General features: G+C 36.3%; 1 protein-coding gene across 11 annotated transcripts; it reads right to left on the bottom strand.

The window, feature by feature from the left end:
• Positions 1–53,498: 53,498 nt before the first annotated feature.
• Positions 53,499–478,716, bottom strand: ATRNL1 (attractin like 1). 11 transcript variants are annotated; one of them, XM_031597423.2, is made up of 29 exons: positions 477,583–478,714; positions 440,891–440,974; positions 438,817–438,930; positions 437,175–437,303; positions 434,086–434,294; positions 425,418–425,592; positions 424,105–424,192; positions 413,302–413,557; positions 405,838–406,021; positions 401,791–401,945; positions 391,532–391,616; positions 389,575–389,783; positions 387,227–387,345; positions 378,557–378,689; positions 376,593–376,774; positions 367,111–367,324; positions 365,708–365,896; positions 362,385–362,603; positions 359,840–359,977; positions 343,963–344,056; positions 328,562–328,614; positions 308,584–308,678; positions 307,886–307,964; positions 306,636–306,793; positions 268,227–268,288; positions 250,604–250,682; positions 168,956–169,063; positions 104,899–105,013; positions 53,499–55,061 (listed from the first exon to the last, which is right to left on the bottom strand). In XM_031597423.2, the coding sequence occupies exons 1-29, from the start codon at positions 477,882–477,884 to the stop codon at positions 54,937–54,939; spliced, it is 4,152 nt and encodes a 1,383-aa protein (XP_031453283.1). In that variant the 5' UTR covers positions 477,885–478,714; the 3' UTR covers positions 53,499–54,936. The 11 variants fall into 11 exon arrangements, 7 of the variants coding, with proteins under 7 accessions (XP_031453283.1, XP_090001669.1, XP_090001671.1 ...); XM_090145542.1 differs by lacking the exon at positions 53,499–55,061 and adding an exon at positions 104,415–104,612 and having other exon boundaries at positions 477,583–478,715; XM_090145543.1 differs by lacking the exon at positions 168,956–169,063 and having other exon boundaries at positions 477,583–478,716.
• Between the last annotated feature and the right edge of the window lie 42,204 nt (positions 478,717–520,920).

The raw sequence follows: 520,920 nt of genomic DNA, 5'->3' as shown, positions 1-520,920 counted from the left end.
CAGTGTTTTCCCTGAGAGCTGTCCTTATACCTTCCTGTGACGGCTTGGTGGCTGTTACAAGCAGTTGTGTCTAAATGATCAACAGTAATTGGCTTTTTTTTTTTCCTGGAGTAGGAGATAATTTTACCAAGCAAAGAGTTCATCATGCTGAATGCACAGATTTACATTGAGACTTACACAATACTGCTCAAGCCTGCTTTGAAATGCCTGGATCAGTTATTTGCTATACAACTGTAAGGTACAAATTACTGTTTTATGAACAACAATGAAGTTTGTGGGAGTGTGCAAAATAGGCCTTTTGCTAAGAGATCATTAAGCCTATTGACCAGTTCATCTTTTGAGCTTTTTCTTAGCTAATAGCAAACACTTTCAGAAATTATAGAATTCACTTATGTACTCTTGATTATGGTCACATGATAGAGGTTTCAAAGCACTGCGTATGTGATAGAATTCTAGGATACTCTGTGCCACTGAACATAACAAATTAGACACTATTACTCTTTAATTCTGTGCTGATAAGAAACTGCAAATTACTTTCAAAGGTGTCAGAACTGCTTTTGGAGAAGAAATATATAGCATATCATTACCAGCAAAGCCCATGTGGTTCCTATTGCTCTTCTCGTAGAAACTAATCAAATTATTGAAAACCAGTGACAACAGAAAAAAAGATAACGAGATTCATGATTTAAAAAATAAATCAAATTATTTTATGTCAAAAGGAGCTGATAGTATAACCTATTGAAATGGAAATGAACATAGTGTTACAATCCAGAAGTCTGACATTACCCAATTAAAAATATTTTCAAAACAAATTCATAAACATTACAATTATTAAATCCATCTTTGATCCACAAAGCTTTCTTTAAAATATCATTTGTATTCAGCACATTAAACACTTTAAGCAGTATCAGGAATTTTAATAACCTCCCAGTATAGTGCGTAGCTTTTTGAAGCTTTTATACATTTGGTTTGATTACAGTATCAGTATTTAATATAAATTATTAGAGCTGTGACACTGTGTGATCCAGAATAAAAGCTATTGATCACTTATGCTATAAACAACAATCTAATTAGCTTCTGATTACAAAATAAATGTCGAGTTATCTGATTCAATGAGAGTTACCTTTGGAAATACAATTACGGATACAGTAGAGGAGGAAATGGTGTTTTATAAAGCTAGCCATGTTACCACAGACAACACAGAGCACTCAAGCTTTCTTTCCTAAATTAAAAGCGTACTGAATTCTTAATTAAAAAAAATAAATTGCTTATTAAACAGGCAAGAGGGAAAAAACCCTAGGAGTCTGACACTTAATGAGGTTTTTACAGACAACATCATGAAAATATTGGAGGATTTTTAGAAATTGGATGTGGTGTGGATGATGTCAATTTAGCATGGTGACCTTGTCAATGCAGTCATTTACTACAGTACTGAAGTATGCAGATGATTGTTTTATTTTTCCCCTTCTAGCCACTAAAATGCCATGTATTGAGTGCTCAGCCAACAAGCTAAGACTGGCTTTTATACAGTCCTTTAACACATTAATTTTACCAATGTAGCAATAATATAGGAACTGTCCAAATACAGGATGTACGTACAGATGACCCACTGTTTAAATTGTAAATTTAACCAATTCAGTTGTGTTTAAATTAAATCACGGACTACCATAAACATTTACAAGTCATCTTTTTCATTTAATGTCATAGAACAGATGTTGTCATTAGTATTATTAGGAGTGTGTATACACCGCCACGTAAAATAGCTTGACTAGCGTGTTTATGTTTCTCCATAAAATTAGTACTCAGAAAGATTAAATCCACTCTGAACTGAAATACGTGGCTCATGTTTTAGCAGTATTTAAATAGGTATTAATTCCACGAGGAAACAGGCAAGGATTATGAGCACTTTAGGAAAAAAAAAATACCAACCAAGGCTTTCCCCTGCCCCACGGGCACCAGTGGATTGGAGACATCCGGCACTGTACAGCCATTCTGCACCCGGTCCTGTGCCATGATTTGGTCAGGAAAAAGGAGCACAGCCCTCATTGCACCAACTGCTTGCTCGTTGCCTGGCTGTCTCCAAGGGAATGGGGAGAGAGGTGCTGAGGGCCGTGCAGCAAGCCTCCATCCACCCCATTACATGGCTTCATTCCCACTGTGTCATTAGGAAGAATGAGGAGAAACGGGAATTCTTAATCATTTCAGAGCATTTTGCAGTCTCTGTCTGGAGACTTAATTCCAGCGTATTTTGTTTTAATGAAGTTATATCCTTGTAAGACTCAACCTTTAGAAAATGAGGCTGTTCATAATTTGAGGAGAACTGCAGTTTGAGTCGGTACACTGACAACATGAGCATAGACATTATTTGCTTGCAATTAGGCTGGAGATGAACAAAACAGAAGGAATCACCTTAAAATCTCAGTCTGGTCTTAATTTGTGATTCTTGGCTTAATCTCAGTGATATTTCCACAGAGAAGACATAGTGAGAAAGCGGTGAAGGAGAAGAGCAAAACTCAGAACAGCTCCCTGAAGGGATATAAATCATGTGTATGTCGAGTGACAGGAGCATCTCATACTTAGCACTGGGATTCTTTGAAATAAAAGAGCTGGATTCTGTTAGGACCAGCACTCCATCAGAGTAAGCAGTAAAAGGTGGGAATATCTGCGCAGCAGTTAGAACTTTCTTTAATAAATTCCAGTTGTTATTTTTCTACACCAAGGTGGATCTACCTCGTTGAAAAATATGCAATCGCTGGCAGGACTTCTGCATTAAAACTTCTGAATAAATGCATCTGAGCTAAAGAGGCCCCCAAGGTTGTTTTATACCCATGAGGTTATTCAGATTCTACCTGATGTCCATTACTTCAAACAGAAGTGTGTTTGATTCTGATGAACTTGGCAGAGAAATTAATCCAGTGACTTGTTAAATATTTCCCATCTTTAAATATTTGCTTTTTCTTACCAGCTCCGTTCTTTCTATGACATTTCAATTATTGGCTATTTCAGCTTCCCCTTTTAACTTCGGAAGGTCATTTTCTCCATACTCTACAGTAATCCACATTTGCCTTATAGACTTATCTGTGTTTGGTTTTGTTTTGCCTTGTTTTTCAATTACAGCCTCCTCTTCTGAGAAAAAAAGCTGTGATCAGGAATATGTCTCTGCTGAACCATCAACGCGCTTTTTCAGGCAGAGCAAATTGCGAATTCCTATTTTATCTGTTTAGCACTAGTTTGGCTAGTACAAGCTAAAACATGATGTTTCTATTCCCCAGATGGAATTTAAAATTTAGTTTGATACTGAGTAAGGATTAAAAAGTTTTAAACTTTCACAGTCTTTCAGAAATATTTAAATATTTTTAATGTATTTTCCACTTGGAATTTCTGTCAAATAGAAACGGTGTCACTAAATAATAATTATTTTTTTTCAAAGGTAAGAAGTTACACTGTAAAATATAGATGTGTCGTGTGAAGGTAAAGTCAGGGAGGGTGATGAATTCCCATTTTTATCTCAGTATTGTCGCCACTTTCATATGCTCTCATTCCATGCTTTCTTCATCTGGGAATGTTTACCCAGGGGTGATTGTACTTAACAGATACGTTACTTGTGAGCCAGTCAGTAATCAGGTGGTTAATCCTACAGCTCTTACTCAGATGCTCAGCCTCTTGGAATTCATAAAAGCTGAAGCAAGAAATTCAAGATGTAGCCCGCAGACTAAAATTCAAAAGAGAGCAGAGTCAACCAATTTCTCTGTAGTTTTGCTCATCAATATATGTTGTGATACTATAATACTGTGCCATCTAAACTAATCACTAAAGTTCTCTGAGCACATTTGACCAGGGCAGCTGCAGTTTTGGCTCTTTCACCTTTGCCAGGTGCCAATAGCTGAACTTTGCCATGTATACACTTAGAAGTAATTGCTGCCTAAATTGCAGCAGCCAAACCCAATACCACTTCAGAAGGGGTTTCTCTGACCTCATTTTCCCCTGCTTTTAGCAATTCTAACACACTTCAATTCTTCTACACGACTTTTTAATCTCTCAGAAGGAGAATTTCCTGTAAGTTGTATCTGTAAGGGCAAATATCTTCAAATTCCTCTTGTTGAAATACCACAATAATTGACCTCTTTGCTTACAGCCTTCCATCCTGCCCAGCACCTTCAGTCCTTATGAAACTGAGCAGCACTTTGGGGCATTCATCTTCCAGTAAATGAAGCCAGGTTTGTTTTCAGGCTTCCTCAAGCCACTCATTCTAAGAATTGATGGTATGGTGTAGTGGAAACACTAAGTCACGGCTTCAAGCAGTGATTGAGCACCTGATGGAAGGCAGGGCCAACCCAGGGGAGCTCAGGTGTATGCAATTCATCTGAGTGATTGGAAGGGGTGGAGCCAGGATCCACCCCTTCCCAGACCTCATTTAAGGGTCAATACTGGAGGTAAGAGAGTCTTGCCTACTGGAGGTTTTGTAAGGTAAGCTGTTTTTCTTTTTTTGTTTCTGCATCTACAGCTACTGCACTTGAGCATATCCTCGCTGCAGCTTGGGACTCTACTACCCTGCTGTTTTTGCTGTGTTTTCCATCACCTTGTAGTGTTACAGTTACGTATGGGTATGCCATAAGTAATGTTAGGTGGTGTTATGCTGCTCCTGGCGTCAGCTGGTTCATCCCCAGCAGTTCTCCAGTATTGGTACCATTGACGCAAAGTTTCTCATGGGCCCTTCTGCTGGGCATTGCTTTCATAATAGCAGAGGGTATTTGAACTCCTGTGGTAAGGTGCAGAAATAATACCCCTCTTATTGTTTCATTCTTGTGTGAAATACATCCAGTTTCTTTCTTTCTCTTCTAAACTCATTCATTCAGCCTGCTAGGATGCACCAATGAGTTGAAAACAGTTGTTGGCTGGTGCCACCCTGCTCTCAATGACTTAAGTCCATCTCAGGTCAGCAGTTATCTCCATCTGTTTTTTTCTGACCATTTTGTGGCCATTGGCACATGAGCAGCACCACATAGGTACTACCATGCTGCAGAATTCTCTGGCTGGAGATACAGAAGCAGGAAGGGTGGCACTAATTCCTTACCGCACAGAAGCCAGAAAATATGCTGGAACTGTGGCCTCATTTTCAAAATAATATGAAAATATCAATGTTCTTTTGTGCTTTGGGTTGAGACAAACACATTAACCCTTATTTTAATTTGGGAAGATCATAGTAACTCCTAGAGGTGGAACAAAGCCCTTTGGATTGCATCTGGCAGTTGGGAGCATATAACCCAGACTGAGCTGAGCTTGTAGAAAAAATAAAAAAAAAAAGGAGGAACAACTGAAGGAAAAAAATATGGTCTTGAATTTTACATTGCCTTCTCTCTGGGAAGGTCACAGCAGAATTGAGGCATAAAACCAACCTCTTATCACTGCACAGTACCTTCTACTGTTTCTCTTTAAGAAAAAATAAATCCTGAAGGCAGGGAGTGGAAGAAATCACTTCAAAGCACTGCAACATGCGGGAAACATAACTGGTGGCAATTATTAATCTCCATCCTCTCCCCTCCCCCAGAGTTATTGCTACTGAGTTTGATTAACAGGATCTGTATGATGTTTTGTGTGGCATCGCTTAGTGCAGAAATGATTAGCTGTGATTAATACTGTTCATGCTGGGAAGGTGTATGTTTCTTTCACTTGAGGCTATGTCGAAGTTTGCATTTTTTGTTGTGTAAAGTGCACATGGTTGACAAGAGCTGCAGTGAAGAGGAAGTAGCAAGGGAAGGTTCAGGTAAAGTAATTTTAGCTACAACACAATGATAAGAAGGGGATTAATTGTGAGTAGGCAGAAAGGATGCAGATAAGGGAAACTGGTAGTGTTTAGACCCAGGACGACTGGCATTCACTGTGAACTGAGGATATCCAATATTAATATTTTCCTACTTTCATTTTTTTTCCCTTCTTTTTCTGTGTAGAACATGCTTCCATTTTCTGGAGGAAATTCTTACGCAAATGGTTACCTTCTTGTGTAAATTCTATGTTGTCTTATGGATTTCTGTACATCTCACTGCAGGTTATTATGATGTGTCAGGTCTTCAGTCATAATGGCTGGTGATTTGTTGTAAAAAAAAAAAAAAAAAAAAAAAAAACCTTAAACCACTGTTCACTTGTTCCTGTTGACTTAGACGTTGCTCTAAGGCCATTGCTTTTTGGACTGTTCACACTTCAGATGTTTGGCATTTTCTGTTAGCATAATCCTCCCACATTATTATTGTACATATCCAGAAAACAATCCCTCTCAATAAACATTATTCTCTTTTTTATTAAAAAGCATGTTTTTGTGACAGATATTTCCTGGTTGTTTGTTCTGTTTTGAATTATACAAAAGAAAGGCAAAAAAAAAAGGAAAGAAAATAAGCTTACTAAGGGTTGATCTCATTGTTCCCTGTTGTTTTACAGTCCACTATGATCTAAGAAAACAAGAAATAAAGCTTTTCCCTTTAAATATCTGTGCATTTGCTTGCTCCCTAGTCTTTTTGTGCTAGTGAATGTTGGCTGCAAAATCACAATGAGCCGGGAATGTCAGATGGAAAGGATAGGGAAATGGGCACAGAAGAGGCCAGCTGGTCCTATTCACATATGCTCATGCTTGGATGTGCACTCACTGCTCCACACCCACCCCTGCCCTCAGTCCCATGGGCCAGAAGCGGAGGGCTGGCTGCTTTTGCCACACATGGGAGTGGGGCGTTGCAAGAGCTTTGAAGACAGAAGGGTCAGGGTGGGGGAAGGGATGGTGGGCAAACAGGCTTTCATGGTGCTCTTAATGGTGTCTAGAAGCTGAGAATAGTGTCTGAGCATTTACTCCTACTCAGACAGTTGGATCAGAGGTCTCCATTTGAGATGCTCTGACTGAGCAGCAGCCTCTCCAGGGATTGATGAGCCCAAGTGGCATTCATTGTCACCAGGCAGCTGCCTGCGCTCAAGCAGATGGGTTCCTTTATGTGCATGGTCTGTGGGTTTGACTTAGGTTTTGGTTGCTTATTTTTATTGTGATTACTACTGGTCACGTGCAGCCTCCCTTTGAGACCTTCCCTCTGAGTTTATTGATACTGGCAGCAGGACCACTTTTACTGGGCAAATGCCAAACGGGTAACTCAGTGCCATGGGACTGCCTGGAAGGTGCAGAGACAGAAGGTGCTGTTTGACTCTACCTTTCTTCCATATGTGTATTATGCTGTCAATAAAGAAAGATTAATCATAGCATCAGGTTGTTATTACGACAGGAAATTGGCACTCCCTTCCAACTGGCCTGGATGTGAGGTGTTCAATGAGCAACATGGCTGACTTTCAGTAGGAATGTTTGTAAGGTAACACAGCCAAGAGGTGCTGAAGTAAGTCGATTTATCTTCTTTTAACAGTGGGTATTGAATCATTTCAGTCTAATGGTCATTCTGAATTAGCCCTGTAAGAATATGAATGAAGAAAGCTGGTATCTTCAAGGTAAGGACATGATGGACACAGAGAAGGGAAACTGGCCAGTGTGCTGTTTCCTAGAGATGCAGTTTCAGTGTGTCATTAAACCAGTAGAGGGTCTCAGCTGTCTAGGACATTAGGACATAGATTTTAAGAGGTGGTCTCAGCCACTTGTCCATGAGCCATCGCTGCTCTCCAAAGCGCTCTGCCCAAGCAATCAGCCAGCCCCGACACTTGTGCAGCTTCTGTTGGCAGCAAAACCCATCTGTGTTATTGTCTTTTTCATGTTGGATTCTGTTTTACATTCAGAAACAGGAGTATCATTTCCTGAAACAATTTTTTGGTAACAAAAACACTCTTATTCTTGTATTACGCATATCTCTTTTTCTGAGCTTGAATATGAATTACAACCCTTATTTCCCCACTGCCATTTTTAAAAAACTATATTAATTACAGAAAACTGCACAGCAACAGAAAGGAACATGCCAAAGTAGAGCTGGGAAGCATTACACTCCAATGTAATTCTGCAGAAGGTTTTAGTTCAGTTTGTTTCATTTTGCTTATTTGGTTAGTCAAACAATGGTAGAGAATATGTTCTTCTGAGGCAGGAATGTAATTCACTGTCTTTAACGAAAGAAAAACTACAACATAGATAAAAAAAGAACAATTAAACCACAACAACAGCCCTAAAAACAACAAACCCACAAAACAACGTTGTGTAGCTCTACAAAATAAAGACCGGTAGTCAATTGCTTTGGAAGGACCTGGCATTCAAACTTCTGAATTGCTATCATATATACTTTCAAAATAAAAAGAACAATAACCCACCAACACGATCAGCGAGGTTAGCTACACAGATGACATTTTCCTCTGGTTTGCAAGTACGCCACATCCCTTTTCCTATCAAAGGAGGCATTAATAGAAATCATCTTAGAGGGAGGCAGCTGGGTACATCACACATGCACACACACATAAAAACCAAAATGAAAGAACAAATCTACAGTACCAAATAACTGCTGGCTTCAGTCTGAACTGGCGAGGCTCGAGGCCTCATTAACACAGCATTAATCTGGCTGACCAGTGATGTTTGCCTGTTTGTCAGAGGGCAGAATCCAGTGGCTATAAACACAGCTCAGCCTTGTGTTTGCTTCCAGAACAATACTCGTCAATAGTGCAGTACTGAGCTCTGTGCTGATCAATGGCTGTGCATAGCTCCCCACCCCAGGGCTTTATTATAAATACAGATGTAGGTAGGCTAAATATTGAGTGACATTATTAGAACAGGATTGTCCTTCCTCAGGTGACTTTGATTTATGTTAACTGAACTTGGAGCCCACTAACATTTAGCCAGACAGCTGCTTATACCTGTAAGAAACGTTATTGCTTGCTCTGCCCATCAAGGGAACTGTACCCTCAGTAACCAAAGCAAGATAATTAAAAATGACTTTTTTAACATGCTGGCAACTTGAGTTAGCATTTAGAAACAGTCTACCTTCCTGAGCAAAAGACTCAGTTATCTTGCTTCAACTTCTACAGGGGAACAGGAGTATACCAGTTTATCAGACGCTCCAGAAACTTCATTCTCTTAAACTTAGTACACGGTGCAGAAGAATAACACCTGGCATCTCACAGTGACCTTATTTTTTAAAAAAACATCCCATTTCACTCCTTGTACAGAAAGAACATTGAGGTGCTATAGCAGGTTGGAAGAAGGGCAACAAGGCCTGTCAAGGGCTTGGAGAATATGCGCTACAAGGAGACACTGAAGGAACTGGGGCTGTTTAGTGTGGGGAAAAGAAGGCTGAGGAGAGACCTTATTACTTTATTGCAATATTTGAAAGGTGCTTAGAGCAAAAGCAGGGTAGGTCTCTTCTCACTGGTCACCACTTACTACGGCCCCAGGCATCAGAAGCAGATGTTAGGCTGAGGAAGATGCTTCAGCACACAGTTGGCCATAGGAACGGTTGTCCTTTTAGGCTTGCTGGTGCTCAAGTGTCAAACGTGATCAGAGAGCTGGCTGGTGAGCTGTACCCATATACCCACCCCCATTTTTTTTGTCAATAAGCTTTCTTGGTTTTCTTTTACAAGATCACATTCAAGTATTTTTCAAGAGGCTATTAGAGTACAGCTCACCAGCCAGCTCACCATTATATCTATCTAGATATATATAAATAAATAAAATGGCCCTTGGTTGCTAACACATTAAGTATTGCTGAGATTTCCTTCTGAAGCAAGCATATACATGCATGCTTAGTTAACATATCCTTTACTAATTCTGATAAGAAATGAGACAGTCTTGTACTTACTTGAATTGTAGCAGTAAGATTGTTAAAAATGCTACTTGGTATAGAGTATTTATGTTCCTTAGCAGAAAAAAAATTTGTGTAGTCAGAGGGGTTCTCTGGTGGATTACAGACCATTGACACTTAAACATATCTTAACTTTTAACACCCTGTGACATTAATTTCACTTGACTTCATGTCTTAAGGTCAAAAGCATCAATCAGCAGTTCTATCATTAGCTCAGTTTCCTTTTCTATTAAGCGATTATGATCACTTACTATTAATGAGTCGTGAAGTTTTAATAAACTTTTGCTAGTGTGAAATTGCTTAACAGTAATTATAGCATAGGCTGTATGGATGGTTTGTTCCACAATGTACATTTTGCTTAATGTTAGTTAAAAACATGTACAAAAAACAACAGAAAATAATTAACTGGATACTGCAGAATGGCATTTTCACCCCATTGATAGTCGATACGACCACAAAGCAGATCATTCTTTGTGTCATTGCTGGAATTATTGTATTTCTGGAACCTGTGATTTTTGTACTGCTTTATATGAAATGGCACTACCAAGGTTGCTTGCTAACAGGATGAAAGAAAATATCACATCATTTAAGAGCTCTAGTTTTAACTTGTGTTATATACGTTCACCATTCTGGCACTGAAACAATAAGGTTAAAAAGCACAAGGCAGACCCTTTCAGCTAGCACAGCAGAGAAATAATACAGCAAATCCCATTGCCAAAAAATACTGTCTGAATACTAGTTCTTCTTTCCCATAGCTTGCTTTTGTTCACCAGCACATCTGAACAACCTGTGCCAGATGCTCATTTGGAGCTTGGCTGAGGATTTTATTGGTTAGTTGACTTTAAGCACTTGTCAAGCAGGAGCTGGACTAACAGTGGCTGACTGACTGAAAGGCAGCTCTGAATATATCAGGAGGGTATACTAAAGAAAACAAATGAGGTTGCAGTGATAACAGTTTTTGCAGCTAAGGGCCCCCGTTCCCAGTTTCCTGGTTTACTGTCATAAGGAAAGTTTGTTGACAAGGGTACATATGACAAAACCACTACAATTGTACTCCCTTTTGTACCCGTGCCAAGTTTCCTGGACCACCCAAATGAAGGAATAAAGTCAGAGCCACACTGTCTTCACTGCATGCTACTTCAGTGAATTTCCTCCCATTTCACAGTAGCCCTTAGAAAAATCCTTCCCAGGGTTGCTCACTGGTATCAAGATATACTACTACTGTCCCTTTTCAAGGGATCTTGTTGAAGTGGTGCTGAAATACTGGAGATGGTTCTGATAACTGCCATAAGCATTATTTCAAGACTCTGCCTATTAATCATGCTTTTCACAATCTCATCCCAAAGCTGCTACGTACCGTCTTGGACACTGCTTGTAAGCCCCTAACAAGGACCAGAAATTGACAAATAAATAGAAAGTCTTCTATTCAATAGACAAAGCTTTTGCAAGGCTGGATAAATAGGTATTAAATATTAGACTAATTTAGAATAGATTTGTCACCTTTTTAGCAGTGGAGATAAGTAAACATAGGAACAAGTTAGAAAGAAATAGCTTTGTACTGTGTTCTACACCACCGAACACAATTTCTAAATCTAGAGAAGGTGTTTCTTCCCCCCCAGAGAAAAGCTGTGTGCAAAGGAAAACCTCAAAAACATCCTACAGCTTGCAGAGCGCGAGAGGAGAGCCTCCTGGTTTCTAACGGGTAAATCCAAATGTTATGTTAGATAAATGGAGTTGCCAGTTTGAGACATCAGAACAGTTTTTGTCCTGACTGAAGATTCTTTGTATTCTCAAATGCAAGAACAAGACATTATTCATGAAGTAACATCCTTGTTGCTTCAGCCATGGAGCAGTCACACGCGCGTGTGAATGTGTGGGAAGGTTAGCATTGTGTGGCTGCTTGACTTCTTCACTGAAGACAGATAATACCAGCATGGTACCAACTAATGTTCTGTCATACCACTCTAGAACTGATGATTCACAGCTGTATTTCAATTCAAATCTGGAGTTAATTTATCAAATGAACAACACTATAGCCTTTGCTTTCTATTATAAAAATGGCAAACGCCCTAGCTCAGTAGAAAAGAATGTCTCGCGCAGCATAGAGTTGACTGAATATAAAAATAAACTAACCAGCTTCTGTCTTCAACAGGGGCAGTGGCACTGTGAGTAACAGTTCAGCCCAAAGCACCCTGTTGCACAACACTGCTGGGACAAGGTCGTAACTTTATGGGTAGCTGAGTGACCATCTATCTGTACAGACATTAAGTACCGCGTCCTTGGAGAGTTATAAAGCAATATTGTTCCATACTGGAGGAGCTGTTATCACTCTCCGGCAGTGATGGGGATCCCAGCCTGTGTGACTTGTACTAGTCTCAGGAAGATTATTAAAACATTAATTCACATCTCTTGTCTTCATCTTCCTGGCTTGGTTCTCACAATGTTCATTACTAGATAATATGCCATTATATCATCTAAGTTTTATAACTCTCTGAGGATCCTTTGGGTCAAAAACGAGCCTGAGATTCCAGGACACAAGAGAAATATAATTTTCATTTGAAGAAACAACAAAGTTGTAGGAGAATTATGACCAGCAAAAGACATCATACCCAACTATCTACTGAAAGCAATTTTACTTTAATTGCACCTAAAATTGACAATTCCTTAATATGTAGAAAGGCCAGTAATTGCTTTGTGGGGATTTGCAAGGAGCAACTGAACTGTGCCTTGGATACACGCACTGTGTAGGATTACCTGGGAAGCCCAGCCACGCGTAAAAGAGCCAGTTAGCTTAAAACATGTGGCAATTCCTACAGTCAAGTTTGTTGTCCAAAGATTAAGCACTCTTAAGCACGAGGGGCGATTGGCTCATTAGCACCATTAGCACCTCTCCCTCAGTCATTAAAGACAACGACGCTTCTTAGTAAGTGCGACTGATGGTGGGTGGCCGAAGTGGGTGCAGCAACACCTGGGGTTGGGGCCAACCTCACAGTGAGGCTTTCAGCACTGTCAAAATTTGAGTTCCTCCAGAAATTGCCCCCTTAGTTTCGAAGGATTGCTGAAAGCACAGGTTTGATTCAGTTCTCAGTTATTGGCTAAAATTGGGGTCGGAAAGATAAAGCCTTAAGGATGAGGGAGGTCTGGACGTACACGCCTTTTAAAGTAGTAGCACGAACAGCTCTCTGAGGCTACGAACAGATGACAGGATTGCTTTTCACCAGTATGTAAAAGCAGATCATAAATATGATAATCCTTTAATGGGAAGTAGTCACCAGCCATATGGTCACATCTAGCTAGGGGTTAGATCACTTGACCAGGCAAACGATGCTAAAGAGAAGTCAGAGCTCATTTAGAAACTCATTCCTCACATTTGACAAGGGTTGCCAGCTCCATTGTTTCCTCTCTGTAAGCCAGTTTCTGCCTACAGTTTTTGAGGGTTTGTGCTCCTCTACCGGACGTCAGAGTATCTCTAAAATAACTGCACATACGCTGTAAATTCACATTTAAAAGTAGTTTTCTAGTTGATAATATTCCCTAAATTTGCTCAGAGAAAAAGCTGCGTACTTTAATCCCCTTCAGTTTTTAAACACTTTCAGTCTATTAGAGCCACATAAATGCAAAGCAGCAAACAGTAACAGGCTACAAATCAATATATTTGCACAGCCAGGCCTACATAAATATGATTTGATTGCTGACTTGAAAAACTGAGAACAGCCCAGAGTTTCCAGAGCAAAATGCCAGCAATGGAATAACATTAATCTGTCCTCAGGAAACACTGACCCTCATACTAGGTACTAGGAAAGCATTCTTTGTTAAAGAAATGAAACAGTTAGAAGTTTGCCCTGGTGTGCAGTGGGCATGGCTCAGTGTTATGGGGGATATCAAGCTGATGAAGCATGGTGTTTGAGTGGAATGAGCCGTTCAGCTCAATATTCACCAGTGATTCCTCTTGAAGGAAGCACTGGGCTGAGCGGGAACTTCATAAATAAGACACAATAAAGTCATCATCTTCAGCTTGGATAAAATTGGTATCAAGCACACAGACATAAGTATACACATTACAGTCACTCACAATCAGTATGGCTGCAAGGGAATATCAGAGAACCTATAGGAAGTGACAAACCAGAAAGAACAACAACCTCTATTCATTTCCCCTTGTATGTATTCCTTACAGGTTTTAGCTTTGCAGATGCTTTTGCTATAAACAACAGAGGATGCTTCAGAAAAAATTATGCTTCAAACACCTGTGTAACACTATAATGTGACAGAAAGTACAGCAATAATAATGGAGTAGAACAGTCCCAGGCTACAGCAAATGAGAACAAGCCCAATCGCAGCAGCCATAGATGCAGAAACAAAGGAAGAAAAACTACTTACCTTTAGAAGGCCTCCAATAGATAGAGAACTCCTGAGAGATACCCTTGTCTCCCCCTGCCATCTCTTAAATGAGGTCTGGGAAGGGGTGGATCTTGGCACCACCCCTTCTGATCACTCAGCTGCATTGCATACACCTGAGCTCCTCTGGGTTGGCCCTGCCTTCCTACCAGGTGCTCAATCACTGCTTTAAGCCATGACTTAGCATTTCTGCTATGACCTGGAAAGAAAAGCCAAGCAAAGAAGAGTGTTTTGTTCTATTTGAAATTATAAGCAATAAAGTCCATTGGGCTAAAGTCCAAGTAGCAGTTTAAAGGTCAGGTCATTTTATATCATGATATTCCCTTCTTACTTAGAGTTATTGTTTTCTGCTCCTGCTACAAATTAACAATTTAATACATCAGCCATTAGTAACTGGTAAAAGTACAGGAAGAAAAATAGGCATCTTTTGGGCAAACAAATACAGCCTGCTCTGGTATGCATAGTTCAATTCATGTTTGTCCCTTCTGTAGGGTAACAATATTCTGCTGGAACTTTGCTGTTGGTACATGAAACTTATGGGTCACTCTATAACCTTCTGGGACCCCACTATCTTTTTTTTTTTTTCAGTCAGGAAGGATAAAATAACAAAATAACAGTTCTTCCTTCCTGTTTCCAGAATCAGAAGAAGCATTAACAGAAATTTTCTGTATACACTTCCAGCATCCAACCAGTCTCACTTTAAGGTAGCTCTTGAGCTAGCTATTGCTTACTTCCAGCTGGTAGCCCTCAGTGAATTCCTTAATTAAAGGTTTCAAAATTCACAGAAACTACTTAGAACTTCCACTGAAACTGGGGAGAACATGTGTACCACTGTTAAGCAGAGGTGTAAGTGTGGTGCAAGCTATAGCAAGATTATGACCACCGTCTTTTGTGTTCTCCTGGGAGCAAGAACTTGGATGCATTCAAGGACTGACAACTTTATTCTCAATTTGTTTCATTTCCTTTTGCATGACTACACAGAAGAAATGGACTGCTTGCAGTGAATCGTCTCTCTGAAAGATTCCCTGAGTGGCTACATCCTACAGAAGATGCAGCTAAAGCATATTCTAAAATGATAGTCTGGACAAAGAGCATAGCTATTGTTGGCGTATACTGTAACCACTTTAGGAAAATTATCTAGTAGCATATAACTCATGTTACATGACAGCATTTTGCAAAAGAAAAGATAAAAGATTAACTCACTAAAAACCATTACGGGGGACTCTTGTTTGAATCTCAGAGAGGTTTGCAGGCATTCTGGGGTATGACCCAGTGAATGGTAGTGAATAGGCACTACTCCTTCCGAGCTTTTTACACTGCAGGCTAGACTACTCCTACTCTTTAAGTACAGTAGATGAAACCTGACTCTGTCTATCTTAATAATCGTTTGGAGATCTCTGTGAACTCACATGTCTTTAGTCAATACCACGTCTGATGCCATTACAGCTTTAAGACGCCCCACTGTGTTTATCAGTGCAGTTCAGCTCTGTGTAGAGCAGAAATACGCTGGCTACCTGGAGTCTGTGCTGGGTGCTCTGTAACTTATATGTATGGTACCCCAGACCAGTCCTACCTCATGCAAATACTGTACTTTTTTGTACAATTATTCTCTTAGTGACTCCCAGAGGCTTGAGATACGCTAACATTTTGCCTTAGTATCTATCACCTTTCCTTCAGAAAGGAATTGCCTTAGTTCAAATGACCCCACTGTAAGCAAGGCAGGGCACAATCTTTCCTAGTGGAGCTCATCTTGATTTCAGTAAAGCAGAGGTGTGGCAGCGTGCCCACAGTACCACATCATTCACTGAAAACAACATATTACATTTCTGGGAAATTCTCAATATAGTGGGAGGCTGTCCTTTTGTTCATAGGTCATGAATTCACTGTCCCACTCCTCTGCAATACAGAGAGTTGTTAGAACAATTTCCCTTCTGTTCATTTAATGAAACCACTCATCAGGAATATTTAATTAAAAATGCATCCTTTGAACTCTTAGTTCAGGAAAAGAAAAGAATTCCAAGTAGTTTAGCACTCTCAGGAAATGAGATGAAAGGAGTACAGGCGCGTTATGGAAATGCATTGATAGGGGACTTGTGGAACAAATGATGTCATCAACCTGAAGAAAGGAGAAGAATCAAGGAGAAAATTCCAAAGTGAAGATGATTTTGGCCATCTTAGAATCATAGAAATGTGGAATCAGAATCATTATGGTTGGAAAAGACCACTAAGGTTATCAGGTCCAATACCAATATTGCTCACTGAACCATGTCCCTCAGTACCGCATCTCCACATTTCTTGAACACCCCCAGGTGCCCACTCCCTGGGCAGCCTGTGCCAATGCCTGACAGCCCTCTTCAGCCTTTGCCTTCTCCCAGGCATTTTAAGGCTGCAGCTTCCACACATGGGAATGCAGCTGCAAGTTATGCACATCATTTGTCAGAAAGCTCACCAATTCTTTCCCACAAGATATGGATATAATAATCATTTTCAAATAGAATCTGGAAGTGATGCTATTCAAGATAGTCAAATCAGGCCTAAAAGCCTGGGCTTAATGATATGACAACTGACAGAAAATTCTTCCTGCCCTCACTAATGGAAGTAAATAGACAAATGATCATAAAACTATATAATTTGTAAGAGATGAAATGCTTTCTTAAACTTTGCAACTAAGAAACAGAAAAATAATGTAAACAGAAGCAGAAACAGAAGGTTGCTAATGGGCTTATCTCTACGGCTTCTGTTGGGAAGATTAAATTTAGCAATATTCTCCCTGTGAGATTGCTTCCTCCCTCTGGCAGTAATTTTCATAGTACCTATTCCCAGGTATGACTTTTTTTTCTGATTAAAAAAGTGCTTGCTGACATTGGCCAATCTGATGATCAATAGTTGCAGCCTCAGTGGCTCTCAGTTTTTACTCTCTGGTCATATGTGGAAGCTTAGACTGTCATACAGCCTTTCATTCTGAGACAAGCCAGCCCCGAATCGCAACCAATTTACAGAACAAACAGATCCAAAAAGATGCGATCTTCATCCATCAAAACATCTACAATCGGAAATGATGAAAGTGGGATCCTACTCAGCATGAGCTTCTGCACAAGCATGCAGACTGAAGTCAGTTTGGTTAACTTGGGCCTAACAAGGTTCAACAACGTTTTGGTGAGATCACTGTTAAAATTACTGGTTACATGCCTTACAAGATGGAAACCGAGGCATTATTTCCATCAATTCATTTTAAAAAAAGAGTAAAAGGAAAAAGAAAACCAACATTAAAGTTAGCTGATACAATAATCTGTCCCCTTTCTATTTGACTCCATTGTTCATGACTTATCAAAGACTGTCTAGAACCACTCTGTCCATTTTTTGCACGTGTCTCATGTTTCCCAGCTCCTAGACGGCGTGAGATGAGCAGTTGAATTCGATAGCACATCTGTACTCCAAAGGTGGTCCATGCAATGGATTGCCTTAGGAACTTGCCATGCACTCTGTTTTGTAGGAAGGCACGGATGCTCATCACATGTGGGTAACAGGACAACACAGGCTGCATGCACTGAGAGCCAGGTCCATTCCCCACTGGTCCTGCTTGCCCTGCACCTCCCTCCTGACCCCCTGCACCTGATGTGCCCCTTTGTGTCCCCATGGTTGTTTGTGGAGCTGAACCGTAACACAGATTCTTGAAAGGCAGACCCTGAAAATAACTGTTAATAATAAACAGCTGTATCAACACAGCTGAGGGGTGATGAACTGTGGGGTGGTGGGTGGGAGCTGGCTGGGGGGAACATATCTTGGCCATCTCAGCTTTGCTGCCGAACCCCTCATCTTTCCAGCTGCTCCTTCCAGCTGCAGCAGGGGGTTAGCAAAATAGCCTTGATGGGGTGCTAAGATATTAATATCCACACTGATATTATGCACCTCGTTCAGGGGGCATTTCAATCTTTTATTGCTGCTGCCGCTGTGAATCCAAATAGCACACTGCTTTCTGCTACTTTTCCTCATACTACTTCTGAGGACATCGGGGAATTCAATGCCAGATCAGGCTGTGATCTTTTCGGTCCAGTGCCTTGTTGTAAACACTGGCCAGCAAGATACTTCTAAGGAAAGCTGCTCACAGCTGCTGATACACGTAAATCCTTCACCTGGGAACTATCTTACCAGCCCCAGCGGTCGGGAGGTGGATGAAGACTATCACTATCACCCTGCTCTTTACAGTAGGGCTCATATCTAGTTTGCTATTTTAGGAGCATGGATTCTAACCGATACGCAGAACACCAATTGTCAACAATCAGTAACATTAAGGCCAGGCAAAGCTATTTCAGCTAATTTCAAATTCTGAAGCTGAGGCACAGTCTTAAGTGTTTGCATTCCCATCAGGATGCTTTGAGAGCTATGGCTGCGGGTGTATCAGCACCAATATCTAACACCGAGGCTCAAAGAGCTGGCAGTCCAAATGGACTGGAGAAAAAAAAGAAATACGCTTATCGTTATTTTATAGATAGAGATCTAAGACAGAGAGAAATGAGGGACCTTCCTCAGGTCATACAAAGAGTCAATAGCAGGAATTGAGCAAAGATTGCCCGAACCATGCCCAGTGTGCTAATATCTTGACCTTTATTTCAAGGCATTTACGCTTCCATAGGAAAGAGTTATATAGCTGGCAGAGGGAAAGGGGTGTGCAGACAATTAATTGCACTTTTACCTGCCCTTTCTTTCTTCGTCCCCAGTTACCTCCTCACCCCACGGCCTGAATCATGAATTCTGGAAGAATTTCCTCCATTTAGTGAATCTGTACATAGAAGATAAATAGAAGCTGGAGGAAAAATGCCGAGATGATAGAGTGGGTGGAGGAGCTTTTCTGTGCAGCCAATGTACTTCAATATGCTCCTCATCTCAGCTCTGTGCAACTACTCCAAAGAGAGAGAAAGCCTGAACACTTGTTTTTCCCCTCCAGGTAACAACTGCAGACGGTAGGTGTTGAAGAGTGTTCCAGCTCTTCAAAAAACTAGTGGTAAAGACAGAGATGCATTAAAAGGAGACGAAAAACTCTCTGTTTCATTTCTTGCCCCAAGAACTCCCAGATACTTCCCGGTAGGTGCAGAAAAGCTGAGGAGGCATTTGCATAGGTAACTGTAACGGCTGAGAGGGGCAGTAGAGGGCTTTTTAAAGCGCTTATGGGATTTGGGAGCATAAGTCCCACTGACAGGCATTCTGTTCCTTAGCAGTGCCTGAAATGCCATATTGCAGTTAACACCTGGAACAGCAGATTTTGTGCATTATCCTTCATAACTGCAGGTGATGTTGGATTAGATTTAACTTTCTATAACACAAAGAGACTTTTTTAACTTGTGCTGGCAACAAAGTTCTGCTCTCACGGCTCTGCTGTGCACTTCAATGTCATGGCCACAGTGTGGCCGTGCCTCGAACTGTGCCCTCACCAGCCTCCCACTATCTTCCTACAGAGTCTCCTCAAAGGGCTCTGCATAAAACCATACTCAGCCCTCAGGGCCAGAGGTGCTGAATTGTGCTGGATACCGCTCCTTGGTTTGAGAATGGGAATCAATTTCAGCACTGCTTTGGTCCTGCACAATCATCCAAATACAAATTCCCAAGTGTTGCTGGCTTGTCTAGCTTGCTAAAATCTTGTATCTGACCCAAAGGCACACATATACGTTCACACTATATTATCAGCTTTTCGTACAAGTCGACTGTAACAGAAGAGTGGCTGCTTAGAAAATGGGGAGCTGTGGCTCCCTCCTGCCAGCAGGCTCTGCACGCTTGGGGAAGCTCTGAACAGCCACAGTTTAAATGCTGACCCAACTAATCCTGCTAATCCCATACCCTGATGTGCTCCATTAGCCTGTGAAAGGCAGACATGGATTTTCACAACTGTTGCCAACCTACATGGCAGAGAGGTGGCCCATACATTTCTCCAGACCAGCCAAAAGGGCAACACGAGGATGTAGCCAAAGGAGCTCACAGGAAGCATGCCAATCTGTGAAATGAGCTCCTTCTCAGAGGCCTCTGGAGGCTGTTGTATTTGCAGCTGTATGCCAAAGGCCACTGATGCTCTCTGAGGCCATAACCGATTTATATAGAAGAAACTTTTTTATTTTGTGACATTGTAAAGAGCAGAGTGATCCTGCATTGCCAGTCACTGTGAATCTGCTGAGGCACAGGAGCCATCTATCTCGGGCCTTCACTTTAGTGCTATGAGTTCCAGAAATAGGTTTTACATGGACACACGCAGCCAGCATGCACCAAATACAGCAGCTACAGCAATGGAGTGAGAAAACCATTTTCATTTCTCTTTAGAACCTCAATTGGCACTGCTAAGCACAAGTATATAGTGCCTAAGCCCATAAACGCCGTGAGCTTTGAATTAAAGATGGAAACATCCGTGTGGGAACAGAGAGTGGAGGAATCATTTAATCCTAAGGAAACTTCTAGGTAGCAAAAAGAAGTGGAAAGATGCTGTATGTGGCTGTGTGTGTATGGCTGAGAAGCAGCATACTCTTCGTAGTGATAAACTTTAAAATATGATTTACTCTGTGCAGGCGGCAGCCTCAGACATCAAAGCTTCAGACTCAGTGCAGTGTCAAAAAACCATGAAGCTTTAAGACTCGACCAAACATCAACACCAAGCTGAGGCCAAAGCTTTTACTCTTGAGACCGCTGACTGAACGGATTAGATTTATTATTAAAAAAAAAAAAAAAAAAAAGGGAAAAAAAACACCCTCTCTAAAACTGCTGGTAGAAAAATAAATGACTAAATGTATGTTTGCTCAAGTACATCTTTACTTATCCTCCTGTGCTCCACACATCAGTAAACTCATTGCATTTTAAATGGAGGCTAAAACCAGTTGTATATGCACTAGTCAATGAACTAATGATAATGAATGTGTCCAAGTGCAGAAGACAAAGGTTTGCTTTTAATCAGAGACATGAAAAAAAACCCAACAACATACTGACATATCTAGGCGCTTTCTCTCACGCTGCAGAGTGGATTGCTGTGGAGCCATACACCAGGTACAACTATTTCCTGTGTGCACAAAGTTATACAGAACCACTTCTGAACCCGTGTTCAGATGTTGGAGCAGGACTAACTGTAGCCAATAGGCACAGAGAGAAGGGGTTTCATGGTTGATACTACTCAACGAGACGACAGACTGCTGTGTCTTCTCTGTCCATACAGTGGGGCCAGACCTAAACGTACCACGGTGCCATAAAGTGAGGCTCTGAATGCACTTGGAAAAACTCCTTTTGCAAGGAGCATGCAGATGAAAACAGACAATATATAGAAAGGGGAAACACCTAAAAGTTACCATCTCTCTTCTATATATGAATAACAAACTGTAGCACAAAAGTGGTACCGTTGGCCTTCCCATCAATCTCAGAGGGGATTGTCAGCACCTCTCGGAAATCATGCCAGTTGCCCAACCAAGCCTTTTGTACAGTCAATGAAAGAGATGGGAAATGGCTACAAAGCCCTCTATGTCACTGTGGATGTTCCTTTCCTTTAAGCCTCATAGCTTCACCCCAGACTTTGCAATTGAGTGAACACTGGGAGAAGACATGACTGGATAACCTTCTTTCAATGCTGTGAACCTGTGACATCCTCTGCTCCTGTTGCTCATGCAGAAAAGGGAGGGAAGTTGGTTTTATTTGGATTGTGCACACTCGTATGAGCAGGTGACTGAATTGCTACTGGGGGACACTGCTTTGCTTTCAGCAGAGTACACAGGCTTAGAGTTGGCAGCAGCTGGTGGGCTGCAGCTGAAGTGATGGCAGGCATTAATGCTGCTTGCATAGCTTATCTACAGGTCTGTTTTGAGAGGTTTCATTCCCTGAATTGGAACTGGGCTCCTAGTATTCTGCACAGAAAAACACTGCCTCCTTTTCATTAGGATTTTGTGGACCAATTTGGTACTAAGGGACACTGGTTATTGTTTTCCAGTTTCTTAGTTTCTTACCCTTTCCAAGGTACTTTCCAGGGACAACAACACCTCTCTATGAATCTTCATGGGAAATCTGCACATTTCAGAGCCTCTCACCTCCAAGCTACCCAATGTAAATTGGCAAAAATAAAAAAATTTTAAAAAAATCCACCACTGACAAAATAGCATTGATTTGCTTCAGTACAAAAGAGAACTAAATCTTTTCCTGTATGTATCTAAGTCCTGCTGCTGACACCGAACAAGATGGAAGGAAAAACAAGGAGGAAGATAAACGACTGAATGAATAGCTCAGATAGGAGTCTGGCAGCCTGTAAAACTCCATCTCTTCTGCCACTTATTAACACTAAGACCATTTAAGAGGTGCTGTATTGTTATTTCTGTAGCAGGGCAGCAGACCAAGCTTAGTGACATGGAACATGTTGTCAATAGTCCTACAGATCTGCTGGAGGACTTTAATTGGGTAAGAACATATGTCAGTAGGAGGTGGGGGCTGACATCTTTTTATTAGCTAAAGATGTTACCAGGCATGGTAGCTTTTGAGAAGGAAAAAACTTTTATTCTTTTGTTTCTTTTATCACAGAAATCTACTAAACCACAAACTGTTCAGCTTTGCAATGAAAGAGCGCCTTTTGTGCCATTTATATTACCTACTGTGCTCTTATTATTAACAGTTTTATGCGTAAGAACAGCTCATGGAAAAAAAAAAAAAAAAAAAAAAACACCATGCTTTTAAGAGCTTGAAAACACTCCCTGCAAAGCTTTCTTCCTTTGCTCCCACCCTAGAATCTCAATCAACAAATGGATTTGTATTCAGGCTCCCCCCTCTGCCCTGCAAGTCGCTTTGGTGAAATATTAATTCCTCCTTGGATTCCAGAAAAGCCATTGAAAAACAGCTTGAGACACTTCCCTCCCCCTGGGAAAGGCCATCTGAGGCCCGTTGGGTGTCTGTGAGCAGGAAGGTTATAGGTTACAGAGGCAGGAAACCTCCTGACCTTCATGAAGGGATGATGAATCTGAGCGGCAGTCAAGAAAAGCCTGTTGGAACATGCAGATGGGCCTCACTGCACCTCCTGTCTGTGTGCAAGGCAGGGAAACATGGGAATCCTAGGTCTCCCTCAGTACGAAAAGGAACTTGCTTGATGAAGTGAGCTGTTTGAGTTCAGAGATCTCGTGCAGCTGAGGAATGAAAAATTATCACAAGCTCAAGACAAGAGAGTAGAGAAGCACATTTGGGCCTCCAGCCTGCTGTCCTGCTATACGGCGAGCATCTCTTCTCTGCCTTTCTTCTATATTTTAACCCTAAGTTAAATTATTTTTGTCAGTGAAAAGGGCCGGCTTATCTGAATATCATGGGATGGAACAAATGTGGGAGCTCTGCCCTCTCCCAACAAAAAGATGGGGAGAAGTGCCAGGATTGTCAGCTAACGATCTCTACCTGTATAAGGTACAAACAATAACTGTAAATTTTCCCACTGACATCCCACAAAGTATACACTAGCACTGCTGTCTGGGTTCAGTACAGCAGTGCAGCTCAGTGCTGGTTTGGTTTGCAGAGCAGTTCTGGTGCATGCCACATGGCAGCTTCCAGAGGCAGCTAAGCCTACAGCTCCAGTCCTTGTGCATACCAGATATGCACCAGCTCTTAGTGGGAATGTGATGGTGTGCACTAATGACTGGTCCTCTGTTGAGTGTTTAGAATCCAAGAATCATTAAGGTTGGAAAAGATGACTAAGATCATCCAGTCCAACTGTTATCCCCCTCTCCCCATGCCCGCTGACCACATCCCTCAGTGTCACATCTCCATGGATCTTGAACACCACCAGGGTTCTTGATCTTGATCCCCCACCTCCTTGGCACCCTGTGCCAATGCCTCACCACTCTTTTAGAGAAGAAATGTTTCCTAATATCCAACCTGAACCTCCCCTAGTGCAACTTAAGGCAATTAACAACATGCCTGGGAGAAAAGTACAACCTGAGAAGTCAGAGTACACCCAAAATAACTCCCATTCACTGATACAGGCAGAGAAGTCAGGTGAAGTGTGGGGAACAGCAAGCACTGTGGTCTCCTCAGGGACATCATGGAGTCTCCCAGTCCACTGGGAATTAATTAATCTTAAAGCAAGATGAGCTAAGACAACTGCAATGAAAACATGCAGTGGGCAAAGGAGTGATGTTTGGGGATCTTTCTTTTGATACTGTCCAACACTCATGGAGAGTTTCAAAATAAATCAGTCTTAATTTCCCAAATGTACGGCTATTTCCCCTGAGTACATTGTCTCAGAGACTCAGATAATACCAGCTCCCATGTATCTCTGGGTAACGTTTTGCCCTTTTTAGAAAGGACTTTAGACACGCAGCTCTGAAGTTAAAATTGCATGCAACTGATCAATGTTCATGGTTAAATATAATCAAATAAGACATTTCTCCTCTGATTAATTTCAAGTGCATTGTCAAAGGTGGTACAGATAATATCAAATTCACATTGCAAGGCAAAAGGGGCAGTGCAATGTCTCTGTACTTTTCAGCTGCCAGGTTTGATGAGGGAGCGAGGACTGTACCACTCTAGGCAGGGAGGAGCACAGCTCACACAGATACAAAAAACGGGTGGTATTCTTCATGGTTCACCGATAGGGGACAGCCTTTCGCATGTTTGTCAGATGAACATATTCTCGGATGGCATTTCCCAGAGGGAATAAAGTGTCTCAAGTTGTTTTTCAAGCTCCTGTGCACTGTCTGAACAGATAGTTATGAAATTGCATCGCTAATGCTTGCCGTGGAGAGGCTTTATATTATATGCTACAGCGAAAACATTCAAGACACAGCTACACGTACTCACTGCCTCTGAAGGTATAGAACAGCTTGCTCTGTTCTAAGCAGGATGCCATGCTGTTAAATTATGGGGCAGCAACCAGAGAATATTTTGTGTGATGGAGGAGCTGAATTTCATTGCAAAAGCACATGCCAGCTCACCTTAGCCAAACTGGCTATGGTGCTCTCTCCTTACAGCACATTGGTGATGTATCTGCTGCACCTCTCCCAGAAATGTTCAAATCACCATCTCAGTCACTCTCATGGTCCTTTCTCACTTTCTCCTTCTTTCTCCTCCCAAATACCACCTCTCAGCTTTTTGCCAAGGATTGTAATTCTGTACACAGAGACACATTTTATTCTTGCCAAAGCTAAAAAATTTCCCCCTTCTGTCGTCCCCTTTTTCATCCCACTGGCATTTATGAAGGGAGAAAAATATTTACGGTGGTTTTCTGTATTTGGGTGCACGGGTTTAACTGTCCCAAACTCAGAAGAGAAGCTCATAAGGCCACAAATGCATACTATTTGTTAGATTAAGCTGCTCAGTGGACAAACCTCTCCTTCCCTCTCCCTCCCCTACTTGCCCAGCCATGTAGATATATCCAAAGTTACTCTATGTCATTCCTGAGGAACGTGGCTCTTTCATTATAGTCATCAGTTTCTATGTCTAAGGTCACAATTTATTCAGAGAGAGTTTACTCACTTACAGGCCCGAGGTGAATTTAAAGGGACAAAGTTTATTGCTGCAGTTTTGTGCGTATCTTCATGACACTGCCATGTCAGTGACAGGTGTTGTTTGACTGATTTGGCTGTCTCTAAGTACAATGATTAAATATGAGCATCATGGGCTATTTATTCAGACTTAATCTCCCCTTCTCGATCCTCAAGACATTATCTGTAGAGAGTCGCTAATGCAGAAAATGTTGCTGCTACCAACCTGATAGCAGCCTGAGCTATCCCATGTAAAATGTGATGGATATACTTTCTAACAATGGAGTGGGAGGTGGGCAGAAGGCAGAGTTGCTGAACAGGTTTAAAACTCCATGCATCAGAGTTGTCAGCTAACTGTGTATCAGATTTACTAACAAGCCTTTCTGGGGCAGGGATTTCTAATTTATCACTGTCTTTCACTGGAAGGAGTGCTTAAAATATACATGGTCTGGGCTATTTTGAGTAAGACCTGCAAATTAATCTCCATCTTGTTGCATTCCCTGGACCTTTACAGTGAAAACACCTGAGATGACTGTAGTTTACAAAAAGCTGCCTGCTTCAGATCTGCAGATGGCAAACAGTGCACCACCAATTGCAAGGGAAAAAGACATGTCAGGTAATCTCCTGCCACTGTAGTTCAAACTCACCTTCATTTAATAATGAAATGTGTTTTGAATAATATATATCCACACCCACTGAAGGCCCCCAAATACCTAAGATACCTGAAGTTTTCTTCGACTTCTTCCACTGAGAGTTTGAGGTGAGAATCAGGCTTCAATGCCGTGCCAGCACCAGGTCTCCTGTTCCTCCTCACTGCATTTCGTCAGCAGGGCTCAGTGTTTGATCTGCTGTTGAGTGATAGAAGGCGGAAACAGTGTGGTCACCCTCATGTTATTTAACGCTGGTTTTCCTCAGTCTAGCAATTAGCACGGTCACTGAGCTGTTTTACAGGAGGTGTTACTATGCTGAGTTGTTCTACAGCTGCACAGGATCAAAGAGTCACAAAGAGAGCCCAGTGCATATATCTGCCACACGTTCCTTTAACTCAGCTTTGGTTGATGTTAACAGTTCTAAACGTGGTCATTAACTCTCTTTCTCTCTAAGATTTTTTATTTCTTGTAACATGTCGGAGAGCTTTGTTCCAGACTAGCAAGCCATGAACAGTGAGCCAGGGAAGATGAGACTGATGGAATATAGCCAAGGCTAAGGCACTGTTCTGCAGAAGTTTTCCACCCAGGAAAAGATCTCTTACTGTTTCAGTTATTATCGTCATCAGTGTACTTAAGAGCACTTAAGGCTCAGCAGCTATGGAATCATATTTAGACTTTGAAAACAACCAACACATATTTAAGAATGATAGTTCTGTGGATGCGTCTCAGGGAATGGACCTAGGAAGAAAACACATCAAAGCTGAAACTGAGTCAGTTGAGAAAAGCAACACAATCTCTCCTCCTCCCCTCAAAGATATTATGTTCATACTCTTTCCCATATTTTCTCAAATCCAAAGCCTTCTCCTGTAGTAAAGGTTTTGCATCAATAGCTCTGTCTCATATGGCTCTAAACTTTCAAAGCCAGAAATGATAAATATAACAATCCAATAGCTCTGGTGAAAGGGCTCTCCAGGCTGTTATTAATAGATGCTGCTGCTTGTCTCATGTAGCAGTTTTATCACATTCTCCTGTAACTGAGGCTCCAAAACATAGTACTTGGTATGGCAAAAGGCAGGAGGGAAGCAGAATGAAACTGTGAATGTAAGGAAAGGGGAAGGTAAACAGTGCCTATAGCTACATAAAGGACAAGAAAAGTGGGAGAGGGATAGTTTGACAACACCAGCATATGGAGAACATAAAGAAAACATTAAATTTGGATAAGATAATGTATAACAGATAGCATGTGAGTCAGGAACTACAGTTTAAGTTATTTTATTCTGTCACAATAACAAAATAGAACATTTAACCTATCTAAATTGAACTGTTAAAACTGTACAGAATTCTAAGCCTTTCTCAATTAGTTCTATAAGGCAGTATTAATTTCAAGAGCATCTTCAATGGTATGGCTTTTCCACTCTATTAAACTCTATTAAGCTTGTTCAATCCATAAAACTGTAAACATGAAAACCTAATTAACATTCATTTTATCTTTCTTCTTCATGTGTCTCCACCAAAACTGTAGTTACTAGTTTGTTACTCTTGTGTTCCGCCACTTGTTCTCCCATTTAAAGGTCTCTCTAACTATTTGAATACACTGTATTTTGCCCCAAACATCTTGATAAAACTCGAGAGCTCAAAGTCCTCCTTGTGGACTTCAAGAGTGCATTTGCACCCTGCAGTCTCATGTAGCTCATGAGACCTTCTTTCTTTCAGAAACTATACCTCATTTCTTCAGCTGTCAACAATAATGCAGACAAGAAAGGGCTGCAGGATTTCAGAGGATAGCATAAATTCTCCCAGAAAGGAGGGAGAGCGTGGAGTAGAAGTTTTAGTCATAATCCTATTCTTTTCATTTTGACGAAACATCTTGGTTTTTTGTTTCAAGACAGTGATCCTTTCTACCATTCTTTGTTATTGTTGTATAACACTGTTTCTCCTACAGATCGTGTCAACAATAAGACCCATCCTTTCCTAGGGGATAACTTGTCATTGAATACAGATCTTATGATTTTTCCTCACTGTAAGGACAGATGTCTGCTGTGACTGGAAGATCTAAAAATGAATGATTTTGTCCCTACAGAGATAGATATACTCCCTAGACAAATTTGAGCATCATCAACAGACATCTTCCTTAGAAGATTGACACAGAACTTGAAAAATGATGTACAGGTCCCCTGGTGAGAACATCTCTGCAAAGCAGCGACATAGAACAGGAAACAAATGATCTATACACCTTGCCTTTTCCATCATTTTATCCTGTGCTCTACACAGAATAGAAATCCGCTGTCCCAAGTGTAGAAGCCCATGAATGATGCACTAGAAGAACCCTCCGTTCTGTGGAGGCAACATTCCTCCTCCTTCTCGGAGGCTAGAGAGGGTCACAAGTTCTGAGGTGGATCCCAAGGGTCTGCATGTTGCATCGCTCATCATCTGGGAGTGCTCTTGTGGCTGGCTCTGGTTCTCCTACTGGATGTTCCTACCTGGAAGACTTCAGATGGAGCACCCTCAAGAACCAACTTATCTGCAGCTCTCTTATCTCAATAGCTGATGAGAGAGAAATCAGGCACTCAAGACACATGAAGCAGGGAAGAGAGTGTGCCAGGTGAGGTATTTGGTGTGAATCAATCCCATAAGAGCTTACAAAATGATTTGCCTTCTGACAAGCTGCACATACCATGATACGACTGTGGCTTAGAGACTAGATTAGATCAGCCAGTTCAAAAAAGTGAGGGACTAACACTATTATGGTTTATGTGACACTTTCTGAATTTCATAACCCTGAGATTTTGTGAGCAGAAACCATAGGTACTGTATCTAGCAAAGCCACATTTTTGGAGAGGAGACAGAGGGAGGTGATGTAGCAACCCAACACAACATATACATTTAAAATAGCCTCGTCAAAATGTTGGAGAAAACCAAACCTTGGATGTAACGACTTCTGCCTTGCATTTTTTTTTTCCTTGTCATTTCCACACACAGTGCCATATTTCAGTTCAGATTGTAAACACCTCTGAACATAAACTGCATTTGTTTCTAACACTCACTGGGTGCCTGGTGCTAATGATCACCACAGCCATTAACAACTCAGAGGATCCCATGCTCTGGCTGTACTTAAAAGACCCTCAAATATCTCAATGTATGGAAACTCATAGTTGGGATTTTCAAAATATTAATTAGTATGCACCCTGCTGCTAACCCCCAGCTCCTCATCTCAGTTCCATTCACACTTTGTAAGGTGTGCTTAATTTTTCTAATCAGTTGCTTTTCTTTAGTAGTGTAGGAAGGCAGTGGCAATACACGAAGGAGCTATTCCACATGGAAGAATCACTGTAGTTGTACCAATTATTTGTGCACCACAGAGCTTTCTTTTTATAATTGACTTCATACGTTCACGTCTTCAATGCTAAGTGCACAGCTTCATCATCACACTAATCTTTGTTCTGTTCAGAAAGCAATAATTTCCTGATCTGGGCCTGGGAGGTTTATTTATGCAGGCAAACCAAGTAGTATATCTAATGACATTTATATAATCGGTGGTCCATGCAGGAGGAGCATTAGAGTCATCGGAGCCCTGCACGGTGTCTTAGGCATGGACCTCTCCCTGTCTCACTTGCATATGGCTGGAATTACAGGGCTCCCTGACTTAGCCATTTGCCTCTAGTTACACCCCCTCCGTGGCTGGAAACGGCCCCAGTACCCCCTCTAATTCTGTTCTGTTGAACAAAGTCAGATCTGGGAAGGCAAGCTGGCTGAGCTTACTCTTTTCCTGACTGTGGATGTGGAGTATACAGCACCTACTTCTCTCCTTTGGCTTGCTTTCGTCCATAAAGAAAATTAGAGTTGGCAGAAGGCTACTACAAGATTTAAAGTAAGTCACTGATAAAACAAACCTGTTTGTAACAGAAACGCGAGATTTAAAGTACATAACTTACAGATAAAATAAGCCTGTTTGTAATGGAGATAAAAGCTATTTATATTGCAGTGGTGCTGGGTAAACATTTTTTTTTTTTTTTCAGTCAATAATAAAGTCACAAAAAAATGCATTTTCTGTTGTCCAGAAACTATTTGTGAATTCAGGTCAAATTTCCTAATGGTTACATCTGAGAAAAAAATATCGAGCTAGGACTCTCAGAAGAGATGGTGGATGTTTTTGCTACCTTCCATCCAACAGTTTAATGCAGATCCACTCAATAAATTTTTTACTGAGGTCCACTTCCTCCCAGCAGAAAGCAGTATGCCATCTCCTGCCCCAACAGGGGCTGCATGTTTTCATTTCAGCCAAGATGGACCACTGCAGCTGTTCCCTTATTTCCCCGCCTTCCTGCCTGCAAGACTTTAGAGAACGGTGAGCAGCAAGAAATCTGGGGTCTCTTGCTTGGCGTGCATATCTGGAAATATGATAAAGCATAAGGAAAATGTGCATAGGATCTGACTCAGAGCCTATCCAAGCATAACGTTGATTCAAGGGTTTGTATGTTGCCTGAGACAAAGGTAGTTTCTCCTCTGACATTTTCCAGTAAATGTTAACTGGGGTAAGACCTACCCAGCAGTTCCGCATCCCAGCTGAAAATCCTAACCATCACACAGCAGTTCACAAGCTCTCCCTTTGGACTGGTTCCACACATGGCATCCAGCAGACACTTCACTTGGAGGTGGTTGCTACACTCATCAGGCAAGGAAAGAAGCTAAATCTGGAATTCCATCTTGTGATGAATAACTCTAATCAGTGTCCAACTGAATAAGAGGAGGATGGTCCCTCCATCCTTATCTTTGTTAATTAGCTGTCTTCTGCTTTCTGCAATGAGTATTTAAAAATGACAGATTTTGGTTCACATCACATAGAATTAAAAAATTACTGCACGTCATAAATTTTGATGAGCAATGTTTCAATTCCATATTTCTGCTTTGATATCTCTAGCCTGAAACCACTCTATTTTGAACTCATTTTGACTTCTCATTGTAATTCTTATTGTACAGCAGGGGTGGATGCATTGCAGAGGTGCTTTTAATAGCAATTTTCACACTTCCAGTGTCTAAATTCTGGAAACTCTTCTCATAAATTAGCCTTACCTCTAAACTTCCTGATCTGGAAACTTTAAAAATGACATATAAAAATCCAGGTATGGTTTTTAAAACAACCTTAATGGATGGAACAACATAACCTAGATGGAAACCAAGTGCTAGTTGCAGGGAAAGCCAGGATTTGCAAGAGTCCATATTACTTCAGCTTCTCAGTTTCCACAGTGCATAATTCCATAAGTAATGTGACAGGTTGTAAATATTAGGACCTTCTGCAAAGGTAATACCTCAAGAAAAATTTGAAATAACAGAAAAAAGATCTAACTAAATTCACAGGCCTACACTGACCAAAACTGAGAGTAGTTTTGTTCTCCCCCCCTTATTTTTTTCTTTTATACATTTACTTTATACATTTCAAATGCCTGGAAAGGGACAAGCTAAGAACAGAGAAAAACAAGGTCTCAGGGATGCCTAACACAGGCTTTGTAGGTTCAAACGTTATGATTGTCTGGGGAATATTAACTCCACAACATGAAGGACATTTCCCAGTTGGCAACGTTGTGCCTGAGGCTGAGCACCACCCATACAACCAAATCCTTTGTGCCCATCAGACCGAAGAAAGGAAGCTGTGAATGAAGCAAAACACTGACCCCAGTGAAGTTGGATGGAAAAGCCCCCTTTTTTCCCCCAAACAGGAAAGGGCAGGCTGCAAGAGTTCACCTAGAATATTGCATTGCCTATGATTGTGAGATGGGAGGCCCCTTCCATAGAGACAAATGTGCAGTGGTTGAAATCGAGCTGGCAGACCTGCCTGGGGAACAAACTCACCTTTTATTAAAACAAAAGAAAACTTGCCAGAGCTGCTAGGCTCAACATCACTTGATTAAAGCCATTGGGGAATTTACAAATCAAGGAAAGGGCAGAGCATGGAAAAAATAAGAAGTGCTAGATCAGTTAAAAGCGGCTAGAGAAAGCCCCGAGGCCCTGCAGCTGGTCATTACTGATGCAAGAGATAGGCTGCCTCATGGCAAAGGGATATAATGGGAGAAGAGCAACACATTAATCTGCAGAGTTCAGCATTAGGGCTGACTAATCACACAGAGCACTGGCAGCTGCAGATGGCAGACCACCTCCTAGAGCCCGGGTGTTGGTGTGGATCTCTGTGTGCACAATGCTGCAGGTACCACCGTGTCCGTACGCAGCAGGAATGATCTGTGCTGATTGAAGAGCTGCAGGGCAGTGGCAGTAAAAGCAGGATGCACAAGGGAGCTCCCCAAGGCAGGTAAGCAGCAGGTGTGTGGGATAAAAACCTCTCTTGGCCCTTTTCACGCTTTGGTCAGTAGCTCTGAGGCAATGAATTTGAGGCTTCACCATACAGAATCCTTTTCTGCCTTATATAAAAATTACCTGACTCTTATTCAGCTATGAATTATAGCAGGACCTGCAGGCACACAATCACACACCTGGTTAGGCCACCAGAGACAGAAGACGCTGCTGTGTAAGAGGAGAAACTGAGGCCACCAAGGACTCACATACTCAGATCGCTGTCTGTCATGTAGATAGAGTTATGCAATCTCTGCAGATGCGTTCCCAGGCCCGTTCCTCTCTGCCAGAAAGGACATGCACTGAACCCTGTATAACCTGCTCCTTAGCCACATCCAAGTGAGTATATGAGCAATTATTTTATGTTTGCCAGTGTAGCGATACAAAAGAATTGGCAACAAATCTTTTCTGCCCTGCTCCCTCCGAGTGGCACAGCGTTTTCTCCTCCATCCACCTTTCCTGTCTGCCATGAGAAGTGTCAGAAGTCGTCAGATTCCAACGTCTAAATTAAATGTACTAATCTGATCAGGATGAAATGCCAAATGAGTCACCTCCTTCCGCATCAGCCTCTCTGCCACCTGCCCTTTGCTCTGCTTCTTGGCTTTCGTAGTTTGCTGCTCAGTACAGTGCCCAAGATAATATAAAATGGCCCTGATAAAAAATGAGCTAATGGACAAAAACTTTGTGAGAGGTTTCAGGTAGGAGACTCTGCAGTATAAGCAGATGTAAGCGATGACATTTGTGGGGAATCTGCCCTATACTCTTCCCTCTTAATGGGAAAAGTGAAGTTGATAGAATAATTCTGATGTTTTTCCCCTTGCTCTTCTAAATGGCACATCAGTGAGACACTGACAGTGCTCTCACCATTAAATTTGACAGAGAAATTTATGTTCCCTGATTCCAGAAGGCTGCAATAATGTAAAAAGGAGTATGAATCTGAACTGGATAACCAGGTGGGCCCTAGACACTGGACAGTGTGGGATCAATAGCTTTTAATAAACTTGCTGAATTTGGCACTTGTTGCTGTCCCTGAACATCAGAAAAGAAATTAGTTTAAAGAAGGAATCTGGAGTTTAAAAGAAAAAAAAAAGAAGAAAGTAAGAAAGAAAAGAAAAAAAAAAAGAACAGTATGACCATTTTTTCTCCATTTTCCTTGACTATCCGAAACTACCATCACATGAATGAAAACACTTTAGCTCTTCTTTGCTTTTTCCCCTCTTTGAGACTGGAGCTAAGTTTCTGTATGGGCAAGATACCTTTTCATAACCACTCATCCAAGGCATAAGATAAGTGCAGGTCAGACATCCTTAGAGCGCAGTGCTCGAGCTGAGAACGCTGTGCGGCTGCTTTGGTGCTAACAGGAAATGAGAAGGAAAGCTGCAGAAAAGTGCAATCTTTAGTCTACACAGCTCCTTCTTATCAATAAGCAGAAATAACTCTGCACTAAAAAGTAAGAAAACTACAGAATACATCCCCGCCCATCTCTGCTTTTTTTCTTCAGTTATGCACTGCGTAACTCACTGCCTAGGCCAACACTTCCCAGGGCAATCAGATCTTGTCAGTGATAACTATTTGTTATATCAAGGCTAAGGAAAAAGGTAAAACAACAAAAGGGTTAGATGGTGGAAAAGACTGATAAAAGGCTGATTCAGAAGAAAAATGGGTCTTACTAAGAAGGATGAGCCTTTCACATCGCACACAGGAATCTGCCTTCGCTTTGTTCTTGTCAGCTTCCTAAGGGTTAAGCCATCTTTGGTAGCAGAAAGGTAAAACTATCCTAAATGTCTTCAGAAATCTGCTTGTCTATTAGTAATTCCCCAGTGACAATGTAAAGAAAATCAACCACCAGACTTCACATCCTGTACAAGCCTGGTTATGCATATTTAATAAAAGGAAACATACTATAAGGCAAAAATGTGTGTCCATGGAAACTGCCTATCTGGATTAAAACAAAAACCACAATACATTATATTTTACATAAAGCATCCACATACACTCTTCCTCCACCAGTTTGGTTATGTATTGACTGTCAGAGATTTCTGCTGCCTGGCTGTTATTTTCGCATCCCTGAGATGATCTCAGCATTGTACAGCTCTGAGGTCTGTCATGTTCTGTGCACAGCTCAGGCACTGAGCTCACTGCACACAGGCAAACATGGGCTGCAACAAAGCACTGAGCAGAACAGCTTGCCCCTAGGATTTTGAGCTCTTCAGTAATTTTTTTTTTGTAAAGGGTTAGATGAGGGGAATCAAAACATTACAAAATGGCATGGGCAAGCCAGGAGCAGTCTGTGCTCTGCACAGAGGGGGAACTGTGCTCCCAGCTTTCACTGTTCCCTGTCCTCGTGCTTTGCCTATACAGGGAGAGATAAGAAATATGGGTGTGTGTGTCCCCATGGACATACGCACGATCCTCCATCAGTGATTTCTGGAGGCTGGCTTCAGCCCCTGCTGTTCTAACACCACAGAGCTACAACCAGCAGCTGTCCCGGGGCTTTTTGAGGGGGAGCTTCTGAAAGCTGGGGTTCAACCTCAGGACAGGGAGCGATGGTGGGATCAACAAACACTGAATCATCCTGTGGCTCTGTCAGCTCCAGACAGCAGAGCAGTGCCCACCATCAGAAATGCTCAATAACCTCTTTGTTTGCAGCACCAGCTGCTGTGCTCCGCGAGGCCAGTTGCAGCAAGCAGTGGTGTGCAGCTCTGAGAAGCATGTGCAGGGACAGGCAGCAAGTGAGCTCTTTTACAATTAGCACATGATGTACAATAGATTGTTTATCAAAATGAAACCAATAGTTGGCTTTCTCGAAATCTTACCTCCAAACCAACCAGCTGGCTCTAGTGCAAACTGGGAAGATGGTGACATTGCCAGTATGGACTTGGGGGTGACCTCTCAGAAAGTAGCTCCAAAGAGAAGGACCTGGGTGCCCTGGTGGATGGCAGGTGACTGTGAGATCAGACACTTTGCCAAAGAACAGCAGTTTCCCACCTTGCTGCAAAGAACACTAACGCCCAACCTTTACATCTACCTTTACCCTTCTCCTCCTCCTCCACGTCTCCGCACGCATTCATTCTGTGGCTGCTGCCTTTCATTTAACTTGCACTTAGGAAAAGACTTCCCAAAGGTTTTACTTGCCCAATTACTAGATGAACATAACTACACACAGCTGAGCTAATGCAAATAGATTCTCTGCTCCTTCATCCAGTACACTTGCTTCAGGCTTTGCTACGCATTCATAAGCAAATCCTGTTTCCTCTCTTCCTCCCTCCTGTGTTCATCTGAAACTGGAGAGAAGCTTTTATCCTGTTTCCTTGTTATCATACAAGGCATCCACAAATTCATTCCCCTGCTTGAATTTCCTCACATTCCTGATAGCACTACCTGCAAAGCCCACATTAAATGCCTACTCCTGTGGCAGAGTCAAGCCAAAGCAAGCCTAACAGATCCATGCAGCAATATCAAGGCTACATCAAGGCTACACCATCAACACTGTGCTCCTGTTTGTGCAGTTAAGATCTCAGACTTCCCATACTCTTGTCCAGTAGTACTCTGAGATTTCTGGACTATGCTTCTGACAGGGAAGAAAAGACCACCCATCTCAATGTGATTCAGGGTACCTGTACATGGAATCTGCATCCTCCACACCCTAAAGCTTTCATGCCTGATATCCACCACCACGTATCTGACAGAGCTGAGTAATAAGGCTGGCACAACTAAAAGATGCCATTGGCAGCATGCATCTTCACACACTCTGTGGCATAAGCAGGACACAGTGCCTTCTCCCCTTTTTAACAGAATGCCTCCACCAGACCAAGCATCACAGGTAGGAGGGAGAACAGGAGGGAGAAGGGAAGAACAGTGTTAGGCTGTCAGCAGCAGGACTATGGTGAAACATGGAGCTGCATGGAACCCGTCATTTTGGACTATGGCAACTGCATATTACTTTCTGCTTATTCCATCTTATTCCACTCTTTCTTTTTTTTGGGGGGGGGAGGGAGGGGGAAGATGGGGGGCTGTTTTGCTCCCAGCAACATGCTCTTTCTATATATCTTGTCAAATATATATATATATATATATATCAAATATATTTTCCCATGTCAGGGTAAGAAATGGGTTAAATTAGCTTAGAACTGGGTTTGTTCTCCAATGAGCATCTGTATGCCCTAATAAAGTCAGATAACTGTATTATTGGGGTAGCTTGGAAACAGACAAAATCTGCTTTCTGTTTTGCTAAATCCACAGCTAAATGATTTTTGAGGGGGATGTTTTCATGGGAGATAAAAGACTAAAATCAATGATAGGACTGTCTGAAGACTGAAGTTTCATTTTATCTCCACAAAAAATTCAGGAGTCAGCTATTCCACTCGCTTTCTATTAAATTTTGGTTCAAAAATGTCACTTCTGCTCACAGCAGTGCTGAAAAAACTATTTATCTGAATCCAGCTGTAACACAGAGATTCTCTTGGATCCATTTGTTTATCAAATTAGATAAGCATACGTCAGTAACACTGTTTATTACAAGAAAGTACTTGTAGGTGATATGGAACCCAAACTGATATGTGACAAAAATTAATAACAGCAATAATAAATGGCTATGAGATCGACACAAGGTCTAAAGATAACACATATATGCTCAGATAATAGGGATTTTAGGGGAAAAGTGATTGTGACAGTTCAGAAAGGAGAATTACTATCTCTTCCAAACACTTAACAAGACGTGACAACAGTTTAATCCTCAGAATTATGAGCCACATTGTCTCACCATGGTGATGGGTCTGCATCGCATTGGAGTCTAAATAAGAAATCTAGGAAGAAGTGAGACAACAATGCAAAATGGACGTTAAGATTTCATGCTGTAAAACAATACCTATGAGATGGTTTTACCTTCCCGAGTTTGCACTACCTGAAACATCTTTTTGCAGGAATACCAGCTTCCATAAAATCTCACTGAGCACAGCTTGTTGGCCCAGGTATCTGGGCAGGCAGCTGCTATTGGTTTCTCAGTACCAGACCCAAAGAAGAGCTTATAAGGTTTGAGCAACATGGTTGTAGCCTACAGTAACTGGGTGACAAGAGCTGATGGCTCTAGACGTGCCAGTGGTAAAATCCTCATTTTCCAATCAGCTTTCCTATGTAGCAGGCTCTGCAAGAGGAATAAGGATTAACTATTTCTTTTTAGGTTGCATACCAGATCTTTAAACACAGATCTAGCTGTAAAGCACAACTAAGTAGAAGTGAACCCTTGCTCATTTTCTCTTTGCAGCCAACTTCTTTTATAAAGAGTTTTGTCTCCAATTTTGCTAAGCTTTTAATTGTGTGCTTAACTTTATGTGCTTAACATCAATGGGACATGTGGGTAAGTACAAAACTGTGTGTTTTGTTGAGCAGAGTAAGTTAGCTCAAAAACAATTGAATGCTTTGCTCAACTGAGGCCCTTGTAAATAGGAAAAGGAAGAGCATTTAATGGGTTATTGAAAAGAAATAGTTTCCCAGTATCAGTGGTAAAACTAATATCTTAAGTTCCTTCTCTTCATAGGTATATCAATAACTCATTTCTGCTCCAAGAAGGAAAGATTTCTTTGAACTTCAATTGAAATGTGGGAGCCTATATTAAATAAGCAAAGCCTTTGGTATTGGAAGTCTTTGATGAGATTGTCAAAGATATTTGGGTAATTATTTCTATTACATCAGTGCTCAAGACCTTGCCATTAAAGTATATATACATATCCTCTCATCTTCACTGCATTTCTGGGATTACTACTTTCCTATAGGAATTCAACCAGAAAAACTACTAGGTGAGTTTACACGTAACATAAAGCCAACATATGTACTCACTTGAATGCCAGGGTAGTTGTGATGAGATCCCTGCCTCTAGATTACATACATTCTTGTTACCTAGCAGTATTAATCACAGAATCACCGAAGGGCTTAGGTTGGAAGGGATCTTGAAGATCATCGAGCTCCAACCCCCTCTTGTGGGCTGATTGTCCCCACCAGACCAGTTGCCCAGGGCCCCATGCAGCCTGACCTTGAGCACATTATGATGGTTATAAGAAGAGATAAATAAACTGCTGAAACCCTTGTAGCTTCTCCCTTTTTTGAATTCAAGAAAAGCATTTTCCATAAATTTATGTACTTAAACATCTTTCCTCACAGCTAGCTCAGCCATTGCACTTATCATCACTTGCTCTGAGATTCACAGTACCTTAAATTGACTGCGGTGAGCAGTTTTTGGAGTTATACCTGGCAGACAAAGACAGCTTGCGTTTGGCAGCTCTCTTTCCTTTTCTGTCCCTGAGCTCATCCTGTAGCAGAATGAGGTGTTACCCTGTAAAAAAGAATAAAGGCTACAAGCAGGGAGAGTATTTCTTTTTCTCTCTTGCCTTATCCAAGTGTGTTCTTCTCTCAGCTGTCCTCTATTGCATCATATTCAGCCTCTACCTGCCCTCTAAACCTTGCCAGAATGCACATTTTTGCCTCTTCCACTGCAATTAATAACCACACCTATACATTCTTTTGACATACCCGTTCTCATTACTCCTCCATCTTTTGACCCTTTCCAGTGTCATTATCATGCTAATACCTTTTACCTTCCCAGTCTTCAGAAATGGGAGCAGTTCCTTCACATGACTTACTACAGAGCATTACCAGAGAAAGTCAAACATTTCCTAATGCATCACTGTTTTTCCTCATTTCTTTCACGTGACAAGCCACAGAAACACAGAGCAGCTATACCACTATTTCAAAAAAATGTCACATCAAAACTCTCGTGTCTAATGCCTACAGTTTTATGCCACAATCTCAGCTATATCTTGGTTGTAGAAGAAGGGGAAAGTCAACTTTAAAAAGGCAATGAATGGGATGCACTATAAGCAATGTGCCAATAAGTATGTTATTACTGCATTCAATTCCTAGTTCCCTACTTCCCCAGTTTGCTTCTTTCCTTTGGCATTTGTGGACAGCTTAGACAGTTAAAAGAAACTCATGTCACTGTTTTTCTGGTTTCCCTTTAAAATTCTCATGCATAATATTTGGGTTGCAGCTATCACTGGAGATTTCTTATTTCTTTTAAACACTTCTCCTGGAGATTTAGAACGAATCAAGCATATATTCCTATAGGTCTTTCATTTTGTAAACATCCTCCTCTTCAAACAAAAATCTGCATTCTGGGTCATATTTGGAGATTTGTAATGTCTCTTTAATGGATTGTAAAACCAAAGGGATTGTTACGATAATCTATTTTAAATTAACTTCTGTTTAAACAATAGTACATTTTTCAAAAAGATAATCAGTGTGGGAAAATACATTCTGATCCTCAGTAAATTGTTCTGGTAATCAATCACCCTCAGTTTTAAAACACTGCATGGCTTATTTTAGGTCCATATTTGTTTAGCTCCAGTTTCTATTCACTGGGTATTGTTGTGCTTTTTAGTGATATATTCATGTTTCTCCAGAACTGTAAAACATCTGTTTTAGGTAGATTCTGAACACAGGTATCAGTTCACCTATTAACCTTATCTTAGATTAATTAGGTAGATTGCTTTTTTAAAAATCACACATTATTGGAGTAATTTTCCACAAGCTTGCAATCATTTTTTATTCCTCTCTGAACCTTTGCTGTTTTTCAGATTTTTTCTTAATGGGTGAAAACACGATCTGGACAGCGAATGCTAGCAATTATCTCAGCCATACCATGAACTCAGCTCCCTTCTGCTTGACATTCGCTGCTTACCCAATCAAAGCAAAAGCATTTCTCCTAACCATTATATTGAACTGGGAGCTCATTCAGACTCTACCCATCACCAACTCTAAATCTTCATCAGTACCACTGCATTTCAAGGGTACTTTTCTGCTACCCTGTATGTGTGATTGGAATTCCTTGCTCCCACACGTAAGACTTTGGCTTTATTAAAAGTACTCATTGCTCAGATGAGCTCATCTTACGAAATGATGCAAATCCAGAATATAGAAATGATCTGTCCCGTCATTATTTACCACTCCAGTAATTTTTATGTCATCTGCAATATTTACCAGCAGAGATTTTGTATTTTCTCTTAGATCATTGCTAAAGATTAACTGTCTTTAGGCTGAGAACAGATTAGTTCAAATATTTCCATAGGATGTAGATTTTCAAACACAGTACTTTTGAAAATCCATGCACTTAGTGCATCTTTCAGTCTAAGAATAAAGAAGTTTGGAATAAGCTCTATATATACACTATAAAACAGTAGGGAAAGGTTAAGCTGTTTTAAGCAATAAAAATCTAGCTGACCAGGCAGTAGGTTGGAGGCTATTGTTTCCATCTAATAACATTTTAGGCTATCTGGTCATAAAACTTAAACATTACTACAGGAATAAATACAAAATTACACTGAGTTACAAGAAAAAAAACTCATGTCTTAGAAATAATGCAAGACAGTTTTTTCCTTCAAATGTTTTAATCTGAATTTCAGGTTGGATATTAGGAAAAATTTCTTCTCAGAAAGAGTGCTCAGATGCTGGAATGGGCTGCCCAGGGAGATTGTTGAGTCACTGTCCCTGGAGGTGTTCAAGAAATATTTGAATGCTGTACTAAGCAACATGGTCTAGGGGGAAATTATTGATGATAGGTAGACGGTTGAACTGGATGATCTTAGAGATCTTTTCCAACCTTAATGATTCTATGAATACCTGGCGTGATTTTAGGCTAGAGTTAACTTCCTTTGTAGAGGCTCACATGAAGCTGATTTTTGGATTTTTGATGAAAACAGTGGTGATATCACACCAGTGTTTCAGCTGCTGCTGAGAAGTGCTTACACAAAGCCAAGGATATTTTGGCTGCTTGTGCACAAGGAGCTGGGAGGTGACACAGCTAGGATAGCTGACCCAGACAAGCCAAAGGGATGCCCTTTATGACATTGTGCTCAGCAATTAGAACTGGGGTAAAGAAAGAGGAACTGGGAGAACATTTGGAGTGATGGCATTTATCTTCCCAAGAAGCTGTTATGTGTGATGAGCCCTACTTTCATAGGAGTGGCTGAACATTTGCCAGCCCATGAGAAGTGGCAAACAGATTACTTGTTTTGCTTTGATTCCACACGCAGCATTTAATTTACCAAGTAAACTGTCTTCATCTCCACCCATGAGGTCTTACACTTTCACCTTCCCAGTTCTCTCCTGTCCCACTTAGACAGATTGAGCAAGTGGCTTCTCCGTGCTGAGCTCTCTCTGCTGGGTTAAGCCACAACAAAAAGCTACAAAACTAGCTTCACAATAAAAACAACATGATGATATTCAGCAAAAGATCTTTAACATCCTATGTGGCTAGAGAGAGGCATTTGTCTAATTTGCCCCAAAATTACTATCAAAACTTGGAGAGCATGATGACACACAGAGGCAGCACTGCATACACATCTCTCATCTCAGGAATGGCCTAGTATATATGGTAGCATCACTATAACCTAATTCTGTCCTTTCTTTTTCTTAGTCAGCAGAGTACACAGTAATCTCACATGAGCCTGCATCTTGCAAGTTATGCAGGGTTTTGGCAGAACTGTCACTTCCCTTACAATACAATGCATTTTGGCCCTGAATTCATTATTAAAGAAATAGCGTTTGTCTAGCATTAGTCAGTCCAAATGCAATACTTTACATTTAATTTTTAGTGATTTATCTGGGTCATATATCATTATGTGATATACAACAAAACTGCCTATTTATCTAATTGTAGTAGGAAGGATTCAATTATTGTGGCAATATGGGAATAAACTGTAACAAATTGGAAATTGTGTTTCATCTGGCTTGGATATCGCTATTTAGGAATGATGTTCTTATCAGCTGGAAACAAAAATAAAACAAAGAAAAAAGAATTGTCAGAGTTTCTGTAATTGTTTCAAAACTCCTTGCAAAGAAAATCTTCTACTACCACTCACAGTCTTCCAACATCACTCTCCCTCAGTGAGGAAGTCACATACTCTAGGATCATGCTGCCTTCCATTTTCTGCACTTTAAATGGAACAAATAAATTTTCACTTTTGGGGTCAGAAGTAGTTTAAACTGGTCAAATAAGTGTGGTGAATTTCGCTGGTTACATGGATCTGTATGTCATAATGCAGTCTAATAAATTTGCTATCTTATTGTTAAAACAGAAGTCAAATCTTGTTCTTTGTCTGCACTGATGTAGGAATGTATTAATGTATGTTAGACAGGGACTGAAGGTCTAAGAGTTCCTACCTCACCACCACAGTTCTCTTTAGAAACTCCTGAAGTCTTAATAGGCTACCTATATGCAATATTTCTTCCCCCTTCTATTTTTACTTGGTGTACTAATTTTCATTAATCTTCACAGTAAAAAGGGAAATACAGCACTTTCAATAGTTATTTCCTTCTAATATGCTGTACTACTGAATAAAATTAATATCAAGTATAAAGACATTTGAAAAGTGACTTCAGTCTCCTGATGTTAAATGTTACACACTTTCTTCTTGCCAATAACCTAAGGTAGGTATTTGAGTATTCTTCAACTCTACAAGCTTTACTTTGTTAAATATTTTTACTTAAAGCATAATATATGTTCTAACAACTCTGGCATGTGCAAACCACTTTATAGCCCCGAGCTTCATGGAATTAATAGAGGTTTAAAGGTAATAAGGCTCATATATTTTATGAAGTGGATGAGCTACCTTGATGTGCTCATATTTTGTGAGCACCACAGTTTCCAGGTACCAACAGAATTAGATGGATGGAGTGGAACTGGTAAGAAGGGCAACAGAGTTAAATCACATGAATTAGATTTTCTAAAAGTGGAAACATGAAATCACCCTTTCATTATTCTTGCATCTGACAAAATACATTATCATATGTTTTTGCTTGAACAGTGTAAAGATCATTCAAAACAGATACAATTGCAAATCAGGAAGGATCACACTTACGTGGAGCCCTGACAATGTGATCTCATCAAGCTAGAACTTGAAATTGCAAGTGTCGCTTCAGATAAGATCAGCGAATGCTTCCTGTCCCAATAATGTGACATTATCAAGTTTGAGAATGCAGCAAAGGCACATGCACAATTTTGTGAACTAACAAGGCAGATTGAGAACACACTGGTTGGCAGGATATTTTAGATCCTCAGATTGCCTTGAGCTGGACATAATTACAGCTCTCTTTTTTTTTGCACGTGGGAGAGCCATCTCAAAGACTAAAAGAGCATGGCACTCACTGAAGAAAGGAAAATGTTGATCTTTTAATTAACATAAGTTCAAGCATCTGAACTGCATTTCACAGCATAGAGAAAGCATTTGAGTGAAAAAATGTATATTTTATAGGAAACAAACAGCTCTGCTTCTATTTTTATAGGAAGTTTCTAACGTGTAGATTTCTACTCTGAGAGTGCTGGTATATTTAAGCTTGCTTTAGAAAACCAGTAGTTTGCTGCCATTATATTGCATGAAGCTCATCCTTAAGATAGATCATACCGAATTTATCAGTGTGATTATCCTCTTGATTTGAACACCAAAACTACAGAATAAACACAACGGTTCACAGTCTTAAAGCAAGAAGGACAAGGGGCAGGAAGCCAGTTCGATTTTTTTGGATCTTTACCTTGTTTTGGCATAGTTTAGGGACATACACAGCAGTTCTTTGGGAACCAATTGAAAGGTTAGGTACATGTCCAAAACAGAATTCATGCATTAAAAGCCATACTTCAGAGGATGCTGGAGGTCACATGAGAATTTGCAATATGAGAATGGTTTTCCTAACGCTAGAAAACATGAAGTCATTAACTGCCTCTCCTTCTGATCTGGGAATATTTCAGCACTTAACATTTGCATTTAATTGAATAGTTGTCAAATTCTCATAGGGGAAGAACTGCTTTTTGGACTTTGCTATCCTTCATGGCTCCAGCTCTCCCATCTGACTGAGGACTCTGGAAGCCAAAGCTCACAACACACTGTCTCTGCTGACACAACTTGAGCAGAAGCATTGGTACTTCTTGCACAGTTGGAGACATGAAGGCTGCTGTGGTAAAGAAGCTGGGGCAGTCAGAGTTGTGAAGTCCTTTTCTTTCAGTGCTATAAATAAATGTACTTAGAAATAAAACCTATATATTCTTTTTATCAAACATACACACGCTCTACTCATAAACCACATGATTTTGTGTAGCATGGACTGCAGCATTTGAAATACAAATTTCATGCACAGGATAATATTGAAGGTTGCTTTGCCCAACTTATGTATGTACCATGGTACCAGAATAATTAAAAAATTAACATTTAAATGGAGAGTACCCTGTCCCTCAGAAAGAAATGCATTTTTTTTTTTTTTCCCTACAGTGACTTTCCAATATCAAGAAGAAAACAAAACTGCCAGCTTCCTATGCAATACTTGATAAAACACTGTTTATGGACATGGCTTAGTGGGCAATATTGGTGGTATTGGATGGTAGGACTAGATGATTGTAGAACTCTTTTTCAACCTTGATGACTCTATGAAAACATGAAGCTATAACTTTAGTGCAAAACTAAGGACCTGTGGTGAAAGCTTTTTACAAGCACAGCTCTTCAAAGAGCTCATTTTTGCAGCAATGTTCACATTGGCTAGAGAAAAAAAATACACCACGTGTTCTTCATCTTAACAAACTTCCTTGCATTGATTAACACACTGTTTTATGAGACCTGAAAGAACAAAGTTAAATGAACAAGAAGTGAAAACTTATGATGGATGCATCCCTCACAGCATTTAGATCTTTTCCACTTGATTAAAAATTCCTAGTTCCTCTTCACTGAATTGTTTAGTTTTTTAGCAGTCTCTGTCCTGATTAAAACAAATTAGCATCAAAGATCCCCAGCTGAATGAGGAATCATTAATTGAGAAACATGCAATGCTCCTTAATTATCTTAGAACAGTCAGAGAACAAATAATCTTAGGTTGCAAAGGGGTTTGCACGCACAGTGCACCGAGAGCTTATTCTCTGTGTCTGCCAGAATAAAGGTAGACTTGCCCAGACTGTTGAAGGATATCAGTACAAGCCTCAGTAAACACATTATAAATTGTTTGTCTAAAGTGGAAAAAAAACCCAAACAACCAAAATAAAGCAAGGTAATGGCTGACTGAAAGAGAGAGACATTTCAGTTTATTACGCTGATCATAGCTTTCAATTTGCTTTGCATATGCCAACATGGATTGAGAAAGAATGAAAGCTGTTCTTTATTGATACAAATCTAAATACTTCTGAGTAAAATGCTCCAGCTCTAGAAACATCTAACAAATGTCAGACATGCAGGTACAGAAGAACAGTGCAGCTTGAAACAGCAGATGAAAAGGCAACAAACCTTCATAAAACCTGTCTCAAAAGGAATCCAAGGAATATTTGCTATTCTTTGGTTGTTTGCTCTTTGTTACACTGTTCCTCCAACAGCTGGCTTGGTTTTTTTTTAGGCTATGTCTCAGATTCCCCAGCTCAGCACAGTTACTGCCAACCTGCAGACAAGGAACTGAGTTTTTTTTAAGGGCACAATATACTTACTAATATAAATGTCTTAACATTTATTTTGCATCGCAAGTTTATAGAAGAAATCCCACAGAAGCCACTCAGTAACACTGAATGGTTCCTAGAGTGAGTTTGTTGGATTTACATTCTTTTAGAGCTAAGACTAATCCAGCAAGTGTTGCTAACTTAAAAACTGGACAGCAACATTAAATGCTGCTCAGAGCCACCTAAGCTTGCTGTGAACAAGTTTGTCCCAGTGCCAGTATCTCCTGCTCCCTCACTGAGCTAATTAGCTCTGCAGAGAAGGAAACTATTAGCAGGGATGCAGGAGAATGCTGATGCAGTTGTACACTCCTGGTGCCCAGACACTTTGCACTGTACCACATCATTATGTATAGGCGTATTCTTACAGTCCTTGCATGTAAAAACTCTGATGTAATGTTACATAGTGCGTGCAGTGGTCATAAGATGATCCCAATGAGTATAAAGGATAAAGACTGATCTAATATATTTTTTTTTTATTAAGAGTCTCTACACCACAGGAAAGCAATGGGCATTTTCTCAGTTCCTATAAACTTGGACCATTCCTCTGCTGCCAATGAAATTCTCCTAACATATTGCATAAGGGTTATCCTAAGATTCATTGAAGTAAGGATTTGATCTAGATCTTATGTTCTGACCTTAGTATTCTGGCATCTGAAGGACAAGAGTGGCATATCCAGCCTTTTATGCCAAATTTACTTTGATTTTCTTTTTAGTTCATAGTCATGAATCTCTAATGCAAATGGGAAGCCTAAAGATTTAACATCAGAGCTCATTCTTCTGCATATCTAATGGTGGTATCACACTGCAGAGAGGATTTAATGATGTAACGAACCACAGAAACCTCAGTAGGGATCTGGCATCCCATCCTCATGGATGCTTCATCCCTCAGAGGTAGGGAGGGAATAGGAGAGGTGGGACCAAAGTGATCTGCCACTATTTCACTCCATGAAACAGCACAGCTATGCTGTGTTTTTTCTCAAAGCAGTCAAACTGCCTTCATGTGAGCAGTATCACTCTAAATTTGAAAATAATGTACCAATATTCACCCCTTGTTTGGGCTTATGTGGAACACTGTTTCTGAACCAGGGTTAACTCCTGAACTGCCTAGGTCCATTAAGCCTGGGGCAACCATGTCACACAGAGAACCATAACTTGTTGCCAGAGACAGCTGGCACAGTTTTCAGGTACACATATTGAATATAGATCTCTGATTTATATCCAAGTCCCCTATGGCTGCTTACACCAAGTCCAGAGACTGCTCAGACAGAACATCAACTGGGTGAATAAGAGGCAACTATTTTTTAAAGGTAGATACAATTCTGTGAGGGATCCCACTTGCAAAGGGGAAAAAACTAATTTAAATAACAGTCTGATATTCTTTAGGAAGTAATCTACACCTCTGTATCTTTACTGGAATGACACTCAGAATAGCAACATCTCTTTTCCTCTACTTGATCCACTAGTAAAGAAAAATTCCCTTTAAGCAAGAGTCTAGATACACCACAAAGAGAAGTCCAAAAAAACCCCTCAGGCTCCTGGAGGATACAACTCTCCTTATGCAAAAAAGGTATTACATACATTTGCAAGGAAAACACAGACCTTGATCCAAACTAACACTTCTACAGCAGAAGCATATATACACGTGTGCAAGCACAAATATACTGTTTGGGTAAATATGGATTAGGTTAAAACTTTATATTTTCTTTCCTCCCTTGAAAGTGGACTTTGCCTGTATATCACACTCCCTACAATTCCATATTAGAAAGTAAAATGTCCTGTTGCTTAATGGTTTGTATTTTACTTATTTAAAGTTTAATGAAGCCATTTTTGTGTGGGTTGAAATCATAACCTGTATGAAATCACCTACTAACAGCCTTCCCATTGGCTATTAGATAAAATGGGAGATGCTTAAGGAAAGAATGGAATTGGAAGACTTGGAATGTTACAGTTCTAAAGAATCTAGAATGCCACATAGGTGAATGGGAACAACTGGGTTAGTATCGAAAGTTAAAAGGCCCATGCAGGCGATAACCTTGTTTCATTGAAGGGTATAATTAAACATGCTACAAATAAAACTTACAAAGTCTGAGGGATTCATGAACCAATAAGTAGCAGCTACAGACCTGTTTCAAGCCTTGGAAGATTTCTATACAAAGTGAACAGAAGCTGATGATGTGCAAGTTGATCAGAGATACAGTAAAAGAACTGCTGAATAAGCTAAGAGCATTAATTCCAGAAAACAGAGATAAAAGCAGTTGGAAAGGAACTGGGATCAGCATGTGGCAAGGACTGCGTATCTTCAGAGCTTGGATCAGATTCATGATGAGACTGCACCAAAAGAAAAGACAATAAGGCAAAGCAAAAGACAGTATTTGAATGGCATGGTGGCAAAGACAAAGCAGAAAAGGAATGCTAGTGCCAGTGATCACTTATGAGACAACTTGGGTCTGAAGGAAAGAGTGTCAAGTTATTGCAAGCCTGCTGAAAAATGAAAACATTTTATTTTCAAAAAAGGAAGTTGCAGAAAGACTGACCAGAGTCGCTTGTGGAAGTGAGTTCTGAAGGGATCAAGGACTTGCTACTTGGATCTTACCTTTGGGGAACAGTTCTGTGCCACATGTTTACATGGTTGCATATTAAGTTATTAAAAGCAGGAAGATGTAAATAAACATAGATTGTGCATAGCAGTTCTGTTGGTTTCATAGATCTGAGACAGTTTCAGAGCAGTGGCAAATGGTTTTCATAAACAAAATGTAAAAGCTGGTGTGGTGCCTCTTTTTCTTAAATTTTATAAAGCTCTTACAGGTTTTGTTATTGTAGTTGTTAATTTAATAAAGAAGGAACTGTTCCGTATAGGGAATTCTGAAAGAAGACTCTACCAAATATTAAATATTTTCCTGAGATATTTGTTAAGATGTAAAACTATCATCAGAATGAATACACAGAGATTTCAAGAACTCCTATGATGCTATATCATAGCCCTTGAGCTACACTGGAAGGATTTATAACTTTGTAAACTGGTTTTAGAAAGGCATACTCAGTATTTGCAATGAGGAAGATGAAGCATGAAGAAGGTGTAAAATTTCTGGCCCACATAACATAACCGAGGAATTAAGACATGGAAACGTGTTATCCTCAATATTCATTAACATGGTTAAAATGGTACAATTACTGACAATTTTCAGAACTTCAAAGGAAATTGTGAAGCACCTTTGAGAGTCTGTGGTCTGAGCAATTGTGAATTAAGCAGAAAGTGTTGTGCAAAAATAGATAATAAAATAGAATAACAAAGTAAAATCAGACACATAGAAAACTTAATTAACCAAAGAGATCAGTAAGCTCAATGGTTTAGTAAACAGTGGGAATTTACCAACAAAAGGAAATTGATCTCAACAGTAAAAACTAAGAGCAAAATCTGGGTTCTCCCACAATAGTCATGGCAGAAAGTAAGAAAACTTTCAAACCTACCAGCAAATGTTTAATTTTTTCTTCCCTTCATTAAGTATGCCCCTAGTTTCGGTATAGAAAACTGCAACATCTAGCACTATAAATAAAACTAATGCTAAATAACATAATAACAAAAATATACTTAGTGCTCATATGGTGTCTGCTATTTTTAGAGAACTAAAAAGATCTGAGTGCTCTCTAAACATTAATTAATCTTCAATATTCTCTTGTCATTAGTAAGGTTAATTTTATCATTCCCAAGTATTTGGTTAGGAAATCTAAAGTAGAAGAAAATGATTTGCCACGTTCCAACTATCTATTTGGCAGCACAAACAAAATTACCTACGTTAATACATTTAGATAAATTTTTATACTGGAACATTTGCCTTTCTGTGCTTTAAGAACTGGGGAAGGAAGGACTTGCAGGAATGCTAACAGATTTCATTTCTGAGTGAAGGTGTTAGACAACTTGCATAAGCTCTATCATAAAAAACTATTCATGGTAGTAATACTAAACATTAGTTTCCATAACTATGCTTATTTTTACGTGCAGATGTGATTACTGATTATCTTAAAAGAGCTTTAGGACTTCAGATGAAAAAAAAAATTCTTGATGTTAACCAACAAAAATCAAGACATAGCAAAGATTTTTTTTTTTTTTTAAAGAAACACTGACCTGGAAGAGAACGTTTAACCAGAGACTCAGATCCTCAGTAGAATAAGGTCAATATCTTCTAGATCCAGAAGCGCGCTTGAAGATTTCCATCTTTTTCTTTTCTTGCATCTTGTGTAATAAAAAAATATTTATTAGAAAAAAAAAATTGCTAAAATGGGAAGAAAAAAGATAAACATCTTTTTGATGGCTTCATCCAAAATAGAAAAGCAAAAAGTAATCTTTAAATGAGCAACAATTCTTTCAAACTCAAATAAGCTAACTGAAATATTAACTCTGGCCTTAACTTAGTATGAAACACCTGTTACAGAAAAATATATTAAAAATCAAAGACATTAAGGGATAGAAGGTGCATACCTTACTTTATGCACTCAGTCTTGGACTCTCTGAAAATACTGATCACAAATTGGTAACCCCATGGAAGAGCATTATCTTTTCAGCATTTTAAGTAGACTTCCATATCCTCACTTATAAAGACATTTAGACTTCATTTCTGCAAGTACCCATAAGGAGACACACAGTAGTCACTGATTCAGTTGAAGTTTTCAGACTCTTTAACAAAATGCGTGAGAAAATAGAGAAAATGGTCTGATTTAGATCAGCTGTGATATTACTAACATAACCACAAACGTAAATGCTTCCTGTGCATTTTTTTCCTTCTTTGATCATCATTCCCCTATTGCATTCTCATATTCAAATCTTGCTACTTCTAAATATCTGAAGTGGCGAAAAGAGATCTCTTTACCTAAGCATGACTCAAATGGCACGACTGAAGAAGTATCCACGAATGGAATTCTGGGGTAATAACAGCCCCTTCACTTTGGAGTAAATTTCTGAGGGTTACTAGAATTTCTAATAAATAAGATGCTGACTTTCAACATCAGAAATAGCAGTAGCAATGTGGCCATACACATAATAATAAGAAATGCAAGTAACATTAAATGAAAAAAATAAAAAAAATACAGTTCTGCTCTATTCGAGTCTAAGCTCTGCAGTGCTCACTTCTGGCAGCTTTTAGTATTTAACAAGCTAGCACAGCTGAAGCCAATATGGGAAGTTTTGGCCACCTGTAGATTATGGGAGTTTTGCTATTGCTGTCAGTGGAACCATGTCTATTAGAAGCATATAATATCCCCAAGTGGTTTCTATACTTCAATCTAGAAACTACTGCATAATTATCAGATAATTCTGTACCTTAAAGACTGAAAAGTTAGAGTTATTTAATTTCTTCCAGTAGTACCAAGCATAGGACATCTTTGCATTAAAAAAGAGAGGGGATTGTTAATTACCTTTAACAGAGAATTTACCTTTATTGTCAAGAAACCTTTCAGATACTTTTAAAAAAATTGGCAATGAAATTAGATACATAATGAGTTTATAATTAAAATTAATGCTATGAAGACTGAATGCCTGTTAAAGCAATCTCAAACTAAAATTCTTACCATCAGGATTCCAGCTCCCTGCATTAGATTAGTTAGAAAAGAATTAGTGCAGATTTTACACATAGCAAATACAAAGTTACAGTTAGACTGGATGATCTTGGAGGTCTTTTCCAACCTTGGTGATTCTATGATTCTATAAAAGTCTCAGTGTAAACTAGTCCAAAATTGTCAACTTGGGAAGAGGGGCAAGGACTTTGACTATAAAGAGAATAGCTATGAAAATTTTCAAGTCAGATAAATGTGAATTTTCCCAGTTAGCAGTATCTTCATTAATGTCTCTAGAATTTAGCATTTTCTAATGTATTATCTATACGTACACAAATTTTATTCAGGTAATTTTAGGACTTTGTATAAATATACAGGTTCAAGGAAGAAATGAAAGACAGTCCATGCTACCATGGAGAGTCTATCTCATACTTTGACCAGTAGCTCATAGCTGCTGAATTTCCCTCAGCAGAATGGATGGGGGTGGGGGTGGAATCCTGACAATCAAAACTTCACTGTGGGTTTACTTTCTAGAACAGCATTTAGTCATTTATTTTTCATCCAACATAAATCACATTCGGGTTAAAAAAAGGCCATTCAACATTTTCTGACTCTAAGAAAGAGGTCAAAAGTTAATCTTGGAAAGCAGGATTTAACAGAATTGGCTTTCTCGTGAAGCAATCACAATGTGACAGTTGATAAAACATCTCATCTGATGTGCAGTGGTCATTATTAAAAGTTAGGAGTTGACAACAACTGTCAGAATCTAGATATCAGATATATCATATTATTTTTATACCTTTAAAATAGAAAGCAATAAAAGTTACTCTGAAACATTGGTTTAAGATATGTTGGCAAACTTCTGGTATTTAAATGTGGCCATTATATAACTATTTCTCTCTATTTATTTTATGTCTTTACCAATCTGCATGCAATCAGGGGCCCTAGGAGAAGAAAGTTGCATTAGGAGAAAATGTTCTCAGAATACATGAAAATGTTGAATGAGCTTATGACAAACATGCTTTTCTTGTACAATAAAGTAACATTTTTAACCGTTAACACAATAAAATAGACTAATATTTGCCCATCTTCAATGTTGCAATAAAATATTTTAATCCCTTTAAAATTCATATCTGCTTTTCAAGTAATTGTCAAACTCTGGTTGAGATACAGAGGAATGTAATCCTTTGTGAGTACAGTCAAAACTGCTCTATAAGAAGAAATGATCTTTCTGTGGTTTCCAGTACATACAAAACACACACTGTATAATTCTTATGTGAAATGTTTAGGTTGAGGATAATAGAGAGCTTGGAAAATATTCCAGACAAGTGGTTCTTTCCTTTTCATAAGTGTATGCGTCATATATAAACCAGTTCCACTGTCTTGCATTCATTTGAACAGATCAACTTGAAAACTGACAGAAAGGGTTGTTTACAAAGGACTGTTTTTTTCACAATATTAATAGTAGTATTGATTGAAAGTTCCCAATAGCAGCTTTAAGAAGGAGTTTTTTAAATTTTAAGATACAAGAGACTGTGGGCAGAATAGGCAATAAAAGTCACAAGATTGTGATGGCATTATTTTAGGATAATAATCTTAACATATGAAAGTACTGAAGCAATCATGCCAGCATAAGAAATAATTATACCATAATTCATAAGTGCATAATTTATCAAAACAATAGAGCAGTCATGGTTAGATGCAACCTAATATTGCTGTATAAGATATAACTACACACTGTACAATCGTTCCTTTTTATAGTTATTTTTACATTTAGTCCTCACCCAAATTAAGCTGAGTACTTCAAGATATGAATGGCATTACAAAATAAACACAAACCACAACAGGGCTTTATTACTGCTACTGCACCACCATGGCATGCAAGTAACTATGTAGTCAACTATAAACAGTAAAATGTCTCCATTTTCCTGAAATAAAAAGAACATGAAAAATACAGATATTATAGTAAACATCAATTATCTTTTTATATCTTTCATATTTACCAAAAAGTCTATCATTACATGAAGAATTTATACCTCTGTATCGCTCTTCTGTACTAGTATGGTGGCAGGTTTGGAGCTGAGAAACTACACTTTCAACAAGCTCATACAAAACTACTAGTTTCATGTTATACTGCTGTCAACGTGCAATGCAGAAATGAGAACATGACATGTCTGCTACCTACTCCCTAGCATTCTCTTACTTTTTTACGTTCATGAATTTGAGTAAATTAAAAGACTGAGGGCCATTAAAACTGTTTGCTAGGTTATCTGTTGTGGTGACCAACAGGCTAAAAGGAAAATCCTTCATCTTTTTTTTCTCTTTCTGAGTACTGATTGTGTGAGGATCCATCCTGGATGTTGAATTTCAGAACCACTGCTGGAAGCAACTTGGATTTCTAAATAATTATTTATTTCAGTTTTGGTGTACAGGCTTTGAAAGAGGCTGAGATGAAATTCTGCAGCTGGGAGAACAAAACCATCAGAAAACCATACTGGTCTATTAAACAAGGGTCAAAGTGCTGACTGGGATTCATTTCTTCTGTTTGGAGGTGAGGACAATTCATAGATACTAGATAGTTTCAATATTGAAATGAGGCTGCTATATTACTGTAGAGTAAAAGAAGCTAGACTCGCAAACTTGGAGACTCTTGGAAAAAATGCCAAACTTGACTGAAGAAGAAACTTCCCCATTCTCAACCAATTTTTCTAATGAGTTAGCTGTCATGGAAGTCCCATGTGAGCTCTGCTGCTTACCTGCTTTGGGCAATGATAAAAGAACACCTAAATCCAAATGTTCCTCCGTAGTTCCTGCTTACTGGAAAGACATCTTAATGCCGATTACAAGGAAAGAACTGTACAATTCTCATTGTTACATGAAGCTATACAAAAATGTCCTTTAGTTTCATGGAACTTGTTTAAATTTCAATTATACAATTTCCCTCTACATTACAAAACAATGTACAGTTTTTCCTAGTTCTGTTCCAGGATTTTCTCTGCTCTGATATGTTCAGGATTAAGAATGCTAGGTATTTTATTTAATGTTTTGTTGATATCAGAATCCATTATTTTTATTAAAGCTTATCAGATATACCTACCATAGCTTTGTTCTGCTTTGGGGTATAGTAGGCTGTGTGACTATAACAGAGTACCTCATATATTCATTCATAGTTTTGCCTCCATAAAAACTGAGGCTGTAGTATAGCTTTCAATGGAAGCCATTTAAAAAGAAAACATTACAGAATATACAATTGCAGTTTTTGAATTTCAGACACAAGTTCCTTGACGTGTTGAAAGATGATGTTTTCTATTTCTGACTCCTGAACTCTTGTCTTTACACTCCGCAGGCTTCTGTTGTGAAATGTCTATCAGTGCACTTGCAATTGCAAGACCTGTAAGACAAATAAAGGGAAAACAACATTTAATGCCCAGCTTTCATAAGACGACTTCCATAGCACTGTGGTGGTTCCTTTTGTGCACAGTTTCTGTATTTTCCCAGAAGGGATTGGCTTTATTTTAGAGTTAGATAACAAGCTCTCACTTTCTGAAATGCTACCTTGTTACAGTGAAGTAAAGGAGAAGGAAAAATGTGCAGTTAAGAGACCAGACTGGGAAGCAGGAAAACTGAATTCCATTTAAGTCTCTTTGATTTTTTTGTGTGATATTAGCTTCACCTTTCTTTGTCAATGTTTTCTATGTTATGTGGACCAGGAGCTCTGACACAGATTTTCTCTGATTAAATATCTGTGCTTTGCATTTACAAATGGATGAAGATATCAAATCTGAAAATAAAAGTAAAATGGAGACCAGAGTTAGTACAAAATATTACTCTTGAATATTTCCCTTTGCAATATATGTGCCTTCCAGCCCAAAGAGCTTTGTATTTACCATGCAGAGAAACATATGAACATCTTTCATAATGCACAAGCTTATGAACAGAGAGTGAAAAGTGATGGTGTCAGTCTGTGGTGAGTCTAAATGTGGTCAACCAGCCAGAGCTGGTTCCAAACTGTGGCTGTCAATATTTCATGAGCTGCTACAATCTTAGCAGAGTATTACAGTGTATTGCAAAGGGTATGGACAGGTATGCCTAGGAAATGAGTAGTATAAGAATTCACACTTCCATTTGATAGTTACTCAAATGCTTAATCAATGGTAGCTCTAAAATTTTTGATTCACAAAGGTGATACTTCAATGAAATGGATTAGGTGTATTCACATCATTCATATGTTGCTCTCCATTATGGCCACAATAAAACTGTGACAGTTATATCTACCAAAGCACATTTAAATATACCCATAATATAGGCAAAGAAGCTGCTGGTTCTCCACAGCACCCAATACATCTTAGTCTCTCAACCATCCTAAAGAATTTGTGCTATTGCATATGGTAACACTATCATTCTTATTTCAGAAATGCTGCAATGATTAATGTGCACACAGCTTTTGAAAATTTATAGCATTATACTGTAAAATGCTACCAACAGCTATCACAGGATATGTAGGAGCCAAGATTAATTAATTCTTTTTTCTCACATACAGACACATTTTCTAGTAGACATAATTTTTGAAATCTTCATGACACCTTTAAAATATCAGATGTGTCTGGTATTAGAAAATTTAATTCTGATGCTTGCTTACACATGATCCTGGGCTTAGGGAGGGAGAATACTAAATGGAATGAATGTTATTAGGAAAACAGGCTTTACATTTTTTATAAGATATTTAAAAATATGCTTGAATGAATGACACTAGCCTCACTTTACATAACACTTAAGAAAACAGAAAAACTATTTTTTTTAAAATCTAGTGCTGTGTACTGGAATACACCGGCATGCTGTTAGAGTTCCATTAAAATCAGGTCACTCCAAAAGATCATTTTTCAAACGTCACACAAATCATCTGATGAAATTCATTTATTGTGTTCTCTAAGCCCTGCATAGTTATCAAAGCAATACAATTAACTGCAGGAACGATTAATTATTTCAGACTGGCGGTCTAAAGGAATTTCATTTACCAAGTCAAGCTGATGCACAGACACTGCAAGCAAACAGAATTTGCATCAAAATACAACAGAAAATTTGATAAAAATGATGCGGTTTAAATATTCATTAAACAAAAACACAACACACACACACACACAGAAAAAATAACAAGCCATTTCACTTTATTTTCCAGATTCTATATCTAAGCAGTGAATGCAAAAACTTTTATATTCATTGAAGCTGGAACTGTAAATCCCGTAGTGCTCTATATCTATTGCCTCTATTCATAAATTAATTCATTTAGCCATCTTTCCCAAATGTCTCCATATAAACATCCTACCTACCACCAAACTGGTATTTTCACAACCAGTACATGGTTCCTGGTTGCTTCTGATAAGATCTTGAACAAGTTGGTAGAAAAAAACAGTGGGACCAGTAAGCGTTCTACACGCAGAATCAATGGATCACCTCTACTAGTAAAAATTTAAGTCTACCTACAGAACCACATCTATTTTTATGCTTAGTTTGTTTTTCTACTAAATGTTATAGAAATAACCTGACCTAGTTCTGTGCAGCTAAAACACTTTCTTGCTTGTTTTATGGATATGTATGGAAAGATCATTATGGAGTGGGCCCAGTCAAATACATCAGTGGAAAGTTTATTTTTATAAGACATAATTGCATCCACAATGAGAGAAATACCACAGAATGCAATATGAACTTGGTTATCGCTAGCAGAACTATTGTCTTCCCTAATGGAAGTTAAATGGTGGTAGTTTATTCTCAAGAAGTAAGTATCTAATCATAAAATTACTGATGTGTGAATTTATTTTATTTTTTTTACAATTACGCAAAACAATTAATAAGTACAGGAATGAAATACAGCACATCAAATGAGATTGCCTCGCAAAGCATGTTCCCAATTTATGTACAAACAGCATTTTAATTCTGCATTTAAACAAAAGCATCAGAAAAAGTCATTCGTTTTGAGATGCTCCCCTCCCAGTCTCTGTAAAAACAGGCGGTACTATATATTTTAATTTTCCAGCAAAACAGCTTCATTAGGCGTGAAAGGTTAATTGCAGGTTTAAGTGCAGTTCAGGGAACAGTGCACGGGTCTGTAGTGAATAGCACAGTCTGCTGCAGGAAGGCTGAGTGCTATAAACTGTTTGCCCCGCTGAAATGTTTTACTACCTCATTTACTAACTGTCTTCTTTTACTGCTTGTATTTGTAGTTCTTCTAAACCTTTAATAGCTACAGTTTTATTTCACTGTAATCAGATTTAAATGGAAATACCCATGCTGGGATGTTTAAATGCTTTTTTTTCTGATTCTATACAGCTACATTTGAACTGATGTAAGGCTACACTATCTCTAAAAGTAGAAAAAACTCCAACATTGAAAAAGTTAGTCTTACATGCTAGCTTGCATATTTAAAACCTTTTTTTTTTTTTCTTCCTCTATTGTTCATTTTAATGAGAAAAGCATTGAGTTATTCCTATTACTTTGTCAAAAATAAGGGAACAAAGAATGACCTCAGATTCATGGTTTGGCAGGTAATTGGAAATGTTTTTTTCAATTTAGATATGTATTATTGGTAGATAATAATTGGATAGATGCCTTCACTTGATTAAATTCTCCATGTTTTCATTGTCACGCAGAATCAGAACATTCACAATGCAGAAGGCAGTAAAATAGCTACAGCTCAAGTAGATCAATGAGAATTGTCTGATATTTTAACCAATATTATAATCATTGCTTAAGGTGACCTTAAATAACGAAAACAAAATGACGGCTACCAAAGCGAGACTTAAAGCTGAAAAAGTAAATCATATAGTATTATTTTAATAGCTTCATTCTTCATCACTCAGCAATGTTTGCATCACTGCTTTTTTGTTGATTCTATAAAAACTTGTTCCTGTACCTGCTCACCTAATAGTGGACAGAGTCTTTTTATTATAAATGATCTGTTATGTCATGTTTTTCCATTGTATAGTATGCATTGCCTCCACTGCCCATGAACACACCAATGGATCTAAACAGCTTGAAGACATTGTGAGCAAGTGGTGAGAATTACAAGCTCGAGTGTCTGACGTAGATGACCACTGCACACAGAGAGCACAACTTCAAGCTTATCTCAATAAAACTACAGGTTACTATGTGGGGAATTTTTATGAGGCCTGTAATTTATTATCATTTCAAGCCTATAAAGATCTTTTTATAAGTACACATCTATGTATTACATGAGTATAAATCACATTTATATACAAAAATACCTTGTGAAAAATGCAGTCTTTTATCATCTACTTCTGAATTTGATGAAATAGATCACATTTACCATAACCTTTGCGGATGCATTCCAGGACAGCATTTATTCTTCACAGGAAACGTATTCAGTCACTACCGTGGTTATAATGGTAGAGGAATATAACTTTCAAAAAGGTCAAAAAGGCAAGTGTTTCTAAGTACCCAACAAAAACATTTCTCTCATTGTATACATGACATTATAGTGAGTCTATTCTTATTCAGTTTAATTTTTTGATTAAAAAATCCATACTGTCTCAAACTTTCTGTATTTTTTCTGTTTTCTTAATAACCAAGCTTTTTTTTTTTTTTTTTTTTTTTCCCAAATGGTCTAACTTGTGATTAATTTTCATGACTGAGAAGCCCACAATACTGTTACACATACATGTGCAATAGAGCAAATCATGAGGGGGGTTAGCCAAAAGGCACATCACGAGGAAACAGAGCAGAAGGAATGGTCCACAGAACATTCTCCTAAGTATGTACAGATATGATACTCAAGTAACTACTTTCTTAAAGAAAAGTTGAATCACATGAAATTCAACGCTGGCCAGAGATGCCATGGAGCTTTAGCCCACAGTATAACTGAGTTCATTTCAGTGTTATAACACCGTCCAGTTCTGCACACAGATCTGAGGGTCCTGATCTAGCTGGTGTGTCTAGACAATACTCGGAGTTCACAGACTTAGTCACAGAGAGCAACCATAAGCAACTGCCAAGAGTAAATATTTGCGTAAACTTTCATACTGCAATGTTTTGATTGAAATGAGAATTTTTTAAAAGAACAAACTGACAGCATCTCAACATCACAGTTTTTCTATGGGCCTCTCTTCTGTTTGCTTCATAGAGACGTATAACACTAGAAGTTAACACTACTCTTACTATGAGAAAGATATATGAAAGAAACAAAACTAACTAGGAAATTACTTTGGGTAAATAACCTCATCATTTCTTTTTCAATGATAATTTTTGCTAGATGGGAAGTCAGCCAAGGGACCAGGACGTACGCTTTTCTTTTCTTATTCATATAACTTAATTAAATAAGTAAAATATGAGACAGTGCTTAAACCACAGCAATAGCAAACTAAATAATGGTAGCATGGATAGCCACACACTAGTAGAGAGGAGATGCTGCGCTCCTTTGTATTACACCCTTGGTATTTAGTAATAACAGTATCTATGAGGGGCTAAGAAACTCCTATTCCCAGAATAGACTTATAAATTACTTGCTGTCATTTTGTGGGAAATGCAGACTATACAATAAGGTATCTTTTGTGAAATGTTCAGCCTTTCCCAAATTTTTCTCATTTTGAAAAGGAAATGGCCCCACATATTTGCATGAAATATTTGTCTTCTGAGGGCTCGGCAGTGATTTTTTGCATGCAGTCAGGCAGTTCTCCCTTCCATTTCAGCGTGACATATCTCCAGTTTAGTCTGTTATCCAGGTCTGCAGAACGTCTGGTGCCTAAAAACTATCCATCCAGCTGGTAGCTGAGACAGCAAGTGCTGATTGGTCTCTTGCTGTGGACAGATGGGGACTGATGATGTGGCCAAGGTGCATGCTGACTCCCCAAGGACAGCTGTCAGGTCAGGGGGTGTATACTCCAGGCTAATCTGCTCCAATGTGAGATAGCTATCAAATCCCTTTGGTGCAGGTTTTGTTTGTTCAATAGGGCAAACAAATACTGTCTTGATGAAGGAGATGTAGCCAGGTGTTGGAGGGACCTCAGTGGTAGGCTGGATTGGTGTAATGCCATTTTGGTTAACTTAAAGCTGCTTTCTCTCACCCACTTGTCTGAACTCAAGGGTCTTGAGATTATAATTAATAAGGTAATAAAATGTAATATAATAACGTATAGTATGATAATATGAGATTATTGCACTTTGTTGGAATGCAACATCACACTCATGTTCCTGCACCAGGTTCAGAGACGGCAGCAGAGAAGAAAGGAGAAATGAGCTTAATAGTAGAAAAGGAAGATCAAAGTCATGGCTGAACTGATGAGAGGTGAACTCTTGTTTGAAACCATGTAAAAATGGTAGGTGGGAATGGTAAGTTATGAAATGTCTTGAACATCAATAATGACATTTGACAGAATAGGAAAAGGAGCATATGAAGCTGCTAAAAATGGGATGCAAAAGAGTCCACAGCGGGCAAGAATACATAGGCAAGACCAGAGGGTAATGTTGTCATTTACATAAATTTGAGGGTAAATAGTGGAAAAACTGAAAAAAAAAAAAAAAGAAAAAGAAATGGAAAATCTCAAGAGAATGAGAAATAAATTACATAAAATTGGACTGTAAATGAAGCTTAGAGTAACTTATCCTGTTGGTGATGGGTAGTCAAATACATGCATTTTTTTTACAAAGGAAACAGGAAATTGAACCACAGATACTTTTTTGAGATCTCTGATACATTACTTTGGAAAAAAATTATCTTTAAATTTGAAAAGGAAACCACACCTTAAGCTGCAATAGTTATAAAGATTACTGGGTACATTATTACATATTTCGCAGATCTTTTTCCTTGGGGCTCTCTGGTAAAACTCGTCACAAATTTGCCCAGTAATATTAAGAATATGATTGACTCCAAAGACAGTGAAAAAAAAAAATTAAAAAAGGAATTGTAGTTGGCTGCTGAGACTGAAGATAAAAGGTTCTTCTCTAAACCTCTTATTGACTCGCTTTAAATAGTAAAATAGGCTTGGGGAATGCTTAAATTTAGACTAGTTGAGTAATATCTCCTAAAGCTGAAATACTTATCAGTACTAAATTTCAATTAATAAAGCAGGCATCACATTTAGTCAGGAAATATGTTCTCACAAAATAACAGAGCCCATAGAATTAAAACTGCTTGATGCTTTTATCTAAGATGTTTTACTTTGGCACTAGAAACAGACAACTAATAAATTGTTACACCATTATTTTATTCTCTCATTATAATTTCTGGACCTTTGACCACAAATGGCAATTACAGAAATCTGAGACCATTCCTAACTATCCCATTGCCTTTCTCAGCATGTCTTGTGTTATATAAGTGCATGGAAAACACTGTTAGCAAATAATATTTTTACATAAAAAATATGCTCAAATTACTATGTAAATAATATTGCATACAATCAGGCTTTGTGTCCTGCATTTCTTGAATATAAGTTGGAATCTCAAACAGGTATATCAGCAGACAAATATATTTATAGTAAAAGGAAAAAGTTGAATTTAGAGGATACATAACATTTTCAGGAAGCTATCAATTAAATACATGAATGGCAAATCACCTGTAACTCACAAAATTTTTGTTATTTTAACTTATTAGCAAAATAAGGTGGATGCTTTTAACTATTAGCTATTAAGAATAGCTAAAAGGAATATTCTGCTTGGAGTGTGTGCAAACTTCATGTCAGTTAATTCCTTAATGCACTCCCACTGCATATTGTACATAGTATTAAAATGAAAGTAATTACACAGGATTCCATCGTGTACAGTAATATTTGAAACATTTGGATTTTTTTTTTCACAAAAACTATTAAATTTTCAGTTTGATTACATCTCCTTTCCATTGAATCATTTATCCCTATGTTATGAAAAACATCTCTATTCTTGTGATGTTTTGCAGCAGTTTAATTTGTTTTCAAGAAAATCACTATAAACTAATTTGCTACTCTGCAAGAATTTGGTGAGATGCATTAATCATGCCAGAATCTAATTTGGTCTTGTAAATCCATTGCTGTAGAAGAGAAAAAGATATACTTGGAGTACTGAAGAAGCACTCTTTAAGCTATACCTTGGTAAATAGAAATGAAATTCAACTTGGTTTTGTTCAGAAGTTGCTATCACAGCAGTGACTTATGTGGGATTAGTTCATGAGCATTACTATTGTAATGAGCCAGGGGAGGTTCAGGTTGGATATTAGGAAAAACAACTCTCAAAGAGTGATTGGGCACAGGCACAGGCTGCCCAGGAGGTGTGGAATCACCATCCCTGCGGATGCTCCACCACCCATGGAGCTTTGGCACTGAGGGACGTGGTTAGGGGCTATAGGGGTGGGTTGGGGTTGGACTTGGGGATCTTAGAAGTCCTTTCCAACCTTAACGATTCTGTAATTTGCTTTGTGAAAGCCTTCTTAAGACCACTATACCTGAGGTTATTCCCACAGCATTATTTTACTCTCTCTACCTTCAGCAATCTCCATTGAATTGAGATCCTGCATGCCAATCAGAGAAAGTTGAAGACATGAGAACTGTAAAAATTTGTGAGCCCCAGTTACATTTTTAAATCTTTTTAAACCACATCCATTCACGCATGTTGGACAGCATAACCACTGTGATGAAAGCTACAGCCTTACTAAACATTCTGAACAGGCTGAACACCTGCAAAACAAAGGTTTACCATTTGTATACACAGAGTGTATTGGATCATACAGTGCTGAGCTATCATTTCATGCAATTAAGAAATCAGAAAACCTGCATACATGTGTGTGAGTGTCTGGAAGAAAAGTGAAAAGTTTCAGGCACAACTGATCAATCAGGGAACAGTTGGATGGAGACAAGGCAGAGAGATTCATGAGGGGTTGCTTCCCTCCAGAGGGGCCTTACTTGCAGAGGGTGATTTAAAGCAGAACTCTTCCTGTCTGTAGAGGAAATCTGGGGTGATTAACTTTGCCAGGTGTAATTCAGCTTTTGTGAATACCTCCCTAATGCTCCATCTGTGTGATAACACATATTGTTAGATTTGCAGTTTTACTACTCTTACACATTTTCCCTCATTGCCGTTTCTCTGCTATGAGGTTTACTGCTCTGATACCAGACCTCTCCTCAAGACCTACCACTCAACCTTAAAGACAATAGGTTTAAGGGCCCAACCGAGGCCAATTCTGCTCCCACTGGAAATAACACAATACTATTTACACTATCATTTACTTTTAAAAGGAAGAAGATTAGAGCAGCAATCTTCAAAGATTCTCTGTGTTGCTATTTCTCATTCTTGCACCTTTATTTTGTAGGTGTTGTTTTGTTGTTTTTTTTTCCACTGACAAAAATTTTATTTAAACCAGAAAGTGATGAATATGTTTGTACAAACAAATGATTACAGTTCACCAGAAATTCAAGAGGGTTCTCAAAAGATTAATCAGAAGCAAGTATGCTATCTGCAGTGCTTTTTCCATAATGAATTCTCACTTTAAGTTCTGCTTTCCAAGGTTGACTTGTTTTCCATTGCCAACATACTGCCGCAATATATCATTGCTCTAACCACTGTTTGGCTTGTAATTTGGTTCTGGCCAAATAACAATACCAGTTTTTCAGTATTCTGCTGTTTTCCACAATTAGACATTCAGTACATTTCCAGCTACCTTGCCAGCAGTCACTCTGACAAAATAAATGATCTAGGAAGTGTAACACAGAGTTAAGTCAACAGGACAGAAAACATGCCTAGAATTTTTGAATTCTAATTCTAACATATTTTGAAATATCACTGAAGAGACAACTTCAGGGTCATTAGCATCCTCAACATAAGGCTGCCTGGCCTGTTAACACCCAAGAATCAGGAAGCTTCTGAAATAAGTAGAAAAATTGGTAAAAGGCTGAAAAGTTCAAGTCATAAAAATTAACAACACCATCACCACAAAAACAACAAAAAAGATTTTAAAGAAACAGCCCTATCAGAATCCTGTGCAGCACTGAAAGAGGATAATTTCTATATCTTCTATACTACCCCAAACATGATGTATTGTAGCTGTTCCAAGCAACATGACAGACATACTTGCAACTGGTTATTGTAAAATGTATGGTAGAAAGATTCCATTTCAAACAGTCTGTTCACCATTGATTACATACCATTGATTTTGAGCAGTCAATATAGATAAATACAAATAAAACAATGCTATCAGAGCTCAGTTTCTTTGCATGACACACGGAGATAGAGCAATTGCCTGGAACTGCAAAATACTCATACCATGCTGGTGTATCACTGAAAATATATTATGTGCCCTAGGCATGCTTCCTGGTCTGGAGAGAAAAACTAGAAAATAGGCAGAAGACAGTGACAGTTTCCTTCTTTTGTGTGTACTCACTCTCCAAAAAACAAGTAGCATTCAATGTCTCATTTACCGTATTTGGAATAAATGTCAGCCTGCTGAGTGCAACACCATTTCATCCAACAAACATGGTAAAATCGTTCCTTTATTTTCTATTGAATAAGGTAGGAATCAGATGACAGACAACATCCAGAAGTTCCCATAAAGTCACTTTCTTAGCAAAGTCAATTCCTAGAAAATGTCCTGAATGAGAAGAAACATTCAGGTACAGAAGAGTTTCTTCATCTGCCCTTGCTCATTGGTAATCAGGGGAGTAGGAAGTGGCAGAAGTGAAACCAGGGAGAAGATGAGGTGTCAAGGGCTACTTTCTGCTTGGAGTTTTTCAATGCCAGAACAGTTCTTTGTGCTGACTGGCAAAATTTATAGCAATTCTATGCATTCTTTTTCACATTACTTTAATCTAAAAGTAAAATATTTCATAAACGACCATGCTGGCTTTGTATTTCCAGGATGTGATTAGGAGAGAGTTTTCATTTATGTATTCTCAAAAAGTTTTTACTATACAATGAAGGAGAAATAAACCTTCAGCAGGACATTAGAATTCCCTCACTGCATTTTATCTAAAACTCCCATCTGTTTTTTAAAAGCAGAAATTATGTTGTCTTCTACTTCCTATTTAACTGTGGCCCTTTCCCCCCTCTATTTTTTCCCATATGCTTTTTGATCACATGTGAAAAAAGTTGGCTTCAGTGCTCTCATTTCCTGATTTTCTGTATTTCAATTATACTTTAATGGCTGTATATACACTGATGATGGCACAAGAGTGTGTTGTGAATGAAATCTGTTTTGTACTACCCCACATTCTGAGAACAGCTACAATCTGAGTTGCTTTCTTCTGTAGCCTCTGAAGTGCCTTCAGTAAAATAATAATGCAATAAACACCAAATCTGCTCTTTCCTTCACAATCCAAGCCAGCATTCTGTTTCCCATAATACTGCTACATTATGATTTGCAACTATAAATAATTATCCTAAGTTATAAAGATAAAATATAAAACTTTAAAGCAATACAATTAGACACCATTCACTTGAGACTCTGAAGCTGTTATAAGCAAACAACAATTTTCATAAGGAATAGAAAAGAAGGTTATAATGAAAAGCATGTTGCTTATGACTAGTTCACCAGAAGCCTGACACAATCTTGGGTGCAAACAATGGAAATACTCAGTGGCACACCACCTTGTTTCAATCTTAAAAGGATACAAAAAAAAAAAAAAAAAAAAAAACAAAAACAAATGTTATAGGAATGGGATTTGGCAATGTATAGGATTTGGCAGTACAAGAGATTACCTCTGGGCAGCCTGATCTAGTGGCTGGCAACCATGTCCACAGCCACAGGCTTGGAACTGTATGATGTTTGAGGTCTCTTTCAACTGAAGTCATTCTGTGATTCTGTGACTCTATGATGCTATGAAATGGGCAATGGTTGGAAATGAGAGGTACTTCTCTAAACCTCTGTAAGGCTTATGTTCAGATGTACGAACATGGGAGTCGTATTTGTTCGGTGCTGCCTGGACAAGTACTTGATATGATTTCAATATACAGGACTCCTGGCTTTTCTCTGTACTATTTTACATTGTCTTGCTCCCAAACTGCTCTTCAGTTTCCAAGAATCTCCACTTCTCATTCCATTAACTGTGAGTCACCCCAGTATTCAGCTGCTTTTACAAAGTACTTGTTACTCTACCTAGATTTCCAATAATGAGAAATTCTCTGTGAATCCAATACAGCTACTAGGATGTCTCTAATTCATTTCCACCTACTTAAGTCTCTTTGGATTGCAATAGCATGAAGAGGTAGTGGTACAGCAGGCTTTAAAAGCTGCAAGCATCTAAACAATTATTTATATTGCTTGCTCTTCTACTGACTTCTCATATTAGTAGGCAATTCTTTTCCACGAAAAATCCAGTCTTTACAAGGGGAGATAAAAATAACTGTACACATTTTAACTATGATCTAATTGCTTCTTTAAGAGCAATGAAGTAACTTGTGAATAATCTAAAAAGAGCTGGTCTTATTTCATTATTTCAGCCCCACAGGTGCTTTAAAAACAATCTATACATTAAAGATTTTAAAATCTGTGTGCTAACTAGTGCACATTTTTATTGAACTTCTCATCTTTGATGTGCCTCTATTCATATGGCAAGAAACACAAAGCACGCTGTGTTATCCCTACTGAAAACATTTACATCATTTTAGCTTATTTGCAAAGTACTTTTGGAGAAACATTCTGAAATTGAGATATTCAGTGAGTTATCGAAAGATCGTAAGACCAGGCAAAAACATAAAGGATTGATGATGGCTATGTAGGTTGAGGATGGAGATTCAGATTCAGATGACTGATGTGTTCTATATAAATTTTATAGGCATTGATTGGTCACAGTATCTACTCAGGAATAAAGAGCACAGAGTTTCCACAGGAAAAAAGTGTTGTCTCCTCCGTGGAGTTTTTCCTTCCATCCTCCTTTGGGAAAAAATGCAACCAAGTACGCATTCTGCCTCTGTGGACTTCCCAATGGACCACACACCACAGAAAGTTGCACAGCACGCGCAATTCTGTTGGTTAGATTAGATTCACATCTGTACATTTCACCTCATATTGAGGTCCCAAGCAACAGTGAAGCCTCTGAAAGCCTTAAGAATATAAATAACAATAATAAAAATAGTAATAAATAGAAATTAAACTAGTAGCATCACTTGTGGAGCTTTGGAATGACCACAAAAAGCTGACAATATTACTGGGAAAAAGTATATTGAAACAGCTTGGAAAAAAAGAAGTGGGAAGGAATAACAATATGAATATAATGAATGAGCCTTTATGCTAGATATGAAAGTGTTTCTGATACTGACACAAGAAGTTACAACATTTATCATTCTGGGATCGCAGGGGACAAAACAACAATATTAAATCATGAGAGGTATTATTTGTGAATTGGCACTGTTTTCTTTCCCTTGTGTTACCAGAATGATAAATGCTTTCAATTGTGTTAAAGGAAAAGTCTGTTACTGGCTGTGAATTCTTTATATTCGTGCTACAATTTCTGGGACGTTTGGTGAAATCCTCATAAATACCATTATTTACATTAAAGGTGCTAGTAAGAATTTTTTTCTTTTCTTCCTTTCTTTCTTTTCTTTTTCTTTTTTTAACTCCTCATCTCTCATCTGCAGTTTTATTCGAGAGTCCCCCTCCTGATATTTTACTTTCTAAAGCAGATGAAAGAAGTAAGATTCAGTTACCAGAATTCTTAGGATAACTGGTGGGAATATTGCAGAAGCACAGTGTGATCAAAGCAGATGGAAAAGCAATCCCCAAATGACTAAGGGCAAAACTGCATCAGTGCCAGGACTGCAGAAAGAGCAGAACTATATGAGACATATTAAACATTTGCATTGAATTTTTAATATTGAAAATAAATGTCACAGCATTTTCGTGAAAAATCTATTTGACCTGAATGCAATTCATCTGCTGCTCCTTGCTATGGAAGATCATACCTTTTACTTGCTATTTATCTTTAACTCATGCTGAACTCTCTGGCACTTCCAACCTCTAACGGGAGGTTATGGCTTTTTAAACATTTTCTTGCATTTTATATTTTCAAAAGCTAACGCAAGACATTGTGGTGGTAGCATGAGATAGCATGATAGCATGCTTTGTTTTTAGCATTTTCAGACACGAGTAATATCTTCTGCTTTGCAGAGTTTGGGATAAACATGGTGCATCACTGTGCCATCTAGTGTGACTCAGCTTTCAGAGCTGCAGGGCTTGGCTCTGCCTTCAGTGCCCCAAATATACATGGCTGAGTTTTTTAAGCCAGTAAATACTGTACACGTAATTAGATAGATATACATATAGTCTGATTTGCAAAGAACTGATTATATTTTTTAATGGTGTAATTCCATGAACGGTCTGGGTGCTAGGAAAAATTCCTAGATCACACCCAAATTTATTACACAGATTTCAATTACTAGGTTACATGCTCTTCAAAATAATATTCAAAACTGTACAGAATGTATTTATTCATGTTACATATAACAGCTTGCATGGATAGAATGGCTCTTCCAAATAGCCAGACGTATTCATTTTCATTTTCAGTGCAGTAATTACTGCTTCTCAACTATCTTTCTGCAGCCCCTGTTAACCCCAGTTTGGGATACATGCCCCACTGTGTCGGGTGCAATACATGAGCTGCACCAAAAGCATCCACAATCTAAAAAAGCATTTCACTATGCTTAAATTTTCATATTAAAAAATGTGCTTACAGACCTTAACCCTGACTTTCAAAGTCAGGCTGAACATGGAAATTTAGCTAGGTTTTTCCTCTAGGCAATAACCTGCTAGGCAATAAAAGTTCTGAAAATCACTGTTTGTTCTCTGTTACAGTTCTCAATGTTTCTGACATCCTTTTACACAGCTTATACTGAACAGACCACACGCTCATGAGATACAAGAAAGAATACAACCTACCTCACTCGTGACCATCAATACTGGCCTTGCAGTTCTAATACAAGTAAAAATAAAATTACTATTTTACATTAAAACTGTAAATATATATACTGCACTGATCTATGGAGCATAAGACTGCATTAATCAAAATAATTGTCTGAGAGAAATAGACTAAATTACTTTGAAACTGCATAAATGCATAAGATGCTAAATTCAATTAGAATGAGTTATTTTAAAAAGTTCATGCTCTGAGGTGAGAAAAGAATACATACATTAAAAAAAGATCTGCAGTTCTGACCAGTTACGACATTAGCACAACGATTCTGAGAAACTTTAACTACTCACAGAAACAAAGTTTTGTGTAGAAAATCACACATACAGAAGTTAGAATGAAAAGTCAAGAAGTTTCCAGATTTTGATAGATTTCAGGCTGGATGTGTCAAAAGATAAGCCCTGACACTGGCAGGCAGTCTCCCTTGAAAATTTAGATTCCATATACAGAGATCTTCAGGTAAACCAATTTCTACTTTCACCTCTGCCTCCAAACACTGGTCTCAAAGGACTTCATTTCAGCCAAGACCTGTCAAAACCCCCAAATGCTTTTCATTACTGAATTCCTTCTGTATGTTCTCTGTCAGCTGTGTTAAAATAATAAATTCACCACCGATTGATTTTTGAAAAGGGAGAGAACCCATTTCATCTCACCCACTGATTTGATTATTTTGACATGCAAAATCGGAGGCATATTTAAAACTGTTGTTTGAAGTCCATGCTTCCCATGCCATTTATCGAGCTTAAAGTAGCAGCAGGTTCAGAAGTTCTAATACAATAATGTTCAGTAGAATGACTGCGAGATATTTGGACTGTGCTCAATTCAGTTCATATCCTTTGCAATCATTAATATTAATGGTAATTCACTTACAAACATCCAGCACAGATGAGGTGTCCTGGTGCTATTAATTGGTGAAATAAGACAATACAATTTATATTCTATATTCTGACATATCTGAGAAGAAATTGAAATGTTTCTAAAATTCCACTGAGAAGGGATTCTAAACAGTTTTTATCAGCATCAAGGGATAAAAAATACACCAAAACCAGACTGCTGGATTAATAAGGCAATGGTTGTATTATTTAAAGAGCAGAAAAAAGTTCTTTAAAATAGTGTGTGCAGACAGAGCTTAGTTGAGATGGAACAGTTGCAAGAACACCTTAATGGAGGACAAGAAAGCAATTAACAATGAAAAGTCACTGATGCAAAATATAGTCCTAGAGATTAAAATCTTATTGAAACAAATGCTTCTCCATTTGATCATAATGAATTGAGCTGAAAGATCTGCAAAATCAGTTCAGTGAACACATAAGAAAAAAACAATAATTTGTTACCCAATTATAGTACAGAGCTTTCTGACCAACACGGTGCTCTACAGCATTAGTTAAATAGAAATAGGAACCTTAGGAAATGGAATAACATAATAAGAGAATTAGACACAGTATTATTTGAAATTGCAATGAGGTAATTGTGAAAATATATGCAGAAATACTAATGTGTACAGTGATTTAAAAACACTGGAAGAATGTGCATTATCTCAAATGGGAAAAACAAAATATTCATGAGAAAAGTGTTGGAATGAGCATAGCAGGAAGGATAAGGCATTAGGGTAGATGAAGCTAATAGTACAGGGAAGAAAGTCGTGATGGTGGAGCATGGGGCAACCTGGGAATATTCTGAAATGAGTGAAATTGCAGTCAGAAGTGTGAAAGAGAGAGAGAACATTAAGAAGTGAAGACTGAGAGGTACATTACGTGTGTGGGAACAGGCTGCCCGAATTAGAGAGATCAATCATATCGAGGTGGATTGGGTCTCTGTAATGGGGACAACGGTCTCAAATTGCCTTTGGGTGTCTTTAGGCACCTCGCTAGCATCCAGGTCTGGAATGTATCAGCAAAAGGAGACATGTCCAAACAGTTATCAATATTGCAGGTGGGCCTTCATCAAGAACTTTTAAAAAAGAATTGTGAGCAATCAAATCAGTAAATAAATAAAACAGTGTGCACTGCTCAGATTGTGTGAAACTGGTGTAAAAGAGGTTAAAGGAGGAAACAATTAAAATTAGTATCTGCAAAAATAGCTGTCACCAGGAAATGTTATTGAATAAAGTATTTTTACCATGTACCCCGGGGGTCCTAAGTTCTTCAGTGTTGCCACTGATAATACATTTGTGGTGAAATGTGGGAAGGCAGGGCTAGGCATAACAGAACAGTCAGCAGTGGTGAAAATGGCATTCACAGAAAAGAAATCTGACTTTTAAATGGAGCACATTTCAATAATATTTCTTGCTAGATATTTGTCATTAGGAGCCAAATACGAAGTTACATGTTTAGGCACCATAATGTGGGACACACTAAAATAAAGCAGTGATTTCAGAAAGGCCCTCCAAGTTAGAGGTCACATGAGGGGAAATGATTTGATTACACTTTGGAAGTTCTAAGGAAGGAAAGATGATGTGTTAAAAGGGCTCTTTCACTCTTTCAGCAAGAAAGAGTTAACGCCTGGGTGGAGAGCCCAAATTAAGGAACAAAATGAAGTGAAAGTAAAGAAAGTTTGATAAACATGTTATCAGAGTAGGTAAGCTAATCATTCATGTCTTAAGATCTGAAAATACAGAATTGAGGAGAATTTTTGAAAGGCCAAGAGACTTAGAAGGATATCAGCAGCGGAAGAACCATAGCAGTAAAGCACTAGGAAAAATATACATAGATGAGAGCAATCACTGAAAAAGTCAAAGTGCCTTGTTGAAAGTCAATAATATATATAATTATTCAAAATGAACATATTTCACTTATAATTTGCTAATGATTTATTCTGTCAACATGACAAACTGAAGAGGTCTGAAAAGATATTTCAGTAATTTCAGGATGTGAAACAAATTATCTGAAAATATGGATTTCTACACTGTATAGTAAATAAATTATCTCTAGAAAATGAAGGCAAAAAAAGAGGGAAGGAGGGAAGGAGGGAGGGAGGGAGGGAGGGAGGGAGGGAGGGAGGGAAAGGGAGAAAAAGGCAGAAAGAAAGGAAGAAAAGAAGAAAGGAATAAAGGAAGAAAAGCAGAAAGAAAGGAAGAAAAGAAGAAAGGAATAAAGGAAGAAAGGCAGAAAGAAAGGAAAACAAAAAGGCCTTTAGATGAGAAAAACAAAAAAGAAGTCAACAATCTATCCATATTTTAGGTTTGTAGACTGTAAACAATCAACATATATCCCATCAGAATTGAAGCTGTAAACATCAAATATTTTCAGATCCCCATCTATTTGCACTTCAGTCACCAAAGCTTTGAAGAAAATCAGTTGTGTGTTCGCACTGCAAGTACATTCACTAATACTCTTAGTGATGTACTATAAACTTTATTTAATTAGGCCTGATTAATGTTGTCCCTTAATTGGAAAAAAAAACAAAAACAAAAACCCGAGGCTTAACATTTAAGTATAAACAAAAAGCACACTAAAAGGAAGCAGAAAATCTATTGCCTACAAAAAGGTCTTCCTCTATTTTGGGTACTACTTATAGAATTTTATATGAATCAAAAAATATCAAAATTAAGTTGTAATTCCTGTACAAATAAAATAAAGTAGTTGGACTATAGCTCTTTAGAGATACCTTATCCAGAGATCTAATATAAGAAAAACCAAACAACAAAACCTGGCATCAGCGGCAGGAGCATACAAACAGGAACAAGACATTGAACACAAAGTAGTACATTGTGGTTCTTGCTGTCTCAATTAAATTGTTTTAGTCATTTTCTGAGTGACAAATCTCTATTTATATTTTGAAATTTTTCAATTCATGGATGCATTTCTCCTGTGCTTAGTACAAAACGATCAGCAGTCCTTGCTGCATGACTCTCTGTTGTCTAGACTTATTAAATTGTTCCTTGCCTTCTCAGTGTCCTGTGGAGCCAACAGCAAATGAACTTCATTTCCTCCTCTTATAAAGGGAGCTCCGAGGGAAATCATTTTGCAAGAATAACAACTTCTTCCCACCATGCCAGATCAAAAATGGGAAAGAGAAGTGGATGTTCCAGTACCGAATGAAATAACATGATTTTCCTATCTGTTGGACTTTGTTTCTCTCGAGAAATATTTCCAATGGAAACATCCATTGATTGCTTGCATTTTTACAGAGTCATCTTGATCAGGGCCGTACAGAGACCCATCCTGTCAACAGAGAGTGCCTATGTTTTAGTGGAAGCATCTAGTGACATTTTTAGTCGATACACGTTTCTAAAAAATTATATTTTCCTTTTCCCCCAGCTATTTTCCACAAAATTATTGGTGGAAAGAGATGAACCACCCATGGGTTTCAGGATAGTGAACATCAGAACGGCTGAATGCATGAATCCAAAAGCATAGCAGGGATTTACTCCCATTTTCCATCAGCCTTCCTGGGGTGCACATAAAAATATTCTCTTCTCAAACCTCTTTCACAAACCAAAGCAAATACCTTGGCCAGAGTCTAAACCAGAGAAATACAACAAGGAATAATTGTCTTTATAAAATCTGACTGAAGGGAAACCAAAGTTATAAATTCACAACAAGGGATGCAGTCCTACAATATATAAAGCAGTATTGTGCTACCCAGTGAGCAAGTGGAAGGTGTGTGTCCAGACATTCTATTTCCAACTCTCTGAGAACATACCATTAAATATTATCACTGAAACTGGAAAATATTGCAAACATATCCATATGTTCTTAGCCTTAACAGAGTTATCTACCATTGTATATCTCTTGTGCTTTCCTACCAGTATGAGAAGATTTATTTTAGACTTTTAATCTGATCATGCATACCCCTAATTGTTTCAACTATAATTATAGATGTTAAATTGTTTTGCCTTTTATGAAAAATAAGACAAAAACAGAAATTAAATGCATGTAAAGCTGAACTATTTCAATGGCACTAATTGCAAAACAATTTTTAAAAAACAGCTTTTGATGAAATAATTGTTTTAATTATACAGTATACTTAGGTTTTTATCAACTATAAACACTTCAGGTTTTAGCACTAAGATAATTTCATGTGCAATGTTTTCATTTTATTTCAGAATGTAAATAAACTAGAAGTATAAATCACTGCATAATGACTTTGGAACAAAGGAGAATGAAAAGTGTTGATCTCTCTCTGTTTAACAGGATACTATTGTAGTATATCACTAGTAAGTACATCTAAATGCAGCCAGAACTTCAGAAACTGCCTAGAAGAAACCTTTAGTCTTGGACTAGATGATCTTAGTGGTCTTTTCCAACCTTGATGATTCTATGATTCATAGTGGGGCAATGATATCTCCTAATAACCTTAGGTTGTTCAGAAATGCCATTGGCTCACTGAAAGCTCCTAGTGGAGCTCAGCAGGGTTCCTCCTGAGGTAGAGTGACTGCACAAAAGTGGTCTCCTAGCAGAGGACTGCCTAAGCAGAAGTTCTCACACAGGATAACGTTCCCATATCTGCCTGCCTTAAATTCAAAGATGCACGGATGGCTTTTTTCCAAACCAAGATGCTGTTTGTCTGCACACTGTGGTGGATCATAATTGCCATGGCAGTACATTGTCCACTGTCTCAAGAAAAGATAAGTGCAATAATTCTTATCTAAGTGACAGCAAGTTTCTATTGGGCTGTTCTTAAAGTTTCCTTTTGGGGGTCAGACACAGCAAAGGTGTTAAAAATCAAAGACTGCAGTAGGAAAATTTATTCAATAAAAGGACTTTTAAAGGTAATAAATTATATCCCCAGTCAAATATCTCTAATCTGGTACTATCTTTAGTGTCGAGCGGACACAGTCATAGCAAATGTCTGGTGACATTTGGAAGGAAGGGGAAGGAAAGGAGATATTTGTGATATGGAATGAATATGGAAAAGGAGACATTACAGAGACACTGCACACGTGGAAATGCTCTGGCAGAATTGCAAACATTTTTACAGCTATAAAACACTCAAACCTCTTCTCAGTTTAAAAATATGTCTGTAAACAGCTACTTCACATTATTCTGTGAAACAGCTACAGTAACAACTACTTGTATTCTCACCGCGCGTGAAAGCTCAACAAACACCGGTGAGTAGGTTCCTCCTTCAGTAAAAATCACACCATTACATTTAGGAAATGCTTGTTCCTTCGCAAGACAAAGAAAAATCCTTCTGTGCTCTGACTGCTGAAATGCTTACTGCAAATACAGCAAAAGCAGAGGAAGCGCTCGGTAGGATTTTAAGCAGCCTGTTATCTTTACACCACACTCTCACTTGTACTGCAGCTCGGTACACACACAGTACTTTCTGTTGGTCTTGCTCTCACTTTGTAATCCACCAATCACACCAGAAACCAATGTATCTGTTTAAACTTTACCACCTGGTAATTGAATTTCAATTTTTTTTTTTTTTTTCCTAGCTGAAAAAAGTATATGATTTGTTTATTTATTTGTTTGGGAGGAGAGGCATGCTATTTTGAACCAAACCACTGATTAATTCATATTTTCAGCTCATCGCACTTCCACACCACCCTTGGAATCTGTTCCAGAATGAGGAAGAAAATTGCCTGCAGCATATTTTATTGCGAAAGCTGTCGTTTAAGCCTTCAGAAATGCAATGGGTCACACTCTCATCTAGTATTAATGGACTACTGGCAACGGGCTGATCCCAAATTTCTAGGTGGGCTTCTGGTTCTCTCCCAGCCTATCTAGAAAGCCAGTAAATCATTGTTACTTACAGTATCTATTTGATTTTTTTACATATATACATATTGGCACAGGCTGCCCAGGGAGATGGTGGAGTCACCATCACTGGGGGTTGTCAAGAACCATGGAGATGTGGCACTGAGGGATGTGGTCAGTGGGCATGGTGGGGATGGGTTGGGCTGCACTGGATGATCTTAGAGGTCTATTCCAGTCTTAATGATTCTGTGACTCTATGATTCTACAAAAATGCATTTCTGCAACTTTCAGAACAAACATTAATAATGAGAGATACTATGTATCCAGGAAGGAAATGAATGTCTTTTATCTGTTTTCTTTTAGTATTATAATCTCTGAGAATTTCTGCTCCTCACCTGGGAACGTGTTTTGTTTTGTTTCTTCATTTGACTGTTTCTTTTATTTTTTGACTATCTTTCAATCATTTATCAAATATCAGATGTCAGCTGGAGATTTGTATCAGACTCTGAATCTGTCTTTCTTCTCCGATCTGTTTCTGAAGCCTTTTCCGTGTGGTTACATTTTTATAATGACAGTGTTGCTGTAGAGCTTGTTATTAGATAAAAGCAACAAATCCTGACTTAGTAAAAACTTTAAGCATCAAGGGAAATTGCTGACATTCTCCCATTGTAATAGAGATACAGGGGTAGCATGATGTCATCTTAAGAAAAATCTCTACCAAAACATTTTTAATAAAAGACATTTCCTTTTATCTTGCGGCAGACAAATATATGAAAACAGATTCACAGTCCTGTTGGCCAGCTGCATTTTTCTCAAGTATATTTACTGAGAGCTTGTGCTAAGGTCTGGTTCTGAGCTGACCTGCATTCTTTCCTGCTCCTCTTCCTGCCTTCTTTTTACATTCACTCAGCTCCCTTTCCATTTGCTATTAAGATTAGAAGAGACTTAAGGCACAGGATCTAGAGTTAGGAAATTTCATATGCTCAAATTGCTATCTCAGGGAGAGATTGTGATCTACACTTAAATCTGGATTTTTGAGGTAACTGATAGCTGTTTTCGTATGGAAATGGACACTGCTTTTTTATAAAACAGCAACTTCCATTGCTGCCTAAACATGCAGTCACTGAAAGCAGCAAGTGACAGCACAAGTCTCATCTGAGGTCACTTAGGTGTTTGTCTTCAGGCATCTTGGTGGGAGCACTATTAACTTTCCTAATTTGTACAATAATTACAACATTATTTCTTTCATTTACTTTTAAGAAATGCATTGTGATTTAATTCACAGACATAATTCACAGATGTTAGATGGAAGATGTTAAAGAAAGTGAAGGTGGGGGTTTTAATTAATAATTCACTTTAAATTGTTGCTGCCTCCCACTTCAATTGCAATCACCACAGTAATTAGAAAGACGAAATTGAATCTTTCTGGGGAGCTCCTACCTACTCTGTGTGCATGTCTTCATCAATGATATGCATGCAAAATACTCTGTAATTCCATGTCTGAGACTGTCCTATTTACTTACTCAATACTCTATATTTCAAGCAAGGCTTCTTTCTCAGTTCCTTCTCTGGAATACATTATGGAAAGCTGAAAATTGTGCAATAAATACATTTGAAAAATTTTTAAATGTGAGTTTGATACCACCTCTTTGCATAGTCAAAGGATTCTGACCATTATGGAGCACATTTTCATGACGAAGAAAAGTTTATGGGCTATGTCTTTAAAACTGACGGTGTCTTTCAGGATCTATCAAATGCATCATAACATAAGCTATCAAAATGAATAAAATATAAAGTGCATACTTCTCAGAGCCATCGCTTCCAAGCACGTAAACTTTCATCTTACTTTTGAAAAAATGTCAAACCACTTGGAGCAGCACTTTTAAAAATATGATTTATGAAAAAGGCTTATTTCACAGGCACAGAGAACTACATAAAAGTCCTTCAAACAGCAGGGCTACCACAACTTTTAGCAAAGAAAGTAGTAAAACAGGTGAAGGATAGGAGCAGGTAAACAGAATTATGGCTCCTGTGCTCAGTCAAATGTGTCTGCAATTGGTAAATAGCTCTGAGAATTAAATATGCTACATCCAAGGAAGCACTCTTGCAAGTTCCCAATTTGCATTCAACAGATCTGATGTTTGCAGTGTAATAGATTCTGCCACACTAAGTGCCAGCAGTGATCTAGTGCACAGAAGAGAGCTCTGAGCATGCTGGCAGGTGAGGACCTCAGGGCTGAAATGAAAAGGTTGTTATGAGAGCAGTCCAGCACTGCAGAAACATAGCGTTCTTAAGTAAAGCCTTTTCATAAAGTAGGAATCACAGTGCATGATATTTTCATTCTTTAGGTTGACTATCAATGAAACTTAGAATAGCTTAGATTAGAAACCTAACCTTTGGAAGGCTGTAAGTGAGAAAGCTCCTGGTTATTTTGATATAGAATTGGTTAAGAACAGCTGTGAGCGTTGCTGTATATAAACAGCATTAAAGATAATTCTTGCTTCAGGCAATTCACCAATTAAGCTAAACTAAAATCCCATTTCAGCTATAACACTTCTTTAAAAGATGCTTTTTGGGTTCATATTATATGTCTTAATGGGAGAAGAGTGCCATATGGAGGGATTTCATTTTGTTAAGAGATACTCAGAGCTCGTCTTCCCTATAAACCATGCACAACATGGAAATGAAAGCAAACATAAAGTTATATATTCTTGCAAGGAATTGTCATTTTAAATACAGAGAACTTTATTAATATAGCCTGGGATACAGAAATACAGAAGTGAGATATCTCAGATGAAAGGCTCCTTTAGCTCAGTTAATGTCACCTAGTTGTATATAGTTATCTTGCTTTTAATAGTTTGCATGCTTGGTTCATGACTCTTTAAAATTCGTGTATTATTTTCCAAAGCTTTTGTAAAGAGAGATTGTAGTTTACCAGAACCAACTGGCATATAAAATAATAGCTAATGTAACAATATGATGAAATTGCTGTCAAGTTGTTTACCAACTGTCCAGTATTAAATATGGTCTTGTGATTATTTACTGAATGTGTTAGAAAAATAAAAAGACTTTAAAACCCAGGCTTTTGTGCCAATAGCCTTTGAATTCTGGGAGTACAGAAATATTTTCTAACCTCCTTGGCCAAAGTGTCTCATATGCTCAAGAATCTCATGAAACTTGTCTGTGGCCAAGTCATGTTTGATTATATGGAGAAATCTTTCAGTGAGGAGGAGGAGGAGGAACCTCCTTTGGAGGATGGTTCCACACAACAGCGGAGCAAAGGCACACAGCTTTAGCTCACTCCTATTTACCCAAAATACTACAAAAAGTCATGAACTTATTCAAAGATGTTAATGATATTGCCACTATCTGTTCACTTTCTACTGGTTTTCCATTTCTGTGCCCCCTGAATGTGGATGATTGGCTTTATTTACAAAGCCCTTCTCCTTCAAGCTGCCTCGTATTTAGAAGGAGTTCCCTACAGTTGTGTGCAAAGTACTCTTAATTATCTCATTTCAAGTCCTGTCTTCGATACATTGCTTACAGAAAACTCATAGCTGGCCTGTTGCTTTCCTTTGAACACGGGCTTTTTAGCTAACCAGTACTGTCACATTGCTTCCTTATGCTACCCCGTCTGTCTAGCCCCATCTGTTGTCTCTTGTTTCGTACTTAGATTATAAGCTATATGGCAGACGAATTGTCTTTCTGTTCTGAGTTCATTTAGAGCCTAAAACAGTGCAGGCCTGACCCATCATTAGGGCTTCCCAGCACTAAAATAATACAAACAAACAAATGTTCTCACAAATAACCCAGCTGGAATGCCAGAGACACTGCCTTGCAGACACTACAAGATGGAGGAATCAAATTCCACCAAAAATAAATTATGCGGCAATACCGGTCCATTTGGTCATCACTGCAAAATGTCCCTCTTGCTCACAATTGTGGCTTTTAGCAAAATTGTGTCTCCTGATAATAAAACTTGTCAAGTTCTTGTATTATGCTTTTAGCTATTGGGATCAGCTTCCTGTGTCCTGGCTCTTCTAAAGTAAGCAACCTCATGCTTTTCCTTCTTCTGTTTTACCAGAAAGATTAGGAGTTTGAAACCCACTCTTTTGAAGCTAACCTTGATATAAGAAGTTCACTCATAGCTGCAGTGATCCAAGGCATTACCATTTCTGATGTATTTGTGAGCCATGCCTTATGCTCAGAAGAGATGGAGGAACAGCAACTCTTCTCAGCTGCTCTGTGCAAATTTGGGGGCTTTTAAACTCACTGACTTTCCGTGGCAGTTTTAAACTACACAGTTTTTTTCCCATCCTTCTAGGTCCTAGCTGGAATTTTGCTGTCTCAACTGCCTAGCTGAGCAGCTCATGCTTCATTTTCCATCCACCACTGGCCAGGCTGGACTCCAAGTGGCAAAGTCCTTCTTCCTATATTCTCAAAACAGTAAAGGAAGTATTCACAGAATCACAGAATCACAGAATCATAGGGGTTGGAAGGGACCTCCAGAGATCATCGAGTCCAACCCCCCTGCCCAAGCAGGTTCCCTACACCAGGTCACACAGGTAGGTGTCCAGGCGGGTCTTGAATATCTCCAGAGAAGGAGACTCCACCACCTCCCTGGGCAGCCTGTGCCAGTGCTCCGTCACCCTCACCGTAAAGAAGTTCTTGTGCACATTTGTGCAGAACTTCCTATGCTCCAGCTTCTGGCCATTTCCCCTTGTCCTGTCTCCACACACTGCTGGAAAAAGTCCGGCCTCGCCACTCTGCCCCCCACACCTCAGATATTTATAGACCTGGATCAGGTCCCCTCTCAGTCTTCTCTTCTCAAGGCTAAACAGACCCAGCTCACTCAGTCTTTCCTCATAGAGCAGATGCTCCATGACCTTCACCATCTTTGTGGCCCTCTGCTGGACTCCTTCCAAGAGATCCCTGTCTTTTTTGTACTGGGCAGCCCAGAACTGGACACAGTACTCCAAGTATGAAGCACTGGTGCGGGAGGGCTTCAAGTGTGAGGCGGCAGCCATGCAGGAGCTGATCACACAGCTGCAGAAGGAAAAGAAGAACATGGAGCTGAGTACCTGGGTTAGCTCAGCTCTGAACGTTCTGAGCAACATTTTGGCTCCATTCCTGCCTGGTATGGCAGGAAAACTTTTCAATAAACTGCGGCGCGTGTGATGTGGACTGCTGCCCAGCAGCTGTCCCTGCAATAAATCCAGTTGCACTGCCCCGGTCATTCCTTGTCATCAAGTAAAATCTCTACAGGTGTAGAACATAAATATTAAGAAGCCACCGTGAGCAACTCTCAGAAGAGCAAAGATGCAAAACTCCCACTTGTTTCTGATGCTGCAAATGATTAATTCTGTAACGGGCCCAGAACTCTGCAGACGCAGAATTGAAGTTCTTTGGGACTGACTGACGTGACTTTGGGAGTTCACAGTGCTTGCAGTCATATTCACAAGCTGCCTGCAGGTTCTGGCAAGGGATGTGGTATGGTTATAAACTTATTCCCATTTTCAAGGCTGCCTGTACAGAGATGAGCAGAATTTGGGACAGGATTTCTCTTGCGGTTCCTAAAGTGCTGATTAGTTTAATTAACTTTTTCATGAAAGTAAAATAGGGAATAAATTTTAGCTGTTTTCCTGTGAGATCAGATTATTAATGGGTCTCACTAACCTAGATTTCTTCAAGCACCTCTCTTTCATATTGTCAGTTTTCTTTTCTGATCTGATTACATAGAAGAGGTGGCAACATGATGACTGTTAATTAGATCAGAACTCTCAACTTACTCCAGCCCACTTTTTTCTAGGTTTCATATAGCAGATTGATACAAATAGATAATAGGTGTACAGCTGGGTTTAACTCTAACATTGAAATCACTCTTGTTCATATATGACTTCAATAAAATCTTGTAGTTTGCACCTTGAAGAAACTGATTAGAAAGAAGAGAGTATATGAACATCCAGAAGTTCAGCCCTGAGAGGAAGCTTTACTATGAATAAAATTTCATATCTTCGGTGATCAGAAACATCCTTGATCTTAGAATTTTTTGTGATATCATTAATAAGCATGTCCTTACTTGCATGTAGGTATTAGCTGTAAATTATGCTTTTATACAGGCCCTACATAGTCCTCAGGGAAATTCTTCATCCAGGAAGTTCCAGAGATTCTCAGAAGGAGCAGACTTTAATAGGAGCCAAGGATGCTCAACAGTCTATTCCTCTGACCAGAAATCCTCACAGCTGTGCAGAGCATGGTGCAATAAACATGGGGTAAATGCAAGGGAAATTCTCTTTTCTAGGCAAAGTGCAGATTACACATTAATTACATTCAAGCATCATAAGGACTACTGTCAAGCAACAGTACCATGTCATGTCTCTGCAGATTGCATCTGGCAAAATAAAGCTTCATCAATCTATGTTATTCTGTGCTATCACATGTATGAGGAGAATACCAACCAAGCAACTGATAAACCAAATGAAACTGAAATAAAATTCCATATTTTAAGGTTTACTGTTGCCACAGACTCACATTCTAAGAATGCCAAAGTAATTTAAAACACAGAAAAGAGTAGATATGGAGGTCACGTCGGCACATGGTGTATATGACATTCAGAACACTTAAGGATGGTGAATCCTATATTTTGGCTTCTCATTGATTGCTTTTGAATATAAAACAAAACCGTAACATGTCCAGGCAACTAAAATTCTGCTTTAACAGCTGTATCAACTACTCAAAACTCCAAAGTGGCATCTTGACAGATTAACAGTTCTCCATAATCCACAACCATGCAATTCATTTCCAATGAATAAGAATTAAGAATTAAGAGATGCAAATAATTAGAGAGAAATGACTGAATGATTTTTCATTTTCTGAGAAATCTACTGTCAAGAAAGGAGATCCACTGTGGGAACAAATGAAATTCTGATGCTAGAACATTGCCAGAAGGATACAACAGAACGTAGTTTAAACAAACTAAAAGATAAAACAATACCGCACCAACACAAATGATTTGTGCATCATATTTTTCCTCCAAAAGGAACAGTTCTGTGCCTAACATGCATTTCATCAGTGTGTGAACTGAGAAGAACACACAAAATCTAGTAAGAGTAGAATATTTTTTTTTCCTGTATAATTGATATTTCTTACTTTAATTTGGGTAACAGATACTCAAGGGACTATTGGTTCACAAATACATTTGTTTCTTCTAATTTTCATTTATCTACTGGAGGGCTATGTTTGCACTTGCTGCTGCACTGCCTGTCACTGAAATACATCCTTAACCATATATCATTTTTCTCAAGATTTTATTTACCATGCTACTCACTAGCAAGCTTCATATGAGTACACCTCAAGCTACTGGAAAAGAACATTCCCCACATTCACTGCTAATATCATTCCATAGACTGAGTGGACTGCTTTATGAGAGATGTTGCTATCATCCAAAGACAAATCATCTCTATGACATATGCAGTCTGCTTTTACCCAGGGCTTAAAATCATACATCTACAACTCCAATGTTTAAGCTCTCCCTACAACATTCTTCTTCTGATAAATTAATAGCTCTTTTTGTTCAGCAACAGAAATCTCCTTATTTTCTCAATTACAGGTGCATGTGTGCATGTAACCTCCCCACCCCCATATGTATGGACACATCCAGGAGTGTCCATACTCACTGCACTATGCTAAAATATAAGTAAGGAGGGTAATTTTGACCTTCCTTATGGCCAACCAACACAATGACTGTTGCATTTGTTCTGCAGAAACATGTAATAGTATTGCATCATCTGATGTCTTATGGTTTACGTTTCCACTAAACTAGATGGAATTAAGGGAACAAAGAGGTGGTACTTCTTTAGTTCATGGCTACTGCAAAGAACAGAAGTATTAGACTTGCCTTGAAAGTAATCATATTTTTCAGCAAAAATAAATAAATAACATAATATTTTTTTCTGACGGGATACTTAGTTCCTCTAGATAAATATTTCATATATAACTACACAAGCACTTCACAAACAATTATAAATATTGCTGTAACAGCAGTTGCATTTAAGCTTGTTAATTGCATCAAACAGCTACAGATACATTCAGTCTTACCTATAGTTACTAATACTCAGCCCAACTGAAGTCAGTAGCAGCATTAGAATACAAACTTTAGTATCTAAGGAGTCGTAATCAAATAAATACAGGCATAAATAAATACAAGTAGTTCATTACCACCATCTAAAATATTGGAAGTAGTTCACACAGTTAGTTTAAAACGGCCAAATTCAAAGCAATACTGAGGTACCTCTTTCTACTTATTTTTAGTTAATATCTTTGGATACATCACAGTGATATGTAATTCAGTGACATTAAGATAGGATTTGTATAGAGAGGGAAAACTGATCAGTTAATGAAGTCAGAAAAGTACAAAGACTTTCTCAAAGAGGAACCCTCCTCCAGTTTTGAGCTTTCTAAAGAGGGGGTTCTTGAGTGTTATGATTGAGAACAGTGTAAATTTATCATTTTTTTCTCTACATATGCACATGCATACACATTTAAAAATACATCAAACCTCAAGCTTTCTAAAATAGGGCAGATTATCTGTTGGTTTTTAGCAAAATGCGCAGAAGGAATAGCACTATGCCATCAAAGTAATTTCTAAAGCATCTGCTTAGCAGGACAACTTCACAATTCATTGTTTTGATTATCCTATTGCACATGAAAAAAAAAAATGCTTTATCTTATAGAGCCATACCTTCTATCATGTTCTCAAGAAAATGCATATGCAAGTATGCATACAAGAAAATTGAATATGTAGGAAGAGCAGCTAACTTACTAATAACAAATAGTGTTCCACAATTCTTGTCTTCTCCATAAAAATGATAAAAATAAGCAGTTTGATAAAACCACAACAAATGAAATTTTCCTGTATGTGTGTGGATGCTTACTTGTAGCAACATTTACTTCCTCGGAGAAATATGTCATACCTTACTCAATCTCTTGAATGTTACTTTCCATAATCATAACTTGAAGTGTCTACAAGTCTGAAATGTCTTTTGCTGCGATGTCAATACACCACTTTATATGCAGACAACGAATAAAGTTGCTCATGAAAAAATGGCATATGTTGTTGTGGTTGATTTCATTCGCATTTCTGCTTCTGTTTTTGTTGTTTGTTAGGAGAACACATTAGACTGAAAGTTACTTGTAACTGCAGAACAGCATCAGAAGTCTCTTCTCAATTATTTGGTGGTTGTTTTTTTTTTTTTTCAACACAAAGATCACATTCAATTTGAAAAATAAACATTACTACTTCTTATCCTGCTAACTACACCCATGCATAACATCAGAGTTTAAAATGCTATCTACTGTAACGAAGTTGATGTCCACGTTGCTGTTTCAGCTTATAAATAGAGTATTCAATTTTACAGCCTTGTCTAACAATGCCATCTCATTTAGTCAGGAAGAGATCCAGGAAATCGAACTGTAGAATATCTTTCTATGTGAAGTCAGTGTACATAAGACCACGTGCTTTTTTTTTTTTTTTCCCTGTACTAATAGGAAATAAAAATTATTACAACTGTATCTAAAATGAAACCAACTACAAGTAGGCCTGCAACTTCAAGCAGGTTCATTTTTTTCTACTTAAATCCCACTAGCCTGGGGCAGGCACCATGGCATTATGGCAGACTTAGAGATTAGAAGACACAACTATGGAGAAAAAAACAGCCAACTCTCTAATTTGTGAGTGGTCAGGTCATAAAGCGTGCATAATTCATAGCCTTTCTTCCAAAGCAAAGAATATGTTAAAGTATGTTTCCAGATGCAATAATGGGTAGTCTGCGGCTATTTCTTCCTCTGCATAAATTGTTTGTCTTGAAATGCTGAAAATGTTTTGAACAGAAAGAACATTTCCTTTTCAAGACCTGTCAGAACAGCTTTGCAATTAAAGAGTGGTAGATTTGTGATACAAGTGGCATCCAAATGCAAAGAAGATCAGAATGCACTCTGTGAAGCATTGCCAATAAGGCATCTCCACCCATCTTTTCAAAGCTGTTTCATTTTCTAATGTACAATTTCCTGATAAATCAATATTCCATTTTCTTTCCTTATGCTTTGGAGAACACTCAGAACTACTATTTTGAAGGTGGGGTTTTTACTTATCACTGACTTTTCAGTAGGCTGTCTGCACTGCAATCCAAAAATATAAATAATTTGAAATAAAAAACAGTTAAGAGCTCATAACTCTGAATTATGCGTAATTTAGCCTTGCAAATATGAAGCTGGTTAAGAGCTCAGTCTCAGCCCTCCTCTTCAGTGATAGATTATTACTACTACCACTATCTGATTGATACTTGGTGGCATGACGTAAGTGTGGTATTTTTTTTTTCATTTCTACTAGAAAAATAATACAAGACCCTCAAAATCTTGCAGTTACCTCCATATTTAGCAGTCATTTCTCCAGAAGCACTAAGGAATAAGTAGAAACAGTTTCTTTCAAAGTAAGGAACCACACAGACCAGCTCCGCTGGAAAACTGCACTTTAGTTTGCCAAGTCTCAGATGAATAATCAAGTTTCAGCTCCCAGAGCAAGAAACACAGCATTGAAATTCAAGCACGCAATTTGTTATCCAAAGAAATATAAGTTGGTGAAGGGAAGTTTCTCAATTTTTTTTCCTCAAAAAGGAAAAAAAAGATTCATACAGTAGGTACTATGATAAGCCAGGGAAATTCAAAGAGAAGAAATAAAAATTGTTTTCTCAAAAGCACTCAAGCAATGCACCATAAGCTAAACTGTACAGGAACTGTGCAAAGAAAGATGCACAGCACGGAGCAAACACCAGGCATACATATGCTAGTTAGCTTGAAGGTCTACATAAACTATTTATCTTGTAAAACTCATTAGGACTTTTTTTTTTTTTTTAATTCAAAAAGCTAAAATGTTTAATAATAGTCAATCATAGGAGACATAGTTGAAGCTTGGAAACTAATTTTTAATATTGAGGCGGCTAGATGTCTCTCAATCAGTGGAAGCACCAATTTGATGAGGGAGCTACTTTTTTTTTCCTTTGGATGCATCCACATTAACATAACTCAGGACTGCACTTTAAAATTGTTGTGGTTTAACCCCAGTAGGCTGTACTAACTACGTATTTTGTTCTGCAACTGTATTCTTTTACCAACAGCTGGAAGTTTGTGTGCTTAACAGATTGCAAGTTCACTCTGCTTCATTGTGGTTGCAGCAATACATGTACCTAGAAATAGATGCATTTCTTATACTTGAGGATATGAAAGCATGGAATCTGTGGAATACGATGGTACAGAGTGGGGCACTTGAGGTGACAGTGGCGAGGCATTGGCTAGTTTTTCATGTGGAGTTTGTTGCCACCTCAGTATCTGATTCTGTGTACCACTCGCTGATTCATGAGTATTTGTGCTGCTGAGATTGGTAGATACAGGGGGAGATGTGTTGCCTGAAAACCAGGAAAGGGATTTCTGAGGAAATAATTTTCAAGGGACAGTCTAGAGTTTGTGGCCACATAACACATTTTTTTTTACAAATTCCAGCATGACATGGTGTAGCAACACAGGGGCACGCTTCTTTTCGTCATGTTCTAAGTTCACAGGTGAGTATTTGAACAGTTTAGCTTCTAATTTGATGGATAAGCAGCAGCTATGGGAAAACAGACAGGGATTCCAGATTAGGTTTACTAGTTGTTCCATGCGTATGCATTTTGTAAGGGGATTCAATGAGTGATTGAGGGGATCTAAGGAGTGGCTGTTCAGCATCCCTGTTAAGTAAGGATTTGACAGCATAATTGCTCCAGTATGAAAAAGGGTACCAGGTCTTCCTTGAGTTTTATGCAGTGTATAAGATAGGTCTCAAGAGGTGCTAGCTGATGTAATCTCTCTTTAATAGCTGAGCTATACCATCCAAGTGGGACAGGTGGTGAGTACAGCCAACATTTGTTGGTTATTGCATTGTTTATATATGGGTTCAGTGTAGAGATTTGTCTGTTTTAGAATATAAAATCCAACACATCTTGCATTTTCTATAGGGAATTGAAGAAGGTCACACAGAAAGGGAGAAGTGTAAAGTGATTTCATTAAGTGTAGAAAAATTACTACTGCTGAAGTTGGAAACCCAAATTCTCAATCCAGTGCAAAAACTGAGCCTTAAATAGGTTAACAGTTATAAGATGTTTCTGATTGCTTATTTGACTAAATGAAATATTTTCCATATTGTCCATTTTCCATATTGTCCATTCAAGAAAAAAAAAAAAAAGATAAGAAGATTCAGAATAGTGCTTTCTCAAAATCTCTTTTCATATCAGTACCTCTGATCAGTGGAAAAAAAGTCAGAGAAAGCGTCACTGAAACTTATCATCAGGAAAATGTTATTTGGATAGAGCTCTAGTCCCCTACTAACAACTGATACAAATTACAGAATTTCTAAGTGCTACCCTGATGGAATGGATTATCAGATTATACAGCCATATCCAAATGTTAGTAGAAACTATCACACAGTTAAAGATTAGCTAAATAACTTACAAGTTTATTTCTGAATTGATGGTGCGTACCTCCTTGTGAGCAAAATGCAGATCGCAGATCCTAATTGCCACACAATACTTCTGCTGGGGACTAAATTAGACTTTCTTCCTAAGACAAATTCCTCTCCATTCAATGCAGTTTTCATTGCACCTTGCTACAAAATGCCATAACCCTGCAGGAATAATAACTGAACCTTGCTGGCTGACTGCACCAGACATGAATCATTGACTCTGCTGTATATGGAAAGGGATGGGCTTGTTTGTGGGTAGAAGAAATTAAATCCCAGGGCTAAAATCTCTGCAGGAAATCCTAAAAATAGCCAAACCAGGGAAGAAACATGGAGTAAGCTTTCCATTTTTAGCATCAACTCACTTAGTAAAATTGAGGTTTGGGAAACAACGTAAATCAACCACAACTATGATTTCGTACTTCTCTAAAGATCCTGCATACTGCCCAAGTTCAGGACTACAGTGTCACACACTATGTCTAGTAGGCCAGCCTATCAGCAAATTATTTCAGCTTTATCAGCCATCAGTAATTAATCATGTAAAGAATATGGAAGTTATGTTTGTGGAGAATGAAAGATAACCTGGTATCCTTGCAAAATTGCTCTTCAATGCTGGATTCCCTTTTAAAATACATATTCTCCCTCCAGCCCTCAGTATTTTACAGTCCCATTTCATCTATCTTTGCATATGCATAGTACAGAGGACTAATACAATGCAAACAGGACTAGAAAACATGACCTTGACCAGCTTGGAGGAACTGGGACTATTTTGATATAGAAAAAGGTGATTGAGGGGAAACATCAAAATATAAAGGGATGTAGAGAAGAGGAAAGGAAGGAAATAATCTTCTTCATGCTCATTTTAGGCATGATAAGAAGAAATGGGCTTAAACTGTAGCAAAGGAAATTTAGGTTAACCATTAAAAAAAAATTCTAACAGCACAGCAACGCATGAGAAAATAATTCCTAGGCAAGAAGCAGAAACTGTTTCTGTAGGCTTTTACGAACAGGTTAGTCAAACATCTGCCAAGAACTGTTTACATGCAGCTGATGCTGCCTTGAAGAGGGAAGATGGGACTAAATGATCTCTAAAAGTCCTTCCCAGCTTTATTTTTTTTACGATTCTGTAATCAACACTGAAAGGAGCTTGGCATCACTCCTACTGAAAATAATGGTAGGTTGAAAAGTGTTCTGTAATGGCATTCCAGATCTCCTCTGGTGCTAACCAAGGTGGAATCACGTGAGTCATGGTGGTGGGATGTGGGACCTGGAGATCCAGCTGTTGCTGGAAGTGGTCATTTATACAAAGTTGTCTTTGTCACGTTCATCTATGTATCCTGCATTATCAAGCTCTTCACAAAAGCAAAGGAAATTTGATGTTACTTTCAGACTGTTCTTCAGATTCTGTATTGAACTGAAGCCAATGAATAGCTGATAATGTTTCTTATGTGGATGAGGAACTGATTTTAATGTATGGTTTTAAAATAAAATAGAACTTCCGATACATTCTTCTGAGCAAGTACTACTAAATCATCAGTAAACTCTAAAGGATATATTTTAATTTAAATGTACCAGAATTCATAAAGCAATAGATAATTCTCCTGCATCAATCTAAACAAGCCTCTGATGCAGCTCAGGATGTGGCACAATGTGCTGTTGGACATAGTTTGCTGTTTTCCAAACAAAAAATCTTCTCCCTCTATAAAAGCAAGCATTATTTATTCAAACAATGTTTCTTCAATAGCTGGTATTTAAAATTTAATAATTTAAATCTTCAGAAATTGCAAAGAAAATTCCACCTGAAATTCACATTTGTCTTCAATCAAGTTATACCTTATGGCCAATCCTCCTCATACCTTATGGCCAATCCTCCTCTGCTGTTTCCCCAGGAAAAAGATGCAGTCTTCTCTTGAATGTAATGTGTTATGCTCTAATAGTTCATAGCGTAACTTGTTACGCTTTTTGCATATTGAAACATTTTCAAGTAGTCAAAATCTCTCTACAAAAAACTCCTTTTACTCACAATTGCAACACGCTACCTAAGAGCATTTATATATTTTCCCTGATGATGACTAATCAGTATTTCTCTACTGTGGACAAAGATTCCTGCATGAGCATATTTGACAGCAACTGTTTATCTACAGGAAGAATAATGAATTAATCTGCACTTCCCTGAAAAAAAAAAAGCAGAAAGTCACACAAAACAGAGTATTTTCTATTCTCAGATACTGATCTGAAAATGCATCAAGAAATACTGAGGAAGAGCTCCTAACTTCCTCCTTGACTCAGACTTTCCTGCTGAGGCAATGCAGGAATCTGAAAATTAATGGACGATGTTAAGCGTAAGCCATACTATGAATGATTATTTATAAGTTTTTCTATTACACTTGCAACAATGAATCTGAGAACATCTCAGACACTAATTCATTTGCTCCCACTGCCACATCCTCACAAACAGCATCTCTGTTTTACAGAGAGCACGGAGAAACATCATCCATCCCCAAACATATGGGAAACCAGTAAGAGAACAAGGACCAGCATCTGCTTTGGATGCGTGTTCCAGTAGATGCAAATCCCAGCAGACCACATAGAAAGTAGGTCCCTAAACGGGAAGGGAAAGAGATAAGAATATAGCACTGAAGCAGTTACATACCTGGAAAAACACACTGAATGATTCTAGCAGGACAAGTCTGAAGACTTGGTGTGTCGTTATGAATATCATGGTCATATATCACTCTCAGAGGACAAGCACCAGTTTACCCAAAACAAAATCAAAGCATACTGCCTTACTGCATTCGCCCTACAGCAAGGTAACAGGTATTTTAACTCCCATTTGCAGACAGATGCAAGAGAAAACATCAAGACTGTGTATCATTGAATCCTAAATTAGAAGTAATAAATACATATAAAAATAGCGGGAATTAAGCACAGAATGGGTGAAAAGGGTAGATACGTTTTCATCCTAAACTTTCTGTAATTTTCATGTTGAGTCACTCTCAACCCTAAATATAGTTTGCAATTGTAATTTCCTTTGTAAGCATTCATTTACACCCTAGCATGTTTTGAGCGCTTAAGACAACTTTATTGAAATGACAGACTTAAAGCGACAAGGTTGGCCTTTTTCTGCTGCTGTTCAGATTCCTGCTACGTGCTTAGCAATTTGGAAAATTCACCTAATATTAGAATTTCGGAGATACAAGAATTTTAGAAAGTTTAAGTTTATAAAAAGGAATTCTTCTAAAAGTCCTCCATATGCAGGTGCTAGTTAGAAGTTTCTCCCTTGTGGATAGATTGTCTGTCATATCTCTATGTTAATTAGTATTCAGTCACTTCCCAGCTCACCATCTTCTCTGTATGAACAATAAATCTATTTTGGTACATGATTTGTGTCTCAAATCCAAAAATATTTACAGTAACCCTAAATTCATTGTTGCTTTTCCTTATTTTTATTTTTCCTGTATTCAACTGATCCTTGGATTTTATATATTTATGACATCATGTAGGAGAAGCAATTTTTCAACCACTGGCCTATTTACATTGTATGGACCTGCTAATTCCTTATAAGTGAGCTTATCCCTGTTGCTGTTACCACAGACATTTGTCTTTGCTGTATTTTGCAAGTAAGATAAGAAAAATCACCATCCAATTTTTTTTTTATTTTTATTTATTTTTTTTTTTTAAACCTGGGTAACCGTAGGCAGGAATAGCCCTAATATTAGTGAAGCCCAAATACTGCAGAAGCTATAGGATGTAGAGCAATGCAGCCCACTGAAATACTTGGGCAGTTCTGCAATCAGGTATGATACACAGTGTAGGAGTTCTGAGAGAACTGTTAGGCTCAAACTAATTCCAAACAGCACGTCTGGCGAGTTTTATGTTGTTACCACTGCTTCATGTTCTGCAAAGAGGTAGCCATTTGAATATGCTGTTTAGCTAGCTGAGTGCATAGGCACAGCCCCAGATGATAAAAGGATATTGCAGAGACGAGGAAGTCAGCCTTAGCCTTCTACAGGCAATCCTGACCTGAACCCACTATGTCCAGTAAGACATGAGCTGGCACACAGACATCTCTGAACTGTACTCCCTATAGCTTTCAGTTCAAGAATTATGAAACAGAACAGGGCAGGCAAGAAGCTGAGATGCAACCATAAGGGAAGATGTCCTAACAAGCATGTCTTCTATAGCAGTTGTGAGCTCATTAACCCCAACCTTCAGCTCTCAGCTATCTGTGGGTGGTTTGTATTAATATCTTTGCTGCATCCATATCAGCTCTTTCAGAGGACATTTCCAGTGATTTCCATAATGAAGGAACAACCAAAAAATGCTGCCAGTGATAAGGGAGTTCACTGGTACAATCTCACTCGTATTACAAGACAGAAAGTATCCCATTAAGACGTATTTTCTCAGTTTGCTCTCCAATTTTACTAATAGCAAGTTTTGAGATTTATGTCTTTTCCTCTTCCTTACAGTATAGTCATTGAATAAATATATAGAACACAGCGTGTGGCTCTTCTTCCATCCTTCATCTTAAAAGTGTTTTACTTAATGATAGTTATATTAATTTGTGTCCACAGGCTTTAAACCTAACTTCCTACAGTAGCTGCACAATATTGATTGAAAGAATCAAATGATTCCATCTATTGAGCAGCTCCAAAATTTAAGAGCTGCTTTTAAGTGAGAACTGTCCCTATCACGCTTTTAAACTGCTAAGAAAAGAAAGCCCTGACATCCTTCTGTCAACATTTTCCAGAACCACAAATTGCTCACGCATTAGAAATTGACTTGGAATGGCATAAAAAGGCTGTGAAGAAAATGTATTCCTGACGTCTGGGCCTGCAAAGCCATTGTAATTTCAGAAAACACCATACAGCCTGAAAAGACAGCAGACACAAGGACTGAATTTAACTACAGATGATAACTCAATTTATTTTCTCTGTAGTCTAGTAACTCAATAAGTCCTTAATGGCTTCATAAATAAACAGATGGATGTCATCAAATGCCACAGAATGATAAATTTCATTGGTCTCTATATAATTTTGGATAACTTTATACCAAAAATAGACAGTAGAAGCATCTTAGCCCAAAAGCTTGATAAAATAAGTGTGGGAAGGTAAATTATAAGCGATTGCCTTGTCCCAGTGATGAATGAAAGTTTCCATGATGGTATGACTAAGAATCAGGGTAGGTCTCCATGTAACTATTTCTAGTGGTGGATTTCAAACATGTCTACGTTAATAGAGCTGCTTCTTTTCAAAGAATTTAAAGTTAGAGGAAGGAGAAATAGGTAATGGGACCCTTGTTGAAAGATTTAAATCATACATAACTTTATACCTGAAAGGTTTATGGCTCTAATTTATCCGTAAGCCATCTGCTCCACCTACTATATGTTGACAGAATATAAAAGCAGGCCCCAATTTCCAATAGGAAGAACACATATCATCCAGTGTGTTACCTGAGCAGGGACTTGTTCACTTTACCTCATTTTCCAACTCATCTTGAGTTAGACATCTGTTGGATTCTCAAGGACCAACAGGTTTAGTTTAGCAGGAGAAAGTTTAAAATCATCTGCTTGTATTTGGGGAGGAATGTTGCCAAAAAGATCCTCAGTTTAGGTTTAGCTGCACGTTCGTATGGGCTGGATGCAGAAAAGAAAGGCCCTATTGCTGCATGTTTTCTATGCGAGAAACACTGGGCCTTTATATCAATACCAACAGTGAGTTTTGGAACAAATCACTGCTGAATGGCTTTATCTGACTACCAAGTGTTTCCACTTGTGTGAAATAAACCATACCAGTGAAAGCTGTTTTTTATTTTCTAAATAGAATTTCTATTAAAAATGACAAATATATAACCTTTCTCAGCAAGATCTCAAATTGAGAACTTCACGTGTTCTTCAGTTGCCTCTATCCTTTTTCTGCTATTGTTTTTTTCTTTTGTTGACATTTGCACAGTTCATGTCAAAAGAAGAAATGCAATCTACAATCTTTTTCAGTTATGGAAAGCTTAGCCTTGTAGAGTGCCCAAGGATCTACCTGAAAGACAGTCAAATCTGAAGACCTAACTTCTTCCTACATATGAATTACTTTTTGTACATCTTATCAATCTCTTTGTGATTCTGTAAGCCCTGCAAATCCTGTGGCCTTCTGCATGACTGAATAGGCATGAATCTCACTGGAAAAAAAAATAACTAACATTTATACCTTTTATCTAAATGAAAAGTTATGATTTGATGGCTCGATATTACAAAAGTAGCCAACCTTTTTGCCTATTCAGTGATTAAAGAAAGATTAATATCTCTGCTTTTCATGAGTCTGAATGTTTAAGCTGATGAGCCTACACTAACACTATGAATAGCATTCACCTACTCACAATATACAGTGCTCATTTTACAAATAGGCTTTGAAATAAATACCACGCATCCAGAAAAAAACAACAACAACAACAACAACAACACAAACCACCACATCCAGCACCACGAGTATAGCATTCCATAGCCTGAAAAAGTAAATAAGACCAAGCTCTGTAAAATACCAGTGTGATTAGAGGAAACAATCACAGAAAGGAAATCTGAGCAGTGAGAAGGGGATCAGAATATTAAGAGATTGCAGTTCCCCAACATTCCGTACAAAGCCCATTGTGGGATCTTAAGGCTGTCCCTGCCATATGACAACGAAGGGAGCACAGGAAAATGGGCAATTTCCATAAATCTCACCCAGACCATCGGAGGGCAAAATCACTGCTAGAAATCTGTCCCTTTGTACATCAACAGAAAAGCATGCAGTTACAGACAAACTGCCAGACATTCCTCAAGAAAAACTGTCAACTCTTCCATGACTTCTAAAGTCATGGAACTATGTTATGCAGAAACCAACTAGCATCTATAGGAGTGAGGCCATGTAGATTTTGAATTTAGAAACTATGAAAACAGATGAAAAAGTTCAAACTGCAAAGAAACTGTGTTTTAGAGGTGAAGAAATGTAAAGTGAGAACTGTCAAAAGTCAAATTAAACCTTACCAAGGTATTTGCAAATACCTAAAGGTTTTCAATGTAGAAATAAAATGAAAGAGAGGAAAATAAAAGGAAAAATCGCTACATAGCAAGAGCTGGAGTGAGATGGAGAACATCTAGATATTGCTCCAGAACTGAGTTAATTTTTTTTGCTCGTTAAAAAGAGAGAGAGAATGTTTATCAAAGAGGGTACAATTCAGAATGATAATGGAACAAGGGTTGGAAATAGAAACAAAACTTTTATGCATTGACAGGGTAATCAGAACACTAGTTCTGAAGAATGCAAGAAAACAAAGGTTGGTAGCAGGGATGTTTAGTAATTTGTCAAACAGTGGCATATAAATTGAGAAAAGTAAATGCTACTTATTTCATATTAAAAGTTGTCTAGAATCAAGAAAAAAAGAATCATTTATTGATTACACTTAGCTACATAATACTTGGCAGGATAGAACAATTAAAGTCAGGTAAATGGAAAAGGTGCAAAACACATCCACATTTCATCAAAAACTGTGCCAGACCAATCAGACCTCTTTCTACAAAATGTTAATTGATTTTCTAGATAAGAACATGGTTAAGATAATTCTATCTAGATTTTTGAAAGGTATTCTATACAGTGGGATATTATCAGTGGACACAAAAATGATCTATATTACAGGAATTACAGAGAGCAGACAACTACATGAAGGAGAGAAAACAAAGAGTAGCTATAACAAAGGAGACAGATGAAGGTATAGCATGGCAACAAGAATCAATCTTTTGACCAGTCTTGCTTAATATTTTCATTAAAAATTTTGGCATAAAAATAGGGACATGCTGTTGAAATTTAATCATGACAAACCCTGGTATGTATCAATACAGAGAAGGAGTAGAATACGAAAGAGAGAGTGCATGACCTCAAGTATTCAAGGGATATAAATGTAATCATTCTCCTGTTCTAAATCAGAAAGAAGAACATGTTTCAAGTAGCCATTATTTGCCTTTGCCTGGCAAAATACAGGTAAAAAGGTGTACAATTGTTGTGCTAAGATATGTGGGTGATATATGTCACGTTGAAAACAAGAATTTTAGGTAAAACACCTCTTCCACAGAATAAACATGCATAATTATGCCTGGCTACATTTAAGTTGGAAATTAGAAGTATTCTAAAACTGCCATTGTGATTAACAGTGTCCTTCTAATTTAAGTAGTGTGAACGGAAAACAAACTAACCCTTCCAAATTCATGACAGAGCTTGTGTGTCATTGACCTGCTAACGGGCAAGGTCTGTATTACTGGCTGTATTTTGAAATTTAGTCATGTAAATCTTCAATCTTCTTTCAGCTGATGGCCAGCTCACATGTTTGCCTGAAGGATGATGATTCTTTCACATCAAAAAACTTAGGACCATGAGCGTCCACCACTGTCTCTGTATTTTTCATGATGAGTGGGGAATGAAAATTGGCAAAGTGACATTTGAATGCGACTGGAAACTGACTCAACCAATACAATAAACAACTGAGGAGATGTCCATGGCCATCCTTATAATTCACAGTATTCAGAAGTTTTACAGCATTGTCAGGTTTTATTTCAGTCCCCATTTTGCATTTACAGATGCAAAAGGGCCCAAAGAAAAAAAAAAGTATATTCCTAATACTCCGAAGGAACTGTGATAATTTTTGTTTGAACAATGAATAACTACTTGTCAAATAAATGTTTATAATACTTAACAGTTTTTACTAATGTCTCATTTTATTGACTCCCTCTAGGGCAGGAAATCCAGTGATAAAGTTGTAAAACAATCATCTCAGCCTACTTTGTTTTCTTTGATAGCTATATAGCATGAAGCTTTTATCGGCCAATCAATAAGTTACTTCAGCCAAGATTTGTGACACAATGCTAACATCATATAGTATGTTCTTCATTTTAAATTGTTTACATCCCTTTTCAAATAAATACTTCAGAAATAAAAAGGAATCAAGATTCTATGACTAGAATGATGCAAAAAGTGATTTATAACAGATCCACCTAAAATTCTTAACAATAAGGCCAGACAAAATCAATACTCACTTCATACCTCATCATTCACAAAGCATACTATGCTAAGAAACCCTCAACATTTTTTTTTATTATTTTTATTTTTTTTTTTTAGTGAAGACTATACCCTGCAGGTTGCAAATAATTGCTTTGGGTTTTGGGCTAGGGTGTGAAGCTGTCTGGTTGGCCACTGGGTCTTATTATCTACTTTGTTTTTGCTATTGCCATAAATATTTTTTAAGTAATCATCAGCACCATCTGCTACTTACCACTGTGTTCTTTTCACAGTGTCAATACTATAAACACAGTCTGCTCCCTCGTTCGATGCAGTGCAGAAGAACAAAATTAAGCAGAAAATAGTCATGCCAAAAATAGGCATAACTATATAAAAGAAAGTAACTTCTGTAAAATGAGCTTCAGAATAGATGATTCCAGGTTTCACTGAGTCTTAAAGAGTCATTTTGCCAAGCATTTCCAGTTAGCAAGAACAAACTCTTTTTTACTTCTTTTGAGACAAGATCACTTGACAAACTCACCCGTCCATCTAAAAATGAAAGTTACTCTTCAGGAAGTCAATTAGTCTTAAAGTTATCAATCTCTTACAAATAGTATTTTGATTTTTTCATACATTTCAACTCTGTTTTTTGAACATTTCACAGGCAACATATTGTTTACTAAGGCAGAATATCTCTCAGTTTAATTACGAAAATTTATTTCTGCATGAAATACTCTAGTCACACTTTATATCACAGAGAGATTTAACTCAATCTTCAGTCTAGATGGTGAAAGTTAAAAAAAATTATGTTTCATAAGGTAAACATTCAAAAAAATTTTGTTCATATTTACTAGTTCAAAATAATCCATTTTATCTGCAGAATTTGGGGTCAAATGAATACAATACAATCACATATCCACAAGCTAAGCTACATGACTTGGCACTCCATGGAGGTACCATTTCTATAATGTAGATCTATAGTTTTTCTGGAAACAAGATAGTTTTTTGTGCCCCTCCTATTGTAATGGTGAATTATATGGTGATAGAAATCCTGCTCGGGTTTTGGTCCAGACAAAATGCCTGACTCACCAAGTACTGAATTTTAACACAAATTGTAGGCATCCATGGTGATGTGTTGTAATACATAGTTTGGCTCATTCCCAGCTGCATATCATCATTTCAGAGAAGAAAAATAGAAACGATTCTTTTTCTTTCAGTATTTCATAGCAGAAATCTTGTTATCCTGTTTTTTCCTTCCCTTCTGGTGGGTGTTACGATGAATTCAGTTTTACTCAATGCTTTTATAATGCTTTCCCTATTTACCTATCACTTTATCCTACCTAAATAGTATTGTTAGATTATAAATATGAAATCATTTTAAATGCATCAACTCCATCAATAACACACAGAAAATAAATCTGTCTCCAAAACTACAAAGAATGAGATGACACTCAGTCTATAGAGGCAGTCTGGTACAGAACAAAGAACAGAATGATGCAGAAAAACATGTACACGTGTGTAGGGTGCCCTGGTAATGCTTTGATGGGACTAATAAATAGGCTGAGGAAAAAAGAGAAAGAGCCATGCTTTGTTTTATTTAGACATTCTTTTCACAGTTTCTCTCTAGTAGTATTATGTTTCAGAGTGTAAATAACCTACCAGTTATGAATAACTGGCTTTTTCTTCCCCTATCTCTACTTTTCTTCTCCTGGTGTCTATTATTCATGATCTTTCTTCACATGAGAGCCCTATATATATATATACACACATATACACGTATATATATATACACACACACACACAAAAAAAAAAAAACAGGAAGTCTTAGTTCTCAATGAAGGAACCAGAGGAAAAAATCCTTTAATACAAACTTTACTCTAGGTTAAGTAATTCTCCTTCTTGCTGCTTTTTACTTGTAGTTACCAGTCCAAACGTGCCTATAAAACACTGCATGCAATATTCTCAGGACTATCTAGTCTAGGAAAAAGGATGCTCAGGGAAGACTTTATCACTCTCTATAACTACCTCAAAGGAGGTTGTTGTGAGTCAGGGGTCAGTCTCTTTTCCCAAGCAACAAGCTATAGGACAAGAGGAAGTGGCCTCAGGTTGACCCAGGAACAGTATAGGTTGGATGTTAGGAAAAATTTATTCACTGGAAGGATTATGAAAGGTACCATCCTCAAAGAGATATTTAAAAGATATGTAGATGTAATACTAAGGGATATGGTTCACAGTAGACTTGGTAGTGCTGGGTTAACAGTTGGTCTTAAAGAAGCTTCCAATGCACGTATCTATGATTCTATAAATCTATGAAAACTATTACATATAGTTTTGTTTCCAAGGCTCAGAACGATATATAATATTAATTTAATATTATTAAAATAATACTTTATAACAATTATTAATATAAATATGAAATAACTTATGTCTATTATGATATACATCATAATTTGGAATTTTAATCAGAGAAAATTAGAAATAGTACTAAGAAACCCCTGTACTGAAAACCTCGTGCAGAGCTAATTGTCTTGTAGAACAATTAATGAAGTCATTATTTGTTAAGATGGTGAATACAGCGAAGGCAGATGGCACGGTAATTTTATTGATTCTGTGATCCTACTGTAGTGTGCTGATTGGGTAGGATTGAATGCCACAGTCAACGCAGACAGAAGTTCTGCTTCGATTCATAGATATAAGAGAGCAATTTTCAGATCTGTAGGAGGGACTCAGCGAATATAAAAACTTGCTATGAGCATCTCTATTTGTAACAATAGAATGTTGCACAAAGTCTTCCAAGATGCACATTCCACAACCTACACTACAAAGTTATTTCCACTGAATTTGCTCTATTAACCAATACATTTTATTTAGGTTTTGATTTCAATTTGCAGGTGTTATTTTAATGTCTAAAGTTAGACTTAGCCGTTTAGATGTTGTTTGTGGCTTAATAGATAGAGACACTCATACACATACAACCTCAACGCCACTTTCTCACTATCTTAATAGAAAAACACACCTTTACTGGACGAACTGTCAATTCTACCTGCTAGGGAAATTTTGCTTTGTGAAAGTAATGTATCAACACATAAATAATTCACAAATTGCATCCCTTGATTCTGTTTTGTTTTGGGTTTTTTTTTTTTTTTTTTTGCTCTAGTTTCCTAGTTCTCCTTGTGCTTTAGAGCACTTACTGGCCTTCCCCAAGAATGATGCAAACATTTATCATAGAGTTCTATAAACTTTTTGTACAGTACCTTGATACCTCAAAGTGTGGGATTTAGCTGGCTTTAATAATAATGATGACATGATCACAGTTCTTTTAGCAGAATTTATCACACTACCAGGCTATTCTTTCTGCACTGCCCAATATATCACCAGAGTTGTATTAAGACCTTGAAGGAGTTATTCTTGGTCTTTCCACTGCTGGTAATTCATTGGCACCTCTTTCTGCAATAAGCAATTTATATATTATCCTCTTGTTCCTCCTATATTTTTTGTCTAGCCTGTTTTGCTCAATACTCTTTGAGATGCATAATTTAGTTCTTTCTACAGATCTGGTTGCAGCTGTTCTCATTATTAGATCTCTTGACATTAAGTAGTGTGTAAGCTATTTAAAGCATGGGGTCAGACACTAAAAGCAAGAAGAAATGTCCCCTATGTTCTAACATGTCACAAAACCAGCAGGACATGCTCACTGCAAATGGTCACTTTTTCTGATACGCACATACATTGATGCATATGTGATAATATCCACAGGGATTGTATGAAAATACATATTTCCACCAACCTCTGAATTCTGACCTGATTACTCAGGTGCAATGTAACTAATGAGACAACAGAAAAATGAGCAATCATGTTCTATCAGTCTAGCCACAGTAGGTGTTTTTTCCATCACTAGCACTCCTTTATGTTTTATACTGATTATTCTAATTTATAATTCAGTAATTTCTACTTTAATCCAAGAAAATTTTATTTAAAACCATTTCCTACTCTGGATAAATATGATTAAATTATTAAGGTCCTCTTCACAATGTACACCTAACAATACATAAGGCCTCTTGCACCATAACTAGCCTCATTCAATGGCAACATTTATTGACTTTCTAGATTTTAAGGATGCTTAATTATTTAAAAAAAATTGTTCCATCAAAAATGTCCTTTTTCAATACATGTGACTTACTATGAATACAGTTTCAAATAGTTCATTTTTCTCAATATTTAATCTGAATCTACAAGATCAATCTGTATGACATCTATCTTGAACCAAGAATTAACATTAAACATTTTAATTACATCAACCTAGTTGCGTTTTGTAGGCTCGTAGCATTTGCACTTAGAACTAAACAACAACAAAATCCTCTTTCTGTAAAGTTCTGAACATTTTCTGCAGAACGTAGAGAACACTCCAGTGGGGCATATGGTCCCTCCTAGAGAAATTTTTGCCATGCATAGCCTTTGGCCAAAGCCCACCATCTGTAGTTTCAAGTTTTCTTCCAGCTGCTGATAAAGGTGAAGCATAGAACATATGCTGTAGAAACACTAACCTTTACATTGGAATTATTATTTTTTTTTTAAACATTCAGGGAGACTATTTAAGTACAATATTTACTAATATAAACCTGGGAAACAAATAAAACCCACTTTTGAGCACAGCAGGTTATTAAAAACATGTGAATACAGCCCTAATAACTCCAGTACAGAATATCTTAGTTATTATGAAAATATTAGCATTCTTCATTAAAAAAAGAACACGATGCACAGCAATACAGGTAGTCTTTCCTTGTATTTCAGACATACACACACAGGAAACAAAATCCAGTCTCCTCTCTTAGTTCCACTGTGAACTAAGAATCAGTATTTTTGATGTATCATTTAAACAAATGTTTGACACATTCTCCGTTTTATCCTAGAATGATCCCAATAAGCATGAAAATGATTATATGCAAGTAATGGATGATTCTAAAATTACTATGGCAAGACATAATTGCTGAACATATTACTTACATCCACCTAAATATCATTGTTTTAACCTAGCTTAGGTCATAAGGGAAACCAACTGCACAGCAAACATATGTCTGCTATACAAAACTTCCACATCATTTCAAATGACTTGGCACAGTTCACAGCATCTGCTCCCTGAAAGTCCAGGAAAGCAGCAGCAGGTAGGGCTGCAGGACAGGAACGAAGTGGATTAGTGGAGTTACAGGGATGCCAACAAACTTGCATAATAGCTTCTGCCAGACTATGCATGGTTACGTACAGTGAAGGCAGTTCACAAGTACCAAAATTCATTACACTTAGGGAAAATGATTACAGCAATATAGTCTGATATAATCTAATGGTTGAATCAGCATGGCTGCACACCTCAAGCATTCCTATTTGCTTTTGACCCTGAACAAAGCAGGAGTTGCAGATGGGGACTAAAAAAAAATGTCAGATGTTTCTAACTAATAAAGTGTCATAATGAGCAATGGCGGAAAAGGATTTAAAATATGTACTACAAAGCTGATTGAATGTAAGTAATAAAATAGAGGAAGACAATTTGTATACAAAGAGGTACGGTCTTTCACATTGAGAGACTGAAATGACACATCTGTTGCATTGTTGAACTCAACTACAGGTTTGAAATGCCTATTTGCACTGTGTTTCATACACAGCAAAGATCAGCAATTACTTCTTAGAAGATTTAAATAGCGAATAGAAACTGATGACGAAGCAACCAGTTAAGCACATTTTTTCTGCTCTTCTGCAGTGAGACAAATCGAAAACAATGAAAAAAAACATCTTAAGCTGCAGTTCAACAATTAGTTTTAATTTCTTTCATTATGTTTTGTTTTTCCTTGTCAGACTATAAACACCTTTGTTTTGTTTTCATTTCCTTAAAACATGAATAGAGAATACTTTAAATATCCTTCCTCTTTCACTGCCGTTTTCAGAGCACTTACATTTATATACTTTTTCCAGGCAATACATTTCACAAAGTATCAGTAGCACTTATTTTCCTAGCACGTACAGAAATTCCAAGCCACAAACTGCATTTTAAGAACAAAATCCTCATCTCAGAACTCAGGAAGAAAACAACCAAACAAAATAACAGAGGGTCATAAAGCACAAAAGAGAAGATAGCTGAGCTTATTTCAAAGAGAAGTCAACTGAGTTCACCCTCATCATCATTACTCAGTACTTTTTAATCTCTTAAATGGATTTTAAAGGTTAAGATGATATCTTTCTGGCTCTTAATAATAAAAGTTAGCCTTAAAGCATATTTTTCTGGTTTATAGGAGTATTTTGGTCCATACCATGCAGCATATCATTAGCTGCAAAGGTGCTCATTTTGGAGAACCCTCCAATAAATTCTGAAATAGCAAGTGTTCAGACTACTGTCTGAACTTTGTTATCATTTCCATTTTGTATCAAATCATTATAGGCAGTATTTAAAGGACCTAAAAATCGACTGTAGGTTCCTCCTGCTTAGGAGGTATTTTACAAGTATGGCTGTAATGGTTTTATACAGCAGTCTAACAGAGATCAGATAAGACAGATCACCATGAGAAGTACTTCCAGGTAATGCAAGCGCTGTTTTAAAAAAAAAACAGGATTATTTCCAGTGTGGACACTTTCCTAATAAAGCAGATTCAATCACAAAATCCCAGGATTCATTCAACAGGAATTCTAGTAAATATTAACATTTTAACTGAATCCCAAACAGCATAGCATTGGCATTTATTTCTGTTAGTGCAAAGAAACTTACTTAGTGCACTAAACGTAAACTGAAGAGAGTAATCACTGGTGTTCCCTTTACAGAATCATTTACAGCAAATGAACTGAGACTGTACAAGCAGTCACACATGAAAATGTTCTGTCCTGCAAAAACAAAACAAAAAAAACCTGGTGTGCAATGGCATGCTTCTAGCTTCCTGAAATAATATGTATGCACACCAGCCTAGATTGCCCACTAGGCTTTTTATATGAGATACCACATCAAAATTCCAGATGAAAATCCCTCATTAAACATTGAGCCCAAACTAAACACCTTGACTGAACAGCTCCTTGCATTCATATGCCCATGCATTATTTTGTATGTGTGCAATTGTCCACACAGAATGCATTGCAGGAGGATGGATGTGATGCCCACCAGCACAAGCCTTACCTGACTGACCCGGGGGTGGGACTCCTGATGATCCTCTTGGCAGACATAAAAATACTGTGAGGACAGCAGCTTTGTTTCCTGAACACGGCTCGATGGCAATTGGTTTGGGAGCACCCTGGAAAAGGAAGGGACTCGTGTAACACCTGATAGAGATTTCTCTTATATTTTTATTTGTACTTCTTTATTTTAAGGTTCACTGTAACAGCATGAAGATTTTTTTTTTTTCCCCAATTAGCTCTTTGCTTTTAAGCAGATTGTCCTACTTGTATTAATTGACTGAAAAATGGGCTTTAACAGCCCACACTGCAAATCTAATCAAACTGAAAAAATGAAATGATCATAAAGACAGCAAAATTGTTCTCCTCATTTTATACCTGACTAGATGTAGCAATTTCACCTTCTTAAGCTTAGAAAATGGCAAAACATTTTTGATACACACAATGGTATCTGAGAATACTAGAATTTCCCATATTATAAGAACAAGAAGTACTTGCCTGAAAGAATTGTGTTTCTACAGCCAGCTACTACCTAACCCTCTTCCAATGTCAAAACCATTAAATAAGAAATATATATATGTATGTATGTATGTATGTATGTATGTAAGAAGAGAGAGAGAGATCATTCATAAGTTTCCCAGACCTATAGGTCTGTCTGCTCTGACTCTGTCCTGCTAAACAAATGGTTTCCTTGAGGCACATCCTTCCTGATTTTTTTTTTTAATTTTTTTTTTTTAAACATAGACAAAAACAGGTGCAGTGTTACTTATTCAGATAAACCCAGAAACCCCCTTCAAATGTCGGTTGTTCAATTATCACCTTACTTTGTCTCATATAAAACCAGGATAACAGTGCTTATCCTGGCAGGAGGCATCTGCTGTTACTAAGCATTTCTCTTTTATTAACTACACAGATCTTCTAATTTACAGTCAGCTTTTGAGTAAATGGTTACTGCCATCTTGCTCTCAACTTTCCAAGACATGGAATCTAGAAGGAAGCAGAGCAGCCTACAAAGCAACAGAATGGTAAATTTCTAATATGACAATTTATTATGTTTCCATATTTACACCATTCTGTATTTTGTGCTTGCTAACAGATAGGCATTTCACTTTTGAGAGCTTAAATGTTTAGTCAACCGCTAAAGATATTTCTGAAAACATTAGGTCAAAATCAGCATAAGCGTTTGTTTCTCTTCTTGTTTGTAAGTTTTTAGAATGTCTGTCATGTTCCAAAGCAAAATACCAGTTTGATGTTTTCATTCAAAATTCAAAGCCATAAAAAACTTTCCATTTACATGCAAAATGCAAAGTATATATATAAATGTCAACTGATTCAAATATCCTAAGAAGAATGAGAGTCTAGCCAAGTTAAATACACTGTGAAGTACTAGATAGAAAGAAAACAAAGGCGCTTCCATCATTGGAAGAAATTATTTTCCATTCTTCTACCTCCAAGTAACCAACATTTATTACTGCTCAGCAGAGATAAGGAAATAGAGAATACTGCAATAAATTGAGCAATAGATAAATATACTTAATTTTACTACTTGGTCATATTTGAATGGCATTTCTGTAGGTTCATTTAAGGCAATAGCACTAAGATAACTTGGGTGAATAGCACCATCTAATTTAAAATTGCCAACACAGTGAATGACAACCTAATATTCATAAAAACCTTACCAAACGATGACGCACAAAAAATAAAATGCCAGTAGTTTCAACTAACAACAATCACTTTAAAAAAGAGCATAAAGAAATGTAGTTAAACTGAGTGGACTGGATCTGTAACATCTAATAATCTAAAATAGTTTTCTGCAACTCAGTGGTCTCATGTTGGCCACAGCAAGAGAGGACAAGAACAGACTCTGATGTTGTGTAAGCCAGTGTGTATATGTTAATTTACATTGATCTGTGACAAGTAAAACATCTAAACAGGCGCTATATGATTACATTCCAAAATTACTGTATAAAATGGGTGAAGAGAACCATACTAATATACTAGCAGCATCGACTGCACAAACAAGAGCAGTCTCAGTGGAAAAGAAATAGTATGGCAAAGTTTTATTCTTAAGGTTTGACTTGCATAGATTGAAATGTAAAGAAAACATAACAATAATGGTAATTTCTTCTGATCACAGCATTTAATATAGGAAAGGGTCATTATGGGATCATTCAGATTAGCAGCTACTCTGTGCTCTGGGCTGTTTAAATCTAATCAGACAAGCATAGGCACAGGGTAATAATATATAACATACCAGCACTGACGGCAGCCTGACCTGATGCAAAAGTCTCCACCAATTTTTCCCCACTATTCCACGCTTTCATTTACTTCTACCTATTGCACTTTCAGTTGTCAGAATATTAGGCTTCCCAACTGCCATACACTACTGTCCTACCTCCCCCAGCACCTAAGTACGTGCCCCTAACTCCAGTTCTTCCTCCCAGTTCCCTGCTCCCAGCCATCCACATGGGAATGCAGCTCTCCGCCAGTTAAGTACCGCTCACTGAGGCCCTGCGCTTCCCACCTCGCCTTGCCATGGCTCTTCATCCTTAATAGCATATGCTTTCTAAAATAATTAGCATTACTAGTGCAAGTAATGGAGCTTTTAAGTCATCTCTCCTGATTTGTCACAAAGTTAAGTAAAATAACATGGTTTCTTTCTATTTATGCCTGCCAGTGTCTAAGGGGCATTTGGATAGCACCGTCATCAATGTGCTTTTGGTTCACGCTGGAGGGCTGGGGCAGTTGGACTGGATGATCTTTGAAGATCTCTTCTAATCCTATTCTACCTGAAAAGGCAGATTACTTGAAATCTTCATTTGAAATTGTACTTTGGAACACAATATATACAAACACATCACTGAAAGGAAAAATAAAGATTACCACGGTCTTTTTATTTGATGAATTATTGCTGGATTATAAATCAAAATTATGACTTGTTTTCTATTGCTCAGCAATAGAAAACCTTTCATTAACAGGTCTTGTCCTTTTCTGTTTGAAACTTTTACTAATATTTTTCAAAACAGAATTGGAAGAAATTTTCAGATAAATATTTTTCAGAGGGCCTTGTCCAAAAATCAAATGCATTAGGAATTTTCTGTTTGTGCTTATAAACGAGGATCCTTTACAGAACATTGTGACTGAAAAAGCTGATATATTATCTTACCTCACATCATTCAGATTTGTTAGCACAAAGCCACAAAACCACGGAGCAAATGATAATAATTTAGATACCCCAAGGTGTGTGTTGTTGTTAAAAGATAAATACATAACCATGAATCAAACTTATTTCCTGGTGACATAACATGCTCTCTGAAATGTGCCATTTATCATGCCTTTTTCACAGTGGTTTTTTTTTTTTTTTTTTTTTTTAAAGATAAGGCATGTTTGCTTGCCCAAAGCACTTAGCTACCATGATTTACTGACTAGAATTATTATTTTTTCCCTGACTCAGAAAGAAGTGACTTACATTTCTGCCACAAAGCACAAATGACAATCACAGAGTTAATACAACTTTATCAGTGGAATGCAAAATAAACAAACTTTTCTTATTAAGCAGCTCTTCACTCTCCTACCCCCTTTCTTACACAGTGACAGAAAGAGGTACATTGGGTGGGAAAGGGAAGAAAACCAGAAAGGGATAAAACAGTGAAAGAGTAAATATTATTATTGATAGTGACAAAAAAAGACTAAGTCAGTGCATGTAGAAAGAAAAAAAAAAAAAAAGAGGAGATGGCAGGGAATAAAGCAGAGAGTAAATAATAAATTGAAATAGTTCAGTTATAGAAGCCAAATATCAGAAGTCTTCCTGGGATTCTCCATTGTCAAAGAAAAGGTTCTCCACTCTTCAGATTTGTTTTAGAAAACGTAGCTGATGTCTATCTGCCTGAGCACGTTAGGAACTAGCAAACTTCGGGAAGATTCTTGGCTCACCTCTGATCCGTTTCTATCAGAAATAAATTCAGATTAGATTTTTTTCCTCAGTACTAAGGGCAGATAACAGTACCACTGTTACTGGTAGAAAAATATCTATGATTGTATTAAAAATATTCAATTATTGTAAGCTAGCACATCTGCTTTGTTACGACAAGCAACAAAACAAGTTTATTTTTAAATACTGAAAATCTATCAAACCTTGCATTATGTTTAGGAATAACTCAGGTGAGCAGTTTTAGGCATGCAGCCCAAGAAAAAGATGGGAAATGCATTCTGACATTTGTTGTTGGCAGGAGCAGCAACAATGCAGCAGCATAAAGAGGTGAGAGGAGCAGAAGATGATGACTTAGGAGATGCTCATGGGTCAACTATAATGGTTCAGAACCTCTTAGGACAAAATGCACCAACACTTTAGCATTGATTTTCATCTATACATCAATGAAAATACTTCTTAACCTATAAGAAGTGTAAAGGGTTTTAGTTCTGTCTGTATTCCAAGAACTGGTTTCTTGCAGAAGTGCTACAGAACTTCAGATTTTCAGTATAAAGTTATATATATATATATATATATATATATTTTTCTGTTCAGCATTCTAAGTTAGGTGCATCCAATTTTTAAAAGTGCATTATTATACCATAAGACAAATAGATCACGTAAGACTAAGTGGTTCTGATTTCATGCCAAAAAAGCAATTAGAAAATTGAATCAAGGAATTAAGGATTAATGTGAGCATCTTACACCTGTCAGCAGTAATAAGTATTTTGACAAGAACAGAATAAGGTTTGACAATGTGCACAAATACAGATCTGATATATAAATCAAGTATTAAAATGCAAACAGTTATGCATTAATCACTTTAATGTTTCCTAGCTAAAATGGTTTTAGTTCTACTTATGAGAATTCACTATAAATAAAACTTCATCTCTTGTACTTAAAAAAGAACTTGACTTATTCTTCTTGTTTTAGTTATAAATGATGCTGATTTAAAGTTAGTTTTTAATCATATTATTAAAACAGAATTAATCAGGTGAATTTTGCATAAGCTAAGCATGATGGCTTGGCAAACAAGCAACTAAATCTGTTGTTACAATAGGATTAATATCAGACTTAGAATGTAAAATGCATTTTTCTAGACTTCAATGGGCAAGATTTTCACAGGGAGAAAAGAGGAAACGTTTCTTCTGAAGAGGTAAGGTAGAGGAGGATGAAAGGTATAATTTATACCTATGTTATGTTACAAGTGCACACATCTTCCTTTTGTCTTGTCTAAAGGTTATTTGTCTGAATTCATTGATTATTTTCTGAGTTTGAGAATTTTTTTCTGAATTCTTTGATTGATTTCTTAAGTCTCAGGTTCGGAGAAGAATTTCAGTACTTACATTGGCCAAATTTAGATATCTACATGCAAAAATCAAGAGCCTTTAAGGCTTTGTTAATATCTTAGTTTCCCAATAGCTCTCCTCTAGGCACCACCTCATCGCTCTTACACCTACTGAATATACGCTGCCAATCCTGCAGCTGTCCTTGCTGTGGGAGCTCATGTTAGGTAGCTCTGTAGCATGTTAGGTAGCCTCACCAAGTGAGGCTCTACAATAAAGTTTTGACCACGTCATTTGGAAACACACTGATGGCAAAAGTAGCCCTGTTCTTCCTGGAAAGAGGATTCCTTTTGGTTTTCCTAATCGAAAATACTTGCCTGAAGTGATCTATCCAACAGGTAAAGATAGAGAGTAAAACGTTGTGATCACTCTGACCACTTTTAGTGGAATAAAGACTGACATTTCAACAATGTAGAAGAGAAAAAGAGTATCATCATCTCAAACTCACAGAGTTTCATTGATGTCATTCGCTTGGGAATTTTTCTGGAGAAACTCCAAATGTTCCCTGGAAGGGATCTCAAAAACTAGGTAGTTCCAATCCCTCTGCCATGAGCAGAGACAGCTCCCAAAACACCAGCTTGCCAAAAGTCCTACCTAACCTGCTCTAGTACACCTCCAGGAATGGGGCACCCACAGCATCTCAGCTGTGCCATGGCCTCACCACCCTCTCAGTAAAGAATTTATTCCGTGCACCTTTATCTAAACCTGCACTGTTTTACATTGTTAGTCCTTGTTCTATCATTACAATTAATTAGCCTTAATGACACAGCAACAGGAAAAGAAAAAAAAGAAAGCTTTCACCAAACATCCTTTATGTGCCCACAGAAATACATTTCAGGAAATACTGCAACCGAATAAATAAGGCCAGAGTTATGAACATCTTTTTGCAGCTGTCACAGGAAGCACCAGTTTTTCATATGACCCCAGGGTTTTACTGAAATTATTTCATTCACTAAAGATTTTCACTTAATCCACGCCATAGAGTTCCTCTCACAATTAGTGAGTGGAAAACCTTACTTCAGCTTGACCTGCAGAAATGTCCCAGAGCCTGAAAGTCATCAAAGCTCTCACTTCTACACTGCAGCTTCTTTTGCCTGAGGATCTACCAGTGATTTATAACTTCAGCTAATGAGGTCTCAGCAGCCCAGGTGAGGTACATATCCACTTTACCCACAGCAGTAAAAGCTGCAGAGCATCTAAAGACTATCTTAAAATTCTTTTGCCTATACAGAAGGAGACTCGAGGCAACTGCCTCGCAATGGAGTCACCCAGCCAGTGCTGATTTCCTAGGAGGAGTCTACCAGCTCCATTCAGCCTCTGAACACTTCTATAGCAGCTAATGGAGCTCCGAACAACAGGCTGATGGACAGTATAATGGGACCTGAACAAAATCAAGCCAACATTTATTAAACTTTTTTTTTTTAAAAAAAAACAAAAACTAATTTTGCCCCACTCCTTTAGCAGACTATAAATCTCAGTTAATTTCCTTACTTCAAAAAAAGCCATAGAAATCTCAGATATATTGGTACATTAATTTCCATAAGAAAAACAGTGGGAATTAAAAAGAACACAGTGTGATTTACCAAGCTGTGATTATGGCACCAGTGATAGAAATACATTGTTATCCCTCAGTTTATTGTTTTACTTCCCTGTCACAACTGTACCAATACATAACAATGGGCTGCATTCTTTTTTGCAGTCTTTCCTGATTAGAACGTGGCTGCCACTTATCAAAGGTTACGTACAGACACTGAATTTATGTATCAATTTGAAATTGTTTATGCTCAGAAGAGCTGTATTTCTACTATATGAACTATATTTGCAAAACAGGTGTATATTTATTTTGTAACAAAGTTATTCTGTCTCTGCTCACCTAATAGAGGACATAATTTCACAAACTAATGTTGTGCCAGAGAGCATTTCATTAGCAAGAGAATTATGAATTGACATTCTGATAAAAGTTGAAGCCACACGGAACACCTGCAGATGAATTTATTTTCAGTAGGGTTTCCAGCACAAACTCCTGCTCAGCTGCCTAGGGGTGGTAATTCTGCTGAATTTGGAGACTAGTGTGAACTCGAGTTTCATGACTGGATGGAGAGAACATAAGATACTGAGCTTAAATCAAAATATCAAGTGGCCATAAGGCACGCTCATTTTCTGTCTGCATATGCCACATCCTGCCTGCCTACTGTTAAATAAACTGGAGTTTATTTTACCATTACATCTTGCCTACTAATAAGAGTAACTTCAGGTTAATCTGCAAAACATTGGACAGAACTTCCAGTGGATGGTGTGTGAAGCAGTTGTGCTGGATTACTGCCAGAGGAATCCCCAAGAGCCTCCAGAACATTCTCCTATTAAGCTGTCTGAGTCTGATTAAAGCTTGGCAGTGCTAATGTCCAGAAAGAGAAAGAAATTTATCTTGGCAGCAGCCAGCTAGATTCTGTTGGGAAAAGCAACTGAGACCCTATGTCTGTGGCATATACAAAGCATTGAGTGTCCTCAGACACTTTCCTGTAAACTCTTCCTGCTGCCATTTCAAATTCAGTAAGTCAAAGTGGTGCTGTGCAGTGAAGTGATGCTAATGGGTATTTGTTTTCCAGATGGGTGTATTTGTTGGGTCTCCAAGGATTGGAAACAAGAAGTGGAGAATTTCATTACTCCTTTACAATTCAACCTTAAAGGCTCAAGCCAACAAAAATTCACATTTTCACTGGTGACAAATCACTGACAGCCCACCACTGATATCTGAGCTGATAAATTAAAACCAGATTGTCCCTGCTATGTATTAGAGTGGTTACTGTACCACTGATTGCCTGCAAAATGTGAACATGGTCCCTCCAGAGCCACCCATCCTTTCAGGGTGGGATAGATGAAGGATGAGGGCCTGATGTCCAGGCTGACAAGAGCATCTGCTGTGATGTGCTCAGCATTCCCTTGATGCCCAACACCAACTACTTTCTTTGGAGCCAAAAGCAACCTAAGGTCAACATTTTAGAAATGTCCATGAGGTGGAAAACCTTGGGCTGTGCTTTGCTCAGGGTAGGCCATAAAAATCTCAGTCTGTCCTTTCTGCAGTGACTGTAGGAGAGAACTGAGAAGTTCTGACTGGTGGCACTTTTCATGATCACAGGGATCTCATTCCTGAAGCTGTGAAGCACCACAGAATAATTAAAGATATGGTTTAATTGTTATTTAGGACATCTATGCCAGACTTCAGGGGTTAGAAAAGGCAAGTATAATTAAACTATATTTTGCGTTTCTTGCAAAGAAAATATAGTACACCATATGTCATCCAAAACACACTTCTAGTGAACTTTTCTCCAGCAGTGTCTTTTAAGGTTCTTTTGTAACCTTCTGGCCACATGTAGGATGCCTAGTGAATGATAAAGTAAAACATTTATCCTTGGAATCATCATCATAATAAAAAAAGAACTAAATCAAGACACATTGTGAAAGCTAGCTGTCAGCAGAGAGGATTAAAGTGCAAACTTGGCAATATTCGTAAAGCAAGAAAAAAAATGCTAATAGTACCAGAATAACAAATGACTTTCTATCATGACAACTTACACAGATCACAGCCTCCCAAACACAAATAGGCACAAACGGAATGTCTGAAAGCGTGATGTAACTTTTCTTTTGATTGTCCTTGCCATGGTCCAAGGACAGCTATAAAATGCAGACACCATAGCTAAAAACATTCTGAAACAAATTACCTACCATTTAAGATCTGTAAGTACAGAAAAGTTTTCATGCTAGTGACCATGTGCAGCATGATATCGGGGGATCAGATCATAGCTGCTTCAGCAGCAGGAAGAATAAACAATCAGAATTCTTTATCCCAAGGAAAAGGCACATGATGGGAAGAAGAGGGAACGCAGTTTTGTTCTTAGGAATTTTAAATAATATAATATATAATGCAATTTTAAATATCTATGAAATAATCATCAGCTGCCTAAATCAGTACAACACAGAAATAATATCAGAACTACGCTGATTTATATAAACAACAAATCCAACACTACATTATTACACAGCAGGGGGGTTGAAACTAGATGGTCCTTTTCAACCCACACCATTCTATGATTCTCTTAATAGTTTTGTCGAAAAATCCTGCAAACAAACTTAACTATTATAACTTAATGTCCAAGATTGCTCCACATCAAGGTTGTTAACACTTACAGTGGTCGCAAACATAATAGAAACTTCACAGAAAAAGCACAGGAAAGGAAACTTTGCCTCCAAGGATGGAATCTGACAAATAATTAGGCACATGAGAATTAGTGCTTCATGAAGCTGTCGCGTTAAAACAAACAGGATTACTCGCATGAATGAAACTGTTTATGTCCATTACCCTTGTTGGTTTAGCATAAAAACATGGAATACTTTTTTTTTTAAGTTGTTTTTTAAAATAAGAAATAGGAAAAATATTCTTCCTTTAAAATACTACAAGATTTTTTTTTTTTTTTTTTTTTTTTTTTTTTTTTTTTTTTTAAGCAAACCAGCAAAATATGAAGGATTTGCTGAACTAGGATTTCCTGGATCTTGAATTATTTTCCTGACTTACACGGAAAGTATCACTTTTTTTTTTTTTCCTTTAGTTCAGAAAGTATTCTGAGCATGCCAAGTCCCTTGAGCACTGCGAACTGAAAATAAAAAGCTGGATTATGTTCCCATAGTGCACTTCTGCTAGTAGTTCTGTTCTACTTATCTTTCCCATGGTACAGCAGGGAACTTCTCTTTATTTTATATTTTTATTAGTATACAGTCACCGCCACTAAAACCATTATTCACATTGCATTCTATAGTTCCTACACTTATTATATAGAAGTACAGAAAATGTTGTTATTTTCTTTTCAGAAAACGTTTGAGTCTTAAAGTTTACAATGTAAAACTTCACAGTTCACAACAACACTTGAAACATCTTTTTTTTTCCCCAACGCATACCTTTTTAAGAGCAAATTGACCACATATATATTTATTTTTTTGTTTCCTTGAAAAAAAAAATCACATTTTTTTGGAACTTTCCATTGAAGTTTGCTTCAAATCCATGCATTCCATGAAGATAAATACCCTATCAACTATTTTTTTTTTTTTTTTAATTTCTAACCAAATAATTTATTTTCCCTTAGGATGCAGGATTTAGTAAGAGCACTACCAAGACTAAAAGAGGAATGCTTGACCTGTTCTTCTTTCAAAAGAAACTAACATTTCCTTTTTGTGAGCTCTAACGTATTTTCTCAGTGACTACTATTAGCCTAATGAGGAAAATTGTGCATTTCATCATTATTTCCTAATTCCTCTTCCCTCCCCTTTCCCTGCCCCTTCACCACACCTTTCCAGTCCTACAGTGTTCTTTTCACAAAAATAAGTACCCCATATCAGATGTATCAAATGTAGCCTGATGACAGGCTAATACAATAAGCAGAAGAAGCAGGATCTTATTTACTTAAACAATGGCTGAGATTTGAGATCAGTCATCAGGCAGATGTTATTTCTGAAGTTTAAAGCGTTCACAATGATTGTTACTATAGAAACCAAGCTTTGTAAAATACTCCAAACAAACACTTCTTTATTAGCTAGCACTGTAACTACAGTGCTCTGCATTACGCTGCATCCTAAAGTCAGTTATCAACCACATGTTTCTTTTCTGGTTATTTATTTTCAATAGCAACTACAAGACAGGATTTCTATAGGTCTTAAAAGATGCTGTATCACAATACCAGTCACCCATAAAATGACACATGCTGTATTCATTCAATGCTAAGCTCCAGGCTGTTTCATTTCCCCCCTCCTGTGGGCAGCCACACAAATCAGAGCTTTCCTGTTCAGCAACAGTGAAAAACAGGAACCCACTGCTAATTCCTGTGGTTAGATCAGCAGCACAAAACCAGCAGTGGTTCCTAAATGCCAGCCCCAGCCTCTTTAGCAATTAGGCCATTCTTTGCTCCTTAGAAGACTTTGCAAAGCGCGTGCGTCACTCACGAAGCATCTTTCAGCTGCCAGCCATACCAAACCAGCAGTTCAGACCTGTTGCATTACTTGTGAATCATTCTAGAGAGTTAAACACTGAGCATCTGGCTCCAGTGCAGCTAGGTGGAGCCCAGCAGTGCAGGATCCCTGACTGCATCTCAGTGACACAGGTCGTGGCTGTCACTGCCAGATCAATCTGCAAAGGAACCACATCTCCCTTGCTACAATTAAAATACTGCAGGCAGATAGCAGGGCACCAAGGACTGAAGTTTAGCAGGTCAAATCTGACTTCCTGTTATACCACGTGGAATGGAAAACTGTATTTAAGGCTACCCAAGCAAATTAGAAGAAATGTTATTACAGAATATAGGCATCATGTAGATATTTGGTAAAGTACCTCAGATGTCTTTCTGTTTCAGAGACATCCTTAGAAAAGAAAATGCTCTTAATATTTCAGACTCCAGAGATTATCAAGACAGATGGTAGCAAATTCTGATAACTCCAAAGCAGTTCTGATCCTGAACCTGTTGCTGTGTGTTCACTCTCCTCTAATTTTCTAGAAGTCTTAAATGTGTTTCTGCTCAAATAGGATAATTTTGCTGGAACCTTTCAGAACCTTTTTGGCTCTCTATGATGTGTGAAGCAACTACCATTTTTTCCTAATACCAATTCTATCCAAGGCTTACAATTTAATTTAACCTGAGCCACGACTCAAGTAACATCAAGGATTCCTGCTTTTCATTACTGTGAAACAACACTTTTAAAATGCAGTGATACAATTAGAGGACAACTAGATGCATATATTATTATGGAACAATATATTCCAAGTATGGAACAATACGTGCCAATGGTAATTTCAACACACAATACCCTTGCAGTGAGGGAAGCAGAAGAGCCTATCTAAGAAGTCAGTTAACAGAATTTTAGTTCTGATGTGCTGTCAGAGCCAGAAATGAAGATAACAAAAAAAAATCCCATAAATTATTTTATGATTAACGAAAGCATGGCAAAAGGAAGGTTTGGAAACAGGTGACAAAGCAAGATCACTGCAGGCATGTTTTATGAAGGCAGAGCTACTGGTTAGAACTGATCGTGTGAGACTGAATGCAAGGAATGCAGTTATTGGATGGCAAATGTCCCGACCAACATCAATTGAGGAAAGGGCTGTTGGTACGTGCTGTGGTTACAAGGAAGTTGAAGGTTCAGTTGTCTACATGCTATTGTGAAAACAGCTGATTTGGCATGTCTGATTTCTGAGGACAAAAATTTTAATGAATTTTTAGCTCTTAACACAGCCTAAGAAAGTCAGCTCCTCTGGACAGGAGCACTCAAAGGACTATAACACATCTGACTGACTCCCTCACAGTTTAAATGAGCAAGTTGCCATTTAGAGCTACACTGGCATGCAATAATCTTGAGTATGTGCCTAGAAAAAAACAAATCCATTCCTCTTCATGTGTACAAAGGGTGTTTTGTGCTTTTTGTTTCCCATTCTGTTCTCTTATTTTTTTTTCCTCCTCAGTGTTCCACATGGACTGGATGCACAATATAAAACAAAAAAATTGTACTTATACCTGTGGACATACCACAGACACAAGTGCATGTCATTATTTCAAATTGTGACATCAGAAATCTCAGAAATGTTATGCTGAAGCAAAAATGCAAATACAATCTAAATTTAAAGACCTTCAAAATGAAATCCTCTCAAAAATCTCCTCAGTTCCATTGTCTCAAATCCCCAAGTATCCGTTGAAATGAGTTGCACTAAAAGGTTCTAGAGTCATAAATATCTTAAAATATTTCATAGACATCTTTTAGTACTCTGGTCATAAATTGTGAGGTTTCTACTGTCTCCAGTTCCCTTGTTCCTGATTCTTCTGTTGTGACATTTCTGGATGACTTCCAATTGTGAGTGTTGTAAAGTCCTTGTTTCTGCAAAATCACCTACTGTTGAAATTTGCAATTCCAAACACTATCTTTTTGGTCTGTTTATCAGCTAGCACACTCTTTGCTCAAGTAATCTTTGCCCTTCACATTCCAATTGATTTTGTCCTTATTCAAACTTCTATGAATTTACCATAGGTAATGCAACTTGAAATGTAGATGAATAGGTTTCCTCAATCAAGAAAAAAAAAAAATTAACTTTGTGTAACCTTCAGTGATTGGAAGTGTCTGAACATACACTTAATGACTAATTTAATTTGGGGATTAACATTTCATCCATTAAATCTTTGTATTACTGGGTTTTATCTTTTACATTTTCTCTATATATTTTAAACATTTTTCTCACGTCTATGTTAAGTGCCGCTTCATTATTTGTGATTTTCCTCCATTTTCTTTTGGTTTTGGTCTTCAGAAAGTTTCCTAATTTTCAGGGAACTGCTGAGCAAGCTGAAGATGTTAATTAGATATATCCCTACTTTTTTTGTAAGAGTTTCTTATTAATGACTGCTCTTGCAGATGATAGAGATGTTAATCAATTTGCATCTGTCCTTTTAAAGGATTCAGTTAGGTCCCTAATTAACCATCTGTAAACAAACCGTTGTTCAGTAACACGGTTCAGCCACTTACTGTGAGTGAGCTGGTAAGGGCCTTCTGCTGCCACTCAGCCCTGCTGTAAATATTTGACTTCTCTCAATATTCAGAGAGTAATTGGAAAAAGACAAGTGACTCACAATCCAGATTGTAGACCATTGGATTCTCTCTAATTAAGTCAATGGCATTGCTTTTATGGGAAAACAAAAGAAATAGCTGTCCTTTGCTTCCATAGAGAGTTTAGCTCTTCACCAATACTAAGTCATGTATTCCATAACTATAAGTGAGAATAATGAAGTTCATACTTTCCTACAATGAAAATAATAGAAAGTCTTTATAAATCAAATTAATTCCTCAGATAGAAACTTTTTTCCCCCAAAAAAGAAAGGCACATTCTCCTCAGCATTTGCAAAGATTGTGATCTTCCAGAACATCGATGATTACCCATGAGCAATTATTTCATATTTTCTATAGTTTCTAAACAATACATTTATCAACTACTTTCCTTTAACACTGTTGCCAAAGCTGTTCTTCACCTAATTATATTCCATGCCTCTTCCTATATCCTGAAGCAACCACAGGAGTTTCTGAACATCTCCAAGCACAGTAAGTAACTTCCCTAATAAATCTTGTCTCTCACCACCCCCTGGAGACTGTGCCAATGCAACCTGGAGATCTTTTTTTATTATTATAACATGCAGAAAGATATATTTAAGGCAGTGGATATTTACCTATATGTCCCATTCCTAGCACACTGTCTGTCACAGGGCATATACATTCCCCCAGACTGGATGCCCAATCTTTAATTCTTTTCTTAAGGGCTACTCATACGCATGGCAAAGAGACAGAGATCAAAGTTGTTGTCCATGCTTAAGAGCAATTTATAGCACAAAAGGAAACTTCCTCTGTTCTTACAAGCAGATAACTTACTGATGTGTGTCAGTATGGATTACTCATTTTTACTGCACAGGAGCAGACCAAGGGGTTTCAGTTTGGTTCAGTACCTCAGTGTAGCTATGAAAGTTACAGATATTACCTCCATTCCTGTTAATCCACAATATTTTTTGTGCGATGAACATGAATACTGCATCATTGGCACAAAAAATATGCTTTCAAATAGCATGTCATGTGAACAGAAAACAAGACAGAATTCACACAGTTTGGCAGATGTGAATTTAGAGGCAGATATTTACATTTTGATTTAGAGACATTATTTCGGTGATACTGTTTTATGCTTTCCACCAATATATCATCAAGGGATCCTTGTGACTTTTATAGTTCAAGCACCTTATTTATTCTTTAATTGTTAGAACAGTTTTCTAGACAGCATCTGTGTAATTAGAACCCTACTACATAGTCATTAGTAGTTAAGAAAGATCATTAAAAGAAAATAAATAAAACTAACTTTTAACCACCAAGGCTGAAAAAAAGAAAAGACGTGAAGGGGGAAAACAGAGCTACAAGTCAGAGACCTACCCTGAGGATTTTCACCTCTTTATTCCACAGCTCTACTTTTCTGTGAGTGATCTTCCTCAAAATCCAGTTTTGTTACAGCACATTCATTTCACATTGATTGCAACAGACTGTGTAACTTGAGATCTTTCTCTTCTAAATTTTTCACATTCTTCAAAAGAAACATCACATTGTGTGTAAACTTGTTACCAGGATTCTTAGAGGAGTATGGCAGATCTGTCTTTCAATTACCATATACATGCAATTGATTAAATTCACATGCTGCTACATAATGCACTATACCATGTTATGTCATAGATAGCTTATTGCTCATGTCCATACTCTTGTTCCAGACTTAAAAAAAACACTCATTGGAGACCTAGTCTAAGTTTGCAAATATCTGACTCAAAACGCCAAAGACACTCCACAGTTCTTAAGACCTGGAATTCACCTAAAAGCTATGAAATATATGCTTGGTATTTTATTAGCACCAGTTTAGTGTGCTATCTCATGAATCTAGGAGCTAGAAAATAAAAGTTTAGATAAATAAAAGTTCAGAAAATTCAGTTTTTCTCTGAGAAATACCACAAGCCTCTGCACTTCAGATTTCATTGCTACAAAAGAAGGAATTGGGCTCTGTAATCTAAGAAAGAGAGAAATCAACCCATACCAGAGTTCTTAATTACTTTTTTTTTCCTTCTGTGAAACATGTGGCATATGCATTATGTATGTATGTATGTATGGCAACGTGATCCACAGAGCTTTTCATTGATGATTGTTTCATGTGATCTATAGCACTCACACATTGCTCATATTTATGAGTAATGCAGGCCTCCCAAACTCTTGCTCATAGACATATAAGAGTTGAAAACATTCAATGAATACCACTTTAGGAAGGGCACATTATTCTTGAATGTCAGAGCTTATGCAAGTCAAGCTGAAAAAGGCGTAACGCTGACATCATCGATTACATACTAAATTCTTTAGGCATGTCAGAAAATGAAGTTATTTAGAAGAGATGTGATTTTTTTTTTAATCTTGTATCAGTTTTTGCATACTTTGGGTTTAAAACCAATGTCTTAGCTTCCACCAAATCAACTGCAAAACTGGACTGTAAAAATTTCTAACTTCATAATTTCATCTAGCAGGAACTATTTGTATTTTCTGATTTATATTTAATACATAAGCTTTCTATAGCATATATTTCTAGTTCTTTTTTCGACAGCACCAAAGTTCCATAGCTAAACAGTGCTCAATTCCAGAGAAGTTATGGATGTCCCATCCCTGAAATGCTCAAGATTATGCCTTGGCAGCCGACTGGGATCTCTGCCTATGGCAAAGAGGTTTGAGCTGGATGGTCTTTAAGGTCCCTTTCACCCCCAAATATTCTATTATTTTATTAATGACCATCAATGACTGTTACATACACAATAGTAATTAATAGCAACACAAACTTGTGATGTAACTACTGTTTTTGAAGCACAAAGCTAAGGCATCATAGAAAAAAAAAACACTTTTTTTTTTTTTACAGTTGGTCACTGCATTTTTTTCTAAAAAATTTCTAACAATTTGAAATAACCCAAATATTAAAAAGCTGTATTAGAGGTAGTATAAAAGACAGTATTTTCTTATTTTAATACAATTTGATTGATGTATAGGAATAGAACTATATATTGAATGTTAAGTAGTTGCTTTGCAACATTCAGCAATAAAGCAAAGCTTATTATTTTAAGAAATAATGGTTTTCAGTATATTAAATACCAAATAAAAATTTTTAAATGTTGATTCATGAAGTCTGTAATCTATCTATAGATTTTTAAGTTTCTCCACAGGACAAAGTTAGTAAATCTTAAGGATATATATTTAAAATTATTCATAATCAATACTAAAATCAAAAAGTTGGCAGTAAGTTCATTTTAAAACTGCAGGCATGCAATTTGTATTGGGCCAAAGTGGCCAAGTCTGAGACTGAAAAACCAGAATGAACTGATGCAGCTAATTATGGCCTAATTCCAGCTTCCCAAATGGAAACAAATGATTGAACTGTATCTGCCACAATGAATGGAAGACATTTAATCACTTAACATTTTACCAACGTGACAGCCTACAAGAAAATGGTGTCTTGTCTTCATTTATCTAGTTAGATTCAAGAATTATTTTCCTCAGAAATTCAGGAAGAAGTTTTCTGTCTTGTCTTATGAAAATGACATGCTCAGTTCTGAGCCAGTTCAAAAATAAATAAATGGCATTTCAAACGTTTCCTTCTCCAGCCCTGACATGTTTTTTCCACAGGAATGAAAAGGAAGAGAAATGCCTATCTAAAGTTGGTTCAACAGAAAAACGGCCCTATGATAAAACCAAATCAAATGGATGATAATAAATTTATTTAAAACAGAAATAAAACTTGTAGTCAGTAACATACGATGTGCATTTAAACTGGTTCAACATATTTTCTGTTCCACAAACTTTAGACATCTCACTCCACTTCTAAATATTTCACCAAGATAAATAAGTCCACGTCAAAGTGCTTTCCAGGTTCCAGATGTGCCTTTTACATTGTTTTTGGCTACTCCTAAGAAAGACTTGAAGGTATGAAAATTCTGGAAGACATTTCTCTTGCATGTAGACTTCCTGCCTTTACATTCAGTTTCTTGTTGGTACCTACTGCAGTAGAATAATCATGCAGTTTATCTTTTAGCTAATTGTCATGTGCAAGAATATGACCAAAGGCTCATACTGGGGCTAGTAAATTAGGAATTCCTATTTAAAAAGTCTTTGTCTTGAGAATGGATTAAGAAAGAAGACAGAGGCAAGACCAAATGATTACGAGTACTTCCATGAAAGGGAAAAAATATCAGTAACAGTCCCCACTTTGTTTCTTTAAAAGTAAGAAACTGGTCTAGCCCTGGTGTCTGCCATAACCTTTGGGGATGGTCAGACATTAACTGTTGATGAATATTTAATCCTTTCCAAGTGGGACAGAGCACCTGAATGTTACTAATTTATAGTACTTTTTTTTTTGAGGAATTTACCTAAGGGATGGATACTGCTGGAAAGATGAGATCTACATTTCCTAATGCTTCAGACGCCATCAGAATTTAGATGCATAAGCTACAAGATGTCCTTGCACACGCTTCTCTGCTGTTTTACCCTGGAGGTTATATCAACTCTGAACTTCTCCTTTCCGGACCAGAAGCCATTCTGAGTACTTCAGGCTTCTCCAACACAGAAAAGTGGTCCTCATTTAGAGCTATGAGTTTAGTTACTATTTACGCTCTGCTGAAATCTGTCTCTAAGGACAGACATCTGATGACTACCTAAATCTCACCCATATGTCACATTCGTTAAATCTGCATGTTACTTCACATCAAAACTGGATGTAGTCAATTTCTGGCTTCTTATTCAGCATATGGGTGTATATTGAATCTGCAGATAACTAGCCAACAGTAAATTTGGCACAAAAATAAACTGAGGAGGTTTTCTATTAGTCTTGACTAAATTTAGAGTGCAGGAAGAAAAACGACCAAAAAACAAAACCAACAAGAACCACAACAAAAACCAATCCCACACCAGTTACATGTTTGATGTTAAGCAAAATTTTATCTAACCTGATACTTTCATTATACTGAATCCTTGACAAAGACTGACAGGATGAGATGTTGCTATTCACTCAAAACCTACGTTCAGTATGAATTTAAGATAATACTTTCATACCACTTACAAACACATGCTAACTATTATAACATCATTTGTTTCAGTCACTCATTGCTAATATTTAAATACGAAGTAATAGGTTCAACAACTCCACTGACAGGGTGATAAATTACAAGAAATCAAGTGAGTAAAGGGTACTATACTTGCCATTGTGCAACTAGGGAGATTGTGAAAACAGCATAAATCTTTAATTAACTCAGGAAATTAAAAGGTGACTTTAATAAAGAAACTTAATAACAAGACACACTCAAATGAACTCAGTAGCACGTGTTAAAAAAGAACAAGAAATAATTTCAAGTGTGCTTATACACATGCCAAATTAAAACAAAGATATATGTTATAAACTTGTACCCACATAAATGATAATCTCTGATATTAAAGACTACGGCCCATAGCTGGAGACATTCAAGGTCAGGTCTGATAGAGCTGTAGCTGTCCCTGTTCATCTCAGGGAATCTGGACCAGATGACCTTTAAAAGTCCCTTCCAACTCAACAGTGATCGTATGTTCCTATGACTTAACTACAGATGCACATATAAACAAGAGCTTCCTGAAATCTGAGCATTTAAAATAGAGTCAGAATATAACTATACTGACTTAAGCAAGCAAAAGTCAAATAAATGATTCATTAAGTAACATCATTTTTTTTTTTTTTGTCCTTTTCTCTTCGTCCCTGTAGAGTATCTTTGGATAAATCCAGTCATTCAAGTTTCAGTGAAGTTGACAGACATCACTGTATCTCTAAGGCATTTATAGACATTAAACACGCACATAAAACAAACATATATACATTCTAACAAAGCCTAAGTTTTGTAATCTAGCTTTAAATGCATATGACAAAGATTATCAGTTCTTCAGAAAAAAAAATCTCTAAGAAACATTAAACCAAGCTCTGTCTTAATAGTTAAATAGTCAGGATTTCAGTGGACAAAATAGCCAGAGATTCGCATGGCAGATTTTTTCAGTGCCAGATAAAATTAACTTTTCAAAGTATTAAGAACTTCTTAATAGTCAGTGTTCTGGATACTGGTTTCAGTGATACAATACAAATTCAATGGAAACAAGGGAGATTACACTGAAAAAAGTCAATTATATTTGAAATTTCTCTATCTTATATAAATAAGTACTTGATAGTGATAAAATACCAAGTAGAATTTAGAATTGGAATTCTATTTTAATCAACTTTATTAAATGATCTCTTGATTTCCCTAATCTCATACCACATTTAGCTTAAGAAGTCTTCTGTGTCTGCTCGTCCTACAAAATGTGCTGTAAGAGTTATGGAATTAAACTTACTCAATTTATAATTCGTGTTTGTTAACTTATTCAAATGAGTTTGGCAATGTACAGTGGTACCCCATTTATTCTCAGCAGCCATGCCTCCCCCCTCCCCCAGTTTACTCATTTCCTAAAGGAAATTGCAAGTTAATAGAAAAAGCAGTACTGGAACTGCCTCACATCCTATAGTTATTAATTAAGCAAAGTCTGGTTCAGTAACTCTGGATACTAAAAATACAGAGTTAGACAGAGCCCCGTGCCTTTTGACACTTCGTCAAAGTTTCAATTTTGACAGCCATTCTACAAAACTTATGCAATAATATCCTCCTTTCAAGAAATTTCTCAATCTCCAAATTAAAGAAAAAAATCACAAAAAAAACAACACTAAAACAGCTCTTGACTATTTCTTTTGAATTTCTCCTACATAAATCACAGTAAGTTATAATATACAATAAGTATACAATAAGTCTAAGTAAGTTACACTACTGTCGTGTAGAAGCTGCTTGCTGTATAGTTGTCCTCTATTCCTACGTGCAAGTTTTTTTCCTACAATTAATAAAAGAACGTACACGACGTTTTAAATGATAACATATTACAGCTAGTTGATAATAAATAACATCAAAGCTTAGAATACTCTAATAAGGGAAATTTTTAAATGTTCCTGATATCCTGTAAGATCTTACAGGATAATTTATAGCTGCAGCTGGTGTTGAATTTTAAGCGTGTAAGTAGCATGCTAGGAAAAATGCACATAAACTCCAGTTATAACAAGTCTGTTCATAGTGAGCCTTTTCCAAAAATGAACAGGTTATCATTGAAGTGATTTTTTAATTGAAGGCAATAACTGGTTCAACATATATGTCAAATATCTTTTAAATTCTGAACAGCATTGAATACACTGAAAACTTACTAGAGTTTAAAAGCTGGAATAAATGCTATAAATGCAAGCTGAAGTAGGATATCCCAATGAATTTTGCATGCATGTATGTTACTGAGAATACTTGAAAGGAAATCAGTACTTATCCTATGTAAGGAACTGAGTCACTGCTTCCTTCATACAGCTTGATGGATGGGAGCCTCTCAGTGAAAAACAATGGAAAAAGAATTGCCCCAGTACCCTGGGTTTTATGAAGGATTAAAGGAAATTGCTTATTAGAGAAGGACTCACATTCACTTCTGGTTAGATGGTAAATATTTAGTATGTTTTTCTCTCACATGTGCTGGGGAGTTGGACACGATGATCCTTGTGGGTCCCTTCCAACTCAGGATATTCTGTGATTTTCATTCTCTAAACACAGTATCTGTCAGGAGTTCACTATGTTCATACAAAGTGAAGCACCGAGCGATGTTTGTCACGATACATCTTCAAAAGCTGACGTTTACATCTCAAGAAAGGGAAAAGGAGAGGTGTTTGCAGAGAAAAGAGAAAATTCCTCATGTTCTTCATGGTGACAAAGAGGCACAAAATTACTGGCAAGAGAATTTAACACAGATGCAAGGCAAACTCCCCGCGTCTACCCCTGAAGTGACAGAAGCTACTTGGGCGACTCAAACGCTTTTCCTGTTCAAAATGGGCTGCCAGCTTGGGCTTCAGCTAGAGGGTTTTTTCTGAAGTAAGCAGAGCCCTGTCTCCAACCTCGTCTCTAGCTATTAGCACCTCCATCTGCCAATTTCTGTAATAACTAAGAGCCAGTGCTTTGGCAGGCTGATGCTGCAGGAGCAGAGCCGAGGCTGCCAACCTCAGAGGCAGAAACATGCATGGGACTGAACCAACAAGAGCTGAGCTTAGAGCAAGAAAGGGAGGGAAAAAAAAAAAAGAGGACCAAAAGATCACTAACAAAACACAGGAGTCACATGATGGCTTACATCCCAACTTTTTTAACTAACAGAACAATGGAATAAAAGAATGGCTCAGGTTGGAAGGAACCTCAAAAATCATTTCACTCCCAATCCCCTGCATGCAGGTTTGCCAACCTCTAAATCAGGGACCAGACCAGCTGCCCAGGGCCCCATCCAGCCTGGCCTTGAGCACCTCTAGGAACAGAGCACCCACAGCTCTGGGCAGTCCATGCCAGCCCCAACTAGTCGTCTTGGTTGCTTTCTTTTATGATGCATCTCTTATAATGAGCAAAGGAAATACTGAATACCACAAACAGTACGTAAGTAAGGTCATCAGCCCTAATTAATGTTTTTTTTGTTGTTGTTCCTTACAGACACGTTCACTTTACTGCACCTGAGCCCCAGTCTTCTTCTCTGGTCTCCAAACTGCTCAGGCCCTGAGGTCCTTCGGATACTTGTGAAAATCTTTTTAATCGAAGTGCTGAAATTTTAGTACAAAGGCTAAAGGAAAGCCCTGCCTGCAATATCTGCTGATGGCATTCTGCTGAAAAAGTTACCATAAATTATTTCTCACACACACAAAAAAAACCCCAAGACTCAATATTAGTTTTAGACCATACTATCTTCTAATCCAGTCCCTTAAAAAAAAAAAAATAATAATAATAATAATAATCACCCTTCTGAATTCATACACCTTGGTTCAATAGCAGGATAGCTTGCCTGACTCATTTAATAGCTTGCTCAGGCAGCTATTTAGAAAAAACGTTCAGGTTAAAGGTGCAGTTGATAGGGTTTGACCCTGAGGGCTTAAAATATTGTAAGCCAGTACTGTCACCATCCAGCTGAGAACTTTGAACTATATATTTCTTTGCTAGCATGCCTCCCAGAGGTTAATTTATCCCAAACTAACCCTTTATGTTAGTCAACTAGTCAAACAGCTGTTTACAACCGGTCTTTAGCTTGAAGATTGCCATTTCTTTTGTCTTGGGAATTTCTTACTATCTACATACTCTACATATGTATATATGAATACAGGAGTATATTTGTGTCTGAATTTTCTAGACCATGAACAAAGAAAGTAAAACTGATACAACAACAGGAGCAGGCTTTTTTTTTTAAAAAAAAAAAATTCTGTAACAGTTGCATAGTTTCTCCAGTGCCCAGAGATTCTGAGAACAAATAGCCTAAGCTGGGCTGCAAAATACAACTATTTTTGCCAAACGAGCTTGTGGGCACTGGGCAATCTGTAATCAAGAGTCAATAAAAACGAAAAAAATAACCTTTCAATCTTATTTCTAAACCAGGAAATTGATCTGTTTTACTAGAGTCAAATCTAAGAGAACAAGCAGATGTAGACAGCAAAGCCTTTACTGACCAATAGGCCACCTTGTCTGTGGAGGAAAAGACATCCACGGAGGACATTAGATGCTACAGTGATTGCAGCAAGGATCCAACTAATGAAAACGTTCAGAAAGAGGAGAGGAAAGATTATGAGGAAGTCAGAATACTAGGTGAAGTTAGTCTGTGAGAGCTACAAAATATATAGGAAAAGGTTTTGGTAAGAGCTGCTCTTAGTGATAAAGGCAATCTTTATCACCATAGCAGTTAATGAGAAAGATGCTTGGACACTAAGCTACCACGTTTCACATACAAAACAACGTGGAATGTAGAATAAGGAAGAAAACAATAATAAAAAGGATATCAAGGAGATAAGCCCAGATGAGCAGTCTGTGTTTTTACCTAGTAGACTATTATCAATAACATTAAGTCCTTTATCTTGCTCATTACACCTACAAAATTCAGGTTAACACACTTCCACTTAGTAATTTTTATAACAATCTACAAATAAAAATTAATTTTAGAAGATGAAACTAACAAATAGCAAGTAGGACAGAGCACAAGCCTCCACCTCCATCAGGCTGTGCAACAGGGCCAGGCACAGCTCTGAGCTCGTCGCTTTTGGATGCCTGAAGAACTCAATGAAAAAAAAAACCCAAAGAGAAAGATGGAACAATATATTTATTCATATAGAACTTAAAATATTACTTAAATGCCTGCTGATGCACTTGCACTACTGACTTTTACCATTCTGGAAGACCAATTAAACAGAAAAAAAGAAAATATTACTGAAATGTTGCATTTCTTGCAAGGTCACTTCTAAAAATTATGACTATGGTTCAGGTAATCTTGCAGTCCTTAATGCTTTTTTTGGCTAGTTTGTTCACATTTTCTTGCTTAATGACAATGCTCAAACCAGTATCATTTAACTCCATCCTTCAAAGAAAATGATGCACCATCTAAAAATATTAACATAAATTTCACTGTAAGAGGATTAAAACCAAAGTACCTCTATCCAAATTAATTTAGCTAAGTACACTAGATAAATAAATCAGCACCCTTCTACTCTCAGAAAGCACTTCAAGCAATTTCAAGTCATTAAAAATACTCTTAGTTCCAACATTCTGGCTCCTAGAACAGTCTTAATGGTTATGTGACAGTATGTTCTACTACTGGCTGTATGGCTTTTATTACATGCCATGATCTATTTGATGATCACGGCTGCTTTTTAGAGAACTCCAAAGAAAAACTGAAATAATGAATTATTTTTCAGACAAGTCTAATAAAAGTGTTAATCAAAAATACCATAAATGTCAGAAGCTCTCATAAATCCTACATTGCATATATTTTTCTCACTAAATATTCAGCCAATAGAAGAACAATCCTAAAAGGGAAAAGAGAGAGCAAGCCAAGAAAGAACAAAAGCACTCTATGTGAATTTACAAAACCATATCAATTCAGTTATCTGATCTTATCTACTTACTTATGAACTAGAGTTATTCTCCTATGACTTAATTTTTGACAGCTTGTAAACATCTCAAAGAAATATGATTATGTTTGATTTCTGGTTAGACTGTAAGGTATTCCTATCTGACTAGATACAGTCATTTTTTCCCCCTTTATGCTGCTATCATGAAATATCAGTGGCTTTTAATACACTTCTTGCAGAATAAGAATGACTCTAATACCCATTTTCCAGTGCCTTTCACATGACTAATCCTGAGAAAACAAATAGAATGTTTCAGAATACAACTTGAAATGTACAGATTTGATTTATAATCATAATTTTTGGTGATGTTTAGCAAGAGTATGTGTGATTTGACCCTCTTTCTGTCAACTTCTGAATTCATTGATAAGGGAAGTGTAAATACCTATAACATTGTACATTTGTTAGCAAGAATTAATTTTGCATTTCTATGAGGTTCCAAGAATATTATGCTGGAAAGTGAAATTATAGAGCTGTCAGTTACATCTGTTGGATTCGGTGTCGATGTTCGTACGATGCTGTAAGTATTCAGGAAATCTTTGTGAGATTTCCATAGAGCTGTGCAGATCCTTTGTTCCACCTATGGTACAAATACCTGCTAATTTGCTTCACTTTCTACCTGAAGGCACTGAGTTAGAAAAAAAAATATACATACATACGTGTGTACGTGTGTACGTGTGTACATATATAAAGCTTCCAGATGCAAAATGCACAAGCAAAAAAAACAACACAATAACCCACAAAAAATGGAAATTCATAATAGAAATCAGAGGTGACTATTGATGACTTTTAAGCAACAGTTAATTTATTTATAGGTATATTTCCCAGTATTAGTGTAAACACCCAAATAACATTAACTTAACAAGAAACCAAACTTGCAGTTTTGATAATTTAAAAGGTCTTTCTCCAACCAGCAACATTTCTCTCTCATCGTTTCTTATTCTTACTCATCCTGTCTTTAAACCTGGCAGAGATCAGGCTGCTGGGAAGAGGCTGCCATGAGATCATGCAAAACCTATCAGTGAAGCCTAATGTGGGCAATGACAGAGGCACAGGAAATAACTAATTCCTCATTTTGTGCCTCTTCCTCTCTTTCCTGTCAAAATTCTAATTATAAAAAAAAAAACAACCACATTTAACTGACGTTGTGTCAAGTACTCATAACTGTTACCCAATATAAGTGTTTGACTCTGGCTCCCAAGTAATAATGTTAACAAGATAACAGAGAATAGGGGGAGTGTAGGCTGCCAAGCTTATGCAGTAAGCTACAGCACAATTTCTAATGCAAATGATTTCCTCCTGGACACAACTGCATTTGATTTGAAGATTTCTTAGCAGTTTCATTTTCAGGCTATGTTACCCAAGATGCTGCTTATGTCATCATCAGTTTGCACAAACATGCTTTCTGCCAGCAAAAGCTTCTCTTTGAAATGTTCTTACTAAACATTTGTGCCTACAACTCTAAAACTGTCTTCATGACACAGATTGACCCAAACAGACAAGATACTGAGGAGCACTGAGGCCAGGGGCAGATTCAGTGGCAGCCCCAGAAGTAATTTCAGAGTGTGGAAGAAACTTTAAAAAAAGCCATAAAATCATTATATATGTATATATTTTATATATATGTATAATATATATTATACCTATATAGACAGGATATATTCTTTTAACACTCATTTGATCCAAACTCTGTATTTTCAACCTATATTATTTACCCATCTTGAACAGCAGTGCTTGTGTTACTCCTCTTGGGAAGTTATTCTACCATATTGCATCATCATACACACATGCACCTTTCACTCTCAAAAGAAAGTTATTTACCCTTTCAACATCATTAGACTTAAGCTAAGCTTCATTTTCTGTTCTTTCATAGGAGAAAAGAGCTCAAGTAGAATGTACGGACACAAATAAAATCTCATCAGAGAGAGAGAGAAGTCCTGTATTACATCCCATTCCACTTTAATCGTATCCACACGAAATGTCTTCAGGTTGACTAGTTTAAGGGAAAAGGATTTGCTGTAACTGCGCACTCAGCTGAGCTCTTTCCAGTTCTGTGTCTAATGGCTTATGGAGGTTCTTTGACTTAAGAGATGCAGTCCTGTTGGTCAAGTGCAAAACTGAACAGAATCAGCAACTTGCCATGGTTTTCAGTTGCTTTAGATGGGCAGGGTCAAGAGAACAAAGGATAAGTTGTGTAGTATTTGCCTTCCTTAACGAACTGCTGGAGGCAACTGGGACATTGTAACGATGAGGACAACCTGAACAGAATGTAATTAAAGGACTTCTGCTTGTATTTTCTAGCACTGCAGTTAACCTCAGAGAGGCTTAAGACAGGCCTGTATAAAAAAAACACAACACTTTAACAGTGACCTTTTTCTCTTCAAAGATGCATACCATATGTCAAGCAATCTATATATGTTCTCCCACCTGACTTACAATTATTATTTTTTTTTATATCAAATTAGATTAATATATTAACAAATGCATCTTAAGATGTTCTACACCCTCCTCTTTCTCTTGCTGTCTGCTTCATTTCTATTTTCAATAACCACATGGAATTTGTGACCACCCCTACCCAATGATCCCCTCCTTAGGGATCCTTTTACCAAACATTTTGTTACAGAGGCAGGACTCACACCTCTGCAGTTAGAGTAAGTTCTATCTTAAAAGCAAAAATTATTTTATTTTGCCACAAGAAAAAGAAATCAAATAATTATGTGATTAATATCAGAGTGTTTTTCCTTCTTGTATGGGTGAATTTTTACCCCGTTGATATTTGATAGAAAGTCAAGGGTTAGTTTATGAGTTTAAAGGAGTTAAAATTGAGTCATTTAACTGATTGGGAAAAAAAGACAAAAAGAAAAAGAGAAGCAACAGAAAACCTTGACCAAACAGACAAACAAATTCCTCCAAAAATTTGTATGATTTAAACTAATTTTGCACTTATTTCATTTATGATTTTTTTTCTTTAAAGTAACTCACAGTAACACATAAGACTGCACAACTTTTTTTCCTTCATTGTTGCCAGTAACAGTTCCAGAATTTCCATGAAGAACTACACTGGTCAGAGTACTTTTCATCTCTTATTGTTCTCCCTGGAAATGAAACAAAGATGTTGGCTGCAAGTGCCCACTTAGGGGAAGACTGCCATCTCCTACAGCTCTCAGCGAAGCTGCTTCCTTATCTCCTTTCAGCACAAGAGACCATCAGCTAAGGGCAATGCAAAAAATAAAAATAATATTGAAGGCAATGGCATTTCTAAAGGAGGGCAATTCCTCCTAAGCTTTTCAGACAAGCGAGTCTTTTATATTTCAGCCTTTCTAGAAATATTTCTGATTCCTCTGTTTAGGACCCACTTGTCTTCTTAGCACAGGGATATTCCTGATATGCCTATGAGGAATTTGAAGGACTTAAAGGTAGGATTGTGCAGGAGATTAGGGTAAAATAAGATCGCTCTGTGGAAACATGTTGTAAGACACTAAGGAAATATACCACTTTTTTTTTTTTCCTTTTTTTTTTTTTTAATACAGGTAGATATCATTGTTTTGCAGCAAGAATGTAATACAGAACACATGAAACTGTTAACAATAATTCTGTATCAGCTTTTATTTTTTTAGCAAAGATGACCTCAGAGAACCTTAATCTTTTCTCTAAAGCACTATACTGTAAGCCAAGACAATTGAACCCTTTTAGTAGGGATGCTGGGCACTCGAGACAAACTCTCAAGGGCTATTATCTCTGATACCATCAAACACACTATAATTTGTGCTGTGTATAGCAGTTTTGAAATGTGTCATAGAGACAGGATGATTCATACTTTTTATTTTTCCTGACAATAGATGTTAATATTTTCTGGTATTTAGAGTGCCAGCTTTCTGACAACCTACATTGCGTTTTGGGGTTGGCTTTTTGTTGTTATCTGAAAAACTAAATTGTATGACTTGGTACAAAACAAAGCCTATCACCTGACTATCACTTCTGTCCCCTTTTCTTCCTATGGATACTCATAAAAAGTGAATAACTTGTGGCAAGGCAATCATAGAATCATAGAATGAAATCTGGGGGATAAGGAAGGTGAGAGAGAAAACAGGAAAAGTTAAGATCATGAAAACATTTTGATTTCAGTGTGAACAGAGAACTTTGCTGATGATGTCCTCTGGATAGAATCTATGAATTTGTGGCCATTAAAAACCCACTTCATTCCAGATATTCACATTTAATCTCAACTATGCAAGTATCACATCGAAGTTAAATCATGAAATAATACAAAATCTTCCCTTGTCATCTCACCTCAGAATATTCAAAATTAGTTCTGAAATTGACAGAACAATAGCTGAAAGTTTGGTAGAAGTTTTGGTAGAAATTTCCAGAGAAACAAGATAGAATTCCTGTGAATTTTCCCCAGACTTGCATATTTAACTTCAGAATGCCCTTGAAAGCCTCATACAAAGTTTCTAGATAGCACTGAGCACTAAGATAAATAAACAGATCATAGGATTCCAGCCTTAGTTCTGCTCTTTTTAAAAATATTTCACCCTTGTTTGAAAGCAGAAATATGAATGCCTAGGTGTTTGGCTCTGAAGCATATAGTTTTTTGGAGCACTATTGAAGAGCAACAGAATATAAAGGTTCATACAAAGGAAAAAGTATCAAAATGTGACATTTGTCATAATGAGGCAGCAGCATGGCTTATTACAAAGCAGAACACAGAGAAGGCAGAATCACAATTATCTTCAGAACTGCAGCACAGTCCCATACACCACAAAGAAACTGGACCACAAAGCTTCCTGGGACATGCTACGAGCATGTTGGAAAAAACAGGGACAACGAAACAGCAGAACTACCATGCTTGATACCAGAGTCAATACTGCTTTACTGTTCATACTTTCCCTGCAGAAAATATCTAGGAGTAAGTAGCCCCTCTGAGGTTTTCAAACTGTTACTATGCTAAAAGAAAGCCATTTTTCAACATCCAAAGCAAAACAGTTCTTTGCAGTTTCTTTTTGCTCACTCTTTCCTTTCTCCAACATCACATTGCAATAGTAGTTAACAAACCATCACGTCTCCACCTATCAGTAGGTGGAGTACATAATCAGAAATAGGAATGCTGTATAGCTCCACCTATCAGAAGTAGGACATTTATCAGTATAAGACTAAATACACCCATATTTCCAGTAATGGATTTTCACAATAAATATACAACAGTTTAAAAAACAATAGATTTTGTTTCTCCTTGAGTAAGGAAAAGATGTAGAATTCGAGAACAATTATTACAAATGTATCTAACTAAAAGCTGTCACATTTCTAAAAACAAGGTTAAATCATTAAATAAGACAAAGGAAAGACCTATATGATACCAAGCTTGATACTTCTTGCACTGTAGGGAACTTCTCACTAAAGCGTAAAATTCCCATAAAGATAGCAGTGAGTTAAGCACTAAAGTTTTTCAGTTCAGCTGCCTGTGCACAACAATCAAACAGAGGAAAAAGCAGATTAGTAAGATCTGGGAGACCGATGAATACTCCATGGCTACATATATGAAAAGGAATCACTACAGACTGCACAAAAAGCCCCTTACACAATCCCTGGACATGTGAAAAACAACTAAAGAAGTTGTAACCTATGTAAAGAGTGTCCTTCTGGACAGAAGACATGGGTCTGTCCATAAAAGCCACAACAATGCAAGTATAGGTTGAACCTTCCCACCAATATCCAGTTCCACGTTGTTGCCATGTGACAGATGGCAGCAGAGGAGCAGCCTAACAAAAATGGCATCTGATGTAGAAGCGTGTATGAAACAAAGGTGTGTCACTGGATTCCTCTAAGTGGGAAAAAATGATACCTACTGGCATTCATAGACTCTTGCTCAACGTTTATGTACATCAGACAGTGGATGTGAACGCAGTGAGCTTACGAAGTTGTCATTCTGGCCTATGAAGCTAGAAGTTCTGCAATTTTTTTCTGACAGTCACCTACCTGCTGGAAAGTGCCCACATGCCTTTACAGGCAACACTGATATTATTGGTAACCTGTGTCTGCAAACAAACTTATCTGCAGCATGCATCATACACATTCTCTGATACTAGCAGCATAAGGAAGAGTTTCTTTATGCTCCATTCATATTTTTTCTTTTAGCATCACCTCTGCGGCGAAAGTTTAATCTTGGTTCCCACAATAACTGCTGCTATTTGTGGTACTATGGTACCCCTATCTGACTCATTCTGCATTAAAAAAGGACAAAATCCCTCAGTCAATAACTCTTGCATCAGGCTGAGCTGCTTGCTCTTGAGGCAGCTCTTCTTTTAGAAAGATAAGCAGTTTTGATCAAAGACTTCCACTAATGGAAAATCTATCATATTCCCTGAATGATGCATTCCAATAATAAAATACTTTGGCTTCTTAAAATGTGCATCATCTTTCCTGATCAAATTCTCTGACTTTCAGCCTCAGGATCTTGTTATGTTTTGTCTCCATGATAAATGAATCCCCAATACCAAGCATCTACTCTGTGTGCAGCGTCTGTCAGCCTCTATGATAAAGAAAATGAAACAGAATAAAACAGAAGTTAAAAGAAAGCCCCCATATGAATTTAAGACTGACTCAATGTTTTTAAACAAAAGATGTTTGTGTCTTGCCTCAGAAATAAAATTGAATTCTTCCACCTTAAGTCCTACAGCAAAAGAATCTTCAAGGTCAAGAACCGAGGGTCAGATTCAAAAACAAGTGAAGAGTCCTCACCAGTACCCCCACTACTCCTCCACCAAAGAAAAAAAAAATTAGGACCTAACTCAAGTTAAAGTTCCCCCACATCCTTCCTAGTCTGAGATACACCTAACCCAGATGACTGAAAGACTTCTACGCACACATACAAGGGCAAATCCTTCCTGGAATACAGCTTTAAAAACAACAAATTATGCCTCTAATGTTCTTTCACAGTTATAACGTAGATACACAGCACTTTTAGCTAAGCAATTACCGTGCAAGTAGATAAGCATGGTGAGTTTCAATCAACATTAAAGGAAGCCACACTAGTGACCAAGGAGATACATACCCACAACATTTTCCCAGGCAAAAAAACTGACAATTTATCAACACAGCAGCATTACTAATTGTAACAAAGGAAAGCACAGCAACAACAGCAAAACAGCAGGGTCCCAGGCTGCAGCAAGTGAGGGTTTGCTCAAGTGCAACTGCCATGGGCACAAAAATAAAGGAAAAAAAAAAGCAGTTTACCTTTGGAGGGCCTCAGTTGTACAGGGATCTTCAGTGAGATACCCTTACCTCCACTGCCAACCCTTAAATGAGGTCTGGGAAGGAAGGAGTGGATCCTGGCTCCAGCCCTTCCAGCCACTCAAGTACATTGAATGCACCTGAGCTCCCCTGGGTTGGCCCTGCCTTCCACCAGGTGTTCAATCACTGCTTCAAGCTGTGACTTGCATTTCTGCTACACTGACTCTTAACCCCAGGGAAAAAAAAAGAAATGTGTCTCAGGAATACCTGGAAAACACAAGAAAAAGGAAACATCTTCTGATCTAATCCTGATTACTATTCACCTTTTATACTCAGCAACAGACCTTGGACAGAACATGACATCTCAGACACTAGAACAAAGCATGAAGCTGGACCAAAACCATACCCATCTAGACCAGACAATGAAAATAAAATAGCTCTTTAATTGCAGCTGATCCTGAAACAGATGTAGAACCATTCTTGCTGAGGACAACAATACAAAAACATGATGTGATATGAGAGAAACAAGTAAAATTGGCAATTCTGGTCAATCTTCACAGTGGTAAAGGGAGAGTGGGAAAATTAAGTCAGATTGCTATTCCAAGTTAACCCATGGTTTTGGATATGATCACTTGTCAAGTCCTGCCCATACACCACTGTAGGAATATATTGCTTAGGTCAAGAAACAGCCATATCTTCTGCCTTTTGTCTCCTCTTGGAAAAATAGCCCAGGCCTCTTTGCTGTAAACATTATTCAATATCAAAGCATTTAAAAAGGTTTCTTTTATTAGGGAAGTAACAAAACAGCATTAGTACATCAATGCTCAAGAGTAAACAATAAAATTTAATTGTTCAGTATCTAGATATCTGAAATTTTAGTCATAGCTTTCTTTGTGTACATCCATATTCTAACAGGCTCAATGCAAGTAAAGTTAATGTCTTGCACATACAAACATACATATGCATCTCAATATGAATTACTTTATATTAGTCAGCCCATACAGAGACCGTGCAGCCAACAACACTTCCAATTGTCATGCATAATTTTTATGACCAGTTAGGGCCAAAGAGGAGGGGTAGGGGACAAAATAGAGAGATGTGAGCAGAGAAAACAAGCAAGTGAAATCACTGATCAAAGACTGGTTATTGTCTACAGGTCTTCAAGTCAAAAGCTAACCTTTAAGAGACAGCATCTGCACTATTGTTTAGAAAAGTCTATTGCTTAGCTGGAAACAGCTTCTAGAACTGCTTTTAAACAAGGATGGCTGGGCAATAAGACATAGCTGTTGAAGAAAAATATTCAAAATGTTCCAGAGGACTTTTGAAAGAAGTAGACTAATACATCCTTATCAGATAATGCTGGGCTTACCTAGGCTACCCTGCAGGCAAATGCCTTCTTATTGTGGTGGTTTGTTAAAACAGTTGCTACGCTGTTCAGGTCTGCCCCTTGAGAAGCCTGTCTGGTGGCTACACTTTAGAGCAGAGATACCACAGATGCCTGAATTCCAACATACTTACTACACATTCCTATCTAGCATGAAAGGTACTATAGCATGTGAGTTGATATATAAGCAGAATTATACTTCTACAACAGTGAAGGTAATTAGGTCTCCCTCTGTGGGGACTGATGCAGGGAGAGTAAAGCTCTTTAATTTTGGTACAGCATTTCTCTGTGTGTAGCCTTTGTTTTCAGACACGTTCTCAATTAAGAAAATCCATTAGGTAGTAACATGTTAGGTATCAGACGTACTTTGAAGTTCAACTCTAACAACAAACACTGTTAACGAAATCAAATTATACTCTAAGAATTTAAACAAAAACTGTCTAGAAGAGCTGTTTTTTATAACAAAAAGTGAAAATAAGGACACTTTGTAAAGAAAGATAGTCAAAAGTATAACCAAGTTTCAGTACACTGAACATTTAGTAAGGAAATTTATGAAGTCCCTAGATTTCTTCATATCAATTTAACATAGTTCAATATGTTAGAGTAGAAAATCCATTCAAATGACCAGGTAGCTATGGCTGACCACATTGTGAATGTCAGTTCATTGACTCAATGAACTATTGGTATTTTCAGTTTAGGCAAGCCATTAAAGAAAAACAAGATTATTACTTAATTACCTCCTCAGTTCCTGGTACAAATATGATAATTTTATGAACCAAGTACAGTATGTATTTTCTGCATTTACTTTCTTAGCTACATGAGATATACTTGAGTCCGAGAACCAATTTTAATACAGAAACTATGCAATTAAATGTAATTTGCAAATAGCAGAAAGAAATAGCCAAAATGCATGTGAGGGTTTTAGGGAGTTGCAGGAGAACAGTAAGGGGTGTAAGCATGTGACATTCCACAGTAATGAGGCAGGCCGGCTGGGTGCCTGTCAGCCACTAGAACTGCACCCTGCAAGAATTCAGCTGCAAATCTTTGTTTCCTTTATCTCTTTCATATCTCTGCAAGTCTCAAGGGAAAAGGCAAAGACTTTGTCTTTCAGCTGGAGTTCTTTCATCCAAGAACGCTCTTCATCCAAGGCCAAAGGTTCACCATATCCTAAAAGGGCCTTTGGATCTGCATGTTCAGTCATCTTCATCCAAATGCATTTCTTTGGGAACATTATTCGGTCCTTGTGGTCGATCCTAAAAGAACACCGATAAAAACTATCTTCATTCCTTCAAATACAATCTTCAATGGCTTTATCTTTAGGACCACTGTATGAGAGCATTGTTTCAAAGGTGCAAAATGGTAAATGACTTATTTCAATTAAAACTATAGCATATTGAACCACTTCTACAGTTCTGGGCTTTGGTCAGAGTTTTAGATATAAAGCCTTCCAAGATGAAAAAGACTTTCTGGAAAACCACACAAATGACCACAATATTTCCAGTGTGCTGGCAGCATTGTTTAAAAAGTGCATAGCTAGTGTTTTTTCATGTGCTAAAAAATATGAAATATCACCCTACAGATATGCTACACTACTACAAAAGATTTTGAGCATAATAATCTAGAATATGAATAGGTTCCTGTACCCAACTTAAGTTACCTTACCAGACAAAATGCAAGCAAACTTTCCTCTGTGAGGAAAAAAGACAGTTATGGTACCTGAGAATTTACAACATGAAGAAAAAACTGCAATTGCAATCAGCGATTACACATATGCACACACAAAAAAGTGTAACATTCACCCATCAGTATTCTACACCTACACTGCTTATATTTTTTTCCATTCCATGTTTCTCTAAATAAAGCCTTCCAATTATTTCTTTGCTCATTTCATTTCCTTCTCCCCAACCTTCCCTGAGCTAAACACTCACTTATTTCTTTCTTCCATCTGTCCAAATTCCTTATCTCCTTTTACTCTTTAGGTTGTCTCTCCCTGCAGTACGTACTATTCTCCATGAGTCCCGTTAATTTTAGTCTTCATCTTTCTCCTTCTGCATCATTCTAAACTATTTCCACCTTCCCAGTCTCTACCAGCTGTTGGCCTCCCACCCCTTCCCACCTGCTATTTCACCATCCTGCCAAACACCTGATTCAGATGAACTATTTCTAGAACAAGAGGGCAATCCTGTCTCGCTCTAATAGTACAGCAAAGAAAAACTACAAGGAAGTGGATCTTCAGCAATCACTTAGAAAAACACTATGTGAATCCTTCTCTGCAAGTAGGGCTGCCAATTCTCATTATTTCATTACAACACTTGAACGAATTTTATTGCTACTATAACTGCTGCTTCTGAAAGAAATGTGCTTTTTTAAAGGAAAACAAAAGCACCTCAAAAGAAAGTTTCAAGGTCTGTCGGACTGAAGAAAAGCATGAAACATGATCCTGTCTCAGCTTCGTGAATCACAGATGAGAAAGGCTATAATTCAACCCTGATAATTTATAGTATTATGATTTTTTAAGCTAGCAATGAAACTGTTGGCATTCTGACTCACAGCTTTTTAGGGACAGACATAACATGATCTGAATTAAAGCACGCGACAGCAGCTTCAATCCATACCTGACTTTGAACAGCACAGGGTGAGCAGTACTGACTGGGTGGTTTGAAGATTAGAGAAAGGAAGGAAAAAGGGACAGCTGCTTTCAAACAGTCACATGAATATTATGAAAGCATCACCCGTTATCCAAAATTTGTAAACCCAGGCAGTAATATTTTCTTGATAGTTTCTACTCAATTTTGGCTGGAAATGACCAGAAGTGACAAGTGTCTGGCACTTTGCAGATTTCAGATCATTAAGAATCAAAGGAAAAGCTCAGCTTTCCTCCTCAGTCTGAGACAGTTCTTCCTCCCAAAAGCCATTTCTTGATCTCACTTTAGAAGTGGTTGCCCCCATTATGGGAAATGGACAGATCAGGTAAAGGATACGAGGATTACTTTTTCCTGAGGTCGAATGTAATCAATACCCTCCTTAACTGATCTTAAGAGAGATGATTTGGAAGGAAAAGGCTTATGGTTTTTTGTTGTTGTTTTATAACTCAGCTTCCAGAAATTTTTTAATTTCTGTTTTATGTTTTCTATAATTAACATAGTTAAATAATCTCCTTGATTCCTCTATGGTTCTATTTATTTTCAGTTTAAGAGTAGGAAGGATTAAAATGAGTACAAAGGATTTGTTGTTTATTTTCCAACAGAAATGATGCTTCTCTGCCCCCACCTAAGCTCCCATAACTCGGTCAGTTACTTCAAGGAAATATTACTCTATCAGTTCTGTGCTGAAGTGAATTTAAAGACAATGAAGGGCAGAAATCAAATCCTTTATAACATTAACTTTTTTGAAAGATGTTAACAGGACATACATGGCTCAAAGAAAAGTTTCCTATTGACTCTCTTCTGCCTTCAAGGCTTGATGAAAGCAGATCTGACTTTAAATCTGATAAGACTTGGATGGGATTTGCCTTGTACAAATCTCTAAGCTTCAAAGTTTACTAATTCTTTGAAGTGTCTTCTATTCTTTAGCTTTTTTTGTGTGTAAACTAGATTTCTGTACTCTAGTCAATGCATAATTTTATCTGAAAGGGGCGAGCGACGTAAGTTATCATGTACCTTTTTGTTAACATCAAACTTGTCATCACAAGTGTAAAATAAAAGCAATTAAGGCAGAGTACCTACAGGCTGCAGATGACTGACTGAAGTCAAAATGGGAGAGACCTCTCAGGTAAAAAATGTCATACCTATCAGATTTTGAACCTCATATATTCTATAATTAAGGATCATTTTCTGGATACTCAGGCTTTCCCAGATTTACGAACAGGTCTAAGATATTGTGGTCTGTCTTGGCACCTGATGGTAAGCAGATCTTAGCTCTCTGCTGACTCCTCCTGAAAAGTGCAATACAAGAACATTATTGTCAGGGAGTGAACCTGGTGCTCGTTCAGTGTTCTCTACGTAGTGGTGAAAAACTATGAAATACCATGAAGTGCTTGGAAGCATTCATGAACTATTTTCTCAGTGCTCAGTTCTCAGCACTAAAGCTAGCTGTGGGTCAAGCCAATGCTAAGACAAATCTAAGCTTTGCAGCTGTTGAAATACTTAAGCCATATCAGATCTTAGAGCGATGTCATAGCAATGCAGTTATTGCTTGCCTGCCATGGGATCTGCTGATGGCAGTTGAGGTTCTTATTCATCAAGGGGCCCAAATAATTGAAACAATCCATCTGCTCTATGCACTCCCTTTCTGTCTCTGCTGTGATTTCTTACAGCCTTGTGATATTTGCCAGTGATGTCATATTTAATCAAGCAGTTGGTGGCCTGTTTGATCTCTGGAGAGCCATGGTGTACTCCTGTGATGCTGCATAGGTAACTAAAATAATCCACCTGTTCCAGGCCTTTCCCTTGAAAAACCCAACAGGACATGATATTTGGCAGTGACTGTCATAACTGATCAAGCAATTGCCAGACTCATGCATATTTCCTGAAAGCTGCTGCTGTTTTTCATCATGAATTTCAGATAATTGAAATAATTGTCCTGCTCTAGGGCCCTGCTTTGACTCCAGCACTTTCTGCAATGGGACATTTGCCTATTGTCATCTTTCTTTAAGAGCTGCTGCAGGAAGAGGCTTTGATTATTTTTTCACAAGATGTCATAATACTGCAAAGGAAAGTGACATTATTCACTTAGTTTGTGTGACTGAATTTCCAGACACTACTGCTCTCTGTGCTCACACCGTGACTCACAGCAGATGCATTACGCTGCATCAGTCTCAGTGGTGGAAAGGTGCAGGGAGAGGAGTGAGGGAAAACATGCAAGAGCACTGTAACCAGGTTGATAGTGGGAGTCCTATTACCGTTTTTGTATAATGAGCACTAAGTAATTTCAACACTCCAGTGCTCTCTTTGTTAAAGGGACATATAGTAAGCTTTATTTCAGCAGATATGGAGACTACAAATATTTTACAGCAGACCTAGTACCCTGCCTTAGACTATTCACCGTGTACAGTTAAAGGACACACTTGCCTGTTGATTGATGTAAAGATTTTAGAATAGTCCAACTAAGCGTACTCACCATAAAAAGCCTTTGTGTGTTCATCTGCTATTGTGGGAATAGGGGCATAGATCTTACTTGTAGTCAGATTATATTGCTCAATTTTATTTGAGAAGTACAGAAATACCACATTCACCCACTAGATTACATCCCACTCCTGAATTTACTGTCTTCATCTCAAGGATGGATGTTCAGTCGTGTTCATTACTCTGCTTAGCGTCTGAGCAGGTCACAGACTGGCTGTCAGTGACTGTAAAAGTCTGGCATATCTGAAATAATCTTGCAAGTGTCAGTCAGTTTCCCAGCACTTTCATTAAAATCTCACATTTCTGTTGCAGTACTTTTTTTTTTTTTCTTTTTTTTACTTTGATATTTTGCCCTACACAAAGCCCAGGACACAGAAAAACATTCTTTTATTTTTAAAAGACCTCTTCTCAGATAGTATCCACCTCTAATAACATCCAACCATCCAACTTCTCTGAAGCCTAAGGTTTTCTTTATACGTACCTTTTTTAGCTCCTTATCTTCACACAGCAAAAAATTGACTAAGGAAAAATGCTGATTTTAAAGGGGGAAAGCAGCTGCCAAATCTTACACAGGTACAGTTAGGAACAATATCAGTGACATTATTATTTTTTAGATATTTGGTTGAAAATGAAACAAATTTATAAGCAAGAAGATCTGTTAAGAAGAAAACTGTTTACAAGGAAACTACATGATGGAAGAAATACATTTTCCTTATCTGACATCAAAGTTGGTTTGATACAAGTTTTCATTAGAATAATGAAAACAAAAGCCCACATCCTTTCTACTAATTGTCTCTTGATTAGAAAGAGTGTTAGTTTAAAGATATATGAACTGAAGTCTTAATACCCAGAAGAGATTTATGTTTGTCAAAAACAAATCTCTAACTTATGTACCAGGACAGCAGTCATTAGAAGGCCTTTTGTCAAGAAAAGCTTGACCTACTCTTCCCTATGGGGATTTCTAACCTTTGGGTTAAGTTCTGACCTTGGGTCCTAGTGGAATTGTAACATCTGCAGGCCAACTATTTCAGCATTACTCACAAGATTTCTCCCCTAAACTGTGAAATATCTTTTAATTATAAGAAACTAACCTGAGAGTAGTAGAGGAAAGCTTATGTAGCAAGACTTGATTCACTACTGATGACTGTCAGTGAATGACTACTAGAGGAGGGAATCAGCCTTTTGATGAAATAGATTTTTTTAAATAAAAAAACATATACAAGTGATGACTAAATGTAGAGAAATTCAGAGGAGTGACTTTATTTACAGATAATTGCCCCTGGTTAACAAAAGAGAAGAGTGCTACAGCTTTTTGTCATCAATTAGATGTAGTTATGCATCATTAATTATGGTGGCATGCCAACAAGAAGTCAGACAACACAATATAAATGAGGGAGAAAGTATTCCTATAGCCTGACAATGTTATTGTTAAAAAATAGTAAATGCTTATATAGCACACTCATGGGAGGAAATCATTCTTCATTTGGTCAGTTGAAAACCTGGAGTCCAATTCTAAACCCTGATTTAAAACCAAGAAGACTAAACAGAGCAAGGTGATGCAAACAGAGGAGGTACTGCAGACTTAATCACCTACAATTTAATGTCAGATGGGTTTGCACATGGCAATGACACCAGAAGACAATAACAGTTCCTGGGGGGTCAATAACAGCTTGACCACAGCAGTACTATTTAAAGTAGAAAGCCTAGATTTCTTTTTAGTATCACAATATACCACTGTAATTATAATTTTTATATAATACTTTCTGTAGTCACCAATCTGATTGCCTCCAATGCCAGCTCTTCTAGGAGGTAGTTGTCACTTCAGATACTGTGACTCAGTGGAAATAAACCTGTGCTTTACTTTGTTATTTGACCCATCAACAAGAAAAATGGAAACAGACTTTGTTCACTTTGGAAAAATATTTTTCCTTAAAATCACTTTCAAATAGATAGTTACTACTCCCCTCATTCCCTAGATTGCTTGATTCAGGTGGACTAATTTGTGAAATAGGAGCAAGCTTTGCAGCTCTGTAGGTATTTCAAACACCCTACATGATGGCAACTCTGCATGTAATACACAGTGTCTTTCCCCAGTCTTTTCAATTTTACTTAATAAGTTAGAAATACATGTACAGTCTCGAAGCCAAAAGCTTCTGGAGTAAACAGCACTCATTGTTCTAATGGCTGTCACTAATGGAGTCAGCATACCTCTCTGCCAGCAAGAGAGGCTTGGACAGATTCTGATACTGCTGCTTCCTTCTCCAAAGGAACAGCAAGACTTGGAAATGGATAATGCCAAAGAACATCTCAGAGATGCACCTTTTCACTGGAGAGTTAGAATTGGGTTAGGTGAAGGTTACATCACAAGGGAATATGTTGTTATAAGTTGCCAACATTTGTTTTCTTCAATTTATGGCTATTCTTTCCAAGACTGAAAGTTGATTTTTGGCTTGGGGTGGGTTGCATGAGTCTATTCGTTTTTAAATAAAAAAACATTACCCCCATTTCTCCATACTCAGATATGTTTCTGTTCCCTGAGAAGAAGAACACAAGATGCAGGTGAGCTGTAGTGATTAGAGCAATGACAAGAGAAGAGAACTGTAGAAAAAAGTGTATCATTTATCTTAAATAGAGAAATCTTGTTTTCAGCAGCTTGCACACACAAACCTCCCCTGAGATACTAATTTAAAGCCTGAAACTGTCTCGTCTCCTGATGTTGTTTAATCTTTTTATGAAATTACAGGGAAATTGCTAATGGTCACATTTAGATTAGACTTATCAATATGGCAAATCAAGCACAGCAAGTTAAGTCATGCAAGATACATATTTCAATACAGAACTATACCTTGAGAACCGATCATTAAAAGGCAAGCATTTAATTGCATAAAAATTTAGAGGGGAGAGAGAGAGAAATAGGGTAACCAGACTGTCTTTGAACAAATTGAGTGGATAAGAATTGAAACAAATATCAAAAATAAATAATGCTGAAAACTGTTATGCCAAAATAATGATAATCCCAATTCCTGGATTTTAGCTTGGCATAAAATATATTAGAAATGAACTTCAAAACTAGGTTTTCTTTTATTCCAAATTGCATTTCTTTTTTTTTCTCTAAGAGAAAAAAAAAAAAAAAAAGCTGTTTTTTTTTTTTTTTTTTTTTTTTTAAACCAGTGGTTTTGTCCAACTGTACAGCTCTTATAGTGGCTAACACGTCTTTCCTTTTAAGTTTCTTTGCATTGCTATAGAACTTAGATACTAGTCATCTATTCACTGTATCCTTCCTTCTGCTTAGGCAGCAAACGCTATTCCTAGACAATGGTTATCTTGAGTAGCTATAGCATCATTAACTTGTCTCAAATGCCCCATTTTTGAAGATTGTTCTCATTAGGAACAATTTTGGAAGAGTACAGAAGAGCTAGAAAGGGCTGAGTGTTTTAGATTAGACTATTATAGTAAAATTGAGCATCACAATCAATTTCTCTGGTATCTAAACTGATTTACTGCATCCTAGTTCTTCTCTGTTAAAAAAGGTCTGGCAATAAATACGCATACACATCAGAAATTTGGTAGTAGTGCTAAGCCTCCTGTATTCCTTTAGTTCGGTTTATAATTCAGATTGCACAATTCAATAGAAAAATTTAAAAATGCTTCTACTCAACATTTTAAAAATATATTGATGAGATTATGAAATCATAGAATCCTTAGAGTTGGAAGGGACCTTTAAAGGCCATCTAGTCCAGCTTCCCTGCAATGAAGAGGGATACCACAGCTAGATCAGGTTGCCCAGGGCCTGGTCCAGCCTTGCCTTGAAAGTCTTCAGGGATGGGGCATCAAACACATCTCTGGGCAACCTGTTCCAGTGCCAGCATCTCTCACTGAATCTGGTAATTAGTAGCAGAGGTGATGTTGAGATAATCCTTAATTGTTTCTGAGGTAGATTAGAAACAAACAAAGAGATGATGTTTGTGGGATTCCTTCTAAGACAACACAGCTACCATATGTAAGTCACTCTGAAACTAATGTCTCCTATGTATTTCCATAGAAACTGCAATAGATGTAAAGACCACAATAATGCTATTTGACAAAGCATATTTTCAGCTGCAGAACGGTATTTCCAGCACAGTCACCACCATTAGCTATGCAGTTCCACCAATGAACAGGAGCCTGCATGCTGTGCTTGTAAAAATCTGCATGGCTGTCTAAAATGAGGCTTGTCTTTCTTTCACATCACTGTCAACCATTGCTGAAATGCCCCACCCACCACTTCACTGTGCTCACATTCACTGTTTAGTTTCCATAAACATTCAGCATACACCAATGAATATCAGTGGGTGCCTTTTTTTCCACATACTTTTGTTTCGTATGCAGTTCCATATCAGATGCAATTTTGTCAGACCTCTGTCATGCAGCAACAACATTTAACAGCATATTTGAAGGAAGGTTCAATCTCTACTGCCATACTACCAACTTCCACTTTTGATGTCATGGGCCAATGTAATAGAAAGGAGGCATTACTTTTGGAGAAGCACTCGTACCAACACTCATTCAAGTACATAGCCAGATCCACAACTTTCTCTTGCTGCACTGTGAATACCAGAGCAATCTTTGCAACACTCAGCTTTGTCCATGATCTGTGATGCCATCCATGGGCCCACCAAGTCCTGATGCTGACACTTTCTGTTGGCTAGTATTGTATTGATACAATTAATTATCATCTCATAATGATCTTTCTATCTGAAGTTTCTTACTACAACTGTTCAAACTACTAAGAACAAAAGATAAACACTTTGTGTTCAAATTTTTCTTTTCTTTTTTTTTAGTAGAGAAGGTGTTTTGATACTAACAGTCAGGAAGGGGCTATGTAAATCAAGTGTTAATTGTGCACAGAGAAATGAAGACAAAGCATATTTGAACTGTTAGATTAATTTTGTCCGGATACTTTTTTCCTTGCTGGTTTTATGCATTTGAGAGCCCAGTCAGAATCTAAGTATTCATCCCTATGACTTCATTCCACAGAAGACAAATATATTCATTTATTTTCTTATTTTTTCATCTTCATGCCAATCTTTAAAGAAAAAAAAAAAAACAGAATCAGAAAATATTCAGTGAGAATGAGCACTCTGAAGAAGTACAAGGAAGATAAATATGAAGGAAGAAAGGAAAAAAAAAAAAGAATTCATTCTTTCAGAAAATGGTTATTGCTGTTTTAGTCCATGGCAGTAAAGTTCTCCTATCACAACATCCCCACAGAGAGGATAGCTTTGCTCATGTTCTTCAATAATTCAGGAAAAAAAAAATCATAATCTGAAAATACACTTCTAATATCTTTGCAAAGCAGTAACTACAGTTTCTTGATAAATTAATATATTAGTGGAATTCTAATTTATCCTTATTCTATTAAAACTGCCACTTGGCTAACAAGATCTAAAGACACTCTATGACTGACGGCTTTTATTCTACCAAACTAAGCCAAAAAAAGGAAGTCATGCTTGTTTTCAAAGGACAGATAAAATGCAATATAAATTTACATTTAAAGAATTTTGTCTATGAGTTTGAGTTGGTGAACACATTTGTCAATATGATCAGATTAATTTGCATTTTATACATTCTACTTCAAGTTTCAGTGTTGCCTATTTCTTCAAATAGAGGTGATCGAGGCCATTCTCCTAATTTGTAATAGGAATGCTGTGCTTATGTTGGCAGAGTAGGACTCTCCACCAGGACTTAAATATTGACAGAAAAATACATTCAATTGAAGGTACGGTTTTAGTGTTATGTAATTAAATTTATGTTAGCATGTGTAGGTTGTTACTGCAGTGACAGAGAGACAGGCAGATCCTCACACTAAAGGGAAGTCTTAAAGGATTCTCTAAAGTAATGAATCTTGGCATCCTCTGCAGATCCACTGCAGTCTCTGGAATCCACATACTTACAGCATTTGTCCAGAATGATCTGGTGGTAGAATGGATACACTCATTTTTTAATTTCAGCTTTAGAAGTCTTATTTAACTGTGAAGGAAGATGGCAATATTTATTAGAGAGACTTGAAAGACTATGTTTTTATAGTGATATTCATCAAAACATTTTTGATGCCTGCTACCTCAATTTCTTCCAGAAGTGGCTGGCTCTTTCTGCATGCACCTACACAGCTTTCATGACAGAATGTAAGGCAATCTCTTCTGAAATAATTTACAATGGTAAATACAATGGAGTTAGGATTTGTGGTGTATTTTTCAAATTAGCATGTATAAATTTAAATTTTGCTAGTAATTCAGAAATCTTTAACACTCATTTATTTAATTAGTCTAGTCTTAATAAAGTAGCCAATGGAAACTAAGCCGGTCAAGTTGTGTTAATCAAAAACAGGTTTAAAAGTTAATTTTTCTGAATGATAGAGCAACAAAACCAAACTTGAGTAACACTGAGATTAATTAATTGATTAGTTGGTTCCTGTTGAGAAGTTATACTCAATAAGAGTCTGTCAATACAAATTGCTATAGTCACTTCATGAAGTGCCAAGAATAATGGGTTCAGGTGCGTATTAGAACTGGTTGTCATGAATGCCAATTTAGAGGAGAAAAACAGACTGTTTATACCTAATTTAATTTCAGACAGTTAACTTACTTGTAATAACTCATTTTAGCACTGAATTTCCAATAACTTGACTTTTGCTAGAAGTATCATCTAATAAGTCAGCAAATTTAAATTCTTCCGTAAATAATTAACACAGCCTATAATGCAGTTTTGCCACTGATTACTAACAGAAAATTTACCAACTGTACTTAGTCTGTATTTTACAGACACCACCGTTCTTCCCACTGGCAGCATGGTTAATTACAAATGCTTCCCAACTGCTCCAGTAGTAGACTTGACTCTGTAAGCTTCCAAGAACATTAGGAAGTATGCAGTAATGTAGCAATGTTGCTTCTTGCCAATCAGCCAAAACAGACTGTGGGGTCTCTTAGATCATACATGCTAGCAATTATACCACACTTGGAAGCATTTACTACATTTGATTTCAGCACATCTGGTCAGTGTTTGTGTCCAGATGCTGAATAAGATACTGCTTGCTGGTTCATAAGCAGATGCAAAGTTGCTCCCTTTGGAGGGTTGCAGGCATTAGTGTGTGAGTGTACAACCACTTGGTTTGCCTGGGCCACATTGAATGAAGAGGAATTGTCTTGGGCTTGGGCTATCGATACAATATAAAAGAAGTTTTGTTACTTATGTAAGGAAAGATAATATCATGAATGTATTTTTTATTAAAACAAAAAAAGGTTAACAAAAACATTGGGTTGGACTTGTATGCTCAGTTCACCCTTAACAAACTTTTCTGCTTCTGAAGTCTTTATAGGTTATTTGTTTATTTGTTGACAGTTGTGAACTGAGAATGTGCTTATCCAGGACATACACTCCAACCATATAGACAAGAGTTCAGACAAAAAAAAAAAAAAAAAAAAAAAATTCTATGTCCTACAAGAGGCATTACTACCTGCAAAGTTTTACTCTGGTATTTTACTTCTTAAGTCAGACTTGACTGGACACCTTATTGCTACAGGCTAGTAAGACATTGTACCATACAAAATCATCAGTTAGGATTTCTTTTGAAGTGTTTTCTCTAATGTGTATATTCCAACAATAAACAACATTAGACATCTACTCACATCTGAATACAAGAATTTTATAAGAAGTACATGTTAGATTTATTCACTCATCATTCAGCATCGGTAGAAAAGAAATAGTTATGTACTTCCATATAACAAGACAGAGCAATCATTAAAAAAAAAAAAAAAGAAAGAAAAAAAAAAAGTATGTAGAGATCTGTAAACTGGAAAAGATTTTCATCTACTTGAAATGAACTAAGTTTTAAGAGGCTTCTAAATCACATTTGCCATTTCTTCCACAGAATTTCTAATATATACCCAGAATTAGAAATTGAACCATTCAGACAATGTATCAGTGAAGCATAACCAGTTATTGCTAAGACTGTTTACCAAACAATTCAGTTGTGAAATTGTAATGAGCTCAGAACTGTTCAAGCATACTTCCTTCAGTCTTGGTACATCACTCATCATTCAGCATCCAGCAGAAACAGGTTGCTGAATACAGTATGTCCTGTATTCTTCGTTTTACATGTTGTGAATACTTTTATCTCAGAATGAAGATAAAAGAGGACTGGATAATCCAGGAATGTGTGTGCTGAGTAGAAAGCTGGAAGTTAAGAAAATCCATTGATTTGGAACCTTTGAAAAACAATGCAAACCATTAATTTCTTAACAGATCCTAGAAAGTTGTCAGGTAGAAACAACTTAGTGCCTTAATGGAAAGACCTTTGCATTCAAGTTCAAATATTCTCTGAAATTCAGTTAGCACCACTCAAGTACAAATAAGCAGTTACATTATCGCAGAAAATTAATATTGTGTGATTATTTTATAGTTTACTAATCTGCTTAAAGCTTCGTGTCCTTCATATCTATAAACCACATAACAGATGTATAAGAGTTGTAGAGAGAGTCATATGTCATTGCAACAGTTTGCAGGTTCTAAAAATTGATATACTAGAAAACATACTTTGCAGTGTGTAGAACTAAATTAGCTTTATTAAATACCTTTTGAAAGGGTATTAAATCAAAATCTACAAGTACCAATTAAAACATAATGCTTTGAGACTACTTCAAGAGGCAAAACAAACGTAAGTGGCTCTTAAATTTATCACAATTCAAGTTGATGCATTATTTAAAACAGATCCCTCTCCCCCCCCCAAAAAAATGAAAAGAGGTGAAAAGCATTAATCAAAAGAATGCAGTTACAGATCCAAATGATCAGCTGTGACTGAAATAAGGATGTGTAGAACTTCCATATCTATTTATAAGTTACAGATCCACAAAAGTCTCCTCACTATTTTGCTAGTATTTAAGTCCAAAACCAAATTCCTGTTAGTACATGATCTTCGATATTTGTTCAGAATTTACTGTAGTCTAAGCAGTTCAGTATCTCTGTCTTAGAGGAGCACATAAAGGAACACAAAAGTAAACATGCTTCAAGTTTTCAATAGAACCATGAAATTTCAGGATTAATTAGGCCATAACAAATTACAGTTTGCAACCCATTGTTAATATAGAAGCAAAGGTTGATTCTACCTCAAAGCACAATTCATGAACAATTCATTACTACAGCTCAATTGTATTAAAACCTTGGTTATCGCTTGCTGCAAAAATGAGAAACTCCAAACCCTCTTTCCCAGGACAGCAGCCTAGGTGATGGATCACGCTTTCCTTGATCTTCCAGAGCTCAAGAACTCCTATCTACATAGTAACAACCATGACAATTGACATGACAGAGTGGTCAGGCACTGAACTATTTTAGACAGAATAGTTGCAGCAGCCCCACCTTTGTTATTGAAAGCTATCACATGAGCATCTAGCTCCTGGAGACCATATCGAGTTGTGAATTTTCATCCAACACAATGAGCTTCTAGCAGCCTGTTTTAGGAAATTTTGAAGATGTGTCCCTTTGCAATATTCCATATTGGATATGCTGCATATATGGCTTTTGATTCAAATCTAAATCAGACATCTAAAAAGGAGTACTACAAGGAGAATACAGTACCAGAACCTCTTGGGAGAACTTTATCCCCATGCTTCATTTGGTAGTTTTAAATTGACATCATATTTCTGAATGAGTGCTTGTTAAGACTTGTATTTGTAGGAATAGCTGCAGTAATTACTGAGTTATATTTTATGGCTTCTGTTATGTTGAAAGTCATATCTAGATTGAAGATAGAAAGATTCAATACAAATACTATCATTTATGAGTAAGACAGTGGATAGGGAACAAGAAAACCTGGGCTTGCTTCCAATTTTTCCCTCCCAGTTTTCCTGTGTGTAAAGTGGGTTGAATATCTGCTGGTATGTAAGAAGCATTTTTATACCTAAACATGAAAATAAACATTGCTTACTAGTAGATTATTTCAAATAGCTAGAAGGCTACTAAAATATTGAATTACTACAATATTTGCATTTTCTCAAAGGTTCTCATCTGCATTGTGTAGGATTTACTACTATAAATTATTTAAGACTATGAATTAGCAGAAGAACATTCACACTGCAGGAAGCCTGATTCCATCCACCACAAATACCACTTAGATTATGACAGTGACTGTTAGATAACACTGAAGAACCTCACTTTGTTAACCATGATGCTTAAAATACACTGGAGCTTTGCCAGCAGTTTAGAAACATTTCAGACCATTAGTACAGTAATAATTCAGCATCATGTTATAGGAAAGGAAATATGAAATATAACAGCAGCTGTGTTGATCTTCTCTGAACTGGCAAGCAGCAGCAAGACATTTCAGACAGCGTTCATACAGGCCCATTTATTCCAATAAAATGAATTTATTATTTTGTAATGATTCCTTTTAACTTTGATCTGTGCTCACCTTATGTTACATGCATATCTGCATTATTACTCAAGTCAGTCACATGTAGGAAGACCTAAGACTTTGCTGTAAAGCTAAAAAGGGCATTCATCTTCTTGGTAAATACAGTATCTGTTTTAATATGATTGTAGCTTATGAAGAAAATACTAATTTCTCTGCATTTATGTTTATAAGGGAACTTTCAATTCTAGAAGAGAATATAGATTATCCAAACAGACTTAAATGATCATTTTTTAAAAACAGTTATTTGGTTATTTTCCTCAGAATCAGTAACAATCTTATTAGGAATGCAGATTTGGGGATTTCAGAATAATGACATTCTCCCCATTTTATTCTACACAAGAGGGTGGAAATTCTAATAAACAATTGGTAAATAAACACATGTAAAAAATACACAGGCATGACTGGCTATTTTCAGGAAGGTGCTCCTGAATATAACCAGGTATGTAACTAGTTCTGATATTAAAAAACAAAAACACTTATTTATAGAAGAACAGTACTACATTTTCAGATCAGAATTCCTACAGGGAAATACTACACCTTTTATATGACTAAGCCTATATTGTGTCTTACAGCCTGCATCTGTACCACACCTAATTTGAAGGCGTGCTTCTAGCACTAACTGTATCCACATCCTTTTTACCACCAGAACACCATCACCTACAGACTGCACGGCGATGCTGGTTCCCCTGCATTATGTGCATTTTGCAATCACACAGGAACGGTCTAAGTAAAAGGAAGGTATACTTATATTTCCTTTCTCTGCTGTTTTGAAGTAGTTGTATAGACATGGTACTTATTGCTGCTATTATAATGGGCAGTATTTGGCTTAGGTCACAGCTTTTACTCACTCCATCACTCACTTCTTCCTCGCACAACTTTCCTCTTTTATTTATGGTGGGTAAATGGAACTAATTTTACTTACCGGCTACTCAGCTTATTCACTGGTTTTACAGACTGAGACAAATGATGGTATTCATCAGTTATTTTCTATTGAACCTCAGACCACTGTAATCTCACAATGGAAAGATTTAGATGCCCGCTCAATGTCGGAAGCCTCATTCCCATTGCAGAGATCGTTCCCAAGGTCACCGTATCATACAGTCAGGGATGCTAACTAGCTTTTCTATGCAGGAAAGAGTTTTTAGATATCTGAAAACAACTACTGCATTTATAGCCTCTTTAAAAAAGAGGAAGCTGGTACTGTTTAAATCTCTGCAGAAATGACTGAGGTGAACTGAACTGCCATTCTTTTCTTAACAGATGGAAAAGAAATGCAAGAAGACAAAGTTTCCCTGGTTTCCATCAGAATCCCTCCAGCCTTTATCAAAAGTTAACACTAATGTTGACTACTCACTAAAGCCATAAATTTCTAAGAGTTTCTTCTTCCTTTATCAAGCTTATTTTACAAGTATCATTTTTAATACATTCATTCCATGATAGAATAGCTCATATAAGAGTGTAACTGAAAGTTCATTTGGTCCAACATCTCTGGTAATGGGTAGTGTATGAAATATGATCTTTCTCATCTGGTACATGTTATTTTTTGCTTGAAATATAGCTAATTACTGTCGTTTGTTAGAGATTAGACAGCTCGGTATCATTCTTTGTGTCACACTGATTTTAGGTTTGTTATGACTGCATGAAATTGGTGACAGTGAGTGTTTGAACAGAAGCTGGAAAAGATTCACTATCCACCTAAATTATTAATATACTGTCTTCAGTGGTACTTCCTATTTGAAAAAAGAAATACTACAATGAATGAAATCATTAATGTGTTAAGTGCTAGATTAAAATATCTATAAAAATAGATCAGTAGTTTACATTAGTAGCATTGGATTACACACAGCAAACAGAGAACATTTTTTTTACTTACAGCTGAAGCAACACTGAAGCTTTAATTATTTTTATGTAATACTAAAGACCCACTTTAAGATACAATTGCTTCACATTCTATAGCAGTTCTGTACCTTCTGTAAAAGCTTCAGTGTAGCTTTTACAATACACAAACAGTAACCACAAGTAATTTTTTAAAAATTTCAATGCAACTGCATATAAAGAATATACTTGAAACTCATTTTTTCCTTTTTTTCTAATTCTTTGAACACTTAAAACAGCACTGTGAGTTTGCATAGCATGGAAGACAACCTTAGGGCACTTCACCTTAACTTTATTGAATTATTTATTGAATTAACTTCATTGAATAACTTTATTGAAGTTTAGCAACGTGTGCTAAACAAGGAGACATCTCTTCCACAGCTCACCAGCTTTCCAGGCTGATTTCCATCGCCAGGCATAGCTCTTCACATGCCTTTCTGCAGCATTTCTTAGTAAGAATCTTCAGGCAAGTTTGCTATTTAATTGGATCTAATTCTTACTAGAACTGTTGCTGTTTCTAATTGGGTAATTGATTAAGGCCGAGCACGTGTGTTATTAACCCTTTCTGGTTTGTTACTCTACAGAATGCACATAGTTTACCACAGAGCCTCTTAAAAAAAAAAAAATAACAGCACATCAAAAAACTGATCTAATCTCATCATATGTAGGCCACAAACTCAGAACTATGTTTTGTAACTGCATATGCATTTTCGATAGTTAAACACATCCTTTAAAAACACTTAGAAAGGCACATATTGCAACTAACATGTAAAGGACAAGAAAAAACTATGGACCTTACATAGCAGTGTAACAAGAAGTAAAACAACAAAAAATGTGCCTCACCAAGAAACAAAAGCATGTAAGCAGATTTGGACCACTATTACGTGCTGCTACTAGGGAAGTACTGTTGCAGCTGTAACCCCAAAGCTGTTCTAGTTTACTTAAGAGATCTACAGCCAACATATTTTCTGTGCACAAAAAGAAAAAAAAAGCTTGAAAACCTGAGCAACATTTTTTTTTTTGCTGTTTTGTTTTGTTTTAGCTTGGTTTGGTTGAGTTAGTAGAATATACCTAGACTCAGCATAACCTCAACACGATGTACTTCGGTACAGAAATCCTGTACCATCTATCAGGAAAGTTGAAGCTCAGTTGAAATCGAAACTAGCAAAGGACGTGAAAGGAAACAGAAAGGACTTCTGTAAGTGTACCAGAAGCAAAAGCAAGTGCCAGTGGGGCAGGGAATCTAGTGACACAGAGTGAAGTAACAGCTGTTGCACGTCACACCTTCTTTGCTTTAGCCTTTACTGGTAAGAACTTTTCTCAGAGTTCTCTAATCCATAATCCTACAAGCAGAATCTGAGGGAGTGTGGTATGGTGGATACTACCTATAGTGGAACCCTTAAATAAATTGGATATAGACAAGTCCACAAAATCAGACAGGGTGCTAAGGGAACTGGTCAGTGTGCCTGAGAAAATGTTACCATCTTTGGTCAAAGGGATCACAGAAGTTCCTGTTAGAAGACAAGTGTTACACATCTTCAATAAGATTGAGAAGGAAGATCTGGGGAAACTTGGGTTGATCAGCTGAACTAGCTTCCCACTGTCCCTGGGAAGGCTATGAAGGAAATCTCCCCATACGCCATGTCCAGCCAAGTAAAGACAAAGATTTTTAGGAACAGCCAGGCCGATGTATGAATGACAAACTTTTCCACACACCTGATTGCTTTTGTTGGCAATACAACTAGCTTAGTGGAAGATAGCAGTGGGTGGTGCTAAGCTTGACTTTAGTTAGCAAGACTTTCAAAGCAGCGTCCCATGTTATGGCCTGGGAGTTAGAAGGAAAGACTGACAGGATTGGTTCACTCTTACTGGAAAGTTAAGGTGGGATCTTACTGCTGAATCCAACTACGCCTTTTCTCAAAGACATACAGGCTTAAGATAATGGGAGGTAGAAGAAGGTTGCAAAAAGGGAGATTTTAATAAGAAACTGGGAAAAGGTTTTCCACAGGGAGGGTAATCAAACATTTAAATCGGGGATAGCAAGATTCTGGAATCATCATCCTAAAAGGTACTCAAAGCACCATTGGACATGGCTCTGAACAACCTGACAGGTAATTATGGGAGGTTCCTTCCAGCCTAAGCCAGTTTATGTTTTTCCAACCTGTATTAGTTTATGATTCAATTGTACATGATGAATGCAGTTTCCTACCAATTAGGTTTATTGCCTAATTCTAATTCAGTAAGTAAAAATATTGAATTTTTGTTTAACATGAATTCTGCTAACAAGGCTCAGTTCTTTATTCTTATCAATATAAAGTTCCCAAAACAGCTGGACAGAAGATGAGTTCTCTAGTGCTATAAATACTCAGCTAACAAGTAGTTGCATTCATCTGTCACAGATGCTCACCACATTACTATGTTAGTGTGCTGATACATAACAAAGAAAAGCTGGTTAGAGTTAAAACTGGGCAAAGCCCAGCTGAGCATGGGAAAGAAATCTGAAGACCTCACAGCTACAAGGAAGGTGTACCAAACAATGATTAGCATAATATGCTGTTCAGAATAGCGTTTGGCTTTCTCATTCATTCCCAGATCTCATTAAGCATCTTTCCATATAATTCTTTCTGTCTTTCCCAATTGATTTGAAGTAATTGGCCCACATTTTGGAAGATAATGAGCTGTTTGTTTTATTTTCAGTTCTCAGGGCAACTGCAGCTCTATGATATAAATCATACTTTTCAAGCTCTTTGAAAAACTGTCTGAAGCAGAGTAATAGTGTATACTTCAGTAACAAAGACCACTGCAGAGATTGCTGTAAAAATGTCAGACTACCTCTTACCTTCTGTGATGGTTTTCTAAAAAATGTAAGTTCAAAGATTCAGACCTCATCCTCAGGGTACTCAGTGGTTCAGATGGACATATAAATCACTGCCTAAAGTCCTGTGATCAAGCCATCAGTTGGCATTTTTGCTCATCGTGAACAATGGAACTTTTTGGAACAAAACAATTCCAAGTATCACAGAAGATGTAAGTTCCCTAGGATTAGATTAATAACATGAATGAAATCGTATTATCTCTGCAGATTTTTCAAAAACTTCCTTACCATATATCTCAAATCCTTTACAGATTTTTCTATCTTTGCTTGTTCTCAGAAAAATGCATGGCAAAATGCACTAGAATCTTATTTAAAAACTGTAGCCATTTATTTTCCAAAATATTGGCAAATTGGTTATAAATTGTTGCTAGATCACAATGATACTGTGCTTGGTAGTTCAGTGGATATCATCCACAGAAGTTTCCTACTAGAACAGATGCTGTAGCTGTTTTGGAGAAGAATAAATTTAAGTAGTCAGATTATAGTACAATTTCTATGAAAAAGTGTGAAAAATAAAAGCATTTTCAATTTTTAAAAATATTTTTGCAATTATTATACATTTGATCATGCAAACAAAGCCACCATTCCTCAATAAATGCATCATGGCAAGTATGAAATTACACTAGTCTAGTTATTAACCATGCTCTAGTGGATACACATCGTGATGGACTTGGATGTTATGCAACTTTACTGAGTTCAGCATGTGAATGATGGGAGAATGTTGTGCAAATATTTATGATTAAACACTGAAGGTACATCGGAGTACACAACAGTAGGTTTTGGAGTTTTTTATGGATATTCAATTTATGATGTTCAGCTGGCTCAGTTTAAAACAAAATGGTAATATATTTTCTTTCTTTAAATATGGTTTGAGGACATTTGTCATGCAAGAAAATGGAATGTGCACTTTACGGCATCCACATGTCCAGAGAAGATGGATCACTCACTAGATCTCATTGCCAAAGGCATTTCAGCTCCTCTTGCTATATTTAGTGGAGATCACAGTTTGATGTATTGTGTTGAGAAACACAAATGTTGTATATGAGTCACTGAATAATGCATTTTGTTTTCACACATAAACTAATATTTAAGTGTGTTCAACATTTGATTCCCTCTGTTTCCTACAAATCTGAAAAATATCGTAATATAAAATAAATTGCTCGTCTACCTTTCCAAAAGCCCAATGGCTTTTCTTTTAATAACAATTAAGGTGTTTGGAGAACAGAGTAATTCCATTTATTAACTCCAGATGGTTCAATATTTATCCATCTTTTTCAAAGGCCTAAAAAACAGAGGCAAGAAGCTGACAGCAACTGTCTACTTAAACTTTCCACTTCTTACAAAAAGCTGAATAATAAAGATAAGAGAAAGGTCATCTTGCTAAGCATATAGTATGAGAAATAGCATGAGAAATAGCACTGGGAAATAAAAGGAAAAATTCATTTCATACATATCTGTTTAAAACTTATTTCTTCCCTCTACTAATATCATATTTTACAGTTTTTGTTATAGGAAGCTCTAACAGATTACTAAAGTACACTATCTGTATAACTGGAAGCAATCACACATCAAAAATACTGCTAAGTCATTAGAAGGATTCCTGATATAGAGATGGTTGAGATTCAAACTTACTGATATTCCCAATTTCACTGCATCTAACTGCTTTTGTAATCTCTACTTTACAGAAGTGCCTACACTGCAGTATACCATTCACAATCCTTTGATTTACAAAATAAATTTTACATGGAAAAAACTCCTTTGGAACAATTAAGGAATCATACCATGGGTCCTAATACCTGATAGAATTTTTCAAATTCTGAGAATATTACATTTTTTGCAATTAAAAATGCTGAGATGATTACTAAAGCCAACATCATAGGCAGTGTTTCTACCTCTGCTTTGTTTAAGCCAGTGAAATGTCTTGTAACTTACATGCCAGCCTTCTTGTGGCCTCTTTGAAATTGTGAGTTCATTTCACCAAAGTAATTTAGTAGGTTTACAATTATTACCGGGCCTTTCTAAAGAACCATTTCAAAAAAAATGAATCTACTCCTCAAAATATGAACAGGGAAAAGTAACACCTAAACCACAGACTCTCTCTTTTTTCACTGAGAACAAAGGGAACAAGAAGCGCTGGGCAGCACAGTATTAAACTCCCCCCACCTTGATGATGGGCAGGGTTTTCATCTGCCTTTTGTAGAACAGCACAAATGAAGAGCGATCCCGGCAAGGAGAGAACTGAGCTTCAATCTCTACAAAATCCAAGACTGTGACACACTTTACCTAAACAGGAGTACGTATAGGCTTCTTCATATTGAGCCCCTGTGCAACTGGAAATCCAAGAGCCATGATGCACAAAGCAAGCAGGCAAAACCAGTTAGATACTGAGCCAGAAAGAACATTCTCTGTAGCTATGGAAAATGTATATAACTAGAAAGAGCAGCCTGGCAGGGAAAAGCATGTGAAAATAGGGCCAGACAGGCCCAGACAAATAAACCTTGAAAAAAACATATGTGCTTTTTTGGTTATCCTAATAGTACAGCTATTTCCTACCTTTAGTAAGTTTGTTTTAAGCAATTTTAAAAATATTAAATTGTTGGGTATTTGTTATCCCAAGGCGAGATTCCCTGAGAAATCCTGCTAAAAGATAATCGTAGCGCTGCACACACGTTTATTCTGTTTTGCATTCACTGATTTTTCTACCTTTCTACCTTATGAAACAAGATTACATTTACTAATGTAAAAAAAAAAAAATAGGGCATGTAAAGTGTCATTTTTCATAACATTTACAGACACATCTATACACTTCTGCTTGAAAACAATCAGAATGTGTATTTTGATACTTTCAATTTGCAACTATGCATAATACAGTAATTTAACAATTTCTATTCACAGCATGCCAATATCACCGAAACACCTACATTTAGCTAGTCAGCCAAAAATCCTGCTAATTGTTCCAATTGAGCATAACATTTGTTGGCAATTGTTGGAAACAAATAATATATTTCCATCCAAGCAATTTCTATAGTTATCTGATTATGCAGCACATGTGCAAATACATTTTGTGAAGTTGAAGGATACAATTTTATTAAAAAAACCACAACCTGAATAAAAACAGTTTTACTAAACTAACTGGATTGACAAAGGTGAATCAGCAGAGCCTTTACCTTCAAGGCATGTTACCATGAGATAACAGGACACCAGCTTGGAAGTACACAGATCCTGCGTCCATCACATTCAACACATTCTTACAATGCCTGGTCAATGATGGTAAATTGACTCAACAGAAATAAGTAATCAAATAGGAGAATTCAGGCATTAAAAATGTGTTTTCTGTAAGTTTAGAGACTGCATAAATTTCAGAATCAATCCAGAATACTAAAAAATTCATTTAAGGATTCTGCCAAAAGCCAACATTCTTAACAATTAACATAGAATATTTATGGTATAAAATATCTTAATAATGTTAATAATCTTACATATATAATATATAACGTTAATAATCTCATATTAATAATCTTAATATGTTATCATAGAAGAATCTTCGAGAATCCTTTGCAAAGGAGAAGAGAAAGATTTGAAGGTAGGATTTAAAGTAACTGAATAGTTCAGGGAAAATAAAAATTTTCAGATAAACAGGACTGAGGGAATGAGCAAAGGAGAATGCAGCGAGACAAGGTCAAAATATAGCACAAGGCAATGGACTTCTTGAAACAGTTCAGCAAATTTAGTATAATCCTTGAGTAACACAGGACAAAAAAAAGAAATTGAGATCCAATATAGACTCTTTTCTTCAGCATCAGGTGTATTATCTGACTACATTTTTTTGAGATCTACTAGTTTAGGATGTATGGATTTTGAAAGGCTACAAAAATGGTAACGTGATTAAGATAAAAAAATAACTACATAATGAATACAGACTTCGATGAGAAAAGCTAAAGCAATTCCAGAATGAGCTGGAGATCACATTAAGCAAATGCGCAGTCATGGAGAGACTTAATGGTGCCTGATCTTGGAAGAAAACTGAGGATGTGGATCAATGAAGGTAACTGCAACACTGAAGGGAAGGGTCAGAATTATTCAGTAACAGAAAATTAATAGTGCAGTGAAGGCAATTAAGGTCTCCAAACAACAGAAATGGAAAATGTTCAGAGATTTTGCAGAAGAAGAGCTAGGTGGCAATCAGGTTCATAATAAAGGCAGAGCTGAAAGGAGAGTAGCAAATGTAGCCATACATCATTTCTGAGAACTGTTCGTCCACCCTGTTCTAAAAAACGATAAAGGAAATTACATAACCTCTCCAGGCAACTGCTTCCAGCGATTCCATTTTATTATGAGAAGCTTTTCCTGATACTAAGCCTAAACCTTCTCTACTGCAATTTAAGTCCATCTCACCTTTGCTGCCTACAGTGCACACAACGAAAAGGTTATTACTCTCCTGATTGCTACTAACATTTTGCATATTTGAAGGTTATTATTTTGTCTTCTTTCAATAGTCCACCCAATTCCCTTGGCTCTGATTGCTCACATTGTCCTGATCTAGATTCTCTCTCCTCCTTTGCAGTGACTCAGATTGGACACAGTACTTAGGCAAGGTCTTTCCAGTACCAACCAGATCTCTACTTACAGACACATCATATGGATTATACAGATTTGAAATTTTTACAGGGTAAAATAAAAACATTACTAAGATAAAAAGAAAATGAGAATTAAATGAGAACTCAAATAACAACTTTGCACATGCATATCCAAAGTATTATAAGTTACAAAAGAAACAATGCACCCTTAGTTTCTGAATGATAATGAAAAGAAGTAACAGAATACATGTCTCTAAGTGACATTTATGCTCCCCTGAGTCTACCTATGGCTTTTGTAGGCCCTGGAGTCAATCAGAACAACCTGCAATTTGTTCTGTGTGATTGCTGTTGAACTGGCTCACAAGCTGCATCTATACTTGATACTGCACCTTCTCCAGCACTAATCATACAGGTAGAAATAGGCTGATTAGCCAGCAAATCTATCCTTTCCTATCTAGGAGAATGTCTACTTTAATGAAAAGATAGTGTGGGATAACTTCTAGTTGTCATATTGCAAACAAAATAACCAGATCTGTTATTATTTTATATGAAATTAATAACATAATATTATGTAATTAGTATGTTCTTTGAAGTACTTAAAGTTCAGCTCTTCAAACAGGCTGTATGAACAACACTTGAAACTGTAATTATATAGCATGATTTTTTAAATAAACAAAAAATGCAAGGTGATATCAGTGGTCTTTGATATCGCCTCTTACCAAATATGCAGTGCCTTCATGTTCAATGAAAACAGAATGACCATTCTAAGGACACTTTCATCGCTGTCTTCAATAAGTTATTACTCTCTTACAATGGGGCTTAATTTATACTGAGTCTGAAATTGGGAATATCAAAGGCAGTCTGAATTGGTAAGAGTCTGTTTCTTGTTATTAGACATTATGTCAACAACACAATGAGAGCTGAACGCTGACAAAGCATACAACTAGTTTCATTTTGTGCAAAATAGTGAAGTATGCTTAGCTTGCAGTTTCAAAGATTACTCATTGAATCATTCAAATTAAACAAGAAAACGAACACAACTTAACTGGAACTATTTATAAAGCAAGCTAAAAAGTTCTGACAATTTATTGGTTGGTGAAACCAGCAACACATCTTATTAGTATAAGCTTCAATTACCCAAACTTCACAAAACTCTGGTACAGGACTTTAATGCCTTTTAATAAGTCACTCTGATTTCCAATAGCCATTCTTGGCGTAATGATAGCTACTGGTGTTAGTGCATAACATCCAATTCTGTAACTCAAATAAATGAGAACGAGTCACAGAATTGCAGGGATTGGAAGGGACCTCTAGCCATCATAGAGTCCAGCCCCCTGCTAATGCAGGTTCCCTACAAATGGTCACACAGGTAGGCATCCAGACAGGTCGTGAGTATCTCCACAGGAGACTTGGAGGAGCTTTGCTTATAGTTTTCAGAATTGCCTGAAATTCAAAACTTGTTTAATGTACCATAAATATTTCTTGCTAATTACTAGAGAAAGGCCAGATTTTATCTGAATTCCCAAATCCTTGTGATTATCTTACCTTTTCAGTAGAGATCAATCTAACATCTGTGACAATTCTACAAGAAATACAGTAACTTGATGGGGGAAAAAAAAAAAAAAAAAAATGATTGAAAGGATTACTACATGCTTTTCTGCAAAAATAACTTATAAAGAACAGCAATTTGAAAAAAAAAAAAATTATAATCCTAGTCATACTGCATAAATATCAAATGTACGATAAATGAGCAAATCTGCACTTGGTTCCAATGCAGAGCAATGTAACCGTCTTTACTCCAGCAGATGTAGCACAGTAAATACTGCTTTTCAGAGACTTAGCATAACGGTACACTAGAATTTACAGTACTGTCTACCTTATCTCACAGGCTTGATGAAAGAATCTGTTCCTGTTTCAGAATAACATGAGGGCTATGAAAGAGCTGAAAAGTAGCCAGAAGTTAAGGAAAACAGGACAGGAAAAAAAAATTCTTTTCACTTAACATATGGATTAACTAAAATGACTGGCAGCAGCACAGTGGAAGCAAATCTTCAAAAGTGATTTATATTTGAGGAAAAAAAAGAAAAGTTCCTTACAGGAGGAGTGGAATATGAAGGCAGCCTAAATGATATACTGAAGAACTGAAGAGCAAAAAGCAGCCATGTCCAGAGAAAAAAAAAAATGAAAGAAATAAAAAATGCTTTAACACTGAGGGCACTGCGTAGAAATATGTATCATGTCTACTGATGTAAGATACTACTTCAATTTTTTATGATTTCATACTGAAAAGTACTGGAAAAAAATATGGTGGTATCACAAAATATCACAATATTATCAAACTCTGAACAGAGAGCTTTTGATGTTTTCTTTCTCTGTTCTTTAACAGCTTGTGCTACCTGAAACTGTGAGCGGTGGGACCTTAGGAATTCCTTTTTTTCTTTACTTCCCTTGGATATCAGCCACTTCACTATACTCCTTCCTTCCTCTTCTCTTGGAATATGGAGGCTCTCTGCCCACCTGACTCCCTTACCTCTCCTCAACTGGCAAAACTTTAGGGTACGTAGGTTAAACAGCATCCCAGTGAAAGTAGATTAAGATGCAGACTAGGGCTGCCATAGGCAAAACAGACCTTTTTCTCTCCAAATTAGGGCACAAGACTAGTATCATAAATACCAAGCCACACAAGAAGTACTGCTTTATATATTTAGAATTAGGATAATCAAATAAAAAAAAACCAATATTTTTAGCATATGTGGTTCATGTGACGCTAAAAGTGAGGGAGAGCAAGGGAAAATCTAAGTTTGATTTCTTCTGTGCTAAATTTAAGCTGACAATAAGATATTTAAGTGTTGATATAAGACAAACATGACAAAAAGGATGACAACACAAGACTTGTTAATGTCATGTTATAAAACTGTTGCACAGAAAGGCAGCCTGAAGAGGTAAAGAATGGATGAATAATATTAGTCCAATTGGGAAGAACAAAGGCCAGAGCCTGGAAACCCACTCAGACAGCAGGAAACAGAAGGAATATGATGCAGATGACTATTTTTGTTTTGTTTTGTTTTTAAGAAGTTATTATAAGGATACTGTCATTTTGTTGGCAAAACATTAAGAAAGACAGGCTGGCTCCTTGAGAGTCCAAAATAGCAAGAGAGCCTAAAATTTCAGTGTTCCTCGGTAGTCTTCAAGATTTTATTTTAATCTGTTGCAAATTCCAGCTCAAAGTAGACCCAAATACTATCAGTTGTAATATAAGTATCTAAAGTAGGTATATTTTAAATACAGTATTTTATTACATTTTTATGTATACAGTTTCCAAACACTGGTCAAAACGTACCTTCCTACAGCAAAATAAAACTCTACAGTAAAACAATTGTCCTAGATATTCAGAAAAAAAGGAAATAAATAAGAAGAGATAACCAAAATGGCCAAATGTAATTACCATGTAGGCAGTTGTATGAATATTGACATGTAACAGACAATCAATATTAAGGTGGAACAGCAGCTGTACAAAACCAGTGTCCGTGGACCCATGAACCAGTACAATGTGATTGAAAGCACAGTGTCAATAAAAATGTATTAATAACATCCAAAGAACTGGTGAGTAACACACAACATAAAAGAAAAGATGTGAGGAGCCACAGTGCTCCTGTGGAAGGGAGTTACTGAATATTGCTCATTTTTCCTGAAAGATCCCTAACTTCAAATAATCTCAGTGGACTCAGATATCAAAGGATTATAAAAACAATTTTAAGATTAAGTTATAGTTACTGCATGTTTTTTTGCTTAAGCGCTGTATCCTGAAATTACATGTGTGATTCAAATTCGCTTCAGCCCAAACAAGATCTGAAATTAAAAAACAGAATGGCAACTACAGCTTCTAGTTTCCATTTGCAAATTCAGGATAGACCTGGATTAAAAACTCAATACAGCACTTTCTTGCAGAATATACTTGAAAAGTCAATCAATATTCTGAATCACATTCATTTAATGCTCAGCACAATGTTTTGTTTTGATATAGATCACTGTGTTGTAATTTCAAGGATATTTTGAATGGCCTCTATTCTGTGCATAACAGTATATTAATTAGGTATAAAAAGCAACCCTATGTTTACTGAATACTAAGCAATTACTAGAAAAATGCTTAGTCTAGGAAGAAATAGCTAGCAAAAACTGTAAAATAAAATATTTTAGCATCTCCTTCTTTTAGCGCTGTATAAAAGATACTAGAGAAGAAAACATGGCAATTAACTTGTGATGTTTACTTCTAAAGTTTAATTAAATAATCAGTATATGTACAAAATCAGTTTGGATGCCACAGCTCCCACTCATTGCCTCCCTCAGAAAAGACAACAGAGAAAATGTTCTCAGGTGTCAGCATTGAAACAATGAAAACACATTCCAAAAAGTTAACTTTTAACTGCAGTGTATTTTGTCCTCAGTCTGTGAGCTGGAGAGATCTTCCGCTCCAAGATAAAAGGAGACAGAAGTATGGTGAATGACGGGGATGAGTTTTTTGTCCAAAAATAACAAAGCTTCTCCAAAGAGATATGGCATTTTTATGCACTATCTAATCCAAGTATTTAAAATATATCAGCAAGAATAATTCTGATTGCTTCCTGTGCAGTAGAAGGACAGAGAATCTCAATTTGATAAGTACTCAAGAGTTGATACTTTTTTTTTTTTTTTTGCTATGAATCTGTTTTTCACATTGCTCACTTCTCTATGAACCTTAGAGATTTGATAGAGTATATTTAATCTTCAATTGAAAGAGGCTATTGAGAAAAGTAAGAGAAGCTTTGAATTTAAGAGGAATTGGCAGCAATGAAAAGAAAAGTACAATCTTGAAAGATTTCAGAGCTATCACACCTCATTCTCAGGTCCCACCATAAATAAGATAAAGTAATAACTGTAAACACAATGTTGTAAATAAAAGTAAAGGAATAGAGGATTAGCATCTACCAAAAGACCAACTTAGGTTAGATATTCATTATTATCCACATATTGTAATTCTCCTTCTATTTTCAGGGGAAACTTCTAGAATCCATTTCATGCATTATTACACTGTTCCAATATTACATTGCCATGCATATTATTATTTCTTTTTCAATGGTCTGCAATTACAATAAAAGAATGCAGTAATGTAGCCATTACCTACAAATGACAATATGCAGTCTACTCAGTGTTCTTTAAATCCGTACATATAAAACACTGAAATGCTACTCACAGCTTCTTTATTTATTTATTTGCTTGTTTGCTGCAATCTCTGCTAATTAAGATAGATGTTAACTAGGGGGCACTGTGCACTCGAAGGACTGAGCACGAGGTTTGTTTCCTCCTGCGTCTTGCATTCCTCCAGCTCATATCCATCACGGAAGGAGCGCCAGGTGAGCTGACTGTCACTCCAGCCGAGGCTAATAGATTCTCCAGTGGCTTTTGTTACAGCTCATGTCATGTATTAAAACTATGCACCTTGAAAATGGCATAACATATGTAGCTGAGACTTGTCAGCTCCAGGTAATCAGACACTGCTTGGTTTCAAAAGCAGATGCAGATGAGACTAGCAATATAAATATGCAAATCACAATGGTCCCTTGTCAGCACCACTGTTCCTACCTCTAATGGCCCTCGTAGAAAGTCTGTTTGCTCAGCTCCTACTTCCAGTGCTACATCGACAGAAGCAAAGGGGCGGCTGGCCATCTGCTGTCGCTCCCGCATAAGTTGCTGATGGGGAAAAAATGATGTTTTAACAAAACATTAAAAAGTGCACCAAATATTAGGCTTCCCTGCTATACCTCCCGTTACAACATAAGAATGCAAATAGCATGCAAATACTAACATCATATTTTTAATATTAAAGGCAGAAATTTATACCAATTGATCATCATCAGTATTTACTTGAGAACAGCCTGGAGAGTTTATGTCGTCTACAAACAGTCTTTCAGCTAGAGCACTGATGAAATCTCAAAATGAAAGTTCCCCTAGCTGGCTATTCATAAAATAACTTTGCTATTTGTGCAAGCTGGAGACAGATATGGAAAACGGTTGGTATAAATAGTTGAAGTCTAATTTCACTGATAAAGCATGCATCAGAACACCTGCCAAGAAAAAGCCCACTTGGACTTCAAATTTTCATACTTTACTATTAAACCAGATGGAGCTAACAGTGTCAAGACTCATCATTTTATACAGCATCGTTCCTGCCGTTACTTAAATAGGAAGAATAATGTGTTAGTATTGGAAAGACTGCACCAGTATATGTGAGTATGATCAGTTACGCTCACAGAGCTTGTATAATCCCTTCCAATCATACCAGCGTGCACAGAAGTCCCAAGCAAAACCACAAAGCTAACTCATATTTCTTCCTCAATCTGTAATTATAATGCTTATTAAACCATGATGAATAAAAATGATGACCAGCAGTAGATATTACAGATCTTACTCCACTGGTTCAGTGCAACTAATAAAAGCATTATTAAATATTTAAAGTGAATGAGTCATGCAATTAAAGTCGTGTGCTCCTTCAACTGAACAGGATGTCACAGCATCTTGAGAAGACAAAACGCTTACAAAAGTGTTTTATTAAAAAATATCTCAGTTTCATTTTCTTCGTGTTTTTCTGCTTACCGTTTATCTGGAAAGCTTAAAACATTAGAACCTGGCATTTGAATGTTAATGACACTGGCACTGTGACGCACTACTCATAAAACCCTCTGAAATAGTAAAGGGTATACAAATATTTCTGGCAGCTTACTAATAAACACTCTTGATTTAAGGTCTATGACACAACAACCACCTCATTTTGTAATACCTTTCATGTGTTTTTTCCTCAACTTGCATTTTAACATTGTCTTTAGAAATCTAAAGCACTCAGACCATTAAAATCTAAACAGATCAGTATTCTCTTAACTCATACCCTGTATATTCCAAAGGCCCTTTTTTGTAGCCATGCCCTGAATCTTTCAGTAGGCAACTACACCAATGGGTTCCCCCACTGTGTAGCTGGTATACCAAGGGGATGACTGAGACGTATGTGAGTGAAGAATAAAGGAAAGCCTATTTTGAATATCCAGATGGTTAGAAATTAATTTTTTAGCCTTCCATTTCAAAATGAAGCTGATGGTTTCTGCTTTGTTTCAGGACCAATTTGTACCAAAACCAATATCTTTGCATATTTACAGACAGAAAGAACTACTATGGCTACCATGTCTCACCAGCAACTTGATAAACACCACAAAAAAATTTAAAGTGTAAAAATACTGAGTTGCTAAATGGTAAAATTACTGTAGTTAGCTCATTTTCTTCCTAAAATAACAGAAATGAAAGAAAACAATGTTATTAGAGCAGTCCTACCATATGGACCTCATTACCGTACTGTATGCCTACAGAGCTATTGGCAAATGCATATTTTTTAATGGGAAGTCAGACATCATTTTAAACAAATAGAACTGCTTGGAAAAAGTAGTTAATTGAGCAGAATAACGTATGCTACAAATGCACAAATGTTTATTTAAAAGACATAGTTGATACAGAACATAAAGGAATGAGTATTTTATATGCTCCTTTTTTTTTTTTTTAAGGTTAGAAGTTTTCTTCACCTCTGCTTTTAGCCATTTGTTCAGCAAAGCATTCTCATTCACAAGGCAGTAGCTGAAATTTTGATACTCTGTCATGTACAAATAGAACTATGATGATTAATACTATGAAGATTCTTAATTAGTTCTGTAAACAAGAATGAAAATTTTAAAATGTTTAGCTACCCATGAAGTGCTGCTGAGTTTGGCAGCTGAGCACTTGCACATGAGAACAAAACTCAGATACTGCTTCTTTCTGCTCAGCATTTTAAAGTTCTTAATAAGGTGCAGAGTCAAAATAGAAAATAAGGGGAACAAGGAGAAAAGCAGTAAGATATTATGATGTTTAAAATCTGATTTGTGGACAGAAAAGGACATGAATTTGCACCATTTGCAGCTGTTCACGTATCAAGACTGGAACAAACAAGAAGTTCCAGTTAAAGAAAACTGTGAGTATTGTATGCTACCACAGGTGGCAGTCAGGTATGACAACCCATGCTCCAGCCATGACTAGTTTCACATAGCCCATACAGGTATTGTATATATAGCCCTGTCATTCATCTGATAGGGCAGGAAACAGAGAAATTCTCCAAGATACATTTACACATGGGTATCATAAATTTAAATTACAATATTCAGATTTAAGAATATGCCTAAATATTCACTTAAAATTATGGAAAAATCAAAACCCGAATGTCTCAGCATGGGACTGATAAATACAGTGAGCCTCTATCTGACTGACTATGAAACCGATTTCAAGCTTTATCATAATTTTAAAGAATATTGATGAGATTTGGTTTCTAGACATCTCTCATTTCTTTTCCAACAATTTCAGAGTATTAATTTTAAAGTTAATTCATATCCTATTACAGAGCTTATCTCAAGAATAAAATAGTATTTGTCATCAGTGAGGAACAACAAGATATTGCGATAGTATAAATTACTTCACCAATTTCTAACTCAAAACTCGTAATTCAAGAACATAACGGATGGGATAGGACAGGACAAGACAGGACAGGACCATATATACCTTGACCATCTAAAAATACGTCACAGAGAAATATTTGCCTGAGTATACAGTTATGTTTTGCTGTTGATCAGAACTTCTCTGATAAATACATTTTGAAGAGAATAAAAATGTTCCAAAGAATCTTCTATGAGAAAATGAATCACTCGTAAAGTTCTTCTTAAGAAGAAATGTCTCATTTGAATGCATTTTGTTTGATTACATCTAGACTTGCATTCAAAATAATTAGCACTGTGTTTTCTGTGCTCTTCTAAAAGCCCTATTTTGAAAAAAGCATTAGATGGTAGGAACTAAGACAGGTGTACTTTCTCTTTGTAACAGACATTCTTGAGAAACTGATAGATTAGGATATCTGAAGAGGAGGAGAACATTTTTGTCATAAGCAGATGAATAGAAAAGCCTTTTCAAAGATCCTTCTGATGCAGATGAAAGGGTAGCTATAATTTTATCAATAGCACAATTGTACCTAGGTTTGCATCCTTCACATCCTAGATTTTAGTTTTCTTTTTTCCGTTGAAGCATAATTACCAGCAGCATTACAACAAGTCATGAGTTACTCTGGCAAATCTCGAAGAACAGTGATTCTACAATCTTTCTTGGCAGCTTGTTAGTGACACTGTTTTTTCCAATTATCTAATCTGAAATTCCTATTCTGCTTACTCATCACTCAGCTCTGACTCCTCTTCTTCTGCTTCTGTGCTGTTAAACAGTGATGCAAATAACTCCAAATAGCTACAACAAAAGCATTAAAATGCCCTCTGCTATGTGAGATTTCAAGGAAAACTGATGGCAATATAAAAAAATATCAAAACATCAATGCTAGTTGCATTAATTAATTTATAGCTGCATTGCATTTGACAAACTTCTGGGGTAAAAACAAGTATGTTAAGGGACAGTCCTGCAAAAAGAGACATTTTCTATGAGCCATATAATTCAGTCATATTCCTGAGGTATTTTATTGCCATATCTAATCAACAGAAGTAGCCTAAGTGGGTTTAATGAATACACAAATCCAACTGGACTATGGGCATACTAGTTAGCAACAGAATTTAATTATCCTCAAAATTCCTAAATTCTCATTTTCAGACTGAATTGTACACAGTGATAATTCAATGCAACTCTGATTAGTAGCTTTAATTTGCACAGAGTGCTTTCACTGTAACTTTTCTCATTGTAACTACTGGTGGTACAAATCTCTTCAGATTAAATGAAGTCTTTACATAGCTGGAAAGGAAAGAAATTTCTCATTTACATGTTGAATGACCTACCCGATTAATTTCCAAATCAGATGGTTTCACTGGAACAGCAGGTCACAGCCATTAAACTATTTTATTTTTGAAATGAAATAAACTCACCATTCCTTTATTGCAGGAGATATGGTGACTTTAAGAAGCTAACAAAGGATACCATTAGAAACCAAGAAGCAGGAATAACCATGCTCATGACAGCAGTAGTGGTTTTACAGTCTAGATTCACTCATTCTCTTCACCATGAACTTCCTAAATAACCCTGGCCACTTGCCTTCCCTGTGCCTCATTTCCCAGGCTGCTAAGTGGAAGTGCTCTGACCCAAGAGTGCATTCAGGAAGAAAATGAGATATTAAAAAGATGGCCATAGACTAACATGCTATTTGCACTGCAAAATAGACTCTACAGAAAGTTACTAAGATATCAGAGCCTATTCCACACCACTTTCTTTCAAAATTGTTTGAAGAAAAAGTGCTTTCAGGTGTGTGCAATGTCTGTCTTGAGGAAAGGAGAAAAAAAAAAAAAAAAAAAAGGGAGAGGAGTTACACTTCACATCCTAGCATTGCACTGAATAAAATGAAGGGTTATTTAAACTAGACATAGTCAAGCAAACAATAGCTAAGACATACTTAAAATACAGTGTACACATCCCAAAAAATAACCATTCCAAAAGGTCAAGTTTTTATGTATCCTTTTTGGAAACCAAATACCAGTTGTCTGTAATTTCCCTTGAACAAATCAAAAAAGAGAAAAAAAAGACGAGCCCGGAAAAGGTCATTTTGTTGCTAGATCCAAGGAAGAGGCTTTTTATGTACTGCACATTAGGAAGTAAAGAGCAAAACATGAATCTGCTGTGACTTTAGGTTAAAGATGTTCCTCGTTATGGAAGAGAATTCCCATCTCTATAAGACTGCAAGTATAAAAAGCTGTGTATTACAATGGAAATGGCACACTGGTTTATGCTCATTTGCAAACATTTTATGGTTACAGTGAAGTTCTGATCCACCCTTCAGGTACTTTTCCTAAGGATTAATTTAGCATATGAAGATTTTTGGGGTATGAAGAATCAATAATAAGCTCAAAATTCAATTCTATACCACAACTCATTGCTTTCAAATCTAAGAAGCACTAAACAATACCTAATCCCATGAATTCATGTTGTGCATTTATGTAGTTTTGTAACCATAATCATTTTAAAGGTTCATCAAGGCTTAAGTCTTTTTGCAGGCCTTGCTAACTCCAGCACTGTACTCTTCTTAATCAAATAGGCTTAGAAAATTCTTTCAGCAAACTGTTATTATTTTGCTAGTAGCCAGCAGAGCCATTTTCAATTCACAGAAAGTTTCTAAAAATACTTATTCAGCAAACTAATTCTGTGTACAAAGGAAAAGAGAACTAGATCCACTAATTATAAATGTTAAAATGTTTCCACATAAGTCATTCTACTGAATTTGCCCAAGGACAGTTATTTATAAATGAATATATTAAAATATGTGTTTAAATTAATTATTTCAGAAAATGAAAGTGAGATTCAAGTACCATATTATGCAAACTACTCTTTGGAACTCTTTCATTTACAGTGATGTCACATGAAGAAATGCTTTTTAAAACATCCTCTAAAGAATTATTAACACCAACAGCGCAGTACTTCAGTATAAAGTGTCATGTTTATAAGTGGAATAGACAGAGTATGAAGCTACCTTACATCAAAAGGCTTTCAGAAGAAGAATTGAGTACATCCTATTCATTTTATTAAGCTACTGTTTTTGAAATGAGGCATCATTAATACCATCCACTATTATCTCAACTGTTAAAAATGGCTTCAGTTATTTACCTTAAACAACAGACATCAAGCTTACAATTCCCGGTTCTGAAATAAAATTTTTGGCTGCTCCTGTAGCAATTCAGATTTTTTTAAAGATAGTAAATATGATCTAATAAAGGAAACTGGGCATAAGCAGTACCAGATGAAATCGGTTTGTCCACCTCTGTGCATTGGTCCTATACCACAGCAAGTTGCAGCGTGACTAAGATCCTTCCAGCAGATACAGAAGTTTCCAAGGAAGGCTCCAGTGATGGGGCTTCCACAGTCACTCCAGAAGTCTGGATTGCCTGACAGCCCCTGGGCCAGAAAGGTCTTTTGTAAAATCTAAATTAAATCTCCATGCTGACATTTAAGCCAATTGCTTCTTGTCCTGTCTGTATCTGAGAAAAAAATAGCACTCTTCTCCTCCACAGGAGCTCTTCATAAATTTGAAGCTTCCCTTCAATCCTCTCAACTTCAAACTACCGTGGGGATACAAGTATTTTCTCACCACTTCTGCTCCCAGTTTCAGTGCTCCCCTCTGCATCTCCATCTGCCTTGCACTCTCATTAAAAAGTGGACCCCCAGATCCTACACAGCAGAACAGAAGGCTCAGTTCTACCACCTCACAGATCTGTTTGTTGGTAGCATTATGCCAGATCTTTACCAGAATCCATTATAGTTCCACCTCATTTTCTGAATATTCTTACCAAGGTTTTCACTCAGAAACCTTTCTGAAACTCATTTCCCCCTACTTTTTCCTACATTTTTTTTTCCTTTTCTTTTTTCCTGCAGATGCTTACATCTTCCTCAGAGAAGACTCTTATTTGCCACTTACAGAATGCTGAAACTGTAACTTTCCAGCCAATTATTTCAGATTCTCCCATCTTCTTCAGACTGCAATTCCATCCTACAGTATGTTTGCACACTCTTAGTTCAGCAATGCTACATATGCAATAACCTTGGCTCATCACAAATAAACACCAGAATCAGATCACAGCAGAATCCCACATTGACGTCACTTCCCCCATTCCACTCTGGACCATTTAGAATGTACTACACTAAGCATATAATTTTACACTAAAATCCAAATGTGAATACTCCTTCAGGTTGTTTATGAGAAAATTATCTGAAATATTACTGGAAGGAACGCTGTATCTTGCTTCCTTCTTCTCTAAAATGTCTGCATGCGTTGCGTCAAAAAAACAGTGTGGTTTGGCATTACTTGTTGCATAATCAATGAATATACAAATGTTATAATTAAGAAGTACACAAGCAAGTTAGGCTAAACAGGTTATCACGCTAAAGAAGAATGGATGGAAAATTTACCCCTGTCCTTAGCTCACTGAGAAGACTCCAAGAGGAGCGATCTCCAGAAGAGATCCTTCCCACTGGAAGGCAGCTCTTAAATGGGATCTAGGAGAGGTGGAGCCAGGCTCCAACACTTCCGTAGCACAGGTGAATTACCTTCACCTGTGCTCCCAGGGCTGACTCACTGCTCGCCTCAAGTGGTCAATCAGAGGTTCAGGCTGTGATTCAGCAGTTCCTATACACTTGTACTTGACAAAACAATACTGAATGTCACCCTCATCTTTGCTCTCTACTAAATTCTTGGAGATCGTTTGAAAAAATTTTTATTTTAATACTTTCCTAAGAATTAGTAATAAATTATTTGCTCTCTAATTACTCAGCCCTTGCTTTTTCTCGTTCTTTTTTTAAGAAGGAAATTACAGTTGTCCCTTTCTGGCCTTACTGAATCTTCTTAATCTCAGAGAAAACCCTGTCAGGCTCTGTGATCAGATCAGTACATTAGACAGTTCCCAAAATATTCCAGAATAAATAGAATTTGGTTATCCAATCTGAAAATATTTAGCAAGAATTCTCTGCCCCATGTTTCTGTATTACAGCTTGAGACCACATCCCTTTTTCACTGTAGATACTTCCAGGCTTTTGAAAAGGCCTTAATTAAAACATTTCTCTTCCTAGCACAGAAAAAGTCACTAAGATGGGGTGCGTGTACACTTACTTCAGAGATTTTCAAGTACAAGAGCAGTGTATTTTCATTTGCAAATTGTGCCAAGACAACAAAAAAAAACCCAGGTGATGAATTTGTTTCCCAAGTGAACCGAAGTGAAAATATATTGTTCAAATTATAACGGCCAAATTGAAATTCTGCAAGTTTAGAAAAAGCTGCAACCATGCCTGAACCCTGGCTCACACCACGATTTCAGGTCAAAATCTTAAGATTTTTTAGATGATTATAAATCCAAGGTTTATATTTATTTTTTTCTTCATCGTTTCCTTTCCTTTTTTTGTATTAATGAATTTGTACCAATTTTATGAATTTGTAAAAAAAAAAAAAAAAGATGAAATAAAAAATGAGCATGAAAACTCTGGGTACTACTTCAATACGGGTGAAGTTTGCCTTTATCATTTATCATTTTTGTTAATTATTATTTTGTTAAAGGTGAAGTTTGTCTCCAATTCTTTAACACCATTTATTATTTGAAATTACTTATGCACTGATAAAGTAACAATGTAAATGAAATGTGAAGTGCAGCATTCTTAGCAATTACACAACATAAAGCACAAAGCACATTACCATTAAGGAAGGTAAACTGGAGATGTGACTGACATCACAGTAAAGCCTTTAAATGCTTTCAAACTTTAATTCTTCAAGTGCTAAGCTAAATAACCATCAATTTCACTGCCTTGCAAAGGGGACCAAAAAGAGGTGCGCTTTTCAGTACCCTGCCAGCATCAGGATGGAAATGTCCTCATCTAAACTGGTCCTCAGTGAAAAGAGCTGTATAGCCTCACCACTGCAAGCCACACAGGCATGCCCCACTATCTTGTGCTTCTGAATTGGGTGAGAAAAATTTCTGTAGAGAATTCTTAAAAAAGCTGGACCTGTGTTACTTCTAGTTATACTAGACATCAGGTAAATTGCTTCCCACTCCCATTAAAAAAAAAGACTCAAAGTGACACTGACAGCCTTTTCATTATAATAGTCCCATTCAAGATCAGCTCTAAAAGCAGTATGTTTCACATCAACAACCATTTCAAAATTTTTTTTTGTAATTGTTTACAATTGTTTGTAGCCAGTTTTAAGTTACATCCAAGACCAGGAAGTGTGAAAGAAGTCTGGTTGATTTGATTGTGCAGAAAGTCTTGTCCATCTGGCAGCTTCAGAGAAGAGGCATTTAGCTAATCAGTGTAAAATGAGGACACTGATTTGAAATTTGGGTACTTATCCAAGTAAATATTCCAAACTTCACAGATTTGCTCACCATACCTAGCACCTCCAGGTCAGCAAGAACTTGGCACACAGTGCTCATGGGAATGGCATGTGGCCACAGCCAACTCATTTTGTGCAGGGGAATGAACGGCTTTGAAAGAGATGCAGTTCTGCTTTCTGACCAGAGTAATAATATGAATTAAAGCAGCTCTCCATTGTTCATGATGTCTATTAAACTGAGACAATTGATATAGCAGATGTGAGATGTTACACCTCTTAATGGTGACTGCTCAGGAATAGCTGAAAAATTGCTCACAAAGCTTTCAGCTCTGGCTACAGAACTAACAACTAACCCAAACACTATCACTTGCCTCTGAAAGAAACCAAGAAACCGAGATGATTTATTCTGAGCTCAACTATCTAGAACAAGAAAGTACTGAGAAAAGGAAACTACCGAGATAAGGAAGTCTGAAGCTTGCAATATGTCAATGGAGAATTAATTTAGGAGTTCAGCTGCTATCTAATAATCAACTGTTATTGAAGGGACTAGAACCTGCCTAATCTCCTAAACTACTCAAACTTCATCGGAATTTTAGAAACTGAGGATTTCCAAGTATTAAGTACCCTAATCCTATAGTCTGAAATTAAATTCTGGAATATAAAGCCCATTACTAATTGCAATGGATCATCCTGGCAACATATGTAGTACCAAAGGTCAAGTTGTTTTTCTCTTGATAGCAGTATGGTGCACATTCCAGCCACAAACATGGAAATTGGACTTTTCTAATAGTATCCTTAAAAGAGGTTGAACCAATCTCTGTACATATTCTGTGGATTAGAAAAAATACTGTGAAAGGGTTAATCCCTTACCAGTGCCACAATGAGACTTTCTATATAAAAGTGGCAGAGAGTGTAAATCAAAGTACTCTGGCAGTTTGAGCTCCAGTCAGACTGTTTCAAAAGAGAGAAGTGGGACGATTTAGAGTTCATCAATTATATCACATCAAATTAGCCTCCACCACAGGCTTCGCTCGACAGCTTTCATCTATTCTAATTTACAATAGAGAGGACAGCCAAGTACAGGACTGTGGCAATGACACCGTCAAAGGGAAGCATGGTAGTTCTGCTTCTCAAGAATGATAGGCTTTTCCAGAAAGCAGCTTCAGCTGGGTCAGAATCTCTGGCCAGGCTTATTTTCCTTCATTTGCTCTGCTCCTGATTTAAGGAAGCAATGCACTAAACATCTTTTTAGCAGTCACTGCCTTTCTACAGACACTGCTCTCTATCTCTCAACATCATACAGTGATTTACCCCTGCAGTTAAATCCTTAAAATAGACAAGTACACTACCAGAATGCCATTGTAACTGTATGTGGTAAGGACATAGGTTAGCTATTTTAAAGGGAAATAGCCGTCAGCAAATTTGCCTTCCAACTGAGAGACTTTACATGTGAATTCATCATGGTTATTTGAAGCCACTGACAGTGCAGTAACGTAAATTGCAGCACAACACAGAAAAGCATTTCAGTTTTCTATGTAGATATCATTTTACAAAACATTTTAATATTAAGAATCCATCCTTTTGCTGTAGATCTCATCGTAAGCATTGTGCATCATTTAAATTGCAATCTAGAGGCTTGGGTGGATTCAGATGGAAATCAGGCCTCATGCAGGCCTTCTGCATAGTGGTGAACTCACACAAGAAGGATGAAATGTCTTCCTTATTGCTTCTACCAAAATAAATCCTAAGAGTCCAAATGAGCAAAAAGACTGTTTACCTGATAGCAACCAGTTAACTCCTAAAATAAACTTTTTTTTTTTTTTTTTTTTTAAACAGACAAATTTAAAATAGGCCTTTAAAAGTACACAAATTGCAATGATTACTTCACCAGGATGAGCAGGCTTCAAAACTATATTTCCATCCTCTTCCATCACAATTTTATGTATATCTGTACTACATGAACCAATTTTGTATTTGATTTTCTTCTAATATGGCCTGTTTCCAAATGAAGTATTGCAGACTTTAAGCAAGTTAAGGTCATCTTTCCCTTTCCCATTATTTTACTCTCTCCCCAAGGTTGACTTTGCTGGTAAGACTTTATTGTGAACTACTAATAAGCTTTTAATGGCAGTCTTCAAGTTGTTTTAATAGTTGTATCAGATTAAAATACTTAGGGACAAGTAAATTATCAGAGTTCTTGACAGCTAATTTTTAGAGACTCTCAAGTGAATTCTGTACTGGTAAATACTAGGTAAAAACTTAGAAATAAGATCGTCTTTTACCTGGAATATTAATTTGTTCTTTCTTTTAATATGCAACATTATAAAGCTTCTATAAAGAAAAAATGAATATAACAAAATATACTCATGACTTTTCTCTTGCAAATCTGGAAACAGGACATTCTTCCAAAATATGTCCCTTTCTGTGTGGGAATTGTTTACCTTCATTAGAGAGTGCCATAAATTTTTTTAGGAACGTGGACTTGTTTTCCACCACTTGTTCCAGCTGGAGACATATTGGTTTAAAATGTCAGGGAACCTACTATGTGTTAATGGATTTTATATGGGCATCTGCTAAATGCTTTCAAGTTTACACCACCATAATATATGAGACAGCTGGAATTTCATTAATTGAAATTTATTTACCTAGGAAAAGAACAACAACATCCTTAATTGAGAGACAAAAGAAAACAAAGTTATGATCTGAGTCAAAGGTGCCATACATCTCCATCATTCTGCTCAACAGATCTACATTTATCACAGTGCAGGCAAAGAAAGGACTCACTCTTGGGACTTCTAAAACAGAGCATGACAACTGTGATTTGCCTAATTAAATTCCCTTGCTCATTTGGAGTTGAGGGAAATATGTTAGTATATATGCTCCACTCCAAACTAAAGTGCTTTGGTTTTGGTTTTGTTAGTTTTATTTCTTCCTGGGGCTGATAACCTAGTATCTGTTTTGGTTGCTTTATTATGAACATGTAAAAAGTTACATCACAATCACACAAAATATTGCTCATAGGTTCCAATGGCTTCAGGTAATGACATCAGGAAATTAGAAAGATGTTTTTCCTTATCTGGTAATATTAAATCACAGAACACAAGTTTTTAACAGCTTCTCAGCCACCCAGAAATCTTGCTATGGTTGCTCAGTACAATTATGCCTTATGCCTCAACTGTTGGGAGTGCAGTGTTGAATATTCATTTGGAAAGACTAATTTAGAATCAGAGACCAGAAATCAACATAGGCAGCTTGGAGAAGTTGGGTTATCGGTTTTATGTCAGTTGCAACTTTTCTTATGGGCAACGTTAAATCTTATATTAAGAAAAGGTAACAGGAAAATCTAACAGTGGAGGTAAACTCCTTTATATAGGAAAAGGAAGACCAAAGAACCATACTTAGTGGATTATTAAGATCAGCATTATTAAATTAAGAAAGTACACAGCCATAGGCTATTGTAGTTATGTCATGTCATTTGTGTACTATACGGCCATTTTTGAGAGTCAGTAACAACGCTCAGGTATGTAGCCCCAGAATGACCCTAAAAATAATACTGTCATATTATTTCTTTTTCTGAACTTATACACAGTTCAAAATGCAAAGAATGATATTGTCCCCACAGTTTATTTCAATAACATACTAAGAATACATAGCAGAAATACTCTGTATAAAAACCCCAAAACGGGTTTAACTTTTACAGTTTTGGTAATGCTCCAACACAAAAGGGAGCAAACATAACATCAGCAAATGAGTTTCATGCAGGGAAGAGGAAACTCTTGTACCAACAAAATACGGATTGTTAAGACTACAGACTTCCTAGAAAAAATTAAAATATTGAAAAAGTATTTGAATATTTGCCTTTATAAATAATTTTGCAGCATGTCGTTTCACTTCCATTTCAATTTTAATGAAGGAATTCTATGACTTCAATAGTAAAGATTTGCTTGCAGTTATATTTCATTGGCCTTTAAACTGATGCGCATTCATTCCTATCCTACAGGCAAACGCCATTTTTTAATTTCTCAGTCTTTGATGGAGGGAAGTTTTGACCTAATTCTCTGCAGCTTTAAAGGCAAAAAGATGTCAATGATTTTTAAACATGATTTTTTAAATGCAAGTGCAGTAAAAAACGCTCCAATAAAAATAAATAATGGTAACGAATAGAAATAAATTAAAAATGCTGCAGATTAAATTATTTTCTTTGAAAGTGGAACCAGTCACATCTCATAAATGCAATCTTCTACTTATCATACTGACACGTCAGATACAGTCTGGCTATATCAATCATACAAGTTAAAATTATACCCATTACTCTGTATTATATAAAATGTTACCAGAGTCCTCATGCTTTATTTGAGAAAGGCAGAAATCTCTGAAGTATATAACTTAAAATGTGTTCTCATGTAGTCTCTCTTTCTATGCTGAAAACAAAATAGTTCCCAATGACCAATTGAGTGTCTGATCCTTACATATATAACAAGATGACACTATTATGCACAAAATAAACAGTACTGAACCGTGAGACATAGATAAGATAAAAGACTACTGGTTTTACTCCAAGACAGTTTTGCTAGTCTTGCTTAGGCCCTTTTCCATACAAACTGCAGGTCGGCAGCTGTGACTCAGCTGCACAAAGCAGCTCTCATACTTTCATCTCCTGGGGCACTTCTTCTCCAGAAGCAAACTCATTTCATGTCACCTCAGCTGCCACTGGCAAACTCAACTCACCAGCAGTGCAAAAGAATCAAGCTGTGATGGGATGAAATCCAGCACTCCCTGAGCACGCCATTTATTCTTGCAATGAATCAACCCAAGTGGCTGGACCTATAGTTAACAGTATGTGAAAAGGACATATAATGCCACTACACCTGCACATAAATTATGTTTACCTTCCAAAAAGTAAACCTTTATGCAAAATCTTACTGTGTGTTATATATTCTGTTGTGTCAGCTGCATCTCTGAAAGTAAATTTACTTATTTGAAAGAAAAGTCATCAGCAATGATTCAGTACATATAAACGGCTGAGTTCAAAATGTTTTATAATGTTTGCGAACAGCTTCTATTAAAAGGTCCAACTCTGAGCCATATCAACAAACCAAATTGCCCACCAACTTGCCTCAAACACCTGAAACAAGTTGATTACCTGCGGGCATGTTACTGTTTCTGCTAAAAACATACAAAAGCTTTGGTGCAGATGTTTGCAGATGTGAACCACATATAGGATACTTGAAAATTTCTTTAAGTATCTGCCTTTCACACAGGTGTTTTGGGTGAGTTGCACCTTTTCTGTTTCTTCTTTAAACTTGAAGAAGCGTGTTGTGAGCTTAAAGCTGCTCTTGCATAATAGAGAGCTTGGCTGCTACGTTTCTTAACGCAAAATGACATGGAACATTGTTTGCAACATACGGAAAAGCTGAAAGTATGCCCTAAGGCAAAACATCGTGAGGCGTAATTATTCAATTATGATGTTTAAGATCACCCACAGTTGTGAGAGCACTGCATAAATGAGGCGTAATGAAGAGGGTTAGGCCAGGTCTGACATCTCACCCTTCTCTCTGATCACGTTGGCTTTGGGGATTTAACTCAGCTCTGTTGTACAGCTCCTTGTGGCTTATTATTATTTCCATTTTAATAATAAAACAGAACACGTCTGAATTTGTAGTGAAATCGATTGTTTTGTACTAAGTTTAAAATGTCACAATCTATCCAAAGGAAACATATATACATTTAAAATATATAGAAATAAATTTAAGATATAGGGAGCTAGGGAAATAGAAGAAATGAATATTCGTTATTATAATCAAAGAAAGCACATACTGATCTATACAAGACTGCCCATTTCCTTATTAAGGGGCTTTACCATGAGTGACGTTATTGAGGAATGTGACCAAGAAAAATAACAATCACAAAGATGTTTGTGCAAAACAAAAGCAGTAAAAAAATAAAAACCGAACAATAAACGTTGACCAGGTTCTTCCTGAGCAGTCCAACTCTCTTACAGCCCTTTAAAAATGGCTTTATGTTGCAAGAGAATTCATAGGCAGCTTTAAGGCTCTCAGCTCATCACCCCCACAAGACAAATGTGAGGAGTGTGCAAACAGACCCCGCTGGGGCTGGGCCCCAGACCACAGCACTGGCAGAGAGGCTGCAGCTGCAGTGAGCCTGGCAGGGCAGAAGCCATCCAGCTCTGCCCTCAGGAAGCTGTGCTGTCCCTTCTTCCCTATGTTTCATGTGAATAATACAGCAACTCATTTTGCTGCTGTGATGCCCTTTCCTTCTCTCTTCCATCCTATTCTGGTTTTGATTTTCCCTTTAGAAATGACACAGCCTGCACGGGGCAAACTTTGCCCTGCTTCCTTCAACACTCGTTTCTCAGTTTTTGGTTGCCAAGGATGGGTGTGAGGAACAACTTCTCTGCATTCCTTTACATCTCTTCCTCCCCTACGGGCTCTGATGGGCACGATGCAGAGGCAGAAGAGGTACAAGAACTGCCTGTGCACTCTTGGGGGATGAAAGGTTTTGGGGCAGTATTTGGTTGGTTTAGCAGCTATTTCTTCTCTTTGGGGATAGAGACAGCAAAATCATAGAATCCTTTGAGCTGTAAGGGATGCTCAAAGGCCATCTGGTCCAATTCCCCTGCATTGAACAGGAACATCTACAGCTCGATCAGGTGCACAGAGCATGGTCCAGACTGACTTGGTGTGTTTGCAGGGATGGGACAGCCAACACCTCTCGGGACATACTGTACTGGTGCTTCACCACTCTATGTTCAACTCACTTAGGAGCTGCTATGCACCATGCTAGTAGTGAACTCAGGGAAAAAAGAATAATACTAATAATAAAAAAAATAAACAAGCCACCTTTACTAACAAAACAAAACAAAACAACCCCACGAGATTTAGTCCGCAGTGTAAGAATGTCTTGACTAACACAAAAGAGAAAAACTAAAATATACCTTTCTCTGCTCCAAGTATTATGTGGAAGAAAGAATGAACTCCTAATATCTTTTCCTCCTTGTAGATAGTGCTCAAACAGCAAATAAGTACAGAGTGAATATACAGATGAGTTCTAGAATGAGAAGCCTTTGCCAGGATCCATACTTGGGGCGTTCTGCAGCAGTAAATATTGCTCACTGCCAACAGGCACACATACACATGAAGCAAAAACTCTCCGAAGAAAATAATATCTTAGAAAATTTATTCTTCTTTGCTGTGGGGCAAAAATGATGTGGATTTTAATAGAATGCTGAGAGAAATTAAGACTACAATAAATATATGTACAGGTAGAAGTCACTTTTTAAAGTAGCACATAAAAAAGCAAAGCCAAAAAAGGGGGCTAAAAAGCAATTTAGCTGAAGAACAAAGATTTCAGGTACTAATTTACTGCCACAGATATGAGCCCACAGCTAGCACAAGCACAAAACACTTCCTATGCAAATATGCCAGGCAAGCTAAGTCCTGTTTCCCAACTATGTTCAATATAAGACAAAAATAATAGCACGGGCTGAGCAGAAAAAAATCTACTCACTAGTTTTTATACTTAATGTTTTTTGTTAAGTTTGCTATTGCTATTATTTTTTAAAAACATTTAAAATCGAGCACTTACTTATGATACAGACAAACCAACAGGGACGTGTTCTTAAACGTGACATGATACTTGCCTCGGACATTATCCAATGAAACATTTATTCAGGGTCTGTGCTTCTGATAACAGCTCAGCACACTGGTGCTGTTCTTCAATTTATTCCTCAGGTTTTTGATCTGCCTGCTGATTATCTCTGAGCTAGTGGTACAGAATCTTAGTTTTTCCAACCTGCATCCTACCACCAGCCAATTCCTTAAAGGAAAAGATTCTCAGTGGAGGATCTCACTTCCTAGCACCATCCTGTGTGCTTTTAGCAACGCTGAAACTGCTGCAGTAACAAAAGAAATTAAAGATATTACGTCAGAATTCACTGCTTCCAGGGATAAAGAAGTGGCTTGTTTCTATATGCAAGCAAGAAATACGAATGAGCTGATTTCTACCAATTCCTTTTCCTTTAGTCACAGAAATAAAAAACAGCATATGCTTACATATTGATGACTGCTACATAGAGTACTGCTAGGCAAAAGGAATACAATCAGACTGAACGCCACTTTATTTTGGCATTTTTGTTTTTATAGCCCTGAAAAGATTAATTTATATGTGCTTTCAGGAATGTAGATGAACTCTGCCATGAGGAAAGTGTAAGCGATGGCCCCAGCGTCAAGGAGGAATAAGGAAAAGAAAGGGGAAATACAGAGTTTGCACATCTTCCTGTTGTGTAAAGAACTTAAACAGCAGTAACTTGAATAGTGTGTTCCTGTACCAGGCATTTTGTAAGACAAACAGCATTTATTTGGAGAGATTTGCAGGCTCTCTACAGTAATTCATGTGAAACATAGAAATCCTGAAGAAACAGATGGAAGAAATATTTAAAGGAAAATTTCAAGCAAGGGAAATATTTCCAACAGTAGTATTGCAAGCAGTATTTCCAACAAAATGAAAATAACTATAATTTCACCTAACTTATCTGTTAACAGAGGCAAGGCCCTTTGTCATGGATGTTGACTGCATATAATCTGTTCACTTAAAGTCGAACTTAACTGTATTATTATTATTATATACAGTATATTGCCCAAAAGCTGTAAGCCAGGAATTTGCCACACTAGCTGCTGTGCAAACAAAGGAAAAAGGGGATTTATGGTCCAGAAGGTTTATGTTATAATTTGTTAATTTTCAATGAAGAGTAAAAGATAATCTGAACGAGGCATTCAGGCATTTAAAAACAGAAAGTATGTAGCTATATAATGCAGCTTCTGAGTCTGCCTTCAGAAAACACAATTACCAGATATACTGAAAGCTGCCATAAGTTGACAGAAGGAGGTGAAAATTCTCTTCACATATAAATGCATGAATTAGTACTAATGTCAATGGAACCATATCTATTTACAAAAAAATTGTGATACACTGTCCAAAAAAAAAAAAAAAAGTAAAAAAAAAAGTTGAAGCATGAAAAAAATACATCCAAACAAACAAAAGAGACACATACAAAGACCAGACTGTAAATTACCAATATCCATAAAAGGAATGCTTTCTGCTATAACTGCAAAACTATCCCTATTTCAAAATAAAATAAAAATGGTAATGATGCTCAGTTTTTAACTTCTAGACCTAAATTCTTACTGGAGGTTCTGAGTTGATTAAAAAAAACCCAACAGCATAATGTTGCTCACTGTACTTTCTTCATCTGCAGTGAACACTGGAACATATCTAGAAAAGCCCATTCAGATTTCAAAGGTTTTGAGTCCTTTGTGAAACGAAAGAAATACAAATAAAGGTATTTCATTAGTATAAAATGATAAAATATGTTGTTTTTTTTTTTCCATACAGAATATACACCCATGTACACTTACCAGAAAGATTTAGAGCAACTGCAAATGTCTTAACATGAAAAATCAGAACACTTTGAGAGTAGAAATATTGAGTGCTGTCCCTCCCTCCCAAGACCTTTATCATAAAGGACACTTCTGAGTTCTAAATATATCAGCAATTTTATAGAATCATAAAATTTGGAGTTGGAAGAGACCTTGAAGATCATTTAATCCACCAAACCCATCCATTGGCAAGGAAATCACCCACCAGATCAAGGCCCAGAGCTCCACTCAACTTGGCCTTGAGCACTTCCAAGGACGGGACATCCAGAGCTTCTCTGGGCACAGTTCCAGCGCTTCACCAACCCCACAGTAAAAATTTCTTCCTAATGTCTAATCTGAACTTCCCTTCTTTTAGTTCTTAGCCAACTTGCTTATACAGTCATTATTCCCACTAAATACTTTCCAGTGTGCAAAAATCAGAATACATTGTATTTTCAAGAATTAAAAAAAGTAATAGAAATTTTAAAAACCAGGCAAGATAGAATTCAACCAAATACAAAACACTATGATCGCAATAATATAGAAACCATTCTTTCAATATGTGCATACAAGTTTTAAAATTCATCTGTAAAATTGCTCTAAGATTTAATAGTTATGTGTAAGTGAAAATGAGCATGCCGTGTGCTGTGATAATACCACCATTGTGTGATATCATCTGAGTCTATTATTCAGCAGAGCAGAGAAATATCAAGAAATAATTGGCCCAAAACCTCTTATTTTAATTGCTCCCACAGACCTGGAAAGCAAGTTTGATGCCTCTAATATCAAGGAAAATAACCAATTCTAAAAATTGAAATCTGAAATGCATCAGCCTGGTCATAAAGAAATTATAAGCACTAAGCCAAGATTTGCTACACCACCTTCAAAATAAAAGGGAACAATCCTACTATGCCAAAAGGCAATAAACAACAAAAACAGCTCACAGAGGCTTGTTTAGAATTAAAAGGCCATTTAGACTTGGGAGCTGGATATAGGGAAGTCGTTCAAGGCTGGAACTCAAAGTCAGGGTGGCTGTGATGTCTGTGGGAAGCAGCTGGAATATAAGGAACAGGAATATAAGGAACAGGACAACTTTTACTAAACAAAAAACAATAAGAATTCTGACTACTTCTAAACCACAGCAGTGATTTTGGATAGCTAAATGCATTGCTATACATCTTTCCCAGTATCCCTTCTTTGCCACATTTTCCTCAATTTCCAGTCTACCTTCCACCTTAAGAAGCTGGCTGCAGTCAAAAGACTGCATATAAAAAGGTTTTATTTTTCATTTCTAAAGACATCTTGTGAACTTTCTGAGATTCATTTTTAAGTGTCTCTTTAGTCTAAGCTATGGAAAAAATATTTTCTTGGTGGTACTTTTTAGACACAGCATTACTCCCCAGTTTCCCCAAAATCAGACTGATTTCAAAATATACCAGAACCTCACTTCAGAATACACAATCCTAAAAATTCTTTATATTAGTCCTATTAAACTTCTCATAAAATGTCTAGTCTAAGGAGAAGGTACTTGGCCAATTTTCAGGAGCTCAGTTTCTCTGAGGTAACAAAGAGATGTTTAAGTCAATCAATTTTATATTGGAGAACTAGCAACGAGAAGTTCAAGAGCAACTTGTTGCTTCATTTTAAATACCAGATGTGTCTAGAGACACAATTTTATTTCATGTTGTTTGCCATGTCAGAATAAAAGTGCTAGCTGCAAAATAGTAAATCTGAGAGTGAGTGATTAATAAATGTGCTTTAGATTTCAATGTGTGAACAGCATTGTTTGATTGTTTTTTCATCTCAGAGTTGTGTGAAGGCTTGTTTTGTTTGTCTAGAACTACTTATACAAAATGCATTTTAACTACCAAAGTTGATCATAAAGGGAAAGAGGGAGAAATAAAAAGATACATTATATAAACGACCTTGAGATTTCTGAGCACAAAAGGCACCAATATTTCTTTACTCATTCATTGGATTCTACTGCGTGGCATAAAGTTGATTTAAGAAATTGATAACGGTTTTACATTTTAAATGAAAGGACAGGTATTCTATAAGGCCACTGGAAAAAATAAAACACAAAAAACCTTTTGGTTTCCTCAAAAAATGAAGGGAAGACAGATCTTGCCGGGATGAATAAATTACACTAGAATGAAAAAAGGACAGAACAATAGAATTGACAGCAGATTAACATCTGGGGTTAACTGCCAAGAACAATGCAACGCTTATTAGTACCCAACTGAAACGTTCAATCTTTGTCCTAGCCCACATTATTCATTTGCTAAAGCCAAACAGGCTCTTCATCAGCTTCTGTCTTGCCGTATGTTCTCATTTCCCTGGAAATCTATGGTAATGAAGGTCCTTCTAACAGATGTTCCTTCAGACTCATTAACTTCTGAATCTTGTTGTTCATTTTATCCACCAAAAGTTAGTTTGTTAGAACAAACAATTATGGGAAAATAGAACATCACAAAGAGCTATCATCATGATATTTAACTCCAGATACTGATAGTGAGTAAATGCACACAGATGTCAATAATTATAAAGTATGATACTTAGAGACTGACCTAAGTGATCAGGGAGTTCCCCATGTCCCAAGAGGCAAAGATATCCTATGTTATTTCAGGCAAAACAACGTAAATGATTGCTTAGCAAAGATTCAAATAGCAACCGCCCTGGTTACTGACAATTACTAAAGGCACAAAGCACTTTGATCCTACTTGCCTTAGGGAGAGCTAAAATAAAAGTACAGGACTGTATAAATAGTACTATAGCAACCAACTTCGAGGAAAACATTAAAGTCTTGATGATTTCATGAAAAATGCATGAAATAAAGCCCTAAGAAGAATGAAACACAACCATGCACTGGATCTACATAATGATACATAGAGCATGATAAATGGTAGACTTTATTTATTACAGGTTATTTTTAATGTATCCCTTCACCTCTGTTTCAGAACAATTAATTTAGATTTCACTGTTGAATTAAGATTTGAAAATTTGATCTTGAGGGATGGCTCACTTCATTTTAGTGATGTATCTTTACAAGGGTGTTATTTTTACTCTTCATTACCATGAACTAAACAGTTCAGGGTCGATAAAAGTCCTGACAGTTTTCTTACATTTTATTATAATATATGAGTTTTAAGGAAATGTAAAACGTCTTCCTTAGCATAAAGACTTTTCAAATGACATTTGTACTCCTATTAAATCTCAAATTAACAGAATTTTACGTGATCTCATTTGAAGACTGACAGCAACGTGAAGTCAGTACCTACCTAAAAAAAGGAAAAGTCTTTTCACATGAAAAGCTATGCTATGTAGTAGATTTCTAAAAGCCATTGCTTATAAAGAGATCATGGTGTTTTAAAATACAACGTGCCAACAACTGAAACACAGCTACAAATTTGCAACTTGCTTCAGCTCTTCTAGTTAAAACCAAAGTATTGTTAGCTTAAGGGCTCCATAATTCGTGGGACTATTCAATAAGAGATATTGATGAGATGGAAAGAACAACCAGCACCAGGACATATAAATCAGAGATAAGCTATAAACTCTGTTGAAACTCTTCCATGGACTACTGAATTGACCAGCACTGAGGTTTTATTTGGAAATGAAAGCAAAAATAACTTTTCAACATGTTGCTACCGACCTCTCTTTCCACCATGGGCTTTGACTTGGTTTCCCATATGCAACATTCTCCAATTCCACATACCTACTGACAGACCCAGCGTTAAGTTCAGAAGATACAGTGCAAACTGCCACACAGCAGTGGGACAGCAGATTTTATATTTCTTTCAGGAATAAATAGAATTTTGTTGAAAGCAAAAACCAATTTTATACGTATTTGAAAATGATGTGTAAAGATGAAAAATGTTATGTAGGCAAATGTTTGTGATGCTCTGTGCAGTCACATAATTATTTCCTCATGCTTTTGTCTTACTAAACAATCAGTTTATGGCTCCACTCATACATTCACATGAACTAAGCATTCTTAGCCTGAACAAGGCTATATTATCTTTGGTTACTAAGAATCACATGCAGTAGCATTTTTGCTTGAATGAGGTAGAAAGAGACTGAGGGCCTGTTTATTTCAATTGAAATATACACACTGACTGTACAAAAATCCAAAATCATTTGCTGTCTCAGTTGATCATCTGACAGTTTGTAAGATCACTTTGAACAATTAAGACAAGCAAAATAAATGAATAAATGAGTACAGTGTCCTAGGGCCAGCACACTTAAGAGATCAGACTCATGGAATTACAGAATCTTATGCTCACCGGTGGCATTGTTAAATGTGAACAGTGTTAAGAAAAAAGGCTGAAAAAAAACATTCTTTCACCCTTCCTGACACCATATTTGTCAGCTGAATTCACTACCCAAATCTGTATTTTGTTGTATACAAGTGTCAAACATTTTTGCAGGGACAATGTGACTTATTTTTAAGTATTTTGTCTCACTTTCTTTTCAATTAAAATATAACAAGTAATCATATTTCACAGTCATGAACAAAACTGTCAATCATTAAAAAAATAAAAAATCAAAAAATCAAAACAGACCTCACTTTAAGGACATTCTCATATTTTGTTATTTTTCTGTAAGTTAACATCTAGCAATTACTTATAAAATAAATGCAAACATTGCATTGCCATTCTTTAGAGTTGATGTACGTGTGAACACGAAGCTGCAAACATATTTTTTATATTAAGTGGAAATCCAAGCTTTTACTTAACAGAAGTATTCATCGGTTCAGTGCTTGCTGTAACTAATCCCTAGTTTTCAAAGATGTATTGCTGCTTTCATTCTGAAACTTCTATTCACCTCAGTGTGCATTTTGGACATTCTGCATTTTGCAATATCAAACATACCCAGCATCCTGTACATGTTTCACATCATGGCAGAAAAATAGCTTGTAAAGATAAATACCTTTTTTAATTTGAGGGTTTTTTTCCAATTTTTTCATCTGTCTTTACAAATGAATACTCATACCCAGACCATAGCAATACTTCCCCCAAAAAATTTCATGGTACATAAGGAAAAGGCAGAAATAAAGTTTAATAAAGAAATGAAGTTAATGCGTTCACCATACAGACACAGAATGAAAATAAACAAACAACAAAAAAAACCCCAACACCTAGTCCTGTTAAAAGACTTTGCAATGGACACATAAATCAAAGATAACAGATAGATACTGCATTCTCGGAAGCAGGTTGGTCAAACTACCACTTAGCATGTGTATTGGTGTACAAAATGGGGAAGAAAAACAGCTGTCTGCATTTCTTCACTTTAGAATCATCTCTGTATGTTCTATTCTGGATAGGGCAAATATATGCATTACATTTCACTTTCATGGATAAACGTAACAGCTTCCAAGCCGTTAGCTTCATTGCTTTAAAAAAAAACACACAAAAAAACATGCCTCAGTGATGGACAGAAAAAAATGTAAGACTGCATTAAGAATCAGACAGAAAAAAAGAAAAAAAAGACAAACATCCATTCGTGTACACTGTCTTTTGGTAAAGTTCCAGAGAATTTGCCCTTCTGCTTGGTTTCTTTTTGTAGTAACATAGTGCTTAAATATGTATTGAAGCATCCAAAACAGAAAGACAGAAATTGTCCCAACCCATTCATTAAGCTATAAACCTTGTAAAATTATTTCTCTAATGCATCTGTGGTACTAAGATACATAGTTTAGCAATATTAGTAGTAGGTGGCCAGCTAGATGACCTTACAGATCTTTTCCAACCTTAATGATTCTATGATGTAAATGGGAGTTTTAATGACAAAAGCAATCAGATCAGATATTTTAAGGCTGTATTTTGAATTTTTTTGATATTCATATAAAAACACAATTTCTATAACTAATAATTGTTTCATGACTGCTATGCTGAGGGATAAATGAATTCAGATAATCCTATATATTTAAAAATATTTTGTATCATATTTCCAAAAGAAAAAAAGAAGAAGGGAGAGGGGAGGGTAGAGACTTTTACAGCTGTTTATGTTTTCTTACCATTTTAAAATCAGATGGTAACCAGGTTTGGCAGTAAGAGGTTTAAAATCTGCCTAGCCCTTCCTTTTGGTTAGCTCTAATCAGAGTAAAACCCTGTCCCCTGTACATCATGGGTGCTTTACAGATGGACTTTCAAAGGAACAACTTCTCTCAGATTACCTGCATGACAAATCTATGCACATAAATTCAGATTCAGATTATAGTGTTAGAGGGAGGTAATCTTTGAAGTCATGGTGCCTAGTTTTGGCAGAAGCAGTACAGTGCTATTCAGAGACAGCTGCAGTCAGTACTACAGATTCTAAGAATAAAACAGACAAAAAATAGTAATTAAAACAAATATAAATTGAACACATTTCAGGAAGTGTATTATCTTATAGTATGCCATACAAGCCAGAAGTGTAGCACAATATATGATGTTCCATATATGAGGGGCTACCAAGAGATTTGATCAAATAGTATTGTTATATGTTCACAAGATAATTTATAAAATACACATGAAAATAAACAAATCACATATACTTCAATGTTAATAACTTTATGAAGCAGAACTTTTGTAAATCTTTGTTTGGCTAAAACTAATTGTTGACTAATTGTAAAATAAGTGTTAACAACATCATTCAAGCCAGGTGGCTGAACAGCAAGACCAGCACAGAAAAGTAGGTTACTTATAAAGAAAGATACACAGGTATATAAAAAGAAAATTCCATTAACTACAAAGAAGTCATTAGTGATGTTCTCTGCTGCTTGGCCTGATAAATCTGTGCTGTGTCCCTTTTCACTCAGCAGTTAATATTTGACTACAGTAAATTAATTGAGGGTGATAAAGCAAGCACTCACCAATCTTCTTACCATTATTTTTGCCTATCTTAAACTTGCAACTCATATCACAGTGAGAGTAAATAATTATTTGCCCATGGTTCCATCTCTATTTTCTTTATACTCTTTATAATGTTTATTTCTTCCAACATGCAGTGTGGATTGGAGCAAAAAGATTTTCCCTTTTTAGACAAATTCCACGAGTTGAAGACCCTATCACCCTACAACAAAATAAAACCCTGCTGAATATCTATTGAAAGTATTTCTCAAATGCATGTATATTAAACCAAGCAGCTAGGAATTAGACAGTGTTAAAACCAAAAGTTTAGCTACTTTAATAGACTTGCTATTTACTCATGATACCTTGACATAAACAGAGGTTTAAGGGTAGTGAGAATGAAAGGGATTATTTCACAAGAACTGGTTTTCACGCTGCAAAGCACACCCTCAATGCAGTAAAGAACTTGAATTCATCTATGCATATTTAAGTGATACAGATTTCAAGTTTGAAACATAACGATCTGTTTTTGTTTAATACATCTTCAGCCTGTCTTGAACTGGGATCTGTACTTTAAAACAAAATAAATATAAAAATAGAAGTAAAATAAATAATCAAATAAAAGGAAAAAAAAAATCCACAACACTCACTTCAGCTACAAACATGCACAGAAAATATTTAAGAATGTGTTGCTTTTAGTTTTATTTTTTTTTAAAGTAAAACAAAAGACCAGACTTTAAGAGAGGAAAGATAGGTTGTGAATAATACCTTAAAAGATCATTGTTCTTGCACTGAGAATGCTCACTTGCCAAAACAAGGATGCTTAATGTCTATCCAGACAATGGAATCAGCAGTGAAGACAGATCTGTAACCGAATCTAAATCATGTAAGACTTACAAAGCCAAAGTGGTTCCTACACTTACAAAAAAAAAAAAAAAAAAAATCACTGAAAGGTCAAGGGATGCCCCAAACACCCAGACAACATCCTTACACTACAGAATATGCTCACAGCAGCATCTATGCAGCCATATATATCTGCAGCTTCAGGGAGAACTACAAATAAGGTCATTGCAATAATCCAAAGTAGCAGGTACATGAACTTGGATTAATATAATAGATTCCAAATTCAATGGTAAAGAGTTTTAGATGTCTACCCAGCTGCACCTTAAAACATTCAAGTCCATCAAACTTATTGGATGTCAGTGAACAAACCGAACTTCTGGTCAAACTCCCTTCAGATACGGATGTATCTAAAGTACCCAAATGAGCTTTGTCTTGTTTTAGTCAGAGCATTAGCCAGCTCATTGTCACCCAAATCCAATTTCATGAACACTCTATGAAGACAGAAACGGTGAAAATCTTTCACTAATAAAGCTTAATGAAAATAAATGACAGAGCCCCAGGTCATCAACTTGCTGATGACAGTGAAGTCTATGCTGCATGCTCACTTTCCTGGTGACATCATATTTTGTGTCCGATAGGATCCGTTTGAGCCTTGTGACTGGAAAAAAATCTTTGAAAATAGCCCTTTGCATCTCAAAAAGAGAGAAAAGGATGCCTATTTAAAGAAAACAATGTAACACAGTATGGAACGTGGCCAGATAATTAACAAGAATAAAAATTATGATTATACCTAGTGGGTGGGTCACTGTTTCAGAACATCAAGATACAGATTCACAACTCTCTTCTTCCAAGGACATCCGATATAAAGTCATACGTTATAAAAAAACGGAAAGGACTTCATTGGTGTCTGGTTTTTCTAAAGCTGTATTGCGCCATAGATTTCAGAACATGGAAGTTAACAAAAGTCCCTAATGAAACATTACCCAAACCAAGCAGTGGAAAAAACATCTCATGCAGATCATTTATTTGTCAATACCAAATTTGTATTTTATTTTTGCCCCAGCATAATTTTTGCAACACGACCAACCAGATATTCACTACACCCAGGCAAAATTTATGTATTTCTCCATTTTTGCTGGACAGCTTTGCAATGGAGCTACTGACTTCATTTTTCTTTGACAGTTTCATGAAAACAATATACTCCTTATCTACTGCTTCTCCCAAATCTATTTTAGTCTTTCCTAATCTCAGTCCTCTGTCTATGAGCTATGTATAGCAATGCTTTACTAAGTGTTTTTGAGGTACCACTCATCTAACATTATCAAGTGCTCACATAATACTTTAATGGAAATAAATTTCAAAAGTACACAGGTTTCATATCCAAATGGGAACATAATTCTCATTATTTATTTATTTATTTAAAGTATTATCTGCTATTGGGCAATCCTTATTCTCAGCCACATATAAACAATGCTATTTTCAGACCTGAATCAAAGAATCAACCAAATGTTAGAACACTGGAGCATGCTTGGCCCTTATAATCTTGTTACACTCCATAATCCTTGATTTTTTTCTAAAAAAAAAAAAAAAAAAAACAGACACTCATAGGCAAGGCAAAATTGGTTCCTGAAAAATGCACAGGCATCCCTATCCACTTTTTTTTCATGTTCTTGAGAAGTATGCAGCCCTTGAAAAGGACAATACTTTCTCATTCTCCCATCAAGTCACTCAAGGGGTAATAAAAGATACAAAAGCAACATAAATAAAGGCGAAAGCAAACTGAACAGCCTGCTCTATCTACCTCACCTCCCACTTATCTATCCCACACTTCCTAAGCTTACCTACAAGGATATTACAGGAGACAGCATCAAAAGTTGCTGAAGTGAAGAAACAACATGCACTGCTCTCTCCTCATCTGGCCATGACATCACAGAGGGCCACCAGACTGGTCAAGGATGATTTTCCCTTAGTGAATTCGTGTTGACTATTCCTGATAATCTTCCTCTCTTCCACTTGCTTGGAAATGACATCTAGAATAAGCTGTTCCATCAGCTTACCATGGACAGAGATTAGGCTGACTGGTCTCCTGTCTTAAACATACACAGATACCTTAACAATTAAGTGTGGCACATCACTTGGGTAAAAGTTCCTCCTTCTCTGGGTTGGAAATGGCACCTAAGCCTAAGGTTCCAATATTTAATTTCCAAAAACCGGAAATATCAATTTGTTTTACTGAATTCTGGCTTTGCAGATACCACTGATCTGGAGAAAGAAAAATGTAACCACTTGACAGTGTGAGAATATCTCATAGATCATGCAATTCTGTTTCATGCTAATGTGGTAATCAGTTTGTACTTAAACTACCAGACCCTTCTCATCTGCCTTGACAAACAGTCCTACATCATCTACATCTATGCAAAGTATTTCTGCAAATATAGTTATCTTGTCAGAGTTTTGATCTCATCATCCCTTGCTTAAGGGTACTTTTACTACTTCCCTACCATATCAAGTATCCATTACTCTCCAAAACCAAAATTCCTCACAATTTATTCACCCTCATCAAGCACTTCTCACATACTATCGTTATGGTTCCTGAATCACTAATGCTACCTCTGTACTTTCTGTAGCTTCTCCTGTGATTTCCTGTAGGCTACCCAAAAACTCAGACCATTGTTGCCTTCCAGTCAGTTCTGACCCCATCTCCAGAAAACTGGGCATCACTAGTATACTGAGATGAATCAGCAATAAGAGCTTCCACACTGCATGCTCTTATCTAATAGACCACCATTCACTGCATTACAATCTGTTCTTTTTTTTTTTTTTTACTTTGCTTTCCAAAAACTAATCAGTTTTAAAGCTCTGCCAGACAGAGACCAATTCAATGCATCAGGTTCATATTTAAAAGAACAGAGCCCTTCGAGTGCTGACCATAAGAAATCTCTCAGAAATCCCATATACTGAGATTTCAGAGACACGAATCCTTAAATTCATTTATTATTTTATATTTGTTGGTATGATGTAAAAGTTGGCACAAAATGAAGGAAAACTGATATTCCACAGTAAATGAAAGTAGAAGAAACTGAACAAGATTGTTTACTCAGTTTTTTTTTTTCTTTAGAGCTCTCAAATAGGAGCACTTAATTTTAGCATGAAGCTTGTATCTTAGGTCTGATAAATTTGCCATGTTACACCACAGAGAATAAATGATTTTATGCAGAGATATGCAGGTTATAAAGCAAGCTGAAATACTTCTGAAGCGAAAGCCTATGTTCTGTAATACCTGCAGTTGTACTAGAGGGCAGGACTTGCTGGCTGCAAAACATTTAAATAAATGTCTCTTAGTGGGTTGCAAGTTCCCACTTGACAGATCCTGCCCTTTAATAAAATCAAGTTATTCCTCTTTAAACATCATTGGCATTTGATAGGCTGTTAAAAGGAACAGATCTCAGTACGTTTCTATTGCTCTGTTTTTCCCTGATTGTGTCCCATTCTGATAACAACCTGTCTGACTAAGCTTTGATTGGGTATGTATCTTCTGCAAATAATTCAATAGGAAGCAAACATGTTACTGTTGTATTAAAAACAGAATGTGTTTTGGGACCAAAGATTATTGGTCAGTGCTGGAATTTTCCAGGCATCTGGTCTGTAGCTCGCATTGCATGCAGTGAATTATATCCCAGTAATTGAGGATGATGAATGATTTGACCCTCTTAAATATATAATGAGGGGAAAAACAGCACAGCGAGAGCCAAGATTTAGGCAATTTTAGCCTTCAGGAAAAAACAGTTGTAACTCAACACTACCTACAAACCTCAGTGGGTGCTTTGCTTGGATAGTGTGTCATGTATCTTGGGTAATACATCTTGCATTGCGGGCAAAAAGAAACACTAATATTGATCTTCTAAACCATCAAAAACCATATATAACGTCAATGAAGTTAGAGGTTTCAGACAATAAGGTAAAAAAAACCTAACCTTTAGTTCAGGGATTTTTTTTTTCCTGCACAGGTATTTCATAACTCACTATAAAGCACAGGAATATTAAAATAAGTGTTACAGAAGACAGCTAAACTACTCTGGTGGAACATCGCATTGGTAAGATAATACCCTTTTTGGCACATATCTCTGCATTATTTTTTTTATTAAAAAAAAATAAAATATGAAGTTAACAGCCTATCCAGAACTCAAAAAGCATGATAATTGGTGATTTCATGCTGGTGTTTCACACTGGGCTGTCCTGCTGAGCTAAAAGATGGGCCAGGCCCAGCCTTCCATTCCTACAGATACCAAAGTCAGAGGTCAGCTCACTTTTGGTCTGATTTGTCGCTTTTTCCAGCTGGCCACACTCCTTCCTGCTGCACTGTGTGGAAACATATGCAAAATGCAGCTCTTCTCATCAGACTTTAGAAAAGATGCTCTGACGACAGGACAGCTAAGCAGCAGAGGACTTGGCCTTGATTTATTATTGTGCGAGGCCAGATAGGAAGAGGAAAGAAGAGCGAAGAAAGTATTTGTTCATATACTAAACACCATCTTAGAAAATACTGGGCAACGGTGCTGGGGAAATTTGGTTTGTATTGTGAAGGGAAGTAGAAAGCAGAGAAATGATAATAAGAAGAAAGATAAGAGAAGTGAAAACAGTTAACAAAAATGACTGAGGTAAAACAACTCCTGTTCTCTCGCTCTATGGCTTGTTTTTCTTCTTCAGACAACCAGTTGCTAAAAGTAGTTTCTGGTGCCATCAGTGGAGGTCATTAAAGAAATTCACTGCTCTCTTTTGTCTGTGGTTCAGAGACATGCATGCTTAACGCTATAGAAGATGAGCAGGTGATTGGTCTGCAGTTCTGTTCTGGCACAAGGACCACATTTAAATATGAATAGGGAGATCTCCTGCAGCTGACAGAAGTGCTCGCTCATTCCACCACCGAGGCAGAGATGTCACCAGCGCCAGGGTCTTGTTTTCAGACAGAAATCCAAATAATGCATATTTATAATGTTTTTAAAGCCGAATGAGTTAACAAATCACAAAAAAAAAAAAGCTTGAATTACACAGGAAGTAGCAAAAACCAATTGGGTAGAGCCTTAATTTGATACATCTGTATTGTGTGATGCTCTCCATTGTATGGACTCCATCCTGCTCCATGGCAGATAGAGCGTATATTGAAAGCTCTACATTTGTGCTCTGAAAGACAGCAGCTGCTTCCCATCTTCCATAACATCTGAAGAGAGATTTACATGCAGAGTACTCGCAAGCCAACACACATATCTAATACGGGCTGATGGGAGAGAATTGCTCCGAGTACCCAGATTGTTGGCTGCTCAGGAACACTACATGGGGCAAACAATAGAGGGTTTGACAAGGAAGTATGTTGAGCAGTTAAACATGTACAATAGAATGAGACTGCACATTTATTTACCAGCATTTCTAAAGGCTGAGATAGATCAGTAAAACTTTATATAGCATATCCATATCTTCACCAGGAGCTGATTTCTGTAATGGATTATATTTTCCCTAGTATTTTCTATAGTACTAATAAAATTAAGATAGAGGAAAAACAGAGAAAAGTATTCTTCTATTGTTAGTGTAAGCTTTTCCTTATTATTTCTAAACTGTAGCTGATTTACGCATTTGTTTTTCTAAGTACATTTTACCTGCCTCCTGCAGTACACAGCTATTAGTGAGACAAAAATACATCTCTCACTTTTCACTTCCTACACGAGACTTTTTTTATTATTATTTTTCTCAGTTTTAACCTTTGTGACATTCGTTTTTTTTGTTCATCCGTTAATGGATTTCTTACACAAGTATCTCAATTCTTCCCAGCAACCCCTGACAAACATTCCTGCAAAATACATTCAGCATCTTCCTCCAGGTTGTTCTCAGGTCTGTAAGCACATCACCATTCCCCAAAACCACTTACTGCAGGGGTTTTTTAGCAACATGTGCTATCATTTTTTTTAGAACATGCATGTTCTATTTACAACACACCGTTTAGGAACATTCAAAGAATAAGTGGCTTATTTACTTATTAGCATGATGCAAATGACAATGATCACTAAAACAAAACAGTTGGTTTTCTGTAAGTTCCACATGTGGAATCTTCCAGCATTGAACTTAACCCCATTAGAGACCAATGCTCCGATGATATTACTTACCAAAGCTAGCTACATGATATCCAAATAATATATTACTAAGATCTCTTATCAAACTGTTTTGTCTAGAGTAAGCGTACCATTTTATAAACACAAAAGCAATATTGCCTAGATATTAGAAAAGTAAGTCAGAAGCTAACACACAACACCAAACAAAACCCGAAACAGAACCAGCCACCTGGTAAATTTACCCATTTATACATTTTACCCAGAAGGTTTTGTAATTCATAAATGAATGAGAAGCTCCCAGAGTTTCCTTTTCTAAAGGCTTTTATGTTAATTGAGTTTGCTCTAAACATTTTCATATATCACATCAAATATTCGATGAAGTGCCAAAGCACTTTGTTAACAAACTTATTTCCCAGATGTGGCTAAAAGCAGGGACAGAAGGCTTGAATGTTCTAACATACCTAACAATTCAATTACAGTTATCTTATGGTGCCATCACATATTTTTCTTCAACAATCAAACAACCTCAGCTGGAAACTCCAAGCAATAACATAAATAAAGGACCATCTGGCAAGAATAATTAAGGAAGGCTGGAAATAAAACATTAATTAGTGCAGTAGTTCAAACGACCTTCAAAGGCCTTATTATGAAATTATATCCAAAACAGATAATCATTTATTTCATGTTACAGTTATATTTAACTAAGCATGAATAAATAATAATATCATTTTAGGATGCTATTATGTTGTTATTGACTCAAACTCTATTTGAAATTGTCTTATTTTTCTATAACAATAAAATTAGAATAGAAAACAACCTACATCAGTTTAGAATGGCAGCCCTGGCTTTCCCCTGTTTCACATCAGCGAGTCAGATGAATCAAGACTGCTTTGAAATTTACATACTAGAAAGGACAAAATGCGTGCAACTAAGTGCCTTTAAATCATTTACATTTTTTTTCTCCATTCTGGAAGAAAAGAACAAAAGTGTAGAATTACTTGCTTTTTAGTCTATGAAATGAAATGCCAAATATTAAGAATTATTAAAATCTCTTCTGTATAGAAATATATATTGGTATCACAAGCTTATGGAAGATATCTTCTTAAATCTTTCAGTTGCAGTTAAAAAGAATCAACAGATTTTAATATAACTTGTGAATAAATAATGTTTTAGGGATAATAAAGGCATTAGAAACTACCAATACAATGGGGAAAAAAATATTTGAAAGATATATAACCAAGTTGTTCAAAGGGAAAAAAAAATAAACCTCAGTACTTCCTCTATTTGAGTACCTTATCCAAACAGCAGTTAAAATTTATGCATGAATTATTAAACAAGTTACATCTGTATATTTTCTGGGTTTGTTCATTCGGTTGAGTATTATTGGAAAAACATGCTATGGCAAAGGATTTTAAACAGGACTATAATTAAAATGCATTAATTATTTTATCATTATACAAAATTATCCCACCAATAAGAACAGAGATTTCTATTATTTGGCGGAGTCACCTTCTCCTTATCCTCTGTCTACAGGACGTCGAACAACTGAATGAATTATCTTGGAGAACAGCCAGTAGCATGTCCTTTAGTTATGAGCCAGACAATGACAAAGCCCCTGAAAGTCTCAGACATCATCTGGATAAGCAGGCACAAGGGATGAAATCTTCCTTAGGGAATCTGCAGAACAGATCCACTGTAGGAAGATCCTTTATTGAAAAAAGACCACAGGAGTCCTCAATGCCACTGAACACCACGGGGAGCCAGAGGGATATTTGCCGACGTGTTATTATTTCCACTATTGACTTTTGCCTAACACAACACATTTACAGCGCTAAACGAAGCAAAGAGCAAAAGTGCAATCTTAATGGCAAATCTGAAGTACTAAATTTCAGTTTTGTTCTTTTATCTTTCTAAAAGTCAGTAACTAATGCCTGCAGACTTCATTAGGATATATTGTTGATACAGAACAATGCTGCTTTTCATATTATGATATAACATAGGATAAGCCAGCATATAAATTCACCGCTGCACCCACTGTGTAGGAGATAAATTATTACCAGAACCTGCTGTTATTCTGTTTTTAAAATGAGAAAAAAAAATATTCCAATATATGGGCCCATGCAGTAGAAAAGAAAAAAAAAATTACAAAGCAAAATAGATGACATTATGATACCAGCCAAACTAGGGCTGTGTTCTGTTCTGAATACTGTGTTCAGTTTGGAGCCCTTCACTTCAAGTAAGAAATTGAGTTGCTCAAGCATGTGCAGAGAAGAGCAAAAAAAAAAAAAAAAAAAAAAAAGAAAAGAAAACTGGTGATAGGACTGAGAAAACAAAGTTCAGGAACAACTGAGGGAACTGTGATGAGATTCAGTAGATCAGTTGGACTTGATGATCTTGAAGGACTTTTTCAAGACAGATGATTCCATCATTCTATAATTCTAAACTAAAAATAGCTGATGAGTAACTGATATCGAAAGTGGAATCCAGACAATATTCATCCACTCTAAAACGTGCTGAAAGGAAGGAGGAAAGCTCAGATAATTAGGAAAACATGAGAAAGACAGACCTAAAACAGCATGAAGGTCATAGGCAGGAAGTTCTTAGAATTACCTAAGGGATGGTGAGAAGAAATTACTAGGAAATAAAAGGAAGGTGAAAAGCCACAGGGCAGACTGTAATAACTCAAAGATATAAGAGAGGGAGGTGTGGATTCAACACCTCCATGAACCTTATGTCAGCTGCAGGCTAGTCAACTGGGATCGATCTTATAGTGAGACAGGGAGTACAGATCTAGACACTGGAGCTGTTTTCCCTGTCAGACAACCTACTTAGTTAACACAGAGCTCTCCAAAGAGTTCTGCAGTCACCTTCCTGTGGTACCTCTAGAAGTATCTCTCTAGTTAGGATGCTTTAGACACATGACCATGCACACAGGGGAAGGCAGATGGTTTGGCAATCTGTGCAATGATCAGAATGAGTCTGAGTTTCAAGATCAAGCAAAGGATTATGAACAGGAGAGAGATTGATGCTGTTTTTCCTAGTTTCTGGCCTTGCATTTTTAGGTAAATGACTGCGTTGTTGTTTTGTTATGGGAAAGCAGAAGGAAAGTTAGGTGTAAGATATTCAGTTTTATGAAAGAAAAATGTCATTTTTTCAAACAAGATGCTAAAGTTATACACAGGATGGGCCAACATAACCATAAATACATGGTCACTATTCTCATTGTATTTAGTTCCTGCAGCCCTTGAGTAGTCTCCTAAAATACTTAACTTAGGACCTGTGAGGGAAATGTCAGTAGCTGAGAGTACAGTGCAGTTTGTCCCCCAACCATCCCCCTTAGCTGTCTCCATGAGTACTACAAACTGTTGTGACTTGAGTATAACATATACAAGTATGCCACAAACAAAATATCATCTCAAATATCTGAATCACATCCTGATTGCTTGGGACGTGTAACCGTTCCTTCTCTTTTTACATGCAGTGTACATTACTGAAGCTGTATTTGTGGAATAGTAGAATTTCAGACTGCAGAAACTCTACATGAAGGACTGCCCTGACAAAAGCTGTTCTGTCTGGAGAAGACTGACCAACTGAATGATGGTACATAAAATAAAGATCAATGCAGCATTCTAAAAAAAGTTGCAGAAGGAGTCCAAACTCAAATAGTCCTCTCATTTCAGAAGACAGTTTCAGATGACATGACCACAAAGAAGTGCCTCAGTAATTCCCATCTGTGAGTGAGAGTATGGATCTGATCAAGACTGCAAATCCATTGGATATTTTGTGTGGTCCTAGCTATGATGTCTCATTTTCCAGCAATGAAGAAAACTTCAAAAATAAATTGGAAGATGGTAGCAATGTATCAAATACTAGGTATGATTGTACCAATGTTGACAGTATGCTTTTGATGAACTGGTGTGATGGGTACTACTTTCACTGTAAATCTAACTGGTTTTAAGAAATATATAACAGCGTTTATATGAAATATTTTTGTAAGATGGAAAAATTGTGTATGAATGAAAAAAGGTATATTCTGATTTCCAGTCAGTCTTTCCCAAAGGTGCTTTGGTATTTACCTGGTTCTTTTAGTGAAAGAAGTAGAGATATTCCTTTCTAAGCAAAAAACAAAAACAAAACAAAAAAAAACAACCAAACGGTAAATTCTGAAAGGAAATTCAGATTCCTCTTGAAACATCTGACTTTCTTGGAGATATTTGCCAAAGGCAGAAAAAGAGCATATATTATTTTCTTAGAAGTTATTGTTTAACAAAACTGTATAGATTATTTTCAAGTGAGATAAGGACTTAGAGTGAAAGGTTGCTTTTCAAATGTCCCTGACCTAAACAAAATTAACAGCTTGAGTATCCATCATTAGCGAGTATAATAGCTCTCCAGGAGACGCAGCCTGAAGTAGAGAGCTACGTTCTTCTATTAAAGCTAAGAAAATGTAGCAAAATCAAATAGAGAAGAAAATATCCCCTTAGGGAAGTTTTGTATGAAAACTATGAAAACAATTTTCACTAATAATAATTTATATTGTCTGGATAATAGAAGAAAGGGTAATGTCAGAACACCACCACTTGCCACTCAAGAAAACACAGAAGGAGAACCTTAAGATTTCAATGAACGAGAATTCTTAAGATTTCTTTTAACAGTAGTATTTTCTGGTAATAAAAAGTCTTTCCATTCCCATACATAAGATATTTTTATTTAATCATCTCTAGATCTTTTTCTGTCTCTTAGTTTCCAGCACCATCATTTTCCACGCTCAGTCTAATACTTCTCTTTCTCTTCATTTCTACACCTACTTATGATTTTCAGGATTGTACAGGAGTTACAGTGAAAACAATGACATCAGTCCACTTTTTTTCCCACTGTGTCATAAAAAATACTGATATTTATAAAATTATAACTTCTATGAAATTATAACTTTTATGTTGCACATTTATCTTCAAACCTCAACTTAGAGAATCCTACTAGTATAAAAAGTACACCTGAAGCCCCGTGCGTCAGGTGCGCGTGTCCTCATAACATAACTCAAAGTTGTTATACTTTGAGCCACATTAAATACTTGGAACTGAAAGTTTTGATAAACCTGATACACCATTTAGTTAAATCTTAAAAAAGATAAGTAAAACAAACAACAGCACACAATTACTGAGGGTAGAATTATGACCTAATTTACAACAAAAAGGAAGTATAAGAGAACAAGTAAGGTTCTAGAGGAAAAGCTTTGTCTGGTTCCTTGTGATTCTACACCATTCCTAGAAGGAGCACACTTCTCCCTCTAGACTATATCTAGCTTTCCAATGAATGACAATGCCCCATGCATCACTCAACTGAAATTAAGTAAACCCGATAGGAAACAATGTGCTTCCAAAACAGCCACTAAACAGCAGACACTGCATGTAACTAGACAATTTTAAACATATAGTCAATATGATTGCAGTGATTATGTGGTACAAATCACAAATAGATCAGAGACAATTCTTACTTTACTCTCGGGAAAATAAACATCAAGCAGAAATACAAAGTCAATTTTCATCTTCAGTTTGATCACAAAGCTAAACTATAACTTGGGGTACAATAGATATATGTCCATTTGCTTTAGAATTTCTATACCCCGCAGTCAACTGCATATAAAGAATGCAAAGGGTATATAGTGTAGTCTAACAAATAACACGAAAACATACATTAGTTTACTTTTCTTATGCCAATAAATAAATAAATAAAATGTAAATATGTTAATATAAACATCCACTCCATTCTGTTACACGAATATGAACTAAGAAAGCAAAACTGGGCCTAACATATGATATGAATAAGAATTCCTTAGTGTTGGGACAGTAACTCCATTAGGTATTACATAGATTTTTGGACTTGCTTACTAACCAGTGGTCAACTAAAGCTATTGTTCCATCATTTTTAGGAGCTATAAAAGATGATTTTAGCTTCTAAGTGAAAGTCTATCTAAATCTAAACTCTTCTATTGCCAAGCCTTTGAACCATTCTGTTAACAGGTCACTGCTTAACATGGTTGAGTAAATACAAGTATTATTATAGGAACTAATGAACTGCTTTTTTTTGTTGGATGAAATGGAAAAATATGTCTAGGTGAAGTCATTCAGAGAACAGCAATGATCATTTCCCAAAGATAATAGAAGCTGATGGTAATTGCAGCATTCCATGCATCAAAAATGTGAATTTGCTAAATATGTTTCAATCACTGAATTGTTTCAATAAAAATGTACAAAGTTGTTTTATGTATAACTTTTTTTAGACAAAACAACTATTATGCTTTTCACACGCTTTCATTTAATATCTACTTTTCAAATGTCATTAGCAATGACTTAATACACTAATGTTAGCATTCGTCAGAGCTGACAATACATTGGAAATAAGAGAAGCAGTGTTCTCCCATTTCTGCCCAGATTTAACCTATGGACCATTGTGTTATTTAACAACACAGGCCTTATTTTCTTCAGCTGTTAAACAGGAACAGTGTTCATTTTTTTGTGTAGTACTATGACATATTTGTAGCTGAATGCTCTTATAATTTGCTTGCAAAAGGAGAATAGCCTCTTTTGTTCAATAGATACATAAACATCGATACTATATTGTTGCTACAAATTACATATGAAATTTTTAATTCTAGTTTTTGACCCAAATATTGGTGAAGTGGTCTGAAAGAATAATAATAGTGGCATTACACATTTTAACCTTTACGTCCAGAAAAAGCTGCACCACAGTTCCACAGAAATATAAAATTAAAGTGTCAGCAGTTAGCTGTTTCTATTGTTACAGGCTTTTTCTTCTTGTTAATACTGTGAAAGAAACTGTATGTTTTAGTCTATAGACAAGAATAGTATTTGAACGCTGCCTCATCTCTACTTTCCCTCTCCTGTTTCTGTCACATTTCCTCAACATTCATCAGTCATGTTATTTGTTCATTCCTTTTTAAGTCTGCAGAAAAAAAAGGACAAATTTTTCTTCTTTTTTTTTTAATACAGTACTATCAGTGCTGAAATTTGAAATTTCAGAAGTAAAAATAAATATATATTTTACATTACTTTGAATTTGAGAGTGTTATCTTGATAAATCTGTCTTAAGTGACAAACACTACAATGTTCTTAAAAATATTAATATTGTGAAGTTGGACTGTAGTATCTTCAGTAATAAATCAAAAGGCACTATCAGTTAAGTAACTCTCAAGATAACTTCATGTATATCAACCAGAATACACTTATAAAATACTTCAATTGAGTTGACTGTACTCTGAAGCAACAAAAGTTATAATTGTCTGTTACCTTAATGTAATACTGCTCATGGTGACACACAATTCCTGGATTCCTACTCCCAAGCTATGAGTGAAAATGGTGATTCTTTCATTCATATCCTAAAGGTCTTAAAATAACATTAAAATGCAATTTTTTTTGTGGAACAAAATAAGAAGGAATTGCGCACAGTGAAGAATAATATAGTTCTGGGTATACACAAAATATCGGCTTTTTTTTTTTCAGTTTGAAAGGGTCATTTATCCCCCAATGCTAGAAAAATGTTCAGAAGAAATTAAATATGCAGAACACAGCCTGAACATACTGAGAGATTTTAAAAAATTAACTCAAGGGCAGATGCTTAAACAGGATATCATCCACGAACAAACATTTTGGGCCAGGTCCCTCTTAACTGTAAGTATTCTAATTACTGAGACAGCTGATGTTTCAAATGAATGTTAGCCACTTTGGCTAGGGTACAATTTCTAAATGTTGTATAATTTCGTTGTGTCTTTTTACATTTACAAGCAGTGAACAATGAGGAAATTCTACCAGAAGTAATATAAAGCATTCCTGGAGCACTGTGTCCAGTTTGGGGCCAAAAGGCCAAGGTTACTCTCATCTGTATCCCAACTTTTTTTTTTTCTCTTCAAATAGCTTTTCATTTTTCTGGTCAAGCTTACCATTACAAGGAACTACAACAAGTACATTGGTTTCTTGAGACAGCTAGCATGGCCTAATGTAGAGGGTCAGCTGAGATTTCAGGTTATCCCTTATCATTCGAAATCTGGAAATAAAACTCTCCAACTCCAGTATGGTGTTAGAAAGTGGTATTCCTTTATTCCTTATGATACGTACTGGACTACTTGACAAAACCAGAGCACTTTCAGAGTTCAGGTTCTATATTTAAATGCACATCAAGCAAAGCTGGAATTGAAAGTTTCAAAATTAGCACTCATTGATTCCTTTTGCTAAACTATAATATTAGTCCTTAAACTAATATACTGATCTCTATTGCTAAACAAACCAGCCTATATCACCCTTATGTAGAAATGCTCCAGCACCAACTGGTTTTGCTCACAGAGGGCAAATACCCACTCAGTCCCTGGTGATTTTACAAAGGTCACAAAGATTATTCTTCTGTCGAGAAACATTACTGTTCTGTATTTCAGTAAAACGTTCCTCATCTGCAGACACTGCATTACCTTCAGTGCTGAGACAATCACCACGCACACACTTGAAAGTAATCACATCATAAACTCTGGACATCCAGAATACACATTCTTCTGCCAGGGCCAGGCAGTCATTACAGAATTCACTTATAAATGTATTTTGGTCACAGAAGAGAATGCAGAGAGCTGGCATAACAACTACACGCATACACATCTTATAGATGGTCACTAGCTTAGTCTATTGTGATAAGCATACATTTCAACAGCAAGAAGAGGGGAAAAAAAGAAATCGCTTTCAGATCTGGCATGTGAAGATGCCATGATCTCACTGTAGAATGAGATGTCAGTTCACTAACTTGACTAAAATCCATTTCTGAAGAACTTGCACTTTTCTGAGATCTCAGAATATCTTATTATTAGCCCTCTTCTACTTGTGAGTCCTAAGGACATGTTCATGCTTAAACTTCTTTAAAATACTTCTAAAAATATTTTTATGACAACAAATTATACTATATGGAGCTGGAAAAAAAAAAAGAAAGAAAGAAAATGACAATTCAGACAAAAAAAAATTAATAGCGGGCACATAACCAGAAAGCTCACTGCAGGATTTGTAAATGTGTAATTTGGCATGATTATTCCTTCAGTCTGAACGAGCTAATGGATTCTCTCACATCAAGAAAGGTACATGGATGCTGTGGAACCTTTGAAAGAATTCTGTAATGACAGAAATCTGCAAGTCTATGAACGACCCTAGAATTTCAAATTCACTCCTAATTTTTCACATCACTTTGCAAGCCTTTTTCAGAGTAGAGTAGTAGCCATACACTTGTCTACCTCACCACTTTTCCTGCTGGGATTAAGTCACTTATTCTACACTAATGCTTTGCATTAATTACTTTCAAATATCAAACCAGTGTGTGTTTGGCACTCTTAAGTAAGTGTGAGTTTATAGACACAGCAAGGAATTTTGATGCATGTTTTTTGGCATCATTTGTCCACACCAGAATGGTATGCAGTCTATTCTCATAACACATAACCACTGATGTTACCAGAAATACAAAAAAAGACATTAATTTTGAAGGAAAATGTATAAATCTATGAATGTTTATCTCCATTATTTTAATGAACTAATCACTATAAGTGAAGATAAGTAACTCTTTAATACAATCTGCAAATCAGAAATTTAGTTATTTCTAGTACTTTTAGTAAGTACTTTTATGAATGAAAGTAAAGGTAAAACAAAATATAGTAAAACATAAAAACTGTCAACCATTTGCATGTATAAAATTGTCAACCAATATAGTCTGAATTTTAGTGAGCAGTGTCTAGCTGTTTTTCCTGAACTTTGTCTGTCTCATACGTGCTTACTCAGTTCTTCTCATCACAAATAAGTGGCTATATGTTCCTCATAATTTCACCATTCTTGAACTGTTAAGGTTAAATTTTGCCATAATTAACACTCTGGTCAAGGTTGTTTTTTTTCCCTCCCCCCAAGACTACATATATTTCATAGAAAACGTATCATTTCTTTCTAAGAATTGAAATTTTGTTTGTCCTTACATTAGGTACAATCTGACTATTTTTTTATAGCTAAATTGGATCTTGCACTCTAATGATTTGTAGATAAACTTGAAACTTGGAAAGCAAGATATTAGTATTATGACCTTTGTCTTTTTCATGAGAAAAAAACAAAATCTCTGATCATGTAATATAAGACTATTCTAACACAAACAGAAAGAAGGACACGAATTATGCAAGAGTTTGAGCAACATACCTTCAGAACTTTCAGACTTTGCTTTGAAACATTCAGAGTTTCAAACATAAAGGTCTATACTAAACTCTTGGTTTTTATTACATGTACTTAGCAATAGAATACTGGTAGAGAAAATCATGACTCCTTCAGGTCACGAAACTCATTTTTATCAAATATAATTTCACAAAGAAAAAAAGTGACCATTTTGTTTGACAGTTACAATTTGTATTTTCTTTTCTCTTTCACCCAACTTTCTCTGTCCAGACAGAGTGCAAGTAACTCTAAAATCTGTGAATAGTACACAATCTTAATGAAATCTTAACACATATCACAGGTGACTTTATTACTATATAGCTGTAAAATGATATTACCAGGAGATTTTGATTTTCCTTGACTTATATTAACTCTACATGTCAAGAGGTGGAGTGAAATTTGCACGTGTGGAATGCACAAAACTTGGAGATCAAGTGGAGGGTAGCATACAATTTTTCCTGCAGATAAGATCAATTGCAAGCATCCTCCCGAACCCTGGCAGTATTTAAAAGTATTTATATTAATGATTGCCAAGAAAAATACAAAGAGAGCGCTCTCCTATAAAGTAAATTCAGTGCAAAATAAAGCTCACTCTCCTGGTGCACGCAGAATATTTTAACAGCCACAGGCAGAATCAACACTAAGAAATAGGCAGGGTAACAAAGAGACTGTGTAATAGCATCTAACATTGGAAATTGGAAAAAAAAATCTGTCCCTTAAAAGGCTTTTTATAATGCTCAAGAGATACTTCAGCTGAAGATCCTTGGTTTTGTTTGCTTCACTATTCAGTGAAGAAGTAACCACTATATAAAGACTTTATAATGAACTACTTTTTAGGCATTCTTTCTCACAGCCATCTAGAAGTTTGCTCCTAACACAGTCTTAATTGCCGTATGAGAAGTTCAGATATTGCCTATGTGAAATTATTTAGAAAAATCTCTCTTCATTACCACTTAACTTAGCCCAGATTCTTATACTGCTTTCCTATCTTAAACAAAACAAACGCAAACAAATAAAAACTTAAGAAACAGTGATGGCTTTGAGGAGTTGCTGAGTTGGATGGAGTAACCAAGTATTGAGAAACTGAAGGCTGCAGTCACACAAATCTTTTCAGATATGACAACAGCCACCCTACCTGATCATCACCCTCTCAGCCAAAGACTATAAAATCCAGTTAAGTTTAAATGAATTAAAGACTACATTTTTGCTTGTTCTGATATTTGGCAATTAATCCACACAGCTGAATGCAAGCTAACCTTCAGGAGATGGCAGTGATGAGCAACTGGGTTAAAGCCAGAGTTAAAATATTTTCTGCTAGCACAGCTGGACTAGAGAGAATAGATATACTTAAATGTGAAAAGACCATCATAGTTGAATGAAAAATGAATATTGTATTCCTTACCGATCTGGACATCTAAAACATCAGCCATGTGTAGTGATGAGCTAAAACCACATAAATATTCTAAACTTCTCTCTGTTAAACTTTTCAGGTGTATCTGCAGTGTTGAGTAGCACTTCAGTTAATCCACAAATTCTTTCATTTCTTCAAAGTTGAACATATAATGTAAGTACCTGGTAGAACTTTGAAATGTCAGTATAGGCAAATAACACTGTTTTTTTTTCCTCAAGACATGAAATGTAAGCTTTGATGCATACAGTATTGAGTGTAGAACACTGTAATTAAGAACTGTATATTAGAAACAAAATTATTTCTGTGATCTCTTATTAATTCTCTTTCTTGTGTTACTCAGTTTATATTAGTCTGCTTATTTAACAACTCAATCTCATGGACAATTAAACAATGCTCACAGAGGTATACAAATGTCCGACTCGCAATCAGTTCCACCTTATTAAACTCTTCTTTTGTTGTTTGTTGCATCCTGCATTACACACACAGTCAATAGAGTATCCTCAATATTGCTACCCTTCTGAATACATCTGAAAAATAAAGTCTCAAACTTGATAGACTGTTATAAAGTTAACTCTTTTAGATTTGCTCTTGTAAACGTAAACAAAAGTTGCAGTTTTTCCAATTAGGGTTCCCATAGTCTTCCTTTAATTCACTTCTCCAATGATTTAAAAATTGCAGCACTAAAGATCTTGCAATCACTGCTGTCACTTCAGATGCTGTCAGTGGTTATGATAATATGCAAACCCCTGGTCTTCCCAGCATCAATTATGAAATTATCACTTGTATTTTATGGAGACACTAAAATTTCTTTCCACATTTCTTCTCAACATTGATAACATTCACTGTCTTTGCAACCACCAGGACTGGCAAGTGAGTTTGAAAACCATGTCATGGTACAACGACAATAATATAATCAGTGATTCTTTCCTAAAGTAACAGCAATCAGACTAGAGAAGAAAACTTATTTTCTTCCAGGAAAGTAATAATTTCTTTTAATTAATGTCAGTTCCATTGCAAAGTCATACTCTTATTACATACTTATTTTGGCATGTTACAATTATTTTTTAACTAAGAAACTCAGAATAAACTAGATCTACATATACATCCGAGATTGCTATTTCAAGTGAATCATATCTTCGGCCATTAATACTCTTAAAAAAAGTCCAAAAAACAAAAGCATAGGGAAATAAAAAAAACAAGAATCTTTAAAGCTATTTTCTCTTTTTTATTACATGCAAAGGAGCTGCTTGTTTATATTAAAATCAAAACTATACCTAATCTTCTGATGTTCTTTATGTCAGACAGTCACCTGACTTTCTAGAACAGGAACTGCCCAGAGAAGTGAAATGAAGCTCTTTGTAAGTTATCCTATATTCCTCTCATTTTGTACATCAGATGAGTGATCTGAAATTTGTCTCATTTTTTGTGGTAGCAGCATACATCAGTGACAGGTCATGCCTCTTCGCAGTAGAGACCTTTAAGTGATACTAAATGAAACTATTATATACATACCATATTTCAAGTGACTGCCAACATTAATGCATTGTTTCAGTAATAACCATGAATCTACTGTGACATATTTGGGCTATTTCTCTGTGTGGTTATAATAAACTTTTGTCCAAGAGCATTTAAGTACGAAGCACTCATTACCCTTGTTGTGTGACCTAGAAGGGTCCTTGACAATAAAAATTCTGACATAAAAGTTCACAGTTCAAATCTGCCTTTCAAACTGTCCCTTGAGACTACTTGTACAGATCCCAAGTCTTTCTTGACAGCTGTGTTGAGGTCTCCTGATTATAAATTCCCATCTTCTAATCTTTCCACTGGAAAGGGCAGCTGCAAGTAAAGGCGAGCTAATTACAGCATATGACACAGATGCTAATAAATGCTTTAAAACATTTCCTATCTATGCTTAAAAAAAAACAATTTGCTGGTAATACTTTTAGTGTAAATCTCTCTAGAGGTATAAGTTTCTCCTAAACTCCACAGGAGGAAAAAATATGTTTACAACATATAGGTCTCAGTAATTGTCACTGCACGCCAGGTTTTATGTTACACCGGTGAAAATTAAATTTTTTACACACATAACCTAGAGGCAAATAGATACTTCAAACAATGAAAGATCAGCTCACACTAATGACAATCTACTTCTATTTTCTGATTTTTGCCTTTGCTATGTGGCTGAAGAAGTTTGCAATGTTTAAAATAGATTAGCCAATAACGTGGTACAATCAGGCAGAACAAAAGAAAAATACCAACCTGTATTGACTATAAATATAATGGAAGATTATTTTATTGGGCATGAAAAGTGGATACAAACTAATTGTAGTTATTTGTCACCTGCAATTATTTTCAAATAATCCATGACAACTGTAATACAGGCCTGTCAGCAGTCCTAACTGGTGATGAGACATACTAGATCTTACAAACTAAGAAAATGCAAGAATAGATCAGTACGTGCATAAAAGAATGATGTATATTTCCAGAGAAAGTAACATTCTACTGCTTATATAAGGAACAAACATAGGGACCGCTGGGTCTACGAACAAGCTGGTATGATGATCCCAATTGACTTGATCCATAACATCCTTTAAAGAATCCTCCCCAGTACTTTAGGTATCAACTACATAATTCTTATTCTATTTAGCAATAGGCAAGCCCTGAAACTTTCCAGAAGTTATATCTGTCTGTTTGGGATCTTGCTTTCTGATTCCCTGCTACTTTAAAGAGCTCATGTTACAAATGGTAGTTTTCTCCCTTACACAGAAATAAACTCAAATCAGATCACCCTTTAAGTTTTGTTCTCCTAATGACAATGACATCTTCAATTCCTGTATATGCAATTTATCAAACCTCAGACAAATTCTTGTTTATCGTCTGCTGATCCTTTTACAATTACTCAAGCAGAGATATTTCAAATAAACATTTAAGGGAAGGAGAAAGCATGGAAAAGACATTAATGGATTGTAATAAAAGGTACTTGAAAGCTCCTGTATGTATTGGTACATATCTCTAAATGACTGTGAGCTTTGTTGTAAGACATCAATTTTCAGATGTAATATTACACAACTTCAGTTCATACCCATATATAGTTTTCTGTTTTCAAGTCAAACAGCAAAAAGCATAGCAGACTTTGGATTGCTTTTCAGTAAGCATGAAAAATACCAAGGATAATGGCAAAATTATCAGGACTTAAATGTATACCTTAAACAAATCTTTGTAATCTCTGTAGCACACTTTTAAGTGATTCAGGAACTTTTGCCGTCAACATCAGTTGATGTGTAGGAGAACTAACACATTGTTAGTGTAATACATTACAACCCAGAGAAAAAAAAAATACAAGATCAGTAAATCTTACTACCTTTTCAGGTCTCAATAGGCAACACTGCACCCTTCCATGACATAAGCAAGAAATATATACTATTTTTGTTCCGTTAGATCTGTCAGAAGCTAAAGTCTCCTAATCTCCTACACATCGCTGCACTGAGTTTAGAGAGTGGGATGAGGAGTCAAAAACCGCAGCAAATAAGAGCACATTTCATTGTCCTTGTCCCATGTGAGTGCCCAGAAAACAAACTGACCAAGCTGACCTACTGACTTTTTGAGACTCTGGTAGACTCTCTAAAATAGCACAGGCACTAGGGCTATAAATCAGGTCTCAATTTGGTTTCACTTCTCCACACTCATACTCAATACATTTTTATTAAAAAACAAACAAAACAGAACAAGAACAGATAATGTCTTCATCAAAAGCCCTGCAATACAAGACAAAAGAAAGATGATGAGCAAAGGCATCAGAAGAATCACAACCCTTCACTGCCCTCATGGAGTTTAGCACCTGGAAGCAAGGAGGATGTACATAACTAGGAAGTCCACTCAGATAATCCCTTCTATCACAGGGGCACACAGTGCCTGTTACTGCACTGGTTGTTGGCAGTTTTAAGGAGATGCTATGCAGAAGCACTGATACTTCTGCGTTATGAACCATATCCCCAGATGAGAAGATGGATACCCCTCAGAAAATACACAGCTTACTGCTATTTAATTTATTTTTTTTTCATAACAATTTGCTTTCAGATTTTCAAAACTACTTTTTATCTCAAACCGTTTTGTATAAGGGATATTTTCTATTATATGATTTGAGTAGCATTTTTTTCCCCAACAGAAAAGGCTATTCAAATATGCAGAGCAGTAGTTCTTTAGTAGGAAACTGACATATTTGCATGTATTCATTTATAATAGTTAAAAAAAAAAACAAAAACACCAAAAAAAACAAAAAAACAAACAACAACAAAAAAACAAACCTCAAAAGCAGCCTCTCTGAGAACCTAAACACCTCAATAAGCCATTGATAATGCAATTAGTCATACCTCCTTTATCACCCTATGATTTCAAGGGAACAGTGCTGGAGGTAGAGAACTTCAGGACAGTAGTGCTATAACAGAGCTTCTGAACATTAGTGAGCATTTTTATTAAATAATTAGCAACTGGAAAACTAGCACATGCAAAGATTCTAATGGAATGACTTTAAACACAAGCATGTGTTTAAATGGCATTCACAAAATAAGCCAAGAGCATCTGAGCCCTAAAATTGCCTATTTTAGCAAAAGAGAATAAAAGTAATAAGTTAGTTGTATATTATTTTTATAAGCTTATAATAATCCCTAAGCTTGCAATTTTAAATTTTTATAAGGTGTTAAAAAAAATTGCCAGAAAAAGTATTAACCAAAGGTACTCCTTCAGTTATATCTTCAAATACCAGCAGGACTAATCCTAAGGTAAAATAGCAAAAGCTTAGTGCTATCGTATTTAATTTCAAAGGATTTGAACAAAGAAATAATTTCAGATGATTAAATCAGTTCATTTTGAAAACTGTAGGAAAAAAATAATATTGTTTAAAAGTTTGTTGCATTTCACATAAATACCCAGGAATATTTACATAAAATGATAGACATTGCAGAAGTTGGCTTGCATTCTGGAACCCAAGAATTAATAAGCGAGCTGTTGAACACTACAGATGAGTTCCTTTGCACTGACCTTGAACAAGGAGTCATTGTGAAATATCATCACTGTATTTATACCGTTAGTAGTGTAGGAAGACTATGTCCCTCACACTTCATCATGCATCACTGAACTGTAACAAACTCTGACAGGTATAGAGCATCTCTCTAAATATTATGACACTCTGCCAGTGACAGCTGGAAAAGTAAAGCTGGACACAATCACAGTTCTCACATTTACTTTAAAAGATGAACTGCCATCCATAGCGACTATAGTTCAGGAAACACATTTTAAATATTTTTAAGTATCTTATTTCCCAGCAATTTAAATGCAGAAAGGTTTTGGTTGCAAGTGAATTCAGGCACTTTCTTCAAATACATAAGCTCTGAGGTATGCAGTTACCTACTCATTTATACTCCAACAGAAAGACATTCCTGCCCGAGTACCCCAAAAAATACTTTAGTCTGTGGCCAAATTAACGGGGAAGTCTTCCACACTGTAACTTTTCTTATAGCCGCCAGGTATGTGCTTTAGGTATGTGTTGAAATCTGTATTCTCTAGAAGGTGCTTCTTTTTTCTGCATGACAAAATACGGACCATTTTCTTCATAAAGAACGTTTAATACTAAAAAGGATTATAAACTCATAATTTGATTCAGGAAACAAGAATTTAATGTAGCCATACAATATGCTATTAAATACTCCAAGAATAAACTAGCACTCTGGAACGAACCAAATTCTTAATCCCTACAAAGTGAGACATGAGAACACAAAAGGTTGGGTTTGTTTTTGCTCTTTGTTTTAAAAAACGGTTCTTGTACATAGATATATTATTCAGAAGTGATGATAATTATGAGCATATTCCTGCTTTAACTGATCTTTGCAGAATTAGAAACAGTTTGGTTGCTTAATCTTAACAATAAAGTCTATTATATAAAAAAGATTAATCTTAAGTGGTATGTTTGTGGCTACAATAAGTTTTGTTATATCTTGTCTAAAATGTTTTCTTCCAGCTTATATCATATTTTCCCAAAATTTATAATTGATGCTGCATTCAAGTTTATTTTACTAAGAACTTACTTTAAAAAAAAAAAAAAGGATGTGACTCCTTATATTTTATGAAATACCTCAAAAAGTTTGAATTAGACTGCTTCAGTTGTTTCCTTGATAACTATGCCTATAAAAGATATATTTTCAGAATGCTTTAACTCAATTTTTTTGGCTCAATCTGTATTCATAGGAGTTGAAGGTAAATGCTTCAGACTTAAATCTGACTTACAGACCTTGCTAAGAATGGCAGAACAGCTCACATTTGAAGTAAAGGGTTTGGGGTTTATTAACTTAAGAATATTTTTAGGCAACACACCAGCATTTGTTGACAGTACTCTTCATACCACTTGGGTTACAAGATGCTTTTACTCATACCTTTCTAAACTGTTGAGCTGGGTGTAGAAAAATAAAAAATAGGATAGTTCATTTGATGTCTTTGATAAACAAGATATCTTAAAGAATGTTTATTAGGAATATTTCCTCTCCATTTTCTTGAACATCCATTATATTTCATCTGTTCTTTCCTCCTTTTTCCCCTAAGCCCTTGTATAATCAACAAATATACAGATGTTATAATTAAGAAATATACAAGAAAGTTAGTCTGAATAGGTTATCACACTAAAGAAGAATGATGGAAAGCTTACCCTTGTCCTTAGCTCACTGAGAAGACTCCAAAAAGAGATCCTTCCTCACTGATAGACCCCTTAAATGGGGTCTAGGAGAGGTGGAGCAAAGCTCTACCTCTTCTGGTAGCACAAGTGAATTGCCTTCACCTGTGCTCCCAGGACTGACTCATTGCTCGCCTCAGGTGGTCAATCAGAGGTTCAGGCCCTGATTCAGCAGTTCCCATACAGCCCTTTTATTTCTTGGCAAATTAAATGGAAAGAAAAACAAACAAACCAACCCGATAATAATAAAGGAACAGAGAGAAAAAACATACAGATGTGAAACAGCTAACCAAGCCAACACTAAATCAAGTTTTTCCAAGCTCTTTCCTTTTCTTTAAGTTGTTAATGCTAAGTTTAAAATTCCTAGCTCAGAGTTTTCACTACTGTTCAGGACCCACCGACCTGAACAAATAGAGATCATTTTAAGTGGAGGAGAGGCAGAAAGTAGAACAGGGATCGAATGGAGAAGAATAGGAGGAAATAAAAAAGTACAATAGAGAGACCGCACACAGGGAAAGAAGAAGCCTCAGTTGAAGCACTCAGCTAAACTTACCGTATATAATTAGTACAATCAGACCTCTATGTCTTCTTCTGTAAAATGATATGATATCTATCTACTGCTATAAAGTGCTTTGAGTCTTATGGCTTAATGCTCCTAAAGGAGCATTAATCACTGAGGCGCAAAAGATGATGAATTATACACCAGCCAGTTAAAATAGCCTGATTTTCAATTGCTTGTTTATCTTTTGGTGGATTAAACACTAAATGAAGAAGTTAGAAACATGTTGACTGAATTCATAATAATACAGCAAACAGCGGTAGAATATCAACGGAGTTGAGGTTATTTTCAGAGCCCACACGATAGGTCTGTGTGCTCATCTGCTTGGTTTGTAACACTGTTCTTATTAATTAGAAGAGCGCATTCTCTTTAAGCAGACGGAACAGAGATTAATGATATCTGAAACTGCCATATTAGAGGCATTTTTATAGTGACCAGTTCATTTCTTCACTAAGTGCAGTAGAAAATGGACGTTGATGACAGATGATCTGAGGTCCATTTGAAAGCTGCAGCCAGCGTTGCTTATTGTCTGCTTGTACTTCAGACAAGAGGTCTTCACAAGGGGAGAACGTTCGGAGTCTTAAATGAATTTAGCATACTACTATGGTAAATACAAAAACACTTCATCATCTTTTGAGGCTTTTCAAAAATCCAACATCTTAAAATTGATCCGGAGATATTTAACAGCACTTTTCTGACCATTTCCTTTATTTCAGTTTTCAGCTTTTACTTCTGATGAAGATGAAACAGTAATTTTGCAAAGTATATTGATTGCAATTTCATGTTATATTTCACTCAGAGTAGGAGAAATGAAAAATAACAATATTTTCCTTTTGTTTAATTCTCCCTTACATCCATGTTAGAAATATTTGACTACCAAACATAAAATTCACATCCCTGAGTATTGAAACTTTCTGAAAGGCAAGATCTTTGTGTCATTAAAGCTATGCTTGATACTACCCTTGTAGTTAATGGTCTGTTAGATACTCTTTTATGTCCCTATTTTAGAGGCTTTATAACTTCAGGACAAAATTCTTTGCAGTCTGAAGCTAAGCATATAGAATAGCAGTCCAGGAAGAATTTTATGAGGCACATACTCAAGCTTTCTATGAAACAAATTTTAAATAAAGACTTCTTTTTGTGCTCATAGCTAAAATCAAAGATTAAAAAGAATTTTATTGGCAGCTATCTGTAATAACTTTTTCACAGTAAAATGACTTTAATATAATAAAAAAATTACACTTCTGAATAAAAAGGAAAAACCATTTTTGCTACAAAGAACTCAGTGTATGCTGATCTTTACTATTACCACTTCTTTACACATTACAAAAGAGGTGAAAACTGCAAAAAATAAACAAATAACAAAAAAAGCCCACAAACAAACAAACAAACAAAAAACACCCAAAAAAACCAAAAAGAGTTTATGCCCCAAATTATTTCTAAATTAAAAGAGACACAAATAGAAAGTTCAGGATTTTTTACTGAAGACTTAATTGTAAATAAATATATTGGAAGGAAACACTGCAAACTATTCTACATGCATTAATCAGAAAGAGGCTGGCAAGACAGAGAGAGGGGAACAAATAAAGAAAGTAGCATTAGCATTTTGCTGAAATACTGTAATGTGATTTTGAAGCTCATGCTCTGCTGTACCCACATTCTGTTCTTGGATAGCTTTGAAGTGAAGTAGTGCAATATGCTCTTTGGAGGAAACCAAATGAGGAATTCTGTTTCATGCACTCACCATAAATGCCACCATTCCAACGGGACTGTGAGCATACAGAGCTATGATGGGTGCTTTAGAAAACTGAGCTGCACACACTGTAGGAATGCCCAACATGGAAAAGCAGACTAAAACTGGTCTGAAGGCTCCTGAAGTGGTAATAGTTTCCAGCCCAACTCTGCTCCTCCAGTGCAGGTACCACACACACCGGGCTTGACCCACCTCCCACTGCTGAGCAGCCCCTCTAGCTGTTGTTCACAGATACATCAACAGATTTATTATCTCTGGTTGAAATGACATTTCAGATCGTAAATAAAACTAATTTAATCCAGGTTTGTATATGCTCATTAAGCCAGCAATCCTAAAACATGGAAGTAAATACCTAACTAGACCTACTGAAACTAATAGAATTGCACATGTTAGTAATCTTAAATATATATATATTTATATATTTCTGCGTGACCAAGAACACCAAGTACTTAGGACAAACTGCAGAAAGTTCCAGTAATGTAAGCTGATTTTTTTTTTTTTTTTATATACACATTAACAGAGTAGCACCAGTTCCTACTAAAAGAAAAATCTTTTCACAAAAACTTAAATAAGTCTTGATTTGATCACCGGCATTGACTCAATATACAAAGCATTTCTCAATACACCAATTTTAACACAGCGATGCAAACATCTCAAAAGTACTCTAAATTCTTGCAAAATGAAACTTACTGCATTGTTAGATAATAGGTGGTTTGATTAAAATGCTTATAAACATCCATGTTGTGTTGGAGTTTTTTTTTTCTTTAAATGTCTGAAATAAGAAATATTTATCAAACATCCTGACATTTTGAGTTATACAATGCAGGAGTGCAATTTAATTACGTAGAGTCCAACTAAATAGCTGATATATCCATCATCATCATCACCAACTCAAAGAGTGCTTATTTTCATTGGATGGAATTTAGTGCTCAGAGTGCACTAAATGTGACAGTGTCACTAAAGGTGACAGAGACACAATCTGGACTTTTGCACAGAAGTTTCAGTGGGACACAAAGATGTCCCTCCTTATTTTGTTGTGGAATTATGAGTCTGTGCTATATTTGTCAATATTTTGTTGAATTGAATGTTACAAGCCTCTACTAAACTTTTTTTTTTTTCTCTGTCATCATAGGCACAGAACTATATCTCTGGAAACAATAATGCAGCTATTACTGCCATCCATCCCTTTGGTTTAGAAGACAGGAATCCTCCAGCTGCAGGCAAGGAGTTCTCCCAACTTTGGCACTGACTGTTATTGATTACTCTGTCCACTTATAGCCCCTCTTACTGATCTCATTTCCCTTACCTTACAATACAGAGTGCTTTGGTTGCACAGTATCCACTTCCAGAAACACTAGGATTACAACCTCCATTTCCAGTAGAGCAAGTCCAAATTTTATTGACTTCCAACCAGAACAAGCATTCCTAATTTATGAAATTGTATTTAAGACACTTGGATAACAACACGGCTACCGCACTTTGTACTATTCAGAGTCTTCCTAAATGATGTAAGGAAAAGCACAGTAATGTATATGTAAAAGAAAAAACATAATCAGGCTGTTCAGTTAATACAAGTTTAGGAATTCCCAGAGATGCTGACATAGCAACTTTTTGTAGATGTTGTTAATTTTCAGCTGACAAGCAGCAATGAAACTTGGAGTGGCAAATGTTTGCAAAGCAGTATTTCTCTGTGTATGTTTAATGGGCATCAAAAGCTTTGGTCTGACACCTTTTGGAGACCTGAGCCTCTCTACAGGAAAATGAAATTAATCGCATACCCATTTAGACCTCAGCATAAGCTTTAATGGTTTAATTATGCTGCTATATAAAGATTCCCTTCTTTCATTTCACCTCATTCTACCCCTATAGCTTGTTTGCCTTCATGCAACAAAAATGATTAACCTACAGGTTTTTTCTTCTCCTTGCAAAGATTTCTGTTTTTTTTCTTGTTAGAAAACATCATTTCTTATAACGTCCTGTCCAATGCTTCCAAGTATTTTCAGTGAAGTCCAAATCACACCTGGAAAATCTATCAAACTATCCATGGCTATATACACACTATAGATCTGAATGCTTTTAAGCATTTGGATTCAGATGCCTTTAGTCTTCTATCCCAAAGTTCCACCAGGTTCCTAGGTGCAGAGAGGAAAGCATTTCTTGCTGGCTGTCCCCAGAGAAATAAGTGGAGGCAGGAGAGAGGAAAGACTAAGAGACTTTTTTGTACTTCCTCCTATCTCCTACAGTCTCCTGGAAAAAATCCTACAGATTTTTTAGCTTTCCTCAAACCCACAGGCTCTGCCCACCCTACAAAGCCCCTCACAGGTTCCTCATCTCCACTTTATGACTAATACCTCCCAGGATACTTCCTTCTCCTAATTTCTGTGTTCCCTACCACTTCAGCTGGACAAAAGGCACATACTGCTGCCAGTCTGTGACTGCCTCGTTTGGTTGGTGCTGGGGTTATGCTGTTGGTTTCCTAACACATCCCCTAATAGGGTGCCTGGTTGGGGTACAGACCAGCTGAATGCTCGGCTCCCTTGGATTCACTCTCACAAATTCAGGTTTCTCTCCTCCAAACAGTTGTCAGGTTTCCCAAGAATTGTTAGAAATAGAGCACTTTTGGACTTTCTAATCCAAGTTAGCAGGTTGCAGTTGGAGATTGGGTTCAGAAATTACTACTGAGAGTCAGCAGAGTATTTGCCCAAGGGTATTTTTTCAGGCCACTAAGCAAAAAGGTGATGCTAGAAGCAGTGGAATTGCTTTCAAGGAAGGAAAGTGAGCATGGCAATGAATTGTTTTTCAATACTGTGCTAAAGAAAGTGCCTGCTTTCTCTCTTTATATTGCATTCAGGTTGCTCAGCTGAGAAGTGAACTGAGCAATGGATGGCAAGCTGCAGTAATAGAAGCCTCACACTGTGCAAATACCGTTGTTACTTTTTTGATGTTTCAGTTGTCTATCCAAATAAAATCATCCAGTGTGAATGAACATGAGGAAACATATGGTATGTAAATCAGGAGCAGGAGGCTTATGCTAGACAAATTCCTCTCTCTCACCTTTTTTCTTTCTTCCTTCCTAAGTTGACCTTAAACATACTTGGAAACAAAAACTGTTTATCAAGTATGTGCTTATAAATAAGAAATAATAAGATCGAGTCCAATAAGGCCACTATGTTCTTTTTCTACTTATAAATATATATATATATATTTTTTAAGTGCAAATTAACGTAAATAATACCTCAAGATTTCTCACCTCTGTATATGTTTTCCTATGATGGAGGAATCATATATGCAATCAATACAGAATATTTCTGAAGAGCTACTGAGGGTACAGCTCATCCAAGTAATACAGACATATCTCAGTTATCTTTGAAGTTAATAACTTGGTTTTTCACAACACTACTGGTCAGCAATTTGAAAATGATGTGAGCTGAAATTGCTCATTTGTATTTTAGGTAAATGTTTTGTTAGCTATCCCTAATGAGTTTCAGTAAGCAACACTTTAGTTTGAAAACTTTGATTAATAGCATGTATTAAAAATAAGCTTGCATAGGTTTAAGAAGGAAAAAGGCATAGGAAGTCTATAACAATATTCATCACAAAGTAAGGTTTCACTCTCATTTTCTACCTTTTTTAATAACTTGGAGCATCAAAAGAAGAGAAATGCTATGTTATACCTGAGGATAGAGCCACAGGACAGGAATGATGAAAAAGCTCAGCAGCTGAATGAATTATTGACAAACCCATGCTCTTTTTTACATGGAATGATAACATGCAACATGGTTTTAGGTGGCCATACTATATAGAGCTTAATTACACTGTTCTTCTACTTAGTAGCTCAAGCCACCTGGGAATGTCCAAATATGCATTCCAGCTTCCAAACACAGACAGTTCTTGTTTCACTGCAGAAAGTCAATACAAGTAATACATTTCAACATAACCATGTCCCACATTAATTATGTGAATTAGAAATATATCACTAAGTTGTTAAAATAAATTAGCGTATGAGAAACGAGATGAATCAGCTAACAGAAAATCTGTCTCATGAACGTCAGCTCTGGAAAACACTGCCTAATCTAATGTTACTACTCAAGCCAGAAAAGATCTTGCTTAGGTTTACATCTTGGTGATTCACTTTGTGGAAGAAAAAATAATTGATTCTGCTCTTTCACAGAAAAGCAGTATGTGCAGTGTCATCAGTACGTCAACAATTTACAATTGTTTTACTGCACAAAGGATCTTCAAATCAATTTCAAAGGCTGTACATTTGAAAAGCAGCCAGCTGGTTATTCAGAACTTCGAATGTGATTGCCTTTATGTTACCAAGCAAGCAGATAGACAACTAAACATAAAGGGAACATTTATACCAGCTAATTAGGAAACGCCATTGTCATGCTAAACAAAAATTATTTCCACACAGTTGGGCACCACTGTCCTTAGCAGACCCACCTCACAGTTAAATATTACTTCCATAAAAAAAAAACATACAAATTTCCATTCTTCTTTCAACATATTTGTTTGCTGAAAATAATCTGGCTTTCAGATGACTATCTAAACATGTCACAACAGGCAACATAAGGCAACAAAATGCTTATTTTCCTCAAATGCTGTAATAAGACATTTGCTCAAGTCTGGCAAAAGATTCAGAGATATGTTTTGTTCTGCAAAATATACTTGTGGTGCAGTGCAGCTTCATGAAAAGAAAACAACTCTGTATCAAATCAGTAGACCCATGTCAGCATGGGGCTATGCCAAAAGTAATAATATGTGTCTCTTACTGCAACTGTCTCATCTCCAGGATTCACGATAACTTGTTTACTGAGAGCACTGAATAAAGCAGAACATATTTTTAATATTTTTTATTCCCTTCTTGGAAAATCCTGAGTGGATGAGAATGCCACCAGGGAGCAAGAAGGCACATGGCATGACAGAAAGAAAACCAGTCCTAAGCTTTATGTGAGTTGGTATTTCTGTTCATGCAAGCATTTGTTCATTGTAAGTGACTCAGGCTTTGACTATCAGCCGCAGTATTTGAGCACTATTCCCAGCTGGGCCTGAATCTCTTGGAGGTCTTCTCTTCAGCCCATATATTTTTCACCTAAACAGTTTTAGGATCTCAAGCAGAATAGCAAAGAAAAAATTAAAGAAAGTGTTTAAATCCTGTTCTTATACTTATTTTTCAGCTCATGCATAGAAGTTAGCTTGCAGTGCCTCCTGTTCTCTGAATTACCCAGTCTTCTCACCACAGTCCAAGGACTAACTGCACCCTCATTCTAGACAACAAGATCAGCTTTTTGTGATCCCTCTGTTCCTGAAACTGTATTACAAAGCCCATTCACCTGTGTACTGCAAGCCTTCACTTTCTATAAGAGTACTACAAGGGGCCAGGTTTCTGTTCTAAGCTTTGAACATGACTTCAAATTTCACATCAGAGGGCCTTGTGTGTGGTTTTGCAATACAGGTACTGAAGTGTTGCTATGGCTAACGGGGACATCAGACTGCCCACAGCTGTGCTTTACTGACTTATCATCTGTAGGGGACAAGTTATATTGCTTGGCTATGCTGATATCCAAGTCAGCACAATTTGTGTTTTGCTAGTCATAGAAAAAAACATTTTCATGGAGCAGGCAACAAGGTTCTAATGTGATCTGAATTGTTATCCCTTACTCAGAGAACGCATCAACACATCACCTCAAAAGTAAGCTTGTCTGGATTGCTTCTAAGAAGACTGTCATAAATGCGGATTGGATCAAACAAAAACTAATCTGTACCTTCTTGTCGTCTCCCTCCCCTCCCCCCCCCCCCCTTCCCCCCAGCATTCTGTTCATTTCCTTTAAAAATATTGATATTTTACAGAATATTTCATCCATCTAAAAAGACTAAAGCATTAATGCTTTCAACAGATTTTCAGTCGGAGTTCTTCATAAAATATAATGAAGCACACTGAGTTTTCTCTGAAAAGCTGAAGAATTTCAGAAGAATTGATCTTTTCCATGCAGTAATCTAGTTATTTTTACCATCAATAGATTATTCAACATATAAATTCAATCTTTAATTACTTGACAGGAAAAGATTTCTTTGTTGCATAAGTGCAGCAGAAACAAAGGCTATCCTATGAGTACCACTGAAATTGTAATACAGAAATAAAGCAAATACTGTTAAAAACAGATCTTTGCCATTCTTAAGTCAGCACAGTGTTCCTAAATTATGATTTCATTTTGCATTGCATATAGAGAGTTGTTACAAGAAAAACATGCACTGAAATTAAAGAAGCATCAGCGCAGAAATCTAAGAATTTAATTTGAGGAAAATATTCAGATAACAAATTTCATGTTGTTCATGTGAAAAAAAGTTTAAAAAAAAAACCAACAACACAGAGATGTAGTGTCAGAGCATTAGAATGGGGGGAAAGAAGAGTGGAAATGCAGGCGTGATTGAGATCGTGATAAGCTCCAAGTGGCTCTGATGGTACAAGCTTGTTTAACACGAAGAACAGAAGTGCAATTCATACGCCTGAATAAGCCAGCTAATCTTGTTAGGATATGCATTCATGTAAAATTAGTCTCTGCATCTCTGTCTGAAAGAAGCACTTAGACCTTTTTAATTTTTATAGCCTATGGCAGTAAACGATTGTAATCATTTAGCAATCATGATCTTCGCTATTCAGATCTGTTCTTAAGGCTGCTACTGTCCCCACTTCCAACCCAACAATGGCCAACGTGAACTCATTTGTTTTGACTCTCTATGTGCTATGTTTCACATTATTGGAATACAGTTCTGCATTAAAGCTTCCTGACAGAGATCTAACACACACGCTGCGTCAGCTACAATTCCGTCCATCACATAAAATAGCCTGATAAACACTGGCAATGTAGAAAGCCTGCTGCCTGAAATCGCAACGTGATCACGTAATTATTGACCACATTCTCTTGACCTTTCTATTACTAGTTCAGGGCCCCGTCTTACGATTATTCAATGATTCTGTTATAAAAGACTTCAGTACAAATTACACATTTTAAATAAAAACATTTATTCAGGAGCAGTGTGTGTCACAGTAACTTAAAATAAAATCTATCTGGGGAATCTAAGTGCTTATTATTACAGTAGCTGTGCTGCTGGGCTTTTGTAGATTATCTGTCCCATGAGAGTTCAGCAATGGGGTGAAAAAAAAAGTAAGCAGCTGAATAAGCAAAACCTTCTTGAAAGTTTCAGAGCAACTTAAAACTAGCCATAGTGAAACAAACTAATGTCTTGCAAAATTGCATTAAACTGGGTTACTCTGAATACTTGCAAATACAAACTATACTAGCTATTATAACAGAGAATGCTTCCTAAATGGAATCTAATTATAAATAGAAATCTATTACTCCAAGTGTTGTAAGTACCTTTTGTATACTCACTGTGAATACTAAGGTACAAATTATTAGGATTGGCAGGTAAGTGTCCCCACTGAATTTAAATGAACGGATTAATATAGCTTCTAAACTTACACATAATCTCTGTATTAAAAAGCAGAGAGCCAGATGGGTGTCTCTCATAGCAATGATTCCAATGGAAAGATGGGACAATGTACATTCACAGAAGTCAATGAGAAGATTCCTCAGTGAACCCAGGAGGTCAATATTCCAAAGCAATTGAACAGTATGAATTGTTTATTGAATATTAACAGTTTTATTGTCTTTCCCTACTGTATTGAATCACGCTTCTTTATCTGTTACTCCTGTTTGTACAGGCAGATATGAAGCATCATAGTCAACTTGTGCCAGTATTACTCTATTATCTTAAAGATCTGATCAGAGAGCAATAAAACAAAGTTAGTCTACCTTAAATAGAAATGAAGCCATGAACAACAGTTCCATTTGGTTGTTGTCTTCAGGCTGCCCTTGAACTTTTGACTCTTTTCTACTGTTGGTTGAGGAAAATTTTAACAAATGTAAAATTGCTGCATTGAGAGAGGAAGAGAGAATTAATCTGAGGCTCCAAGCATTTAGGGAAATCTGACTGCATGGCAAATGGATGTATGATCAATAACAGAGAGAGAAACACATTATACAAACATACTGAGAAATATTCCAGATGTCAGCAACACTGAGCATCAGACGTCAGATAACAACAAATGCAAGAACATGTTCATTCTTTGATGTTCAACTCCACTTTAGGGCTGATGGTTGTTGCTATTCTCTTCTAGCATATAATATTTGCTAATACAAATCTGGATATTGTGCTTTTTCCAATAGTATTTTGCTAGTGACATAAAAAGTTAGCTATGTTAAAATCCAACGTTTCCTCACAAGTATTTATTACTAAGGATAAAGTTGAGCTGAATGCTCCTGAATCTATAGAGTCATCACAATAATGTTTTATGGAAGAAAAAACTCGATAGACCATATAGTGAAAAATAGTTTCATGGAAAACATAAAGCTGCTAAATCTGATGGCTATTAAAAAAGAACAAGTCCAGCGTTTTTTCATGAAGTTTACAATATTTGGATAATAAAAGCTGCTGAATTTAAGAGCACCTTAAATATTTCCAAATATAATATGAGAATTTGAATTAATTCCAGATTCCTTCTGATCTTTCAGATGAATAAGAGAAGTCCCAGATGAATAAGCAGGAGGATGTCCTAGAACCATGTTATATGCAGGGAAATCACAGCAGCAAGTTAAGCTATCTGTAGAGGCTTTGATGCTGACAGTGCCTTTCAGCAAACAACTATTGAGAACACCAAAGAAATGCAGGCTAAGACCAATTCACAGAATTTGAAGCCCCAAAATAAATGAGATTATAATGTTGCCATTATGATGCAATGAAATGGGAGTCTTAGCATGTATTTCTAATAAAAACAGATTAAGGAATTTTGTTTATACAAATGGAAGAGTTAATACAGAAGTAATTCTATCCTTTCCAAGAACTCTCTTACTTCTTGCAGGTGAAAAACCTGTAAAACATATTCTACCAAACACTGCAACATATTATCTGATTAAGATCCTCTACTTGGACAGACAGTAAAAGGTGAAACACAAAAATTATATTAAAGTAGAATGATCAAAGCCTTGTCTCCTTTAGGGGTGTGGGTTCTGTCTGCTGATTCCTAGCTTTCCTTTAATGATAACAAATTCCCCAGTGTTCTCTTTGCCAATCTGGTCTGCACTCCATGACTGAATTAGGATGGGTCTCTGTCCTTTACCTATCCTACTGACTTTCCTGACATTTGTAGAACTGAATTCATTTTATAATTTCTCTTTTCTTGTCCAGCATGTGTCACACTTGGCCAATGGATTACAAATTTTAGGAGGACACAGGAAAAAGAGAAAGATCACATTGCCTCTGTTTCTTTAGGCAAAAATACATGAGCACACTCTATGAAGTCATACATTAGGTATTATTCCTTGAAGTAGTCATAGTTCCTCTCATCAGTGATATTCCAGAGTTGGTCATTCAGAGTGACAGGAAACTCCATGAAGTTTCAGACTTGTCCTGACAGCCTGAGCAATGATACCAGCCCATGTCTGCCTAACAGCAAAGGTCTGAACTGACAGAGCCTGACCCCTACCACTATTGTGCTGCAGGAAGCTACAAGACAGCTGGAACAGTCTACAAGCATATAAAAGCCTCTCAGTACAAATCAGATATTCTGTGCAAAAAAGTCCCACATTTCAGCTCTGTGAATGGAAATCTCTCTGCTTGTATATCTACTATGCACATACACTACAAAAGATCTATAGAAATTACAGAATAGAAACCTTTAAGTTATGGCCAAATACGTTTAATATTAATATTTGATATTTAACACATGAAGCACATTCATTCAACAGTGTATTTCCTAATCTTACTGGCATTTGTTGCTCAAGAGGGGTAGAATTCCCAGATTTTGCTGTAACCAGATGAAACACCCGTACGCTCGCCTTTCTGCCACCAGCATTCTTCTGCCTGCATTGATTTATCAAACAATGCAAGCTGGTAGCAATATTCCACATATGTTCACTTTGTGTAATCCTCAAAAAACAAAGGAGCTCAGATGTGTGAACAAAAGTGAATGTAATTCCTGCATAAACCATTTGCAGGATTTTTTCTTTCTGAGTAGTAAGCAGAAATGCTGGCTTTGCTTCCGGATTTCTGGTTATCTTCAGTAAGATCATAATCAATCTTATTCTTTGTGTAAATCTAAAGCATGGTTCTGAATAGAAAAAAAAAAAAAAGCAACACATAGAAAAAAACCCATAGGAAATAGCAAAAGCAGTATTCCCTGCACAAGAATTTAGATTTATAGTGATATATATTGTTTCAGCTTTTCTCTAAGACAACAAAATCATATTCCAAGATAACAGGGCATAGAGTGAACCGAAATCTCTATACTGTGTATGTCTCTAAGAACAAGAGGAACTACATTGCTCTGTTTTAAAACATATGAAACGCCCTATGCATAACTAAAAGAAAATTAGTTCAATTTCTGACACTACTAATTTTTGATAAATAAATCACAGCATCATTCTGGTGCAATTAAGGTTAGCTAAGTATATGCTGCGGCCATGCAAGTATCTGCAACACACAGACAGCTGGGGAAGGATGCAGGAAAGGTGATTGTGCAGTTGTGTGGGAGCAAAGGAATGGATAAAGCATTTTGGATGTGAGTGAAATCATTCTGATTCCTGGAAAATATAACTGCACGGCTTGGTTGTACTGAGCATTGAGAAGAAACTGGTGCATTTATAAGGATTTGAACAACATATAAAAATGTGATAGTTACCCTCCATGAGCAAACAGTAAAATTGTGTATTTAGCAGTGAGCAAACAGAATGTAGCAGTACAATGCATTGGAAAATATGCCTTTTTTTTTTTAATGATATATGAAAAGTGAATCACAAGTTTGGAAGAAAAATCATCAAAGCCAAAACATTGAAAATAACAACCATTGTATCCCAACAGATGGCCAGGTGGCAATATAATGCTTAGTTAATTTTGTAATGAGGGCACTAAACGTTTTGTGCCTATCTAATCACCTGATGAAAAAAAACCCTCCCCCCAACAAGACCCAAACTTAAGAGTTATTCATATGTATATATCAGTACCTATCTTCTGGGTAGAGCTGTTCTTAGCTCACACACTGTGTGTTAAGGTCCATTTTATGAAACTTAGATGATGACATTTCATTCAGGTACAACAGAGGCACAAAGAGTACGATAACAGTTACCGTCCTGCCTACCAATGGATAATGTGATCATTTTCAATGATGTCAGTGTTCTTTTTTTTTTTTTTTTTTTTTTTTTTTATAGTGCTGTTATCATTGTCTGTAATATAAGTGAAATTATGTCGGATATTGATGTGAAAGGTGGTGAGGGCGTCAGTCCAGAGAGAGAGGCAGAATCCAATACTCATGGACATCATTAGGACCTTATACACGTAATTTCATAAATTTGGGACAGAAGTATGATACAAAATTCTCTGTCTTATAATAACCTCAAAGAAACTTGGTTTCAGTTTTGGACAATTGATAAGAAGAACTGTGTAAGTAGATATGAACATTGATAAGCAAAGGGAAGTCACTGGGAATTTGTTGCCTTTGATACATCCATCTCATTTTAAGGATAAACATATCTGTAGTTTTCAAAGATGTCAAATTTTGAAGGTTTCAAGATTGTGTGTCTCAAACTATTCATTTTCTAAGAGACACAGTCAAAATATTAGCTGACACAGACTGACTCCCTTTACTAAAACAAAAATGACAATTATCGCTAAACTTAAAATGTTAAGTACCAAAAAATACCTGAAAGCGTGAAATCTGTAACAAATATTCATAGATTTCATTTCAAAGGTTAGAATTAGAAGAAGCACATGCCAAAAGTAATACAGAACAGCACAAAACACTGCTGCAGGTATTACAGTGTCTGATACACGGGTAAGTTTCATTTGTGCTCTTTTAAAAAATGCCATCTTATTAGAAATACATATATGTATATATGTCCATAATGCATTGTAGAATCATTTTGAACCACTACATGATAAGATTAAAAGTAAAAAAAATAAAAAATAAAAAAAATTAAAGCAAGACCAGTAAGCACTATTGCCTATTTTTTTCAGTAGCCTACAACCAAATAAATACGCCATATGAAGACTGGAAATCATGTCAACACATAAAAAGTTCAGAGTGTGCACAGTTATAGATAGAATCTGACTAAGAGGACATCTCAGATGTTTTTGTTTTAGATGTATTGATAAACATAACTGTTATTCTACAGTGGCAAAATTTGGCACGGAACTTACTCCCCTGAGAATCTGAGGTCTGTTCTCCAAAAATTCATTTTAAAAAAGGATAAGAACATGCATAGAAGATGAAAACAATATTAATAAAGTAAAGCCACCACCTGAATGGAACAGAGAACGCTTTGATGGTTAGTGTGAAAAAGTGAGTACTGCAGTCCTTCATTTACCACATCCCTTCACATAGTCAGGAAATGTCTACAAGAACAACACTTAAAATTTTTCTGACATCTGAAGTACAGTCTGAAGGCTTTATGTGTGGTTACGGATATTTCTGCTGACAATTAAACCACCCATTTTGTGTGGTTTTTGTTGTTGTTGCTGGTTTGGATGACAGGCTTATTTTGCATTTTTAACAATACGGAACAATACCCATCTGTATATACAGACAGACATACAAAGTTAAGTAGTTATGGTGAGAAATTTGCATCACATTATTCTCAGTTTATGTTACTTTATGTAATACTCAATTCCTATGACATAAAATCTGGAAGCTAAGCCAAGTTTGGGGCACTGGTTTCTTCAATGGATATAGGCATGCTACTCCAGAAAGCAATACAAGCCACCTGCCAGCCTCAGCTGGCCTATCACACCTGCGAACATAATCTCTCCATGTGTAGGATAGTCACTGAGACACCAAAACTGGCAGATAAATTTCTACATTCAAGCAGCTTAAATTTGCAGAAGTAAATAACTGTGGGCAAAAACACATAAAATAGATAACAGCCTACAGATTTGTTTCTAACATCAAACAAAATGATGGGAAGAGAGCTTTCTGCATTTTCTATTTCACCTGTACTTCTCCAAAAATACACTGACTTCAAAGAAATACTCTTAAGTGTCCAGTTGTATCTGAAGTTCACGTGAAGCAATTGCAACTGTTTTTTCTTATTTAAGCCATGTATTACAGTTTGCTTTATTAATTCCTGCTTTATTCCACTTTCTGTTCTATGTACCAATAACAAGGAGACAACTTTTAAAATTAAAAGCATTAATAAAATGCCACTTGTAAATATTTTTAAATTAAAAAAATGTCAAATGTAAATAACCATCTAGGGATCTGAATAGTTATTTCTTCTATTTCAAACAGCTTCCAGCAAGTGAAATTTTTCTGGAGAATTAAAGGTATATCCTTTACAGATCCACTGACAGATACTTCATGATGTTTGCCTTGTATTGATATCTGAAACATTTTCAGATAGCATATACTTTTAAGTTATTTATATCCCTGTTACAAAATAACATAATGGGCATTATTCTACAATTCCTTCCCTGTCGGAACTTACTTGTTTCATGCCTACACTTTGTGTGGATATTGTCTACAAAATTTGGAAATCATAGCCCATCTGTTATGGCCACACTCAACATAGGTTTCTCTGAGGTGAACCCTATATGTTCATGTAGAAATTTAGAGTGGTTAATCATCCTCAGTTTCCCATTTCACTTTCCACATAGTCCCTGGGAAGTGGGGCAAGTGTTCTTTTGGCACAGGATGTTAATACTGCATTGCAGCAATTTCTCTCCTCCACCTCACCAAGTTGCACTGCACTGTCAATCCTCTTAAACCCTTTGTATGGTCATTTACACACTCAAGATGTAGTTTAATCTTTAATGATTATTATATACCAACAATGTACTCAGGCAAAAGCATTACTATATAGAGTCATCAATCTAGAGAAACTCTGTTGACAACAGAGTTCAACTATAACAGCCAAAAGGCAGAGGCCTAACCTTTTAGAAGTGCCAATTTAAACAAAAACACAACACAGCAGCGATGTGTTTCATAAGAGCATACTCATGTACTGATGAAATAGAACCAAAGAAAAATAGAAATGGACAGAAAGGAGAAACACATGTATGAGATGTGAGAGGAAAAGAAAATGGGGAAAACCATAGGCAACACTACGTAACCAAAATCAGGAGGACAAAGGAAGGAAGATATAAGTTAAATTAATGTGCCTATTAAAACCTTTTTTCCCTCGTTCTCTGGCAGAATAATACTATAAGAAAATGAATTTATCACTTACTTTGAGAGGCTCCTCATGGAAATGCTTGCCTATAGCTAGTTTGTCTTCTGAAAAATCTCTGAATAAAGGGCAGATAAAGTGAGCATTCTTATATTTGCCTAAGAAAATGCTAGGTGCAACTAAGCTACAGGTAAACATGAAAGAAGTGTTGTTATGGTAAAATGTTACACCATTCTATAGCTTTCTAGAGAAACCTAGCATTATTTTGGGGAAAGAAAGAGAGAAAAAGAGAAAGTTGAAAATGTTTACTTTCTGAGAGAATGACATTTGATATCCTGGAAAGAAAATAATTCTGCTTTTGTTGTGTGTTTTCTTCATGCCTTTGTTTTGTGTTTTTTGTTTTAAATAATGCTTTTTACTACTTTTTTTTTTTTTTTTCTGTTAAATACAATATGGCATCAAAACGGAAAGACACTCCTTAAACAAGGAGATTCTACTTTGAATGAAAGTACATTATAAATTCCCTGAGATGCCAGGAAGATGTATTTTTTCTTTTTTTAACCACTGGGACCAGATGTACATAGCCACACAGTCTCTTCAGAGCCTTGTACTAAGTATGCTGGCCTCACACACACATAACAATGACCTGCTGCCAGACACAATGGTACTTCAATTTGCACAAGTTACTTCTTGTTATCACAAGTGCCAGCCATTCAACATCAAAGGCACCTTCACTTAGGATTCAACAAACATTTATCTTGAAGAACGAACTCCACAAGTATATTAATGAGATGTATTAAATATTCCTAACAGCTAGAATGAGAGTGAAACTCTCCAGAACTTCAGAAAATTGTTCATTATTATCAAAAGGACATAAGCACCACTTGACAAACTTTTATGTGAGTAAGGGGGGTGGTGTCACAGTGGGGTTTTTTTGAGCCAAAACATTCTAATTTAACCAGACTTTAAAAACCCACTTATCATTTGATTCACTGTATTTCCTAAACAATTTTACTTTCTTACCTTTTCCCTTTGTTCACTTAATTACTAGATTGTTTTAAGAAAATATGAAGATCAAAAGCTGATTTTGCCGCACTTTGAGGTGTGAAAATCAAAGTCAATTATAAATGAAAGATGATAAGAATATCTTTTTGCTTTGTAAAAATATATATTTATAGAATATGTTGTTTTCTCTGTTTAAAATGTTTGGGAAAGGTGAGAACTAGAAACTATATGGAATTCTTCAAAATACCACACCCACCTGATGGAAATCAAAAAGAGGTACAGAATAGCTATGATGTGAAGCCACCACGCGCACTTCACATTGCAGCAGTTCAGTATCCTAATCTTCAAAAGCTTGAAGATGCATACACATTCCTGTATGGTGGGGCATAACACTACCTAAATTAGAGCATGCCATATAATTTTAAAGATCAAGGTTTCAGCACCATTAAATCAGTAAGAAATATGTTGATTTTCTAGGAATAGTTGAAGTTTTGCCTTTGTGTTCGTTATTTGTGTATTATCAATTTGTGCCACATTTATATGGCAAACTAGGGAAAGACATGCTCTTCCTGCCCACCTTAATATAGGTTACCTCATCCCAAGTCCCATTGAGGGATGAGGCTGAAAAGCTTAATCAGAGAAATCTTGTAAACACAGACACTATCTTCTCACATAGAGAACACTGAGTGAAATACTATGACAGGTAATGTAGGACAATTGGTTGCCTGAGGCTTCTACCCATTATGATGAGAAAAGTAAAGCTCGTGTTTTGTAGATACATATTATGGCTCATATTGGAAACAATCAAACAAGAGAAGGAAAGAATCAAAACAAACCAACAATACTTCCCTTGTTCTTGGAATGAGAAATTCCATAAATAGCAAATATCTGCATTAGATGTAGAAACATTGGAGGTTTGAGATCAGCAATCAGGATGCAGTGAGAAATTACAGCTCAAGATAGTAGCAGAAATATCACCCTGTAACATATTTGGATTAGATTCTTCATAGAAAATTCTCAAAATAATGGCATCAGATTGACCTGACTGAGATGGTAGCAAACTAGAGGGACGTAAACTCTTTGTCAGTCTTAGCTGTGAATGAGAACTTTATACTCGTTACTAGTGAATTTGTCACTATACCAGCTACTAGAAAAAGCTGTTTACTGTTGAGATGATATCCTATTTTGCTAACATTACAAATAAATGTATATGTTCTAAATATATACTTACTTCCATTAATAATGATAATAATATTAATAAAATAATAATAAAACAATAATCTAAATGAAGCTGTATTACTAAAAGTGAATTTTCAGCCTGTAAATATCTTTGTCAAAACAGCTGTTTGTTAATAGTGTCTACACCATCATATTAACTTCAATTAGCAATTTCCTTGTAAGTAGACGTACAAAAGTAAATAGATACATAAATAGCAAATTTTAAGTGTTTTTTTCATTTGTTACTTCAAGAGGTAAAACAATTTCACACAACCTAACAAGGCCATAATTTAGCTCAGATCAGACTGTGCTTGATCTAAATTTTCTAATCAAAACACTAACACCCATTTTTTAGGCACAAAGAACATGAAACAAATAATTACATAATCAAATACCGATGATGTCTCCAGTGCTGTATTTCAACAGCATTCATGTCCTAAACAATATCATATTCCTTTCAGTTGGGTTTTCTGTCTGAAATTGTACATTTCCCTCAAATTGTATGTTTTTACATAAAATGTATCAATGACTCAAGAGACAAAGAAAGTCAAAGTTTAGATGTAAAGTATTGGCTATGCGAAGGAAATATATTTAAATTATGTTACCTTCATGTCAGCAAACAAACCAGTCTGAAAGCACTAGAAATATAATACATTGTCCATCTGCAGGATAGATAAATCTTCTGCCATTGGTTACAGGAATGCAAAGTTCACAAAGATGAAATAGTTACTTCTTCTGATAAGTATTCTATACATGTGCTGTTGTAAAAAATATGCAAATGTATTTTAAAGACCTGTGAAACTGGCTCAGCAGATGGAGAACCAGAATAATTATAAAAAGATGTATTAGAGAAAAATAGTAAAAATAAAACCAACTGCTCAATTTCTGGTCTGTGCAGGGTTTTCAATATTAATCCCAAATAAGTCACCTTGCCAGAACAATTAGACCTGTTCAAATCATGAAACTAAAAAATGCAGGTGGAAGTAAAAAAAAAAAAAAAAAAAAAAAAAAAAAAAAAAGGAAATCATAAGACAGGTCAATCAATGGATGAATATCGTGAACATAAAAATAAGAATATCGTGAACATAAAAATAAGCAGTGTAAAACATAAGGGGCTAGTTTTGACCCTAATTTTCTGATATATTGAAATTTTAACCATGATATGCAACATCAATAACATCAAAGACTATATTTATGCATTAGAGATTAAAGAATAAGAATGCTGCCACTTAAAAGCCTTTTCGAAGGATAAACAACTGAACTTACGGCTAATTACTTGTATTTACCATCATTTGGGACACAGTTTCGCAATGAAAGTGTAAACATCAAATTTGTGTACATTTTAAAATAGTCTTTAATGAGGAAGTGCAGGTAGTATTACAGCAGTACTTTCAATGTTTCAAAGCTGTTCTCTGTCAAGGATCTGTTTAAATCATGCTCAGTACTGAAAAAGAAAATTCAAATTCCTTTCATAAACCTGAGATGAGATTACTTGAATTAAAGCAAGAGGAAGTTTATGAAATTAGATGTATGCTGCTGTAATTTCGTATCACCTAATAACAAGCACACTAAATAAAAACACCACTGTTTTTAATCGTAAGATCATATGGTTAAAGACTTCAGGAGACCATCAGCCACCCTCCAAAGACATGCCTGCCATATAATTCCTGTCATACCTTATCTTAAAATCTTCCAATGACAGAGTCTCTGGGATCTCTAAGACAATAAATTCCAGTACCACACTATTTTTATCATTACAAACTTTGGTATCATTGCAAATTCTTTGTGTCACCTGAACACTCATGGCTGCAACACAATTACCTCACTTCTTGTCTTCTCTACAACAGATATGACAAACGTATCACTGCACTCCCTACATTCAAGGCTGTTATCACTTGTCCGTATGTTCTTCTGCACTATGCAACTATAGATATCCATATTTTCCACTTGCTATCCTTTCACAAATGCTTTCTACCTTTCTTGTTTCCAGGATCTTTCTGAACTTGAATGTCAAAACTGGATACAGTGCTCCAATTAAGGTTCCACTAACACTCAGTGTCTTAGAAATGAAATAATCTACCAAATCAGTAATATACTCCTTTTCTGTAACCAGGTTGCTGCTGACTCACACTCAGTTTGTGAGCATTTCTAAGCCATCGAATTGTAGCACAGTCAGCTTTTTCTTCATGCAGTTTTTGCGAAGATTATTATTTCTACCAGATAAAAAAGCTTGCATTCACCAATACAGACATTCTCTCCAATTTGTAAAGATTATTTTAAGCTCTAATGCTGCCTACAGCACTCTTGTGACCTACCTTATTGTACCCCCAAATTTAATAGATATGTTCACTAACTGTGTAACTCAGGTCATTAATAAAAACACTGACAACATCTAGAGCTATGACAAATATCCAAGGTTAACCTGTAGCAGATGACTCATTTTACTGACAGTGAATATCTAAGCATGCTTTCCTGACCAGTTTTGCACCCATTCCACAGCTCCTACGTGACAGACTGTTAAGCATTTATGACACCCAACTGTACAAACATGAGCTGTTTTCCCCTCCTTTCTAAAGGACGCAGCATATGTTTTTCATGTGATTTTGTTCCTGAAAAAAATGCTGGCTTCTAATCTTGTTCAAGGGTGTTTTGGGGAATTTGCTTTTCGTAATTCTCTGGCTTCTGTTTTCCTCTCTTTCTTCTGAAGTGATTTATGATCACCGCTTCCATGAACTTACTGTACACTGGATGATCTAAATACAGGTAAAATTTGAACATTTCACACATGGGTGATTTAGTCATTAACAACACGAACAGTGTAGATTTCATTTCCATTACAATGGGAAAGAGAATGAGTTCAGAATATTACTAATGGATACAATTAAAGTATTAAGCCAAAATGTGGTGAGTCTGACACTTTGACACTTTCAGGTCACATAACTTGGTACAGCATTTCTGTAATGTGCTCTCAACTGTAATTCGGAAATATTTTTCCTTAATTTTGTGAAGACAAACTATCATGGTAAAGAGTATAATCAGGATCTTATATTATTATCATACTCATAAAGTCATAAGAAATGGGAGATTGGTTTTGATTAATCTGAACGTGAAACACAGGAGATTCATATGTGTATCTATATATAATTTTAATATTGACATTTATAGTAAATATAACACTTAAACTAACAGACTGTATTTCACTATATGTTTGTACGTCTGATTATCAGCAGTGCACCATGATAGCAATGAAGAGAGCCCATTCAGTGCTCAATTCACTATTTATCCTGTCTAAACGGACAGATTCCTAAATAAGATGCCTAGGTACAAGCAGGATTATTGGAGAACAAAGCAAAACAGCCATGCAAATAACTCCCCCAAATAATATCAATGGCATGTGTAAAGGCAAGCATGTAAAAAAGACTTGTACAATTTACTCATTTCTACAGGTAAAGAAACTGATTGCCCCGGAAGTGAAGCAAATTGCACAAGGGAGCCCATAAAACCATTAAGAAAACAGTCTTCCAAACCTAAACTTCCCCTGCATGGGACATGCATGCTTGCTTGTTTCCAAGAGTACTTTTGACTGTGGCTGCACAAATACAAAAGACTAACAAGCTGCAGCTGTTTAGAGATGGTAAGTCTAATTAACTTGGAGTCAAAATATATGTAGAGCACAGAGCACCAAAAAAAGCTCAACCTACAGGGTTTATTGAGGTTTCATTTTTGTTAATTACATGTGGTTTAATTGATTGGTAAAGCAGTCTAGAGTAATTTACTGATATTACAGTTTAACTGACTGTAATGTTGCATTCAATCCAACAAATACCAACCAAAAAATCAAACGTATTCTATTTTCCCAAAATGACTTGTGCATAAATTGAACAGCATGGATGAAAAATAATGATCTGTTCAAATATTCATATTCCCTATAGAACTTATGCTACCATACAACTGTCCTAAAATAACATTGCATTAATTTTAATTAAATTTTGCATTTCAAAGCATTCTTTCCACACATAGTATGTTTTCGTGTGACTTCTATCAATACTTGAAAGATGAAAGGAAAGCCAAAGGTTATATGTTAATTATTAATTATCTCTTGAAAATAAGTATAATGAGCTTAGCTAATACTAGGTTACACTATTTCTCAACTATTGTTTGCAAACAGTTGGAGTAGTAAAATTTATAGCTGCAGAAAGGCTATCGTATCATTATATTCTTCAGAAAGAATAACTATTCTATATTTTTGTGGACTGTGCTGTATACCCACGGTTACCTCTAGAGATATTTCTTTACAGCCTAAGGTTCCAGCATTTGTATAAACAGGTTTCTAAATAAATAAGAACATATATGCTATGCTGCTTGTGTCATCATGTAACTTTCTTCTTCCATTAACCCAGATAAAAGAGAGAAGCCAGATGAACTGCATGGCCATGGTTTGATCTGAGCACCAAGGAATGCTTGTATAATATTTGTATAAACAAACATGTACAAAAACCACAGAATTTCCCAACAGTCTGGGATATTCTGACATTCACAACCATGAAGAGATTCTGATGAGACAGTAAAGAATATAATAGCACAGACACTAAAAAAAAGTGACACTGGTAAAGTTAACAACTAATTTTTGGTTCCACTGATCACTGCGTTCCTTTTACACTGAAATGCATTAAAGCTCAACCTTAGAAGGGAACTATTATATAAGAAAATTTTTAAGAGATGCTTTGAAGCTACTAAAGAAGGAATAATTGTGTATACTATCAGCAGTAATTGTAAGAAAGAAAAGGTCAATGCAGTTATTTCCCAATCCTGGGAAAGCTGAGGAGGAAGCAAAGAGTTTTTGCGTTTCCCTTAAGGAGCCTTTAATTCAAACTTTCAAACTTCTTCACTCTCTGTTTATAGCAGAGTTCTTCCAAGTTTCCAAGCATTTCTGGTGTTTGCTCCTAAATCCGCTCACTTTTTTCTTATAGAGGTCTGTTTGTTTTTCAATAGACAACAACAACAACAGCAAGATGCTACTAATAGAGGACATAGAAATGTAAAGAAGAGTCTTGCCACTTCGGACCACAATTCAACACCTGCTCTTTTGTTTTGCTTAAGAAAAAAATGAGTCATCTATTTTGGTGCTACTCTTTATTTACAAAGAACATATTCGCCATCTCATTTCCTTTACACTGTGGAAATGACTCCAGATGACTTTTCATCTCAGGAATTCAAAAGAAGCTCTCTTGGCTTCTTCCCAGATCCCCACTGCAGACTGCCTTTCTCTCTGTCTGCTGCTTTTTGCTGACAGGTATTTTGCTGAAAAATCTCCTAATGCTCTTATGTTGACAACTGGTCCCATAGAAACTTCTTCAACCATAGAGCTCAACAACAACTACAGGTCTGCCAAGTGGCCATTTGCCTCAGGCCATCTTCACTTTGTTCAGGCCCCACTTTCTCTTAAATAACATTAATTTTTTCTTCCTGTCAGCTTGAAAGCTTAACCTCATCACTAGTAAGATTTAACCAGGTCTGTGAAAGATAGCAGGAATTAATATACAACAGTATATGCACACACACACGTTATCTTCAGTAGCATTTTATTCTAATCTGAACCCCTAACAGATTCTACTGAACTGAAAACCATAATTATTAATTTTAAAGTGCTGCTATCATCACTAATAACTATATGCAAACTTCATTCAATATACAAGAATTATACATAATGAAATTAATTTATTTTGATTACCACCTCTTAGGACCTTCAGGCTAACTACACTGTGCAAACATAAAGAAGGAGCTTTGGTTATTATGTATTAAGCAGAGCAAACAATTTTCTTCTTCTAGTCTTATCTAGCTATAATTAAAACTCCTATCTAGTTTACTTTTTTTTTTTTTTTTTTTTTTTTTTTAAGCAGCAGCACAATTTTCTTTGTAATAAATCTATCATTTGTTATCTTCTCTACTCTCAATTTTTGTGAGATAAAGAAACTGAACTGTAGGAAGCTATCACAAATGCCTCATCTCAGCTAAAACCACCTTATCTACAAGCACGACAGGATTTCCTTTGTCGTTTACATCATCCTGCCGAAAAAATGTTTCTTGTACTTAATTTAAGAAAATAAGTCCACATGGAACTGGGGGCAGGAACAGATTTTCATAGCTCAGATATGCAGGTAGCGTTGAATTCACTCTGAAGACATTAAGTCATAAGCAGAATCTATGCCAGACCACTCAGATTCCTTCCTGGGATGGATGCCTGTGGCAAGAGATATCTACTCTTCAACAACTAAAATGAGCCCTTCAGTCTCAGATCTTGAGGTTTATGAATTAGTTATTTATGAAAAACTCTTAACACTGTACAGTTTTTAGATATCTGTATCACACCAACATTATTTAACTCAGCCCCACAAGAAATCTTTCCAGTATAATAGTCTGCCACTGGTGCCATTTCATATTTTTCTATAAAGAGAATAAACATGATGAGCAGTACTAGCATAGAAATTAATCAGATAATACTCATTATTTTTGTGAAGTGACAGTAATATTACTATAACCTCAGTTTTACAAAACTGAAGATTAAGTAAAGGAGATTTGACTCACTGGGTCCTTATACAGTCAGTCTCCCACAAGAAATCAAAGTGTAAGAATTAACACTGCAAAACCTGGGTGGGATGAGCTGTTTAGAGATGTGTTTTATAGTCATGAGACAAGATCTAGTGCCAACTAACTAGGCATATTGTTTGAAAGGTTCATTCAGGGAGGAACCTAAATTTTAAATTGGAAAGAAAGCAGAAAGTCAGACTAAAATAAATGCCCTAGCTTTATTGATTTCAGAAGAGCATGAGCAATATAACAAGTTGAGATTCGAGTCCTATGAATAGCTCCTTTGACTTCAGAAAGATTACTCACGGTCTATGAGTAAGTACATATAGATGTGTAAGATATTTGCTAAGCAACAGAAAAGAACATAACAAAAAGGAAAAGTGATCTGAGAGGTTAATTTTGAAATGTTAAGTATATAATCCCATAGACACCTACATCCATAAGAAGAATTAAGCATTGGGGTATGTTAATTATACATGACTACTGCTTTTTTTCTTTGTATCAGCTATTGGTGGTCTCTTGCCCACACTAAAACACATGCAGTAAAGTGCTCCTTTTACTCCTTTGCTTTATGTTCAACACCATATTCTACATACAGCAGTATTCCTAAACTAAACATGTTGCATTCCATAAGCAACATTAAACACACAAAACACCATTGTGATATTTAAACATACAAAAAAAATACAAGTGTCCTTACAATAGAAAGTAAAACTGCTTTAGCTGGAATTCACATATCGTCTACGTTCATCAGTACTACCAACATAACCAAGCTTTCCTGTTCTTATTGGGTTACCATAGAAATGAGCTTCGAGCTATTACATGAATTGTAACTGTTATTAAGTTGATTCTTTCAGTTTCATTTGTGTTTTAAGAAGCTTTGAATATTCAAAAGAATAATACTACCTTGATGTTAAAATTAAGGCTAGAAAGGTTATTTTTAAAAAAAACAAACATAAGCTTATTTAATAAAATGAAGCAATAAGTTGTGTAGAACCACACACTGTGGGTAAAGCAAGCATTCTCTCTAATTCCACGTTTTTATGCTTGTATATGCTATTCTTTCAGACATGCAAATGGTGCACAGCTGACTGTATAATGAAATGCTATATATAAATATGAAAATTCCAATAAAGGAATGACATTAACCTTTAAAGTTAGGCAAGCACTTATATATATATAATACCATGCTTTCAAACATTTTTACACAAATGTGCGATCATGCATTACTTCCTCATTTCTCAAGAGACTTACAGTGTATTACATGAGCAAATAAGATTCTAAGATGTGCTTTTAAATATATAAGCTCTTTCTATTGTGTAATTATGAAAATATTTTGAAAATATTTTCATTTAATAATATAAAAATGCATTTTAACTACTTAATTGACCTAATATACACAAACGTATATATTGGCACAGGACATGTTGGCCTATAAGTGCATTTTCTGTATGTTCGTGTAGGGGGAGGAATAGGACATCTGTATGTATATCTTCCATTGCATGCCTATGGATTAATGGCAATAAATCCCCAAAGCATCTGGCTGAGTTCACAGTGTATCTGATCAGCAGCTGCTTTACCTTATGAAAGATGAATATTTGCCAAAATACCTCAGCTAGAAGATGTGTGCTTTATAATCCCATCTGTATGAGTTGTGTTAGTGACATCAATGTAGAATTTTTTGCAAGCAAAAGAAAGTTTGATATGCCTTTAACATGAAATCATTTTGGATACTAAATTCATCTGCAGTTTGGTGCCTTTCAGTAAAAGCTGTTCCGCATTTGAGCCACTACAAAACTGGTAGGTTACCTGTCAAGATTTCTGTACAGTGACCTATGAACAGATTCATCTTCAACCATTCTTGACATAAGACTGTTTAAACATTTTAAATATGAAACATACAGAGACATCAAATAATATGCTCTTCAATCTTATTATCCATTGGTAAATCTGGGTAATATATCTTGTGTGTCTGTGTGAAAAAGGAAAACAGAGTCAGATTGAAACTTCATGTGTGGTCTCTTGGGTGAACTCTGGGTATAGAATGCAAGAAGTCCCACAAATCTTTTCTGGGAGAAAATGACAGGTCTCACTTCTTATCCAGTGAACTAACAAATGACATTTCACAGAAAGGTACTTGTAGAAAGCTTAGTCTGTTTTTGAAGGAAAAAAGAGGACGAGAGACAAAAACCTAGAGTATATTTTATATATATATATCTCCATCTATCTTTATGCAGATAGTATAGACTGTGCTAAAAATGCTTTCCTATTTCTAAGCTTAAAATTCTTAGGAACTCCTTTACTTTTGGAAGGACCCTGCCTTCTGCAAATTCGACATGAATTTCCAAGCTTGCTTATAAATGCTTGCCTTCTTTGTAAGTAGGAATTTGAGTTTGGTACCCATAAGAATGTTCCAAATTCATCCAGTTTGTTCCTTAAGTAAGATAGTGCTGTAAGAATAATGCTAAGGAAATCATCTGAAAAAATTCACTCTTATACCTTCCGAGGATCAAACACTCTCAGATGAGCAATATTCCAGTGCCCTACTTCTTTAAAAATACTATCCCTAATTTTTTTTTAAATGTCACTGATCCGTGGGAGGGATGGGTAGGGGAAGAAGTCAAGCAATGCCAAGCAGGAGGTTGTTCATGTTCTGCTCAGTGTTTCGTTGATCTTTTTAGACCATGAAATAAAGGAATGATACTTCCCATTTTCTTTCAATGCACAGGGTGAAAAACTTCGATGGCAGAGGGTGAGGGAGTATCTATCTGCTCTTTCTTGTTCCTTCAAAAGGCAGGAATGAAAAACAGAAACTCAGCCAGGAGTTAAAGCATAAATTCAGATGTTCTAAAGATAAAGTACATCTTAAGAGGCATCTATTTAAGCAGGAAAAATATGAGAAGTAAAATTTTGTTATGAATGAAAAATACTGAAACTAAAGTACATAGCCCATGGGAAAAAAAAAAGATTTCAATGAATGAAATGGAAAGACCAACAGATATGGAGAAAGGAAAGCTCAATTTCAGTATTAACAAAGATCAATAAAATTATGGAAGATATAATTATATAGATTTGCATATACATATATACCATGTCTTACATGTACATGAATACATGCAAAAGAATAGTTCAAGTGACCTACTCAGTAACATTTTGACGGTGATCTGAGCAGCAGAATCTAAATCCTTGCTCAATAGATAACAAATTAGGAAAGGAATTGAAAAAATTGAAAATGATAAAATTTCTATATTAACAGGAAAATGAAGACATTCCCATTATACAATAGAACTCAGTCTTGGCTTGTTTTGGACTGATTACATTCAGTTTAGAATCAAAAATGACTCAGTTTAGCCAAGCTTTAAAACCAAACATGACAAAGATATGAATTTTCTTCTACACCTTGAAATCTAAGAAAACTTTAAAAAATTATTTGATACTTTTGACATCCTGATAGAATTTTTACTATCAGAACACATGAACAAGAAGTTTCTACTTCTCTTGTGGAAAACAGACTGAGATGAACAATAAATGGAGAGTTCTTGATGAGTAGCTATTAGCAGCTGTGAACAAGTTTTCAATTTTGGTCATGTCTATTTTATAGTTAATGTCTTAAACTACACTTTGAGTCCATATTGAGGGTAACATCTGAAGAGTCAACATTTCTGTATTTCAAGGACTAAAATAGATGAAAAACCCATCAGACTAGAACGGTGGGATTTAAAAGTAGGTACTTAAGAATTTGATAGAATAATAGGTAACATTTCTGAATCAGAAACAACTAAGTTTCTCTAGTAGGAGAAGCAAGAATCAGTACTCAAGCACAGACCTCTGAGAATTTTAATCCAGTTGCAAAGTATTTCTTTCTACTTAGCTCTTCTAAAGAAGCTGATTTATATTTATAGCGTATTTATCAGTCATTTTGCATGAGCGTTCATAAAGACATAGAAATAATTATTATGATATTAGAATAATAAAACTTGAAAAACTTACAAAATCCTAATTGGATCTGTTTTTTATAGAATGATACTTCAGACTAAATTTAAAATGCTATAAAAATCTATGAGAGTAAACATAGAAATCAGAATAGAGTCCCTTAATCTGTAAATTCATATGCTTGTATTTGTTCTTAAACATGCCAGAAAAACAACCTGATAAACGTGGGAAACACATTAACAACTATTAACAACACAAGTATTGAGACAAATTTCAATGAAATATCAGTAAGTTTAATTGAATACTGTAGTTTAAAGTAACTTTTATCTGCATTTTTGCAGTAAGAATAAATATATGAGCACTTGCCTTATGACATACAACATGATTTATAATATTCATCTGAATTAAAAAAAAAAAAGCCTCACTCAAATAACTGTTACATATGTTTTTCTTTCTAGTATCAATTCAAAGCTAAGCCTGGTCGTTAGCACATTATAATTTCAGTGAAGTAAAATTGTAAGTGCTAGTTACCTGCCACTCTTAAAGTGTACATAAATTCTCCACAGATCAACAATCAAGCTCAACCAAAGAAAAACTTATTTAAACATTTATAATATCAGAATATTAAAAAACAAACAAACAAGAAACTAAAGAAACACTCATTTTTTTTCTTTTCTTTTTTTTTCCCTTTTTAAATCTAGACTACATTGCTATGAAACTTTTTTTTTTCTGGCCATCATCTAGATTGGAAGCATCACAGGAAAATAATCAGTATCTAAATATATTTATTTTATTTATGAGAATAAATGAAATATGATGAGTGTATATCAGCTGAATCTTGTCATATACACATAGGAATACACATAACCAAAGTTTAATCTCATGGAAGTTTAAAGATTTGTTAAACAGGTAAAAATAAATATTTGGGCCAAGTTTTCCAAAACTGCTATGACATTTCACACTATAAAATAATAATTTTTATGTAAAAATACATATCGTGTTAAGAAAAAGCTACTGATGTCAATAGGGGTAGAATTTTGCTTAGGATTAAAAAAGACAAGCAAAAAAGACAACAAACAATAATAAAAAGAAAGTAAAGTAAGTAAAAACACTTTGAAGAGAGGATTGCCTCCTACTGTATGTTTCTATGACCTCTGATAATGACACAGCAAAGTAACAGAGCCAGATAATTTCCTGGGGAAGTTTGAGCGACACATGATCCTCTTTGTTCAGTCAACTCATCAATGTTTTTAACTACCATTTTGAGACTATTTGAGAGTATACTCCGTCGTAAAGAAAATTCAGCTTTCTGCAATCTGGTTCTACAGTATCAGTAATTTGTGACAGGTAAGAGGAAGAAACAATATTTTCTTCATTTTTAGCATGGAATGTAAAGGCAAAAAAAAAAAAAAAAGTGTAGAGGAATTTTTAAAATGTGTACACAGGGAAAGTGTGAATATGATTGTTCAAAGCTCTCAATATATTCTTTAAGACAAGACACCACAATAATCTTAAAATTATTAATACCTCTCTCCGTCGAGAAGCCCAACAGGTTTGTTTGATTTTCCAAACGACGGCAGCTACCAGCAGTAAGGATAAGAAACAACTGCAATCACAAAACAAAAAACAAAAAAAACACAACTATTTGTAATATAATGGTCTGAAATGTTTATATATTAGGACATCAAAGGTAATAAAAAATACACTTAAGCATGGAAAAAAAAACAACCCACAAAAGGAGAGGAAAACTGAACTCTTCTAGAATGACAGGAAACTGTCAGTCATCCATGTTTAAAGTCAAAAGAGGATGCACATCTACAGAGCTATGGTTAACTCTATAAAATTTTATTATTGTCTCCATCAGTTTGGGATAAGTTCAATTACGACAGTCCATAACAGTCTATATACCCACAACTGACTCAAACATGCACTGCATGTCCACGCTCAGTAGACAGAAAAACAGGGTAAAATATAGTGAAAATTGATATCAATTTATACTTCTTCCCTGGTTTGTAAACTCTGAGTTATTTCCAATGATAAAGGAACTAAAGTGTGATTGGCTTCAGGAACCAGGTTTGCAGATTTCAAGAGGTCTGTTTAATAAAATCAAGTTTCCTTGAGAATCACTCAAGGAAACACTACTACTTTGCAGTCTCAAAGACACAACAGAAAAAAAAAATCAAAACCATTTAAACTTCTGCAGTTCACAATGATAGCACATACTTTCTCTCTTGCTCCAATAATTTCATATTTGTAACATATAGTCCATAAAGAATTTTGGCGAAAAGATCACTGGATTGTCAACATCTTCTAATAAATTTCTGGATATTGATAAAAAGCTTCTAAATTTGACACCTAACTTAAACAGTTAACACATCTGTTAATTTATTTAGATAGTTTTTAATAAAATAACTGGATTATTTAGGTGTGTCCTGTGAACACATCTGTGGTGCATTGTGTCTGTGATTAATACAGCCCTACAACTATTAAAATACACATTATTTTTGCCAAAAGTCTTCAGAATATATTCTTTAACCAACATGGAATATACCAAGAAGTCTGTGCACTAGTGAAGTTCAGTGAAATACTGAATACTAAATACATTATTCATGCAGGAACACCAAAATTTCCCTGTATCACACCATAAACAGAGTTGAAGTTATGACCTAGCAGACGCATCTCTAGGATGAACAGCTTATGACATTCAATATTTATCCATAATATGGAAACTATTAGAAAGCAGTTTACGGTGACTGTAGTATAACGTCTCTATTAAGGTAATGAAATGAAAACATCCAGCCACTCCTTGGTCTGCAAGCAACAGAGAATCAGATGTACAACTGAATGTTTAACACAATAACGTGAACAAAATATGTTCAAAACTCAGTGTCCATAAAAGTGTCTTCTCTCTGGTGACAGTGACAGGATCCAAGGGAACAGCATGGAATTGCATCAGGTGAGGGTATTAGGAAAAGTCTCTTCCCAACAGCACTAGAACAGGCTTCTGAGGGTCATGACACCAAGCTTACCAGAGCTCAAGAAACATTCGGACAACACTCTCAGACAAATGATCTAATTTTGGCGGGCTTCAGTTTGAAGTCAGGAGCTAGACTTGATGCTCCTTATGGGCTCCTTCCAACTTACAATATTCTATGGACACAAGTTCTTCTTTATGATTAAAGTAACACGAATCAATACAGCTTTCTATCAGCATCTTATTTACATAAAACTCTTTCTAGCTTTCTAAATTCTTTACATCCATTTTTTCTTTGTACACACTTGAGAAAGCCTGCCAGAGTAAGGCTAGGTCTGAAAGAAGAAAGCACCATATGTACAAGTGCTTTGGACATAGAATGCTCAACTAATGCTCAATTATGTAATTAACAACTTGTTTTTGTTCATTTTGTTGTCTGAATTGTTTTTGTTTTACATATGAGATTTCAGTCTGTCTGTTTAGTTCCAAGAGTGTTGACAGTTCTAATCCTGAAAGTAAAAAAAGAATCTGTTCCTAAATGTAAAGTTTGACTTTTCCCTTAATGGCCAATGTCAACCAGCAGCATTTCTTTTAGCACATTTTTAAGGCTGTTTGTGACTTAGAGATTTTTATGGAAAGAAATATATTTTCTGCCTCTCTCACTGTAAGGCCATTTTAAATATGGTGTTGTGCTTTTATTGGTCCTTGGCATGGAGTGCCTAACAAAAGAAAATGGAGTTTTGACTGGTTCTGATCCATAGATCAGAACAGTTCAGCATATCTAAGAATCATCCTCCCAAAAGGAAACTATGGAAGAGTCAATGATCTGTAGTAAAAAGAATCACAGAATGGCCAGGGTTGGAAGGGACCTCTAGGATAATGAATCTCCAACCCCCCTCCACATGCAGGGCCACCAACCTCCACATTCAATACTAGAACCTTAGGGAATTCTGAAGAGAAATCTCTTATACTTTAATGTATCTTGGTGTAATTGTCTTTCTAGGTGTATTATCACTGATAGAAACCAAAGCAGTAACAACATTTAATTGATGCACCAGTTTATTAACACAGTATTACTTACCAAAAGGCTTTCACGTATGAGATTTTAATGACAAAGTATCTGAGAAACACAAACTACATTATGAGAGAAACTGATTATCAGAGACTTTCCTATTTTGTTTAACACATCACTTCAGTCAGGGCAATGCTCTCACTTTTTAAAATATGTCTTTGTCTGCCTCCTTTTATCCAGTCTTTTTTGAAAGTAAGCACAGGTTGACCATGAATTCGTACAGCCTGCCCAGGGATAATCAGAACAAAGACATCTCATTGACCCACAGAATAATACACTTTTGCAACAAAAATTTCTAAGCTTACATCAACAACTGCTTATAAATAATCTTTCTTACTCTATACTGTACAATCTAGCTAGTAACTGCAACAGGATTAGGAGCGATGTAACATTAGAGTACTGATATTTTGCTATAAATTAGCATGCTGAACATGCAGTAAGGGTAAGCCATCTCAAGCTTTTTTATAACACAGAAATAAATAGGGAAACAGCAGCAGCTGTTTAGAATGATGAACTCAAAGCTTGTGGAAATTAAAAAGGATGGTAAACTGGACAGAAGAAACTGAGAAAGCCTTACACCGTGCGACTGCTTCATTATCCCCAGGAACTGGATCTCTTTCCCAAGATTTTTTTTTTTTTTAATTAATTTCTTGAATGCTTCTCTTAATTTAGAGGGGAAAAAAACAACACACAAGAGTTCTTGTCTTAAAACTTCAGTCAAATTCCTACTTCACTCTGTACACCAAGAAAACTGGGTCACAACCTAACTTTACTGACATCAGCCAAAACATCTTTTACTTTGTGTGTATCAGAAGCAAGCATTTCAAAGACACAAGTAATACAAATCATTTGAAAATTACAGTGGTGATAGTGTCTGATGTTTACTTAGCCTCATGTGCAATCTTTTCCTGTTTTCAGTATTTTTTTCTGCTATAAATCAGAAAAAAAGAATCAAAATTCTAATTAATGAAGAGAAGAAAGATAGGGAAAATAGGTTTTCTCAAACTAACCTTGTATCAGGCTGTGTGGAGATAAGTCTTTTTTTATTTTAAGCAATAAAATTAAAACAAACAAAAAAAAAAATTAAACCTGACTGCAAAGCATCTTGCAATATTGACCGACTTGGCAAGAAAATAAGAGAATGAAATTTAGTGCCAATGAACTGAAGGGAAAAAAAAAAACTAAACAATCTAGCTACAGGTACACAATAGATTTAAATTAGCAATTACCACTCAAGAAAATGGCCTTGAAATCATCGCAGATAGTTATTTGAACATATCAGCAAATGCTTAGTGACAGTCAAAACAGCAAATAGGATGTTAGGTGAGATCAGAAAAGGAAAAAAGAAAAAAAGAACAAGACAGAAAACACTGCAATGTCAGTGCATAAATCCATGGCATGTCTGTGTCTTGCAGACTGCCAAAAGCAACCATCTCTGGAAGTAAGCATGTAGAAAGGAGTACAGTCAATTTGAATATAGTATACTAATAGAAATGTGTTTTTACCCTCAGTTAGCACAATACTATGGCAAAACTGACATCAGTGTAACACAAAATAACTGAATTAAAAATTTACCAGCTAACATCTCAAATGTTGTCAGAATGTGGTCAATATCACAAAAAGACATTTCTAAAAGGATTTGCAAAGTTCAGAGTATCAGACCCAACCAGTTTTGATGAGAGAGATACCTACAGCTCTGAGATGTCTACGCATGACAAAGACTGATAAGAAAATTTAATCGTATTGAGGACAAGAAAATCACAGTATGCCAGTACCAATTGATCAACTGCACCTTTTTCATCAAGATGCACAATCACTGCTAACATGTATTTGTGAAGACAAGGGTTCTGGGCCCTGTTTAGGAGTAAAGTAAACATGTTCTCCTTGGCCTGAAGCAATTCCCAACATAATTCACAAATCAGTGTGAATGAGCTGCTTAGCTGCTAAAACAAAAAAAAAGAAGTAAAACAACTTCAGATAACCAGATGAACTGTATTAAGCAGCACTTTGGAGATGAATGTATCACTATACAGGATATTCCCAAAACATGTATGATGCGACTTATTGAAATTCTGCCTACAAAAATTCCATTTTTCATATTCTTTTAAAGAGTTTGACAACATGGAAAGAATACATAAAATAATCAGGAAATACTCAAAAGTTGAGAAAATCTTTTACTGATAGTGCATTAATAAGCTCAATCATTTCAATTTTTAAAAAGACCTACGGGTGACTAGCCTACAGAGTGCATGAGTTTCCATGGGGAGTAAATACTAAGGGTCTCATTCATCTAGCACAGAAATGCATAGTAAAAAAGACTAGCTGGAAGCAGAACAATTGGAATTAGACTCTGGCACTATTATGAGTTATTTTCTGTATCATAATTGTCACAATGAAAATAATAAATAGATAAACGCCTCTGCAATACAGATTGGTTACGAATTATTGTCCTAGAGTACAGATGGAGTGAATGACTACTTGCACTGATGAATGTAAATCTACTCAAGAAAATAGTTATCACGTGAATACACACTCAAAGCTGCAGCAACCCAAGTGTTACCATAATTCTGTTGTCTTTAAAACAGAGGAAGGTAGTGACATAGCTTGAAACAACATGGAACCAAATAAGGAAATGCTAAAAAATGATGCTTGAAAACAAATAGTTCATCACCATGACTTATGTTACAGACTGGTCAGAAGGTTATCATCATAGCATTAGCTAGAATACAATAAACAATTAAAGAATGGGTAAACTGAAAAGGATGCACTGAATACAAGTATTTTATATCTGACACAGTAGAGAAAAGTGACCAAAGAAGGTCTGCAATAGAACAACATGGTCTAGCAGCAGGATCTAAGCTAAACAGATGATCTTCCTTGCAAAGGGAGATTGATTTATTTGAACACAAAAAGGGAAAATAGCATGGGATAATTACCATCTGCACAACCACTTTACTGATGTACAGAGTAAAAATTTAAACTTAATCACTTTTAGACGTGTTTAGTTCATTCCAGAGGCTGAGGAGTGAGATGGTCGTGTTTTCTGTGAGTGAGAAACAGCTTTTCTCAGGGAGTAAAAAAAACCAATATGATTACTCACTAGCACAGACTGTAAAGGATATTAGGAGATGTGTTGCTGCTTGGAATCTGAAAATTAAAATGCAACATGTAGATCATCTTTAAACAAATTCAAATTACTGGGATAAATAGAGGGGAAGATCATTTACTCACTTTTGCAGTGATGTAAGAAGAATTATGTCATGAATTGAATACAAATATTTTTAGAACCAATATTGTAAGTGGAAGATAAACAGAACAAAACAAAATGTTCCATCCTTTGCTATTTCTTTTCTCATTTCCTTTTGTCTAACATGCAAAAGAAAATGAAAATGTCCAAAAAAATATATGTAAACATCTATGCATGAATAATTGTTGTTTCTATGATTTTATTTAAGCTCCCAATTTGCATAGCAGTTGAGTACTGGATGAAAGGAAACAGTTTAAATAAAAAAATCTTTACCTTAAACTTAATATAATTTTAACTGTATTAAAATTAAAACTTGGCTGGGATCCTACTTAGTGCAACACAGCGGTTTAGTGTGGATTAGGAGCAGACTTTTGAATGAACTTCCTCATTGTCACTGATGTTGAGCTTTGAAGTAAGAGCAAGCAGTCTTGGAGCTCAAGATGTAATGAAATGGAAGATGTCAGGTACACAGAGCTACAGTAGAGCTAGCCAAAAAATAAGATGTGTCCAGTATGGACATCAGGTCCTTCATGCCAACTGTTTTATTCAACAGATGACCTGTTTGTCCACCCTGCTTATTCATGGAGATATAAGCAACTAATGATTCCATTCATAAAGTTATTTAGGTGTATGCTAGTCTCACTGAGTGTCTATGTGTGTACAGTTACACTTATTTTAAGAACTACTCCTAAATCTTTTTTTCAAAAAATAGGAGATGGGTCATCAAGGCAACTATTGCTTTGTTACTTGTACTTTGCTGAGCTGAGCTAACAATTAAATATCCCTATAGATGCACAAAACTCATGCCCCTTTTTTTTGCTAGAAGCAAAAAAATGTACATTTCACACTGTAACATTAATCTTAGCAGTGTGCCCTACGTGGTTTTAAAGCTTTTCATTCATACCAACTACGGTAGTTTTAAATTTGAATGAAAAATAGTAGTATTCTTTAAAAAATAATAATCTAATAACAGAAAGCTTTTTAAAGTAGATTAATGCACAGAAAAAAGTCTTGTAAGTTAATGTTTTAAAATCAATATTGCAGAAGTTTCCTAAGAGATCACATATGCTGTCCTTCTGAAGTATTATTTACTATCTTTTTATTGGCAAATAGAGCCCATTTTAATTGATGTTATGAAGCAATCACTGTTCTAAAATAAACATAATTGAACAATTATTTTTGTAAAGCCATGAATTTGAATAGTAATTATTGTCACAGCAATTGGTTTCTCTCATTGTACTTGACAAGAACATTGTGTTTATGATTATGATGTGCTAGGTTCAGCCATCCTTACTTGTGTTAACTAATATACACATGACAAGCACTTCAAAGATTTCAACAGGATTGTCTGAAGCAAAAAATACTGTAAACATGATATTAAGAGTCTGATATGTATGAGAGCAGGATAAAATTTTTGAACAATTAAATTGCTCTGAATCATAGAGTTTTACAAACACTGTTAGAAATAGCAATATTTCAATGATTAGCAATTCTAAATTTTTCTGGGAGTGAAGCGTCACAGTTGCAAATCAAAACATTTGTGAGGACTAAATAGGAATGGAGCCTTAACTGCTGATCCAGTTGGATACGTAACTTTCAGCCAACTGTGGCAGGGGGGTTGGAGATTCATGATCCTTGAGGTCCCTTCCAATCCTGGCCATTCTGTGATTCTGTAAAAGAAATATTGACCACGTGGAGCCAAGACACAACTGAACTCCATTCCTGGTCTAAGATCTCTGACTGCAAAAGGCAATGAAATATAAGGCCTCCTAAGCCACCACTACCATTTGGGTGGGTTTAAGAGATTTCTCCTCTGACTTTTGTTGGCTGTGAGAAGTACTTGTGAGAAGCAACTAGCACCAGCAGACCCATGCACCTGCTGTGCCCTACATGCCATTTTCAGCAACTGATCAGCTAATAGCTGCACGATTATTCCCTCTTCACCTAGACACATTTTATTGTTGTACATACAGCAATATGGCAGGAATGTTTCCTCTTTTGTCAGCCTGGTTATATCTCATTTCTAAACAGATTTTCCTGCTCCTGTTGTTCTAATACAGCAACAGTTCTAGAACTCCAACTTCTCCCTTGCACTCTCTCCATTAAACAGGAGAAACTGAGGAAAACTTAATTCAGCTGTGACCTCTCTAATCCCAAAGCTGTGCAAAAGATTCAGGCCCTTAGTTTTTGCTTTCTGAACTGGGAAGTGAAAGAAACATCTGGATATGAAGCAAATGATATATTACGGTATGTAAAACTTCAAGTATTACCAAATGTCATTTAAATGCAAATTTGTATTTATTTATTTGTCTCTCAGTGGAATTCACGCAAGTTAAGCAACACCTTTCAAGTTCATTTAAAGCTAATTACATGGATAATTCTTCTTATCCAAATGACAGTGCTTAAAATGCTATTTTTGGTTGCAATCCTGAAAACCCATACATTTCCATAAATAAGTCTTAACCTGAAGCATCTCATGAAAGTCACATTAAGTTGCCTCTAAAATTCATATCTCACACAACCACAACTACCAACTTCATAAAAAAAGAGTAACAATTAAAAAGAAACACATATGGCCTTCTGCTAAGCTGGTCATCCCAGGCAGATGGGATGGCCAGATCATTGGTAAAGATGCACATAAAGGAGACCCATGTTATATTTGTTCTACTGTGTTGAGGTTGATTACCAACAACAGCATCTGCACAGTGAGTTCATAAAATTACTAACCAATGTTTTAAATGAAGGCTCACAAACATTACAAGGGTACAGAGGAGATACCTTAGCTCACGGTTTAAAAAAGGCTTATGCATACTAACTCAGCTGTAACCACTGCTCCTTAACGTACACAAAACTACTTAATTGAAAAAATTAGCAACTGAAAAATCTGTATACTCTTTCTGCAAATCAACTACCAAGAGCAGCTCCTTAGGACAAATGCATGCTGTGCCATAAAACGTTTGAAGTACTTGATAGGAGTTTAAAGAAATCCATGAAGGAAATGAGCCTTAAAGAAGCCTGAAGAGCAGCATATTGTAAAAGCATACTATAAGAAACACCTAAAGAAGTGCATTTAAACAGAATGCTGAAAATGTAACCAAAATTCATTTACTAAGAAAGAACAAAATTAAATAAAACAATAAACTAAAGCTTTAATATTGTTATTAATAAAGCCTTGCACTTTAAGTACAGAATACATAACTGACAACACAGAGCTTGAAATTCCTATGGCATCTACTGCTTTTTGGATAACTTATACATTAGCTAAAGTAAGCAGCATCAATGAAACATTGCTATAATACATATTACTTAATTAGCAAGAACAGCTACTGCATTCTTCTATTAATTGGTCTTTAATACATATTGAGTTAGAAAAACAATCCTTCATCTTCCTAGGCACGAGCACAACACACCAAAGCAGAAATCTGCATTACAGCAAAATGTCAAAATTCTTATTGAAGGTAAGGAAGAACGAAATGCATCTGTAAAGGGTATTTGTCATTTATAGTAAAATTAAGTATTTAGATTTCTTTTTCCAATTTATTTATTGAAATAATTATTAAATAGTTAGCCAAATATAAGTACAAACATACATATTGTATGTTGGATGCTCCAGAAGTAATGACTCCTATTTTATTATATTGGGCCATGATGTCAGAGGTGGTGCTGGTGGTATGGTAGTAAAAGTTGAACCTTCCACCAATATCCCATTGCATTTTGTTACCATGTAACAGACAGCAGCAGAGGGGCAGTCTGACAAAATAGATTGTGACATGGAAGCATGGATGAAGCAAAAAAGTGTCAACTGATTCCTTCAAGTGGAAAAAAATGGCATCCACTGACATTCATCAACACTTCCTGAATATTTGCGGAGAGCAGTCAGTGGATATGAGCATGGTGATGGGTGGGTGGTGTATTTCAGCAGTGGTGATGGTGTTGTGAAAGACAAACCACATTCCAGATGGGCATGCGGATATTTATGAGTTTGGCGTGCAGGCTCTTGTTCACTGCTGGTTAAAACATATAACTAATGGTTGGTGACTATGTTGAAAAACAGAGTTTTGTATCTGAGAATTTGCTCTACCGAATAGTGCTACTGTGCTCTTTCTATCTATGGTAGTTTCCAAGTAGATAAATAGGAGGCATTACTTTTGGAGCAATCTACGTAGATACAGTATTTTTTCTATGTGCATAAATGATTTTTAAATCTATACACACACACAGAAACTGTCTTTTCATATTAAACATACCAGAAGCCATACCAGAAGCTACCGTAATAAAGTATGAATGCATGCTCTATTATGTGAACAGCCTTTATTTACAACTAAAAAGGGAAAATAGCTATAGTGTACATCAGGATGCTATTTAGAAGACTAACATCCACATTTCATTCTGCCAATACAATATCAAACAGAAGCGAACAATTTAAGAGGACTGTAATAAATTATGCAATAAAGTTTTAGATGTGAAGTTCAACTCTCAGCAGTTCCTCCTTTCACCTCTTTGAAGCAGCAAATAAAGAAGATTTATAATTAAAGAGGTTTAATCTAACATGAACTGAAATTAATCTCCATAGAATAAATAGAACATCACATCCATAAAGTGTGATTATGTTTCTTTTACTCACAGAAAGGACTTCCATATTTCACATAATTTTATGAGCTTGCCCTTCATGGGTAAAATACTCCATATTTTTTTTCCAAAAAGTGCTGTTATGCGTGTGTGTGTATATATGTATATATATACTCACACAGAAAAAAAGATCAAAAATGCGAAAAAGATAAAAAATCTATTTCCATTAAACTTCCAGACACAGTATGAAATACCAAATTTAATATTTTCTGCAGTAACTTTCACAAAGAATAAGAAATGAAATATATTATTTCAACTTAAAAATAGATGAGTTTTCATTTCAGATTTTGATTTTACTAGTTTATAATAATTATCTACGTTTTTAAGTTAAGGAAAGAAGCTCCATCTCATTCTAATTATGGCCTATTAGTGAATTTGGGGAAGTACTGCAGACTAAAGCCACATTTCAGCAGCCTTACAGATCAAAAGACTCACATTGTTTCAACACCATCTTTAATGCTTTCCCTTCCTTCTTTTCTTCCTCTATGCCGTTTCCCGTCTGGCCGTTATACTTTGATATTAATCATAGAAATACATATTTAGAGAGCCACCAAGTCATGGCTGTTTAGAGACAGCATTGTTTAGCATACTAGAATCAAATATAATTAAGATGTTTAATACTTTGTTGAATGACTTTTCCCTTCATTATATGCTATTTCTACTTCCTTTTTCCAAAGCAGCAAATATATTTGAACCTGTAAGTGTAAAGAAGTCGCAACTCTCCCTATTAAAATCCCCATTATAAAAAAGTTTTTCTGAAGACATTATAAGGATCCTCTGATTTCTAGACCAAAGAACCATCATTATTGTTCTTCTAGTTGCAATATATTAAGAACTCAAAACCCTAGTGTCCTTGGATCTGATACTCAGAAGGTCAGCTGAAATGATTCAAGATATGTAAGAGAAGGAAAATAACTTTGAAACTGCAGAGAATTTTCCTAAAATATCATTTAAAAAAAAAAAAAAAAAAACAGCCTGAAAAAGTATAGGAAGATAACTATTATAAAGAACATAATTAAGCCATACATACAGACTAAATCCCCATTTTAATACATAACCAAATGATACAACTGCTTCTTAATGCAAGTCTAATGTTCCTCCAATAGTTTAGTGCAGTTTTTGGAGTCCACAGTGTAACTGCCATAATCTTGCATCTATTTAACACATAGCCCAACTCCCAAATATACACTCACACGCTTATTTTTATAACAAAATCTTCCACACTAAATGCTTCATTTGCTACGTGGAAATTTCACTGGGGTATTTTTATTAATATTCCATTTAAGAGGCCTGCTCCATAAATGCCTTTTGAATTCAGATTTCTCCTTTCAAAAAGAATAATTAGATTTAATATTTTAAGAACTATGTAAACGACAATAATACATGCAGTCTAATGCTATCTTTCTGTGTTTTACTAGAACTGAACGCAAGGACTCTCAGTATTTCTCCACTGCCATAAGCAAATTGTTCATTTTTTCAATGTCACTCATTTAACAGCATGCCATATTGACTGCATTTGCAAAGACAGACTGGCAGAGCGGTTGAGAAGTGGATAATGACATTATTCCTTAAAGAAAAATTCTACTTTTTATTTTCCATTTTCTTTAATTACTTAGAATCATAGAATTTCCCAAGGGACCCATAAGGATCATTGAGGCTCACTCCTTTTTTGACCACCTAGTTGACCAAGGGAAGCCAGTTGATGTAATCTTTCTGGGTTTCAAGAAAGCCTTCAAGTAATGTTTCTCACGGACTACAACTAGACAAACACGTAATGCAATGGGTGAACTCTTGGCTGAGGCATCAAAACAAAATACATACTTTCAGCATGTCTTGGGATGTATCTTCTAGGTGCCATCTAGAAGATGGAGTGAGAGACTTCTGGTGTGGAACACTACTATGGAAGTAGCAGCTTTGTTTCCATTTAGATTTTATAATAGCAAAAGTGTTTTTTTGGACTGAAAGACTTCAGTGCTATACAAAATGAGCAGTGCTATTTAGGATTAACATTTTCTTTTATTTTCTTTTATTTTTTTTTCTTTTTTTTTTTGGAACAAATAAATAAATCTTGCAATTCCTGTTACCATCACCCAAACCTTATTTGGATGCTAATATGGTGTTGTAACTAAATTCAAGATCATAGCAAGGGAATAAAAATGAATATATCATATGAGATATGGGACTTATACATCTACGTCTATCTGTTCCATCCCAGGAAATACTTCTTTCATGCCCTTCATCAAATTCAATTGCAATCACCACTTAATATTTCATTCAGTCACAGAAGAAAACGCAACCCACAAAAGGTAGAATTTCAAATCTATCCTTGATTCCTCCTGCAGCTTATCAATTACAGAACATATTTCTAGATACTATTAACTGAGCAGAACTTGGGATTCAGCACTTCACCAGGTACAGCAAACAGCAAACCTGCGCTGTGCTTGACAAATACATCAGGTCAGAAAAGGGATATTTTACATGCATGTATCTGAAGGAAGGCAAACCTCAAATCTGCTATATATCAAGAAAGTGCATAGGCCACCTCCAGATTTAAAGCTGGGCAAATATTTTCTACTTTGAGGAACACAATATGCCAAAATAAAAATACTGCAAGCTGTGGCATACTGAAGTGCACTTCCAACTGACTGAAAAGGATGATGAACAAAGGAAGAAAAATAAGAACAAAATAATGAAAAACATTTCTATTCACTGAGGAACTAAATAACTCATCAGTTGTTTTGTCAAGCAACCAGTCCAGTGGTACTGGGGAATCTCCTCTGCCTGCAGGCTAATAACAAAAGGCTGCTTTCTCAGGAAATATGAATGCATCAAATAACTCTACAGTGATAACAAAGCTTCCTGGTGAAGCATAGAACACAAAATAGAGCTGCATTCCACAGTTCAAAATCACATATTTTTAACACGAACTCAAATTGGCCACTGCAGTACAGACATGTTCATCCCACTGAAAGTAAGACTCTAAGTAAGGTAAAAACTGTTTAATGCATCACTAAGTAAAAATCAATTTTATTCTAGCCCCAAACATAAAATCTATTTTTTTGCTAGGATAACTTGATTTTACCATAAGATATTCTAATTCTGATTTATAAGACTTCTGCATTTTCTGAGAATCCAGCCATGGCAGATATGATCTGATCCTTACAGACTGCACTTTGTTTTCACGACAACATTACAAAACTAAGTATGGTATATCCAGAATTAATTTATCATCCTTACTTTTACTTAAAACAAATCCACAAGTCACTACAGCATGCTAGTAAAGAGAAGGAATCCACTTGTTGCAAATTATCACCAAGAATGGCCCCTTCGGTTATTGAAGCTCTCAGGACATCTTACATAATCACTTTTAGTGCATCCATCCAGTCCAGCTGAATGATATTTAATTGAAAGAACTGGTTTGGGTTGTTGTTACCAACATTAATACAGAAGGGCATGATATATCTGGCTCTTCAGTTACGAGACTTCTCTCTACAAGACTTCGTCATATCCTAAATGCCCATGCCTTCCTCCTGCAGTAAGTTCTAGGCAAATTTTGATTATCGCTTTCTCTCATTTCTAATGTGCACAGAAAGATGTGTCAACAGCATACACCTGATTTGGCCATGGCTTTCATTGAACATCTGATGAACACACAAGAAAATCTTGGTTCCATATTTCTTAATAACACTCCACTTAGATTACAAAACTAAATTAAATTCAGTAATGCATAATAGTAAGGAGTCATAATCTGAATACAAATAACATGTGGGTATCAGCTGGCAGCTCCACCCCAACAGATGAACCAGAGACAAAGGAAGGAACCATTCTGAGAGCATAAAGATGCATACACAGAGAAAAGCCTGATTAATTAATTAATGATTGATATTTTGTATTTGAAATACGTCATACGAAAATAGTTATGACTGTAGCAGATGAATATCATTGCCTATCATAACAATATGAATAACTAAACTTGGTCTGTATCAATAACTTGCAGGATTAGGAAAAAAAATATTTTTATTTTATTATTATTTTTTTTTTACAACACTTCTGCTTCAGATTAGTGATACAAAAAAGTTTCCAAGAAATGGATGAGCATTGTTTTAAATTTTTAATTATAATCTTACTGAGAGCAGCTTTAGAACTCAGGAATTTCTGAGCTTTCAATTCTGAATTAACTGAGAAAAAAATATATAATTAAAATTAACAAATACCGGCCATTACAAATTTTATATGCACAAGGAAATTAAAGATAAAATAATGTTTTCAGAAGTTAAAAATACTTTGAAGATCTAAAGATTTAAAATCTAAAGACTTAAAGATTTGCAAACATTGAAGACCCCATCATAATTTATAATTTATTTGAAAATGACAGATTTTAGGTTATTGAATGTTTATTTTTCAAGGTAACATTGGAATGGACTTTCTACAACAGTTGGGATGGAATTTTTTCAGTATAAGAAGGGTGATCATTCACACACACTGCCTGTGAAATTTTCTAATGAGATTTTTACTGCTTCAAAGCAGGTGGAAAAAAACCTCACTTTTCAACTGGTGCAACAGCTAAAATTCTTCAAGGCATAAGCTAAAAAGCATTGACTAAAGCAACACAGATGCTACAGTCTCTGTAGTCCTATTAAGAATGTGCTGCCCTTAGATATCTGATTGCAATTCTGCTTTTAGAGAAGAGGTCACTAAGCCAGTAGGTACAATGATACATCCCAGTACAAAAAGAAAAATTAAATTGATTTCCTTTTCCACTTTTAGTTTAAAATAAATACTTTAGAGAATAATACTTTTAAAATTGTTGATACATATTGAAAATTCTAAAAAGTCTCCTTATTTTGATGTTTGTGACTGGAGGAATAAAATGCATATTTCATCTTTTACTCTGGAACATTCACCCTATGAAGGAAGAGTTTTAAGCTATACTTATGAATGACTGTTAAAAAGAACATCATTATCACATAAACCTCCTTCCTGGTTTAGCTAGGCAGCCAATGTGAATAGGGTTATGTGCTCAGAAATACAAAATAATAATAGATGGAAGAAAGTCCTTGAATCATTTGCTGTTTCAACAATCCTGCTCAATGTGTTGTAGGTATTAATATCACCACCATAATTTGTCAATGTTTTAATATACTACATTTAACTATCCAGTTAAAAATACATATATACATATAAATGCATATATATATATGCACATACGTGTATGTATACATACACAGTATTGCTAGGCTGCAATTCTTGTTGAAGCAAAAGGCTTGACCACTGTAAACCACTTTGGAGAGTTCATGTTATAGCTTCCCTTGGTATAACATAGTGTGAAAACAAGCACACAAATAACAACAATGAAAAACAATTCATTGCCAATTGCTAGTCCTTGCTAAATGTTTCTATTATAAATATTCTGCAGTTAGTTAAGACTACTGTTCCTGGGGAAAGAACATCCAGTTTAAAATCTACTGGAAAATGCAGTGATGTTTACAATGAAAATCTTTCATTCTAACTGCAGAAGAAAACAAACTACAAACAAACAAAAAACAACAAATAAACATGCACAAAGTACAGGAAAGAGGCAATTAGCCAAATCGCACGCTCAGGCTCATCTCCCAGGCAGAGTTAGTTAACTGGGGAACACAGTGCTACTAACTTTTTATGTCATTATGGCACCAATTTGCAGCAACTCAAGCTCCTTAGATATTTTCCATTCTTTCCCAGATCTGCTTTGTATAGTGTGACTCTGACACATGTTTTTCTTTTTATTTCTAGGTTTTTTTTTCTTGGATGTATAGGAGACCTTCTATGTTCATAGACACGTTGCCTGCATCTAAAGGCACCAGAACACTCTTCAGCATCACAAGCTTTGTGTCTGTATCTGAAGACATATAAAGACACACTTATACACATAGAAATCAAGTTAAAGAAAGACTTTCCTTATTATCTTCTTTTAAATAATCCATAAAAATAAAGAGCACACAGATCTGTTTCACTGTTCATAGATGAATACTCTTATCACCTTTAACCCTAAGTATTTCAGCAACTCAATTCCAAAGGTTGATTGCTAATGCTATACTGAAAACAGCTGCAAGACTCTTATTGAGCTGAGTGTAAGCTGAAAGCCTTGTTAATTAGACTGAGCTGAATCAAAGGCAATGTTACCCTAGCAGCCAGCTAGGACACCCTTTCTCTCAGTACGGGGTAACAGGTTCACATGAATATCACCTCCTTCTGGATCTTTATTCCCCAGAAACAAAATGAACTACTGCTAGACTGGCTTTCAAGCAATCAGCATTGTAATGCTCCATTTGCAGTGGAAGAAGAGGAATGGAATGCTTGGCATCACCTGTTGAAGTGCCCTCCATTAGCCAACATATTGGATGCAGAATACATCAGGGCCTGCTCCTTTCTGCAGGTGACAGTGATTAATAGAAGTTTGCTTGTTCACAGCATTTAACTGTCTGTTTGCTTGAGTACAGTTCCTCAAACCATGGTTATGAAAACAGGAAGAAGAGCAGTGCTGTGAACTTGTAAAATAAACACGTAGCATTCTCAAGATACAGAAAGTCTGACGAACACAGTGGTCCATCAGTCTCTGCATTTTACATACACATTGTGGTTACTGCATTCATAGCAAGATTTCAAAGAACTGTAAGTAACTCATGTAATTTAGCTTTGTGACATTTTATAAGACAACTGAACTTATATGAAGTTTCGATTGAGTTTTGTTCAGATCCTAGATAAAGCGAATTCCTGCACTGCTGCCACTAAAGCTTCTGCATCACTTAGTGACTTTCACAATTCACCTCTAACTCACGAAAGCATTAACAGTGATTTGGGGTCTTTTATTAAAACATAACTTTCACAAAACATTGAACAGAACCGTCATTTTTAATAATTCAGTAAAACAGGTCACAAAAAATCATGCATGCACATTATTGGAGTCAAGTAAAGCTGGCTTCACTTAATCACTGTGATATGAAGTGCTGCATAAAGATCAGCCAGATGTGTAAGTGTGAACACTGTACCAATATGAGCCTATGAACAAAGCCAAAAGCTCCTTAAACGTGCAGTTTCATGCCCCTGATTCTCCATCAGTGCAAATTAATGAACACAGCTTAAAGGCTTCCTTTCAGGCATTTCTTAAGATTAAAAAGTTTGGAAAGGTATTTGTTTGATGGAACAGAATCAGCACAATTTCAGTCAAAAAACAGAAAAAGCAATTTACCTGAAGAAGGTGACAAAGAACTGCACCAGATCCATGATAGTATTGTGCTGTGAGAAGGCAATCTGCAAATAAAATAGAAGTAAATTACAACATTTTCAGAGCCATTTTCTTTTTAGGCTGGGGCTTTATGGCTCCACGGATGATCAGCTTCAAGTGTAATTGCCGTCTGGTGTGCACACACCTGCATTCACCATAAAGTGAGATGAGTAACTAACTCCCATGTCTTTGTCAGAATCAAAATATGCACAATGAAATATAGTCTTTCTTCTGAAGTAATGTTAATAGAAATTACCCATGTAACTTTTGCTTGTTATAAAAATTGAAAACAACATGGAAAGTACTAATAAATCACACTGATGTAAATCATTTTCTTTATAGTTAACTATTTTTCAACTATCACCATTTTCCATTCTAATTAAAATACTGAGACGTGTTTTTAGAAATGAAAAAAGCCCTTTTTCCTTAAAATTAATACATTTAAAATATTTTAATTGCACAATTTAAAAATGAATGCTAATTTTAAAAGAAAAACAGATTAATCTGGTGCATAATAAAGCAAAATATTTCAAAGCAAATTAAAGATAAAGCAACAAATATTCTTTTGGCAACATTGCTACAACCTCACATGAACGTGCATTAGTTCAGCCCTTCACTGTAATTTCTTATGAAGATTTAATAATTATCTCTAAGACAGCATACACACACAGCCACACACCCACACTTGCATGGAATAGAGCCCATAATTGTTATTATAATTACTTATCACTGATGTTAAGGACTGCACTTAATATTGAAGGCATATCTGCAAATATCCCTAAGTCCCTGAGTTGTTCTACATTTCATAATATATAAGTACCAAACTGACACTATACAGAGCTTTCTACTTTGAATTGCACAAAGTGATCTAACTCTATTCCTGGCCTGGTCATATGTGATTTTTTAGAAGTATTCATGCATTTGATACCTGATTATGACTAACAGTTATACCAAATTGTTTGGATTCCCTTTCACTGCCTGTGAACTTTCTTAGCAGTAAATGACAGAACTTTAGGCCAGCAATGGAACCAATAGATTTGGTTGTGTTCAGAGGTTGTGTTCAAGTGTAAATTGAAACAAATAATTCAAAAAAACCAAACCAAACAAAAAACAACCAACTCCAGACATTTTCTGAACTTTCCTCTTTTCCTTCTTTCTTTCTATGTTAAGAGAATTATTACAGCAATATAGCTCCATTAAAAATAAAAGCTGACTTATGATTAGAGAATTTCAACCTTAATGAATTTGCAAGAAGAATTTTTCCTGGGTAGTTCAAGACATTCTAATTGTAATGAAGCTCCAGCTATGAGGATCTATGCATAATAAGACAAACCCATAGGCATCAATACATTTTTCACAAGATAATAATGAGTCAAATTCTTGAGTATGCAAGTTCTTTTAGTAGCCCAGTACAGGTGACTTGAAAGCAAAGTAGAAGTTAGGAAGATTGCTCAGTTTAATTAAATATATATGTGCACATAATGCAGTTTTCTTGGGTGGAGCAGAAGGGATGGGTAAGAGAGAAGGAGGAGTTGATAAGGTAGGGAAGTCATGAAAGAAAAAGAGGGATGGGCAGTTTATAACCAGTGAAACATGAAAAGATGAGCATGTGCAAGGAAATTATTACATACCTAAAACTGGTACTTCTAAATCCAAGGCTTCTTGTATCCTAGTCTCAAAGTTCGTTTTGTGAAGGAGTTGTGAGGATCAGTACCAAGAAATAAGAACTACAGCAACTATTTTATGAAAAATTCTCTATAATTAAACTCTGAGCAATTGCTTTCAACTTGGATTTAGCTTTGAAGTCTAGAGCTTCTGTATCAGACATGAAGGACTTGTGTATCTGAATATTTGTCTAACTCTTCTAGTTACACACCTGGCTTAAGAAAAGAATCCAACTTTTATCTCCAAGCTTCATATTGCCATTTTAACTTTAGAAATATTACTATATGTTTTCTCTACCAATATTTCTGCCTCAATTTTTAACTGCACAACTATTTCAGAGAGCACTGTATACAAGGATGTATTACAAACAACATTTCCCCATTTCTATTTCTAAATTTTTTTAAATCTTTGGCTGCTTACATGACAGGGGAAATGCACTTTACCCTAGATAATGATGTATAGAATGTATCTGCTAAAATAGGAAAAACTTTTGAACACAGGAATTTTTCCAGGCTCCAAAGGTTAGTATCTGAAGGAGTAGAATTTCTTCCCTTGCTCTAGATCCTTCATGTCATCTTCACCTTGGCTATTTTTACTTGCCATAGGGCAATAATAATCCGACAGAACAATAGGTCAAGATCTGTTCCACCATGAAAATGAGACAACTTTTAAAGTCTAACTTGGATATATCTTTCATATGGAAACAGTAAGTCTGGACATAGAATTTTGTATTTTAACATGAAAAAGAAGCTGTGTCTGTAATTCAGAGGAAACCAATCTAGCAAAAGGAAAAATTACAGACTGCATGTAAAAACATTATCTTGTAGTATCTACTATGTTTTATTCTTTTTCTCCAGAAAACAAAAATTCCAAAAGAATACAGTAAGAAAAGCACAGATTTGCCAAAAATAGAAAATAAAATTTGAAAGAATATAACTCAGAATTTTGACATGTGGAAGTTGAATCTAGTGAAAATTATCCATCTAGTTTATAGGAATCAATGGAGATAGAAAGGCTTAGGATAGATGAGCAACTCTAAAATAAATGGACCAACATAATGTGGGATGAATTACCCAATGGAGCTGCCCTTTCTTTCTGCTAACAATGTGGGGAGTCTGTGACTATGATTTTATGTCAGACTCATGATATAAGTAATGTTAGGTGAGATAAAAACTCTCGCAGAGTTTCTAAATACTGATTGGCTATTTCTGCAAACAGTCCAATGCTAAAATAGAAAGATAAGAAACATTCCCTCTTGCTGGGATGAAGTGATCAGAGAAGCAGTATGGAACTAAGTGCCTTCTGGCAGAATCCTACTGCTTTCTGGTGTGTAAAGAATTTAGTCCAATTTCAACAAACAGTCCTCTCATTTGCGAGAATTAATGTGAGTAAAACTTTTATATTGATAAGATAGAGAATGAAAGATAACTTCAAGAAAACTAGACTCAGAATCACAGCCTTCGTATCGAGATTTGATAAGCAGCTTCTAGAGATTAGTTCTGCATGCTGAAGTCCTGTCTCTCACAGTAGCATACATTAGATTATCCAAATATCCACCCCTTTCTTTCTCAAATAATGTAATAATTACAGGATATTATTTCCACTACTCAGAACGATGAAAGGCTGAAAGACAATCTAAGTTTGTATTCAAGTGAGAACGACATTCTTAAAGTAGGTTTTTACTGTTGAATTTTTTCCTAGCTTGCACTTTGCCTATTAAAATCAATATGTACACACTTATTTTACTGCTATCTTTAATCATGTGCATACGTACACATATGTTCAAATGCATACCACACAGTGAAATCCTCAGTTAATAACCTGAAATTAGTGAAGGAGAAAAACTGGAAGAGGAGAACTGCTATCTAATTTACTGTTTAAGTCAGTATGTAAAAAATAACTTTAAATTAACTAATATAGACATTATTAAGAAATTGAATCATTGAGTATTAAAGTCAATGAAAGATTGAAAGAAAATTAAAAGGTATGGACAAGGGAGAAGTGACAGGTTTCAAAATTAAATAATAAAGAAAGTCATTGACATCTATAGTACCTACAGTACCAGAAAGTTATTTTAGACATAAATCTTTGCAGGATTGAATTCTCCCAAAAACTGAGTGAAATGGCAAAGTTTGTAGACAACTTCTGCAGTAACTGGTTTTTTTTTAAAGCCTGGACTTGTTTAAATGGGCTGGCAGGAAAATTAATTAAATATGGAATTAGAGGGAATGGAGTAAAGGAATCTTTCAAGCAAAGCTGAATGAACACAATAATGATTTTGGCCATAATAAAGAATTAGATTCTAACAACTGACAGACTAGAATTGCTCTAGAGTACCAAAATAAGTGAAAACTGCAAATTATATTTATTCATTCAAAAAATAAACATATAAAATCCTCAAGTTTATACGTGTTTGAGGTTTCTACACAAACCAATTGCCCATACAGATTAACTTCATGCATTAAAAATAGTAACATTAATTTAATAAAGCAAAACTGAAGTGCTATCTTTCTTCTTATCAAAAGAAACTATAAAGGATAGTAATGCCAGCACATTACTGTTGTATTACGCTGTCAAATGGCAGCTAGATGTAGAGTTGATGAAGCGATTTGGAATTCTTTTTGAGTCCTGATGTATGAGAACATACCAACTGTCAACTAATTTTTAAGTCACAGTTCTGTACCCACTGATGAAATTAGAAGGCGATTTGAAAATATATGTTTTATAGAATTTGTGTAAAAGATCAGACAAAAGCTTCCTGGATGATGAAGTCATCTACAGTGGTAGGGTATATTTAGCCTTTGTAATGCCATCTGCTGAATCTGAGTACATCTCATTGAGGTGAATGGGTCACTTCACCACATTTATACAGTGCAGACAGTGGCTTAGAATTCTTTCTCATATGAAGAATTGAAAATTTTCTGAAATTCAAGAAATACAACAGTCTAGTACACACCAGTCATAAGCATGTCAAGATCTCAGCCACTGACGTGCTGACTGATCAGACAGGATGCAGAAATGCCACCAAACCACAGCTTCTTAACTGGTCAAATCAGGGCAAAATTTTCTCTAAGGGCAGCTAAAGCAAACGTCTACCAAGTCAGACTAGCACTTCACCTCTTTGCCTGCACCACAGTCACCCCATATCTCCTATTCATTGTCCCGTGAGGAGGGGAATCCTGTGGCAGTGTGTGCACCTCAGCACTGTTCCACCATACAGTACATGAGTACCAAGAACTCCACAAGAGTTTGCTGTGTTCCTTAGTTTATTCAGTCCACAGAAGTTGACACCGAATCAAGTTGTCTTTTATAAATGGGAAAGCTTACAAACTGAGCAGAGGCAACCTGTGGAAAATGCATGCAAATTAAGGGGGAAACATAATTCTGTGGAAAACAAAATGTCTCACGAAATGGCACACTTAGGTAGTCATTCATGTGTCTATTACAACGTGCCTCTACTTGAAAAACAACTTTAATCCCCCCCAAATTCCTCCTTACAGCCTACAGGAGAAAACTAGCAGCTTCAGGATACGACTGTAGACATCTTAACTCCATTACATCCATATGTCTTGTTCTTCCAATCTAAGCTAGGGGCACTGGATGTTGTGAAAGGACACACAAGTGCCAAAACATTATACTTCATTAATCTTGTAGGCAGTTAATAACTTTGTACTGGCTCTACTAAAAAGTATACTGTTCAAATGAGTTTAATTTACAAAGCTATCCTGATGGCTTAGAATAATGGACCTCTTATTATTTATCAATATGTAATTTTTTACTCCTGTAGATTATTCAAAATGAAATTCAGAGGAATCAGATCAAATTAGAAAACACGAAGAGGTTTTCAGAGGGCAATGAGTTCCCTCAGGAATGACAAGACTTCACTTTTACTGTTATCCCACATAGAAATCTAATCAGTGGTACTGTACCTCAATGAATGAATTTTAAAGGTATCTGAGATTCAAGTCAAAATAAGTATTGAATTATCTTCTGCTTTTAAAGACATTAATAGCAGTTTTATTTCTATAAGATGTAGAAATGCAGTCTTATTTTACGAAGAGTGAAGTAGCCGCTAGCACAAGTTTAGCTCACCAAAGTAGACCCTGATTTTATAATAAAAAGTAAAATAAAATCAGATTCACATGCAGAGAGATATATCTGTGTTATATAGTTATATATCTGAAAAATACAAACTTAAAACACCATGGAAAACAGTATATTGCTCAAATTATCAGTGTTCAGCTTTCAATTCTTTAGGTACCAAATACAAAATTGTAGTTACTTATTACAGAAAGAAGAAAAAAAAATAGTTTATGACAGGTACTTCATGTGAATTAAGAAATATAAGATTTCAGAACTCATTATTTGTTCCTTTTTTTTTTTTTTTTTTTAAACAACTCAAGTTTTCAATACATGGATTAAAGACAGGGCTACTCAAAACAAGCCAAGTAAATATTTGTATTGCAGTACCTAGGAAATAAAATATAAACCAAAGGAAAATGCTGTTTACTTCTTGAAAAGAGCGAGTTTTAAATACCACTCTTTCTATAAACAGCATTCAGTGGAGATTTATTAGTATACATTAATTATATCCTCAAAGAAAAGCAGAATTCTCACATTCTGAAGTTTATAAACATAAAAAAATATATTTACTTTTTTGCATGGACGACATTTTTCACCTTTGCTAAAAAATATCTACCTTAGCCATTTGAATAACTGCAGAACTTAGTATGGTTACTGTGCCACTTAATAAGTATATTCAAGCTCATGTGCATTTGTAGAAATAAATATAACAGGGAAAATTTGTTGCTAAATAAGATAATGTATTGAAAAATTGACACCTTTCTCCTTGTAGGTATAGAGTTCATCTGGTTTGGTCAGACAATCTACAATCTTCAAGCTAATAAAAATTATAATTTCAAAAAAATTATGACTACATAAGCCAAATTCTTAGATTTCTGTACTGTTTTGTTCATTTTAGAAATCAAATACTTAGAAAATGCAAAACACGCACTGAATTTTGCATAAAGATCATGTTGCTCAAAATAAGGTATGTAACAGTCATTGCTGATATGCCAAGAAAAGGGCAAAGCATTTTCTTAAACGTGAAAAGAATAATGTTCCAAAGTTTATTGTTATAAATGAAGAGCATGCTATAAAGCCGTTGGAACTATGGAATAAAATTTTTGTATTTGCAGTAGCACTTTTCTTGATTACTCTGGATTAACATATTTATGAGGTTACTCAGCCTCAGGTTTTAACCCACAAATCAAAGGTTTATATCAGCATGGGTAATGGATTACACAAAAGTCTACAGCCTACAATATCCCAAAGGTATCTGTCTTTCAGAAGATTTATGTATATAATACCACTTTGTAGAAATTACATTTTCTGATCTTTTCCATGGTCCTTGTTGATTCCTGACTCTAAGGTGTAGAACATCCAAAAAGGATTCCCATTTAGCAGAGAAATTCATTCATCCATCCTCCTGTTCCTCTCTTTACCTACAGATAAGGCCATGAAAGGGAGGCTTTAATTTCAAGATGTTTATAACGCTATTACAACAAGAGTAGAAGTCACTGTGAGCATATTTGATATAATTAAACCTCTGAAAAAGAATGGAACCTGTTTTCCAGCAGCTATTTGTAGAACAAACACTTCACTTTTGTTCATCTTATAATTAGAACTATTATGGAATGCATCTAGAAGTAGAAATTGGTCTGGTTTGCTTGCCACCTTCAGAGGCAAACACTGACTACAGCAACATTAATAGTAAATTACTTACTTTCGACTTCCAAAGAGCCAGGATTTCAAAACATGGTAAGAGGAGAAATTGAAATACTTAGTCCTGCCCCTCACAAGACTAATGAGACAGAAGTTGTCAGGAGAGTGGCTCATGTAGAAAAGCCTTCTGAAGAGTATGAGTACCCAAGTGAACTTTTACATTTTTACTGTAATAGTCAAATCATGACAAATGAAGACACAGAAATCTCATCAACTGTATACAGGGGAAAAGACCATTAGCTTTATCATTATTTCCATTTCTTAGTGAAGATCCACCTCTGTAGTCAGAAAGACTGAGGTATATGAGAACAAAAATAAGAGGTCACATACTAACTTATGTAATTTGGAATATCCCACCTAAGAAGTTATGATGTAAAAATAAAACTGATTAAGCTTCCTCTGTTGTACATATACTCTGTGGAAGCAAAAGTGTCCAGTTTTGTGTGTGGTTTAGTTGTTTCATTCTTTTCTTTTCTTCATATATGAGAGATGGTGTCCACTTATCTATTCAAGAACAAGATTGTTCTAATAGATCCGTGGCTGAAAGGACTATTGTTCCCACCAATGGAAAACGCATTTAAATGACTTCAAATACAGTAGAAGTGGTTAAATGAACTAAAAAATGCCCTCAGCCTCAGACAAAAAAATATATAATACATAAAGAGTGAAATGAATTTAATATTCTCCCCCTTGAAGAGGTGATCAAAATCAGGAAAGTGACAACTGAGACTTCTACAAGATAAAATGAAAATTAAATGGTGAGGATTAAGAGAACACATTGTGATCCAATTTTGTTATGTTAATCTTACTCCCTTTCATTATTTTTTTCCCTCATTTGAAACTCTTACTGTATTGCAAGCTGTAATAAATATGAAAAAAAAAAAAAAAAAAAAAACAACAAAAAACAGGCAACAGGCAACTGACAGCTAACATTTTACTCAACTTTCTAATATATTCTGTAGAGTCAGGCTGATGTGTCACTGATCTATTATATCATTGAATGATACACTGTCGTATCCAGCAAAATATTCAAAAAAGATGCAGGGGAAAATTATAATGCCAATAAGTGGAAATCTTTGTCATATTTTTTAAAAACTTGCAATAAGCTAGGAAAAGGTTGATGGGTAACTAGCTTTCAAGCAGATTCAGAAGGATGTAAATCAAGGAGAAAAATGGGACTTGCAGAATAGAAATTTTTTTTCCAAGAGATTATGCTGTAAGGCTGTGAGACTATGAGCTGCCATGCTAACACTTGGGTAATAGACCAATGTGCCATACTGTTAAGTTTTTGGCAAAGGTCATTTCTGTGAAACCGTGAGCTTTGTAATGAAAGCCCAATAACTGAAATGCCAAAACAAGACTGTAATATATGAGACATAGATATCTACCTGCTAAAACTGCAATCTTGAAGGCTCTTCATACAGTTCTGCATGAGTCGCTCCCACCTCACGGGCAAACCATAAAGCACTTTGTAAAGGCCTCAGTCATTAAGCCAAAAAAAAATTCAAAGTTGGCAACACTGAGGGTACTGATGGTACTTTTTGTACTTCCCTTTAAAAATCTTTTCAATTATATTTTCCAGAAGATCTAACTGTCTAATTAGGCAAGTGCAAATGAACATTAACTATTCAGTAGCTGAACAGCTTTAACAAAATCCAAATTCAAAGAAAATAAACAGTGCTTTTTCTGTTAGGCACCTTATACTTTCAAAGAACAAAGGATAATACTTCTCAAGGTCCCTATATAATTATAACAGTGACCTGAATGTAGATCATATCTTTTCTTATGTTGAATACTTCATACTATCTTACAGGAGAATCATTAGAATGTGCTACCTTGATTCTTTGTATTTGAATAGCAGCAGAAAGAGCATCTGTAGAGCAGAATTTGATCCCAAAGTAATGAGTAACATCTTCTGAACAAAATATGTATATAAGTCAGGGCAAAGATGGAAAACATCCAGTGAGATAATGACTTCAGTTTCTGTTGCACAGATGCATAGTTTGGAATTCTGAAACATCTCATTTGCTGCTCCAAATCTGTATGGCAGGGGAGTTAGGCAATGAGTAAGAAACCTACTTGGAAGAGTAACACAATAGAAGTTTGGGTACCTTCCAGCCTATATTCATGCTTCAGTAAAATTGTTTCTCTCTTTTAACTAGGAACACGTTTCAAAAATACAGTATGGCAATTTCTAAGAAATCCTTTTTTGTTTCCTAAGAATCAAAGCTACAAAACGTAGCTCTGCCTGTCCTGCATGAACAGGCTCACAGGCTGATTTTAATCACGCTACATAGGAGGCTAAGGGTCTTAAAAATACAGTGCCTACAAAACTTACAGAAAGAGTAGAGGAGAGATGGTCTTAAATATATGGAAGACAACAACACGAGTGTATGCATTATCAGACATCACCAGTAAATGGAAAAAAATATATTTATAAAGCAATTATTAGCATTAATTTCAGATAGAGCCTGGACACATTTTCAGGTTTAAGTACCATGCTTCTCCAGAGACCTAGAAATTTTGAGGTTTCTTCTTACTCTTATTAGCTTTGAGAAGGTTTTTATTGGCTGAGCTGGCCAAAAATATATATAAAAAACTTTTGACTATGACAACCTGTGCAGGGAAAGATTACTTTCGTAAAATGAGAAAATATGGGAAAAGTTCCAGCTTAAAAACAAAACAAAACAAACAAAAAAAAACTTGCTTTAACTCTTAAATATTTTCCTCTAGAGTTCTAGAAAAAGAAAAAAATTCTCAGAAACTTTCCCACAAAATCATTATATTTGACAAGCTCAGCTAGTGTATAAGCCTGAGCAGGCTTTTGTGAGAGTAGTACTGAACAGAGTATGGAAGAACAAATATTAACAATGACATTCCCAAAGAGATAAATACCTTTAAATATAATTCTAACTATTTGGCTTCAAGCATAGCAAAGTGATGAAAAATAAATTAAAATCATAATGTTTACTCCCTGCAGAATGAAATTCCTCACATTCAGATTTTAAAGGTATTTTTCTTGACAGAAGCCATATGTAAGAGAGATCCTCAGAGTATTCCAGGAAGGATTTCAGTGCATTTTCTAGAATAAGAATACTGCAGAAGCAGTCTCTAACATATCTTTAACTAAATGCATTGACTGCACTCAAAGAGAAGGTATTGTGCTATTTTTTCCCCAATGGTTACAGAAATCCTCAAGATCATTTCATTCAATCATATCTTTTTGTCCAAATGAAAGTTATCTCAGGGTTTTCCCTGAGAAATGAGCATACATAAAGAAAACATTCTCTAATTTTTTTCCATTTATTAATTCTGAGACCTAATATTTGTTTTCTACATGCAATTTAATCTGTTTTTAAATTATTTTATGTATTTATAGAGGGCTTGATGCTGATTTATGTTGTTCACTGAAATCTTGACTTGCCCTGTTGGGAAAAAGTCTCACAAAAATAAATCACATGACCATATTCAAAGGTTACAAAAGATTTTCATAAACAAGGTGTTCGATACAGTACATATCCTATATCATCATAAATTCATTCTCAATAATCCTTTTTAAAAATGGTAAGTCAAAGTGTTTCACAATCCAGTTGGCTGTATAAATCTGAACCTAAATCAGATCAAACTGAAATACAGGAAGTTCCACTTAAACACAAGTTATTGTTTTGTGGTTCTGTTTTGTGTTTGTTTTTTGTTTGTTTGTTTTTTAATTGCAGGGGTGACTGAAGACTGGAACAGGTTACTCAGACTCTCCGCCTTTGTAGATATTCAAAATCTGACACTGCCCTGGGTCACCTGTTCCAGTCAACCCTACTTTGAGGAGTCAGACTATCTCCAGCTGGTCTCCAATACCATGATGATCATATTTACTGCAACATGCTATTGCAGAAGTACCAATTGGAATTGTATCGGACTGCAAACATGCCCACTCAACAACTCTTTTTGTAAAGTATCATTTGTTTGATTTTAACCTAACTAAAGAGTTAAAATTGTTTTTGCCAATAAGCAAGCTGGAAGTACGATCAACTTTTATGACAACTGAGCCTTTTCAGCCCCTTTTCCTTTTCCTTTATTAGCTGCTTCTTAAATTGCTAGTTATTTGTAACATTTCTAACAGCTGCATGCAATAATTGAATGTTAAATATGTCCTGTACATGAACTGTGAGAACGTGGTGGCAGGTCTAATCTTACATGGAGAAAAACTAGAGCATTTGAACTTGCAGAATATAGGAAAGGTTCTCCATGACCATGGAGAATCAAACAGGGTGATCAGGTCTCATGTCCTGCAGTGAAAATCATCTTCTTATCATGCATAGTTAACTACTACAGAAAACTCAAGGCTCATGTTCTAACCCAAACACAAGCTGCATTTCCTGACATGCAAAGTAGAAATACAGAAACAGAAGTACAGAAATAAACCTTCTTAGCAATTAAAAAAAGAAGAGAGAAGAAAGAAAAGAGAGAGGAAACAAAGATATTTGATAGATAAATTTAGAGATACTCAAAATCCATTTGAACATCATCTTGGCCAACCTGTTCTAGCTGACTGCTTGAGCAAGAGATTGGACAAGATGACCTCCAGATATCCCATCCAATCTAAATCATTCTAAGACTCTGTGATACCAATAAAAATAAGTGGCAAGACCTGAAATTGCTGCGGTAAGTCTGCTTTCTATGTCCTATTTCTTGATATGCATGAAATCTTAAGTATGGTATTAAAATTCTTTGCACTTCATTTAGAAACTCAATAGCTGCAAAATTCAATACAGAATACCAATGAAAAATAATATAGATTAATATATGTTACGCATATATAAACTTTGGTTGCTTGAAATGTCTCAGATATCAATAATGCTACAACTAGACGTAACAGAAAATCTATTTATAAAAGTTTATGCTGGCTATAACCTTATTAAGGTACTACATTCGAATCCAAAAAAGGGGTTGAAGATAAAATGCAGTAGCAGTCACCAACAATGAAATTTTAAGCCATCTGATTGCACAACTAATCCCTGGTGCTTTGGAGTTCTTACCTTCAATCAATCAAACTTAAAAGTTTAATATAGCAGGGAGAATAAAAAATCCCTTCATGTTTGCATTTGTACTGTACCTGACTTAGCTAAAATGCATCTGTTCTAAAAACAGGAGTCTTAATTTAATCATCAACAGTATTTGAAATTGTCCTTCATCAGTCCAAATATTAAATGAAAAAATAGTATAGAGAATGGACCGATTAAAGTAATAAAAAAGGATGACTACTGAAAAAGAAGAAGTAATCCTACTTTATTGAGAGCCTTCATATGTACATACAAAGATCTATCCTCCTTTCAAAGAAGTAGTATTTGTGAATTATGGTTTGATTAAAATCAAAGGGAAAACTGTATATAGTGTACCAGCATACAAAAAGCACAAGTATCTTCAGATAAAATCTAGAATTTCATTTTCTGGGAAAAATGTGTCACACACCTTCAACACTGAATGGTCTGTGAGGCAAATCATCTACAAATATGTTTTATTGCTGAGAATGAACATGACAAATAAAAACTCCTATGCAATACAATTTCCTTGTGTAAAATGATCACTGTTCAGAAGGGGAAACAGGCTCTTTAGCAGGGCCTGTTGCAACAGGACAAGAGAAAATCATTTCAAACTAAAAGTGGGGAGATTTATCAGAAGTTTTTTACAATTAGAGTACTGAAGCATTGGCATGGGTTGCTCAAATTGGAGGTGGATGCCTTGTCCTGAGAGACACTCAAGGTCAGGCTGGATGGAGCTCTGATCCCGTGATCAAGCTGCAGATGTCCCCTGTTGCAGGGGAGTAGGACCTTTAAGACGACCTTTAAAAGTACTTTCTAATTCAAATGATTTTATGACTCTACAAACACATCTCAATAGTGAATCATCTGTAACATAAAATTTCTGATGCCTTCTCCATACCAAAGGAAGAATTTATGCTTATTTTTCCTTTGCTTCTTAACTACTAAAATTCTGTCTATAAATTTTATTCACTCTTCAGTCTCAAAATATTCACTGGGCTATAATTTAAGATTCTGACAGGAATCAAATATAGTAGAATTCAAGTGCAATTTCAGGTTAACTCTTCCTTTCTTGAACATTGATAGGCTTTGATCTGATTCACTGGAACAGGTTGCCCAGAGAGGTTGTGGCTGCCCCATCCCTGGAGGCATTCAAGGCCAGGCTGGATGTGGCTCTGGGCAGCCTGGCCTGGTGGTTGGCAACCCTGCACATAGCAGGGGGTTGAAACTAAATGGTCACTGTGGTCCTTCATAGCCCAGGCCATTCTATAATTCTATGATTCCTTGACTAAGTCAGTATACCAATGTTCCATTTGATACATCTGTTAAACACACTATTTTTGGAATGTAAAAATTCTGAATAATCTAAAAGGAAAATTAACTCTCTCAATTCAGCACAAAACCTTAACCATTTTCCATAACACTTTAAACTCAATTTATCTTAAGTGTGACTTTTATTTTAAACTCTAAACTGCCCCCCAAAATTCAAAAACAAATATTTAAGCAACAATTGATCTAATCTTTGGTGGAGATAACTTAAAACACAGAGTAAAATTATGATAAATTTTATTCAAAGGGATTTCAGTAGCATGGCACATCACACTGCTAAAAACAAAAACACAAACACTAACACATAATGATATAAGTGGTATTCCCAATCTCGTAATATTTTCACCCAAAATAACACTTTTGCACTGAATTAAATGTTGTATTATATATATATTATCTTGAATTTATAAAACTTGATAATCAATTGGAATTTCTGTGTAATTACTGTTAATCTGTGTTTTTTTAGGAATCTCCAAATTCTGTTTTGCAGTCTGAATATGCCAGAGCAAGTAAAGTGCACTTTTAATGGAAACTAATGCAAAAACAAGCAGAAATGAAATTGTAAAATACACCCACTCTGAACTTTCATGAGGAGAAAAAATAAGCTCTGAATGACTAAATAAGAGAGAAAAAAAAAATTATGAGTGGTAGTGACCTGAAAATGATGAGAGTGAAGTGTCATGGAATGGCAGATGAAAGCCAGTAGAAGGTTCTGTATAAAGACTGAAGACTCTAAGATGCTTAAAAAAAAAAAAACTGATTAAAACTTTGCTAGTGTTGAGGAAGCCAGACTGATGGTATATTTGTCCACAGACCTCAATACTTGTACTTCATCCATAGTTATGACTGATCTATTAAAGAACAGAAAATCAGAAATTTTTACTTCTATGGATTTGCCTGTTATACGGAAGTTGATTGTCTAGGGAAGTAGGTTTTCAACATTTTAATTGCATCTGGAGATATGCTAACAGAGACAAAGCCTGATGTCGCTGTAAGCAGATCAGCACTTGGAAACTCAGGCTAAAGCTAAAAACTTGAGTTCCAGAACAGTCAGAACTAACTTTTTGAATCATAGAATCACTTAGGTTAGAAAAGACCTTAAAGATCATTGAGTCCAACCATGACTTAACCATACTAACCTAACTAACAACTCTCTGCTAAATCATGTCCCTGAGCAAAGCTGAAAGGTCTCTATAATCTCCAGAGCATCAGCAGCTTTAAGAGACTGTCAGTCAGAAACTGGATCAGACTGGACAAGACCTTTAATCCTCTGCTTGGGTGTAAGAGTCATACTGGATGGGTCAAGAAACACCTTACACCTCAGTATCTGTTTCAGATATAATATTGTTGAGTTATATATATTTCAGCTACATTTCTAAGAGAATCTCACTGCTTTATACAGAATAAAGATAATAGCCACATAAGTGTTACAATATTAAACTTGTTGCAGAAGAAATTCACACTTTCATTTTTTTATTCTGTTCCAGTGCTGCACTTATGTCTCATATAATAGAGCTTGGTTTAAAATATAGGGATCTATAAAAAGGTGATACGATAATACCTTGTGCTAATAGTGCCATTATCAAGCTCTAAAATTATGCCATTATTTTGCCCAACTATGGGGCTTCGTGCCCAAGGCCATTGTTCCAGCTGAAAAGAACAACTCACAGTAATATGACGCATTATGAAATTTTCATAAATATGTAAGAAATTTCATAAATAGAGTGCATTTATGCAAGCAAGATTTATATGAAATAAAACAGCCTGCTGATTGCTATCTGAGATACCATGTCAAATCATCTCCTAAGATTCCATACAAATTGAAATATACTTTGAAGACTGATAACTGAAATGCAAAAAATATATATACTTCCCATGTATTCCATAAATAAACCAGCTGTTAGAAATTAGGGTGATAAAACTGTAAACAGGAAAAGCTAAAAAATTTTTAAAACTTAGAAGACATTTTATACGCATCTAATGCATATAAAAACAGGAATTATAAATAATGCTAAGTGCAGCATCTGCAACATTTCTCCTACACCTTGAATCTTGTCTGTTTCCCAAACTATAAAGCATCTCTTACTCTGAGCATTCTTGAGAGTCAATGAGTTCCAACCCTGTCTTGCAAGTTCAAGAGCAGCTGACAGTCCTGCTATGCCATTTTAGCACCTTCATTATTAACCTGTAGTCAGTTTCTGGTTTAGAACTTCAAGCAGGATCATTAGTAAAACCACATTCCTCATCACGCCCACAAACAAACTGCAAAAGGAAGAACAATTCTTGGCATCATTCTCACAAAAGAAGCAAATCTAAATTATGACATCAGTTGCAGATTGACTCAATAGTAAATTACCAAATCCAATTTACTCAGGACCTAGTAATTTAGTTTCAATCTAATTTAATTCAATTTAAGCTGTTATATATAAATGTTGATTAGTAGCCTATTGCATAAGAATATAAAGTACTTAAGTTTAAGTCACTGCTGCTTAAGCTACAGCAGCTCTGTTCATTTTTTTTGTTCCTTCAAAGACGGAGTTGAAAAGTATCAGGAACCATAAAAACAAATGGTATTAAAATCAAGTCTGTAATCCATGTCAGTTATTTCAGCAACACATTTTCCTACCATGCAGGAAAAAAAAAAAAAAAAAAAAAAAAAAAAAAAAAAAAAAAATCATTATCCACAAAGAAATCAAGCTACAAATGTACTCCATTATTTTGTTCAACAGCCACATGACACGGGTTTGTCCCTATGAAAGAGCCATAACTACAGCTCTTTAAAAAAATGCAGATTACTAACATTTGAAATCTAGATTTTAATAGTGTGGCAACAAAATACACTTAAACTTCTCACTTGAAATATGTAATTTGATATCGTTTCTTTTACATTTTTATAATCAAAAGAAAAATTTAAAGGAATTAAAAACCAATTCAAATGGATTGAAAATAAAGGAGGATTTTGAAACAATATAGAACAGTGACCCAAAAGTTGCAGTGATTGTCAAGGAAAATTAGACAGCAAAAGCTTTTTCAAAAAAAAAAATTCAAATGTTTCTTATAGGACAACCAGCAAATACTCCTGTTCAACTCAGATGGAAAAGTTCAGAAGTCCATCTTTCGCTGGAAAATAGTTCAAGAGTTAACTCAAAGACTTAATAATTATTCATATAGTTAGAATGAGTACATAGTTTTACTGCCTTCTATTGCATTCCCATCCTGCAAAAGCATAATAATATTGTGTAGATTCAGAATAGTGACCAATAACACAATTTTTATAAATTTACAATTATTAAAACTCACAGCCCAGACTTTTCATAGTTAATCTGCTTGAATACACCAATACAACACAACTTGTATCTTAGATACCAGCCTCTGAGACTGTAATACCAGTGACCATATACAAGTTTACCATCATAATATATAGCCAATTTGCTATTTTTTATTAATTAAAATTTCCTATTGACATATTCACAGGCTGCAACTTCTAATTCAAAATTGATGATTAATTTATTTGTGACTGATTTTTTATGCTGACCAGCCCATTTTCTCAAGATGGCTGGAAGAAAATGAACAGGAAACACTCAGCTGTGACTCATCAGTAATAGACAAGATTTTTTGGAGAAAACTTCTGAGGTTTGTCACTGAAACAGCCCTCTGGGGATCAGGCAGGCTCCCCCAGGCTCGCTGCTTGCCAGAGATACTTCCTGGTTATCCGCATTCTGTGGAAGAGCCTCTTGTTCCTGCCAAATCCATGATACCAGCACTCCCTCTAGACAGTGACAAAATGCTTGAGCATTGAGATCTCCAGGGAGAGACTATTCACAGTGACCTTACAGAGGTCTGTGATCTTTTGCTTTTGAGATCTTTCAATATTACAAGGTGAAAAGACAGAAGAATACTACTGACATATGCCAAATTGTCAGGTTCTTTTCTCCACAATATTGCACTTATTTGTCTTAACTTCAAGGCAAGTGAATGATGGTAAAAGCTAAGCTATAAAAAGCTAAATCTAACACAGTTTGACATAACATAGAAGCAACATCTCTAGGGCTGAACTGAGTGGATCCCTTAACCTGTTGGAAATACTTCATTTAATGCAACCCAGGACACCATCAGCCCTCTTTGCTAAAGGGCAGATTACAGGCTCATGTTTTATTTGGTATTTACCAGGATCCCCAGATCCTTCTCTGACAAGCTGCTTTCTAGCTGGGTGCCCCAGTCCGTCCTGGTACCTGGAATTGTTCTTCTTTTCCTTGATGAACTTCTGGAGGTTCCTGTTGGCCCATCCCTCCAGCCTGTCCAGGTCACTATGGATGTACCAACAACTCCTTCCAGCTTTCTGACATTAGCAAACTTGCTGAGGGTCTGCTTTGCCCAATCACCCAGATGAATGCATTAAAACACACAATTTTATTACAGAAATGATGTGCTGGAATTAATTGTGTAACAGACAGCTTTTAATTCAATCTAAGTACTAATGGCATTCTTACAATATACAGTTCTGAGACTGGAATCACTCTGACATGTTTATGGAAGTAGTATGGAAGAATCAGATACTACATATAGAAGCATGTGTGTATATATGCATATATATGTACAAATATATATGTTTATATGTATAAATGTATATACACGTATATATAAATTAGAAAAAAGCAAATGACATCAGGAAAACACAACCAACAGGCCACATTCAGCTTTAAATTCCCATTCAGTTTCTTTTCTCAATTTAGTTTCTTCTTCCATCAATCACCAATTCCCCTCTTATATACAATATTTCAAGTCCAACTGAACAGACAAAGGAAAGGTATTAAATAAAATTGAGAAAATATCATTGAACAAAGTTCATTTGAATATTGATGCAGCACTTCTGAAAAATCAGTTTCAGACTCATAGTTAAAATCTATTTTATGACTAAATGAAATTTATTTCTGGTAGGAGAAGGATCCTGTGGCAAACTGATGCTGCTTTGCAGCAAATTCTTACATCTGTGAGTGTGATGAGGGAAAAATACCTTTAAACCTGAAACTATGTCTTAATGTCACATAACTAATTTTTCTGGCAGTGATGTCTCAGACAAGGTCAGAGTAGAAGTATCTTCAGAAAGTGCCTCAAAACGTCCTATAAAATCCATAATCCATTCAGCTTAGCTTTTCCTACTGAATAAACACTTCCTATCTTTTTTTTCCTGTGAGAAAAAAAGGACCAATACTGTTATATCATTTTTTCTATTAACTACACTCATTCTTTATAGAAGATAATATATCTTGTTTAGCTGATAACAAAGCAAAGCTAAGGAGTTCATACATAAAGCAATTTGTGAACAATCCACATGCAATAATCAGACTATTCATCACTGCCCTTAACCACAGGAAGAATTTGTTTTCATTGAGACATGAATACTGAGTCAGTGATAGGGGGCTGAATAGAAGGTACCTTAAATATGTGAAAAAAATTACCCTATCATTGGCAAAAGAAAACCACTGACTAAAATCTAAAGTTATATTTCCTACCAAAAAAATGAGCTTAATTCATATGAAAACGTTTCCAAAGTTGAAGTAGAAGGCTTGCATTCCACATTTCATAAATAAAAGTGTTTCGTCAAGGTGGTCATTAAAATAGCTCCTCAAAAGTTAAGGGGAAGAAACTGAAAAACCAAAGGAATCCAAGGACATTTCAGCAGAAGCGAAAGGGAAGAGATTGCTGAACAGCTACAGATAGTGATGTACTGCTGCAACCATGGGCAGTGGCACAGCAACCACCCAGCAGAGCAGCTGGTGGAAGCTATTTTCAATTCCTGACATAGAAGGAATTTGAGATTGAGGAAGTAATTTTCTTTTGCTCTCCATTTATATAGAATGAGGCTTTGATTTAGGACTAGCACTACATCACAATTATTCTAATAAACGCTTACCCCACATTGCTTTGCTGCAAGATCAATGTTTTAAGGAAAATTGATAGGAAGGTGAGACTATTGATACAGTAGGAACAGGAACAGGCTTATCTGACAGCATGAAAGTGACAAAGACATGGGTGATGTGATAAAAGAGGTTCAGATCACAGGCAGTGAAAAATAGGAGAAAGTATATCTTAGCAGCCACAAAACACTTTTTGATTTCTTACGGAAAGTTTAACAAAAAACTATCATATCAGATCTGTGACTACAAGCAGTATAATGAAGCTAAAACCAGAATGATCATCAATAGTGTGTTTGTAGAGATGAGTAATGATTTAAAGGAAAACAAAATCAAAAAAGTGTACTTTTACACTAAGCTTGTACCAAGTTAACTTACTCCCAGAAGATTAAAGAGACCTTCCCTTTGGAAGACTAACTAATGACAAACAAAAAGAAATTCTTTTGTTCTCTCTGCCTATGAATAATGGAATGTTTCACTGAGGGAAATGTGTGCATAAATCCGGGGCTATATTATTACAGAAATTTGAAATCAGAATACAGAATTAAAATTGGCTAAACTGAAAATATCCCTGATCACTATGAGGTGCCAATGGAGTGTTCTGAGTTCCCTGGTAGAAAAAACAAAAACAAAAACAACAACAACAACAACAACAACAAAAACAAAATAGACACCAACTTGGTGATAAAACTTTTTCAGCCTTAAATCATAGGAAGAGATCATTAAAAATTTAACACTTTTTTTTTTTTTTTTTTTTTTTTCTGAATAACGTTTGATAGATTGACTTAATCTCCTTTACTCACATGGCAAATTAAATTAAGGTCAATCTTTTTAAATTGAAGATGGATGTTCACCTTCATGAGAACAGCATAGGATATACTTATAGCACACCTCCTGGAACTAATCAGTTCTATTTCACCACACACAAGAACATGATGATCTAAAGAATGATTTGGCTCACAGAAAACAACTCATTGCCTAACAGATCCTCAATCACAGGTAGAGTTGCTCTGTATTATTTACTATAATGTATCCTCTGAGTCTTTTACGATGTCTATCTAGCTCAAAGTGTAATCTCAACTAATCCAATACACAACATGCAAATCCATATGAAACACTTATCTGATTTTCCCACAGTGACCAAGTTGCTAAGTTAAGTGCTAAGCTTCAATATTATGTTAAAAAAAAAAAAAAAAAAAAGGAAAAAAGAAAACAAAACAAAACAACTAGCTTAGGAAAATAAATGGCAATTCATCTTATACAGGGGCAATGCAAACTACCTTAAGTTAATGGAGTCATGCCTTAATATCCTGGTAGCAATCTTGATTCTGTAACTACTGGGCTATGATTTATTTTATTTCACTGATAAAAGGGTAAATAAAAGTTAAGCTTATCTGATTACTAACCATTTGCTGAGCATCTTCTGGAACCTTTACAGAAAATAAATACTTTAACTAAGCTTCTATATATCCTGATGGACACAGTTATCTGTGGTCAGGAGTTAATCAAATGTTATCTCTTGCTGCAGGAGGATATTCTGCAGTTGCCTCTGAAATGTTTGGGGCCTTATAAAAGCACAGAGGCAGTACAACTGTTAAAAAAATAATTTAATAAACAATAGCAAAAAAGGGACATTGTTACAGGAAATATATTGTACAATTCATCTTCTAAAGGTCATGTGAACATTCTACACGCTTTCAAAAAATTGCATTTTCAGTGCAATATCTAAATGAATGACGGATATTATTAATGTCAAACATGGAGAAAAAAATGACACATTTAAACTCATTTAAATTACAGAATGACACACAGTCACACTCACAAACTTCCCATCCATGGCATAATGATGTGCCTTTCTTTCTGTAGTCTGTTTTAGGAGGTAGGGGAGCCGAAGCAGACAATCTTTAATGATCCTTTCTAAACCAAACCATTCTATGATTCTTTGATTTGTATGATTAAATAATCACTTTGAGAACCCAGTTAACCTGATTAATAACAAAAAGTTATTCACCGGTGGCTTAAAGTCAAATAACCTTTAGAAAAACAATATTAATATTCACCTTATGAGGTCAAGAAAGACACTCTTCAAAAAAATGTTCAGGGAAAGAAATAACTGTTATTGAAACCTCATAACTCTCAATTACAGACTAGCAGTACTGGTATTTCAAAACTGAAAGTTTATTTTATCTACATGATTAAACCACACATAACAGTAAACATTTACCAATTCCTAAAATATTACACAGAATGAAGACTGCAATGATACTGCTTTAGCCAATTCTGAATGCTATTTCACCAAACCTCTTTCTATTCCTAAAACAAAACATACCAAAAAAAAAACAAAAAAAAAAAAAAAAAAAAACACAACAGCACTCAGAACAGAAGGTTGTAGCAATTTATCCGTTCTCTGAGCAGCAGGGTAATTCAATTAAAGAGCATGTACTAAACCAATTGTATCATCACTCCTTGTGGAGTAAAGGGATGTATGTGTCAATGAACTGGCAATGAAAGAAGAGTCAACAGGTAAAAGATCAATTTCTTTTGTTTTTAAAATAGTCACACTTGCATAGCTGAAAAATGGACCAACTCAATCCTTCTTTCTCAAAGCCTATTAACTTCTTTCTAGTAATCACTGTTTAATTATGTCAAACTTTTAATTTTATTTTTTATCTTGAGTTAGTGGTCCTTAACAGCTTCAAAATCATAAACACTCCTCCACATTACTGTTTTCTCTCTGTAGTTCCTAAGAACTCTAAATGAAGAATCTCACAATGGTTACATTCTTTTATCTAGATGACACCAATAAAGTCATCTCACTTTTGCTATAAAATATTCACAGCAAAAATGGAAACAAAATCACCAAGGAATACTGAAAAAAGAAAATGATATCTCAAAACATCATAAAAGCATAGCAAGTACAGCAAGTGGCACATACCTGCTTTTGCAAAGAATCAAACCTACCCAGAGAGATGGTTATACTTTTTTTAATAAAAAAAAAAACCAACACTGATTTCACCAATTTCAGAAAATTCCCATGCCACCTTTTATTTTAATGTCTAACAAATATCACTTAGTGATATTTAGTCTCATTTCTTCCTCTAAAGCTCTCTCTCCATTTCTTTCCCTCTCCTTCAGTCAAAAATTTTTGCTGCTTGACTGCAATATCATCCTTTAAATCTTGTCTTCATGTGATTAAAAGTGAAATCGTTTCAGAATTTCAAGTCATTTTCTTCATACCTCTTCACTTTTTACTACCCTCTGAACTCTCAAGCTGAAACCAGAAAGAGCTGAGTAGACTAAAAGGAGTGTTTACACCTTTCACTTAAAACAATATGAAAAATATTGTTTTCAATATTTAGGGAACTAAATCACAGAATCACAGAATCACAGATGCATTTTCATTTTGTTCCGTTTATATCCTGACTTATTTTTTGAATAGTATTAGCACAAGAATGTCAGTCTAGCAATAAAATTTTAAAGGTATAGCATTACTTAGCATGATCATTTAAATAACAATTTACTTTTTGTACACTGTAAGATTTAAAGGCCTTATTAATAATATATTGTTAATAAAAATTGAATTTCAAACTCCAGAAATATTATGACATTGACACAGCATTTACAAATAAGTTCTTAGAGATAGAAAACACAATTCACCTTAGCACACCTGATACCATATTATCAGTAAAATACATTGTCAGTATTGTATCTTGTATATTTGTAAATTTAAATTGAAAATATCAAAATGAAAAAAAAAATCCTTCCTCTGTAATTTGATTTTACAGTAGTGACTGAGGTCAAACAGAAGTTAACATTTAAATATAAGTATATGAAACTTTGTTTTAAAAGTATGAACAAGATTTTAAGCAGTATTCCACAAAATAAAAACTCATACATGAAGCACCTTTTCCAGTCAGTGCAGCCCCAGTCCCATACTATCAGAGAAAGCGTGTAAGTGGACCTGAATAGAAACTGATGGTTTAACGTCATAGTACAATGCAGTTTATCACTGTGAATGAAACTACATTAATAATCTGATTGAGCATTTGTAAATTCAAAAATTGGTACTAGGATGATAAAGACTCCAACCACTGCAATGACATAAAGCCATCTTCAATGATTGCTTAAAGAAATTAAATTCTATCACAGCAGAGTAGCACTTAAGAGTGCCACTTCAAATGAGATCAATTGCATGACAAATTCTTACTTTTTTTTTTTAATTGAAAGTCCCATCTTTTCTACACTACCTGCTACAACAAGCATGGAGTAATCAACAGTAAAGCAACTTACACAAACTTTGTCATCAAGCTCAAAAAAAAAAAAAAAAAAGCACAAATGGAACATGAAACACATTATTGGAGTAACAAGAATTTTAAATATTACAATAGTAGTGTGCAATTTATTCTTCTGACTGCAAAACAATGTCTTGACAGACTAATAACTGCATACTCACTGTCACTCTATTCGAAGATCGATTCAAACTGAAGGTGAAGAACCTTAGGCTGGCCAGGAGGTGAACAGAACATAAATCTTACAAAAGGCAACGAATAGAGTTTGCTTAGCCAGGAAATTCAAAGGCTGATGGGGAATATGATTGCTATGTATAAATATACAAAAGGTGATTAAAAAAAAACCAACAGGAATAACGAAGAGCTACTGAAGCCACAGAAAATGGATGCACGTTAACAAATATGTTAGCATTTGAAATAAAGGAATTTTCTGAGAATATGCAAAGTTCAGATAGTAAAGAAATGTATTTTTTAGAGTAGATGGATATGTTTATGAAAACGTATTTGCCTGTAATATTAGGTAACGTGACCTTGACAACAGAAAAGTTCCCTGCTGGACCTTAGCCTATGTTACTAATGTGTCAGAAGACCACTAACAACACAATGTGGACGTACCATGTGTATTTGCAAAACTTGGAGCTCAGCTCATAACACCTGTACCACTATACTTTTTGTAAATCATATACACATTGCAGTCAGCAAAAAAAAAAGTTCAAAATATATTAATGAAAAGACTAATAACGGAATCAAATCTTGGCTAGAATAATGGTTAGTATGCATAAAACCCAAGGACTGAAAAGTTACTATGTGCATTAAACCCAAGGACTGAAAAGTTACTCTATGCATCCCCTTCTACATTTAAATACATTATTTGTGACATTGTTAGGGTCATAATAATTAACATAGAAGATGAAAATATCATTTAAATATGAGAAGAGACAAAATAATACCAGATAAAAAAGAGGACTGTAAAAAAGAGTAGGGTGATTTAGATCCAAGTTTTCAAGTAGCCCTTATTTGTACGGGTTCTAAATAAAATTTAAAGGAAGTGGATGAAAAGAGATGAGTATCTGTCTTTAAAATGAAACAAAGATAAGATCCAAGCACATCAGATTAGTGCAATTTTTCCAGCTCTTCAGGATGCCTCTTCTAGTTAGAATGGAAAAGTGAATTGATTACTTTGCAAATAATACAGCTGCAATTGATTTTTTACCACCACTAGTTACCACAGATGAACATAGCTTTGAAAAGGATTTTCAAAACAAATGAAGTTCTGCAGTTCATGTCCATAGAATATAAATGAAGTGTTATTAGCTTAGTTAAAAAAAAAAAAAAAGTGTCATCATTCTACAGAAAAAAAGAATTTTCTAGTAAGCATTATTAGCTTACTAGAAAAAAGCATTACAGTAGTTAATACACGTACAATATGAATTAAATAATTTTTCCCCCTTTCTAAGTCCTAAAGAGAGAGGAAGAGATGAGAAAAAATCTATTTGTACTGATGCACATAGGACTTAACCACAAAAGTGCTGTTCCTTAGGTCAGACAACACATCTGTTATATTCACGCTTTAAAGAATACCATTGAATACCTTCTCTTTGTCATGGATACAGCAATACAGTTACACCATGCTCCTATTAAGGAGCATAGCAAGAGTACATCCTCAAATGAGAAAGCAGAACTGAAAAGTTCAATTTGAATGATTTTAATACACGCCTTACAAACACTTCTTCCATTGACATAACACCACTAACTCTGCAAAGAGCAATGGTTAACAAGAAAAAAATTTAATGTTTCGACTCTCCTATTCCAGTTTAAATGCTGCTTTACACTATTTCCCCCCTTTTTTTATCTTGCTTCTACAGAAGAAATGCAGTTCATCCATGTTCTTTTCAATCCCTACTTTGTAAACACCGACAATCTTAAACTTTTCAATCCAGAAATGTACATTTACATGATTATATATTACAAAAAAAAAAAAAAAAAGCCATGGGGGGAAGAACCAATAGCTTAATACTACGGAGGAAAGATAACAGTTGCAGAGAAAAAAATAAACTGAAATGGCACTTCATATGTTAAGCTCTGCACAATGCATGTGGCCTGCAACCAAAAATTCCTTCCACAGTAAAAGTTGCAAGATTCTGTGGCGTGCTTCAAAGTGAATCATGTGGTCATATCACATATTACCTGCTAACTCATCCTTACAGGCATTAATAAGCAACTTACAGTCTTGAAAGTAGACACTTGTTGGAACAATACCTTCAAAAGTGAAAAAATAAGATCTCACAAGATTTAATTGAACACAAGTTTCTCACAGAAAATATCATTCACATATTTTACTATGCTAATGATTAGAATTAGTGTCTACTAATTCTACTAAAGCTATACCTGCTCCCTTTGAAGGAAACTATCCAGATGCCATTTAAATAAGGGTTTTTCTCTCCAAGAAGGTGGATTTAAATATGGAGCTCAAGAGACCAAGCAGTGGATAAATACCAAAATAATCCATCTTGCACTAATAATTCAAATAATAATCTCAAGATCATGGCCATTTTCATTATTTTGAAATTTTGGGGGTTGGAGGGAGTATCAAGCAGAATTGCACTCCTGAGTTTGATCTTAACGTACTTGCAAATTCACTGAGCTCACAGAGTAATAAGTCATTAACTTCAAATGTCTCAAGGAGATGCCAAAGAAAGAAACTTATTGCTGTCTTCAGCTAATAGGTAGGTTGTAGAGCCAGACTCTTTTCAAAGATGCAAAGGAAGAGAATTACATAGAATGGACAAATCGCATTATGAGAAATTCTGAATAGAAGGAAAAGATGTCAGTTGACAAGAATCTGAACAATCTGATCTAATTTTGAAGTTGATCCTACCCTGAGTGGGTAGTTGGACCAGAAACCTTTGGAGAGATTCTCCCAACATCAAGTATTCTGTTTCTCAGACTCCAAAATTTCATACCCACTGCAAGTGAATTCTGTGCTCTATGATGAAGATGCTTGATACAAAACATTTCAGTTAAAGTTTATTAATGTGAAAACTTTATCAGTGTAAATTAAGCATTTCTGTATAACTCTATGTATGCAGCAGACAATTTCTCAGACACTACTGCTGGGATATAAAGAAAAATAAAATTACCTTAAGTGAAAACAATTCAAAGTTTGCAAAAAATAGTATTACAAGACAAAGTAGTAATGATGATTCTATATACATACAAACAGCTTTTATCTCACTCATTTGTGAATATCTGACAGCTTGAATGGTTTTCACTACATGGACTGCTAGTTAATATGGCAATTTTAACAAGACTGCAATCTGTAACAATGTCAGTCTTGAGTAGTTTTCTTGTCACAGAGCAAAATAATAATAAAAGGAAAAGCTAAGAAAGTAAAATGAGATCATCATGAAACAAAAATGAAAAAAAAAAAAAAAAAGGAAGGGAAGTCAATCAGAGGAAAAGAAAGTCAGAAGATTCACATTGCCCAGTTTTGTGTCAGGTCATCAGGGGATAACAAAATGGAACACTGGAGGAAACATAAAGTGCAAGCAGGATAAAAAATAGCGTGGGAACAGAACAGTAAAATTTATATAGCATTTTAATCTAAAAATACATTTTATTAACTATAGAACATATGTGTTCAAAACAAGTATTTTGTACTAAGTACTTCCTACACATCTAGAGGCAACCACTACTCTCCAGTTCGTACCCACACGGACCATTTCCTGACTCATTCCCAACAACATGCATGCCAACACAAAAATAGCAGAGCTTCTACTCCTTCTGGAGATTTTTCCTGTTTATATATCCAAATGTTTTATTAATCCTTCTGGCAACAGCAATGCTTTGAGAAACTAGAGTAGCATGATTTCAATACGGCATGAATTCTATCAAATAATGTGAAATGTAATTGCAAATAGAGATTCACATTCATACAAATATGTTTCTAATGCAAAGCACTGTGAAACTCTTGTATCTTTTCTTTTACCGTTAAAGCTTTTGTCGGTTATTGGAAAAAAAAACAAAACATCATTATTAAGTTCCACTATGGTATACTGAGGGAAGGGAGTGAAGATCATAGGTCACTTTAGCCCTGCCATCTCCACAACAGAATAAGTGGAAGGCAAAAGTAATAAAAAACTGTCTTTGGAACTGCAAATGTGGAATCAAAAAATGAAGAAGATCATTCATAATGACACTATTCTGTACTCAATAACACAGAGACAGAATAATGGTAGATGATTAAATTTCAAAAGCCATGATGAAAGGACTACAGTAATCCAGACAGTATAGATGAAAATACTTAACATTGGGAAAAGGCTGGAGTGGAGTCACAAGAAGAAAGGGAAGGAAAGGAGGTGCTTTGGTTCCTCCAGCATCATGGTGTGGCCAATGCAGGAGCATCGTTTTTGTGCACCCTCAAGAACATCATTACCTCTGTATCAGAAACAGATGTAATCATGCTTGGAAAACCATATCCAGTTCTAACATCCCTAATTCCCCAGGAATATTGAAGGTCAAGAGGAAAGCCACAAGAATAAGACTGGAGAAAGACTAAAGAAAAGGTGATGGAGTACATGATAAATATTTACAACAGCACAAGCTCTTCTCTCTAGCATGAAACTATATTTCAAGGTAGTGCATAAAAAGCCACACTTACAATGAAAAATATGTTTTTAAATAGCGCAAAGATTAACATTCAGAGCTATTTAGTAGATATCTAGTACGTATCCCCTTTCTAGGAACATCAAAGCCAAGACTGAATCTTATTATTTTTTTTTCCTAAATATATGGTCTAATTCAAACAGCAATTAATTTGGGAAAGCCTATGCTTTGGTTTATGTCTCATTTCAGATTATACGATCATAGCAGTCCCTTCTGGATTTATCATCTAAGAGATAAAACACCAAGGTAGCAATGAAATCAAATGCTTACATGAAAAAGTAATGACAAGTAACTAATGTACTTACAGTCAGACTAAAAAAAAAAAAAAAGGAACAGATGACATGAAAGCTCTTCATTCCCTTGTTTAATATAATTATCTGGCTATCTGTGCCTGATAGAGTTATTTGCATTGCCTCTCTGAAGGCACAAAACAAGTTTATCTAATACAAACCAAGCTGATTTTTTATTTGTTTCTTCAAAATATAGCTTCCTGATAACAAATAATTCGGACAGATTATAAAAATGACACCGTTAACATAAACTGAAAGTCCTTAAGACATTTTAAAATGAGAACTAATAAGAACAGGTCATGAAAATAAACAGAATCACAGATCTAACATTTTTTTTGCAGAGTCCAAAGAAGTGAGCATTCACACCATAATCTGTGAAAGAGCACAGAGCACAACCCTCCCCAGTATCTGCCTTTCGGTCTTCTCACTATAGAAAACTTGTGATTCTGCCCAACATTGTGCTAATCTTTGAACGTTGCTCAGGAATGACATTTGTGGACTTGACTTTCTCACATCTTAGCACATCGGTTAGCTCATTTCAAACCATATAAACATTAGTTAGACAGTGTCAAGATCAGGATCATCATATCACAAGACTGAGCAGATGTGGGGTTCCCAAAGAAGCCTACTTCATAAAAATCTTACACTGGAATTTTTCAGTTCACTTTGGCCACTGACATTTTATTTAGGAATATTGAAAAAATGCAATTCAGTCTAGTTTGGCACAAATTGAAACCTAAACAAAAATATAAGATGCAGAAATCTGTTCACACCTATGAAATCCTGGTTAGAGAGGACAACTCAGGTTTCTAGAAACAACAGTCATGATAAATAGGATGAAAATCTTTCTACTGCCATTCTGATTCCCTATGAGCCAAACATTTCCTTTGAAATTATTCTGTGTGAGAGCCACCGTGCTCGGCCTTTGTAGGCTTCTATAGTTCAACAATGCACGGATATTTTTTTCAGGGAGAACCTTAAAATGTTCTTTTCTCCTTATTATTTAAAAATATATATTTCTACATTCTGTCATAAACTCCCTCGCAAAATCTCAAATTGATTTCTTCCGTTATAGCTAATCAAAAGTAAACAAGTAAAAGCTACTTTAAACAATATTTGCCATTTCATTCTAAATGTTCTAACTCTCATTTACTCAAGTAGATAAGAGAAATTGAAATTACAGAAAAAAAGTCTCAATATCTACTTGCTAAACATAACAGAGAGATGATTTTTACTACCAAATACCGTATCTATACATCTCTAATGTATTATACAGCTATCAGCAGATTGTGTCCTAGCCTGTCTGGAAATGAAAACTTGACACAATTGGCAAATCAGTTACAGGAGTTCTTATCTCTGACATTCAAATTACACACCAATTAAAACTATGCATCATTGAGGATTAATTATCTCTTAATTGGCTGTTTTGCTTCCCTTAAATCATGAGCTGAACTATTAACAGTACTTCTGCTTTCTGAGAAATAACAGTTATATCAACTATGTTTAATGTGTCAAAAGCTGCCCAGAGAGGCTATGGAATCTGCTGATCTGGAGACATCCCGACCCCCCAGATGTTTCCCTATGAACCTATGAAAAGGAACCTGCTTTAGCAGCAGGTTGGACTCAATGATCTCCAGGGGTTCCTTCCAACCCCTACAATTCTGTGATTCTCTGACATTCTGGTGACTCATATTATACCTGTTCTAGAGTGACTAGAAAAATAAATATATCAAGTAATTAAGTTAATATTTACATGTATTGGAGTGGCCTAGAAGCTTGCACAATATGGGTAGCAAACTTGTTCTGGTATACTTTAAAACAAACCGTAACAGTTCTATTTGTTAAGAAATAAAGATTATCATAAAAAAAACTCATTTAAGCAATAATTCTGGATATTCTCAGGAGTCATAGGAAGCATTTTGGAAAATGCTATATTGTGTTTGGGCATATTACATTTTTAGGAAATGTTATATCATCTTGTAATATATTCTCCATAATATTGGCCTTAAAACTACAAGAAAATAAATTATTGATATTATAGAGGGGCAATTTTCCAAGGCAAGAACCAGTAAATTTACTGTACAATAAGAAAAAGGTAATTGAAATTACCATAACAGTGTGTATTTGGTTCCCAATTTTTGTCCTTTAATGCAATAATTACACTTTTAAGCAATGTCTCTAACAATGTAACTATGACACAGGAATTTCAGTAGTGGTCTCTAATGTTGAAAAAACAAAATGGAGTTTAGTTTTTAGAATCTAATATTGAAAGTAAATGCCTCTACCTCCCACACTGCCATCACACTGATTTCAATTTTAGAAGTATTTTGAATTCAGGAGTTGTTTGGAACTCTAGAGAACATACTCTGTTTACTTTGAGCTTAGAAACAATGAAAAAAATTTTTTATATATTTTAATGTGATATAAGAAATAATCCTACAAGAGATAGAAAATTGAATTTCCAGGCTTTTTTCTATAAGACAAATGCAATGTTTCCAGTCTTTCATGCTCAGAAAGGTAATTAGATGAGCCACTTTGGCAGAATATTGAAATGCAAATGTACCATGAGTAGCTATGAGATCTGCTACTGAAAGCTATTTCTTTATTGCCACATTCCTGTAACCCTAATTCTGCATCATCCTTTTATGATAGACCTAAAACAATAATATCTCCTCATGGTGGAGTCCATGGTTTATTCATTCATTTCTGTGTTTCATATAATAAGCATATATTCTGGAGAAATATTTTGGGGGAAATATCAATAGAACAATTTTAAAAAGTGGCTTTAAATAGAAGTTCAAAATAACAGTTTCCTATCACAGCATCCTCTAAAGGGTCTTTCTGCTATATCTTTCTGCCATAATTCAAAGTTCTGTTTGCTTACAAAGCATCACATCAGTTGCACCCAAATATGGTTGCAGCTTACACAAACCTATCAAGATCTAACAGAAGCATATTAATTTTTCTCTCTGCTTGTTCCATTATGATATTGTCTAGGACTTTGTTCTTTGAAAGGTTAAGCGTTATCTTCCAAATTCTTGTATAAATGTACTATTTCATATTTTTTTCATAGTTTCCATATTTCAGTATGTATTTTCCAGATGTATACAACTTCTCCCAGTCTTGATTTTGCTATGTAAAAAAGCCACCCTGCTAAGATGAACCCTCTATCCCTAATTTTCGTAGCCAACAGCTATGTATCTAGTTTGAGTTCATCCTTAAAAAAAGAGGTTCAAAACTACATGAAGTATTCCAGAAGAGCTCTCATTAGATACTAAAACAACTGCACTAGGAATTTGTATCTTTTTTAAATCCATAAAATCATAAATTTTCACAGTTGCACCCACTTTTTTTTTTTTTTTTTTAACTGTACTGCCTTGACAACACACAATTACTTTGTGAGTAAATCTTTCTTCCCACTGGTAAAGTCTGCTAACTTTTTCTAACTGGTCCTCTATTAAACTCTAAAAACATTTTCTTAGGTCATCAATCAACATACTAAGCATCTGAATCCTCAAGACTAGTTTTTGAGAATTCCTATTTCATGGAATAAGTAGTTCCATGCATCCTGTTGTTGTAGTCTTTCCCTGCATCAATACATTCCTACCACTCCTCAATCCTTACTCACTTCAAAAGCACTTCAACATCACTAACTAATTCTCTTACTGACCATCTTGATGCAAACAGTCAATACATAAAAACTGAGAAAATATTAAAATACAATAATATAATCTTTCAAAATATCTTCCAAGGCATTATACACTACTAAAACTGTTATGCAAATAAGTTTTCTTATGTTCAGATAAATAATTATTTTCCAGTCCTAGTCTCCTGTCTTTTTCCTCATAATTTCACATCATTTCTTTCATATTCTAGGACCGATATTATATGGTGCCTAATCTGAGCACACTAAGCTGCTTGACTTTTACATACAATTCTTGAGAATTTTCATAGACAAGTGTTTATTATTACTATTATCTATTCTGATGTTACACAGGACGTTCTTACTGAAAAATAAAACTATAGATGTATTCACATTCTAGACTATACCTCAGCCATCACAAGTCTTACCACTCTGTATAACTCTGTACAGGATGCTTTCTCTCCCTCTTCTCCCAAAGAATTTCACACACCTTGCAAAATCACATCTAAGAGGTTGTTTGGGGGATTTCCTAGGTTTTTGTTCCCTATTACCTTCAAACCCAATTTCAAGAGGGATTTTAAATTTATTGAAAGATAATATCTAAGCGATTCTGAAAACTAATGCATCCACTCCATCATCAACACCTGTTCAGTGTTTCAAGAATTATAGTGTCTTCACACACAGCTATACACAGTTACTCAGCAGCCTCTATGAAAACCATTAATGCACTTAGAAATCAAATCGTTCACCATAAATCATAAAGATTGGATTTTAGGTATGCAGTCACCGATGGAAGGACATTATGTACAAGCACAGCTCCATGCAGAAACGCACACATTTTCCAAAGATTACAAAACCTTTGCAAGTTTTGCAAAGGTCCTAAACCACAAAAAAGCTCTGAAATTAATTTGTTAATTTAGTAATTAGGATTGTGCTACTCTTGTAAATTCTGATGGCAGTTCCTGCCAGTTTTTACAGCTTTTACAATTTAGGAATGTTAAAAATTCAAAGTGAGCAACAAAACAAAGGAAGTTAAAATAAAAGTGTGCTACACCTAGTAAATTTTATTACAAAGCTAGATAAGACTCTTGATTTACATTAAACCACTTCTTCAGATGGTACATTCAGACTATTGAAAGGAGGAAGAAAATCAATTCTGAAACAGGAGCCAGTAAGCTAGAAGAATACTGGTTTCCTCATTAAAAAAAAACATTGGAAATTTACATATGAAGCCATTTAAATGATTTGTTTTGCTGCGTCCAAATGGAATGTAAACCATCACTCATAATATTATATTCTTGCATACAAACTTACACAGAGCAGTAAAGATAGTTTTCCACAAAAACAACTGCACAGAATATATTACAGGAAAATATAAGGGATGAAGTATTCCTTGATGAAAAATGAAGAATGAGGCTGTTTGGATTTTTTTCTTTAAATACAAAACTAAGCCTAATCTTGGCAGGCGGTTCTTTCTTGTTGATTCTGAACCCCACAGATTAAGCTGACCCTCTCAATTAAAACTTTGACACTTGTGAATCTTCCATTTACACATTACAGGAGGAAAGAAAATAACTATTTGAACAGTTATTATTACCTTCTGCTTTTTATAGAGGATTTCATTTTTCCCCCGAGTCTTAGTAACTGTGTGAATCATTCTTAGACACAGCTGAGCTAGTCAAGTTAATAACTGACAGCTGACACACTCTGATGGCACAGGTAGGAAGGACTGAGCAACTGTAATTGTGATGGTATTCCCTGCGCCAAGGTGAAAAACTGTTTAAAACTGGCAGAAAATGCTGCTGATTAGGCACAAGGTGAGATCAGACTTACACAGCTGACACTTATAAAGAGGTAAAGGGGCATGAAAGCAGCTGATCTAAAAGCAGGAATGCTGCCCTTTGGGATGAATTTCATCAACCACACAGTCAGGACAACATCTGAAAGGGATTTGCTTGCTTCACGCATTTGTTACTTTTCCGACTATGGGGACAACTAATGGAAAAGATGAAAAATATGTTACTAACTTCAGCAACGAAAATCTTTTGCCATAAAGTTAGTTTCCAGAGACTGAAGAACGTACTGTTATTATTGTTATTAATATTTGCATAGCTGTCAGAAGCCCAGACTTTATGATTGTTGGCTACTCTGGGACCGCTGACCATTATTACAACTGCTGGCTAAATCCTGAATTATTGCTTTTCAATAAATGCTACAGCCTTGAAATTCTATTACCAGCAGAGTTTGAATTACATCTACTCTCAAAATAAAATAAAAATGAGCAGAAGAAAGTGATGGGGTTTTGCCACATTCACTGTTTGCAAATCTAGCCAATTTAAGATAACTGCATTTTCTGATGGAGTCCTATTTAAATGAGGTATAAAACATCAGTACATATTAAGGGTCAGCACTATGAAAGATGTGTTACTCTTAGAATTCAGAACGTCAAACACAGAGATGATGAACCTGGATGAAAAATCATGTCCAATTACTTGGATACTTGAAGTCTCTCATAACAAAGATACTTTATAGAGACATCCTCTCAAAAGATTCATAAAGTTCTGTTGTCCACAAAAGCATTTAACAGCTAAGATCATAGAATTGTTTGAATTGGCAGGGACCTTCAAAAGTCATCTAGTCCAACTCCCCAGCAATGAACAGGCACATCTATGGCTAGATGCATACAGCTTGTGTCTCTCTATTCAGTCATGGCTGGCAAGTAATTTATGAGTACACAGGGCTGAAGAGCTTGGATTCTTAGATCATCATTAGGCTCACCAGTGACAAAATAAACAAAATGGGTTACTGGTAGCAAGCTGCTGCTTCTGAGTTACCACAGATCAACATTTCTTCAGGAAGTTGATGCATGAATACAACCTTCCCATTTCCGTTTTTCAAAGGCAGGAAATCACATTTCAAAAAAGATATTTTATGTTAGGGTCATCAGGTATTTGTTAAAGTCTAGAAAAAGAATCCAAATTTTCTGAAAAGATAACAGGAATAATAAAAATACCTGAGCAACTGTAAGCCATCTATCCATGTAAAGAACCACCTGATGAGATGCACAGTTTTTCTTTCTTGTATATGTGGAAACTGAGGTACTTGGACAGGGTTACTGGTCCTTCGGCTATAGAAACTGCACTGGTAAGAGCAGTAACTGTAGCACCCAAAGCAAAACCTTCCCAGTGAAAGACAAGTAATCTTAACTCTTGTGTCAGCACAGCAGGCATAAAGGGAAAGTGGTGAAGTGCATATGAACACATCTTGAAGTATCAGTTTAAAGGGAAGTAAAGTCACTATTTCTGTTTTCTTAGGAAGTCTTTATATAATCTATTCTTCACAAATCATAATCAATAATACAGATATAGAACACTGGTACTCAGACTGTATTTGAATAACATTAGATGTGTTGAAGAGAGTATTTAGCCCTCTACCAAAAGCATGTGCTAAATCTCATTTTGCTATCTTACTTATTTGTATGAATACAGTATCTCTCATGGAAGTTATAGTAATTTCTTTGGCTCTAACAGGATTAAATGAAACCTTTAGTGCTGAGTTGATATAAAATATCATTATGCTTTCAGCCAAAGTGATCTGACCAATGCCATATAACACATACAGATCATACATGTGACACAGCACATATAGTTCAGTGTCTAGAGCACTTATGCATAGGCCAGCTTTCTGTGCCATCCAAAGCCCCTGGGAGAGGAGGCTAGCTGTATAATCACCACAGAAAAGCTAAGGTGGCTCATTCAGGAACATTAATTTGGCTAGAAAAGCTTCAGAGGCTATCTAGAAAAAAATCCTTACTTCTAACTGAAATTTTAATCCATCAGCAGTATTTCTCCAGGGACTCTCCCAAAGAGTCCTGTCATCAGTACAACAGCAACATCATTTTTATAAGGATTATCATCTTCTAAATGGATGCTCTCTATTAGTAAAGATATCAGTCTAGTAGTAGACTGATTTTAGCCACCTTTGAACAATGTGGAAGTGAAATCTGGTATGCTAACAGATGTAGATGCTCCTGAATATTAGAACTATGAGCTCTTTTAGTATATTGGCTTTGGAATTTACAGTCTCTGGATTGGGACAAACCATGACCTCCTTTTCTTAATCTTAAGTCTTGGGAAGGCCAATAGATTGTAAAAATTTCTACTATACATGGAATCATAAAGGTATCACACAAACCTAAATGTGTTATCTGAAAAGCTCCATACTCATTATCCCTATATTTTATCTGTTGCAGATATGCTGGTAACTACGAAATCAATATAGCTAATGTGAACTTCACACACTTCCTTGTAGAATAACAAATCCCAGCATGAAAATATCAAGGAATAAATATTAATTCTTCTCAATTTAGGAAGGCAAACACGGAGGACAACTTTATCATCCTAAAGCTTAGTTTCCATAACTGAACCTTAGCATTCCTTTTCCTCAGCATAAAATTTGTGACTTACATCAATTTGGAAATTTTTATGAGAAATTAGCAGGACAGGAAAGGAATGCAATAGCCAAACACCATCACCTCTGAGACAAGTGAAATTCCAGTAGTCCTCACAATTAAAAAAAATAAATAATAAAAACAAAATCTGTGTGTCTAAGGCAGGTAAGGAAGCAAAAATAGAAGGCTGATTAAAAAAAAAAAAAAAAAAAAAAAAGAATATAACTTGATTAGGCATTACTTTTATCAAGCATTAAAACACGCTGCCATTAAGATTTTATACTGCAGTGGAAACAGCATAGGAAAGAGATGCAATTTGCCAACATCTGACAAAAGGCTGCACATCATAAGAAAACGCATTGCCTTAATAATGTTTGTCTTACAGTTATATAGACATCTTTCAGTCTTCAAGGTGTAATGTAATGTAATGCATTTACAGTTTAATTGCTTCATGGGTTTGTTTAGGAAGGCTCTCTAGCAACTGAACTTGGTCTATCCTTGGGAAATGGGATTGGTGGCTAGAAAAAGTCTCTGTTATGCATAACACTGCATAAATAAATGTAAATAAGTTACATAACTTCATCCTTTGACAACGTGAAACTTATTTACAGCTTCCGTTTATGGTTAAGAAAAGCCTAGCTATAGTCCAAAGCTGGTCACCCACAAGAAGAGCTCTTGTTTGGCAGAGTGACAGAGCATTTACAAATACAGCTACAGTAATAGTAACTAAAAAACTATGAAACTTCGAGCAAAGAAACAACACATCACTGTACCGACTTGCTTGAGTCTGCCACCACACAGTACTTCAGTATCCCAGAAAATCATCAACAAAATTCATTCAATTGAAGTCAAAGAAGAATATCAGTTCTACTCAACTGCGCCTAATGTTAAATCTGAACTTTGAAATATTACAGGACAGTGTAGACATTCAATTTTTAAGAGAGCCAAAAGCTAAGAAAGTTAATGATTAGTAAAAAACTACACACAAACATCTAGGTATATACATGCATAGTCATCACATGCATCACATGGTGACTTACAAGTTTCTCTGTTGCATATCATCTTTTATATATACATCAAAATGAATAAGATATATTACAAATATATGTAGTGCTCAATAATATTAACTTCAGATTTAAAACTGACAATCTGAAGTCTGATTCATTTTAGGAAAAAAAAGCACAAACATCAAAATATAACTTTTACACACAGATAATACAGCACGCAAAAAATACTATTTGTACAATTTCTGTACAAGTGAAACTAAGATGTCCACACCTTCATAAGTGCAAAACAGTTGTACTAACCTGTATTTTGATTGGCCAGGAAAAATTGCTGACATAGACGTAGAATGTGATGTTTGGGTTGCTCCGGAAGTTGAATTTTTCACAAGAAAAGCTATCTCTGTATTCCTTAATATTTGCCTTAGAAACAACAGGAATCTCTTCTCCAGATATTGTTCCAGCTAAAAAACCAACAACATATATATATATGTACATATATATACACACCCTTATGAAACTTATTAATCATAATAAAAGGTGAGAAAGTAAACTGGCAAATGAAACTTAGATTCTTGAATTGCTTTTAGTTTCAGCCTTCTACAACTTTAACTACCCTTTATTACAATGTAATGGTACAACAGATATTTCATATATAGAGAGAATTTACTAATCTCTTACTCTGCTTTCAAAAGATTATGAATGAATTAAAAAACATGATAGAAGTTGCATGAAATTTAGAAAAAAAAAGTTACCTCTAGAAATTTACATTCAATTTCAATAAAAGCCTCATAGATTGCTGTTGGATTTCTTCTACATTAAAGTATTAGAATTTGCTGACTGTAGTATATTAAAGTATTTCATAAGTACACTGATGAAGAAATTTATGAGTTAATGTAAGACAAAATCTGACCTTCCTTAAAAACATTTTTATTTTGTATTTTATTTCAGTACAATTTCATGTAAGCATCCTGCTTCTCCTTGGATGTATTTTCCGAAAGTCAATACAACCAATTCAGAGAAACTGTCTAAATAAATCTTTTCTTCCTCCTTATTAAAACAAAGAAGAGTAATGGGGTTGAAAGTTGGAGAAAAATAGATAAGCAGCTCCTTTTATCAGCATACACAGAAGAACTTTATTGTTTGATATCAATGTTAAGGTTAATAATTAAATTTTTAGCTTGAACACTGAAACAAAGAAATTAAAATCTCAGTCTCTACAGTAGTTAAGGAAGCAATTTATCTTAATTAAAATCACAGCATTTCATAACACTGTCATTTAAAAAATTTAAATAGGCTACAAGCTTTTCCTACCAAAGTAATTTTAATTGAATAGGAGAGAAAGTTAACATATTAATGAAGCTTTGTTCAGATTGCAAATTATCATCTGAGGTTTAAATAATATAATTAATAATGGCATAATGATAATGGCAAAAGAATAGATTTTGTAAAGTTTTATTATCAAAATGAGCAACAAAAAGACAATCAGGTTAAAACAGTTTAAAGGATCATTAAATCATATGGGAAAAAGACATCATACCAAAATTCATCCTTACCAGTTGAACCAATAGACCATGTAATATTGAGGTTGAAGTTGTTTGATGCATTAATTGATATATCCAAATTTTTATTTGACTGTATATAAAAAAAAAATAAAATAAGTTAACAAAATATATCAGAATTTATTGAATATAGCTTTAGTGCACAGAATCAAATACAGATTTCCACTCCTCTTCCACTTTATAGCTTAAGCAGAAACTGTAATAAGCAGTCTACAGAAGCAAAAGCAGTAGTCTCTTTTGCTTTGATTTGGATGGGTCACATCATACAATACATCAGCTATCTTTTCAGACTGTGATTCAAATAGCAAAATAATTATTTTTGCAAAAATAAATTAAAAAATGCATGACATAAAGATACATCTCAGTTAGAATTCAGAAACTATCTTTCATATCTGTTAATAAACATTCTTTCACTGAAGAGTATATTCCTTTAATTCAACTCAGGACAACGTTACAATTTGTTATTCATGGGAACAACAAGATAGAACCAACTGATACATTTTTGGAATATTAGTTCATTTAAACTAGTTGACATAACATTTACAAAAAATTCTTACTGAATGCACAGGAATATTATCAGTTTCCATAACATTTTGAAATATCTCTAGTGCCTTATATGCATCTGATAGATCTTTCATTATGATCAAATACAATTGAAATCTTAATCACAACAGCTAACCATATTTTCTTACCTGTTCTGGATTTGCTATAAAGTTTATGGCAGTGTGATGACGATCATCTTCTTGTAATAAGCTGAAGGTAAATTGGTAATCTATCAAAAGGCTGTCTGTGGGCACAATGGAATGTAGAAAGAAAATAGAAAGAAGTGTTTGTACATTAATAAAATATTATGCAATTACCTGAAAGCTTTACTGTTCACTTTTTTTTCAAAAATCATAAAGTCAGACGTATTCACATGCATTCCATTTTATAAATATTTGTGACTATACAATGTCTTGAAGCAATTAAAAAAATATTAAGTGAAGCAATGACAAAAAATAAAATGACAAAAAATAACTAAATTAAGAAATTGAGTTTATCACTGAGTCATATTCCTTGATTATTCCAAAATACAATATCAAGTGTTGCTGGAGTGCTACCAGTTCCCTAAGGTTACTCTGAAATAGTTATTCAAATATTATGTTCAAAATATTTCCAGTATTATAGTTTTCCAGTCATAAGTTTTACCGTGCTTGTGTAAACCAGTTTACATAGCTACATTACTGTATGACAGCTCAGAATTAGTAGGTTTAAAGTTTTGGAGAAAAAAAAGTTACATCTACCATAAAATTACATAGTTTGAAGGTATGATGCTATAGCAAGTAACACTGCTAATAATGAAATGGCACAGAGGAATTCTGAATAGAAATCATTTAACATACCCATTCCAAATTGCCAGAATTCTAAGCCATTTTCTAAATGGCAAGTGATATAAACTTTCCATACAAGAGAAGCAAGTAGTAGCATTGACTCAGATTTTATTACACTCCCAAATTACATTTGTTCTACAGATTTTTCATTCAACCTATTAAAGTAACAGAGGCAAGAAATTGCCATGCTGTTTCTACCCATGCAGCTTCCATCACTCAATCCCAACAGTGCTCTTCTTATGGCCAACTAAAGCTGCCTTAAGTACAGAAGGGCAAAAGGAATACCCTCGGATGACCCAAGTCATATTTAACACTTCCTGAAAGGACAATAAATGATTGCAGTGAGGCTGAAGACATGAATTTTGAGACAACTTATTGAGTTCCTGAAGTTGGAGGAAGTAGATTGAGTCTTAGTAGGATCATGTCTTTAGTAATGACTGAAAAGGAATTTCCAGGGGTAAAACAGACTAAGTATTTATCAGGGTGAAGCAGCTTTTCAGCAAGACGACCCCATCAACAAGGATAACTGTGCTGCATCTTAGAGACAGCTGTGGAGAATCCCAGTACACACTGTTCAGGGCAACCAGATGGGTCAAAAATTGCAAGAGCCCTCAGAGACACGAACTGTGCTAGCAGTTTAATAATCCTTGTGCAACAGTCAGTCAGGATCCAGGGGTGGGTAGGGTGGATCTTAAATGCTCTTTTACAGGGGCAAATATCTTCAGACCTAACAGAAGTTTTGTAAATCTAATCACCACAGTCCTGTAAGGATCAAAAGATTCTGATTTTTTCTCTACTTCAATTTCTTCAATGGAAATAAAGAGCCTTATAAGTGTAAGTGTACATGTGTGTGTAAAAATATGGTTAGACCCAAGTGATCTTTGACAGTAGACACTAATGAATGATTACCATGCTCTATTTTGATCCATCTCTTGATGACATTGTACTAGCTATCAAAACCACACTAGCAAAATATTAAAAATAACTTCTTAAAAGTAATGATAAAAACAAAATTAGTAAATACAAAGAGAGTGAGAGATCAAGACAAAAAAGGAAAAAGCTGTGTCAGCCTTCTGTTGGACTCAATAGTTTGCTTAACGCTGACAACCACCTTTTTTACAGCAACATATAATCTGAAAAAAAATACACTCTTATATCCCATGGGAAATCTAACTTAGAAGGAGAAAAAAAGCCAATTGATCAATGAAGTGTGAATATAGCCCACTGTATCATCCTAACAGTTAAAGAAAATAGTAACTATTTAATTCACTGAGCAAAGAAAGAAAATAAGAAGAGTTGCATGAAAGGAATTACCATGACCATGGAAACTGAAAAGTCCACTTTATCTACTACCAGTCCACAAATTTCAATTATTTAAATAAGTTAATCTTATCATTAAACTTAGGTAAGGAGTTCTGATCTGGTATTTTCAACTTATACAAGTGAAAGATGAATAATTATTAAATTCTAAATTATTGACACTATATTTTTGTAACTATGTAAATATAATTAAGAAAGTCTCGTTGACTTTACTAATGCCAATGTACCATATCAAAATAGGAATATTACCATTACATCTATCATACAGAGGTAACAGAACAGCAAGAGATTGGAAGCAGAGACTGATCCCTATTAAAGAGATCAATGAGTCCCTTAATAATCACGAGTAGCAAGGCCAAAAAAGGCCTTGATAAAATCTCTTGAATCGGCCAACTTGGAGGCAGTTGCAAATGAAAGAGCTGATACTTAGCAACATTCCTTTGCAGTATTCAGAGGACTGCTAAAGAATTAAGTTTATTTTCCTTCACAGCCTGGAGAATGGGTTATTTTCACAGTGAGCCAAAACTTTGAGCAAAATTTGCCTGGATAGATTCCATAAAACTAGATTTTATTAGAATATAAATTAGAAGAACTAATGTTAGAGGAAATTCAATGTGAGAGTAGAAATTAAAAAGGGCTGTAAAGAAGTCACTCCTCTGTTGTATCTGGGTCCTATTCTACCTCCTCCCTCTAATAGGTTTCCTTCTCCAGACAGTATCAGGCAGCTTTACTTCATGCTGCCAAACCCCATCCTGAATGTAATACATAATCTGTGCTAATGTGTTGCAAATACCCATAAACGAACTAAGCAGTTACACGGTACATCATACTGTGTCTCCCAGTTCATAATGCCTAGACAGCTCATCATGTAAATAAATACAAAATTTTAAGTAAAATTTAATCGCATGATATGATCCATTCTGAATAGTAAAAAATATAAATAGCTAAACTGTTATTCAAGTGTACATTTAATGCATGCTTTTGATATATAGCTACGTATGATTACAATCAAGAATTCAGAAAAGCCTGAGTCTTTACTGCATGTATTTTTGTTTCTACTATAAATTTTGATCAAGTCAACCATAAGCGTTATTACCCTTTGGATAAATCCAAGACATATCCTAAGTGCCTCTGTTTATAAAAACAGATGTAGAACAGATTGTTTAAATCAGGAAATGAATCTGTATCACAGATACAGAGAGATTTCTAAATTTCTCTGTATTTATACATAGCATAGGATGAAAAAAACAAAAGCACACAGACACCAAATAAGAAACACAATAATCAAACTATCATAGAAGCAACAGCTGATAAAAGCAATCATTTTCAACTACCTGATCTATACAAATAACAAGGTTGCAAAACTTTTAAAATCTGATGAGCTATGAAAACAAAATAAACAAATTCAACCAACAAGACTTCTGTAAGAAGTGCTAGAAATAAAAATATTGTCAATAACCATTATGTTTCAAAAGCCAGTATCAATTAAGAGTATTTTTTCAGTGAATTATAGAATAAAGTGCTTGGTTCTCTAGAATTACAATTTATGTAATTGTTTTTTGTTTTGTTTTGTTTTTACAATTGGTTTGTTTGGTCAACTGTTTCATTTTTTCTGTAAGAAAAAGCAAGGCTGTGTGTGCGAACATTGTAATAGTTTCTCTTAAGATATCTTCCACATATCATTTTACATTTGGTTTTACATTCGATGGTTAAAAGATAAAAGCAAAGGTTAAAAATTCTCAATTATGAATATCGCCTTTGTTGAAAACATTTTTCTTCAACCTAAATTAAATTCTCAACCTCAATTTAATTCACAAAGTATTAATTATGATTATAATGATATATATAATCATTATAATGATTTTCTAAATAGACCAGGTAGTTAACTATGTTGAGCACTGCATAGATTCTTCTCTTAACTATGGAAGAAATGTTAATGGCATTACAGAATGATGGTCGTATTCTTTAATTTTTAAAAAATGAAAAAGAATTTACCTGAAACACACAGACAATTCTTAAGTTACTTGTTTTTCTATGCCTCCCCAATCTTTTGGACATATTATGCACTTCCATCTTAGCTTTAGATTGTTTCAGTAAAATTTTAATATTCAGTACTTCACTTTCTTATGCCATCAATATCCTTCATGCTTACACTGCCTACTTTTTTTTTTTTTAATAAATATATTTTAAAATTTATGTTCAGAATTTCTCTATGCCAATGAGCAAGAGAAAGTCACTGAGGCACTATCACATGATAACAGCAGTAATCTCCCCTAACTTGGGCTGGTACAAATGACTGTAAAACGCCCAGCATGTTTGCTCTGCAGCCCAGACCTTCATCTCAAATCTGATAGAAGATGCATGTGACTAAAGGGGCAAGCAGACAGAATTTAAGCAGCCACATGCCAGAGTGCAATCTATAACCCTTCTGAATTTTAATGTCTAAACGTTCTTAGGAAAAGTTTTAGAGAAATCTCCTTCATAAACTTAACGAACCCACAACTCGGATGTTAGTTCAGCACGGGCTGTACTTTGAATCTACAGTCTAGAGCTGAAGGTCCCCAAGCAACCCGCCCAGTGATGAAATACTAAGCTCAGTTCCTGAAGAATTCAGCACAGATATGTGCATGGTGGTTGGCAGAGATCCCACCACATTGTGTGCTGCCTTCTTTTTGATAGTATAAAAACTGAGTCCTATTTTTGTCTAGCAGGATGTATGCCTCCGTCAACTCAGTGTAGTCAAAGGAGAAGCAGTGGGAGGATTCAAGGCCATCAGGGAAAAAGGATTCAGTTTGCACACAGATGGAAAGAGACAAGAGCAAGTCAAATGACATGGGCACTCAGTAGGCAGGGAGGAGTCCTACAGTCTAATTTCTGTTCCCAAGCCATTCCTCCGTTTTTTATTAAAAACTACTGAATAAAATAGAAAAAGAACCACAATACAATCCCAACATTATCAACAGCCCGACATAACAAGAACTCATGGTTATTGAGCATTTTCATATCTCCATTTCAAAATTTTGCAACACTTTTGACAATTTCCACTGTCAAAAGAAATCATTAAAATAATTCAAAATGTCAGTAATGAGCACATGTGAGAACACACCAATAATTAGGCAAAGAAAGCCATTTAATTAAATGAGAAAATAAATTTCAAAGCAATTCTTTAATACTAATATTACTGTTAATTTTCAAGAAACAGCTCTTTCTTTAATGAAATCCATGCCTTTCAATATGGCTAGTATGGGAGTTTTCTGTTCATATCCAATGGGGAGCAGACTTACTCTGATATTTAAGCTTTTAAATTAAAAGTAAACTGTGTTTTCTATAATACAAGAATACTTCCAAAAGAACAAAGGCTGGTCAGAAACCTCAAAAGTTTTGAAATTCTGCCTCGCTATTTCTAAGTGCCACTAAAACCCTCTAAGAATTATGCTATTATTTTTAAAACATGGATATATATAATATAGCAGTGATAAAGTTATATACAAAAAGGTATGTTAAAGAGGAATATTAGGACTGTAAAATGAACCAGTACAATCAAGGTTGCCTGTGAATTATTTTTGGGTGAGTGCTCTGTTAATGGGCAGCTATTCAACACTTTGTTCTCTGCTCAGTACTTAGTTTTGGGCCCATGCCTCATTTACTACATACCACACAAACCCTTTTCCCAAGACTGAATTAATTTCTAACATGGCTTTCTACAGTATTCATCACTATCATTTTCTAAGTTCTTCAGAAAAGTTAATGAATTTGTTATAATATTACTGTGAGATGAGCAGGCACTATTAGTCCATTATTACAGGACAGGAAATGAAACAAAGAGACCAAGGACTAAAGCATCCATTAATCATGAGTAGCCAATCGAAAATATCTTGAGTATGACTTTTTCATATTTCAAATTAAGTAATAATACATATGATCATTCTTATTTTGTAGTTCCTTCCATCATTCACTATCATTCTTTCAACTTTTTCTAGAAAATAAGAAAGGAACATACATTCAGCTACACGATCACTTATGTGTACCCCACAAACAATTCCATTCTGTTTATTCTGAAGGGAAAAATTCTGGGGAAAGAGCATATAGACGTGATACTAATAATTACCTGATCCTGCCCTACTAAAGAACAAAAGTAATTGTGCTAGAAATTAGTTCCTCCACTTTCCTGGCATCCGATGCCTACATAGCATATTTCACTTTCAAAGGGGTTTTTATTAAGCAACTTTGAGCAGACAGAAGAAGATTGTAGAGGATTGTTTTTCTCTTGAGCTGTATCTCCCTTTTGCCTGTTCTTTCCAATAGAGCATCCCATTTTCCATCAGGAAGGAAAGAATGAACCTGAATTCCTAGCAAGGATGTGTATAGCTGGATATATTTATGGGACTCATGCTTTTGACTGGTGGCCTTTCTCCTACAGATTCTGTCACATCATTTCTTAATATGTATATCTAAAATTGAACTAACAAAAACTTTTCATTACGTGCAAACACCCAGAGAAAGATGTTCAGTATTTTACCCAAAAATTAATGTTTGGAGTAGTTCTTAGCCAGAAGTACTGCAGTACATGTCAAAGAGCCCTGCACTGTGCTGCCAGAACCACGCATAACATCACTTAGTTCCTTCCAGAGCAGCTGATTCATTCCATTGTCTGTACCTAACAGTCACCCACTGCCTCATTTCAGTCCTATATTAAAACATATTAGTACCCAAAAATTGCTTGTCTACAGTAACAAGAAAAGTAATGTTTTATAAATGTTGTGGATCACATGACCTTCACCTGATCAATGAGTAAAGTCTTTTTTCAATATTTCTTCTTTGTGTAACTGCAAGGTACAGGTCATAGAAATATGAGACTCCTCTTCATTCACTGAATAAATGTCTGGCCTTACACACAGCTGTGTACATATTAACAAAAACTTTTAAGATCACAGATAAGATACCATATTTTAAACATTCACTGCTACCAATAATATTATCTCAATATTTTCTTCACAGTAAAAGCGAAAAAAAAAAAAGAAAGACAATTACATGCCTGAATTGGTACATTTTCATGATAATTCTGTACGACCAAATACACTAATTCTGCAAACAGACACACCATAAAATAGCACTGTTCTATTTTTATTTCTTGAAATCACTTTTGAAGCTAGAGCAGGAACCCCACTCATGACTGCTACATAGCCCCATCAGTCAGTCTACCTACATTCTTCTATTTAGGGAACTCTCTATTCATGATGATTCTAAAAGTTATACTTCAACCTCTTCAGTGTACAGACAATTTGCCTCCCTTTTGCTCTTTCTAAGCGATTTTTCTCTATTTTCAGTAAGTTTGTTGAGAACAGCCTTATTCATATTCAACTTTGTCAGCAGAAGTGTTGCTTTTGAAATCGTTTCATTATCAAATGCTATAAATCAAATTCATTTGTGACCAAAATAAGTTCTGCTTGTATTACGAAGTTAAGGGACTACTACCAGAGCTATTTTCAGTCAGGATAATTATTTTGAACTTTCAGAGCAGCTGTTTAATTCATTCTATCATCTGCTTCTGTCATCCATTGCCTCATTTTCGTTATTATATTAAAATATGTTGGTGTCCAACATTGCTTGTCCATTGTGACAAAACAAAAAGTCATTTATTGTAAAGACTTTGCTATCAACTAGCAAAATTTGCATTTTTGATAAACGTAGTAAGAATGGAACGAGCTTTAAAAAACTTCAGCAATTACTAATTAAATGCTTCCTTCCATGTAGAGAAAGCATGTGAGAATGAATTTCACAGAAGTTCAAAGCTATAATAAAAGAAATATATAGTAACAACAAATCAGTGTTTCTTCTAATGTGCTTTAAAAAAATAGAATAGGCTAAAAGGAGTACAAAAAGACATAGGGATTGCAGTCATAATCAACAAACTGAGTAACTAAATTTTATTTAAAGAGAAATTCTCTCTTGCAAAATGTTACCTTCTTTTTGGAAAGGTATTATAAGTTGTCAGTTTTTATCCTGGGACAATCAGATACAGAAAAATATGATCATGTTAAAATTTTATTCAACTAAATGTTGCTAATAGTTTAGGCTCACTCTACCTCAGCCAAAACTTTCTAAAGACAGCTTAATTGTTTCTAAGATAGCTGCTTACAACATGCAGATTCTTGTCCATCACTGGTGAAAAATGCATAGCTATTGGTGCTAACTATCTTGAAAAACAGTGGTCTGCACCTGAGAATCTGCTGTTAGAATTTGCTATTGTGCTCCTTGGAACAGTTGTAGTTTCCGTGGAAATAAGTAAGAGGCATTACTTTTGGAGCAACCTACATAGTTGGACATTTATCATCGTTTTTTTCCCAGCCCTTCAATAATTCAATACAGACATCAGCAATTAAACGGCGACCTCTGAGTGATCAACTATCACAAGGAAACAGAACATACCCTTTGAAAACTGGTTACAAATATACACAGAAAGTATTTCTTTAATATTTCACTGTTTTCAACATTCTTTCTTCCTTTTTTTTAATCATTTAGTTGATATTTGCTTATGAAACCTTAAATCTACAGTCCCAAATGTCAGAACTTACTCCATACTGCTCAGCTCCACATGAGTTGTATAAAACACACAATGTACATTGAAGTTGAGATGTTTCAACTTTGCTGATATTCTTTGTTGTTTCTTAAATAATTTTAACATGTTCGTTCTGAGGATTAAAATCCTTTACAGCAAATGAAACCAAAATGTTTTCAGGAAAGCTTCAGTTAACACTGAATAGAAATAAATGTTGTATACCCCACTGCGCAGCCTCCAGCATTATAGCATCATGAACTGCAACAGGTAGTTGCACTGTAAAAAATGATATGCTAAAGCACTTTCTCACAATGGGCAGTAGAATATTTTTGCATTAGAACTTCTAAGATAGGTAAAATATGAATCTTTTCATTTAAAATAAGATCAGGTGTATTTCAAGTAAAATCTGCTGAATTAAATAATAAAATTTTCACTGCTCTTGGCTCATTGATGAAATATTAAAATTTCAATTCATTTACAAATATTGCCTACTCTAGCCTATGGAGCCTTTAAAACAGAGAGAAAGTACAGACTGGTAAGAAAAAAATAAATCCAGATTATTTTCCCCACTCCCTGCATGTTTAGCTGGTAGAGCTGGCGGTTAAGCATGTAAAATCATAAACTGTTTGCTTAAGCTAACCAAATGGAAATAACACAGGGAGGAAAAATACAGCCTTGAACTGCTGATTTTTCTCAGTCACCCACTCCTCGGTGGAGGTTTATTCTTTGTTTCAGAGAGGGAATCTTGGCCACTGTGGCAGGGCTCAATACCTCCTTTAATAATCTCCTTTCCGAAATAGCTTGCAATATTCAATTTCCACCCCAAACAGCTGTCAGACATTAAAAGTAATATTCATTGCACTATTTTTTTCTACGAAACAGGAACCGGCTACAGCTGTGTTTTTATTAACTCATGACCTTTTTGGCCACACAAGAAAGTACTGCTAACCAAAGTGCACAAACAGAATAAACCACGTTTTCATTTACTGCTTTGTCTAGCAGTGACTAGCTTAACACAGAGCTATTTCCACTTTGTGATAGATGTCAGACATGAGCTCTTTAACACAACTTATCTAGGAACTGGAATATCATGCAAAATAACAACAAAATGTAGACAACAGCGTGACAGCCTGTTTGCTTTCATTATTGAAAAAGCACTAACAGTGAATATCTTCTACATCTGAACTTCAAAGATCTAGTATTGTGGTAAGTAATCCATTACAATGTACACAAAGAAAGTGATCTATCTGCATGATGTAGTTTTGCACTGTCTTTTCAAGATAAATTCAGTTTTTCTCTACCATATAACGTACTGCTTGGTTTAATAACATCCTACCTTTATTTTTTCTTTCCTCAGCTGTCCCTAATGTCACTAAAAGTTCTATTACTTGAAAATCTGCCTAGCTGCATTTTCACGGATCTCTAAAGAAGCGATACACATTTCTACTCAACAAGACTGTAATCCTGAAAATGTCACTTTATTGGCAAAAAAAAAAAGCGAGATTCTTGCCCTTTTAAAAAAAATTTCTGCCCAGATTTTGCACAGCTTATCATTTTTACAAAATTATTCTGATGGTCATGGCACTTCCTTAAGGGGGTAACACAATAAAGCATATTCATTTACTCATGCTAGTGAACATAAAGAGACAAATCAAATGCATATATATTACTTCTCTACCAGTGTATCTTCATGCTTCTTGACAGTGATATTTTTCAAATTTCCCTTAATGTCATTTGCTATTGTATCTATTTTGCTAATGTGCATTGCTGCGCTTTGACCTCACACGGTTTGCAGTTCCATTTTTTCCCAGTGTTACCCTTTATATCAAGTGACGAGTAAATTACACTTTGCTGCCAAAGAGTTATATTTCTGCAATATATTTTAAAATGATATTTACAATTCAAGCTAAGAAAAAGTGACAAGGAGTCACTGACTACTTTACAATATGCTGAAATTGAGCTGTTAGCCATTCAAAGAGAAAGTTGAACTTGATAATGACCACATTTCAACATAATACAAATTTTCTTAAAGTTCATGAAATCCAAAGTCTTACCATTGTCTTTAGACATAAATGACCCTCAATACATTTCAGTGATCAAAGCCCTTCATCCAAATACCTTGTAAGGGCTTCACACCACTCATTATAAAGCAGAAAACATTATTGACTGCTCTCTTGATTTTTTCAAATGTGTACTAAGATTAGGTGGTTCAAGGCACCTGCACAGTGAGTCTTGTGCTAACAAGACCGTTAATTAAGTGCTCAGGCTGTAATAAAGGAAGAGGCTAAGCTGTCCTTAAGCAGTTCATATTAGCCACTGGCAAAAAATATTCCAGCTGACACAGAAAAGCTATTAGACCATTTGAAGAACTCCCAAAGGAACCAGCAGAAATTCTCCTACAAACCTTAAGCCCCTTTCCTATTGAAGTCAGGTGTTTTTGTTGCTTTTTCTTCTTATTTCAACGGGTTCAAGATTTCACTACAGATCTCTCCTCAAAGTCTCTCTGATCAAGAATTCTCTTTTCCCTAGGAAGTCAGCAGTAGAAGCAATGCAACTGTAACCCATCACAAAGGTAAAAGAGCTGGATTTCCCTTCTCCAACAGAAGGTAAACTAAAGGAATACTGATGATTACTTTTCTGTTCTACTTGCTTCTTACAGCATTAGGTTTGGGGAGCTGTAAGGCCTCCCAGGTGTTTGAGGAGTGACAATCCACTTCTCTATGGACATGCCAGGAAAAAAACACATGCAAAGCACAATGTAACAACTCAAAAAAGTACCCATCTCAGTGAATCCCAGGTCAGTAAACTAAATAAAATACTGCATATACACAGATCTTTGGATCAGTTTCCTTCTAAATAAAAAATAATAATAATTCACTCATGGGCTAGAGTATAGAGAAAAGTATTTCTTTTGAATGAGTTCTCCAGTCCAGAATCTCCCTTTTCAGAGTAGTATTTTATAAATAATCATAATTTATATAGCTTATATTTTCTTAACTTTATGTAGTACTTAAATGTAATAGTAGTAGTTACTTACTGAATAATATGGCATACATGGAACAGCCATATAAATAATGAAAGAACCTAATTCAGACTTCTATTTGCATACCTTTAAATATTTGTCTATCAACTTCTGCTTAAAATTTAGGATACTCCATATTTAGCCATCTTTCTTGGGCTAAATGCAGTCTCAATAAAAAGTGTATCTAAACAAATTGTCACTGAAGTTAAACAATCTACTTTGGCAAAAGTAACGTAAATAGTACATGCAAAGAGATGTCAGTTGGTAAATTCACTGATACGTAAGTAAAACCTATCAGAGAAAGAAAGTAATCCTTATTTCAAAACTCAAGTGAGCTTTCTGAAACAGATACACAGAGAAAATTCCCAGAGTTAAAACAAATATAAATAAAAAGATTTGCCAATTCATAGCGAAATCTGAAGATGATTGGCAACAAAACTGTTTCTTTAGCCTGCCCAACTGCAAGCCAACCTAGCATTTGGCAAATGAATATATAGAGCCTGGGGTGAGATCGTGATACTTAATTAGGAGCTTGGTATGGTTATTGTTTTAATTCCTTGGAAGGCTACAATTCATTTGTGTGGTTATTTTAGCTTAGGGCAAACATAATGTTGCTTTTTTTTTTTAATGTTCTTAGTTTGTTGAGACTAATCTTTTCTAAAACTACCTAGAATTGCCTGATTCAAACCCTAATCTGTTCTACTACTTGTAGACTAACACTGAAAGACTTGAAAGACTTGAAAGTACTTGAAAGACTAACATTTCTTCTTAAATAGAATTTATTTGTATAAGCCTGCATATTCAAAAGACAATGACAGGCATTCTTATGTATTTATAAATAATAAAAATTGCCTCAGTCTGTATCAAAGTCAATCAGTACTAGATATAATTGGAGGAACTCATTAATTTAAGTCAAGCATGACAGTTTTACAATTACAATATGTAGCCAGTTTAAATTAATGCTGTTCCAAAAAGAAACAGGAATTGTACACATCAGTAGCAGAGAATCTAACTGCTAGTATGTATCTCACAACTCAACTAAAACAAACACCTTTTCAGTAGTGTAAATTTATTGTTTCTGCCCTTTAAGTTTCAACATAATTTTTAAATATCTGGAAAATCTCTGTTAACAGTGTTATTAAAAGTGCTACTGCTGTTTATCTCCTAAAACACTCTCCTTGGAATGTTCTTGAGTTTAATCTTTTCCTAAGAATAGCAAGTCTGCCATCTAGTGCTTTATTGCCACCTCTAGTACATTCTTTCTTTGATCTTTTTAATTATTATTATTTTAATAAAGGATGTCACGCTCTAAGTTCATAAATGCATATACATGCACATGTACACACACAGTGCTTAAAAGTCACATTTAATCTTCTTGCTGACAGGTTGCATTACATATTTCAACAGCTATTAACCCATACAGCCATCTTCTACTCTCACTTATCGATTGTGAGAACTACTCACAAGCTGAGAGCAACCAGAGCCAAGCGTCATCCCAGATCTTGCACCCACCTGCTCCTAGAACAACTCTCTTTAGAGACTGCTTATGTCTGTGGCCTATATCAGAACTCAAATTACAAGGTCAAGAAAAAGAAAAAAGGTATGTTCAAATAGTAAGGAAACACCAGGTAGTCTGACCTATTGATAGTTCAGCCCAGGCCTGAAATGTATTTTGACAACATAAATAAGAATGCATTACCTGAGGACCATTCTGCTTGAAGATAGTATTGAGCTGATGCTTCTAAGAAGTGAATGTAAGTAAGATGTTGCCATAAATTACTGACCTTCAAAATCTATCCCCCACAGAAAGATGGTTTGCTATTACAAACAAGCAAGAAGTCAGAAAGGAAAAATATAAACACCTCTAAAGAAATATTAAAACCTTTTACCCCAAGGTGCAGATATCAAAAATCAGTTAAGATTTGTTTTTCTTAATTTTTATCGAGATGAATTTTAAATAAAAGGAAATTTTGGATATAAATAGGGATACAAGAAACATAAAAACTAAGTGTTTGGTTTTGTTTCAGACACCACTCACTTTGCATAACAATGTCCCTTAAAAAATTCAAAATTAAAATTATACTCTTCAGAAGGGTAGGGAAAATGGGTAAGGACTGTATTCCTCTTTATTTTGCCCTTTTTGGAGTCCTGGAGTATCGAGTAATGGGGCTAATGCAGCTCCAGGACTGCAATATAAACAAGGTTTACAAGGTTTTACAGCCAGAAGCAAAATTCCCTTTTTCCCACTGAGCTCTCTTCACAGATACCAGATTTTATTTTAAGGGTGTCCTCTGCACACATACTTCATGCTTTTCAGTTGGAAAGTATCTTGTTAAGTCACTGATGTACTGAGAGAACTGAACACTGCCATCCTATCTGCACGTCCACCAAGGAAACAAGGAAGAACTATAATTGTTTCAGTGCTGACAGCATGGAATTGCATTGTAAAGCCATCAACTCATTATTCATATTGCACTCCCAAAAACTGCTACAAAATATTTAATACCTCACATTTCTCCTTGAAATGCATTTTAAGTAAAATATAAGAAAATAATGTATTAAAATAACTTAAAGATATCCTTAGATTTGTTTTAAATCTACAAGTATTATTTCCCCATAGTTGTTACACTGGATGTTTTTAGTTATGAACAACTGAGAATTCAGCAAGACTTTCCCTGGCTTTACATTTCCTCCCTTTATGTCCACTGGGCAAATAAGGAAAGCTGAGTGGTGACAGTGCTTTGCAGTACATCTCAACCTTAAGGTTTCTGCAGATAGGCCTACAACCTTGCTTCATCCCAGATCACATGAAACAGTGGCTGATGTTCTACTGCACAGCTAACATTTCCTAAAACATTGAGCTGAGAGAAAAAATTAGAACTGTGGAAGAAAACACAACAAAGCTAGGAAAACAGTTAACATTTGTATGGCCTTTCAGCCACTTTTATGGACAGATATTAGTGCTTCCTCTTTTCTAAAGGCTTTAAATCCAACAAATCTCCTTTAGAGACAGATATTCTGGCAAAGATGTGGGGGGGAAAAAAATCAATGAATAGGTTTTAACTTTACAGAAAGCCATGAATCATTTAGTCCATCCCTGTTTTAATTCTCTTCCTAAGTGACCCATCCCTCTTGGCCTCTACACACACTTGGATTCTCTAATCCTTCTCAAAGGTCATGTTCTAATCTCCCACAAATTTAAAAGCAGACCTGCTCCTCAACATAGCAAAGTCTATAATATCACCCTGGATATATAATGCACATCCTTTTGAATTCAAAATACAAGACTCTTCTGATTTCTCTTTGAGATTACATATAGTCATACATCCAAAGATGTCTAACCCAAAGATGAGCAATAGATTAATAAAAATTGTTAAGTTATTGTAATTTTATTGCTTGCAACTACACACCTGTTGTGCATTGCTGAATCTATGAATGCTTCATATTTTGAACTGTCTTGCCACGTAACCCACTACTGCTGCCTGTTTCAAAAGAGCAACCAGAAGAACTACCACTGTTGATCTCAGTTTCCAAAAGAGAAAAGTGCTTCTAAGCACATTTAAAGCAGTAAAAGGGAGAAAAAAACAAAGGTCCATCAAAGCTATATCTGTGTATAGTTTTTAACTACTTTTTCTTAGCTGGCTACTCATGTGGGCTTTGGCTAGGAACTGTCTTGGTGGAACAGGCAACACTTGAGAGCTCTGCTCCAACAGTGTAGCTCAGCCCTGCCTAAATCACAGGAAAAATTTCTGCTCACACTCTGACTTGGGAAAGCTTTAACAGAATGGACAAAAAGCAGAGACGATTTGTGAATGCTTTGTGCTAAATTACTCATCTGGAAATTCTGACAACCACACAGGTGAATAATGTAGTTTATACTCACAGTACTGATTTGCTGAAAGTGTCTATGTCTCTACACAGAGCAGTTATCAGAAACAGACACTCTCTTTGATTGAAATGTAGCATTGGAATTGAGACATTTAAAGTAACGTACATATTGCAGACATTTTGGAAAGCTTTTGACCTTAATGCAGATTTCTAAAAGAAGTTTATGCAGTAAAGTGTAATATCCTTTCAAAAGGAGTGATTGTAAGCAAGCCTATACTCCACCCTCTATGTAAAAACATACCATGAATTATGTATTTAAAATCTCATTTCTCTAGAGCACTGGTTTAACTGTATTTCCATTTATGATTTAAAGCACTGTGTCCAAAAACAACCCGGGTCAAAATCTCAGAAGTGGCATTTCTCCCAGTGACTCTTTCCAATCAGTCTAAAACCATCTGGTTGCTGCATGTTTCTCTGCACCCAGGAGCACTGGTTCTGACAGCAGCATATTTCTAATGCTGACGTGTGAAGAACTAATCCAGCAATTTGGATGCATACTTTGCTATCTAGGTGTCACTGTTATACATCACACTGGCTCAGATACCGAAGAACAATAACAACAACAAATACAAATGCATCACGACAAAATGTCATATTTATGGTTTGCGTACATGCATTAGTCAGCTGAACAACCATTTCTGGCCTCCATTCAAAATTCATTTATATGGATTAAATCAGCTTGCAATTGTACACAGAAAAATTGGTTTCTAACAGAAGGGTTTGGAGATACTGAGCCTCCTAGTTAGAAACACAGAGGAACAACCCAGAAGCAGAACTGTACTCAATCTCCAAGAGCACTTACAAAGGCAAACAAATCTGACTTTTCAATTAATGAAGCTCCTCGTTTTTTATACATATTCTACTTTTTAATGTTTATAAGAAATCTTGGATAGTATTTTCTCTCATACTCTTGAACAGTGGCATTTCCAACATTCCTAGACCAAGAAATCCTCCCTCCCATGGACTTCATGAGCTGCAAATTGTTGTATGTAAAGAAGGAAACATCACTATATAGTCATCCATTTGCTATGCTATTCCCTGATATTCATATTTAGCTGCTCACAGTGCGGTACTAGAGCAGATAGACCATCATACAGCTGCTCATACATTCTTCTACTTTCAATATTTTTCTAATTTTTATATCGTGGTTTGTTCTCATTCTCATACTCTGACAAGTTTGTTTTTGCTGCTGTGATTTTCCAACCATGCAGAGAAGTCATGAAAAATGAAATTAACATAAGTTTAATAGAAGCAATAGGCTGCAGTTTTCACACAATCTGGATAATATAATATTGCATGCCCTATTATGAATGTCCTATTTACTTTTATTAAGTTTTGATAATTTTAACCAAGTAGGGAAAGTACTCATGTCCAGCGCTGCCAAGATTTGAAATGCCACATTAGAATGAAATCTGATGTTTAATGAGCTGCTCCTGTCATACACAGAATTTGATGACATTTCTGCTGTTTATCTTCCTGTGATAAAATCTGTATTTTTTAACATCTATGACGTTTCAACATAATATATAAAACTCAGTTATATATATGTGTGTGTGTGTGTGTGTGTGTGTGTGTGTGTGTACACACATACGTATGCATATATATAATTCTTTTTGATCATGCCAGATCTTTCTGTAAGTGTTCTTCTGTTCTCATTAGTACTCACGTCACTTCTACAGTCATGGCAGTATCTATGCACAGCACTCATACTGTGCTTACTATCCTACATCACTACTAGAAGAAAAAAATATGGAAGAAAATAAAGTAATCTGTGCTATCCCACTAGGTTTAGAGTTTACTTACTAAGTTAACAGTCAATTGATGTTAACACCAGGGCCTAGATCAACACCAGTCTGCTCCCCCTTTCTGGTCTTTAGGATAGCAATGACAGGCAAGAGGGAGGAGTGCAGGCAAGAGTTAGGAGGAGAGCAAGAGCAAGAGGTGGAAATAGCTGAATTTTCACATGGCAGTGGGTATTCACATCAAAAGTTGCAGAAGTTTCTGTCAGACAACAAGCATTCTCAATCCACACCCTGCTTAGAAGAGAAACTCAGGCCAACCCGCATCATACAAAAGTTAGCTACACATTCAGAACTAAATTCTAAAGTTTGGGCTAAGAAAAACATTCCAGTTAAGAATTTAAAATTTAAGCACACAAAATGTAGTGAAGATGGCTAAACTTAAGTATGTAACTAAAAGCTTTCCAGAAGATCCCAGCCACTACAGTGAATTGCTAGCTGTATTCCTATTTCAGTACCATTCATTAATTGATTTTGGTTATGAAAGGAAGAAACAAATTTACTTCGAATTTTTTTTTTTCTCATAGACCTATGATGATTATAAGTATATACTCTTCTCTGTTCATTTGTTTTTTCTCAGTATTTTCTTTCCTCCAGAGAAGTAACTACTAGCATGATGTAGAAAACAAGAATATTCTTCTTCACTTCAAGGAGAAGCAAATGGCAATACAGGTGTTTAAATAGAAAGTTCCTATCTAGTAGCAAAATAAGTACAGAGAAATAGCATCCAAATGCATATCTTCAACAGAAGCAAAACATTCTTATATAAATGACAGTCAATATTAAGGTCATACTTTAAAATACTTAAACATATAAGAAATGAAAGCTGCGCTTTATGACAAGCTTTAATACATGATTTAGCAGGTAATGAACGGTGCCAATAAGCAATTGTTACTGAAATCTTAGGTCAGTCAGTTATCCATAAATTAACAAATAATTTCTCATTATGATACATTATCCACTAAACGTAAGACAGACAGAATTCCATTATTTTAATTAGTGCGGATTCCTTCTTACCTCCAGATATTATAGTATATATGCTACATTTTAAATTACTGAAAGTATTAAATTTATCATTCCAAAACAACAAGAACTTTAAAATATTTTGGAATTTGACAGAAGACAAATACTGGTAGTGGGCTAAAGGTGGAAGGCTATCTTGAATACGGCACAATTTGTCTACAATATGATTTATAGACCCAACCTGTAACATGATAGCAAAAAATAAGGTTTTTCTTGGAGGTGCCTGAGGTCTACAAATCTCATTAACGTCATTTTTTTTCAACCTCTAAATTTAATAGCTTTTATTTTTAAGGGGCAAAACAACCATTGATGGACGTATCCAAAATAGATTCTTTAGCACTACTTCTCATGTACTCATTACCTATCTTTGATTCCATATAATTTATAAAACAAACAGATAAGAAAATCCAAATATCTGAGTAATGAAATTTCTCATTTAAAGTAGTAAGAATGTACCCATGGAGACAAATAATAAATGAAAATGAATTTATCTGATTCACATTATCTTTTAATCATAGCTCTAAGGACTATTTTCAATCAGGTCTATTCTATATAAAATATCAACAACTACAACAGCATGTTTTAAATATTTAGAAATGAACCTTCAGTTTGAAGTGTTACAAACAAACTTGTCTGTGGGGAAAAAAAAGCAAAAAAAAATTTTATAACTGGCAAAAAGTGTAAGCCTAGGGATATGTCAGCATCTCTAATTTAGTACACGTCTATTTTGTTCTGTAAAACACATTTTGCAGATACAGACCATTAAAGGTAGAAAGAAACATTAGTAAAGAAAAAAACCACTAATTTGTTAGGTAGATTATGCCTTAAAGAGATTCTAAAACAAAACTTTTGTGTGCATTCTGAACGGATGCCGCAAATATAATCAGAGATACTACTTTATGTAAATTTAAATTGGAGGTTGGGATGGTGTTGGGAAACAAAAGACAAATGGATTCAGTCTAACATGGAGCAGGTATATGCAAAAGTCTGAAGATATAAAACAGCGTTCTTCACTGGATAAAAGTATATAAAAGAAGTATATAACAGTGTTCTTCAGCATCAGTTTTTTATGATGATTAAAATTACTATTTAACATTGATATTGGCTCAGGAAAATTGGCACGTCTCTCTGAGGGATTTCTGTACATGGATAATAAGCACTCCTATGCCTTTGAGTCTTTCATTAGGACTATCAGAAATGTAATACTTTAAAAGTTAATTTGCCCAAGGCACCTTTCCTGCAACTATAAGGATATGCAGACAACATACGTGCTCTACCATTTATGATACTTTGGAGAACAGCTGTGCATCACGCCCCTTGGAGGTATACAGGCTAAGCCATTCACAATTCCCTAAGAAAATGCTAGTTTGGTCTATTTGCATTTTCCTATCACAAATTCTGTCATGTGAACAATGATGCAATTATAGGTTCCTTTGGTTCACATACAGAGTTATAATGCAATGACTTGGTCATTGCCTCTACCTTTGGAGAAACTTCCAGTAGACTTTAATTTGCTTTCTCTAGTAACAATCAGAGAAGCCCAGGGGGGCATTTCATTTTTCAAAGAATCAATAGGCCCCAGCTTCAAAAAATCCCAAGAAAAATATTTAGTTTTTCAGAGGCAACAAAATTACCACACAATGCATAAACAGCGTTTAAGTAATGAACATCAAAAATATAAGTACTCACAGTAACATGTTCCCCTAAGCGGATTTCCAAGATACCTATTTTCAGAGTCACAGCTGCAGGGGGGAAAAAGACAAAAGCAAACATTCCCATTAAATAAAGCATAGATTTTATACAAATGCAGCCAGAATATTTATTCCAAATAGCACAAGCTTGGTTAGTAGCAGCACTGGCATAGGGAAACAAAGTATAGGATATATTTCTTAATCAAGATGAGCTACTTTCTGGAAGGACCTCTCTTGCAAAAGTAACCAGGAGTGATGAGGCACTTGAATAGGGACTTCAGGTGTGCTTAAAGCAGACGCCTGCTGCAGGCCTCAGTGTTTTGTGTCCACTTTGGATAAATGGGAGCAGGGCAGGGTAGATGAACACAGAATCTGCCACTATCCACTCAGCCTCAGGGACTGCTCACCTCCTGGCTGCCATCCATCCCTCCACTGGCTCTCTCCAAGGAGAAAGCATTTATCAGGCAGACGTTCACTGCAGAAACTGTTCTCAAATAAATCTCCCCCTAACATGCACAGCCCCAAAACACTATCAGAGCAGGCTTTGCACCCTTATGTAACCTTCCAAATGTGCTCAAGCCACTCCTTCAGCGATGGAAATATATACATCCTCAGGTTCAAACACACAAACATTATTTCAAACTCTTTTATATGAAAACAACAAAATACCTGTAAGCATAAATTAATGACTACACTTTCACAGCACCTAAGAGAACCTAGATGTGCTCCAAAACTACACAGACTGCTCAAGAGAGGCTAATCCTAAACTATTAACTGTAAATTAGACAATGGCAACTGGTTCTGGGGCCACAAATTGCAGCCATGGCATAGCACTGTGGTGTTCCAGAGGCAGCAGACCATGCACAGAACGTGAGGTGAAATTTAGGCTGAATAGAACACACTGCATCCAGACTGTCACTGCTGGGGAAAAAAAAATGCGCATGAAAAGATCAGGAAAAATACCTTCCTTATAAATATATCTTTGTTTTCAGAGGCATGAAATATGCTATGGAATATCATAGTGGTCAAATTGAGTTATATAGATTTCTCTAAAAATGACACGTACTTTAGTAGAAAATAACTATCTTGTTCTAGGTTTTCTTGGCTATTGTACAGAAGTCTCCAGAAAATTATAATTTGCTATTAAGCATACAGAATGTTTCATAAAACAGAGAGAAAACTTATCACCGCCTATTAAATTTCATAGAAATATTTTCCCACAGGAAATCTGGCCCAGTTAATGCATGGAATACTCTTTCATTACTTTGTTCTCTTAGAGAAATTTAAACTGCAAGGAGTTTTTGCTGCTTATGTTATTTTATTTGTAAGTGATATTAAAAAACTTTCCTATTTCGATGTCATGTGAGCTAACGAGCATGCTGTACAATACTGCCTGCCTTTCTGTTGTTCTCTTCACTGGTTTCAAACCTGGTGTTTATTACCATGCTCATTATTCAAAATCAGGTAGAGCTTAGTTCAGTCCTACCACAAAATAGGACTTCTTTATTTCTTGAAGATCTCTATTGGAAAAAAAAAAAAAAAAAAAAAAAAGAAGGAGGAAAAAAAAAAAGCTATTTCCATGCAGCTCCCTTTCACCTTTCAGTTCCCCTTCTATCCAGATGAAACCATCTCCTGTGGGTCAATAATTATCAGAAACCAAGGATTTTCAGAATCACATACACATTTCTATTTATATTACAGAAGAAGAAAAAAAGGAAAGGGAAAACAATAACTAAGAATACATAAAATAAAATTAACCATAAAAATCAGTGTAATGCACCACAGGTCCTACTACTTAAGGAAGCACACAAAAGAATGTTTGATACAAAAATTATTAGGTAGGTTATACTTTGCCATAGACAAGTATTCATCCAAATCCCAATAATCATTAATTTCCTGATAATTTTAGACATGACCTTCTCAAAACTTGAGGAGAAAATGGCAATACAATTTTACAGCTACCATTTCAACATACTGCATGATGAAATGATAAAATACGCATAATAATATTTTTAAAAGTGAATTATAATACAGTAACAGCATTTGATGTACTATCACATTTATTATACTTTCTGTGTAGTGAACCCTGCAGAAGACATGTTACTCAAGGGGTTGGCAATTTTGGGCAAGCCATGTCCAGTCTACTGGCCTTAGGAGACAGTACATGAGCATGAAGAACTGCTATAAGGGGATATACTGGAATGCCCTGTACAGTCCTGTGCTGCATGCTATGAACAAGAACCTCCAAGCCTGTCCGAAGACACACAACTCTGTTACATCACCACAGTGTGGGAAGGAACCTCTTCCATGGGAAAGAACTGTGCAGCATGCCGGGGAAAGTCCATCTAGAGATCACCCTGAGCCTGGGGCTCCCACCACCTGCAGTGACATAAGCTTTTCCCCCTATATGTACTCCTCTTTTTCATCCAACTTGTTAAAACAATATTTTATTATGATGCTATTCATTTTCAGGCCTTTCTTACTGAAATACAAGGGAATCACCCTTTCTTACACTTCCCCTCTGTCCCCTGGTGCAAAACAATTTTATAACATTTATTAGCAGTAACATGAGGTGGAATTCTTACAAATTAAGGAAGTCTGCTTTAACCAGAATGAAAGATACTATTTAAACACTCCATTTTCAGCACAGTAAAAAGATAAAACTACATCTAAAACTACTCATGTGAGTATATATGCTAAGTTCTGACTAAATTTAGTTTTGTCTTTAAATCCAACCATACTTCATTAAGCATATCTATTGCTCTGCTTTAGTCACTAATTATGCTTCCAATTAAAAAATTTTATATTTGCTGAATTATTTCCTTATGAGCTTTCCTTGTAGTAATTTTTGTACATTTTCCAAAAGACAGTACACATTTGAGCATATCTGAAGCATAATGTATGCTTCATATCTGTAAATTGGGAATTACACTGGTTATAACATGTGCTGTGAGGCTATGATCATTTGCTTTAAGTGGCAATAATGAATGAGTAGTTCTTCTCTGGCCTGCCTCCAGAGACCGAGCTTCCATTTGCAATTACAAATGGAGACATTTCCTAACAGGTTACATACAAGTACTCTGGTTTGGTTCAGTACAGAAGTGTTCATCAAGTTACTGAACTGATGGCCAGCTATTAACAGTCATCCTCCAATCTCTCCCTCAGTTATGCTTTCAAAACTAAACCATTTTCTTCCCCTCCCTCTGTATTTCCTGGAAGTTCAAGCTAAAAAGCTATGAACAAATACATAAAATAGTAATACTGTTCACGTTTCCTACCAAGTTCATAATAATTTCTGGTTTTCTCTTCAAATACATGTTTTCAAAAACACATTATCACTAAGTTTCACAGATTTTTACTTTTTTTTTTTTTAAATGGATGAAAGGCTTTTTTTTTTTTTGTAAGAACATTTATAAATGACCTTATGATGATGAAGATTAGTAATATGTTTGATTTTGTGCACCGTATCAACATTTTTCAACTTTACAAAAGGTTGCATGGTATTTATCGGTATTTCCCTCAAGTAAGTATCTCCAGGTCCCACACCTAAATAAACCTGTCAGAATATAAAACCAACCTGGATGATCAGGTGGAACCTCATAATATTCCATCCAACCTTTGATCACAAAGGTAGGATATTCTGTAGTTCCATTGCTACAACTATTTGGTATTTCTTTTTAATTAAAAATTAATGCAAAAAAGAAAGAAGGAACAGGGAAAGAGAAACCTAAGTACCACTGGTCTTTCCTTGATTTGCATTTGTTCCTAATGCCAAATTCTGAGGGAAAATAAAAATGTATGCCAGACCACGCTATGGCCCTTCTGGGGCTGTTCTATCTTGTTTTGGCTTAGGTACAGATAGCTACTAAAGAACGATGACCCATAACTCACATTGCATCCTTCCAAATCTGAGATTTGTGATAGGTGTAGACTAACACAGAATCTGAGGGAGAACCATCATATTTCTGACCTTCAGCTAGTTACAGACAGCTCTCAGACTGATTCTGCCTGGGATCTCAGTCTTGAACTACAGCAGGTTCCTGATAAATAAAGACTAGTGGCTCTGGTAGACTCTTTCATAGCCCTAGTCAGCGGCTTGCGCCAGCTTTTAGATGAGTAATAATGTCCTCCAGGAGTACTGTTTATCATCTGCTCTAGTGTTCTACTCTGGTCTAGCCTTAATTTTTCCATTCTGCTTCTTGTCCAGTCAGAGGTCTTGCTTCTGCTGCCAAATTCCTGCTTCTGAGGTACATGTCCTAGTTTAATGTCCAGAACAAGTTTCTGTTTTCATTCCATATGCTGCCATTGATGTACACAAACTTTAATGTATGTAAAAGGACACACTTGGAAGAGCAGGCTTCTCTCCTATCAACAACTGTTCTCTCAAAGTTGTGAACAAGAAACACAAACATTTCTTCCTTTGCACTTCGAAAGAACTAAAAGAAAATTCACATCCTAAAGATAAAGTTTAATTCAAATACATACAAGTTTTACATGAACCTGATCAAAACACATCACTTAACTGAACAAAGTATACATGAGGAACTGTAGGCCTAAAACTCCCTTTAGGGAAGGGCACTGAGAAGACTGCTCAGTGATGCTGGTGGATACCTTCCTATAGGATTTTCTATGATGCTATTCTATACCAAGTTTTAGAAAACAGGGATGTTAGGTGAATTATTTCTCTGCCTGTAACTACTTACATAGTGTTAAGGGCTTCATACAATATGAATGTGAAGAATAAATATGAAAAAGGTTTAAGTAAATGATAAAATGCAAATGGCAATTTTTAGATGGTGTCTTTAAGTCATATGTTCAGTATTTCTAGGTGTCTATGGAATTTCTGATTAGTCATTCAGAAAGTATGTTGATAATATTAAACTTATCATACTTTCTTGTGACCTTTAAAACCAAGTTTTTGTCCATCAGAACATGTCAATATTTATTCCACGTTGATCCGACAAATTCTTTCTCTGACTAAAATTAATTTTTATTCAGTTTTCCTTCACTCTCCCATCCCATATACAGCAAAGTCCATTATGTTCATGTTTTACTGCCAGCCATTGTTCTACTATAACCACGTTCAGCTTCAAGTCTTTTTTAATATCTAAGATATCAACCCCATCTAAGCTGCACTATCTCTTATTTGACTTTACTAAAAAGTGATACCAATCCAAAGAGATACAGAAATATCTATTAAGGGTAGAACACATGGAATTATATGGGTGGTTGGAGAAATCATGAAGATAAATACATGTGTTCATTTTTCTCTGGTCCCCTTACCATGAAGGGCCTCAAACTCCAGTAGCCCATTATAGTCCAAAGTCTTGCAAATTTCTTAGAGCAGAGATGACACTGATACTCCATTATGAAATGCCAAATAAGTGGAAATAAATGTTACTGTGTATGTTATGACAACAACTGTATACCTGCCAATACTTCTGGTCTTGGCTGGCTCTACTGAAAAGTTATCTTGTCTTTAAGAAGAAAACTTAAAATAAATGGCTGTAAGAGAAAGAGACTAAAAATCACACTATAACCTCATGGCAGGTTACTGCAAAGTATCTTACAGCAGAAGTCCTGGCCTGTCAGTCTTGAACAGAGCTCAAACTCTGTTTATGTTGGTTTAGAAGAGCATGCTGCAGAGGATTACCATGAACAGCAATGCCTGCTCCTGGGCCAGTGCAGTGCCAAACAGTGTTTAAATCTGCAAGTAATCCCAATGCAAAGTATAAAGCACTTTTCAAAACAGTAGGTAGAAAATCACCCTAAACACTGACAGATTGATGAAAGAAAAATTTTAGCTACTATCTTGCAATAGATTAGAATTCTATCATACCAATTGGGAGTGACTAGGAAAGACAAAGACTCCTCAGAAAACAATATTATTATCCCATACTGCACCTTAAATACTCAATCTTTCAACAAAGAGACAATAAATGAGCAGGGCTTTGGTTATGATTTGTAATTACCTCCCAAGTTTTGCAATCAAACAACATGCTTGGGATCTAAGTAACTATATGATGATCGTTTGTTTCTGTGTTAAAGTATGTTCAAAATAAACAAATAAAAAGAAAGGAAAAACAGCTGTAACAGAAATCTTCAGTGCATGCTTGAGTCTGATGAATGTGGCAGATTAATGAGCAAAAAAAAAAAAAAAAACAACCAGGATTACAGAGTATTGAAATTTACTAAACGGGGACCTTTTCTGACGTCAGAGGTAAATGAAGAGAACTCAGGAGGCATCCAAAAATCCTGTTTTGGTAATCCAGACATACGGCAGAGGTGGGATATAACTGATGCAGAGATTGTGTGGGAACAGTTACGGCTTAATCCCTTCACAAGTCTCTATTTCACCAGCCTTGAGCATTTCTATTTTCTATCCATCATTTTCTGACTGTCTGTTGGGTTTGCTTCTTAACTCAAGCCTGCATAGGATAATAGGCTACAATTACATTAACCGCCTTTCATCTCAGTTTGAATTAAATTTGTTCTGCATGCCAGCATGAAAATCTGTCCCAAGTCATTTTGCTTAAGTCAAAGAATAATAAACTGCTTCAGTAATAATATGGCCAATGGTTTTATTATGAAATATTCAGATTATTATTTTTTTTTTTCACAGAGAGATAAGCTCAGAATTAGTTCCCAGGAAGAAAAGTTTCAGTTAAAATATTTGTCAGAAATATATATATGTATTTTACATTATGATGTTTTTTAAAATATTTAAAATAGAATCCTACCCTGAATTGCTTTCATCCCTTCTTTCTTTCCTTCTTGTTTTTAGATCGCGTTTCTAATTTATGCAAAAGTAACACTATAATTTGTAATATTGCACACAAATCAGAAAAACAAAATACTTTAACGTCACTTGAAGCAATTTTGATGAGAAACAAAGTACTTATCACATTTTCCATAAATAAAGGAGAGAAATCATCTGATGGAGTGGAGAAATGCACTCTGAGAAAAATGGTTTTTTGGCAAGATGGGACTGGAAAAATTCCAAAGAATTCACTCTGATTATATAATGCTTTCAGAGTATTCTGATGCATTATAGCAAACACCTCAAACTTGGATGAAATCTACATTTTTAATTTTAAAATTCTCAAGTGACCATTATGAGATAAGCTCAAAAAATGTTATCTTCTGTACTACAATTTTAATCCTTTCATCATTGCTTGTACATATTTCCTCCTGGACTTTTTAGTTTTAAAGGAAATATAACTGCAAAAACATTCCATGATCCTACAGTTCTAGTTTAAAAATAGCTTCAGAGAAGAGTCCTAAACCACAAGGCATTTTGGAAATGGCAGAATATTTTATAAGCAATCTTGCTTTCACTGATTGAAATAATCAAGAGTATAATACCAAGAAGAGTAAATACTTAAAACAAAACTATTTCTCCTCAAAGCAAGAAAAAATTCCCCCAAAAAATTATAGTATAGCAAAGATTTAATTAAAGTCAAAATCAAAATTGATGAAAACATATACAATTATAACCTTACATAGTTTTATCCTTTTTCTACTCTGAAAGCAGGGTTGGAAAATGCATTTGATTTTGTAATGTCAGGATGATTTAAATAGAACTAGCTGGAAAAATCTGTACATAATACTCAACAATAAGCACAGTTTCTAGAAATAAAATAATAACAAATAATGATTATCTTTTCCAAAGAATGGATTTACTGAATTCCCACTTCTGAATCTTAGAAGTATTTTATTTTTGCATAGATGGCACTGAACAGCAGTAAAATTCTTCAGCTGTTCAGATATGCTGTTATCTCTCATCTATTCATAAATATAGAGAGATGGTATTTCTCTTTAGTGTGAAGAACTGATTGCCTTAATTTATTTTTTCCTTTTTTTCTTTTCAGTCATCATTTGTTACCTTCAAATTTACCTCAGACTTTCTTTACTGACTCCAGAAAACAAAAATAGTAAAGAGAAGGAAAATGAATGAATAAGCAAAATATCAGGAGAGAATGGGAGGAACTTCTGAACCGCTTTTGTGAAAATGTTGCTGCCATTCTGTACGTGATAATTTACGGTTATTGACCCAAGAGTAGAATAAAGCAGAAGTAAATCATGTGGACCCTGGTGCACACCAAATCAGGAAACATTCCCTCTTAAACTTCAGGAACAAGGCGTTATTGTGCTCTTAAATATTTATCTGGATCCAGGCCCAAATCCGTGATTAAACCAAGACCATACGTAAGAAAGGATAAAATGACCTAAACAAGAATGGGATTACAGAGTAATTTTGAAGCATCTGTTAAGAAGTAATTGTGGTCCTTGTCTCCTTCTGGATCTCGTAAGAACTCATTCGCAAGCCAATTTTTTTTTTTTTTTTTTTTTTAAGCTAAACCTCTTTTATGAAAACTGATTTGTTAAATCTCTTTCAACATCTCTGACTGTTCCTTTCCCTTATAATTCTTGTCACTTCTCTGTGAGCAGCCCAACAACTAATCCTAGGGGACAGTAAGCCCTTCGGACATGTTTGGCAATCCCATTGCTGTCTATTTGGCCTCCTGCTTAAATTTAATATTACTCTATCATAGCTCTGCGTAACAGTAAATGAAAGAATAGTGTAGTCACATTTTCACATCTGATTATAAACTTGCTTTGATTTTAAATCTGACTCTCCTTGCTATTTAAAACAGCTTTTTCAGGTGAAGTACTTACTTTTCTCACTTTGTTCTTTTTTAAAATTGCTGAAGAAATTTCTTTTCTTGTAATATCAGATGGAGCTGGAGAACTAAATCTGTAAATCAATCCTTCTGAAGTGATAATCTAATAAACCACTTGGGCATCACTGTTGAAGTTTAGGATATCATCGAAGCTCTTGAATTGCTTTATGCCTTCATAATCATGCTCTCCAGCCCCATTATCTCGTACGCTTGATAAAGAACACCACCTTTCCTCACTCCCAACTCAGTCACAAAATAATACAGAGATCAAAGCATGGAAAGGTTATGCAGCTTAATTTCTATTTTATACTTTCTAAAGTTGGTTATTCAGTACAAAAGATGAAAAACATAAGGGAGCATTTCTGATGTTAAGAAATTATTATCTTTTAGCTTGTAAGATAGGATAAGTTCTATGCTATTTGTTGTCACTGCTTTTATTTGCCAAAAATACCTTACATATGATGGAAATTTGCTTTTAGTGTCAATTTTTGTTAGTTTATACTCTAAAAGGTAAAATATTATAGGTACTTTTTGATAATAACGCATATACTATGGCAAATATATATGTTTGCACATCAAATATTGATTGTTCTCTTTAAAATGTTGCACAGAGTATTCTTATCTTCATAACAGGATGAAAAAGACTGTATCATTTCAGTTAGCCTATCATTCAGGCATTACAGCTTTCTAAGCTCCAAGCTATTGAAGTTGGGCCACGGGGATGCAACTGAGCACAGGGTCTTCTGCAGCAGCTGCATAGTTGAGATGGAAAGCAAATACAATATAGAAGAAAATGTGCAGTGACTTCAAAATATTTGCATATTCACCTATAGAAGAAAATGTGTCTGTTGTAACTGGAAGTCTCCCCAAAGTCAGGATTCTCTCTAAGCATAATGTAACACTGTGTAATTGATTGGCTTACTCTATACAATTATCAGAAGCTTCATGAAAAATAGAAATGAAATGTAACCCATTTCTCATTCCTATGTCTTAATACCAAAATATAGTTTTTAGTTCCATCTATGCATAATTTTAATACTTTATGTGAAAATTTCTTTTTAACATGCTTAACAACTACTGAAGCAATTTAAAATTAATAATTGGCAAGAAATTGAAGCAAAACGTTTTTAAACTAGAAGTACACCTATTGTAGCTAAATTTTCATCTATATGTAAAGGTATACAATTGACTAAATGAAAACAGCAGTAGGAAGATGCATATTACTTCTATTAGCAACCATAAGAGCAGAAGAAAAGCAATCTTTCCATCACCAGGAGATTTTAACAAACAAATGGTGTCACCAGTACACCTCTGACCTAGCATTTCCTTATTCGTGTATTGAAACCAGTTCTGTATTCCTTAGTGAATAAAACCAATAAATATCACAAGCCAAAGCTGATAGGTATATCAGTAAATTTTTTCAGGACAAAACAGCTTTTTTCCCTTTACTGCTTTATAAAATTTTGAATATGTATTCAAAAGTAAAACTAGGCCACAATATTTTCTTCATAAGTATCCCATACCATCAACATTAAGAAGAAGTATTTTAATTTCAAACTTTGCTGTGCACCAAAAGCTTACAGAGCGCTCTGTGCTACCACTGCGGTATTTTCTTTTCTCAATGCTACCTAGTTGGCCTTTCTTAGATTAAGGATGAAGTGATTCAAACTGATGTATATTTTAATGATAACAATTCTTGTATCAATTACTAATTACCATACTAATGGGTATATATTATAGGCCCAGAACTACACTGCATGGAAAATAAAAGAATGGACAACAATTTACTCAAAGGGTAATATTTGATAATATTGAAACAGAAGTCAGCAGGACTGCTTATGCATTAAGAATGCAGGTGCCACAGAACACAGTCTGTCCTCCATAATGATTTCTAGAAGAGTCTCTTATTTGAATCTTTGGAGGGGGGAAAAAATCCTCTCCTTAAATGCTCTCCTTCCAAAAAGAAATATCTCTTTCCTCTCTTCTGCTCCATAGCTAATTGTCCACAACTGACTTTGGTAGAAGTATTCACCAACAATAATAATGATGCAGATACTACAAAATAACACCCACTGAATGTAATCAGTTACTATTTAGCAGCATATAGAAGAAATATAGAAAACTGCTCCCTCAAATATCTAGATTTCTTATTCTCAACTCAATAGAAAGTTTTATTCCAGTAAGCAGGATGAGTAGCCAGAAAATCCACCAATTTTTTTTTTTCCCATCTGTACAAAGAGATCCCTCATCTCTGACCAAAGCAGTAGGAAGACGCAAACAATTTCAAGCTGCACTGGAAATCTGTATCATTTTTTCTCTCCTTTCTTTTCTGCATCAAATATTCTAACTTTTAAAATCTGAACTGAGGTTTTGGGTTAGAAAAGAGGATTAAACACATTGTCATCTGAGATTCAGGATTTAAAACTCTTAAAGTCTGCTGAAGTTAAGTTGTGGTGTACAGTCTGCATACAGAAAGATTTAATTTCAAAGAGGAACAAGTACATAGGGACAACACTGCAGTTTCACTGACTCTTTTAAAAGAGCATCTTAACAGTCAGTAAAATTGTTCTGTTATGAGTGTCTGAATAATTAAAAACTACAGATCCAAAGCATTTACTGGACTTAGGCAAATATACACTTTCTCTGAAGAGAAATAGCTGAGTCAGAACATTCACCAAGCAGATGTGAGACATTCATGACATCAGGTGGACCAGTTGTTAATATATCAAAAAAAGCTGGAATTGGACAGTGAAAATAGTAGATACTGAAGCCTTACAATGACAAGGTACATGGGGCCTGACTACAATGAGGCACTGAAATTCATTAGCAGTAAAAGCAAAAAAGTGCTCTAGCAGAGACTAATCCATGGATACTATCCTCTCCAGGACAATCTATATGCTATGTGTTAAGGTTCTCATGAACATAAGCAGAATGCAAAGCCAGCCCCAGTCATGCAACTCTTTTCTCTGTTTTTTGCATTACAGAAGTAGATTCAGAATCCACCAATTTCTTTCAAAAAATGAGAATAGATGCTAAGGTCACAACTTCATTGGATACCAAAGATCATATGCTGAATAATAAAGCAGTTTCATGGCACTCAGTCTTTCTACTTGTCCTCTCCTCTGTATGACTTTCATGTGGCAAAGGCTGTCCCATTTTTTTCTCTAGTGTAAGAGTAATTAGCCATTATCATCATCCCCACTACATATATACATAAATACAGTCATTTAGGAAAGAATCTAAGTTAAATGTCAAGAGCAAAATTACTTCATTCTTGTGAAAAAAAAAAATTCTCTTTCACCATACTGTTCCCATTTATCCAGACAATTAGTACTGAAGTCAGAAAGACAAAAGGAGTATTTCATTGGAAGATCTAAGCAAATTGCACGTAGCATTTTAAATTCTGCTCCTAGCAAGAGACATCTTGCTAACATAACTGCTTTTACACTGCAATATCAATATTGCAGTACTCTCAAGATTAACACACTCACAGTTGACCCATAATGAAGTACCAATATACAAAGCTCTTGGCTAATTGTTGGCAGCTGTTCCACAAAACCATAGCTCCTTCTCATTTCTTCACTGAGAAAATTGTCTTTTAGGAATAACACAGGGTATTCAAACTCCAGTTCTCCATTTTACAGCTGGGCAATTTTCTGAATAAAATGCAATGTTTGCAATGTAACAATTCTTATGAAAAGTGTTGTTTCATATCTACAGGGTCCACAGTTCAAAGATCCCAGAGAGCTTCTGAACTTTACACACCATACACTGAATATAGCAAAGAACATGAAGCAAGGCTACTGCAGTGAGAAAAATCAACAAAAAGGCAGATAGCGATATACAATACTGCCAAAACTCATTAAAAATACTGCACAAAGCCCCTTCCAAATCATAAGCTTTATTTTTCTTCAAATTTTAGATTACATACTATAACAAATATTTCTAGTTCCTGATATTTGCCTTGTGAGTTTTTAAGACATTAGACAGCACTTGCATCATGTTCTGAAGGTTTGATACTATAAACGTTGCTTAAATGAAAGCTACAATTAAAGCAAAATGATTGATGCTAGAAACATGATTTTTTAAAAATAAAGCATCTCAAGTCCTTGATAGATCTAGTAATGGTTACTACAGGTAGAGCAGAAAATTAGTATGTTTAAAACACCTTCAGTGTTGAAGTGGGAGTTTTATTTTATTGTTCTTCTTAGCAGCCCAATAATCTAGCTGTTCACTAACTAGCTAAGGGCTCAAACCTTTCTCCTTACAGAAGCAAGAACACATTTTCATAGACTTAAAGAACAGAGACAGATGCTAAATCCACAAAGATCTACATATCATACTTAGCTGGAATTCTCCTTGAAAGATCACAGCTAACAGAGTAACACATGTAGGGATGGAAAGAACAGAAGTTTTCATCTGGATAATTCAAAGTCCAGACTCAGCAGGAACAGAGAAGAAACAGAAAAGAAACAACCTCATGTCAAACACCCTACATGTAAAAGTATTGGTGGAATATGATCAAACGGCAAAAGAAAGTAAAAATCTTGGAAATACAGTTACCTCTAGTATTTTAAAACACTGTATATTATATTTTTGAACTTCATGTTAGAAAAGCACCGCTCGATATATATATAAAAGCCTGCTTTAGTCAGCTTTCAGCAGCTACAATCTGTGTGCATGCTTGATAAAATTCTAATTAAGTTAATTTGTTACATGATTATTGTTAACTTTCCCCCTACTGGAAAGTACAAAAGAGAATGCTGAGAGGAAACAATGGGGAACAAATTTACTCTATATAAGCAAATAAAGCAGCAGTGCTATTAACAGAATGATGTCTTTTACTCAGAATGCAGTATGCTTTTACCTGTTTGGTGAGAGGGATTACAAAACTCTTGGAAGAGGATGTACACAGGAGAGAACAGCTGGATGTTTCTAATTTTTTTTTTCCCTCTGAACACCAAAAAACCAGGATATATTTTCATCACAAAAAATAGTATTTCTTCTACCTCCTTGATGACAAAAAATTGTCTGAATGCTCAGCATGATTAAAATGAGCAAAATATTAAATTTTCATTAAAAATAGCCTGGATCTATAAATTTTCTACTCTTAAATTTACCCTTCTTACAACCACATAAAAGACACTGAAAAAAACATTGTTTATTTTCACTAACATTTCATTACAAAAGTCTTAAAGATTTGTTTTCATGCATTGTTTTGTTGTTGTTGTTGTTTTTGTTTTTTAAATCAGCAAGTGAGAGCACACAATTTGCCAGTCCCAAGACAAAAACTAATTGTTTTCTCTGCAGGTTGCTACAGCTCTCACTCTGAGGAGAAAAAAAAAAAGCGTCATAGGGTCTCCCTGATTTCCTAAAACCTCCATCCCTAAGGCACAACATGTACTGCACATGGCACACAGCTATAAAATCACAAGAGAGAAGGAGGAACAAAGGAAGGGAGAGAGAAAGGGAGATAACATGCAGCCCTGCAGCTAATGCTTTCTAATCAATAGGGCTCTTGACAGGAATATAAATCTAACTTTCACACAGCTAGAGTTTCAAACTTTCACAGAAATCCTTATTCTAGAAATTATAGGATTATAGGTTTGCTGCTGAGATCGCAGAACAGCCCATCTAATAAATGGCAAAAACAATTTTATCTAGAACTGTAGAGAACAGTATTCTCACTTTGTTTGAATCAAGAACATTATAAAGTAATAAATATGAGTAAAGCTATAAATTGACTTAAAAATCTTCCTTACCTTCAAGACAACAACTGCGTATATACTCTGACAATATAATATGACACTTTCAAAACAGGTTTTCAACATAAGGATAATTTTCTCCTGGATAATAGTTCTGTATACATTTTAGAATCACATAATCATTTAGGTTGAAAAAACCAAAACTCTAAGTTCACCAAGTCCAACTGTTAGCTTAGCACTGCCAAGCCTACCACTAAAAAACATCCCATCTACATGGCTTTTAAATAACTCCAGGGATGGTGACTCAATTGCTTTCCTGGGCAGTCTGTTCCAATGCTTCACAATCCTTTCAATGAAGTCTATCCTAATTATCCAACCTAAACCTTTCGGGAGGTCGTTTTCTCTTGTCTAATCACTTGTTGACTGGGAGAAGAGACCAAGACCAACCCCTGTCTTTCTATAACCTCCTTTGATGTAGTTGTAGAGAGTGATGTCTCCCTTGAGCCTTTCCTCCAGGCTAAATAGCACCAGTTCCCTCAGCTGCTCCTCATGAAATTTTTATTATCTTTAAAGATTTATACATTTAACATTTATAAAAAAACAAATAAGCAAACAAAAAAAAACCACAAAAAATACTTATAGGGTATCTCTGTGTATTAGATAGAATTAGTGGAAAGAAACATCTATAAATGTGAGGCTATTCATAGTCAGTGTTATTTGTCCTGCTTAACAAGCTACTTCACTTCAGTTGTTCCTTGTTCTTAGTCCTCTATCTCAAACTGCAAACTCCTTCTCTAAGCTGTTTCCTTTTACAATACTTTAAAAATCTGTTACTGATGTTACAAAATATTACTAATGTTACTAATACTTCTGATGTTGCTTTTTAAGAAGTGACTAAATAATACTGAACTTCAGAATCCAAAAACAAAAAAAATCTTTTTTTTTTTTTTTAAGAGAAAAATATTACTATTGAATCACAGTAATTTCAGGCTACATTTAATTGTACTCACAGTTGACACTGGTCTCCTTTGATGCCTTTAGTTGTACAGAAACATTTTCCTGTTTGCATGTGACAAATATTTGCATGTCCACTGCACGTGCAAGCTATAAAATGAAAAGGGAAGAGTGTGATTCATTCACCCATATTATACTTTATAACTAATGAAATTTTCATTGATATTAATACCATATCAAACACACTTCCTACACGCTATACAAAAAAATACTACTTCAATTACAATTCTTTGTGGAATATTTCAAATACATCATTTAGTTTATTTTCTGTAGAGTTAATAACTTTGTATGTGTCAATAGATGCTCTCCACCGCAGATTATTGACAATTTAAATAACAGAAGTCTGAGAAGGAGTCATTACAGTCAACCATTTTTATGTTCCTTTATATAACACAGAATATTATCAACACATTCTTTCTAGACAAGATAAAATTCTAACCAATAGGAAAAGCAGAGGCAAAATTCCATTAATTTTAGATGTCAAACTACAGAATACATTATTGTAGCTGCACATTAAAATCTTAAATATATTTGGCACTCTTACTCTTGAGAATAAAAAGAATGCTTTGAAATCATTCAAAGACTGAGTTAATACTACAGTTATGGTCCACAACAGGAATCTTCTAGAAGCAAAAAAATAAAAAAAAAGGTACCATGAAAAGCTCCTTAAGTTTGAACTGGAGGAGAATCACAGAAACATCATAATCAACACTCGGCACTAATGTCTTTATTTTAAACTCGGTGGCTAAAGTAAATCTCTCCACAATGGCCTCTGCATTGCAACTCTTTCTGCCTGATTGATTCCCATCTCAGTTCAACGTTTTGTATTCCAAATTCTTCATTTTCTTTGCTTTTCCTTCCCATGTTTATGGGAAGGACTCTTTTGTTTATGTAGTAATCCCTCTTCTGTACCCATGTGTACAAAACAATAACTTCCCTCTGGTAAATATTATTAAGTTCCCACATCACACTGGAATAATTATCTGCTAATATTCACACTATGTTTAAATACTTTCTTTAGTACAAAGCAACTCTGAACTTTTCTTGATGATCATACTATCCTTTTACTGGTGTTTTCTTTGAACTAAGATAAAAGATTTAATATCTGAGTTCCTGCTTGGGAGCAGATAATACTGACTGGTGACCTTTATATAATAAAAAATTATTTTCCGTTTTATAATCCTAATATTGAAATGTAGTTTTTAATTTCTACCAGAGGAGTTTTAATGTTCCTTTTCTAATACACAGTGAATACAATTTCAATCCTGTAGACAGCAGGGGTTTGGAACTAAATGATCTTTGAGGTCCCTTCCAACCCAAACCATCCTGTGACTCTACTAGTGTGGATGTGTCCCTTTTCACACACACTATAATGCCTGTCCCAACTGAAGACAAACAGGAAAAAAAAGTTAACCAGACTTGAACAACAATTAGACATAAGGTATCACTGACAAAACTTGTTAATTAGCCAGCTGTAGCTGAAGGAAGAGTTCCTGTTAAAAGATACTACAAACTGTCCTTTATCTTTCAGAAGCATTCTAGAGCTGCTTTTCCACCTAAGTTATAGTTGTGACCACCAAGGAAAATGGAAACCGAAGTAGGATAGGAAGAATTAATAGCCCTGGATGAAGACCTGATTTTGCAGTCACTACTATTCATAGCATGAATTACCAATAGCCATGAGGTTAGCTATCCATTCCAAAAAAAATGACATGAATTCTAAAATGCTTCTTAGAGTCTGCATATTAGGCCTATAAAATTGTCTGAAGTGTCTGAGTTCCAGTGTTCTCCATTCAAGTTAAGTACCCTGAAAGTATGATCTCGACCCTCCCTCCACAATAAATGATCACTGAAGTTACACTCTCTATAATCAATTACATTTTCCTAAATCCATTCACGCTTTCCTCTCTTCATTACACTTCTAAGATGGAAAAGCCTGTTCTCAAAAGTTAATTTGAATAGTGTAAAATCCTTGCCATACTGTCAGTGAAAAACAAAGGAATATAGTCTTAACAGCTCATTCTGCTTAACTGCTATTAGTAAAAAAAGCACCAGTATAAGACAAAACAAAAATTACAAAGGAACCAAAATGCTGCATTCCAGATGAAATTCCAAAAGCTGTCGATATGTTGAGAAATTCAGAAGCTATTGACAGTGAATGTTAATTAGTTCTATAGTTACTGAAAACTTTATAAGAAGTAAACCACAAATGTGGAAGTGGAACCTCATTGCTTTGAGAAGCCTTTATTCAGCAGAAGTTTTTATACACTGAATTATAAAAACTTTTAGATATTATTAATCTTTATCGTCTTGAAAAAAAGTGATAATTTTGATAAAATGAAGCATATATTGTGAAAATATATGAGAAACTTTCCTTCAGCAGCTCTGACAGGACTTGTATACTCAAACCACAGAATTACTGATAAAGAAAAATTATCACTGCCATTCATCCCCAAGGATATCCAAATCAAATCAGCACCTGTTTAGTGCACTTTAGTGTATTATGTGTTCACTCACACAGGCGTCCACAGATGCACTCCTCTCCAATCAGACAGATATCTACTTCCATTTAAACTGCATCACATTTTAGTTTCTGCACTCTGCCCTTCCTCTAAAGTTTCCTGGGTTTATACTGGGGAATTGTCAAAGGTAATAGCTGATGGAACGATGGAGTCATATCTAAATTTTGATCTGTGCGTATTCATAATATAAACATGTTCATAAGGGGTACATTTATAGCTTGGTCTCTCTTTCTAGAAAAACAAATGGAGCTGCTCCACCTCATCTACATTCTTCTGACACAAATAAGAAGTTTGCATGGTGCTAAGATTGGTATGGTTGAAAAGGCATAAGAAAATAGAAGCTAAGAAGTCACAGAACCTTGCTTCCTCATGAGTAAAAAAAATAAATAAAAGAAAAGGAAAAAAACCCTAGCTCTGACTAGCCCAGTAGCTAATTTTCTTCTATTGCAAGATGAAGAACAATTACTCTCACTAATCAAGTTCCTAGTAATTTAACTGTTCCCTAGATAACACCTTGAAAAAGGACATCATGAGCTAATCACTTTTACATTATTTTTAAAATCTCATCTGGACAAATTTTGTTTAACAGAGTTAAATGCATATTTTAATTAATCTCAAGCTTGCAAGTCTTTGATGAAAAGGGGATTCCTACCAACCCATGGATCTCTACATGAAAAGCAAATCTAAGCAAAATACACATAAACCTTACTTACTGTCAGTGAAGTAAATGTGAATATGTTATCAAACAATTGAAATAGAAGCAGCATGACATTATAGGACATGCAGTGGGAAAAAAATTGAGATATTATCTTTGAACCTCACTGCAGGTTTTTCCATTGGCCTACTTACAAATAATATAAAATAAATTATGAGTTTTGAATATGAAACATGCCTACTAATTAATAAACTGCAACCTTAAGCACTGTTTGATTTCGAAGTAAGGCAGTCATTAAGTCACAAGCTACAAAATCTAAAACAATACCACTTTATCAATAAAGATATTAACTAAACCTTTGCCCATGATTCCATGTCTATATTGGAAACACCAATGCAGGAAAAAATAACAACCAGAAACACAGCGGTTATCAGGTAAGAATGCTTGAATTTCAGCACACCCATTCAAGCTCCTGACTCAAAGATTTTTCAGTATGTACTGTATACATTTTAAATAAGCTAATCACACCTGTAGGATACATATACGAAGGGAAATGATAATATACATGTTGTCTTCTCTTCATCCTCTATGTCATTATTCACACAGTGCTGAGAGTTTTTAATTATAAGGTTAAGCTTGAGATTCAAAATAAATGTGAGCTGCTACCTATTAGGCATGTTAGTATTAGCAATACACCTTCTGAAATAAATTTCAGTCCACAGATCTCAGAGAAACTTGTTATCAGTGCATCCATTTCTTTTTGTTCAAGGTATTGATTGATACAGCTTAGAAATTCAGCCCTCAGTAGGTACTGGAAATGATCCCCAACACCAACTGGCAAGATGTAACATCCTATGCTTCTCTAACCAGCGTCTGTCCCAGTGGGATTTGTATCATAGAATGGCTTTGCAGTCTGTCAAAGTTATTTTCGTAGGATCTTCCAACCTCAGGCTGTCTGCAATTATGTGACTCTACAAGCTCACCTCAAGGATCCCAGCTACTTACAGCTGTTCTGTGCTATCCAATCTGTGACATTTGTTCAATCCATACTGCATGCAGTGTGTTTTACTAAATGCTCATTGGACAGTTTTACTAAGCATTGTACCCTACAGATGTGTAACACCATTGCAACAGTGCAACCTATTGGACTGCTCTAATGCATACGTACACCCTGTTGCTCCTTAGGAAAGAAACACAGAAATGAGCTCAGCTTCAGGGATCTTTTCATACTACTGCCAGCATCTGACAAACTTTATTTCCTCCATCGTTAAAAACCTTGACATAGAACTTCTCTAACAGAAAACATATGAAATTTTCTTTACAATAAGTATGTATCAAATGATAGAGATACTGAGATTCAAACTTTGACAATGCAAAAGAAGTGCTCTTCTCTCTAACTTAGGTTTACATTATAGAAAAGCCTGTACACATAAACAGTTATTTTAAAACCTTAGCTGTCATGCAAAAAAATAATTAAATGTTAAAAAGATACAAAACTTATACACCTGCTTAAAATACAGAGTTTTAACACATTTTTATCTTTATTTCACATATTAACTGAAATCACAACATTAATTTTAAAATAGCAACAACTTAAAAAAAAAAACAACAATAGGCAATTTCTACTCTATTTTAAGCAAATAGCATTTCACAGTACTGTTTTGTATAAGATGTATTTCTAATTAAACAGGAAAGTTGTATGAAAATAAAACAGCAGACAAAATCCACGCTATAAAATCAGAGGCCTACAGAATTTATTAAATAATAAATCCACAGCACAATTGATTCTGAGTTGCTAGCTCAGCACACAAGCGTCCCTGCTTACGCTGACAACCAAAGAATGCCCATCACCATTTCCATGAAATACGTATTTTTCGACAATTGAATTTAAAAACATTTATTGTTTAGCCTCCATCTGACATATAGCTGCAAGAGAAAGTGCTCTCTGAAATGGAGCTCGCTACAAATGGTACTTTAACTTGATATGTTTGTTTATTTCTAAGATTAGCAAAACAGGAGCTGTCCATGGATCACTTCTTTAAGATGTCCTAGTGACTTTTTTTTTTTTTTTTTTTTTAAAGGAAACCTATGAACAGTGTTGAAAAAGTGATATTGAAAAGGACTGCTCTCCTTTAGTAAGTCACAGAATCACAGAATTGCCAGGGCTGGAAGGACCTCAAGGATCATGAATCTCCAACCCCCCTGCCACACGCAGGGCCACCAACCATCCCACCTAATGCTAGACCAGGCTGCCCAGGGCCCCATCCAATCTGGCTTTGAACACCTCCAGGGACGGGGCATCCAGAACCTCCCTGGGCAGCTGTTCCAGTACCTCACCACTCTCTCTGTAAAGAACTTCCTCCTGATGTCCAACCTAAATCTCTCTTCCCTCAGCTTAAAACCATTTCCCCTTGTCCTGCTGTCACTCACCCTTTCAAAGAATTGAAAGTCCTCCAAAAGGTATACACAGGTCAAATGCAACTATCACTCCACAGTGGCATGTTTAACTTTCATGATAAGCCAGTCTTATTAGCACTGATATGATTAATTCTATTTTCATTCTTCATTGTTTGTCCTGTGGTTTTGCTTTCACTGCTCTCACGCCCATTTCTTTCTTACAGTACAATAATTAGCATGTGTATTGATGCAATTTAAAGAATTGTACATTGTACTTGTCCAACAGAGAGAAAAGGGAAAAGGAAAGAAGTATTTTTTAAGAATTATACAGGTGGGATATGGCTTCTGTATATGATACGCAGAAGCACTACAAAAATTAACATCACTTATATAGTACACATACAGCATCATTTAAGCAAGGTCAGCTATTCCCAACATTCATAAAATCTAGGTCAATTTTCTAAATAGACACTAGATAAAATATTGTTCTGGAAAAGTTAAATATTCCCAATCACTCAGACAGCCATATTTTGTGAAATCAGAAGCTCCTCAGAATATGGTAATTTTTTTCAATATGCACCAAATTTCTTCTCTCAACTGCAGTGCATTCTACCTAACAGATCCAGGAATGTATCTGTTCTGAGCAGTTACAGGAATGCTCATCTTCCCATTCAAAAGGAAAAAAAAAAAAAAACAATTTGCCCAAACCTGAATGTGATTTAACTTCTTTTCTGGTGTTCACAGTCACAGCAAAACACAGTCAGGCCGTGGCTTAAGACTATCAAGCTGATCTGGCTACCAGTAAGGTGATTATTTGTTTCCTGACAAAGAATGCTGTGACAAGCAATTAAACTATATGGAAATAACAAGTGAAATTTCCTTAGCTAAATATTTCATCTGGGAAGCAAGAAGCGAGTCCTGGATTTTTTCTTCCAGGAACTGAAAGGTATTATGGTTAAACCAACACTATCTAATGACAATTTTCTCCATTTTCTCTTAATCCATTTTTACACTTTGGCAACATTGCTCTGCAGTACCTGTATTTCATTATTGCTTCTGTACACAGCAAGTACCCCGAAAATTGAACTGATTTTTTAATTTTTAACATTTCTAATAAATCTCTCTCAAATAATCATAATAAATCTGCCTTTAATCGTCAGCAGCTAATATTATAAAACAGCTTAGAAAAATAACTTTTTTTTCTTTTAAATAAGAAAAATTCAAAACAGAAGACTAATACTGAAAGAAAAGACCATTTGTCTAGTTATTAACGGAACAGTCTTAAGCAATTAATGAGTGTCTAGCTGTGTTTCTTTCATGCTAATATCATTTAAATATTTTCATGGGAATAGAGTACAGAATTTCTATATCTTGTTCCATGAGTACTCAAAGAATAGTATCAACTTTATTTTCCAAATGTTAATCTGTGAAGAACATAAACTAACTTTAAACATAAACTGAAATACTCCACATGGAAAAATTAAAGTACTTTATTTGGAGAAAAAATTAACATATGCTATGTATGGCTTTCCCTTTAATTCTTGCCACTCATTCTTTTTTAAATAAAGTATAATACATTATTAAATAGCCTTCAAATTCAATTTTACAGTGGGTTCAATAGTGAGTTTTGTTAGTTCAGGTCAAAAATAGAATTCTGCATCAGATGTGCAGCATTGCTTCTTCAAGCATGCAAATATTTTGATACGTTCTTTCACATGCGTACAAGATTAAAAAATATCATTTCTTGAATTACTCTTCTTTTACTTGATTGTTAAGAGAATTTTCACATGAATACATAGGCTAAAATTAGAGTTGCTGAAAAAAATGGGTATTTTCAGATGTGGTAGACTGAAGACTAGGTTTAGTAAAAACTAAAACCCAAGGATTTTTTGTTTTCTTGTGGTTTTGTTTGTTAGCTTTTTTTTGTTTATTAGGAAAGACAGAAATTGATAATTTTGCATGCTTTCATTGTTTTCTACACTCTATGAGATGTGATTAAGAAGACTTTTTCAGATACCCGAGGCTTCATAAGTTTAACAACAACAAAAAAAAATCTTAGAAAAAATAGCTGCCTCTATATTAATGATTTTGAAAATTTGATGAAAGGAAGTTTTTGGCCAAAAGACTAGTCTGATTCCCTCTCTGAAGAGAACATATAACTTCCTAAATTATAACCGGAAAAAAAAAAAAGTCAAAGATTATTATAAGGCAGCATGAAAAGCAAAACAATTTAAACCACTCAGTAACTATTCATAGTGGCTTTAAACATAAAAAAATTATTCCAATCCAAGGAGAAAAACAACTAAAATCAACAACTGGTGATTGCAACTATTTGTGTGTATTTGGTCATTCAGGATAAAAGCCCAAAGAAGAGAAATTTACACAATTTAGCAGACAAAAAATGGAACAAAATGTAAAGAAGTCAGCTAATCATTTCTGTATTAGCCATTAGGAGGTACAAAATACTGCTGATTTTTAATGCATTTTAATGCTTTTTTTTTTTTCCTCTTAAATAACTAATGTTGTCTGCCATTGTAAGGCATTGCATTTACCACTCAGGAAATGAAGGCAGAATTAACTGCAATCAAACAGAAATGCCATTACAGGAGTTTCAGTTTTTTGAAATCTTCATTCTACCAGTTGCAAAATGATAAATGATTTGATAGCCTTAAAAGAATCTATTATATCAACAGCCTATAGGACATTTTCAAGAGCCTTATGGACTGGAGTGACCATCTCTAAGCATGGCAATTTCTTGCCTCTTCATATCCTAGTAGCATACTCAAGTGTAGGGATTCAAGCCAACAACTCCATGTTTTCTTGTTATAGTGGGATTGACTGTCATACCTCTGATTGATGTGTAATCTCTGATCTGATTTTAAATAACAGGCATAAATATAAAAATAAATTCATACAATGTAAAACTAAACTATGAAAATATAAGAATGTAAAGGAACTCATTCATCACTGCCAGAATGATTTGAGAAGCTTTGAGAAACAATCAGATAAACACAGAGCTAAAGAAATCAAATTACTGTATTTCTACAATACATATAAAACTAGTAAGTCATCATTAACTCTTGAATTATTAGTTCTCATGTTCAAATAGTCAGTAGGCACAAAAATCTGCTAGTTAAACAGACAAAGATAGCACAAGTTACTACTACACTTTTTACTACTATTTAAGATATTATTGCACCACAGGCCTCCAAAAAGCTTAGTTTAACATGATGAAATATTCAGCTGTGATGAGTTACCCTCAGCTGGTCACCATCTCCCCACAAAGCTGATCTCTCACTTCTCCTCAGGGAGAAAGGGATTGAAAGGAAGATGAAAACCTCATCACAAGAAAACCCTGCTTGTCTTGAGGAAGAATAATTTCATTTATTGTCCATCAATAGCAGAGTAGGGAGAGAATGACAAAATGAAAAATTCTTGCCTTCTGCCCCAAGACAGACAGGAAATGGAAGTTCACGGTGCTCCATCTCTGCCCAATCTCCATATTTCTCAGTGTTTTAAAAGCTCAGAAATAAAAACTTGGGTAGGGCAGGGCACTGGGAGCTGATCATTTCCGGAGATTGACTGAGTGTTAGCCCTCTTCTGGGAGGAGCTAAGTGGTTGCTTTTGCATCACTTGTGGGTTTTGGTCGTTGAGGCTCTTTTGGCAAGGTTTATTTTGAGTTTACGTTACAGAATACAAATGCATCTACAAAAAGGTTCCAACTTCTACCCAAATTTTTGCTTTTAATTTGCCATTAACTTTGTTGAAAATCATACTTTATGATACAGATCTAACATACAACAAACAAACAAAAAAATTATACATACACAATGATTAACAGTATATTGAAAAAGCTTGCTTAGCATAATTTGCCTCAAAGCCAAAGAAAATTGAAATAGGATTTTTTTACAGGGATGTTTTTCATCATTCCTCAACTAACTTTTTCTTATGGTATTCTGCCTTTCTTCTGCTTACTTAGAATACATTTTGATTGGATTTAATTCAATTTAAATTCATAGCTAAACCCAAGTATGGGCATTTTATTCACTCTGTATTCAGATTATCTTGAATAATGTTCAATAAACAAGATTCACAAGATTCTACAGGAAGAAAATAAATTTTCAAATCACATTTGGTGGAAAGGTCTTAAAAAGTGCTTATTCTAACAAACTCTACAAAAAGTAATATTGAGAGTTTCTCCTGAATATCTTATTGTGCAACAATCTCATGTTATTATCTTTCACAGGCAGTAAGCCTTCTACCTACTACTAAAAACAAATTCCAGTGTTTTAGTTAATAATAAGTGTGTTTATTCTATAATAGTGTATTGTTAAAAAAAAAAAAAAAAATGGCATAATTATCTCCATTCTACACTCCTAAAAAAAAAGAAAGAAAGAAAAAGCAACTGAAAGATACTGAAACAAAGATACATGACAAAAAGTGGAACTGGATATCTCTTAAAACTTAGTTCCATTTTCTAGCACTGACTTACTACAATATGAATCACACTGTAGACTTTTTTCACTAATTTGCAACATTTATTCACTTTTATACAAAATGAGTTGATTCACCTAGAGTCTTGAGAAGGGTATCACAAGCCTCCAATCAACTGAGTATCTGCTGATGAGGTGAATGACCACAGAGTGTCTATACTCAAATATGTTAGCAATTTTTTACGGTACAGATCGAGTCACTTCGAGAAGAAGGCTTCAGGAATATTCTTCCTCCACAATTTGAGCAACGTGATGCCAAAAAATAAGATCTTTAAAGTAACAGTGTATTCGATAAATGCATTTCTCTATATGCTAGACAGCAAAATGACTGAGCAGAAAAACTGAATAAAAATTCTGTATTCCAAGTTGCCATGTCATTTTCTAAATGCATCAAAACTTCCATCAAGCTATGTTCATCCCTAATTCTACTGTAGGAAGGTACAGAAGAAAATGCTTTTGATGTTGTTACTGTAGTTAGCCAAAGATATTGTGTTAATATTTGTTAATTTTTACTGCAAATAATAGTTGAAAGCATTTTGTCCTTATTTTCAGTCCTACTTTACAAAGGACTTGATTTTCCTGATTCCACTGTAGAAGATTAAAGCTGCCCGCAATAGTAGGGTTCATCTACTCACCTTTTTTCTGATATTAAACACTGAGTATCACTTCCACATGTGTTCCAATAAAAACCTCATAACCCAAACACTACATACTGACAGAGCTTATTCCTGTGCCCCAACAGTTTTACAACAGTGAAGGGGCTGAAATCTGTGGACAACACTAGACAAAAATACCCAATCTGCAGGCACTGCACAAAGGCAGTCACTATGAAACAGGAACAAATATTTCAAAGAGTAACACGACCTGACAGTAAATATCTTATACCAGTTCTACATGGTATTTTCCTCTTAGGCCTGTGCTATGTTCTAGGGACATCTGTGAACACACACACGCACACCTAGTACAATATTTGCTGCTGCTATCACAACCAGCTGAAAAGCATCAGACAGCAGTAATTACAAACCACCTTATAGCTGATTAAAAACTATTGGATCCCTATTCATGCTAACTGAACTCATGCAGCAGGACATATCACGCCTACCTCATTTTGAATATTTAGATACAAGAGAAAACCTACACTAAAAATGCATCATTTTTTTTCAGTCGCTTAACAATAATCTATATGCCATTTATTATGAAAATAGGTGTCTAATTTATTATGAAACTAAATATTTAATTCTGTTTAATTTTAATTTGTCTGACTACAAGAAGCTATTTTATGTGATCAGCAGACTCAATGGAAGGAAAGACTGATGACTGCTTGCCAGAATTAAGATGTTCTATTTGAAATTTGTAACTTCTTCATATAATCATTGCATATAGAAATTCATTTTGTTATATTAATTTGAACTGGGAACATCTGTCTTTTTCTTCTAAATAATACACGATATATGAGCAAAAAGAATAGGTCATTCTTCACTTAATTAATGGCTAAGATCAGCAGCCTTTGTGCTATTAAAACCAACTACAACTACAGCTTAAATGAAAAACATGCCTGTGAGCACCTCATCACTTTGCATTCTTTGTAGCAGGAAAAGCCAATTGAAATAAACAAAGACATGAACACAAGGACTTAAACTAGTTCTAGTTTAATAATTTTAATCCAACTACATGCATATAATTTTGTAAAAGTTGAATGAAATGACTGATTCCTTGTCTCTCTTTAAAATGTAGTCTTGTGAAGTTTGTATATTTTACGTTTCTTTGGTTATCTTAGTTTATAATAATTCCTACATATTTTCAATGACAGTCAATATGGCCGTTCCTTGCTGAAAACTCCTGTTAACAGATGCTGGAAGTGATACCAGTGATGGATATCAGAGGCTGAGAAAGCTTCAAGGGCAGGTTACAAAATGAGATTTCAGTACTAAGACATCAGGCTTACAGCTTTGGTAGCGAAACTCACTCCTCCGAGTCTGACACCTAAACCCCACAGAGAGCACACAGGTTAGCCAGCTCTGACTCCTGATGGTTTCATCTGCGTTAAGGAAGTATCGTTTTGAATCTCCTGACTCTCAGGACAGAAAGGACTGGATCTTTCAATTGCAGCTGCTTCTTGGACCATCATGAAGAAAATGTTAAGTGTTGCAAATGTTGCTATTCCTGAACTATAAAATGTTAGACAGTGCCAGAGGAAAAGCAATGCCTAAGTCTAGCTATCTGTCACAGGTAGAACCAAGGGGACATTTGCAATTACCTGCCATGAGTCTAACATTTTTTTAATTTTCATAGACACCAGAAGTAATGACTTCTGCCTTTCCTGAGTCTCTTCTACAAAAAATATATCACTCAGAAAGAAGCTACTCAGCAGAATAATCATATTCTTTGAGTAGCAGAATAACATGGATTTCCCTTCTGTTACTAAAGATACAACCTTGGTATTCATAAGAAACAAATACGTTTTACTTCTTTTAATGAGTAGAAATAAAAATAATCAGAAATTATTTCTAGACAAATGTTTTACTGCCTGGGCCAAATTCATCCTCTTCAAGATACCTTAAAGCTAGGAACTCAATCTAAAATCTAAGTCTTATATGATAAAAATCTGGAGAGTTGTATATGTAGGTGTATGTATATACACACATATACATAATCATAGCTACATAGAAGCATTTATATAAAAACAAGAGAAAAGTGCCAAGCTACACAATGCATAAAAGAGCAGACAATGCACAAGGTGCTCTCTCTCCATGACAGATGTTTCAGAACAGCAGAACAACAGCTGTGCTCTCCCTTCACACTCCAGGCTCTGGATGAACATGGAAGGTATCCAGACCTTTCACCTGTCTCCAACAGATGTTACCAACCCAGTGCACTTTCACAAGAATCACATCCACCTACATTAATTAATAATCTTAAGATCTGATAAAAATCTTTTCAAACAGAATGATTACAAATCAAATCGAGGAGGAAGCTGTTGTCTTTGATGGTGAAAATTCCAATTGTACAACAGCAGAGAAGACAACAGACAGGCTCACTTAAAAAACTTTATCCATCAGCCTATCTGGTAGGAGGATTTTGCAAAAGGCTCATTAGCATTTTCAACATCATGTCTCTTAAGGTTGATCAGAGGGAGAGCAGTGGGAGTTAAAACACAATGTTCCCAATGTGCTGGTACTCACAGCTTCACTCCTACTGCAAAAGCAACAGCAATAGTAGTGCAATTATGGGAAAACTGAACACTGTTTGGGATGTTATCGCTTTATGAAAAATGGCAATACAGCAGAGAGCTTATGTTATCTTATTATTAAGTGTATTATATATTCACAGTATGAGTTAGTATATAGAACTCTCTCCTGGCATCTCATACATTTAAAGAATAATTTCAGAAATATCTTGCATAAAAAAATGACAACATGATAAGCAGTTGGAGTATTTTTACTTTTTTAACGTTGTCAAGTAAGTAGATGATTAATAAGTTTGAAAATAATGCTCAACATTTTTTGCCAAGACAACACAAATTTGGTTCAAGCAATTTCTTATACTGCTTTCTTCTGTTACTTCACATGGCAGTCTTTAGTACAAATCTTACTCTGCTTTTTCTAGAATTTATATAAAACTGTTGTGCATTTCAAGAATATGTAGTACAACAGAACCAGACCTTGAAGAAAACATGAGCACAAATCACTAAGAAAACAAGCTAATTTCTCTGTTTCCATCTAAAGTTAGGCGTTTTATTTTTTAAAAATCCATCAATATTTAACAATTAATTTCCTATTACATAATTTTGATATTCATACCCTCTAAACTGTACCTAAAATGGGATTTTAGTAGCAGAATTATACCTGTAAGTACAACAGCAGAATTTACAGAATATATAAGTACTTTTGTGAGACCAGTAGGGAAAAATAAGTTATTCTGATATATGAGTATATTGAGAAAGATATTCAGGCTTTCTCCCACTGTACACTACATCATCTCTCAATTAGAGACACTGGTTACAAATCTTTTCCCATCTCCAATTGTTCACTAATTCACACCCATGTAACTATAGCAATTTAATATATGAAGAATACTGTAGTACTGCAAGATCATTCCTTTTAAAAGTTTTCAATCAGAATCCTAAAAGAAAAATCAGCTCTGAGGTATTCTTTAGGAAGGATGAGACTAGGGAGAAATGTTGGAAAGGTCCAACCAGAAGCTCAGCTGGAAGCAGCAAAGTAGGAGAGGAGTATGAAGATGTCTGGTCCAAAGTCCTCTTAAATCCAAGAAAAAGCAATATGACCATTTTATACTAATCACTGATATTTGTTTCTGCAGAAATCCCTGCCCACAATTTGGACACTATCACAAAAGCAATAGTAATATCTAATAGCTCATAATAACTACATTCATCAGAATGGTTTAAAGACTTAAACTAGTTTAAATCTTAATGGACTCTATACTTCAAAATATAATACGGGTAAACAATAAAAATGAAAACAAAGGTTCACAATAATTACAGTCTTTATTTTTAAAGTACTCCTTACACTAAGTAGCTCCTGTTAAAATCACATCTACCAATAAAAATATGAACTCCTTAGGGCAGAAAAAACAAGTTATAAAATTTACGATTTTACTAGTCTTCTAAATTGATTTTAGTCATTATTGTAAGACACATAATTCACTAAAGGTGATGGAATGCTTATTTGGTTAGATAGCTAATGTATCCCTGAAGAATAAAAGCTATAGTAATAAGTCATTTTGCCGTAAAGGTATTATAGACAGCAAAAGAACATTTTGTCAACTTCAGGAAATAAGAGAACTATTAAGAATTATTTAAAGCTTCATAAAGCACCAGAAAAATGTGCAACTGTCAATAGGGGCAGGCATTAATCTTTCCATCCCCTTGAACACATTTCTAATATATTGTGCTTAAGTTTACCAGATGTGCAGCTTCATGCATTGACTGCTGGGTGTTGAAGTGCTGAGGAACAAGTGAGCCCTTTAAATGAATAAATATACTTCAAGATAAAGGTTCAGTTAAACAAACATCAATATCAAAGATGAAGAGTTACAGGAGAATAGTCTCTGGCTGCCTATCATATTAAATCTCAACTATCTTAATAGATTTTCATATTAAAAATATTCCCACACTCCCATTTAGTTATAGAGAGGAGTTAGCGTCAACTTCAAAATCACTCATGCAAGTAAAAAAAGCAGTCCTACAGCAATACACAACAAACACTTTTATCATTCAATTTCTTTCACTTCAAGGAGAATTCTCCAATGTTGAAATTATAAAAATAATCAGATTGAAAAAGTTAGAGTAACATACAATTCCTACTATATCAGACTGTCCAAACTATGCATGAATAAGACTTGCTGATCTGTTGAATTCATTATTTTTCCATGAGCATCACATATTTACAGAAATGAGTGCTATTAAGCATGTTCTTAGATACCAGATTTCATTTGTACTTTACTACAAAAGGGTTGCTTAAATGCAACAAAATGATACCTCTCTGAAGCACCACCATGTAAGGTGATGTTCCCCATGTAACAGTTTCCTTTTACCTTTGCCTGAGAGAGCATCTTTAAATTACAGCCTCGTTCTTAGAGTGTGCAGCCCAAGTGACAACTGCAAAACGATGATTCCAAGTGCAAAGTTGCTCTTAAAAATATTAATCTAGATTTTGAATTATTAATTTATCTGATCAGTGTATCTGGTATCAAGTCAGCATTTAATCTTAAAAGAAAAGTGGATTTCACATTATATAAATTGTCATTTCAATTTTTTTTTTTTTTAAATGCCAGCAGAACTTACCAGTACACTGTCCTCCATTTGTGGGATCTCCATAATATCCCGGCATGCATGTTTCACATTGTTTTCCTGTTGTTAAGTTTTTACACTGATCACAAACATTACTGTTGATACAGGTGCTGTGGCCATTACACTGGCAAGCTAGAATACAACATTTACAAATCCATTAGTATATTGCAAAAAAATCATTCTTACATTGTTACCAAACCGCAGAAAAATGTAAATCCAATGAGTTTAATCCTGACTAATCATCAGCACATATATATTTTATTATATATAGTTGATAATGGGGTGACTTTGAGCTTAAGGCTTGTTAGAAAGTATATTGGCGTGACTGAATCCAGCCTATATAGCTTAAAATGCTGCCTAGCCCCTTAAAAAACCTTTTAAGAGTCCACAAATCACTGATACCGTACCTACATGCAATCTTTTGTGAAGTATCTGAAATGCTACTGCAGTGGAGAAAATCAACTTACTCTTTAGCGTATTCTCTGGTGAGAGAAGGCATACATAAAAAATTAAACAACGATCATCTTATTTTTAACAGTTCTGGTCCTTTCATTAGCTTTGGCACACTAGGAGATTTTTTTAAGGCATCAAAACTACTTCAGACATCTCTAGTATCTACACAGTGTGACTTTGGTGAAACTAGAAGAAAATGGAATCTTATAGACATAAATATTTTATGGTTGACCCTGAAAGCCTAATTAAGCTCTTTGACAAGTAACAACAAGGAAGACCACTGGTCTTCTAACACCACACTCCTCCCATGTTCCAGCACCCACAGACTCTCAGAAAGCACTGATCACTACTGCAAGAAAAAACATAACATGAATTCTGCTAGAACCCATTAATCCAACTGCTAGGCCTTGGCTGAAAGCAAGACAATCTCTCTGCAGTGGGACCTCCAAGCTCATGGTACTCAGCAGATTAGCAACCTGCCAATTACTGAAGCTTATCAAGTGTCAGATTATGTCAAACCTGCCAATCCCCTGTTGGTGAGGAGTGAGTAGACGCAGCAGAGGGCAGCTATCTCAGTAAGATCATTCTGTTTACTCTTTTTGTAATTTGGATTTTTAATTTAAGTGTCACATCGACTGGTGTTTTGGCTAGAAATAAAAGTGGCTCACACTGCATGCCTTAAAAGTTTTTGAAGTTGTTTTAGAATTACAGTCATTGCCATGTTTCGCTCAGAAACTGTTCAACCTCAAAGTTTAGAATCTTCTTCTGTAGCCATGGCTATAAAATCTTGTAAACAAGTATCCAGTATTTCTGTAATACTGGAGAATAAGAGTGGGAGTTTTTTGTTTGTTGTTTGTTTTTTTGTTTGCTAAATCTCTTAAGAAATTATAATTTTTTCACCTTCCAAAGAATGCTGAATTTTTAGACAACTTTGTGGTGCCTTTCTGCACAGTCTACTATTCTGCACACTTTACTGCCTTCTCAGAAAAAGAAAATACTATGAATTGCAGCTCTATTTTGCATGAGTTTTGTTTGTATTTCTCACACACTGAATGACTTAAAGTAAGACTTATAAATAAATAAATAGATTGCAAGCCAATGAGTCTAAAAGTAAAAAGAGAGCACAGTTATTTGCTTGTTTTCAAATCAAATCCATACAAATGCCTTTGAAAAAAAACTGAAGTACCCAGAGGAACAAACACAGCTGCATGTACCAAAGACTTTGATTCTAAAGAAGCCCCCGCTTCCATATTTACCAGCACTAGGAACACAGACTGGAAAAATAACACTATAGTAAAATTGCACCATTTATTCTAAAAATAAAATAAAAAATAAAGTCATCTTCTAAAAAAATTATTTTGTGCAGGTTACCCCTGGAAGTCTGTCCAGCTGCAGTGTGCCTTCCAGCTACCTGCACTACTCCCTCCCTTGTGCAGCCGTATCAGTTCAACCTCCACTGTCTTAAAGCACTCAATATCTTTTCCAATGAACTTAAAGTACTACAGTCAGATCAACATGGCTTAAATTCAGTGTTCCAATATTATAAAAGCACTACTCAATTTAGTCTTAAGGTCTAAAAGGTAACTGAAAGCACTGCTCAGACACACGCAGTCCTGCAGTGCTTTCCCACAGCCAGCTGAACCTCAGTGCGAGCAGCTGAGATGCAGGAGGCTCATGCTCCTGGCCATCAGCAGTTGCTTATAGATAATTTCTAAGCTAGAACAGCATAAAAGCTGAAGCAAATTAATAAGCTGGATTTCAAGGATGGAATTGGTGAGAAATCATTTGCAATTAAATTGTAATTGTAATTTTGATTAAGTAATGTATTTTACACACAAATCTGTACAAAACCAAGCAAATTTGTGTGCTCTAGACAGACACAAAACAGATATAAAATAAATTAATTAGGGAGTATTTTGGAAAAACATCTATCCCATCAATATGTTATTTGTATTCCAACAAGTAAATACATTAATTTAGTGTCTAAACAGAGAAATTCTTAATTTATAACTTAAGTTCTGTCCAGAAATGTTACTCCAAAAAAAAAAATCTAAAGAAAATTGGACAATAAATCAGCAGACCTTACCTGGACACTGGATAAAAGACCATTCATAGCTTTTCTCTTTGGGGCAAAGAGTGGCGTCAAGCACCATTTCAGTAGAATGCATGCCAACAGGCTTCATTGGACCTCTTGATGATCCTTCCAAACATTGACCTTTTCCAGTGTTACTGGGATCATTGCACCACCCACAGCCAGGCTGTTCCAAACACTGTCCACAGGTCCTCAGTCCAGAGCAGTTTTGAGCTATTTTAGATGAAATACAGTATTAATGTAAGAGGGGTTTTGTTTGTTTGCTTGTCTGTTTGCTTTCTTTTTATGTTTTCCTTTCCTTTGTTATTGTTTGTTTTTTGCTTTGTTAAATAAGATGCTAGGATTATACTATACAGCATTTCAGGAAAAAATAATTTTGCATTTCTACTTCCTGGTACAAATTCAACCATTTCAGTAAAATTTATCAGTATGTTTCCATGTTTAGTTTAAAGGCTGTATTTCTTCAGAGAACAGAATAACAGAATATAGTACAGATGTTTGTTATACCACAAAGCAAAAAAGATAATGACACAGAAGAGCAAAATTGCACATCTTCATCCAAATTCAGATCTTATGTTAAATATATATTTTGTATTTATTATTAACATATATCATAGAATGCAAGTATACTAAACATACTCATGTAAACTGTCTCTCCAATACAAACACTTAGGACTTCAAGAAAAGGCCAATAACAAAAGAGAAAAAAAACTGTGGTAATTCAAATTCAAACCAAAATTTTATTTTCAGCTGAAAAACTGAAAAGAACTAAATAAGTTAATGATTTTAGAATGATATTCCAAAAAAATTTTTTTTCTTTGAAATTCCACATGTGGTCCAAGGGTGTTCTCCTGTCAGCTACTCATAGTGGGCAGAAAATTCATAGTGGGAAGAGTGGAATGCAACTTTTGGGCAAGCAAATATTAAAATGACCAGACATCACTAATTACATGGCATTCTTTATTTTCCTTCCAAAATACGAAAATTCAGTCTCATTGATATTGATGGATATTTTTTAAAATGCTTGTGCTTGTGTGAAATCTCTTTTCAATCCAGAGCAAACATCCCAAAACTCAGAAATCGGTTAAACAAAACAAAAGAGAATGAGGTTTTGTTGCTTAGTTGGTGTTTTTTTTTTTTTACTTGGGATAGTAGGGCAGAAAGTGGAGGTGTTTGGTTTTAAAGGTAATAATTTACATCTTATTCTTCCAGCAGAAACACTGCTCTTTGACAAGGGAATACACTTAATGTTTCATTACCTCAGCAGCAATAAGGATAAATCTAACTAATAGAATTTTCAAGTTAAAATCTAGTCTGAAAAAGAGTCTGAATCATGTTTCAATTGTACAGTAATCTTCTTGTTTAATGCTTTAAACTGAAAAAAAAAAAAGAAAAAAAAAAAATCAGCCTATAAACATAGAGTCCTGTTTTTCTCTAATCTGTTGAGTAGAAAATATTCTGATACAAAACTCATAATAATGATCTGGCAAATTCCATTTGGCTTACTTAATCTTAAGTTTTACAGACTTGACAAAAAAAAGGATAAATAAATAAAAAGCATTTTCTTTTGTATTCCTCAAACAAAGAACCTGCATGATGTGCAAATACTACAGAAACACAACAACAGAATTACAAGTTTGGACTGACATAATGTATGCTACATCTAAAAGTTAAGCATCATTCATGTGATATTTTGTCTACTTTATCCCTAAATTTTCAATCACCTTTTGTTTCACCACAACTCACCATCCACATTTTATAAGTTGTAAAATTAAGTTTTTTAAGGACAGAAAAAAAGCTTAATCTTTACAAAGTTACATTACACACATATATGGGGCAAGAAATTAAGTGATCCTATTTCTTTATTCTTAGACTAAATGAAGACTGATGGCTAGGATTAGAGGACAAAGCCCTATTTCAAGTCCATGCTGAACCATGCTGAATTAACAACTAAATTCTACTAAGCATGAAAATTTACCAGAACAGGTCAACACTGCACTGGATCAATATATTTTATGAGGATTATGAATTATGCTGTTGTCTCAAGACAGTAATACAGGCTCTGCAGGTTCCACTTTGCTTGGATAGTTTCAATTGAAAGAAAAATTTGCCTGTATTACTTTTCACACTCAGTGGTCAGCTTCTGGAGCCCTGTACATTAAAGTCAAGTCCCACTGTACTGAAGTCCTTCGCATGTGGGAAATGTCTTAATCAAGTTATTAAGGACAGTAAGTACTGAAAATAACAAGAACCAGTTTTCTGTAGGAAGATGTTTAAGGATTTTTTTTTCAAATCAATCTTGACTGAGACAAGAATCTAAAGCACCAAACTCATCGCTCATGCATCTACATGAAATATGGCACAGATACGTGATGGCACTTCTTGACGTTCAACTTAACAAGGTACAGTCATTACAGACTTGTTAAAAAAAAAAAAAAAAAAAGTAGCATCAGTTAATAGTACACTGAAAAGTACACTGAATAGGTTTCTTTCTCTCCTAGAGAGGCAGTGAATTGATTTCTGATGAAATGTGTTTCCAAAAGGGATGTTTGGAGAATATCTTTGCTGCTTGACAAAGTAAGAAATCTTAAGGGTGAATTGAGCCATCTTCTACATTTGCAGACTTGACCCTATCTGATCACATCAGGAAAAAGTTTTCTGCACCTCCTTTTATCTGCCTGAACTCTTTATACTTCTATGGAGAGGACAAGTAATTTGCAAGAGTCTATAATCAGCATTTGCAAATTAGAATTTAATGAAGACTAAGACCATTTGTTTTGCCATGGTTACAGTATTCTCAAGACTATTATCATCATTATTATATCACTGTTTTATCTTTGCACAGTAGGAAAATAGACTATTTTGACTCTACAAACAAAATACAACAGAACGTTAAAAACTCTAATTTCAGTTCACCTCCCTTATTTAGTAACTGGATGTCATACCTAAGGTCTATAATATTAGGTTTCCAATTTTACCAGTATTTTGTTCCAATTCATGGACATCATCTCATACAATAAAATGAGTCATCAAAAAAAAAAAAAAAGATTTTTTTTCTTTATTTGAAAGCAATAAGCACTTTTCTCCTCTTTCAAAAGATTAAATATGTCTCATCTTAAGATAGACAAATATTTCACCTGTATCTAGAAATACTTACGTAATACTTCCTGCTGACATTAGTGGCGAAATAAAGTCATTATGTGAATTTGTTTTTAATTCTAGTGAATGTGTTTAATTCTATTCAAACAGGTATACTTCTGAGTGGAAAAAATTACATCATTATATTTAATAGGATTACTGATCGTTAAGGTACTCACGGGAGCATGTTGCAGTTTGCCATTCTAGACACTGTCCATATGGGAAGGAAATTATATAGGCATTTGAATCAACACATCGTTTTGTACTGCTGCACCACATACATTCCATACCATTACTTGTACAGTTGGAACATGTTGTTCTCAGGGAGCATGGCTTTTTGCAGGGTCTTGCATTCTGGTTGGGACTAACTAGAAAAAACAAAAAGTTGTGATTTTGAACAAAAGTTCAACGTCTCAGCTAAAATACCAGATTCATATATTGTATTGTCAACATACATTGTAGCTACTTTCCACTGAAAATTTATTGACGGTGAAAAAATAAGCGTTGAAAGGAAATGTAGAGAGTTCTGTGTGCTTAACTGCACAGCTATGAAGAAATATATGGGACAATCAGAGAATAAATACATTAGTTTGAAGTATAATATGTAAAGGGTAAGGGTCTAGCATCATCTTTTGATTAAACAGGAGTTAAATTCTCATTAGAGAGTGAAAGTTAAAAACAAGAAGCAGCTGTAAGAAATTCTGAGAAAGCAAGATTCAAATAAACTACCTTTAAACAAAGAAATTTTATGCACTTCATGTTGCAATCCAGACAGTAAATGACTCCTATAACAGCTCTAACAATACACTTTTGAGTATCTATAGCTTTTAGGACACCAAATACCCCTCGAGAAACAATTGCAATATGAGTAGGTATTGAAAGTGCCAGAGTCCACCTTCTATCCACACAGAATATTTAGGGTTCTGTGCAGGAGCCTACTCATGACATCCCTGAGCAATTGTGACTTAGGCATTAACGTTGGTTACCAACTTATCTATTAGGACTCTAAAGAAGGGGCATGCACTGAGAAAGCTTCCCAGCTTTCCAAGCCCCTTGGGTAGGCAGTAATGGGGGTCATCTTATTGAAGGATGTCAGTCAACCCCTTTTCAATTTTCTCAAAGTATTGAGAACTGACCAGTGACTATCTGTCGCAGAATTTTTTTAGACACAAACCTAACAGGGGAAATAAAACATTTAGATTTTGTCAGTTTTTTAGATCATTAAAATGTTCAACAACGTTCCATGATGTTCAAAAAGACAGGTTGTTTTTAGCTGCATCAGCTTTGTTAAACATCATCACAGACTCTTAATGCTACTGTTACTGTTGACTGACTAGCAATGGTTCAGAGCCAACTTATAAGACTTTTGGTATGTACACAACTTTACAAATAAATACTTGCTGCTTTAGAAATATTATTCATTTTCTCAATTAAAGCTTCACATTTTTCAAAAAGTAAAAAGTAAAATTTTGATTTGTAATTGCTTAATCCAAATTGGCAATAATCCCTTTTAGCCAAGTGAAAATCCAGACAGCTTGCTAATCATTACAGTAACAAAAACAGAGTATAAAAGATTGCTTACCGACAGGTTTTTCACAGACAAGACCATCTGCCATTGCAGTGCATGGATTTGCTTTCAGACCTGCCACCTCTGCTCTTTCTAGATACGCACAGAAGCCAGAGTCATTCGGCTCTCCAGGAAGCCACTGCAGAGTTGTGTTTGTAAAAGGAGACATGTCATCCCATCCCCAGTAGGAGATGTTGATCTTGCGTAAACCTACCCAAGGTGAAATTTTCTGTGAAGAAGAATGAAACAAATCAGATATAATTAGTCAAACACTCACTAATAACATTCAATAAAAAAATTTTAAGTCTAGCTGAATACTCGAAAATGTATTTTTTCCAGTGGATACTGTTAGCAATTGCCAGGTCAACATGGATGATAAAACAAAGGAGTTGGTACTTCATAGAAATGAAAGGAAAAAACAGGACAAATATAACGTCCTCTAAAATTTGTACTGCTGATATTGATCAACATCTACTGGCAGATCAGAGACAGATGAAAGAGATATATCCATTAGTCCAATGCCAGTAAGTACACATTGAATATAACTTTGTTATTGATTTCTATCCTACAAACAACAATAATAAGTATTAGTTCTCCAAAAATATTTAAGATGGATCAGTAACATTAAATCACAAATTCTGTTCACTATCATTTCATCTTATTTGTGCAATTAACTAGAGAGAAGCAGGAAAAAGGCCTTTGTCTGCTCCAAGATAAATCTACAAAACATTCTTACTCCTTTCACTTCAAAATCTCAATATACTGAAAGCAAACACTTTTTCTCACATAGTCTTTGTCCACAGGTGGTTATCATCAACCTCAGCTTAAATATAGGGAAGAGTTATAGAGAAACCATGGGCTGCAACACTTGTGGTTAGTACCACAGAGCCAAACACAGCCAAGTGTACCAGACAAAGGGCAGATGCTGTTAGCTCCAAAGAAAATATGTTGATCTGCTCGTGAATTCAGTTCTCAACTGATGTAATTTACAAACCAAAGTAGGTAAAACACCACAATATACCTAAAGGTAAACTGCCTTGGTTTCAGATCTATATGTTATTTCACAAATGAATCAGGAGTCACTGCCGTCGTGTCTCAGATCTTTCATCTTTCATCTCACATCTTTCTTCAGCCACTCAGGTTTTATCTTTCAGATACCTTAAATCTATACCTGATCAGAGCATTCTTCACCTCTTTCCTCTGCCTCATTAGCAGCATCTGAAACACGAAGGGTCATAAATTTTCCTTCAGAAAAATCAGGAGGAATATGATTAGTATTCCTCACCTTCCTAAATTATGTACTCTGTGTCCTCTCCCTCTTCTTCCCTATCGGTTTGAAACATGATCAAATAAAAACTACTAAGCATCTAACAGACTTGCAGATGCAAGAACAGACTTAAACTAGAAAATGAGTAAGAAATGTTCTATTCCATAAGGAATGATGCATGCTTAGAAACACTCAAGCAACAGGAAAATTCAGCAAAAATTCCACCCCCTGCTCTCCTGTCTCACTTCTCTATTGGTTTCATAACTTCATTGCTTCCCCAGCTGACCCAACTTTTCAAGTGTCTGAGTGCTCCCAGGTTCTAGGCACTGGAAAGAGTGTGGTGATGCATGCCATTGGGCATCTGGAAGGTGACAAAAGATAAGTCTTGCATTTGTTATTTAATCGCCCAGATTGCTCTAGATGTACGTGGTCCATATGCATCAAAAAACAGTAGGTACTTATGCATGGTTTTAGATATTCCACTCTAGAATGCACCCAGGCTTGTACAGAATATGTCAGGGGTGCAGATAGGATATACTGCTGACAAACAGACCTAAAACAACCTTAAATGCCTACTTTTGAGCTGAGAGATTCTAGCCAAGAGAACACATTCAACACATTACTAACAATTTTGATTATGTTGCCAAGTAATTAAGCCCTAGCATCAGTTCAAAGAAAACAGAGATCCTAGTCCAGCTATGGTGAAAAACATGTCAGGCCAATAATGAAAACTGAGAGGGAGCAGTGACACTTGGAGAGAAATTCTTCTACTTGAGTAAGAGGGTTTCAGAACTTTTTAAGTGATGACAAAGTCATAGGAAGGATCAGCAAGGCCAGAGCAGCCATAGGAGAAAAAAGCAATAACCCCAAAAAAATGAAAGACTTCAAACAAAAGTAATGCATATCATATAGCTGTTGCCTACCTTTCTAACAGCAGCAGTATCTGGACAACCTACAGCTATTGTGCCAGATATCTCAAATTCCATATGTACCATCTTTGGCTCTTCTGCAACACATTTAAATACAGACCTGGCACTGATTAGCATGCTATCAAACACATTATCAAAGCTACTTCCTTGCAGGCTCACTTGTGTGGCTTTGGGCATGTAGTTAGGAGGATGGCAGAGAAGTAGGCCAGCAAAATGCTCCAAGGACATGCTTAAAGCATATATTGAATTACGCAGCAATAGTTCCATGATGTAGTGGACTACAGTCAAAAACTGCTAGAGATAGCAGACTTAATGTGCTGATAACATCAAGCAAAAATGACTGCTGCTGTGTAGTCAAAGCCAACAGAAAAATACAGTGTATAAAAAATTCAGGAATTTTCACGGTCACCCATTGCCATAACCAGTGTGCTGTGACAAACTAATTTCAATTTAATTGTCATGTTTGCTTTAATAATGTTTTTTTCAATCAACCTAAAGAAGTTATCTTAAGTGGAAAAAAATAGCATTTAAAATAAGTGGTCTATATTTTTATACATTAACTATGAACATGCTTATTTGAAGTCCTCACTTCCTTAATACATGAGCTTTATTACCTGGAAAAACTGTTTTGCATAAACTAACCATTTGCTCTGACTCATAATCTTAATTTTGATTCTTCTAATCAAGATTCACAACTGCATCTAAGGAAGGAACTTCCACCTACAACTTTAAATTTTTTACTTTAAAATGCCACCAAGGAATCACAAACTATGGTTATCTTCTGAAGCAAAAATCTGTCGTTACTTTCGACATTAGCACTGAGCATTTTTGTTCTTTTGTAAAATCATAAAGAGCTAAAAGCTATTTTTCATTTACATTATAACACATCCACAAAAAAACTGAACAAACAAAAAGCTTTGTGACTGTGTAAAACAGATAATTACTCTTCATAGGATTTCAAAATTATTTCAATTATTGATTTCTATTTAAAATTGAGGAGTTGATTTGAAAAAGAAAAAGAATACTCTGAAATGTATCAGTGGATTTTTTATTTTTTTTTTTTTTAATGGGGCTCAGAATGTATCTATGAAAACCCTGGTTATATATTAGATATCATTCATTTTAAAACCACAGCAACAACAACTACAGTTTTTCCAATAGCATTACAGCATTCTAGGTAAGTTGTCAGAGAAAAGATAAAAGAAAAGAAGGACGAAAAATACCAAGAAATGATCAAAGTATAGCTCAGTAGAATTTTATAGTGAAACAAAAAGCAATGCAATATACAGCAGGTGGTAAAGTCTGACTTGGGAAAGCTTGTAATAGGCCATACGAACCTCGCACTGGGGAATGCAATTGGATAAATCTCAAGAATTTGAGAGTTATAATCCATAACTTCATCCCATTACATGATCAAAACCTTGGAACTATTTTCTAAAATTACTTCTCTCCTTCTCTATTTCTTTCTAGGCAAGTTTTTAAAACCTGCATCCAGTCTTAATAAGCCATGCTCTTATGCTTGTAATACAACAACTGAAGTATTATCCATTTTTATAGAACAATCATTCATAACAATGATAAGAACTTGCCAAAACCCTTTTTAAGTGAAAAATTAAACTTTGTGCTAAGTTAGAAAAGATTTGGGTGTTATTAAACTCAGAGAAAAATTGCTGGACAGGGATTTATTTTCATCTAACACGAGCAAGATTACAATCATATGACACAGTCCTATAGAATATTTCATGTCACTTTGTACTCACATCAACAGTCCTACTCAGATGAACATAAGAAAAGCTCTTAATAATTACATCAATTTATTAAATGCTGATCACCACTAGCTTAAAAATGTGCTCTTTTTCTAAACAGTTAACATTTTAATTTTCTTCTAGTAGTAATTATGGAACTAAGTTAGAAAGTGAGATTATGTACCATTAACTACAGAGCTGATACTTCACATTAATTCCACTGTTTACTCCGAAGATTTAAGACAGACTAAGTTGCTTCGAGATGTACAGCAAACACAATCATTTATTTATCACACAACATTTTTCAGGCTCTACTGCTGCCTCAGCACAAACTAAATGAAGGTTGAATAATTTGCAGATGAGTAAAGTGAGCAAGTCTACCTTACTGAATAGCCAATTAGTACCGCGGCATATAATTACCCTGTTTCATAAGCATAGAAATCGCTGAGCAACCGTGCATTTCTTTAAAAAAAAAAATCACCAAATTCATCTCCACCTTTATTTAAATGCTTTTCATTTTGGATATTAAGTTCTGCTGTAAGTTCTCAGTACACTTCTGTTTGTTTTCTTTTGTCTAACTCTGTCACATATCTTATGAAAAAACTTCAAAGAACTTCTCAAGAACCACTTAAACTCCTTGCCCTCATAAAAGCATACAACAGAGCCTTGAAAATACTGCTGCCCCGTAACACTCACATTCCCACACCATTCACAGGTTTGAGAAGAGCTTGCCCTTAGCGTTCTTTTCTACGTCATTATCTATGAAATAATGCTTTATGAGAATAAGAGCTATAAGAAGAAAAATTATATTTTTCAGTTACTACTCATTTGACGGGTTTTGTTAAGACAGTATGCATTTATTCTAGAATAGGTACCTACACATTTTACTTTTGTTAATATGTACACAGAGTTCCCAAGGCATCCAAAGTGAGCTGAGCTCCCACCTTTCTGAAAGTAGGAAATTAGCTCATCGAGAGGTAAACTAATGGACAGTTAATGTAACAATACAGAGGTTGAATGCTGAAAGAATTTATTACATCTCCACAAACACAGTGGTAATGTGGGACTGCTAGGAAGTGTAAAAAGAGACCAACTCAGAAAAAAAACCAAGTGGATGTCAGCTTCACTACAAGCAAACAAAACAAAACCTTAAAAACACACAGTCCTCTGAGAATACTTGGAGCTAACAAGGAATAAGACTGCCATCCAAAGCCTCGCTAATTAACCACAACCGGCACTCAAGAGTGATTTATAAAGAATGCCTCACCCTGAAAACAGCACAGTAAAGGAAAAGTTGCAAACAGTTAATATAATGAAATGCATCATTTAAAAACCATTCTCATTTTTGTTTATGCTTACTACAACAAAACCAAATCTTCTCAGAATTTATTACCTAACTGCAAGAAATTTTTTATTTCTAGTTAAATCCCATGGTGGTAGGTAAACTCACAAGAGAACTAATTGCACTTTTAAATGAGTATGCTCATTTAAAATATAGACATGTTAGGATAATATCAGAAACAATTAATTACCCTTATACTGCTGTTATTTTTTATCTTTTTTTTTTTTTTTACAGAAATACATGAATCTTTTATAATATTTTGCTTACTAGGTCAATAAAGCAGCATATAAAAAAATGACAAGCACTATTTTGTTTTATGGTGAACTCTGCTGTCTATCCATTGTGTTTACTTTGGCATTCTCTCAATGAATTCTATTTATTTTCAATAAAAATACACGCTAGACAAATTCAGTTGTTGGTCATCATTTTAGAATATAATTGCAAATTCAGCAGTTTTTGATTTCTCATTGCACAGGTCTGCACATTGTCACTTTTTTTAATGTGAAGTGAACTTCATCCTTTAAAAGGAGGCAATTATGCATTTCCAGTTTAGTATCAGAATTAAGAAAAAATACTGATACAGTATGAGTTCTTGACAGGATGTAGAGACAAGGGCAATCTTCTCCCTCTCAATTTCTCCAAAACATCAATGTTCTGTATTACTTTAAAAACCTGATGAAGAAATTAAGCTAGATTTGTCCCAGAAGAAGGATTTTGTGTTAGAAATCAATCTACAAAGCCCCACATGGTTTCTATGAAAAAAATCAGGAATTTCTGAGTCCTTAATACTGGTTTAGCAGTTTTTTAAAACACTCAACAGCAGCTAAAATTTTCCTTCTTTTCTCAGTACAAGAATATCAAATAAAGTAAAGATAAAAGTAAATTCATATTCTTATTTTGAAATGTCACTCTGACCCATTCCCTAATCCTGATAGCTTTTGTTCCAAACAGGAGAAAGGTTTGAAAGCCTCTGACATTAACCTCCCCCAAGTCACACTCTCCACCTTCAGCTTAAGGCACAGTGTTCACCTCCCAGCTGCTCTGACTACATCTGTGAACTCCACACCACCATCTGTCACAGAAACAAGCCATCTGAAATGAAATCTCGCACCTTAAATCATCATGATTGCATTCTGTGAGGAAGAGGCAGACAAAAGAAAATCAAGCAAAATTTCAGAGAGCCTCTGTCAAACCTGATAACACATTTAGACTCTCTCACAGAGAATAAATGCAATCGGACAGATACAAATGTATTCTTTCCTTTAAATGCAACTGAAAAACAGCATAAATCGTGGCAGCATTCCATTAGAGATTCAGGTAACTAACTGACTGTTTAACTTGAGATATACCTCTGAAGTGCACACATTTGTCTACAATTACATAAACTGTATATGAGGTATCTAAAATTTATATCACTTCATCGGCTCACAACACATTTAAATAAAGATACACACAGTAGGATGTCACCTTGCAGAAGTTCTAAGTTCTGAAACAAAAATCAAAACACACAACAATAAATCTGGCTTCCAAACACACAGAGCAATTTTTCATCAATACTTCAAGCCAGTCTGGTAGTATCAATCATACCAGAAGTCCAGTACACACTGTTAGATTTGAGGATCTGCTATACAGCAATTTTAATGGGAGACCACAAAAATAAAAAAAGGCATAATATGTAACTAGACAAATCACTGCCTTTTCTGATTTTGTTACTGTGATTTCAATCACACCTTTAATATTATCTCACATCAAAGAGTCAGCTGACAGAACTTTTGAAAGTTTCATTAAGTACAGTGTCAGGAGAGATCTTCTGACCAAAGCATTACTACTCCCTTTCCTTCGTTAGCAAATAACGGAAAATATTTGTGTTACTGGAAAAAAAAAAAAAAAAGAAAATGTTTTCCATCCAAGTTCTCCATTTATTGAAAGAAACTGAAATATATAACCTATAGTTGTATCTCCTTCCCTGAGATAAGTATGCACTTTTAACCAATTCCTTCCACCACCCTTATCAGACTGATAATTCTGACTCATTCTAGCACTGCCTTGCAGGGCATTCCCACATGCCTCATGCAGTTGCACAACTCCTCTGAGCCCACACTCTGGACATATAGGAAGCCAGGGATTTCCAGCAGCAAAGTACACTTCTTCAGCATTTCCCTGTCCCCAGTTGTTTGCAGCCCTTGTGAAATGAAGGCACAGGTTTGCATGTGCATTCAAGTAACATGGGACTATCAGAGACTTGAATGTTTTCACCAATACATGGCTGTGTCGATGACTGCTTTCTTTTATACTGTCATAGGCAGCTACTGACTGCATTTCCAGGACCAGCATGTGAAAAGTTGCTGTAATTTGAAGATCTGAAGGTGCTGAGGTTGAAAAGTCAAAATAAACAAGTATCTTGAGTTCTCAGAGCAATTCCCTAAACAGCTGATGTAGTCAATCACTGACACTACAGGTTCCCAGTCTAATCAAACAGTTAATGAAAAAGCTGCTATATTCTAAGCTACCTGTAAGCAAACAGATGAAGACAGTCCTCCCAGCGTTCCTCAACAGAACACATTACAGTAATGTAATTCCAAGGCAGCGAAGGTCCAGACAGGTAAAAGAGATGTATTCTGTCTCACACTGACAATCTTTTAGTACCAGAAGTGGGAAAAAAGCTCTTAGGAAATACCATGAATTTTTACATAAAGGATAACAGCTATTAATTAAAGAAGGTGATATGTCAGAGCAAGTTGTTTTACTACATCATCCACACAAAGTATTTTCTTTATCCAAAGACTTTCAGTTGAAATATGTCTGTTTCTAACAGAAATTAAATGGCTCTATATTTTACAGAAATACATATTGACAAAAACAAAAGTATGCACGTGCATATATATATATATATATATGTATACACATATGCATACTCACATGCACAGCATATACATATAGGTATATGTAGGTGTACATTCAACAGAACAGTAACATTAAGTAAAAGAAAAACCCATGCAGCAGCTGGGAGAGCATTCAAATAAAAAATTAAAAAAATTGTCTAGGAATCCCAAAGGTTTTAAGAAGTTGTATTCACACCCATTCCACTCCTATCTTTCCATTAGACATCACAGTACAAGTGGTACCTTGTCATCAATCATTTCAGAGATAGCAGACAGAGGCAATTCTGCCTTGGACATGTTGCTCTCAGCCACAGGCTGCCATTACTGCAATATGACAACCAGATTTAAAAATAGGAAATAGCGTGCTTAGATGATTAGAGGAAACTTTGTTGTGTATTTTTACATGTTATATTTTTAATAACTTACCTTAGATGCTGTAGGGAGAAGCTATTTCAGCGGAGATAAAAACATTAATTTACACTTTTCTGAAGAAAAGGCTCACCATGAACTTCTAGAGAGTTTTGATCTGCAGTATGCACAATAATGCTCTTTTCGAGCAGGTGAGTTTATTCCACTTCTCTCTTTTGCTTTTTAATTTTAATGTCCAGATAAAGGTAGAAAATGCATTTCACTTACAGTAAGATTAACTGTAGAGGCAATTAAAAGCAATGCTTTCACATATGGGCTGAGGAATCCTCACATACCTACAACTTCAATGAGTATTACACATGAAAAAAACACAAAGAAAATTCCTTTTGTTTTGATGGGAAGGTGTTCATCAGCTAAACTGCACGTATCATGAGCAAAGTCTGTTCTGCTACAAAATGAGCAGAAGAAAAAGAAGGAAAAGTCATGCCATGCCAGTAGTCATTTAAGCTTAGCTTTTGGAATAGTCAAGATATTCACCACCCAAAAACAATCTTAAGAGAAGTTTTACTTACACTGATATGAAAGCAAAGACATCTTTCTATGTTACATTAAAAAATATTTTGCCTTACATTGATTCCTGCTGTCACGGTGCATTCAAGAGGACTAGAATTCCTCTAATCAGCCTTCTTTTCATCTCCTGAAAGTCATTTGTAAACAGTAATCTGAAGCAGTTAAAGCAGGTGAGGAGAAATACTTGGGAACTGCTTTGTCGTTAGGTTTAAGCACAAGTTTTCTTTAATATCCTACACATCACTGATATCAATCTTTAGCACCACACTACATTTCCTTCAAGTCCTTATGGTGGCAGACACTTTCCCCTGTCTACTGTGAATAAAACCTTAAAATAGATTCCTCACAGAAAATTTAATTCACAGGAACATCAATTACAGTTACCCAAGTTACCTGAAGTGTGTACTTCTGTATTTCATCCAGAACAAATTCCACTTCTTTTGAGGTTGTTAATGAAGCAAGATTCCCACTTAAATTGTAGCAGTACAGTTTGGCATTGTCATAGCTTTCACGACTAGAATTTATGCGGAGGCAGGCATCTCCAATGTGACTCCATCCTTCTCCACACAGGTGAGCTAGTATAAAAAGCATATGGTTAAAGTTGAATTGAAAAACAATTAGAAATTCTAAGAAAATATGAATTTTATTTTCTTGAGTCTGTAGTTCAAAATATAGGCAAATAACAACGTTCCATTTTCAAGTCACATAAAATAAAAATAAACGAATATAATACAATATCAAGCATTCTTATTAAAGAAATAGAATATTATTTTGAAGACTAATGTATAACTATCTGAAATATTTATTAGAGATATACTAACTTTCATTATAAAAATACTGTTATTACACTTTTTCTCTGTATTAATGTTTGTGCACAACTACATTAAAGATCAGATTATGTATATAATTAACAGCACTTAGCAATCAGTTTATTTAATTGCAGTCTACATTTCAAAAAACATGAAAGCAACCATTCTGGAATTAAGAGATCAAAACTGTATCCTATTTTACTTTATCATATTTAAGCCTAAATAGAAACACAATCAGAATGATAAGAATTTCTAGTAACATCTTAGGAAGTATTTCCTTTTCAACATATTTCAGCTTTACTCAGATGTAGATAACTATCAAAAGATAAGTAAATAATTCCGAGCAATTATTTAAGTTAATATTTAGATAAATGTCACAAACACAGCTTAATACTGCATATAACACGTTAACAATTTCTGTAAGAAATGGTATTCATTAACTTCAACTGGACATAAAGATCAAACGGGAAAGGCCCTGATATCTACCTGCATATATGTAGTTATGAATACAAATTACAGAATAAATATTATTCAAAATGTTAGCTTTCACCTTGTGAGAATATCTTATATTAGCATTTTAATATTCACAGGCTTCCATAGTATTACTAACATTATATAATCACAAACTAGATCTTGGGCCATATCTGAGCAGCTAAATCAAAGTATAATTGAAGTATAATTTATAAGGCAAAACTCCAGCCAGCAGAAGTAACACTGACAGTGAATGTGTAACAGCAGAGCACGGTAGTACAGCAATACAGTTCTGCACTTAGGGATCCCCACAGACTGGAGCCCATCACCAATCTGCATACCAGCAATCCATGAGTTGCAATTACACGTATTCACATTGCGCAGGCTCACTCGTCTGTGAAGAGTCGTCATGAATAAAACAAATCTAGGCCTACTTGTTAAATAAATGAACTTGGCAATATCAGAGAATAGCTGAGGTTGGAAGGAACCTTAAGGAGCATCCAGCCCCACCCAACCTGAGCATCCCCAGGGATGGGGCACCCACAGCTCTATGGGCAGCACTGCCAGTGCCTCACTGCCTCTGAGTAAAAAATGTCTTTCTAAACATCTAACTTAAATCTCCCCTCTTTTAGTTCATAGCCATTCCCCATTGTCCTGTCACTGTCAGACTGTGTAAAAAGTAGGTTCCCCTCCTATGTATAACCTCCCCTCAAGTACTGGAAGGACACAGTGAGGTCTCCCCAGAGCCTTCTCTTTTCCAAGCTGAACAAGCCCAACTACCTCAACCCATCTTCATAAGAGAGATGCTCCAGACCTTTGATCATCTTCATGGCCCTTCTCTGGGCCCACTCCAACAGCTCCACATCCTTGTGCTGGGGGCCCCAGGGCTGGATGCAGTACTCCTTATCAGGGCAGAATAGAGGGGGACAATCATCTCCCTCACCCTGCTGCCACCCCTCTTCTGATGCAGCCCAGGACACAGCTGGCCTTCCAGGCTGCAAGAGCACACAATAACGAAGGAGATTTCCTCAGTTTTGACAACTATAAAAAGCAGCATCCCTGCTGTGCAGCCCTTACCAGGTAAAGCCTGGCACTCCTGCTGCCGCTGGTCCCACTGGCAGTTCAGGTGCAGAGAGCAGCTCTTGCAGCTTGTCAGCTTATTGCAGATCTGTTCATTTCTCACGTGACATTTGGTGTAGTTTTTAACAGACTACAAAAACAAAACAGACACAATGACACATTTTAAGTCAAACTGTTGACAAACCAGAAGTCAGAACTGAAATACACAGCAGGTGGGCTTCTCTCAGAAAACCACAGCCATCTAAAGCCATCAGCTCTTTGCCTGGGTTCACCTGGCAGTTGGTGGAGGGCAAGAAAGGCATCCCTAGAGCACAAATCGCCCCACTTGTCATACACAGCTCACTTCAGATGGGTAAAACAGCACTTTGAAAATGCCACATCTCTGTATAGGAGACAGAAAAAGCTTAAATTTCTTAAACATTTTCCCTTAGATAGTTTAGGGATATGCTCTCACTAAATCATTTCATTCCCAAGTTATCTGCAGGCTTAGCAAGTGAAGCAATCCAAGAGATAAAAAATGAAGCAAGATGCAGGTGTAAAATAACTACACTTCACTTACTGATGATATGAGAACACCCTCTGCACTGTCTTATCTGGATCCAGAGAAATAAAATAGGAACTATAGGTGGACACAGGTGATTGCAAGAAGATAATTTTAGAATTTGTCAAAAGTCATTGTTATTTTACAGTTTTAATTGTGAATCTGTAAACAACTTAATTACTATAAAATTTAAAAAACAGGCAAGCATTTTACCCATCAGTTACATAAAAGCAGGAATAACTTTGGTACTTGAGAGCATAAGAAAAGCAGTGGATATGAAGGAGATATTTACCCAGTTGTTGGGTTTCATTCTCCTGAAAACTGAAGTATTCCTTTCTAAATAAACATTCTGAATACAAATTCTGGCTTTTTCCTACGTGCTACTTTAAATCTGAGGTCTTATGCTGATATCTTATTTAGTAAACTGCCCAAGATCTTTGGCCCATTTATCAGTTTATCTCTAAATCTGTTTCAAATAACTTCCTTGCAGGATAATTAAAACAAATCCTAACTGAAGACAACAATATATTCTCAATACCACAGACTGCTTGATGTTAGAAGGGACCTCCAGAGGTCACCTGGACCAACTCCCACCTGAAGCAGAGCCACATGCATGTGACTTTTGCAGATCTCCAAGGAGGAGACTCTACAGCCCCTCAGCACCCTGTGCCAGTTCTCCACCACCCCCACAGCACAGGAGTGCTTTCTGATGTTCCTGTGTTCCATTTTGCATCCACTGCCTTCTGTGCTGTCACTGGGCACCGCCACAGCCTAGCTATTGCAGCCTCCCTTCAGACAAGATCTATGCTCAGGTTCCCTTCTCTGGGGTAAATAAACAGTCCCACCTCTCTCAGATTTTTCTCGTGTGAGAGATATTCCACTACCTTAAAACATACAATATGCAAGTTCACATTAAAGTACATTTCCATAACAGACAGGTAAACAAAGCAGTTATGAAAAAAAGAAAAGGTACCAAAAAGGAGATTAGTTCATGGAAAAAAAGGAAAAAAAATCTTGAGTTATTATAGGCTTTTCAAACTGCAGAGAAGTATAATTCATCTGAAAAAGAAAATCATTATATTGAGATAGCTTATTTTTGGTAAAATTAAGAGAAAAATGACCCCATTAACTAAAGTAACATCAAAATATATTCTAAAGATTTCAGAACATGCTCAGCCTTTCAGGTAACCAGAAGTTTTAGATAAATTCTCTCATTTGACAGAGGTCAATTCACAGCTATAAGCAGTCACATATATATTTAATGCGATAGAAATATATTTTCTCAATTTATTTTAAATACAAGTATTTTTCTAGATTTCAGTTATTTAACTCTCTCTTTTTTTTTTTTAGTCCTGAAATAATGCAATTGTTAAAATGAATTTTTAGTCTCACACAGGACCAGCTTAATTATTGTTGCTTAAGAATACTTTTTTTATGCCTTCATTGGATGAATTTCCCATTTGTGAGCATAACGTGGAAGATACTCTAATTCTGTCTGTAAGAAGTTCCACAGTGAAGCACATAGAAAGAAATGGAAACTGTTCAAGGGGAAAGCATCACACCACAGTATGAAACAGAGCCAAAGGCAATGCTGCAAAGTAACAGAACATCTACCTAGACCAATAAATGCATACAGACAGTAAAGCATGCAATACCTCTGGTATGAATCTGCATGTAGTTTTGCTCAGCCACGACGCATATTCACAAAACTGCCTGAGAGATATTGAGAGAAAAACACCACCTGCTCATTTACAAGCCCTCAACTAATCCACTTTTGAAACATGATACTGTTGAAATTGGTGTCCCCCCACCAGTCTGCCTTGGGACCGGTGCTCTTTAACATCTTTATCAGTGACATCGATGACGGAATCGAGTGCACCCTCAGCAAGTTTGCTGATGACACCAAGCTGAGTGGTGCGGTCAACACGGTGGAAGGAAGGGATGCCATTCAGAGGGACCTCGAGAGGCTAGAAAGGTGGGCCTGGGTGAACCTGATGAGGTTCAACATGGCAAAGTGCAGAGTTTTGCACTTGGGCTGGAGGAATCCTAGGCATCCCTACAGACTGGAAGGAGCGGTCCTTGAGAGCAGCCCTGTGGAGAAGGACCTGGGGGTCTTGATAGATGAAAAACTTAATATGAGCCAGCAGTGTGCCCTTCTGGCTTGGAAGGCAAATGGTATCCTGGGCTCCATCAAAAAAGGGGTGGCCAGCAGGGACAGGGAGGTGATTGCTCCCCTCTACTCTGCTTTTGTGAGGCCCCATCTGGAGTACTGCGTCCAAGTGTGAACCCCCCAGCACAAAAAAGACAGGGAGCTGTTGGAGAGGGTCCAGAGGAGGGCCATGAAGATGATCAGGGGACTGGAGGACCTCCCCTATGAAGACAGACTGAGGGAGCTGGGCTTGTTCAGCCTGGAGAAAAGAAGGCTGCGGGGTGACCGCATTGTAGCATTTGAATCCCTAAAGGGAGCCTACAAACAGGAGGGGAATCAAGTCTTCAAAAGGGTTGATAACAGCAGGACAAGGGGAAATGGTTTTAAGTTGAGGGAGGGGAGATTTAGGTTGGACGTCAGGGGGAAATTCTTTACAGAGAGAGTGGTGAGGTGCTGGAACAGCTGCCCAGAGAGGTTGTGGATGCCCAGTCCCTGTAAGTGTTCAAGGCCAGATTGGATGGGGCCCTGGGCAGCCTGGTCTAACATTAAATGAGGAGGTTGGTGGTCCTGCATGTGGCAGAGGGGTTGGAGTTTCACGATCCTTGAGGTCCCTTCCAACCCTGGCCATTCTGTGATTCTTTGAAATCCTTAAGCATTCCGACTGCTTTTCAAAATTATATATTCCTTAGTAACATTATATACAGATTACTATTGTCCAACTAAACTATCTGTTCCATTATTTTCTAATCATGAAGCTTGTTTTGCGCTAGTTATTTACTATTTAAAATAAAATTCAAAGTATTAGTGAGTCTTCCATAACAATGTTCTGTTGTAGTCCCTTATTCCCAGCACTTATTCCCCTTAAATCCAATTTAAACATTGCCTAAAAATTTCATTAGTTCAATGTAGATGTAAATCCAACAGGTAATTCATATTAACACAATATTAAGGTCATAACTTAAGCTAGCAAACCAATAAAATTCAGAAATATGACAGCCCATCTGTTACTGAAGTTCTGTATTTTTGTAGGATATTTATTTCTGCACACTCAAGTATCATTAAATTGTTATGTATAGTTTCCTATTTCCATCCAATTTACTGATTTTTCAGAACTGATCTTGATATAGTGGTAATACAGACAAACTTTTGAACTGCAGTGATTTTCAACATCTCCACTCTAGAGTGAAAATATTACAGTAGTTAATGTTAAAATTTCAGAAATTACTATTGAACAATGTACATCTCCACCTCCTCCTGGATTTCCCAGGGTAATGATACAATCTTGCCTAGTTTGCCCAGCCTAGTTGTAAATTATCAGATAGGTTTGCTACTCTTTCTCTCAATCTACCACCAAATTTTACCTAAATATTTACATTTTACAAAAAAAAAAATTCTCTATTCACAATTCCTTCTACTACTTTATACAGCATTTCCCCCTTGATTGTTCTTTAAATTCCTCATCTGTAGGGATATCACTATGATTATTATTACTGATGTTAGTGTTGTACTGTCACTATGAAAGAGACCATTATCTTTCTGGAAGTTGTGTAAATATTACACTAAGACAATGGTTCTTGCCTCTAAGGTATTACATAAAAACACTTAATAATGCAGGATTACACTTTTCTTTGAAGCACCCTCTAGTACCCTCTATCCCTCCACAATATGCTCTTTACCATCCCTATCACTGGTTCTAAAACATTTAGTTTACATTGCCGTGCTCAGAAATTGAATAATTTAAAGTAACTTAACACTTTGGAGTGTATTAGATTACCTAAATCAACTGAAGTTTCACTGTATTGCATTTGTGGAGATTGACACAAGAAATGCACAGACTGCTACTGGAGACACAGGTGTGGGTTGGTCACAGTTGCAGAAAGAACACATCCTCCTTGTAGCCACAAGCAAAAATGCTATACAGACTGGATGCAGGAACAACTCAGCTATGCTTCTTCCCAACACAGTCTCCCCAAAACAAGAAAAGCACATACACTCCTCTTCAAAAGACGCATCTCAAATTGTTCTCTAATACAGAAAATTATTACGTGTGCACTACTGCCTGATGTTCTTGATCCCAATAGTTTAAGTGTTTTCAATGTAGTCAGCCGTCCTTATATATGCTGTTTGGTACAGTGAAAGTATAAGTATTTTAACAAGCTTAAAAATATGAGGATTCAGCTCAAGAACTGAAATGTTATATGGAATATCTTTTCAAATTTTCCAAGGACTCGTACAGTTTTGAAAAGAAAGCATTTTCTTTCAATCAACAGTGACAACATTTTTCATGTGATGGTTAGCACTACTTCCTATTCTTTCTATATTTCAACTCTTCAAAATATTTTCTAATATGGAAATAATTTATTTGCAAAATGTTAGTGCAAAATTCTATATACTGAAGGGTTATAGTCAAGATAAGAGCAAAAATTTGCAGCATATTACTAGACCTACATTACCTGGAGTGACTGCTTCAAATTTTACTGTAGAGCCGTACAACAACAACAAAAATTGGGATAGAAGGAAGAAGTTCCCATTAATTCCTTCAGCTGGCCTTTCAGGACTCATGTTTGGATGTGAACTGGAGCTTGATGTGAATCAGGAAAGGGGATGATTTATGTTTAAGATATGAAGAAGCAAAACCAATTTGTTTTGATATGCACCTAGTGCAAGCATTTCCCAAAGAACTGGGTGAGAGAGAAGACAAAGAAGTGGTTTGGAAAAGATATTAAAAAGGAAAAAGAAAACCAAGTCTTCAAAACCTGGTAGCATATATATCAAAAATAAATCAACAATGTCTGGTACCAACCTACATGTATGCTTCAGCATTTCCAGACGTTTTAATCTATAAGCCCAGAGGCACTTGAGCTGATCACAAATGAAAGTGGCACGGTATTTACCCAAAACCCAGCTCACCTCCTCTTTCTCAAGGACACAGCTTAGACAAGACTGGCAAGCAGGAGGGAATCTAGCACTTTCAAGGCCTCAATGCAAATAGTTTTTCAGTGTGTCTGCATGTATTTGAAAAGCACAACTGCAAAAATAAAGCAGCTTTATGGCCGTATTGCTTTGCTATATTACTGTCCTTACAAATGATTACCCTCTTAATATATCAAGAAACTGCCACATTCTCTACCATTATTTTGCTCCATTTCAAAAGAGCAGAAGAAAAAATAAACTGATAAAGCACATTTTTACTGTAAAATTCATGTTCTCTCTTTGTCTTTTGTTGCAGCCTGCAAATTCTCTTCAGCCTATGTTCACTGTACTTGTCACAAGGAAAGATTTTGTTTTCATGGGATGGCTCAGCTCCTTCCTGTGGAACTGACCAATTCTTTGCTTATACTTCAATGTTGCTAGAAATGCAATATCTTGTAAAGATGCAGCAAATTGAAAAGAAAATCTTTCCAAAGACATATTTCTTTCTGTTCTTTTTTTTAAAGGACTGGAAAGTAAAGTTGATAAATGGCTTTTTTTGTGAATTTTTTTCTTTACAGGATATAAATACAGTTTTATGAACACATTCAGCAAGTATCACTGACATATAGTGCAAAATAAAGTTTTTTATAAGCAGATGTCCAAGGTGATTATAATTTCATAAAAAATTATTTTGATCCACAGGTGAATTACTTCCTCTATCAAAAAACAGGCAGAACACATCAGAATCAGTGATGACCAGAGTCCCACAGGTAAAAATCAATACAATCTACTCCACACTCACACTCCAAATAAAACAGATATATAAAACAAGCAGTACACAAATTCTTTTTTAAATAGGTAATAGTTGGGTAAGATTGGACAGGATAAGCTTCATCCCTCAATGTTTGTATCAGATATTTGTATTATCAGTCAATTAAAATCATAGTATGCAAAAGTATTCAATTTAGGTGAGGTTTTATGAGGAAAAAACCAAGCCAGCTTGCTAGTGCTAAAACAAGACAGACCTCCAAACAACCTGGCATTGCAAGCCTCTGCTCACAATTACACCAGATTATTATACAGTATTATGATATATCCTGATGATCCATGTGCCTCCACAGTGGTGGAATACAATGCCCCGTGAATGTGCTGATTCATATCAGATGGTGAGCATAGGCAGGTATATGTGTATCATCAGTGCATTAGTACAGCTTATGAAGTCCATCTGTCCAAATAGCAGAGTGGTTTTGGGAAATTTCCTTATTTTATAGCCCCGCCAATCAGTGTCCCTCACATACTTGTGACCATGAGGCCAATGCCAAACTGACTGTCAATATACCTTTAATTCTCTGCCAGTTTCCATGAAAAGTACACAACAAATTTTGCAACATTATTGTCATTCTCAGCTGAATGTTCTATGATCTAAGTAATAAATCGAAGACTTGCACAGCTGCAAAAACAGGGCTTTCTCCTTGAGATATTTCTGAGTCCTCAGCTTGTTATCCAATGTTGCCATCACAGCACTGTCAAAACATTTTCAAATTGTAGGACTATGAAAATGGGTAATCAGCCTGATTTGTGCCATTTCTCCACACAGTGCCATTCTGTTGATGCTATTTTGGTAGGTTTATATTGATAGCCTCACAATTCTGCCACTGTAGTCTACCAGACAATAATTAATTTTGAAATAGCCACATCCAACTTATGGTAACTCTTTTCAAAAATCTTTTGGATACATTGTCACTATCACATTCTCTAGTAACTCCACTAAGAGCCTTTGCTACCTGCCTTAAATCCTGGATAAAACATAAGAAATGATACAGAAGACTGGTGCATCTATCCCTAATTCAGCTAACAATCTTGGTCCTGAACAGTTAACAAAGAAAGATACTGAACTGAGAAGCCTGTGCTAGAATACCCAGCACTCCATATTTTCTAGGTATGAAGACAGTCTGCTCTTTAGCAACTATTTCTTGCTTAAGAGTTGAAAGCCATGGCGAGAGGATTGGTACTTAACACAATATTAGGAAAGGAAGAACCCTTGAAAATCACAAAAGAATGTAACTACTAGAGCCTGGAATATTAAATCACTCTGAGAAACTATTATAATGCTGTGATTTGCGCTGCCTCACTCTGAATGGGCAAGCTTTAAGTCAATCCAGAGTCAGTCCAACTCATGCCTTAATTTATCTATCTGGAGAATAAGACTGATTTGCATCAGGTTCAAACTAGAAAGTAAGCCAACATTTAGTCATGGAAGCACGTAAATAAAAGATTTTGAATTCCAGTATAGCTGGACCTAGCCAAAAAAAATATATATATATATATATATATATATATATATATATATATAAGGAAACAAAATTTATAAAGCTAAAACGGTATTATAAGTTTCTCAAAAATCAAATGAATGAGCAAGAGATGCAGCGGACAAAGTTTAAAGCATGTCTCTAAGCAGTATTAAAAACAAAAATCAAAGCTGTTTAAATCTATATGTTCTATCTTTATAAACATAAACAATATACAATCTCAGCAAATCACCACAACTCATCTAATCTTATGCTGACACAGGCTCATATTCCTTTAATAAAAAGAGATGAAACCCTATGACTTAAACAGAAACATCTGCATGATGACCAGTGATCAAAACATCAAGACTAAAGAAACTGACCTGGTTCTGCTCTAAAGGGAAAGAAAATGAACTGCCCTGCATCATGGGATTCCACAGTTTCTGCCTGCATACTGTGGGCAGCATACGCTCAAAAACCAAACTGGTAATGACTCTGGGACATTCCAAATATTGTTAATTAGGAGATAATTGTATTTGTACTGAGAGATATACATAGTGGGCTAACATAATCAAAGATCCTTTTTTCCTGCAAAGCATATCTTTACTGCAGTCCAAGACTGCCCTCTGAAATATTTCTACTGCAAAAGTCAAACTTTTGTTCAAAACAACCTACTATTTGTTCACTGTTCTATTTAGTGTAACAGAAATTGAGTTTAGTTAGGGAAAAAAAAAAATTAGTATTAATAACATGATCATGAATTTGCAAAGACTCACCACACTACAGTTACTATTTGCTGAAATGCACTTTTTGTCATCGCACCATTGGCACCCGTTTGTATTGGCAGTACAGCTTGCACAGTCTGCATATCGGTAACATCTGTCATCTGCAGCAGCTGCAATACAAATGAAAGTCAAAAAGAAACATAGGACTATATTTTAAAAAAGTGCCTAGAGTATTTTCTGTTACATCTTTTATTTAAGCTGTAGCCATTAAATGAGAGTTTAAGCAATTCTGGGAAATAAGTTCTATTCAGTTAATAATATCCTTTAAAAATTCCCCAAGTAACAATCATATTTGAAGGTTAGCTAAATGAACATTCACTGATTTGCAGCACATGAGCATTTTCAGGACAGTGTGTAAATTTAACCTATAAGAAAGCTTCTTAAACTATTCACTGTTCACTTCTTTAATGCAGAAGATAGATTTTCTTTAGATGCAAGTTTCTGATAAAAAAAATTAGATTGCTGTCAGGAAGCAACAGTAAAAGCTTCAAATACAAAAATCTAAGACAGCTGTTAGCAACACATAGTCCTTCCAAGTTAAATTATCATCATTAGTTTAGAAATTAGAGAGTTCTGTTATTTCAGTATAACAAATCTTGGAGGAGAATATTCATGTCAATTCCTTAACGCAAAGCCGTAGGACTTGGAGTGAAATTTATGCTAATTGCTGTGTTTAATGCCTCTGTATCTAGAAACAAGTCTTGGGATCATGAATGTTTAAGAGATTCCATTGCCAGGAAAGGCTTATTATCCAAGAGTGGCTCTTTCACAAACCCATTAAAGTTTCTGCTTATCTTTTAATCTTGACCATCATCACTTTCTCACATGATGCTCTCAACTAGATAACACTTGAGCCAAGTGGTGTAAAAGAACAGAATGAAAGCACGGCTTTGGGCAAAGTGTTATCACCTGAAACTGGAAGGATATGACAGCAGTGAAGAGGTGCTGTCCAGTTAGCAAAGGTTTTGACAGATCCACACAGTTTCTTCAGAACTGCAGTTCTGAGCAGCTTGTCACATTTATGTTGAGGTGCAGTTTTATCCCAGTGCAGAAGCATTGGAAATTGGGCCTAAATTTTCTATTTTCTTCAGCCTGACTACATTTTATTTTCGTAAACACTTGTTGAAACAAAGCTTTGCTGGGGTTTTCTTTGAAAATAAGTTCTACTTTCATCTGTGTTACTTCTGAATTTATAGTCTCAAGATTCTTCTTTCTATAAAGAGCTGAAACTTTTCAGATTAATATTATGAAACAGTACAAAAGCAGTTCTTCAGAAAACTACCCAGATAACCTTTCAGTTAGATAATGCATCTTTTTCCAAGTTTATATCCAGTTCAGAAACAAATAAGAACTAACATCTTGAAGCACTAATAGCAGAACTAATAATTTATTAAGTAGTATACTACTATTTGTACATTTAATAAACAGCCAAAGTTCGGGTGGTGATTTTATACTGTATGCAATGAAAGATGTGAGTAGAAAATAGGTATATGTAGTAGCAATGCCTATTCTGTTCATGTAAAGTATAAGAATTACACTTTCAAAAGCAATTTATTTATGACATGCCAAAATACTCAGGAAAAGAGTGCTACAGTTATTCATAATGTTCAATTGTCTTTCAAACAAATATGGCTATCATAATGCCACACAGAAATTCACCAGGCAAACTTGCACCCACTTCAACATAGTGCTGCAAAGGACTTGTTTGTCTCAAGTTTGTCTCCAGCTGTGGCTGAACTCTATACTTCTATGCAAATATTCCCATTGATATATAAACTACTTGAAACAGTGATGTTTTCCTTTTCCTATACTGGTACATACAGACATGACAGTGCCATATGCCTGTAATGGTAGCTATCACTTGCAGGGGCCATGTCTGCTCTGTCTGCTGTTATGATTTCCTGGAATCAGAACAACATGAGAGCTTTTATTTAAGTAAGCATCTATTTATATACACTTTCATGCATACACACACACAGTCCAGCAAATGAAAAGGTGGAGAAAAAGGAAAATTATTTCAGAGAAATTATCTCAAACCTCAACCTTCAAGTTCTCCAAATACAATGCACAAAATTCAATCTAAAGCAATTTTTGTAAATTCTTCTCTTTGAACCCTCTTATGTTTCACATTCTTTAGCACTTTAAGCTTGTTTTTTCCTGTATTTAAAATCCCCCCAAAATCAGAGTTCAAAAATTTTAAAACATTAATCCCTAAATTGTCAGAATCACTAGATCAGCCTGTTTGGGTTGTTTTTCCCATTTCATTGGATTTGTTTTCTTTTTCTTCCCTCTGTCTCCTATACTGCATCAAAAATCTCATACTGTAAAACAAGACTTACCTGTTTTCTTTGGACATTTTGCTCGAAGGATGTTGTTAGCATTCCCAGATTCCCAGGATTCACAGTGTTTCTTGTTCCACAGACACCTTATCCCTGGACGAGCATTCTTACACAGCTCTTCATCTCTGAATGCTTCACAGTTTGGAGGCTTGTACACAAGGATGTCATTCAAAAGAACACTTGAAAATCCCCCAAATATGTACATTGACCTGTTAAGAAAAAGCAAGCAAATATAAGATATTGTAACTAAAAATTTATTTTTCTTTAGCTGTCTTGATACACAATAAAAAATAACATATTATAAAAAAACATTCTTCAGTGTTTGCTTTATAATTATTGATACGCTTTTCTGCATATTTTTTCATTGGAAATATAGACTAAGAAAAAATTACTCCATGCTAGTTGTATAAGTGAGTGACACACACCAAATGTGTAGAAAGAAGAAAGAAGGAATATGCAGGAAACAGTACTCATTTTTTAGTTTGATAATGAAAGAAGTGTGATAAAATCACCTGCAAGAAATGAGAACATTTTCCTTGAAAATTTCAGAGCCTACCAGTAATGCTTAGAGATGGATATTTGGCTTTAGTACAGTAGCAGCTAACATCAAAGACAGAAAACTAGACTTGAGATCTTATCCCTTTTTTCTCCTTTAGGATTAAAAACAGTCTCAATTAAGAGATATTTAGAAAGAACTCATGTATCTACTGTATCCTATACTCTCATAAAAGATACAATCATATAGTTACCAATAAGAGAAATTATTGAGGAGTATCTCATAATATATTATCTTTTAAATAAAGCCCTTCTAAAAATACCCTTAAACTCTAGAAAAGAAAGTCATTTTCACCTTGAATCCAATTCACTGAAAAATTACATTTCTTGAGTATTAGACATAGCTTAATTGTTTCAAAGCAACAAAGATCAGAATGTGAAAATTTATCTGTTGCTAAAATCACTCATTTCTCCAATTTTCTCTTAAGTAACATTTGCTGATTAACATTTGCTGTGTTACAGCTTACTGCTTTGTTTTTATTAAAATCTGTTAAAATCTTACTTGAATTATTACACCACCTTTATTTCTGATCCTATATAGAGGATCTGAAGATTGTCTACGTATGCTTAAATAATGGGCTTATAATAATGCTGAATAATGTGTAACGATCAATAGTGTGGGACAGTCATCTGCAGTTGTGCCATGTTCAGACATTGGGTCATTTGGCAACAAGCAATAATAAAACTCACACAAGCAAATCTGACCATACTTTTCTACAGTTCTGCTACCAGAAAGGAGATGTGTCCCCTACAATTTTATTTTGGGAGATTGGAGTGGGGGAAGCAGAGAGTGCAACCATCAAATTCTGTAAACTCTAAACCCATCTCCTAGTTCTAAATGACAAAGATTCACTGAGATTTACTATTCATGGCAAATGTCATGAAAGTATGACATATTTTATAAAGGATAAACAATAAACTCCATGCAGTCAGATGCTGACAGGCTTTTATTTTTCCTCTTGCAACGAGTTAATGGTGATCATTATCAACATCTACGAACTTGCTTTTTTTCCCCAGTAAATTTACATGTTTCTGATTTAATGACTGTAGAAGAAAAAGGAATAGTTGTGTGCTATAAAGAAAAAGCATTGTTCATATCACATTCAAGTGAGGATTATAGTGGGTCCTAAATTCAAATTCACTGCAGTTCACAGTAGTGACAAAACACCTCAGTACACTAGGATGTTTGTATGAAACAGCATTGGAATAGGTTCCACTGCATCTCAAATTAACTCTACAGCTGACTGCTGATATGTCAAGCCACTGATAAGTGCTATTTTTCACATTAATAAATTATATCAGTTATATGTCATTGAGCCATACTTCACGTGGATATAATTGCTGTCTTTTTTTTTTCCACTACAAAAGATGGTCAAGAAAATTTAAAATATGCTTCATTTACCCATTACTGACAACAGCAGTGTGACCAAATCTGTTGACATCTCGGTGCAGATTAGGTTTTGGTAAAATCTTCCACTCATCACAAGCTGAAAGACAAAAGGAAAACATACAGTATTATACAAAATAATCTCAAAATTTGCAACAAAATATGTGCAGAATGGATTTTATTGGACAGTCATCTGTATTTTAAGCATCAACTAATTTTATCTCCTATTTAACTGTGTTTACTTCCAGTGATCTGAAAAAGGTTATGTCCACTGTAAGAAGAGACCACCTACTCCTCACCTCCTTCAAATGTTCTTACATGATTTCATCACCTGTTGGTCCCACCAACTCTGAAATTCTGGTTCCAATATATTTTAAAACTTTTAATACTATCCTGCTGTTGTTTTTTCTCATTTAGTTTTTTTATTTTGTTTCTTAATTAAGCTGTTCTGTAAAAATCAGAACTTTTTTTTTCCTTTCCCCTCTATCCAGTAGGAAAAAGCTGCTTTTTCCTACTCTAAGCAGAAGCATCCTACAGAGATCAACAGTCTGAAAAGTTCCCTGGTGTACAGCAAGACTGCACAGAGCACTTTTGAAACCCAAGGCTTTCCAGAGTGTTAACATAATTATTATGCAGATTTTTACCTAGTACTGCTGAATTCATTTATCTGTACAATTCTAAAGACAAGCGTGTCTAAATGAGGTAAGCTTTATACACACTGAAAACATATTTTTAGATATGAATATTTTTTGCAAGTCGTAGATCTGACGAAAAACTACAGCAATATCACCACGCACATAGTCCAGGAAGGTTTGCTTAAGATTGAAAAAAATAAAAAACAATAAGAAATTTCAACACCTTTTCTCCCTACTCCCTTAGATTGAAAACAAATAAAAAGGAAAAAAAAAAAAAAAAGAAGAAGAAAAACAGAAATGCAAATTAGGACATCCAAGAAGGAGAAACCGTCCTTAAGGTCAATGTTATCCAGCACCAAAGTCACTCTAACTGCAGGCCATCCTGACTCTGCTCTCGTTTCTACTGTCAGAACATTTCAGCTCCACTCTGGCACATTGAATGCAGAAAGCCATTCACAGCAGCATTCTGTCCAGTTTGCTTTCTGTGATAGTACCACGCTGACACAGCCTGGTGGAAGGTCACTTGGGTGGATTTGGCACATGAGAAGAGGCACAGCTAGGGACAACACTGCAGTAATAAGCAGCTCAGGAGACCAATGCTTCCCCAGAGCAACAGCCAGAACCCATAAAAAGTCAAGATAGCTGTAATAGATAAAGCAATTACAGCATTCTATTATTTGGAAACAGAAACCGAAAGCACATCATTACCAGAGTAATGCAGATGGTCCAAGCAACAATAATTTCAATATCATACCTTGAGTGAATTTAAAAGTTTGAAGAAACGGTATAATAACGTTTTTGTTCACTATCTTAGAGGGCCAGTAGATGCCAGAATCCTCTCTGTCAACTTCTACCTTCTGTCACCGTAACTATTATCATAATACAATTATATTTTTAACACACAGCACCTCTCAACTGTTCCCTTTTGATTTTCTTTACTTAAATAGAATGGTACATATATGCCAGAGGGAGATGCTCTTGAACAGGGTCAATAGTAGAGCTCACAGCGGGCATCAATTGTTTATGATCACAAGGTTGGGAATAACATTAAATATAAAAGTTGTGTATCCACCATATATAGGAGGAACATTGGCATTTGAAGCTTCTGTGATGTTTGAATCATCTGATAGCTTAAGACCAGCAGCAGCACTATTTATTGGAAAATAAAACTGATCAACAATTGTGTGTTCAATTTTTATTTCAAGAATGTATTGTCATTTTAAAAGCTATAAAAGAACACATTTTTAAAGTTTCAGCAGATCAGCAAAATCTTTGTGTTGCACTTCAAAACCAAAATATTGCTGTCGCTATAAGTCATTGTACCTTAGCACAAACAGCATGTCTTAGCTCATGTCAATGATGGTAAAGGAAACACTTAAAGAAAACATTACATTTTCAGCCTATCTTGGAAAGCATTACTTTTTTTTTTTATTATTTGTACACATATATACAAATAGTATTTCCTGTACTTAGAAACTTATTTAAGAAAAAAAATGGGATTTAACACTGAAAGAAAACCATAAAACCATAATAAAGACCCATTTTCAGATAAAAAAAACCCTTGAGGGCTTGAGATATAATAATTCCTAGCTTGCTGATGATATTTGTCAAACTGGCAGTTCTTTTCAATAGAGTACAAGAGGAAAAGGAGGAGGGAAGCATGTTACAAATAGCCTTTCCTCTTATCTCCTCCAAGCCTTCTCAATGACTGCTGAACACTGAACAGGCCATTGTGCAAGAAAAATCCGGCTGTAGTACTTTAAATTCCTCATCAGAATTTCTCTGCAAAGACTGGTTGATGTGAAATACAGATAGTTAACCAACTGCTGGTGTGGGGCTTTTTCTTGGTAAAAAAGAAAAAATCAAACAGAATTCATCCATGCCTATCATCTTCAAATTTCTTTTGAAGATTTCAAAATACCCACATTTCCAAATTTACTGTATGGCTTCAACAATAAAATGACAAATAGCAAACCGTATAGTTCACAACATTACCTACCAACATTACAGCCTTGTCCATTGCATTTATTGCAGTAATAAGAATGGTAAACTTCAAGGAATAAAAAATAAAATACTTTCACTGAGAAACACATATTTCTTTTAAAGAAACACAAATTAAGAAGATGAAGGAATTATTCTATTCATCCCAAATGAACAGAATTTCTAGTCAGTGAGAAGTACAATGCAGAACACAGGGCCCTTACTTCCTGCCACTATGGCTTCAACTTCAAGGACAAGTATTACCATGTTATATCATAGGAAAAAGATTGCTATTCCTCTCCTAGTGACAGTTATAGATAATGCTGTTATGAGATATTACAATGAGATAATACAAAAGTGGCTCTTAGACTGAATTCAATCCCCATACAAATCACATACATCAGGAAACACACCAGAAACATGCATTAGTCTTGAGGTAACCCAGCTGAAGCTGGTAGAGAAATACACTCGTGCATACTAGCATGCATGAGTTTTAGGAAAGAAAAAAAAAACATTTCTAATCAACATTGTCACATAAGTGAAATATGCTTTACAACACTGAACTAAGACCAAATTTACCAAAATACAACTGAGGTGAAAATGAGGTAATTACTGCATCCTAACTGTGTCCTGCTCATTGTGCAAGTCTTCCTGAGAGTGAATTGTGCTTTTCAGAGACAGTTCAGAACATTAAAAACCTGTCTTGCTGTGGAAGGCAGCATGAAGTTTACACTTATTCTTCAAATCTAATTTTGAAAAAGATATTACTAAAACATTAGGACAAAGCTGGACCAGACATGAGTTAACACAGCCTCATTATATCTGAATTAAGTTAAAACACTTTAAAAAATTATACAAAAGATCAGCACTCAACCATCTCCAATTCAGATTTTGATTTACAAAAATCTGAGAAAACAGCACATCACAAGCTGTTTTCAGAGGAAACTACTCATCTTTTTTTTCATCTGATATATTAAATATATTATGGGCATCTCTTATTGAATTATTATTAGTAATATGACCCTTAAAAGCTTAATAACTTACAATGCTACCAAATTTTGTAAGGAATACAGAAGAACCAAGAACTAAAATGTTCCCTTTACAGAAATACTGTAGAAATTCCAAAAGAAAAACTGTAGGGATAGAACCGAAGAGAAGCTGATTGGTATCTTATCAGCCTTCCCTCCTTGGCAATGCTCAATACCACATTCAAGACTGAGCAGCAGCACCATGCCCACTCAGAACTTGCAGATGGAATGTGACAAGATGCTCACAGAGTTTCTTTTAAAGGACAGAAAGAGTTCATAATTCTAAAAGACGATAAAAGGAAAAATACTTAATTTTCTATAACTCTATAGTAGTTAGAGTAATGACCCAAAATGTAGAAGAAACAGGTTCATTTCCTCCCCAATGGGACTTAAACCTAAAGCTTTCATCTCCAAAGAAAATGCTCTAACCCTTCAAGCTAGGTGGCTCTTCACCACTCTTACTGCTGTTTCATTGAACAGAAAAAGAAGAAAAAAAAAAGAGAGACAGAATATTGTCAGAAGCAGGGAGGAAGTGGAAGCATTGCTCCAGCCTCACCTTTGTTAGGGCAGTCTAAAAACCAAAACATATTTGAAACAGCATAAATTCAATTTTAACTGTAGGTGTAACGTATACATCGGAGTCTATATACATGAGAGTAACTCTACAAGCAATATTCTAAAAACAATTAAGCTTAACTTTTAAATAAAGCAATTCGTGCATTATATTATTATGGATTTCCTCTCCTAATTGTACAGTGATACAGAGGAAATTGCTACTACAGACCACACCAGAATTACTTATATGACTTCAGAGCTCAGGAAAACATAATACTTAATATATCATAGATGTTGTTTTACATTTTCTTTGTGGTAGCTTATTGATAATCTGCTTGTAATTCCAGAAGAATGGACAATAGTACAAATACATTCTTTCTTAAGGAGGATTGAAAAAAAATCTTTACCAGACATGCAAACTTAATAGTTATGACAAAAACAAGAGTTTAAACAATCTATTTTACAAGCATGCAGCAATTATGAATAAAGAATTAGTTTTATCATGAAATACAAGCAATTTGATTATCACTGAATGGGCAACCAATTGGTACCAGTGAAGTCAACCTCAGGAGTCAACTTCTAAAATGCTTTCCAAACTTCAGAAATTTAGTTCTTAAACTTTGAGTAGCATAGAAAAAAATCTTAACGTTTTACAAATAATACTGTCTTTCATAAGCAATTGAATTTACATATTATTTATTCTGTAAAAAGAAACAGTCAGTAGAAATCCAGAAAGTAGCAAGACTTACAAAAGAACCTTATCATAAATGCATTGATTCTCGCACTCTCCTATAAATACAAGCAAACCTGCCAGACAGCTACCACTAGAAGAGGGCATGCAAGCAGCTGCCACATTCCAATGATTTGAGAGTTGGTTGGGTTGGGGTTTTTTTTGTTTGTTTTTATAGAGGTTCTCTGCCAGTCATTCTGCACACATTTCGGGAGAAGCAGATGCAATGCATGAAACTAAAAGGCAGAAACTCAGACTTCATACACTGAAACAACAATAACTGCCTCAGGGATACAGAAATATATTTACTAACATCACCATTTAGCCAGAGACTAAAATCAATGCCCTATTTATTTTTTTTTTTTAAAGCTTTCCTTTTGTTTGTTTCTTTTTTAGGTACCAAGCTTAGTAGTTAAAATCTCAGCTTTAACTTCCAGTTCTTATGCAAAATTATTTTTTAATCTGCAAACTCTGCAACTCAGTACTCATAAAATATAACTTCAGATACTTCCTAGGCTATGATAAGAATAGAAATGCAAAAGATTTAGGCTTGAACTGATGTGAGGACAGCTCCTAGATGATGATTTTACAAGAAAAAACATTGATCTATTTAATCACAATGGGCTGGAAACAAGTTCTTCAATACACGCTCCTGAGTAATTTTGTGTGTGTACAAAACATTTATGTTTATAAATATATACTTCTGTATTGTTTTTAAAAAAATCTTTCAACAACTTCCCCAAGTTGAAAATTGCACTCTCATTCAGACTGTCAAAACCCACATGGACACAGCTTTCTAACTGCTTTCCCCATTATTTAGAGACCACTTAATTTTGGCCAATCCTCCAAGTTCCACATTGTTGAGAAAAGCTGTGGTTTCAGTTTGGAAAAGTTAAATATACTGGGAGAAAGGGTATAATTCCAGTGGTGTTAATATTATAAAAATATAAATCAGATTTATACATTTATAAATAATACATCCATCAGTTCTGTAGTAACAATTATGCAGGAGCATAAGGAAAATAAACACATGAAATACACTTAAATCCCCCCCCAAAAAATCACAGGACAAAAGTGAAGAAATAAAACTAGAATCCTGCACCCCTCTCTTCTACCTGAGCATTTAAGAGAGAACAGAGCAAGGTGAGATTCTAGCTGCAGAACTCATTACCAGTAATACTCATGGCAGAAGTTGTTTGTAGTTATAGCCCAGAAAATGGAATATCACTGAGTGTTCATAACATTACTTTCAGTATGAAGGACATCCATTCTATGTCAGCTTCCTTTTACATACTGAACAGGTAACTGTGGCACTCCAGTGAACAGTAGATAAAGAAAAGCTATAATCATCAGCTAAAAACAGGTCAAACAGAGCATCCAATGCAGTGGTAACCTTTTCCTATTGTTACGGTTCCTTTTCAGCCACATATAGGCAAAGTCAGGAAAAAAACTCCTCCCCTCTCCAAGAATAACCATTTGAGGATCTTTACCCAAAGCTACCAAAGCAACTTGATGATAAAACATCAGAAGAAGACAAACACATACCAAAGAACATGTCTGCAGAGCTCGTTTTATGTTGCAGACTTCTCATTTTTCTGTTATTTTTGTTGCTGTTGTTTTTTAATAAATATGTGAAATAATATTAAATTATAAACATAAGGGCAGCATTGTTTTTATAGCACCTCCAGATTTCTGAGTCTTCAGCATTAACAAATATATTCAGATGCAGGAAGCACTTAAAATTACTGAATTCAGCTCTTTTTTGGCCCATGGCACTTAAAGCATCTAAAATTTATGTATGCAAACTAAGTTCAGTACCTAGAGAGCAATGGTTGGCTCCAGAAAAGATGAATAAAATCATTCTGTTCAAGCCTAGTGAAATGAATTGCTCTCTGAAAATACTTATTTCCCAGCACTGACTTCAGGAGGAGCCTCAATTACCAGTTGATATCAGAAGCCAGCTCTTCAGACAGCAAAAATTAACTCAGATGAATGTCTCCAAATCATTATTTCACATTAATATGAAAAACAGTAAGCATTTTCATGGATAATAAAAAGCTGAAGCACACTACCCATAAAACTATGTCACACACAATGAAAGATATGATCAAAAGTATTCCATAGCTCAACTTGAACATAAATAGTGGAGGCCCTATCTCTAAGACTCAGCTGGTTTCCAGACAGCATCCTTTGCAAGGTATCAAAGAAAAGTGATATAGATAACATAGTATATTTTGTCTCCCAGTCGTTGTTCAAAGCTCATCATACAGGCAAGACAAATACATTCTGAAATATACTCATTCTCCATTTATCAAATTCTTAGTAAAATAAGTATTTACTGCTTTCTGAATAAGTATGTCTGTATCTAATGTGTGCCATGAGACTGTGTATTTAATTTGGCCAAATGAATAATACAGAAGATTAAGCTTGCAGCAAATCAATCTTTATAGAATTTTTTTAAGAATAATCACTACATTTGTTCCCTTTTGTACTTCTCCAGTTTGAAAATGCATGGAAAATATGACTTTTAAGAAAATACAAACAGCATATTAAATATTGTAATTAACTAGAAAAAAAAAAAAAAACAGAGATCCTGTTGCAACTAAGAAGTGTCCTTAATTGTCATGAACTAGAATAAACAAAAAAGTGTCCTGGTGTGTGAAAGTCCAAAGGTTACACTTACTCACACCCTTGGACTCATATTATTGGTTTTCAAGTGCACATTCTATAAACAAATGTATAGCACTAAGTAATATTATCCTCTAACAAAATAGGAAGGGATAGTCCTGCTTCATTAGCAATTAAAACCAGCTGTAAATTTAAATAAGGGGAAAAATCAATAGCTTGGTCCATCAGTTACCTACACAAAAAGCTACAGAAATGTAGTATAGGAAAAAAAAGTTTAAAAAAAAAAAATTTTTTTAAGTTGCTATTCTGATAAGGTTTTATTCACACGCCCAAGCAAAACCATCAGGTTAGAGCACATATTCCATGTAATAAATTTACAATTTGTTTTCTTACATGAGCAAATGCAGAATGGTTGATAGATACACAAATCCATAAATAGACATCAACTAATCCCTACAAAAAAAGGGTCACGTCTCACCGCATACTACAACTGTAGCCAGATGACAAACACTTGCCAAAAGCACATGCAGTTGCTATCTACAAGCTACTCTCAGCAGGATCAAGCGTAAGTATTTCCAGAACTTTAACTCCCAGGAGTTGTGGTTGTGCTTTTTGGCCAAATATGACCTGTGTGTTTATTTTTGTAGAATTGCACAACATGGGAACATGAACAAAGGAGAAGGGCAAGAACAATGGCAATAAACAGAAAACGTTATGGACTCCTAAAAATTGCCCAGGTTTACTGCCTGCACAATCCTACATAAAGGCCTTTTCACAACAACCACACAGCTCTCACAATAGGCAATGGCTGGAAACATTTAAGAATGACAGCTTAGACCCATCTAGTGTTCTTTGGAGACTTCTACCTTAAACAGTTTTCCTCCAAAGTGTATTCTTTTCATCTATTTATAAACAACAATTTTTCTGCTCTCAGCTACTCTCTTGTAAAATTAAATATACCACATCCTTTTATTCTCATCTCACAATGATTTTTCATGCTTCAAACAATCTTAATACCCATGCAGAGCCTGAGTTGAGTTTGTTTGTATGAAACTCTTGCCTCACAAATTCTTCAAAAAAAACCTTCTATAAAAATATCTCCCGGGTCTTGAAAATTGAACTCTTCTCTGTGTGTTTATTTCATTAGAACTGCATAGCCCACCATCACAGCACAATGACATTCCAATTGGACACACAAGCCATTCTCAACTCCAGCTCATAGGAGACAATTCTTACACTTCCTAACTGCATGTTCCATGATACTACTTCATTGCAATCGTCTGAACTGTCAAATCATCTCATTCTCCGTGTATGACAATTCAGCCCCCCCCTCCCAGCTTCTCACTGCTATCAAACTCTGTGACTTTTTGTTTCTTATGTAGAGGTTTTCACTTATTTTGTTCAGGTTTGGGGAAGGGGGGAAGAGAATAGCAAAAAGATATTTTATTTCAGCCTTTGAGCTCCAATCACCGAGAATTTTACTCCACCATTTGTACATCTGCAAAGCATACCAGCAGCTTCAGTGGTTCTGAACCCTATTTATTTTTGAGCGCTTGAGGCTCAGATATCCAAAACTAAAATTCTTCTGTTCCATAAAACTTACAAAGCACATACAGCTTAGCCACTTTCTTGTCTGTGGAAACAAAGCTTATTTTTAGCAAAATTATGTAAGTGTCCCATATTCTATTATCACCCTGACTCATTTCATGTCACTGTCCCATTAGCCTACATGGGGGAGTAGCCCCCAAAACTCTCCTTCCACTTACCAAGGCTGCTTATTCTAGACTGTGGGTGAGGTACTGTTTCACCTGAAAAGACATTCATCAAGCCAGTCATCCTGATCAAATAATGTTTTTTTCAGTCTCAAAGGTGGGAATCTTAATTGGTACTCTAATCTGAAATGCATGGGAAAGGGAGTGGGTGAGAGGAACTTGCCAGATGGAGATATCCAGTTCAATCCACACATCTTGGCTATTACTTCAAGCTGACTCAGCTACAGCTAGTGACTTACCACAATTGCTCTCCCAAGGGTCTTGGTTCTCCTCAGTTTTTGTTGATTCTGTTTTGCCTTGTCCTCATTCCATATGCCTCTTTCTGATACAGACCTCCTAAATATCCTCACTGCTCTGTACTTGTGACAGCTTCAGCTTTCTTAGTTTTCTGACCATCACAACCTGACTAGTACATCACCTTTCAGACCACTGCCTACTTTGTCTTCTCCGTGTTTCATTTTTGGTCACAGCACTTTGATATAAGCACTAAGCAATGTGTTTTACAAAATGCCCCCAGTTCCAAACCATTTAAGAAACTGGGGGAAAACATTTTCTTAAAATTCCAGCACTGGCCTTTGTAAGTAACAGGTAGATGTTCAGTATGAAAAATAAACTAACATTTGTTGGTTATAATCACTAGACAGTTTTTGCAACACTTTTTGACAACAGTAAAATGCACTTTTTGCAATTCATGTAGAAATATCTGCTATTCATAAGAGAACATTATTCAAATGAAAACAAAAGTCACCATTTTAGATAATGTGTTTTGTCCCACAAAACAAAACCTGAAGACTGGTATGAAACGGAAGTCTGATTTTAGTTTTACAGAACAATTTTTAAATAACTTTAAGGTGTTTGTGATGAAGACATTATAGGAGTGCATTAGCTGGACATTTGAAAGCAACACTTATTTAAAATTCAGTGAAAAAGAGAATATAATACATACCTATGTCGTATGCAAGAAAGTCAGCAGAAAAGCACTTTGCTCCATTACTCAGGGAAGTATCATTATGAGTATTTCCACCAAAAATGAGCATAGCTCCATTGATTAAGACAGCTGAATGTAGATACCTTGCAAAACCACTCTCTTTCAGAATAGTCCTGCAAAATATAAGATCAACATCATACATAACAACACCTGGAAAAGTTGTAAGTGTGCTGCACACCAAGAAAATTTATACATGAAAACACTTATGGCTGAAAAAATAATACAGTGAAAACACTATAGGTGTTATTCAGTAAACAGATAACATTCATTGTTTCTAAGACTTTGAATTTGTTCATGTTATAACAAATACACTTATTCATTAAAAAAAAAAAAAAACACCATGTTTTAAATCAGTCTGTCAAATGACTTTTCTGAAAAAAATTGTATCAGGTTTACATTCTCCAGAAGTTATTAATGATATAATAAATTTTACAACTGAATTAAAACTCATTCTTTTTATTCATTCGTAATCGTATATGTCCCCAGCCATGATATTTTTTTCTTCAATAAATGTAGTAAAGGATACTCAGGAAGGCTAAGAGAATATTTAGATCACCCCAAGCATTAGAAGAGGGCAAACATTTTTTATCTGAACACTCAAACTTGGAAAAGAAATGGTAGAAGTCATTCCAGTTAAGATGAAAAACACTCGCATCACTTTGTCCATATATTCACTTTGCCCGACTCACACAGAGTTTCAGCACACAAAAATTCACACAAATGGAGAAAGATTCATCGTTTCCTCTCTATCCAACTATTTCAACCCATGCACGTGTCTTGCCTTGTGCTGGGGAACAACATAGGCTTGTCGGTAGCCCCAGTCTGTAAGTACTACAAATTCAGAGAGAAGAGATTTCTAAAGTGGTTTAAGCACAGCAAATAAATCTTAGCAAGGGAAATTGTCTGTTTTGCCATCTTGAATTACTTAAGTAGAACAGCTCTAGACACATTTGTGAAAAGCTGCTTTGACTACAAGTAGTAAACTTTTATTTATATAACTTTTAAATTGACAAGTTTCAAGTTTAAAATTCCATTCTGACTTATATTGTTATGTACACATACAATTAACCTGCTTTGTCCTTCATTTCCTGTAATGAAATTCCTGACTTGACAATCTTTCCTTCTCATTGAAAAATACTGTCTGCCTTGGATCACACTGATAACATTTTTTTCAATAATTTTTATAGCATTAAAAGGTCCGGGGATGAGGGTCCAAGGTATGACTCATTACTTTGACATAATGATTTGAATTAATTAGCAGAACATCAAGTTTTTTGTTGTTTGGAAGGGATTTTTTATTGGTTTCTGTGTTCTTGGAGGAATTTTTGTTTGTTGTCTTTTTTTTTTTTAGGTGGACTTTTTTGTTTTTGCTATTCCTGAATAACATACTTTGAACATACTGTACCACATGAATGTATTTTTCTTAATCTGGAATTAGCTTGATGAAGAACATATAGGTAGGTATACTGGGTAGGCATACCCAAAAGAACACAATATTTTGTTTCAATTCATCAGTTATAAAAATACAAAATTAGAAATGACAGGAAAAATAAGAATAAGGCATTATTTTTAACTGTTATGTTCTACTAGTAATAGAGAAATATTGCTGCTATGAGTTGAAAGTATGATAACGCACTAAACATGCTGTCCTTAACCATTCTGACCATATATCTCTTTGCAAGTCGTTTGCTTTGTCATGTTTCTCATCTCCATCCTCTCAATTTGCATTACTTGCCATATTTGATTATCCAGCCTTTCAGCCGTCTACAAATGCCTGTCTTGGTCACTAAAGTCCTAAAGAGTCATACACTACCTTGGAGAAAACTAAGGATTTTGCTCTCCACTGGGGCTGTATTAACAATCCCATCAGTTATTATTTGGGTTACTCAGTTTCCTACTTGAACCCTGTTGCTCCAGCTCCAGCCTCCACGTAGATTTGTTGCGTAGATTTCTTTCCTTAACTTTTTTCATATTGTTTGCTCAATTTCACCCCTTCTGGTAACAGTCTCTTTTTCCCCCAAGAATCAACAGAAGCAGAAGTGTAATACAAATACGAGTTTGTTAATTTGGCCATGATTTTCACTATTCATCAGCATCAGTGATGAGAGTAATCTTCAGAACTCTCAAAAACATTTCAACCCTATGCAAATTAGGCACCTCAGCGCACTTTGCACTGAATTAATAATCTATGCACATATACATGTATCTGCAAGCAGCAGTTGCAAACAGCCCCAGTTAACTATATCGATGCTAAATGTTGTAGATAGCAGCATATTATAATGGTAACAGAAATACCCAGCAGCAAGCAGGCAGTTCTGTGGTTTCAGGCCATCGTCTAAGCCCAGCACAACATTGCCCCCCATTACCAATTGCAGCATCATGCAAGTAATGCAAAGCAACAGAAGCGCTGCAAACACTGATCACACATTAGAAATAATGTTCACACAAGAAAACAACTTACTACTCCCTCACATTTTAAGAAATATAAAGCTTATTCCTAAGTGATATGGAGAAATGAAAACTCATGTGCCTCTGAATAAAACAGTTGATTGGCTTTGTATACCTAGACATAGAACAGCATATGAACCTCAGCCACATGAGACTGAGGGAATGGATAAGAGAGAAACAGTGAGCATGCATGGGATGGGAAAATAAACAGGCACACGGGTATGAGAATCAGTTGTGACACCACCTCTGCCTTATTCACCACTCATTCAGGCTCAGCTGCCTCACTGAGTATTCTGAATAGATACATTAACCAATGAACCATTACTGTGTGATAGTGTCTTTGACACATGCCCTCTGCCAGTTTTCACTCCCATAGTATGAAACCTTCATGAAACAAATTTGACTTATGCTCTTTACCAGCTGCCAAGAATATGACATTAATATAAGCATAGAAGCATTCATAAATAGTTATGGCAGTAATAGTGAATAATAATTTTATATTATTATTCTCTGAAAGAGTGGTCAGGCACTGAAATGGGCTGCCCAGGGAGGTGGTGGAGTCACCAATCCAGGAGGTGTTCAAGGAATGTTTGGACGTTGTGTTGAGGGACATGGTTTAGTGAGAACTACTGGTGATAGGTGGATGGTTGGACTAGATGATCTTGTAGGTCTTTTCCAACCTTGGTGATTCTGTGATTATACTATTGAATAGATTTTCAAAGGATACAAGATCACTTTGATCCAAGAACATAGTAAGAGAGCACTAAAATTTTAGCAATTTTAAAAAAATATATTAAAGAGAACAAAAAAAATGTCTAATGCTTCTAACTGACGTGAGCTAGTAGCATTCAAAATAAAGAGCGTCAGCAAAATCAAACCCACATTATTTCCAACAGGCTGATCTGAGAGCAAGTCTTGCATGCTTTAAGTTAAGCCATTAATGCTCAAGGCAAACATTAAACTGCAAGAAGAAAATGTTTCAAGAAATAGATCTTTGTCTCACATCATCTTTAGGAAGAAAAAAAAAACAAAAGCGTTTAAGGTCAGCTTGCATATATAACACATAAGGAGCATTCAGAAGTTAAAATAGGCTTGATGAACAAGGATCTGACAAAAATAGAAGCACTGAGAACAAAAATCACTACAATCCCTATTCAACAACTAGAACATTTTCCTTCAGATAATTATGTGAAATATAGTCTTCCACAGTTCTCAGATTTCTCTGTTTGTTTACGTAACTTGTACATGAATGTGCCTCAGCAGTATAGTTATATCATGTGGAAGTAATACAAGAGCTACCTCTGCATGGTGGCTATGTATGAATAGGAGAACCTTTAATACACATGCAACTTTCCTCCTTTCTTTCAGTGTGCAGCACCATTAATCTGCTGGTTAGAGTCTAATCCTTCTCATAATTCTTCAGTTTTGTTGCAGAGCACATAATGTCTTGCCACATGCAAAGGACACAGTCTCCTGCGTGACTTTACTAGAACCTTCTTTATCTTTTCTTATTCAGTATCAAATAACTTAATTTGCTCAGTTACAAACCCAACTTACCATGTTCTAGTATTAACTTCATATTTGTAAAGATCATCCACCAATCCATATTTATTGCCAGGTAATGCTTTGTATCCACCATGGACATAAACAGATTTTGTCAGTTCATCATAGACACTAGTATGGCCATATCCACCTTGTACAATTGCTCCTTTTGTTTCTGGTACAAGCCAAGAATTTGACCCTGGAATATATGTACAGAAGACATAGGTTTAAGGCTTACTAATACTAACACGCAACACTAGACGTTCAGCACACACAAAGAAAAACAAAAACAAGAAGCCTGGACTTTTTGGAGAATATGAAACAGTGGAACACAGTGTCTCTCAGCCTTAACTTAGTCCCACCAGAGATGACTAGTGAAAATTAAGCATTCCAGCTGTTTTAGGAGCACTTGTGGGGAAACCATCTGGAAAAGTCTGGGAGAAACTGAACTGTCGTGGGCTCACAGAAATGTGTAAAGTAGCTGTAGGTACGCACACATACAGATACTACACTAGTGAACTGTGAAACTACTGAGCTAAAACCAGTTTTCAACTAATGTTTATTAGTATTTTAACTGCAAACATACCTATTCAGTTGCTGAAGACTCAAAAATGGATAATTTGAAAGCAGCTCTTTAAACTGGCACTTAAATCCACCTTTTATATCACATCATTAGTAACCACAAAGAGATATCAAATAAAACTATTCACAATAGCTGTTACAAGTGAAGATTAAAACACAACTGGAAAATATCTGCCATAACACTGAAAAAGGTTGAGAGTAATCGAGTAACTTCTTGTTGCCTGTAGCCCTAAAATTTGTATTTTTCCCCCCCGTCTTTCCAGATGTTGATGATAGGAGCCACACAAAGAGCAAGCTAGCGATGAACATTTCCTGTAGAAGCCACCTTATTCAAAAGAGGCTGTGATAATGAGGATGCCAGATGCAGAATGGGAAATGAGAAAAATAATTCACTTACAGCCTCTTGAAGATTATGCAAGCGAAATTGAAAGCGTGGACAAGAACTTCACATGAGGAACAGTCTCTTCCTAATTCTTAGCCTACATTGGTTACTTCTACAAAGATACTTATCCAAAACTAGCACACAACACCATACACCCCGCTTCATCTCAAAGTTACACTCTATTTCAGTTTTTTATCTGATGCTGTGTATGGATTTTAAGATTACCTCTTTTTTCCTCCTGATTCGTCTATGCAGTGAAAAGACTCATTACTTTCTGTTATTACTGTCACTATTCCACTTTCTCTAAACAGTTTCCAGGCACTGCGTTTATAAACAAGTTACATTTTTTCAGTAACAAAATCGAATTCTGTGAAATGCAAGACAGCACTTTTATTCCTAAATGCTTGTAACAAATGAGAAGGTATGGATTGAACTGGAAGACTTGTGCCGATTTTTCATGTGTGTACACTAATGCTGATATTTTTTTATAATGTACTAGTTATACTTTTTTTTTTTTTTACATTATTGATATGTACTGCAATGTAAGTTGTATTTTACTCCAATCTCCATCTTGGATATTATCAAGTTATTAGAACAGCGGCTCCAAACGAAATCATCAAAATTGCAGCACTAATACTGTATTTTACATACATATTACCTTCTAACAAACAGATTTACTTGATACAACTTACATATGGGTATCAGTGAAAAGTCAACCTGCTGATACACCTCCCTATCACCAACTCTGTCCTCATTTTTCCATTTAAATACTAATCAGTCCACAAGATCAGCATATATGCTTTTCACGGAGAAAAAACGAACTACTACTTTACATAGTAAATACCATCATGAAAGTTTACTTGTATATTATAATATTTTGCATTTATATCTGTTTGGTTCATGTAATAACTAGAACATTCTTGCAGTAAAATTGCATATTATATAGCTCTCCAGGATTTGCACAGAAATATGAATTGCTGTTCCATCTTGTTTATTAAAAAAAAAAATGTGCTATGGATAACTAAATTTGAGAAAAGAGGTTCAGAAGCATCATTCTGAAGTAAATCAAAAAGAGTATTAGTTTCTGTTTCTGTTTTTCCCCTTTCTAAGATTTAGTTGAACCACCTGAACTTTGACTTCTAAAACTGAGAAGATATTCAGTGTTGATCTCTTTTGTGATTCTTTGCCATCTTAATACCGAATCATTCAGTGCAAAAAGCAGTTTCTGAAACAATTCCGTCTGAAATTCAAGGCATTGCTCAACTCAGATATGAATCTTCACTTTCTTTCTCTTTAAACACAGAAATCCAATCATTAAATGCATTTTCATAACTCTTCTCATACTAAAAGACATCCCACTCTTTCTAGCATTATATCAATGGAAATACTTGATCAACCAATCAATTCTGCAACCTCAACAGCTTAAAAAGCCAAATCAGCCTGGAACTGACAAGATTACTGCTTTTACTATTCTGACGCAATTTATAGTTAAAAAACAGATCTTCTCCAACAGCTCTGTGTCATTCTTGTGCTGGGAGTCCCATGCCTGGACGCAGTACTCCAGATGGGGCCTCACAAGAACAGAGCAGAAGGGAAAAATCCCCTTCCAACATTCTTTCGTTATGCATCTGAGGACACCAATGGCATTCCAAGCTGTAAGAGCACACTGCTGCATCAAGACTCTCATCCACTCGTACCCCCAAGACCTTCCCCCTGACCCAAAATGCAACACCTTGCACTTGGTTTCATTGAATTTCATTAGATTCCCATTTTCAAGTGGGAGTCCATGTCCCGCTGGGTAGCATTCCTTCCTTCTATTGCACTGACTGCACCGCTCAGCTTAGTGTCATCAGCAAACTTGCTGAGGGTACACTCAGTCCCACTGTCTATGTCATTGATAAAGATATTAAAGAGCAGCAGTCCCAAGAAAGACCCCTGGGGGAAACCACTTGTGACCAGCCTCCCCATGGACATAGAGCTGTTGACCACAACACCCTGGCTGGAAAGGTCCAATCAATTCTTTATCCACCGAACAGTCCAGTCTTCACATCCACAACATAATCCAAACCCTGCCTATAGGGGATCAGGAACAGGAGCGACATGGGTAGGCTGACTGTCAGTGAAGACTGAGGCAAAGAATTTGTTGAGTACCTCAGCCTTCACCATGTCTGTTGAAGACTGTTCTTCTTTTTCATTTATCAGAGGGGGTACAGCCTCCTTGGCCTCTCTCTTCTGATTAGCGTAGCTGTAGAATTCCTTCTTATTATTTTTCACATCCTTTGCCAAGTTCAGTTTTATCTGCACCTTGCCTTTCATGATTTCATTTTTACAAGTCTAAACAGCATCCCTGTATTCTTCCCAGGCCACACAGCTCTGCTTCCACTGCCTATACATCTCCTTTTTTTCCTTCAGTCTGACCAGCAGGTACTCGCTCAGCCGTGCTGATTTCCTGCCTCCTCCACTTGATCTCTTATGCTTGGGGATGGAGAGCTCTTGTTCTCTCAGAAAGGTGTCCTTAAAGAGCTGCCAGCTCTCTTCCATTCCTGTCTCCTTGAAGACTGGTTCTCAGGCATTCCCATCCAATAATTGCTTACATGCTGCAATATTCTAGTCAGAATATCGGTTCTGATCAGAACCAAGTACTAATGTCCAGTTTTCTACAACTGCTTCCAGAAGACTTTCCAAGTGAAAGAAAAATATGTTGAGAGGTGCCAGAATTACTAACCAGACTTCTTAAGGATGAGAAGGGATGCATTTTACATGCTCACAAACTTAAGATGCTATAATCACACGCATTCAGACATAGCCAATTCACAAAAGAAGCAGAATAACATGCAGGATGAACTGGATGATCAGAACCAGAAAGAAAAAAAAAAAAGAAAACCAAATTCAACAGTAATTTAAAGATGTTGAGTACTGGGATTAGTAACATAACCTTCCATAAAGTGGAAGCTCATCAGTTGATAATAACTGAGAAGAATGCTTCATCACAGAAAGTCTATGAGCCAATAATGGCTTTCTCATGGTTGCAATATGAATGTCATTTATCAGGTGAGACTAAGGTTATTTAGCTAGGTAAAGGTGAAAACACACCTAGAATATCCCACAGATTTTTCTAATCAACCACATTCAAGAAAGATGAACTTGTGAAAAAGTTACAGAGATGAACTATCGGAACAAGACAGGAACAAATGAGGTTGCATTAATCAGTCTGGCAAAAAAATAGGTTTGGTACTTTTAATTTGAAGATAATTCCAGGAAGGGAGATGAGCTGCTTACATTAGAAAACGCGTCACCCAGAAAATAACATAACCAAACATAAACCAAACAATGATAAAGATAGGCTGTGATTTAGATGATATCCAGTCACTAAAATTATAAGCCCTGAATTAATTCTCCAGATGTTTTCCAAACTACTTAAGATTAATCTACACATATAATAGAAAAAATTATAAAATACTGTCTTTTCACTAAAAAGCATGGGTTGTGATGATCAAGATTCATTTCAGACTTTTCCTCAGAGCAAGTTAATCACATACAAACATGTAGAATTGTTCCATAAATGAAAATCCAATGAACTACAAAAAAAAATTGTTTGCTATTTATCAATTTTCTATTTATTTATTACAAATTAGGTTGGTCACATTAAAAAAAAGAAAAAAAAAAAACAAAAGTCCTTCAAATTTAAGCAATAATGATTGTATCAGTCAACGACAAATAAAGAAAATTTGGAAATAACCAAAGTGTTTCTAAAAAGATCTTTGAAAAAAATTTAAAAAGTTTTTATATGCAGTAATAAACCTAGAAGAAACCAAAGCAAAGGTAGATACATTGGTCTGACTCTTTCTTGACATAGTAAAGCCTTTGAACAGGTCAAGTAAATGGAACAGATTTCTAAGGTAGCACCTCAACGTCCTATCTTTGTTTAAATGCAGTGAGAATAAACTGTAAGATTTTTTTCTTGCAATTATGAAGCTCATAACTTATGACAAAGAGGAAGTATACATTACATCACAGGGCCATTTCTTTTAACTCTACTTCAAAGAAACATCCTTAAATCAAAAGCAACCTGAGACTCACTTCTAAAGTCATAAAAAATTTCAGACTAAAAACTGAAGTGATATGTTGCCGATCCAAACAAATCTCTACCTTCTAAAGAACAAAATAAAATCACAGAAGATTTATTCAGAAGTTTCTTAATGTATATGGAGCTTTTATAAACTTTAGCTAAAACAAAACACCATTATTATATTCACCTTGAGATTCACATTGAGATTCTCAAAAGGTTTATGAGGTATTGCCAACCTAAAAGGAAATAAATTTCCCTGGGGAGTAACCCAGAAAAGCTTTATGGTTCAAGTTAGTAAAATCAGCCACATAATTCCTATACCAAGATTTATGGCTTCCTCAGAAGTCATAACTCCAATCACAGCAAGAAAGGACAACAGAAAGCTTTTATTATTACTGTAACTATCGTACCCTTGGAGTAGAAACAAATTCCTGTGTTTTCACATGGTGAAATTCTGGCTGCAAACCATGTCTGATTTTTCTAGGACTTTGTTGATTTTGATAAAAATTACTTGACATGAGAGAAACAAATATGAGAGAAATTTTGAGACTATGCACACTTTCATCTAACATGCTTTGTTAGTAGAACCACATGCCTATGAGAAAATCTAGGAGTCCGCAAATAGCAAAAACTTTTCGGGTGTTCTTGTTGCACTCAGAGCCCATGGAAATCAGGATTATAGTAACTAGAGAAGTTTTTAGCATCAGACTTCCATATGTCAAGATCATTAAAGTTCACTAAAAAATCTGGATCACTTGCAGTTTCAATTAATATGAACCAAAAGGAAAGATTTGTACAATGCCTCTTTCTTCTAGAAGACATCTTGCACATGGATGGTAAATAACCTTCATTAGAATTAAAAGCAATAGCTGATAACAATAAGAATAAAAAAACACCATTTGAAATATTCACACAATATATTTTTTAAAAGAAAAGAAAAAAAAAAGAAAAAGGAACTTTGATATTTGTTTCCACAGCATCAGGAGCCCTTTATTGTTAGTAATTTTCTTTCCAGCTCAAGTGGGTTCATATCAGTACTTCTCTTACTTCCCATACCTTTTCATTATGAGCTGCTAAATTCCCCAGAAACTAGTCATTCTTAGTCCAAACAAATATCTAAAATTTCATGGTTAAAAATGACCTTATAATTCCAAAAATGTAAATAAATGCTGCAGCAGACAAAGAATTCAGGAAAACTTGACACAAAAATCATTTGACTTCAGGGGTCGGAGAAGGGAGATGGAAATTCAATGAGGTAAAATGCAAAAAGTTAGCCTTCAATACTTACTAACTCTTCAAGTATTGTTGTGAAACATAATTCTGAGTGTAGAAATTTTTAGTAACTTTGTTCAGTTTAATCAAATTTTTCCAACACCGAATAAGCACATCATTGCACTCTTCCTCTTATTCCCATTCTTTCAGCTTTGCTCAACATCACTACAGCTCACAGGTAATGCCAGAAAGCCTCTATATTCTATAAGAATCCTCTATGTTTTGAAGTATTTCCCCGCCTCACAAATCTGCTTACACAGTTTCTATATCAATATGCATAAATGCAAATGAGTAAATGAAACTACTTAAAAGACTTAGGATTAATGTCTTAACATAAAAACACTATTTGGAAGTTTTGAATGCATTCTGTGATTGCTTAAATAACTGCAAGAAACTCAAATCGATTCTACAGAAAACAATAATTCAAACATTCAAACAACGTTTGAATTAGCGGGTATACAAATATTTCTAAAGAAAATCGTAATGTGTATTTTCAAGATCATTCTATTATAAGAATGTCTTAGAAGTACCGCATGCAAGATAAAATGTCTTTGTTTATTTAATTTTAACATTTAAAATCGTCTATCAGAAAAACTTGCCATTGTGGCAGGGAAATCCCAGACAGACATGTTGGAATACTTAAAAATATGTTTTTTCTAATATTGGGAATTTATTCCAATTGGAAATGTATACGTTATCCAAAAATGTTTTTATTTCTTTTAGAAGGAGCAAATATACACTTCTGAGATTAGCTTTTGTGTAATGATAAACAAAGTTCTTACATTTCAAAAATCAGCATTACGATATCACAGCATTAATTAAAGAATCTTCAAAATTAACTGAATTCTTGTTACTATTTATTGTACTGTTTTGCCCTTTGATTTTTACTCTGCTACATAGTAAAAAACATTAAGCCTATGGTTAAAAAGGGTAAGTTTCATCAGAATAACAACTACTGCTTGGAATTTATTGTTTTGGCCTTTAACAAATAGCCAAAGCCATTATATTCCAAACACATACTAATGCTACTAACAATTAATCTGATCAGTCTTGTCTGAAGGAAAAAACAATGAGACTATATTGCCAAATATGTATTTTCCTTTGTGAAAATGGGAAGTGTTCCTAAGGAATTTTTTTTATCGACTCATGATAAAAATGACTTGAAAGCACTTACTGATGTAGTATTCTTGCACAATGCTCGTGTAACCGTATATGGCAGAATATCCAAAAATGATAATCATAACCACATCTCTGCTGTCCAGCTCCACAATGTGTGCTGAATGACCTTCCACAGCATACTGCTGGCCATGTACAAGTACAGCAGGAGTTCTGATACTCCATGTTTGACTGTGGATGTTGAAAATCCACAGCTCATCAGTAACATTGCCATTATTTGTTTCAATTTTGCCTCCGTACATGTAGATGTCTTCCTGTAAAAATTGGGAGAAAGGAGAGAACAGATAATGGATTACAAAAAAGATAACATCTGAGCTGCGTATTCCTGTGCTGCGTAGAATTTTATAACTGAACAATCTGATTTAAATCTTCACGTACAGGTACCTTAAAGAGCTCAATAACAGACACTGGTCCCAGAAAACAATACTTAAGCTAAAGCAAAAGTGATGATAAGGAGAGCACTTCACTGAAGAATAAACCCAGCCATGAAAATGACACAAAAATGAATCTCAACCAGATTACTTCAAGCAGAAAAACTTTAATTACATGACTCTAATTCACACTGCAGCTATTAAAAATCTAAACAGAAAGGGATTTATACTGTTTTCTTAAGGAATAGCTCACAGAACTAAAATGTAATTTACCATACGCTCAAACTATACGAATTTCGTTTGGCATATGCACAAGAGGGAACATTTTATCTTAATGACAACATAACTTAAGTCCTGAGAAACTTCACAATCATAAACAAATCAGCCCAAAGAAACGGGACAACGCGTGTACATCATCCCCTTGGGCACATGTACTAAAATCAAATCTCAATGGGAGAGTACTTTGAGTTCTTCTAAAAAGATGCAAAAGAGATTTTCCAATCTTCATTAACCACATATCAAAACAGATGGCGTTGTTGTTCGAGATAAGTAAAGAATGATTTACTTAAATATTGATTGAAAACGATTCTAGTAACTCTCTAACTTCAAACCAAGGCATATAGAGTCACAGAATTAATTCCAGCTTGTTGGCTTCACTGACTGGATCACTGTTGAAGGACTGTTTATCCCAGGTAGAAAAATACTGCTTCTGGTTCAAATAATGAGTTAGTGCTTGGTAGGACATACCAGGTCCACGTGCACTCAGCATCTCACCCGTATGATGTTTGTACAGTAGGCAATCATCTCCTGCACAGTGCAGTATCACAAATACTCTAGGGTGTAACTAACTTGATCAAGAAAAAAAAAAAAAAGAAAGCTGCAGAATAGCACATTTAGCAAAGTTTTGCTTGGCACAAACTACTGTCCCTCAGGAGAAAAAACAAAAAAAAACCCAAAAAAACTAAGATAAAGAAACTGCTTAATATAAGAAGTCTGAATGAACCATAGGGAAATTGAAAAGTATGGCTGACCAGTAGATTGACAGTCTATTAAGACTAGCAAAGCAAAATACAATTTTTAACTGTTCCCTCATTTTATGCATGTAAACATTTCTTAATTTGAAGCTTAGAGTTGCTCCTATGCAGTGCTACTGTGTGTTAGAGAATAGCCTACACTGGTCTTTGAACAAAAGATGTTCACAATCTTTAGTATGAATTAGTACCTGGATAATATCTGTACTAGTTATACATCTGAAGTCATTATTTTCCTATGAAATAAAAATACATTTCAAAGGCCTCAACTAAAGATCTGTAAGAAGGCACACAACCAAAGGGATTGTTTCTAGGGGATGTAAACACTGACAGAGTCTACGGGCATCAAAGCATGCAAGCCAAAATATTTATATGACATTATGCGTTGTCTTTAGGTTCATGCCAGCCTTAGTTTTCCAAAATAAAAACAGACCTGTGCTAAAGCACAGCTATTGACTCCAAAGAGTTCTACTGTTGAGTTGTTTGCCACAGATGTAATAACAGGTTTCTAGGAGATTCTGCTTTGGGCCAACCAGACTTTCTTTACATGCATGCTTTGAGAAGGAGGCACATGCCCTACTACCTTCAGGAATGCTACTTTCCTTTTGTACCTAAGGAACAACTACAATTCCTATTTTGAATGCTGAATACAGATTTGTGCACTTTATGTAATATTAAAGGCCAAGAAAGTAACATGGTAACAGTACCAATTGAGTTTATTAGTTTATTTTAAAAATAGTGGTAGGATTTGCATCTGAAAAATTAAGTGTTGCTATTTGTAATTAACTAAAATACTTAAAGATCATCAATATCTCCCTAGTAAGACATAAACCAAGTCTGCAGGTAAAATCTGTAGCTTATCAATCTATTACTCAGTAATGACTTGGTAGTAGAATCTGTCATAATTCTTGAGATTGCAAGGAAAAATCACTATGACAGAACAAGCTTTCTGATTTTCTTCCTTAATAGCAAAACTATCTTGAAAACAGAGCTACTGACCTCTAGTGTGCTATTCTGACTTTTTAAAATACATTTAGTATCAGACCATCTTCCTGCTTTTCATAAAGAAATGCGCTGTAGCATTTCACTGTATTAAAACATAAGGGCTTGTCCAGATTTTGGCAGGGATGGAGTTAATTTTCTTCCTAGTAGCTATTCTCATACAGTTCTGAACTAATGTTGATAACACACTGACGTTTTAGTTGCTGCTGAGCAGCGCTTACAACAGTCAAGGATGTTTGAACTCCTCGTGCTGCCTGGCCAGAGAGAAGCTTCGGGTGTATAAGTTGCTGGGAGGTGACAAAGCTGACAGAGACAGGTCACAAAGATGTCCCATAGCATATGGTGTGACATTCAACAATAAAACTGGGGGCATTGGATAAGAGGGCTGCTTCTGTTCGGGAACGGGCTGGGAATCGGTCAGCAAGTGGTAAGTAACTGTGTTGTGCATCACTTGCTTTGTGTACTCCTTTGTTGGTGGTGGTTTCCCTCTTTTTTAATTTTTTTTTCCCCCTCTTCATTAAACTGTCCTTATCTCAACGTGCGAGTTCTTGCACTTTTCAGTTTTCTCCCCCGATCAAACTGTGGGGGGGGGAGGTGACTGAAGGCTGTGTGGTGCTCAGCTGCTTTTGGGTTTAACCATGACCAGGCTGATAGGAAATTTGTAGACTAGTGAAACATGAATGGTTTGAGCAAATACTTTTCTTTAAATTATCCCAGAGAGCTCATTGTTGAAACTGCCAATTCAGTCTCACAAAGTAAAGCACAGAGGAATGAAGGACCTAATTAGGGATTTGCAGGTGAAATATAACAGTTTTTAAAAATAAAATACATTCAGAGACAGAGCAATGATGCAATATGCTAAAAAGGTGAGCTGAAGAGCCACATGAATTTCAGAATGACCCCTCAGACAGCTGGCAGTGCTCTCCTCACAGTTCTACTTAAATGATACAATATACAGATAAAAGAACGCGTCTGAGAGGAGCTATCTTTATAAATGACACAGCAGATCCTGTACACAAAACTATTCAGAGTTCTACTGAGAAAAAGACAAGGAGGTCATGAAAATGACTTTATCAATCCCAAAATCACATTCAAGCAAGCTTCACTCCAGGCTATTTCTGAGATTAAGCAGCTCCTACCACTGCTAATAAAAATTAAAAAATTAAAAACCACTTCGAAAGTTAGCTATGATCAGCACAATATGAAAAAAGAAAGGCTCACAGACCCAAGTCCATAGAAGAACTACAGAATGAAAAATTTTACAAGCATATAGATAAAGGACAAAAGCAGTCACACTGAGGCAAGCATTTTCTTAAAAGTCTAGAGAGGAAACAAGTGCAGCCCAAACATTGAAAGAAAAGGAGTCCGTTCATAAACCAGGTATAAATCAATAAATCAAACCATATGCTGTCATGGTATGGCCTGGTTTCTATGACAAGGGAGTGAAGGGATCTATGGATCTATGCCCTGAGAAGGGAGCATGGGGAGAAGGGGGGGGAGGGAGGGAAGGGAAAAGTTGGGAGATTGGCCCGGATGAGAAAAACAGCAGCAATAAGCTAAAGGAAAAAAAAATTAATTTACTATTGAAGTATACCAACATGCCACAGAACTGCAGCATTAACTCTTTAACTCCAGTGCATTCAATGACGTCACGATGTGGAATACTGATGAAAAAAAAACTAGAAACCATGACATATGCAGAAGGTGAGGCCTTCTGTACACAAGATAATGACTTTCAAGACGACAGGTATACAAATACTGCTCACCTTCGAGCACAGGAATGAAGCATACTATGAGAGTTTCTCCAAAAGTAACGCCTCCTATTTTATTATGTCGGCCCACAACATCAGGGGTGGATGCTGGTGGTATGGCAGTAGAGGTTGGACCTTTCCACCAATATTCCATTACATTTTGTTATTGTGTGGCAGAGGGGCAGCCTGACAGAATGGCATCTGACATGGAAGTGCATATGAAGTAAAGGTGTATCACTGAATTTCTTGTATGGAAAAAATGGCATCCATCAACATTCATTGATGCCTGCAAACATTCATGGAGACCAAAGAGTGGATGTGAGCACAGCGAAGTGGTGGCAGGTTTCAGCAGTGGTGACAGTGACGTGAAAGACAAGGCGTGTTCCGGATGGTGATACACAGCTGTCATACTACAAAATGAAGAGCATCCCCATGTTCATTCATGCAAATCAGCAGATTACAGATTGTGTATGGAGCTGAATATTGGCTAAAATACACTGGAAACGATGATGGCAATGTTGGATTATTGCAGAATTTGCACCAACAATTTGAACATTCCAGTGTGTGTTCACACAGGAACAGAAAGAACAACATATGCTGATTTGTCAGGACCTCTTGAACCAATACAAGTGAAGGCAACAGTTTCCTGGATCACATCATTACTGGTGACAAGGTATCATCACTACAGACTGGGGTCAAAACAGCTGCCCATCAACTGGCAATATATGAATTCCCCATCAAAGAAGTTGCTGAAGATACAGCCCTCATTGGGAAAGTGATGCACACTATCATGGTGCTTTTTCTGGATTTCCTGGAACCCAGACAAACCAGCTCTGAACACTGCTAAATTGAAAGATTGCATTTTCAGAATTGGGCCAGAGAAGAAGACAATCCTTCTCTTGCAACATCAAAAGGCCAGGCCCCATATTGGTTCAAAGACTGTGGAGCACATAATCAATCTCATCTGGACTATCCTACCACATCCACTGTTTAGTCTGAATTTGGAGCCTTCTGACTATTATCTTTTTGGGATGATGAAAGATGAACAGCATGGGCAACTTTTTCCTACAAATTATGCTCTCATAGAAGCTTTTAAGCAGTGGTTCACCCCTTCCCCCCCTCCCACTGGTGTCATTGTTTATTTTGTTTTGTATTGGGTTTTTGTTTGTTTTTACAAGCATGGCATTCAGGGCTGGTGGCAATGCATAGTTAATGGAAGTGACCATTGAAAAATAGTGTTTTGTAGCTGGGAATTTGCTTCACCAAACAGTGTTATCATGCTCTCTGTAGTTTAATGGACATAAATAGGAGGTATTACTTCCTACATACATACTTGTACTCAAACTAATACGGTGTACTACTACATCAGTAATTAGATGAACAAGCAAATAAAGTAAATAAAATTTTAAAACAGCATATCCTCATGAAACTAGTGAGGAAAAAGTAACAACAACTTGGACATGTGTCCCAGATGAGAGATATTAAGAACTGAACTCCTTACACTGAAGAAATGCAAAGGTCAAGAGGAAGACTGTGCAAGAAACAGCTGAACAACAGGCAGATAAGCATGAAGACATGTGATCTCCAATAAACTCCTGTTTTGAGTTTCTGATACCACATGTCAAAAGCAACATCTTCAAACATACAGAGTGAAGATCACAAGAGAGTATTTACTCAAGAAATTAACCTGGGTCATTTTTAGTTGTGTTACTTCATGCTGCTAAAATCACCTAAGAAGTTACAGAAACCTCTAAAAATCTTGCACTTTTTTAAAATGAAAATTGCATACAAATGTTACCCCATGCAAAGCATACAAAAGTACAGTATATATTCAACGTGTAATTCAGGGTTTCTACCCAGTAGGAAATGCCTGCAGAAAAGAAAATTTTCCACTGTAAGAGAAGCATGTATGCAGCTCACTTATTCATGACATTCCCACCTACAGACCATGACAGTTGGTTTCTTGGCAATTGTTAAGGGGTAAGTCAGTAAAATAGCAACAGAAGAGATTGTTAGTTTCAATTGAATTAAAACTTTCCAGTAGATATTACCATGTTCTTAAAAAAAAATCCCTACTACAAACAATTCAAAAAATAATATATTTAGATGATAATGAACAATATCCAATTTGTAAATGCAGAGAAAAATTTCTTAGGGAGGAAAAAATTTTTGGAAAGTCAATTACTTTGTGTGACCTAAACACATGGCACAGTAAAAAAAAATACAGGCTTTGGTAAACAAATAGAAATCATCCTAACAGTCTGAACTTTATAATTTTAAAGTTGAAATACTTTTACAAGCCTGAAAAAGCAAGAAAAATTTCAACGTACTTTTATCCTTAAGGTTATATCAAAGAAGAAAGTTAGATACCTATATGAAACCACCTATTTATGTAAATGAATAAAGGCTCTAAATCCAAATATGTCTTCTGCTTTTAAGTGAATAACCATTAATTAACACTGCTATTTGCATGTTCAAAGTTTCATAAGAACTGACAAGGTAATCCACAGAATTTTCCATAAAATAGGTAAATTATTTCTTGTTTTTAATAGGAGTAAAAACAAGAATTGCAAAAATGACCAGCAATCCAGTATGTTAAATAAGAATTCCTGCATGAGTCTCCTTGTCAAAACCACAAGTCCACAGCATTTATAAACAAGAATCTTGTGATTGCTCATCTCACCTAGTTCTCAATTTCTTCTGAGATCTACAGATCAGAATTTAAAAAGCAGGATGCTCAGAGGATGTAATTGAAAGCCATAAAATAATTTTAAAAAGTAACTTGGTTGTACAACCCACTAACAAGTATTAATTGAATGGTTAGAAAAGACTTCTATATTCCTACTGCTTTTCCAAATCATACTACAATTACCTACATGAGTAAGCATATACAAGAACAATAAACTGGTGAAAGAGTGTCTCACTCACATTAAGGGAGAAAAAGATTTTGCTCTTGTTTTGTTAACTCTAGATTTTGATTAGACTAACAAAAACATCAGAAGAGACACCCACACTCAGAATCAATACGAATTAATTTGGAAAAGAAATCAAAACAATTGCCCTTTTTTAAATAAAGCTTTAAAATCAGAAGTAACATTCATAGTACACAAATGAGTCAAATTAAGTTGGAGTACATATAGAATGGCCCACGTATCAGGAAACATCTTTACAATTACTACTGTGTCAGCCTGTTTGCTTGCCAAACTTAAAAGAATCTAATTTCAATGTCCAATCAACCTTCCACTGCCACAGGATTAGTAGACCATATGACCAGTGTCATTATAAGTTCAAACTCCATGATATGACCAGATGGTCATACTGCCCAGCACTCACTCTCTATGCAACTCCCACCATGCTTTATTCCAGCCATCGAGTAGTTTTCAATTCACCATCTAACTTCCTAGGTAGTCATGGTTTGACAAAGCTGTATGTACCTGCTTTAAAAACTTCACAACCCATTATCTCCTCATAATCCTTTTTCTTCTGTGATTCATTTCAAAGTATGTTGACATTTTTGAAGTATCAAGATGTTGAAACTACATAGAATCTCTCAGAGATGGGAGAACCAATTGCTAACAGAGATAGGTAGTGCTTTTCCAAAAACCAGCCTGAAGTGGCACTGAAGGCAACGCTATCTAACAATTTAGCTGGTCTAAAAGCAAGAACACATTTTATGCATTTATAGTGGAGAGAGTATAAAAGTCTTAGTCACTTGTTGTAACTATACATCAGTGGGAGTCTTCTGATCTCTTTTCTTCAGAGTAAAGAAGTACAGTACTTCAGTTTTAACTAAAGAAGCTTTCTGAGGGAAATGGCACAGTAACTTATTTCATTCTCCACAGAGTCAATTATATAGCCTCAATTTAGCTTGCACCACAATCAGGCAATACTAGCTCTGTGCTCTCGCTCTGGTCTAGCACAGGATTTGAAATCTTGGGAATTGAAGTCAAAAACTTAATCTAATTTCTTCTAGGTGGATACTATTTTCTCTCCTCTAAAAAGAAGACGTTGAACAATGAGTAGCACACAGCTCAAAACACAGCTCACAGCTGCCATCTCTAGGTATTATATGATGCCCTGACACTCTTCACACTCAAATTTTATTTTTCAATGGGCTGAATACGTGAAAGGAAAAAACAAAAGTTTATCTTAAGATCACACAAGTCCATATTGTTTGATATTTGCTGGTAATTATTTTTTTTAATGGTTACTCTTTAGTTTGGAGCATTTCAAGTAAATATTAGTACTGTGGACCTAGAAAAGGTTAAATGATATTTTAATCCTTTATTCTGAAGTGCTATACGATACATTACTTGAATGTTGCCAACAAAAATGATCCACATTCCATAAGAAGTGAAATAACAACCAGAATATAGCACTCTAAGACATTTCAAAGAACAGATAATATATAGGTAGTGAATCCGGGAACTGAGGAGGAGAAAAACAATTTTTGAGTTGGCTTTGGGGCATGTACAGAATCTAGTTCACATTATTGCTATGGTAGTAATCGTGACATTCAGCATCTCTAGAAGAGAAACATGACAGGGGGAAAAAAATAACAAAAACACCCACAATTCTGCTTAACTTCAGAGAAGCAATGTATATAAAGGAAAACTGATCATAAAAAAAAAATTAAATAGGTACAACTGAAAGGATAAAATCTTTAATGACGATACAAAGATACTTTAAGGACATCTGAGATCCCATAAAACCTTTTGATTTGAAAAAGAAAAAAAATTCCAATTAGAAAGACCAAAATAAATCAGGCTTAACTTAAAAAGACTGTTAGAAGTAAGAAAAAGTACTTCAAAATCTGCTTCAAATTCAGCAGATTAAAATGTGGAAACATGTTAGGCAAGTCAAGAAACAGCTTGATGAGTTGCCTGCAAAATTTATGTGTAAAGTACTACATCATTTTTCAAATGCATTAGAAGAACAGTCAACTAGATTTATTTGTGGTGCCAACAGAGAGTATAATATTCCAAAAACATAGTCATAGTAATAACATTAATTTTTGCATTTGAATTCTTCATCACAGACTTCACAGGTATTTTCATAGCAGAAATTAATAACAAATGGTATGGAAAAGGAGTAACAAAAAAGTCTCCAAGATCTGTTCTGAAGGAATTTAAGAATAAAAATGGTGACTGAATTGGAATTTTGAGGAAAGTGTTCACTTAACAGTGAGGAGAGGTCACCTGTGGTATCCCACAGAAATGAACAATAAGGATTTGTTAGTTCAACATACCTCGAAATAGTCTGGCACAGGGATGAACAGAAAAATGACAATTTCAATACTAAGCTACTCAAAATACCCAAGATAATGAACAAAGGCAAAGAATTGAGTAATATTTAATGTGCAATACAAGTAAAAAGATGTACAAAGTCATATAGATTTTCACGAAAAGATGCATACAAACAAAACTATTTTAAGTCTGCACTATGGTGGTGGGGTTTTAATTGACTAGAGTAAGGTCATAACATTATGGTTGATAGTTCAGTGATAATACCAATTCAAATCCAATAGTAGGTTGATAGAAATCTCTGAGGTACTGATACCTCCCAAACGACTCTCTCAGAAGGGATACAAAAACTAAAAAAAGATACGGGCAATGACTTCATTACTATCTGATGTATGAAATACCTTCCTTCTGGATTACTAAAAAAGCAAGTAATTTTTAGCATGAATCAGAAATGATGGAGGATATGATAAACTTACAAAAAACACAACTGGTACCAAGAACCCAATCAGAAAAAAAGTATAAAGAAGTAGGGAATATCAAAACAGCAAGTAGCAGTATCCCAAAAGGTGGCATGTCTTCACATAACACCCTGGAATTCTAGGGCACAGGATGGTACCAATGATAAAAATGGCCTGAATGCATAGAAATAAATGAAAAGCACAGATTTATAGTCTTTCCATACAAATACTATTTCAAAAGTCCGTTTAATAAAGCAGCATACCCACTATTTAAAACTGCTCTGTTTCTGTAAGCAGTGTAATAAAGCAAATAAAAAATTATTATTTACTGTCATGGCCCTTAAGGCTTTAAGGGGCCTCAGCCAGGACTCAGCCATGGACCCTCTTTCTCCCCTCCCTTCTACTCTGGGCTGATTTGGACACAGACTATAGATAGCTTGTTTCTTGGATGGGCTCCACAGGCACATTCTGTAGCCTTGTCTCCAGTCCTGCCTCCAGCCCTACTTTCTCCTGGTCCTGGCTGGACTCTCTGCATGTTCTCTGGACCTGGGTCATCACTTGCCATATACAGGGTCAAAGGACCTGCTATCAGCCCACCATCCTACATGCTGTGTTCAGCCCCCGTGGGATGGCACCTGCTGAACAAGGGCTTTGTCCGTACTGAGGTCACACTTGGCTCCCAGTTCACCTTTCCTTACACAAGAGTTGCAAATATTATTTTGGGAAGGGGGGGGGAATACCATATTGGCAAGTTTAGCTCTAGAGCTAAAAAGTTACTTTAAAATCTTTCCCCAAAATTGTGCAGTAGGTGTAAATACTGAAGAAAACAATAACAACAAAGCATTTAGGAACTAGAAATTATCCTCAAAAATGTATGAATCATTTCAAGATCAGTAACAGTACATACAAATAAATTAATTAAATAGGAGGTTGAAGAGTCCAAACCTGATATAACGCAAGTGTGTGTCCATATCTCTGGAGTGGCCCTTTGGATACAGGCACTACATTCCATATACTGCTTTCCAAATTGTAGCTAGAAGAGAAATAAAAAATTAAAATGTTTTCTATCCACAGAGAAATACGGGATTTTGTATTTTTGAACTGATTTTGTTATTCAAGGTGTGCACACTTCAGACATTGTTTATCTGAGGTTGTCAGTAATTTGTTAGCAGCAATTAGGTGATCATTTTTAACTGCTGTAGCACTACAATAAGTAGTGATAGTGAGCTAAATACTCATCAAGGGAAAACAGGAACAGTTCTATTGGGGACCCATCAACAATTTCAAAAATTGCAACTGTAATAAAAACCACTTGACTTACAAAGTTATGAAACTAGGTTCCTAAGTTCACAGTTATCAGCAAGCAAAAAACCACCACTCAACTGCCTAAGCCACAACCTTTGGCATTGCTTAGAAAACTTCTTATAGAGCACCCTCTCAGTTACACAGCTGAATTTAATTTTCATTAACTTTAAATTAGCTACTGAAACACAACACAATAGGACAGAGGTAAAAAATAAGAATGCAGAGGAATTAAAGGAAGATGCAAAGACAATGGGATTTGTTTTGGATGACTGTAAAATTGCAAAAGAAAACAAGAGGTAGACAAAAATAGGAGAAATAAACATATCCTAACAGTAGCATTATTTACCACATTCAGGGCCTCTGTCTGTATACAAGTTACCATACAAATTTGCTAAGTGATATTTTCAGATATTTTAGAAGTTAGAGTCAATGATCCTTACGGGTCCCTTCCAACCTGGGAGATTCTACACTTCCATGATAGATGCTTCAAGTTTGTTTTTAATAGCTGATCAAATGTATACACATACAGAGTGTTACAAATATGAAGAATCAAAATATCCTGCACCAAGCAGACTAAATGCCTGCATTAAATATGAGCCTCTTGTAATTATAAATAAATATTTATGTGCAAATATCACTCTAGATATACTATCTGAAAACACCATCACACAGATTTCTTCCCCCGTTTTATCACCACAAGCACTTTTATGGTTTGTAGCAAATAATAGTGACTGTTTTCAGAAGACTGATGAGTTCACACATTAATATTACATAGATCTTTGTTACACATACTCTAATTCTTTTGAATTATAAGAAAACTGGAAGCATAAAAACATGATTGTTAATAAAGAACATAAAAAAGTATAAATCTTCTGATTGAGCTGCAGGAAAGATGTTTAATTGTGTCGCTATTTATTTTCCCCAAGCCTTATCATAAGGGAGAAATCACTTACTTCAACACCATTTGGAAAGAACTGTAGTTAAAAGTATATCCACCAATCACCCACATAAATTTTCCATGAAGAACTGCCTTATGGGAAGCCCGGCCCACGGAAGGGCTGAATGGCTTTACGTTTGGTAAGATCCAGTAGGACTCCGTGGAAGGGACATTCAAAGAACAATCTGGACCTGTTTTGTAAACAAATGCAGAATTTGTACAATCTGTTAGACTGAGATGTTAGAGCCAATAAAGCAGAAATAGGGAAGGCTTAATTACAGATGTCAGGATTGCTCGTTCTGATAAAATACAGTATACACTTTTATGTTTAACAGATGCTCGACAAAAAAAAATGACAACAAAGGACATTAGTCAAATTGAAAGTGTTACATTAGCTGAAATAATGATATATTTCTGCATTCTTCTCAGAAAACACACTGTATGAGTCACAGATCGAAAGAAAGGCAAAATGAACCATATTTTTAGAAGCAATATAGATCTAAAATGAATAACACAGAATAAGCTTTTTATTACCTCTGAAGAAAGACTATAATGCAGAATATAACCAGTTGATATCGAAGCAAATAACACTGAAGTAACATTACAGTATAGGATACAGTATACGCAATCTCAAGAATACAAATTTGGCTTTTTTCAATCCATTTTGTGCTGTCTTTCAAGAAGAAAGTGCTTCATAAACTCAAGGATTTGAGAATTTGAATGTTATAGAAACTTACTGATCATTCTACAAAGCTATCAAAGCCTGCATTATTTCGGAACATATCTTAGAAAACAGTTCTGATAAATTAATAAAAATCATCAAAAGGTGCCATTTTTAAGTTTTGTTATTTCAATAAAATTAATAAAAGAAAAAAAAATCACCAGCATGCAAACTATGTGCCTTTTGTCTGTTCAGTATTACTGACCATCTTTATTTCTGGATAGGAGAACGCTGAATTTTTAGGGCACCACTTCTAGGATTATCAATCATGGAAGTGAGGCTTGCATCATCAGTACCAGCAGACACATTGCATGGCAGCTAAATGATGTCACTAATTTGATGCTGATACTGTAAAGCAGTGTTATGTCCATCTCTGTCTAGTTAGATTAAATCATTCACTCAAGCTACTGGGCATTACTAAAACTCAAAGCTGTTGAACTCACACTGGGCATAACCTTTTTTAGGAAACATAGCTAGAAACAAACAAATACCCAAGAAGCAAATTAAAATGCCCAGTCTGCATCCAAGGAATCATAAATCACCCAATTTAAGGATACATAGAGATGTACAGAGCTAAGGAGTAAAATGCATAAACTCAGTTCCTGAAATTACGTAGGTGGGAAAATAGCTTTATATCATTGAGTACCTAAAGCTACAAATCCACTGCCAAATTGGGTCCCTAGGCTTAGTTCTGAAAGCATAAAGTCCATCTGAATAGAATTTTAAGGGGGACAATATTTAGGCACAACAGAGTGAAAACTGAAGGGCCAACAAAAGCCAAAAAAAAAAGTCTGCAGTGTTAAAAGGAGGAGCTATGTGAGAACATGGAAGAAAGGAACTTAAAGAAGCAAAAGAAATTAAGAAGCAGCTAAAAGGGTCAACAAAGAGAATGAGATTCTTACTGATGGCACGCAGGTAACTACAGACACTTCCATGGGAACGCTGAACCTATACATTCCCTTGCTCAGAAATGCCTAAGTAAATGTAAAGGGATGCTGGCATGGCTGAACAATAGTGTAAAGGAAAGTTTTTAGAAAAATATTAACACGTTAAATCATAATCAAATGAAGAAAAAGAAAGAAACACAAGATAACAGCCTAACAAATATCAAACTAAAGCATGCAGCATAATAAATGTTAAAATATAACTAAGAAGGTTTGGTTTTATTCTAAGTTATCATTGAAAATGGAACAAAACTGAGCAAAAACAAATTACACATGAAATTCTATGTAAACAAAAAACTCTGCTCTAAAAAGACTAAAAGGATGACAGCCACAGAAAACCATCAGTACCCAGTAAAAAGTCTCAAGTTATGAGTATTATAGTATTGTCATTAGTAACCAATACCATAAAAGATAAAACACGCATTAGAAGTAGAGAGCACTATTAACTCACTGTCTAAATCAGTCATTTGTCCACAATCAGAAATCTGTGGGTTCTTCTCAAAAATAAGATATATTAGTTCCAGAGGCTACTTACAGGAGAACAACAAGGATATTTAAAGGAATCAAATGGCTTCTGTAATTGGAACAAATGAGCTGGCTGGGTTTTTCTATCTTAAAAAAAAAAAAAAAAACCTCTCCTTGAAAGTGAATGCTAAAGGTATACAAAATAAATGACCCAAAGAGCACATGTGAAGAATTGAAGCTGCCACATTCAAAACAAACAGAAGGAGGTAGTTCTTCATGCAAAAAGTGTCAGTCCTTCTTACCAAGGAACTCTGACACAGGACACTCCAGATGCAAAGGCTAACACTGAAACAAGAAGAGACTTGGCAAATATTTAAAGGAGGATCAAGAGAAGTTTACTAAATAAACTAGTAAGTACTTGACATCGTGTTTTTTTTTTTAATTTCAAAACATTATCCTTCACAAAGAACATCAGGTTTTTCCAATGTGCATTTTGAGAAAAAAGGATATAATTCTTATACATGACAACCAGGTAGATCATCTGTGCCCAAACATTTGCCATTTCCTATAGAAGAATGATTATATCCAGATTATATTACACTGCTTGAATGATGTAATGATTGCTCATTGTTCCCTCTGTCCTGAAAAGATTAACGGTATTTGAATGGGGTCTAATGAAAGTAGGAATAATTCAGTATATTATTGCTTAAGTATTAATATAGATAATATAATTGTAACCTCAACAAGATTCTGACCTGGTAAATCACTACAGTGGAAACAATTCATTTGAATTTAACAGCGTTCGTATTTAAACAATTGATTAATTATTCCTTGATCAGGGAACAGATGACAAAAATGAAATCTATGATGTCAGTTTTATGAGAGGTGACCATTCTCACACAGAGATGTCGTGGTCAGCGGCGCCCCCTCGCGGCCAATTACGAATCCTACACACAAACTGAGTTGATTGGAGATGTTCTGGAGACAGAGCACAGCTAGAATTCCCGAGGGAAATCCGAAGTAATATTCCTGTCCATAGTATCTTTACACTGTACTCAAACGAAGGCAAACAAAAGCTTTTTAATCCGAAGTTAACGATGCAGATTTCTTAATACTTTTAACTAGATCAGCGATTGAGTGTTGTATCTAACTGTCTTGCAATCTCAGTGCTTTGTTATTGGCAGTTCTGCAATGTTCTACAAACGACTGGAAGAGAGATGTCACATACAGAGCCTACTGTGGCATGGAAGAAGGGAACATTCTGAGTACTCAGGTGCCTGAAAGCACCAAGTCTTTCATTGTTTTCTTCAAAGGAACATAACAACAACCTGTGCATGATGGATGTGATCATTAAACTGGCATAAGTTTGGCATTCCCAACAGAAAAGCCACCCCTAGCCTCCACTCCTTACTCTCCATTTCAAAACTGACACTACTATTCATGTTGCTGCTCAGTGAACCAGGGATACATCCAGGTTAAAACAAACTTTGCTTTTTGGCCAGGCAAGCTTTTAATTTGGATGCAACCCTTTATCCACTTCACTTTGCACACACACACACAGTTGTACCAACAGGAGTACAACTGATCCTCCAGGACTGCCTTTTAGTGAGTGTCAAACATTGGGCAGAGTTATTTCAGTACAAGCAGTTTAATATACAGCTGAAGGGGGGAAAAAATGCAATAGAGTAACACTGACTTCTACTGAAATGTCATTTGAAGAACAAATGCTTTTGTGTGGCTAGACCTTCATAAGGTAAGGTAAATGTAAAACTTTGAAATATAATTTACAGATCTTCATACATATACAATGTTTTTTCTATGAAATATCACCATTATTTCAGTGTAACTACATTTTCACTTCAGAACCATCACATCCACTAAGCACATGCCTTTGTGGAACAGGCAGCACCACAGCTGCAGAACACAGATAAAAATGTTTTATTATTTTCTATGCAAATACAATTTTTCTCCATTTATTTAAAATTGGATTTCTTTCTTATCCACTCAACCCATAGAAAAAAAAGAAAGGTTTACAAAGAGGAAACAACTTTATAAAACTGAATTGGAAGTAAATTATGTAATCCTCTAAGGTAGGGCAAAATTCTATAGGTTTAAAAAGTGATTTACCCACATAACACAAGAGAAGGAATTTGATTTCTATTTATTGAGGAGTTTCATGAACTGCCAAAGTAACAATCTGTTCCAGTAGTTCAAGTCATAAGATCAATTTCCACCTAATGAGAAAACATCATCTATTGTCTCCAAACTTAATCTTCTCCTTCAGGTTCACAGGAGAAAAAAAAAAACAGAAGTATCGATCTGTTGAATATAAATATTCTGGACCTGCTTTTCATACAGTTAAATCAAAGCATTCAAATAAAGTATTTGCTGTCATTTATTCCGTATTTATTTGATATCTGAGCATTCAAATTGAGAATTATTACTGCAAGGCAATTCTTCAGTCACCACAATACAAACCAAATATTGCTATTCTCACACATCCAATAGCATTTTCATATGATAATGAATTTGAGATTATGAAAAATATTGGACTTGATGATCGTTGTGGGGCCCTTCCAATTCTGTAACATGTTTAGAAGAGTGAATATATCTGAATATGCTTTCAAAAACTCTTAACACTGCAAGTTTTACAAACCAGCGAATCATTTGCCTAACAGGAAAGTAATGAGATTGTTACTACATACATATGTTAATTTAAAAACCCTGATACATAAAAAGATAAAGTGTTTTTTCAAGAATAGCTCGCCGCTGCGAGGACATAACCTGAAAGGGTCTTGAGCTACAGCAGCATGATAGCAAGCTGACAGGACTCAGCCTCCCCCACGAAAGCAGCAGAAGTCCTGACACGCACATGGTGATGCAGTTCTTGAAGTGCCTCCTGGTTACTAATATTCAGTCCCACCTCTTTTTCATTCAGGAGAGTGGATCATCTAAGGATGATGGGCCTTGGAGAACCTATAGGTCAAGAGTGAGTAGGCAAGCCAGAAGGGCTGCACTACTTGACAGCACCCTTCAACCATCTGACTTCCAAAACCAAAATCAAACAGGCTGGTACCAGAGAAGTTAAGAATTGATGCCAAAGCCTTACTGGAAGCGCACAGCCATCAGCTGCAGAACGGCTTTGCTTTGGTGGAGGTAATGACATTCTCAACATCACCTGTTAACCATTCTTTAAGACAAAAGGAGTGTAAATGCTGCAGGAAAAAAAAAATACAAAGTAAAACGAAAGAATTTGGGTTCTTGGGGACATGTGTGAAGAAACACCAATCTGCTATCAAAGAATAAATGGTGCAAGGGACGGAGGTAAGAGAAGTAAGACAAACAGCAGCCAGGCTGCCAAGGGAGCCGCACTCATTATTGCCCGCAGGGATATTTTCCCCACAGTAAGCATCAGTGGAGCACAGGAGGTGCCATCTTTTAGGAAATGCTTGTGCTTTGCCCTGTCCACAGAGACTACAGGCCTGAGTACAAACGAAGAAAGGAAAAAAAAAAAAAATGCACGGCCCATTGCTAATTTTTCTTCTGTTAGTGTTGATATCACTTGTCTTAAAGATCTGACTTGTCTTTATAATTATATACAGCACTCAAAAGTTTACGAACTGCAATCCTATGCCCCCTTAGCCTTCTTTTTAACAGATTAAATAAGCTATATTCCATAGCTCTAATCATTTTAATGACTCTCCTCTGTGCAATTTCTATTCATAAAAGTGTAAAAATAAAAGTGAAGTACAGTCCTAATATATTCCTATACTTAACTGCAGACTGTGGCTGATCATCCCATTAGTGCACTTGATGCTTTACAGCCTAAATTTTATATTCAATATAAAGTATGTCAGTTTGTACTCAAGTTAATAGACAAGCAAGTTTTCTCCTATGTCACCTACTTCACTTCAATCCCAGACACTAAAAATTCTTAATATTCCCAATCCCCAAATGCATGCATTTACAATCTATACTGAAGCAATTTTGTCCCACACACTCCTCTTAGTTTTTTGTAGGACATTCTGGTCCTCCTTCACATTGAGAGCAACTTTCACCTTCATATGACCAGATTTCATTGTCTTATGACTGATAAAAATTATGTAACAAAGGGAACAGATCTTAAGTACTACTTACGTCCCTCCATCCCAAGTTGCTTTCTTAGCACTCCCACTGACATTTCAAATTAAGCAGCTCCATTGCTGTTACTGTTCCCTCATGCATTTTCTAACCTCTCCAGTTCAATGGCTTCCTACCATCAAATGCTGAGGTTCAGGTAAATGTGTTGCATTTTCCTGTCAGTTACAAATTATTTTAGTATGGATTACATTGATAAATGCCCATCCCATCTGTTTCACTACTCAGTCATGCTACACATTTAATAATTCCTTTCCTCAAACTACAGTTTAGAACTTTAGACATCAGAAAAGAAGCTACCACACATTAAGAAGCTGCCAGTGCCATTAAGTTCAGCTTCTTAAAGAAGTTACTGGAGAATAAATTTTTTATTAATAAAACACCCCCAGTAATAAAAAGAAAACAAGAATACTATTATTCTTAATTATTTGCTTTCATTGTCATGGCATCATTCTATCTGTGTATGACAAGTGCCTAACTGAATATGTATAACTACAACACCCATCTTTCACAGAGTGTGTGGTATATAATTAAGACCTTAACTTCTACTAAAAACAGTCGTGCTATCCTGAAGAGGACCCTGTTCTCTTTTCTCATTGCACTTGTTTTAACTGGTTTCTTTACTGGTGCCACTTTCCCAGCATCCACAAGATGTCACTATTGTAAAAAAAGAAACTCCTATGGTGCAATACAAAATGCCCTTTCCATGTTCCAAATGAGAATTTTATTCTCTGTATATCACATTCAACACAGTCCAACAAATTTTTTCTTCCTGTGTAAGGACTAAACATACTCCAATCAACATCATGTGAAACAAGAAGGAACAAAGTTTTCTTCAAAAGTAGAAACTATTTAAAATAATCAATTGAAACAAGCAACAACAAAAGACTTTGCAGATTGTAACAGCAGGAAGATCAGGAGAAACATTTATGGGTCCTGTATTGCAAATAGCCTATGTAGAAGATGCTGATAGTTTAGAATTTGTAAAGAAAGAAATACAGAAGTTAAAATATATGTACATATAGTAACAGTGAACACAAGCAAGTAGTCTTTCAGAAGTCTTTAGGAAAGTTTGACTTTTTGATTTATATATTTCTTTTTTTAAATTTATTCTGTATCCAAGCCACTTTACCTGGGATACAATAAAAAATGAACAATTGAAAAGAACACTGATTTTGTGAAAACACAATGAAGAATCAAGTAAATTATCAGTCTAACTTCTACTTGCTGTAGGAAAGCTGTTACAGAAGTGCTAGATGAAAAGAAGGTACCATGAAGGTCAGAATACTGCATGGACTCAATGCACAAACAAAAGGCTGCAAGTCCTGCTGCAAATTCTATTCACAACTTCCTTATAGAAACTTATCTTTCAGCTTTTTTTGTTTTATGCACTACAGTTGTGAGAGGTTCTTGAGGACTCAGCAGCACATCTGTGACAGGGCTGTTCCCACTCAATGCCTATATTGCTGTAGCCCATTTCCTGCAGTGGATTTCTGGGGGTGCACTGACTGTCTTTTAATGAACAACATCATTAATTATTTACAAGAGAAATGCATTAAGCCTCATGCTCTCTTTGCTATAATAGGTGTGACAGTTAATAGGAGTAAAACAGCCATTTCCTTGGACATGCAAAAAGAGACAGCAGTAAAACAAAGTAGAGGCAGTAAGGAATGGGAAAACAGCATTGTATCAACAAAGTAATTCGGAAGTATTTAATACTGAAGAGAATAAGTGCCATTGCAGTGCATAGCAAGCTAAGCCCACTGAGACTTTTAGTAGGAACAGTAAATAATACAAAGATCTAACATACTATAATAAGTGAATTAAACATTTAAGAGCTTAAATAAATGAACTTTAGTAAAAACAATTATAGTAGGGCTACACAAAAACTGCTGTAAGTAGAAGTACAATATACTTTCTTACAGTGAATCTGTAAGAATGACTTCACAGTACTCATCAGCATGCACAACTGCATAAAGACAGCTTACCTTCTCACACTGACAGTGAATATGCAGTGAATGTTTACAGAGCACTAATAAAACACCATGATTTGAAACTAAAAAAGGTGGGGAGGAAAATCTAATGTATTTAAAAATTGAAAAAGTAAGCAATAGTGAAATTAAGCTTTGCAACGATTTAGCCTTCAAGCGTTGAATATGCAAACAATTTTACTGCTATTATTGTTTCAGATTAGTGATCCAAAAATAATGTCCACCACTGGAGAAGTTAGATCCAGTAGTCCTGCACACAAAGAAAAAGTGTCAGGTAAAGTTGTTAGCTTTTTATTTCATTTAAAGTACAGTTCTAATCCCATATGAAAGTTTACTTAAGTTTTTTTGTTTGTTTGTTTATGCTTACTCTTTAAGGAGGGTAATTTGCATTAAAAACAGACTTGACTGCAAACAACAAACCCTTACCTTGCCAGCTGTCATTGCATACACACAGCTTCTCGCCTGTCAAATCACAGTACCCGTGGTCTGGACTGCCACAGTTGGCTTTACAGTATGGGATATCACAGGCTTCTCCTTTCCAATACTTGTCACATTCACAGTATACCCGGCTTGGAACAGACAAACTGGTTGTACATTTTCCATGTTCTGAACAGTTATTAGGACAAGAATTAATTCTGGGTAGAAAAAAGAAGTAAAATAAGGGAGATGACAAGCTAAGAGTTGATGAGAGAGGTTTTTCTCTCACATCATTCTGATAGCATTTATTTGATGAAGTGCATATTTCTGAAAAATTCCTAAGCACTGATAAAGTAGAAGTTCAATCATTTCACAGTCAAGGGTCTTGCAAAACAGTCCATCCAGGCTTACATACATTGTCTGTGGTGCAGTCAGTATCACAGTCATTTCATACATTAACAGATACTGATGTTAAGCAGAAGGACATACCTGTTCCCTGGTATTATTCACACTGGAAGTAGCTGCAAGCAGTGTCTCTCAAAAATTTAAATTAAAATTGAGAAAGATCTCGGAATCTCTATCAGATAAGCAGCTCTTTTTTGAAAACAGATTCTCAACAGGGCTTCTAAAGTAGATTTGAAGAGTGAATGAGGATCCAAGTGGCAATACATGAGAGAAAAGCTTTTTATACAGTTTGCCTGAACTCTGACACAGTTCACCTCTGCTGCAGCAGGGAGTTTACAGTCCCTGCAGCATTTCCTCTCCTAGAGAAAGAGAATCCCTGTAATGCAATAAACACTCCACCAGGTGCAATTAGTTTTCCTGACTGGATTTGGTCCATGCTGCGAAACAAAACATCTAGTATCCAAGGGAAAAAAAATAGAAAAGCATTGAGGAAAAAAATATGTATAAAATGGCTTGAAATATCTTGACATTATGTAAAGGCATCACCCTTAATAACAGAGCCACCTTAACTATGCCTCTCAAGTCCAGAGTCAGAGAGATGCAAGAATAGCAAAGCTAGGGCTGGAAGAAGTTGGTGACCGCTGTGGGATTTTGTATTTCTGTGATACACCCCACCAAACCCTGAGATCACAGGCAACTGGACTCTGCTGAACTATGTAAGCAGGTTCCAGAAGTGCAGCCAATTCCTTGGAGATGGAAGGAATGAAGGACATTGATGTATCTGGGTCCAAGAGATTCCGTGAGCAAAATACACATCTCAGGCAGTAAGTGCCTGAGGAAATCCAAAAAGGCTCTGAAATCTTCTTTGATGACTCACAGGGAAGAGTTAGGTTAAAACTCAAAATAAACTGTTACTACAAATCCCTGACGAGGTTAACACTGACTCCACCCTGTGGATGGGAAAAAAAACTAGAAGGGTGGAGCTGGAAGCAGACTGCCTGACTTTAAAAACACAAAGATTAACACAGATTTCTGGAATAACCATTTCTGTTTGCGTGTCAGTCACAAACACTGCACTCCTGACTTGTTCAAATGAAAGACCTTGGGTGGTCTATGAAGATGAAGTCAAGAAACCGTCTAAGGTATCAAACCAAGGAAGGAAGAGGGTAACAGAAGCAAAGTAAAACAGATCAGAATGACAGACAAAAATTAACACAGCTGTAACAAGCACTCACAGCTATTTCTTTCAGCAAAGGAGGTACTGTTGACTTGTTAAAAAAAAATAAAAATTGTTTCTAACGTTGCAATGAATGCTTTTCAAAGAGTAGAGTTTAAATTACCAAATTACATATAGTTCCATTACATGTGCAGGGACGTAAGTAGAAAAACTGCCAGTTTTTAAGCCTTACAAAGTAAAAATGGAATAACACATAGTATTCACATTACCTAAACATAAAGAATGCTGAGGACATGCTCTCATTTCTTATAAATGACACCTCATATTGCCATTTACTCTCTAAACAAGCACACAGCATTTAAAAAAAAAAAAGCTTCAGGGATAACTGAAAAAAAATATCTAATTTTAACAGAGATGTCTTCCAGGTGACTGCTTTTCACTGATGTCAACAGAAAAACATGGAAAATACCCAGAATTGAAGGTGGCTGACACTTCCAATGCCCCATATTTAAAGGTTTCCCCAATTCTTATTATCTGATAAAAGGGTGGCAAACTGCTGCAAATTACAGAAAATCGCCCCATAGAAAATTTAAAGACCTGTGTGAAAAGCCATTGTCAGAAATGCAAATTGGAAATTACACAAATGAATAAAACTGAACAAAAAAGATAAGTACTGCCACATTTGAAGTGTAGTACCGGCCATCACACTCCAATAATCGGTATTTCAGAATCTGAAAGGATTGAAAGAAATGAAAAGAATATCTGCGATCATAGGAAAACTATCCCATGAGCAACAAGACCAAGCAATCCTCTCTTGAACCAACATCCAACATAAAAAATACACTACATCATGTGCCACAAGCATGTCCTAAACAAGACAAAGCACAGTCAGCAGCTGACTCACAAAAGCACAGCACAGTTGTGCCAGATTAGACTTTGAAGAGAAACCAGAACAGTGCAGATAAGAGTTATGGAGGTAGAATGATGAGAGATATAAGATAGGAGACGTAACAAAACATAGAAAAAGAATGGCATAAAACCCATTGTGTTTGGCCCAAAAACAAATGAACTTTGGTGAAGGTGTCAAAATCCACAAATATACATTCAACAAGGAAAAAAAAAGGAACAGACGATTCTAGTTCCAGAAAAGGGAATTGACATGACAGCTGATATAATCTCCCTTCTACTCCATATGACAACTTTGTGTGTTGGATCAATACTGGAAGGAGAATACTTCCTAGTTCCATATGGCATGGGACAAATATACACTTAAAATGCCCATGAAGCTGCACACACATCAATATAATGCACATATAGGGGTTTTTGTTTGTTTGTTCTAGCTTCTTAAAGACAATTCCTTACAACCCCCAGCTCCCTTGTGTTAGAAATATACCACAAAGCACAATCCTTACACAGTTAACAATATCAGCAGATAAATACTTGCCCTGCAATTATCTTTCCTTTAAAAGGAACTCTAGGCTGACTAACAAAGTGATAATTTTTAAAAAATACTTACGAGTAAAAAATGTTAAATCCAGTTAAGTTATAAGCAGCATCACTAAAGAAGTGTAGCAATGCATAGCCAGATGTTGTAACTACTTCAGGTACAGTTTCATTTCCACGTACTTCAGGAACTATTAAACCACTGGAGGGGAACAGAAGAATTAAAAAAGAGTAATATTTTCAAAATCAGCTGAGGGAAGAGGAAGGAGAGTTGTTAATTACATAGAGAAGTTAACTCAAATAAATTAATCATAAATCTAGCTTATTGGTTGTTTTTTGTTTTGTTTAATTTAAAACATGTATAAAACTTGTCCATGCCTCTGAAAGTTAAGGTAGGTTTTCCTACAAAAAAAAAGCTTCCCACACACAAATGCAAAGTTTCACATCAGATTATTCTGAAGATGCATGCACTGGAAGCATTAGCTTTAAAATATTTTAATTTTGAAAAAAATCCTTCAGGCAGATGCTTAAATTTTACTGACTTCCAGCACAAGCTGTATTTCCAGACAACATTTGCACCTTTAGAAGTTTATCTTATTAAAACAATTTCAAAGCTGGAAATTACAACGAACTAATTTCCATGAAAAGGCTAATTTCAAATAAAAATTACTTTTTAGAACTTCAGAAGAATGTTCTCTTTTCAGTACAGAGTGACACAGGAAAGACATGCAATAGTAAGAAAAGAGGTCATCTGCATAAAACTGTGCCACACTGAATGTAAGTTAAAAGCTGCAGATATCCCATGATCAATAAATTGAGAAAAAAAATGTGAAATAAAGAATACAAGACAAGGGAGCTTCTCTTTCCCTCCTATTCATGCTACAAGTCAGACTCCTGGGCAACAGGTAGACACTTTAAGATCCTGAAGAGGGAAGAGGAAAGCAAGGAAATACAAGCAATCAGGTAAACATGCAGAGAGAAGAGGGAAAAAAAGCGTAGATGGATAAAGTTGGGCAGGAAAGAGAAATGAGCTGAGCTTTGTTCCAGACTTCAGCAGCATAATCAATATTTCATAACACATAACACAATTCTTTATTTCTCTTCACAGTGAGATACAGTTTCTGCCACCAACCCCCATGCCGTGAGACAGCAATTGTATTTCAAAAGATAAAATTTGTACTGATATCAGAGGATTAGGAACCCACACCTTCATTCCAACAGCCCAAGCATAGAACGTTAGTCTTCATTACTCTGCATAAAACTCTAATAAACTATAGCCCACTTACCTACAACATTCTGTCTGAAATGCTCCCCAAAACATTAACAGAAAGGTAAGAATAAACCAACTGAAACGTTCCAATAAAATCCCAGAATGGAGGAAACATTCACACGGTCTGATTTTTTATTTCTTGGATGCACAAAAAATGCAGCGTATGGACTTAATACTTTACCTAAGCTTTTTATCACTGCTTCAAAGGCAAGGAACTAGTTATTATTCTGTACTAGTTACATTCACTGTTTACTATTGTTGACTTTATGTTTGTTTCTAAATCTGTGATTCCAAATGAAAAAAATATTTGATAGAAGATTTACTGGAGTTGCAATTCTTAGAAGATAATAAAAATACTAGAAAAACAAACAAACAAATTTCATCACTTCCTGTGTCAGTAAGTCTGTATGATTATTGGGAGTAAAAGGATATTAATTACACTCACCTAAACACTGCTATTAAAGGTGCATATATTGAATCTCCATCATATACATACATATGGTCCCAACTACATTCTGTAGCAAAGTGATTAAATCTTAATCTTAGTATTGCATTAGGGCTGCAGGGGAAAAAAACATTGGTGTTAGTTATAGAAATATTGAGTTTATAGACACAGAATTTACAACAAAATTGATCATGCCTGCACTATTTTATTAAAATGATTTGAGTACTAACAAAACATTTGAGTTAAACAACAGCTAAACAAGTAAATATTCCATTTTTATTTTACAATATATTAAAAATAACATCTGCAGTCCAAGTCTAAATAATCTCAAAAATTTACAAGAGTCTCAAGTTCACAAGCTTTTTAATCAGTGTTCCAAACCACAAATTTAAAGCCATTAAAATCTCATTTTAGTATATTATTCTTACTTTAAAACATCAGGAATAACAGGTTTAGAGTCTTTCAAGAGAAAATCTCCTATAAATCCTCATTCCAGAATTATAGTAGTAACTAAAACTTTTAATACACAAAATTAAAATAGCAAGCAATATTAATGCTGAAATGCAAGAGGGTTTTTTCTCAGATTTTATCCCATTACAAGGACTATACTACTAGAAAAGCACTGAAAATATTTCAAAATACATTTTAAAATACATCTTATCCTTGTTACTGTTTCCAAACACAGTTCCATAGCAACTTGTGCCATGCATCAACAAAGCTCCTCTTCTGTTTTAGGGAGTTTTATATCACCCCGTCCTGTAGTACAGGAACTTGAGGGAGAAAAAAAGCAGCAGAAAGAAAACATCCAACAGAACACAGACCTATATAGAATTATCTTTAAAATTTCTGTGCTGTCTTCTTTATTTGTAGTTATTGGATAATCCAGTGCAGCACCTCTCCTCTTTTTTAAAATTACAAGTTTCCCCATCACACCTGGCAGCCCATTTTCTCCAGGTTTCGAGAGAGATCAGAATGGGGATTGTAATTATTCTGCTTTCCTATTGACAGGATCAAGTGCAATCTATTACTTCAGAAAACAAACGGGACTTCATTGTTTGCTGTTTGTTTGTTTCTCAAGCGAGAGCTTTGATTGCATCCATTTTTTTAAGAAAGACCAGTGTATACATATACAAGCTCCTCATGCACTGACATTGTGCTGTTACTGGGCTGCTCCCCCACGTGCTCTGCAGCACATGGTTCCCCCCCAGCTAAGCACTCTACTGTCTCCTGCAAAAAGGAGGAACAGAGTTAAGACCAACTTCAAAGCGGAGTTTGCATACAGTCCTGAGGCATGTTTCCACTTCAGTGTGTTGTAGTTCAGCGCAGCTATTCTTGTGCTAGCTTTAGTAAAAAAGAGAAGTCTAAAGCATACCAAGAGAACAGCAACATGGATATACAAAAAAGGAGTCATTTTCTTCTACAGCCTTAGTAAAACTCAGACCTGTTTGAATTCTTCAGAAAAATCCCAACCAATCCTGGGGAAAAGATTCCCATCAAAATTTAACAAAGTTGTGCCCTTAGCAGTCAGTCAGACCAGCATATGCATCTTGTTTTATATACAGCTGTGTTTCTGTGCTGCATAAACTGGAAAATCAGTAACAAATCTATGAAACATCTAAGCTGTGACAACTTTAAAATAAAATACACGAGGAAAACTGGGACACTTTATAGAAGCATCAACTTCTGAGCATCATTTAACCAGCAAATTATCATCGGACTGGAAGCTATTCCTGATTTATCACTGAAGAATATGATAATGAGTTTGATAATAGGATCCTGTAACCACTCTGGGGACTTAGGTAGAGGTACTCAAACAAGTGACAAATTTATCATAGCACTTTGAGAGTTCACAGAGCTGGCCACATTCCAACACCAGTAATCTGAATGAAAATGGAATTTGGCCAACTCTGAGAAATTTTGAAAATCCTTTTTACATTATAAATAAATATATATACACACACACACACACAGACACTGTTTTATAATGCATCCAGTTGCACTTTCCATTTGAGTTCTTTACATTTCCAAAACACCACACTGTCAGAAAATTTAATCTTTGAGAATGGATACTTACTATCCTTCAATTAACCAGGTACATTTTGTTTTATATTTATAATTTATTGGTCCATCTGTTAAATATCCTGAAGGCTCTGTTAACCTACAAGAGAAAAAAAACAAAGCTGTGATATAACAGAGACATTTCTTAAGCAAACAAAACTGAAATCATCAAGATATACTAGTATATTCTTTCTGAATAAAAAGAAAATTGGGAGCTGAGGAGTTAACTATTTTCATATTTTTTGCCATTATTTTTACTTTGCCTACAGAAAGAAGAATTCTGATTATTCTATATCATTGTTTTCTTCCCCTAATCATCAATCACAAGACATTGATTTTTTTCTAGCCCAGTAGCAAGAAGATATTACATGTAATTTAAGTTTTTCAATAGGCACACATTTGTATTTGTTATTTGTTGCTTTTGATTGGTTTTATGTTGTTACTGTGTTGTTATTTCTTTTAAAGGAATACTTTATCTTTGTTTGCTCATCTCTTTTGCTATTGCTTTTTGTCTTACTTCCAGAGTTAGACCACAGCAGCCGTTCAAGAACTAGAGAAATAAAGGATGCATTAATAAATTTCAGTAAACATATCTGCCGGACTGCCCCTCTTTTATTCCTGGTCAACAAGACACAGAAAAGCAGAACACTGGACTAGGTAGAAAATACATCCAAGCAGCCACTCAGCGTCAACCAGAATGTCAGCCTCAGAGCGAGAGCTCCTAGGAACCTGCCCATGTAAATCTGTAAAAACATTTGAAACGTAGAACGTCCCACAAGAACAAGTTCTGCATGTTATACAAAAGGAATCACAGCTGGTTTGTTATTTTTTTGTTTGTTTGTTTGTTTTTGCTATGAGCCTATCTCCTGGTAAATTCATGTGACACTCAGCCCTGGCATTCAGAGAGCCAGGGAAGTGTAGCACCCTGCTGCCCTGCACCCACAACATGGAGAACTGCATGGTCTCTCCCCCTTCACTCTGCCATCCTACGAAATGCTTTTATTCCCTTCCCTGTTTCTCATATGTGATAACTAAGTTTGATCTTCCCTGCTGCTTTTATTTAATAAATCTTTCTATTCTCCTCTAACCTTTCTGAAGATCAGCACAGAGATCAGCACATTGCATTCAAGATGCAGGGGAGCCATAAATCTGTACAGTGGCAAAATAATAATTTCCGCTTTGTTCTCTATTCTCACCCTAACTTTTTATTTGCTCTTTCAACAAGTACTAGGCTGACATTTTTAAACACAACACCCTGCTATAACTCTTCCTGAGTGATAACAGAGTTCAAGGCTCATTACTATGTGTATTAGAACATGGAGCCATCCCCTCACACATACACTTTCACATACCTCACATTAATCTATACAGAGTGATAAAACAGCAGAGAAAATTCAATATTCTATTACCATTAGAGCCTTCTGAAGTAGCCTAGTATTTTTGGCTCACTATTTGCCCCATTTTCTGCCTTTTTTTTTTTTAATATACAATTATGTCCTCAGCTCAGCCTGTACACAGACCATCCTACTTTTTAACATTATAGTGATGACTAATGATGCAAATATAAACTCAGAAATCCTCATTTCTTTCACTGTAGTGTGGAAGAAAAATGATTAAGAATAAGTAACACTGAATAAAAGTAAATAAATCCATTTATTTCATTATAAAATGAAGAGTTTTAAGCCTCCCAGAGACAATGCTGACAGCACTGTCTAGGGCACAGCTGATTTTTCTCATTCGAAGTCCAGCTGAAGAGCAGCTCTGTATGTGTTATCTTATAATCTTTGAAGTTGTATATGTACATTTTCAAAAATATTCGCTTTCACATGTACAGAAAAATTAAGGGAACAGCATGAAGCTGAGACAGAAGAGGTCTGATATCAGAAGTTCTTCAACAGAGGGTGGTCAGGCACTGGAACAGGCTCCCCAGGGCAGCGGTCATGGCAGCAAGGTGCTGGAGTTCAAAAAGCATTTTCTCTCAGAGATAGGGTTTGATTTTTGGTCGGTCTTAAGTGGAGCCAGGAGTTGGACTCCATGATCCTTATAGATTCTTTCCAACTCCATGGTTCTATAATTCCAAACATAAACCTTCAAAGACGTAGGAAAAAAAAAAAAAAGCAACAGGAAAGACAGCTTCACAAGATAGCAGTGACTTATACGCTTAAGTTCTTAAATGAGGTCCTTCTCCTGTCTTGGAAGACCCAGCCCCAATTGGCTGGGCACACTGAGGACCACCCTTTTCTAGCCACAGGGACTCGATAGAAAAATCTTTTTCTCCCCTGCTGCTCTTTCGATGAAATGGGAAAAAGCTTTGTTTGGACTGTTCTCCACAGGCAATCATACTTTGAAACATTTTCAAGGCATAAAGCCAATATCAATACAGTATTTTATGTTTCTGAATAAAAAAAGAAAAGCAAATAAACAACTAGTTACATTAAAAGACTGGAAAAAAAAACAAACATACTTCAATCAGTCATCAGATAGAAGAAACTTTCCCTAGTAAATTCCAAAACCCTGAGCTGCTCTGAATGCTGCCATACAACACTCCCATCAAGCAAGTGGGAAGTGGTTACAAATGTTGGGTAGTGGATGAATAAAGTAATGCTGATAGGCAAGGAGCATAACTTGGGCAACAACCAGCAGTGCACCTGCCTATAACTTGGTTGTCTCTAAGTCATATATCAGTGATTTTGAAATCAAGCTGATATCAATGCTCGGCTCCTAATGGAACTGGATTACAGGATCAGGGGCTATGCCTGAGTTTGTGCTAGCTCAAAATTCTGCATTTTCATAGAAAAAAAAGAGGCAGCACTGCAAAAAGTGCCAATCAAAATAGTTTTTGTGCTGTCATGTGGTCTTCAATGCAGATTATGCCATATTATACAGTATGCTGCAGAACATTTGTTTTACTGCACTAAAGTAGTACAAAACAGTAATTTTTCCACAGTCATAACCACCGTCTTCCTGGTAGCTGTACAGAGGTGACAAATTTGCTTTTATTAGATCAGCCCTTTGGCACTGGTAAAGCACAAACAATTTCCCTTTTCATCTGGACTGATAATTTTTGATAGATAGTTTTTCAGAGGAGCAGAGATAACCTTTGAAGCAACTACTGCACTATGCTGAAAAAGTAAAGAATAAATAAGAGCATGACACTGCTTTGTAATAATGGCTATGAAAAACAGTGAGATAATGGAGCTGTTCCATTTATAATAAAGTAATTCCCTTCCATCTTGCCATTTCTCTAGATTTACTGAGTTATACAAAAAACTTCTAGGTATCATTTCTTTCCAAGTGTTTCCAAGTCCCAAATCCTGAAAGTAGCATGCAGACAAGTTGTATTATCACCTTCACATAATCTCTTACTAAATCAAGGGCAACACATCCTATCACACAAAGTCAGGTGCCCGTGGCCATAGCTGGGTATGCTCACACTATGTGGAAGAGGTGTTTCATCACTGCTGAAGTAAAGGCCTGGAGAGCAACACAAGTGGAAAATCCAGAACAGTGCCTCCAGGCTGCACCCCACTCACTCCTCATCCTTCAGAAACCTTCAGAAGGAGATGACAAATATTCACATGTCCACTGAAACCCTGAAGGCCAGCATACACAGACACAGTGCAGACGCTCACCAAGCTAACCAGAAACAAGCTGTGACAAAGATGGGAGGCATCACAGACAGAAAGTGGAGGGTGAGGTCAATGCAAAGCAATTCAAATGTGAGGCAGAGGGAAATCTATACTCCCTTGGAAAATCACTACTGTTAAAATACAAGTGAATATAATTGAAATAGGATTTACAGTGGAAATATTTACCACTGTAGATACCTTAAATCTAGATCAATGCCATTCAAGAAAAGGAAACAGAAACTGCCCTATGTCAGTCAAATTACTGGACTAAAATGAAGGGGAAGGAGATGAAGAAAGATTAAATCTACGGTCTGCAATGTCACAGTAGGTTATTAAAATGGCCCTGACTTTTGCATTTATAGACCTGTGAAAAAATGCAATCGTATCATCTTCTGTAATCTTATTGCAAAAGAGTATCTTCAACTTTTCCACAGATAGGCCCTGATTTAAGCCAGAGATGTCATTATCTATTTTCACCACAGGAACAGTGACTGAGAAAGAAAAGGAAAACAAAAAGCAGTAAAAGTCAAACAGGGCAACATCACAGATCCACTTACTGAACACCAGTAGTTCAGTTAAATGACAGTGCAGCCCTGCCCTGAGAAACTGCATCTCAGTTTACTTGGCATGTGGAGATTCACCAAACTGAGGATAGACAGACAGAGGTCTGACTTACAGCACAGGTTTATCAGAGGAGAGGAAAACGAATAAAGGATAGTCAGAGTAGTGCAAATACCACTGTTAGATAAAAAGAGTTACAGAGTCAAGGGCTATTCTATCTATTGCCAGAAAGCCTTGCTCCATCTCTTTTCCCCATCTTTTATGAAAACTGGTTTTAATAAAAAAAATAATAATAACTCTGCTTCCGTGCTATAAGATCAAGTTCTCCATAAATACAAGCAAGAGCAGTACCTTCAGCTCAGGGTCTTCTTTACAGAATTAATGAAGAAAGAAATAAAAAGTTTTGTACTATGTTACCAGAAGGAAATATGGAAAAGAACAAGGGGACATTTCTCACCCCTTACACAAGTGGCAGCTACTTTACAGAGAAATAGATGCATCACAAGGGATATATACATGTTTTTGTAAAGCCTGAACTGAATTTACATTCTCTCCCCTCCCCAGGGCAGAGAATGAGGAATGAAGGCTTTTTAGTGTTTATTTGGGGAGTTTTTATGAAGTTCCACATTTGTTTGTTTAATATTTTTCACAGGAATATGTGGAAGAAAAAAAAACCCAAGTGGGATTTTCTTTTTCCAGGCATACAAAGCATTGATTCTACATTTTTACATGTATTACTTTATTCAAGTTTTCAGTTTGTCCCCTTAAATAACCGTAAAGAAAACGAAGCAACAAAATTTAAAACCTCCAATTTTAACATGAATACAATACAGCCTCCCCCCATACAGAATATTCTGTACATGAAAAAAACTTCTTGACATAACATTAGCAGTGATATATCACCTTTGACTGGTCTAAAACATAAAGGTTTGACTTCAACAGGTGTTTTGTTCCCTTGTTCACCACTTCTGAAAATGGCTGCTATTCTATATTCCATTTCTGTAATGGTTCCAAGAACTACTGAAGACTGCTGCATAAAGAGCAGACATTGCTCTCAAATTACAAACTTACCAGGCATCGTATTCAAGCAATGTATTTTCGCTTGCATAAACTTATAAAAAAATAAATCTCTTCCCTTCCTTCAGATGCATTAACATCCGCACAAGATAGACCTTGACAGGTCATTTACTATAGAGTATCACAGTGTGCAGCAGAGACATTACAACAGAATCCATAAAGGGACTAGAAATAAGCTGATGTGGGCACAGACTTGTGGAAGATTTGGAAGACAAATCAAGTGGGAAAAATGAAAATAATATAGCAACATTAAATGCAATCTCAAAATTTATTCTGCCATAAATTAAAATTACTGTGGAAATATCATACGAGGCCACCTGAGGGTTTTCTTCCATCTCCTTACTTTGTCCTTCTTTTAACCCAAAAGCTAGCACTGGCATCCAGTTTTAACAACGCCCTATCTCAGGGCTGGATCAACCACACTGAAATCTTTCTTGACAGTTATTTGTCTCATCTCTTTCTAGTAAGTCCAGTAACAGACTGCAGACTCTTATTTTACTACTGACTTACTGCTTCCCTAGATGTCCACATTTTATTTCTCTTGCTTCTGCTCACACATACTGCTTCCTGACATGCTCAGAGGGAAGAGAGGCAACTCCTTTGTCTTTCTGCTCACCTTTTACAGACATCTGCCCTCAGGCTTCTCTTCTTTGAATTTAACAGTTTATTCCAACATTAATTGTGTGTCATTTTCCAGTCCTCCCTCCTCTATAACTTCTCCAATCCACCTGCATCACAGAATAGCAGCCACTACTCCAGCTATAGTCTGACCAGCACAACAACCAGAGAATTATTCTTTAATGAACTTCAAGCAGCAGATTCTCCTGAATACGAGCAGCTAAGTAACCGCTCTTCTGCATGCCCACTTGTATGCAATCTGCAGCTCCCTCTCACTGCCAACTCCCCCCTTAGGAGGATTACTGCAATATTACTCAAGCTCACATCTTGGGGGTTCATTATGTCTACTGAAGCACAGAGATATGATTCCAATTCAGTAAGTACTTGTTTTTTTCCCCCCATGTACTATATACATTGATCCCATAGGATAATATGGGATCAAGGCAGCTTGTATGATCAGAGCCTTGCTGCATGGAAAGTTTCAACCATAATCATTTTCTGAATAGGAAAAAAGAAATTTCTTGTGTAAGCATTTACTCAAAAGCTTGCAAGTCCTGGGTGTGCAGCACACTGCCATAAGTCATTGGAAATGCTAGTTAAAAATAAACAAAGTGAATGGGCTCCAGAAGAATAGATGGAATACCATTTGTGTACGTGTAGCATAAACATTCTTTAAAATGCCTGTATTTTGTGCATCAGCTATTTTTCTGTTACTCAACTTAGTCCCAGTTTTTGGGATTATTATTCACAGCAACTGCAAAGCACTGACAGAAATGCTAACCACCATTAAAACCCAAGGCCACGTACACAGGATGTGCCCATGGTGACACCTGCACACAAAGATGTTATCTCACAGCCAATTAGAGCACAGTGCCAGGCTCTGCAGCTATTAAAAGCAGGTAGAGGAGCAAGCATGCAGGGTTTTCTTCTTCGTGGTTGTAATGCTAAATCTGAGGAAAAACACTGATGCGTATGGGAAGAGCTCCCTACTTTTCTGTAAGGATATTTTCCTTCTAGATTCCAACAAGAAATGTCAAAATGCTCTACTTCAAGTTTCTCTGACAAAATGAATTCCAGGGTTTTGGATGAAGAGAGGCCAAGAGATGAAGTGAAGAAATGGCATCACATCACTCTCACTACACAAGTGGTTGGACTATTTCCATGTAACAGCTTGGCATATAACTGAAGCACACAAAAGATACTGAAAGTTTGGTTTCACACTACAGTTCTTGAAAAATTCAGAATGCCACCTGTCCTCAAAGTATGTTCATTCTTTAATATACATGAGAATAAGGCACATTGTCTAAAAAAAAAAAAAAACACAAATCCAAACGCTGATTGCCTTGTATCCAAGCTAAGACATGTCATTTTCTCTACTGATATCAAGCATTTGTTTACTGTTAGAGCCACATACATGAACCCAGATGTTGGAATAATGGAACCTCTCCAGGAATAGCAGCAATTTTTTTGAGATGGCTCAAATCTAAAATATAAATTGAGAAAGACAGCAAGGCCTAACAAAATCTGGTCTGCCAAGACACTAATATAGTATGAGGGAGAGTAGCAGAGTGCAGCCAGCATGATAAACAGTTTAGGAGGCTGACTGAAGGGAGAGCACTAAGGAAAAACAGAGCAGAGCTCAGAATTCTCTTGTTAAGTATATTATTGCCCTTCAGTTAATCTTGCCATTTTTTTCCAGGTAGCAGTGGTCCTCTGTCTTAACTCTGAAATCAGTAACTTTTAGAATATACTATAAGTAGCACAATATCCTTCACTGACCTGGAAGGACTTCAGGAAATCATCTCTCCTATCTGGAATAATGCACGTCCTGTACTTTCAGTTTTGATGTCAGAGTTGTACAAAGTCATGAGGCAGACATATCTATTAGAAATGGCATGACTTCTTCATACATAACATCCAAAGCTCTGCCTATAAAAATAGGCTTGCCACTACATTTAAAATTAAAGTTTGTTAGAAAAACAAATTGGCATTTGATATAAAAACAGGACATTTACTTCTCTGTATCACTGTGTATTTCATTTAATTAGGTCATCAAATGCTACTGTAAGATGCAGAAAATCTACCTAATTCACTTAACTCCTTGCACTTGTGGTTTCTTGTCATTGCTATTTTCTCAGTAAAAAAGAAATTGAAAATATTTGAAACTGACTACTCACTCTCAACATTAACAGCAGTCCCAATGTTCTCATTCATCCATACAGTTAGCTCCTGTTCTAGGCAAGTATTACAAAAGAATCTGACAAAGTGAGGGAACATCTCAGTCTAATGTATCTTACAGAGCTCATTTCAGGCAGGAGTTATTTTTACAGCCAGATCTAAATGCCTACTGAAAGAACCCTTTGCCAAAGTAAAGAGGACCCATTGCCTACTTTTTCCCCCCAGCTGCAGCAATACCTTTGATACCTCTGTTATTTCATTTAGAAGAGTTGTACACCTGAATACCACTGAACAGGTCTTTGTATAAGATTACTCACATGTAATGATATCTGATGTAACCCTAGTGTTTTAAAAATAGGAATGTTTACTGTTTAGGTTTCTTTAATTGCTAGAGCTACCTCCCTGATATTTACTTCCTACAAAGCAACCCTCCATGTCTAAAAATGATACCATAGATGTATTTTCCAACTTATTTATATTACTTTGTTAAATGTCTTCTACTTCACGGTACCAAAAATAGATTTCAGTCCTGAGTGGAGTCCACATTAAAGTTCAACTGTCCATAGCTTTGATTTAATCATAAGCATCAGTGAAAGATAGTCAGGAGTTTTATGGATACTTAAATAAAAAGTTCAGAAATGTCTACTTGAATATATATTTTTATATGTACAGGTATATATATTTATAAACAGAACTGTATGTTTCTTAAGAAACATGAGTTTCTCTATCTTCAAACTCACAGCAGCACATTAAATTGTGGCACACGAAACAGAAGTGCATGCTGATGTACTTGGCAAAACGGAAGAGCACTGTTCCACTTTTTCACCACACATCACTATAAACCTCATTTCCATTTGTGACCTAGTTCAGGGTTTTAACTTAAGCTTCCTGAGGTAACACCCAAATGCTCTAAATCCAGTGTCACCTACTCCTATATTTCTCCTTTTTCTCTTTAGGTTTAGTACTCCCCTGCTCTCAGCTGGAGCCACACATTCTCACCTTCCAGTGCCTTTGCTCAGCTAATGCCCAACCACCAGCAGGTGTGTTAGAGGCACACCTGGCAGAAAGTTGCCCACCCCCCAGGCAGCCCTGCTGCCTACATCACTGCACACCCCTTTGGGATCATTTTAGAACTAAATTTGGATTTCCTCCTCACTGAGAGGGGAAAATAAAGTCTACAGGAAAGAGATACAAAGCATCTCTTACCATCCCTAATTCTTCTTCACAAGAGGTTCCCAGGCCTTTAGCAGAACCTTAGCCAGCACAGCTGTTGAGATAAGGAGATAATTTCTTTTACAAACTTAATTGATTAATAAATTGAAATGGCTGCTTTCTCAGCGGGCTTCCAAGTGCTGTCTTTTAGATGGTGCAGATAATCACATGTTTCTGACTTCTGATAGCTGTGGCCATTATCAGGACACTGCACGTGCCTTAAATACAAAGCATCCTGTGGTAAAGAGCTGGAATAACGTGATTTGTGTCCCTGGGGTACAGAAAGACACCCACATGTGGACATAGAGTTCTGTTTAGTGATAGAGAAGGATGCAGCAGCTCAGAACACACCGCTGTGGCAGGTGATCACTTACTGATGCATTAGGAAGTTGAGCAGAAAGTTGTAAAACAGGTGGCAGTGCCATCAGAGGAGGAAGAAATAGCAGAGTAGGAAGATATCTAGAGTCCCAACTATTTCAGCAACCAATTTTATAGAATCAAAACAGAAATGCCACTGTTTTGCAGTGTTAGAAGTTTTGTTTTGTTTTCTTGGTTTTGGGGGGGGGTTCTTTTTTGTGCGTCTGTTTGTTTGTTTTGGGTTTTATTTATGGAGAGAGGGAGGTACAGGACACACAATGGGCAGAGTTGACTATTTTGAGCCTGCAATTTGTCCTGTATTTAAATGTAAAACTGTTAAAAGTATTGAAATACTGAAATAAAAAGTTTAAAACCCACAAGCATGAGGCTTCTTGTTATCTCTGAGCCCTTTGCCATGCTGTCAGACAAAGCGAGACACTGCAGACAGCACTCAGAACTTCAGCAGAGCTGAACTCCGCAGCCAGCAGCCACCGAGCTGCATGCAGCTCCCAGTCACTGAGCTGCTAACTAAGCTGCTAATGCCGTGCTTCTGGAAGATGGTTACCCATGCCCTCAACTGTTAAAGTGATCACATTTACCTAATTCACAGTTACTAATGGAAACAATACAGTCCATGGTAGAGCCAGGAAACAAGCTTTTCCACACAAAATATTTGATGTTCACACCCCCATGAGAACTACATTATACAAAACCACAAACAGAAGGCCAAGTAAAAATCTGTGAGAACATCTGTGCAATATAGCAGCAATTTTTTTTTTTTTTTCCTTCAAGGAGCAACAGCATGATTCAATACTTCACAACCCCTTTTATTTCTGACAGGGCAGCCTACCTTTGCATTAGCACAATCCTATATCCCACTTCCATTTTAAACCTATTCCTTTTTTGTTGCATTTTTTGTCACATTCTACCTGATAGGTTCCCAAAATCCCATGCAGCTGATACCCAAATCTTGAGTCGTTAAGAGCTTCAAGCAGGTTCTTTGACATCTCACTACAGTGCAGTGTACTCATATGAGATGAGTCTAAGCATTAGGGGAAATAATTTATTGCAAGTGTGTTCTAACATAACGGTTTCCCTTCCTCTTTAAGCAGAAGCTCCATCAGAAAAATAGTCAGGTCAGACATAACCACTCTTGTCACATGTTTGGCTAAAAGGAGCTCCAAAGCTGATGTTGTGAAATATCCTGCCTGCTTCTAAACGATGCAAGCAATAAACCTTCCAAAATAAAACTCTTAGTCTGTGTTGCATATATTCAGAGCATGAAAGTTGGGATCTTGGGAGAAGAGATTGTTTTTAACTTTTGCTGTACAGAATCAAAAAAAGAACAAAACAAGAAACTAGTCATGCTATTTAAATGACAAAATGCATTATTTCATTTTTTCTTCTTTTTTTCTTCAATGAAACACAAAAATGAAGTGTTACTAACACACACCTCAGAACTACTGAAGAGTTCTGAAAGGTGGCATCTACATTTTTCAAATTCTACATGAAGCAACACTAAAACAAATAGGCTTCATCCTGCAGATGTATGTGCATTCCTGCAGTTGTAATGGAAAAAAAGATAGCTGCATGTCATTCTACATTGATACAGGGTTAGAATTTAAATATATTAGAGCAATGATAAGAAGTGCTATTCAAGTTCTTCAATATAACACTGTAGGTTTATTCACCATAGGATCAGTGAAATAGAAAGCAGTGGTTTAGAACTTCCATTAAGCAGAAAAGCTACAGCAAAAGAAAAAAAAATTGGTTCCTTCAAAACCAAAGAAGAGGAAGCTGTAAATTCAATGAAGAAAAACGTAAGAACTCCTTCTGGGAGTTCCAAATCCTTGTGCCCCATCTTGCAATCAGGATGGCTTGAGAGACATACCTGGGGCTAGCAATGAAGAAAAGAGGACGTAAAGAGATTTCCCATACCCTAACAGATGGCTGCAGGATACAGACAGGAGGAGTACTGCCTGGAGTACAAAAGGAAAGAGCCCACATCTACAGGACCAGGAGTCCTCAGGTCCTCATGAAACCAAGGATTCACCAAGCTGTCATGGCCCCAGAGGACATATAGCCAGCTTGTCTTTACTTATCAGTAAGAGAGGAAATAAGAAGCATAAGACTATTTCACATGAGCAGCATTTCCTAGACTACTCCTAGGATAATAGGCTTCACCCCCTGCCCTCTCTGAAGCTGAGGATGTAACTTTGCTACAATAGCTGCTGCTGAGCTTTTTTCCCCCCTCAAGCAGCTCTAACAAGTCAGAGCAGATTACAAACAAGTGTCCACTCTTAATCAAAACAGGGTAATTCCACAGAGAGGAACTTCTGCTATGCAGCACAGTGCCCCCAAAATCATTGGGAATCAACAAAGCCAAGGTCTAAAGCCAGTAAATTAGGCTGCTGAAAACAAGAAGAGGAAAAAGAATGAGAAAACAAGCAATCACTATGAAATAGTGTCAGAAAGAAGCAGTGACCCCAAGGCTTAAAGAAGAAGCAATGATTTAGGCAGCAGAATGCACTAGAGCAGAGAATTGCTTCAGTGCAACTGAACGTTTGAGAGAATGAGAGGGATGGGTCAGCTCTGCCCCTTCTCCCATCTCATGAATCCTATGCCAGAGAAGAACCAGAACAAAAGCTCCCCATAGATCACCCTGATGGAGAAGTTTCCTTAGCTCTCAGCAGCTGCATACTTTGCAGAATGAAAACCAGAATTATTCAAAAGAGTCACTTTCATCATTTAATATATCCACCTACAAACATGCCATCAACTAAAAGCCTGTCAGCATTTAACTGCTTTAGCTGTCATTGAGCTGTTTCTTGCACCGCATCAAAACAAATCTGAGTTGCCTTGGTCACCTCACACAACAAGGCATTCTGACAGTGAAGTGCTGAGCAAGTTTCCTGGCATTGATGGAATTTCTACCAAAAGGCACTTGAAAGATGCATCAAGAACAGTAATAATTGCTTCATTTGATTGGCTTCAATCAAACTGCAATATACAGCAAATTCAGAAAGAAATGCACAGACAACTAGAATGAAAGTATTCAGCTGAAGGAAGATTATCAATGCAGTGAGGATGACAAATGAAATCCATCTTTTTAGATAGAATCACCTTTACTATGTGACCTTACCTGCTCTCCTGGATGTTTCCAGAAAACTTTCCCAGAACTCCATTCCTTAAATCAGGCACACTGACACACACAGCACCCCTGACATCATACATGTTTAGATTATAACTTTTTTTTAAAAGATGCAATTGTTTTTAATGTTGTTTTATGCTCAGTTTGATTTTCAGAAAGCGTAGCTATATGCAAAAGTAAGTAAACTAACAAAAACAATTACCTTTCTAAATCCCAAGGGAAATAAAACTGCAATAAAATGTTATTTAACAGAATAAAACACAAATATTCTTTGAAAGGCAGGTTCTGTGTACCAGCATAACACTGAAATTCATCCAGAGTTTCAAAGCTGGTTTACAAAGCAAATCACAAGGAACCCTCACAACAGAAATAATAATTCTTCCATTTGCCTCTCGGTGTGCAGGCCATATAGTTTGGTGTTTATGCTAGCATTTCAAATACCTCAAAACCGGGAAGTCATTGATCAGCTAATATTGATACAAAACTGATTCAGTATTGACAGATCTAGAAATAATTTCTCTTTTAAAGAAAATAATTGCAAAGATGAATTCATAAAAACCTTCTAATAACAGCAACCAGGCACTGGGGAAAAAAACCCACAACATCCTTTAAACTTTCAGTTGACCTTAAACTCGTTCAATATTTTTGCAGTATAGCATTGTGAGGTCTTCTTTCACTGTATGACTGTTTCCAAACCAAGTTCTTACCAAAATGTTGCTTTGGGAATCAAAACAGGTGGAAGTGGAATTACATACAAAATGGGATTCAGCACCTCATTCCACAGCTGAACCTCCATTTCTGACACATGTTTCTCGTACTCTTTGGCACTCTTTCGATAGATCCTTATCTGACAGAAGTATTTGTTCTGCAATGCTTATGAATAACTGAAGAGATTGAGTGCTGGGAGATGTTCTAGAACAGAAAGTCTAAAAAGAAAAATAAAACCTTTAAAGTTCTCCCATACAAACTATATCAAATCTTTATTCTGGATAGGTTACTATATATGCACTTGTGTCACTAGAAGCACCTTTCTTGTCTGGTTAGTCACAAGCAGGTGCTCTTCAATCATTAATCTGAGCTCCAGTCACTCCTGACCTCAGCTCTCTGAGGACAGCACCACGCACAGTACTGTTAGTGGGTCATTAAACTGGAACACATTACAGCCAGAGCAAAACTCAACCCTATTCTACCATGGCTTTTTAGTAAGGAAGCTGAAGTGTTATCATCAGCCTGGAGAGAGCCCAAGGGCTTGCTGAGTCATCCTCAAAATAAGATTTAATTCAAAACTGCAATAAACTAAGAAACAATGATATGAATGCACCTTACATAGAGGTTATTTCCCTCCATCTCCCTACACGATCTAACAAAAAATGAACAGATCCCCTTTACTCTTATTCCTCTGCCAAGGCAGGAAGCCAGCCCCGCAGCATCACAGATGCAGCTGCACAGAGCCAGCTGCGACCCATGGGCACCCCATGGAGCAGCATGGCTACTAAAGGAGGTGCTCTCATTCAGTTTTATTTTGTCTCCTTTCCTACCCCCAGATAAGCAGCTTGATAATACAGTTGCTTTCTAAACACCAAGTTTTAAAATTATCTCTTTATACAAGACATGAAGATCATTTCTTCTGCCTGGGTTTTTGGAATTGGCAGTCTAATGTCAGCTTTTGCATTTAATCGGAAAGTAAGTTAAATCTTTGCTTACAAAGTCACTAGGAATACCAGAATGTAAAGAGATTATAAACTAAAATGCTTTTTCTTGAATCAGCCTGAGGATCCAAGTGCTCCAATTCATACAAATTCTTAGACTGCAAATCCATTTACTAAGGATAGGATTATACAGCACATGCATATCATTTTACATATGATACTTTCAGGCAATTTGAACTGACAGGATGGCTTTAAAAAGCCTTCAGCTGAAAAGTGAGCCTTACAGAAGTATTTACTTTTATTTCTCAAATTTCAACACACACCCCCACGTTATCATGAAAATTTGACAAGACCTAAAAGTTTGGCCGTCTCCAAACACAGATCCAGTCCTTGTGTCAGTTGTGATCATCAGTCTGTGAGATCTACTCGTCAATACAAAAGAGATGCAAATATTGCATTCATATTTCAATCATATACAAATGATTAAAAAAAGAATCACATCTAGCAGCAGCTATCCAACATCACATAACAAAATCCCATTTCAGAACTGCACTTAGTAGAGTTCACCACGCTTACTTAGTTTTTATAGTATGAAAATATAAACAAAAACCTCAACATTCTACAGATAAAAGGCCTGCTTGTTCAGAGACAGAGTGGAAACCTGCTAGCCAAGTTCAGGCATAGTAGTTGAATTCATGTGATTCCTAGTTCAAACATTTCTGAAATGAATCTCTTCTCCTCCTCTCACCACAAACACTTGGGCTTCAGAGCAACCCGAGAGTACACAAACAGCATTCCTTTTGGACAAAGCTCAACCACAAAATGCACTTCAACCACTAAAACAGATGCTCAGTCCATTTGAACAGATCAGAACTGTTACAAACTAAAACCCTTAAGAAATATATCGGGCTCTGTGCACCAAGCACCCCACACAGCAGCCCCTGCTGCACCACATTGCTCCATGCAGACGTGGCCCTTTGGCCTCCGTTCCCCTCACAGCCATGTGAAGCTTGCTCAGGACACCAGCTGGTAGTACATGCTGCATATATGGCAGGGAAAAGTAATCCGGAATCAATAGTAACAAGAACAGACACTCCTTGCAACTGCAGAGGACTCATTCTTTGATTATAAAACAAGCAGCATCCTAAGTTTGGCAGCTCCTTTGCATAGAGTGAGCTTTCCTGTTCAGTCTATCTAGAGAACACCAAAAATCTCTCCAGACCCTCTTCTGCCAACTCACACCCTGTGCATACACAGCCATCCAACCTACACTTCATCCCTAGCAATGCCCTGAGCACATCACCTCTGGCATGGGTTTGCAGGATTGGGTCTTACAGGCAGGGCAGTGCCAAGCTTCATAACCTTGGAGGGCTCCCAGAACTTTCAAGATGCAGTTCTGACCACTCTTCTCATTACAAAGAGCCCTATAAATGCAGAAGAAACTTTGCATGTGCCAAAAGGAAAAAGAGGAATAGTTTATGCTTAGACAGTAATTGAGAAAACTGGAGAAAATTAGACCAATAGCTTGCCTCTTATTAAATGTGCAGTTAAATTGCAAATGAAGATATTTAACACAAAGTATTGATCTATAGAAGTAGATTTACGTCACTAAGTAGTCAAAATAGAATAGGGGGCAAAAAAAAAAAAGACATTGATATTAAACACTCAAAGTGATTATTATGTGTTTGTATAGATTAGTAGTTACCCATATTCTTCAATTTATCCAGGTGTTTTTTTTTTTGTATGCTATGCACAGCCATACAGATCTGTGCTATTTACCTTTAAGTGTCTGGATTTTCTCAGCACCAAACTGCAGCTTAGCCTGCATAAAAGATAGATGCGTTTGCTTGTATGCACTAGATAAGGCAACAGCCCAAATGAGGTCAATAACATCTGCCCGCTTCAAAAGAGGAGAGAGCCCTCTTTGGTAATGCATTTAATATGCTGGCACAAGTGAACATTGGGATTTATGAATAAGTCATAAGGAAGCTCTGAGTCACCACCTGCTACTCCATTAGAAAACAGGGTGGCTACACGTTAGGTCACAGGTTGCCTTGCACAAATGCCTGTATAAAAAGAGCTGGGGTTTTAAACAGCAGAATCAGGTCTCTTATGAATAGGCTTGCATAGGGTCCTTTTCCATACAGTGATCTTAAAATAGAAGTTAAATGTGAATTCCAACTCTGTTGCATTTGTATCAGAGTTTTGGAAAGATTTTTAAATGCTCAGCACTGATAAAAAACATTGTTAAACATTGCAACAACTCAGCTGTCAAACATGATCCAATAGAAAAGAAAACCAATCACAAAGGCAAATTAAGAGAAATATTCAGAGATAACCCAGAAATGAAAGGAAAAAAAGAAAACAACTGTCGTAAGAACTGTTGACTGTTATATCTCTTTCCAGGATTATGAGTGTATGGAGGATTTGTCTGTAAGCTATAAAGTGGAGCCCCTACTTTGTTCAAACAAAGTTCAAATAACACTGAATGCCATGACATGCTTTGAGAACACTGTTCCAATAGCTGTGTTAAATGCAGAGCACAACTCCAGCTGTGATATGAAACTTGAGCTATGAAAAAAAACATAGAAGTTATTTTAGAATCAGTTACATAAATGGGAAACATACTAACATATACCAGATGTTAAAGCATTATGTTCCAAGAAAATCACATTGTACAGCAATGGTATGTACTCAGTACAACCTGTCGGGTTCTCCTTCAAAGTAGATGTGCTCTTAGGAACAGGCTCATTAATGAGTGATCCAGAAAGGAAAGTCACTTTGCTTATTAAAGGGGAGAGATCCCAAACCTCTCTCATCTCAAGATATCCCTGCTAATACTTCAGGAAACTGATAATAAAGGCTTATTATCAAATCAGAGATGCTATGAGAGTAGAACTAGACATTTGCAGTTAGCCTTCTATTCCAAAAGAGATGTCAAGGCTCAATTTCTAGTTCCCAGCGGATGCTCAGCTATTGTAACTCCACAGGTTTGTATTACTTAGGTTTTTTCTCTTTAAAATTAGAGGTAAAAAAAAAAAAAGATGAGAGAGACATCTTAGGACTTGTCATGACACTGCTAGTAAGCCAAACCCACAATAGTCATTATCTAAAAAGCTGCCAGCTACATGCTGCTCTCACTGCCTCAATGTATTCAATCTCAGAAATGAGTTAAAAAGACACCACAGATTTGCAGTCTTTATAGTGGGCTTAACTACTATTTCTGCCAACTTTTTTCCCTGTTAGATTTTTCCATTCCCTTTAAAATTCCTTTAAGCTGCTGATCCTAGTGTCACAGTTAATGAGCATGTAAAACTCATCAGCAGCAAATTTTAAGAACCCTCCAAAGCTGATTTATTTTCTCCTTACAAGTGTGTGTAGAGATTCTTTCTGTAGCAATAAACTGTATCACTTCACTTTTGAAAAGAAATAAAGATCAAAATACAAGCCAACAGAAACGCATAGTAGTTACTTCATATTTCAGATGTATACTGAAGGAATCTCCAGTTATCATTGGATTATAGCATGAACTGGCTCTTAAAAAATATTTTAAATGATTTGTCAGTAATCACAGAAGTATCTGTCTTAAAAAACGGTACAGTTTACTACTTAAAAGTGTGGATTGTTCATGCAATTATTTTTTCCTTAGATCTTGGAGAGCAATGTTTATGAAAACATCAGATATTTGTAAACAGTACAGTCGAAATCAGTTCAGTATATTATTCTGTCTGAACATTATTGTTACTCAGAAAGGGATTGGAAAAAAATACATTTTGTGTAGTAGATAACTCTGCCACAACACAATTACACTCTAAATACTTATTTTAGCAATCCATCAACCAGACATGCACCTATAACCTCTGATTTAGTGCAAGTACTTAACGATAGGGCCATTACTGGAGCATATAATGGTACCAAAGCCTTTCGTATTGAGCAAATTACATAATTACTTGGTAAATATCAAGTGAAGCTAATTAGCAATTTTTCAGCCAGCACGCATTATCCTTCATTCTTAGATTTTTCCATTTAAATTTTCCATGGACAACCCACTTTCAGTTGTAGAGAAAAAGAATGGAGGAGATGGAAGGATGTTATACATGGGCATGATGTAACAGCTCGAGTATCCGTATGAACATCAAAAAGAACCAGAAGAGTTGAACATACTCTCTACAGCTACTCTAGCTGATTAGTCAAACACACTGATTAAGTCATTACTTTTAATAACCAGACAAACACAGGAGTAATTCACCTTCTCAAAATACTTTGCAAAACACAATTCATGGGATCATAAACCTGTAATAAATAGATGTTATATCTTTATCAGTGACAGTTGGAACTTGCTGTCTTAGTGACAGCTAGTATTTGTTCACTTCATAAAATGCTATGAAGTATTTCATCATTTCATTTACTCAGTTATTAGGAGAACTGACTGAAAACAAATAGGAAAGCATCATGAAAGTGTATAATTTAGTAGCATTTGGCACAAGTAATTTTTCATTCTAATTAAATTAGATTTATGAAGTAATAGAAAATGATCTTGTTCTATTTACCTTAAAGCTAACAGGAATTTCCACCCCACAAGGCAATTTTCAAGTCAGGATTACAATACCACCTGAATTCCAAGTGAGGTAAAAATCACCATAACCAGGGCAAGAAGTCTAAACAACACCTTGAATAACATCTTAAGAGATGAATTGAGATGCTGTGATTATAATCACAGACATTAAAGATATCAAAAAACAAAATAAAAGCTCATTGTGCAAAAGCAGGACAGCTCAGGAACTAAGTGTATGGAGTTAGAGAATATCAATTCAGTAGGAACAAAAGTCAGATAAGAGATTGTCCTACCAGATATAAGAATCTCTACACTGGAACACTGGGAAACACGAGATCTGAGACATTAACTTGCAAGTCATGCAGTAGGCACTTTATTAAATTATAACATTTGTCATTTTCTAGCAAATATCGGACCTAAATTTAACACCAAATGGGAAGGAATTGCCCAGAATTAATAGAAGCCATTACTCTAGTTCTCATTATTCAATATTCATATTTCTAGATTAAACTATGGATGTGAGGAGAAAGTAGAATAAAATGCAACATAAATTTAATAACATCATATACTTTAATAAATCAACTAAGTAGTCCATAGTGTTAGAAATAAATCTGCCCTATGCGAAGAGCTAGGTGATGTCAGTGCTTAACTAACAGAAGGAAGAACAAGATCTAGTAAATAACCTTTAAAATCATGCACTTAGAAGTGACAGGAATAACTTCAACTGGCCTGTTAGGGAAGAAAGACAATTGGAACAGGTGTAGAATAACTACACACCACTAGTTATAGAGCCAGAAAAAGAAAGAAATTATCATACAAGAGATGAGGCAGTAGTAATAGTACAGCATAGGAAGCAGGAAACACAATAGGAAAGATTAAACTGGAACATGAACAGAGAACACCATTTAATGACTAGAAGAAATAAGAGCCTGGTAAGAGGACACTTGCTTATCCTAATGTAATGAAGTCCAGGGCTTTTTTGCCTAGACATTATATACACATAAATGAGGTATACCAAGTTGGTAGCACGAACAAGTTTGTATTAAGAGCCTGAATTCATGAAGTCAGAAGAGTGAGATTCAGGATGAACTTTTGAACAAGTTTACGGTGTATTTAGGTATGAAATTCTACTACAGCACTCTAAAGAGTTTGGGTGCAGGGCACGCAAAAAAAGTCTACTAAAGATTATTTAAGTCATACATTCAAAATCATTAAAGCACTTTTTGGAATATTTGCTCAAATTTCAGATTTCTTCCCACTGGATTTGTCTGCAGAGTTTGGTTGGTTTGTTTGTTTATAGATATCTAACAGCCTCTCCATATGAGCTGTTTGGGAATATAACTAAGAGCAGGGAAACTCTGTTTGCCACATATAGGTAGCCAAGTAATAAAGGCTTCAATAACATAGTATTTCTAACTCTTTAGTAATGTTCTTACACACTTTTTAGGTCTCTGCAAGCAGTTGGTGCCTTTGCCCCTGGAAGAGCATGTATGGAATAGAACAAGAATCCAGAAGTGGGTGAGGTGTAGGGGAAACAAAGCAGAAGGAACGCTTTGCAGAGGTGTCAGCAGCCAGAGATTTTGGTCACTGGCCAGTCAAACCACACAGAAATGGGGCAACACTGTACCTGAAATGGGACAGGAGCAGTATTCAAATTGGAACTGGCAATCAGAATTTTGTCTTGCTGTCCAGCCCTGAGGACCGCTACCTCTTCCCCTCCACACCCTACAATGCAGCAACCCTACAATGGCTTTCAGACCTCGAGGTACTGGGCTTCATGAAGCTGGAGGTCAGAGGTACCCCAATAGCCACATCTACCTGCCAGACTCTTGAGATCGTCAGTCAATGGACAATCTAGAAATAAAGCTCAAATGCAGAGGTGGCAATTTTATTTTGATATGAGCACACACAAGGAGATAACACTTATTCCATTCCTCCCCACTCCTTCTCAGCATTTTTGAGTTTACCACACTACTCCCAGTAGCATTGCCACTGGATTGTCACGTAGACTCCAGAAAATTCTGTTTTCAATAACATTCATATATGCATATAAAGATATGCAAATAGATGTATACACTCACATACATATACTAATCTACCAGCTGCATAAATACTTTGCTTTAATATGCACGTCTTCACCTTTAAACTCACACAAATCCCAGTTGCTTTACAGACATGCCTTTTTAATTAATCCCAAATTGCCCACCTTCTTAATTAATCCCAATTTACTAGGATGTTGAGAAGGCAGGCAAGTCATTAGAAAACTGAAGCACTTAAAGAAAAAAAAGTAATACTTCAGAAATTAGGCTTTGTAAAGAAGTTTCATGTTAAAATGAAAGCTCACATATTCAAGCAAAAGTACCTGGCAATCTTAAATGCTTACCTTTAAAAAAACAAAAGCAGATAAACTATAAGTTAACATACCAAGAGAACCAAGTGATTTTCATTTATTCCACAGTACTATATTAATTGCTAGTTGGAGTTTCTAACATATGGCCAAATAGCATGCTGGGAAAACTGAACCATAATAGATGCAGTAAAGAAGTTTGCAACATTTATGTTCAAATTTGACAGTTCTGATATTTAATTCTCAGTGTTGATAGTGTTTTTAGTAGTTTGTGGGGCCCAAACAAATGAGAAAAACTGTATTAAAAAACTACTTGAAAGTAAGTTTTTCTGAGGGAATTGAGTGATGTTTAGTAGTTATCCACAGGAAGATTTAATATAGGAGGGGAAAAAAAAAAATTTACCTTAGCTAGAGCAAGCAACAGAAACAGGTATAGAATCAAACATTCACATTTCGTACCAGCCATAAGGATATTTTTTTTCCTTTCCTCCAGCATAACCTTACATGAAAAGACCATATTTATCCTGAATGTTTTTCCTTCTCTGCTCTTCAGCATAAATTCAAAAAAGCAAAATAATGGTCATGAGCTGCAGTATGGTTATCCCCCCCCCCCCCCCCAAGTGCCCATTCTGTTCACAGGCAGGATTAATTTCTCTTCTGCATCCACACACAGTAACGCTCCCATAAACTTCATCATAGTAACCATTCTTACTTTCCTAAAGAATTTATTGACAAGCATAAATTAAACATTTTTAGAGAGGACAGAGAATTCTACCTGAACAGAAACAAACATTTCCCTCTCTTCACGTGCTTAAAACACACTTAATGTGAATGCTCCTTGGGACATTTCTAATGCCAGAAAAATATTTGCAAGCACAATCTGAGAGCAGACAGTTTAATGATTATCTTTTCCTCTGTGTTCAACACTGATGTAATTAAATCAAATAGGACTACTTATAAAATGAAGACAATCCCAGCATGGGACAATACTGGAATAATATGATTCCAAGCCTATTAGGAAGATTAATACAGCCCCCACCTTCCTTTAGATGAGAAGGATACTTCACCAAGGTACCTCCTACTTGTATCATCCCCTTAGAAAGGGATGGCTGCATCACCAGCCATGCAGACTTAAAATGTAAGGCACAAAATACCACAGACATTGGCTGGCCATGTCATTCTTCCCTACTGCTAAGCAGTTTGTGCACACAGAATAATGACAGGCTAACACACATTTCGCCATCTGCAAATGAAAGGTGTATTATTGCCATAAACAATTTCAAGAGTCTCCATTCCATCACACAAGTGTCCTTAGGCTTACTTTCAAATTAGACAAACATATCCTAAAAAGATTAATTACATCATCTTAAGGCTATAGCAATTGAGACTGAGTTCTGCAGTCTAACTGCAAATGCAAGAAAATGAACAGTCATATCATTCTTTATTATACCGCAAATAATAATCTAGAAGCTGCATTCAAATTGTACTGTCACACACAGGGATGCTTTCTGATGGTTTGTCTTCATGAAAAGTCTCTAAACCAAAAAACATTTCTCACCCCATATTAATTATAAGACCCAGATCCTATTCTGTGCTCATATTTTGCTTTACTACAATAGTTTCCTGTACTACGCACAGTGACCTCTTTACAGAAAGCTTTTCACATCCACCCACCTTGAGCAAATACTTCTGTAAGTAGGTTGTACCTTTGAACCACAGCTTCTAGAAAACTTTCTGAAGTCTATCTATACGTCCAAACCCAGAATAAAATAAAACTCAAGATGGCTGCTTATAAGAAAAAGTATAGTATTTCATAGAATCATAGAACAGCCTGGATTGAAAAAGACCACAATGATCAACCAGTTTCAGCTCCCTGCTACATGCAGGGTCGCCAACCACCAGACCAGGCTGCCCAGAGCCACATCCAGCCTGGCCTTGAATGCCTCCAGGGAGGGGGCATCCACAATCTCCTTGGGCAACCTGTTCCAGTGTGTCACCACCCTCTGATTATTTCTGACATGCAGACGTTGCGTGCATCCACGTGGCTATGTAATTCTCTGTTTCCTATCTAAGTGTCTAACTTATACACCTGCATACACAACCCTATAAATATCAGTGTATCAGATAAAAGTACACTTCAACACTTAAAAAAAAAAAACACAAACTTCTGATAGTCTAAAGCACCAACTATATCCTCCAAAACTCTCATACCACTATGAAAACCTACTCCTAAGGGTTTGCAAAAGCAAGCAGGCCAGATGTATGCAGCCTGGAACTCAAGTCACTGTTGTAGAGTTGCACAGAACGTCAGCACCAGCTTGTGCTGTTGATCACGTGTACAAACAGAATTTGCACCACTAACACTTACTGACCAGAATCCACAGCCTTCCCCCTGCAGTAACAACCTCACATACAAACCTACTGCCTCTAGTCTGTGACTCAGGTTCGGATTTTTTCTTTTCTCCATTCTCCTATAGAACTGCTTACCTTCAGGCTAGGAGATTTTCTAGAAACTTTTATCATGTGTACCCTTAGCAAGAGAGAAGCAATAAGCAGAAGACAAGCAATCAACAAGAAAAGCTGTTCTTAAGTCTACACAGGGTTGGATGGTTGCTTAGATGATTTATTTCCTTTATTTCCTGCTTGAGAGGTTTCTGGTTTTTTTAAGTATACTTCATAAAATACTCAACATACAGAAGATGAGTTTGCACAGCACAGTATCTTGTAGGTTGACATCCTCTTGGAAAGGCTCCTAAATACTTCTGGTCCACTGGGAAGAAGAAAACCATCATCAACTGCATACCTAGGAAGTTCAGTGCAATTAAAAACAGGAAAGGAAAAGATGTTGCTTTTTCCTCACTAACCTGTAGTTTTTCAAACATAGGATACTTGAGGACTTCCTCCATCAACTAGCGTTCTTTTATTTAACACAGTATGCTTTCAAGAAGCACCAACCAGACTAACTGATACGATACACTGAAGTCTAAGCCGGCAACAGCACAGCTGTGAGAACAACAGAGTATTTCCTCCACTCAAGATGTTGCACTGCTATGCTCACACTTGCCAAGCTCAGCATATGTTAGGTTTGTCACTCTCCCATTCCTGAACGGTAATTTACCCCCCACATCCAGTGAGTTACACAAAGACAAGAAGGAAGCTTCGAATTTGAAAGCTACAGGGTAGATCAGAGTACTGCAGGTTGCTCCACGCTTTCCTTGATCTTCATAGAGAAGCAAACCAAATTTTAATTGTTGTATTTAAAAATAAGGAGCATGACTAATTACATGCATCAACTACTTTGGTCTTTATTAGTAGATGGAAATTAAAAAGGTCAACTTTAATTAAGATAATAAAAAGAAAGCGACTGGAGAACAGGGGATGTATGAGAGAACTACATTAGACCCTTTACAAGAAGGAAGTATCCTTAGACAAGAGTTTTAACTGCAATTAAAATTATTATAACAATTGGTTAAGTTTGTTTTTTGGGTTTTTTTGTTGGTTTCTTGCCTTTTTTTTTTTTTAAAACAATCAAGGCAATGGAAATAAATAATACTAACTCAGAGGAAAATGCTCCGAAATTGCATTTCAGTACAACACTGGAAGCCTCCATCATTCTAAAAGAATCTAATATGCACTGGTTCTGCTTTTAAGCCCAATTGCTACTTAAAAATGCAGCTGACTGACATTAGAAAGCCTGGGTCTTAGAAGGAATATTCTGCTTATTTTCAGCTGCCTGTCACCTCTGAGTTTTTATATGAAATTTCTGAACACATGTGAACCCCAAAAGCAGTAAGCGCACTTTGATGACGCGTGTAAAGTCAGAAATAAAATAACCAAGCAACTATTGTGTTAGAAAACAGCTTTTGTGAACTGGGACATTAATACATTAAACTGTGGCTTGCACATTCTCCAAACCTTGCTTCAAAAAAATAACATAAAAATAAGAGGCCAGGTCAACAGTCCAGTTCCAACATCCTGGCTCATATGAATGGAGGGCACCTTTCAAGGTCAGTTCTCTTTACCATCCCCTTAGCCACACAGACACTTATGTTTGCATTAACATAGGCCTAGACACACTGAACTGCTCTAGGATGCATTTGGAGCAGTCAGTCAAAAATATCATCCTTTGCTATAGATCCAAACCTGAAAAATAAGCTTCATATCACATATATCTGATAATGCTACATTTAAAAGGTACCTGAAACAAAACAAAGCATTTCATACTCCCAGAAAAGTACTGTACTATTTGAAAACAACTCATTTTCCTTGAAGTGAGGACAGGGACATAATTACAGAAAATTGTATAAACCCAAGTTATGCTTTCAATTCTGTCATTTATTAATTAACATTAAAAGAAAAACTACACAGCTTTGGTTTTTCCAAGCATAAAACAAACAGAAGAAAGCAGCGCCTATTCCTCAAAGCCATGGTGATAAACAGCTATTTAGTATTTAACTCAAGATACAAAATACAATAGAGATGTGCCAAGATTAAGCACATCTTGAATACAGGTAAGGTTTGGATTCCCAGCCTCTCAGCATGAGCTATTCAGAAATTAAACTCCAGAAAAACTCTATCATTTGTTTTACAAATCACTCCTATAAAGTACTATTAAAAATGGCCACATAAACAAAATTTTAAACACAGGTGCTGTAGATTTAATACTTATATACTAAGTTTTAGATACCATCTGCAAAAGTACTTTTAAACACAACTGCCTTAATGGTGCTACATCTGCTCACACAAATGCAGATGTATACGTTTTCAAAACCAACCATCTGCGTCTCTATTTGTTATTTTCCAAAAACACCTTCCTGCTTCTGTCCAACGTTTGAAGTTATCCTCCAGAAGAGCCTCAGCTAAATTTGGAAGCCAACAAAACACTTAGTGATGCAAGAGAACTACCAAACCACACTGCTTAATTCAGTTACAGCAGCTCTGTGATACTTCCTATGAAGCACACAATTCATTCCCTCTGGTACATCTTGTATACTCCTTACATACATTTGATTATCAACTGTATCTATCTTCCAAGCTGTGTTTGCACACACATAAATCTTAAGAGTTTTTCTGCATTTGTTTAGCTTTTGATTTCTTGTTTTGTTCCTCTGTGAGAGGTATGTTCTCTTATAGACTCTACAGATTGTGCAAAGAAAATTAAGGAGTAAGCCACCGTATAGTTGAATTAATGCTCTTTTCAGTTTTCCTAATAAGGCTGGAATTCTAAGTCATTATTTCATATAAAAAGTCAGACTGGATAAAAGCTTGTACAAGTTCTAAAAGCTGGGATACATATCAAGGACATTAACTTTACTGCCTTTTACTCTTCACCACTATCTATTACAAAAAGCAAAGTGTTTAATTGCAATATAAGTTGACAATAAAAGAAAATATTTTGCTAATCCTGTCTGTACTTGGATGGCAAAGATCAAGAAAAATAAAATATATCAATGACATGTTTGCCTTCCTGCCCCATGGTGCCTCATTTTTGCTTTCACCTTGAACAGAAAGTTTCCCTGAGGCTCACCAGACTGTATCAAGCTCTCCTCCCTGGCTTTTGACCAAGATCATTGCTGTTCATGCTTTACTGCAGCAACTGGTTAAGTATATATTTTCATTTGCAGCACTTCTGATCCCTCTTCAGTCCAAGTTCCTACAACTCAATAATTACATGCCAACTTAACCCACAGTTTCTCTGAAGGCAAATTATTAGCCTTCAAAATAACAGAGAACAAACTGAAAATTCAAAAATATGACAATAAACAAACGTCTATTCAAAAAAAATTAAGGTGCATGTCTACAATAAAGTCCACATTTAATTAAAGATTGTAGATCCAGATTCATGATGCTGGAACAATGTAATGCAAACATCCTGCAAACTGGAACTCACGGATCTCTGACATTGATATAGGAATATAATATCCAATACAGATCATTTTTTCATACAGGCAGAGCAGTAACTTCGAAGTAGCTGCTAAGCAGTCCTGAGTATGACTGTATCTCTCAATATTTTAATAACATTTAAAACAAGGTTGGGAGTTAAGTCTTTCTGGGTGTTTCCATCTTAAGTGTAAGATTATCAGTGGTTTGGATAACGTACAAACTGTTTTTGCACGGATTCTCTTGAATAAGAGAAGAATATTTTCTTCAAATATTCTGCAATAATACAGACCAGTTCCAAGTTGTCTTAGGTCCCTCTGACCTAATGAGAAAGCTATTTGACACATATTTGAGATACATAGTACAATTTGGACAGGAGTAGTTCATGCCATAGTATTTATTACATTCTAGGGAGAAATGCATTCTCAATCTACCAAAAATCATATCTAGTTCATGAGCTGTCCCCTATCATTACAGTCATGAATCACCTGAAGTCTTCAATCTTACAGGAAGTGCTAATTTCCTTTTAACAGATGAGTCACTGAAGCATAGAAATTAAGTACCAACTCCATAGGAAATTTAGATGCCAAGTGTCATTTTTGGTGCCTGCATCCAAACTTGAAGTCATTCAGTACCTACTTAATTGTCAGGTAATTCACAAATACAAATTACTTCCTACCTAAATAAGGTTTTCCAAGCATACACTGCTTAAAACATGCAGGGAGCAATGCCTCTCCCTCTGCAGCTCTGCCACCAGCACAACTCTCATGCTTGCTCATTAAGGCTTTTAATAACATATAGGGCAACCTCAATTCCTACTTTGAGAATTCCCACAGCTCACCCACCTCACATGAAGGCATGCCCTCTGCTTATAGCTTACAGCTGTCCCTTAATCCAGTTAATCAGTACAGGCCACTACAGTGCCCAGACTCCCCATGTTTCATTCCTTATATCAACTCTGAAGAATGTTTTCCAAGACCAGACTATGCAGCTCCTTATAATTTCCACAGACATTGACAGAAAATTATTCTTCAACACTGCCTGAGATTTCCAGTGCATTTCCTCCACTGTCTACGCAGCAGCATCTTAAACTAAGCTTTTTTCCACAGCACTTCTGTTAGTACATGGAAGAATATCATATTACCTCCTACCTTTTCCACCCACATTTTGAAACAAATAAACTAATACCAGTGTAAGATGGAATCAGAGTAGGAATCTCACAAACTACTCATCTGCATTTTTAAAGGATGATGAACTATAGCACTGCCTCCCAAAAATATGTTCTTTTTTGTTAGAGGAAGTAAGAGATGTAGCATGAGACCATACACTTGCCAAATTGAATCAGGAATGAATGCTTATACAAGTTATAGCTTTTAATTTTTATTTATGGACAACTTTACACATCCATCCAATACAAGTGAGCTTTTACATGGGAATGGCAAGCAGGCATTGGGGCTGACATGGTCATCAGCTCTCAAGTTGTAGAGCACTCAGTCTGAAGACAAAGCAGGCTCCAAAATTCATGAGCCCCTTGCCTAGGAGCACTCTTTCCTTTTTCCCCCTCTCAGTGAGGAAAAGGTGACAGCATTCTCAGCTACTCGGGAAACTTGTTATGCTGAAGGCTCTGCAACAAAAGCAAGACTCAAAGCACAACAAAAATGGACAAGCCAATGAGACAAATTAATGATAAGAACAAGCTAAGGCAGTTTCCCTGGATTTAGCAGGATTAAATGTTTATTTTGCGGGTTATAGAAAACACTGAGGAAAACTAAGGGAAGATTTTTGATGGGGCTTTCAGTGACAGGAAGTACTGTCAGATGCTTTTCTAAACTGTGTGTTCTGCTTCAACAGGAGCTAACTTACCCTACTGCCTACATAACACAAGCTGCCAGAACAGGCAGTTTCTGGAATTGTACACAAAAACCTACAGAAAACTTTCAAATATATGAAGCATTAAGCAACAACAAAACACATCCTACTAAAAGCCTTTTTTTCTTCAATGTTCAGAAAAACAATTCCTCTCAATAAACACTTCCCTGTGCAGATAGTTTAATTTACAAGGGAAGTTTAGCACACTTATATGGCTTATGCATCTACATTTTAAAGACAGTATTCCTTAAATTGGAGATCATATGAACTATCACTGTATTTTAAAGTTTTAATGCACAGAGAGTAACTCACACTAGAAGAATTATTTTTCAGGGTATCACCACTAAACTCAATTTTAAGCAAAACAATGATCACATTTGACATAAAATCATAATGACCTACACAATCTCAGTAGTTTAATTACACCAATATTCACATGCTGGCTTATAACAAGGCAATTCATAGGTGTAAATTCTTACACACAATTCCACTGGCTTCAGAGAAACTAATTATGTGCATGTTTTGAATTAATACAGGTCATGCTGATGACAAAGGCTGTTTGGCAACTGATAGGCTGACTCAGGATTTCACAATGTGTAATAGAAGCCAGCTTAATGGGGACATCATTCCACATTAAAATTAAGGCAAAGGAACTCTATGATATCTAAAGGGGGGAAGGGTTCCTTTTCCTATCCACATCCGCAGCTCCCCTGGGTCAGTATGAAACTGGGAATCAGGCTAGACTGGACAGTTGGAAAGAGATTTTCCCATTGATACATTTCAGCTGCTAATGCTTACATAAGAAACAGGAAGGCACCCTTAAAGATAAGCACAAAGGATAAAGTACCTGAGGCTAAAAGCAGAATTGTAACTTTTTTTTTTTTCTACAGATCATTTCTTCAGCAACTTTTCTGTTTCTGCTTACAATCTGCAATTTAAGGACACTGCTTGTGCAAGTCATTCTGCGGACAACAGAATCCAGAAACTTTCTTAGGTGCTCTGAGAACACGCAGGAGGTAATTCAGAAGTGCAGTAAGAGCCTATCTGAAGGGGATGTACTCAAAGGAGCTCACCTATCTGGTGTAGTCCATAAAGACAGAATGACAGAAACTTGCAAGTTATCAAATAAAAAAAAAGAACTGTCTGAAGACAATTTTATTTTTTTTTTTAAAAAAGACCACATTTAAGTCAACTGGGTATTTCCTGTCATTCAGTTAATTAAGAACTTAAAAGGAAGAGTTAAGGCATGTACCATCTTTGATTCTAACAATCTTCTACATATCGGTATACAAAATATACCTAGAAAAGGGGTAACTTCTGATCCAACCTCAGGGAAACATTCCCCCTCCCCAAAGAGGTCATTCTGAGACTCACAAAATTAATGAAACCTGTTTTCCTGTACCACTCAGTCTGAAGATTGATTGACTCTGACATCTAAATACACAGACACTGTGACTGCAGCTTTTCCTGCTCATGGGTCATTCATAATGCTTCTCTTCCTGAATTTCCCAGAGTCTTGTAACTCAACTCATTCAGACAATCTTCCCACTCCCTTCTGTTCTAACTCCAATTGTCATGAAAACTGTAACTGACAAATAAACTCAAAGGTATATAACAGGAGAAAGGAGTAGATGCACAAGATCGTATCAAAAGCTTCATTCCTTTTGTAAATCATTATAAATAAATTATGAGATTAAGCAAGTTGCTGAGCAAAGAAATGTAAATAATAGTGTATGTATAGGTTAAGAGATTTACAGAACAAAATAAATCCACATTAAGTCCGCACTGTTAACATAAACAGGACATGTGAAGTTGGTCTTTAATTGAAGTGTCCTTCCAGGCACTGCACAGTAGTAAGCATGTAGACTCAGTCTGCTACATGACTAAGAAAAGTAAACTTTGTATATGTAGAGTTCAGCTAAGGCTGAAATTAAAAAATTAAATAGCAGAAGCACTGCCTTAGAATATTTTTTAGCAATCATCAGGTTCAATGCTGAACTTCAATAGTACAGCCATAATCATAATGAGTTTTGCTCATACTTCTGTGCATATCCTGTGGCAACAAGCTCCATAATTTCATTATGTACCACAGGAAGAGCTTCCATTGTTGTTTTAATCCTACCACCAGTTCTGGTGCTGTAAAAAGTAGCTGAAAATACGTCCTGTTAGCTATGATTTTACATATCTAATTGCACTATATCTGCAGTAAGGAAAAGAGCCATTTTACCATACCCTTAAATATTCCTGAAGTGTGACGGCAAATATAGTCAAAGAGCTTCCCAGAACAGCAGGCGTTACCAAGGCAGAGTACTGCTCTCTTTCCATCTTATAGATGCTCCTGAAATAATGGATCTCCTTTTAGTGATACTATCTCACATGAATACATAATAAAAAGAGGCACTGAAAACAAAAGACAAATCAAATGCAAGGACCAGTTCAAACAAAAGCTCTTTAAACATCACGGTATCAAGGAAAAGTCCTGCAGTCTTTCCCACAACAAACAGGTGTCTCTGATTGGCTTCTTCATCCCAGCAAAGGGATGAACAAGAAATGTTTACCTCTGCACAGAAACACAAAGCACAATCATTGGCAAGATAGTATCGTATAGAGTTGAAGAAACGCAAACTAACTTTAAGGAAACAAAATTCCATACATAAGACCAGGGATTTTCTTTTCCAGAAAACATGAATTCCAGTTACTTTTGCTGTTACAATGCACTTCAGTAAGGTGTTGATCTTTAATGAAGACATTTGTCCTTAACCAGCCTCTCATTCCTCACTGAGCAGAGCAAGCTGTTGCTTTTACGTATTGCTATAGTTTTCTGCCTAAGGAAACATCAGCACAGCCTGCAAGGCACTGCATAGAAAGCACACGCTAGTGCCAAAGCCCTGCTAATTACAGCAAGCAATACACAGATTTTTCACTAATTTATGTCTAGGGCTCAGCATTTGTTAAGACAAATCATTTTAGCTCTACTTCTACACTGCTAAATACCTCCAACAGCAGACTGTCCCTCAGCAAGGGGATCGAGGCCAATTTTCCAGCTCAAGAATTTCAGCTGCAGATGGAGCTTACTGCAAGAGCAGGAGCTGATTGTACCATAGAAGTATTTCCCTTACCATCATTCTAAGTGGAAGTTGCAGTCATTTTGTGTCATACAAATTCACCATAACAAGGTCAGGTTCTGAACATAAAAGTTATTATAATTTAATAAAGCTTAATTAGAAATGCTACAGCTTATTCAGTATTGAATGGTAGGAAACACAAACATAGCCACAGGTGTAGCCACTGCAATAGGCCACAGAGAGGCACAAAGGTCACAAGCAGATGAAAAGTTTGAGAAATACAATCATCAAACAAAGCAGAGCAAGACCAAGGCATTACTACATTGCCACTGTATAGTAACAGAGCACAATCTCTCACCCAGGCTTCCTACAACATGCATTTGGACTTTCCTAAAGAAAGCGATAGAAAGAAAACAGCAACAGAAAGATGGGAAATCAAGCGTGATCTAAAAGCCCAGACTGACCACAGTGTGTCAAACCAGTTTTCCTCTGCAACATTAAAATTACAGCTGTCAAGATTACAGATCATGGATTTCTGTTCTGATGGATCTGACAACTGTTGGCAATTTCATTAGGAAGAGAGCAGCTATTAAACACTGGTTTGGGATTAACATACTTAGGATTTTTTGGTTGGTTGGTTTGGGATATGTTTGTTTTAAACAAAAGGTCTCAAAGCTGGAGAGGTTTGCACAGTGAACTCCTAGTATCCCACCTGCAGGTTTTTTTGCATGCTTGAATTTAATAATCACTTTATATAGTCTTTAGAAAATGCTCAGGTGCAAAGAGAGAAGTGCTTTCCAATTCCAGCACTGAAATGCCATCATTTCAAACAGAACATACGCCATTGAAATTATTTTTGTTTACATAATGATGCAGGTAGAATTCAAGTAATGTGAAGATTATAGTGATTAGGGACAGCCACATTTAGTCATAGAAACTTCTACAGAACATGACTGCTAAAAATATTTGATCACACTGAAGTAAAACGACTAGATGAAAAATAAAACTCAATGCATCTGTGCTTGTGTGTTTCCTTGACATCTTTGGAGCAATAGCGTTTGAGGCTCCCTGCTATAAGAACAGAGCCTGCTGCCCCTTTAGCTTTCTAATCTTACCTATCTCCAACAAGCAGACAAACAGAATTTCTCACTTTTTTATACCTAAATTTCTCTTCTCCATTTTGGTTCAAAAAAAGATTTTCATTCTATCTGAATATAAGGTGTGAGGGCAGTGGAAAGTACAGCAGAGAAGGAACTAAATGCAAATGGCCTTCAGATGGCCATTTTGGCCAGACAGTAGTTTACCACCAAGCAGAACTGAGGCCCAGCTCATGCTGGGAGATGACTGACAGCTGTGAATGCAACAGTGAAGAGCAGCAGCACTGCTCTGTTTTCATAACAAGTTATCACAAACTTCACAATGTAAGGAGTAAATAACAATGTTGATAAATACAAGTAGTATAACAGTGCTAAAGAATCTTTTCACCCATACCCCCCTTTCCACCCCCCCATCCACTCTTCTTTCATCCATTTTGCAAAGTATTTTGCTCACTCAGTAGGTCTTCTACAGGGAAAAGGCAAGGTTACCATAGTACTGTCCATTAATTTTGACACTTCCTTACTAAGATTGATCAATTATTTTTGATGTCTCTCCGCTATGCTGTTATTTCCCAATCCAGAAAAGTAATAAAACCAAAAATATTACTCATCTCTCACAAAAGAATTAATGGTCCCAAGCTACCCCTAGGTAGTATTTCTCTTGCAGTAATGTTTCTCTTGCTTGCTAATGCAACTCCCTCATCCCCAGAAGAGGGAAAATAACCACATTTGATTTATACAAAGAAGAATAAAGAACTCTTTATTTTAGTATGTTTTAAGCTTGCCTTGAAGCCTTCTTCCTCAGATAATCTGGTGACAGAAAACCGGCTTCACACCTGCCCGATGTAGGTCATTAAAAGCTCATTTTTAATTTTGCTTAAAACAAGCACACCTAGCAACTTCAAACTGCTGGACTTTGAAATACTATAGATCTTTAGAATGTAAGAGTTCCTATTAACATTCTTACACATCACACTTATAATCCATTTTAATTTTTAATGCAGTTATAATAGCCAAACACATTTTTCAGTCTGTTAATTTGAAACATTCTTCACAATAGCTCTTACTGTAAGAAAGAACTAATTCCATGGTGATACAATTCCAACATGACTGGTCAAATAAGAGTATTACCACCACAAAAACCCAACCATGGCTATCCGTGCATAAAGCAGATAGTTACACTTCACAGACAAATGGAAACAACATACCAAGCTTCCATGATAATAAATCAAACAACTACGAATAACTGCAGAAGTCAGAAAGATCCTCAGGCAGCTGGCCCTAAAGTAATCTAACATTCATTTTCCAACTGTTGTGTAAATACACTCAGCTCATCACCCATTCAGCACTCTTCTGAGTTTTGGCAATTCAACAGAGAGCCACTCTGAGCTGCTGCTTGCATTGCAACAGCCATGACCATATTTCATACCGTCAGGGTTTGGAAAGCGTTAGAATGCTTATTTTCATTGCAGAGTACATTTTGCTTCTAAGATTAAAGATGAGCTATCGAAGATACTACTACTGAAAAAGCCCTCAGCAAATTAAAAAAGGGAGGGGGGGGGGGGGGAAGGGGAGTGCAGGGAACTCCAACATAATTGCAAAAGCTCACATCTGTGACAAAAACCATAACAAGCATCACAGCCATTTCTGAAGCTAATCACGCAAGAACACAGAGGAGCTAATAAAAAAAGAATCTATTCTGATTTCACCAAAACTCCCAAAGGCACATCGATTAACCACTGCATTAGCCAAGCTCAGAAGAGATGCCCTTTCAACGCTCAGGCAGAACTTCCTCTAGGTGGGGATGGATTATTAACTTTCCACCAGAAGCGAGCAAAGAAAATGTAACCACTATGCCTCCACTCATTGAATTCCTCACCTGACAAATCAAAGAGCATAAAGAAACATAAATGCTGTAACAAGCATGTGAGGGCTGGCTAAAGGCTCCAGTAACCATTCGCAGAACACACTGACAAGCTTTGAAATTGAGGAGATGAAAATTTCCTTCAGCCCTTACAGTATTAGGGTCTGTATTGCCGGGTGTCAAGGTAGAGGATCTCGGTAATCTCTTTAAAGGAAGGAAATACCTGCTCTGCCAGTCTGCTGCAGATCATCACGCACAAAGATGATCCACCTGGGCCTCTGCTCACCCACAGCAATCCTCCCCTTGTGCCAGGGCACAGAGCAGACTCTAGCCCCAAAGCCTCAATGCACGGAGGTAGCTGGTGGCCGACTTTGAAACATTGTTACCAATGTATCCTGTCTGCAGATGAATTTGTATTGCCTCGTATTTCACGTATAACCGGGTTTCACAGAGAGAGGCATTTCACTGGTAGTATTTGGTGGGTTTTTCTTCAACACGTGCCTCGCTTCAGCTGCATGTCTGGTTGCCAGCTGCTCCCCAACTTCCCATGCTAACAAGTCACTTAATTTACTTTTTTGCTTATTTAGGACTGAGAGAATAAATACTCAAATAGTTAAGAGATGCACGAGTTACACGGCTTAATTTTAGTACTTGGAAGCACAGTTTAAAGCAGACAATTACGCATGCTTTTAACCTGTTAAAGTACTTTGCAAGGATAGAATTTGAGTTCTGTAAGATGCAGCCTCACCAGTATTTTTCTTTCAGCTGTATATATTAAACACTTCCCAGCTGTATATGCCAATATAGTTAATAAGCAAGAGCTCCTGCTTTTCCAGCTTTAAAGAGGCGTTCTACAAAGGAATGAAATGCAGTGTCCTGTCCAAGGTTATGCAGAGAAATAACAGCAAACTGTTACCTCCAGCAGCACTCCTCACTGCCAGCCCTTACTCTGACACCAAAAGGGGTGTGGGGAAGTGACATCCCTATAAATTAACTCTTCTCTCCAACCATACATAGAAAAGCAAGTGTCAGTGTGTGGTTTTGTCTCCCTGATCAATGGCTCCATTTCACATCCACTTTTTGAAAATAAGAAGCTAGTTCCAGCACCACCAACCACTACTTTATGCTTACATCACTGTTTCCTCTCCTGTAAACCTCATCGTGGGTGATGCACATTTCACTAGCAGTTACATTTATGTCATTCTGAACGTGCCCTAACTTGGGTTAAACACTTGCTCATTGTGTGTTCCTTTTCTTACAAGAGACTGTCACTCTCCATAAGGCAAAAGTCACCAGTAATTTTCGCTCACTGGGCAATTGGGCAATCTCATGAGGTGCCCATGTCATTTCCATGACACTTCCAGAAGGGACAGCAGCGACACAGCTTTAGGCCGACTGCTGGGCTCCCACCGAGAGCAGCGGTAACCGCGTCCTGCATCCTCTGAAGGAGGGACCAGGAGAGCTATTTCATCCCTAACTTCTGTCACATCTTTCCATCGCACGTGAACAAAATCACCGAAAATAATTATAACGAAAATAAAATAGGAAAAGCGTGAGCACCGATCTCAAAAAAAGAAGCGGCAATAAGCAGAGACTTACTTGAACCTGCCCTGGCAGTGCTGGCACTGATCTCCCACCCAGCCCTGGTCGCAGACGCAGGTAGAGTTGACACAGTGCCCCGAGAAGCAGGAGATCTTGTCGCAGGACTTAGACTGGGACACCTGGGCATAGAGGGCCAGGTAGAGGAATCCGTAGAAGAGCAGCCAGCTGTTGACGTCCAGCAGCGCGGAGAAGCAGCAGCAGCAGGCGGAGGGGAAAGGTCTCCAGGCGCCCAGTGGCGGAGGGGCGGCCCCCGCTCTGCTCAGGGCGCTGCCCGGCTCCGCGCTGCCCGCGGGGGCCATGGGCCGAGAGCCGGGAGCTTCCCTCGAGGAGAAATAATCCAGCCGGGGAGATTCAAACCCGCCGCTTCCCTCCGGCCTTCCTCCGCTCCCTCCTCCCGACCCCAGCGCCGGCTCCTCACTCCCGAGGGGAAACCCTGCAGCCCACGGCCATCCGTCCCTTCTCTTCTTCGTCCTCCTCGGGGCTCATCGCTCTTCTTCCATGGAGGAGGAGAGCTGCCTCTTGACCTTGCGCTTTCTCCTCGCAAGACGCGTCCCTCCCCCGCGCGCACACACCGCCCTCGCTCCGGCACCCCGCGCTCCCCCTCTCCTTTGTAGCCCCGCCGCACACACGCAGCAGCGGCAGGAGGAGCGCGGGAGGCGGGGGCCGTCGCCGTCCTCCTCGTCAGCCAGCGAGGGCGGCCGGGCCCGGAGCCGCTACGGCATCCCGCACGGCGCGGAGGGATGGGGGGGGTCGGGAGGGACAGAGGAGCTTTTCTCCCCGAGAGGGGCAGAGCGGCGGGAGAGGAGGGTTAGCAGCCGCGCTGCGTCCCGGCTGACAGCTTCCAAGCAGCCATTTTTAAAGGCTAATTGTAATCCCCTCTCCGAGCCGCCCGCTCGCTCTGCCGCCCCCCGCCCCTCGCTCTGCTTGGAGCCGTCCCTCGGCCGAGCCTTTAACGGGAGGGAAGGAGGGAGGGAGCTGGGAGCCCGGCGGCAGCCACCTGCGTGCTGCAACGGGGGTGCGAGACAGCACCGCGCGCCCCCCCACATACACATGCACGCTCAGACTGCACGAAGCCGGCGGGACCTTTAAGGCCGCGGGTCGCTCGGCAGCGCCGCTTCCAGCTTTGTTCCCGCGTGGGCTTCGTGGGGGGGTTGGCTGCTCTCTGCAGGGGCCGAGGGGCGGGCAGGGAGGGCACGAGGCCTGCTGTGTTCTGCCCGCGCTCCCCCCGGGCCGCCCCTCCAGCGTCTGCTCGGCATTGGCCCCTCGCCCTGCAAAGTTCAGAGGCGGTTTTCTTTAAAACCGTGGCGGGCAGTGCTGGAAGAGATGCTGCAGCTTGCTGTGACAGCCCTGCCTTCCTAGCAGTTACTCCATCTTCGCGTTTCGCAGTTGAAATCAAGGCATTGCCTTCCACCCTGAGCCTATTGAGTGGTCGTAAAAGTTCCCAGATCAATATTAAAGTAATAATTGTAATAAAGTTGTCTGAAATGTCCTTTTTTCCCCTGCAAAACGTAGCCCGCTTTTTTCAGCTTTGCTGTAACGTGCTTTCATTTCACAGTCAGAAAACAATCCTGAGCCTTGCTGGCAAGCAGTTAAGAATATAGCAGCAACCAATACCCCAGAAACTTTCTCTTAACACTTAAATAGAAAGTTTATAACAGGATATCTCCATTCCAACAGTATAAAGGAAAGGTAATTAATTTCCTCTCCTGTTAGTATTTAAAAACAGAGAGGTCTGAAGTGACCCATATTGGACCATTCTCCAGACTGACTGTTCCCAGAATCCACAGGCCTCTTGCCTGTGTGGAGGAAATGCTTGGTTGGCTTTGGTGCAAAATCGATGTCATTACTATATCAGTACTACAGAAGGGAGCACAACAGTACCCATCAGTATCTATTTGCATTTTTATACAGTGTGAGACTCCAACAAAAGCTAAGCGCAATACAAGCACTCAGAGAACTTTGTCTTATGCACTTTGCAGTCTTAATTAAGGGAATACCTGAAAATGCATGCTTGTGGAAAGCAGAGGTGAAGAGTGATTCATCCAGTTGCATTGCAAAGGCTGTCAGAGGGACCACAGCCGCTCTCAATCCAGGAGTCTGTACATTGTCTTCCTAACAGAGCTTATATAGATCACTGCATTGTCCTGGATCAGACAGATTTCTCAGCTATTAGGGATCTCTTTGTGTGTGTTTTGTAATGAATTGGTGAGTTCACGCAATGAGAGGAAATGGAAATTGTGTTGCTGCTTTATATTTTACGAAAAAAAAGCTGAGGCTGAAGCATTTGCTGAACAGTCTGCTAATTGTGCAGTACTACATGTGATTAAGGCTGCTGAACAACTGCCCTCTGTAAATACCATTATCAGACCAGAAGTGCAGTTAATACAAGATTACAGCCTAAAATACAAAGTCATTTCAAGACTACTTTTTAATCTCATAAACACTTTCAGCAATTTTTTCTTGCTTAACATGGCTGGAAGATACATTCTTCCCCCACTTTCTCAAATCCTTTATACCGATCAAGAAATTTCTAAGGCTTACACCATCTTTTCTCAGCCTGAATGAAGATTTTGCTTCAGATTTGCAGAAGTCAGCCAAGTTTTTTAAATTAACACCCAAAGCAAAGCTAAGCTTCCAATAATTCTTTACAAGGCAAAAAAAGAAGAGGTTTAAAATCACAACAGTCAGTGTGTATTTGTCCTCTAATTGCTAAATTTCTATTTGAGTCATGAATACATAAAAACAAGAATGAAAATACAAGAGAAAGCCAAACCTGTACTGGGCAGGGCCATTACATGACTCTGGATTAAAAACATAAATAGGCCATCAAAAAAGGACAGAGTAGATATCAGAGGCACAGAGAAGAGTATGACAGTACTCTTATACTGCATAAACAGTCCTCTCTAAAAGCCTAAACACTACTATAAATGTTTCTAGATTTAGAATAGTGAGGAGAAAATATTGGGTAGCTATCTCCTGGGTAGCGGTGAAAATGAAGAGGTGCAAACCTTTTGGCTGTTGTATGTCACAGTAATGTATTAGATGTTCCATAACCCCGGGAAATGAATGATGTGCAAATGCCAATATTGGTACTTTTCTGTCCTGATTTGATGAGAAATTTCTTTTTTGTCAGATGAAGTTAGCAGTTCTGGCTGAGAGAAGTCAGATCTGCCAATCTGCTCATTGTTACATGCAGATCTGTAAGTTCTGCTTTTCTTGGAAGTGTAACATTTTACACCCTTCATCCCTCCAGTTCTTGACATAGAAAACATTTACATTTTTGAAAGGCTAAAGTACTAAAAAGTCTTTGGTCGAATTTACAGCTTAGAAGCATTTGAATAACTCTTCAAAAGTTTTAAGTTGCTGATTTAAAACAGATACTGAGAATAGACTATAAAGAAGTAATGTCAAGGGTATATTGAAAAAATATCTGTCTAGAATATATTTATCATATTGTTAGCTATTGCTATCAAAATCTAAGGACTAGCATTCAAAAATACTGATGGATTTGTGTTCGTTCAGAAAAAATATCTTTATACCTAGAGATCTATACAGCCGCTGTTCCAGGCAGGGTGGAGTGCATACAGGGAAAATTTGAAGACAATACAACCAGCTGTGTGGAATAGGGAGAAGAGATTACCTTTGTGACTGACCTCTTTGTGAGGATATTAAGAGAAACAAATGATTTCCATGCCCTTCTCCTTGGACAGACATTGTCAGACTCATTAAATTAAAGTGGCCAAGCTCTGCGCTGCTTCCAAGCAGGGATGTTTAGATCTGAGCTGGCCTTGTGCCATGCTGGTTACACTAGCATGTAGATTGCCATAGCAGAGGGTAATAGCTGCAGAGTGGTGCACAAGCTGTAGTTCAACACACTAGCACAGCATACAGGCTTTATTGCATGCAGTGTACAAGCTTCTTAACTAACCTTAAAAGTATAGCATGGATATAGATTTTCCCTTTTTTTTCCCCAAATATGCACGTAATACTTTGGGTGGAGGACAGCATAAAGCCTTTAGTCCTAAATCCCGTGTTTCCTTGAGTGATACTGGGGCACCTTTGCCATTCCACATAAGCCTTTCTGTCATTATGAAAACCATCAGTCTCTTCCGGAAGGTAAAACAAATTTATCCATACTCAGCAGATCCTCCGGTTAAAAGAACAATGCATGTTACTGTTCTAATTTGTCTTAACCAAAGTCAGCTCTTGGGAGGCATCAGTTTTGTTAATTTAACAATATAAGCACGGAATCAGTTTTGAGATTTCAGACTTTAAGGAAGTGATGGTACATACATTGATTAGTTTGGTGGTTGAATCAGAAGGGAGCAATTACACACAAAGCCATCAGTGTCTTGTGACAAGTATGTATGGGAAAGTCGAATGCTCATTTCACCTGTTCACAAGAACAGTACTGCTTAATATTCTCCTGTAGAATTTGTAAGTTCTTAAGGAAAACCAGGAGATATGGACAAGACTTCAAGAACATACAGAATCTCAAGCTACGTGTCAAGTAGAAACAGGTACAAAGAGCAGATGGCAACTTGGTTATATTTTAGTGTTAAATCCAAGCTATGCTCTTTGTGACTGATAAGCATCTCAGGCTTTCATGTTTTTAGGATTAAGTCTCACAGAAATGAGGTTTGAATATCTTTTTTTTTTCCAGCAAAGAAGCCATAAGAATACTTGTATCTTGAATATTTCCTCAAGTATCTCTTATGTGAGCATCCATCCATCAATCAGCTCAGTGAAACTGTTTTCTAAGTTATAGTTCATAGGCAAATTTTTTTTGCTGGATCACCTAAGGCAACACTATTATTGTATTCCAGTCTCTATCCACTGTCACAATGCCATGTGTACTTACCCGGTGTTAAAAGACCAGTTCTGAAAAGTGATAATGTAAAGGTTTAGAGAGTAGGAAGATTAAAAGGTTAAGAAATTGGCATTTCATTATAGTTTAATATGATTCTCCTCCGTTGACATTGATCTTGACTCTTACTACAGTCCTTTGAGTTTTTTTTTTAGAAAAAGGTTTTAGATGTCTGGCTTACACTTTCTGCTGAAAGAGATGTAATTTCATGCCACACTGAAACTTTGATACATCCTGTAATATATTACAAATTATCAGGAAAACACATTTTCCACTGCAAGTGAAAAATACTCAGCAGAAGGTTGAGTATTTTTCTATATCTGTTCAGCTGCACTTCATTTTCACTGCTATTCCTTCTGGATTTTCCCACAATCCTGTTTAATCTTGACTACTCTCAAGTGTTTCTCCTTGTCAGCAAAGCTGCATCTCACAATTCAACCTTTCTTTCACACCATTAGTAGGTGTACTGAATTTATCCAATACTCTTAACGATCCCAAAGGGACATAGCTATTAGAATTTTTCTAGCTGAGAAAACATTTCCTTTTAGTTATTTTCTCTCATTCTTTTCTAAATCAGGAAGCGATCTTTAGGATTGATGATACTGCTGCCTTTATTTATGTATTTGTTCCTTTTATTCATAAGTTTCAGCAAAATGCTGAAAAATATATTTGATGGTAATGAAATTCAAATGCCCTCGCTGGGATTTACACTCCTCCTTCAGATTTTAGCACAGTTTTCTGTGTTTTTCCGGATCAGGTTTGTTCACTGAATGATGTCAGAAAAAGCCTTACTAAAAGAGTTTGAAAATAAAAATGGACTGTTTGCTCCAATTTTCTCTCATCCACTATTTTTTATTTGCAAGGCTTAGGAAGACTGCGTTTGCTATTATTAATGGCCTTCTAGTTTTTCCTCATCATATTATGTTTTGCCCAAGGGTTTTGTATGTACTACACTAATTACCTCCAAGGCTGCTCCAGCACGACTTCTCAGCCCATTCTTCCAGGCTGGCAAATTTCATCCATTTGAAAAAAACTGGGAAAATTTTGGGTAGCTGCTAAATCAACAGTACAGTAAGGATCTTGATTTTAAAACTTTTCATCTTTTATTTATATCACATTTCAGTCCCTTTGGAGTGATAGTGCCTCATCTTAGTGATTCCATTTCAATACGATCCCATGTTGTATTACTAATTTTCTTAAAAACGAAATGGGGTTAAACAAAAATGGGGACTGTAGTAACCTCCAGAATGCTTAATTTTTCTATTTTTTTTAACTTTTTGTTTTGTTTTTGCTAAAAATTGCATTTTCCTTTCCTGCATTTGGAGCTTGATGAATTTTCCTCTTGGTTCTCTTTTATGTAATGAAATGTAAAAATATCTACACTTCTCTGCATGCTCAGCTAATACTTGAGCAGTTGAGCTATTACATTTGGAAAGTGATGCTTGCAGAGGATGGAAACACAAGTGCATCGGGTAGGCTGCAACAAGGAATAATGAGCCAATGATTGCACTAGGCATAATGGAAAACTGGAATAAAACAGTGCTCTTTTTTTGCCCTCTGCATCAAACTGGGAGAAACGGGAAGCTGTGCATGCATTGATCCTTGCCTTGCCTTCTGTGCAGATGTCAAAAAAAGAATTGAGCAGATTAATTTTTTCCCTACGCATTAATGTTGAAACATGCAATATATGCCAGGAATCTAATTGGCATACTGCATTAATTCAAGGAAATTATTTTCAGTAATTTGAAGGAATAATTCTCGTGTATAAATATAATATTTTGACAAGCACAGCAGCAGTTATTTAATTAGCTTAAGACATTAATTTTCCCAAAGATATAAAGCAATACATTCCATATCTGCAGCTTGAAACAATGATAGACCATGCCAGAGGTGATGTCTGGCTGCACAGAAGGTGGGCAAGCATTTCAAGAGGAAAGAGAGAACACGAAGTAACATACCAAGCATTTGAAAAACAGAACCACATACATTGCAGTCTGAGATCTAAGTAGGTGGATATTATGGTACTGATACACTCGCATGGTCCATACAGTGGAACAGAAATGTGGTGGAACAGAAATACTTGAACACTGTCAGAGAAGAGCATAGCATGATCTAGAAGAACAAGCATAGGAAAAATCATATGTTGTGGCTTGAAAAGGAAAAAGTGTCAGAAAGATTTGATGAATAACAGTTAAATTATGTGAGTTAAAAAGAAATAAATGCTCTTAAAGGTAGGTTTAAACCAAAGATTTTCAATATAGCAGTGGAGACTGCTATATATCTCCAATATATCTACTGGAGACACCCAAGGGACAGAAACTAGAAATAACTAAATGGCAGGACTTGGTGGTTAGATGGTAGTATAACTATCTGGGAGCTGCTGGAAAAAGCAGGACATGGATTGTCTATTCAATCCTCTGAATGTGTTAGGGACTGTTTTTTTCTTTCATGAAGTGGAGGAAATTACACAGAAAGTAGCTATTTTAGATTTAATTCAAATTCTTTTGGAGGAAATGGTTGAGAATCTTAAAGTGGAAGTTAATTCAAGTGAAAGAGATCATAAAAATGATAAGTCTTCCACTCTTCCTTTAAATTGCAAATAACAAAATAAGGGTAATGGACTTCAAATGGCTCAGGGAAATGCAAGTATCTGAGAAGAGATAAGGAAAAAGAAATACACAAGATAAAGGCACAACAGCAAATTATCCTAACATGGAGGAAAGATTTGTAGTACATCAAAAATTAACATGATTGCATCAAGAACACTTTAACAATCTGAAAATCTAAAATAAAATCATAAAAAGCAGGAAAAAAAAGGCACATATATGATGATAAGTATAATGAAGTAGCACAACCAAAGCAGGATAAAATTAAAAAATGCTGAAGCACAGAATGAGTCACAAGTGGCATGATAATATTTGCATTCAGTTCAAATGGGACAGATCTGTGCTGGAAATAGTAATAACTTCTATGGTGGTACATATCAGCAGACTGCTGTTTTCCACAAGGATTATGCCACATCACAATGGCTTGTTCCTTGGATTTGACTCTCCGAATTCATTTGTATTAATGCTTTACCTCTCTATGTTCTCCAATAGTGTGATTTCAAAAGATCAAATCAAAGAATGGCAGTGGAGCTTCACTGTCACAGGTGCCCATTCCAGCTGTGGTAACTGCAACTGTTCACCATCATTACCAGATGAGGCATATGTTAAAATTAATTCCATGTATCACAGTTTACTTCCATCAAGGTTGCACATGACTATACTAAATATTAAAAGAAGATCAAAACAAAACTACAAAGCACAGTTTTCAATTACATCCCATGGAGCACTTTTGTGATTTCATCATAAAAGTTATTAGCCGTGTGTCAGAATCAAGATGGAGAACCATGTAGTCAAAGGTAACACTGTGGATTGATTATACCAATAAAAACAAATCATTTAGTTATGCCACGATGACAAATATCTTCAGGCTACAAGAATGTCTAAGAGTAGAAAGGTTCAAAAGATATCACTGAAACACTGTGGAAGCAGAGCACTCCTGTTTCACAACTTTTTTTTTTTTACATGGCTGCATTATTAATTTCAATGTATTTTACACTTGTGTATGTTCTCTCAATCCCTCTTTTTTTTCCAGGCTATGGGAAGAATGTGTTGTCATTTACCGGAAAACAAAGTGAGAAGAATCATAATTTGGGCCAAAACACTTCCCATCTGTTCAAATATTTCAAATGTCTAATTGCACTGAAAAGAATAATTTGTAATAAACTTTGTCTAGATCATTTATTGACTGAAGAGCCGCTATGATGCAAGACATGTTATTAAGTTTTAACTTAGGTTTTCATTCTGACCTTATGTGCTCACATCCTTTCTCGTTTTTGTCAGCTTAACTACTTTTCTTCCATTATTTGACCTGTCTTCTCTTTATCTTCCATGTTAACCATAGAAAAAGACAGTGTCTTTTTGGTAATTTAAGTGCAGTTGGAAGTTATCCTAGACTAAAAGAAATTAAACAAAATACTCCTCACTTTCACATGAAAGATTTAGAGCCCATCCCCTCAAAGAAAAACAGAGCTTATAAAACTCTCTTGACAATAATTAATGAGCAAAATACTGTCTTTATTTTTAAATAAAAGTATAGACAGACTTAAAAATAAATATTCTTCAACATGATTCATCTATCCACCTATTGCTCTCACATTCTGTATGATCTATATGACTTTAAAACAAAACAGAAAAATTCCTCATTTAAACTATTGTGTTCTGTTTTTTGTATTCATAGTTCTATTAAAGCAGCACAGTACAGAGATACCACGTAAAGTATAGGACCTATGTTAATGCCTTACAAAAGGACACTGTTACCTATATTGCCCATCAGTCTGAATTAGTTTGACATGGTCCTAATAAGTTGTGATTTGGTGATTTGTCTTAATGTAAACATACATGAGCGCACATTAGCACACATTTTAAGTTCTGTAGTTGTTTTAGGGCCTGTTCTTTTTTTTACTTACACCCTCTTACCTACATAGACATCCATTCTAGAAGCTGTCCATAGAAAAGAACTGAGATCCTGATTTTACTTCCCCATCCGTGAGGGACTATCTTCAACAAAGTGCCAAAAACGCCATGAATAAAAAGCCTGTTTCATGTCCAGGGATGTGTGTGAACACCTGCCTGTTACAAAATGAATGACAGTTTTATAAATAGCATGCAATGTGGATGCTTTCTGTGAGGGCAAAAAATGAATGTCCACATCTCTCTGAAGAATGTCAGAAAATTATTCCAGGAGAATGACAGCTTGTCATGCACAGGGGAGTGTCAGTCTGAGCTTTCAGCATGTTTGTGTGGTCTACAATTAAAGAGGATAAACTTCTCAGGTGTTACAGTCTGGGTCTTGAAGGAAAAGGGCCTTAAGTGCCTTTGATGCCTCTTTGACTCAGCTGGAACACGCTAACACCAGAGTTAGCTCTAAATAGGAAAGAAGGCAGAAATGTCTCTGCAGGGTGATGATAGCTGCTCATACCTGCAGACCTTAAAAGTCATTAAAGCACAGTGCAGTTCAGTGCTGGTTCACTCCAGAGCAGTTCTCAATGTTGTGACCTTCAGGGTTAGCATAACACAGAGGGGATGAAATTGAATGCATTTATCATATTTAGCCACTTTAAAAGACAGATGAGCAGTGAAAAAAGGTAAAAGGATGGACCTTATCTGACCGTGGAAACGTGATTCATTTTAGTATGCGTTCACAGATGTGAAATGCTGAGATTGTTTGGGGGTACCTTCAAGACCTTTTAAACACAAAATTAATCTGTAAAGCCTAACAGAGAAACATGAATTTAAGAAAATGTTACCTCTTGTTTGTGCCTTTCTTGATTAGCCTTTTGGGTTCAAGAATCAGAACAGAGAATCCTTCTCTGTTTTGATGTATTTGAGCCAAAAGAGCTGATTACGTACTGCTGGATAGCAAGGGGATAGGTCTGGGGAAACAAAAAGTAAACTCTCTATAAAGAACTGTCATGGAGGAGAAAAAGCATGTGAACTCTGGGCAGAAGCTGAGCCCACACAATCCCCAGACTACCCAAAATATGCTGTTTGTTCACATTGGATCTTTTTGTTTCCTGATGACTGCTCTCTTGCAGTTACTTCTGAAACTTTTGGCATCATGTCTATGCAGAAGTACAAGGTCTTCTTTCATGTGCCCGTGTCAGAGGACATCTGCGTTACGGAACAAGACCAGAACAGTTCCAAAATTAAGGAAGAAAGAAGGAAGGAAGGCAAAAGTCTGTCATGCACTCTATTGTGGTGGCTGATTTTCACATCCGCAGAGAAATATAAGAAATTCAGATGGTTTGTCAAGGGAAATATGATTGAATTATCTCTATAGCCCAGCTGAAAGGTGAAATGATGAGCAACCTGGAATTAAATTAAAAACCTAAACCCATTAAAGTATTCAGATTTCCCAGTCTAAGATAAAAGTGAAAACCTTTGAAATTAAGCAGTCTCCCTACCCTTATCTCAAGCTGAAGACGCTGCTGCTTTGGATAACACAAAGGAAGCCAGACTGGATTATTGCTCATTTGAACACTGGTTTTCAAATGCACCATATTTTCCTCAAGAAATGAACGTTATTCATTTCAGCTTATGCTGGATATCAAAGTAACTGTAGAAAAGGACACAAAATAAATTACCAGCCATCCTTTGATCCCAACACACTCCCACTGCTCCACTTCCCCACTCCAGAGAACAATGAAATAGGACCATATCTCTTCCTTATTCTCAGCACAATGCTGCATACCCTGATTCTTTCAAAGCTCATTCCTTTTCTGAAGAATGTCTTTATTTGTAACTCAATCAATTTTAAACTCTGTGTAAGATTTTCTCAAATTCTTGTTTTCTCACATGACTCTTCCTTGCCTTCAAAGTGATTCTTCTTAAAATGCAATTCCTGAGTCCCACCTTGTCTGGTTTGAAGAGACAAATAAATCTCTCTCTTTGAGGAATCCAAATCTGTTCATCTATCCCATCACAATGAAGTATATTGCTGTACAGAAGTATTCCATTCCTATATGCAATATAAGCAAGAAAACAAATGTTTTTCTGTTTAAATTGGTTTTCATGTTAGGGCAGTCACACTTGTGCTGCATGTGAAATGAATCCTTGCCTGCTTTCACAAAGGCAACGCCATACTGAATCACAACTTGATGACATAAAGTACTGGAAAAACATATGATAAACTATGTGATATCCCAAATCATGAATATAAAGGGATCAATATTGAGTTCTTTAAATATAATATTGATGAAAAAACCTTCATGTATAACAAAGTGGGACCAGTTCTCTATTTATTTGTTCATGTGATGCATCCACATCCCTTTCATTATGCCTGATTGCACTCTAAGTGTATAAACACTTCAGGGCAGACATTCTTTCTTTGAAACTTGCATGACATCAGATAATGAAGCCTCAATCCCAACAATGGTCAGAAGAAACAGCAGGGGTAGAAATATTTACTACTGCTAACAACGTTATGTTGCTGAAAAAAACACTGTTTTTCAGCTGCATTTTGAATAAGAGGAAAATTGAAAGCAAGTTGCTTAATCGCCCTTGATCTCTTCTATTTCTACACTGGAACTGAATGTGTCCTGGAGTAACCAAGCAATAGCAAACTTCCCTGACATGAAACAAGCAGGAGGAAGAGAAGGGAAGAAATACTCATTGCTATCAGGCCTCTACAATCAGATTTTTCCAATAATATTTGCAAATTGTTTAGAAGATCTTCAGTGAAGGAAAGTTACTATTGTGCCTCTGTTGTACTCCTCGAGCTCTCATCTACATGCTAGATAGCAACTGAGACACCAGTGGAAATTCCCTCAATAAACATTTTTTTAAATTAAACATAAAACCTTTGAAATGGTATTACTCCTTCCATCATCAAAATATTGTGCTGGTGTAGTTAAATTTCCCCTTTGCCTTAGGTTTCGGTTCTCCAGAATTAAATATTCCATTTCAAATCCACATTTGGTATTTCAGTGATTTACACCTCATCTAATTTTGCTAGACGTCAGATGCCCTTTTAATGAGTGCTTGGAGGGTTTCATTCCATTATAGTTCCAGAGAAGCTGATGCTGCATTTTCTTTCAAATTCAAAAATTTAGCTGGCTGACATCCAACACGCAATCAAATAATAATGAATTTTTAAAACTACTCCTTCCCAAGCAGAATCTCAAGAATAAAATTAAAAAATAGAAGAATAAATGTGCCAGATTTATGCAAGTCTTTATAAAAATTGTCCAGAAGAAAAAGTGCATTGCTGTAATTTCTCAAAAATAGAACAAGTAACCTTTGGGATGTTTCTTCCATCTAATCAACTGAGAATATTAACAATTTCACATGTTCGGTGTTCCTGCTATGTTTAATAAATGAACTAAATGTGAGCACCGGCTGAAAAAGCATCTATTTAAAGCCTGCTGTACAGCTAACTCCCTGTTGCGTTGGGCAAGACGGAAGTGCAGAGGCAGAGTAGCAAACTACAGAGATAAGCATAGTTAGGAAATAACTGAAGATAAACAAGTTTTTTTTGAGAAACTCTGACCAAGATGAAACAGCAGACAAGGCATCAAGCAACTGGAATCCTTGGTTCCCTTTCTCTTTACTTTCTAAACCTTGAACAGCATTTGTAATGTATCCACTCTTCCATCCATCTTCTCTGTTCTCTGCCTGTCCATTCTCACATCATGTATGCAATACCCCTTCTGCCCCCTGAGAAGAAAAGGTACCTCTCTGTACAACCGTAAACAAAGTATAAAAACAACTTGTGTAAATTATCATGAACTATTTGGAGATCAGTGAACAGAGAATTTCCCAGTTAGTTTATATCACTTCACTTTAATCCATCAATTCGATTGTTTGGAAGAGTTGTTTCCATTTTATAAAGATGGCTTTATAACCTAGAATATAATTTATCATCCTAGTGAAAAGTATACGACCATATGGTATGTAGCTTGTGCACGTTATTGATTAGGTGTTACACTAGCAAGTTACATTGACAGGACCTGCTGAGGTTGCCAGGTGCTCCTTGTGAAGGTTTTTGTAAATGCATTTACCACCCACAGTTTAAAACCAGTTATTTATTTGCTTGCTTAATACCATTTCCAATGGTCTATATCCAGTATTTCCAAACAGCTGATCTATTAGCTAAATATTTATAAATAAAACAATAAAATGGCAGATTCTCCCAAGAGAGTCAGCACTCCCCTCTCCTGCATATAAACAAAGTCCTGCCAACCCATGCGAGATGCTTCCCTGTCTATTCTGGCAGCGAAAGGACACTGATGTCTCCTTGTTTCTTTACATAAGTCTGTAGGATAGGTGACAGTTCAACTTCTACAAACAACCTTCATTTTCTGAAAGGATTTTGTCTTTGGCTGCAGTGATTCTCTTTCAATTCCTTTTATTACCATAGAAATATAAAACTGAAAGTGAAGTCACCTAGCCCTTGCCTTCTCTTTTTTTAGTCTAAAAGAATCCCAGTTCATAAAGTCTTTCTTCAGAGCCTGTGCTTTCTAGACCTCCGACCAGTCTCTACCATCTCTCACATCTTTGCTCCTAAAGCCATTTTCACAGCTTCACCATCTTACTGAAAAGGAGTTGATTCCAAAGCAAAATAAATGTTATTACTTAACTTCTCTTTCCTTTACTAGTTTTTTTTTCAATCCAATAGTAGCAAATCTGACTATGGTAAAGCTTTCCTAGTTACAGTGTTAAGCATACTCCCTTTTTAATGCATAGGCATAATTTACTAGCACGTAGTTGAGTAACACATTTTAGCATTCATAAACACTGATTATTTCCTTCATGAATCACCTTGAACTACATTTCTCATGATTTTAACATGCACTCCTTTGTTGTGGTCTGGAATTCCCTTGATATAAAGCACTTTGCAAAGTGATATTTCTGTGTTACCACATGCACTGAAGATGAAGAAAATGAGTAATATAATTTTTACCACAGAATAACTGAGGTAAATCTTTTCTTATGACTGGTTTAAGGGAGTAATGCACTAAATCAGTTCATTTTTATTATTTTCATGATATTAATATGGTAATCAGCCCTGGAATCACCATAAACATCCTAAAACATAGGCACAAATTAGGACTTCATGATGGAATGTGATCATTTCTATGCAAATGATTTTCAGTTCTTCCTATTGTTTGCTTTTTTTTTTTTTTCTTTCAATGTTACCTTGAGATGTTTTGAAAGGACACTTGTTAAAAATACTCACATTCAGTGATTCCACAGAATTCTTGTTTTAGTGAGCATTTAAATCTACTGACCTGCAAACAAAGGGCCAGGCTTGGTGTCAGCTGTATCATTAAGCAGAAATAAAGTTAATAAATGTTGGCAAAGAACTCAACAAAAGTTATAATTTCCTTACAATTCTCTACATCACTCTTTAGATGAATTGCATTGTCCTTTACTGTAGATCTTCCTAATTCTGAAATACAAACTATACAACTACCGTGGCAAGAGAATGTCACAAACTACTTCAGAAATGTAATCTAGATTGAGGTCAGCAACATTCTGGCATTTTCTAACTCCGTTAGAATATCATTCCCAGAATCTCTGGTCTTCTCAGTCATAAATATTCTCTTCAAAAAAGGGATGTTTTAGCGAGAGCAACAAATACAAGTGTAGACATTGAGAACCCCTCATGCTGCATCACAGCAGGAATGAAGGCTAATAGCAGATTTTCCTGTTCATTTTCAAAAGCTAATGACGTTCTGTAATTATAAGTAGTGGAACTGGGGTACTATCTTCCAAAATGACAGTACAGCACCTCGTTCTTCTGGTTTTCATCTTGGGATCTCAGTTCCTCAATACATCAGCCTAATTGCACACGGAGCTAATGTCTGTCTCAGATTCAGCACTGATGTTAGCAATTAGCATCTACTCAGCCAGAGAATATAGGATTCACTTTAACTTGTCCTGGCTATTTGTTGAAAGAAAAGAAAATAAAACATCAGTGGAACAACAGATAAGTGAAACACCTAGGCATAACAAGTCTGTGGGGACAAATGCCACTTCAAGAAATGGTTCTTCCACAGAGCAGCACACATTCAAAAACATGCAGAACTCCACACCACCAGCAGACACTCTTCTCATTCTTTTGTTTGCTGAAGTAATTTTGTCTCAAAGGCTTTGAAAGATTTTCATCTTCATTTTTAATCAAAAGAGCATCACAGTGCATTTCATAAATAGCAGAAACAATATTTTCCATAATCACTGTGGAAAGTTTACCGCGTCACTCTTCTTCAAAGTCACCTTTTAAACAGAAAACAGTTTATTGAACTACTTTGTCCCTTAAATTAGCTTAAAAAGAAAAACGGGTAGCAACTCCTATAGAGAAAGATGCAGAAACTCCCAGTGACTATTTTATTACACTTTACAAAAATGCCAAAGGTTTTGTGCTGTAGGGTGTGAAAAATATCATGTTTTCTAATGAAAAAAAAAGCCACTCTGAAGAATCCTCCTAATTAAGTTACTCCTGGAAGTCTGAACAATTTTGCTGTTTGTACAGCAGGCTTTCAACACTGGGAGGTCTGTTCATTACCCTTAGATTAAAAGGTGTGAACTTGTTATGAACTTCTTCCTAATGGAAGAAGAAAAACTAGCAAGGTGGAATATTAAAAATGCAAACAACTGGTTTTACAATGGAAACTGAATCTTCTGGAGGGATTTTTTCTATTCCAGACTGGATTTTCATCTGTTTCCAAGAACAACATCTTAAGGAATTAGGATATCTAACACAACAGTGCATTGAACACAACAGGTAGGGGTATTGAACATGGGTACCTGCTTTCTTTGGGTTTGCAACCAACACTGAGCTTTAAGTAATAGCAGAAAACATCCACTGTCAGTGCAGTTTTCAAGAAATTCTTTTTAACAAAGTACTGCTATAGTTGAACTGCTCCTTTCTAAACACTGGAGAATAAATGTTCAGCACAAGGATCTTTGCAACCACAATCATAGAGGAAAGTTGACACTTATCTCTTCCTGATTCACTGAACCCGTATGCCTGCATCTGTTGTGTCAGCATTTTCAGAAGCAGTAGCATGGAGTAATACCTGGCTTGATCATGTGGTTCACAATTACACTACAAGGAGAAAAACAACACAAAAAAAATTAAAAACACATGTAATTGAGAAGATGATTGATCTATCTTCAGAAAGTGAAGTGCTACAACCATTCAGTTACTCAGAATCCTAAAGACTGCCCGTCACGACATGTAGCCTTGTTTGGTAAAGATACTGTACTCCCATTTCAGCACTGGCCAAACTCCCTTCAGATACAAAAACAGTCACACATTTTCTGTGTTATTGGGAAATAACCCAAGAGAGATTATAAACAATGTAATCTAAGAAGTTGGCTTTATGCCTTTGCAAAGGCTTTGATAGGTCCTGTTGGCTCACACCAATGTTTTGAAAATAGTTACACATATTTTCCTGGTAGCAATGTTTTTCCATTGTTCTGAAATCCCAGCGTGGGACCATTAAAGCAAATGTCCCTTTCAAGGCATAAAACAGAGCAGAGCAACCAGAAATTGGGTGCAAAAGATGGGAAGATGAAGAACTGCAATTTCAACCTCCGAACATGATCAGAGATGGAGACCTGCACTCTGGGGTTTTAGCATCTTTTCAGCATGGCATTTTTCTTGAACTGGCTAACACAAGAAATCACTGTTTTGAACCACTGTTAAGTTACCTGCTTAAAATACCACACACCTTTGCAGAGAGAAACAAACAGTAAGATAAAGAACCCAGGAGACTGGAGTTCTGGAAAGGAATGTGTGCACACAATATGGATATCTCATTGATGAAGATGATTGACTTGGGTCTGAGAGCAAAGTGGCATTTTCTGGATTTTAGACCCAGAAAATCCCATTACAGTTCAGATGACTAAGGCTCCAATTCCGAGAAAAGGATATTTAAATGAAATCCAAACCAGCTCTATAAGAAGATACTTAAACTGCTACTTATTATGCAAAAACTTAGCAATTTGTTAAACCTGTATCCAATTAAAATGAAATAAATTTCAGGATGCATTTAAATGCTTTGCTAAATTGGAACTTTAAAACCTTTTCCTGGAAACTGATAAGGAGTATCTACAACAGTTGAGACTTACTGTAGCATTTTCCATATTTCACTACAGTCATGCTTTTACTCAGTCACTAGAAACTCGTAATGCAGACTTTGTCTACTTTCAAAAATTAATGCTCTCTGTGGGAGCTTTGTTAATAGTCAGAACTTAATTGCTTTACAGTGCTCTCCAATCAAGACCATTTCTAGCAACTCACTGGATTATAGTACTAACTGTTCACCCCAGCAGTGAAAGTGATTGCCCAAAACTGTTAGACACAGATAGGCAGGGTTTCCCTCCATCAGTCTAAACTGAGGAGTTTGTCTGTGCTTCTACTGCACGTCTCCACTCTGCACGAGAAAAACTAAAGTAAATCAATATTTTTACTTCTTTGGATTTCTGAATTTAACTACTGCTTCACTTTACTTGCCCTTGTCAGATTTGTTCCGCTCAGCAGTTGACAGTAGACACAGTTCTGGCCCATTTGAAGGGGACGTTTTTAACCTTCTGAATGAACAAAAACAAACTAGACCTTTTTCTTTCTTTCTGTGAGTAGTCAGAACTTTTAAAATCAGTCTGTCCTGGGTTTTGCATAGTGGAATACTTGAAAAATCTGACCTACATCTAACCACAGCGACTAAGAATCTTTTATTGACTTCGGTGAATGGCCTTTGAATCAGGGTCTTCAAGAAACTGCGGCTTTGTGTTTTAAGACAAATAAGAAAACAGAATTTAAAGGGACACATTGTTTCAAACAGACTCATTCAATTCCTTAGCAACAATTTAAGAAGTCACAAGGGAAATGAGTTTTTATGGTCTCATCATTTCTTTGATGTAAAAGTGCACACTCCATCTTTCTGGCATTTCATTCAACAGCCTCACATGAGAAAAAAGAGCCCCACTGTGCATAAAGAGAATAAAATATGTTCAAGAAGAAACAGGAAAAGAGATTCAGGTTAATACGAAGGTCAACCTCTTTCTGTGTTTCAAATCTGCACTTTGCTGAGATCTTAAAGAGGAGTAAAAAAAGCTTTAATCTTCAGTGCTGTCATCCTTCCACTGGAGAGCTAAAATCCAAACAGAAATACTTTGGCTGATGTTAGCATTGTGAATTGCTGTTAAATCTTATATCTGTCCCTGAAATACTGGACCCGACATGACACTCTTCATATTAAATAAAACTAATGCTTCATGAAGGTTATCAATGATCTCAAAATGCCAGAATCTGCCAGTCACTTTTCCTTCCTCCTCCCCTCATCCTATGCAGTGACACAGTGGGAGGCCTCAAGGAGCCCCAATCCCTGCACCAAACTTTTAGTCCAGGATGGAGGAGCCAGCCCACCTCCTTGCCTTCCTTTGCATCTCTGAACCAAATCCCAGGAACTGGTCATAATCTGATGTCATCCCATAAGCAGCAGAGTTTTCAGGATCCTTCCCCTCCCAGGTGTGCTCTGGATGCTTTGCTCTGCCTGGAGGCTGAAGCCACAGATAGGCTGTAGATACCAGTTTGAGCTGAAGGTCTCTCCAAGAGCACAGTGTAATGGCAGCTCAAGCTTCATCCCTGCAGAAGTGGGAAGGCAGCATGGCTCTGCCCACTGGAGAAGAAATAGGCTGAACCATGAGGTTTTTTCAGGTACAGTGAGGCTGGGGATGGGCAACAGGGAGAAAAGCACCTCCACTGGGTCTGCCTGAGAGGCATGGCTGCGAACTCCCCCATCTGAGGTAACATGGAGAAGTGCAGAAGACCCTCTCCAAATGCAGGCATTTGATTTTCAGGATTATCTCATTGTTTTGTTGTGTGTGCATTTTTGTATTGTGCATGTGTTTCTGGTGTGTTTCATTTTTCTTTTTCTCTTCTTACAAAAAAGCCAACCAAGCATGAGAAGCTACTACTGAGAGCACGTGAGCTGACAGGTCTGCCATAGAAATACTTCATCAGCTACTTTGAGATTAAGCTTAAAATGTTTTTTTAATGCCAATATTTTATTCATCCACACAATTACCTCTTCCTTGCAGGAGAACTGCTAGACAATTACAGTGCCTACTATTTATAGCCTATCAAAGCTGGAAGTCAGTTCTCTCAATCACATAGTATGGAGCTCATTTCACCAGCAGTGATTGAAAGAGTGAGAAAGAGTCCTCTCTGCCTGGCCGTGTTCTTTTCCACCTTAAAAGTGAAGAATTAATATTTAAAAAAAAAAAAAAAAAGACAGCTATCTACCTAGTATCATACTACGTGGGCTGTATTATATTAAACAAAGAAAAAAAGAAATCGGGAAAGAATTTGTACTTACAGCTGGGCAAGCACAAGGAAAAAGGTTTTCACACAGACATAAGAATTTCCCTAATATTTAAAACTTTTTCCTGAATTATATTTTTCCATTACACTTTCCCAAAAGGACAAAATGGTCTATGTTTCCTTTTTTTTTTTTTTTTTTTTTTTTTTTTTAATGGGGGGTGAGAGAAGAAGAGTCCACAATTAAGATTTTCTTATTTTTTTTTTTTTAACTGCTAAGGAAAGCACACCATAGGGCAACCACAAGAAGGAGAAAGTCCAAATTCATATAATGCTTCTATCTCCCAACTCATGGGAATAGCAGTATCAGCTCTTAGTGATGGAGCAGAAACCACTTAAAATGGATCTGGAAAGGTGGTGAGAACTGTGGCTGCTTCCATCCATAACTGTCACCCCAAACAACCCATCATAGTTAAGTGATAAATATGACAGTGAACATCACTATCTGAAAGCTGAATGTCGAATGAATAGGAATGAGAGCACACTGCCATTCAGTTTTAAAATCCTTACTACAAGAACAGCAGCTGCTATATGCTTTGCCTTTTGTTCAGGCAAAAGAAATGAGACTTTTTCTTACTCTGCTGCAGATGTAAAATGTGTTTCATTTAGCATGCCTAAAACCAACAGCTCTCTGTGTGAGCACAGAGCTCAGTGCCATATCACACAGGTCTTGAGTACCTTTGAAATTTTCTTTCACTTCAGTTTCCCTAGCTCAAAATAGTGGTGTTTAGCTGTGGGAATTCACCAGTTCAGATGTCTGATGGGAAGAAGTTTGGCACCATCCTGGCAGAAAGGTTGGGTGAATGCATTACCAGCTGCAGTGATTTATAGAGGGGATGAAGGAATAAGCAAAGTCACAGGTAGAGATAAACAGCAGCATGAGATTACAGCATCAGGAAGAAATCTGTTTGGAATAGAAAACAAGGAATAAATATTTTTCTCTCCACTATGAACAACCTTTACATTTCAATCTTCTGGCTTAGTGCCTTTAGCTATCATTTGAGACTTCTTGTTCTGCTGAATATTTTTGCATCAGAATTCTGCAGTCTAATGTCTTTTCAGAATAAATTTTAAGTTCTTCTTCATCCTTTCATTCCTTTAGTAACAAGCATAGATTCAAACATACCTGTTCTGCTTCTCCCTCCTCTGTAGCTGAAGTGCAATTTACACTTTTGTTTGTTCAGTCACCAGCCCCTCCAGCATATGTAAATGATGCAGCTGACTGGATGCATTGTGAAGAACTTCAAAACTATTTCTCAGCAGAATATTTACTCAATGATTAGAGAAAAGCTTTCTAATATTTGTATACAAAACATTTTCACATGAAGGTGGCACGTTTAAGCTTTGAAGAGATGATAATCATGTATCATATCCCTCCAGTTAAAAAATTCATGGGTGCTCTACAGAAATATCAGGAACTCGTGTTTCTCTGCAGCTGCGTTACTTCTTTAATTAAACGCATCTTATGAGGCTGCACGGGGCTATGAAGGATTTGGCCTCTATAGTGCAGGCAGTACCCTGCAAATCGTGGCCATGTGGCCTGATGTGAGTAATGGACTCGTAAGTGGCCACAGGATCTGCTGCCTCATCCCAGGAATTGCACTGCATTGATTTCCTGCCCACGAACCCATCTCCTCTGCCCTTCAACCCACCTCCACAGCGGCTGCTCTCATGAAGTATATATCCAGGGGAGAGGACCCAAAGAGCAGACTGGTATTGCAAAGCCACATCAATACACAAATTCCTGCTGCCTCTCCTGTGTTTTGGTGTTGTTTTTTATCCACTAAAGAAAAATGGTTTTCAGGATAGCTCTTTTCCACACTCTCACTCCCTTCTGCCTTTGGTAATTGGAGGGAAGGTAGAGATGCATTAGGCATCCCGACAGTTTCTTACTCTGTTGCAAGGGAATGTCTCGTGGAGATTTTTTACATGGATTCCTGGCTAAGTTTCAGAGAAGGTCATTGCAAACTATCCCTTTTCTATGACATCACTACAAATGGTGCTGGTTTTGGCTTTAAGACCCACTAGAGGAAGGCAATAGCATGCCAAGTGTTGGGGAAGGTATGTTTATGCAGAGATTATGCTTATCAACAACATAGGGAGTGCCAGAATTCCGTCTTTGTGAAAATAAAGAAGATATCCTACCAGTGAATGGCTACACTCAACAGAGCAGCAGCCACTGACAAAAATTCCTGAAATGTCCCATTTATAGCACATGGCTATAAATATAGTCATTTCTGCAAAGCAGCTAACAACGTGTTTGATACTGGGTAAGAAGAGACATTGTTGAGAACCTACATATGAGTTCCTAATACATAAACTGTAATTTTACACTGCTTGAATAATGTTGATAAAAGCTAGAGATATAGCTGACAAAAAAAGAAGATAGAAAACCATCACCTTAAAAATGAAATTGATATTGAACCAAAGAACAATAGCATTCAAATAATAATGCTACAGTGCATCACCCTTTTAGAATTCTGTACAAAACATTGACTAGATTGTTTAGGAATAGATGTCGTGTTTTAGATAGAAATATTTATTCTGGGAAAAACAAATTAACCAGCTGCCAATCCCCTGACTATTGTCAATCAAATTGCACTATAAATGACATAGGTAAACCCATCAAACAGTGAGGTGGCCTATAAAATACAGCAGAAGACAAAAGAAGAAAATTTACCTTCCCTGCTCAGGGAAATAGGAGATCACGTGAAGTGTAGAAATATTGGCTGCCATGAACACTTACCTTCCTCCAGTCATTTTGCTTTTCCTGTTATCCCCTACCTTCTTCCATTTAGCAGCACTTGGCAGTATACTGGCCACATTCTTCCTCAGGACTGTGCACGGGCTGCCCGGAGAGGTATGGGACACAGATGTGAGGTCAAGGGAGGAAAGGAGATGAGAGGCTCTGGCTCTGATGCTTCTGATGCTTGCAAGGCTTGGGAGAAATTTAGAAAGCAAGGGCAGGACGTGGACTGATGCTGTTTCAGGGCCCAAAGAGAAAACAGCATCAGTCATCACCAAAGAGTGAAGGCAGGATAAGAGTTAATGTGTCCATCCAGAATCAGGTCCATTTAAACTTTCAATTGCCTGTGTCTTTTTCCTACAATTACATGGAGGTTCTTTTGTGTCACCACATCCCCCTCCCTCGATCCTTGTTTTTCTCTAAGGCATTATCTGGTTTTAAATTATGTAACAATAATGTTGTCTTTGAAACAGTAATGTGATTGAACGATATGCTACATCCTTTCATTTGTGCTTAACCTTTACAGGACGCATTTATATAAAATATCCAGCAATGCCCTCCTTTTTACTCCCTGGCTAAATGCACCTGTAAGACTCTATTTACTCACCATAATAGTGCAGGAATTCAAAATTTAATAATGCCCAAATTTTTATAAATGCACACCTTTCAGTTGAAAATGCAATGCTGATTTATGGGATAATTTCTAAGGCTTTTATGTTCAGTATGTGTGTCACAGTTTTCTCAGTTTCCTATTTTTATTTTTTATTTTTTACAAAAGAAGATGCAGTTTATCTCAGTTTTCAGCCAAAAGAAATGGGAAGGATCCAAGAGCGACCTGTGAAACAAGAGCAGCCTTAGATTTGTTAGGTATGGAGACTGAGATGCATCTCTGCACAGCAGAGCAGGAGCCGTGTGGTTCTGGGAAGGAATATCTTGACAGAAAAATCAGGGAAATAAATGACTTTTGAGGCTGATCAGACAAAAAGACTGAAACATTTGACTTACATTACAGTGATGCCATGGCTGCAGAGGCTTTGGTAATCTACTATCAGCAGTAAAGTAATCCATGACTTTTTGAAGCAGAAGGACTTTGTGGACATAAGGAAAGCCCCTCTTACTTCTGGTTGTTTTAGGCATTTCTGTGCTCCCTCCCAGTTTGTGCCAAACATGATACCCTGAGATTTGGGCAGAACGACCACCCAGGCAGCAGCAGTGAGTACAGCCTTCCTCCTGATACACACTGCTCAATGTTTGCAAACCCTTTGCAATGTGCTGGAGTTGTTGCTGTACAGCAGCAGTTCAAATGTTCAGTATTTTAAGTAAATAGAGGACCGCAATTCTGCCAGCCCGATAAATATCAGAGGATTGAGTTTGCTAAGGAAACTAAAGTAGTTCCAAACTAATTCAGTGTGTTAAATCTGCATTTGGGAGAAGGAAAACCCCCCTTCATTTTAGTATTTGAGCTCAGTACAATTTTAGTGTGCATTCTATTGTGTTCCTAACTATATAACAGGCAAATAATGCTTATCTTTGGGCAGATGGATACATCACTAAAAATGACAAGCCCATTAGATCAACAAGGGCTATATAATTATCATGGGGAAATAAAGCCAATAAATCTATCTGGTATAAATTATGGGCTTATGAAGTCATACGTAATGAAATAAATATTTAATTTTTCTAAAATCCAAAGTCTTCCTTTGGAAACAGGAATATTAAAAATTCATTTCCATTTCTTATGTCGGGAGCAGTGCGGTTGAGTGGTTTCAGCATAGGCGTGCACTCCCAGGCACTTCTCAGCCCTATTCCTGGTTCTGCCATTGATTCACCCTGTGGTCTGAGCCAAACTGTTCCACCTCTTTGTACTCCTTCGCCCATCTGTAAAGCTGAGATAATGCTCACCTGCTCCATAGAATCATTAGGAGAATTAAGAAACATCTGCTCTGCATCTTGAAGACATGAAATACCCTCAAAATGCAAAACAGCATTATTTGAGAGATGGATAAAACCTTCCAGGGTTTGGAGATTTTCACTTTGTCACCAAACCTCTCACTACCTGGCAGGATTGATTTCCACTTCACTAATTCAGTCAGCTCTCTCTTTCCATAGTTATTATTTTACTCTCCTCAGCTAAGTCTGTTGCCATTAAAAGAGATCTGTTTACTGTAAGTCAGCTCTTCCAAAAAATAATTGGCAGGAAGTTCCTGGTGGAGACACAGCAAAGGGAACATCATCCTCTGCAAAAGATTCACCTGCTGCCAACACAGGTCCTGCTCTGAGAGCAAAGATGCAGACTGTGTCTGCTTCATAATTACAGAGAAAAGTTGAAGGAAAAGGGCTGTTTAGGGACATAAAATTACAAAATGGAAGCACAAGCAAAGAGAAAAACAAAAGTTTAGTAATTAGAACTTTTGCTATATGCTGGAATAGAAACAACTTCTCTACAAGGAATGAAGAAAATGTTTATTTTCATCTAATATTTTGTAAACTGTGTGGAACAGTCTATGGCAGCTCCATCAGTAAGATTGCAATACTTGTATTTCAAAACTGAAGTAAAATAGTTTTCCTTCTTGATCAGTAATATTGTACGTAATTCTACTGTAGTCAGATTGTATCTATCCATACTATGCAGCATATTTACAAGATTATTTGACTTCTTTGCCTGTCCTCTTCCAAATTTTATCATATATACATATGTAACTTCAGCATTTATTGACTTCTCTAAAGTCAATAAAAAATGAACCTGGTGATACCATTCTTTTAGTATATTTTGTTTAGCTTCATTGTTACACTCTCAACTAAATTCTTTTTGCACACTTAAAACTCAAGTAGAATATTTTAGAAAGGTAGGAATGGTAGAAAGGGTAGGAATGGTAGAAAGGTAGGAAACTGTGTTAGTTTTAAAAGTATCTGGGGAAAAAAAAAAAAAAAAAACAGAAAAAAAGAAAAGCTATGCAACTCAACAAACAAAACCCAAACTGAAAAAAAAGGTACATAACACTTCCCAATTGACTCAGAAGGCAGATGAGTCACACCAGCCATTTTTGCCAAAGGTGGTTTAGAGTTGGTGTTATGTGTTCTGCTATGCTGGCATTATGGCTGGCATTAACATTGACCTGCATGTTTAACTGAGAAGTCTGACCCAAAAAGCAGCAAGGCTTTAATTGCTGTTAAGGAATCCACTTTGGCCTTGAAGCCTTTATTCTGTTCCACATAAACTCTGTTCTCTGCCATCAATCTGTCTCTCTGTAATCCCAGAGATTAGAAGGGCAGAAAGAGTCATTCTCATACTTCATCCTTCAGACTGATCTGTTAGATATCCTGGTGGCAAGTTTCACTGGATCGAGCTTTGGCTGATCTGAGTTCTTGTAGGAATTCAATGGTCTTGACTCAGTGGCTTTAAGTACCCATTCTGCTTTTGGTCACTTAACTGTCCAATTTGTTTCTTATTTTTAGGCACAGAGCAGGCTTTTTTCATCCTTGTGTGAGAGGGAAAGAAGCTGTACCCCACTGGAAAGGACAAAATAAGTATTTGCAGGCTGATCGTATCACTTAGTTTTATTTTAAAGAAGAGTGAACCAATTCAACCTCTAAATAAATGGCAGATATTCCAAACCTTGAGTAATGTTTGCAGCCCTGCAGTGAACTCTCTCCACTGTGCCAGCTTTCTTTCAAAAAAACCCTGTTATAAATGCCTTGAATCATTTCACAGTGGTCTCATCTGGAAGATGAACATTTCTAGAAAATAATTTGTCACTGCCATATCTGTAGGTATGTAAATCCATGCTCACAGGAAAAAGATCAACTGACAGTACCTGAAAAAATCAGTTTACTGTATAGACACCAAACTACTTCCCTTCCACATACATCACATACAGCACTGTTTGCAGCAAGCATGGCAAATTGCTGCAAACACACAGGCTCAGCATCTACAGCCGTAACCACGACAACTGTCCTGCAGCTACACAGGCTAGGAAAAGATCTCCAAAATACTTGTGTCTGCTGCAGCAGGATCTCATCTTTCTGAGGCAATTCAAAGCATTTCACAAACAAAACGTCAGAATTCATTTGCCTGGGGCACTGTCACAGATGTTGTGCTGTGGATTCGGAGGGAGGGCTGTGCTGTCAGAGCCACAGGAGCCCAGCATTGAACACTGCTCAGTGGTGCTGGCAGAACAAGATCCTGAGCAGCCTCTATGAGGGATGGGGACTGCCTACTTCAGCACAACAGTGTGGGCTGCAAAACTTAAGGGCAAGGATACCAAGCAATACAACAGTGCTTTGATTCTAAACATTGAAGAACTTGTATGTTAGTGTAATTGCCATATCAATAGCTCTTTGTATTTTACCCATCCACAATGCCAAATAGTGCTCTAAATATGTCATCAGCTCTAAGATGTCTAAGTGCTCCAGTTTACCCCACGAACAGCTATGCAATCATAATATGTTTTTGAAATCATTCACAGAACAATAAGTTCTGAGTTCCTTGGTTGGTTGATTTTCATTTAAAATAAAACAAACACAAAAACAAAAGTTAAAATCTTGTTCCTCTTAAAGAAAAAAAAAAATGACAAAACCACTTTCACATCCCAGAACAAATGTCTTTGGCTGTGTCAAAGCCCAGAGAAGCTGGAGTTCATATGGCAGCCATTCCCAAATGCACCATGAATGCTACCCACAGAACATGCTTTAGATAAAGTCTGCCATTTCCTTTTGCTATATTCTTTGGGAGTATTTCCATTCTGCCTTGAGCACAGATCTCAACACAAAGGACTGCAATATGCAGCTCCAATTCATGACAGAGTGCCTATGCCATGAAAAATCTCAGCACCTTCAATGAGATATTGGTATATCTAAGGCTTACTAATATGAGCAGGAGTTGATGACTAACATGAGAATCTGCTTCAAAAATACCACTGCTAGAGCTGACGTATTATTATAGACAGTCTATTGTACTTGCAAAAGACAAGTAAAGAGCTCTTGGTTGAGAATACATGTCAGAAAAATGACATGTTTTCATCACTTCCAGCCCTAGTTAAAAAACTCTGAATACATTAACCAGCTGAAGGAAAAATACTTTCAGCTTTTATATCATAGTGGGAATCTGTAAATCTGCTACAGTGTAACAGACAATTAGTTTGAATTCAACCATTTATCATTTCCAAAAAGTTAATATTTTTTTTTGTTTGTTTGTTTTTTTAATCATACATATACAAATAGAGGATTTTTCAATGAGTTCCCCATGCTCCACTTTTGGGGATCCAGCAAACAGAAGGAGTTTTGGGTGGGCAGGACTGGTTCAGTAATTGCAGCTAAGTCGTTATCTAATACAAAGCTTTAGCTTGTTATTTCATCCTGAATACATGTTCCTGTATGCTACTTCAAAATGATCCAAATCATCTGATGAAAATCTGGTAATTATTTCAACATGCCAATTGTGTGGGACCCTGGGCTTTGCTTTCTGTAACTTCTTATGGGAGTGGGTATTCTGGTTTGTTTCTTAGACCAGACTTGCTACTTCCTTTATCCAGAAGGCTTCAGCTATGCTCTGGGGACTGAATTCCATGCATCTGTAAGGATAGCTGTGTTATCTCTAGGAATGCCTGGCACCGCTTCTGAAATGGGTTGCTTTTGTTGGCACCAGCAAGTATCTGAGCATACTTGTTTTGGCTGAAGTTTTCCTTTTGTAATCTAATACTGACCCAGAATCATCCTTTCATGCAAATGAATGTGCCCGACTGGATGGAAAGCACAGGTCCTTCTCTGTGATTTTGCATTTCTTAAGCTAAGCTGGACATCCTTTCCAAATTCAGACCAACAGAACGAGTCTATCATGCTCCTTGGAAGGAATATATCACTGTCTACATGGATAAGAGAACAGAAGCATGGGATCTAGTCCTACAGTCTTCACTCAAATCACTTTCATAGGGAATCTAGATTCACTCTAGATTTAAGAATAAAGTACAAATAGAACAAATTAATTGCAAATTACACAGTTCTTGGGTTTTTGTCAGTGGTGGTCTCTTTCTATTAGAAAAAAAAAGGTGACTGATTATTTGTAGGAAGCAAATAAAAAGGAAAAAGGATGGATGTGGCCATGGATACACCACACGGGCTTCTATCAGAGACACATCTACAGCCAGGAGCATTACTGAAGTGGCTAAAAGGAAACACCAAGGGGATTCATGCTTTGAAAAGTATGAAAATGCAACTATGCATAACATCTCAACAATATTATTTTTATATATTTATTTCTATATAGAGACCAGAACACTTAGGAGGCAGCAGCACATCAATAATGACACAATAGTTATTACTATATATCATTTGTGCAGTGTCCTAAGCGTTCAGGGCAGACAGGAAAAAATGCTTTCCCAGAAAGTACATGTTATAAGGATGTTTAATTAATCTAATGGCTTAGTGGGTGCCATTAAGCACCTCTTTAGGTTAATTTCAGTCTCAGCAGGCAGGTGGATAAATAGGAAGTGATTTTACTCCTTCTTCCAGACAAAGCATCGTTTCATTAGACCAGAAGGGATTGGGCTTTTTCATACCTTGCATTTATCTGACTGCTCTGTGAGGTGACAAGTCCTCACTCTGTTTCAAGCCTTACAATAGCAGGAAGCCTGGTGCTGGAAAGCCCCTCTAGGTAGCAGCTTATGTCTCCAGTGTCTCTTACTCACACATTAAGAAATGTGGGAATTTAAGGGCAAACTTGAAGCTGGACAGCAATGTCTGTTTCTGAAGTGGAATTACACTTGTGACCACACTGCTGCTCTCAGCCCCAGACAGATCAGCTCATTCTCATTTAGAATCACAGAATCGTAGAATTGTTTGAGCTGGTAGAGACCCTTAAAGGCCATCTGGTCCAACTCCCTGCATAGAACAGGGACAGCCTCAGCTCTGTCAGGTGCTCAGAGCCCACACCAGTCAAAGCAACCTGATCTAACTGTAGGTTTAACTCCACTGCACACACAATAAGCCACGAGATAAACTTGGATTCACCCAAACACTGTGATCTCAATGAAGAGAATGACTTACTGCTATTAACTGTTTGCCAGTTGTCACTGGCAAGAACCACCCAAGTATGAAACACAAAGATGCATCTAGAGTAAACTGCAGCAGATAAGCTCCCAGCATTTTCTAAGCAAGCATGATGGATTTCTCAAGGTTAAAATTGTATCTTTTACTAAATGCTACAGACATCTCTTTGAGTAAGATTTGAAAAATGTTTAATAAACTAAAACATCTCTTGCTTTCCCTACAGTTCACCTTTTTAGCAAGAATACCTTTTTATATGACCTTGCGTAGGCTGAAGCAATTAAACAAACACGTTAAAGGACTCAGAAATTGATTTTGACAGAAGTAAAATCCAGCACTGAAAATGCAAAGAAAACACTGTGGTTTAACTACCTCACCATACATTACACACGAACTGACAAAAATATCTCCAGGGCTTTGCATTTATGCACTAGAGTTCAGATACTTAAAAGTTTAAACATTTAAATCTGGATTTACTTGTTATCCTAAGCAGCCTCCTGCAGTTTTACAGCACTAAGTTCTTCAGATTTGTCTAATTCAAGGCTGCACACGCATGACATATTGGAGCAGTTTTAAGAAAATATACTTGTTCCTGAATTGCTGAAGCAAAACCTCACCTTGTTCTGAAATCAAGAGTGTATCTGAAAAACATGACATGGACACTGCTTGTCCTGGGCAGCCCTCAGTGACCCATGGTACACAAACCTCACCAGCACTAAAGCTCTTTGTTTGCGAGTGAAAAAGTCATTGAGAAATAGGTCCTGTATCACCTACGGCTTGGCTTCTATCTGTTCTCATCCCCAGCATCAGAAGGAACTGAAAGAGAAAAGTTAAAAGAAAAAAAAAGTAAAAATCAAAGAGGAATTTATTTTTTGTACGTTCATCATCTCAAAATTGGAATATAGCGGCATTTCAGGTCTTCTTAATAAATTAGAAAGAATAAACTGGACCAATTTAACACGAAATTCACTATAAGACACAATGAAGTGGTAGGAAATTGTTGATAGCCATCAAAACAAAAAGCAGGCAGAGATGAGAAACCAACCTAATAAGCATTACCAACATTATTTACAGACCATGTCAGGCTTAGTTCCACTGAATAGCTTCACTGCTTGCTTATTATCAGGCATTTTTGTGGTATTTAAATGTTGAAACTACAGATAATTTGTATTCCTTTCCCCACTGCAACAGGAAAGTTTAATACAGAAGATAATATCAGCGTTTGAGATCCTGTTACGCTCTCAGCAAGGTGCACCTGCTGCGATCGGATGCTGCGAGAAGGCTCTTTGTCAGACCCATTTCCACAAATTCTTTGCTCATTTTCTATTATAAATAGTGCACATTGCAAAACAGTGCATAGTCTGAAGAGGCACTAAGAGTAAAACAAGATTTTCTTGCTTAGCATCAGCCCCAAGATGCACAAACCTAAGGAGAGACCAACACATCCATTTGATGGCATATGTGCTTACACACCCATAAACTCCTTTGTGTCTCAAGGCGACACACAGGGGGAGCAGGCAGTGAGTCTCATCCCATCCCACAGAGCCTTTCTAAACAAAATAAAACGTTAATTTTTGTCCTCAAGCAATGGTTGTCTGCAAGCCTGCGCGATCAATGCAGCAGCCAAAGATGTTGTTATTAAAACGCCCCTATCAATGTGCTTCATTCTTCACGTTCCTGAGCACTAATAGAGAAATGCTGAACCTGTGCCTGAGCGCATATCATTCAGGTGCTGTTCTGCTGGGATCTATTTTCATGCCATGTGAACACTGTGCTGCTTAACAGCAGGGTTACAGGGGCCAGCTCATTAGTATTGGAGGGAAATGGCAGCTGGGGAAACAAAAATACAATGCAGAAAGTTACAAATGGTTTCAGCATTATTAAAAGCTTCTTACACTGGCACTTCTGGGAAAGAAAAGTTTTCCTCTTTTCTTTTTTCTTTTCTTTTTTTTTTTTTTTTGAGGGCAGCTGACAGTGGAGGTACCTTAACTCTGTAAACTCCACAAAGCCAAAGTTCGACACCTGCCTCCTTCAGCACATACCTTTGTTTTCAGAATTTGCTTGAGATCCAAAGGCTGGATGCTGATGGAAATGTAGACCTCAATGTGCTCTTTTCGAAAGCTGGTGCCCACCTGCCTGCACTCATGAGACAAATGCCACCATCTGTAAGTTCATCATTAGCCATTTCAATGTCTGTTGGGAAGTCTGCTCTTGCTGCTCCCATTATAAACTGTTAGCAAGCCTGTGTCTTTCCTTTAGTCATTAAAAAAAAAAACCAAAACTGATTTCCAACCTCAGTATGCTTGGGGCAAGTAGGTATTCACCTGCCATCCAGCCAGTGTTACGATCTGCTCTGTCTCAAATACACATCATTTTCCAGTGTTTACTCCTTTCTCCAATTTCTTTTTAACCATCAGTATCAGTGTTTCTCAGACTTCAATAAGAATTACATTTGTTACTTGTCAGCAAAGCACTGAGAGGGTGAGGGAAGCCAATTTACATACACAATTGCAGTCACATAGCTCACATACACAGATTATTCTTCCTTGCACTGACTTGAGATGTCTTTTCTGGTAGCCACACACTTACAAAAATTGGGTGTTCCATGGCCACTCACCATTTTTCTAATCCACTGGAGTATTGTTTTGAGTTCTGACAAAAATTCTAATGCATTCTAATGAAAATTGGCCAGCCCGTCTCCTCATCATTTCAAAACCTTTAGAAATACTATTTACAAAGCATGCAACTGGAAAGCTACGTTGAATAATGTATAAAGAACACTTTTCTTTGAATTTCATAGCCTTTTGATGGCAAAAAACACTGACAGACTGAAAGATGTGATTCTGCCATGTTGCACACAAGATGAAGGGCTCTGTAGAGCTCTCTTTTAAACATATCCTTCTCATGCAAGTGGATACCTGGGACTCCCATTACATTATACTTTTTTGTTTTGTTATTTTTTTAATGGCTACTTTTGAGTGTTGGCTTTGTTTGCTCCTCCTGGGTCCTGGTCCTGTAGCAGTGGGATTTCTCAGTGGAAAATGACTGGTTTCACAACCTCTTTCCCATCAACCCATGGCCCTCATCCCCTCCTTTCTCAGCCACAAGGCAGGGAAATCACTTCAGGACAGGCACAGAATACCATACATTTAATTCAACTCTTTCAAGAAATTCCTCAACAGTGCTCTCTGTTAATAGCCATATCATTACCTGTGCTTTATTCCCACTGTAAAAGTTAGTCATAATACACCATCTGTTCCCCCCTTATTCACTAGCTAGCACATAGCACTACATACAGAGCATCAGCCAGCCCTTTCACCATGCAGTAAAATTCACAGCCATCATTTTGACTGATTCATTTGTAGAAATATAGAATTCTCCCTCCTCAAGCATGATTGTCACAGTGCGCTTCTTCTCAAAAAGTAGAATTATTAATTTAACCCCTGCAGCAGTCTCAATGCACATTGCATATGAGATACTTAATGTGCACAGCTGGTGTGACCATTTAAAAAAATTAGGGAGAAAATAGCTTCTTGGTTTTCAATTTCCTCCCAAAAAGAAAGAAAGAAAAAAAAAGGCACATTTTGTTCTGCTCTAATTAGTATGTGTGCCAGTGCATGACTTCCAAAGCAGGCAGATGCTTTGAATGAAGTGTAATGTAGATTTTCATTAATCTTCTTTGGCACAAGACTTTTCTTCTGTTATGTGTATGCAGGAAGTAATGACTAGAGAAGATGAGCAATCACAGGCAGTTCTAACCAACTTAAGCTGGCTTTTGTAAAGGGCAGGATAGGGTCACCAAAGAGTACGGTTACCTCAGTGTATGACGTCTCCCTGTTTCTGGTTTTTCAGTATAATAAAGGTTTTGAAGTAATTCCTTTTTAATAATAACGCATTAAAAAACTCAGGCATGCTAACTAAAGAAATTAAATATCAATGTACTGAATAATGCATGCATTTCAATCAGCTACACGGCTGATCCAGAAGAAAACCACAGACACGCTTTCCTTTCAGGAGGCACAGAATTAGAAATTGTACTTCCTGAAACCGCATTGATTTCTGGTTCAAAGCCAGTATGGAGAAGGGCCCCATCTTGCTGAAACTGTCAATTAGAGCCTATCAATAAGCAGTTTAAAGAAAAGTTGGAATTACTTTCATCTTTCCTCACTTCAATTTAGAGATATTCTCAATTGTTTTAGGTATGACTGAGGGGAAAAACAACAAAAAAGCTTGAGGCAGAGGCTGTGGATGTTTGCTCTTATTAAATAGCCAAGCTGGGTTATTCTACTAAAGAGCCAGGTTCTGCCCTTGATTCACGTCCACGTGTCACAGTAAGAACTAAGATGCTTCGGGCTCTCTGAATTATGAGAGCATACTGATGATGTGAATTTTTCCAGTGCTGAGTTTGCATTCAGTATAACATAATACCAAAAAAATCTGCTCCTTTCAGAGATCATTGCTACTATTACCTTTTGCCTTTCTGCAGTCCTTTCCACGGCTTTCCTTTTTCTTCCAAGAGACAGTTGTTGCTTTCCTCTGCACTCCTTCCATTCATTTGTGAGCTGTGTCGCACACATGTAAGAAGAGAGGAGTTCACACATTCGATTTGAGGATTAACTTCTGAATAAGAGTAATGGGACAAGGAAAGTCATACTCCCTCAGAGACACTGCCTTGGGCAAACACGGCTGCTCAGCTGTTTGATTTCCACTTTCAGACAAATCTCTCTCATAACTCTGAGGTCTAAAATGCAGCTTCTGCCATGAATGTTCCAATTCTGACTTCAGGAAGAGGCAGGCTGCTAACCACATTACGTGGCCCAGCTCCAAGCTAACGATGGCATGTTTGACATCTACGTGTAAGAGAAGTTAAATTAAATAAATAAATCTTCCTGTAATAACACAATCATTAATTACACAAATGGATTTCTATTTACAGTCTAAGTGAAATTATGACTTAAGAAGATTACAGAGTAATGTGCAGTACAGAACATTGCTTTCAGGAAAAGCACAAGCTAAGAAAACATGATGAAAAATGTGTGCCATCATTTGAGATAATACACACGGGACACAAAAATAACTTCTACAATTTGAGCAGAAAGAAATATATTTCTTCCTGACTTCTTTAGAAACAGCCAAGCCCATTAAACAGTAGTACAGCTGTTTTAATGTGCCCTATTTGAGCATTAAAATAAAAAAGGAGGAAAAAATGGGTTTAATCTACTCTATGTATTATCTTTTCCAAAAGGCATTCAGAATAAAAGAAGACATTTCATCCAAACCAGCATGTATCTCAGAAAGGAAATATTTCCAGGAAATGGAAATGAGAGCTCTTACATTTAGGAAACCCACTTGCTTTAGGACCCCAGTGTTACAGTGGACTAGATGCTATGTTCCATGGAAATAGAATGATTCAGAGATTTTATGATAACTCTTCTATTTTCACTTTGCAGAGCAGAATCATTACAATTTAGTTGTCAGGCAATAGATAATAAATACAATTACACTGCTAAAGACAGAGGGGCCCTTTCTACTCTTAAGGTTGCAGCCTTCTACGCATGGATAACCCACCTATGGCAAACAAAGTGTCAGAGCACCTTTCTCTAATGGTTCCTGAACTTTGCCTTGATTCCCATCTTCTTTATCAGGTAAAGAATTTAAATTCTAAAGAAAAAAGAAAAAAAAACAAAACAGAACTCTTCACAAGTTCAAACAAAGCTAGCATTTCAAACAGTAGAAATGATGATGTTGTGCCTTGCGCTCATGTGCAGCTGTGTTACTTTATTAGTTCCAGTAAACCTGGTCATCTTTGCACCAGGACACCATGACAGAACAGATGACAGTTTTGATCTCTGATGTTTTGTTAAGGAGCTCCCAGGGCTTGCTTTATATATACATATATACATACACACACACATATTTAGTATCCAACAGTCTCTTAGCAATTCATTTTCAGGAATATATCTCTATCTTTTCACCTATGTATATAAAGCGATGATAAATCTGTCAGTTCCAGGAATACAAAGTTAATATCATTTAGACACATAAATCAGCATAAACTCACCTAATTCTATCAGAATGAATTGATGACTCAAGCTCAGACAACTTATTTAATATTTGAAGAGAAAGAAAGAATCCTTCACAGAAGCAGCTCACAACTTTCCTGTAAGCCCTTCACCAGGATCAGTAAATCACTCAGAAAAAGCACAGTGAGGCCCATTCCATAACTCAGGCACCGAAGAACACTGGCTAGAGACAGCAGATCCATGAATGTGCACGTTAGCTTTAAAACTATTTATAGAATCTATTGATTTGGTAGATGATGCTGAAACACTGAGGCTGGACTGCCTGTGCATGCACACATACCTTACCACACTAATGTGACATAATGAGCTAATCAAAGGAACGCAAATAATTTGGTTAGTTACATATGTGAGCCTCCCACACTGTTATATTTCATAAATGAAAATGAAAGGATATGGGACAGACACAAGCTGCTGTATATCCATGAGAAAGGGGCTATGAAGGAACAGTTTTGCTAAGGCTGGCACAATGCACAGTACTTCACTGGCTCCAATAAATAATAATACTTCAGCTGCAGAAAAAAAGAAATCCACCCTACAAATAAGGTTTGCTTCATAAAACATACTTTGGAAGAAACAGAGTCATGAGGGACATCCACACGAGCTGAAGGCAGGTACACCCAGAGAGCAGGAGGGAGCTGGGCAGTGGGCAGTGATGGGAAGCAGGCAGCAAATTGGCAGCTGCCCTCTTGCAGAATGTTCTGACTGATTCCAGTTGTCATTACCTCAAGGAAGTTTTCACTTGGATAGCATAAATAATACATATTTTTAAAGATGAAAGCAGCAAAGAATCTGGCTTGAAATCTTTCTTTCTTCCATACAAAAGCAGCAGTCATTAAGTAGACTGCTCATGGGCTGCAAAGAGATAAGTCAATCTGCCACGCTGCAACCTCAGGAGTCATAACTATGGATCTCATTCATGTAACACCAAGCTGTGCTTTTAGAACAGCAGCTTTGACCCTTTGTGACTCCAAATATTTTGGCTCTGAAGCCTCTCTAGAGTGCTTCATATATAAATATTAAGGTGCCAAGAAAAAGAACCAGCCATAACTAAGCAAACAATTAAGATTAAAAATTACATAGCATGTCATGTGCTTTTATCTATATTTAACATTCCATTAGGGAAACTTCTTTGAAAGGCTCAATATTAGATTTAAAATTAAAGTGGTATTTAGGCAACTGTATTCAGCAAATTGTGCACATGTAAAGGGACCAGAATAACCACAGTTCAGCACTAATAAATAATGTTCCCTGGATAATTGAGCATTTCAGGCCTTCTTGGAAACGCGTGTGAGATGGAACATTTATATGCTACCTAAATATTGTGTAGATTGCTCTGAAAGTAATGCCTCCTCTTTATTTTCACGGAAACTACAACAGATATCAAGAGCACAATCACACTATTTGATAGAGCAAACTCTCAGCTATAAAACACTTTTTTCCAGTATAGTCACCTCCGTCTGCTATGCATTTTCACCAGTGATGAACACCAGGGATATGCCTGCATATCACACTTTTCAAAATCTTAGCCAGTGGAGGTGACCCACTGTCACCACAGCTGAAATGCACCACCTATCGCCTCACTGTGCTCACATCCACTGTTTGGTCTCCATACATGTTCACAAGAGCCAGTGACTGTCAATTTTTTCCACACAGAAGAATTCAATGGCACACCTTTTCTTCCTGTGCACTTCCATGTCAGATGCCATTGTGTCAGACCGCCCCTCTGCTGCCATCTGTTATACAGAGATTCAATCTCTACTGCCATACCACCAACACCTGCCTCTGATGGTGTGGTCCAACATCATAACATAGAAGGCATTACTTTCAGAGTAGCCCTCATATCTCACTGTTTTGCTGAATTAAACTTAAGTAGAACTTAAACAGGAAATGTAAGAGCTCTTAGGCTCAGCTACTACAGGTTGAATCTGCCTTCCTTGAAAAACACCGCCCTAATCTGTTTCCCTTAGCAGCTTGAGGGGGCAGCGTTCAATCCAACCAGGATGAGAGGTGATCCCCATGGAAGCCAGATGGAAAATGGGGATTGGTGCTGTTGGCAGAACAGTCCAAAAAATAGGGGTAGAGAAGGTTGTTGGGGCTGCCCGTCACCACTTGAGTTTTCATACAAGCGTAGCATCGTCAAGGTTGGAAGACCAGTAAGATCATACAGTCCAACCATCAACCCATGTCTATGGCTGCTCTAGACCAAGTCTCTCAGTGCCACATTTACCCTTCTTCTGAATACCTCCAGGGATGGTGACACCACCACCTCCCTGGGCAGCCTGTGGCAATGCATCACCACTCTTTCTGAGAAGAAATTGATCCTAATATCCAACCTCAACCTTCCTTGGTGCAACTGAAAGCCATGACCTCTTGTTCTGTTTTGTCCTTTCCTATCCTCAAGACAATCCAAGGCCAATTTTTGCAGATGTAACTCAGACACTGTGAGGACAGGGATCTCCCCCCAGATCTCTGAGCACAGAAGTTAGAGGAGCAATAAGAAATCACACACATCCCGCCAGCTCCCAGCCCCATTCCTGCAGCCAGATCAGCCAGCAGAAACCCACTGACTGCAACAAAATTGTCAGTTTGCAAACACGGAAAACAAACAGAAATTTGTGCTGTGAAAAGGTAAAGAAAATGCAAACTGACAATTTCTTATTACTCAGAGGTAATGAAGTTACGATTCAGGCGTACAGAATGACAATGTATCAAAGCCCCAGCCCCAGCTGGAGAATTCACGACTTCTGGAACACGAACAGTAAAACCCTTAATGAGATGAGGACCGTGGATAAAACTGCTGCTTCAGAAATGCCTTGAGCACCCGCAGTTACCCAATTAGTGATCTGGCAGCAATGCGAGTGCATTCGGTTCCACAGAAGAAAAATAAATATTTAACATACGTAAACTCACTCACTGACTGCTCATTAAATACTACCCGAATGAAACAGGAATATCTTACAATAAACTCACCCTTAGTTTTGTTGTCCTTCTCCGCATCTTTGTAAAGATTAAAGAGCAAAAGTAAGATCTAAATTAACAGCTGCAAGTTTTCTTTGAATATCTTTGTACGTTTACTTTTGCCATTAGAGTGCTGCAAACAACTACTGCTAAAATATAATTTATGAGTGAGGAATGCACATGATGCTGCAAATCCCTCAATCTCCTGCTGGGCTTGTTTGGGAGGTAGGGAAAAGCATTTTCCACTTCTCTTTGAGTTGCTTTGCTTCACAGAGGAACAGGAGCACAGCGCTTCTGCCACCCTTCACCAAGAGAGACAGAGGCAATGACAGAGAATCAAAGAAGCAAAGGATGACGTGAGTTGGAAGACACCTTTAAAGGTCATCTGACCCAGCTCCACTGCAATGAATGCTCTTGGGTTACCCAGAATTGTGGGGTTGGGTCACACACTGCTGGGCAGCTCTGCTTGCTACCATCCTACAAACAACTGCACCACCAAACCCCCAAAATGTGTGTTTGACTTCCCTTTCCCTTCTGGCTGCCAGCATGGCAGTCTCGGTGAGTTCAGAGCAATGATGAGCTGCTCTACATCTCATTAAACATCCCTGCAGCTCTTCAGAATTGCTGATCTGTGTCAGCTGCTGCTCAGGCAGGGAGCTGGCAGCCATCAGTGGCTGTCTGGTGCAGGAAAACAGCTCTGGAACACACCTGACTTGAAATGATGAAGGTTTCAGGACACAGCTTCTCACTATAAGAATAATAAAAAGAAAACACAGTCCAGGTGACATAATGGGATGCACAAAAGAATGATACCAGCAGCCACCAAGCTGCTCCTGCAGCCATGAGCTGCTCTCCCCGCACACCTGCTCTGTCAGACCAGGTTTGCACACATGCTCTCTGCAGGCAGATCCTGATGCAATGAACACAAAAGGAACAAAACTTCACAGAGGCAATGTGCTCCTCCAGCAGTACTGAAGCCAGAGCAACCCTCCAGCTCTCCAAACCTGCAGTGCCACTGCTCTGCACACCGCAGCAGCTGGCAGAACTTCATCACAACCCCGTAGGAATTTGCTACTTAAGGCATTTATTGTTTCATGCACAGCATCCACAACGATGAGCTTTTGATTAATCATATGGTGATTAATTACCTGCTCGCTTTATGGATCCATTTCAGCAGAGCAATCAGGTTCTCACAGCAGCACGTTCCCAAGTTCTGAGGTTGGCCAATTATCTGTCACAGCTGCACGTGTGGTGTATTTCTGTGCACATTCCTCAGATGTTTAGATTATGGCCTCAGAGTGCTTGCATGAAAGCCATAAAAGTCAGCCCAAGAACTCACCAACAGCACGGCCAGCCCCATGCAGTAAGACATCTGAGCCATGTAATCCATCTTAGCTGTTATTGGTTCAAGAGACTGACCCAATGTTTGTTATCAGATAGCATACATATGTGGCTTACCCAGCTAGCCAATGCATTTTGAAAGTGAGGTTGCACAATATACAAACATTTATTTCGGTTAGCAGCACAGAATATATAAGGGGCTGCTCCGAAAGTAATGCCTCCTATGTTATGATGTTGGACTACAATAACAGAGGTGGATGTTGACATTTACGGCAGTAGACGTTGAACCTTCCCACCAATATCCCATCACATTTTGTTGCTGTGTGACAGATAGCAGCAGAGGGGCAGTCTGACACAGTGGTGTCTGACATGGAAGCATGCAGAAAGCAGAGATGTGTCACCGAATTCCTCTTTGAAGAAAAATGGCACCCATTGACAGTCATTGGCTCTCGTGAACATGTGCAGAGACCAAACAGTGGATGTGAGCACAGTGAGACAGTGGATGGCACATTTCAGCAGTGCAGCAGTGGTGTGAAAGCCAAACAACATTTTGGATAGACATGCAGATTTGATGAGTATGACATGCAGGCTTTTCATCATTGTGGTGACAACACAAAGCTGATTGTGATGACTATGCTGAAAAACAGTGTTTTATAGCTGAGAATTTACTGCACCAAGCACTGTGATCATGCTCTTTGTAGCTGGTGTAGTTCCATAGTAATAAATAGGAGGCATTACTTTGGGAGCAACTTCCATTCATCTTTCCCTTGAGAAAAGCTTGTACTTCAAAGCAGAGCCTTATATGAGTGAAGACAACAACAACATATGCATAAATTGGCCATGTAGCATTTAGGAAATACTGTTTGCAAGGCTCCTGGCAGGCTGGCAGGCACAGGGTCAGGGCAGGTCAACTAAACCCACCCAGCAGCTCCAGGAAGGGCAGATGTTTGCCAGCCATAAGCCTGGCCATCCAGCTCAATGAATTACTTCTGAGCATTGTGTGACAGCAATGAACAGCAATCGCCAAAAAGCAAGAACAAGCACAGGGAAAACATGAAGGGATCCAATTATCCTAATCTCCAGTACTCTGTGGCTCATACTTACTAAGGAAGAGAAGGCAGCACAGTATTATAGCTGGAGAACATGTTCTAATGCAACAGGAACTCGTAGTTCTACAGGTTTCTGATTAGCATGCATTTAAATATGCATGAGTGCATTTCTATCCTTTTACCCTCTTTGGGTGTTTAGGGGGTGGGGAAGCACAGCATCTCCACATATGTAGGTTCCTAGCCATGAGTTACAGGTTTTGCCAGCCAGCTATTGGAAGCAACTGCTCTCTGGATTTCATTCCAAAACAAAACCATAAAACCTCTAAAAGAGGTTAACAAACACAGATCTGCTAAAGATACTGTCTTACGGAAATTTTAAAGAATCAATGTTTTGTGTTTCCCTCATGCTCCTTTGCAGATTCAGGATTGCAGAACTGCTGACCCTGCATCACCCTTAAGTTTTTGGGATTTTTATCTTACTTGTAAGTACAGCCTACAGCAGCCTTGCACAACGATGCTTCCTCAGCCTCTGCCTGCTCACTCAGAGCCATTTGCTGGAGATCTGATGTAGTATCTGAGAGGAGACATCACCAGGGTAATTTTAGAAGTTTCCCTGGTAACCACTGCTGACATCCATAACTCAAAATTTAAGACTACAGCTTCCCTGTGTCACCCTGAAATGGCAAACTGCCTCCTACCAGGGAGATAAGGGACATCACACATGAAAATACAGCTCCCTGGGCTTGTCAGATGTAAGGTACCTGCCCACAGATAGTTCCTTCTCATAAAGGAAGCTGCCCCCACCTCTCCCAGCCTGCAAATAGGGAAAAGGTACAGACAAACCTCTCAGATAGTGATCCAAAGAAGGGAAATAGAGCCTGGAAAGAGGGAGGTGCTGGAAAGAGAGCAGCAGAGGCACAAGGCAATGAGTGAGAAGAAGCTCTGGGGAGCTGCAGCATGAAGTCAACAGGAATGCCTGGAATAAGTAGTGAGCTGGCAAGAAAGCACTGAAAATAAATGAATGTAAAGAAATGAAGAAAACAAGAAGGGCGTGGGGGGGGAGCAATAGTATTTCCAGTCATTTAAAAATCAGTAATTGCTCCTTTGGTATGCTTTTGAGAGGATGCTCATCTCCCTCTCCATGTCTGGAAGGGAGAAAAAGTGAAAAGAGGGTCAACACGAGATGCTATTTGTGGTCCCATGTGTGTCAGTGCTTTATCTCTGGCAATCTTGTTTTCAAAAAGCACAAATAGCTTTTTCTGTTGATGACTCAGGCCTAATCTAGATAGGCAAATCTATCTGCTTCATTCAAGCAAAATAAGAGCCCAATAATACATCACAGAAATCCAGCAATCCTCTTCAACTAAAAGAGAGTTCAGCATCTCCCACTCACAAACCCTTCGCACCAGTTCCTCCCATCTTCACTGTGCCCATCACCACCTTCCTGGTGGGCACTCATGGATGCTAGTTGGTTGTCTCCTCCTTGTTTGTTCTTACAACCAGCAAGGGCACAAGTATATGCAGCAAATGTCAAGTGCAACAATTTCTTTAGGAACCAGCCCTCCCATGTCCATCTCAATCCTGCAGTCCTTCTGAATGCTCTCACTGCTGTGGGCTTTGCCCATTCCTACCCCAAAGGCTTACCACCCCATGCTGATGCCCCCAATATTGTCCAGTGGTGCCGTGACGCTGGGAGCTCTGGAGCAGAGGCTGAGCTTAACTCAGCACTGAGCACTTTGAGATCCTGATGCTCTTACCAGCATGGTGAGACAGAAAGGGAAGAATTGATACCAAGAAAAAACAAAAACACTTTGAAGAGTAAATGTTGCTTTGTCTTCATTTTCTTATTTTCCCAGCTATATTAGTGCACACTGCAAGAATGTGTTTTCCTCTCCAATCCCTATTATCATTTTTACTTCAATTCCCCAAGGACCAGAGGGCTATGTACCAGCACATAGTCTTAAAGGTGTGATTGGGTGTCAGGACATTTCCCAGGCACACCAACCAGCACGGATCCATCATCCCAATGCCCCTCCTTCCTCCCCCCCCATCAGTCACATTCCAGCTTCTTCACAAAGGTCCCATTTTTGCTCTCCGGGTACAAAACGCCTAACACAACCAAAGCCCTGTTTTTCTCTTTGGAAGGCACCATAAGGGGAAAAGCAGCAGTAAATAACAACAATATAGCTAAGGATAGCAAAATTTAAGAAAAGACTGAATAACATCTGCCAGTTACTTATATTACACAGGAAAAACTACAGAGTGCAGCGCTCATTAAGGGGAAAAGAAAAGCAGGCAATACAAAAACAGATACAG

The sequence above is a fragment of the Phasianus colchicus genome, chromosome 8 (assembly GCF_987193195.1).
Source record: "Phasianus colchicus chromosome 8, bPhaCol1.hap1.1, whole genome shotgun sequence".
In the NCBI taxonomy this organism is placed as follows: Eukaryota; Metazoa; Chordata; class Aves; order Galliformes; family Phasianidae; genus Phasianus; species Phasianus colchicus.
This window is presented reverse-complemented; position numbering and strand designations above follow the sequence as displayed.

Bases quoted from the DNA above. Each gene is read 5' to 3' on its own strand.
- ATRNL1 (XM_031597423.2), bottom strand. From the start codon at position 477,884: ATGGCCCCCGCGGGCAGCGCGGAGCCGGGCAGCGCCCTGAGCAGAGCG. The intron at 434,295-437,174 runs GTAAGTATTTTT...TTTTCTACCCAG, and splicing joins GGATTTAACATTTTTTACTC to AATTAATTCTTGTCCTAATA. The intron at 376,775-378,556 runs GTAAGGGCTGCA...TTTTTATACTAG, and splicing joins GGAGTGCCAGGCTTTACCTG to CTCACCTGTGTGGAGAAGGA.